Here is a 539,184-nt window from a genome sequence, read left to right on the forward strand (position 1 = left end):
GTGACATGTGACAAGTTTAAGCACTTCCAGCCAAACTTGCAAGGCTTGTGGTTCACTCAATTCTGCTCGGATTTGATGAACCTGGTAGGCATTCTGACCATATTTTTAAACTGAATCTGATGGTGTCACTTTCAGAACATCAGAATCACTTTCTGCAGTGCTACAATTCAATTTCTCTGTTTTCTCTCACTCCTGCTTGTTTCTTCAATGTGTACTGCTTGTAATAAATAATGCGCCCTATCTAACATGTACATGTACATTATACGGTCATTTCAAAATTTAAATGGAATTTTTAAAAATTTTCTACACTTTAGGCTGAGCATTCTAATTCAAAACTAAGGTATCTCAGCCAGTTTTACTCAGATTTACTTGGTTTAAGAGAGTATTCTGAACTATGTTATGCATAGATTTTAATACCACTAAAGTCTACATCTTAGAATTACTGTGTGCTTCCCTCATTTCACTAACTATAATGCACCAACCTCTGGTGGCTGCTGGAAAAAGTGCATGATAGTCAAGTTGGTGAAAGGCTCATCCTACAAAGAATAACTCCTTTGTACCCCAGGAATTGTAACTACTAATGACTATACAACAGACAAATATAATGTGTTCCTTAGAGTTAGAAGAGCAAAGGTAGATGTCGACATCACTGTCAATCTGATATATAAAAGCAGCTAAAGAAGAGGACTAAGCTGTACAGTAGAGCAATGCAAAGGCTTCCTTTCAGCATCAACAATGTACTTCTCCCAGTTCACCATCAACAGCAAATACAGCAGGTTCCTTAGAGTTAGAAGGGCAAAGGTAGAATCTGACATCGCCACCACTCTGATATATGGAAGCAGCTAAAGAAGATAGAGTAAGTGAGAATATACCATTTTATTTTCACAAAAATGCTTACCAAATTTGCCACCTAGAGATGCCATTGAATAGACAGACAAGTGAATACAAAGTAGTGCAGAGCAGGGGTATACCTCTGGGTACTTTGAGCTGTACCCCCACCCTTACCCTCCAAGGGTACATACCCTTCACCAGAGGTAAGGGTATGGGTAAGGGTACCAAACTCTGAGGGTATACCCCTCAATATCTGCCTTATTTGAGGAAATGACATTATACACATTATGTTTAAGGCTTGTAACAGTTTTTTTTTCCCTTTGGAGCTTCTGTATACATAGTTTAAGGCTGTATCTAGGCTGTACTTTGGCTTTATTCACCATACAGTTACTGCTTACATTATATATACTATATGCAGTGATACCCTCCAGGGGTACAAGGGTCTGGAAGTTCATACCCCTACCCTTATCCTCCAATAATACCCTTACCCCTGACCCTTGAGGGTTATCCATACCCCTGCTCTGCACTACTACAAAGTAAAGAAAAGTGCGAAAAGAGTGAGTTGTGAGGGTGAACAGATAAGATAAAGATCTTATCAGCTATGTTGAACCCTATTACACAGATGCGACATATTTGTTTAGTTCTCCTTCCTTATCCGGTGACAGTGTTTATCTTATGTTCAAACCTTCATTGCCTCTTTACTCTTTACCATCATGGCAACAAAGGTACGTATAGTTACACACATGTTCCCCGGTAGTTTACTGACTTTTTACCATCATGGCAACGAAGATATCTTGCACCTGTTCTATCGAAGTCTGATCTGAGTGTTGCCGGCCACTACGCACCCGGCTTCCACTTTTTTTTGAACTTCATGCAAACCACTTTGTCCTAAAGAGTGCAACCCTTCCATTTTCCCAAACTGTCTTTTCACTGTCGCTCGCCATCCGTTCCCAAACCTCTGAGAATGTATTCTCGATCACGTCTCTCTCAGGTTATTCTTCCATTGTTATCTCTTGATGACACCTCTGTTGAACGTAATTAGACACCCACGATAGATGTGTTATCATCACTATCAGATCTCACCGAATCTGACATTGACAGCCTGAGTGAAGCACTCAACACTGCCTCCATCATTGCTGGGCACTTCACTCAGAACAACACATTATCTTCCCCATCACATATGGTTCCCCCCATTGTCATTCCATCCCCATCTGTCACTGTTCCTGTTACACCCCGTTCCCATCTTCCTTCTGATTCATCCTCCTCATCCTCCGATTCTAGCGGATATACCCCACCTGCACCCATTTCAACTATGCCCTTCTGCCCTCTTGCCACCATCTTGCAGTCTTCCATCAAACACCCCCCCTCCATCACATCTGGCAAGCTCACTCCTTCCCTCCTCCTACAGTGGGAAGTCGCTTGTCTTGAATATTTCAAGCGCAAATCCATTGCTGACCTTGACAAGGTCTCCCACATCACCGGAGGAATGCAAGACAAGCTCATCTGCGATTGGGTAATGACCAATGCCTCCACGCTTACAACTGTCTCCTGGGACGACTTCATCAAACTCATGTGCTCCCACTGGCTTGAGAAGGACTGGGAGGACAAGGTACTCACTGTGCTAATACGGATGACGCACGATAACAACAACTCTCTTGAAGACTGGATTGTCACCATCGAAAAGCAGACACTCCTACGTGCCTCGCCTGCCAGAAACCCTTCTTCAAATCTATCAAGTGCTACAAGGACTGAAAGGATGGACAATGAACGCCGTGCTGACAAGCATCGCCACATGAAAGAAATTGAGCGTTTCCTTCACAGTAATTGCCACATCTCACCTGCCACTACTCGTCCATCTTTCTCATTCAAACCGACTCCCAAACGCATTTCCTCCTCTTCCTCCGCTACCACCAAATCCACTTGCCTCGGTCCCCTCACCAACAAAGAGTGCGAACTCCTTAAGAAATTCTTCGGCTGCTTCAAATGCCGTCACCTTTTTGTCAAGTGTTGCACAAGTGACTGTATGAAAGGATTCCCGAATGCAACCTTCTACACCACCTTAACGAGCGATGTCAGAGACGTCTTCAAGAAATGTGGCCATCTCTTCCTCGATTTCAACGCAAAGACACTCGACAACACCGTCACTGTCATCTCTACTGTTCCCAACAACACTGACCTTGACGACAACTATGTTGCTGCCATCAATGCCTACTCTCCCTTGGCCCTCACATCCGATATACTTGGCTCCGGAACTGACTCTGAGGGTAATAAGTGCGTTCTCGCTGACTTCACTGTTCCCCATATTCTCTGGCGTGGCTCCCTCCTCTCCCATTTCACTGCTCCTTTGATGATCTCTATGCTAATTGACTCTGGATCTCTGGCAGCTCTGATTAGAGACTCTCTTGCAACCCAGCTTGGCCTCCATCACCACACTCTCGCTAAACCCTTCCCGCTTGGTGATGCATGGGACCTAGAGCAACAAAATTTAACTAAGTGAGTGAAGCTACGCGTAAGCACCAAAGATTCTTCTTGGATGTCCATTACTTGTCATGCGATTGTCATTCTTTCTCTCAGTATTCCTGTCATTTTTGGTAACCCTTTCTTGAAATGTAATCACATCATTGCTGATGTCGAGGCTGGTATCTTAATCAACAAAATCTCCAACCACGACATCATGCAGCCTATAACACCACAATCTACACCACAATCTACATCACAATTTACACCTCCCGATCTCCGTAGCCTCAGAGAATGCCGCCATGATGCCACTAAGGCACACGACCTCGCTGCACATAATCAACTTGTGCAACACTGTGATCTTATGCGTGATATCCTCCTCCACACGCAGCCTCTCCTGGATTCTACTGTGACCATCTCTATCACATCTACTGTAGTGGCTGTCCCCGACGGCATTGAAGACTTAGCGTATCAAGAGACCTTATCCCATGAGAACGCCACAATGAAAAATCAGTTCACCGACTGCTTCCCTGATGACATTCACCATCTTGATTACCTCCCCACTGATGTTTTTCACCGCTTCCATCTCAAGGACCCCAACATGGTCATCACACGCTGACAATATGATTGTCCTAAGAAGTACCGTGAGGCTTAGAAAACCCTACTCACTCAGCATCTCACCGCTGGCCACATGCGCCCTTCTTCCTCTCTCCATGCCAGTCCTTGCTTCCTCATTCCCAAAGCAGACCTGACCGCTCTGCCTCGTTAGGTAAACAATTACCGTGTTCTTAATGCTAACACTATTCCAGATGTCCATCCTCTACCCAGTATCCAGAAAATTTTGTCCGACTGCACTTCAGGGTACCCTTTATCCCTAGCTCTTAGCAACAAGATCTTCTATAGTATGTCATAGCTAAGAGCTTCTTAAGTGTCAGACTGACCATGGTACCTATTATGTCTCAAGGCATTCTGTGAGATTGCCCAGGGTATAGATAGGGTATAGGCTGGGCATATAGGACTTGCTTGGAGTGGGCCGATGCTAATGCACGGCAAGAACTATTCCTAATTTTAATATCTATCAGGTCTACACTTTTAATCACTTCAGGGTACCCTTACGACCTAGCTCTTAGCTTCAACATAATCTATATTGTGTAGTGGCTAAGAGCCTCTCAGGTGTCAGACAGACCATGGTACCAATACATGTCTCAGGGCATTATATGGGATTACCCAGGGCAAAGGCAGGGCAAAGGCTGGTCCAATGACACAATTATTATATGGGATGTCCTATAGTACTAGGGCATTGATATTTATATTCCAGTATTACTGGTTGTCCCATAGTGCCAGGGGTACATAGGAATGTCCCACTATTAGTAAAAAATGTATTTTTAGGCTATTGTATGGTAGTTTTTTTATACTTTGTTCTACAATCATATTGTATAAGCTCTAATTATAAAAACAGTGACTAGAATACTGTAAATAAGTGCCTTATTTGCACTTTATATATGGTGAAATATTTATAGAAAGCAGGATATCCCATATCAAGTATTGTGTATGCATTTGTAATGTTATCAAGACTATATTACTATTGGTAGCATGTACAACAACTTCATTGGCTCATATAACAACTAAGACAGGTCAAACAACAATGTTTATTCTCATGTTTTAAAATCAATTTTACATTTTCTGACATAATGTTCAGACTAACATGATATAATCTTTGGCATATAGTATGTATCATAGCTATACTACAACTTTTACCAAGTGTCTCAAGAAATAGAACTACTCAGTCTACTAATATACTAGCAAAGGAGATATATTCTTGTCATGTCTCCTATCATATACTGTATTTGAATGAAAAAAGAAAGGCATTTGACCTAAGACTTCAGTCAAGTTACACTCAGAAATGCATTCACTACATGACACCTTTGTATTATGGGATGTCCCTTTATGTGATGGGATATCCCTTGTAAGGACCTGTCACTCTTAAACCTTAGTAATTCAACTGTTAGTATAAATCTCTAGATAATTATAGTAGTTAAATAGAAACTTCAGGCTAAAGAAGAGACTAAATATCTGTGAATCTTAAAATAACATCTTAGGATGTCCTTAAAATGGGAGATCCCACCTTATATAATATGCAAATAAAGTGCTTGTTTATATCACTATAGTCACTGTTTTTATAATTAAGGCTTAGATAATATGATAGTGGAATAAAGTATAAAAAAACTACTATACAATAGCCTAAAAATACATCTTTTACTAATAGTGGGACATTCCTATGTACCCCTGGCACCATGGGACAACCAGTAATACTGGAATATAAATATCAATGCCCTAGTACTATAGGACATCCCATATAATAATTGTGTCATTGGACCAGCCTTTGCCCTGCCTTTGCCCTGGGTAATCCCATATAATGCCCTGAGACATGTATTGGTACCATGGTCTGTCTGACACCTGAGAGGCTCTTAGCCACTACACAATATAGATTATGTTGAAGCTAAGAGCTAGATCAGAAGGGTACCCTGAAGTGCACTTAATATATGTGTTTAGTCTTTTTTTTGCACTCATCATTCAAAAGTATTATAGTTGTACATTTTTATAATTAAATATACATTTTGCTATGTTACAATCTAATACAGTCATGCTTTAACATATACAACAACAGAACTAATCTTTGATCTACACTTTGTCAGTGCTGTTGAATCCATACTCGCTAGTTGTCCCTCTAATATACAAGTCTGCCCAGTTGTAATCTCATCATTAAACCAGTCTTTGTAATGATATGTGCAGTAAAGTGAAATCCACCATAATAAACTATACCACAAAGTCTATACTTCTGATTCTGCAATTCTAACTCAGATTCCCAGTTAATCTGCAGACTGTTGGTGATGAAACACTGAAAATTTGGCAAAGACTCATATTCTAAATTATAAAGCAATGCACTATTGCACTTAGAACAAACATGTTCAGAGTGATGTACAACTTGGGTGATTTAATAAAAATGTCAGGTGTCAAGCGAGACTTCAAATCTCCACAAATCCTGAGATAATTGTACTGGTCTTAAGTCAGATTGTATCCCAGTTGTTACTGAAGTAAATTAGGTGTTAGAAATAAGAACAAAGTAGTAAATACCCTTCTTGGATAAAATACTAACTTCAGTAGAGTTGACTGATATGAGTACACGAACTCCGATATCAGACCTTAAGACTTATAGACTTAGAGACTTGGGCAATAGACTTTGTAATCCAATAAGTACAACATTATGTACTTATAAACTACTGGTGACTTAGACAGAGACTTTACTACTTTACTTAGTAGTACTTAATTGCTTGGCACGTGGTTGTATGTGAATATCAGTATATTGATTTTTCTGTCTCAGGCAGAGGCCTTCATATACTAAAACTTGTGAAAAAATTAGGACAATAAGGTCCAAAGCATAATAGACAGAAACAATGGAAAAGAATAATAGAAGGATGAACAATTGCCTATGTAACAATAGGTTGTTCATAAAATACACTAAAAAGGGTGTTCAATAGCCAGAAGGTTCAATAGAAACAATAGCGAAGATAAACAATAGCTAAGTAAATCAATAAAAATAATAGTCACTTGAATCAATAGGAACAATAGTTCTTAGTGTTATGAATAGTAGGCTATTGTCTTAGGATAATAAATGAATGGAAACAATAGCTAGGCTATTGTTGTACTTATTTATACAACAAATAACAAATAGAATCAATGGAACATTTTGACAAGTTACAAAGCATAACAAACTGCGTACTGAGCACTTGTAACTAAAAGTATGACTGGCGATAATAGCGAAAGGATACAAACACAATTCCCTATGCTTCGATCAAACTCAGTGTCTTCATCTCATATTTCTCTTCTCCACAATCTACTCCTCGACAAGTGAAGTCTATTGATAGTCTGCTCAGCGGATGAACGACAATTCTGGGAATAGAGAAAAGGGGACCAAGCAAGATCTTGTGCTGATGAGAATGAGGGGATTGCCTACATTGAGCGACTGTAAAGAGATCCAAAGGCAATGTATGTGCCGATGGATGAGATCGTGGTGTCTCATGTGATGTACTCGTCCTCAAGGGCTGTTGGCATGTAGGTGCGATATATCTTGAGGAAAGGTTGACGTTGTCCTTTCCCATTTGCTGCTCTTGCAAGTCACGCATGGAGATCTTCCTGTGTAGGGTAGAATCTTTACGTGAGACACAAATTGTGTGTGTCAACCACCTCACACTTGAAATACAATGTCCTCGTTGTGGAGAAAAGATATGTCCTTTCGTGTCTAAGGTAAAACAAGGTTTGCAAGGGTAACAGGTAGTCACAAAATCCATTTGACAAGTGGTGGAAGCTCAAGGTACTCCGGTGCCATGGAGACAATGAGCGATGAAAGTTTAATGCATAATCCGCCATTCTTAGCAGGTGAGTTCTCTGTAATCCATCCAGAGACATGAAGATGACTGTCGCGAGTTGTTCACAGAATATTGGTGAAAAACATCGTGCATGATGTGACAGCATCAGTGCACATTACACTAAGTGAATACTGAACTGCTGACATCGGAGTAGGATAAGGGTAGAGATAAAAGCCTTGTGCTTCAGCATTAAAGTTGTAGGTGATGTGCAGCGGGTTAAGGTACAAGGAAAGAAGTTGATGATCTATGAGTGGGCATTGATCAAATGGGAATTGGTGAACTTCAGTGATAGTGAACCTGTGCAGAAAGGATGACAATACTGAGTATAGCACATTTGGAGTCGAAATCAGTCATCATAATGAGGAGGAAGATCAAATGAAAAGGAGAGCAACTTAGTGTAGTGCAAGGAAATGAGCAAGTAGCGGGTGTACATGAGCTGAAAATTGATCACTTGCAAAAGTGCTGAGATTGCATGAAGTTTCCTAATGGAGAAGGAGCGGGACATGTGGAATCGTCTAATCAAAGGGCCAAGCATCGGAAGACTCTGATGTCACATTTGAATCTTGATCAGATTCAGGATCGTCAATCTCAATTTGATCTAGATTAATTGCAGCATGTGGATTGTATGGCAAAATTCTGAATGCTGCATACGCTCTCCAAATAGGTGTACCATTGAGTTTTCTTACAATGTAAGCATTACTCTGCTTCCATCATACATATTCATAGGGGCCAAGATATTGAGGGCAGTATTTATCAGTGAGTCCCATGTCTCGTCGTGAATTTCATACTAATACTAAATTTCCTGGTTGTAGCTTTCATGTATGAAGCTAATGTGAGAATCGTTGCTCAAACTGGGCCTTTGATCATAGTCGAGCCTTCTTGATGGCTACTGATGCTCTTTGTATGTCCTCTGGATGCTTTTTCAGCTGGCGAATTCTTAATGCGAGGAGTTCAGCAGAGGATAGACCCTTCTTGAATCCACTAATCATGAATGTGGCTTCTGTCAAGTCAAATGGTAGCACCAGGTCTACTCCGTACAATAGGAAGTATGGACTAAAGCCAGTTGATCGTCGAGTGGTAACCTTGTCTGTGAAAAAGGCATGCAGAACTTTAGAAGGCCAGTCTTTAAAATTATTTCTGCAGTCTTTTAAATTTTCTTCCCAAATAGTAAAATGTCCTTGTTCTACAAGACCATTGGAATGTTTGTTATAAGGTGAGATCTTTATCTGGGAAATTCCATATTTCTTCATAAGCTTCTCAAATGCACCAGCAACTTCAGGGCGATTATCTGTAATAACTTCTCTAATATGACCATATCAGCAAATAATTTCTTCTCAGAAAAATTGAGAAAGTTCCTTGAAATTTGCTTTCTTCAGTGCCCTTCCTTCTGCTGCATGTGTCAGGTCGTCTCTAGCTGCAACAATATATTTGTATCCATGTGCAACTGGCATAAATATAACATTGACATAGATTTGGGAAAAGATGGTTACAGGTGTGCGAATAGTAGATGATATTTCTACTCTCTGCGTACTCCATATTTGATACTGGTGACAACTTCCTACATGATGCTTTACATCCTGGAACATACGGGGCCAGAAAAATCTGTCTCTCACATGATAGAATACTCCATAAGTTCCGTGTTGTCCTAACTTTTCATGTGCATGAGTGAGAATAGAGAGGTGTTTATCTGCCTCCAGTAATACTAACAAGGGTGTCTTACCTTTGTTACACTTAAACATGGAGGGACCCTTTAGGAAGAATTGAGTTGCTTTCTGAAGGAATCTACATTTTGCTTGAATGGAAGTAAAGGATGGTGTTTTGAGTGTGCAAAGGAAATGATGTATGTTATGCAGAGCCTGATCCTGTGAACTATCAGTGGCAATGAATGATGAAAGTTGAGAAGCAGAGTCTGGATCTTGTGGCATAGTCCTGATGTAGGTACTAAGCAAGGCGATATCGTCAAGCCAATCATCAGACTCTTCTACTTCTAACTGATCTTCAGACATGGGCTTGCGGTATGACAAAGTGTTTGGGCCTTTGTGCTTATCTGCAGGCACATGTCGTAATTCAAATGTAAATAAAAGGATCCCTTGAATCCATCAATTGATTGTAGCATTCGGTTGTAGGTCAGGATTATTCAGCATATCCTTAATGTACTTGGCATCAACTTGCGCAAATAGAGCTCAACAAAAGGGATACAGCAGCCACAGGAGGCTGATGCATCATAATTAGTGAAGTGAGGAAAGCACATAGTAATTCTAAGATATAAACCGCAGTATTATTAAAATCTATGCATAAGATAGTGCAGAACACTCTCTTAAACCAAGTAAATCTGAGTAAAACTGGCTGAGATACCTCAGTTTTAGATTAGAATGCTCAGCCTAAAGTGTAAACAAATCGTAAAAATGCCAGTTAAATTGTGGAATGACCCTATAATGCACATAAACATTTGATATGGGGCGTCTTATTTATTACAAGCAGTGCACCTTTGTTTTTCCAGAAGAAACAAGCAGAAGTGAGAGAAAACAGAGAAAATGGATTATAGCACTGCAGGAAGTAATACTGATGTTTCGAAAGTAACACCATCAGATTCGGCTCAAAAATCCGGTCAGAATGCTTACTGGTTTTGTCAAAATCCGAGTAGAATTGAGTGAGCTACAAACCATGCAAGTTTGGCTGAAAGTGTGGGAACCAGTTGCTAGAGACTTGCCTAAATTGGTTAAGGTTTGAGCGGACAATGAAAAAAGTGTCGATGTGATCCAAAAAATCAAAGCGCATTGACACTTTTTTCGTTCTCAGCGCTCTGGTGGCTAAAGAATTACTAAATGCAGCAAAATGTTCAAAGTCAGCAGTTCTGTTTCTGGACTAAAGATATACCCGGGACCACTATAAAGCTTGGCTTCCAGGTTATTAGCTTCATTAGTAACTGTTGTAGGGCAGCTTTTAAGCACTACAAGCTCGGACTTTTGGTATAAGGTTATGACAACAATTGTAACAGATCTTGCAAGTCTGAGCTATTGTAATGTCTCTACAAACTCATACTAGGTGGCATTTCAGACTATTGTAAGGCCTTTACAAACACAAACTAGATAACATATCTGAATATTGTGAGGCCTTTACAAACTGATACTAGAGGGTGTACTAGAATTCAATAAACAGTATAATAAGGCATTATAGGAGGCTTACTGAACATTACTAAACAACATGCTAGGAGTCAATATATCCCTTTGTAGGCTACTGTAAGGCCCTTACCAACTGATGCTAAGTGGTCTACTAGACTATTGTAAGCATCTTATAAATTGATACTAGATGACATATCCAACTATTGTAAGGCCCTTATAAATTGCATACTAGGACATTTAGTAGAGAGTACTAGACACTATTGTAGGTTACTGGATATTCTTACAAAGTGACATCAGGTAATATATTCAGACTATTATAAGCTCATTACAAAGTGAAAGTATACTAAAAAGTATATTAGGAGCCAGTGTAATAGGTTATTGTTGACATTGCTGAACATTACTAGACAATATACTAAGAGTCAGTAGACGACTTCATAGACTATTTAATAGTACGGCCCTTATCAATCCACACAACTTATCAATGTATAGTGGGACATTGTAGGACACTTACACATTATTCAATGGTATACTAGGAGTTCATACAAGATGTAATAACAATTTCTTGTATACATTTTAATACATTGTTATGTGCACATGTGTAAGAGTTTCTGGTGTTATTTTTTGTAGTGGTTCTTATAGGCACATTTGTAACAGTTTCTAGGGTCATTTTTTGTAGTGATTCTTATAGGTAACAGTTTTGTAGTGATTCTTGTAGGAACATTTGTAACAGTCACTAGCGTCATTTTTTGTGATGGTTCTTATAGGCAGTTGGTAACATTTTTTGTAGTGATTCTTGTAGGCACATTTGTAACAGTTTTCAGTAATATTTTTTGTAGTAGGCTGTTATATATGATACTATATCATTTAGTAGAGATGATTAGATATATCATCAGGCACTGTAAGGTTCTTAAAAATGTATACTAATTACACTTTTATAATCTCAAATAGTCATTACACACATATACTAGCTAACCTTTTTAGCCCTCAATGTTCCATCACTGGTAAGAATGATTCTTTTCATTTCTCAAGAATTGTAACTTCAACAGCTTCTGATGTTCCCCATTTGGGCAAGTGTATTCTGAGGTCAGAAATCTTTTAAAAAGGCAGAAAAAGGTGGAAAATTTAAAGACATGACCTAGGTAACCATGGGTACCTTAGGTGAGTCAGTTTCCAAATTAGGAAACTGACTAAGCAGGCCTTCATGTTGTTCACCTCAGTATTGCAAAAGTGGTTTGTCACTCAAATCTTAATGAAATTGAAAGTTCTAGAGTGCTAACTAGGCTATTTTTTGGTTTCAATTCAATGGTGATGGTTACAATGCATTGAACTTAGTATAACACTCTATAGAACATAATTTCAATGTTCTCTGAGATAGAGCTATTATCTGTTATCTAATCTAAGTGCTGCAGCCATGCATCTGTTGATGGTTATTTATACAAGTCGCACCACTTTTCATTACAACTGTTTTGAACCTCCACCTATAGTCAACTTGTAGTTGGACAAGAAGAGCCATTAAAATGCTTGTAGCTAAGTTGTACCTCCAGAATTTTCCCACAGTTAAAAGAAAAGTGCATCACGGTTCACCACAGCTTCCAAAGGCCCACCGCTTATAAGAACGATTCTCTTCGTTCCTCAGGAATTGTAACCTTAGTAACTACAAGTCAGAAGGGGCTGCGAGGATGTGTGCAAGACACTCTCAGCTCACATTCAAGCTGCTGATAGGGAGGCTCTCAATGATCGTTCACTTTATTGAGAGGCTGAATACGAGGTCGAGAGATATTGATCTAATCTCCAAGAAAGGCAGTCGGCACTTGAGCTTCTGAGCAGCTGCATCCACATCCACACTGTGCACACACAAGAATTAATTAATTTTGTGAAACCCTCATGTGTGGGTTGTTAAGCAGATATCACATCTCACAGATGGCAGTATACCAATACACCCACTGGCAGCTCTCATCTGAGTCAGCAAAGGTCTCAGTGTGGGTGAGGGTTTCCAGAACAGCAGGCATCAAGGAGAAGTACTTCGTGAAGCTGCTACCCACAATGGCTGAAATGAGTGAAGTGGCACAGGTGCACAAGAAAGAACTTGACATGATGGAGGTGGACATATTGCCTGAACTGTTCGATGAGGAGGCTCTACCTCACCACTTCAGAGGGCAGAGAGGCAAGGAGTTATAGCAGGAGTTCATGACACATCGGAAGGCACATAATGCGAGCTTGTGGGCAGAGGTGTTGCAGCTGATGGCCGCAAGGTGGGGTGCCCATAAGGGTGCATTTAAGATGAAAAAATTTCCAAGGTATGCACCACGCAAGTGTTTGAATGGATTCAAGACATCAATTTGAGCCACATTTGAACTTGAGTGGACTATGACACTTTCTCTTCACATATGAAAGATTCGGTCAGTGCAAGTACAATGAGGTCCTCAATGAATATGACTTTTGCTCAAAGTTCGAAGATCCAGTACCCACAAGAGAAGGCCCAAGCGATGAGCTGGATAGCTCAGTTGATATCAAATTCAGCTTTAAGGATGCTTATAAACAGCCTGCAGACTTTCACAACTATCTAGCTAGCCAGAATGAAAAAATCCACAAAAGAACAGAAAGAAGAAAGCTGCTTGGTCGAGATGCGAGGGTGTGAATGCATCCTCCACCACTATATTGCATGATGTGCATTCAAGGCTGGTCCTCTATGACATTGAAGCAAAATCTATGTCAGAGGAATTGATGCCAAAACATGGAGGTGAAGAAATCCCATCACTCAATGCAGAGGCCAAGCCATTGGAGCCCATAGTGTCAGACAGCAGAACCGAGGTCACAGAAGGGTTGGCAGAGAATGACCTGAGCTCTTTTGGCAAAGAGCTGCACAAAGAGAAAGTGGCTGATGGGGTGCTAGAAATCCTTCTTCACGAGCATTACAGTTTTATTCACAGTACAATATACAAGCCCATCATGAACAAACTCCTGGAACCCAAGCTAGTCAAGGGTGCACTAGCTGAGAAAGACTTTGAACCCAAGGACGAACAAATGAGTGGTCTAGTTACCCATTTCATCTCAAGCGTATGGTACATGCAGAACCTGAAGGGCAATGGGACCTGTGTCCCAAATGTCACGTATGTGCTGAAAATGCACACAGCCATGTTCAGAATCAAGAACTACCAGTTTGCAGAAAAATTGTGAGGGTACGCATTCACACCATTGGAAGAGCAGCTCGCAAGATCATGGCAAATCGTCATCCATAATGCCATGGTGCAATACATCCAGTGCAAATGGGGCCCATCGTTGGAGGGCCTAGCTTCAGAGTACATCTGCATGAGCATAGCATTTCAGATGCTGATGCCGCTGGCCCGTGCAGTGTGGATGAATCCGGAGACTTCTCCGACCATTTAGCGCTGGTGCAAAGGACTCAAAGCCAGTGTGCAAGAGTATAACATATACATCTACCACTGTGATCAGTTTCTGTCACAGCCACAGGCTCAAGCCGCCATGCTTGTAGGGGAAATACTCTGGCGGCTCAGCTGAGAGGTGATGGAGCATCACAGTAATGTGACTTTTGGGCCATCTCAGAAGTTGGGTTCATGCAGATTGGTGGTTAGATATGAATTGGGCACACTGGATGATGCTCTCATGGAGGACAAGATAATGATCATCCATGGCATGTGAAGTTAGATAGGCTGAGTCTACAGATGATACAAATATTTGCTGAACACCCCCACAGAACATGATCAGGTACCCATCACCAACTTGTGGGGAGTGGGCCATTGCTTTGCATGGCAGGAATGATTCCTGAGGTTCTGTGTTCCTGCCTTTTTCTCATCATCTAGTTGTTCCCACATGCATTAATCATCTTGTATTACTTCTTAGTAGTTGATTACTTGTGAAGAGTGGTCCATTGCATTGCATAGCATCTTGTATTTTTATTCGGTATCTATTTAAAGGTTTCACTATTTATATTCACTCAAAACAGTCACTTTAGACAAAAATCTACTAAAATTTGATGTTATACTAATAAGTATAAAGAACTGAAGTCTTTTTTGTTAGTGTATAATTTTTTGAAGCTCTGAAACTCTGTTTTTATTTCAACTAGATTTATGTAAAAATTTATTTTATACAGATATTTTTAAAAAACAAAGTATTAGAATAACTTATAGTATTTTTTAGATACTCCAGGTATCATTAACAACTGCATTACATTTTAGTATGCTATTCATCGAATATTTCACTTAAAAATATTTAGTAACAGTTAGTCCAGCATGTCATTTATATGTCTATACAAAAAAGTTGCAAAAAAATGCTAGTGCTTTTTAAATAAAAGCACTATAAGAGTTTATAATGTTATTTAACAACTGGTATATTGCTTAGTAATATATAGTAAACTTCTAATAATATCATACTCTTGACTTATTTATAAGATGTCATCTGATTGTAGTTTATAAAAATCTTATAATAGTATATAATAGCATGCAACACACTTTATAACAATAATATGTTATGTTATCACATGAGTCTTACACATCAGCTATATCGCCTACCAACCTTTCGCATACCATTTAATATTTGTTGACAATGTAGTATAATGTAGATAATAATTTATTTGTTGCTGCCTGATAATAGTCTAACATATTGCTAAGTATCCCAGAGTAGAATTATCTAAAATATGGTTTTAAAATAATATTACTCTGTCCCTTTATCAAAATCATATAAGAATATTACTAAAAATTGTTAGTACGCCTCTCCTAAAAATCACCTTCAAAATCACTTTAAAATGATATGACTATGTTGTTCTGCAAAAAGTATACAAAAACATTACTAAAAAGTGACTAGTATGCATTCTAAAAGACTTAGTTGAAAAATGGCTTCAAAATGACGCTACTATGTCATTTTATAAAATCTATATAAAAACATTACTACAAAGTGACTAGTATGAATTCTAAAAGACTGAGCTGAAAAATGGCTTCAAAATGATATTACTAGGTCATTTTGCAAAAAGCATATAAAAACATCACTAAAAAGTGACTAGTATGCATTCTAAAAGACTCGGCTGAAAAATGGCTTCAAAATGATATTACTATGTTGTTTTGCAAAAAGTATAGAAAAACATCACAAAAAAGTGACAAGTATGCAAAAGACAGCTGAAAAATGGCTTCAAAATGATGCTACTAAGTTGTTCTGCAAAAAGTATATAAAATATTACTAAAAAGTGACTAGTATGCATTTTAAAAGATTCAGCTGAAAAATGGCATCAAAATGATATTACTATGTCATTTTATAAAATTTATATAAAAACATGACTAAAAAGTTATTAATATTCATTTTACAAGGATTATCTTAATTGCCTACTATGTCATGTACCTACTCCAAGGTAACTATCTCATAGAAGTTTCTTAGAATCTTAGATTCTATAGTCATACTATAATTTTTCTGATATTTTTATAATTGTTCTGACTTTATTTGTAAGTGTTTGCTCTAATAGGCACCTATTTGACAGCAAAAATAAGTTGAGTCTCACATGACTCAAATCAATTTCATCCTACAAAAAAATGTCTCAAAGTGTTATATATATAATAGTCTACTATGTCATCAGATTTCTAGTACGACATCTAATATCCATTTCTAAGTGCCTTACAGTAGTCTGACATACTACCTATTATTTTTAATAGAGGCCTTATAATGCCCTATAATGTGATCTGGTAATGTCTAGTAAGCTCCTATAACATCTTACTACATAGTTTACTAACTTTTACCAAGTTGCTTAGTATTGTAATAACCTTATAATAGCCTGGTATGCCACCTAGTATTTATGTGTAAGGCCTTATAATAGTCTGAAAGGCCACCTAGTACCAGTTTGTAGAGGTCTTATAACAATTTACAATGTCATCTAACAAATCTGAGTATACCACCTAGAAACTATGAATAGTCTATTGTATTCTCTACTGACTCCTAGTATGTTATATAATAACATCTAGTAAGCATTCTACAACATTCAACTACACTGAGTAGTATGAATTTATAAGAGCCTTACAGTAGTTTACAAATTCATCTACTGACTCTTAATACATAAGAATCACTGCAAAAATGACACTAGAAACTGCTACAAATGTGCCTTTAAGAATCAGTACAAAAAATAGCACTAGAAACTGTTACAAATGTGCCTACAAGGATCACTACAAAAAATGTTACCAATGTGCCTATACGAACCACTACAAAAAATGACCCTGAAAACTGTTACAAATGTGCCTACGAGAATGACTACAAAAAATGTTACCAATGTGCCTATAAGAATTACTACAAAAAATGACCCTAGAAAGTGTTACAAAGGTGCCTACAAGGATCACTACAAAAAATGTTACCAATGTGTCTATAAGGATCACCACAAAAAATGATGCTGTGCCTATATGAATCACTACAAAAAATGACCTCAGAAACTGTTACAAATGTGCCTATAACAATATATTAAAATGTATACAAGAAATTGTTATGGTATTCTCTACTAAATCCTAGTGTGTGATTTAATAATGTGTAGTAAGTGTCCTATAACATCCCACTACATTGATAAGTTGTGTGGGTTGATAAGGGCTATACTATTAAATAGTCTACAAAGTCGCCTACTGACTCTTAGTATATTGTCTAGTAATGTTAGCAAGTCAACAACACCCTATGATACTGGCTCCTGATATATTCTATAGTATCAGTTTGTAATGAGCTTACAATAGTTGGAAATGTTACCTGGCATCACTTTGTAAGAATCTTCAATAGTCTCTAGTAATCTCTCGTAAGTGCCCTAGTGAACATGTTTACGATGATCCTACAATAATTAGATATGTCATCTAGTGTCACTTTGTAAGATGCTTACAATAGTCTAGTAGACTGACCACTTTGATAAAGGCCTTACAATAGCCTACAAAGTGTTATATTCACTCCTAGTATGTCTAGTAGTGTTTAGTAACCCTGCTTCAATGCCTTATTATACCATTTTTTGAATTCCATTACACCCTCTAGTATTGGTTTGTAAGGCCTTACAATATTCTAATATGCCATCTAGCATGAATTTGTAAGAACTTTACAATGGCTTACAACATTGTCTAGTTACTTCTACAAGTCCACTATCATCAGAGGGCCATGCCATAATTTTTCTGGTATTTTTGCGATTTGTCTGCATTTTATTCTGCATATTTATCTTCAGCCACAAGCATGTGCACGTCACATGCCCTCCAGGTCACGTTTCTCGCCATATGGAACATTAAGCGCCCTAGAGTGCTTAACAATTCATACGGCGGGAAACGTGACTCGGGTCGCACATGACATCACCGGCTTCAAGCACTTGTTACCACACTTCTAGCCAAACTTGCTAGACTTGTAGTTCACTCAATTCTGCTCGGATTTGAATAAACCCGGTAGCCATTCTAACCTACTTTTACGCTGAATCCGACGGTGTTATTCTTAGCACATCAGAATTACTTTCTGGAGTGTTACAATCCATTTTCTCAGTTTTTTCTCACTTCACCTTGTTTCTTCAATGTGCACTGCTTGTAAAAAATAAGGCACCCTATCTAGCATGTTTATGTGCATTTTAGAGTCATTCTCTTTTTTCTGGCATTTCTCTTCTGGTGCCAGACATCCAATACCCTACGATCAGCCCACCGCTTTTCCACAACATTATTACGATTCCTGAAATATGAAATTTTTCTCCACTTCACACTGAGCATTCTAATCCCAAACTGAGATATCTCAGCCAGTTTTACTCAGATTTACTTGAATTGAATTAAGAGAGCATTGTGCTCCATTTCCTTCACAGATTTCAATGGTACTCTTTTTATATGTTAGAATTAGTATATGCATCTATAATTTCACTGACTATGATGCATTGGTGCTTTGTGGCTGCTGTGGCACTTCTATTGATCACTATTTGTGCAAGTTGCATTGGTTTCTACTACAATCACTTTGAAAGACCGACTGTATGCAAGGTGTAGTACAGTAACAACAGGGACTACAAAGTTTGTAGTTAAACCCTAGACCTAACCCAGGACTAGGTGCAGCCCATGCATACAAATTTGTATTGAAAAGTCGTTCTCACACATAGGGGCCATTTCATCTGTCCCTCAGGATTTTGGCTAAAGAACGATTCCTTCATACCTCAGGAATGGTAATAATGTTCTGGAAAAGCGGTGGGCTGATCGTAGAGTATTGGATGTCTGGCACCAGGTCAGGAGTTGGTGCTCCAATGACTCGAACACTGAAGGTCTGGTCTTTGCTTCTTCAAGAAAGAGTCCAATGTGATGATGAGGCATATGGAATGGAAGTTGGCCGAGGTTGTGACACAGCTGGTAGTATAGGCGGACTGTTACAAACATGACAAATATGCGCCCGGACGTGCTGTATATAATTTGACCCTGCAAAGGTAAGTGCAAGACCCACATGCCCTTTCCCCTTCCTGCCAGTGCATTGCTCAGCAATAACCATGTCAGAGCACCCCTTATTGAATGGTACGCAATCATACCAGTAAGAGGATGATGCGACTGACAATCAATGCAGATTACTATGCATTGTTCAGTAAGCTGTTGACTGTCTGTATGAATGGTAGAGGTTCTAAGAGACATGTAGGCAATCCAACCACAGACCCCGAGCAGCTAACAGTGCTGCAATCATATGACAGCAAGTCCAACCCTTTGGAGCCATGCAAGAACTCATCACAGCCCATCACTTCTGCATTAGTTAGGTCACCTGACCTGCCTATGAAGGACTTTGATCCAGTGCTTGCAGACAAAGGTGTAAGTGATGATGTTTTTTGAATTATCAGTAACTTATTCATTCTCAGAAATACTTAAAGGCCATCCCGCTGACTTGTGAGAGATACTGTGATGTAGAATCCTTGATGTGACATTTGGGACAATATTTTTACCATGACATCGAGATTGGCAGGGTAAGTGTGCAATTACCACAGGTATAGAACATCCCTAACTAGCTGTAGGTCCACATCGTAGGAAATGTGTGCAGGATAGACCTGGAGACTGAGAAGGGGCCACTATCAATTCAAATTGAAGATGATACTAGGCACTATGTTAAGATGTGCATCATGGATATAGAAGACTTCACGGACATTCTGGATACACTCAAAGAAAAGGGCATATGGTGCAGCAGAGTATGTCATACACATACAATGATTCAACCTAATGAAGGACAGTGTGAGGATGTTCATCACCGTCACTGGCTGTTGTTGCCAGTATGTCAGCAGAATCAGAGGTAACAGCAGGGTGGATCAAGTGCTTTTGATGAACACCTACAATGTTGAACAGAAGGATGAGGAATATATGTTAGAGCATACCATCCTAGCAGACATGGAGATGACAAATCTAATTATGCAGTGGGCATCAGGGGTGAGCATACCACACAGCGAGCTTCACTAAGGAAGGGTCAGCAGTGACAATACCATCAAATTGTGAACATAATGAACATACTGAGTGCAGAAGTGTGCAGCAGAACTCCTGCTACTACAGCAAATATCCAGGAGTGCACCCAAATTGTGTTCAACACAGCTCACAGCCTGAATCTTGATGTCAGAGTTGACAGGCTGGTCAGTGTCTTTATGATCCTACAAGATAGTCAGGACAGCCTCATCAAGAAAGGATACTGACACCCGAAAATCTTGAAATGAGCACACTCTCTTCTGCTCCTGTAAAAATACTGACTAGAATTCACTGGCAGCAGATCAATAAGCTCTCCAAACATGCCACGTGTGAGTTTTCCAGCAACATATTGATGTGCTAGAGGGTTTTGTATTAAAATAAATGGTACCATTTTCTGTCGATGAGATTATATACTATGCAGTGAAATACATGATATTGTCAATATTTATCTCGTTATGTTCACTCTAAGTGTCATGATGAAGAATATTCACCTCCTCCACTTGCTGCACTCCCAGCCAGATGTGATCACGTGATTTAGTATATAGAGGTTTCCACACACAAACTGAATTCATGCACTGCTACTGTACTTTTCCACTGGGCTCTAAGAGAGTCTCATCTCCCTATTGGTTGTGATACATTATCCTCCAGATGACCTTTCTCACCCTTGCTGTCTGCTGCAGATATGCATGGTGGAAGGACTGAGGAATGATGAGATCCAGGCAGCTGCTGCCCACAGAACTCCCTGACCTCAGTCAAAAATCCTCACATGCAGCTTTTCATGGCCTTGTCAGATTTTTCTCTGGAAAACAAATATCCATTCATCAACCAGTGTTTAACTTTCCTCTATTCAATGAGAGCACTACTGACAGCAGTGCTGGCCACATTGCTACTAAGTATAATGGCCACCACCCACTATTAAGCATAATGACTCTGCGACTGAGCATAATGCATCATCATTAAGCATAATGTCATATGATGTGTCACATTCTCATCTTCCATCACCATCACCACCACAACTATGCTCATCATATGGCAGTCACAATGCATAACTAACTCTCTTCTGTGCACAATGTGATAGAGGCTAAAGTTGGCCATCCACAAAGTGCAGCAGAAAAGGAGTTTTGGGAGCAAATATTGTCTGGCCCCCATACAGCTTCGCGTGGCTCCAGTAGTAATATTTGAGGGGTTCCGCCCTGCATCAGAGCTTCTATTGCTGCATCCATCACAAGGTATGCTGGCACGATACAGTGCCTGTTAGATTTGCACTGATATAGCATCAGATTTATGGGATTCTGTTAGTAAGTATATGTCCTGGGACTCAAAAACTGTGGTGCTGAAATAATTTTGGAAATGAGGAAAGCATCCTCAAAGCTTTCAATAGGGTTGATGGGAGAATAGCCTTGGTGGTCTGGGCTGCTGGTGACAGAAATGTTGAGAATCATCCTCAATGGACATCAGGAAGATGATGACGAAGGATCAGCAGTTTTGAGTGAAACATCTGTTCTATGAGCCAGTCACAGTGAGTATCCAATGCTTGTATATCATAACATCTGTCTAATACCATCCAGTCGACTGGTCTGTGAACTCACCGGAATTACCGCCACTCATGACATTTGAACACACATTTGTTAATGAATTAAAAAACAAGGAGAGTACCACTGACAACCTCTTCACTAGTTTGTCCTCATCGTGGTGCAGCATTAATGGCTATCCAGAAATGTTCTATGTAGATCAGAACACAACTCAATATTTGAAAAAGGTGGCACATGACAAAGTTAAACACTTTGTATGCATGGGCATAATTGTAAAACAGCTGACAATGTTTCATTCTTCATAGCTGCCTTACCAAAATCAGTTCAGTTGTGGGTCATAGGGCATATCACCAGGATAAGAAATGATGGCATGTATAGCATCATGTCAGTGAAAGATGAAAGGAAGGTCTTCATGGTGGTGAAGAAACAGCAGGAGAATTGAGAGCACCCATACTTACAGTGAAAAAATGAAGAAATATAGTAAGTCAAAGGTCTTACATTCAATAATCTCCTAATAAGTATCAGCGAGAGCATGCTGGTAGCTATCATTGCCAATGGTTTTAAGGAGAAAGTCTCAAATGGAAAGTCAGAGGTTTGGATGCTGCCTGCCTGCATCATTGCAATTCATAGTTCAAAAATGGTGAAAATGATCAAAAAACATGAGGATTGAGTTGCACAGGACAGAGAGACAAGCAAAAAGTGCTTGAGAGTGGTAAGTACAAGAAATGATATCCGGCAAGGTACTTATCAGCACTATAGAGATGTCTGATCATCCTTCATAAGCTGTACAATCTGCACGATCTGCAAGGTGCACAAGGGTGCAGTAAAATCGATGAGAATGGGAAAGATGTCTTCAATGTGATTGAGCACATCACAGAAAAGATGAAATCCTTCATGGAGCATGATACCAAGAAGTTAATCTCTATTCATAAGGTGTTGTCGATGTCGAATCTGGGTTTGGATGCATGCTGCTTGAACAACATGTATTTTGTGAAGTAGGTATTTGTTGATGATGATGTGTAAGCAAACTCCTTGTGTTCCAGTCATTCGGAAGCCCCTTGTGTTACAATTATTATGTAAGACAGTACGCACTGTATTGTCTCTGCACACTCTTTTTGTAGGTTGCATTCTGATGTTATGCATGCCCTTGTGTTAGTACATCATCTGTCAATGACAATAATGTGAGATTAGAGACATGATTCTTGAGTATGAATTGTTGAGTTTTTATTACCCTTTACCATCACCATAGAAAGGTGAGTGCTGCCTACTATCAAGGTGCAGTACATTGACCAGGTCAAACAGCATGCTTTCAAATTTCACAGAACATCTGGCATGCCAGATGCATCAGCCTTGAGCACCAAAGGCTCCTGCACTTCAAAGGATGACAGACAAGGCATTTGATGAGAAACTGCTTCCCTGCATGCCAGATGCATCAGCCTCGAGCACCAAAGGCTCCTGCACTTCAAAGGATGATGGACAAGGCATTTGATGAGAAATCACTCTTCGGTCAGGTCACAATCACAGAGACAATGTCAATGGGCGACAGCCATCTGGACCCAATCCTGGAGACATTGTACATATTGGACAGATGTGATGGAGGGCCAGAAGCTCCACCCACATTTTCAATGCCGGAGATTCAGGATGAACTGACGATAAGCAGCTAGTGCAGTATTTAGCAAGAGCAGAGGAGACACCTCAGGAGCATTGAAGAGATGATAGTGAGGAAGAATGTCCTCAAAAAGCAAAGTGGTAGGTATCTTGTTGTGAGCGATAACTTGCTATTGAAAAGTGGCGGCAGATCTAAGAGAAATACTGAACATTGCATTTTATGTGGGGCCTACCATCAGCTTAAGAAACTCATTGATCGTGCTAGGAAGAACTGCAGTATGTGCATCCAGACAATCATTCTTTAGCCTAAACAACCTAAGTACCATAGCCATTTTCTCAAGCTTCAACTATCAAGAAGTTATATACTGGGAAACAAAACACTCATCTCCCATGACCAAGTGGACTGATCGGCAACTGCACTGTGCTGTAAGTGCAGATGGGAAAGATCTAGTATACACCATTCCCCTGTTTCTCAATGAGAAAGTTCACATATGCTCACTGCATACATTGTCCAAGTGGCTGAAAACTCATCAGTTGTATATGCAGTAAGAAAAGGCAAGCTTGCAGGGCTCATCAAACTTGTAAACAGTTGGCATGCAGTGGGTCATTTGGTATGCCACATTTTGTTCAATGGCAGGGTCACTCTGACATGGCTTCAAGCATGATGCCACTACGATCTCCTCTGACATACTGAGTTCTAGTTTAATGCATCACTTCATCTCATATGCTCACTCCATCTTACCTCAAAATGTATCAATTATGCCTTTAGTCTTATTGATCCAGACCAGTACAAAGTGCTGCAGAAACTCCACAAGAGATGTACAGCCAAGTATGCGAGCATGCAAGCCTTGTCTTTAATTGACCCACTACTTCTCAATTATGTGCAATCGAACAATGCCTCTTCATCACCCAGTGGCTGGGCAGCGATACTAACTCTTGGGAATTTTTCTCAGTGTCGACTTCACATCCCTCATCTGAAACTGAGTTACTCATTCAATTCGACCCGTGACACCATTTGGATCAGGGGGAAGATTCTACCACACGAGGTTACACTTTGGGGTGACAAGACATGGACTCAGAGGTAGTAAAGTTGCAATATGCAGAACTTTGTAGGGAACTCAAATAACAGGACAGAAGAGCTGGACAACACAGCTAGAGTCCAGAAGTGAGTCACTAAATAATATTGAGGACCAAGTACTCTACTCAGAAGTGAGTTACTGGGGACTTTTATATCTACCTAGAGTGTGGCCGTACAAACCTGTGTAGTAACACAGGATTGTGGCTATAAACACAGGTAGGAATAGCTATGCATAGCCTTTACATGGCCACATATAGCACAGCCTACCTTGACTAATCAACAGGTATCTAGGTGCACAGCACCTTGCATTGCTTTGAGTCTAGACCTTTGGGAGACTGATAGATTATCTAATCTAACACTCCCCCTTAATGCAACCAGTCTTCCCTCTTCAACACAATGCAAGAACTCCATATACCTCCCCTGAACCCACTCATTCCAATGTTCCTCATTGCGCAATTTAGACTTGGATGAATGATCAGCTTCTATCTCACTCTCATGCAGCATCATAGATGCAAGATCATTCAGCTTGTCGAACTGCTGAGTGGTGAAGTGCAAAGAGTGTTGCCAGATATGTGCACGAGGTGGCACAGCTGGGTGAACTAGCATGTGATGTGATGGTTGATTGGATGCCAGAATGGTGATGTGTTCCAATTCAATGTCAAGTGGAGGTGGTGCCAGCCAGACACGAGTGATAACATAGTAAAAGGAAAGGAGGAGGATAGCAGGGAAGAGTGCACCTGCAGTAATAATAAGGGAAAAGGGGCAAAGAGATGATTTGAACTGCAGCAGTGAGAATTACATACATGGCAGACATATGATCTGAGAAAACACTGATCCAAGAATGTTCAAGTCATATTTTGGCAAGATCTGGGTTTTTGACGATTAGATCTTCAAGCCCATTATCTCGCAGCAGTAGATAATCTTTGCCACCAGCAAGGGCCTTGTCAAAATGTCCACTATCATCTCTGCAGTAAGAATATATATCAGTGCAATTCAAACAGCCTCCACAGTGCCAGAAGAAGCACAGATTCAAGTGCTTCATGCTCTCATGATGTTCTGGATTTATAGAGACACTGGTTGCAGACTGATTGTCCATGTAAAGCATAGAGGCTTTGGACACTGTATACCCCAGTTCTGTGAGAAGATTATGCACCCAGAGGATTTTCTTTTCAGCTTCAACTGCAGCAATGTACTCGGCTTCTGTGGTAGATTGGGCAATAAGGGACTGAAGCTTTCTACTCCAGCTGATTGCACCTGTGCCCACTTTTACCAGGTAACCACCAAAGTCTGAGACTGTGTAGGTTAGAAAGAACTCCTGTACATTACTAGGACCATAGTGCAGTCTTAAGTCCAGGATTGGCACAAGACAACCAATGGCAAACATGATGTCTGCCTGCTTACTCTCATCCTCAATCTGCTCCATTTCTTCCTGTGCTACTTTGAGTCCACTACTGGCTAGTTCTCTCACACCATAACAAAAGGTAAGTAAGCTCTCTCCATTTGAACTGGGCGCAATAACTGATTTATTTGCAGGGAATGTGCAGCATTACAATGTTCATGTATAGCTGTGGGCACATGGAGGTTAGGCTGATCGCTCTATGCGATCACCACAGTCACTGGTACATCTCCGAAACAAAGTGAGTTTGACACCATTGTGCTCTGGTCACCGAAGTATCAATCACTGGGCAAGTTTGGTGCAATTATTTCATGCTGGAGGAGCCAGAAGATAAGGAAGCTGAGCATGCAGGAAGCCCTACATGCTTCTCCAATTCGACATCTTGTTGTGATAACATTCCTTAGGGCTTGAGCGGCTGGGGACTGAATAATTGGGATTTCAGATCTAATGGGTTAGAATTACATTGTCATTGTTTGTTGTCATTGACAGTTCACGATCTATTCCTAATGCAACACCCCTCGCACAGTACAACCAGACATGGACTTGGAGGTCCAGGTCTGTGGTGGTTCATCTAAGGGAAAAAGATACAGAGGCTGAATGTCGGGCAGCCTAATGGTAGGATGAAGCAATATTGGCTACTACAGATAGTACTACATGTCACGGACTACATGTCACGAGTACATTGCTGCAGTTGAAGCTGAAAAGAAAATCCTCTGGGTGCATAATCTTGTACTTCGGTGACCAGAGCACAATGGTGTCAAACTCACTTTGTTTCGGAGATGTACCAGTGACTGTGGTGATCGCATAGAGCGATCAGCCTAACCTCCATGTGCCCACAGCTATACATGAACATTGTAATGCTGCACATTCCCTGCAAATAAATCAGTTATTGCGCCCAGTTCAAATGGAGAGAGCTTACTTACCTTTTGTTATGGTGTGAGAGAACTAGCCAGTAGTGGACTCAAAGTAGCACAGGAAGAAATGGAGCAGATTGAGGATGAGAGTAAGCAGGCAGACATCATGTTTGCCATTGGTTGTCTTGTGCCAATCCTGGACTTAAGACTGCACTATGGTCCTAGTAATGTACAGGAGTTCTTTCTAACCTACACAGTCTCAGACTTTGGTGGTTACCTGGTAAAAGTGGGCACAGGTGCAATCAGCTGGAGTAGAAAGCTTCAGTCCCTTATTGCCCAATCTACCACAGAAGCCGAGTACATTGCTGCAGTTGAAGCTGAAAAGAAAATCCTCTGGGTGCATAATCTTCTCACAGAACTGGGGTATACAGTGTCCAAAGCCTCTATGCTTTACATGGACAATCAGTCTGCAACCAGTGTCTCTATAAATCCAGAACATCATGAGAGCATGAAGCACTTGAATCTGTGCTTCTTCTGGCACTGTGGAGGCTGTTTGAATTGCACTGATATATATTCTTACTGCAGAGATGATAGTGGACATTTTGACAAGGCCCTTGCTGGTGGCAAAGATTATCTACTGCTGCGAGATAATGGGCTTGAAGATCTAATCGTCAAAAACCCAGATCTTGCCAAAATATGACTTGAACATTCTTGGATCAGTGTTTTCTCAGATCATATGTCTGCCATGTATGTAATTCTCACTGCTGCAGTTCAAATCATCTCTTTGCCCCTTTTCCCTTATTATTACTGCAGGTGCACTCTTCCCTGCTATCCTCCTCCTTTCCTTTTACTATGTTATCACTCGTGTCTGGCTGGCACCACCTCCACTTGACATTGAATTGGAACACATCACCATTCTGGCATCCAATCAACCATCACATCACATGCTAGTTCACCCAGCTGTGCCACCTCGTGCACATATCTGGCAACACTCTTTGCACTTCACCACTCAGCAGTTCGACAAGCTGAATGATCTTGCATCTATGATGCTGCATGAGAGTGAGATAGAAGCTGATCATTCATCCAAGTCTAAATTGCGCAATGAGGAACATTGGAATGAGTGGGTTCAGGGGAGGTATATGGAGTTCTTGCATTGTGTTGAAGAGGGAAGACTGGTTGCATTAAGGGGGAGTGTTAGATTAGATAATCTATCAGTCTCCCAAAGGTCTAGACTCAAAGCAATGCAAGGTGCTGTGCACCTAGATACCTGTTGATTAGTCAAGGTAGGCTGTGCTATATGTGGCCATGTAAAGGCTATGCATAGCTATTCCTACCTGTGTTTATAGCCACAATCCTGTGTTACTACACAGGTTTGTACGGCCACACTCTAGGTAGATATAAAAGTCCCCAGTAACTCACTTCTGAGTAGAGTACTTGGTCCTCAATATTATTTAGTGACTCACTTCTGGACTCTAGCTGTGTTGTCCAGCTCTTCTGTCCTGTTATTTGAGTTCCCTACAAAGTTCTGCATATTGCAACTTTACTACCTCTGAGTCCATGTCTTGTCACCCCAAAGTGTAACCTCGTGTGGTAGAATCTTCCCCCTGATCCAAATGGTGTCACGGGTCGAATTGAATGAGTAACTCAGTTTCAGATGAGGGATGTGAAGTCGACACTGAGAAAAATTCCCAAGAGTTAGTATCGCTGCCCAGCCACTGGGTGATGAAGAGGCATTGTTCGATTGCACATAATTGAGAAGTAGTGGGTCAATTAAAGACAAGGCTTGCATGCTCGCATACTTGGCTGTACATCTCTTGTGGAGTTTCTGCAGCACTTTGTACTGGTCTGGATCAATAAGACTAAAGGCATAATTGATACATTTTGAGGTAAGATGGAGTGAGCATATGAGATGAAGTGATGCATTAAACTAGAACTCAGTATGTCAGAGGAGATCGTAGTGGCATCATGCTTGAAGCCATGTCAGAGTGACCCTGCCATTGAACAAAATGTGGCATACCAAATGACCCACTGCATGCCAACTGTTTACAAGTTTGATGAGCCCTGCAAGCTTGCCTTTTCTTACTGCATATACAACTGATGAGTTTTCAGCCACTTGGACAATGTATGCAGTGAGCATATGTGAACTTTCTCATTGAGAAACAGGGGAATGGTGTATACTAGATCTTTCCCATCTGCACTTACAGCACAGTGCAGTTGCCGATCAGTCCACTTGGTCATGGGAGATGAGTGTTTTGTTTCCCAGTATATAACTTCTTGATAGTTGAAGCTTGAGAAAATGGCTATGGTACTTAGGTTGTTTAGGCTAAAGAATGATTGTCTGGATGCACATACTGCAGTTCTTCCTAGCACGATCAATGAGTTTCTTAAGCTGATGGTAGGCCCCACATAAAATGCAATGTTCAGTATTTCTCTTAGATCTGCCGCCACTTTTCAATAGCAAGTTATCGCTCACAACAAGATACCTACCACTTTGCTTTTTGAGGACATTCTTCCTCACTATCATCTCTTCAATGCTCCTGAGGTGTCTCCTCTGCTCTTGCTAAATACTGCACTAGCTGCTTATCGTCAGTTCATCCTGAATCTCCGGCATTGAAAATGTGGGTGGAGCTTCTGGCCCTCCATCACATCTGTCCAATATGTACAATGTCTCCAGGATTGGGTCCAGATGGCTGTCGCCCATTGACATTGTCTCTGTGATTGTGACCTGACCGAAGAGTGATTTCTCATCAAATGCCTTGTCCATCATCCTTTGAAGTGCAGGAGCCTTTGGTGCTCGAGGCTGATGCATCTGGCATGCAGGGAAGCAGTTTCTCATCAAATGCCTTGTCTGTCATCCTTTGAAGTGCAGGAGCCTTTGGTGCTCAAGGCTGATGCATCTGGCATGCCAGATGTTCTGTGAAATTTGAAAGCATGCTGTTTGACCTGGTCAATGTACTGCACCTTGATAGTAGGCAGCACTCACCTTTCTATGGTGATGGTAAAGGGTAATAAAAACTCAACAATTCATACTCAAGAATCATGTCTCTAATCTCACATTATTGTCATTGACAGATGATGTACTAACACAAGGGCATGCATAACATCAGAATGCAACCTACAAAAAGAGTGTGCAGAGACAATACAGTGCGTACTGTCTTACATAATAATTGTAACACAAGGGGCTTCCGAATGACTGGAACACAAGGAGTTTGCTTACACATCATCATCAACAAATACCTACTTCACAAAATACATGTTGTTCAAGCAGCATGCATCCAAACCCAGATTCGACATCGACAACACCTTATGAATAGAGATTAACTTCTTGGTATCATGCTCCATGAAGGATTTCATCTTTTCTGTGATGTGCTCAATCACATTGAAGACATCTTTCCCATTCTCATCGATTTTACTGCACCCTTGTGCACCTTGCAGATCGTGCAGATTGTACAGCTTATGAAGGATGATCAGACATCTCTATAGTGCTGATAAGTACCTTGCCGGATATCATTTCTTGTACTTACCACTCTCAAGCACTTTTTGCTTGTCTCTCTGTCCTGTGCAACTCAATCCTCATGTTTTTTGATCATTTTCACCATTTTTGAACTATGAATTGCAATGATGCAGGCAGGCAGCATCCAAACCTCTGACTTTCCATTTGAGACTTTCTCCTTAAAACCATTGGCAATGATAGCTACCAGCATGCTCTCGCTGATACTTATTAGGAGATTATTGAATGTAAGACCTTTGACTTACTATATTTCTTCATTTTTTCACTGTAAGTATGGGTGCTCTCAATTCTCCTGCTGTTTCTTCACCACCATGAAGACCTTCCTTTCATCTTTCACTGACATGATGCTATACATGCCATCATTTCTTATCCTGGTGATATGCCCTATGACCCACAACTGAACTGATTTTGGTAAGGCAGCTATGAAGAATGAAACATTGTCAGCTGTTTTACAATTATGCCCATGCATACAAAGTGTTTAACTTTGTCATGTGCCACCTTTTTCAAATATTGAGTTGTGTTCTGATCTACATAGAACATTTCTGGATAGCCATTAATGCTGCACCACGATGAGGACAAACTAGTGAAGAGGTTGTCAGTGGTACTCTCCTTGTTTTTTAATTCATTAACAAATGTGTGTTCAAATGTCATGAGTGGCGGTAATTCCGGTGAGTTCACAGACCAGTCGACTGGATGGTATTAGACAGATGTTATGATATACAAGCATTGGATACTCACTGTGACTGGCTCATAGAACAGATGTTTCACTCAAAACTGCTGATCCTTCGTCATCATCTTCCTGATGTCCATTGAGGATGATTCTCAACATTTCTGTCACCAGCAGCCCAGACCACCAAGGCTATTCTCCCATCAACCCTATTGAAAGCTTTGAGGATGCTTTCCTCATTTCCAAAATTATTTCAGCACCACAGTTTTTGAGTCCCAGGACATATACTTACTAACAGAATCCCATAAATCTGATGCTATATCAGTGCAAATCTAACAGGCACTGTATCGTGCCAGCATACCTTGTGATGGATGCAGCAATAGAAGCTCTGATGCAGGGCGGAACCCCTCAAATATTACTACTGGAGCCACGCGAAGCTGTATGGGGGCCAGACAATATTTGCTCCCAAAACTCCTTTTCTGCTGCACTTTGTGGATGGCCAACTTTAGCCTCTATCACATTGTGCACAGAAGAGAGTTAGTTATGCATTGTGACTGCCATATGATGAGCATAGTTGTGGTGGTGATGGTGATGGAAGATGAGAATGTGACACATCATATGACATTATGCTTAATGATGATGCATTATGCTCAGTCGCAGAGTCATTATGCTTAATAGTGGGTGGTGGCCATTATACTTAGTAGCAATGTGGCCAGCACTGCTGTCAGTAGTGCTCTCATTGAATAGAGGAAAGTTAAACACTGGTTGATGAATGGATATTTGTTTTCCAGAGAAAAATCTGACAAGGCCATGAAAAGCTGCATGTGAGGATTTTTGACTGAGGTCAGGGAGTTCTGTGGGCAGCAGCTGCCTGGATCTCATCATTCCTCAGTCCTTCCACCATGCATATCTGCAGCAGACAGCAAGGGTGAGAAAGGTCATCTGGAGGATAATGTATCACAACCAATAGGGAGATGAGACTCTCTTAGAGCCCAGTGGAAAAGTACAGTAGCAGTGCATGAATTCAGTTTGTGTGTGGAAACCTCTATATACTAAATCACGTGATCACATCTGGCTGGGAGTGCAGCAAGTGGAGGAGGTGAATATTCTTCATCATGACACTTAGAGTGAACATAACGAGATAAATATTGACAATATCATGTATTTCACTGCATAGTATATAATCTCATCGACAGAAAATGGTACCATTTATTTTAATACAAAACCCTCTAGCACATCAATATGTTGCTGGAAAACTCACACGTGGCATGTTTGGAGAGCTTATTGATCTGCTGCCAGTGAATTCTAGTCAGTATTTTTACAGGAGCAGAAGAGAGTGTGCTCATTTCAAGATTTTCGGGTGTCAGTATCCTTTCTTGATGAGGCTGTCCTGACTATCTTGTAGGATCATAAAGACACTGACCAGCCTGTCAACTCTGACATCAAGATTCAGGCTGTGAGCTGTGTTGAACACAATTTGGGTGCACTCCTGGATATTTGCTGTAGTAGCAGGAGTTCTGCTGCACACTTCTGCACTCAGTATGTTCATTATGTTCACAATTTGATGGTATTGTCACTGCTGACCCTTCCTTAGTGAAGCTCGCTGTGTGGTATGCTCACCCCTGATGCCCACTGCATAATTAGATTTGTCATCTCCATGTCTGCTAGGATGGTATGCTCTAACATATATTCCTCATCCTTCTGTTCAACATTGTAGGTGTTCATCAAAAGCACTTGATCCACCCTGCTGTTACCTCTGATTCTGCTGACATACTGGCAACAACAGCCAGTGACGGTGATGAACATCCTCACACTGTCCTTCATTAGGTTGAATCATTGTATGTGTATGACATACTCTGCTGCACCATATGCCCTTTTCTTTGAGTGTATCCAGAATGTCCGTGAAGTCTTCTATATCCATGATGCACATCTTAACATAGTGCCTAGTATCATCTTCAATTTGAATTGATAGTGGCCCCTTCTCAGTCTCCAGGTCTATCCTGCACACATTTCCTACGATGTGGACCTACAGCTAGTTAGGGATGTTCTATACCTGTGGTAATTGCACACTTACCCTGCCAATCTCGATGTCATGGTAAAAATATTGTCCCAAATGTCACATCAAGGATTCTACATCACAGTATCTCTCACAAGTCAGCGGGATGGCCTTTAAGTATTTCTGAGAATGAATAAGTTACTGATAATTCAAAAAACATCATCACTTACACCTTTGTCTGCAAGCACTGGATCAAAGTCCTTCATAGGCAGGTCAGGTGACCTAACTAATGCAGAAGTGATGGGCTGTGATGAGTTCTTGCATGGCTCCAAAGGGTTGGACTTGCTGTCATATGATTGCAGCACTGTTAGCTGCTCGGGGTCTGTGGTTGGATTGCCTACATGTCTCTTAGAACCTCTACCATTCATACAGACAGTCAACAGCTTACTGAACAATGCATAGTAATCTGCATTGATTGTCAGTCGCATCATCCTCTTACTGGTATGATTGCGTACCATTCAATAAGGGGTGCTCTGACATGGTTATTGCTGAGCAATGCACTGGCAGGAAGGGGAAAGGGCATGTGGGTCTTGCACTTACCTTTGCAGGGTCAAATTATATACAGCACGTCCGGGCGCATATTTGTCATGTTTGTAACAGTCCGCCTATACTACCAGCTGTGTCACAACCTCGGCCAACTTCCATTCCATATGCCTCATCATCACATTGGACTCTTTCTTGAAGAAGCAAAGACCAGACCTTCAGTGTTCGAGTCATTGGAGCACCAACTCCTGACCTGGTGCCAGACATCCAATACTCTACGATCAGCCCACCGCTTTTCCAGAACATTATTACCATTCCTGAGGTATGAAGGAATCGTTCTTTAGCCAAAATCCTGAGGGACAGATGAAATGGCCCCTATGTGTGAGAACGACTTTTCAATACAAATTTGTATGCATGGGCTGCACCTAGTCCTGGGTTAGGTCTAGGGTTTAACTACAAACTTTGTAGTCCCTGTTGTTACTGTACTACACCTTGCATACAGTCGGTCTTTCAAAGTGATTGTAGTAGAAACCAATGCAACTTGCACAAATAGTGATCAATAGAAGTGCCACAGCAGCCACAAAGCACCAATGCATCATAGTCAGTGAAATTATAGATGCATATACTAATTCTAACATATAAAAAGAGTACCATTGAAATCTGTGAAGGAAATGGAGCACAATGCTCTCTTAATTCAATTCAAGTAAATCTGAGTAAAACTGGCTGAGATATCTCAGTTTGGGATTAGAATGCTCAGTGTGAAGTGGAGAAAAATTTCATATTTCAGGAATCGTAATAATGTTGTGGAAAAGCGGTGGGCTGATCGTAGGGTATTGGATGTCTGGCACCAGAAGAGAAATGCCAGAAAAAAGAGAATGACTCTAAAATGCACATAAACATGCTAGATAGGGTGCCTTATTTTTTACAAGCAGTGCACATTGAAGAAACAAGGTGAAGTGAGAAAAAACTGAGAAAATGGATTGTAACACTCCAGAAAGTAATTCTGATGTGCTAAGAATAACACCGTCGGATTCAGCGTAAAAGTAGGTTAGAATGGCTACCGGGTTTATTCAAATCCGAGCAGAATTGAGTGAACTACAAGTCTAGCAAGTTTGGCTAGAAGTGTGGTAACAAGTGCTTGAAGCCGGTGATGTCATGTGCGACCCGAGTCACGTTTCCCGCCGTATGAATTGTTAAGCACTCTAGGGCGCTTAATGTTCCATATGGCGAGAAACGTGACCTGGAGGGCATGTGACGTGCACATGCTTGTGGCTGAAGATAAATATGCAGAATAAAATGCAGACAAATCGCAAAAATACCAGAAAAATTATGGCATGGCCCTCTGATGATAGTGGACTTGTAGAAGTAACTAGACAATGTTGTAAGCCATTGTAAAGTTCTTACAAATTCATGCTAGATGGCATATTAGAATATTGTAAGGCCTTACAAACCAATACTAGAGGGTGTAATGGAATTCAAAAAATGGTATAATAAGGCATTGAAGCAGGGTTACTAAACACTACTAGACATACTAGGAGTGAATATAACACTTTGTAGGCTATTGTAAGGCCTTTATCAAAGTGGTCAGTCTACTAGACTATTGTAAGCATCTTACAAAGTGACACTAGATGACATATCTAATTATTGTAGGATCATCGTAAACATGTTCACTAGGGCACTTACGAGAGATTACTAGAGACTATTGAAGATTCTTACAAAGTGATGCCAGGTAACATTTCCAACTATTGTAAGCTCATTACAAACTGATACTATAGAATATATCAGGAGCCAGTATCATAGGGTGTTGTTGACTTGCTAACATTACTAGACAATATACTAAGAGTCAGTAGGCGACTTTGTAGACTATTTAATAGTATAGCCCTTATCAACCCACACAACTTATCAATGTAGTGGGATGTTATAGGACACTTACTACACATTATTAAATCACACACTAGGATTTAGTAGAGAATACCATAACAATTTCTTGTATACATTTTAATATATTGTTATAGGCACATTTGTAACAGTTTCTGAGGTCATTTTTTGTAGTGATTCATATAGGCACAGCATCATTTTTTGTGGTGATCCTTATAGACACATTGGTAACATTTTTTGTAGTGATCCTTGTAGGCACCTTTGTAACACTTTCTAGGGTCATTTTTTGTAGTAATTCTTATAGGCACATTGGTAACATTTTTTGTAGTCATTCTCGTAGGCACATTTGTAACAGTTTTCAGGGTCATTTTTTGTAGTGGTTCGTATAGGCACATTGGTAACATTTTTTGTAGTGATCCTTGTAGGCACATTTGTAACAGTTTCTAGTGCTATTTTTTGTACTGATTCTTAAAGGCACATTTGTAGCAGTTTCTAGTGTCATTTTTGCAGTGATTCTTATGTATTAAGAGTCAGTAGATGAATTTGTAAACTACTGTAAGGCTCTTATAAATTCATACTACTCAGTGTAGTTGAATGTTGTAGAATGCTTACTAGATGTTATTATATAACATACTAGGAGTCAGTAGAGAATACAATAGACTATTCATAGTTTCTAGGTGGTATACTCAGATTTGTTAGATGACATTGTAAATTGTTATAAGACCTCTACAAACTGGTACTAGGTGGCCTTTCAGACTATTATAAGGCCTTACACATAAATACTAGGTGGCATACCAGGCTATTATAAGGTTATTACAATACTAAGCAACTTGGTAAAAGTTAGTAAACTATGTAGTAAGATGTTATAGGAGCTTACTAGACATTACCAGATCACATTATAGGGCATTATAAGGCCTCTATTAAAAATAATAGGTAGTATGTCAGACTACTGTAAGGCACTTAGAAATGGATATTAGATGTCGTACTAGAAATCTGATGACATAGTAGACTATTATATATATAACACTTTGAGACATTTTTTTGTAGGATGAAATTGATTTGAGTCATGTGAGACTCAACTTATTTTTGCTGTCAAATAGGTGCCTATTAGAGCAAACACTTACAAATAAAGTCAGAACAATTATAAAAATATCAGAAAAATTATAGTATGACTATAGAATCTAAGATTCTAAGAAACTTCTATGAGATAGTTACCTTGGAGTAGGTACATGACATAGTAGGCAATTAAGATAATCCTTGTAAAATGAATATTAATAACTTTTTAGTCATGTTTTTATATAAATTTTATAAAATGACATAGTAATATCATTTTGATGCCATTTTTCAGCTGAATCTTTTAAAATGCATACTAGTCACTTTTTAGTAATATTTTATATACTTTTTGCAGAACAACTTAGTAGCATCATTTTGAAGCCATTTTTCAGCTGTCTTTTGCATACTTGTCACTTTTTTGTGATGTTTTTCTATACTTTTTGCAAAACAACATAGTAATATCATTTTGAAGCCATTTTTCAGCCGAGTCTTTTAGAATGCATACTAGTCACTTTTTAGTGATGTTTTTATATGCTTTTTGCAAAATGACCTAGTAATATCATTTTGAAGCCATTTTTCAGCTCAGTCTTTTAGAATTCATACTAGTCACTTTGTAGTAATGTTTTTATATAGATTTTATAAAATGACATAGTAGCGTCATTTTGAAGCCATTTTTCAACTAAGTCTTTTAGAATGCATACTAGTCACTTTTTAGTAATGTTTTTGTATACTTTTTGCAGAACAACATAGTCATATCATTTTAAAGTGATTTTGAAGGTGATTTTTAGGAGAGGCGTACTAACAATTTTTAGTAATATTCTTATATGATTTTGATAAAGGGACAGAGTAATATTATTTTAAAACCATATTTTAGATAATTCTACTCTGGGATACTTAGCAATATGTTAGACTATTATCAGGCAGCAACAAATAAATTATTATCTACATTATACTACATTGTCAACAAATATTAAATGGTATGCGAAAGGTTGGTAGGCGATATAGCTGATGTGTAAGACTCATGTGATAACATAACATATTATTGTTATAAAGTGTGTTGCATGCTATTATATACTATTATAAGATTTTTATAAACTACAATCAGATGACATCTTATAAATAAGTCAAGAGTATGATATTATTAGAAGTTTACTATATATTACTAAGCAATATACCAGTTGTTAAATAACATTATAAACTCTTATAGTGCTTTTATTTAAAAAGCACTAGCATTTTTTTGCAACTTTTTTGTATAGACATATAAATGACATGCTGGACTAACTGTTACTAAATATTTTTAAGTGAAATATTCGATGAATAGCATACTAAAATGTAATGCAGTTGTTAATGATACCTGGAGTATCTAAAAAATACTATAAGTTATTCTAATACTTTGTTTTTTAAAAATATCTGTATAAAATAAATTTTTACATAAATCTAGTTGAAATAAAAACAGAGTTTCAGAGCTTCAAAAAATTATACACTAACAAAAAAGACTTCAGTTCTTTATACTTATTAGTATAACATCAAATTTTAGTAGATTTTTGTCTAAAGTGACTGTTTTGAGTGAATATAAATAGTGAAACCTTTAAATAGATACCGAATAAAAATACAAGATGCTATGCAATGCAATGGACCACTCTTCACAAGTAATCAACTACTAAGAAGTAATACAAGATGATTAATGCATGTGGGAACAACTAGATGATGAGAAAAAGGCAGGAACACAGAACCTCAGGAATCATTCCTGCCATGCAAAGCAATGGCCCACTCCCCACAAGTTGGTGATGGGTACCTGATCATGTTCTGTGGGGGTGTTCAGCAAATATTTGTATCATCTGTAGACTCAGCCTATCTAACTTCACATGCCATGGATGATCATTATCTTGTCCTCCATGAGAGCATCATCCAGTGTGCCCAATTCATATCTAACCACCAATCTGCATGAACCCAACTTCTGAGATGGCCCAAAAGTCACATTACTGTGATGCTCCATCACCTCTCAGCTGAGCCGCCAGAGTATTTCCCCTACAAGCATGGCGGCTTGAGCCTGTGGCTGTGACAGAAACTGATCACAGTGGTAGATGTATATGTTATACTCTTGCACACTGGCTTTGAGTCCTTTGCACCAGCGCTAAATGGTCGGAGAAGTCTCCGGATTCATCCACACTGCACGGGCCAGCGGCATCAGCATCTGAAATGCTATGCTCATGCAGATGTACTCTGAAGCTAGGCCCTCCAACGATGGGCCCCATTTGCACTGGATGTATTGCACCATGGCATTATGGATGACGATTTGCCATGATCTTGCGAGCTGCTCTTCCAATGGTGTGAATGCGTACCCTCACAATTTTTCTGCAAACTGGTAGTTCTTGATTCTGAACATGGCTGTGTGCATTTTCAGCACATACGTGACATTTGGGACACAGGTCCCATTGCCCTTCAGGTTCTGCATGTACCATACGCTTGAGATGAAATGGGTAACTAGACCACTCATTTGTTCGTCCTTGGGTTCAAAGTCTTTCTCAGCTAGTGCACCCTTGACTAGCTTGGGTTCCAGGAGTTTGTTCATGATGGGCTTGTATATTGTACTGTGAATAAAACTGTAATGCTCGTGAAGAAGGATTTCTAGCACCCCATCAGCCACTTTCTCTTTGTGCAGCTCTTTGCCAAAAGAGCTCAGGTCATTCTCTGCCAACCCTTCTGTGACCTCGGTTCTGCTGTCTGACACTATGGGCTCCAATGGCTTGGCCTCTGCATTGAGTGATGGGATTTCTTCACCTCCATGTTTTGGCATCAATTCCTCTGACATAGATTTTGCTTCAATGTCATAGAGGACCAGCCTTGAATGCACATCATGCAATATAGTGGTGGAGGATGCATTCACACCCTCGCATCTCGACCAAGCAGCTTTCTTCTTTCTGTTCTTTTGTGGATTTTTTCATTCTGGCTAGCTAGATAGTTGTGAAAGTCTGCAGGCTGTTTATAAGCATCCTTAAAGCTGAATTTGATATCAACTGAGCTATCCAGCTCATCGCTTGGGCCTTCTCTTGTGGGTACTGGATCTTCGAACTTTGAGCAAAAGTCATATTCATTGAGGACCTCATTGTACTTGCACTGACCGAATCTTTCATATGTGAAGAGAAAGTGTCATAGTCCACTCAAGTTCAAATGTGGCTCAAATTGATGTCTTGAATCCATTCAAACACTTGCGTGGTGCATACCTTGGAAATTTTTTCATCTTAAATGCACCCTTATGGGCACCCCACCTTGCGGCCATCAGCTGCAACACCTCTGCCCACAAGCTCGCATTATGTGCCTTCCGATGTGTCATGAACTCCTGCTATAACTCCTTGCCTCTCTGCCCTCTGAAGTGGTGAGGTAGAGCCTCCTCATCGAACAGTTCAGGCAATATGTCCACCTTCATCATGTCAAGTTCTTTCTTGTGCACCTGTGCCACTTCACTCATTTCAGCCATTGTGGGTAGCAGCTTCACGAAGTACTTCTCCTTGATGCCTGCTGTTCTGGAAACCCTCACCCACACTGAGACCTTTGCTGACTCAGATGAGAGCTGCCAGTGGGTGTATTGGTATACTGCCATCTGTGAGATGTGATATCTGCTTAACAACCCACACATGAGGGTTTCACAAAATTAATTAATTCTTGTGTGTGCACAGTGTGGATGTGGATGCAGCTGCTCAGAAGCTCAAGTGCCGACTGCCTTTCTTGGAGATTAGATCAATATCTCTCGACCTCGTATTCAGCCTCTCAATAAAGTGAACGATCATTGAGAGCCTCCCTATCAGCAGCTTGAATGTGAGCTGAGAGTGTCTTGCACACATCCTCGCAGCCCCTTCTGACTTGTAGTTACTAAGGTTACAATTCCTGAGGAACGAAGAGAATCGTTCTTATAAGCGGTGGGCCTTTGGAAGCTGTGGTGAACCGTGATGCACTTTTCTTTTAACTGTGGGAAAATTCTGGAGGTACAACTTAGCTACAAGCATTTTAATGGCTCTTCTTGTCCAACTACAAGTTGACTATAGGTGGAGGTTCAAAACAGTTGTAATGAAAAGTGGTGCGACTTGTATAAATAACCATCAACAGATGCATGGCTGCAGCACTTAGATTAGATAACAGATAATAGCTCTATCTCAGAGAACATTGAAATTATGTTCTATAGAGTGTTATACTAAGTTCAATGCATTGTAACCATCACCATTGAATTGAAACCAAAAAATAGCCTAGTTAGCACTCTAGAACTTTCAATTTCATTAAGATTTGAGTGACAAACCACTTTTGCAATACTGAGGTGAACAACATGAAGGCCTGCTTAGTCAGTTTCCTAATTTGGAAACTGACTCACCTAAGGTACCCATGGTTACCTAGGTCATGTCTTTAAATTTTCCACCTTTTTCTGCCTTTTTAAAAGATTTCTGACCTCAGAATACACTTGCCCAAATGGGGAACATCAGAAGCTGTTGAAGTTACAATTCTTGAGAAATGAAAAGAATCATTCTTACCAGTGATGGAACATTGAGGGCTAAAAAGGTTAGCTAGTATATGTGTGTAATGACTATTTGAGATTATAAAAGTGTAATTAGTATACATTTTTAAGAACCTTACAGTGCCTGATGATATATCTAATCATCTCTACTAAATGATATAGTATCATATATAACAGCCTACTACAAAAAATATTACTGAAAACTGTTACAAATGTGCCTACAAGAATCACTACAAAAAATGTTACCAACTGCCTATAAGAATCATCACAAAAAATGACGCTAGTGACTGTTACAAATGTTCCTACAAGAATCACTACAAAACTGTTACCTATAAGAATCACTACAAAAAATGACCCTAGAAACTGTTACAAATGTGCCTATAAGAACCACTACAAAAAATAACACCAGAAACTCTTACACATGTGCACATAACAATGTATTAAAATGTATACAAGAAATTGTTATTACATCTTGTATGAACTCCTAGTATACCATTGAATAATGTGTAAGTGTCCTACAATGTCCCACTATACATTGATAAGTTGTGTGGATTGATAAGGGCCGTACTATTAAATAGTCTATGAAGTCGTCTACTGACTCTTAGTATATTGTCTAGTAATGTTCAGCAATGTCAACAATAACCTATTACACTGGCTCCTAATATACTTTTTAGTATACTTTCACTTTGTAATGAGCTTATAATAGTCTGAATATATTACCTGATGTCACTTTGTAAGAATATCCAGTAACCTACAATAGTGTCTAGTACTCTCTACTAAATGTCCTAGTATGCAATTTATAAGGGCCTTACAATAGTTGGATATGTCATCTAGTATCAATTTATAAGATGCTTACAATAGTCTAGTAGACCACTTAGCATCAGTTGGTAAGGGCCTTACAGTAGCCTACAAAGGGATATATTGACTCCTAGCATGTTGTTTAGTAATGTTCAGTAAGCCTCCTATAATGCCTTATTATACTGTTTATTGAATTCTAGTACACCCTCTAGTATCAGTTTGTAAAGGCCTCACAATATTCAGATATGTTATCTAGTTTGTGTTTGTAAAGGCCTTACAATAGTCTGAAATGCCACCTAGTATGAGTTTGTAGAGACATTACAATAGCTCAGACTTGCAAGATCTGTTACAATTGTTGTCATAACCTTATACCAAAAGTCCGAGCTTGTAGTGCTTAAAAGCTGCCCTACAACAGTTACTAATGAAGCTAATAACCTGGAAGCCAAGCTTTATAGTGGTCCCGGGTATATCTTTAGTCCAGAAACAGAACTGCTGACTTTGAACATTTTGCTGCATTTAGTAATTCTTTAGCCACCAGAGCGCTGAGAACGAAAAAAGTGTCAATGCGCTTTGATTTTTTGGATCACATCGACACTTTTTTCATTGTCCGCTCAAACCTTAACCAATTTAGGCAAGTCTCTAGCAACTGGTTCCCACACTTTCAGCCAAACTTGCATGGTTTGTAGCTCACTCAATTCTACTCGGATTTTGACAAAACCAGTAAGCATTCTGACCGGATTTTTGAGCCGAATCTGATGGTGTTACTTTCGAAACATCAGTATTACTTCCTGCAGTGCTATAATCCATTTTCTCTGTTTTCTCTCACTTCTGCTTGTTTCTTCTGGAAAAACAAAGGTGCACTGCTTGTAATAAATAAGACGCCCCATATCAAATGTTTATGTGCATTATAGGGTCATTCCACAATTTAACTGGCATTTTTACGATTTGTTTACACTTTAGGCTGAGCATTCTAATCTAAAACTGAGGTATCTCAGCCAGTTTTACTCAGATTTACTTGGTTTAAGAGAGTGTTCTGCACTATCTTATGCATAGATTTTAATAATACTGCGGTTTACAGCTTAGAATTACTATGTGCTTTCCTCACTTCACTAATTGCGATGCACCAGCCTATTGTGGCTGCTGTATCACATGTGTTGAGCTCTATTTGTGCACGTCAAGTTGTTTTCACTACAACCACTTCGAAACCCCAAGTCTAGTCACGATGTAGTTCATTAACACCAGGAGTACAAAATTTATAGTCTAACCCTAGCTAGACCTAACCCAGAGTGCTGAATTCAAAAATTCTGCCCATTCCGCAGCTGCAGCTTTTTGCTACCAAACCACCATCGTCAACTCTGTAGCACCAAGCATACTCCAATATGTTGTTTCTTCTCTGGCTGATTGCCATTGCTGTCTACATATGTCCAGCTTGCTATTTACAGCATGCATTGGTCAATACACCAGGTAATGTGGTATTGTGTAATGACTCGTCATCAGTGCTTACTTCTGCAGATGGTTTTATACTATCTACTACCACCTGGGTACAGGCATCCACTAATGAAAGTGACATGCTATGTAATGATATGGTACTGGCATCCGCCCTCGCAAAAAGAGATGTGCCACATAGTGGTAGGGTACAGGCATCCACTCTCCCAAAAAGAGACGTGCCATGTAATGGCAGGGTACTAGCATCCACCCTCACTTGTGAGGAGTGGGCCACTGCTTCGCATGGCATGAACGATTCCTGAGGTCTGTCTTATATTTTGGTCATGACAGGGATAACCATCGCTCTACTGGTGGTTAGCTTATCAAAGTGGGCACAGGTGCTATCAGCTGGAGTAGCAAGCTTCAGTCCCTTATAGCTCAATCCATCACAGAAGTCAAGTATATTGCTGCAGTTAAAGCTGGAAAGAAAATTCTCTGAATGTGTAATCTTCTCACAGAACTGGGGTATACAGTGTCCAAAGCCTGTATACTTTACATAGACAATCAGTATGTGATATACCATTCTCACTGCTGCAGTTCAAATCATCTCTTTGCACCATTCATCACTATGAAAACATTCGCTCTTGCCCTTCTTATTACTGCAGGGACACTCTTCCCTGCAATCATCCTCCTTTCATTTTACTATGTCATCACACGTATCTGGCCGGCACCACCCCCGCTCAACATCGAACTGGAATGCATCACCATTCTGGCATCGAATCAACCGTCCCATTGCATGCTAGTTCACCCAGCTGTGCCACCTCGTGCACACATCTGGCGACACTCTCTGCACTTCACCACTCAGCAGTTCGACAAGCTGGATGATCTTGCATCTATGATGCTGCGTGAGAGTGAGATGGAAGCCGATCATCCATCCAAGTCTAAATCGCACGATGAGGAACATTGGGATGTATTGGGATGTAGTGAAATGAGTGGGTTCAGGGGAAGGTATATGGGGTGGTTCTTGCATTGTGTTGAAGAGGGAAGACTGGTTGAATTAAGGGAAAGTGTTAGATTAGATAATTCATCAGTCTCCCAAAGGTTTAGACTCAAAGCAATGTAAGGTGCTGTGCACCTAGATACCTGTTGATTAGTCAGAGTAGGGTGTGCTATGCACTGCCATGTAGAGGCTATATATAGCTATGCCTACCTGTGTTAGTGCATATGTTTGTGTAACCATACTCTAGGTAGATATAAACTCACTCTGAGTCCTCATTGACTCACTTCTAGTCTGATGTTCCTGTGTTCCTGATTTCTTGTACTCAACTTTCAAGCAATTCTTGAATGGTAAGTTCTGTCTACATCTTCCAATATATTATAATGCTACACCTTCTGTTCTCAACTTCTGCCAATACATTTGCTGCCCTGTCATCCAAAGAGCACTCAAATTTGGAGTAAGTACCAGTGCTAATACCATCATTATACCATACTTGCTTGTCTGCCATTATAATCCGAGATGTAAAGTGAAATCCACCAAAGTATATCATTCCACAAAGTCGATATTCATGATCATCTTTACCAATGTACAGCTTGGGATTACACTCAACTTTGACTTTATTAGTAGAGAAGACAACAAAATTTGGATTCTGCATGAAGTTTACTTGCATGTACATCTTCTTTTCACATTGTGGACATTGCACTGATGTCTTTCTGTCAAACAAGGGAAATAACCAGTCCGACAGCTTGCGCCACTTAGAACTTCCAATTTTCAGTCCTGATTCTTTCCAGATAGACTTGGTGCAGTCCCATATGTCAGATTCTGATTCATGTTGATACTCACAATGCTTGCAGACAAGGGTTCGAGTCATATGGTCTTTATTACAGCCAAGCATGGTGGCCAACTTTATGAGATCTGAGCCTGCAGTACCAGTGATTGGAAGTGCAACAGGATCAACCTGATGGAGTATTACTCGCATATGGTCTCTTGCTTGTTCCATTGTAAGTCTATGTTGTAACACTTGGCTAAATACAGCAGTAAAGTGCTCCAGATATTGATTTTGCATGCATATATCTGCCATCCAATGCTCAGTCTGTAGAGAATAGATGGAATAAAATACTGAACAGGCTATCATATGCACAGCTGTAAGTGTCTTTGTTCCATTTAAATCCAATTGGACCATTCGCAGCAAGATCGACAGAGTTATTCTCAGTTTTATGTTTCTTTTGCTCAGGCAAAATTGCATTGATTTCCTCAAGATGCTTTCGCTTTGCACCACGCTTCTGTCCTGGATCATTGCTGACAGTTGTCAACTGTTTAGTGCCTTGTGCAGAAACAAACTTGCTAACATCCTTCTTTACCTGCAAGATCTCGGGTTCTTCCATCTGTACATCTATGTCGTTCACTGTCTTTTTGGCTCCCTTCTTAGGTTTCTTTATTAACTGCCAGTCACTCTCTTCTTCAACTTTGTCAAGTTTAAATAGCTTCTCCTGTGACCATTTGAGCTCAGAATGTATGCCTTTAGGTACATGCTCTGGTCCTTTATATGATCGGAAGGAATATATGAGTTGATTGCGAGTATTGCCCTCCACTTCACTGGCCAACTTCTTGTCATACCGCAACTTGGTAATCTCATCCAATAACTCAAGCTCTCTGAATTCTTGCCTCAGATAACCAGTTAGATCACCCATCATCTTTTTATGACCAAATCCCTGCACAATTATAGTGCCCTCATATGTGAATCCACGAGATAGACAAGTGTAAACAGACTGGTGAGACCGACAGTTCTGTAAGTCGCAGACATTGTCTGGACGAGTACGACCCTGAGATCCAAAGTCTGTCATTGCAAAGTTAGGGATCACAGGAACTTGATATCGCATAATGGTTAGAAGTTTATCATTTTGCATATTACACTTCACTTTGATACCCTGCTGACTAATAGGTACAACATTCTCAGGCAATCCATCTAGCTGAACGGGTGTTGGAGGTGCAGTGAGTTTGATAAACAGTGTCTCTAAGGCATATTTATTATTTTCAAGTGGCTTTGACTTCCAACCAACAACTATACCTTCTGCACCGTTAGTTACACCACATTCTGTGGCCTCATTGGTTTTAGTCATTACAGGTAGACCAAGACAAATGGTGAGTTTTCCTGGGTGATGATTTGTACTCGCATGAGGCAGTTCCCATAGTCTTGCTTGAATTCCTGGCTCAATCTTGTTAGACTTCCATTGTGGATTGACCACCTTCTGTTTGCAGTTTGGCTTGTCATCTGGTGTATCTGACCATTTGTCTACAGAATAGAATTTCTTCAACTCCTGCTTAGTCTCTTGAGCAAATCGTGCACAAGTTCATTGATTTTATCTCGGTGAGTCTTCGTTCTTGAGAGCAGTGCTCATTTTTGCACACATATTATACATGCTGTTGCAGTCGACCATAGACACCTCATCCACAAATATATAGTCAACATTGAGCAGTCGTGCACATACTTGCATCAGGGAAGTCTGAGAGTCACCGAACTTGCTGAAACCAAGCATAAAATGATAGGTGGAACCTGCAATGAGAGCAGCAGCAGAGCCTGTAGGTGCAACACACATAAACCGATAGCCTTCCTTTCGCTCATCAAAGAAATGAATCAGGGCCTTAATAACTTGAGATTTTCCTGTACCTGCCATTCTGCCCAAGTACATCTTCAGTTGCTCGCCACTGGGATCAGTTGCATGGTGCACAATAATTCGTAAGGCACGCTCTTGATCAGTATTGAGACTAAAGTTTTTGACAGTATCATCGATCAGGGTTTGATCTGCTTTGTTCTTTGCCTCAAAGTTCTTATCCAGATAAGACTGATCAATTACCTTCACTGTGTTCACATCCTTGCTTATACGCAGTCCTGTCTTGAGATCTACTTCATCTGAATTGTTATCTACTGCCTGCTCCTCTCGTGTACGAAGGATCTCCTGTCGCTTCTCAGCAAGTAAGTTTTTCCATTCCACTGCTGTTTTATCTTGACCTGTAATAGTCTCAGTAGGAAGATTCAAAGTGTCCAGACCTGTATCCATATTGTCCAGCCATCCAGATGTTTGCATAATTCTTTCAGCTTGCAGCATACTGCTGATTCTGATCAGCATCTTCTCACCCACTTGATCCCAGTCATCTGATTCAGGCATCAAGTCAAGATCATTACTTACACCTGCTGTGGCTTCGTCTTCTTGATATTGGATATCAAGTTCATTCATTGCATTGTCATCCATACCAAAGGGCATTTGTTCATGGAACATGCCTGCCTTACATGCAGCAGCAAAATCATCTCTAGCATCATTGCACTCATAGCGTATATGGAAGAATTTCATGAGCTCTAACTGTCTGGGTGTAAATTTATACTCGTCAAAGGTATTGTGCCAGGATGTATTTGTGTCAAGCTTAAGGTCAAGCCCAGTACGCCAAGGTTTGAACAAGCTGAGCATAGTCAGGCAATATTCTTCACGATCACCGGTGTCACATCTAGGCAATAATCCACCTACAAAGTTGGGTACCAGACTGTCTGCTTCAGCCAGCAGTCGTACCTAGTGAGTTGCTTTCTGAGGATGTTCTACAGTAAAGTAACCGGGTTTTAATTCCAAGGCCAGATGCTCCTTTTCTTCTTGTGCTGCTGCTGCCTTCTTTGCAGACTTTGTGGTCAGCAGAAGTTCATCTTCACTTTCTTCCTCCTCTGCTGTTATATTGGAGATCTGTTCATTGTAAGTGACATCTTCCTCTTCCTCTTCCTCTTTAAATGCTGTATTATTAACCTCAGGAATCTCAAGAAACTCGTCGTCAACTGCATAGTTATTTTCAAAATCAGTTTCACTGGCATCTTCATTAATGTCAGGTTCTATAGTCACTGTATCAAAGACATTTAAATTGGCAGGTCGGGCATCTTTCTTCCTGGATATTGGTTCTTTCTTAGAGCAATGAATCCAGTCATATAAGCTTACAGATTCATACTTTTTGGGCCGATAGACATAGTCTAACACTGGAGATAAGGCGACATACTCTCCTTGAACATTACCTAGTACAATGTTTTCCTTCTTGTGATGCAGTGAATCTTCTAAAGGTTCATCGATATTCATATGATCTGACACTGTTATCGCAGTTGACCATGCCTCTTTAGCCTGGTTAACACTTCTCCAGTAACAGATCTTAAAATTGTGACTGGTGTAATGATCACTATGACCAAGTAAGTACAGAGAGGCCATCGGTCCACCAATTTCTGGATTAGCGGTCAAAGCATTGATAATCTTGGTCAGTACTACTGTACACGCGCCTTCTGATGTCTTGGCATGTCACCACCAATTAACTCAACATTTCTGTCAAATACTCGACAGATGGCATCAAACATGACATGTGTCTTCAAGGGTGTTTTAGTAATATAATCAGTTACATATGCAATCACTGACTTAATTGCTGTACCGGACAAAAGACTCGTTACATCGGTATTGCATCGCAAAAGATAGGTGAGTGTTGGTGTAACAGTGTTGATCCAGGCTTCGCCTTTTCGCATATTGAGTGCACCAGTCTCAGGATCAACAGTGGTCTCTTTGAATAACTCATGTGGAAATCTGGCCTTACAGCCATACTCTGGATTCAGACATCCTTTATGACATGTATGGCGGTTAGAACGATACAGGAGTTCATCTACAGTGTGTGTGAATTTCTCCCACCATGATTGAGATAATTTACACTCTGGACAGTCTTCAGAGTTACCACACTCACATAAAGGTGGTGGTGCATCTGGCAATGTCTCAGTAGGAGGAATACGATCAGGATTCTCTTCATTCAACTTATCGAGTCATTGATGTACATCTTCCATGGTACCATTTATAAATTCTACACCCTCCAAATATTCTACCATTTTGCATTGAAAATCTGAATTGGGATCCATAATTCTGTCTCGTATCTCTTGTGGAGTAAGTGCATTCATAATCCAAATCATCATATGCATATGAAGGGTCAGTTGTCCCTGCTGTTCAACTGTGCCATAGTAGCCTGTGGTCTCACCATATATTCCAGGCTGATCAAGTCCAACTCCAAGTATGTGCTTTAGAAAAAGCTCAACCATCATTTTGAAAAATCTTGCATCAGCAACTGGATTATTTGCAATTAGTCAATAATGTTCATCATACTTTCTAAAGTCTGGTAAGAAGGTCTGTTGAGTATCAGCAAAGTACAAGGCAATTGGGTGATTAAGATCTGCTGGTGCAAATGTAATAAACCATGATGGCGCACCAAGGTAGCTGGTGAGTGCCCAAATTTCATTCCGCATGGTCTTTCTATTGGTCATGGAGCCTTGCGACATGGTCCAAGTCATTAATAATTTTGAAACAAGCCTTCTCTTCCTCTGTCTCAGGCTTGACATGTCCAGCGGAGAGTCATTTGATAAGATCAGCGAGAGTACTATCACTAAGATTAAGTAGACGGTTAGTAATATCTGTAAATTTCTGCTTATCTGCAAGAAGATAACCTGCTGTAGTCACATTTTTAATCTGTTCTTGATTAAATGCAATGAGTGGAAATAGAGGTTCAGTCTGAAATCGCTTGTCATGGTACATTAGCAATTGCTGCTTACGCTTGGTCTTTGATACAGACTTCATGCCTCGAACATTCTCCATTCCACCAAAGCCATATGGGAATAGCCATGAAAACATCATGTTTACCATAGAAGTGCCTGTCAAGCCATGCACAGTGAAGGGACACTGGCCTTCCATTGTGCCATCATCTTCTGCAGTATCATGCACTGCAGTAGCCTCTGCAACTTTGGTACCATCATAAGATTGGTGATAGTCAATGATTACTGGAGGAACATCTTCTGGATAGGTCTGTAGATTTGAATAAGAAATTTCAAGGTCAGCGTAATCAATATGGTTGAGTTTAAGCCATTCTAGTGCTTGCGCAACTTTGTTGCGACGAACAAGAAAAGGGGTACGAGCATACTCCTTGGGTGTAGGCTTTGATGGTCCAATATAGAGAAATGCAAGGACTTCATCCAGTTCTTCACGACTGGGTGGTAATGCTGCATAGATTTTTGGCATAGGAACAGAATGACATACCGCATTGGCCTTCATCTTATGCATTCGAGATGATGCTACCCGTATAATACAGTGATTATGTTTTATGAGCATTTTCTCTGTCCAAGTGAGATCCAGTAATTGCGATGGAATCTCACCAATCCAAAGTCCATTTGCAAGGGCATCTGTAGGCACTTTGCCTTGCTGCAAATCTGACAGACAGTGAACGCATATGTTGTCACAATTTGGTAATGTAACTGGCCCAGAGAGTTCTTGCATCATATTCTGCAAAATGTTCTTTTCGAGTCTGGATAAAGTCAGGTTTTAGCTGTGCACAAACTGTGCAGGCTGTTTCTACAAATTGAGACAGATCAGCATCTGTACAAAATTCCTGAACGGTCTGATGAATTAAGGTCGTAGTTAGAGGTGGCAGTGGAAATGTAGCCTTGGAACTAAGGTTACTATCTATCCTTGGATGCTTTCTAGATGCTGTTTTCTTACCTGATGTTTTCTTACCTGATGCACGGTAAGTCTGGCAGTATTGAGCATTAGTCTGATGTGGTTGAGCTTCTTGGAGTCTTGTGACAAAGTCAGGACATGAAGTGCAGGTATGCTCAGACAGAGTCAAACAGAGTTTGTCTTTGTTGATTTTTTTTCCACCTACAGAAAGACCATGTAGTCGCCCAATTAGACGCAAAGTATGTACAGGTAATCTTTGTGCTAATATACAGAGAGGTATATCTGCATAAATAATGTGCGGCTGAAGTTCAGAGGTGGTTATTATATTCTTTGGTACATAATCCCAGAATTTAAAGCGATGATCAATATTATGGGATTTTTCACTGTATCCTTCAAGGTCAGCAGCAGTCCATATATGAGGTTTCTTAGCAGTGATGCCTCCACCACGTATATTTCTCAGTGATGTATGAAATATAAGGTGTAAAGATTTGTGTTGAGTCTGAGGCCCTGACTGTATAGAGTTACCAGTTTCATGAAGAAAAACGCGAAAGTCATGTTTGCGAAGAAACGGCCGAAGCAAGATCTGATGAGAACAGAATACGTGCAATTACATATGATAGAGGTCACAGAATTGGTTGCATAATTAGATTTTATTGACAGGACATATATATAATATGCCTTAAAATCAAACTGTGTTAGTCTTTTTGAAAGGCTGTCTGCCAATACTCTGTGGTGTAGCGACACTGAATTTTCTGAGAGGGTGTTTGCAAGTACATTGTGATTAAATTGCATAGATCTTTTTGGGAGGGTGTCTGCCTGTACCCTGCGGTTTAGCCGCACAGAAATTTCTGAGAGTGTGTCTGCCAGCACCCTAGCAACATGTTCAAAAGACGTATCTTCTTCAATCAACATAATTTTCTCAGGTATCACAGTTCTTAATCGCCAACAATATAGTTTGCTTACATTGGAATCACAGTTTATAGTTAACTGTGACACAAGAAGGCCAGCTAGCATGAGCTGAAAGCACAAAAAGGCTGCTATTAGCAACCTCAGACAAATTCGATAGGCAAGCATGGTGGTGGTTGATACAAGAGATGTTGCGACGTGGCCAAAAAATATGACATAATGAACACAACAGAGCACGTGATCAGACTACAGCATTCACGTAACAAACTTTCAAGTCAGAGGTCTCAATATTTCTTATGCATATCAACAAACTATGATGCAAAGTATGCTCATAATATTCAAGATACAAGCATCAGACAATTGTAATGACCAGGTATTTGAGAAGACAGCGCCATGCAATTAGTCCTTCTTCAACAAAATACAGACCGCCATCAGATTGAGCGACACCGAGTCTGTCCCCAGCTTGGTTTTGTACTGGCTAGGGCTGAACAGGACAGCAACAAAAGAACCAAGAGGAACCTCATTATTCCAACGCGGGCAGGTGTCACGCACTGAATTGAAAGAGAACTCATTATCTGCGACTCTCAATGCCCTGGAAGAATGCAGTGCAGTCATATACAACTAAGACTCAGACGTATCAGTGTTACGATCAGAGAATATTGTAGAACAGACATACCATCATCCTAATGATCAAGTGTGCTAGGAACTTTCCCCTGCGGTAAGATAAAGCCAGCTGCACATTTCCATCAGCACTGGTAGAAGGGCCACCATGCCTGCCCATGACAGCCTTGCTTGGAGAAGCCTTGCTGAGCATCTTGTTGAGTGATGTACTGCCAGCTAAAAAAAAGAATAAGCAAAGTGAAAGAAGACATAAAACAGACTATCGGACATACAATTGCCCGCATAGTCAGGATGCTCCAATGTAGATGGTCTGGTGGACATGGTGACACTGTTCTGATAGGTGTAAAGACCATAGTTGCAGCGACAGTGCTGAATGTTACACCACCAAAGGTAATGGCCAGCTGACGAGCCCCCAGCCGGCTTTCCAAAGAACCTGTCATCTGATAGTTTTTTATATTTGCGCCTGCAGGATTGACAAACAGACCATCACTGAAAGCGAAGGTGAGAGCCTTGATCAGTGCGCTACGATGTAATATTAGACAAATTGCATCTGCTGCAAAGTGAAGTAGTGACTTACGGCTTGTTCATCTGATATCCCATAAAACCGTCCAGCACACCAGTGAATGTCAGTGTATTGATAGGCTGATATGTGATCGCATAGTAGGCGCTGCATATTATGAGTGAGAAAATGTAAAACAAGAGTAAAATATAACTGAGATGAACCGTCAGAAGGGAGGCAAAGTCTCGTAGGCATCAGCCTTGAGAAGAATCGGATCCATCAAGGTTATGGATGTGACCTGGTACTCAAAATTTTCCTCTCCTTCGTCAGTATCTCTGGAAACAGTATAAGTTAAAGCACAGAGGTGTATAGGATATATGTACTCGTTCTAAAAGTTAAAACAAATATGGTCATCCTTAGAAATGCATCGAAACAAACAATGACACTTACATTGATCTCCATCTTTCCATCCTTCATGATTGCTTTACTAAGGCGGATATTAAAATCAATGAATATACCAGAAAATATTCATGTTTGCTTACGAGGGCAACAGTTTCTGAACGTCCGAGCATGAAGGCTGATGAATGCTGTGGTACAGATAGGTTTTAGAATGTATCATATAACAATATAATCAAACATATTTACAGAACATCCTCCGTCTTGCCTTTTGATCCACTGGCGAATTTGGTTGGAGACAAGCAGATGCTATTCAATGAAATCAATAGGCAGTTAGATACTTGTGCAACATACTTGCGGTCTCTAGGATCATATTGCTTTACTTGCAAGCAGAAATCTTGTCTCTCCTGCTCTGACATCTTCATCATGGCAAGGCGCAGCAGGCTATGTAACAAAGTGAGTTTAAAGTATTGCGAACTGATATAAGAAAACAACATACATCATTACATCATAATGATCAAGCTTGGATTGCTTTGTCGATGCTTCTGCTTCAGAGTCAAGCTTACTCTGCCTGTTACGACCTTTCTTCACAGGGGAAGATCTGAATAAAATAGTATAAAAATATGAGATGATAGTCAAACTGAAGTTACATACTGTTCTGGCTGTGCATCCTTGTCAGAATCACTGACATAAACTCGCTTGATAGGTGTATGAGTCGCCTTTCCTTTGCTGTAGTAACATATGTATGAGTGAGTCTGAAAACAGTATAAATTGAACTACAAACTTGGGCGAAGGACTAATGGGAGTTGGCAAAAGAATGAATGCCTTATTCGCCTTTTTCTTTGGAGTCTCGGTAATTTCGGGTTCATTGATTGGTAGGGCCGCATCACTACAAGATACTCAAACTTGAAGAATAGAAAGACAAAAGACTACAGCGTACCTCTCCAAAGACTGCTCGGTATCGGAGTCATTGTCCATGAATACGTCCTTCAGCTTAGCACTACACACATTATAAACAGCGACTCAAGTCTCAGTAACAAAATACTTACCTAGCGATCTTGGCAGCGGTACGACCGGACACGCATGAAGCACTTGGATAAATCAGAGGATTAAACTAGTTGCTATCAGCAGTATCAGAGAGACGTACAGATTGGTTTCATCATCGCTGCTTTCAATGACCTTCTGATACTTACCAGCTTTACGAGGAGAACTGACGCAGATAGTCAGCTTCTGAATAGACCTGTTGTATGAGTCACGCACCTCACAGCCATATCCTCATCGCTGTTGTCTATGGTCTGCTTGTTCTTACCACCTTTGCGAGGCATCGTGATTGCCTTCTCCCTGTGATCATCGGCTGAACATATAATCAAAAACAATGTAAGCTGCATGTACCTTGTTACTGTATCCTCATCACTATAGTCCACCATGTTTTTGGCCTTCACATTACGAGGCATAAGCACTACAGCTTTGGGAGTTGACCTGAGTCGTATTAGAGAGACGTCACAACATTGAAATCAAACACGTACTTTACTGCAGTTATCTTCTGCTTTGCAGGTGAGGTCTCATCCATCTCAACACTGTTTATATAAAATCATATTGCTATCATGGCATGAAGTAGAATGCTCACTCAGAGTCAGCGACCATCTTATCAGACTTGATTGACTTTTGGCCAGCAGTACGACCATGGTTCCTAGAATGAAACCTATCAAGAGGCTACAAACACCAGCAGTATAGTGGAACACACTTGGTAGGAGTCGAATTGGTGCGAGGAGGCATTGTTAAAAGACAAGAGGATACCCTGTTCAAATAAAGGATAGGTTGAACGTCGATGGGAGCATAAGGTCATTAGCCTTTATACAATTCAAATGCGGCTGATGTAAATAGAATATATTGTATGATGATCTCGAACATTAGATCTTTGGGGAGGAAATTCTGTTGGGGATGATCGTCCCACTATTTTCAAGTATTATACTGGCCAGTAGGAAAGCGACGGAAGCCCATGTACTATATAAAGAAATTCTGGAGCATGAATGAATTGTCATGTGATAGGGAATATACTGCACCTCAGATGTTTTAGACCATCCAGACTATTATTGTCTCAGCTAGATCGTACGATATCAAGTTGAACTGCAGCATTGGATTTATCATACTAAAGGAAACATTCACCTCTTAGTTTACTCTTCATCTAACTAACAATATTGGCATCGCACTGTCATTACAGTATATTCAAGATGGCTGTGGAATTTATGAGAAACAGTGCAGAAAAGTATAGGCTGCGTAAAACTCACAATATATTTGTAGAGCAGTTGTTAACCAAAGTTATTGAGGGACGAAGTCAAGGTGGTAATGTTACACATCAATTGATCAACATGGCCAAGGTAAGAGTTTATACAGTGAACAATGAATGAATGGCTCACCAAAGCTGCAGCCTGACTACGCTCGAGTGACAACACAAGTCTTTACTCAAGAAGATAGCAAGACTCAGCTGAATCTGATATGGCCATACAATAGTATTGATGAGCCAGAGGATGCAGTTCTTCACGTGCAAGGATTTCTTTGCAAAAAGGACTTGCCACCGATTGTGCAAAATGACCAGTAAGTGTTATTGTCTACACATAGAAAAATACAGCTCACAAGATATCAGGCTCCCTTCAAAGCTCTTCAGAGCAACGCAGTCTGTGAAATTGATGGGACTCGGTTCTCCGACCTTTGCAGAAGCGGTCAAGGGTGTTATTGCCATTCATCAGCTGTTTGCTCAACATCTCGATAAAGGCATGCTCATCCCATGGAGTCCGATCTGAGAACATGATGAACTTGTATTAGAGTTCTCCAATTGGTACCTTTCTTTTATGCGGGACATGGAGGACGACAACGAGATTCCGATTGGAAATGACATTGATCCGTTTGGCATCCTAAGAAGCCGTATTCGAGATGAGACATATCTTACAAACAATGTTGTTCAATACTTTGAACATATCACCAGGCTTTCAGGAGAGACAAGGTGAGTGAATATTTGAAATGAAGAACACAAATGCTGACTGTCATGCATAGCATTGTTGTCATAAAGCCGTCAGTCATCCAGGAAGGTCAACTGGTAGAGCTTCAGGTTACCTTTTGCACTGTGCCAACATCGAAGGGACGCATGCTCATGTTGAGCAAGTTACAATCGATCTGCATTCTGGATTGTCAAGTGCTGTCGGTAAGAAGGTAATCAAATGGATCAGATAGATTGAATGCTGATGTACATATATTCCAGGATCGCAACCAGGTTATTATGAACTCACTGGTCACACCTGTATTGCCCATTCCAAGGGTCAAGCGCAAGATAGGTTACGATGAAGATGACTCGATGATTGGAGGCATCAAACGTTTGCATCTTGACACTGAGAATCGCGAGAAGAATATGGACACAAATTCTGAGTAGAATTCACATTCGTTAGCTTGGTTATCGTAGTCATGAATAGCTCACTCACCATCATTCAGTAATGTATAGCCTATTTAATTGTCCTACAAGTATATACAAATCATCACAGATTGTAAGCAACATGATTCAACAAAAGAGACAGAGATAACATTGTAAAATGAAAGAAACTCAGTAAGTCAATAGAAGTATCCGTCCAACCCAGGAAAGAAACTTTGCATAAAGGGCCAAGCTGCAGGAGAATGATTGTCATCTGGGTCACACTCATACTCTGGCATACCCCAAGTCGTCAGCTCATCTGGATCCATCTGATGACCTTGAATGTCTTCATCAACTGCACATTGTTCATATTCGACAATTCCATTGGTCGTACAATGTCCAGTGAATTGAGAGCCATTGAAGCCCTCATGATCCGGGATGTTATGAAATATACTGAGCTCAGAATGAGCAATGTGTAAACGTCGAAGCTGTGGAAGTTTCTGGAATAAATAGTCGGTGATTGTCCTTTCTTCCTGTGCAACAGCAGGTCGATCTGGATTGATAGCGTGTTGGATACCTCGAACCGACTTTGGAAGAGTGAGTGATAGTGGCTGAATGGTGAATGGAGTGTCGATGATAAGAACACGTTGCTGGGGAAAGAGCGATAACTTGAATGTGAATCGTTCAATATCATGCCACGGTCGACGAGTATCCAGAATGTTAATATTTTATTGAATTTATCAGCTAAGATCCACAAAGATGAGAAGACCACGCACCATCGCCTCTTCCTCATCCAACTCCCAGTTCTGCTGATCTATCAGTCTGATCTTCTCAATCCCAGATCCTTCTACATTCCACCACTGAGCAAAGCATGTGATCACCGCAGAGCAGGCCATATCGGAGATGGCAATGTTGAGCTTTTTGAAGTATCTCATAAAGGGAGTGATCTCTCGAGCTCTACGTTGGACAGCCAGACTGTTGTCTAACTCATCCATACATTCGAATAAGTCAGAAGAATAAATACAGCAGCATACCAGATGATCTAGGACTCAATATTGACCTACCATATTGTATAAACATGGGCAGAGGGTCAGATCTGCCATCCAGCCTCAGATATTGGCACTAGAGAGAGCTTTGGGTGAGGATGAAAAGCGAAAATTGGAAGATGAAGAACTTACCTAAAAGGACAAACTAGGGCTTGTCCTGATGCTATTTCAATGTGCAATGATGGGTAAAGAAGTTCTTACAATGCTCCTCCAACTGCTGCTGCAATATCAACTGTATATGGAATTGGTAGAGTTTGAACTCTACTTGTCTATATATTTACTTGACCGTTGAATTTTACAAAGTAAATGCTCCACCATTATTACATTAAAGGTAATGAGTACCTTCTCCTCTTCAGTAAGCATGGTGTCCAAAAAGTTGTAGGCAACTTTGAAGGCCTGTACAACCTCCGCTCGAGAGTAGGTATCAGGTAGCAATGAGCAATATTGCAAGCCAGAAACTGCTCCCTTATTTACTGCACTCACCAATGTCCCCATCTCCTCAGCGCTAGGCATCCGAAATTTGCCAGCATGACATAGGTCTCCAGCTAAAAGCATTCCTATAAGAGGCCCCATCTGTGGCAGATTCGCGGACTGGGTCCACTGATAAAATGCGGTGAATCTAAGCTGACCATTGGCATCGACCATAGAAGGATCGTCAAACCACTTCTTCCACTCCTTCTCCACAGCAAAGTAGGCAGGAGCATGCTCAGGCCCGCGTCCACCAATTGCTGAACCATAGGCAGTCTTCTTGCAAAGGAACTTGGGATCATCTGATGGACAAGAACGACACATGGCCTGGAAGGCTTCAAGATCAGGAAAGAAGACCTCCTTCTCAACCACAGCTTTGCAACCAAAGGTCACTCCATGCCAACACAGTACACTGGCAAAGCCGCCAGGCTTGTTAATATTATTTGGATGCAGTGGACCATTCAGGCCAGATACGCTGAGTTTTGAAGGTGCATGCTTGCAGAAAGGGAAAATTTGTCCAGGTCTTTGAGAATGTGCGCTTGAATACGAGTAGGTGAGGAAGGCGAAGTCTCCAGACATGGTGACAAAAGATCCTTGACAAACTTCAGTAGACGGCATAGTTCTGGACTATAGGTTGAAGGTGTAGAAGATGATGCAATAGGGACAGGGTGTACATTGGGAGAAGGATTGGAGGGAGCAGGTTTAGTTTTGCGATGAGATGTAATGCAATGTTCTGCATCACCAATGATGTCCTTAAACGTGTTATATTCAGAACTGTGAGGTGTCAGGATTGGCAACTCTTGGAGTTTCTTGAAAAAGCCATCCAGCATATCAACATGAATAGAACTGTGCCGCATCGAAGGGGTATTAAGAACGGCCTTCTTGATGAAGCTGAAGGCATGCCAGATGCCTTCCAAAAGAAGCACATGTTGAGTTTGAAAGGTGTCTACAAGGCGATAAACAAAAGCCCTTGTGCGAGATAGGTGTTGTTTGGATAAGAAAGCCACTGGCATACAATGGTATAAACTAATTGAAGTGTACGGACTTGCAACTCTTCGCCTTTAAATGTCAGGAAGGTGGATAATGGATAGGAAGGCATGTTGTCAAGACCTGGAATGAACGATGTCAGGTTTATATCCACAGAGTCGCCAGTAGAGAGATGAGTATAGACTGCCATAGTCAGAGCAGATAGCCAGTCTGTGGGAGGAAGACTGGTATTGACATGGAAAGTAAGAAATTTGGCACAATGCTCCATGCAACTGTCATCTAGCCAGTACCAAGCAGCTGCTGCTGATAACATAAGCTGCTGATGAGATAGCATCAAATCCCAGTCATGAATATCGAGCTTTCTGGTAAGCATGTTCAATGGTGACCATATCTGAGAGAGATCCAAGGCAAACCCAGCGCTCATACGCTGACGACCATTATTGAAGTTCACAAGAAATGTAGCCACTTGCTGCAATGCCTTTGGATCCTGTCACTTCATCTGCATCTCAACCTCAGTGACAATGCGTGATAGCTTGAGTTTCATTGCACTAAGGTTCTTTTGCTGAAAATATTGCAGCGCCACTGTGTGACATATAAAGTCAGAGTTGATTAAATAAAACATATGTAGTTATTACCAGGAGCGCCATCATTTGCAGCAAACACCTCTTCAATTAACTCAATGTCTTGCTGTTCATTCTCTGCAAAATAATTCTTAATCAAATATATAAAGCAAAATACAGCAAAGACTCATACCTTGCATAACATGAGAAGAGTCTTCTAACTCTTCAGCAGATTCACTGTGCTCTTCAGACTCCTCATAAAACACATGTAGAAGGGCTGAAACCTTGTCGACCTTAGCAACTTTGGCTCTTCTCAAAGGCTTTGTGTGTGAGAGTGGTATGTCGTCTTCAGTATTGTTGTCCAGACAATAATCATCATCACCTTCATCACCATCAAGTGGCTCAGGGAGATTGTCTAGACATTTAAATTGAGTGAAATGTTCAGAGTATAGAATATATATAATCACAAACATTCAGTATGTTTCTTTTCCAACAAGTGACTGCTTCTGCGCATGCCATTATCCCCATCCACCTCCATATTACCAGAGTTAGAGTCAATATTCATATGGGTGTTGTGAGCAGAGAACTGGAAGTGGATTTCTGCGAACTTTTATGTTTCCTAGTGAAGCACACTTCTGGCTGACATTGCAATTTCAAACTGGTTGCATAAGGCCCTTGATCTAATGGAAGGTGAATACATATAGTAACAAAGGAGAATAGAAAACATACCAATGTGCTGGATTCGACGACCTATGTTCAAAATTAATGAGATGACAACAAAAAAAAAACAACAAATACTTACGCTTTTGACGTTCCAGCAACTCTGCAAACATATCCACATCTGAACCGGCAAGTTGCTGGACAGACCATTTGTTGCTCGCAGATCCTTTCCCTTTGCCCTTTGCCTTGCCCTTGCTCCTGCCTTTGCCCTTGCCTTTACCCTTGCCCTTCTTGTCTGCTAGAATAACAAGGCTCAAAATCAATTTAAGATCTTATACAGACAAGTATACTACATACCACGTCTGCCATGAAGTTCTATATTTAACTCGCCATCCGAGTCTGACTCGGTCTGAGTATCGTTGGCCACGATATTAGTTTTACGTGCAAGATATGGAATGAAGTGAGACATTTTTTTGTTATGCTCAGTCCATAGATCAGAGCACTGAGCACGTGTAGCCTGGAACTCATCAGAAAATATTGTAGAACCAGGTCCCAACTCCCAAGGATCAGGAGTTATTCGCTCTCCATCCATGACTGCAGTCAAGCTTTGTAGAAACTTGTCAGTAGAAAACTCTGCTGCCAGACTAGAGGGTAGACCACGCAAGAGATAGGCAGAGAATTGAACCATGGCTCTTGCATACCAATTGAACATTGCACGATGTTCTGTGAGAGCAAGTCCATCTGTGCCCCAATTGCCGTGATTGCTAAATGTAAAGGCAGAAGGATTATTGTAGCTTCAAACAAATGGCAATATTAACTGAGTTCAGACATAACAATAAAAGGAAAACTCACATGGGATCCGTCATCTCTGGACGAAGAGACAGTAAAGCACCATTGGGCATAGACGTAAAACTGACCAAACCATCTGCATTGATCAGAGCGCTTGGTGGATAGTTGACCACAACCATACGATAGGAATAAGGTGATGGTTCACGATCAGAAGGTGAAGTAGGAGGAGTGCCACCATGAAAGTGTAGACCAGAGAAGCAAACTGAAATCATGCCTCTCATAATCATATAAGCACCAATCTCGGGAAGATAGAAAAGTCCGGGATGATCATCTTCATCCAGGTCAGAATGACTATGCATGCAAGTAACCCCTCCAGGGGCATCTTGATGATCTATATGCTTGCCAGCAAACTTGCCTAGGTCTCCTTTGAAATGTGCGACTACAAGCGAAATGTAAATAAATAACAATAGAAAACTCAATAGTATACAACGCACCGGCCAACGTGTTAGAAGGCTTTGTTGCAGATATATTAATCTGCTGCGTCGGAAATGCATAGTTACCACTATGACCAAGCGGTGGCAAGTTCGTAACATCAGCTTGACACTTCAATGCCTGCTTGAGATGAGGAGGAGCATGCTTGAATGTGCTCATTGCAAGGTGAGAAGAAGCCTATGAATCTAATATGAACAAATGACTCAGACAAAATAAAAAAACTGTTAACACCTGAATTATAGTCTTACGCATCTTCTGATGTTCATTTACACACTCTTCAAATATCTTAGCACCTGGCACAGGAGCGCTAAGATTCTTCTGACTCTCGTATGACTGCCCCAGAGTGTAGCAACGAGCAGAGCCACTGATAGGCTTTGCCTGAGTATCCCTTTCCCATGTAACACCACCCGTCCAAGATCCATCCACCAATTCTGGCTTGGATGCGGTCCGAAGCTCACACAATCCAAGACCCAAGTCACGTGCATCTGTAATCTTTATTCCAAGGGAAGTCGATCTCTACAATATCATCAATTCTAAATGTTCAAGTTCATATTCAGAAGAGTACTCACTTAGGAGACCACCAATACTGTATAACATCATCCTCCATCCTCCCGCTCCCAAACATATCTCTAGCAAACACCGTATCGCCCTCTTGCAAACAAAAGAAACCTTGAAGGCGGTCTGAATACGATATAAATGTATAGGAAATATCAACTCACCAGCATTATCGGCCTCCTCTTCCTTTCCCTCTGGAAGTGGAGTATCCCTACAGTGATCCCATAACTTTTGCATTGCTTCTGGTCGAGTATCTTGAAGATACACAAAGGTTCGGCCATCCAGGAAAGGTGCAAGGGGGTGATTTCGAACTATATACATCTGCCCAAGGAGAGGGTGTCAGTTTCTAATAGGAAACAACTCCCCAGGAGGGTTTGGCACAGGTAAATTCTCCGCCATTTGTATCTGCAAGCTGTAAGAAAACCAGTAAGTTCAAGTCAAGCTAGCACTCACAATATTGAGTAGAAGGAACTTCCAAAGTCTTCAGGTGGTTGCCACAGAAGCAAGTAGGAAGTATCAAGACAAGAAGACCAGCAGCAAGACTTTGTATGGACAGGAGCAAAGAGAGTCGATGCACAGAGGATGGCCACCACTCGGCAAGAAACTCACAGCCACCAGCGGAGTCTCAACACATGGTGAGTTTAGATATCTTGTCGATGGGCGAGGTCCATTGACAAGATATCTAAACTTAGCCGTAGGTTGAGACTCAGCCAACCTCCATTGGGTTAATATTTTCGGACTCAGCCCGCGATGCTACCGGCACGGTCTGGTTTGCAAGTCTTCAAGTCCTTCATATTATCTGCTTCATCCTCCCTCGCTCGCCCTCGACCGTCGACCCCCCACTGTGCTGAACAACAGGACGCTCCGAAAAACACGAACGACACACCCGCATCAAGCGTGGAGGATCCGTTCGTCATCGTCATCGCGCGACGTGACACGACACCCACCAGCTCCCACTGGCCTTCCCCCGGCTCACCTCCGCCCTCTGCATTGGAACGGACGACACGCTCAGCACGGGAAAGTGCCAGAACACCTGAACGAAGCCCCCGCGTCAAACGCGGGGGCTCCATTCATCATTTTCATGGGACGGGATGCGACACCCACCACCTCCTCCTGGCCTTCCCCCAGCTCTCCCCTGTCCTCTGCTGTCTGACATGCAGGATGCCCAGCACGAGGACATGCGAGAACACCTGAATGAAGCCCCCGCATCGAACACGGGGGCTTCGTTTGTCCTCATTGTCGCTCGACGGGACGCGACACCCACCACCTCCTCCTGGCCTTCCCCCGGCTCTCCCCCGTCCTCTGCCGTCCAACGCGCAGGGTGCCCGGCATCGTCGCCCGATGTGACACCTACCAATGGACACAGCCCAATGGACACAGCCAGTTGAAACATCAGTTACAATGCTATTTGTACAGTGTAGACTATTTGACCATAGTATAGAAAATATAACCTGTCGCCTTTTGCCCCCAAAAAAACAAACAGCTTACAAATTTATATATTTAAATAATATGTAATGTGCGACTACTATGATACAGAACATGACATAACACATTGAATATATATAGTACAATCAAACTACAACTCAAAGATGCATTACAGTGAGCATTAACCAGTCACAGGCTAGGATACACAAGTAGAAGCGTGAATAATGCTTAAAATAATTTTCTCCTAGGAGCACATTACAAATATTACAAAATTATATTTTAGACATATTATAAGGAGGTGGAGTCATTGCTTGATGTGAAAAACACAATCATCATGAACTCAGACCATTTTACGCCTCGCATTAATGGAACAATCCTCCGCCTTTATGCTCACCTATATCCTGAGGGAAGAAAGGTCAAGCTCACCTGTATGATAAATGCAGTAAGCTTTACTCTACTCAGATATAATAATACGAGCTTATATTACACAGGTGAGTCAGAACATTGCCATCGTCACTGCACCAGATACAACACGAATGATATTAAATCTTGAGAAAGATGAAAATGTTTGTTTAGTTGTCTCTTGAGCATTCATCCAGATATTCACATATTTGTAGAAGGAGAAAGTTATCACTGGACAATATTTCAAGTTTATTGCTGAAGTCGGCAACACAAGAATCAATCTCAATGCACTGTATCACAAGCGTCTCCCCAAGGAAGTTGGTAAGAATACCATTGTGGCATATAATATAAACAGATGCTAAATGAACATATATAAGATCTTTTCGTGGTGAACGAGGTCGTAGAGCTAGCGCACAATCCCCCATACGATTCTGACATATTTAGCGTACCAGTCCCGTAATGATTTGTAATCTAACATGTGTAAACTATTGTTTCACAGAGAACTATATGTTTTTAAATCCCATGTCAGCACCTCCAGATCAAATTATTCCAACCCTTCCAAATGAAGTCAGCATTCTAATATGCAAGAAGGTCATATTGGACTGATCACACTTGACCTGCAACATAGAGAAGGTTCTTACAGTCAAGGAGGCTGAGACAGAGGCAAAGAAGACAGAGGTCAGGATGTGGCAGCAAAAGCTGCGACTCACGAGCAAATGTTGGCTCGATGCTACAGTCATTCCTCCCTTTTCTCTAATGACAATCATTATCGATATAGAGGATCAGCTTATTGCTCTCTTTCGAGCAATTATCAAGTATGAGAAGTCCTTCTGCAAATGCTATCTCAGCAATAACCCAAACAAAAACCACCTGACATTTCTGAACATTTCTGAATTGGATCTACGGCAATGCCTCGACTACAATGTACTGCAAATACAAATATTGGCCAAGGCAGCTATACCCCTTATAACCTCCTTGACAAGCTTAAAGTACACTATCAGCTATCAGGTGTGCACAAACCAGCTCAAACGCATAACTGCATGGTGGAAGGATAAGAGAAGTACACTCAAGCAACTCCATCTATATCATAATGAGGACTTTTTGTTGGCATGAGTGCAAGTAAGCATTTTATCCAGTCTAAGAATTCTGCAACTAAATGGCATACAGAGAAAAGAAATGCCATGGTATTAATTCAATTTTTTACAGCTTCTTGCCCGCCTACCTTGCCTGCATACATTTCATCTCGACACACTGATGCTCGCCTTCACACCACCTGTGGAACTCACTGGAATTGACAGTGGACAGCAATACTTCGATGTGATGTCGCAACACGAAGAGACTACTATCACGATATGGTTCAGAGAACTACCGACCTTACGCGAGTTATACTTTTGTCATGGAGAGCTGAATGAGTACGAGATGTTCTGATATTGGGAGATGGATGACTCAGATAAATGACATATATATGGAAGAAGACTCGAAATTGATGGAGAGCTGACAATCAAAGAAGGATTTCAGTCGATTGAGAATGGGCAGAGGAATACAAGTACTTCAATGTGGACTGTAGACCAGAGAAATAGAAGACAATGTGTTGAGATTGTATTGTGAGTGCATGCACACTTCAGGGTACCCTTCTGACCTAGCTCTTAGCTTCAACATAATCTATATTGTGTAGTGGCTAAGAGCCTCTCAGGTGTCAGACAGACCATGGTACTAATACATGTCCCAGGGCATTATATGGGATTACTCAGGGCAAAGGCAGGGCAAAGGCTGGTCCAATGGCACAGTTATCATATGGGATGTCCTATAGTACTAGGGCATTGATATTTATATCCCAGTATTACTGGTTGTCCCATGGTGCCAGGGGTACATAGGGATGTCCCACTATTAGTAAAAGATGTATTTTCAGGCTATTGTATGGTAGTTTTTAATACTTTGTCCTACAATCATATTGTATAAGCTTTAATTATAAAAACAGTGACTAGAATACTGTAAATAAGTGTCTTATTTGCATTTTATATATGGTGAAATATTTATAGAAAGCAGGATATCCCATATCAAGTATTGTGTATACATTTATAATGTTATAAAGACTATATTACTATTGGTAGCATGTACAACAACTTCATTACCTCATATAACAACTAAGACAGGTCAAACAACAATGTTTATTCTCGTGTTTTAAAATCAATTTTACATTTTCTGACATAATGTTCAGACTAACATGATATAATCTTTGGCATATAGTATGCATCATAGCTATACTACAACTTTCACCAAGTGTCTCAAGAAATAAAACAACTCAGTCTACTAATATACTAGCAAAGGAGATATATTCTTGTCATGTCTCCTATCATATACTGTATTTGAATGAAAAAAGAAAGGCATTTGACCTAAGACTTCAGTCAAGTTACACTCAGAAATGCATTCACTGAATGACACCTTTGCATTATGGGATGTCCCTTTATGTGATGGGATATCCCATGTAAGGACCTGTCACTTTTAAACCTTACTAATTCAACTGTTAGTATAAATCTCTAGATAATTATAGTAGTTAAATAGAAACTTCAGGCTAAAGAAGAGACTAAATATCTGTAAATCTTAAAATAACATCTTAGGATGTCCTTAACATGGGAGATCCCACCTTATATAATATGCAAATAAAGTGCTTGTTTATATTACTATAGTCACTGTTTTTATAATTAAGGCTTAGATAATATGATAGTGGAATAAAGTATAAAAAAACTACCATACAATAGCCTGAAAATACATCTTTTACTAATAGTGGGACATCCCTATGTACCCCTGGCACCATGGGACAACCAGTAATACTGGGATATAAATATCAATGCCCTAGTACTATAGGACATCCCATATGATAATTGTGCCATTGGACCAGCCTTTGCCCTGCCTTTGCCCTGGGTAATCCCATATAATGCCCTGGGACATGTATTGGTACCATGGTTTGTCTGACACCTGAGATGCTCTTAGCCACTACACAATATAGATTATGTTGAAGCTAAGAGCTAGGTCGGAAGGGTACCCTGAAGTGGCATGCAATAGTATGAATATGACTTATACTAAGCAGAAACCTAGAGATATGGAGGCAAAGAAACTAAAGCCAAAGTCAATTTCTCATGAATGATACAGGAAGATCATGCTACAAGACACATTGATTAAGCTTCTCGGAGGTGAATAACATAATTGTCTGTTTCATTAAATGAACTACTGACAATTAACCAGAAGAGCTAGGATGGGAGACATGAATAGTTCTGCAACGATGGAGAGGAGGAAATGTGGCACTGTTGTTGTAGATTATTTGTGCAAGTCGCATTGATTTCTACTACAATCACTTTGAAAGACCGACTGTATGCAAGCTGTAGTACAGTAACAACAGGCACTACAAAATTTGTATTTAAACCCTAGACCTAACCCAGGACTAGGTGCAGCCCATGCATACAAATTTGTATTGAAAAGTCGTTCTCACGCATAGGGGCCATTTCATCTGTCCCTCAGGATTTTGGCGGAAGCCCTATCCCATAAAGAATGATTCCTTCGTACCTCAGGAATCGTAATCAGATCCAATCTAGTTGATAATGTTACCTGATGTTAGCTATACGGCCAATGCCTATCAGAATATACGCATACAGCTGAATGTACCATCTAGTTTAAACTTTAATGCCAACTTGTCAGAGATGGCAGTTACAGTATGATGTAAGGATGTTTAGAACCTTACTAAGTTGAACCTTACCGATCTGCTCAGCCATGCGATAGCTCCAATTAACTATGATGGAAATCAGGATGCAAAAAAAAGAATTCCACGGTTGTGAGGCACGAACGATAGGACGAATCTGATGTGAACTGTGTCTAGAACACACTTCCGTGGACGTCCTAACGCCTAGATGGTTATGAGGTAAATCTTCGTATACTAAAGACGCACATCAAATATCAACCTTGAACCGTCTCAAACGACACTGTAACAGGATGGCTATCCAACTTATGCTGGAAAAGCGAGAACAATATCATCAGTTAATTGCTTGTCATCTGAAAAGTACCACTGACGTGTCTTATAGGTGAGTTTTTGATTGCAATGATGGCAAGTCGGTCGAAGGAAGACAGAGAAAGCCAGCAGTTCGTATTTATGGCGGATGTAAGTAATGAGTGTCAGCGAAGCTATAAAGTGACTTAGAGCTGATGTTACTTACCACCTCTAGCCTGAACGCCCTAGGATATGCACCGAAACATTCAGTCCTCGTGTGGGTGAATGTGTTGATTTTACGTGGCCCTACAATCCGATGACTGCAAATATACGTGATGAGATGGTTCTTTACATCCAGGGATATGTATGGAAGAGGATGCTACCACCCGTAACTCGACACAATCAGTGAGTCTAATTAGAATTTCAGAAGTTCTTTCTCACCAACAAAAACGACTAGACTGCTGACACATATTATCTCTGCAAAACAATCTATATCACTTGCAGGGCTTGGTGCAAAGTCCTTTGACAATGGTATTAAAGCTATAATCAACCTTCATCAGCTCATGTCGGAGAGGGTGAATGGAGCAACACTTACACCCTGGACACCCCGACGCATCCAGAATGAAGTACTCCTCGACTTCTCCAACCGATACTTCTCTTCGCCCAAGGATGCTGTGAGAGAGGAGGCGATAGAATTCGGTATTGAGACTGACCCATTTGGAATCTTGAAAAACCAGATGGAAGGTTACATTCATATGACTGACAACAAGGTGCTTTATTATGAAAGGAGTGCTCTAAATGAGCACGGCAAAAGGTGAGGAATGAAATGACATCAACATATATAACGCTGATGACCTATCTAGTCGTACACTCCCAATACAACCTGCTGCAATTCAAATAGGTCATATGGTTGAACTGCAGGTGTCCTTCTGTGCGGTGCCTATATCTAAAGGGAAGTATTGATTCTTGCACAAGTTGAGATCAATTTGTGTACTGAATCGAAGGGTACAATCGGTGAGTGGTATGCTATTTCAAGATGCAGATCACCATAACTGAAGTCAACATACCATAGGATTTCAACCAGGTTTTAGTGAAGCGTATTGTCCATCCACAGTTGTTGCCAACTCGTACTGTCAAACGTAAGATCGGCTATGATTCTGATTCTGATGCAGATATGGAGGAGGAGGATGACCATGGAAAGCGACGCTGTGTAGAATCTTCGATAGAGGCCATAGGATCATCTACGTCCAGATTAGACATATCGGACCCTGTGACTCCACAGATGTAGAGTATCACAGTCTCAGTATCAATAGCATGATATACATGTGATGCTACTGAATGAATATCATTACAAAAAAATCGGCCAAGTCATGTGTTGCACAACACTCATCCTTAAAAGAGAGACGGTCTTGTGGAGCAAAATCAGCCAAGTCATTGCACAACTCTTGTCTCTGAAAGAGGGATGGTCTTGTAGAGTAAAATTAATCAAGTCACCTGGGGATTAGTGACAGTATGCATTGAACAATGAGAAGGACGTACCAGACCCCTGGACTTGATGGAGAGGTGTTGTCCATGTTGTCCTGTGTGCCCTACTGCTGGGCATGGTGTCCATTGTCTGTGAAGTGTCAAAATTGAGGAGTGAACACTGAAGCCCTAATAAACAAGGAGTACAGATATGCTATCATATACATATCCTGCGATCTGCTTAGATAAGCTACTGTACCGTACAAAATAGGATGAATCACAAGAAGGGCCATGGATGCATAATGGAGGTCGGAAAGGTGATGGTACTAATCTGGAAAAATCACATTAGCTATATTAACAATCCGCAAACAGGCTGCATGGTGCTAAGGAGTGCTACAGATCTGCCACTCGTTAATATAGCTTATGTATCCCCCTCTTGCAGGGCACAGTGCTCATTGCACGGTCGAGGGTGCTGGACGCATGAGAGAGAAGGTGGTGGTGGTGGCCCGTTGGGGCTGCACATCGGATGACGAACACCCCCGCTCTTGAAGCGGGGGCATTGTTATTGTCATCCTGCACCCTGTCTTGCGGGGTATGGTGCTCATTGCACAGTCGAGGGTGCTGGACGTGCGAGAGAGGAGGAGGTGGCCCGTTGGGGCCGCATGTCAGATGACAAGGACGAGGACAAATGCCCCCGCTCTTGAAGCGAGGGCATTGTCATTGTCGTCCCTCTTGCGGGGCACGGTGCTCGTTGCATGGTCGAGGGTGCCAGACACGCGAGAGACGAGGAGGATGAATGTCGCCCCCACTCTTGCAGCGGGGGTGTCATTCATGTCACCCGGAGTGCCCTCTTGCAGGGCATGGCGTCCGTTGCAGGGTGGAGGGCGGTGGGCATGCAAGGGAGGTGAGGGAGGTCACTGTGGGTGATGCTGCACGTCGCACAATGACGACGACGAACGTCGCCCCCGCTCTTGCAGCGGGGGTGTCGTTCGTGTCGCCCGGAGTGCCCTCTTGCAGGGCATAGTGTCCGTTGCAGGGTGGAGGGCGGCGGGCATGCAAGGGAGGTGAGGGAGGTCACTGTGGGTGATGCTGCGCGTCGCACAATGACGACAACGAACGTCGCCCTCGCTCTTGCAGCGGGGGTGTCATTCGTGTCACTTGGTGTGCCCTCTTGCAGGGCATGGCATCCGTTGCAGGGTGGAGGGCGGCAAGCATGCGAGGGAGGTGGGGGAGGTCACTGTGGATGATGCCACGTGTCACCCCCGCTCTTGATGCGGGGGTGTCATTCGTGTCGTCTGGTGTGCCCTCTTGCAGGGCATGGCCTCCGTTCGGAGGTTGTGGGCGGCGATCGTGTGAGGGAGGGAGGAGAGGAGGGAGGAGGTGGGGCCGTGCGTCGTGCGATGATGAGGACGAATGTGGCCCCCGCTCTTGAAGTGGGGGTGTCATCGGTGTCGTCCTCCATGTCCTCTTGCAGGACTCTGTTCGGAGGTTGTGGGCAGCGATCACGCGAGGGAGGGAGGAGAGGAGGGAGGAGATGGGGCAGTGCATCGCGCGATAATGAGGACGAACGTGGCCCCCGCTCTTGAAGCGGGGGCATCGTTCATATTGTCTGGCATGCCCTCTTGCATGGCATGGCCTCCGTTGGAATGTCGAGGGCGGCAGGTGTGCGAGGGAGGTCGAAGAGGAGGGAGGAAGTCGGGCCCCGCGTCACATGATGACGACGAATGTGGCCCCTGCTCTTGAAGTGGGGGCTACATTCACAGCATCCGGCATGCCCTCTTGCTGGGCACACTTTGCATTCCATCATGCCAGGTGGTGGAGGCGCGAGGGAGGTTGGGAAGAAGGTCAGTAGGTAGAGCAATGAGATGGTGCGAACTACCATGCGGGGGTGTCGTCCGAGACCTCTAGCGTGTCCTCTTGCTTGGGACATCCTCTGGTTGGTGGTGTGGGGAGGAGGAGGACCGAGGGACTCAAGGAGGAGGAGCCCCGTGTAGGGACTTAGAAGATTCCGCGCAGTTGACAGACGCTTTCCCAGTCACATCAGATTCGAGCTCCGCTCAAATATTTCACCCAATACAGTAACTTTCTCAGCCACCAGGGCGCTGAGAATGAAAAAAGTGTTGATGCACTCGATTTTCTGGATGACATCGACACTTTTTTCGTTGTCCGCTCATCCACAGTCTCCGCTACCTCTCGTGGCGCCCACACTCACAAACTCGACACAAAGTCTTTCCCTCCTGAACCTCAATTGATATTGGCCTTCTATCGGTCCTGTACAGTGCTTCTTTGCTTCTTTACATCTGGTGAGCCAATCTTGACATTATGCTTCTGATTCCATGGAATACTAACCTTAAATTCCACCACTGCAGAACGCTAGCACCAACAATATCTTCTCTCGGTGAGTTGCTATTGTTTCACTTCACTGCTGCAGTCTTTGACCCAGCTGAGGATTATAGACCCTATTACTGGTCCACTTGTGCACCCCGGTGAACTTGTGAACATTTCTAACTGACACAAGATGCATCCTCACCTCTTTGTGGTGAACGACCATCCCAAGAACCCCTTTCCTGGAGTTGGGACGGTGTACATATACATCCAGGATACGCATGTAGAGGTGATGGAAAAGTTATTCGATTGGGCTGGGAAGCAGCAGTTGCCGGGGTTGACAGCTGAGCAGGCTCGATTGGCTGGTGTGTAAATGTTTCCGTTGTTCCTTTGCTCTTCTGATTCTGTTATATCAGGCTATGTTAAGATGAAGCCTGGAGATTCTGTGTTTGCTAGAGATATGTGGGGATCTGGACAACCGGTAGATGATGTAATTCAGGCATAGTATGTGCCCAGGTTCGTAAGCCTTTAATTTTCTGATAATACGCTCATGTGATTGATTTCATCTGCAGTTACAAGATACGGAAGGAACTTATCGATGCGATTATCGACTCTTGCGATGAGCTTCTTGGCCCGAAAGAATTGCGTACAGCCGATAAGGCTGTTAAGGTCAGTGATTTTGAGTGACAACGTAAAGTAGATCGAGTAGAATAGCTGATCATATTGTCAAGCTTGGTGATAGCTATACTGGAGGTATCCAAATGGGAACATGATCCAAATGCCATTCACGTGTCAACTTCCAAGCGTTGCTATACCTTGGGCCAATCCTTTCAGGGGCCTCGTAACCTTGCATCTCCCTCTCCTGGTGCTAAAGTATATGGTGACGTGTTGACACCACATTAGCAGATGCGTAAAAGGGCTGTACAGGTGTGTTCTTAATCATACTAAAGCATGCAGCATATTAATTGTAGTGAAGGCATCTACTAAAGTTGCCAATGTCTTGAGACTGGACCTCCAAAGGTATCAGAGACATTGAAATGCAATGCCAATGTAAAGAATTTGCCACCGTTAGGGGCTGATGACAGCTCAGATATTTACAACTACGCTGATCTGACTGTGCAGTTGAATATTTTGTCCACAAAAAATGAGGATGAGTATGCAGGTGCTTTATATTTTCTTCTTTAATGTTCATGCATATTAATAAGAATCATAGAGAGCAACTTCCAAAAAGATCTTGGAAAGTTTGCGGGCAATCACATCGATAAAGGTGACTGGCCTGGCGCTTACACAGTTATGATTGGGGCTTCTGATCTCAGCCCTGATGACTATTCTGGCATCTTCTGCTTATTTGACATTGGAATCTTTGTGGAAATGGGCAATATTCCTTTGCTTTGCTTTGGAGGTGTATGTCATCATAGTGGCACTCCTCCTACTTCTTCTGACCCTTCGGGTGATTCTTACCGAGTGGCATTTATCAACTACCCTTCAAAGAGTCAGATGGAGGGTCATGCTCTTCTTGGACTTGCAGCTATGCCTGATCACAAGCTGCTAACTTTACGGTCAGAAATGATTGACCCGCGGTGAGTACATATATATATTTTCCGCTTTTTTTATGTTTTGCTAAGTGATGTATAGTTATGACAATACGGACATCATCTATACGAATGAGGCCAACTGGGCGACCGACAGCTTGGCATTGAGTGATCCCAAAGCCTTTTTTTGCTTTTATACAAGAGGCATCGCCTAGTACGTGCATTTTCTTCTTCGTCAGGTGCCTTGAACGCTTAAGGCGAAGATGGATGTTAACAAGTTCCTGGACACATTTTCAATGGAGGTTGATGGTGAACATGTTACACCTGGCCCTTGGGAGCTTGGTCCTGGTTTTACTGCATACTCGGAGACTTTTGAAACTACTCGCGCTGATGCGGTGAAGTCTTGGGACCATCTAGTGAAGACTTGAGCTGCATTTATTCCTTATCTTGCTGGAAAGAAGAAGGGAGGGGCCGGTAGTGACTCTGACTCTGATGAGGAGCCTGCAGCAACTGGTGATATTGAAGCAGTCATTGTGCCTGCTAAGCCAAGTGGTCGACCTTGTACATTTTTTTTGTTTGAACTCAAGTATTAGTGACTGATTGCTGTTCTGTAGTACCTAAGAGTCTGTATTGATATCACTCATTTCTGCATTACGTTCTAATTTGTTTGTGATTATAGAAAATTCCAAGAAGCATCCTCGAACTAACTCACAGCCCAATTTGGATGCTTCTCAACCAAAGAATATGTGCAAGGGTTATGCAACTGGTATGCTTTACTTTTATTGTTTCTGCTTATATCTAATACTGGTTTTCAGAGGTTGGGTTACAAGATATGCTGAAAACTATCGGGCGTACTCGGACAATCGATTTATCGACCAAGACTAAGCGTTGCAGCAAGTGTTTGGCCACTAGACATGAATCCTCGGACACAGACAACAAGCAAGAATACTTGGGCCTCGTTGGTGGTGGCCATAATAATGGTGATGATGGAATGGATGTAGATTTGTCTGGTGCACAGAAGGGCGTAAGGCGTAGCAGTCGCCTTGGTGGAAAGTCGGGTGTATCGTCTCGTTAGTGTTTATATATCTGAACACCTTGTATACAATACTAAATTTATATTCCACTCAGACATCGAGCAGCATGTTTCTGATGGCTATGAGCCTGACAAGGATGACGATGATGAAGACAACTATGATCAAGAGCCCAGGAACACTGAACAGACACCTCAGACTCGAAAGAAGAAACAACCTTTACACAAAGTCTTGGCATCTTTCTATGTTTCTGATGAATCTGTAGAAGAGGGAGAGCAAGGTATGTTTAATGTATTTGTTTATTCTTCATTCAACTTATGCTTGCAGTAGACCAAATAAACAGTGACCAAGTGACAGAAAGCGAAAATGATTCAGACACTGATGACACTGGTGCGTCTTTTGACTGGATTAATATAATGTTATTTTGCTTATTTGTTTACAGTTCATGCGACGGTGCTCTCACTCTTCAAAAAGTGAAACATCAAGGCATCTCATTCAGAATTCAAATATGGGAGTCAATGGAGGTTCTCTCTATCAAAGGCAAAGCCATCTCATTGGAGAACATTCTTGCGTAGAAGCAGATCATGCTGTCTAATGGTGTTGCCTGACATTGGCTGAACATCATCTGTCTCCAGCGTTGTCAGGAACTCTTTGAATCTCTTCATGCAAGGAAACTTGTAACCTCATCCGATTGGTTTACCTCTCTTACTATCAAGATCTACCAGCACTTCGAGATTTCTCGCCGCTCCAGTGACACACTAAATCCCTCGACTTATCTTCCTGGTCTTCCAAAGTCGATTCAACCTTGGAAGCTGCCTGTTACCAATGCTCTTAATGGTGATGAGCTGGAGACTCGTGTTCTCAGCACACTGCACTCAGTCCTACACAGTTGGCTTGGTTATCCAAATGATACCTCAATGATGCGAGGTGTCTTCGTGACTCGGATCATACAGACATTTCATTCTGAGAATGTTTTACTCCTTCAAGGCGTATGGTGCATATATTCTGAAATCAAGGTGAAGGTCTTGGGTCCTTCTTTCAAAGGATTGCGTCCACACTCCCTACACCCTAATATGCTGGATACAATCTTTGACAAGCTCTCCAGCCTGCCACTTGCTAGCCTGGAGTCCAAGGAACATTCTTTGTTGGAAGACATAGGAGATTTGATGAAGAAGGCCCTGGAGCTCATTTCATACCCTGGTGGTAAACCCACTGCCCCTACACCAGCAGCGACTTCCATTCCTTCTGGAACTGCATCCACCTCTCAGATTCCAACTCACCAGGGACTCCAAAGCCTTCTTGACTTTGTGTTGGAGCTGATTCCTCTGGTGGATTCTACAACAGCATTTCCTTCCACTAGAATCCAATCGCTTGTACTCCAACAGCTTGACAAGTGTCTTCCCTTCCACGAGTGTGCACCAAGCAAGTCACGTGTCAGTGGACTTGATGGACCGCTTCACTCAGACAATATCGACAAGCATGGTGCATTTGCAAGTGCTTGTATATTCTGTGGAATCACCTTTGGTTGTCCCGTTGTTCAAGAGAAGCCAACCTATTTTTCCACAGAAGCAGTGTGGGAGGAGATGCTTCTCTCTTGTCCTCGTGATTCATCTGGCAATATTCGCAAAGGCTATCTCTGCGACAAGACTGCATACAGTTCCTGTATTAGTGGTCGTGATCCAAAGCGCACCCACAACTACTTCATCGCGGAGGAATATTTTCACAGATTTTTGGAGACGGAGGGTAAAGATGGCCAGATTGGCTTCACCCAATTTTACACCTGGGCAACTAGGTCTATGCGAACTGATTGCAAGAAGATTCTACCCCAGATGGGCGGTTTAATCTGTCTGCTCTTGGCAGCTGATCTTTGCTATGCAGGCAAGGTCAGAATGCCAGATGTTGATGAGATGGCCAAGGTAGTTGCTCATGTGGAGAAGGGTGCTATTGCTGGTCTATCTCTTTGTTCATTGACATCTGCAGGATCTAGTGTGGAAGAAGTTGAAGAGGCATTTAAGATGGCATACTCATTTTTGGACGCTCATCTCACTGTTGAACAGAAGAGACTTATTGGATTTGATCCAATTATGACAGAACATTTGCTCTGTAAGTTCCAGCGAGTAGATAGGGTAGCAAGTAGAAAATCATGACCGTTGTAGATACTTTGTAGTGGTCAAGTCAATATATACAGAATGTAATAGTCACAGATAATATTCTGGGGTCTCAACTGGCAGCTGCACTTGAGAACAGCTTCTTTACCCATCATTGTACATTGGAATAGCAGCAGATTAAGCCCTCATTTGTCCATTTAGGTGAGTTCTTCATCCTCCTAGCTGTCCTTCTCTTCCTGACCCCAAACTCTCTTTACAGCATTTATCTGAGCATGAATTGTAGATTTGACCTTCTTCCCATGTTTTGGGGATAATGTAGGTGAATATAGACCTCTGGATTGTCCGGTGTGTCCCTGTATTCACTGTTCTCACTTATTTCCTCTGAGCCAGACAATTAAATCGAAATTATATTCCAGGCTTCCAACCAAGGGCTGTACTTAGGAACGGCTGCCTTGCCCATCATTATACATTGGAACAGCAGCAGATCAAGCCCCTATTTGTCCATTTAGGTAAGTTCTTCATTCTTTAAACTTTGCTTCTCTTCCTCACTATAAATCCCTGTTACTGCAAGGATCTCTGGATGGATGGTAGATGTGACCACAATATAGCATTATTCCGATTTACATGATCCAATATTGCAGTATGTCCATAACATTCTATATATGCCAGTAGAAGCAAAGCATGCTAAGGTGAAGAAAAGAACATTAGACCAAGTAATGAGTCTGTTTTGTGGTCAGATATTCTATAATATATTTGGAAAAGCTCCCATACTACAACATTGAGTTTTTAGTATAAGGATTGAGTATAATAATACAGAGGAATGTCGATCAAAAGTTTAAAAGATGTAGGTCTGAGGTCAACTGTGATACTCCATCTTAAAGTATGAAATCGATAAGCCAACCTAAACGCATCTTAATGAGTACTATCTACTATGACTTTGAGTTATTTAGAATAAGGATTGTGAAACATAGAATTAAAATCACAGAGAAACAGAGGTCCGAGGTTAACCATAATATGGAATCTTACAATGCCAGTGATTAAATAAAAACATGAGTGCTATCTGTTATCTAATCTGAGTGCCCTAGCCACCTATCTGTTGATGGTGCTTTGTACAAGTCACATCGGTTTTCAATACAACTTTTTTTGAATGTCCGCCTGTAGTTACAGTGTAGTAAAGTAAGTAGAGCTACTACAACGTTTGTAGATGGAGCTGAACCCTAACCTTAAGTCACCCATACAAATTTGTAGCCAAAATTCGTTCCCACAGTTTGGGGAAAACGTCGTGACAGGACAAGCGCCCATCTAAAGCTCATCCTGCATAAGAACGATTCCTGAGGTACGAAGGAATCGTAACCATTCTGGCATATAATATAAATGGATGCTAATGAACATATATAAGATCTTTTCGCAGTGAACGAGGTTGTAGAGCTAGCGCACAATCCCCCATATGATTTAGTGTACCAATCCCGCAATAATTTGTAATCTAACATGTGTAAACTATCATATGCTGTTCGACAGAGAACTATATGTCTTTAAATCCCATGTCAGCACCTCCAGATCAAATTATTCCAGCCCTTCCAAATGAAGTCAGCATTCCAATATGCAAGAAGGTCATATCAGACTGGTCACACTTGACCCGCAGCACAGAGAAGGTTCTTACTGTCAAGGAGGCTGAGACAGAGGCAAAGAAGATGCAGATCAGGACGTGGCAGCAAATGTTGCAACTCACAAACAAACATTGGCTCGATGCTACAGTCATTCCTCTCTTTCCTCTAATGACAATCATTATCGATACAAAGAATCAGCTTATATATTACAAAGTCTCCATTAAAGACACATATTATATTTCAGGCAGTGCAGGCCGTATTTGAACGAAATTCAGATATCGTAGAGGGTGACTTAGATTGACTGCAGAAAGCACAGAAGATTATGACAAAGATTGTATCTCTTACAGCAAAGTCTGAGATTGGTGGACCAATGGCATGTTTATATTTACTGCAGCATTCGGACCACTATACAAGTCATGACTTTAAAGTCTGCTACTGGCGCAGTTATGTCAAACAAGTTGAAAATGTCTGACAGACATCTGAACCTGAAGGAAATGAATGGCAAGTTCCAGACAAGGTTATACTAGGTCAAAGCAATGGAAAGTATATTGGCATCTCACCAGTTGTTGACTATATGCATCGGCCTCCAGAACTTGAGTCAATTAGTTTGTATGACTGGATTTGACGTGCAGACAAGAAGAAGATGTCTAAACAATATAGTGAAGGCAAAGAAAAAAAGTTTGAAGTAAACACTATCACTAATCATTGCTGGATTGGTCAAAGAGTTGAATTCTGTGTACAATGGACTCTAGGTGATACAACTTGGGAGCCATATACATCCTGCAAAGATCTTGCAGAGTTGGATGTTTATCTTGAGAAACTTGAAGTAAGGGATTGGCATGCACTACCAAAAATTGCACTAACAGAAAATGACTCTGAAGATGAAGAATATGATGGTAAATTACCAGAAGAACATGAAACATCAACCTCAGATCCTGATTCAGACAAGGGCTCTTACACGTGGTATTAATTTTCTAAAGATCATCCACAGTATGAGACACTACGTGCGACTAGTAGCAGAGCGATATGCACAGATACACTTTGTAGGTGGAGCATTGCCTAGGCGAGATAAAGGAAACTGTGAAGATTATTGTATGACTATGCTTACTTTATTTAACTCATGGCAGACTGGACTTGAGCTGAAGGTAAACAGTGATGTAACTTGGGATGATTCTTTCAACCAATATGAATTTACTGAGAGACAGCATGAGCTTCTAAAGTTTTTCAATCTTAGGTATGAATGCAATGATGCACAAGATGATTATTCTGCTGCAAGAAAGGCAGGAAAGGGCCAAAACATTCTTCCCTTTGATGCAAATAATGACTTGTTAGATTACTTTGACAGTGAGTACTATGGTGATGAAGCTCAAGCTGACCTTGTTGATGAAGCAAGTATGCTTAACCTGGACCAGTATGATGAACCAAATCGGTCTGCATTGTTCCGTACAGCTCAAATGCAAGAAGCAGAGCACATGCTACAAACTTGTGGTGCAATGGATGCACTTCCACTTAATCAGAAATCAGACTTTGCTGATTCTGACATTGCAATACAAACTGGTCAAGGTTGCACTGGAAATGCTTGGAAAACATTACTTCTAGAGAAGCGTGATGCAATTCTGCAGGCTCGAGAGACACAAGCTGCAACTAAGAAGTCTAGTCAGTCTACAACTGAACCAGTCAATTCCATTGACCAAGTAAAGATTATTGACCAGTCGTATCTTGACAAGTCATTCAAAGCATCAAATAAAGATAGTCAACAATTGATTAATCAGACAGTGCAAAAATTCAGTCTGAATAAAGAACAAAAGCGTGCATTTCGCATAGTTGCTAATCATGAAGTTCAGACTAGTGAGGAGCAGTTAAAAACGTACTTAGGTGGTATGGCTGGCACTGGCAAGTCACAAGTAATTAAAGCATTGATTGATTTTTTTACTACATAAGAGGAAGGCTATAGATTTATGTGTATTGCCCCTACTGGTGCAGCTGCAGCATTAATATCTGGTTCAACTTACCACTCTGTACTTGGATTGAGTCAGTATGGCTCAGAGTCTGTTGCAAAACTTAGTCAAGTTCATGCACAACTAAAAAATGTTGACTATATTTTTGTGGATGAAGTTTCTATGATTGATTGCAAGAGTCTTTATAAAATCTGTGCACATATGTGCAAGGCAATGGCCAATGAAGAACCATTTGGTGGAATTAATATGATTTTTGCTGGAGACTTTGTGCAGTTACCACCTGCAGTTAACAACTGTCCATTATATTCTCATAATATTGAACCAGTTATTTATACAACATATAGTCCTTCATAGCAGGAGGCCTCTATTGGCAAGGCACTATGACATCAGGTCACTACTGTAGTTATTCTGCGAGAGAACATGTGTTAGTGGTCACAAAGTGAAGAAGACAAAAAGTTACGAACAGCACTAGAGAAAGATACAAGTCTTGTACTAAGGCAGACATTAAGTTGCTCCAGTCTAGAATAGCTGAAAGGGGTCCGGACAAACCTAAACTCTCTCAGACAAGATTCAGAAATGTGTCCATCATAATAAGCTTTAATGCATATCGTGATCGAATCAATGAACTTGGCTCTGCACAATTTGCCAGAGAGACTGGTCAGACACTCCAGACACTTTATTCTATAGACAGCTGGAAGTCAGAAGACACTAGTAACAAGAAGAGACAATTAAAGAAGAAGTCTGCTACAGTAGATTCTAAGTGATCATCAAACAAGATCAGTTCACACTTGCAGGAAAAACTCTAGAACTTGCCACACTGTTGTACCAACCATCATCCAGGTAAATTGTCCCTATGTATTGGACTGCCAGTTATGATCAAGAACAATGAAGCAACTGAATGTGGTGTCACCAATGGTGCTGAAGGCATTGTAGTTGGTGGAAGTCACGACCACTCACTCAAGATAAAATGGCTCTTGATACTCTATTTGTAAAGTTGACTGCACCTTCATCTCCTATTCAATTAGATGGCTTACCTCTGAATGTTGTGCCTATTACACATCAAGTGCAAGAGATTGACTGTGTAATGCCAAATGGTGCACACCTGCACATAAGTCGAGATCAAGTGGCAGTAATTCCAAACTTTGCAATGACAGACTTCAATTCTCAAGGCAGAACTCATCCAGATAATGTATGTGATCTTCAGGACTGTCGGACACATCAGTCTGTCTATCACGAGGTTCAACATATGCAGGTACAATACTTGTGCAAGGATTTGATCCAGCAAAGTTTACCGGTGACATAACTGACTACTTAAGACAAGAATTTTGAGACTTGGAACAGTTAGATAAAATAACTAGACTGCAGTACAGCAAGAAATTGCCTGCATTTATTGATGGTCCTACTCGTGGTGCAGTTATACATGCATATCGTACATGAAAAGGCCAAGATTATACTCCTAAGATAGTAGTACACCACGCCATTAGATGGTCAAAAGAGGTACCATATATAATTGAGAAGCCACTGGAAATTGCACCCTTTAAACTTTTGGAGAAACCAAAGAAAGGATCCACTACAGACACTGCGGAAACTAAGACACCAACTCGAGCAGAACATCAAGCTTTAAAGTTAGCCCACTATGTAGCAGCTGCAGGAACAAAAAGCCTTGTTACTCTGAGTAATGATCCTGGTGCAGCACGTGGTGCTAAGTGTAAGCATAGTGAAGACACAGCAGGCTCTAAGTCTAAGAAACAGAAGGTTACAAGTGCTATAATATCAGAAAATCTGGCTTCACCGCAAGGCTTTATTTGGAATGCAGGAACATACAGTTGTGCCTATGACAGTCTCTTTTCAATCTTACATGCTGTGTATACAACTTCACCTGAATGGTGGATGTCCAATGTTCAGCAGCAGAATATTCACCTGCAGCTTTTTATGCAAGTGTTTGAAGATGTTAAACTTGGCAAATTGACAATGGAGAATGCATGAGACAGAATCAGACTCAGTTTGCACTAAGTTAACTCTGATGTATTTCCAGTAATAGGTACAGATGCATTATGCAGGAGATGTTGAATCACTCTGAAGATATTCTGACCTGCACACTTATCTGTGATCACTGTAATATAGAATTTGAGAGTAATACAGATGGACAAGTGGTTTGGGATTGTAGCAGAGCAGTTTGGAAAGATAGTCCATTCAAACTTGGGTCCTACAAGAATAGATCAAGTACAGACTGGCTGGATGCAATTTTTGCCAGACGCTCTGAGCGTGTTTGTCCTAAGTGTAATAGTACATTGCTTTATAATTTAGAATATGAGTCTTTGTCAAATTTTCAGGGTTTCATCACCAACAGTCTGCAGATTAACTGGGAATCTGAGTTAGAATTGCAGAATCAGAAGTATAGACTTTGTGGTATAGTTTATTAAGGTGGATTTCACTTTACTGCATGTATCATTACAAAGACTGGAAGTGTCTGGTTTAATGATGAGATTACAACTGGGCAGACTTGTATATTAGAGGGACAACTAGCGTGTATGGATTCAACAGCACTGACAAAGTGTAGATCAAAGATTAGTTCTGTTATTGTATATGTTAAAGCATGACTGTATTAGATTGTAACATAGCAAAATGTATATTTAATTATAAAAATGTACAACTATAATACTTTTGAATGATGAGTGCAAGAAAAAAAGACTAAACACATATATTAAAAGTGTAGGCCTGATAGATATTAAAATCAGGAATCGTTCTTGCCATGCGTTAGCATTGGCCCACTCCAAGCAAGTGTTACAGCTTGCATACAGTCGGTCTTTCAAAGTGATTGTAGTAGAAACCAATGCAACTTGCACAAATAGTGATCAATAGAAGTGCCACAGCAGCCACAAAGCACCAATGCATCATAGTCAGTGAAATTATAGATGCATATACTAATTCTAACATATAAAAAGAGTACCATTGAAATCTGTGAAGGAAATGGAGCACAATGCTCTCTTAATTCAATTCAAGTAAATCTGAGTAAAACTGGCTGAGATATCTCAGTTTGGGATTAGAATGCTCAGTGTGAAGTGGAGAAAAATTTCATATTTCAGGAATCGTAATAATGTTGTGGAAAAGCGGTGGGCTGATCGTAGGGTATTGGATGTCTGGCATCAGAAGAGAAATGCCAGAAAAAAGAGAATGACTCTAAAATGCACATAAACATGCTAGATAGGGTGCCTTATTTTTTACAAGCAGTGCACATTGAAGAAACAAGGTGAAGTGAGAAAAAACTGAGAAAATGGATTGTAACACTCCAGAAAGTAATTCTGATGTGCTAAGAATAACACCGTCGGATTCAGCGTAAAAGTAGGTTAGAATGGCTACCGGGTTTATTCAAATCCGAGCAGAATTGAGTGAACTACAAGTCTAGCAAGTTTGGCTAGAAGTGTGGTAACAAGTGCTTGAAGCCGGTGATGTCATGTGCGACCCGAGTCACGTTTCCCGCCGTATGAATTGTTAAGCACTCTAGGGCGCTTAATGTTCCATATGGCGAGAAACGTGACCTGGAGGGCATGTGACGTGCACATGCTTGTGGCTGAAGATAAATATGCAGAATAAAATGCAGACAAATCGCAAAAATACCAGAAAAATTATGGCATGGCCCTCTGATGATAGTGGACTTGTAGAAGTAACTAGACAATGTTGTAAGCCATTGTAAAGTTCTTACAAATTCATGCTAGATGGCATATTAGAATATTGTAAGGCCTTACAAACCAATACTAGAGGGTGTAATGGAATTCAAAAAATGGTATAATAAGGCATTGAAGCAGGGTTACTAAACACTACTAGACATACTAGGAGTGAATATAACACTTTGTAGGCTATTGTAAGGCCTTTATCAAAGTGGTCAGTCTACTAGACTATTGTAAGCATCTTACAAAGTGACACTAGATGACATATCTAATTATTGTAGGATCATCGTAAACATGTTCACTAGGGCACTTACGAGAGATTACTAGAGACTATTGAAGATTCTTACAAAGTGATGCCAGGTAACATTTCCAACTATTGTAAGCTCATTACAAACTGATACTATAGAATATATCAGGAGCCAGTATCATAGGGTGTTGTTGACTTGCTAACATTACTAGACAATATACTAAGAGTCAGTAGGCGACTTTGTAGACTATTTAATAGTATAGCCCTTATCAACCCACACAACTTATCAATGTAGTGGGATGTTATAGGACACTTACTACACATTATTAAATCACACACTAGGATTTAGTAGAGAATACCATAACAATTTCTTGTATACATTTTAATATATTGTTATAGGCACATTTGTAACAGTTTCTGAGGTCATTTTTTGTAGTGATTCATATAGGCACAGCATCATTTTTTGTGGTGATCCTTATAGACACATTGGTAACATTTTTTGTAGTGATCCTTGTAGGCACCTTTGTAACACTTTCTAGGGTCATTTTTTGTAGTAATTCTTATAGGCACATTGGTAACATTTTTTGTAGTCATTCTCGTAGGCACATTTGTAACAGTTTTCAGGGTCATTTTTTGTAGTGGTTCGTATAGGCACATTGGTAACATTTTTTGTAGTGATCCTTGTAGGCACATTTGTAACAGTTTCTAGTGCTATTTTTTGTACTGATTCTTAAAGGCACATTTGTAGCAGTTTCTAGTGTCATTTTTGCAGTGATTCTTATGTATTAAGAGTCAGTAGATGAATTTGTAAACTACTGTAAGGCTCTTATAAATTCATACTACTCAGTGTAGTTGAATGTTGTAGAATGCTTACTAGATGTTATTATATAACATACTAGGAGTCAGTAGAGAATACAATAGACTATTCATAGTTTCTAGGTGGTATACTCAGATTTGTTAGATGACATTGTAAATTGTTATAAGACCTCTACAAACTGGTACTAGGTGGCCTTTCAGACTATTATAAGGCCTTACACATAAATACTAGGTGGCATACCAGGCTATTATAAGGTTATTACAATACTAAGCAACTTGGTAAAAGTTAGTAAACTATGTAGTAAGATGTTATAGGAGCTTACTAGACATTACCAGATCACATTATAGGGCATTATAAGGCCTCTATTAAAAATAATAGGTAGTATGTCAGACTACTGTAAGGCACTTAGAAATGGATATTAGATGTCGTACTAGAAATCTGATGACATAGTAGACTATTATATATATAACACTTTGAGACATTTTTTTGTAGGATGAAATTGATTTGAGTCATGTGAGACTCAACTTATTTTTGCTGTCAAATAGGTGCCTATTAGAGCAAACACTTACAAATAAAGTCAGAACAATTATAAAAATATCAGAAAAATTATAGTATGACTATAGAATCTAAGATTCTAAGAAACTTCTATGAGATAGTTACCTTGGAGTAGGTACATGACATAGTAGGCAATTAAGATAATCCTTGTAAAATGAATATTAATAACTTTTTAGTCATGTTTTTATATAAATTTTATAAAATGACATAGTAATATCATTTTGATGCCATTTTTCAGCTGAATCTTTTAAAATGCATACTAGTCACTTTTTAGTAATATTTTATATACTTTTTGCAGAACAACTTAGTAGCATCATTTTGAAGCCATTTTTCAGCTGTCTTTTGCATACTTGTCACTTTTTTGTGATGTTTTTCTATACTTTTTGCAAAACAACATAGTAATATCATTTTGAAGCCATTTTTCAGCCGAGTCTTTTAGAATGCATACTAGTCACTTTTTAGTGATGTTTTTATATGCTTTTTGCAAAATGACCTAGTAATATCATTTTGAAGCCATTTTTCAGCTCAGTCTTTTAGAATTCATACTAGTCACTTTGTAGTAATGTTTTTATATAGATTTTATAAAATGACATAGTAGCGTCATTTTGAAGCCATTTTTCAACTAAGTCTTTTAGAATGCATACTAGTCACTTTTTAGTAATGTTTTTGTATACTTTTTGCAGAACAACATAGTCATATCATTTTAAAGTGATTTTGAAGGTGATTTTTAGGAGAGGTGTACTAACAATTTTTAGTAATATTCTTATATGATTTTGATAAAGGGACAGAGTAATATTATTTTAAAACCATATTTTAGATAATTCTACTCTGGGATACTTAGCAATATGTTAGACTATTATCAGGCAGCAACAAATAAATTATTATCTACATTATACTACATTGTCAACAAATATTAAATGGTATGCGAAAGGTTGGTAGGCGATATAGCTGATGTGTAAGACTCATGTGATAACATAACATATTATTGTTATAAAGTGTGTTGCATGCTATTATATACTATTATAAGATTTTTATAAACTACAATCAGATGACATCTTATAAATAAGTCAAGAGTATGATATTATTAGAAGTTTACTATATATTACTAAGCAATATACCAGTTGTTAAATAACATTATAAACTCTTATAGTGCTTTTATTTAAAAAGCACTAGCATTTTTTTGCAACTTTTTTGTATAGACATATAAATGACATGCTGGACTAACTGTTACTAAATATTTTTAAGTGAAATATTCGATGAATAGCATACTAAAATGTAATGCAGTTGTTAATGATACCTGGAGTATCTAAAAAATACTATAAGTTATTCTAATACTTTGTTTTTTAAAAATATCTGTATAAAATAAATTTTTACATAAATCTAGTTGAAATAAAAACAGAGTTTCAGAGCTTCAAAAAATTATACACTAACAAAAAAGACTTCAGTTCTTTATACTTATTAGTATAACATCAAATTTTAGTAGATTTTTGTCTAAAGTGACTGTTTTGAGTGAATATAAATAGTGAAACCTTTAAATAGATACCGAATAAAAATACAAGATGCTATGCAATGCAATGGACCACTCTTCACAAGTAATCAACTACTAAGAAGTAATACAAGATGATTAATGCATGTGGGAACAACTAGATGATGAGAAAAAGGCAGGAACACAGAACCTCAGGAATCATTCCTGCCATGCAAAGCAATGGCCCACTCCCCACAAGTTGGTGATGGGTACCTGATCATGTTCTGTGGGGGTGTTCAGCAAATATTTGTATCATCTGTAGACTCAGCCTATCTAACTTCACATGCCATGGATGATCATTATCTTGTCCTCCATGAGAGCATCATCCAGTGTGCCCAATTCATATCTAACCACCAATCTGCATGAACCCAACTTCTGAGATGGCCCAAAAGTCACATTACTGTGATGCTCCATCACCTCTCAGCTGAGCCGCCAGAGTATTTCCCCTACAAGCATGGCGGCTTGAGCCTGTGGCTGTGACAGAAACTGATCACAGTGGTAGATGTATATGTTATACTCTTGCACACTGGCTTTGAGTCCTTTGCACCAGCGCTAAATGGTCGGAGAAGTCTCCGGATTCATCCACACTGCACGGGCCAGCGGCATCAGCATCTGAAATGCTATGCTCATGCAGATGTACTCTGAAGCTAGGCCCTCCAACGATGGGCCCCATTTGCACTGGATGTATTGCACCATGGCATTATGGATGACGATTTGCCATGATCTTGCGAGCTGCTCTTCCAATGGTGTGAATGCGTACCCTCACAATTTTTCTGCAAACTGGTAGTTCTTGATTCTGAACATGGCTGTGTGCATTTTCAGCACATACGTGACATTTGGGACACAGGTCCCATTGCCCTTCAGGTTCTGCATGTACCATACGCTTGAGATGAAATGGGTAACTAGACCACTCATTTGTTCGTCCTTGGGTTCAAAGTCTTTCTCAGCTAGTGCACCCTTGACTAGCTTGGGTTCCAGGAGTTTGTTCATGATGGGCTTGTATATTGTACTGTGAATAAAACTGTAATGCTCGTGAAGAAGGATTTCTAGCACCCCATCAGCCACTTTCTCTTTGTGCAGCTCTTTGCCAAAAGAGCTCAGGTCATTCTCTGCCAACCCTTCTGTGACCTCGGTTCTGCTGTCTGACACTATGGGCTCCAATGGCTTGGCCTCTGCATTGAGTGATGGGATTTCTTCACCTCCATGTTTTGGCATCAATTCCTCTGACATAGATTTTGCTTCAATGTCATAGAGGACCAGCCTTGAATGCACATCATGCAATATAGTGGTGGAGGATGCATTCACACCCTCGCATCTCGACCAAGCAGCTTTCTTCTTTCTGTTCTTTTGTGGATTTTTTCATTCTGGCTAGCTAGATAGTTGTGAAAGTCTGCAGGCTGTTTATAAGCATCCTTAAAGCTGAATTTGATATCAACTGAGCTATCCAGCTCATCGCTTGGGCCTTCTCTTGTGGGTACTGGATCTTCGAACTTTGAGCAAAAGTCATATTCATTGAGGACCTCATTGTACTTGCACTGACCGAATCTTTCATATGTGAAGAGAAAGTGTCATAGTCCACTCAAGTTCAAATGTGGCTCAAATTGATGTCTTGAATCCATTCAAACACTTGCGTGGTGCATACCTTGGAAATTTTTTCATCTTAAATGCACCCTTATGGGCACCCCACCTTGCGGCCATCAGCTGCAACACCTCTGCCCACAAGCTCGCATTATGTGCCTTCCGATGTGTCATGAACTCCTGCTATAACTCCTTGCCTCTCTGCCCTCTGAAGTGGTGAGGTAGAGCCTCCTCATCGAACAGTTCAGGCAATATGTCCACCTCCATCATGTCAAGTTCTTTCTTGTGCACCTGTGCCACTTCACTCATTTCAGCCATTGTGGGTAGCAGCTTCACGAAGTACTTCTCCTTGATGCCTGCTGTTCTGGAAACCCTCACCCACACTGAGACCTTTGCTGACTCAGATGAGAGCTGCCAGTGGGTGTATTGGTATACTGCCATCTGTGAGATGTGATATCTGCTTAACAACCCACACATGAGGGTTTCACAAAATTAATTAATTCTTGTGTGTGCACAGTGTGGATGTGGATGCAGCTGCTCAGAAGCTCAAGTGCCGACTGCCTTTCTTGGAGATTAGATCAATATCTCTCGACCTCGTATTCAGCCTCTCAATAAAGTGAACGATCATTGAGAGCCTCCCTATCAGCAGCTTGAATGTGAGCTGAGAGTGTCTTGCACACATCCTCGCAGCCTCTTCTGACTTGTAGTTACTAAGGTATCTGTATGCCTGAGGTGGTGGAAAGCCCTTGTATCCTAGTGAAACAAGCATGCTGAACTTTCTGGCCAGGTGTTCAGTTGCAGTGTGAATTGTCTCCTCTAGTCACTTCCAATATTGCTTTACCATTTCATTGAGTAACCACTGACCTCCCACCTTATCAATGTATATCCGCGCTAGTTGCCAAATAGTGGTCCATTGTATGAGATGTAGACTGGAGTGTGTGCAATCTCCAGATAGAGGCTGAGGTTCTCGTGGAAGAGTGTCACAGATAATGACTTCAGATGGGCTGACAGTTCATCTGGTTCTACATCTTTCAGAGAGGTGTTTTGATTGGTTCAGTAGTACCCTGTTCCATCGTAAATACATCACATTGCTGTAGTCTACACTTAAACTCTCTCAGCCATCCTTTCAGTTTTCTATTGATTCACAATAAACTGACTGAAGACGATGCCAGCAGCTGCGGTGCTTGCATTTCATGTTATGGCCTGATCCTGCACAATGGTCCACACTCTGACTTGATCCTTCGACTCTTTTTGTACACTATCAAGGAATTGTGTCTCTGTTTGCCTGCTTTCAAGCTGCTCACCTTTGTGTTACAAAAGCGAAAAGCAGTGTTTCTATGCGAGTTTTTGTCTTCTGGCATGTTTTGGTCTTGTAGAGGCAAGGTGATTAGTGTGAGTTGAGGAATTATGATTACTGAGGTATGAAGAAATCATTCTTTATGGGATGAGCCTTCCATCAAATTCTGAGAGACATCTCCAAGTGCCCCTATGCATGAGAACAACTTTTCAATTACGATTTCTGAGATACGAAGGAATCATTCTTTTATGGGATAGGGCTTCTGCCAGATCTTGAGGGACAGATGAAACGGCCCCTATACGTGAGAACTACTTTTCAATACAAATTTGTATGCATGGGCTGCACCTAGTCCTGGGTTAGGTCTAGGGTTTAACTACAAACTTTGTAGTCCCTGTTGTTACTGTACTACACCTTGCGTACAGTCGGTCTTTCAAAGTGATTGTAGTAGAAACCAACGCAACTTGCACAAATAGTAATCAATAGAAGTGTCACAGCAGCCACAAAGAACCAATGTATCATAGTCAGTGAAATTATAGATGCATATACTAATTTCAACACATAAAAAGAGTACCATTGAAATCTGTGAAGGAAATGGAGCACAATGCTCTCTTAATTCAAGTAAATCTGAGTAAAACTGGCTGAGATATCTCAGTTTGGGATTAGAATGCTCGGTGTGAAGTGGAGAAAACTTCGTACCTCAGGAATTGTAATAATGTTGTGGAAAAGCGGTGGGCTGATTGTACGGTATTGGATGTCTGGCACCAGAAGAGAAATGCCAGAAAAAATTCAGAATGACTCTAAAATGCACATGGACATGCTAGATAGGGTGCCTTATTTTTTACAAGCAGTGCACATTGAAAAAACAAGATGAAGTGAGAAAAAACTGAGAAAATGGATTGTAGCACTCCAGAAAGTGATCCTGATGTGCTAAGAGTAACACACTGTCAGATTCAGCTTAAAAATCCGGTCAGAACGTCCACTTGGTTTATCCAAAATTGAGTGAACTACAACCCTGGCAAGTTTGGCTAGAAGTGTGGTAACAAGTGCTTGAAGCCGATAGTGTTATGTGCGACCTGAGTCACGTTTCCCGCTGTATGAATTGTTAAGCGCTCTAGGGCACTTAACATTCCATACGGCGGGAAATGTGACCTGCAGGCCATGTGACGTGTGGCTGAAGACAAACATGCAGAATAAAATGCAAAAACATCGCAAAAATACCAGGAAAATTATGGCATGGCCTTTTGATAATAGTGGACTTGTAGAACTAAGTAGACAATATTGTAAACCATTGTGAGGTCCTTACAATTCATACTAGGTGGCATTTCAGACTATTGTAAGGCCTTTACAAACACAAACTAGATGGCATATCTGAACATTATGAGGCTTTTACAAACTGATACTAGAGGGTGTACTAGAATTCAATAAACAGTGTAATAAGGCACTGTAGGAGGCTTACTAAACATTGCTATACAACATGCCAGGAGTTGATATATCACTTTGTAGGCTACTGTAAGGCCCTTACCAATACTAGACTATTGTAAGCATCATATAAGCTGACACTAGGTGACATATCTAACTATTGTAAGGCCCTTATAAACTTGCATACTAGGGCATTTACTAGAGATTACTAGACACTATTGTAGGTTACTAGTGATCCTTACAAAGTGACATCAGGTGACATATTCAGACTATTGTAAGCTCATTACAAACTGATACTAAAGAGTATATTAGGAGCCAGTATAATAGGCTATTGTTGACTTGCTGAACATTACTAGACAATATACTAAGAGTCAGTAGGCGACTTTGTAGACTATTCAATAGTACAGCTCTTATCAACCCACACAACTTATCAAAAGAGAGTGGGACATTGTAGGACACATTATAAAATGGCTAGGAGTTAGTAGAGAATATAATAACAATTTCTTGTATACATTTGAATATCATGGTAGGCATATTTGTAACACTTTCTAGTGCTATTTTTTGTAATGGTTCTTATAGGTGCATTGGTAATATTTTTTGTAGTGATTCTTGTCAGCAGATTTGTAACCATTTCTAGGGTCATTTTCTGTAGTGATTCTTATTGGCATATTGGTAACAATTTTTGTCATGATTCTTGTAGGCACATTAGTCACAGTTTCTAGGGTAATTTTTTGTCGTCATTCTTATAGCCACGTTGGTAACAATTTTTGTAGTTATTCCTCTAGGCACATTAGTAACAGTTTCTAGGGTCATTTTTGGAAGTGATTCTTATAGGCATGTTGGTCACAGTTTTTGTAGTGATTCTTGTAAACACATTTGTAACTCTTTCTAGGGTCATTTTTTGTAGTGATTCTTGTAGGCACATTAGTAACTGTTTTTAGAGGCATTTTTTGTAGTGATTCTTATAGACACATTGGTAACTTTATTGTAATGATTCTTATAGGCACATGTGTAACAGTTTCTGGGCTCATTTTTTGTAGTGATTCTTATAGGCACATTGGTAACAATTTCTTGTATACATTTTAATATTGTTGTAGACACATTTGTAACACTTTCTAGTGTTATTTTTTTGTAGTAATTCGTATAGGGACCTTGGTAACATTTTTTGTAGTGCTTTTTGTAGGCACATTTATAACAGTTTCTATGGTCATTTTTTGTAGTGATGTTTAGAGGCATATTAATAACATTTTTTGTAACGATTCTTGTAGGCACATTTGTAACAGTTTCTAGGATCATTGTAGTGAATCTTATATATTAAGAGTCAGCAGATAAATTTAAACTCAGACTACTCAGTGTACTAGAATATTGTAGAATGCTTACTAGACATTATTATATCACATACTAGGAGTCAGTAGAGTATATAATAGACTATTCATGGTTTGTAGGTGGTATATTAGGATTTTGTAGATGACATTGTAGATCATTATAAGACACCTACAAACTGATACTAGGTGGCCTTTCAGACTATTATAAGGCCTTACAAATAAATACTAGGGGATTTACAACTCGCCCAGGAAAAGGCTTGAGCACGTGACAAGACGCGTCGACATGTCGACATGTCGTATCGGTTCCATGTCAATTTCTCTGTCACATTCCGCGTTCCCGGTCCCGATTCCCATTCAGCATTCCTTGTTCCCATTCTCCATATCACATTCCCCATTCCCCATTCCCCTTTTCTGTTCCTTGTTCCCCAAATTTCGTTCCCTGTTCCACCTTCCCTCCTTTCATGCATTCTCTCATTTTACAACATATTCTTTACAATCTTACTGCTAATCAGCACTGTGCTCTTCAAATATAATGAAAACAACCAATCCCATAGCTAGAGCTCCCGCCATGTTGCCACTCTCTGACTCGGTTCTCACCACCGTCAAGCTGCTCAAGAACTGTCCTATACCTAAGCAAGTTCCAAGCAAACTGCTGCTATCGAATGATGCCCAAGATTCAGTGCAAGCTCATATTAAAGCTGTTGGATTGGACCGTTATCAGTTCCACCTTAACATGACTGATCAGAGTGCGTGGCGAATGAAATGCAGGCTTCGATGCCTCTGACAAGCCACATAGATAAAGCCTTCTTCTTACTGGCTGAGCTCGGTGTGCATATACCAGATGAAATCCCATGCAAAGTACAATCAAAGTTTGTCATTCGCCATAACGATCAAGACATCGTCAAATCAAGGGACGGATCAAAAGCCTATCAGGGTCAGAACCGCCTTTACCAATGCTCATGTGGGATGGACAATACCACGGGGTGGCACCCCTCCACACGCCGGGATATTCCCTGGGCCAATGTCGGCTGCTTGGCATGGCTCCGACTAATCACCACATATGATCAAGAACATATGTTGCACATTCACAAGGGTTTTGCCTTTCTTCATATGACTATATGCACTAAATAACGTGACTATATGCATAGAAAAATGACTTATTGTGATCAATGAAGTGCATGGTATGCTCAATCATTCCCCAGCGTGTCTAGAAGAAATTGAAATGACTCGAAATCCTTCCATTCCCCTCCATCCTGAAGTCCGAGAATATGCACTATCGCTCTTTCGTAAATCCTACACTCTCACACTTGTCCGTAGTCACTGCCGAGACTGGGCTGTGGCAAGATTCAGTCCCAAGCTACCGGAATCTGACATTCTCTATGACAATGACAGCTTCCAGTACATCATGAATGACCATGAAACCACATTGCTCTATCGTACCCTCAATCGCGAACTGAGGATCAGTCAGCACTCAGCAGCACAAGACAATCTGGATCTCTGGTTCTGCACTCACGATCCACAACCACCAGATCCACAACTCTCAGAGGCTTGTCTCTACTACCAGCCACATGTTGAGGATAGTACTGATCGCTTTGTCATCATCATTTCCACTCCTACTCAGCGCTCTATGTCTTGGCGATTTGGACACAAGAAGCAGATCTTTCTTGATGGCACTTTCGGTTTCTGTAATGCTCGGGTTCTGCTGTTTACCGTCATGGCTCTCGATAACTTCTGAAGAGGTGTACCACTGGGGCATATAGTCTTCTCGGCACAAAAGAAAACAAAGCACAATGGCATGCATGCAGACTACAACAGTGCTCTGATGGCAGAGCTACTGGGACACTTCCGAGATGGTCTAGGTACGAATGAATGAGGCGAGAGCTTTGAGGCGTGTGTTGCCAACACAGACAATGACTTGAAGGAATGCTATGGCTTGAACTCCACTTGGCCGGGAATCCTGCTGATCCTCTGTCTCTTCCATACTTGGCAGTCTTGGTGCAATGGCTTAAACAAGCATCTTCGCGGAATACCAAAGGGGCCATCTCATCAAGATGTGCATGTTAGACTTGGGCGACTCTTGGTGCATCTTCTGAAGGAGATCGACGTGTACGAGGAAGCACTTCAAGCATACAACGAAGAAGTCAAACACTTCAAGACACTTGCAGCTGAGACTAGCCGGAACTCGGAGCAAAAAGCAAAGGGTGGACTGTTATTCCTTGCCTACCTGCAGCCTTATCTGAAATCTCACTCATTCTGGCTGTTGTGGTCACTCGCTGGTGTCCAAGAGGCTGCTCAGCGACTCAGGATTCCAGTTGAACAGGTCACACGAACAACAAATCCTCTCGAGTCATTTCAAGGTCGGCTCAAGAACCAATACTTCAGCTCATATCTACGCTCAGGACGACTTCCACGACTTGACATGTGGATCATCATCCTGATAATGAAGGTTCTGCCGACATTCTTCCATGAATGAGATCAGCACCGTGCTGGTGTCGAGTACTATCAGTCAAAGCGACACGCCCTTCTCAACCAGATATCTCTGCCACCATTGTCACCTCCCGCTCGTGAAGCCACAGCACCGCCCGTCTCACAGCAGCAAGCTCTTGATGCCGAGAATGCTCAGATGATGGACAGTGCACTAATGCAGGGGCTGGAGGAGGATGGCAAGAAGGAGGACGATGGGGAGGAGTTGGAAGTGGTTGAGGACACAGAGGAGGAGGTGGAGGTGATTACGAAGTACTACGGCACCGAGCTCGTCATCAAGGAGGATGACAGTGTGGGCTCAGTGTCATTGTCTCTTGAAGGTACGTGTCACAACCCAACAAGGCTTGGAAAACGCACTGAAACACATGTGAAGATGACGTGACCAGCACCAGCTTGAAGATCGAGTCATCGTTCTACGATGAGGTTGCGCTCGATCACAGCAACATTTTTTGCGACCTGCCGAGCCCTCGATGTCCTCTGCCCAAGCAACCATCCACTCCAAAGTGCCAACGCAACATCGAGGATTTCGTCCATAACCTTCCGAGTCCTCTGTGCCCATCATCTGTGATTGCGGAGTATCCATCTCCATCAAAGTGGTGCCAGTGTAACACAGAGTATTCTCCACGGCTCCTGCTGTCAGGGCTCCCACGGGATTCATCTCCGCCAAAGAGCCAGCATGAAGACAGAGACATTGACCACCGGTATCAGCCACTGCTCTTACCTTCGCTGACGAAACTTGATGGAGACATCGCACACCCCATTCTTACGCTGCAAGCATTACCAACGATGTTGTGAAACTCTCACGCAGAGCAAGACAATGCGCATGTCATCGCACTGCAAGAGGTCTTGCAAGCAGAGGATGCCCTGGCAGGTGCTTTACGGCACATGCTACAGATCGGCATGACAATGGAGGAGCTCAGTGACCATGTCAGCCCCCGTCTCCATCAGCAGCTAACGCAAGAACACTCCGGGATTGACCTCTCAATATCACCTCTATCTAAGTCTCGAAGCTTGCTACGTGCGCACACCGAATCGACACTTCTTGCTGGAGAACGGGTGATTGGTGAGAGCAGTCAATACGTTCAGACACTCATTCCTTTCGAGCCTCAGGTGAAAGAGCGTAGACACGAGTCATATAATATTAGATAAACAGAAGATTCATGGGTTGTTGAAGTTGCATGGAGTGCCTGATAGTGTCGCGGCAGAAGATAAGTCATAAATAAAAGAGAAGAAGGAAGGGGGGGTCCAGGGGGGAACACTCCGGGCATCGCCGCCGCCACTGCAACTGAGTAAAAGGACAGGAAGTATCTGGATTGTGATAGGGAAAGAGACAGGGAACAATACTAGTACGGGCAACACGACGGGGAATACAGCGATACATCGGGAATGACTAAATTAGGGAAAAAGCGCGTTGAAACTCCACTAATCCCTGGGCGGGTTGAAGGTCCAATATTAGGTGTCATACCAGGCTATTATAAGGTCATTAGAGTACTGAGCAACTTGCTAAAAGTTAGTAAACTATGTAGTAAGATATTGTAGGAGCCTATTAGACATTACCAGATCATATTATTGGGCATTGTAAGGCCTCTATTAAAAATAATAGGTAGTATGTCAGACTACTGTAAGGTACTTACAAACTGATATTAGATGTCATACTAGAAATCTGATGACATTGTAGACTATTATATGTATAAAACTTTCAGACATTTTTTTGTATGATAAAAATGATTTGAGTTATGGGAGACCCAACTTATTTTTGCTGTCAAATAGGTACCTATTGCAAACACTTAGAAAAAAATCCGAAAACATTATAAAAATATTAGGAAAAATGTGGCCTATAGAATCCAAAATTCTAAAAAACTTCTATCAGATAGTTACCTTGGAGTAGGTACATGACATCATAGGCTATTAAGGCAATCCTTGTAAAATAAATATTAATAACTTTTTAGTCATATTTTTATATAGATTTTATAAAATGACCTAGTAATATTATTTTGAAGCCATTTTTAGCTGAATCTTTTAGAATGCATACTAGTCACTTTTTAGTGATGTTTTTATGTACTTTTTGCAAAATAACTTAGTAATATCATTTTGAAGCCATTTTCAGCCAATTCTTTTAAAATGACATAGTAATACTATTTTGAAGCCATTTTTCAGCTGATTCTTTTAGAATGCATACTAGTTGCTTTTTAGTTATATTTTTGTATAGATGTTATAAAATGACCTGATAATATCATTTTGAAGCCATTTTTTAGCTCAGTCTTTTAGAATGCATACTAGTCACTTTTTAGCAATTTTGTATACTTTTGATAGAACAATATAGTAGTATCATTTTAAAGCAATTTCAAAGGTGATTTCTATGAGAGGTGTACTAACAATTTTTAGTAACATTCTGATATAGTTTTGATAAAAGGACAGAATAATATCATTTTAAAACTATGTTTTAAATAATCCTACTTTGAGATACTCAGTAATATGTTAGACTATGATCAGGCAGCTACAAATAAATTATTAAATGGTATGTGAAAGGTTGGTAGGCGATATAGCAAATGTGTAAGACTCATGTGATAATATAACATATTATTCTTGTAAAGTGTGTTGCATGTTCTTATATACTATTATAAGATTTTTATAAACTACAATCAAATGACATCTTATAAGTAAGTCAAGAGTATAATATTACACTTCAGGGTACCCTTTATCCCTAGCTCTTAGCAACAAGATCTTCTATAGTATGTCATAGCTAAGAGCTTCTTAAGTGTCAGACTGACCATGGTACCTATTATGTCCCAGGGCATTCTGTGAGATTGCCCAGGGCATAGATAGGATATAGGCTGGGCATATGAGATGATTATTATGTGAGATATCCTACTAGGCTAGGACATTAATTGTTTATCCCAGTATTACTGGTTGTCCCATGGTGTCAGGGGTACATAAGGATGTCCCACTATTAGCAGAAGATGTATTTTAGGCTGTTGTATATTTGTTGTTTCATATTTTCATGTACTGCCATACTGTATAAACCTTAATTACATAGTATGGTAAACCAGTGCTTTACTGATACTTCAAATGAGATGAGAGATCCACAAATAGTGGAATATCCCATACTAAGTTTTATATTCACCTGCAGTGTTATAATACTAATTACTATTAGTGGGATGTATGACATGTTCATTAGATCAAATAATAACTATAACAGGCCAAACAACAGTTCTTATTCTGGTATTTTAAAAGTAATTATACCTTTTCTGATGCAATGTTCAAATTAATGTGATGTCACCTTTAGTATATTACATCTAACATGAATATTATATAACTTTTATTAATAACCAGAAGAAACACAGTAACTCAGTCTACTTATACACTAGCAAATAAGAGACACTTTAGTCAAGTCTGCTACTATAGAATGTACCTGAACAAAACAAGGAAGACATTTGACCTAAGATTGTAGTAAAGTTACATTCACAAACACATACACCCAATGACTTCTTATACTCTGGGACATTATGCTATAGGATGGGCTATCCCATCTAAGGACCTGTTACTCTCCAATCTTAATAATACAATGACTAGTATAGGTCTTTAGGTAATTATAGTAGTCTATCAGATATATTCAGACAAATAATAGCCTGAATAGCTGTCAGCATACAAATAAATCATATTTTAGGATGTCCTTAAAATAGGATGTCCTTAAAATGGTATATCCTTAAAATGAAAAGTCCCATTTTTATATAAAGTGTTAATAAAGCACTGGTTTACCATACTATGTAATTACAGTTTATACAGTATGGCAGTAGATGAAAAGATGAAATAATAAATATACAACAGCCTAAAATACATCTTCTGCTAATAGTGGGACATCCTTATGTACCTCTGACACCATGGGACAACCAGTAATACTGGGATAAACAATTAATGTCCTAGCCTAGTAGGATATCTCACATAATAATCATCTCATATGCCCAGCCTATATCCTATCTATGCCCTGGGCAATCTCACAGAATGCCCTGGGACATAATAGGTACCATGGTCAGTCTGACACTTAAGAAGCTCTTAGCTATGACATACTATAGAAGATCTTGTTGCTAAGAGCTAGGGATAAAGGGTACCCTGAAGTGTAATATTATTAGAAACTCACTATATTATACTAATCAATATACCAGTTATTGAATAACATTATAAACTATTATAATGCTTTCATTTAAAAAGTGCTTGCATTTTCTTATAACTTTTTGGTACAGACATATAGCATGCTGGACTATTGCAGTACTGTTACCAAATATTCATAAGTAAAATGTCAGATAAATAGGATACTAAAATATTGTAATGCAGTTATTAATGATACTTAGAGTATCCAAATATAAGACATTCTAATATTTTATTCCTTTTTGATATCTGTATAAAATGAATTTTTACATAAATGTAGTTAGAATAAAAACTCAATTTCAGAGCTTCAAAAAATTATACACTAACAAGAAAGACTTGAGTTCTTTATACTTATTAATATAACATAAACTTTTAGTAGATTTTCACCTAAAGTGACTGTTTTAAGTGAATATAAATGGTGAAACCTTCGAATAAATACCAAATAAATATACAACATGTTATCCAATGCAATGGACCACTCTTCACAAGTAATCAACTACTAAGGAGTAATACAAAATGATTAAAGCATGTGAGAACAATTAGATAATGAGAGAAAGGCAGGAACACAGGACCTCAGGAATCGTTCCTGCCATGCAAAGCAGTGACCTACTCTCCACAAGTACAAATTTATATGCATGAGATGCATTATAATTTCTGAGGTATGAAGGAATTGTTCTTTATGAGATAGGGCTTTCGCCAGATCTTGAGGGACAGATGAAATGGCCCTTATGCATCAGAATATATGAGATGCATCTAGTCCTGAGTTAGGTCTAGGGTTGAACTACAAACTTTGCAGTGCCTGTTGTTACTGTACTATATCTTGCAGTGTTTCAAAGTGATTATAGTAAAAATCAGCGTGACTTGCACAAATAGTAATCAATATGAGCGCCACAGCAGCCACAGAAGGCTAATGCATTATGCAAGCACATACTAATTCCAACACACACACAGCAGTCCCATTAAAATTAATGCAGGAAATGAAGCATAATGCTCTGTTAAACCAAGTAAATCTGAGTAAAACTGGCAGAGATATCTGAGTTTTAGATTAGAGTGCCAAGTCTGAAGTGCAGAAAAATTGTATAAATGTCAGAAATTTTTTTCAATGACTTTACAATGCACATAAACATGTTAGATAGGGCGCCTTATTTCTTACAAGCAGTGCACATTTTGCTTTCCTTAAAGAAACAAGCAAAAGTGAGAAAAAACTGAGAATATGGATTTTAGCACTCCAGCAAGTGATCCTGACATTCTATAAGTAACACTGTCAGATTCAGCAAACTTTGGTCAGAATGACCTCTGGGTTCATCCCAATCCCAGCAGAATTGAGTGAACTACAAGTCTGGCAAATTTGGCTAGATGAGTGGAAACAAGTGGTTTGAGCCAAAATGGATTGTAGCCCTGCAGGAAGTGATTCTGGTGTTTTGAAAGTGATACCCTCACATTCAGCTCAAAAAACCGGTCAGAATGCTTACTTGGTTCATCAAAATCCAAGTAGAATTAACTGAGCTACAAGCCATGCAAGTTTGACATCATGGCCTGAGTCCAAAAATCTTATCCAAATGCAGTAGGCTGACTTTCAACACACGGCTGAGTTTAGAAATTTTGTCAATGGACCTCACTAATTGACAAGATTTCTAAACTCCCCATGTGTTGAGATTTAGATGGTGGCTCTTGCCATTTCTTGCCATGCAGTGCCTATACTTGTCAGTCTAAACATTACTAGACAACAGGGTAAAAGTCAATATATTACTTTGTAGGCTACTGTAGGGCCCTTATCAACTGATACTAGATGATAGACTATTGTAAGCATCTTATAAATTGACACTAGATGATATATTCAACTATTGTAAGGCCATTATAAACTTACATGCTAAAGCATTTACTAGAGATTACTAGACACTATTGTAGGTTACTGGAGATTCTTACAAAGTGACATAATGTGACCTATTCAGACTATTGTAAGCTTATAACAAACTGATACTAAAGAGTATATATTAGGTGCCAGTGTAATAGGCTATTGATGACTTGCTGAATGTTACTAGACAATAGACTGAGAGTCAGTAGGTGACCTTATAAACTATTGTAAGACCCTTATCAACTCACACCACTAAGTACAGTAGGACATTGTAGGACACTTACTACATATTATTAGATTATGATTCCTGAGGTACGAAGGAATCGTTCTTTATGGGATAGGGCTTCCGCCAAATCCTGAGGGACAGATGAAATGGCCCCTATGTGTGAGAACGACTTTTCAATACAAATTTGTATGCATGGGCTGCACCTAGTCCTGGGTCAGGTCTAGGGTTTAACTACAAACTTTGTAGTCCCTGTTGTTACTGTACTACACCTTGCCACTTCAGGATACCCTTCCGACCTAGCTCTTAGCTTCAACATAATCTATATTGTGTAGTGGCTAAGAGCCTCTCAGGTGTCAGACAGATCATGGTACCAATACATGTCCCAGGGCATTATATGAGATTACCCAGGGCAAAGGCAGGGCAAAGGCTGGTCCAATGGCACAATTATCATATGGGATGTCCTATAGTACTAGGACATTGATATTTATTTCAGGCTATTGTATGGTAGTTTTTTTATACTTTATTCCACTATCATATTATTTAAGCCTTAATTATAAAAACAGTGACTAGAATACTGTAAATAAGTGCCTTATTTGCACTTTATATATGGTGAAATATTTATAGAAAGCAGGATATCCCATATCAAATATTGTGTATGCATTTGTAATGTTATCAAGACTATATTACTATTGGTAGCATGTACAACAACTTCATTGGCTCATATAACAACTAAGACAGGTCAAACAACAATGTTTATTCTCATGTTTTAAAATCAATTTTACATTTTCTGACATAATGTTCAGACTAACATGATATAATCTTTGGCATATAGTATGTATCATAGCTATACTACAACTTTTACCAAGTGTCTCAAGAAATAGAACTACTCAGTCTACTAATATACTAGCAAAGGAGATATATTCTTGTCATGTCTCCTATCATATACTGTATTTGAATGAAAAAAGAAAGGCATTTGACCTAAGACTTCAGTCAAGTTACACTCAGAAATGCATTCACTACATGACACCTTTGTATTATGGGATGTCCCTTTATGTGATGGGATATCCCTTGTAAGGACCTGTCACTCTTAAACCTTAGTAATTCAACTGTTAGTATAAATCTCTAGATAATTATAGTAGTTAAATAAAAACTTCAGGCTAAAGAAGAGACTAAATATCTGTGAATCTTAAAATAACATCTTAGGATATCCTTAAAATGGGAGATCCCACCTTATATAATATGCAAATAAAGTGCTTGTTTATATCACTATAGTCACTGTTTTTATAATTAAGGCTTAGATAATATGATAGTGGAATAAAGTATAAAAAAACTACCATACAATAGCCAGAAAATACATCTTTTACTAATAGTGGGACATCCCTATGTACCCCTGACACCATGGGACAACCAGTAATACTGGGATATAAATATCAATGTCCTAGTACTGTAGGACATCCCATATGATAATTGTGCCATTGGACCAGCCTTTGCCCTGCCTTTGCCCTGGGTAATCCCATATAATGCCCTGGGACATGTATTGGTACCATGGTCTGTCTGACACCTGAGAGGCTCTTAGCCACTACACAATATAGATTATGTTGAAGCTAAGAGCTAGGTCGGAAGGGTACCCTGAAGTGACCTTGCATACAGTCGGTCTTTCAAAGTGATTGTAGTCAAAACCAACGCGACTTGCACAAATAGTGATCAACAGAAGTGCCACAGCAGCCACAGAGAACCAATGCATTAATAGTCAGTGAGATTATAAAAGCACATACTAATTCCAACACATGAAAAACAGTAGCATTGAAATCTGTGAAGGAAATGGAGCATGATGCTCTCTTAAATCAAGTAAATCTGAGTCAAACTGGCTGAGATATCTGAGTTTTGGATTAGAATGCTCAGTGTGAAGTGCAGAAAAATTGTAGAAATGTCAGAAAAAATCGAGAATGACTCTAAAATGAACATGAACATGTTAGATAGGGCATCTTATTTTTTACATGCAGTGCACATTGAAGAAACAAGCAGAAATGAGAGAAAACTGAGAAATTGAATTGGAGCACTCCAGCACATGACCATGATGTTTTGAGAGTAGCACCGTCAGTTTCAGCTTGCCGGTGAGAATGCCTACCGGGATTATCCAAATCCGAGCAGAATTGAGAGAACTACAAGTCTGGCAAGTTTGGCTAGAAGTGTGGTAACAAGTGCTTGAAGCCGGTAGTGTCACATGCCACCCGAGTCACGTTCCATACGGCAGGAAAAGTGACCTGCAGGGCATGTGACATGCACATGCTTGTAGCTGAAGATAAACATGCAGAATAAAATGCAGAAAAATCGCACAAATACCAGAAAAATTATGGCATGGCCCTTTGATGATAGTGGACTTGTAGAATAACTAGACAATGTTGTAAGTCATTGTAAAGTCCTTACAAATCCATGCTAGATGGCATATTAGAATATTGTAAGGCCTTACAAACCAATACTAGAGGGTGTAATGAAATTCAAAAAATAGTATAATAAGGCATTGAAGCAAAGTTACTAAATACTACTAGACATACTAGGAGTCAATACAATGCTTTGTAGGCTATTGTAAGCATCTTACAAAGTGACACTAGATGACATGTCTCACTTTGTAGGGTCATTATAAACGTGTTCACTAGGACACTTACAAGAGATTACTAGAGACTATTGAAGGTTACTGAAGATTCTTACAAAGTGATGTCAGGTAACACTTCCGACTATTGTAAGCTCATTACAAACTGATACTATAGGATATATTAGGAGCCAGTGTCATAGGGTGTTGTTGACTTGCTGAACGTTACTAGACAATATACCAAGAGTCAGTAGGCGACTTTGTAGACTATTTAATAGTACAGCCCTTATCAACCCACACAACTTATCAATATATAGTGGGACATTGTAGGACACTTACTAAACATTATTAAATGGCACACTAGGAGTTAGTAGAGAATAATATATTGTTACAGGCACATTTGTAACAGTTTCCAGTGTCGTTTTTTGTAGTGATTTTTATAGCCACATTTGTAACAGTTTCTAGTGTCATTTTTTGTAGTGGTTTGTATAGGCACGTTGTTAACATTTCTTGCAGTAATTCTTGAAGGCGCGTTTGTAACAGTTTCTAGAGTCATTTTTTGTAGTGATTCTTATATATGAAGAGTTAGTAGATGAATTTGTAAACCACTGTAAAGCTCTTTAATCCTTGTAAAATGAATATTAATAACTTTTTAGTCATATTTTTATATAGAATATATAAAATGACATGGTAATATCATTTTGAAGCCATTTTTCAGCTGAATCTTTTAAAATGCATTCTAGCCACTTTTTAGGAATATTTTTGTACACTTTTTGTAAAACAACATAGTAATATCATTTTAAAGTCATTTTTCAGCCGAGTCTTTTAGAATTTATACTAGTAACTTTGCAGTAATGTTTTTATATACTTTTTTCAAAACAACATAGTAATATCATTTTAAAGCCATTTTTCAGCCGAGTCTTTTAGAACGCATAATTATCACTTTTGAGTAATATTTTTATATAGATTTTATAAAATAATATAGTCAGTGTCATTTTGAAGTCATTTGTCAACTGAGTCTTTTAGAATGCATACTAGTCACCTTTAAGTAATGTTTTTGTATACTTTTTGCATAACAACATAGTTGCATCGTTTTAAAGTAGTTTTGAAGGTCATTTTTAGAAGAGGTGTACTAACAATTTTTAGTAATATTCTTATATAGTTTTAATAAAAGAACAGAGTAATATCATTTTAAAGTCATGTTTTAGATAATCCTACTCTGAGATACTTAGCAAGATATGAGACTATTATTAGACAGCAACAAATAAATTATTATCTACATTATACTAGATTATCAACTAATATTAAATGGTAGGCACAAGGTTGATAGGCAACATAGCAGACATATAAGACTCGTGTGATAACATAACATATTATTGTTATAAAGTGTGTCACATACGCTTATGTACTATTATAAGATTTTTATAAACTATGATTATATGACATCTTATAAGTAAGTCAAGAGTATAATATTATGAGAAGCTTACTATATATTACTAAGCAATATACCAGTTGTTGAATAACATTATAGACTGTTATAACACTTTTATTTAAAGAGCACTAGCATTTTCTTATAACTTTTTTGTATAAACATATAGATGGCATGCTGGACTATTGTAGAACTGTTACAAATATTTTTAAGTGAAATATTAGATGAATAGCATACTAAAACATTGTAATGCAGTTGTTAATGATATCTGGAGTATCTAAATAATATTATAAGTGATTCTAATACTTTATTTCTTTTTAGTATCTGTATAAAATGAATTTTTACATAAATTTAGTTGAAATAAAAACAGAGTTTCAGAGCTTCAAAAAATAATACACTAACAAGAAAGACTGGAGTTCTTTACACTTATTAGTATAGCATCAAATTTTAGTAGATTTTTACCTAAAGTGACTGTTTTGAGTGAATATAAATGGTGAAACCTTTAAATAGATACTGAATAAAAATACAACATGCTATGCAATGCAATGGTCCACTCTTCACAAGTAATCAACTACTAAGGAGTAATACAAAATGATTAATGCATGTGAGAACAATTAGATGATGAGAGAAAGGCAGGAACACAGGACCTCAGAAATCATTCCTGCCATGCAAAGCAATGGCCCACTCCCCACAAGTGACATACTAGGAGTTAGTAGAGAATGTGATAACAATTTCTTGTATAATTTTAACGTATTGTTATAGGTACATTTGTAACAGTTTCTAGTGCTATTTTTGGTCGTGATTCCTATAGGCATATTGGTAACAGTTTCTAGTATCATTTTTTGTAGTAATTCCTGTAGGCACACTTGTACTAGTTTCTGGGGTCATTTTTTGTAGTGCTTCTTATAGGCAGTTTCTAGTGTTATTTTTTGTAGTGACTCTTATAGTCACATTTGTAACAGTTTCTAGAATCATTTTTGTACTGATTCCTATAGGCACATTTGTAACAGTTTCTAGTCTCATTTTTTGTAGTGATTCTTATAGGCACATCAGTAACATTTTTTGTAGTGATTCTTGTAGGCACATTTGTAACAGTTTCTAGAGTCATTTTTGTAGAGATTCTTATGTATTAAGAGTCAGTAGATGAATTTGTTAACCACTGTAAGGCTCTTATAAACTCATACTACTCAGTATAGTCAAATATTGTAGAATGCTTACTAGACATTATTATATGACATACTAGGAGTCAGTAGAGAATATAATAGACTATTCATGGTTTCTAGGCGGTGTATTAGGATTTAGTAGATGACATTGTAGATTGTTGTAAGACTCCTACGAACTGATATAAATGGCCTTTCAGACTATTATAAGGCCTTACAAATAAATACTAGGTGGTATACCAGGCTATTGTAAGGTCATTAGAATACTGAGCAACTTGCTAAAAGTTAGTAAACTATGTAGTAAGATATTGTAGGAGCGTACTAGACATTACTAAATCACATTATAGGGCATTAACTTACCCGGCTCCGAAGGTTCTGCAGGCCGATCTCGTCGGCTGTCCCCTTTTGGGACTTCGCGCCTCCGAGTTCCGCTCCCTTGAAGCCCCGCAGAACCTTCCCCCCGCCCGTCGAAATTCGTATGCAACACTGCATGGCGCATACCCATTTCGGTGTTCTCTCCCGCGGACAATTTTGTTTGTCCCAAAATAAAATTGTTTCCCTCACGGCTCTTCCGCAGTCAGCGCGCTACGTACAAAGCGACGGAGACATACCGCTTGGTGGAACCATAACAAGGACAAACAGACCGCACACCGCGACACGTGCTCAGTTTTTTTGGAGACCAATACATGGCTCATACTGCACATACTGTTCTTTTGCTGGTCTTCACCACTACATGACATGCCAAAGCAGTCTCGAAAACGACAAAGGACCGTAACCGGAGCTTCAGAAGCAACGAAACCGCTCGGTTCCACTCATTCGGATGATGGAAGCGAAGACGACGAGGAAAGGCGGCTAGAGAGTCTGTTGTTTGGAACAGCATATACAGTTCGTGACGAGGACGACGCGTATGATGCGTATGAGCCACCGTATCAGGATGACAGAACGGGAGATAAGGTGTTCCAAAACCTTATGGACACCGACGTGAGTTCTGAGTTCCTGTGCCCCTTCTGACGTTAATGATTGCACAGCTCTTCTTTGTCGACGACACTGTTGGCGAAGGCTCCAGTGAAGTAGGAGAAGAATTACTTAACGAGGAGGCTTCAGCACACACATTGATACGTGGAGGAACGCGGGAGTCCCATTTGGATAGCAAGACTTCGCCATGGGATGATTCGGATGACACAACCCTCAATCTCTCTCTCGTAACGAACCAACGCCTCCGCAAACTTCGCGACGCATTGTCCGAAGATGCGGTCGGTGGAAAAGAGTACGAGAGACGGCTCAGACGTCAATTCGAGAAGGTTAATCCCACCCCCGACTGGGTGATGAATGCCCGCAAGAACGCTCCTGGACAGACCGCTAAACGGAGGAGATCTTCAGATTCTCTGGAATCTGTATCAGACGAGGAAGAACTGTCGGAACTGCTGTCTGCTACCAATGGAGTAGTGTCACGCTCGCATAAGGGGAAGGTTCTCTCTCCGGGCACGCTTACTATACAGCGTCTACGCGACGCTAACATCACAGCGAAGTCTGACGGCGAACTTAAAGCAGTCAAGTTTCACCCCTCACGTCGTGTCCCGGTGCTGCTTACTGCTAGTTCCGATCGACGTCTACGTTTGTTCAACGTGCGTGTATCATTCGTCTTCAGTCCATCGTTGTTAATATTAGTGCAGGTCGACGGTCATACCAATCCGCATCTCCAAACGATTCACATACCTTCCCTCCCACTTACCACGGCTCACTTCCATCCCAGTGGTACCTCAATACTTCTCACAGGCCCAAGACCATTTTACTATGTATATGATCTTCAGTCAGGCGATATGCATCGCTCACCGCGAGGGTTATGGGGTACGACGTTCTCCAGTGCCAACCCAGCGTCACAAGATGCGAGTATGGAGGTGTGCTCCTTCAATCCTTCTGGCGAAATTCTCGCAGTCGCTGGCCGTAGAGGATATGTCCACCTTGTTGATTGGCGATCAGGTCAAGGGCAAGTGGTCGGGAACGTCAAAATGAACGCGGCAGTCAAATCTCTGTGGTGGTCGAGGGGGGACCTGATGACTTTAGGAGAAGATGCTCAGGTGTATGTCTGGAACGTTGGCGAACGGCGGTGCATACGGCGATGGAGAGATGACGGCGGCTTCGGAAGCCGCATTCTTAGCGGGGATCGAGCAGGCCAATATGTTGCAATAGGGTAAGGCTGGAAACTATCGTTATCTTTTCGCACTAAACATCGTCGCAGTTCTCATACAGGATTGGTCAACGTATACGATTCAAGTCGGGTCCTATCCTCGGATACTCAGAGAGCGAAGCCGCTGAAATCAATAGGCAACCTCACCACATCGATAACATCACTCTGCTTCAATCACGATTCACAGCTACTAGCGATTGCGAGCAACACCAAGAAGGATCAGATGCGCATGGTATGGTTCTACGGTTATGGTGTGCTTGTCCACAATTTCTGAGTCGCGTGCCATGCAGATCCATCTCTCTTCCATGACGACATTCTCGAATTGGCCTACATCCGGTACTCCCATAGGGCACGTCACTAGTGTCGACTTCTCAAGCGGGAGTGAGTACGTGGCCGTTGGAAACAATCGAGGTCGCGTATTGCTGTATCATCTTAGCGATTTTTCTCCGCAATGATGACGTGCTTATGCAAGGTCCAATCTGTTTGGACTTCGAGGCTCCGGCGTTGTCCTCTCATGCTGTTTTCGGAAGCTTGAGCTGAAATGTGCCTACAAGCACATCACATCCGCCGTAAGTTCACAGAGACGTATGTCGGCACACTTACATTGTGGTAATGCTGTTACTTCCGGCACTACGGCACTCTGGAAACCTAACCTGGACAGTGCGCCTCGTATGATACCTGCGGGCATGGCGACATACTAGTATGCGGGCGGCAATGTAAGGGAACTGCAGGTCGGGTAGCGTCGTCATACGCACTAGCTTGGCTTTCTTCTGTGCATCTTCACGGCCCTCCCATCCAGAGATACGCGAGATTGGCTTGAATGCATTGTCTTGAAGTACATAAATTCCCTGAAAGATATCAGATGTGGACACAGAATACACTCTCTGAACGAAGAGACAGACTCTGTGATTCGTCCGTAGATTATCCACCTGTTTGTCCCAGCACGCCGCCCAAAGATCTTTGCAAATGAACTTCACGGCATCCAGTGTATCGGAGAACAGTGGACGGTCGTGGCACAGTCTGCGACGAGAGATGACATTGGTTATCCCGGCGCGGGACATACTGACCACGGACTGCTCGTAGAGACTTACCGCTCAGTTAAATTTGCACCGACATGCATACCTATTGCTTCCAGACGGACCTGTACGGCCTCTTCATCGTCCTCTCCAGCTGCCTTGGAGCCGCGGGACACATTGCTCCGAACCGAATCTCTCGGCGCATCCTTTGAAACCGGCAGGACGGGAACAGGAGCTGGGATCAAACCAGCTTCAATCATTTCATGCTCTATTTTCCTCGCACGATTTGCGGCCACGACGGAGGATGCGCGAAGGGCGTTGACTACTTCGATCAAGAGATAATCCATGGTCGGCCCGTCTATCTGACAGACAACGGGATCTGAGAGTGCATTTAGGGTTGGCACGACTGCGGTGGAAGAGGGAGGCGGATTTATGGCAGAAGCGGAGCTTTGGAAGGATGTTCTCGCCGACATGATGAGGGTGTGTAAGAAAGTGTTTGCATGGCGCGCGCCTGGTTTCCCCCAAATATCTCTAGTTCAAACTGGCCGCTCCTCTTCTTTGTTCTTCGTTGAGTAGCAAGTGTAAGATGAATTGATTCTTAGTCTACCACTCTAGATCTGATGTATTTACTTGATGAGTGGCCACAGTACATACATTTCGCTGGGATCCCACCCGACGCGACCATTCAGCTATGGAGTCGCCAGAGAGTGCTTTGCTCAGCCCGTGTTCACAGTCTAGCCTCATTTTATACCCTCTCGAGGGTGTTGTATATTGAAGAAGGTTCTTACCTGTGCAATACGTCTCTTTGAGCGCTAGTAACAGTATGTTTCCGTCGTTAGGCGCCAAGGATACATATACTTCACCCATCTCGAGGCCACCATGTCTGGTCTCTCATCTTTCTTTCCTACCAAGCTGCTTAGTTCGATGCATCGCCCTTCAGAGCCACTCTCCCGCTCAGACCCTCTGTCTCGCCTTCGGTTTGCGTTAGAAACCATGCCAGGATCGCGCAAATACGTCTTTACTCCTGCGACTCGAGCTGAGATTCTTTCCGAACTATATGACGCTTTCTGGGGCCCTTACGCGCATCTATTCTTGCCCAACTCGAATTCTAGTCTTCCACTGCATGCGACTTTGAGCGAGGTTCAGGTCAGTTCCGGATCACAGAAGGAGCTTCCTCCAGTCCCGGGCAGACCGTGTGGACACATCTTCAAGAAGGGCGAAAGCTGCTTTCGTTGCAAGTGAGTTCAAGATCAAAGCTGTACTCTTCTGACATGTCGTAATTCCTGCGTTGTTCTAGAGATTGCGCTCTGGATGATAGCTGTGTCCTATGCTCAAAATGCTTTGAAGCCACCGATCATGCTAACCACAATGTCAGCTTCTTCATTGCTCAACAATCTGGCGGATGCTGTGACTGTGGCGATATTGAGGCATGGCTTGTCCCCATTGATTGCCCCTTCCATCCGGTTTCTCCTGAAGTTGCCGAGTATTTGAGCACTTTCATTGCCGGAACATTACAGACTCCTCCTAGAACCGCTTCCAAAGTGATATCAGCACAAGATGTTTCCCCAGTCAAGGACTATCCTCTGAGGGTATCAGTACCCCCGGAACTTCGAGATACGATGAGCAGGACCGTGGCGTACGCCCTTGACTTCGTCTTGGACACATTGGATTACTCCCCAGACGAGACCTATGTCCCTGCAACCGAAATCGACTTACGAGCGCAGCTTTCAGGGGACCCAATGATGAGAGACCAGTTCTGCGCTATTATCTGGAGTGATGACAAGCATTCGTTCGAGGAGCTCACTCAGCTGCTGCGCGATCTTGCCAATCGCTCCAGAGAAGAGGCCTCCGAGATTGTCGAGCGCATTGACGAGCAAGGCCGTGAAATCGTGGACATGAACAGCAATGCCTCACGCCTTCTGGAGATTGCACATACCATATCGCAGATTGACCTTGGTGTCACCGTCCGGCGAGCATACGATACCTTCCGCGAACAGGTGGCTGCTGTGATCATTGAATGGTTACTCGATCTCACACGCAGCCGACTTGGATCAGATGCGTTGGTGATGCGAGAAGTGATTGCTTCGGAGTTATTATCCACTAGGAGGAACTACGCTTTGCTTTCTCAGCAGGATGTTGGTAAGCTCTTAGCAGGCGTTCACGACCCTTCAAGGATCGACTGGTTCTTCCTGTACCATCACAAGTTATGGAAGAAACCTCGTTTGAATCTGAAGGAAATATATGCCTCCATCCTTAGTCTTGGCCATGAACACAAGATAGCAGTCGGTGAGCATGACTACACATTTTTTGTCGAGTAAACTGCAGCTTTGTATCATCAGCATCTCACTTCGCTAACGTGTACACCCGCATTATTGATACCTATCTCTTGGTGGATCGTGAAGCGGAGACATCAATCAAGTATTTCGCTTTGCAGTTGTTCACTGTCCCGTCTGTCGCCCTCTACATTGTCCGGCAACACAACCTCATACCCCGATTACTTGCTATCATCGGTGCCTTCTTCACCAATCAAATTCAGGACAAGAGGATCGTGTTCCCGGCCGATCCCAACGCGGAGATTGATGTCGACACATTTCCGTTCAAGTCCAAACGATTCATGCCTGTCTTCAGTGACCTGCGTTACCTCTGCCATAACGAACCAGTGCAGCAGCTGATCGCTCACAATCGTGAATTTATCACGCAGTTGTGCAAGACATGTCAGATCTTCATGTGCGTCAATCCGAACAAGCGTGCTGTTAGCAGCCACGTCGAGTACGAAACAGATGCGTGGATCAGTATGTTCAATGTCACACTTTCGCTCTCTCGAGTCATCAAAGTCTATGGAGAAGCATTCTCAAGAGCGACTGTGGCCGAATTAGTGGCCGCGATCACCACTGTCATGCACCACATACTGGTCGTATCTGCAGTGGTAGATGATCAGCGAGATATCACCCGCTTCCCACCTGTGGTGTTTCATAACTCTGTCTTCGGAGATGCCTCTTACCAGATTATCGACTTCAACGTGATGGAAGGCTGGGTCAGCTTCCATCACTCGTTGCAGTGGTTTCTTGCGGAGCTCTTCAAGCACATTGATATCCTCAGCGAAGACTCCTTGCAAACAATAGGCATGTCAAGCTTGCGGGACGTTTGCTTGTGCAACGCCAGTGAACAGGCCATTCTCACAATTATTGATTATCCATTACGAGGTCAGACCCTCCGATTGCTTCAGGCACTTAAATATGCTCACGAGTCCTGATCACTAGTTTTGACCAAGGTCGCCCAGATTCGAACTGGTCTCTGGGTCCGGAATGGTTTTGCTATCCGGGGGCAACTCATGCATTACCGCGACTTCATGCTGCGCGAACTGTGCTACGACCAGGACTTGTTCCTTCTGCAAAGCGCGCTGGTAATTCTTGATCCAAACACCGTCATCGTCAGCATGCTTGACCGTTTCCAACTCCTGGGATATTTCTCTGGCGCCACGCTGCACCCTGTCTTCGATAGCTCCCAGCTGTCCAGCATGGTTGAAGAGTTCCTCTATATCCTCATTACAATACTGACCGAGACGGCCACTGCCACAAAGTTGTCCCTTCCTTCTGCTATAAGGAGGGAGATTATCCACGCGCTCGCTGTGGGACCCTGCACATTCACAGATCTGACGAAGCGGGTTACCGAGCGAATGGTGGACGACGTATCGTTTGAACGTGTCTTGAAAGAGGTGGCAAATTGCAGAGCACCCGAGTCTGGAGTAGACTCCGGAATTTTCGAGCTGAAGGATGAGTTGTATGACGAAGTGGACCCCTTCTTCTACCACTACACCCGGAACAAGCGCGAGGACGTGGAAACAACACTGCGTAATAGACTGAAGAAGGCGACGGGTTTGGATGATCCTGTTGTCGTTCCAAGGCCTGTGGCGATCACCAATGGTCCATATGTCGCCCTGCAGTCCGTTTTCCAGTCCGAAGCTCTTCTCCAAATCTTATTCTACGGCATCTACAACATACTCACTCTGACCGACGCGATAGGATCTTCTCCAGGTTCCGCTGAGGCCATTTTGGATCAGCTCATGTATCTCATCATGGTTGCGGTCATAGAGCAACCGCAGGTGTTCAGTGGCCTGGTAGCTCACAAACCGTTCGAAGAGGGCCAGACTTTGCTGGACATGCTCTGCAAGTTTGAGTGCCACGACAGCTACAAGCCGTACAAGTCCCGCTCTGGCTGGATTTTGCAGCACATCGCGGAGCATCAGCAGGACGAGGTCTTGAAACGACGACGGATGGTCAGCGCATCCGTAGGTGAAGTTGCTGATCCCGTGGATGCGAAGAAGCGTGCTGCAAAAGCCAGACAAGAAGCGATCATGAAGCAGATGAAAGCGCAGCAAGCTAAAGTCGCCTTCAACTTGGAGGATGTTGAAGATGAGGAGAACGAGGATATCAGCACAACTCCAGATGTCCCCATGTCATACGGCACCTGCATTGTCTGTCAAGAAGAACTGAATTCTTCCAAAGCATTTGGTTCACTTGGTTTCATCCAACCTAGCAGGTTACTTCGGCGTCATCCTGATGGTCACCACGTACATATCAACGAGGCCCTCTTGGCACCGCAGTCTTTAGACAGGAGCCTGGGGGTTGTTCCTATGCCTAGCTTTCCTCCTTCGGAAACTGAGATACGGGACTCAAAGGCCCGAAGCTCACATAATTTCGACGCATTTCCATCCCAGTATACCCGGTTTGGTCTTCATGCTTCGATCTGCAGCCATATGATGCACTTAGATTGCTTCAATGTTTATTGCAGTTCGATACGACAGCGGCACAGGACACAGGCTACCAGGAACCACCCTGAGAACGTTCAACGTAAAGAATACATTTGTCCATTGTGCAAAAGCTTGGGCAACGTGATCCTTCCTGTGGGAATGGGTTTGGCAGCTACCGAGTTGAATGCAGTATCATTCCCGGACTGGATTCGTGCCGCTGGTATCAACATCCTTAAATCAAAGCCTGACCCTGTTCTTGAGTCTCTGCAGTTCCGCAGTGGCACCGGAGAGTTTGTATTCTGGAGTGCTCAAGATCTAGGATTCCAATCTTTCATGCGTATCCTCGATCGACCAGGACCAGTCAACACGGATACGTACAAGATGGTTGATACCGTTGTCGGGATTGCAAAGACCATTTCCCAGCAAACTCGGCATCTACGAGATCGTCCAGAACCTGATCTAGGCGAAAGAGGTGCAGGTATGTATCTCCCGGAAGAACTGGTGGGATACACAATCGCTTCGTTCGAGGTTGCGCAGCGGGGATCTGGTTTTGCTGGATACACTATAGCCGATAACTTGTCTGATTCCCACTATGGGGTGATCAGAGGCTTGGTTGCTTGTCTCACAAAGCTTGTCGCGTGGAACTTCAAGGGCAGGCCTGACGAAGGGTGTGATGCTGTGCGACAAGCCATCATCAAGCGTCTGTTACCTGAGTGGAGTCGTACTTCCCTCACCTCCTTCGCCTTTCCTCTTCTTCTTCGCGACCCATTCGCCATCCTCGTCGAGACTGCAGCTGTCGCACCAGACATGCTACGGCATGTTCTTATTCTCACGTATTATGCGTGTCTCGCTCGGACAGTCATCGGACTGATCTACGTCTTGAATAAAACCCGCAGCTACCACGCCTCAACTATCGTGCAGCGCAGCCACGAAGACATTTTCGGCGACGTTCAGATGTTTTTCATGTCGGTTGTCCGCCACTCGCCTGTGTTCGAACAGGCAGCCGATATGGCGTTCCAAGCTTTCGGCGAGGCCCGGATCGAGAAGCTATTGTATGCATATACACTCCCTTTTCTACGCAGAGCCGCCATCCTATGTCGTGCAATGGTTCCAACTGGATTCCAAATTCGTGCGTCTGGAGGTGATGCTTGCGAATATAGGCGTTTGCTGGAGATGTTGGAAATACCTCCGTTATCCGATCTTCCAAACCAAGATACGTTGCAGAATGCATTGTCTGGCTGGTGTGGCCATTATGGCCATTCACATGCGGCATCCCAACTCAATTGTGGCGTTGTCCTGGACTATCCCGTCGTATATCATCTCGCTCGGTTACCTCTTGTTTTGGACAACCTTTACCCAGAGCAAGACAAGCTAATGACATGTCCACGCTGCCATACTGTTCCCCTGGATGCCGCCATTTGTTTGATTTGTGGAACAACGTGTTGTATGCAGAGTCACTGTTGCATTGATTATGACAACCAGAGCCGAGGTGAATGCAACATGCATACAAAGGAGTATGTAGACCCTTTTTGTGTCGTAGAAACTCACTTATATGCTTTGCTTACAGATGTGCTGGTCCAGTGGGACTCTATTTCCTGGTGAAGAGGTGTTCCTTATTGTATCTCTACGCCAACAATGGCACATTTGGTCAATCTCCATATCTCGACAACCACGGCGAGGTCGACATATCCATGAGGTAATTCCTTGTCTTCTCCTTGCACCACCGTAAGCCACTCACCGTTGAGTTAGGCGCGGTCGTAGACAGTACCTCCACCATGTCAGGTGGGAAGATGTACGGAAAACTTGGCTCAATCAAGGCATACCGACTCTGATAGCAAGAAGATTGGAAAGCACAGTAGATAGCGGCGGATGGGAATCTCTGTAGCAGGTAGTATATTGCACCACTGTTTTGCATTACGTCTGTCAATTAGTATGTAGCATAGCGGCAAACGTGTATCCATTGCACTAGTTCTCTGTGACTAGACAGTCTGTGCGTGTTCCAAACGGGTTATTGTTCTCTCACGACCAAGCACTTGCATAAGATCCGATAGAGCTGGTCCTGTCTAAGGGCAGATGTCAAGCTAATGAGTCCTTATAGACTGCTAGTCTTTCACGCTACCTTCGAACCAGTCAATGCATATCTGAGGATGGTCATGTATCCCTTCTGCTTCAACTTTGCATCTGAAGCTTCTTCATGCAGGATATTCGTGATGTTTGCATGGTCCCACACGCCGCCTCCTGCACTTAGGCGACGGCGCAAACTGACTATAACCGAAACTGAGGGGGGTCTCAGTTATTTGTTTTGCACTAGGGTACAACTAGTGTTGGAACTTACGATAGTCATCTGAGTGGAGCTTTAGACGCATTGCTCGGGCTTCTTCCGTGGAGAAATCGGGTTCAACGAACAAGAATGAAGCCTCGAATGGGAGATCGTTGAGATTGGTGATACGGCTCTTCGAAAAAAGTCAGTCAAAATGTATAGGGGCCAACCAACAACGAACCTGCATGATACATATGACGGCCTTGATGTATGCAACAGATGTGTATTGACTGCAAGACACGCCGTCAGACCCCACGAATGCGAACGCCGCAGCCGGAACCCACCTGAACGGATAAATTCCTTTTACTAGACCATGAACGCGCTCAGCCATCTCATCGAAACCACCATCAACTGACATTAGTTGCATGAGATGGTGCTTGTTGAGATATTCGAGTTTCATCGGATCAAGAACTGAACGTCTATGAGTCAGGGACGACAGTTCAAACTGGCGACAGAAGTAATCAGTCATACACTCACAAACGGCGCGGATCTCACTTTACCTTTTGGATCATCTCCCGCAAGGACATTACGGAGGTACTATCAGGCGCCTGCTGCGTTATGGACTCGGTTTGATCATGCGGAACACCCCAACCAGCTAAGGCAAGCCAATTGAGAATGGCGCTAGGTTCCCAGCCGCGACGCTAGATATAAACAAGTCATATGGTTCATATGTCTAAACGTAGCAGAGTACAGACAGATATCCGAAGACAAACCTTGTAGTCGAGCACTTGTACATCTCCTTTCCGTTTTGACATCTTGGATCCATCTGGATTGAGCAGAAGGGGTATATGCGCGAAGTGAGGAGCCTTGAGCGACAGACAGGCGTACAAATCAAGATGCAGGGGCAGAGAAGGGAGCCATTCCTAAGCAAAGTTCAACGTCTCGTGCAGATGGGGCTTCCATGGGGTAACCAACTTCACCGCGGAGAACATGCGTAATTCCCATCTCGTGATCGTCCACCACAGAGGCCAAGTGGTATGTCGGGAAGAGATCAGACTTGACCAGTACTGGATCAGTAGGAAGAGAAGCATGCGCGTCCTTCACGGCACCAAAGATAAGGTCTGGAGGCGAAGGGCGAGATGGCAGTCTTCCATCCTGATAGATGGGGTACCGCAAAATCAATGACAATGCAAAGTATGCGCAGGTACACTCACGTTGAGCCTTATTATCGATTTTTCTCCCGCCTGGACCCTCCTCACAGCCTCTTCTTCAGTAAGGTTCAGACATGCTTTGTCGTAGGTAGTGGTAGAACCAGAACGAGCTAGCTTTTCGCGAGTAGCAGCAAGTCTGTCCGGAGAACAGAAGCACCGGTATGCATGGCCATTCTAAATCAAAGGTGAAATCATGACGCGACCAGTAACTCAAAGGACGTACATCAAGGAGTTTCTTGGCGTAAGTGCGGTACAGATCCAAACGCTCCGACTGACATATATTGTTCAGATGCATCAGAGCGTCTTAACGGAACGGACCGCACTCACCTGAAAATAGGGAGCATGGGGTCCTTCCTTCACAGGACCTATGTACATATTAAATGCGTGGTGGAAATGACGGATCAACTTCCCTCACCGTAGTCATAATCCAAGCCAACCCATTCCAACGCCTCTCGTATTCCATGAACAGCGCCCGGAACCGCTCGCGTCTGTTAGGATGGACGCATGAACAGTGAGGAGTTGTCGGATGAAACAATAGTGAATGTTCGGTCAGTTTCAAGATGGGTTAATGTAAGGCTCCCGACTGACAGCATCTGTATCCTCGACTCTTAAAATCCACTTTCCGCCCAACTTTCGAGCATACAGATAGTTGTATAACGCCGTTCGCAGACCGCCGAGATGAAGAGCACCGGTGGGAGAAGGTGCGAAACGTAGCAATACCGACATACTCCGGAAGCTCACGAGAGATGTGCAACAACAACTTGAAGTCTAAGTTGGCGGCTCAAGAAGTGAAGTGAGGCTTAGACTAGGCCTACATTCTCGCGGTGTCCCAAGATAGACAACTCATACATCGTACACATGCAATCTCAGCGAGACTCGTATTTACAACAAACATTCTTGATACATATCACAATTAGGATACACAGAATGGGGCTACGGAGATGCACCTGCGTTGAGCGCACACGAACTATTGGTGGAAGTTACCACCCTGTAAGAACAAGAACACCACATGACGCCAGAGGAAGGAGAACGCGAGAAGCAGCCAAGCACGATCGAGACCAGGAACATCAGTATTGCATAAATACCAGACCTCAGGATGTTCGAGAATCAGTTGCGCATCGAGTCAACAGACGGGAGTAAGTTTCGGATATCTTCAACGGAATGTTTGATTATCGACAGGTAGCATTGCGTAAGGTGAGTACCGACCTTTTCGGCGCGCTTAGCACCACCAAGTACAAACCGACATATTGTGGTGGAGACCTCAAACCAGCGTTTGGCTTCGTCCAAGAGAGAGGAGCTGCTTAAAAAAGTGGTTGAGTACATCATTGCGCAAGAAAAATTACTACAAACTGTAAGCACTCAACACCGGCGTTATATGACGTCCCAAGCAGCCAGTGCCGTTCATCCATTGGATATATCTGCTGGCGCTAAGGAACGGAGACATTCAACGGGTCACGAGAATACCGTCACCTGATTCTCAGTCTCCGCTGAATGCTCGCCCATAACAGTTATGGCCTGCTCGACATAACCAATAGCCCTGAGTCTGTCGGCCGAGGTATTCTTCGACAGAAGAATCGTGCATGTAGCCCGCAACCACCGAGAAAACTTTTCGACGGACAGCAAGTCGTGGTCCAGCGCAGCATGAAGGATGGCCTGCGTTTCGAGGGTCATTCAAACTGAGTGCCCAGAGTGATATATATCCGTACCTCCAATGCCATGAAAAGAACTGATCCAGGACGGTCATGCAGCATCCCTACGAGATTGAGTACCCACTCACCTTCGACGGGACAACTTTCTTCAATCCACTAAAGCCACGCCCGTTAGTCAGATGGTATTGGTGAAAAAGGTGAATATAACCAAAGTATCTGCAATAGCTTCGAGTGTATTCAATGCAACCGTGTCTGATTTAACAACTTCCTGCGATGGAATATCATGAGCATGGAAGCAACAGGAGAGGCGACCAGTGTACCTCAATAGTGTTCCGTAGCTTGTCCCATTCTCCCAGATGGCAGAGCATCTCCGTTTCGAAGATCCACAACATACGAAGGAATTGACTGCTACGTACGAAGTCATCACTCTGCAGAGACTTCACATTGTTGACTACTTCGCTTATTTCCTTCTTGCACGCGGTGATGTTGTCCGACAGAATCTGCATCCGTTCCATCTGGAGGATAACATCAAAAAAGTCGTGCGCTTGCAAGTTTTACTCGACCCTTACTTGTTCAGAATGAGCTTTTGAACCACCGTCTCGGATAGAGAAGACTGCAGAAAGATAAGCCATATCGGACTTTGAGTCAGTAGAAGACAAACCTTTTCCCATTACTCCAGCAAAGGAGGCATTCAGCAAGAACATGTGAACTTCAGGATCAACGTCTGTTAACGTCGATTTGAGGTAAACCTTCAAAAGCTACACGAGGAATAAATGCCATCGAAAACAACTTGCCAGCAAGTATATACAACGTCATACCTGATTTGCTGTGTCGAAGAGCTGTGAGACGCTCTCCTCTGAGTTAGCCCACTCTGTGCAGCCCTGTACGGCGCAATTGTAGGCCGTACGCCAAAGCCAAGATAGATCCTTCAGAATGGTCGGAGCTATATGCTTGGCATCTAAACGAGCCACGAGTGTCGTTGCTAGCAGGGAGTGAGTGACTCTGAAGATATAGATACCGCTACGTACCAGTCAGAAAATGTTTGACAAGAACGGCTATCAGGGTCATTCTTGGACAAGAAGTAAGCGGTATGTAGGCCTTGCGTAGTCCGCGCTACGACGTACCGGTTGGGACCAGGCTCTGCGAGTAACTTGAGCACCAGTCTGATGATGCAACGAATCAAGGTCAGAGCTTCGACATCGGTCGCAGGTCCTTGTCTTATCTTGACCACATCCAATAGGGCCTCGAGAGCTGAGAGGAGTAGAGCCTTCATCTCTGATTCGTTGGCGAGTCGAGTTGCTAACATCAACATTTTGCGGTCGAAGTCGGGGGCAATCACCATAGATCTGATAGCATCGATCGCTGTCAAGTGAAGTCGATAAAAAAGCTTAACATCTGGAAATGCGCATCATACCCTCATCTTCGAGCCCTGCATAAAGGTGAAAATCAATGTGTGGTTAATTGTTAAAGCCCATGGTCCGACATATCTGAACACACCTTGATGGACTGCAACCAATAGCAAAACGTAGCAGGTTGCAGCTTCGGTATGAGCACATCGGCGAATAACAGCGGAGGCCTTGGCGTATTCCTTTTGTTGAATATGACATAGCGCAGCTTTGCGATAACATTTGCTGTCGCTTGTGGGAGAGATAATGGAGAAAACAGGGTGTGTTCCAGCTAAAAACCAGTCAGCAGCTTCTCCCCAGTTCCTCGCACGATAATGACGATCTCCGCACTGCCACAACAACTGCCCACGCCCGCGAACAGGAACTTCAGCCATCTTTCGTCATAGGTGATGGTAAACATACCGTAACGCATGCAGTAGCTGAAATCTTCGTGATTTCAAAGTTCGCATCGCTCAGACCTAAACGTGAATCCTCTAGGGAACAAAACCTGGCTCGAGGTAAGAGGTATCTCACATGTCAAAGCTGCCCGAACGTCGTCCATGGCTTTAGCGTGGGTTTGGTCCTTCGCGCAGTGCAGGATCAAGGGAAGTAGTATCCGATCAACATTTTGTTGGGTTGATTCATCTACAACTTCCAGAATTTTGAGCAGACAATGATGGTGTATCGTAGAGACGAGAGCACTGCATGGATAGTATGAGTACCCACGCACACTAGTGCTAACTAAGCGATACTCACTGATCATGTCCAAATGTTCTCAGTTCTTGTAGAATACTGTCCGAATTCACATGTGATTAATCTCTCAGAATCAAATGGAATAAGTACACACTCTGAGATGGAAACGTCGGAAAGATCCATATGGTCAATGATGGACCGAAATGCTTTTGAGTCAGGGACAATGAGCATAGCATAAGCAAAAAGTCGTTGGAGAAGTCACCATCAATGATGACATTCTGCGCCGCCTTGCGCTTTCGCAAGACAGCTATTCTCATCCACCGCAATTGTTGAAACTCCGCTTTCGTCTGCAATAGACAGATTTATCAGATCACTTGAGAAGACAACGTTTGCCCGACACGAACGTGATCAACCGATGCGTCAATAGATGATATCAACTCGTGCAAGGAAGCTTCCGCTCGGACCAGGTTTTCTGGATCGTCTGAAGAGGATAGAAAATACGCTCGAGCTAAACCGGCCATATCCATCAGTTCATATCTCCACATGGACCAGACGCTGGTTTCCCAGGCACGCACCTAAACTTCGTAAAATTGATCGCTGATTCAAGTTAGCGAGCTACACTCTAGATGGCAAACGCCACGTACTTTCAGTTCACTGCTGCCGGCATTTTCCGACTCCGAGTGGTCCACGATGGCGAAAGCCTTTTGTATCCATTTGACGGAGTCAATGGCCCTCCTTGCCTCCCCGGAGTTGCTGACATCGTGTGAACCAGCTTTCAGTAAGGACTTGCCTATCGCCAGAATCTTAGCTGCGAGGAGTTCTCGCTGGGCATAGCATTCCGCCAGTAAGAAAGGGGACGAATACAGCAAAAAATGAGCTTTACTTCGCGTGACAGCAGCAGAGTAAGATATTCGACATTCTCTGTTGATTCATCACGTGAGGTCTATCAGAGGCGACTTGGGTTATCGATGACCGACCGGTAGCTTTGTGCAACATGAAGTTAGCTACACCCTCGTTTCCCTCCTTGAAGGCCTGCTGATAGATTCAGTTCAGGATAGGGCAGATCGGCACGTATCACATACTGCCTCCATCCTGCTGCAGTAGTACATAACCGTTGCGCGCACCCTCGCTTGAACATGGGCGTGCTGCGGATCCTGTGCGTTCCTCAGAGCCTCCTCGTACTGTTGACGTTATATTCATACAGTGCGTGAGCATAATTGAACTCGCAAACCTTCGCCGCAGATCCGAGAACACTGGTTGCAAGATCACTGCTGCCCGCATCTGTGACAGTGAATATGCCAGTACGTTAGCGCTACCTTGAGAAAGTTTCGAACGTTCCTACGCTGACAAACCTGAAAGGCTAGAACCCGCTTTACTAGCGAGTTGGAGCACATGTATAAGAGCTAGCGGTGAAGATGTAACATGGTTACCCTTCTATCCCGACACAATGATCAGGCCGTTCAACCTACTCTCGATTCCTGGTTTCTGCTCTAAACCTGCTTCAATGAGCCGAAAGCCAGCTAATCTCACTGATAGACATTGAGGGTCAGAATTCTCAACATCATTGGCACGAACGCGAAGGTTGGGCTCTCACGTGCTGCGAAAACTGCTGGACGATTGTCGTCGTCTGAGCATTCTCGGATGGAGGCGGATAGATTCCACAGATAGACCCCTACAGTAGCTGAGAAAGTCGCAGAATAATGAATTGGGGCACATGTGAGTACCTTCTCTATCGAGGACATCGGCGAGACTGATCCAGTCCTTATTTGCACGCGAACGCTGGTTTGTAAGGGCCTGCGCCAAAGCAGCTATTTGGTGCAGGTCTTCGCATAGAGATGGCGAATAGCATGAGGTCTGCGCGCTCTCGATAAGTTTAGGTTTGATCCTGGCCAGGACGCCTAGCCGTGGGCGGTGAGGTTGCGAGTTATGAGTGGTGTGATCAAAACACACCGTTAATTGATTCGTAAAGTTCCTTGAAGTTGGAGGACGTCTTCCGTTTGCGGGCCGACATGATTGTTCTGGATAAGCGGCTTTCGGTGGTTCCACGACCGCTGATGAACAAGGGAAGTACTGCGAGAAGATGGAAGGATGTGACACTGGACAGGGCGGAAAACAGCGTGACCGTGTTACCATCCTGATGTGACAAGACGCGCGGCAAGCAGGAAAGATTGGCAGGATGACTGTGTCACTGCGACTTCTACCTAAGTAGTGTCGAATACAAGTTCAACCATTCACGGCGGAGATGGCCTCAGATGGCACAAATGACCAGCTCCCCATCGATGCTGTTGCAGATTGCACCAGAGTTTGTTGCTTACCTTCTTCCTCTGATGCCAACTTACACAGCGGCATCCACAGCAAGCTCAAAGAGATGGAATCTTCGCCGGAGTTTCCGCTGGTCTAGTCGGCAGTACGCTCTTGACCTCCTATCGGAAATTACTCACCTCTTGATCATGCGGACACGGTTTAGCTATCTTGGGCTCCAGGCTTTTCCGGTTCAATAGGAACACCACCATCCTCTGCGGGATTGGTGAGTGAGCTCAAAGCTCCGTGCGCGTTGTAGTATCGGAGTTTTCCAATGCTGACACGTCTCATGCAGTAACGGGAGTGCTTTCCGGGTATCAATTCACCCAAGCGTTTCTGTCCTCTAACCTTGCTCGACTGAAAGCGGAGCATGCTAAGCGGCAAACCAGGGGCGACAGCGACTCGTTCATTGGGGACGAGTAAACCCCCGTTTTCCCACCTTGGTGTACTACCACTCAACGTGTGCAAGACAGTTATGGATGGATGAACAATGTTGATTGAAACTGCGCAGGGTGGGTGAGAGTCACCACCACGTCCGTAGAACTTCAAGCGGAAGAACATAGCGAAGATAGCGTGAACCATCACTGCGGACTAAACTACGCCGCTTAGTCTGCTGCTACCGTGGCCCAGTCGTCATGTGTTGGTGCCCAGCTTCGGAATATCATTATTGCGGAGTGTGATGCTGATACGGTCCCAGACCTCATGAGCCAATGATGTGGGAGTGACAGGCCTACAGAAGGTGTACAGCACCACCAACTGAGGTCAATTTATTTCACCTCGTTCACCGCTTTGCCTTTGCAAGCCTCTGACAGAACGGCGGATCTTGGAATCAATCAATTGTTTGAGAGGCGCTTGACTGTCGAAACTTTCGGCAGGATTAGATTGTTGTCGAACGACGCAGACAAACGGTCAGAAGAGACAACGTGTCTAAAATAAACCCTGAGAATGGATGCGCAAGGAACTGCTACAACGTGTGAGGTGAATGCTGGCACGGGAATACGTATTACGCGAGAATACAGCTGAAATGATACAATACGAATGTGTATGCAGATATGAATGCGAATGTAAAGTCACTGATGCTATGATGCGAGAGAAGTTCCGCGGGAGGAATCAAAAGTGTCAGCCTCTCGCCTGCTGTGAAAGAGCCGACGTATTCGGTGAATGAGCAGAATAGAATTGGTGGTATCCGGGGGGACCAGCGTTGGCAAACGGGGCGGAAGGTATTGCCTGACGCTGCTCGAAACCTTCCCGTCCCTGAGTATGCGCTTGAGGCAGATTGCGCGAGATTTCCGAAAATGGTGGCAGTACTGGAACAGGCATTGAGCGGCGATGCCCGTCACAGGGACTGGCAGAAACAGACTGCACGAGCAGAGGTACAGGCGCATGGATGTGCCGGACCGATGACGGGACAGAAGGCGGTTGGTGGTATTGCAACTTGGCTTTGCGATAATTTCTCTCCTCCGTTGCTGAAGAGGTGAGCGCATAGTAATAAAGATTCTGATACACGAATGTCAGCAACTGATCTGAGTTAGGAATAGGGACCTTAACCTGAGGAGCCGTATGCGGCTGTCTCTCATCTAAATGATAGGCAGATACCAAAATCTGCGGCCCCACATCCTGTCTCACGCCGGAAGTCCAAGCCGGAGAATTACTGCCGTTGGTTGGTGACGCGTCTAACGACAACTGGGCTAATGATTGCAGCGGCTCTGAAGGGGATGAAGAATTCGCCATGGAGTAACCTCCGGAGTATTTCGCCTGAGGGATCTGCAAGGTGAGACCAGTAGGTTGGTGGCTTGGATTGACTAGAGGAAAGACATTCGGGACTGGAGAAAATGCAACCTCGGCAGAACGTTTTGAGCCGGACGACGCGGAGACAGCGTGAGCCGAGACAGACGGCACAGATGGAAGCGTGCTCGAGTCGGAGTAAGTGAGAGGGAACGCAGCTGAAAAACGCCTCGGAGAAGAAGAACGCGCACGGTGAGAATTTGCAAATGACCCGGCGCTGCACGATGGTGTGTGCTTAGAAGTCATCGCTCTGGACCAATGACCAGAACGTGCACGCCACCACGGACGATGCCACTGCTGCGAATCTCTCTCCTTCGCCATGATGAGCCCCCTCAGTAGATTCAACCACGAGCTATATGTTGTCTTGTCCACATACAGTCCAAAGTCGATTCCGAGGAGAAACTCCCTCTCCATCTTATTTAATTCGACTAGATCAATTCCAGACACTTCTGACCACGTCTTGTTCGTGTATGTGTTACTGTTGATATGAAAATATCAGAAAGAGTGGACGACGTCCGAAAAACACACTCACTCGTCGACAAACTTGTTCGCCATCATCAGAGCCGCCATGGCGACCCGATACTCACTCCCGGGTTGTCCGGAAGTAAAGCGATTACGCGCTTTCATGCGGTAGATATAATGTAGCGAGAGCACAATGACAGACTGGCTAACTTGCGTAGTCTCGAGGACCTTTTGCATGAAACATATAAAGGCAGGTGAAACGGAGAATTGCAGTGACGCCGTGGACGAATCGCTATGAGGAAAGTAAGTTTGGGGGCCCTCAGGATCTGCGCGAGTCCTCTTGGGCGGCGATATCGACGAGGACTGGGACGAGAACCAGAGGTAACAGATCATTTCACAGGTCTTCTCTACGATGTGTCGAGATGGTCGCTGTTGAGCGTTGCTGAACCAATCAAGGGGCGACTGACGAGACAGCGAAGACACATGTCGGAAGTCACAGATATCAGGTAAAGTAGCATTGGGCGGCGCAGAGGGCACAATGGCTGCAGGCAACCCAGTGGAGGTGGAGATGCTGCTACGCGGCTCACGCCGAGTGAGGGCTTGAATGCTCATGAGTTCAAGTGAAAAATGCATGAAACGATGCACTTACGAGAACGGTGTACCGGCGGAAGTACTATATCCGAGTCCGCTTGGGACTCATCGTAGTGTGTACCTGAATGATAACGGAAGGGGGCCTTGAGAGAAGAGGGGGTAACGTTGGGACGCCACGACGACCAGGTCGAGAGGAGTTCCAAGGGAAGTGGACGTAAAGGAAGGTTCATGGTATGCGATGCGAGAGAGGGGGGAGGAAGAGGGGAGAGTATAAATGGACACGGTACAATACCGAAGAAAGGGGGCTCAAAAGGAAAGACCTCGAGGGAGAGAGAGGAAGATGCAGAAAAGACGGTGGCATAATTAGGACGGCTGCTGCTCTGAAGGTTGACTTCGCCTTCACTCCAGCACCAGTTCCTACCTTCCCGACGTGGAAGCCAGCCAGAATAATTATGTAATATTCGGACACTACGCGTGACCATCACGTCACAACTTGCTGCTCCCTGACCGCCATCTCCAGGCGATATTGCAACCAGTACATAGATTCCTTTCCATTCGCTTGATCCGTCTCTCCTTCCTCCGCCATGGGGATCCAGTTTGGTTCCTTCAACGGCATATGCGAAACCGCGGCTCTCGTCATATGTCCGCTCATAGGCACTGCCCAGGGCATAGAGCCTTCATGCTACAGCAGAAATGTCGAGATCGGTGGCAACCTCATATTTCAACCAGGTTAGTTCTCTTCACTTCTCGATACGCGACGTTGCACTCCGCTCACTAGTGGCGCCCAGCAACGTGCTTTATCCATATAGTAGCCATTATCATGACTGGCATCATGATCTTCCACATTCGGAGCAAGTACACGGCTGTCGGTATGTTCTCTGTTCCTCATCCCGTTTCTCGCTTAATAGTACACTCAAGGACGGAAGGAAATTCTGACCTTCTTCTATCTCTACGCAATCATCGAGCTGCTGGCCCTCTTCCTGGATTCAGGCATCATTCCGACGGCTAATGCTAGCTACCCGGTAAGTCTCATCTCGCACAGAAAAAAATACACATGGCTGACTCCGTTCCAGTGGTTTGCTGCAGTTTACACTGGACTCGTAGCCGGAACGTATTGTTGCCTCCTCATCAATGGTTTCATCGGGTTCCAATTTGCTGAGGACGGTACACCATTGTCCCTTTGGGTGAGTGCAGTTATGTCACTGCGAAGCCCGCAAATATTCACTGGCAGTCAGCTTTTGAGAATATCCATACTTGTTGTTTGGGGCGTTTCCTTCTTCATCGCCATTGCCACATTCAAGGGCTACGTTGGCTTCCGTTACACAAAACCTATTGGTCTCTGGATCATATACATTCTCTGGCCATTAGTCTGTGTCGTCATCTACGTCGTCTCCCAGCTCATCCTTGTCTTTCGCACTTTGGAAGACCGTTGGCCCATCGGTGACATCGTTTTCGGTACTGCATTCTTCACAGTTGCCCAGGTCGTGCTGTTCGCGTTCAGCGTCACTATTTGCAATGCTGTTAAACACTACATCGACGGACTATTCTTCTTCACCCTCTGTATGCTTCTTAGCGTCATGATGGTGTACAAGTACTGGGACAGCATTACGGTGCGTTCACGTGTTTCTTGCGCCCGGCATCATTGTCTCTTATGCTTTGCCAGCGCGAGGATCTCGAATTTTCTGTTGGATCAAAGGCGACAGTGTGGGAGGTCAAAGATCCCCTGCTCGCAGGTCCTGACTATGGCGAGGAAGACACAGCGAGCAATTATCATGGCGGCCCTCCCGCTAGTCTTGTGGGAGGATACAGTGGGAAGCAGTTATACCAGAATGCAGGACCAGGTGGACGGAGTTATCCACCACCAATGGAGCGATACTAGTTTCTCACAGGATTTGACGGACGCTTTCGTTGATTTTACCTCAGTTTGTTGCATTTATACGTACGGACCGCTACCCTAATACATTATGTATACTTACACAGTCATCGGGCAAAATACCACATCCCCAGCAGAAGGGATTAGAGCGGACCTTATAAGAGAGATGAACGGAGTAAAAAAGCGGGCAACGCCTTGAGAGGTTAATTCTGTAAATACCGCGACGACTTGCGCGTCCCGAAGCGACAATTCAACCCCATTTGTGCCACCTTCTCGATCTCCGACTTCGTGAGCCCAAGTCCGTGAGGCGGAACGGCCATCAGCATGGCGTACTCGCCCAGAAGGGAGTTACGGAAAGGAAGGATGTCATCGGTCTACAGAAAGCATCGGGTTTGAATCACCGTTTGGAGCAATCAGAGACGAGACTCACACAGATGGCAATAGGGTGGTTATGCTGCAAAAAGTACCGGATGTGATGTGCGTCCAAGTCACGCACGGTCTTACAAAGGAGGTTGGACGATAGACAGATTTCAATGCAAAGCTTGTGTTCGCGGACCAAGATTTTTGAAGAATCGTCAAGAAATGTTGCATGGCCAAGTCGGTCGGGATTGAAAGAAAGAAGCTGGTGAATTTCAGCCGAAGGACTTTCCTCAATCTGCGGGGAAACACAATTGCACCGAATATAGACTGCACCTTGGCTGCCAAACGAAACTCACCTCGGCTATGTGGAGAGTTATACCCAAGCCTGCCTCCTTCGCAGCACGGAAATGCTGCGCAAACTCTGTCATATTTCCAGCCTAATAACGAGTGCCTCCGATGAAAAGAGAATATCGAGAGAAGAGCAAGACATACTCTCGGATCGCCACACAAATCGACACCGACAACCCTCCGTTTCATTTGTCTCAATTGTATTGCACAGTTGACACAATCGAGAGCCACTTCAGGGAGCATTCTTCGATCAAGGCTCACTATAAGGGCAGCCTGACTTGCAGGGTATCGCTCCACTTCATCTAACACCGTTTCAAGATACCGGAGACGGCTCATGGAAAACGTTTCACGAGGAGTGGTGCGCAACTCGAGGTACGCGGCTTGAACATAGCCATCGCTAATGGAGAGGAAATGTTCAAGGACGGCGCGAGCAGCTGCAGCGAGCGCGACGGGAGTAGAGGTCAAAGCGTAGATGGCGGGGAACAAGTCAAAGAACTCGTGGATTTGACCAAGAGTGACACCCTGCACCAGGCGTTCTATTCCTTCGCGAACAACATCGGACGACAGGGTATGGAGTTCAGACGCATGTACCTGTAGGTAACTACGTGCGAGATCCTGGAGGACTGGAAGCGGGATGGATCCGTTCAGATGGGCGTGAAGTTCTGCCTTGGGAAGGCTCTGCAGAAAGCTGAGTTGAGCAGGAGTGAGACTATCGAGTGCAGCTGCTGCATATCCCCCGAGCTTGGACATCGCGAACAAATTGTACCTTGCAAGGTACAGCGAGGCGCTCACCGCACGTGGCTATGTTCCCTGCCTCGGCCATGTCTCGGGCAACAAGTGGCACTAGCGGCCTCTGTGACTTACCGCTGTTGCTCACGATGATAGGACCCAGCGTTCCCGCCCACCTGCCCGACACCCATGACGATGTCCATCAATCTCCACATGCTAGCCCCAGTCGACCCCAACCAGAGGAGGACGAAGAGGAGGATGACTACATGCCTACTCTTCCTCCAGATCTGCTCGCTGCCCGGAACTCTGCACCCGCTTCCAGCATAGAAAGACACAAACCGGTCGTTGGCCCATCCTTTCCTCCATCTCTGGCCAGAAGCCTGTCACGGCAAGAGGAGGAGGATGATGACGATGAATATGGTCCCGTGCCCCTGCCGTCCGGTGTCACAGTTGAGGAACGAGATGGTGTGAAGGAGTTTCTCGAGAAGGAGGAGAGACGGCGCAAACAGACCGAGGTCAGTCTTGCAGCTTGAAAATAAAATCTAGAGAGTCAGCGGTGTCTGTCGTTCTGGTCTTGGCGGCCTACGTGCGGCCTACGTGCAACAAGCCTCGTATGAAGAGGTCCCTATTTGAATGACTCTCGTCCCGTATTCGTCTCGTGTCGTCGCAGTAGCAGATGTGTGCGGGACTCAGTCGTTGGGCGTTATTAACTTGTCAGCACTCTCAATGTGCTGTATTCAACGCAGCTGGTGCGTACACCCCGAAAGGACTACTCTGGCCAGTTGCTGCTCAGAATTCATTCAACTTGATACATCATTACTCTACAACGACTTGTCTTACGGAAGGACTAATTTTTTACAGGCAGCTTCCGTTCCGAAAGCACCTCAACGTGAAGAGTGGATGCTGGTCCCACCCTCTTCGTCCGATCTTCTAGGCTGTAAGTTCACTCACAATCGGCCCCATACATCGTCTTCTGACACTTCTCTTGCCTATCCCTTGCCCTTATCCACCCTTAGCAATCGATCCATCAAAGCTTAACCGACCACGGAGATTCGCGCGCAGTGCAGCTCCTGCTCGTGACGTGGACTCATCCTTGTGGACAGAGACCCCTGCAGAACGTCAGCAGCGCGTTGCTGATGAAGTTGCAGGTAAACGGCGCCGCGCTGCTGATGTTGATGCAGTCGACGTCGAAGGGGAGGGCGAGATGAAGAAGCGGAGGAAGCACGAAGAGGAGGTCCGACGAGGAGTAGAAGAGCACACGGTTCGTGGTCCCTGCCTCTCATGTATGGTGTGGTATGCTGATGTCTGTGCGTCGTGTGCATACTGCGCCGGTTGTCAACTGTACCTTTTCAGAGGAACATTCGTGGCGGAACGCTGCTGAAGCAACACGCTAGTGCCTTGAAGGACGAGAAAGGGGAAGACGAACCGTCCGGAATCTGGGATCACAGCCGAGATATGGCACTTTCTGGACGGTTGATGGACGATGGGTCTCGTCAGAAGTTCATCCGAGATGCAAGGGGCTTGGGTGACAGATTTGGCACAGGTAAGAGCGGCGGGTACTTGTGATGGCGATGATGGGGGATGGACGACTTGGTGAATGTTATCAGCTTGTGTCGGTGTAGTACTGTATCAGAGTAATGCTTCTGAGAATCACAGCAAGTACGAGCCTGTACGAGCTCGGACGTAGCGGCACTGTCGCGGCCGGACCGAGACGGCAAGTCCATCATCACCTGAGTTAGGGCCTGAGTATCACAAGCACTGCAACTTCACGCCAACTATAAGTCCCTGGGCTTCTACCCCTTCAACCCTCTCTCACCCCTTGTTCTTATGGCTGACCGTCTCTCCCAAGTTGCTGGCCATCTCACAAACACGTACGGTCGCGGTCTCCTGGCAGGCCAAGTGGCCATCGTTACTGGTGCATATCCGCCCCTGCTGTTACAACCTGACCGTCACTGACGTCTTGGACAACTGCTTGCAGGCGCTGCTCAGGTATGGCCGCACAATCTAGAAAGCGATACAATGACCAGACTCTGTGCAGGGCATAGGGAGAAGTACCGCACTCCTTTTCGCAAAGGAGGGTGCCAAGGTCGTCGTCACCGAGTACGTCTCCCTCTCCTTATATGCATGCCTTTGAGTTGCTAGAGACGTATAAACTTCTTAGCTTGGACCAACAGAAGGCGCAAACAGTCGTCGACGAGATAAAGCGGGCCGGGGGAGATGCACTAGCTGTCAGCGGCGATGTCAGTGCAGATGACTTCCCCCAGAAGGTCATTGACGCCACGATCAAGTACGCCTGAGCCGTTCAGTCCCACTTGACTACGATTTACTTATAGTGTGTCGTAGAAAGTATGGGAAAATCAACCATATAGTAAACAATGCCGGGTTTACCTACGATCGCATGCTGCACACTACACCGGACGACGCGTTCGACATCATACAAAAGGTGCATGTCCGCGCTCCGTTCAGGCTCATTCGTGCCGCTGCGCCATATATGCGCATCAAGGTCAGTCCTTCTGTTTCTTGGGCAACTATGTGCGTTTACCTAGTTTCTCAGGGCAACACGGAGAACCGCTCAATCGTCAACGTGTCTTCAACATCAGGCCTGCACGGGAATGTCGGTCAGGCTAATTACTCGGCTGCCAAGTCCGCGGTCATTGGCTTGACGAAGACCATTTGCAAGGAATGGGGCGTATTCGGTGTAAGGGCAAACGTCGTCGCCTTCGGCTATGTGCAAACCAGGTAGGTCATTCTCCACCTTTTTCTGCGATGCCTGATACTGCTATGCTTACCGATGCCAAAAGGTTAACAGCTGCGAAAGAAGAAGGCGCTACCATTGAGATTGACGGCAAGAAGGTTGCTCTCGGGATCCCGAAAGGGGCCACCGCTGTCACAGGCGGAGGAGGAGCACCCGTGAATCCCCTCGGAAGAGGAGCAACCCCAGACGAAGCCGCGGCAGCCGTACTTTTGTGAGATCTACCGCGTTATCTGCTTGTCCGCTTTATTTACGAGGATGGTTTGTGATAGCCTTGTATCGCCACTCGCGTCATTCGTTTCTGGCCATACCCTCGAGGTTACCGGCGGCGCCGGCATTTGAAGCGTTGTGACCGTGGAAAGTGGTGTAGCCATGTGTTTTCTGCCTTGTCTCCTGTACTTAGCTACATCACAACTGCGGCGATGGTCAGTTGATTATGTACGACCGGATTCCGCTTGCGTCTGCAGAAGTCGAGATTGTTGAATACAATGACCGCCGCGGTACAGTAAATATAAGGATGTCATGATCAGGCGTACCTGCTTGTTTACATAACAATCGAAATGGCGTGTGCACTGAGCTTCTCTCTCAGCCTCTCAGGCTCCCAGCTTCTCTCTCCAGCCTCTCAGGCTCCCAGGCCTCCATCGCTACGTCTCCGCTCTTAAACTCGACCATCTCGCCTCTTGTCTGGTCGTTTGACACGTTCAATCGTCCCCCGTGACGCTCGGAGGGCGAACCTAAGCGTTCATCGCATCTTCCTTCTCTCCTTTCAGTCGCTCGTTATCTACTGACTATGGGGGCCTGTCTGTCTTCGGAGTCCGTAGAGGTTAGCGATGAGGAGAAGAGGCTACATAGGCAGGCAGAGAAGAGCCTGAAGGAGGTAGGTTTCTCTCCGTCCGCGTATGGAAATCTACTAACGTTCCCTCAAGGCCAAGGCAAAGATGGCCAAGCAGGTCAAGGTATGTCCCTCGTCTGATGTGTCTGTACGTGTGATGCGAAGCTACCCATGTAGGTCCTCTTGCTTGGCTCTGGCGACTCAGGGAAGTCGACGGTTCTGAAGCAGATGCGACTAATCCATCGCGTCCCATTCTCCACGCAGGAGGTCGAATCTTTCCGGCAACTTGTGTTTAACAACCTTACACAGGGCATCAAGTACCTGCTCGACTCAATGGAAGATATGGGTCTTGAGGTCTCCGAAGAGAACAGGTCATATCTGTCTCTGGTGGACGACGCAGCGGATCTCAGAGACGGGGAGCCATTCCCACCGGCTTACTACGAGCCACTGAAGAGATTGTGGGAGGATCCGAGTGTACAGAAGGCATGGGACAGAGGCAATGAGGCCGCTATTCCGGACAAGTGAGTGGCACTCTTTGTTCTGCACACGATATATCATCTTACTCCCACAGTCTGCTGTATTATTTCTCGGACCTGGGTCGACTTTTCGAGCCTACTTACGTACCGAGCGAACAAGACATTGTCCGCGCTCGCGTGCGGACTATAGGCATCACCGAAACTGTCTTCCACCTACACGATCATGAACTTCTGATGGTAGACGTGGGTGGCCAGAAGAGTGAACGGCGTAAATGGATTCACTGTTTCCAGGATGTCACCAGTATCTTGTTTCTGGTCAGCTTGAGTGGTTATGACCAATGCCTCATCGAGGATAAAGATGCGGTAAGTCAATGATTCATATCTCGACCAGCTGACTGATTCGGACGACAGAATCAAATGCAAGACGCAATGACAATATGGGATTCCATATGTCACTCTCAGTGGTTTAAACAAACATCCATAGTGCGGCTGCAACCACCTTCGGCAGTTTTTAAATAGTGCTGAAGGGTTGCTTAGATTCTTTTCCTGAACAAGAACGACCTCTTCGAACAGAAAGTCAAACATTCGGATATCAAGAACTTTTTCCCTGTAAGGTGTCACCGCCTTCATTGCCCTTATTGTTGACGTCTGTCCATTGACTCGCAGGATTTCGATGGCGAACCTGGTGATGCTCACGCTGGAAGAGACTATTTTAAGAAGCGGTTCGCAAAGTTGGCCCAGAAAGCTAATGCGAGGGAACGCGAGATTTATATCCAGTACGTTCTCTCTTCTCTAATTGGAGTCCACGTGCAGTTGGAACATAACTGAGTGATATGATGTACTTTGTCCAGTGTGACCACTGCTACTGATACCGTAATGCTAAAGGTAGTAATGGCTGCAGTTGAAGGCAAGTCTATTCTGTCACAACATGAATTTCAGTCTAACTCTATTTTCTTCAGAGTAAGTCTTGGCTCTTTTGCTTTTCCCATATCCCCCACCTCCTTTCCTTTTCTTATCTTTCGAGTGTTCACCCTCGTTGATCTCCATGACTTCAGCATAATTCTTCGGCGAAGCCTTACTACAGCAGCAATGATCTAATCCTGCAATGATTTACCTGCACCTATTTCTCATTCTGATCATGTTTCCAATAATCTTTTTGCTGAAATAACCAATTTTCTTCCCACATTCTTCTTATGGTTGCTCTACTGCTTTCATTGCTGTTCTTACTCATGGCTTTTTACCTTCCTTTCTGATCAACTCCTGCATTTTGAATAAATTACTCCACAATTACCATGCATTTATGACTTTTAGCATCATTATCAGCAACAATGTAGGAGTCTGTTCTTGCTGAATATTTTCTGAGCCTGACATTTTGTCATTGCAGATCCGGGCCATTTTACTTTGATCTTGATCACACATTTTGCATATGCATTAGTGCTATCTGAGAGTAGGGACACTTGTAAAGGAGTAATCATTTTTCTATTTATAGTTCTATCATACTGTGTAGCATCTTATAATATGTATTTTGCAATGTTATCTTATAGATAGGCACCACGTTGTATGGCCTGAGTGCCACTGGAGCAGCTGCTAGCTTGTTATAGCTTTATATTTTTTGATAGTGACTGTACACAATGTTTGTGGCAGCACAAAACCAATGAAATGTTCATGAACATGAGTAATACATATATCAGGTTGCAAGCCATCCTGCTATCCACACAAGGAACCCGAGCCCTACAAGCAATGCTGCCAAATCATCGAGGAAGATTCCTCCGATCTGCAAGTATTTCATCCCATTGGTAATGATGGAAGGTAGTGGTGGAGGAAGGTGCGGAAGTGCGAATGCGAGCAGCATAGGTGTCTGTATCGTATCCTGAAACTCTGCTCGAGACTTTAATTGCAAAAGCAGGGGGGAAGAACTCACTAATCTGGAAAAGACGCGCCAAGAGTGTAGAACAAGGATAGATGTCGTGAAAGCCCAAAAGAAGGGCTATGGTCGGTCAGAGGTTGCATAGCGCTAGATGATAGCTCAGATGATGCTTACCACAGCTTGTACACCCCAACCTTGCTCCGGAAATTTCCAAGCAAGTTCTGCCCAGCGTGTCCAACGAGTGTCCGAGAGTACAGCACCGTGAGTTCGTAGATCATAGGATTCGGGCTCCTTCCAGAAGACGAAGTACGCCAATAGGGCCCATGCAACTAGTAAGTGTACAAGTGGCAAGACTTTCTGCAGGAATGTCTTTGGCTTCGCATCGGCGAGTTTCTGGGACGACGCGGCCGACGTAGTTGAGTCCATAAGAGAGGAACCATTTGCATCACTAAATTGTGTCATACTCGACATAAGAGCTGCAAGGGGCTCATCCTCGGATGGGGGTGCAGAGCTCCCTGAGGACGGAGGGAGTCGGGGTTGGTTATTGGATACAGGTGGTGGTGCTAGACCACCCCCGAGCAGTGCATTCAAGAACTGCCTCTGTTGTTCTTCTGACCAGACAGAAGGATCCGGCACGCTGGTGCCCAAGCCTGCTGCCTGGAAAGGCGCACTCGACGATCTCCCGACATTGCGAGACGACGACGGAGAAGAGGGAAGCTCCGTTCTTTCTCCTACGAAGCTCTCGAGATTCGGACGGTTGGGCAACGGAGCCAATGGAGGATCTGGCGGTACGTACCGCGCCGTCAGCAGCGGTGTAGAAGGGAGAGAGAGGTACGCACCATCGTGCATATAGGCGGGAGCCTCTTCGCCCCTGGCGGACGATGTGAGTTTTGCGAGGCGGTCGCCGCCTCTGGCTAGGATGGCCTTCCTGCGAGCTTCAGCTCTGGCTGCAGCAGACATGGCCGTCAAGTGCAGTCCCTTGTGGCTGCCACGTGCACACTTCGACCTCCTTTTGTGACATCAACTTGATCTCCTTCTCTCCCACTCACCGCTCGATATTTCCACCATGTCGCGGCAAGATAAAGCGACGACAGAAAGACATGCAAAAACCCTCAGAGAGCTCCTCAAGAAGCCGGAGAACAAGGTCTGTGCTGACTGCAAACGAAATGGTCAGTCCAGTGCGCATGCGCTCAGCGTGACGGTCTCTTAGTCCTCGTTAGATCCTCGATGGGCGTCCTGGAACATGTGCGGAATCCTACTTGTCCAGCCGTAGTGATTTCTGGATCTGACTTGTAACCCCCTCGCAGTGGCGTCTTCCTGTGTATTCGCTGCTCAGGTATTCACCGCTCGATGGGCACACATATCAGTAAGGTCAAGTCGGTGGACCTTGACGTATGGACTCCGGAACAGATGGCTGTAGGTTATGTACCTTTTTCGGTGCGCACACTGACTGACGACGGTCGCTGCAGTCCATACAGCGGTGGGGAAATCGTTTAGCTAACCTGTACTGGGAGGCACACCTCAAGCCAGGGCACATCCCAGCGGACCAGTGCGTCTTCTCGCCATGCTTGTTATGTCAATCTGACCCATCTTCTACAACTAGCAAGATGGAATCTTTCATCCGCTCAAAGTATGAGTCTCGACGTTGGGCTCTCGATGGACCGCCGCCGTCGGATCCATCCGTTCTCGAAACCCAGGCAGCACAAAGCACACAATCCACGCAGGCCATACCAGCAGTCACTGCACCTTCAGCGCCATCTTCTGGTTCACCATCCGTGACGCCGTCTGTAGCATCCGCCCCGCGCCCTAGCGTCACCAACCGCCAACCACAACCGCACCAGCTACTCTCCGCAGGCATCGCCAACCGCACCCACCAAGCTGCCACACACCCCGCTCTCTCAACCCCAGACACGCAGCTCCAGCAGCCTGCCGCATCCGCGTCCGTGCCGCAGGCTACTCCTGCGAACGAACTATTCTCGCTCGACTTCCACCCGCCTTCAGAATCGAGCACTCCTACCGCAGCCCCAGCAAAGAAGGATGTCAAGCAGGACATCCTCTCCCTCTTCTCGACACCGGCACCGACCCCTGCGCAGCCGGCGTTCCCCCAATTCGCCCAGGCCGACGCCGGGTGGGGAAACTTCGCCTCACAGGTGTCCCCTCAGCCGCAGCCACAGCAGACAAGCATGATGGGGAACGCTGGTGTTGCGATGTGGGGTGCGAGCTCGGGGTGGAAGGCTCCGGCTCCACCGTCCCAGCCGAGCCTCTGGGGTAACGCGAGCGTGCAACCTCCGCAACAGCAGCAGAGTCTTTTCACCACGAGCGACGTCTGGGGTACTCAGAGCGCTGTTGCAGCCACGGGTGATCTCTTCGGTACATCTGCAGGCATGCAGAAGAAGGACGATGCTTTTGGCGACATTTGGGGCGGGTTTAAGTGATATACAGTGGATTTGTTTCTCGACTACCCTCATGCGTGTCCGATGTTGCACTGTGCATGTACCATATATCCATTTAGTACACTGTACTTGCCCATGTGTTTCACATATCCATTGACTACAATTCCAAGTCCTATGAAAGTTAACGGATCAGTTAATATCTGTCGAGTGATGAGGGAAGGACATCCACCTTCTCTATAAGCCTGCGCGCAATTGGATGGAAAGCATCCTTAAACGCCGAGAAGTACTTGACTGCCATTGGTTTGTCGACCTTGCTTGCAGCCCTGAACACTGGCCGGCAGAATTTCATGCGCCCCTTGATGATGCCAGTGCCGTCGTCGCCCACTGCCCACCGCACCGCGGCGGGCGCAAAGCCCTTCGCCGCATCCGATGCGGGATCCGCGAGTGCAATTTGGTAAAAGCGGAGGCGGAGCTCCGCGTTCTTTGTGTTGGTAAAGCCGTAGAGCGAGCCGAGAAAGCTGACGTGCACCGAAGGTAGTGCCGGGTAGGACTGCAGGCGTTCCAGGAAGACCGCTGTGGTTGGGACTTAGGAGAAGGATAAATGCTTCGTAACAAGAGCGTGCGCACTCTTTTGGTTTGAGTTGAACTCGTCGAGATCCGTCTCTTTGAATGCAAGCCGTGAGGTGTCAGGCTCAGAGCGGGACGCGTCCCATTGCTCAGCGAGCGCATACGCCTGCCTCGCCAGTGCTGTGTCGTATACCATTGTGTTGGGCAACGTTAGGCCCTCTCCGTGCAGCCATTCCTGGATGCGAACATCAGCAAAGTGCAATATGTAAAACAGTAAATCATGCTTGCATCCCACTTGACGCTATTGAGCACCTTCACTTTCTCCTCACCTCCGTGCTTCTCGAAGTACGCGAATAGATGGGCCTTCCACTCGTCCGTCGTGATGCTCTTGCCCATGAATGTGCTAACGTAGTCTTTTACGTAGGGCAAGAAGACGTCGAGACCGCCCAGCTTCCGCTCTGGTGACGGTGTAGCAAGTCTATCAGAGAACTCTGTAAGAAAAGCGAATAACCATAGCGCACCGAGGTGGAGCAGGAAGTTTGCGCCCTTTTCGTAAGGAATCGTGCTGTACGCATCGTCTGGATCCTCGCCCTTCTCGAACTCGATGACGAGCCGTTGATATTTGGGCCGGTCTTCGTGGAGTTTAAGCGCCTCCTTCAGCGAGTTTGACCCGATCAGGAACGAGAAACCGCGCTCCGCCGGGCCATGCAGTAGTTGCTGTAGCACGCGCTCGATGTATGTCGTCCAGCCCTCGTTCAGCCAGAAATGTGTCGAGTGCGCTTGGCTGATCGGGAGAGGATGAACGGATGAACGTCGGGTGAAAGGCGTACGTACGTTACGCCGTTTCCAAACCACGAGTGTGTCAGTTCGTGAACGACGACGTCCACCTTGAGATAAAACGTCAGTCGATAAGACACGGAACGATAAGAGAGGCGCACCAAGGTACGGTCGCCGACTAGCAGTGCTGATTACGGGATGATGAGCATATCACCCAGAAATAGAGTGCAACTTCATGTCATACAGGGTGTCAAGAATGTGAGACACGCATTCTCCTGCAAAGAACACCATCAGCATTCAGCCGCGAATCTGACCGATAAATATCGTACCATGCCACCATAGGGGAAGGATGGAGGCAACACCAGTATATCATACACACCAAACCGGTACGGTGGCAAGATTGTCTCTGCGGTAGATAGGAACCTTGAAAATCCCCGATCAAGTTATGTCCATGTACCACCGTATCAAACTATGTCACCTGTTGAGGTCCTCACTGAACTCCCAGTACGCGGCGTCGATGAACTCGGGCTCGGCCCACACACCCGTGGTCCAAGCCTTTCCCTCCGCTTTGGGGAAGGAGCGATAGCGCACATTCCCCGCGGCGATAGCGATAAGGTACGAGGGTATTGGAACGGGCTATACGAGTAATTGCATGATGTACAAAAGGAAATGTGCTATATATCAGTACCGAAAATAAGAAAATTACAGTGCTTACCTGGCTGTAAGTGTACGTCACGGCATCCTTCCCGATAACCTTCCCGTCATGGGCTGGTCCGTCAGAAGGAGGCGAAATGCGCTGCGCGGACAATAGGACAGGCAATACAGACGTGACCTTCGCTGTATATGTCTGACGCGGGTGTTAAAATGGGCGCGACGGTAAAAAATCGAGGTGACATACAATCTTGACCGATGGCGTATCCTGCAGCGGCGCAAGACTGCGCGCATATATGGGCTGGCATTGGCTGAAGAGATACGGGAAGGTCTTGCCTTGGGTCTGCCTGGGAATGTCTCAGGGTTATCATCACAAAGTATCGGTAAAAGGCCTACTCTTTTGCGAGCCATTGCAGAGCCATAGACTCCCTTGTGGTTTTGTAAAAGACGGTAGCTTTAAATCGCGCACCCTTCTTAGGTGTGGAGGGTAGTGATATCTGGAGCGCAGAACCCATGACTTCATGCCTGGGGCCAAGGTTGTACTGCGAGGACAGATCCGCACGGTCAATATGCACGAGCGACACGACAAAAGACCGCGCATATATTCACCGACGCGGGCTGCCCGTCGACTAGAACCTTCTCTATGGAGAGATCGGCCGTATCAAGGCTACAGAGACATGAGTTTGGGCATGCACGGGCTGCGACGAAAGCAGAACGCACACGACCTGCTGCACATCGTCCTGCTTGACATTGAAGGTGTGGGTCGCGGAGCCGGAGATGATGCTCTGGGCGAAGTCGACCGTCCAAGCGAAGTCAATGTGCGAGGAGGCGATTTGATCGTAATTAGCCTGGGTGGTGGGGTCCATGTCTCGGTGCACTATCGAGGAGAGATGCCTGCGTGCGGGGAGAGTGGGGGACGGGTGGTGGTCGAAGGAGAATGGACGGGGTCTGTGTGGTGAACTCAGAATTCAGCTTCGAGCCATCTATCGATCTGAGATCACATGCCTCCAACGTCCTCGGAGGTGTGAAGTCGACAAAGACCCCGACAAAGTCTCAGAAGAAACCAGAGCGCACTGCCTAGCGTACTTGGCTGAGCAAGACAGGAACTGCGAAACATAGCGCGTCTGGATTCCGGAAAACATGGCCAAGCGCGCTCATAAGATAGGTAGGTGATCCAGCGGACCGCGACCCCGGCGGCGAGAGCGTGTCGTTGACGGGTGGACGGTCTAGGATCGCTGCTGTTCTGCCCAGACTGCGGGACGCTGCTGAACCTGCCGCAGGACGGGGACGCGGTGGTGCAGTGCGAACAATGTGGTCACGAAGAGCCGGCTAGCTGTGAGTGTTTTCTTCGCGCTCTTGGATGAAATTTGACTCTCGGACAGCGTACGAGAACATCGAGATCGTCACGCGTTCACATCCAGACGCGTTTCCCTCTCCGCTGAGACAGAAGAGCAAAACACAGACCAAGGTACATGAAGCCAACGAGGCCTTACTCAAGGTGTGCTACCTATATGTTCAGCTGCGTATTTATTTCTGACTATGTGCAGGTTACGGAAAAGTGTCCCGAGTGCGGACACATGGAGGCATATTCACACGAAGCTCAGGTGCGAGGTTTTCGTTGTATGACGACGAGTTGCATGAATGACACGGTATGTACACAGCTAAGGAGTGCGGATGAAGGATCCACCATTTTCTACACTGTGAGTGTCCTAGCTGTATGCGTGGCCCGCCCGGGACTGACGAGTTACCGCAGTGCGTGAAGTGCAAGTACGGTTGGCGCGTGAACAACTGAGCGTGCCCGCGTACACGGGCATAGTCGCGCAAGAGATGGTACTGCGTGATGGTCTACACGTACACACCGACTGTGCAGAAGAGTGCGACGACGCCGAAGCCGCCGAGAAGGCTGGCGATGGAGGCGACGGCGACTTCACGGACGGGAAGGGTATCTTTTGGAAGTCTGGATATTGGAGCGCATGAGTAGGATGAGCGAGCAAAGTAATGAAAGGGCTGACGTGGAGAAATAGAAAGCGAGTGCGAACGTCGTCGCCAGGAGGACAAAGGCGAGGTAGGGCAGGAGACCGACGGGGATGTCGGGGGAGAAAGGCGGGATGGACCTGTGCAAGGCCTGGCGGAGACATATTTTAATATTTACGGAAAAACAAACATAAGAGGTTTACCTGAATGGAGAGATAGTCTTGCATGCTGGATGTTGGAGCACGCTGGGGCAGAGTGCTGCTGCTGCTCGGCTGTCGCTGACGTACTACGTGTCGGGCAAATAGGTGTCATCAAACGCATATCAACTCGCTCTCCTCTTCGCCTTCTCCTCCTTACCACCATCACCATCGACGTCTGCTGTTTCGCTACTCTCTTGTACTCTCCAGAGGTTCGTCTCTCCCTTGTTTTCCCTCAATTTGCCCCGTTTTCACCCCACCTCGCGCTCACCCCGCCTCACAGATGTCGTCCGCTCACAATCTCCAGCAGCACCCCGTGGTCATTCAGGTGCGGGACAAGGCTTCCTACTACGTCAACCAGCTTGACAAGGAGGTGCGCGTCGGTAGTTGTATTCATGTACAGCTCATCCTCACTATTTGTCACACGACTCCAGCTTTCAAAACACAGCGCGTTTACCGCTTTCGAAAAGCGCACCCAGATCCCCAAGAGCTATGCCTTCCTCGTTGGCCTGCTTCTTGTCACCCTTTTCCACTCCGTTAACGTCCTCGCCGCCCCTGTCTCCAACCTCATCGGCTGGGCCCTCCCTGCCTACTTCTCCGTCAAGGCCCTTGAAACCCCTGGTCACCAGGACGACATCCAGTGGTTGACGTACTGGATCGTCTTCGGCTTCTTCAACTTCCTTGAGAGCTTGGCCCTCGGTCCCATCCTCTACTACTTCCCCTGGTACTTCGTCTTCAAGAGCTCTTTCATCCTTTGGCTCCAGCTCCCCACCTTCCGTGTACGTGTCATCCGCAGCTGTGCTATTTCAAATGCTGATCGCCTGCGTGCAGGGTGCGCAATCGCTCTACGGTAGCGTCGTGAAGCCCGTCTTCGCCAACGTGCACTCGAAGGCCAACTCCGCTCCCACCACCGAGTCGACCGTCACTGCCGATGGCCTGCGCGAGCGCGTGGCTACCGCGACCGAGTAAGCGCTCCGCTGGGCGTCTGGCGTTCTCCGTAGAACACTAGCTCTCGTATCTTGTTTTCCCCTAACGTACCGATACGCCTGCTTGAGCTGTCGTCGTTCACCGTACGATATTGGCTAAGTACTGTGGCTGGATTTCTGCAAGTATTTTATCCAGGTTGTCTTCTTTTGCGACGTCTTCATATGAATGATTTATGACTTAATTCACGATATCCCTTTGTGACATGGCGAATTCGGACGATATTTCGACCTGAGTGAGACCAACTTTCTCATTATTTCCCGCATGTCCGAGTATCGCACCGTTGAATACCACCATCATGCTGGCACCACGAGCGCACTTGAGCGCAACGAGACAACGCCGCGTCGCAGTATTTATCGACCTGTACTGAGACACCACGATGTTCCGTCTGGAGGAGGCATATACTCACCGGTCCTTACCTGGCCTCGACAGTGACACCAATGCAAGTCTACACTGTTGTACCCAGGGACGCGGTGGGCGCACACATACGCAAGTCGAGCCCTGATGCCATTCGGAAGTTGCAGCTGTAGGGCAAAGGGGACTCACCGACACTTGAAAGATCCGATGCGGCTGATAATATGTAGACTGAGGGTGAGTACGTACTCGTGTACTTGTCGAGGTGCCAGACATTGTATCATTACGACAAGTTCCTGCTCCTTTTCAAGAGTCCTACTATCTCTGGCGCGCCTTCGGTCAGCTGATGCGGGCCATGACTTGTCCTCGTGCTGTCCAGGCTTGTAAGCGCGCCCTTGCGCTCTGGAATACCGAGGGCGGTGAGCACATCCCCGCCTGGGACTCTGACTTGAGATCCGACATTGGAAGGCGCTGCATGCCATTGACGCGTCCTCTTGATGGGCCAGCGGGTCTGGGACCGGGGTAGAAAGCTCAAGGTTTGTGCGTTCCGCCCACAGTGGTCTTGGATCCATTTCCGCTGAAGCTTGGCTGAAGCAGCCGAAGGCAGACTGACACTCTGCTTCGACCTTCGTTCCTCAGGATGTCCGTGTCTGGCCGTCCATCTGGCGAGCTCCATTCTAGATGATCAGCCCACCCGCGGAGGGGCGGGCGCCACCGACCATGCGCGCCAGATTGGACCCGACAGTCAGACTTCTAGGTTTCTTTTCATAGAGCTTGCCAGTGGATTGGTGTATGCGACTTCCTCCGTGATGGACTAGTTGCAATTCAGCCCGGCCAGCGTCGACAGGCGAGCGGCGCGCGTCGAGTGTTTTGGCGGGTCGCCGGAATGTTGAGCTCCGTGTTCGGTCGCATGGGACGATGAGCTACGCGTCTCGTGCATGCATAGCTATATATTGTACGTCCCCAGCGACGTCAGCCTTAGTGCGCCGACGGGTTTCGCTCAAGCTTCCGTCAAAAGATAGAAGATAGAAGGCCATCAATACCGTCACCACAATCTCCGAGTCCGAACAGATGCGCCGACAACAGAAGTCGAAGGTGGGTGCATGTTCGCGGGAGTTTGCGCATGCTTCTGCTTCGCATACTTATCTTCCAGGTGAAAATTCATGATCACTTGTAGCAATATTTGCAGGACTCGCCTATTGCAGGAATGGCAATGAGTGGACTCGGCAAACGTCGGTGGACAAATGAGTGCACCCCGTACATTGAGATCGATATCTTTCCGTCTTGTCAGAGCAGTGAGCTCTGCTGTGCACGAGAGCGCACGCGGGAGGTTTGTACTTGCACGATATAGCGTCGGTGGCGGCAAGCCAGCGGTTGGTAGCAGCAATCGACGTCCGCCACGATACCGACGCCACCACGCGGTCGAGCCTGAGGGGCTTGCGCAATGCGCACCGTGGTCGGACCGCGTTTGTGATCACTACGTGCTCGTCGCTCGACGTAGGACACTGCCAACCCTCAGACGTGTACTACTTACTCATGTTATTATGTCTTGGTTCCTACGACGACCACCGGTACCGCGCGCAGGCACAACGGTTGCCTGTTGATGCGACGGGAGCAATTGGAAGGATATCAATATGTTGCTCTGCAGCTGAACCTAAACCTTCAGCGCCACGCGAGTGCGCGAGCTCTCGACTCATGGATTGGAAAGCCAATCGCGGAACATCATCTGAGCGAAATGGCTCGCCCCGGGTAAGCAGCGATTCCAGAGCGAACTCGAGCTGGGGAAGGCGGAGAGACTGGAGTGCCTAGGATGGATGAAGAGGAGAGAGAGCGGAAAACGAATGATGGCAGCGCATAATGGAGAGAAGAGAACTTGGCCTCGATGTCTCTGATCCCGATAGGATGTTCTGTTCGATGGCCATATGGTCCGGCTGTCCTCAGGCTGCCCTGCTGATATGACCGCTCCCGCTCTCGACTTATCGCGGGTGTTTCCCTTTATTTCACCGCGCGTTTCTACAATCTCGTGCGCCTCAGTTCCCGTTTTTTTGCTCTCTCCCTTCCCCGTCTCCTCGTCAAATTCCACCGGCAAATTTCAGAGACATGTCGGACATCGCGGAAGAAAAGGACAACGCCAGCCATGCCGGCACTGGCTCCGATCTCGTCTCCCATCCAGAGATTCATGAACAATACACCGGTCTCAAGAGCTTTTACTACAACCCCATCGGACAATGCTTCATGCTCGGCTTCGTCTGCTTCATGGGCCCGGGTTTGTTCAACGCCTTGAACGGTCTCGGCGGTGGTGGTATGGTCAACACCACCACCAGTGCTAATGCCAATGTCGCTCTCTACTCCACCTTCGCTTTCGTCGCCTTCTTTGCTGGGTATGTTCGCCGTCTGATCTGATCTCTGCCCGATGTTCATGAGCATTTTTTTCTTAGCTCGATCAACAATGTACTTGGCCCTCGGCTTACCCTCCTACTCGGAAGTACAGGTTACGCTTTATACGTCGGCTCTTACCTGTAGGTGCCCTCAGATAGTCGCAATATCTATCTTCACATTGTCCCTCCAGCACGGTCAACATCCACCACAACGCTGGCGGCTTCGTTATCGCGGCGGGTGCCATCCTTGGTATCTGTGCAGGTCTCCTCTGGACTGCGCAGGGCTGTCTCATGTTGGCCTACCCCGTTGAGAGTCAGAAGGGAAAGTTCATAGGCATTTTCTGGTCCGTCTTTAATCTTGGCGGCGTCGTTGGTGCTTCCGTTTCCCTTGGCCAGAACTTCCACTCAGAGGTGAGTTGCATCCCTGCGAGTTACAGTTCATTATACTCAAGTAACTCCCCCAGAATAACTCTGGTATGTTTCAATCCCCTCCTTCATTTTGGAATGATGTCAATTGTGCTCGCATGCTCTTGAACAGTCGGAAATGGTACCTACGTACGTCTTCATTTATCGGCTACCATACGTGGATCGGTCTGCTCACACGACATCACAGATTGGTTTCCTCGTCCTCACCTGCATCGGCGTCACAATCCCCATGCTCATGGCGAACCCGCAGAAGATGATCCGTTCAGATGGAACCAAGGTTACCACCATGCGCCACCCCTCCTGGAAGACCGAATTCTACGGTCTCTACATTACACTCCGCACGGATCCCTGGGTGCTTCTCTTATTCCCTATGTTCTTTGCCAGTAACTGGTTCTACACCTGGCGTGAGTAGTAGTACCGAAGGCGCATCTACGACGCCGAACTGAGCCGCTTGCACAGAATTCAACGACTTCAACGCCGCGCTGTTCAACATCCGTGGCCGTGCCCTCAACAATCTCGTCTATTGGCTCGCCCAGATTATCGGCTCCGTCAGCATCGGCTTCCTGCTCGACCAGAGGGGTCTGAGGCGTCGCTTCCGCGCGTTTGCCGGCTGGGTCGTGCTTCTCATCATGGTCTTCATCGTACATATCTGGGCGTACTTCTACCAGAAGTCAGTATATGTTCCCTACCATATTTTCAGCGAGAAGTGACCGTTGTCGTGGTGCAGGAACTATACCCGTGCAAGTGTCGCTGCGAACCCGGTCAAGATCGATATTCACGACAAGGAATTCGTTGGCAGAATCTGGCTGTACATTTTCTGCGGTCTACTCGACTCCATGTGGCAGACTACCGCGTACTGGATCATGGGCGCCATGTCTAATGATCCTTCCAAGCTTGCCAATATGACTGGTTTCTGTGCGTATCTACGCTGGATCCCTCACTGAATCTTCGTAACTCACGATGCTCACCGCAGACAAGTCCCTCCAGTCCGCGGGTGCTGCCGGCGTCTGGCGCGCCGATGCCGTTGGCCTCCCGTGAGCAGTTTTCTCAATGAGCGCTCGGACATTGTGCTGACCGTCACGAAAACACAGTTACATGAACATTTTCGTCTCCACATGGGTGCTACTCGTCGCAGGCCTGTTCTTCGCTTTCCCGATGATCTACTTGCGTGTAAAGGACCACACGGAAGCCACGGACGAGATCGACGACATCCTGTGAGTGCATCTCGTGTCTTACGCTATCCGAAAGCCAACTATGCTTTTTAGCGCCCAAATGAGCGGCGACCCCCCTGCCACATCTTTCCCCACCATATCTTCATCCAAACCCGAAGGACCTACCACCGTTTGATTGGACCTGTTAATCTGATTGCGCGCTGCCATTGGACGCTTTTACCCATGTTGCGGTTGCTGCGGACGCAATCTGTCATACTCATGTTCTGCTTGTTGTTTTAGATATCAGTGGTCATCGATGCATTGCTTGTTTTGTGTTTGTATTGGTCCTCCTGTTTCACGCGCAGTATTCCATTACAGCGATACCCATTTTCTACTTGTCGCATTACTCTTACTCCAGTCCGCAAGAAAAACGTGAAGCTGTATCTATGTTCTGTACGTATCAGAAAATCGTCGCAAGCGCGTCACCGTCTCCTGCGCCCCCTCCGAAAGCATTCAGTACACGCGTATTTGGGCCATTCTTGCCGAATGTGAACCCGACCCAGACGCCGCGCGCGAATGGCTCCTCCTTCTCCTTGACGAGCTCGACGTTCTTCTGCTTTTCCTTCACCTCCGCGTACTTGGCCATGTCCTCGACAGACGTGAAGTCGTCGTAGTACCCGGTGTCGATCTCAGAGTCGAGGGCGGGCACAAACGGCGCTCTCACGCTCCGCATCGTGTCCCACTTCACGCCGTCGAAGAATGGGTGGCCCGCCAGCTGCACGAGCGTCGCGTAGCGCACGCTGGCGTGCGCGATGAGCCTGTGCGGAGCGTGATCGTCAGCGCGGGCGCGGGCGTTCGCGGTGCAGCGGCGGCACTGACCTGGTGACGGCGTCCCACGCGACGTCGGTCAGGTTGAAGATCAGGTCCTCCGGCTTGTCGTACTCTGGCCGCCGGAGGACCTTGGTCCACTGCTTCAGGTTCGTCCAGGTCTCCTCCGGCGTCACGCCGCTAAACGGGGGGAAGCCTGCGAGAAACTCGAACAGGATGCAGCCGAGCGACCAGTAGTCGACTGAGTACGTATAAGGTTTACCCCGGAGCACTTCTGGGGCCATATAGTCTGGCGATCCGACGATGGAGTCTGCATACCGCGGGTCCTGGTTACGGATGGAGCGGTAGATGGAGCGTCGCTCTATAGTCGATCGGTGGATCACTTCGTTATCTTTGACTTTGTCGAGCTGAGGACGGACATCAGAGAACGAACACCTAGACAAAACTGGTCTAAATAGTCTACCTTGACTTTCAAGGATTCGATACGTTGCGGGTTAAGCGCGCCGGTTGCCAGTCCAAAATCTGTGAGCTTGACATGACCTGTACCGTCTACCAGGAAGTTCTATACTCTGTCAATACTAGATGCGAATAGAGAGAGCTCAGCACATACTTCGGGCTTGAGATCGCGATGGATATACCCGAGCTTGTGCAGCTCATTCACTGCAGCGAACATCTCACTGATATAAAACTTCGCATGTTCTTCCTTTAATACGCCGGAGTTATTGAGCAGTGTTCGGAAATCCCCGCCTGGAACGTACTCCATAGCAAGATAGACATATTGCGGGTCCTGGAAGGCGTACAGGAGCCGGACGAGCCATGGCGTCTTGGTTGCCGTGAGGATATCTCGTTCCACGAGAACGTGGCGAATCTGGAGATGGCATAAGAGCGTGAGGAAGAGCCAATGGGCTGCAGCCCACCTCGTCCATCTTGAACAAAGTCCGCTTGCGCATTTTCTTGAGCGCGCACACCTCGCCAGTCTCTTGTTTCCTCGCGAGGTAGACCTCGCCGTATCCGCCCTGGCCAACTTGGGCGATGATATGGAACTGATCGACCTTCAGCTTGGTGCGGCGCTTGCGGAGGACGACACGCTCCCGTCCGCAGTACGACTTGTATTCCTTTGCATATTCGGCGGCGGACAGATCACGCTCCGTCGTGTCTGCGTCGAATTTCGCTCGGCGTTCTTTCCGAGCGGCCAGGTATCCGAGCATTTGAAAGTAATAGTCCAAGAAGTCTATGAAGGACAGGTACCACTGGTCAGAGGTCTCACAACCCCAAAAGAGAAGAAAAAAATAATCCCGCAAAACGCGCAGACAAGGCTCGAGGCACGTACGTAGCGATACCTTGAAGAGGGAGACTCACACAGTTGAGCGACGGTGGATTTCCGCCTGACCTCGGGGCTCTCAAGAAGCTCCTTCTCCCACAACTTAAAGCCAACCTGCTTGAGGGTGGTGCCTCCGGCCTTGGCGGTCTCCATGTGTATATCGTGGTCGAGGGTCAACCCCTTCGCGGTCGCCATATGCACATCGGGGAGGCCGACAGTCATGCCCTTTGCAGTGTTCATGTGTATGTCTGGGTATCCTTCGTACATTTTCTCCGTCTTCTTCTGTGGGTATTCGGGCATGGCGGGCAGAGGAGACGAGACTGGGATGGGAGAGATGCTGAGGTGATTACCAGATGGCGCGCGAACATGCACGGAACGGTCACGTGCAGCTCCCGATCGCGCTCACATACAGTACCGCTCGTAGAGACGCTCTCTTCCCCGACGACGGCCACGATGACCTATGTTGCTCGCGTTCCCAAGCTTGACCTACCCGCCATCTTGTCTCAGCAGAACCCGCAGATTGACCTCAGACTCGACGCATACGAGACGTCTACCCGCAACTTCCTCAAAGCGGTCTCCAACTATGCACAACGGGCACACACCGAGATCACAAACCGCAAGAACGCCCACACCACAGAACGGAAGAAGACTGGGGAGAAGATGCAGCAGATAGAGACAGAGACGAACCAGTGCAAGGCCAAGGAGATCGAGCTGATTGCAGGTGTGCCCGCCATGAATCCATCTTGACTGTAAGCTTATCGCACCCTTTCGACAGTCTTGGACAGGGAGCAGGAGGAGAAGAAAGAGGCTGAAACGTCGGTTGCCGCTTTTAGACGTCAGCTTGCGTCAGTCAAGGAGAAATGCGCTTCTTTTGATATGGAAATTGAGCAGCTCCGCACGGTAACTGCCAATTTGCGTCGAGGTATATAACGCCCGTTCATTCCTCTATACCCCTCATTGTCTCATATGATGCAGAGCGAAACAGGGAGCGATCACTCCTTAACAATCATGCTTCTCGCGTAGCGCCAGAACTCGTGGATTGCGAGAGCAGGCTACAGTGCCTGGTCGAAGGCATAGACGAAGACAAACTGCTTATTCGTTTCACACATCTGGATCCCTCAGATCTCAATCGAGAATTCAGCTTAGTTCTTGACATTTCAAATCGCTCATACAAAGGTATGGTCACTCTTTCGTAGGCTATCGGTCGTACTAACGTTGCCTCCAGTCCCGACAACAACGCCGTTTCTTCCCACATTGCCAATACTGCTCGACGCGCTAAATGACTCGCGGGACGTATATGATTTCATCAGGCAGGTTAGGCAAGCTTTCTGTGATTTGGTTGTGCAGGGCAGATGATCTGGAGGTGTTGGTGTATAGCCGATCTTACTATCTTATTTGTAGCCAGGATTATTATTTTTATAGGCAACGTCATGCACTCCCAGGAGAACGAAAATTGGTAGGCTGCGATGGATGGACATGCTCCCGGCTCCCAGAATTTCAAACGAATTCATAGACATGTTAAATAAGCAGTAAAAGGATATCGTGCAACAAAGTAAGACAACAAACGGCTACTGTACATTACAACGGTAATCCATAAAATCAACAACATTGGTATGACTTCAGCAATGCCCCCCACGCCGTCATCATACACCGTCAGCGATCAGTCTTTGGGGGTGCTCGACCCACGCCTTCCACGCCTCGACAAACGCGATGAGCTCCGCGCCCTCGACGACGCGATGGTCCGCCGTCCAGCTGATGCCCACCTTCAACCGGCGCTCGCCCTTCCCGTCCCCGCGATTGACGTCCCACACCCACTTCGCGCGGCCGATGGCAACAATGGCGACGCCACCGCCGGGGACGAGCACAGGCGACGCATGGTCGGCATCGCCGATGCCGCCGACGTTCGACACGCTGATGGTGCCCCCGCGCCGTGGCATGTCCGCAGGGGTGAGCGCGCATGGGACTTGGCGGCCAAGGTGCGAGAGATGCCGAAGGCGTGCGGCGAGCGCGTACACGGACGCGGCGTCGACGCGCTGGAGCGTCGGCGTGTAGAGGCCCGTCGGCGTCGAGAGTGCGATGCTAATGTCCGCGTGCGGCCGGATCGCCAGCGTGGGCTTGTCTGCGGGAGCGGCGGGTGCCACGATCGAGGCACGGAAGAGCGGCCATTCGAGCATCGCCTTGGAGAGTGTCTTGAGGAGGATGGGCAGATAGGTCAGACGCGAGTAGTGCCCGAATTCCGGGGCTGGAGGAGGGCTGGGAGGCGGATAGAAGGAGGAGGGCGAGATGGCCGGGTTTGGTCGGGAAGACGAGTGAGAAGGGGGTAGGAATTGGGCTGGGATATGAGCATTCAGGACAGCCATGTAGTCATGGAGGGTTGTAATATCAAAGGTCGTAGAATATCTGTTCGCAATTAGAGCAGTAGGTCCCGTCGTTCAGGGAAATGGGCCTACCCAAACTGAGGGATCTCCAAACTCTGCAAGTAGCCGTGAACGTCTGAGGCTCGAGAGACGCAACAGCGACGTACCTTCACCATAGCCTTCCACATGTTGTATCTCGTGCGACCGAGCTCTATCACAGTATCTGCACCCTCATCCGTCGTCGTGGAAGGTTGTGAAGGTGCAGGTGTACCCTGAGTGACATTCGCCAAGTACGCTTCTACATCGCGCTTCTCAACGCGCCCAGCTTTCCCGCTGCCAGGGATCAAGAGGGCGAGGTCTACACCTTTCTGCCGCGCAAAATGGCGAACCGATGGTGTAGCAAGAACATCTGCAGAAGTTGTTTGCAAAGCTGTCCGAGGAACATTGGGATCCAGTGGGTGCGGTCTGCGAGACAGCGAAGGGCTGTCCGGCTGTACACTGGATTCCGGGCTAGATACACTGCTCACGGGCTGAGTGGACTGCTGGGCCGCTTCAGGCTCGGTAGTGGAAGCGTCCGAGTCCTCGGCGACGTCCTCCTCCACCTCAATAACACATAAAGCTTTGCCGACTTTCGCAATTTCACCCTCGTTAACGAGGAGCTCCTTGACGACACCGTCAAAGGGACTTGTGATTTCCACGCTTGCCTTGTCGCTCTGGACCTCACAGAGCGGGTCGAAGACCTGGACGGCAGCCGAAGGCTTCACACTCCTGGAATTCACGATAAGCGAGTGGGTGGGCAGCGCAGCAGTCCATGTTCGCACCACTTGATGACCTCGCATTCGGTGATACCTTCTCCGATGTCCGCAAGGTTGAACCTTTTGAGAGATTTGCGAGAGGCCCAGTATGCGGCAGATGTGTGAAAGCGAGAGATAAATGACTGTGGGCAGGAGCGAAGGGAGCGAAGGAGCAGCATGCGCACACTACCTGCGAGTGTATTTTCTGAAAATGTGCGAAATAAATGCCGAGAGTCAGGCGAACATGGGACGGGGCAAGGAGACAAGCGACCGTCGGTCGGGGTTGGAAAGGCGACCAGACGCGTCCACCACTGCTCCTCCGCTGCTGCTCCCTCTCCCGCCTCTCCTTCCTCCTCGACGACGACGACGACGGGCTCGACTTCTTTCTGACACGCTCTCTCCTCGCCTCGGACGCGTGGTTCACGACTTACGACCAGGTATGCGTCCTGCTCTCCCCGCCGTCGTGCACGCTGACCCGAGACAATGTATCCCCTCCAGCAGTACTTCTCCCGACAACGCAGACCTCTCCCAAAGGTCCTCTCCTGGACATCTCGCAGCTCCTTCAAGTCCAGATCCACTGTTTCGCTGACCGTCAGCCACGGGGATCCCGTCTCTTCAAGCCCACCTCCGACTGCGATGGCAGCCGTAGACTCTGCATATGCCTCACCGCCTCATACCAATGGCGCCACAACAAACGGCAATGGCGCACTCCACGACGGCCTCGTCGAGCCCTCAATCTCTTTCCAGCCCACCGCTTTCCGCTCCTACCTCCTCGCGCTGCTCCCACCCGTCCTCGGCGCTTCAGCGGAAGAGCTAGAGTCTCTTTTCGACGACGAGTTCGACGAACGCGTCTCCCGTTTCGCCGGCGAAGGCGGTGGTGTCATATATGTCGTCAAGCGCAAGGACGACGTCGATGGTAAGTCCGCTCGCACTACGTGTTCGTCCCTCCGCTACAACAGAGATGCAGTAGAGGATATACCGCCAACCTACACATACCAACTCACGCACCAACTCGCTTACGACTCCTCCCATGTAACCACCCTCGCCATCTTTAAGCGCAGTCCCATCTTGGACTCTACTACTCCGCTGGCCACGCAGCTGCATATCCTCAATCTTTTTGGAGGCGATGAGACACCCTACGAGAGTCTCCACGCGGTACTCAGCTGCGCCGTCAAGCCATGGTTCGACGCTTTCGTTGGGACGCGCGGAGGGGGAAAGGACGGTGATAGCAAGATGGGTAAGTCGCTGCACTAATTTCCTCGCTCGTGCACGTACAGACGACCCGCAGGTATACCCATGACGAAGAAGAAATTCGCTGAGCTCGAGCTTTCGCTTCTACATCTCCAGCAGAACGTCGAGATACCTGAAACGCATCTTATCATTCACCCCGTCATCCAACGGACAGTCGAGCAGGCCCATACAGCGGGAACTCGGCCCAACATCTCTGACATACCATCCAAGCTACTCAATGACAGCTCATTCCTCAACACTCTCCACGGACACGTGAATCAGTGGATCAAGTCCATTCAGACTGTCACGAAGCTCACACGCGATGTCGGGTCAGGGACCGCCTCGCAAGAAATAAATTTCTGGCTGAGCTTGGAACGAGCGCTGGAAGGGATTGAGAACCAGCTGCGCAGCGAGGAAGTGAACATGGTCATGGAATGTCTGCGCAATGCGAAACGTTTTCATGCTACTGTCAGTTTCATTGCGGATACGGGTCTCAAGGACGCGACCGACACTGGTGGGGTGATCTTCTGTATGTTCACTGTAACAGTCATTAAATCAAGGTTCTCCAGTGCACAAGTACAACCAGCTCATGAAGGACTTCCCACTGAATGAACTCCTCTCTGCGACAGACTTAGACAAGATTCAGGAATCTCTCGTACTCATTTTTGGCCACATTAACCGCAAGCTCAAACTCTCACCATACCCCATCCGGCGTGCGCTTCCACTCGTCGAAGCCATCTCGCGCGACTTCAATGACCAACTCCTGCGCGTGCTCACCTCACACCGTCTGCTGTACACGCCGTACGACACCTTCGAGCGCCTCCTCTCGCAGGCGATGACGATTTTCCGCACGTGGGACGACAACATCAAGGAGTTCACGAACGTCGCGCGCGAGGTCACGCGGAAGCGCGCGGAGAAGTTCATCCCCATCAAGGTCGTTCCAGCTCACGCGAAGCTCCAGGACCGCGTGCGCTATCTCCGCGACTGGCGCAAACAGCATGAGCAGCTCGCTGTCATGACCGGGCCTACCAAGGGCCTCAGCGGCGTCGGGATGGAGATGGGCGGCATGGACATGGAGGCGGAGGTCAAGGACGCGTACGAAGTCATGAAGAGAATCGACGTGCTCGACGTATCTCTTGGTAAAATTCTATCAGTCTTCTGATATAATGCGTGCTGATCCCCACCTCTAGAGGGCGGCGAGATCTGGGTGGCAGCAGAAAACGCGTATAATGAGCGCGTTGCGCGCGTTGAAAACCAGATTATTGCACGGCTAAGAGACAGGCTGGGAACAGCGCGTAACGCGAATGAAATGTTCCGTGTCTTCTCTAAGTTCAACGCGCTTTTTGTCCGCCCGAAGGTCAGGCTGTCTGTCTATTCAGTATCTTGGGGGGTGTAGCTGAATTTAACCTCCTAGATTCGTGGTGCCATTCAAGAATACCAGACTCAGCTTATCGACTCGGTCAAAGAAGACATCAAGCGTCTGCACGACAAGGTCAGCGGACGGTGAATTATAGTTCATCTTCATCTACGCGTTGCTGAAGCACTTCCTGTAGTTCAAAACACAGTACCGTTTCTCAGAGGCGTACCATATGTCACAAATGCGTGATCTGCCTCCCATCTCCGGAGCTATTATCTGGGCCCGCCAGATCGATCGGCAGTTGCAGACATACATGAAGCGAGTTGAGGACGTCCTGGGTAAGGGATGGGAGCTCTACGCTGAGGGCCAAAAGCTACAGTCCGAGAGCACCGCCTTCCGCAAGAAGCTGGACACTCGCCCCGTCTACGATGCCTGGCTGCACGACATCAACCGGCGAGATATGGGTGTCAACGGCCGGCTCTTTGAGATTGTGCGGCTCCGAGGGGGCGGGTTCCAACTAGCGGTAAATTTCGACCCGCAGATCATCACGCTGTTCAAGGAGGTGCGGAATCTGCTTTGGCAGAATTTCCAGGTGCCACATGCGATCACGAATATGGCGAAGGACGCGAAGCGGGTCTATCCCCATGCTGTGAGTCTTATGGAGACTGTCAGGACGTACGGGCAGACGCTCGATCTGGTCGAGAACAACCAAGGTATTGAGTGGCTCGTGGCCGAGTATCGGAATGAGGCACAGCGGATGGTCACGCGCGGTAAGTGATCCTCGTGAACGTCCGTGAATGCAATCATCTAATAGCCATCCTGCACAGGTATGAACATTCGATGGGACTACTTCGTGAACCAGTACGACACTGCTCGGTATGTATCGAGTGGAGATGCTCGTGACAACCGCCACATTCAGTTTGTTCGGGAATTCGCAAGTGTAGTATCGGTCCTCCAAGTGAGTACTGTGATACCAGGATTCAATTGGTTCTAACGGTGTCCAAGGACAAAACAAACAACGTGATTGATTTGTACAAGGACATCATTCGTGCAGTTGAAGAGCTTGTTACTTGCCCATACACACCAGAAGCCTTCACGGAACTGCTGGGTCGAATCCAGGCAGATGTAGGCGTTTACCGTATTAACTACTTCAGTAACTCATCTCCATCTAGATCGACAGACTAAACTTGGAAGGCTACGCCAACCTGGAGTATTGGGTGGCTGAGCTGGACAAGCGGATAGAAGGCATTTTCTTGCAACGGCTGAACAATGTGATCCAACTCTGGTGCGGAGAGTTCGACCGATCCGAGGATCCCGATGGCAGACGTGACACACTAGTTCTGCGGGATATCACAAACAAGCGGCGAGGGGACAAGCGCACGAAGGAGGAAAAGGTGAGTCTTGCCATGGACCTCGCTCCCCGATTGCTGAACCAATGCTATGTCAGTCCTTGGAGGGCAGCATATCCCTGAAGCCGATCGTGCATGAGATCCGGATACAAAATCAAGTCATCTTCCTCGATCCCCCAATAGAATACGCCCGACAAACCTGGATTCGCCAGCTGCATGATTGGTTAGGTATGGACATGTCGCCGCTCGGACTTTCATATACTCACAGCAGCGCGCTACAGGAGTCGTTTGCCGGCTACGACGGATACAGAGCTCTCGATACGAAATTGGGCTCCAGATGCAAGGGTCAGTGGCCTCGGAAGCAACATACACATCACTGGTGCATTAATCCCGCCCAATCATCGCTATTCGTGCTCTTGCTAACTACATGCCCAGCTAACTCACTTCTCTGATGCAACCCTCGAGCGGCCATTCGCGCTAATCGAGAACAAGGTGCAGCAGCTAAAGGACTATGTCGCGAAGTGGCTGCAATTCCAGTCTCTATGGGATCTCGAGGCAGAATACGTGTTCAATCGCCTCGGTGATTCCTTGGCGCACTGGCAGCAGCTTCTCACCGAAATCAAGAAAGCGCGCTCCACATTCGACACCTCGGAGACGCAGAAGTCGTTCGGTGTATGCGTTATCGACTACGAGCAGGTCCAGGCGCGCGTGAATGCCAAGTACGACGCATGGCAAAGAGACATCCTGAGCCGCTTCGGGATCAAGCTCGGAAACGCCATGAAGGAGATGCACGCGACGATCCTCAAGGCTCGGAATGACCTTGAGCACCATTCGATAGAGGGTTTGGTGGGCGGTGCACGGAGGTTCTGATTTTATCGCATTGGGCCCACACTGTCACTCGTTGCCATTTTATTTCATGCATTATCATACCACTTGTAGAGCAGATATCCAATAATTGTACCTACAACGCACACTCCCTGGAAACCCATGTCATTCTATTTCATGAATCTTGATGTGATTTACTCCATGGTTAAACAAGACTCAGTTTTCCCCTGATATCCATATCAACAAACAATCCGCATACCAAGTGTCCGCGCAATGCAAGTATTCTCGCATTTACCGAAAAGCCGCGTCCGAGCAAGCAAATATTGCTATGCCGCCGAAGGCGAGCCAACAACAACAGTCCCACTATGCGGCGTATTTCCGTTCACGTGGTTCAGGCACTCTCCCAATCCGTCCACCTCTGGTATGTGCGCTTCAGCGAGAGCGCCGACAGCGGGACTCTGATTGCCGATGAGGAGTGGTGTCCGTTCAGTGCCTGCCGACAGTGAGTTCGCCCTACTCGTGTGGTACTCCACGATTCTAGACGCGAGCACAGCGGAGCGGCGGCAGTCAGCATGGTCAACGCGTGCGAAATGGTAACAAGAGGGCTCACCCTCGCATGACTGTTGCGTTCTTCAGACGCCTGGCGCGGCGCTTGCTCTGATTGTCTTCGTACCGATCAGTCTCGTCAACGATCTCTTCCGAGATGATTTCCTCGATAATGTCTACACACAAAGCTCAAGCGTCCAACAAGTGAAAGTGCAAGAGCTTCACGCACCTTCGAGAGTGATCACGCCGATGGCACCACCTTCCACGCCCGGTGCTTTACTCAGTAGCAGGAGATGTGCGCGGCCGGTTTGGCTAGCTCGAGGTTTGATCGAAATGAGCACAAGATGAGAAATATCACATCTTACAAGTAATCCAGCGCCTGAAAACAGTTGATAGAAGGGTGCGCTTCGGGTAGGATAGACAGCGGGAACTTCGAGACAGGAAGGGCCTGTGATGGGTCATATACGGACAACTAACCCCGACAACGGCGAAAATGTTTTGAGCGTTTCAGAAACAAGGCCAGTCCGCGTACCTTCTTCAGAAGCAGGATTCCTATGAATGCTAGTGGCCTCCCGGGTGCATGTACCGGAATGCGCGAATATCCACTTCGTAGACTTAAGTGATTGTGGTCAGTTCGTTGGCTGCATGCGATGCCCAAAACTGCAAAATTTAAACGTACATAGATTCAACAGTGTCATGGTCCAAGATCTGATCAGAGCTAACCGTCATCACATCCTTTACGAGAGCGAACAGTGCAAGAAGCGTCAATCGACGAATATATAGGGCATTGGAAACAACTGCGTACCGCCATGGGCGTCATGATCGATTCCACATGCTTGTTGTTGAGCTCGAGTACACCGTTCAGGATGCTAATCTCATCGTCTCGTAATGGCTCTTCTCCTTGTCGATGGAACGCCAAGAACGACCTGATGATAAAAATCTCGGCGATGAGTCAAACAACGAAGCCGGAAGGAAGCCCACTTGAGTTCAGCCTTTTTATATGTATGCGCATCATTTGCGCCCAAAACCCAATCCAGAAGCTTCGAAATCGGCCACGCAATGGGGGCTACGTTTGAGTTAGAAAGAGGGGTGCTGATGAAGAGCAAACGACCGTCATGGTGCAATTTGAACCACCAGACTTACCAAAAATATACATCATGGCTAACACCACAGGTGCACATGAAGCACCTATTGACAAGCCATAGCGCACGCTGACTGCTTGCGGGATAATTCTAGTGCTGATATGAGAAACGAGGGAGATCATAAACCAATGAGGCACGTACTCGCTAATTTAACACGAAGAGGCATGCAAGGTTAGTTTCAACTACACTCAATTCAGTGAGCGACAAACCCAAATATCACTGCAATAAGAAAAGAAAAATGTTCAGTACAGTCACACGATCTGCGTTGAGGAAGAAAAAACTTTAAAAAGGTATGGTTTATACGATGAATTGGGTGGCCCAATGCGGACAAATATGCCCAAAGACAATTTGAACCAAAGTGAGTACACGTACCAATCAGAGTTGTCGAGATGACAACGGCTAGTAATCCGCCACCGAGCTACCACAGAGTGTTCACTTCAAACTATACGCGTTGTGTATTAAGTGTACTCACAGCCCCATCAAGGAATATGGGCAAGCTTTCATTCACGATCTGCACAGAAATCAACGGGATGTGATAAAGCATGCATCAAAGCCACATACGACGTTCCCTAGGAGGAGGACCTGATGTCATTGTACATTAGAGGGCATTACCACAAATTGAGCCTGGCCACATACCACAAGGACCCAGTGGCGGCGACGCGTAAGAAGCCTGAGGACTGCAAGCATTATAGAAGTAGAGAGATGTTCACAAAGAGTGGCCATACCTTTCTGTGCATTCACTCGCTCTTGTGGCTCATCCGATGAGGCGGCCAGGACACGGAGGTGGAGTTCGTCTAGTCCCATGAGACCAAGTGTCAACCTGGGGCGCACAAGGGCATGTCTCAACATTTCATGGTACCATGAACATCCACAAAGACGAACTCACCCAGCAAAGACACCGCCAGCGAGAACGAGTCCGACACTCACGACCATCTTGAACCAGAAGTCAGGAGAACCAGCTGGGTCTCCGAGGTGGGCTTGCGCACGAACAAGTGGGAGTAGCATATCTGCAAGAAACACGTGGGGGAGATGGTGTAAGGAGGAAGAAGGAGGAGAAGGAGAAAGAAGAGAATGTTCGCTGAGAGGCTAGACAGTGAAGGCCTACCGGCGCTAATTGCACCAGCGTCATTCACTTCTACAAAAGGAAGGTGAGCAAGATGGACCAACTGGGAGGGTACCCTCTCCCACGTGCGCGAACATCAACGCTCGAACCTTTGATCCAAAAAAAACTTATGTGCAAAGTTTACAGTATCCTACATACGATACACCCCGCGCATATCACACGCTAGGTAATTCCAGACATCACAGCTATCGTCCCAAGCGAGCCCACATCCCGCCCTGGACACACAACTTAAGCATCTTCCCCCACAGATAGGCCCGTGCGATACGCACCTTAACGTAGATCGTGAAGGCCGTACCGGGCCAGATCTTCTCAAACGCCTTGCGTCCCTTGCCCGCCTTCCAGGCTTCAGGTGGTTCCGCTCCTCTCGGAATGGCCTCGGGCACGAGCTCAAATTTGGAGAACCGCTGGAGAAGCTTGCAGAGCATGAAGGACGCTTCGGTCAGCGCGAACGCTTGTCCAGGACACTATGAGGAAACAGAACGTCAGGTCAGTGTCCGATAACGTGAGTTGATATATATACAGACCATCCTCGGTCCAGAGAGGAAGGGGACGAAGACCGACGGATCCTGCTGGTAGTGAGCGATTCTCTTTGGGTCTAACCACCGCTCTGGATCAAAGGTTTCACTATCTTCGCCCCATAGATCCTTGCGACGGTGGAGGTGGAGGGTCATCCAGGTCATCCGCGATTTCGCGGGTAAGTACAGAGGTGGACCACCATCAGACGACGGGAGGAGGACCTCCTTGATCGAGTGGCGGATCCCGAGAGGCGCGCCGGGGTACAAGCGCAGCGTCTCATTGAGCACAGCAGTCACTACGGCGCCTAAGTATCAGTAATCCATGTCAAAACGAATGACAGTGACACATACTGTAAGTCAGCTTGCGGATGGTCGCCTGCGTAGGATTCCCAAAGGGTCCACACACCGCGATCACCTCATCCAAAAGTCGCTTCGTGACGTTTGGGTGTTGGGTCAGGAAGTACATTGTGTAGGTGAGTAGACCTGCAGTCTGCAAATGTTCAAAATTAGACACAATATTGGGAATAGAAGAAAGAACCAACCGTGTCGCGAGCCGCCATCATGACATTGAGCAATCCGTAGCGAACAGTCTCTTCATCTAAGATACTTCATGAGCCATTTGCATCACACTGATAGACAACTCACCGTCGGTACTTTCCACGAGACTGTCCAACAACGTCCTCTCCTCGCGATTGAGCGTGGCGCCTTGCTCGTCAGCGCGCTTCTTGCCTTCGAGCGCCTTCGTAACGATGGGTTTCACCCACATCATGATGGTGTTGACGCTCGGAAGGGTGCGATCTCCGAAGAGCTCATACAGCGGCCAGAAGGCGTTCAGCCTCCAGCGCATGGAGATCGTAACCTGCACCTCCTCAAACGCCTGCGCGAACGTGCCAAACTCGTCGTCAATGGTCGAACCCTTCGCGCCGATACGCGCCTTGTACGGAACCGGCCGCGGGCCTGAGAGCGAGTCCGGGTAGAAGCCCAGAATGAATTCCGCGCCGGCGTCGAGAGTGAAACGCAGGAATAGGTCTTGGAGATCGATTGGCTGCTGACTCTCGGCAGCGTCTGCGAGGATGGCAAGCGTCTTTTCGGCGTGTTTCGCAAGGATCTCAAAGTCTGAGACGCGCTCTCGGCTCAAGAACGGCCGAATGAGTGCTCTATTCTGCGGAAGGAGGGGGCGAGTGTGAGCAATTCGGGAACACACGTGACACCTACCTTCTTCCAGGGCAGTCCATCCCTTATACATAAGAGTAAAGGGCACGTACGACAGAAAGATGAGGATTCACTCACGTCACGAAGATTCCGCGACCCAGGAATGTACCCCTGAACAGGCGTCATGGCTTCAATCGGCGAGAATAACAATCCTGGCAAACTCACATTGTATGAAACTGCTCAGGACCTCTCTCAAAGAGATCAAAGTTAGTCGAGTGCATCGCCTGCATATGCAGGTTATCACGAGTCAAGAACTACATGACGCACAACTGAGCTTTACGATAACCCCGGACAAGAGGAAGACAAACGTTATCCTTCCATAGGATGCGGGTGTTGAGCGTATCACATCCATACTCGTCGAGCAAGTTCCCCATGGACTCCAGAACATACCCGTGGCGCAAGTCCCTAGCGAACCTGAACATGATATCGATGTTCCCTGGCCACTTTCCGCGAGCGCGAGGAATGATCCTCGCACCGAGTTGCCTGGCACGTCGGTCGTTCGTCCAGGTCGTATACCATGCCTTCAAAGAGATCCAAACGCATGGTGAGAGGACGTATATAACAACAGCAAGGGCGTCGAAGCGAGCGTGACGAGCGACAGAAAGCGAGATGTACGTAGTGATGAACGGAGGAAAGAGGCTCTCCAGGAGGCCAAGGAAGAAGCGCGTTCGATAATCCATCTCGGAGAACATAGTGGTGGACGATGAATGTAAACTTTACGGCAGACCGCAGGTCGGGTCTTTAGACGAAAATAAAGTCGCCACATGACGTACGCATATTTTTGACCTCAAACAGCGTGTGGCCTGACAAATGTCCATGGCTAGCAGCAGTACGTCGTCGGAGGTAGCAAGTGTGAGAGAAGTAGGTTTGATTGTGCTCCTCACAAGGGAATCGTATGCGCAAGGCCGAGGGCACTGACATCACATCAGATCTCTGCCGGATATCGAAGAATTTTGCTCCACCACCACCATGACTGGGACGCTTTAGAAATCATCTGCTTTAATGCAGGTAGGTTGTGCAACAGATATTCCATCCACTCACACGTTTTTGTCTAATTCGGCGTAGTTCTCACTCGCAGATTCGACGGGTCGGCACTGCACCTCTAATGAGAACCTGAAACTTGAATGAAGGTAGATCAGTATTTTTTGTCCGGTAGCTGCTAAGCTACCTACCCCTTCCAATGCATTGTATATGCACTGGCGAGGAAGCAAGGCTAAACTTGTCGACGTGGTTGTATTTCTAAGGGAAAATCCGAACCAATGTTCACGGCCAAAGCTGAACGAACATCCAGAAGGGAAGAGAAGCATGTTTCAACAGCAGAGCTTGTCGGTAGAGTATCGAACATTCGGCAGGCATGTGATCTGCCTTCTGCAAAATTTAGATCTCGACAACAATCGCCCCCCTCAACTTCTCGTCTCTGAGACCACCGACGGCAGCAGCATTGACCATGACCGTGCCTCCGTGCGTAACTTGATTGCCTATCTGTCGCCCAAGAGCGCTCCTCAGAGTCTCCCACACGAGCGTAAGCATGCTCCACCACACTCCTCGGGTGGAACAAATAGCTTCGAATGCCATCTGTGCTTGTGTCCAATGGGCATATTCAATGCCGCGCCCTCCATGGATGTGACCAAAAACATGCAGTCGTGGTCGTACACGCCAGACAGCGTGGAGCAAAGCCATACAACCACTACCTCCCATATCCAGATGGAAGGCTGGAGGACCATGTGTAATGAGCACATCCGTCTGAATGGGCATCTCAGACCAGACCGACGACGAGCGGGCCTGGGAGGCTGGGACGCGAGGATACTGGAAAGGCCAAGAACCATGACATGGTGTATCGGGACTTCCATAGACAATGAGGTCGCGACCGCGGACGGTCAATGACACCGAGGACTTATCAAGATAGATGAGGTCAGGATGAGCCGAAAGAGCGGCATCGCGAAAAGCGGGCTCAGCCAAGGCAGAGTCATGGTTCCCGGCTATGAAAATCTTGTGAGGGTGTGGCTGGATGCTGAGCCAGTTGAGTGCCTCTGAAAGCTCTTCCAAGGTTCCAGACTGAGTCAAATCCCCGGCATGAATGAGAATATCTCCCGGAGGAAGTTCAGGTAAAGAAGGATGGGCATTGTGAGTGTCCGAGATACAGACAACACGGATCGCATCAGCATTGCTCCGAGTAGCCGCATATGCCTCTTGGCAGCGAGCATATGCCCATCGAGCAAGAAAGATTGCTGGGGAGAACCAGAATTGCTCCCAAACCGTCGACGGTCGCCTGTTAAGCAAGCTATCCAAGCCATTCATCGGTGATAGTTCAAGTTAAGATCTGTCGTACGGTGAACGTCTTTGCTCGTAGAGCCTGTCGTATACACGTGTACCAGAGACTGTCAGAGAGTGAGTCCCACTGCAAAGGCTATGCACGCACCTCAATAGTTCTGCCAACAACTGTGTCGAGATGACTGAGCGGTCGGCGGGTTATAATTCAGTGAGATCACCACGATGGACGGCCCACGGGGCCGGGACGGCTTGTGTGACCATGCAGGCCACGGTCCTGTGACCTGTGACCTGTGACCATCCGGATTGGGCTACGCTTACAAGTGGTGTCTACGAGGACTCCTGCCGTGTGTTCTGTCTCATTAATGCCACACAACCTGTCTCAGTCAGTGCATCCCGGAAGGTCCTCCTGTTTGAATGCCACCCTAACCCTCAACCTCATCAGGAAAAGTCAAATCCACTTAACCGTCTTATTGCCTTATTAAAGGTGAAATAAGACCATCCATGTTCTTATTCTTTCTTATTTCTCCTTAAATAAGGCAATAAGAAGGTTAAGTGGATTTGACTTTTCCTGATGCTGTGTCCCGCGTCCATGTTCCGGATGGACGCGTCACTCGGCCTGCCGTTCTGACAGATTATCAGGCCTGTCACGGTTGAGTTGTGACTACTTCCCGCTGGATCGATAGCTTCATCATGTGGAAAGTTACTACGGTGCCCTGTCTCGTAAACAAGCACACGTAAGCGTCCGCAAGCCACACGCATATAAAGACACTCGGAGTGGTGCAATTGCCCCACTCACACCGAGGAAGCGCCACCTCTAACTCCAGAATACTTCCGTTTAGCTCAACAGCTTTGAAACAATTCGCTCAAGTCCATCATGAGTTTGTGCGCAGATTGTTTTCGCGGTATGTACCTGCTCGAGACTCCAACGAAGAACGCAGCTTGACCTTTTTGTGCGCCATCGCATCTGACATCGGTAGGTGTCCGTCATGAGGGCGAACCCGAGGGTAACATCCTCTAGATTCAGTGTGGCACCTGAGATCTGATGCATGTCCTTCGGCGTCTCAGGCAAGATCGAACAGATTGGAGGCGTCGAGTGTTACGTCGCCACGCCTTCCGTTGATTATCCGAGGGACAAGGTCATCCTCTTCCTGTCCGATGTGTTTGGGATCCCACTGCTAAACAACAGGGTGTGTGAAATCTTCGAGGTGAATTTGTGCTTCCTAGGGAGCTCAACGTTTTCAGCTTTTGGTGGATGATTTTGCACGTAACGGGTTCAAAACCATTATGCCTGACTTGTTCAACGGTGAGGCGGTCGACGTTGCAGCGTTCAGTGATCCCAACTTGGATCGCCGATCCTGGAAAGCCAAGCACTCTCCTGTCTCGGCCGCAGCAATAGTTGAGAACGTTGTAAAGGTTTTAACGGAGAGCGGGGTGACGCGCATTGGAACAACGTCGTACTGTTTCGGTGCTCAGGCGGCGTTCTACTTAGCGCGTGCCAACATCAGTCATGTAACAGTGCTTAGCCATCCGTCTGCCCTAGACGTCCCCGCAGATTTGGAGGTATGTGCGGGATCTTTTCCTTGACCTCGTCTGACCATTGAGTCCCTGGTCACAGAGCTATCACGCGAATTCGAAGGCGCCCCTTCTGATCAATAGCTGTGAGGTCGATACGCAGTTTGGTCCAGACTGCCAAGCTATTGCAGATAAGATCTTCGGCGAAGGGAAGTTTGCTCCCGGTTACCAGAGGACGTACTGGGAAGGTTGCGCCCATGGCTTTGCTGTCCGTGGCGATCTGGTGTGTCGAAATTTGCCCATAATCACAACACATTCTCATATATTCCGCAGAGCGACCCGAAGGTGAAGGCCGGGAAAGAGGGATCGTTCAAAGCGACCATTGAATTCTTCGCGAAGTACCTTTGATGTCATGCGACTTCGAGGACTGATAAGTATCCAAGCTGTGTATTAGTAGTCCTTCAGTAATGCAATATTCAGTATGCGGAGATGTCTCTTGTCATGCTCGATCTCGCCTTAGAGACGATATGAATAGGGTCGCGATTGGAACTTTCAACGGCGAAAATCACAAGACATGTTACAGTCGAAATGCGTCTATCGTTTTCGACTTAGCTGTAAGTAGGAAAGGAATGGTCGTTTGTATCGACGCGCAGGGAGAGGCGTCACGTGCCGGACTATTGACGCGCAAGTCCAAGAGGCAGGCGAAATCATAATTTTCGACACCGTCCTCAAAATCTGAAAGGACCCCGGGAACCGGGGGTAGGGTACATAGTCCTTCCCGTTTTAGTCTAGCGCAAGGTACCCTTCCTTCCACTTTTGTCCAGCGTGAGATTTGCAATGATCAACCGACGTGCCCGAGACGCGTCTCGCGCGAAGACGATACACCCAGACTGCACGCTCAATGTATTACAGCGTAGCTAGCTGTACAAAATGAGGCAGAGACATGGTATGTACTAAGATCCGGAAGATACAAGAGGTGGGCGAGATTAGGATTGGGGACACCTTCCTCCATGGGGGTAACCTATGGTATTGGCTTTCGGGGATGATCCTGGACAGTCGAAGGGATAGAGTCATGCGAGATATTTGCATGTGAAGCATTTGCACATATGCTACTGTCAGTCTGGCTTATATACATGTTAGCCTATGGGATGTCACTCAGAGAACAGGTTCACGTGATACTGTAGTACGTCCTCTCTTGGTATTCAACTCTCGTTGCATTTCCTTATTGTTCTGCCTCAAACTACCACATGACTACCCTATTTCTTACAAAATACACGTACTAAGACAGTAATCAGGAGAAGTTGTGGAGGTGGAAGCTCGTTGAGCGGAAATTTGGCCGAAATCGCCAGAGTGGCTGAAAATGGACCCCGGACACCGATACCATAGGGTACCCCCTTGGCTCCCCTTGGAGGTGTGTGTGTCCCCGATCCTAATCTCGCCCGCCTCTTGCGCAAGTCCGAGTCGAAATTGTGTTATCGGGCTTTCTTCCACAGCCTGCTGCCATCTCGCATGAAGTTCTTCGACAAGACTGCGTTGAGTGCAGGAGCATTTACAGGTGCGAAGTTGTCCTACTAGTATTGAATACATTATGTTGTTCCGACAGCACATTGTTTTTTTCCAGATCTGAGGGATGCCCTGCTTGACTGCTCGCACTAAGCTCGCACTGCTATATCGTACAAGAGGACCAATACACCAATCCATATCAGTTTACAATGCCATCTGAGTGCTTCTTATCCTTGTACGCCTTAGCCAGCTGATCAATCAATTTTTCGGATGGTACCGTGAACTTGAACTTCCCCGCCCAGTCCTTTAACTCCGCCCTCTTCACCGCAGACCCCCTCTTCTGAATCAAGTGTGCAAGGTACTCGACGGCATCATCCATGTCATACGGACGAGCACCCGCCTTGGCCAACCGGTCTAGTTTCGCCGCCAGCGCGTAACGCCAAGGTGCGGCATAAACCTTCAGTCCCGGCTTGTTGAAAACCAAGTCGTTCTGGGTGACCGCTTCGTCATACAACTCTTTAATTGTCCCCTCCTACAAAAGTTGAAAGATGAATGCTTTTATTAGCGGGGCGCTCGACCACTCGAAAACAGATCAAAGGCTACCTCGATGAACAACGCAGTGTGGTTGTTCAGCCACTGGTCTCCAACCTTCAGTGACTTGGACGCATCATATGCGGCGACGATGATCGCAGCCACGTCCTCCGTCTTCGTCTTCGTGCGATAGAAGAAATCGACGTCGGACGTGGTCGCGCGCGAATGCAGGAAGAGCGTGTTGACTGCGCCGCCCACAGCGATGATGGAGATGTCGCGGCCCTTCGCCTTCAGGGCGCTGGCGACTTTCTCAAGCCCTTGCGTGATTTTGTCCGCGGTAAGGACGTCTTCGGGTTGGCCAGGACGATTGACGAGGTCGCTGAGCGTAATTGTGTCGCTGGCGGAGAGGCAGTTACCCATTGTCTTTTGGGTGCACAATCGGAAGGTGCTGGGCTGGGTGCGTACTTGGAATCATGACTTCGGGCGGGGCTTATGAGGGGGCGAACAGGTCTATGGGAATTTGACCGGTGATCCTAAATCTCCGAAATCAGCTTGAACCTTTCCTTTTGCGCTGCTACCTTCTCCTTCCCTGCTTGTGTCAAGTTGATCTCGTGCCCATACACTCTCGTTGAACGTTGAATACTGGAGCTCGTAGATCTAACCTAGTTTGACATCAGTGTCGGAGGTCTGGGCCACTTGGAACCTTTTTTTACCACTGCTTTTGCTGGAACAAGCAGGCCCTGTAGGATCTCGTGCCCATGCTCCAGGCCTTGGAAGAGCCTGCAGAGAGCACTACCCAGGACGTTACCAGTATTGTGGAAAGCCACCTCGTTGAATACTCCACCTCTTGGCGACAATGTCGACCTTCTCCTTCGGCATGTTAGATGGGGGCATTTATGTGGACGAAGAACCGACGCTCGGTATCCACAGCTTCTCAAAGTGACCTTCGCAGCCTGCGACACGGTCTACCGGGAGACCGCCTCGTGTGCGCTCAGTTCGGTAGATGAAGTCGTCTTGGTGGGGTCGGTCCCAATGATGGATCATATTCAATTTTGCATGTTATGACCTGCGGGTGGGTGTCCTATCGTCGGTACGCCCTCTTCGTTGTATTGACAAGGCTATGACGATAATCTCGTGAGCAATAGCAGCGTGAGGCAGGTTCTAGGTAACTTCTCTTGGTTCGCGCGGAAGTGACACTGCGCAACGCCTTGTACTTCAAGCACGTCGTGAAGTTCACCGCAGCGCAACACAACTTTACACTTTGTGACCATAGATGGCATTCATCTCTTCCGTACATCAAGAAGAGGACATCCTATAATGTCTCACGGGCCCGCACTCTCCGCAGGTTCTCTCGGAGAATGCCCATGCTCGCATGGATGTGGAAGCACCGTACCCCCACGTGGTCTGCCACACGCCGCGGCCAACATGCGTCTGCCATTCCGAACAAGCACCTCCCCCTTACTCTAGCCATGACATTGATCCTGCTTCGGCGCGCGTTTACCTTGCTGGACTCCGAGACATGGGTTTCAGGCATACGAAGCGCTAGCACCAGTAGTTTGAAGTCGAAGTCTACGAAGGTGCGCAGTAGCTGTGGCCGCCGAGATACCGTGCACTTACCCGCTGATCCAGAGGCAGAGCAGCTCACCGCCGAATAATGCTCCTCAGCCTTCTAAGCAACCGGCCGAATGCACCGAGCTGGATGCGTTCTTCGCAAAATATCCCACATTCGACTACGATCCGTCAGCGCCAGTGACTGTCGAGTTGCGACGGATGTGCAAGTTCTTTCAATGGCCAAAGAAAAAGCGAAGGGAGCCAAAGTTGGATAAGCACGAGGAGAGACTGGCTGCTGAGGAAGGCTTTCGGAAGGCTCTAGTGGGGCAATTCAACAGCCTGTTTGGCAAGAAGGTGGATAAGCTTCAGAACTGGCAGAGGCTATGCCAGTTGTTACAGATCGATCCGATCCCAATAGGACTGGAAGCGTGTCGCAAAGTGAGTGGCTACTAGTTCAGGCAGCCGCACCCTACTGATGTGATACTCATGCCGCTCATGACGCAGGCCGTGAAAAACACCCACGTTAATCTCATTGATCTCGTGGATTATACTAGGACGGGTACTCCGGCGCGTATACATCCGTCTGAGGAGCGGCTTAGGGATTATACCAAGGCCGAAGGGAAGTACTTCCCTAAGGAACGAGCTCATGCTGGAGGAGTCCTGAGATATCTCCTTCGCCGCATCCATGTTGACGTTGATTGACGGAGGTCCGAGCCCCAAACCGCCGACCTGTAGATACATAAGATTTACACTCCTTAATCTAGTCGGGCTGTATATGCAATGCGCTACTTTTGGTGTCGCATTTGATACTCTGCGTCCACTGGCTACATGCACGATGTCGGCTACAGTACTGTGATTGTACTGATATCCTTGGCTGTATTCAAGTTTCATCACCACAATAATAGTCGTCGTTGATGTTCACCGACCGCATGAACGTACTGCGTATAACATTGCGACCTGAATCTTCTTGCCATAGAAATAGGACAAGAAGCCGAGCAAACATGCGAACTGTGCAGTTTGACATACACCCGAGTTGTGAAATGCTTGACACAAGTTCATTCAGCATGGTCACGGATATGTAAATAACCGAACATACGGGGGATAAAGAACAGCGGTCCCATAGATACTAACATCCAAATGTGAGCGAGTACAATTGAGGGTATACACGCACCGTAGTTGGCATGCTAGCGTAGGGGTTGCCGAGAAATAGTCATAGTACCTCCCAGGTTCATGAGATCTCGATACATGCGGCTGGGGGATGGCAGATGAGATCGAAGCCGCCGAACTGAAGGGAGTAACGTACCAGAATCAAGAGACCGGTAGCCGACCAGTGTTATCAAATGTTACATCCCCTCTTGCGCAACCAAGGTGGTGTCATACACAACACTCTCATGAGCAGACGCAGACACCAACGTAACACCGCTCCATTCACACTGGTTCAGCAACAGTGATTGCGCATCCTCTGCTATGGGCCACTTTCCATGATGACTCATGAGCCGTCATGATTCAGTGTACTAGAGGATCCTCAACCGTTCGCAATTTGTCAAATACACGGGGTGCTGATGCGCCTACGCTAGCGTGACCTTCCCTGGCACTCCTCGGAGTGAGGATCCAACATCTCCCACAGAAACAGATCATCAGTTAGAGCCCACCTTTTAGGGTGTATGTGAATCACTAAGAGCCAAAATACAGATGTTCAGTAGGAATGAATCTTCGCATATTATGGGTTCAGGGTTACTGCCCAACCACGAAGCGATAGGACCAAGGTTGTAGCGCGGTCTGAGATCATATCCGAATCCTTGCAAGCAGGCGTGGCTTTCTCTCCAGAACTTCTCGCCGTGAACGCGTAGAGTCCTTAGGGGGTGGCCTCAGCGTGAAATGAAATCTCGGGTGTGCATAGAGCATGCGCACGAAGCCTCGCATGAGATGAATGCGGGAAGACAGTGGACTGAACAATAGCAGTTGTGAACGTGATGATGCGGCACGCTTCTTACTTGCCAAATAGAGCAGCTGCTCAATAGACTGTGGTGGCCGATCTCAGATCTCACTTTCTTCATTTCGCCGAATAGCTCAGGGTGACGCCCGGCCTGCTCAGCTGGATTCCTCCTATGGCCAACAACGCATTGGAAAGGCGTGGACGCGTTTCTACTTCCTCAAAAACCCCAATGTGCGTGCGTATTCCTCAGCTTTTCTCTCCGCGCACCCGTGCCATTTCGCTGCGCGACGTCGACGGAACTGAAGATGGGATCACCGTACGATATATTCGGCGTTGTCTCTGGCATCATCGGTATTCTTGCGCTTGTTCTTGCTTTCCTCCAATCGCAATCTCCATCCCGCAAAATGAAATATCTGGATGAGGTCTTGCATGACGCCGAATCACTGTGGCACAAAGCTATGGAAGAAGGTTTGTTCGCTCGGACGCCCTTGTATGTTCTGCACACGGAGTCGCAGCTTACCATGTGAGTGATCTCGATAATGTGACAATATACATCGAAGATAATTCTGACGTCTGCCGCAGGGCCCGCTCCCAGACGGAGCTACTACGAGCGCAGACCTACTGCGCTAGGACATTTTGCCAGCTGTTCATGGCAACGGTAAGAGGACTGTCATCAAAAATATCTTCCAGGTCCAAACATGTGGAGGAGATTCGTGCTCGAATTGCGGTTAGTGCCCATCCGTTGAGCGAAAACTATCCTCTTATACGCAATATTTTCTAGACAACAAGTGCGCAGGTAAGAATCAGGCTCCACCTTGAAGGAAATCTTCCTTCACCTCAGGATATAGCCGGTAACTTTCATCTTCCTTCTCCTTAGATTGATTGAATATTCATGTGCTTGCATATCGCAGAATTCTTGGGTTCAGCAGCGGAGCCGATCCGCGGCGACAATCAAGTTATCTCGTCCCCGGATAAGATACCCACCAGCAATGTCCCAACACACGAACAACACACGAAGCTCGCTCGGCTCAGAATCCCCAGTCTATGGTCGTCCTCAGGAAAGGCCGGAGATTCTGACATCACGCTCGTATCATCTGCGGTGTCTCAGGGTGAACGCATAGTGGCAGAAGCAAGCTTATCCGATGGATCTTCTGCTGACAGTAATGCTGAAAACCACAGCGAAGGTGGACCCGTCCATGGTTACTCGAGCCAGAACGCTTGCATAACGACCTCCCCTGAGAAACTCCAACCCTCCCCTCCTGGACCTCGTGGTACTACGTACAAGACCGTATGCCGTGTTGTGAAGAAGCTTTCTCCTGGGCGTCGTGCTCGCGTCGACGTCCTTTCTATCTGGGCTGTGCGTGCTCCCCAGCGGATGCCTTCTGGTAACGATAACCGCAAGTGTTCGTGCAATGTTCACTCTTGCCGACAGAATGTCATCGAACCTTGGGTTGCTGGGGACGAAGCCACGGAAGATATGTATACATCTGGTGGCCAGGTCAAGGAAGTCACCGTCAACTCGGAGGTCTGATGCTTGGAGCCTTGGATCAAGTCGAGTTGTCTTACGATTGGGTTCGTTGTATGCTACCATGTCACGAGCTGTTACGAGCTACTACGACGATTTTCTTGTATCTTGACCACGTTCTATATATTGGGCTGTAGCTCAGCATTAGGCTGCACTATTTAAATTACTTCAATTGCTTATACTGAATCCGACGCGCCACAGACGCGACCTATCACGTGCACCGTGTTCGACGTCAACATTAAGCTCCTTCCTACCGAGTTTGCGTCTCAGTTCTCCTTGTAAGAGGTAAGCTGACCTCAGTATTGCACTACTGATTCGTTGTGTCACTAACGAATCGTCTGCCGCTTCACGCACAGGTTGGATCTTAGCACGAAGCACGAAGGGACCAGGTGAGTAATGTGACAGATATATTTCCGTTACTGTGCACGGATTCTCAGAAAGTGTTAGAGGGGTGACAAATATTGACATTTGGTCGTTCAGTGTTCTCAAAGTCCAACAAGTCAAAAATTTGCGCCAGATATGCATTCTCTGCATCGTCCGACCTCGGCAAGGCCTCCTTCGTCCCGACCTCAGACTGGCATGACGCATACATGGACCGCACAATCTCGTCCAACTACTGCCCGCCCTCAAACTGCAGCCTCTTCCCGCCATGAATCCAGCTACATCGTTGCTCTCGTCGAAGGTCGCGGCGTTGCACGCGAGGTGGGAATGGCAGCGTTGGATAAGGATACAGGCAGAGTCACTCTCATCCAGGTGTGTCTCCAAGGCTTCGTATATACAGAGTGTTGAATGTACGTGATACAGTTGGCAGATTGCCCGACATATGTGAAGACCTTACACCAATTGCACCTTCACTCTCCCTCGCTTATCCTTGTCCCGGACACCTTCCTGTCGGTAACAGATGTTTTATTGGCTTCTGGAGCAAAGAAGCCGTCAACAACGTCTATTCTGATACAGTGTATCATGGAAGAGTTTGATTCCGTACCGATTGAACCAGTGCCGAGAAAATACTGGAACGAGACCGCTGGTGAGTGATTGCGTAGTACTGTCGACGAAGTAAAGACTGACACGTCATTTCAGGGTACGATTTCCTTAATCAGCTCACTGTCGAAGATGACGAGGGGGCTGCAACACTCGTCGCAGCATCAAGCAAGTCGGTATATGCGCACTTGAATGATGTTCCAAGGTTCTCAAGGGTGTCTAAGCAGGTACTACGCGCTGTCAGCCGCTAGTGCGCTGTTCAAACACGCGGAATTCAAGCTCAATCTCCGTTTCTCCGCGTCGTCATTGTTAATCCGGTATGTTCAGGTCGAGGGTACAATGATGATCGACCCGGAGTCTGCCCGAAATCTCGAGTTGGTGGGCAACATATCCTACAAGAAGTCGTCTCATTCGCTCTTCGGGTAAGAATCTTGACCGATTTACCCGTATAATCGACGAGCCGTCGGTGCTTTTCAGCCTATTGAATCACACATACACTGCGATGGGTGCTCGCCTTCTACGCGTCAACGTACTCGCTCCTATCACAGGTACACAAGAAAATTTCCCAGATACACCGCTGACGTACTGAAATCTGTGATGCGTCATAGTACATGGGTCAATCGAGGCGCGCCTCGACATCGTGGAAGGTAATTTTCATCCCACTCACTCCTATAGGCAAACAAACAAACACCTTGACAGAACTGGTCCAATCAGAAGATCGCTTCAACGAAGTCAAGAACGCGCTGAAGACCCTGAACAGAATGGACTTTGACAAGCTGATATCTTCTGTTGGTCTCCTTTGTTTACATCCACCGATCTCTAACCCCTCATATAGCTCGCCTCCTCCGAAGCCCGCGACACCGGCACCGCGAAGCCCGCAGCGGCGCGTGTCGCGCAGATGCTCAACCTGCGGAACATTGTGAAGAGCCTGCCGCTTCTCGCGAAGGCTCTGACGGGATGCAGGTCGGAACTACTGCACATCATCAGAGAGGTGGGGATCTATGCTTCATACGCTAATGCCTGAGTTTTACCTTTGCGTACTCCAGATGATATCCGATGAGCGGTTGGAGCGGATCGAGCAGCTGGTGCGCAACAGCTTGAACGAGGAGGCAACGCCTGCCAAAGTAGGCACCTCACGCTTCAAACAGACTTCATGTTCACCATCCAGCAGGGCGGCCTCGGCGCAGTCAACGCCCGCGTGTATGCGGTCAAGGTATGCACTTCTCCTTGTCCTCCAACACATTCTTTACCTCAATCCCCTGGCAGGCCAACTATAACCGCCTGCTCGATGTAGCGCGCGAAACGTACAAGGAGAACGTCGGCGACATCTTCACGCTGCAGCAGGCGCTCTCGGATCGCCACAGTCTACCGCTAAGCCTAGTGTATCAGGACACGGGGTTCGTGTTCGCGCTCAGGAAGGGCGACCTCGAGGGCGAGCTTCCTAAGGGGTTCGTCAACGTGACGATGCAGAAGGGACGGTGGACCTTCTCGAGCGTGGAGTTGGTGTGTATGCACTTTTGATTCTGATAAAAGAAATCTCACAGCCGTGAGTAGAAAAAACGCAATGCACGCATGAAGGATGCGTTGGATGAGACGTTGATCCTGAGCGATAAGTGAGGACACTTCGTACCGCGTTCATGGTCACCAAGTACTCATTGTATGCTCTTCAGAATCATTCAAGAACTCACCGCCGAGATTGTGGTAGATATTGGTGCTCTGTACAAGGCGTCGGAGGCTGTCGCCATCTTGGACATGCTGTGGTCCTTTGCTCATGTTTCCATCTGTATGTATGTATCATCTCTGTCCCTTTTCCATGCTATACGTGGCTCTTCGCATCGCAGTGCGCAACTACGGCAAGTCCAAAGTCTGGTATTTTGAGCACGTCTCTCACACGTTTGCTGCAGTACGTCCCGAGTTCACCGGCACGCTGGCTATTAAGGCGGGTCGACACCCGATCCTGGAAAACGTCCAATCAGCTGGCACGCTTGTGCCAAATGACGTCTACTGCTGCGAAGCCTCCTCTTTCCAGATCGTCCAGGGACCAAAGTAAGGCTCGTTCTTTGTTCTGACGACTTTCCCATTGATGATTCGTGCACAGTATGTCTGGTATAGAAACACACCCGTGCATCCACGAACTTTTGATTGACCCTGATGCAGGAAAGAGCACGTATCTGCGACAGATCGGGCTGCTGACCGTCATGGCAATGTGTGGATGCTTCATCTCCGCAGAATACGGCAGCTTCAGGTGCGAGTCTTGCTACTCTGGCTTACTTCCCTCGTACTCCTGTTCAATTTAGGCTTCATGATGCCCTGCTCACTCGACTGTCGAACGACGACGACATGGAGAAAAGCTTAAGTACTTTTGCCAACGAGATGGCCTCTTCTGCCATGATCCTAGGTACCTTGTCGGACATCCTTCATTTCCGGTGCATCTGACTTCCTCTACTGCTCAGGAATCGCTACGCCGAATTCACTGATATTGATCGACGAGGTCGGGCGCGGAACTTCTCCTAGAGAAGGCGTCGGTATCTCACACGCCATCGCGGAAAGTCTGATACAACTGAAGGTGCGCAGGGCAATTTCCTGGAATCCTTGTCTCGATGACGTCTGTGTCTCGTAGTCCTACGTTTTCTTCGCAACGTGAGTGGCCTTCGGCGGTAGACTCTACTATTTGACGCGTACGCTCATTCTTTCAGGCATTTCAATGAGCTCGTCACGACGCTGTCGCGCCAACCCTCTGTCGTCAAGTGAGTGATTGCTATCCTTCTCCGTTCGGCTAACGGGCTCGCGCTAGTTTGCACCTGTCAGTGCAGGTATGGATTACCCCGAAGGCATTGTGGTTTTGTCTGATTGTCTCCTGACTCCAGAAAACACGACAGTCCAGCTCAAATTTCGGCATGGCCTTCCAATACAAGTGCGCTCACTACCATAACGCACCTGTGAGCCTATTGATAACCCCACGCCAGAATCGTCGATGGTGCACCGGAATCGCAAGAGCACTATGGTTCGAACTGAGGCCTCCGTATTCTGCCTCTCAGAGCTGACACGCACGCAGGCCTGGAACTCGCGCGGCTTGCCGACCTACCTACTGACGTGCTTGGCGAAGCGCAGCGGGTGGCGGAAACGCTCACGGAACTCGAAGCGCGAGAGCGACAGGAGAGCGAGACGAGCAAGGTTGCCGTGCGGCGGAAAGCTCTGCTCAGGGTAATCTCCTGCTGAATCTCCCCCTTCCAATGCTCACTAGATGTCTGCCTTATCTTGCTTTTTGTGTGCTGTGCTCTATTTCTTGCTTGCGCTCCTCTCCTCGCCTGTCCTTCCTCCTCCCGGACGCCAACAGCTCCGCACACAACTGGCACAGGCACTGGACCACTCGTCGTTGCCAGACGAAGAACTCGCGGCGTACCTGGAGCGATTCCAGAAGGAGATCACTAAAGCTCTGCATGATACGCTGTGACTGGCACAACCCCACTGCGGTACGATCTGTGTACAGTTTTCCGGCTGTGTGCCGCTCGACGAACTCCAAATTGGATGGGCCTCTGCTCGGACTGTGATACTGTGCGAAGCGTGCATGATTTGTATTCTCGTGTAATCCGGGATGTGTATTAGTTCTGGAAATCCATGCACCCCTGCGTGTCGCCTTGATCAGTGTACGCAATGAATCTCGATCAGAGATATCCACATGAAAAGGTAAGTCGGTCGGAGAATAGGAGTGAGACCCGGATTGACTGCCACATACTAAAGCGCCGCTTAGCGCTCGATACGATTCTCCTTCAGGATAACAGAGACGCTTATACCCATTTGAATTTTTGCAGCGTGGTTTCCCGAGGTTAGGAAATTCAAGCGTTCAAATTACTCTGACAGTGGCATGAGTTGTCTACCGTTTCCAGACGCGATTGCTTCCCGGACCTCGTTGTATAACTCTTTCTATTCAAGTCTAATGCCGCCGACTCCTGGAGATGCACCAAGCCACAGTGTGCCATCCGTGAGGTCCGACGCAGCAAGTGCCGGGCCTAATTACGTTTTCCGTCGTACTAGAAGCGGTCTATACGCGACAGAAACAATTCAAGAACCTAGCTTTGCAGAAGTGGCTGTCGTCGTTAATTATAAGATTCAGAACCAGACAGTGGCACGCAGCGTGACAAGAGTGAGGTGCTGAGACGCGTGGCGTCACGTAGCGTCACACCAATCCACGTGACCAGGACGCGTTTCGTCGCCACACTTCTCCGCCGCCATGAGCTCTCTTCCAATTCAGGGCTTCCTCACGAGGGGTTGCGATCTGGAAGTTGGGAGTTCTATGCACTGAAGAGCATTGAGTAGATAGCACAAAGAAATGGGTATTTAAACAGCACTCGAGGCGACCCACATAGGCTTGAACGCTGAAATGTGGCGGATGCGATGAAAGGAATTTAGGAAAACAATGGGAGGTACCAAGGAGGTACCAGTTGAACTGTCAGCCATACAGCCACCTGTTTCTGAGTCACAATGGTCCGTGCGCAACAACGGAAAGGCATAAATAGGGCGCTAAAACTCGTAACACACCTTAAACTCGAACATGTATGTCCACCGTCCTTTCCTGTCAAAGCGCTACTCACCTGCCCTCTCCTTCCTCCGTTTCTTGCTCTTGCATGTCGCCTCCACTGCCACTGCCCATCAACGTCTTCAGCTCGCAGGTGTGCTAAGCACAGATGGCCACGCAAGAGGTACGTTCGTCATTGTGGCCACGGTCGTCTCTGCTCCACATGCTGACTCGCGGACACCATCAGCCACTACAGCAAGACACTTCAAGAGCAACAACAAGAGAAACAAGGAAAGACAATTCGACAACAGCGACATCAGCAAGAATTCAGGCGGGTGGGTGGGCAACACCGGCAAAGACTGACGACACTTGAAGACGGTTGGGGCGGGAGGGTGGCCAAGACCAACTGAAGACTACTAGGAGGAAGACTGGTGGACGTTCAAGTTGGGGCGGGTGGTGGCAAGACCAACTGAACACAAGCGGACGCGTTGGTGGGCAAGATTAACGACGACTGACAACATTCGCAGGTGGTTGGGGAGGGTGGTGGCCAAGACCAACTGAAGACGACGGGTGGGCGGGCAAGACTACTAATGTTTGCAGGCGGTTGGGGCGGGTGGTGGGCAAGACCAACTGAAGAAAACGTGGCGGGCGGGCGGGCAAGATTGACGACGACTGACGGACTTTAGCAGGTGGTTGGGGCGGGTGGCGGGCAAGACCAACTGAAGACGGCGGGTGGGTGGGCAAGATTAACGACGACTGATGCACATTAGCAGGTGGTTGGGGCGGGTGGTGGGCAAGACCAACCGAAGACAATGTGGCGGGCGAGCGGGCAAGATTAACGACGACTGATGCACATTAGCAGGTGGTTGGGGCGGGTGGTGGGCAAGACCAACCGAAGACAATGTGGCAGGTGTGCGGGCAAGATTAACGACGACTGATGGACTTTAGCAGGCGGCTGGGGCGGGTGGTGGGTCAAGACCAGCGAAGGCCATGACAGCAATACCGGCAATGAGCAAGAGGTGGTGGGTGGGCCAAGGATATAAGGTGCGTCCCCGAGGTACGGGCCGACGTGCGGTTTCGCTCGTCGGTCCTGGCGCAGGCCTTTTCGTGGCCCTCGGGATAAGTACCCGCCGACGCCCACGACCAGCGCGGCGGGGAAACTAACGTGCGCCGAATCTTGTACTCTTTGATTGTCCACGCATACTGTATCCTGTCTTCGTAGTTGAGTCTGTCTATCGTATAACGTCTGCTATTTCCCGTATCTTGACACTCACGGAGACTGCTATTGCCGCAACACACTGAGCTTCGCTTGAGACCATCTTCGACTCAGCGAAGTTGTGAATTGCGGACATTTTTTACATGGTGATCACCATTAGTTACGATGATTGCCTTCACGCGGGAAGGATGAGAGACCATGAAAACATGCTGGTCATCAGTTACTTATCGCTTCAAGGGTCTGCGACATGTCCAACGCTCAGCGAAAAAAAGGGTCCGGAGTCAGCAGGAGCAAGAGTGAACGGCACACCAAAGGACAGAGCCGTTCCACGGTAGGCGCATGCATGGCAGTGTCGTTGTTCGCCAACTTTGCTACGTCCACATGGATCCAGTCCTCAGGAAATTCAAACAGGATGGCCGTCGATCTCAGCAGAGACTCGCGCAATGCAGTGGAACAACTAGGCCGACGCCGGCCATCGTGATGCACCGTGCGCGAGGCTGCTCGAGCTCGTCGTCCGCGCGACAAATCGCGTCATATCCAGAGGCACGAAGGTTGGAGCAGATTGTCTACCATCTGCCTTCGGGAGACTACAAGTCGCCATCGAGCGCGACTTTGAGTACGACCTGCTAGCAGCGAGTACATGGCACGGCATCACGCACCCGACTTGCGTCTCTATTCCTCTATGGCGTGGCTAGGCTGCTCAATACTTTGGATTCGCCTGAGCGGGTTCGTTTGCATGTCGCGCCTAGGCAAATATTTGGCCGAAACAAGTTGCACACCACGAATCAAAGTCTGCGGCAAGTCTAGGATCAGCCCTGGGATCAGCCCGCGGAAATGAAGTCCAAGAATCGAGCGCAATATCGAGCAGCGCTAGGTCTCTCACGGGCAGCGTCTCTAGACAGCAAGCATGGGCAACCTGTTCTCCAAAGCGCGACTCGTTCTCGAGGCGGGCATTCACCTCAGCAAGACCTACGACCTCCTCGCAGACCGCATCGCTACTCCACCCGGTCTCCCCATTCCCAATCCCACCCGCCCCTTCTGGACGGACCCCCCATCGCCCATCTCTTCCGATGGCGACCCTCTGCCGGACTACGCAGACGTGGTGATCATTGGCTCTGGCATCACCGGCGCGTCTGTCGCGTACACCCTGCTGGGGCTGGACAGCTCATTGAAGGTAGTCATGCTCGAGGCGCGCGACGTCTGCTCGGGTGCCACAGCCAGGTACGCACGCTCCGCCTTAACGTAGCATGTCTAGGTATAACATGTGTCTCTGCAGAAATGGCGGGCATATCAACGCCCCGCTTTACCACGACTACAGCGAGCTGAAGGAGAGATACGGCGAACGCGCGGCGGAGATCATGATCAGGTTCCGCTTAGAGCACTTGCGCGAGTTCAGGCGTGTCGCTTTAGCTGAGGACATCCTTAAGGTCTCACAGGTTCGTGAGACGGAACACTTGGATGTGTATGCGAATACAGAGGGCTTCGCCCAGGCGAAGGAGAACCTCGCAAAGTGGAAGAACGACATGCCCGTCGAAGCCTCCGGTTTCGAATCGTATGACGGTAGTGAAGCTAAAACGGTGCGTCCTGCCATCTACGAATTCGTGACTTTCATTTGTGTTACTTCGCAAATTTTCGAGTCAGTGTTTCGTTGACGCAATCTGCCACTCCAGAAATTCCGCCTAGGCGAGCAGGCTGTAGGATGCATTCGAAATCCAGGCGGAGCTATACATCCTTATCGTTTCGTTACGTCGCTGCTAGCCAAATTGCTCGACCGATACCCTTCTCAGTGAGTAGCAACTCGACATCCTAGTCATCACTGCGTCAATTATGGCCGTCCGCAGGTTCCACATTGCAACACGAACACCCTGCACCGCGATCCATGCCTCGACCGCGTCCGCTCCCCACTACACACTTACCACACCGCACGGCAGCATCACGACTCCACACGTCGTCCACGCAACTAACGGCTGGGTTTCTCACCTGCTCGCCCCCCTGCGTGCCAAGGTGATACCCGCACGCGGGGTAATGACCGTGCAGCGCCCAGGCTCGTCGCTGAGCGCGTCAACACACGACGGCGGGCGCTCGTACGTCTTCTATCGCGATACGACTGGGTACGACTACCTCACACAGCTCCCGACGGACGAGCACGAGCTCATGTTTGGCGGCGCCTGGGCGGTGGCTGTCAGCGACGGGCTGCCCGAGCTCGGGTTCGCGGATGACTCGGAGTACAACTTCGCCGCCGCTGCGCACCTCGCGGGCGCGCTTCCGCTGTACTTTGGGCCGGAACACTGGGGAGAGGAGGCACGAATCTCTGAGTCGGTGGAAAGTACTCAATGGGGGATAGGGCGCACGAAGGCTCAGTGGAGCGGAGTGCTCGCCATCTCCGTCGACGGCCTGCCCTGGGTCGGGCGTGTGCCGCCCAAAGTCTCAGGACGCGCGCAACCGGCTCCAAAGGTAGCCACGAAGGAGGGTGCGGCGCTGGCCCCGCCAGGGGAGTGGATTGCTGCGGGGTACACGGGCGAGGGGATGGTGCACGCGTGGATGAGCGGGAAGGCGCTTGCGTACATGGTTCTCGGGCGCGAGGGTGAAATAGAGGCATGGTTCCCGGACATTCTACGGGTCACAGAGAAGCGTTGGAAGGCGGCGAGTGTGGACGACATGATATCGCGCTTCATGTGATCTGCGGTCAGTGCTGCGATCCATGGGTCTCTTTCATCGAGGATTTTGAATGATCCCTGTTCTGTGGCTTTCTGTTGCATGTGTAGACTAATGTTACAATGTGGCCTATACATCTTCACTTCTTCCCCAGTGCTTTGAGGGCCTGGTCCACTACCCCCGTCAATGCAATGACGCCCTCCTCCTCCTGCGTCTGTCCAATAAGCTGCAGGCCCACAGGGCAACCATGGAACAGCTTGGGATCGTCTGCGATCGCCCGTCAAACACGCCGAATACGCCCAAAACACGTCAGCTGTGAGTGATACACGTGGGATAGATCTGCAGGTACACGCACATAGTTTGTATATGGCCTCGTCTTCGTGATTATAGAACGCGTGCGGGGCCTGCGCGCCGTCGAGCGCCGCATCCGCATACGTTACCGGGAACGCGCAACTCGTATAATCGAGTGCATTGCAGAATGTCGTATAGAACGCATCGCTGCAGAACGCAATCTTTGTCAGTGGGGGAAGTTGGCGAAGAGGGATGCTACGTGCGAGTTGCAGCCGTGCGGGCACGCGGTGTACGGCGCCACGGGGCTAATAATGGCGTCCACGGGACGGCCAGTCCCAGTCCTGGTCGCGGTCGCCTCCCAGTGGTCGAGATGCGACTTCCTGATCGCGCGCTTTTCCTTGTGCAGCTGCCACAGCTGATGGACGTGAAACCGTATTCAGTCCGTCAGGTCTTTGTTTGACGCAGCGGGAGACCCACCTCCCAGGCGTTAACGTGCCGGCGCTCCCCGACGATTGTGCGCGCCATCGGCTCGTCCAGAGCGTATTTGTGTGCGTCAGTGGCGGGGCTCATGGTTTGCAGGAGAGGCTCGCCGGAAAGTTCACATGCCGCGCGATAGTCGTACCCATCGTCCGCCGCGAATATATTCTCCTGCAGAAACCATCGACTTCAATTTCCGGTGTGGTATTTTTACACGAATGATACTAACCGCATTCCTATATATGTCCATATGGCGGTGCGGCTCCCAATCAATGACTGTAACACAGCAAAAGCGCGGTCAAAATCACGACGGCAGTTAGTTCATTCTTCCCAGACGTTACCTGTATGCCCGGCAGCCTCAAGCGCCTTCTTCACCATTTCCATTGCACGGCGCAAAGGCGGGTGAGGTTTCACAACTAAATTGTCCCACATGATGGCGAAACACATATTCACGCCGTTTCCGTGCTCTGCGAGCGCGTACTCGCGCTCGGACCACTCCTTCCTGACCGCAAGGGGGTCTTTGCGCCAGGGCCGCGCGTCAATGATAGCCTTGGCAAAGATCTTGACAGCGGCCAGGGAATTCGCCATGGGCCCGAGGACGGAGGAGATGGACTCCTGGCCCTCGGCCGCATTCAAAGTGTTGCAATACGGGAAACGCTCGTACGAGGGGCGCAGCCCGTACAGGTTGCAGAACGCGCTCGGAATGCGCACGGACCTGGTTCCCACCGGTGAGCGCACGATATTAGCGGATGGACACAGCGGCGATGCTCACCCGCCGATGTCGGTGCCGACGCCTAGGGGGCTACCGCGCAGAGCGATGAGCGCGCCCTCGCCGCCGGAGGACCCGCCCGGGGTCATGTACCGGTTGTACGGGTTCGTCGTGCGGCCGAACACATTGTTGTATGTCTCACCCCACTGTGGCGGCCATACAATTTAATTGACGGGCAGTGCAAGCAGATAGCGGGCGGGATTATACCATCAGCGTCTGCGGGACATTTGTGCGTACGAAAGGCACCGCGCCGCATTCGTACAGGATCTCGACCAGGACGCTGTCGGACTCCGCGTAGCGGCCGATCCACCCGGCGTATCCTGCAAAGGGAGTCAACAAGCCGGTTTCAATATGTACATGCTAAGGCCGCGTTACCCATGATAGTCTCGAGCCCTTTGATGGAGAATTGATCCTTGAGGGAGATAGGAAGACCATGCAGGGACCCGATGGGCATCCCGGTGGTTCTAAGATGATCGTCTACCTCCTTCGCGCGGGCGAGAGCGCGCGGCACAAATATCTCGGTGAGACAGTTGGTCTGTGAAATATACGGAGATCAAAATTGCGGACAGATGTGAGCAGACAGGACACGAACAAGCTGGTGGGCTATGATGGCGCGCTTGTAGAACGCGGTTGTCACCTCGGTGGAGGACCATTCTGCGGAGCGCAGCTTGTGGAGTAGAACCTCGATATCTGTGTCAGTTATTTCGAGCTCGTGGAGGGTCAGCAGTCCGCAAGTGCTAGGTATTTCGAGGACATTCGACTGGTAGTCGGCGGGAGTCTCGATCAGCCACTCTGGGGGAATCGAGTCGTTCTGTTTTTTCTTCCGCGAGGTGCAGATAGTCTTCCAGTCCTGGTCAGGCATTGAAGGAGAAAGAATTGAAGAAATGTATTCGAATCACTACATGCCTGGTTATCTCTTCGCTGACTGACACCGCGGTCGAGCGAGATAACGCGTGGGTATTTAGATCTGAGATGGGTTGCTTCTCATGGAGGAGAGGATGGTCCGCAAGATTAATGCGAAGTTCCTCTTTCGAATGACCTGGAAAGGGCCTGTGTGCTCTCGTGCTGCGAAGGTGTGCAAATACTTCTGCGAGGCATCAGCTCTGCACCCACGTTCAGCCTGCCTTGTTCAATGTTGCTACGTCCTCACTGGCAGATCGACGGCACCGGGTAAAATATATTCACGGAACATCAGAAAATACCCGGCGGAGTAGAGCGGGGAAGGCTGCCGAATCTCCGGACTCCGTTTGAGGACCCAGGGCGGAGGTGCGGAGTTTGAAGTAAATGTGTATCCAGGGACCAGATTCCGGCAATGCTTGTACTTATTTGTTCGGTGGCTCGCGGTCGGGAGGAACGGTTGTGCTCGTTGAGCTCGCTGTCGTCGTCGTTGACGGTGTTCTCCCCGTCGTCTGCTACAGTCCTTAGTCGACTGTACCCCATCTAGCCCCTCTTCCGCCTCATTCCTTTTCCTTCTCTCCTTAAAAAAGTTTGCCAGCGTCGTTGTGCGTCCATTGTCCGCTCTCTGAGCGTATCTGACGGTTGTATTTACTTTCTCTCCCGTTCACGACGCCGACGACCACGTCCACGACCTTTCATCGCTCTCAACTCGCTGGTGCTGGCAGTCAAGCTTCAGCCGTCCCTGCTCAATCGCAGTCCATGGCCGTTCTTGTGACCCAAGACTGGCATCCACCTAGAGATCTCACAATGGACGCTTCACCTTCCCCGAATCCTATCAATGCATCGGTTCCTCGCCAGCGATCTTCTCCTGCTAACGATCAGTCTCCCATACCTTCACCCATTCCCCAGCAGCAGCCTTATCCGTATCCGGTTCAGCAGCAGCAGGCAGGGTGGTCTCCATCACAGCAGTTCTATCCTGCATTCTACCAAAATCAGCCATACCCAATGCAGGGACAACCCCAGATGCATCCTCAGTCGGGCTACTACGATCCCGCCAACGCCCAATTCGCGCAGTGGGCCCATTGGCAAATGATGTACAACGCTCAGCAAGCCCATCAGATGCCCCATGTGCCCCCACAAATAAGCAGCCAGCGTAGTCGGAACAGCGCGGCCAACTCGAGCGACTACTTCGCCCTCAACCAGATGGCGGCGGGCTTCAACACCTTCCCCAGCGGCACGCCCCCACCACACCCCTCGCAGCTTCCCAACGGCTACCCTGCCACACCCGGTGACCAGTACGGTGGCTTTCATCCCTATCGTCGTCCACAGCGCCAGGGATCGTCCAATCCAGAGCCCCAGCAGCCAGGCAATGGAGAATGGCGGTCCGGCCCACAAATGGGTACCTTCCAGCCCCCATACGCTCGCGCCGATGCCGCAGGTTCCTCAACGTCCGTCAACTCGGGTTCGACCGCCTCGGGCAGCCATCGGCCGCGGACCAATAGCACGCAGGGTCCGACTGGCGGTGGGAGCAGCAGCCCGGCTGCACCGCCCGGACACAGTAGCTCCAAGTCCTCCGTCAGTAATGGCCATGGCAGAGGGGGATCCGTGACCTCGGTCAATTCGCAGGTATCCAGCGCCTCGTCACCGCGTCCGCATAGCGTACATACGCGCACGAATTCGTCATCCTCGAACTCATCGGCCGCGCCTCGGCCCTCAACAGTATCGACGGCGTCATCCACGTCAATGCCGCACGCAACGGCGACGCTGCGCAAGCCGTCACCGTTATCGCAGGGCAATTTCACGCCTCCGGTTGATCGGCGCAAATCGCGCGACGATAGCGATCTCGCCGCAATGCTGGATGAGAGTACGCATGCACCTGGGGTGCGCAGTGGAGGGCTGAAGGGACGCCTGCGGCGTGCGCTGTCACTGAACGCGAATGCTACTTTGCGAGAAGAGGACGAGAACGAGGATGTGCCCGTGAAGAGCGGTCCTTCCCGTGCGGGCAACTCCAACGCTGGCGGCAGTTCGCAGGCGGTGTTGGCTGGCGATGATGAGTCTACTGCGACAGTGCAGAAGAAGAAATCGCGTTCCCTCTTCAACTCTCGACTGAATCGCTCCACCGATAACATTTCGCTGTCGTCCACGATGTCCTCTGCCTCCATGGTGATCCGCCGGCTGGGAGCCATCGGAAAGATGGCCCGGCGAAACTCGCTGGCGGGCATCACCTCTCTATTCAAGGATAAGAAGGACAAGGACGATGATGAGGGCGGGGGCAAGAAAAACAAGAAGAAGGGAGAGAAGGGGGTTGCTGCGGAGGCGAGTGTCTCCCATGTCACCGCTGAGCTCGACCGTTCCGACTGGACTTCGGGGCCGGACTTCGCTGGGCTGAGTCCTGCTGCGAGACTTGCGCGACAGCACACGTTGAAGAGCAACGCCGAGGCTGCGGCTAAGGCGAAAGCGGAGCAGGAGGCTCGCGCTACTGCTGCAGCTGCCGCCGCCGCCGCTCAACAACAGGCAGGAGGAGACTCAGCTGCGGTTCCGACAACATGGGAGAAAAATACTACTACCCGTCAAGGTGAGAATGCTCCTGCAGCCAGGGTGAACGAGGTCGGGATGGGGCTTGTGATTGAGGATGATGATTCGGATAGTGATGGGGACAGCGATGGGGTTCCTGGCGATCACCAGGCGCACAACTATTCCATGGATGGATGGGACGATGATGAAGATTGGGGTGAGGGGCAGGAGGACGAGGACGTCACCATCAGGGCCGACTTTGAGAACGCCCACCTGGACGATGGTGAGGAGATGGAGCCCTGGGCGATCAATGTACGGAGGAGCATTGAGAAGGCACGAAGGCCGAAGAAAGGCATTTTGAAAAGTTAGTTGTTCTCCTCCATTATGTGTATCTCTCACAGTGTCTTATACAGCTCGGGCAGATGGGACTAGCTACGAGCAGGATGTTTACCTGCAGCATCCTAATCCTGCGTTTACCAGAGGGCGCGCCAACTCTTACGACTCCGTTCCCACTCATGTTGGCGAGCTTGGAGCCCTTGCGCTACTACCATCGCAAGATCCAGATCACATCGATGGCATCCACAGACATCCAACAAACGGACACACGTCTCCTAACCCTTCATTACCTCCGTTGTCGTTCGATACTAATAGCCTTTCTGTTGAGCCTTCGAAGCACGACACAAGTAGCGCTAGCGTTCCAGTTGCGGACAAGGCGTTGTTCAGCCACCCCAACTCATCAGCACCGGCACTCTCCACCATATTCTCCCCAAACCCTCCTTCCCTCGCTCAGAGGTCGGCCACGGCACCAGCCAAGCGGTTGGCGTTTGCGACCAACTTGTCCGTCTATGATACCTTCCCGGCGACTGTATACGACAGGCGCAGCGAGCCTGCGACTTGGAGCCGCCTGACTCCTGCTCTTGCGCAACGCATCAAGGAGGAACTCAATTCGTACAAAATGGAAGAGATGGAGGTGCACGCTGCTAGCCGCGTCCAGTAGGCGTTCGTTCTTCCTCCGTCGCTACTTGCACTAACCACGATTTCTTCAGCACCCAATTCTTCGTTTGATGTTACGCGTTGGCACTGTCTGCAATCGCCACGATCGCCACTTTTCACCTTCCCTGATGAAAATACGAAACAATACTACATCTTCACATCCATTGTCATCTGACATCCACCCCGTCCCCTTCCCTTCCTTTCCCTTCCCCACCCCTTTCCCCCTTATCCTAGTCGTCTGCATCATCACGATAGCTGTTCACGCACTTTTTGGATCAGATATCCGCGCTCTTCGATCTCACTCAAGTTATAGTATACCCCATCAAGCCCTCATGTAATACTATGACGCATCGTCGTTCCGGTCCCTACGTACATGTACGCTGCGTCGTACTTATTTGCTATCTCACTCTTTTCTGCATCTCAGTTACGGACTTTCATGGGAGCCCGCCCTATCATAGCTACTAAACTGCCGTGTCTACTATATTGCGCATGCTTTCTCACCACTGTCTTGATCGTCATCTTTTTTATTCTCTCACTGCGTAGTTAGCTTTCTCCTTGTTCATATGCGATCCAAGGTAGAGCTTTGTATGCCATCATGAAAGTTACAGCGGCAGACTGAGGTCTCTGGGCCTGTACAGACTTACAGTTGCATGGCAAAGAATTCCATCCTTACGGATCGTCTTCCCGGCTTCGAAGGACGAGTATGTGGTAAAACGCGATGATATCAGGTGATATGTATATGAATGTCATTAATCTACAAGCTTGCGGGATGAGAGCTAGATACGAGTGCGGCGCATGGAATAATAGTAGGGTCAAACAAGAGCGTAGAGCGAGTATAACGTTCACCACAAAATAATTCAAAACACGATCGATGGACCCCAATCTCAGTCCCATGAAGGTGAAGTGCTGTAAGAGTGGCTGCGAGTAGTAGTTCCGTTCTGTGGCGGCGGCGGCTGCTGCTGCGCAGGGCTGGATGGCGACCATTGTGGCGAAGTCGGACTGTATGCCGGTGATGCCGGTGCTACAATGCAATATATTAGCAGAAAATACTGCCCAATACAGAAAGACAAACTCACAATAGGCAGGAGCTGATGAATCGAGGTTCAACGTCAGCAATACACAAAAGATACAGCATATATGCTACTCACATGCCGGTGAATATGCCGGTGAAGTAGGGGCTGAAAGTTGTGGTCAGCGTTGAGCGCTTCTAAGATGTGAATGACACTCACAGTATTTGGGGGACGATGGAGACGCCGGGGAGGTCGGTGAGTATTTCGGGGATGATGGAGACATCTGAGCCGGGGCTACACAGGAAATGAGACATAAGTAACTTAAACAACATACAGATGTACATGAACGTACAAGCTGATACAATAGAAGACACGGGTACAAAAAGGGTTAGTGAAACATCCAGAATAGCATAGAATGAGGCACTTGCTTGGTGAGTCTGATGAAACAATGTCGGCATAAGCATGGATAGCACCATCACAAGTATAAAACGCTTACAGCGCGGCGACGCCGGACTGAACGAGGGGCTCGTAGGTGAGTAACGGGGCGACGTGGGACTAAAGGACGGTGATTGGGGGCTATATCTTGGGGACGTCGGTGAGAATGACGGTGAAGTAGGAGAGTAACGCGGGCTCGTTGGCGAGTATCCTGGCGACGTGAGGTTAAGAGCTGGCGACGTGGGCGAATAGGTGGGTGACGTCGGCCCGCGAGCAGGATCGTAAAACGGTGATGTCGCGTACGGCGAAGTACCGAAAGGCGATGTTGCTCCGCCATACGGCGAAGGGGGAACGTAGGGGGATGTCGGAGAATAGACGTTGGGAGAGCTCGGGCTGTAACCTGGCGCTGCAGGCGACATACCTCCTGCACCCCTGGGACTCACACCAAAACCGGTGTATGAGAAGCTTGCTGCATCTTCTCCTCCATGGACAGCGAGCGGGGTGAAAACTGCGGCCTCTCCTTTGAAGGAACTGTCTTGCCACATGGGCGAATTGCTGTCATATGGAGTCATTGCAACTTGGCCTGGCGTGACACCACCATCGACCTGACCAGCCAGCATGTTCTGCACAGGTAAGCGGTGATCAACGATGACATCCTTCAACATGTCGATGTCGAGCGCGACGTCGAATGCACCAGTACCCATGGGTGCCATCTGGCCGAACATAACATTCTCCGCAATTCCGTGGCAATCATCCTTCTCGCCAACTGCAGCAGCTTCCATGAGGATCTCTACAGTCTCCTCGAATGAACACCTCATTAGTGCTCCAGTATCCGCTCGGTTGATACCATGGCGTGTGATAGCCATGAGCGTTCCCCGGTGCGTCATGAGATCGCAAAGGAGCGCCAGGTGACGATAGTTGACATACGAGCCGTCGAACTCGATGACCCCCCGAAGTTCTCGCATGATCGCCGCACGAGCAGCTTCAATGCCAAGGACGTTGAAGATCTCCACGCAACTGTTCGAATACGTCCGCTTGTAATCGACGCCGTCGATACACATCACCGTCTTCAGATTGACACCATCCGTTTCAAGGACCCATTCTTTCTCGGCACGAGCCTCAATGCTGCCTTCCGGAGTTATGACAACTTTGTCATGCTCCATCAGGAAAACGCGTTGGATGCCCGGCACTCCACGAAGACTGATGGAATTCAGCATGGTATTCTCCAGCTGACGCAGGAAAATGTCTTCTTCAACAGTCCCCATGCCATCTTCATCCTTTTCGGCTCCACCCAATACACGGCAACGAATGATGAGTTTCTCTGAGTTGTCCTCGCTCCAGATAACGAAGAGGTCGGTCTTGAAGCTCTCTGCAATGCGTCCGGCGACATAGGGCATCGTCAACTTGCGATCAATCATCTTCGCACGGTCCAGTTCCAATCGCAGCAACCAAGGGGACTGCAGATGTAGCTTGGATTCAACTTCCTCGTCGGGAATAGCGAAGAAGGACTCGACGAAAACACTGTCTTCCTCGATGATTGTTGAGCTTGGATCGGGATCATACCATATTTCCACAGCCGCAGTGACGGTGCGCAACGAAGTAAAGGCAAGCTCCTGCTGTACCTTCTTCGCCAGAACGTCTACCTTCGCGATCTCCGGTTGGAGATAGACGGAAAGTGACGGAGTCTTAACGTTCGTCGCTACATTGATGATCTCCTTCAACCGCGGAACACCGAGGGTAACGTTCTTGCTAGAAACACCGGCGTAGTGGAACGTATTCAACGTCATCTGCGTGGCGGGCTCTCCAATCGACTGTGCGGCCAACGTTCCACACATTTCACCAGGATGCGCCAGTGACTGATTGAACTTTGATTCGATCTCGCCCAGCACCCACTCGAACGCTTCGCGGTTAAGGTGGAATTTCTCCAAGACACGGCGAGCAGCGAACGTGGCACGGAGGTGTATACGGAACATCAAAGTCGCATTGTCCTGTGACTCCTTTGCGACCGCGTTGATACCCCGCACTACAACTAGCCGCTCTGCCAAATCCCGGACTGCTTCAACGATGTACGCTGGCTCAAGATCACTGGGCTTTCTACGATCGATGTGGAAGATCTGCATCGCGTTTTGTACGATCCGCTGGAGATTAACGGGCAGATAGTGGGTGAGGGTTGGATCCATTCCACGGAAGACAAATTCGCGGAGTAGTCGCCGATCTTCTACAAGTTGGGCGAACTCCTCATCCAATTTCGCCTGGAGCTCAAGTGAGCTGTCGTCCAAGCCAACTTGTAGCACACCAGGAAGGAAGCCACCCGAGGGATCCGTGACATCAACGCGGTAGTCGTGCTCGAATTCGCGATTGTTGAGATTGTAAGTCTCGAGCTGCTGACGCTCAATGAACGCGCCGTCCATGCCGTCTTCGCCATACACGAACTGGATGAGATCCCCGAGCGAGTTCCGAACGGTCCCGTCGTAGCACACCATGACATCCTCGAGGGCCTTGACCAAACGACGCTGAATGTAACCTGTCTCGGCAGTCTTGACGGCTGTGTCAATGAGACCCTCTCGTCCTGCCATCGCGTGGAAAAAGAACTCCTGAGGAGTCAAGCCGCGAAGGTACGAATTCTCCACGAAACCCCGTGCTTCAGGACTGAAATCATCCTTCGTGAAGTGAGGCAGTGTGCGATGCCGGAAGCCGAAAGGAATACGTTGCCCCTCGACAACTTGCTGACCAACACAAACTGACATCTGCGACATGTTGATGAAGGAACCTTTGGAACCAGCCGTGACCATCTGTTTCACGTTGTTGTCTTCCTTGACATGCTCCAGTGCATACTTGCCCGTTTGGTCACGGGCCATGTTGAGCTCACGAACGACTCGACTTTCGAACGACTCTCGGATGGTCATACCCGGTGCCGCCTTGAGTCGGTCGTGCGCAGCATCGTCAATCGCCTGTGTGACATTGACCTTGCGGATAGCAATCTGGTCCGTGATGTGCTCCATCGTCTTCCGATCTGCGATGGTATCTCCAATCCCAATGCTAAACCCATTGTGGAACAACCAAAAGTTGACCACCGTTTGAAGGCCCGTGAACAACTGCCGAGTCGCCTCCGGTCCCTTCTCGCGAAAAACAACGTGAATGAGACCGGCCTGCGTCGCACCAACCGTCTTCTTCTCCACGATGCCAAAGATGATCTCGCCGTTCTCAATCATCATACCGTCATCAAAGACTGGGTTCGATGATTTCGGATCGGGGGAACGGAAAATATTGATGCCGCGGGGAATGCACAAACTGAGGATCTGTTTGCCCGTCCACAGAGGTTTGGGCTTGATGATGGCAGGTACTGGCACAGTACCATCCCAGTCTGGCACCCACAAGAGGATGTTTTGCACCTGATTCCAATCAAGGAACGTATCACGCAGAGTGAATTTCCGGACACCGCACAGGGCGTCCTGCACGATACCCATAACTGGCCTGTTCGCTTGAGGGGTGATAATCTGTGCATTCAGGTCAGTTAATGTTACCACCGGAAAAGACAAATGAACTGACCTGGCGAGGTACCCACGCTATCTGACTGAGCTCTGCTCGAGTCTCCTCGCTCTGGGGCACGCTGTAGACCCTTGAGGACGATATGGTGATTGAAAGAAAGATATCAACTTACTGCATGTTCATCTCATCACCGTCGAAGTCGGCATTGTAAGGCGGCGTCCTTTTGAAAGTTCAATGGATGTCATGCAAAAGAGCATCTTCTATACTTACACAGAGAGATTTAGGCGGAAAGCTATACACGATGCATTGATTAATACAGCGACAGCTAAGGCGCTAAGGGCCCGACTTACTTGAATAGGGCATGAGCTTGACACGATGACTCATCATACTCATCTTGTGCAGACTAGGCTGCCGGTTGAATAGAACGAAGCTGCATGCGAAGATCAGAACAGAGATCACAATGAGGCAAACGAACGACGGACTCTCCGTCCTTCAGATGGCGCTCAACAATCCAACCGTACTGCAAGAATGCGTCTGCACGCTTGTTGTACCTCAGATCGATACGTTCACCAGTGTCCCTCACGACGTATCGGGCGCCAGGATACGCCGTAGGTCCGTTCCTTACAAGTTCCTGCAAATATGCAATATTGTATGGCGTAACTGGCGCGGGCATTAGCTTTGCAATGCATAGTAAATCTAGATATGAAACTTACCGCGCTCAGGGAACGTCAAGTTCATTGCTATACTCTTGGGCACACCAACCTCGTCCAACTCCAAGTTGGGATCGCCAGTGATAACCGTACGGGCAGAGAAATCGACGCGCTTCCCCATCAAGTTACCACGGAGTCGGCCTTCCTTGCCTTTGAGACGGGCACGGATGGCTTTTACAGGCCGTCCGGATTTCTGGAGAGCCTGCGGAATTCCAGCAATATCATTGTCCATGTACGTCGCAACGTGGAACTACGCATGAACGTGTCAATCAACATGTTGCTGGAGCATATGACATGAACATACCTGGAGTAGCTGTTCGAACTCAGTGATAACGTGGGCTGGCGCACCCTCCTGTTCGCATCGCCGGACATTCGCAGAAGCCTTGATGATATCACCCAGCTTGTAAGTGAGATCATCTTCGCTTCGCATAGTGCCACCGTCCACGGCAATACTTGGTCGTACTGGGGGCGGAGGTACCGGCATGACGGTGAGGATCATCCATTCTGGGCGAGCGTACTCGTCAGAGAGGCCAAGAAGATGAAGATCCGAATCCGAGATCTTCTTCAGCGCGGTGTAAACCTCGTGTGGAGGGAACAAACGCTTGTCTGGCTGGAGAGACTTCACCTCCTGCAGTGCGCATGGACATTAATATGTAACGGTCACCAGAGTCACAAAACAAACCTCATCCTCATCCTTTGACCTCTTGTACTGCACGAAGAGCTTCAAACCTTCCTTCCTAATGAGCGGCTGCGTGGCGCCGCACCCTCCATGCCCCTTCTTAGGCTCGTCGTTCTCCATTCCGTCGTTATCTTCTTTAGGCTCGTCGGATTCACAGATCATCTTGCCTTTGCAATACGCCCACACAGCCTGCATACGAGCCTTGGGATCCCGGATGTGCCGGATCTTGTCTGCGAAAGTTGTGTCCGACTTACAGGATCAAATTTCGTGAAACACGTATTCGGGATTGAGGTTGATCGAAAAAATATGCAGGTCAAAACGTCAGCACGCATGCCTTCTCAATGAACATCACAGGGTCCTGCCATGCCATGCGACAAGTGCGACACGATCGACATAAACACAACAGGGGGCTACCAAATTCGAGAATCAAGTGCAGGCCAATAACGTGCCACTCTCTCTGCGTCACAGCGAGGGCCGTTTAGCCATCCATCTCAGCGTGACTCTGACGAGACGACGACTGATAGTCTTCGCACTCCTCGCTCAGCCCCCCATTTCACCACGCAACCGCGTGTCCAACCAACACCGAGCGCTTGTAAGGGTCCACGCGGCGATCAAGCGATCGAAAACGCGCGCAGTCCACGCCACGGGTGGAAGAACGCCTCGATTGTCGAGAACAGACGCAGAGCGGGCTTGGGGTTCTCCATGGATGTGGAGAGAGCCCCCAGAAAATTGGGCAGTGGGGTGCGAAACGAGTAGAGGAAAGAGAGTCCACTCACGCTGTCGGCTTTCAATCGCCCACAATTGACACAGATACACTCCAAGATTTTCTTCACTTTCACGATAAAACCTGGAATGCAATCGTAGGTCGGCCGCATAACACGCGATAAACTCAACAGACGCACCTGGATGAAATACCGGCCTCGCCAACTCTATGTGACCGAAATGACCTGGACATTCCGACATGCCCTCTCCACAAGTCTGACACTTGAAATTCCGGTCGATCGTTCCCATACGAGGGTCCATCAAACCACCCGCCTTCGGTTTGTGCGTAGTTTCATCCATGACTTCCGGATGCTCGATCTTTGCAACCGAGTACGCTTTCTGCGACGGAGGTCAACAAAGACCGTGGGAACGCACGCAGAAAGAGGACTTACAATCTCTTCAGGCGAAAGGATACCGAACTGGACCTCCTTCACCTTGCGGACGGGCGCCGCGGAATATGCAAACTGATGACCGAGCATGTCTGAAAGACGGGAGCAGCAAAGACACCAGCGAGGAAAAGAATCGTATGGAAGTGCAGGAAAAACGACAACAAATGGCTATAGAACAAAAATCCACGGTATACAGGGACCTCTTCAGCGCGTTCGCGTGTTTGAGAGGATTTGTGGCCACACAGGAGACCTTGCAGCGATTTTTGAGCGAGCCACGCAAGCTGAGTCAACGAAACGAGACGCGGCTGTGTCGTCAGATCTCGAGAGATTCACAGTAAGCAGCAAGAGCAACCTCGAGGGAATGTCGAGGGCGACAGAGAGCGAGAGGGAGGGTCTTCGACAACGGGGACGGCGATGAGGATGGAGGTTGCTGGACAACCCGCGTGGTGGGTCACGAACTCTCGGGGCCGCCCTTTGTCACCACTGTCACACTCCTCGGTCACAAAGAGTCACGCTCGTGCCGCAGCTGGGCGCTTAACTTGGCTGAGTTAACGGCGTGCGACACAGCGACTGTTCTCTCTCCGTCCACTTCACATGTCTTCCTATCTCACTTCTCTCCTCTGGGGGACATCCCAGGTCGACGATGCCGTCGGTATGTTGTCTGGGACGGAACGTAGATGCACAGTTCACTCACGCTCACTGCAGACAAGGCAACCTCGGAGTTACTGCCATCGGGTGCCGAGGACATCGCTCTCAACCTCGAAATATGCGACCAAATCCGGTCCAAGTCTGTGGCACCCAAGGATGCGATGCGTGCCCTCAAGAGGCGGCTAAATCACAAGAACCCTAATGTGCAGTTGTTGGCGCTTGGTGTACGTGTACACTCTGTGGCAATGAAGAACCATACAACTGAGCCACTTCGTAGTTGACAGATACTTGTATCAAGAATGGCGGAGACCTCTTCCTCAGCGAGATCGCCTCCAGAGAGTTCATGGACAATCTGGTGTCAATTCTGAAGATTCCTGCCTTGAACATGGACGTTAAGAACAAGATCCTCAGGCTTATCCAAAATTGGGCAGTGGCGTTCGAGGGCAAGCCAAGTCTTTCTTACGTCGGGGAAGTCTACAAGACGTTGCAGCACGAAGGTGAGTTACACAATAATGAATTTATCTCCTTCTCTCAACCGTAAAATCCAGGCTTCAACTTCCCACCTAGAGATCCCGCAGTAACTAGCTCTGCCATGGTCGACACCCAAACGGCACCAGAGTGGATCGATTCCGACGTATGCCTCCGATGTAGAACGCCCTTCACCTTCACAAACCGCAAACATCACTGCCGCAATTGCGGGCAGGTCTTCGACCAGCAGTGTACCTCGAAGGTTATGGCGTTGCCCCACTTCGGTATTACCCAGGAAGTCAGGGTCTGCGACAGCTGTTACACGAAGCTTAACAAAAAGTCGACCAAGTGCGTGGCATAACATGGCTGCATCCATCCGTGTGAGGCTTACCCACTTCGTCCCCAGGATTCATCGCACTTCTCAGAGCGTCTCCGGCTCTCGTCATCATGCCGCTCGCGAATTCGCCGACGCCGATCTCCAAAGAGCCATCCAGCTTTCACTCCAAGAGGTTGGTGCTGCAGGTGGGTACCGACCAGGCTACGTGCCATCTCCCTCGCCATGGCAGTCGTCAGAGCCACCGCTCGTGGACAAAGGAGCACGCCCATATGCAGCTTCCACTCGTTCTGACGCCGACGAAGAAGACGACCCAGATCTCAAAGCAGCTATCGAGGCCAGTCTGCGGGAGGCAAACGCGCCGCAGCCCAGCGCTCCCCTCAGTGTCGAGGTGCCCGCCCCGGAACAATCATATGGCTCGTACGGTATTGGAGCCGGATATCCGCAGTCGTACCCACCATCTGCTTCTACTCCCAGGCCCCGCGCACCGGCCATTCCCACCTACGATCTAGAGCCCCTGGAGAGCGATGCGATCATGACATTCAGCCAGACAGTGGAACAAGTGCAGACACAGGGTGGCAGAGACTTGTCTAGGTATCCTGCGGTGACCGAACTGTTCGATAAGGCCAACTCACTTCGGCCAAAGCTCGCGATGAGCTTGAGCGATACTGGACGCAAAGAAGGTGGGTGCTAACCGTATGCAATCGGTAGGTTTCATAGCTGAGTCCCCTCTCTCAGAACTATTGTCGGAGATGCACGAGAAGCTGTCTGAAGCTGTCAAGTTGTACGACAAGCTGTTGACAGAACAGGTTTCTCGACCAGCCTGGCGAACACCGTCTGTTGCACCTCAGACCACTGGTTACCAGAGCGGATACAATCCACGCTACCAGGCCGATGGATCCTACAGCCACTGGACTCCCGAAGCGCAAACGCAGCGGCAGACAGCACAGGCACACGCCGAACCCTCTTACTTCTCTGCGTATCGGGATCAATCTGCTATCGCGAACGGTGCATACGTCACATCCCCATCTGCAGATCCATATGTACATGCGTACCAGCCGCAGCAGCAATCGCCTCCTGAAGTGCCGCGACAATTCTCGCAAGACCAAGCGCAGCCGCAATTCGCTGCGATGTCGCCAGTAACTGTACCGCAATACGGCGCGCAAGCCCAGCTGCAAACACCGGCGCCTCCGCCGATCGCTGTCCCGTACCCGCCACCTGTAGCAGCTCCAGTTCAACCGCCCGCTTCCTTCCAGTCTCCATCACTCACCTCAATACCGCCACCTGTTCAAGTACAGTCGCCGCCGGTTCCCTTCACCCAGCCGCAACCTCCCGTTCCACCAATGCAGTCCCCCATCTTGGCCCCCCAGCCGCCGCCGCCGACATCGACGCTAACCCGACATAATACTCTCTCATCGCCTCCAGCACCCGCGGCGAATGCGTACGTCCACCGGAACAACGCACCGTCATACACGTCGCAGCAGTTGCAGCAGCTGCAGCAGATTGCGGTCCCTGCCGCACACCTGCCGCACTTCCCCGTCGCGCCCACGTCGTCTCCGCAGAGCTTCGTCGCGTTTAGTCCGCCGGTGGAGCCTGAGCGAAAGGAGGCGTTGCTGATTGACTTGTAGTGATATTATGTATTTTTTGTTATGCAGCATGCGGATATATGAGGACATATGTATGTTGCTTGCAATGGCTACTGGTGTAGATCATGCGGGGCGCGCACTTCGCAAGGACATAGTTCTTGGTGATGTGTGACAAGCAATGCTGAAATATAACGGAAAACTGACCGTAACTAATATCATCGTCACAAGGCGCGGAGACACAAACACAAGCATGAACAACTTAAATAAATGCGTCCAATGGAGATACATGTGAACCCGAAACAAAGAGATCATGATTTACGAGAGCTAACAGATAACCAGCAAACAGAGAGGTAGAAATGCGATGTTGATGTACTAAAGAGACGCGTTAGATCGGTACAGAAAAGTGCGGTCACGATCACCATCGACGACCATCTCCAGGGCGCCACTTGTAGTTTGTCTGGTCCAAATACCACTTCGGCTGCTCTGTCTCGCCGAACCAGGCGCGAAGCGCCTCCACCGACTTGAACGAAGGGGCTAGTGCGAGGTCGTAGTTCGTGAACAACGACAAGATAACCGGACTCCCAGCGTTCAGCGGCGAGAGAATGGATAACAGGCCAGGAGGCCAAGACAACTGGAGCTCTTCAGCCAACAGTTCTACTGTTTCCTGCAACAGTACAAAGTACCCGACACGGTCCTCATCCGGATCGAGGTTCCTGGCGGTGACCTCCTCCTCCGAATCGTCGGTGTCGAACCCTGCGTCGTCATCATAATCTTTGTCGGCATCCTTCATATGAGTTCGCGAGTTGCAGAGGACGGGTAGATTGAGTTCCTTGGCATGCTGGAAAAGCTTTGCTTGGTTCACAACCCAACCACAGTGAAGGACGGGAGGCTTCAACTCGATCTTGGAGGATGGTATCAGGATACGAGGAAGGGTATCGAAAGGCGGAAGCTGCTGGATTTCCAGCCGACGCTGGAACGGGAGGAGAACGTGAGTATAAAACTGTTTGCTAACTGAACCGGCTGTCAATACCTTGAGCGGGAACCGCTCAATATTCACGTTAAACGGTTTGAAGGGAATAACCAACTTCCTTGGAATGCTATTTGGAGGGTCGATCCAAGGAATGGCTGGACGATTGGACTTCGCTGGTTGCATTGCGAAGTGCGTCCCAGGTGCAGAGTGTGCCTTGGACGCAGAGCTTGCCTTGGATGTAGAGCGTAAAGAACGTTTAGTTGTGGTGGTGCAGGACATTCAACATTGTAGACGAACGCAGACATTTGAACGGCAACTTGGGCCGGGTGGCACGTTCCGTTCTTGTTCGCGGAGTGCGAAATTGGCCACATCGAGATCTGAAGATCTGACGTAGTATTCAACTTGTTGAAGTCACGCAGCTGCTTAGACTTGTCCATATCTTGCTCCCGACAATCTGCCAGTCATACTTATATTACCTTCAGTACACCATGGCACCGGATAAGTCCTCGCGAAAGCAAGAAATGAAGCGACCGTCGAAGAAGACCAACAGTCCGCCCGTTCCTTGGATCGACCCTTCAAATATGGATCGAAGCGACTTGGTCGTTCCCTTTAAACCGTTTGACATGCATGTCGAGAGGTTTCCACTCCAGGTAATTACAACCGTTTGTGTGTTAGGAAGCAATCCATACTCACCTACACTCCGACAGCGTCTGAGGGAAATCCAGCAGCTTCCTGCTTTCGATACTCTCCCTCGCATCCTGATCCCGTCCTCTAAGTTGGAGATAAAGCCGCCCGTGTTGCATTATGCTTGGATTACAGACCGGTTTGAGTCCAAGCTTTTCCAGCACGCGAAGGATCACAATCTACCTATAATGCGCAGCTCGAAGACTCATATGAAGTATGATTCGGACGACGAGTACTGTTCGGACGAAGACGGTGAGTACGACTCGGACGAGTTGGAGAAGGGCCTCACCGCTAATGACCTCGACCCAGAGGAAGATAGCATCGGCTACTACCAACTACTGCAGGATACCGCCGTTTTTGTGCTCAAAGAGCTGAACTTATCTTGGGCTCCTGACTTGATAGACATTACCAGCTCGCTAAATTGCCGCGACTCGCTGATCCTTTCCGTGTTCACGAACTATGAACTTGCACGCGCCCCTTCTCCAAAGTCCGTGGAAGCACTCCGTCTCTGGCTCGAAGAACCGGATCAGCCGAAGTGGTACTTGGACGAGATGGACTACAAGTGGCGCCCCGGATATGGCCGTCGATGGTAAGCGTGAGCTGCTCTCAACGGTCCGCCCCTCCCTACCGTGTCCATCACATTTGCTAACACGTCCCTCTAGTGCATAAATATCGCACCTCTGTCCGCGAGATATGTGTTGCTCTTGTGCACCACGATTTCACTATGTCTGATTGACGTATATCTCCACTGTGCTCGTCTATTCAATTGAAATAAATATGTATGGGAATGAACTAGGGGCTCGTTCATGCGCCTCATCTCAAAGTACTCATCAAATGATACCAAAATTTACCTTCTGAATGAGACAAGGACTCTGGCAATGGCCTATAGGTCAACCTGGGTAATTTGCTCTTGCATCACGAGTTATCTTGATATGCATGCATCACCCGCGAGGGCCACGATGACTGCAGAAGAAACTACTTTATTCTTTGGCTGCTCCGTCTCTGCAGTGGTTTGTTCGATGTCCTGACATGTTGGTTTCCGGCAGCCTCAGGGGAGTGGCATGGCATCGTCGTCTGGCTTGCGAGAGTAACAATTACTAGTCGCAACCAATATCATCGTTACAAGGAGTAGACAGAAGAAATAACCATACACGACTTCGTTCGGCGAGAATAAACGAGTACGGCGAATATATATGAGAACCCGAAACAGAGAAATCATGGTGAACGACAGCAAATAGATATCTAGCGGGGGGGACGACGCTAGAGGAGTTAGAATATGCAGCTGGCGCGAAAAAGCATGGCAGACCACTCACTTATCACCATCGACGGCCATCTCCAAGGCGCCACTTGTAGTTCATCTCATCCAAGTACCACTTCGGCTGCTCCGGCTGCTCGAGCCAGAGACGAAGCGTTTCCACCGACTTGGGAGAAGGGGCTCGTGCGAGGTCATAGTTCGTGAACAATGAAAGGATGACCGGACCGTCGGCATTCAGTGGGGAGGTGATGGACAACAGGCCAGAAGCCCAAGGCAACTTCAAATCCTCGACCACAAGTTGAACAGTCGTCTGTAACAGCACGTAGTAGCCGACGAGGTCCTCCTCTGGATTGAGGTCCCTGGCGGTGAGCGCCTCCTCCGACTCGTCGGTGTCCTTCATATGGGTTCGCGAGTTGCAGAGTATGGGAAGATTGCGGTCCTTGGCATACTGAAAAAGCTTCGACTGGTTCACGACCCAGCCACAGTGCATCACGGGAGGCTTCAATTCGGAATTGGGCGATGGGATCAAGATACGAGGGAGAGTATCGAAGGGGGGAAGCACCACGATTTCCCTCAGACGCTACAACGAGAGATTACGATGAGTACAGATTAATCAGTAACCGAAGCGGCTCTACATACCTGCATGGAATACCTCTCGACATTTGGTTTAAAGGGAATGACCAAGTCCCTTCGATTCCTATTTGGGGGGTCGACCCAAGGAATGGAAGGACGGTTAGTCTTCGGGGGAGGTTGCTTTGCAGGACGTGTCTTGGGTGCAGAGCGCGTCTTGGGTGCAGAGCGTGTCTTGGATGCAGGGCTTGTCTTGGATGCAGGGCGTGCAGAGCACTTGGTCGTGGGCGTGAATGACATAGTAAATGGAGACGGTGGTGGTTGCTTTGGCGGGAAGTCCGTCCCACAGCGCCTACCATTTATGCAACACCGAACATGGCCCACGATGACAAATTCGGCAACTCTAGTGTTCCATTGTTGTCTCATTGTCCGCGCCTACACACATGGCCTGCGCAAGCCCCATTGTCCTTCTTGGCCACACCAGAATGAACGACCATGCGAACGGTACCTCAGACATGGCCCAGTTCAGTTGGTATAAATAGGCAAGGATTATCCCACTCTTCCACAACCTCCGCCTGCTTTTGGTATTACTTCGACTCCTTCGTCTACTTACAATGGTGAAGAACTGGCCGAACAGGTTCACAGTCACCAGAAAGGACCACATGGAACATCAAAAAGTTCTTATAGACGAAGCCGACAATGATGACCGGGAGAGCCCCCTCTACCATGCCATTGATTGGGGCCTCAACTTCAACGCCCTCCGAACCACTATCAAGGGGAAACGCATCTCAGTCCATCCTCAGGCTGAGCTGGAAATACCCGGGAAATACACCGAGACTGTACCGGAAACAGGTGCTCTAATATGTCGATGCCCCTTTATTTTTGTCTAATCCCCTTTCGTGCAGATCGTGCCCTTCGCAGTGAACCAAGAGCTGTGGAACCCGTGGGTCAACTTCAGGAAGATATGACTCAATTGTCTATCAACTCCCATGGCGATGACAATCTTCTTTTGAATGAAGAGGGCTCTGAGACGAATGTGGAAAGCTTTTCTGACGACGGCAGTGATGATTCCTCTCGCACGGAAAAGCCAGAGGGCTCTCCTGATAGTGACGACGGAACTTTTCCCACCAAGAAGGCGGAAAGCTCTTCTTCTCACGATAAGGAAGTCTATGGGGAAGAAGAGAAGATTTTTTCTCTGGTTGGAAGCATCGATAGTATTTCTGCCCAACTCACAGACGCCGGCGATTCTGCTACTACCGTGGTCGAGTCCCCCAAGAGTAAACACCGACGACCTGACTTCATCACCTTAATAACTTTTCCGGACAAGCATCGACGGGTTCTATTCATTCACGAGGTCAAGCCTTTGAATGTGTTGTTGTATACGAACAAACAAACCATTTTGGAGGCCAAGGTCTCGATGGCATTCCGCAGCCTGTTGCCACAGATCATTCAACAAGTCCAGTTTGGCTTCGAGCATTACCCTGACGAAGATATCTTGTACATCATGGGTATGGTTCAGTTCTATTTTTGCATTTACAGGTTCTACCGTCGCCGTACACCGAAGTATGGTGAGCCTCTGCCCCAAATTCTTGAGGACATTCCAGAAATGAGAAAGGGCCCTTACAGCCTGTTCAACAAGACTCAAACCGACTATCACAGCAGATTCAAGTACTGGTGGACAAGAGTCAGGGATGATGCCACCTGAATGCATCGGGCCGAATTTGAAGCTGTTCGGGTGCGTTCGTATTGGCTGGGAGGTGTCGTGGTGAGGCGGGAGATGTCTAATCCAGGATTAATATTGAATTTGATATCTGAAGCGATAGTTCATTTGCTGTTGGGGGAGTCAATTGCTCTCTTGTGTTTTAGGCGTATAGATCTCCATGAACTGCATATCCCGTATGATACCGCGGTTGTTATCCTTCCGACGCATTATTGTGCAGCAAATGGCCATCGTTGCAGTATTGTGAAGCATACTGGCGAGAGAATAAACGCGAAGTACCATCCACTGTAGCACAGAAAAATAGGGTTTGTCCACGTACGCTGTCTCAAAATGATTCTCAAGTTTTGCGTACAACTCTGTGAGCAAGAGAAGAATACTATAACTTATTCGTGAAGTAGTTGCGGGACAGGTTATAGCAATAATAAGTACCTTGGAGCAAACGTATTCCGCATATGTTTCTAAGATGCGCTTCATTCGTCGCCGTTGAAGTACCGGCAGATAGGTGATTATTTACATTGTTTACATCACGATATCCGCCTTCGCCACGAATGGCTTAGGACATACTGCCTCGACGGACCCATTAATGAAGATATTGTTAGACTGAGAAGGTGTTGGAATAAATCTCGAACGCGTTTGCGCCACCGGCGCACGTTCATTTTTGCAGAGTTCGAAAGTAGCCACATCGAGATCTGACGTTGTGTTCAACAACTTGTTGAGCAGCTGATTAGCATTGTCCACATCTTGCTCTGAACAATCTGCCAGTTTTAGTCTATTGCCTTCAGTACACCATGGCACCAGGCGCATCCTCGCGAAAACAAAAAAATGAAGCGACCGTCGAAGAAGACCAACCGTCCACCCGTTCCTTGGATCGACCCCCCAAATATGGATCAAAGCGAATGGCGAGGTCGTTCCCTTCAAACCGTTTGAAATGTATGTCGAGAGGTTCCCACTCCAGGTAATTACAGCTGTTTGTGTTAGGAAACAATCTATACTGCACTCCCGCAGCGTCTGAAGGAAATCCAGCAGCTTCCCGCCTTCGGTACTGACTGAGCCTGGTCTTTTTCTCCCTCCACTGTCGATCTGCAATGGGCAACCAGACTTCGCGCCACCGACGCGGACGCGGAGTTAGAAATTGGCCACATCGAGATCCAGCCTTGGTGAACGTTGAAGTTGAGTGGAGGTCGTGCACTTAGCTGCCTTGTCCGCAATATCTTGATCCAGACAGTTTGCTAGAGACAATCTGCTAGTCATACCTGTATCGCTTTCAACACATCATGGCACCAAAATCGTCTCCGTGAAAAGAAGAAGCCTTGAAGCGGCCGTCGAAGAAGACCAATTGTCCGGCCATCATACCTTCCCTCAGCATGCACTAGCACCGACCTGGTGACGGAGCGTGGAAGCAAGGGTCGGACTTCTGCAAACCTTTTTCTACAACGATAATGTAGATAATTTATTGCTGCGGATAGCGTGACGAGTCCGTGGATACAGAATGTAATATACACAGGCTAGATGTAACAACGAATGCATGTAGTAAGTAGCAGATAAACACGTCAAGTAAATGATAGGCACCCAAGGCGAGTCCGAGGTTTTTACTCCACACCTACTGGCGTTCGGGCTAACAGCACTCACCGCCGCGCGGGATCATCATACGGCGTCGTAAACTCCTCGCTCTCCGGCTCGTACGGCTTGTCGTTGAAGTGCATCGGCGGGCGGATAATATTGGGCACCGCTCGGTACTGCTGGTTCCGCGAGTCTTTCACGAGCTTGATGAGCACGCCGATGAGGAGCACGAGCACGCCGCCGATGAGGCCCATGATGATGTATGAGTTGCGCGTCAGCCCGCTCAGGTTGACTGAAGAGGAGTCGCCCGACGACGACGACGCGAGGTCCGCGTTGGGCCTGACGGCAGAGCCAGGGGTGCTGCTCGGGGTAGCTGGAGAGGAATTTGCAGAGTTGGAGGAGGGAGAGTTGGAGGAGGGGGAGGAGGGAGAGTTGGAGAAGGGGGGGCTGGGAGAGGAACTGGGGGTTGCAGAGGACGGGAACACGCTCGTGCTAGGGACAGAAGAAGGGGGTACAGAAGAGATAGAGGTACGGACCGCGGACGGCGGTGCAAGGGAGTATGTCACGCTCATGGATGCAGCCTCAGCATACGAGGACGTGATGTTCGCATTCGCCTGCATCTGCTGCCACTCGAGCTGCCCGATACGTTGCAAGTTCAGAGCGTCAAAGTTTGCCCAAGCCGCGTCGGGGTCCGTCAGCTGCAGATCAGGCGTCGAAGGCGGTCAGGAAGACAGAGGCGGGAGAGGCGGGAGGACTCACAGGGAGGACCTGCATGTAAGGCGCTGTACCCACACTAGCGGCAGTCCAATTGCCATAATAGAAGAGAGAGTAAACGTTCCGCAGAAAAGTGTCACCAAGGAGGAAGTCTACCAAAATATCAGATGTCAGCTATCAGACAGCTACTCGAGAACGGTGAATTACGCACCCAGGGGAGTACCGTCAAACATGTACGCGAACGTACCAAAGCACTGCACCGAGCCATCATCGGTTACATTGACCATGGTGGCGTCGATTGGATCAATGGGAACCAGAATATCACTATCGGAAGCCTACTGAGAGGGCAGGAATGACGGGAGGTGTAAAAAAACACACCCGAATAGCATGCTGATGTTCAACTTGGTAGAGCAAGGCACTTCGTATGTATTCATGGTACTACTGAAGTTCGCGCCAGGAATATTCCCGTAGATCGCGTCAACATAGTATTGCGGGGCAGGAACTGTGCAATTTGCTTGTAAACATCCCTTAACTAAGCGATACGCGATGTGAAACCTACTGAGTGTCGTTCCGGAATCAAGGACAACGAGCGTCTGATTTTCGTTGGGAATGGCATTCGCGCTCGTACCGTTCACTCTAACCGTCAGATTCCAATAAGTATGAGGTAAGGCGTCAGACAAATAGAACTAACCCCATCGAGTGGCCAGTAAGGAATTCGCCGTTAACGTAGATGCCATCCATGAATGTCAGAAAATCAGTGTCTGAATGAACCGGCAACTGAGGCGTATCGAGAATGGACGCATAATCCACTACGAGCTCCGCTGTTCGCAAAGAAGACATGTCAATACACGTACACGTATCACAAGATATGAACACTGACAGATACTGAAGACACCACCCTCGGTGATACCAATGTTTGAGCGCGTCAGGAGAAGAGTGATGAAAGCTTGTTCGTCAGGGTGGTAATTGAATACCTGACGGGCAGTGACATGGAATTAGTCTCGAGAATGCGATCTCATTCAGACACCCACGTTATTCAGAAAGGGCATGCCACTATATGAGGAGTTTAACAGCTGCCAAAAGATCTGCGAAGCGAGTGGGCTGTGGAGAAACCACGTTAACGCGCAAGATGGGACATCCAATATACCGCACGTACGGACCAATCCCCAACAAACCGACATCGGCGCCAGCAGCAGTGGCATTTGAGTCAATAGCGTTGACTTCGCGGAGTTAATCAGATGAAGCTACACCAAGCAATGACTGAGGGGCTCACTCATAGCTTGTCCCTCCACCAAGAACTCGCCGACTGAGACATTCGCCATGACAATAGGGCCAGAGGACTCAGTCGAATCACTACGATTTAGGCGAGTCAGAACCGCATCTCCGAGCAAGGACGACAACGAAAAGGACATACGCATATATGTCAGTACTATTGTATCCGGTATCAATGAACCCATCAATTGTAACGTTAGAGGTATCGATCCACAGGTCTGAACTGCCAGTGTCGAGCTGGACTTGGAAGGGCTGGCCTTGAACATACACTGTTATGGTGTACAGTCCATAAGCCTGCCAAGCGTCAGAAAATCCCACGTTGTTCGCGTTTGCTGGGTTGGTGACGACGACGGTATCCGAATGACTCGCGGCGCGGCGTTGAACGGGAAACTTCAGTGCATGACCCGTCGCAAGGAGAGAAGAAAGAGAAAGAAAAACTAGACCCGCGAACATGGTAGCGCGGCCAAAAACCTCGAAGAGATAGAATGCGAACTCATGGCGGTGGCGAGGATGTCTTTTATATGCGCGTTAGTGCGGTATCTGCTGATGGAGGACTGCTTCCTGGAGATCGGCACTAGTACTCAGGCTGACGGCGGGCGATGCGCCCGACCCGCGTGGGGTAATCTCCTTCATATAGAAGGATCATTCATAAAATTTGCTTCCAGTCCAATCAAATCTCTCTTCTCTTCAACTCCGACTGAGAAAACAAGAACAACGTGAGAAAACAAGAAAAATGATAATCGCCGTGAGTTTCACACTGTGCCAGGTCGTCAAGGAGAACACAGGTCCTGTACATGTACCTTTCTTCCCGTTTGTGCCAATTGTGAGTCCTACTGTATCTGGGAGGTGCACACTCCACTTTGTTCTGTCCGCCGAACTCTCCAGGAGTGAAAATTGCACAGCGCAATCGGAAAACGGCCACTGGGCACCTGCATGTAGCACCAGCTTCTGTGGTAATACTCAGTGCTCTTGGACCCACACCCGGTATTGTGCGCACAATCAATGACCGGGACGCCCAATACTTTGTTATCCCCTTGAGGAAGGATCGGTTCGGCGTTGACACAGCACCTCCGATCCACTGGCGGACTTCACCAATGATTCCACAAAGCTGTGGCAGGGCGAAGTCAAGCACAGCGCGCATTGCCCACGAGGCAGTCCAATCCAAGATGAAGATATCGGGATGCATCCGGCGCTGAGGTCGGCTACGCCCGAACCCCGAGGTCACGATCATAGTCGCCAATGCATCAAAACTGTGCCTACGGTCCGCCCATGGACACTGATACCAGGACGCGCTCAACCTGTGGCGCAGTTCTCCACTAGCAGCACTTCGACAAGGCCAAGAACATACGAGCAAGCAATGCATACTCGCTATAAGAACGTGAAAAATGATACAGATTCCTTCGTCTGATTCTACTCAGCTTTGTATCATACACATCTCCAAAATTATACTCCGACAACCATCCTTCCCTAGTCGCTAATGTATGTATCACCAACAGATAGCCAAGGAAAACAGACAACCTGCAATGACGCTCGTAAGCACACGGAAGAGATTGTAGCTTTTTGTCACGTACTGACTGTTGAATAGTAAATCAACGGCGATATGGCGCTGGTACGTCGGCAGGAGCCCACTTCCAACGAGTATGACTCAGATACCACTTTGGTTGTTCTGGTTCGCCCAGCCGGAGGCGAAGTGCTTCCACCATGCTAGCTGAGGGCGCCTCCGCGAAATCGTGATTGGTAAACAACGAAATTATGTGTGGGCCACCTGGCGCTGAGGAGTGCACAACGCTGGAAATGTTAATGGGCCAAGGTGACTTGGAGTTGAGCTCTTCGATCATGCAAAAGAGAGCATCTCTAAGGAGCATCGTGTATGTCATCGTCGGGCCGCTTTTAGGATCAAAATCATCCGCAGTGAGCGACCGTGACACGTCAACGTTGTCAGACTTATTGCCAGTCGATCCGTCGTGGGAGCTCGAGTCCACAAGCATATTCTGGAACGGTGAATGCTTGAAGACAGGTAATCTGTGGTCTCTGGCGTACTGCAAGAGCATCTCCTCATTTGCGACCCACCCACAATGCAGCACAGGTGGCCTTGAGGCGGACTCCATGGCAGACCCAACCAACATGACAGGAAGTCTGTCGTACGGAGGGAAATTTATCACCGAGGCTGGGGGATGCTGCGTGAGCAGAAAAAATGTGTCAAAATGAATGCAGCAAACGTAAGAAGATGGTGCCCGCACGATCATTCCGTCCTGGTCTATGCGGTCTGCTGGCGGGAATAAAAAGAACTTCATGTCGCATTCGCCATAGATGTCGATCCAAGGATATCCAGTGATTAAAGCAGTGTCGGAATCTGTTGGGTGTTGCTCAGAAGTAGAGTGCTTGGTCGTAGCAGACATGGTGGTTGAGGCGCATCCGGCAAGTTCAACTTGCTTTATCATGGTTATCCGTGTGATAAGACGCATTTGGCAACCTGTGTATTTACTATTTGTCGCCCGTGGCTGAGGTACAACTACAACCACTATATTCGCAAATTTCTACAAGCATGTCTAGTAACGTTTGCCGTACAGTTGCACGGGGTTGAAGGAGGCTCCGTGTTGCAGAACTGTCCACAGCGCGCGTCCAGTGAACGAGAACGCCAATAAACGTTCTGTTGCAAGCACGACTGCCTTCGATCACCGCACAGTCACTCAAGGAGCTCAGGGGAAGTCGCTTTGGAAAAGCGAGACAACACGCAGACCCCCTCCGCTCGCCATTCGTTTGACGGCAAAGAACTCAGTCGGCCAGGGCAAGTTCAAGTCTTCGACGATGATCCGTGTAACCCCACTTTTCATCAGCCAGAAACACGCAACCATGTCGTTGGGGTCCAAGTTGGTAGCCTTCGGTAATCGGCGAGAACGGTTGACGGACAACTTCAACGATGCGCACATAACAAACATGTCATAGTCTTTGGCATATTGAAAGAGCATTGTCTCGTTCAATACCCAGGCGTAACGCATTACTGGGGGGTCGCATTTTCAACCGCGAAGATGGAATGAGGATACGAAGATTCAAGCGTCGGGAAGGCGGGAAGAGTGATAACCCGGTCGACTTGCTGCGTTGCGACAGTTTGCAACGAGTGAGAGTTATGAGGTCGAATACATATACTCACCTCAGGAGTAACCTTGCCCGTGAAATAGGGCCTGTAGGGAATGATCAGGCCGCTTCTATGAGTGCCTCCAGGTGGTGGTCAGAGTGAAAGGTGGCAGGAACCCACTACAACCTTTCTGTTTCAGTGCCGTGCATGAGAGAGGAGTCGGGGCGGAAGCAGGTAACTGCAGCGACCTCGTTAAATGAGATATTACAATTAGTTTGAGTCAAAGCTTTGCCAGCATGCGGAGGATCGCAATCCAGCAGCTTGAAGACTCATATGAAGGATTATGATTCGGAAAATGGGTACGACTGGCACGAGTCGGAGAAGGGGCTTACTGCAGGGGACCTCGACCATGCTTTCATGTATACTCCACCTGTTCTCGTTCTCAAAGGCTACCTCTCTGTCTGACTCTCGTGCGTGCAGCTCGATTTTTTGACATGGTCTGCAACGTATCCGACGCCGATACTCAATGTCAATCGTTATTCTTTGAGCCACAAGGAATGACAGTTGCGCTCACCATCTCCACAAGTTTTGTAAGTTTTGAGAGGCTCCTCGTGTCTGATTCGCACCTATGGGTGGCATTGATGCTCAATATCTGTGAAGACGACATAAGTAGAACGAATATTGGCAAGAAATGCGAGTCTGCGAGAGCTGCATAGGCGACGATCGGCGCTCACACCCACGATGCGCTAGTCAAATTATGGTTTGACGATCAGCACGTCCCAGGATCCCTAGTGGTAAGGCCCGTGGTCTATCTGTAGCGCAGTTCCACAAACTATGTTCAATCTACTCTATTCAGTAGGCCCAATCCGGAGAGTTACTGTGGCATACTGTAAGTTGTCCAAGCAAGACATCGATTAGCCAAATATTCGTTTCGAGATCTCCGCCCACGCTCTTCTCCGCTCGTCAGCAGCTGCGCCGTTACCAAGAACTGACTTGTTTTCAATAGCGCGTCGGCTCAAGTACGGCATGACCTGGCGCCAGCAAGCACTGAATTGGCGAAGTTAATGGTAAGTTGGCACACCACTCACTTCTGAGAGGTTTCCATAAGGAATATATTTGAGGACGAACGGCGAGGAGCAACGCGTGCGGTCAACCAGACTGTTCGTCAACTGATCGCTCATGCCTGGGAGATCGACAAATCAGCATATCACAGGAGAGACGCACCAGAGACACATACCATAGAGCTGCGCCAGCGTGATGCGCTCCGTGACCTCATCCGGGAGATCAAGGATCCCATCAGCGCCCACCGTAGCCAAACCCGATTTCGCCAGCTGGCTCAAAATCCGGTCACAGCTCTGCGCATTGTGGGAGCCAAACAGGACGCCGACGCGGGGGACTACCTCGCCGCGCGCGACATCCTTCGCGATCTCCTTGACCAGGACCGCGGCGCAGGTGTTGTAGCAGTTATCCGTGTCAGACTTCACGGGCCAGACGGGCGGCAGCGGGTCGGGGGAGATGGAGAGCGAGGTGGGGGAGGCATGGGCGGCGATCTCCTGCGGGTGATACGCCCCGCGCACGAGCTTAACGCCGAGCGAGTATCCTTCCTTGCGTGCGGCTTCAAAGCTCTGGGCGAGGAACTCGGGCGTCCTGTGGGGTGTCAGGAGCAGTGAAAAGTGTTTTGCCCGTGGCTTACCGGCGGAGATATGCCTGGTACGTTGCGTATACTAATGGCTGGACACCGACGGGCGCTGGAGGGGGAGACGAGCGAAACCAGGACGAGCGCGCAGGAACCGGAAGCTTGTTGAACTCGCGGATGAGCGAGAGCGTCAATGCATCTATGGCCGGCTCCTCAGGGCGTTAGCTCCACGCTCGGCACTTGAAACACGGAAACCATACTTGGTACCAACTGACAAAAGGCGGCCCATCAGTCGTGCTACAGGTATAGAAAAGGCGACGTACCTGTGTTCCGCGTCAATGATGACCTTGATGCCACGAGCTTGGGCGCGCGCACAGATTGCGCCGAGGTCGGAGCGCAATTCCCGAAGTGAAATAACGTCTTCTTCAGTGAGCGGGCTAGGTGGAGTATGCGCAGTGAGAACGTCCAAGTCGGTGGGGAGAGGGCGGCCGGGGAAGGCGACAAGCGGGAAGGGCGTGGGGCGAGTAGCGACCAGGTACTTCGATAATCTGATTAGGGAGTCCGCGTTGGGCAGAAGCGCGCTCTGAAGGGAGTCAGATACGCATGAATGACGAGGTGGAAGGCGACTTGCCAGCTTCACGGCGACCCATGTCCTACGCCCTGTGAGCCGGCCGTGTGCGTGCTTGGCCTCAAAGTCCGCAGCCACGTCGATGCAATGGATAGTCTCCTCCACGATCTGTTTGTGCACGGATTGTTTAGACTGCGAAGCGCCCTTGCCTGCAGCTTGAGCCTCGTCAACCTCGACGCTGTATCCGAAGAGGCAGCCCTTGTTCTCTGCGCGCAAGTTCTCAAGCAGCGGTACAGCATCTTCTGCCGTATCTCCGCCCACGAACTACCTCCGGCTCTCAGCGCAGTGATGATCTTAGAGCAAACAAACGCACCTGATTGAAGAATGTAACGCGGACGATTGCTTCTGTGAGTTGCTTAATACCGGGAACAGACGTCAGGGCAGAAAGGATTGCCGGAGACCAGTCGACAATAGTAGGGACTGAACAGATGGAATATACAAGGTACGACCTCACTAGTGCGCTCAATGGCGTCGGCGGTCGCTCCGAGTGCCCCACCGTCTCAGATTTCTCCGCATCGGCATGTATACTACTAGAGACATTTCCCAATACCAGAGAAGTAGTGAAAATGCCTCCTGACACGATACCAATGTAAGAGACACGCGATAGTGAGAGACGAGTAGGACGTGAGCCAAATGAGAACGTTCGTACGCCCCGCCAAGCAGCCGTCCTCGGAGCAGCCTTCCAAGTAGCTCTCAACAGCATGATGACGGTCGTAGACAAGTGCAACGAATGCCACAGGTATTATCCTCTCAGAGAAACATGGAGCAGTGCGCACGGAAGGACAGACGGATGATGACCTGACTCGGATGTCTGCAGCTTTAAATTATACGTTATCTGCTACTGAATCCTGTGAGTCACCGACGATCTCGCGGAGATCCGAGACCTTCCGCCAGCGCCGTGACCGAGGGCGAGAGCCAGAATTTTTGAGTGAAATGTTTCTTTCAGGGCCGTGGACGAGCGAATAGTTTCCGCAAAAGGGAAGTCTCTGCGAAACATATCCCGGACTCAAAATTCAGTCTGATCCTGCTGTGACATAAACCACTCTCAGCAACTCCTCAAGTAAACAGCACGGCATGCCGCCTGGGACCGGTGACTCGCATGGTCGTCTATGATCCTCAGAGTGCATTTTTCACCGAAGATCGGCGGGAGTTCGGTCAACATGTTCACCACTATCAGGTTCCGAGGCTATAAGGAACCAATCATCCGAGACGCCCGGGCCAGCATATATTCCCTCGACATAGGAAATGTCATCCAGCACGAACCACGAGCAATCCTGAGGACTGGACATCATAACGTCCAATTTCCTTCAATAGGATACAAAGAGCATCCCATGTACCGGCGCCATAATTTAAGGGGCAATATGTATTGTCAGAAAAGCGCTTGCGCTTGACTAAGTTGTCGGTAGAGTGATGAGAGGGTCGGTGCTGTCTTTGCGTCACAAGGCACCGTTCAGTATTCCCATGCAGCACACCACAATCTGGGGCGAGGGCCACACTTGATGAAGCAAAGACGTACATACCGGAGTTTACATACAGTACCTTGGGTCAGATGAGTGTGCAGTCACAGTATGTATACACATTGTCCCAAGCTAAACTTGTGTCTTCGGATAAACAAATTGTTATAACGTTACGACGTGTCTTGACTTTCCTGGAAATCGAGGGGCTACCGCAAGATATCTTCAGAGGTATCCTTGCTGCTGCCTCAAGCTTTGAAAGACAAGTCCGTTTGATTCTCAGAGCAGTATGCCAACCAGCACCGCGCAACGACAGAAAACGGAGACTATGGAAGCTTACGACTTGCTTCGAAGCTAGGTGCGGCCCCGAGATTCCCTCAGGTGAGAGGCGAGTACATCCAGAGCACGGTCAAGACTTCTCGGAGCAACGAGATAACAAAACCCTGCAAGTTGGAGATAGCAAAGCAACTGGGGTCTAGGAGGTGTCTCGCGCAGTGAACCAGGCGGGCCGGCGCCTATAATGCGGCTCTCGTCCTGCACGCCACAATCCGTTACCCTGTCCTACCAATCCCCATTCCTCCATCATGACGAAAACATACATTATGAACGGTCTGATAGAGAAGGTGCGTTATTTGTCCCTAGCTGGTAACTAGACCTGATCGTCCGCCCTTAGATGCAATCTCCAGACCAAGATTTCAGGTATGTGATCCAATGATATTTCTTGAACAAGTGTCAAGCGCGGAATGACATTGCCAGGTATATGGGTCTGAATGATCTCTTGTTAGAGATTAAGGCGGATCCAAACACCCTACTCGGCGACGAGTCGGTGGAGAACAAAGTGCTCCGCCAGGTTCTGCAGCTGGTGGAAGACAAGATCTCCGAGGTGAAGAACCAGGCCGTCAAGTGGTATGTCCCTGTACTGCTCTGCATGTCTTAATCACTGTTTAACGTGTGTAAAGCCTCGGTCAATTGATCAAGATCATCCGGGAGTCTCAGATGGAGTTTGTTGTCGATCGCCTCATCGACTTCTCATCCGGCAAGGACGACGAGCTACGGGACATCTCCAGTTTGGGTGAGGTGACCTCTTACACACGTCAGATGTACGCATTGACCATCTGGCTAGCACTGAAGACTATCACGGCCGAATTGCCACCCGAGGGCAAAATTGCGGCCAAGGCCTGTGAGAAGCTCACTCCGAAACTGCTCGTACAACTCTCTAATGTACGTGTCTGTTCCCCCCTGTACGTCTTCTTATTGAAAATATTCTGTTTTTCAGTCAAACACGCCTCCAGAGACTTTGATTGAGACACTGTCCATCTTGTCGATACTGATCAGTCGCTTCCCGACGTATCTCTCGAACCCTAGTCTTGAGCCACAGCCACTGGCTGTACTTACCCCTATGCTGTCGCACCCGCGTCCTGCGGTGAGGAAGCGCGCGATTACGACCCTCGCACAGTTCCTGCCGACTTCTCAGCTCCAGCTCTTCTCGGAATTGCTCTCGTCACAAATCATGCCTGGTCTTGCGCCACTTGCAAATGTGGAGAATCAGCGCACGGTCGTGCAGCTTGTCTCCGCCGTGGCGCGTCACTCCCCCCACCAGGTGGCCCCGGTATTGGACTCGCTGGTGCCTAGTATCATCAAAGCTGTGCAGCGCGACGACGAGGAGCTGCGGGAGAGCTGTCTCCAGGTGTGTGTTGGGTTCCATTATTTGTATGCGTCTACTGACAACATTTACTTTACAGGCTCTCGAGGCGCTCGTGCTGAGATGTCCATCGGAGGTGACACCGTATCTCCCCTCTATCATTCAAGCCGGTAATCAGTACATCAAATATGACCCTGTATGCATACCCTTCTTAAACCCACGTGCGTTTCCTGACAATCTTAAATCAGAACTACGCCGGAGACGAGGATGAAGACGAGCAGATGGCAGATGAGGATGACGAGGATGCGGAGCTCGACGACGAGTGCGTAATACAAATATGTTCCACCTGGCATATCTGAACCCACTTTTTGCAGATATTCTGATGACGAAGATACGTCATACAAGATCCGTCGATCCGCCACGAAGCTATTAGCTGCGGTAGTGGGGACACGTCCAGAATTGCTGACTACCCTTTACAAGGAGGTCTCTCCGGTATTAATCTCGCGGTTCGGGGATCGCGAAGTGACCGTTCGCGTCGAAATATGGGCAACTTACGGCATCTTATTGAATCAAACTGGCCTGTACGGTGGCCTCCCTCAATCCAAGGACGGTGAATCCACCATTGGCGGTAAGAGGAAGCGGACAGATGACGAGGGAATGGATATCGAAGAGATGCCGTATACTCTCCTCCGCTCTCAGGTGCCCGCTTTGGCGAAGGCCCTGCTGAGCCAGCTCAAGTCGCCAAAGACGGCACCTGCAGCCCTGCAAGCAGGCTTTACGCTGCTGCGCGAGCTGCTCAGCGTACTACCTGGTTGCTTGTCGAGCCAGGCTGCACAGATCATTGCGACGACCAAGGCCGTCCTGTCGCAGTCGTCGAAGACGAACGCGTCGACATTGCATGTCACGTGCATGTCCTTCATCGCACTGTTCTTCAAGACGCACTCTCCGCCAACGTTCGCTGGGTCGTTGGACAGTATCACTCCTATCCTCCTCAAGTCGCTGAATGAAAAGCACCCTCGGTTGGTGTCCGAGTCGTTCCGTGTCTTCTCTGCGCTGCTGGGCGCGATGCAGCCCGTGAAGAGCGGCGAGTGGGTTGACCGCGTGTATACCGAGGCCACCCAACGACTGAGCAACCACGACACAGACGCAGAGGTGCGCGCGTGCGCGGAGAACTGTATCGGTGACCTGTGGATATGTGCGACAGACATGGTCAAGACCAAGAACAGGAGGGAATGGGACGCGATGTGCAGGACCACCGGACGGACGGATGGTGCGGTGCAGGTCATCACACGGGTGGCGCGTGAAGTCGAGATCGGCGACGACTGGGTGAATGGGTGCATACAGTGGCTGGTGATCCTATTGAAGAAGAGCGGTCGTACAGGCAAGAGCGATATGTTCACATGTTTGGATGCGCTCCTGAGAAGGTCAGTAAGCTGGGTTCCGATACTTCGCCTGCGCTAACTCCCTTGGTAGATACAAAGTTTGTATTCCTACCGATCTTCCGTCAGTCTTGATACCTGTGTTGAAGATCTACATCACCAACACCGACATATCTCTCTTAGCTCAAGCTCTGGCGATTGTCGCCCTTCTGCTTGAGCTAGCGCCTTCCACTACATTCCCGGAGGTCGAACAGGGGCTTCTCAGTGACATCTACATCATCGCACACTCACCGCTTGTATCTGGTGCTGCCTTCGAATCCGTGCTCGCCTTCTTCGCCGCGCTTGTGGAAGCTGATATGCAAATTGCGACGCACGTCGTGCCCAATCTTGTCATCAGCATCGAGCAAGCACCTAAGGCCGAGGCATCCCAATCAAACGTCGCGAGGTGTATTGGCCAGGTCGTAAAGAGCCAGCGAGGTGTCGCTGCAGGTACGATTGCAGAGTTCACGCGTCATCTGAAGGTACGTAGATACCCCAGCTCATCGTCCCGCTCCTCATTGAATCGATCGCTTTTGTAGCCGGCTTCGAAGGCCAAACCGTCGCAGGTGGTGCTCAGCCTGCTCGTGATGGGAGAAATCGGTCGTTTCATGTATGTTCAGTCTCTAACTCAATGTGTTTTGCTACAACGACGTGTCTTCGCAGTGACATGTCCCCTCAACACGAGATTTTCAACTTTGCGATTGAACGTTTCACAGCTGAACAGGAGGAAATCCGGACAGCTGCAGCTTTCGCGGCTGGTTTGTAATTTTTTTACCTCGGGTCGATGTACGCTGATCGTTCTCTCAGGCAATATGTCTGTCGGGAGTCTTCACCACTTCCTTCCCGTTATTGTCAAGATTGTCGAGCACGATGCCGAGAAGCGTCTGCTCGCGTTGCATGCCCTCAAAGAGGTCAGCCCACACTGAAGCTGACTTGAGTCTGGAGAACTGACCATTCACTACAGGTAGTAACTCACTGCTCACATAGTCAACTCGAGAATGTCGCCGATATGCTCTGGGTGCCACTGTTTGAGAACTCGGATAACTCTGAAGAGACCACTCGCAATGTCGCCGCAGCCTGTCTTGGCAAGCTGACCACCACACATCCTGCACGATACTTGCCACAACTTCATGTAAGTCTCTCCTCCTTGGGATATGATCCATATTAACGCTTCCAAATGTAGGAACGAATTAGCGACGAAAATCCTGCTGCAAGGGCAACCGTTTTGTCTGCCATTCGGTACACATTTGCAGAGAGTGCAAATTCATACGACGAGCTGCTCAATTCGTTGCTCATGGATTTCCTGTCCTTGATCACTGATTCTGATCTGGTATGGTGAACATTCACCTCACGTATCTGCAAGATAATTGACACCTTGTTCTGTTCTGGCAATTGTAGACTGTTCGGAGGCTAGCACTCCAAGCCCTGAACTCTGCAGCGCGGTCCAAGCCCCATCTCATCCGAGATCACCTCCCAACCATCCTGCCAAACTTGTACAAGGAGACAGTGATTAACCCAGACCTCATCCGCACAGTACAGATGGGTCCCTGGACACACAAGGTCGACGATGGTCTTGAACCTCGCAAGACCGCCTACGAGACCCTGTACACATTGGTGCGTAACTATGTGTGGCGTGATGAATACGTCTCATGCTCTCCCATAGCTCGACACATGCTTGGCGAAGTTGGATCTTCACGAGTTCCTCGGGCACGTATTGACGGGGCTCTTGGACGAGTCAGACGAGGTGAAGGTCATATGCCACATGATGCTCTTCCGGCTTGCGCAGGTGGCACCGACCGCAGTCGCACAGCGGCTGGACGACATCACACCGCCGCTGGAGAAGAGCATGAAAGGCGCGACAGTCACGAAGGACACGGTGAAGCAGGATTTGGAGCGCGCGGCGGAGCTCCAGCGCAGCACGCTGCGGGCCATCGTCGCGCTCAGTAAGATCAGCCAGCAGGGCATCAGCCCGCGCTTCGATGTGTTGGTCGAGTCGACACGCAGGTCGTCCGAGTGGGGGCAGGATTTCGTGGAGCTTGTCGGTGCGTAAGCGGTCGGATAGTCGAATCTTTCGTGTCTGCTTGCGCTCTTGTTCTGTTCTGCTCTCCATTAGTCCGCCAAGGGTCGCAACCGTAAGGGACCTTAGTGAAATTGTGTAGCCATAATATACCTCGAAAAATGTGTGATTGCACCCTAGCATACGCCCAACGACCACCTGTAACCGATTAACGCTGAGTATTGACCTTGTTTCAGGGCGTTACTATCGTTGACCCGGATATGCAATGACTCAGAAATGCCAAACGTTTTTATGCAACTCCATTCCCTTACTTGATCACTTCAAGATTGGATATGTAAAGCCTGTGTACCTACGCTTGATGCTCCAAATTTTGGGTAAATATATGTGGCCTGGTTGGATCCCAGAAAATTTGCGATTGCATATTGCGGTTGGCGGGTGCCACACAGCGGCATCTCACTACGATGTTCAACGTAGCTCGAAAAAATCCGGAAAAATACCTGTGGTATTCTACATGCCATTGAAACGCCGGAGTCTATCGTGCCAGGCATTGCACAACGGGACCAGACGTGCCAAATTTTGCCAAATCTGGGTCAACGACAGTGCGACAGCCATGTTTCGAAGACCAGTGTGAAGTGCATTAGTTGGACTGTGAAAGTATACCTCGTCGATATCCGGCTCAAATCGCACGCCTGGAGTGCATCGGATATCGACTTCACGAAAGGCACCAGGCTAGGCGATCAAGCCCGTCTCTTTTCTGAAGGTGGGAGCCAATCAGACTGGATCACTGCTGGATGTGCTCCACTATTTGATACATTCAACGGTCTGTAAGACGCCATTGACGTCAACCAGGGGCCTCAGAGCTAGAACGTTGGCACTGAAATCATGGACAAGTTCAGCATTGTGTCAAATAATTGAGGGCGATACTGGCTTACCATGATTCGGCGTGGCTCGATGACCTGGAGATACACGTCAACTCAGTCTGGTGTGTTCTGAAATTGAAAATAAGCCCCCACAACGCAGTCCGTTGGGACTCCCATTGACGGTGGTCAAAAGGTCAGTGACAGGTCATGACGCGTCAATTACCGGTCATTGCGAACACTGCTTGGGAGCCTATGTTGTCGAGGTCACAATACACAGTCAGATCACATGACTGTTAGAAATTTACTGACTCATTTACCGACCTAATGAATTCCGAATTCGAGTGTGTCCCCGAAAAGATTGAGCTTTCGTGTACCACTTTATCGTTGAACGTGCATGCTGTGCCGACTCGGCCGCATAGCGGAAGCCCGGGTAGGTAGCCCCCGTCTCCAGACGATGTCCACACCAAGTGCACGAAGAAGAGGCTCACCAAGACTGCGAAAAGATGTTAGCCGGCGACCAGCTGCGGTGCTGCGACACTGTGTCCCGGGTAGTCACTGTCGTCTCCCGATCACCAAAAAATTCAGTTTGCTGACAAGCACATCTGAGCAGGACCCGCGCCGTCCCGACCAATGCATATAAACGTTAGGACGAACAATTGTGGTACCGCCAGTTTTTCTAAGTGCTTGACTACCCAGACCGCTGCTTTGACCACTATCGAACCTATGGCATTAGAACCTCAGAATCAGATGCAGCAACTACGAAAATTAATCGCAGAAAGTCACGAAAATGGGTGGGATAAAGCCTGGTAATATCAACCGAGGCTTTTGCTTCAGTAGATCGCTCACCACTACTCATAGGCAAGAGAATGTCACCCCATGGGATACAGGGAAACCTCAGCTGGCTTTGCAGGAATTGATAGAATCCAAGGCCCTTGACTTGCCTACGGCTGGAAAGGCTCTCGTACCTGGCTGTGGTCGAGTGAGCAACGTTAGAGAATGCGCGCAATCTGCTTACTGGTGCATACACAGGGATACGATGCGATCTTCATCGCCACCAGCCTCGGGTTAGACACTCTTGCGATTGATATATCTTCCACTGCCGTTGAAGCTGCGAACGAGTGAGTCTTTTGCCAAAACGGCATGCCATGGTCGAGATTCACTACTAATTCACGCACCGACATCATCAGCTTAGTGAAGTCATCGAACCTGCCCCCGACCGTCAAAGTGGCCATGGAACTAGGCGACTTTTTTGCTTGTGGATCCGCTGGACAGAAATTCAATCTCGTGTACGACTACACGTGAGTGTGTTCGAAAGTGTACGACAAGTAGCCAATCATCTCCGGATGCTGAACAGATTCTTTGTCGCCATCCTGCCTTCCCAACGAAATGAGTGGGCCAAGACGATGTCGTCCATCGTGGAATCGGGTGGATATCTCATCACGCTCGTCTTCCCGTTGGACCCGCCGAGCGACACAGGCCCGCCTTTCTACGTCAGACCTGAGCACTATGCCGAGGCTCTCGGAGCTGGCTGGGACAAGGTCTACGACGAGGTTCCTGAGACCGAGCTGGAGTCGCATGTAGGACGGGAGAGAATGATCGTCTGGAAGAAATTGTAAGAACTGCAGCGTATAGCTTCACGTAGATCAACGTTGACCTACCCAATGTACAAAACAACAAGTCAGATGAGTTTGAAACGATGAAAGATGACAGAAACAAAACTATGCAAGAGCCAATTATTAGTGCGTCTCAGACTCTCAATCATTGACTGTCGGTAATGATGCTATGATGGGTGTGACGGTCGCGGAGTAGTACCGTGGCCAACCGTCGACGGAACATCTCCTCCTGCTGCTCGAGGAAATCCTCGTCCTGCCCCTTCAATATAGCCTCTTGCTCCCTGCGGACCAAGTCTTCCTCACGCCTACGCAGTTCCTCCTCTCTCCTCTTGATGTCTTCCTCTTTCCGACGGGTCTCCTCTTCCTTCATGCTAACCTCCTGCTCCTTACGTCTCGATTCCTGCTCCTTGCGTCTGATCTCATCGTCTCTTCTCCTTGCCTCCGCCTCTTTCAGTCTATTCTCAGCTTCTTTGCGCTTTCTCTCCTCCTCCTTCCGTCTCTCCTCCTCCGCCATGCGCTTCGCCTCCTGTGCTATTCGTCTGGCTTCCTCCTCTTTCCGTCTGGCTTCCTCCGCTACACGTCTCGCCTCCTCCTCCTTTCGTTTAGCCTCAGCCACCTTCCATTTTGCCTCGGCTTCCAGCCGTTTCTCCTCTTCCTTCCGTTTTGCCTCAGCCTCTCTGCGTTTTGCTTCTGCCTCCTTCTGTTTCACCTCCTCTTGCTTCTGCTTTTGTGTCGGCGTTGAACCACCCGTCGATCTTCCCTGCGGAGGAGGCTTCATACTGGGAGAGGGTGTGCTGGCAGTGTGACTAGATGTGGCAGTAGGCGTGCTGGGGGCGTAACTGGGTTTCGAGGTCTGGGTATAGGCGGAGCCGTTAGAGCGCCCGGACGAAGACCATCCAGAGGCTGAACTCGTCCAACTCGAGGAAGAGGCCGTGCTGCTGCTCTTGGGAATTGGCCACGGATTCGAAGGAGGTACCGAAGCATGGGAACGTCCTGCCGTGGGTCGACTGATGTCAGAAGTGCTGCCCATGCTATCTTGCCTCTTCCTCTCTTCGGCGGCACGACGGAACATCTCCTCCTGCTGCTTGAGGAAATCCTCATCCTGCCCCTTCAATATAGCCTCTTGCTCCCTGCGGACCAAGTCTTCCTCACGCCTACGCAGTTCCTCCTCTCTCCTCTTGACGTATTTCTCTTTCCTACGGGTCTCCTCTTCCTTCATATTAACCTCCTGCTCCTTACGTCTCGATTCCTGCTCCTTGCGTCTGATCTCATCGTCTCTTCTCCTTGCCTCCGCCTCTTTCAGTCTATTCTCAGCTTCTTTGCGCTTTCTCGATGGTCCGTCAGTGGTGTCTCTGTTCTGGTCATCAACGGAGTGTTGGACAACACTGAGATCATGCTGTTGCACACTCCCCTTTCTCTTTATACCGTCCAGGATTCCGAGCTGCTCGCGAGCCAGCGTCTCGTTCCAACCCACATCCAAGGGGCCGCCTGCCGCCCACCGACGCGTTTGCCTCTCCTGCTCCAGTGCGTGCATAAGCTGCTCCTGCGCCAGACGCCTGATGCCCTCAATAGTCCTGTCGTATTCCTTGCAGATCTTCTCCCTCGTAGCATCGTCCAAGGGATATATGCCCAGCCCTCTGTCCCTCTGCGCTTTCGCTTCATCCACCGCCGGCCGCAACAACGCCTCGATCTGTTTGATGGTTGTATTCTTCCATTCTATATCTGGCTCTAAGTCAGTACTCTGGGAGGTGAAAGTGTCTCGCTCGGTGATCGTCGGTAGGAGCATGGCCATGGGACGTCAAAGATAGGAAGTGCGGAAGAGAGAATTGGAGCTCGGATGGTGTTGATGAAGACAGCTGGGCGGAGACAGCTCGCGCAGGAATCTTGCTGGAAAGGCGGAAAGGCGCAGATGGCCAGGATGGTAAGGAATTTCACGTCACCTAATGTCACGGGCGCTCAAACCAGTCGTGTATGCCCTATCTTAATTGCATTGCTCATATCGATCGCGATTTGAAATTGCGCATCGACACCGTTCTGTTCGAGGACAGGACGATATTGACGTGAACGAGGAACATGGAAAGGTTGAAGGACAAAGACGCGGTCATGGCGGCTACTGGCACGGCGTCGTCGCAATCGTCGAACGGCTGTCCTTCTTTGGTGTGTTTCTCGCTCTCGCTTGGTGCTAAGTGGGCTTCCGTTGACTCGTCACCTTTCAGCTGAGTGAGCGTGATAACGGTGGTGCGTTTCTTGAAGTGATGGAATGACTCATGACGAGCGCGTTTCCCTATATTCTGGACAGTCTCGCCATCCCAGAGGCAGATTTCCTGAGCTACAAAGGTTGAACGTTGAAGCAGAATGTCAATTAAACTATTGCCATCAGCAGAAATGCAAATTTGCAACAAATTGGGATCGCCGCTAAAGAAAGTTCCAAATTCTTCAGCGTTGAAACGTTGATGCATGGTGTGGTGTTCTTCATACGTTCTGACGCTTGAGCGAAGAGAGATGGTGATGTCAATCTCCGTGAGTCTTATTACACGAGAAAATACCAGATGTTATGTGATATAAACAGACTCAACTACGAAGACAGGATATACATGGACAATCGAAGAGTACCTAAGCACTATTCGGCGCACGTTGGTTTCCCTGCCGCGCTCGTCGCGAGCGCCGGCGGGTACTTATCCCGAGGGCCACGAAAAGGCCTGCGCCAGGACCGATGAGCGAAAGCGCATGTCGGCCCGTACCTGGGGGGACGCACCTTATATCCGTGGCCCACCCACCACCTCTTGCTCATTGTCGATTTTGCTGTCATGGCCTTCGCTGGTCTTGGCCCACCACCCGCCCCAGCCGCCTTCAGGAGCTGTCTATATTGAGTCTTGGCCCACCACCCGCCCCAATCGCCTACAGATCGTCAGTTACCTTGCCCCGCCGCCCGCCACGTTGTCTTCAGTTGGTCTTGCCCGCCACCCACCCCAACCGCCTGCTAATGTGTATCAGTCGTCGTTACCTTGTCCGTCCACCAGCCACATTGTCTTCAGTTGGTCTAGCCCACCACCCGCCCCAACCGCCTGCTAATGTGCACCAGTCGTCGTTACCTTGTCCGTCCACCAGCCACATTGTCTTCAGTTGGTCTTGCCCACCACCCGCCCCAACCACCTGCGAATGTTGTCAGTCGTCGTTAATCTTGCCCACCCACCCGCCGTCTTCAGTTGGTCTTGCCCACCACCCGCCCCAACCACCTGCTAATGTGCATCAGTCGTCGTTAGTCTTGCCCACCCACCCGCCGTCTTCAGTTGGTCTTGCCCGCCACCCGCCCCAACCACCTGCTAAAGTCCATCAGTCGTCTTCAATCTTGCCCGCCCGCCCGCCACGTTTTCTTCAGTTGGTCTTGCCCGCCACCCGCCCCAACCACCTGCGAATGTTGTCAGTCGTCGTTAATCTTGCCCACCCACCCGTCCGCTTGTGTTCAGTTGGTCTTGCCACCACCCGCCCCAACTTGAACGTCCACCAGTCTTCCTCCTAGTAGTCTTCAGTTAGTCTTGGCCACCCTCCCGCCCCAACCGTCTTCAAGTGTCTCCAGTCTTTGCCGGTCTTGCCGACCCACCCGCCTGAATTCTTGCTGATGTCGCTCATGTCGATTTGTCTTTCCTTGTCTCTCTTGTTGCTCTTGAAGTGTCTTGCTGTAGTGGCTGACGGTGTCCGCGAGTCAGCATGTAGAGCAGAGACGACCGTGGCCACAATGACGAACGTACCTCTTGCGTGGCCATCTGTGCTTAGTACACCTGCGAGCTGAAGATGTTGATAACCAGTGGCGGTAGAGGCGACATGCGAAAGCAAGTGACGAGGAAAGAGAGGACAGGTGAGTAGCGCTTTGAGGAGAGGACGGTGGACATACATGTTCGAGTTTAAGGTGTGTTGCGGGGTTTAGCGCCCCATTTATGCCTTTCCGTTGTTGCGCACGGACCATTGTGACTCAGAAACAGGTGGCCGTGGTGGCTGACAATTCAAGTCGCGCCTCGCACGCTTTCCTAAATTCCTTTCATCCGCCACGTTCCAGCGTTGGTTTATGTGGCTGGGTCACCTCGAGTCCCTTCTGAACAGTTATGTCTTGTGCCATCTCCAATGCACGTAATTAATCGAATATTTCAGCCTCGAAAGCTCTGCCTCTCATGAGGGAGAGCTTAGAGTTGGAAGAGAGCGCATGGCGGCGGACAAGTGTGGCCATCGCGAAACGCGTCAGGCGTCCTGGTCACGTGGATAGATGTAACGCTCCGTTACGCTACGCGTCTCCCTCTGTTGAGTTACTGAATCCGCGAGTTGTTTAACGATCATGATTACTACTATTTTCTGACGGTAATCATGATTAGCTTTTTGCTGTGGAACTGAATCTAATTTTATTTTGTCGTCATTTGTAGAAGTATTGTCTTCAGGGGAATCTGTGATCGAAGATCAAGAACTGGAGGGTCTGTGCGCGACGCGCGTCGAATACGCTCCGCTACGAAGATCGAGCTGATCAGTCCCCTTCCCTGCTGTCTCTGTCATCGAATGATGTGCACGATCTATGCAATTGGTCCACTCCACAGCACCCGCATCATGCACTGTGACATCAAGCCGGAGAATATCCTGCCGGACGTGGGCAGGGTGCATCTATCTTTCCCCTTCTGCTTGGATACAAATGGTGAGGCAGGATGTGCAGTTATTGTTTCCCATAAACACGCGCAAACACTGACTTCCGGCGCATCGCTGATCTTACTGGTCGATCTCTGTGTTTTGAAGCCAAATGCACTACAGATGCTCGAAAAAGAACCGCGCCGACTCACGACGAGCCCACAGATCAAAGAACATTTTTACTTCGCGACGATGTAAGTCCCTTATTTGGGCGTCGACGTGGTCATTCAATTCCGACAGCTGTTTTAGTGACTAGTCCGTGCTCGAGCGCAGAGAGCCCGTACATTCGGACTCGGTGTACGCAGCGCTCCACTTGCACAGGCAACAGGTATACATCACCCAGCTATTTTCCTTCCCGTCTCTCAATCCCTCTCGCACTTGGCTATGAGGACTCGCTCTCCCAGCACACCGAGTCGGCATTTCGTGGTTCTAGTGGGCATCCCGGAGTTTGAGCACTTCAGTGGTGACTCTGATACTTCTCGCGATCTATCGGATTCAAATCCGTTCCTCGACGATTTGGTGCAATGCGCCGAAGGGGAAACGGAAACTGTAAATATTGCCACGGGGAGGCTAAGCCGGATGTAGACGAGAAGCTGGGGCGATTCTCCACACTCGTCAGCGGGGGCACTGGTGCTGGCGCGCAGAACGTGGTGCAGCAGGTCAAGCGGTGGTGGAAGTGGCGTGGCATGGTTTTCGTGAGGCCACGGGTGGTCTCGGGCAGGATGGGCATGCTGGATGAATGGCTGGAAACGAGTTTCTCGTTGGGCATCGGCGTGGCTTTCTGGAATAGCTGCGTGCTGTCGATTTGATTTGTTGTTCATCTGCTATCTCTGCTTTCTCCGGGCTGTCGTGTTTCGCCTTGCGTCGTGTGCCTTCTTGGGGTTGCCTGGACCGGTGATTGCTGTGTTGTGCTTCCGCGCTAGACTATTACTAGTTGCTACACTTTGGCTACACTGCTTATTTATTAGGGTGATGCATCGCTGTGATCGACTGTGTTATCCGTATCATTATGTGCTTTTTGGTTGTTCATTGTCTGAGCCAGTCAGAAGTTCGAACATGCGCGGCGCGCGTGAATTGTCGCAAAAACTCAGTCACATGACCAGCACTTTTGGATCATATGGGCGCCTATGTAATGGACCGAGGACAATCCAAGCCTGTCTAAGGAACAGTCCACCACGATCCACGGCGAGAACAGGACACAACATACACGTTCCATCTTCTTACCCAGTGCTGTTCGATCAGAAATGGAAGCATTCCAGTTGCTGTCGCGCGGCGGAGCGAAGTTCGACAAGCACAGGTTTAAGAGCGACATGCGGCTGTTCAACGTGAGCAACTCGTTGCGTGTACTTGGGTTTGTGATACTGACTGTCGTTCGATTATAAGGCAGCAAATATGGAAGAGAAAGGCAAGGGCGTGGCAGGCGCGGCCGACGGGGAGATTCCACCGGAGCTCGATTTTTTCAAGTATGCGCAGGGTGGGAGCGCAAGTGCAAGTGCCAGTACTAGCGTGAAGCGGAAAGCGGCGGGCTCTAGCAATAAAAATACCCGTTCAGGTGATGCGGGCGCATCTGCCAAACGGCAGCGCGTAGAGGATGAGGACGTGGCTGAAGGGGAGGATGAGGACGCGGCCGAGGGGGAGGATGAGGACGATGCCCCCATGCCCCGACACCGCGTCACGACGAAAGGCTCGAACGTGCCGGAGCATGTGGACACCTTCCAGGAGTTGAAAGACAGACACCACCTGTCTTCACACCTTCTTGCCAACCTCGCGCAGAGCGGATACAAGCGGCCAACAGGTATTCAGTCCTATGGAATTCCTATCCTCATGGAGGTACGCCGATTTTGCTCTGCTTTGTCCTCGCTCAACAGACACATGTCCCGCAGTCCCGGGATTTAGCTGCAATATCTCCGACGGGCACAGGAAAGACATTGTCATATTTATTGCCCGTCGTCTCATCCCTCGGTGCTCCTGCGTCTAGAGCGAAGAGCGACGCAGGGATGGGGGTACGCGCTCTGATCCTCGCGCCGACACGCGAATTGGCGCATCAGATACATAATGAGTGTCTCAGGCTCACCCAGGGACGCAAGTGGCGGATCGTACTCTTCAGTAAAGCGACCGCAAGCACCCTCGCCGAGAAGAGCGCACGCGACCGAGTCGGTAAGCCTGCCTGCCAGCATGAGGCATTACCAATACACAGTCGCTCATGGGAGATCGCCCCTTCCAAGATATCATTATTAGCACGCCACTGCGTCTAGTCGCGGCGCTTCGAGCGGATCACATCCAGCTGGACAAGTAAGTCGACTCCGCCGCTCACTACAAATCTATCTCATGGTTCTCAGTGTCCGACATGTAATTTTGGATGAGGCCGATCGTATGCTAGACGCGGAGTTCTTGTCTCAAATTCAGGAGGTTATCGCTGCATGTACACACCCTAAAATTCAAAAGGCTGTTTTCAGCGCTACCTTACCGGCGGGTGTGGAAAAAATTGCGATGGGCATGCTGCGCGATCCAATACGGGTGGTCGTCGGGCTGAAGTGAGTTTTCGCATTGCCCGTGAGACGAGCTATGTTGCTGATAGGCCTTGCGTCCCAGAGACACCCCCCTTCCGCTCATCGCGCAATCACTGACGTATGTAGCAGATGACTCGTCCAAGCTGCCGACTCTCCAGCAATACCTCTCGCAGCCGTACAACCCTCCTGTGCTCATCTTCGTATCGTCGCAGCCACGGGCGACATCGCTCGCAGAGGAACTCGTCCTGAGTGGTGTCCCAAACGTCGACTGTCTGCATGCGGGAATGAGCATGAAGGAGCGCGAAGACGCCGTCTCGCGGATGCGGCGCGGGGAGAGCTGGGTAATGGTCAGTACCGAAGTCATGGCGCGCGGAATGGACTTCAAGGGCGTGAGGGAGGTCATCAACTATGATTTCCCGCAGAGCGTGCAGAGCTATGTGCACAGGATCGGTAAGTGACGTAGGGTGTCAGGCACAGTCATCTTGTTCGTCCGTTGTGCAATTAGTTGAAGCTCACTAATTTTCATCCAGGTCGCACGGGACGTGCTGGTAGAGAAGGAAAGGCAGTGACGTATTTCACGGATCAAGATGCGCCATTCCTGAAAACGTAAGTCGTAGAAATCCTTTCCCTCTTCGCCGCCCATTCTAATCGATGCCGACTCCGCCACTCCCGCTAGAATCGCGAACGTTCTTCTCCAGTCAGGGTCTCCTGTCCCGGAATGGATCCTCAAGTTGCCAAAACCTTCCAAAATTAAACGGCGTGAGATGGGTAAGGTCAGGCGTGCGGAAGCTGTCACACAGGCGAGCAGGGTCGGTCGACAGGATGCTCTCAGGAAGAGGTGAGCCACTTGTCTCCTTGTCTGGTGCCAGCATCGGTGATCAATTCTTTTTTCAGGGATATGATTGCCGCATCGAAGCGCAGGAAAGAAAAGGCCAGGGAAACGATGATGGCGGGGGAGGGTGCCAGCGACAATGGAGAAGGCCACACTGCCTGAATGGCTTTTCCGGAGTAAGATCATGCACATGTCATGTGCTATGTAGTTGCCGTATACGTATTGCATCCACACCTGCCGCCTTGTCTTTGAGGATCATCTGGATGTTAGACGAAGTTGTGGTTCTGTAAGTAGAGTGCAAGGCTGTGGCCGTTTTGATGGCTTCAGAAAATGCGGGGGCGTTGGGCAGTAGGAGGCTGGCAGTCACATGAGATGTCCAAGGGTGTTGCTTTCAGGGCATCTCCCGAGGAAAACCAGTGCAGGAAAATCGAGACGAGAAGGGTCGACTAGTCCACATTTTTCGTTAATACAAGGAGAACGGTGATGTGCGGCTGTTCGATCGGAACGTGTCGGATGTAGGAGAGCAATTGTTCTCCAAGAAGGGATTCGGGCGTCGCGTCCAGGATTCCAGGATAGGCAGAAGGGGGGGATCCCTGGATCCAATGCTCTCGTAAGGTAGTCCCAGACCCAACGATGGTCCGGCCAGTCCTCATCAGTCTGATGCCTCGATAGGAGTATCAGAACAGGGCATGTTCCGGTGCCTATACTATGAGAACCGAGGATAAAGGAACCAAACTGGGAAACGGTGCCGGGAGCAGAGGGTGCTTTGATGCTGGAAAGCAATATTAGCACCGCAACCTTCCAAGAAAGGGGAATATTCTGGCGGCTGCATTGAAATGCAGGACCTCACAAGAGCATATGCATGCCGGATTTGACTAGACTGTACGTCTTGCTTAGAACGAGACTGACCTCAGAGCGAGCCAGATAATTTTTTAACGGTATACAAGAGCGATGTGGACCAGCGGTTGCGAATTAGCAGTCAAAAATGCCTCCGCGAAACTCGAGAGACGCACGTTAAAATTTGAAACCCAGATCCGAGACGTAGGAGCCGTGCCACATATGCACCTCATGTTTTGGGCATGAGGGAATGTCCTTTCTTCCCATTATCATGGACCACAGAGCGGCAGAATGAACCCTAAAATCCAAGCAGTAGAAAAGCCTGAGGAGCTGGAGCCGCCGGGATAGCGTTCCTCGCCCTCAAACCCCCCTTCTCAGGCTGTTCCCCGTCCTCCCCTTCCCAGGCATCCCCTCAGCGTCCTTTCCTTACCGCTATAATGTCCAAGCCGCTTCACGGTACTCGTCGGTCGCGTCGTCTGTCGAAGCAACCGCCTCGCGATCCCGGTTCGTCCATTTACTCACTATTTGCCATTGTGGGTCCACACCTCGATCTTACTCACTTGCTCGAATTGGATCCAGAGTTTGAAACGTTGGACTTAGACGAAGTTCAGCATCATTCAGATGGTGGTGCTGTCGATCACTCGTCTCCCGAGTCGTCCAGTTCGCCACGCGGACCCCCACAGCCGCCCACGACGCCTTCTCGCGGGTCTCAACGTTCCTCGCACAGTCGCAAGAAGGCAGACGGTCACATCCCGCGACCTCCTAATTGCTTCCTGTTATTCCGGTCTGATCACTGGCAGGCAATCAAAGAGGATCCTGCGACGCCACGAACACACACCGCGATCAGTCAAATCGCAGCCGCCCGTTGGTCTACTCTCCCTGAGGAGGAGCGGAGGTATTACAAGGATCTCGCGAAACTCGAAAGCGAGGCCCATCGTCAGAAGTACCCAGGTTACAAGTACCAACCTGGGTCCCGAAAGGACAAGCGAGTGGAGCGCAATGCCAGCCGTAAGACCAATGCGAACAAGACTCTGCGCGCTAAGAAGCTTGCGTCCCACCCCTCGCAAGGTGTGGGGAAGATCCAGAAGGTGCTGAGGAGAGACGACATTGATTCAGATCCGGAGTACGCTCCATCTCCGAGGTGCGCTCCTCGACCTTTGCGGGGTTCAGTCGAACGGAAGGAGGTTCAGAGCTCGAGAGTGTCTCTCGGTGTCTCACGTGAGATGTCTGAGCCGTTTTCGTCTGCACCTTCTACTCCGGAGACTGAGGATATCGGGCTGCCTTCGACTCCGGACAGCGGCGACGTCGGGCTTCCTTCGTCTACGGACAGCAACGACGAATGGGACCTTTGGGGTCCGGACAGCGGCGACGTTCAGTTTCCTTCAACTCCGGACTGGCACGAACCCGAGCTCCCCTTATATAACAGGCAGGCTGATTTTGGATTCCTGTGCACTGAGGATATGGCGATGACAACTCTCGATGACCTCCATGTATGTGTTGCCTGTCTCTGTTCTACGATCCAAAACTTACGCCTTTGAGTAGGCTGATTTTCAGATGGGACCCGACGCGTTTTCTCTTACCTTCGCCTCGACTTATTTTGGGGAAGCTGTCCCTGGTGAGCGCAATGTCAGGGACTTGTAGAAGAGTCTCACATTGACGGCGGTGACGACCACTCAGGCATGGTGAACTACGACCCTGAGGGCGACGCAATGGATGGCAACTAAGTTCGGGGAACAATTTGTTTGTGCTTCATTCGCTTTTCTTTACTACAGTCTTCCCATGTTTCATCGCATCTATGTCTTCGCTGTTCTCGCTTCACTATGTCTTCGCTATTCTTGCTTCATTATGTCTCCGCTATTCTCGCTTCACTGTGTCTTCGCTATTCTCGTTTCACCGTCTTCGCTATTCTGTGATCGCTTCGATATCTGTGACACCGGACATGCATTCGTATAATGAGTAGCACCTTTTGCCGACAATTTTGCATAGTATATCAACAGATGGTATCAGATTGCTAAACAAGATACTATACTGTCTTACTGTACATTTAATTTAGACTGCTCATCCTCATGCAGGATGTAGCAGCCAAGGTGATCACACCACACGTACTCATGAGCAAGGATTTTACTGAGCGTGCTATACGCAGCAACGTCAGCAAAGGGCACATTGCTTCGTGGATCGAGGTATCGTGCAATTCTTCCTGACATAGGACATATCTGCGTGGGGCGGGCTAGAAATATGGAGGTGCTATCAGTGCAAGAGTTGTGACGTTTTTGCAAGCGAACATCACCAAATGGCCGGCCTTTTGCTGTATAGACTCGCAGCTCATCCCAATTGACATGATCACCAAACATGGCCTTCATCGTGCTGAGCCATGATGGTCTAGGTTCATCCTCCGTTTGGACCAATTCATGGACGACATAGTTCCTTGAAACCTTCTCTGTTCGTTCGACAGGCTCCACTCCTTGCACGGTTGGGTTCGGCGGGACATAACCATGTTGAAATGGCCGAAGAGGTAAAACGCCTGCTGCGGGAATAGATGATGACTGGGTAGATGCAGGTTGGGGTGGATGGTAGACAGTAGCAGAAGGGTGGAAGTAGGATGGAGATGGTAAGGACTGCGCTGACGGAGACTGGGCGGTACTAGAGTAAGGTGTTGGAGAATACGTGTAATGGTATGGAGCGGCAGAATACGGGACAGGTTCGACTTTTACCTTCACCTCTTCCACCTTGCTGATAACTCGGAGGAGTGGTCCCTGGACAGCGGTGCGGACAAGCCGAGCACGTTTGCGCTTCTCCTCCTCGATGGAGAGATAATCACGGTGCTCAATGATGTTTCCTTCTTCCATATCTAATGCTCGAGCAATGAGCTCGTCTTGAGTGGGAGCACGAATTTTCGCTTTGACTTTCTTCTGGATAAACGACTGATCATATCCGTCAGTGAAGACTCTACGACACCGATACCAAAGCCGGCTACCTTCTTCTCTTCAGCATCTCTCATGCGACTGACCGTTGCAGAGGTGTTGAGCATAGTATGAATTCTCCCGCTCTTCCGCTTCGCGCTTTTAACAACTTCCCCCGTCTCAGCATCAATCGCTACGCCCAGGGATACACGCCTCTTGAGCTTTTCCGCTGCTGAGACCGCTGTGCGCGAAGTTGACGCTTGAGCCAGGAGAGGATGGAATGTATCCTTCTGTTTTGCATGAGCAGCAGCAGTTACTCTATCGAGCTTGGAGCGGGACGCCTGAATAGAAGCTGAATAGCGAACGTCGGTCCTAGTAGAAATAACGCACCTTCCGAACAGCCCTCTCCTCCTCTCTAACAACATTTTCCGCGAGATCGTCCGCGAGACTCTGCGCCTCTTCATCGGTACTCTCAAAATCCGACTCGAAGGCATCTTCTTCGTCTGCAATTGTAAGTGGGTAGGCACGACATGCATCAGCGAAAGAGTAGCAGCCTACCTTTCTCGACTACGAAATCAACATCTTCATCAACGTCCATACCATTGCTTTCGGCGCGAAAATCAGCTAAAACAGCTTCCATCCTTACAAGGTCTTAGCAATTTCAGTTACAGTTGTGTGAATCGACTCACCTATTTCCCGCATTGCTCCGCTTCGACCGTCGCATCACTAATGAATCCTCTGCCATCTCGTCGCGTCAGTGGTATCGCACTTGACTCAACTTCGGGAAAGCCGTGAAGGGGAGAAGTCAGCAGCAGGAGTAGCCGCATATGGCAACGCCTTGTGAATTCAACAAAGACAAACAACGCCTATGGGCGCTGCAGACACCGACCTCAGTGCGAGCCAAATTGAAACCATGCCGCGCAAGCCAAAGTTCATCCCGGGCCCCTCAAAACTGTCAAAAATTCTTGCCAATCTCAAGCAAGAACCCCATCCTCAGCTTCTGAATATCAGGGCACTCAGGCTGACGCTGGCAGCTCGGAATGACCACTTCGGCGCCAGGTGAGTCGCTGCGCGTCGTACATGGCAACGTATTCTGACGGTGACATGGATGTATGATTGGTGCGCAGACACTTTGTGAAAGAGGATCTTCCTCGAATACGCTATCATAACGCCGCAGTAGACATCGAAGTGAACAAAATGGCGAAGTCTCGTGAAGATGCGTGGAAACCAGAGATGGTCGTTGAGTTTGGTATGACCTCCTCGTCCTTATGTTTGAATGCTGAAATATCGGGCTTACGCCATTGCAACAGCGGATGGAAGATCTCAGACACTCGACCTGGACAAGAAGTGGTCGTCGACAATTCTCCAAGAGCTCTTGGATTTGGCAGGCGGTCCCATTTGGTCGAGGTGGAAAAAGCAGAGAGCTGCGGCCGGTCTTCCTGTTCTGGATCCTCCGGTGCCCAAACCACAAGCACCCAAGGCTTCCGCACAAGATCCATTCTTCCTTCCGAATAGGCCTAAGACTGGAGCAGCTGCTGTCTTACCATAGTTTATCGCCTTTTATACCACCCGCTTTGACAAAATGACTGTACACAACCTTCGCGGCAGCACAAAACCACGGAGTATTCGCAAACATGCGTAATACATACATCAGACTGCGAGCTATCCCGTTCTGCTCACGATCGAAGAACTCAAGCCCTTCGAGCAAGGCTGCTAAACTGTCAAGAAATATTCCTCCAATATTCGATCCCGTCGGTCACGATGGAAGGCAGTAGAGGCGGAAGAGCAAGCAGTGAACAGAATGCAACCACCCAAGGTTTCCGCGACAAAATGCAGATCCTTGACTGGGCCTTCGCGGCTCTGCACAAGCCGCAATCGTCGAGCCTTGGAGGATGCGAACAATCATTCTGGATCATTTTGCTTCCTGCAGATTCTGCGATTCCTAATTTTTCTTGAGTTGAATAGGCAGACATTAATCATCGTGATGCAGGTGGTCAAAAGCTTGACAATGGAGCTGCAGAACTACCGAAATGCGAATATCGGGTGTGGTCGCCATGTCGGGGACACTCTGGATGCCAGCTGCAGTGGCGCTGGCGATCGAAAGGAAGCTGAGATCTCATCAGGAACGGAGAAGCAACGACGTCGGTGATGCGACGATCTATGTCTGCATTAACGAATCCTTGTTGTTCAACGTATACAATCGTATCGTCTCACTAGATCTCACTAGATGTACTGGGCGGTCAGCGTTGCACCAGAGCGCACATACAACGTAATGCTACTACAATAGATGCTCATCTTTCCAAACATCATATCTTTTAAACAATATATGGTCCCCCTCCCCTCCCCGCCCGCGTCGCCATAACTTGTTATCATTAATCAAGAATCAATACCCATTCTGACCCTCCTCGGCGGCCGCCCAACCTCCCTTGTCTCTGATCCCACCGCTCGCACCCACCTTATTCTTCCCGCGCGCCTTCCGCCCACCTAGCTCCTTGTACATCTCGCGCATCTCGACCTTTGACGGGCTGAAGGTCGCCTCCGCCTCGAGACGCCATCGTTCTTCGCGCATCTCACGCGGAGTCTGGTAGCCCGAGTGCGAGGGGGAGGAGCGGCCGGAGTAAGAGCTTGGTCTGAGTGGGCCGAGGGGTGGAGTGCGAGTCGCGATAGACTGGAGGTACGTGGTACGCTGTAATACGAGGGATATGGGACAAGGAGGTTGAAGGATCTTGGTAAAGCGGGCGCAGATGCATTGGCACTCACCCAATTCTGTTTCGACTCTCGCTTAGTCCACTTGCCCGGGGGCAAGCTCTCATCGTGGAAGTTGTCTTTCCGATAGTGCTGGAACCAAACTAGACGGACATCGTTAAGCCAGCGTGTCACTTGCAGAAGACGCTTGCACGCACCATAGTTTAGCGTCTGACTCTTATTCCATTTTCGCGATACCCGCGAGCAGGTCGCTAGATCCTTAAGGCTCAGGAGAGAGAAGATGCGCTGAGAAAGCTCGGTTTGGAATGCTTTCAGCGGGTCTGACATGTTTCTAGCTGATGAAATGTGCAGAGGGCCCGGGGGGCGTCGAGAGGCTGCTCCGCGAGTGGGAGATGGTGGCCGAGAGGCCGGGCGCGAGCGTGCTGGTGTTCCAGGGAGCGACACCTTGGCTTAGTTAGACGGAATCACAAAGAAGAAAAAAACAAGAAACGTACGACGTTCACCAGCTCGTCGTCGCTGTCCTCCCTCTCCTGGTTCGGGGTCGTCCGTCCGTTCTGGACGTGATCTGCAGCAACACCGAGCTGTTTATCTAGTGAGTCTAGTGTTTGCGTTCTGAGGACGTCTTGCAGGAGGCTCATAATGCAAAGATGCCGGGTGAGTCTAAGAGGACGGATGGCAAGAAAACAGTGCTAAGTAGCGTGCTAGACAGTCGTAGACCGTTCGAGTTATAGACAGGCGCTGCAGCTCCCGCCCAGGATATCCGTCGTGACGTCACCTGATATCCCATACCCGGCAGTTCCCGCACTGTGTCATTTCCTGGCCACATACAACTCCTTGAACGTTTGTTTGGAAAATGCGACTGCATTATAGAAACAAATACAACAATCAAAATTAACGCCTGCGCCTGTATCATACTAGTCCGTTGTGGCTCGAAAGCACTGACAGAACAATACTCGATCAATTCATATGCATTGAACCGTAGAAACGTACTATAAATCAGACATTGTTCCTTCATCATTGCGAATATGAACGAAATTTGGAGGATGGCGACCAGGAAATATTTATGGAGCGGGAGGGCCACTCACGACGATATCTCACCAGCATCCTGCAACAACTTGAGGATGTAAGGAGTATCCGGCTTGATGTTTCCGTCCAGCGGAGAGAACGCCATTTCCACGTTGTAATGGAAGACGACCCTATAATATGTCTGCGAATTTGATGTGAGAGATTATAATCCTCCAACATACAGAGGTACTCACCTTTTCCGAGGTAGAAATTGATGATTCTCGCAGGACCGTGCCTGAATACCATCTTCCCTTATATTTCACCCAGACGCGATCCCTTGACTGAAACAAAACATAGGTGAACCACAATGCTCAATCGAGGCCACTCGAATACTTACCCTGAAACTGTACGAACACGGTTCGCCCGGTTCTTTGGGTTGGGCTTCTTCCTTCTCAAGCTCTTCTTCCTCCATCTCGTCGTCTTCCTGCGACCCACCGGATTCTTCGTCGGACTCCACGCGTTCGTCGTCAGACGCAAAGTCCTCGTTGCAGTTCATTTCTTCTTCACTTTGTTCCTCGGGTTCTTGATCCACAATGATGAACCTTCCTACGATAGAGCCCGCATTTTTACGTCGACGTGGGAACCCTGAGCCGTACCGGGAGTCATAAGCATAGTATGCCATGGTGTGCGATGATCAATTCGAGGGTCAATCTTCGGTGGCACAGAGAGTTAAGCTTGAGCGCGAGAGGCGTAGCAAGTCAAGTCCAGATGAGAGTTGAGAGTTGAGAGTAAAGGTCCAGAGACGCTCAGAGACGGAGTTATATATACTTCTCCAGCGGCGTGCGGCCCACGCGAGGCGTTGCTTTGTTCACTGGGCTCAATTCATTTCTTTGTGGCTTTGCTGCACCGCTTTTGTTCTCTTTTTCCATAAGCGGTATGTCACCTGGACGGAGAACAAAAAACAATGCATACCGAATAGCGACATAACAACTGCGCAGTTGTGGTCTGTAGGTTATGTACTTCCTCGCTTCGTGCTCCTTCTCTGGTGTCGAAGCGGCACGGAATTCAGAATCAGCCCAAGCATATTCTCCACGCGTAGCCACAGGATCAGCAACCTGGAAACCTGGTTCTAAATGCATCAAGTGTTTCAAGCTCGCACGCCAGGAGCTACGAAGAGAGCTTTAGGTTGCGCTGTGGCGTGCGGACCGTGAACGCCCGTTGGATCTAGCACTGTAGCAGCGCATCATGCAACCTCGTAGAGCTCGAATCTACCTCGAATGCGAACTTTCCGCGCGTTAGACCAGTAGATCATTGTGGCCCCTGCCGTATAGAGAGACTGCCTTGTCCTGGATCGCTTGGTGGCGCATCATGATCGAGTTGAATCTTCGCCCAAAACGGAACAAGATCACGCAGTGATCGGGGATGAGATCTGTTGCCTGCGCTGAGCCTCTCTGCAGCATCTTGCCGACGCACTGACGAGTAATGTTGACAGAACACCATTTGCGCGAGCCTGCGACATTAATCCTGGTCAATCCTAGGATCTTCCATGGTCCGAAAGTCAGAGAGACCCGCGCGTGGTACGGATAATCTTCACGTGTGTGTTGGCCATGACCGCGACCTCGTCCTGATTCTTCTCCGAAGCAGCATGCGCAAGTTTCGAATAGCCGAGTGCTCACTCAAGAGCCTGGTTCAAGAGAAACATGAGGGCCGAGTACAGTACTGCATATTGGTTATCGTGACTATACTATTGGGAAGTCGCGAATCTAGGTCCGCGGCGACGGGGAACGGAGAACGGATGAATTCGAACCGACTACGCTACACAAAATAGCTCAGGTACGTAATACCTCGTCGGCCGGCTTGGTAATACGAGACAAAAGAGGCAATGTAGGTAAAAAAAAACATATGTAAACTAAACGAAGAGATGATGGAGGCGAGGGGGAAGCGCGATGGTAGAGGCAGCCGTTGTCGAACGATCAGGATGTAACCTGCGTTTATATTCAGCCCAGATTCTGCCGGCGAGAAAGATGCATGCTCGATGCCAACAGTGCGCGATTCTGAGCAGAAGGCGGCGGCGCGGGAGTGTTTCGCCTTCTGGTAAGGGCGGTAATACACCGAGAAAATATCTCGCATGATATAGGGGCCACATATCATGGTCAGTGAACAATATGCGTGCAGACGAGAGGATTTGCACTGAGAGGTCATCGGGGGCGGCGGCAGTAGTGAGAATGCCCGATGTCTCAGTGAGGGTGTCTGTACGAGCGTGTTCGCGATGAGGTGCGAAAACCGGACATATGACGAAGACGTGATGTGCGGTTTCGAGGGCGTCACACCCGAAATGGCATCGCGGGGAGATGTTTCCAAAGCGGTGGAAGCGCGCGAGAGCGGTGTCGAGCTGTGCAGAGCGTGCATAGAGCTGCACGAGGGCAGAGAAGGCTGATGAAGCACGGGTGTACGGGTGATCAGGAGGACAGTGGTTGTCGTACAACGCGAGGGATAAGGTATGGTAAGGTCGGGATGCAGCACGAGAGCAATCTGTGTAAACGATAGCTTGAGTGATATAGGAAGGAATGTTGGACTCGATGTAACCGTCGATGGGAGAATAGAGGGTGTAGCGATCCATGAAGAATGTGGGAAGCGGCGCGGGAGGAGGCGGAAGGAGGAAACGTTGGGATGCGGAAGCAAGGGTGTCAGCGGATCGATTGGCGAGGGATGTTGGTGATGTCGACGTAGTGTGGGCGGGTGCGTGAACAACGGGAGAGCGGTGTGTTGTGTGTAAGAGAATGTCGCGAAGCCAACGGTAAAGTGAGCGTGCTGGAAGGGATGACCATTGATGCGGGAGTAAGGGGGCCTCGAGAGAGTCATTGATAAGCCGTACGGAGTTGAGATGATCGGTGACCAGCATAGGCGTTAGGGTTGGAGAAGAGAGGGAGGGATCTCGAGGGGGGCTGGTGCCGACAGGGGGTTGAGCAGTAATTAGGGCAGTAATCATACCGTAGATCTCGCCGTGGGTAGTGGTGGAGGATGCGCGGAAACTGGCTAAGGAGGCGACAAGTGAGGAGGTGTGATTTACTGCGGCGAAATTGACCATTCGAGGGCAGCGAAAGGAGGGGTTGGCGGGGATCATAGATGCATCAGAAGCGAGTAAGGAGGCGGACGGAGTCGTGAGGTGGTGCGGAGAGGCAAGGGCAAGAGCGCGAAGCGTTTCGTGAGCATTGCGCTGTCGGACAGGCCGGGGTAGAGCAAGGGTCCATGAGGAAAAATCAGGAATGTAAAGGGAGTGGCAGTTGGATGAGGTAAGAAGTGATACGAAGCGCGAGAATGGGAGATTTGTAAGCCAGGTTTTGAGCAACGTCCAATACTTGTTCACCGTAGGGGATGATGCAGTAACACGATCGACGAGATCGTTCGCTTGGAAGGAGGCATCTGTATCTGGGCGAAGGGACCATTGACCAAGTTGGGCGAGGGAGGTGAGGCCGATGGAAGACAGAGAACGGATAAGGTAATGTGAGAGGGGGTGTGATGAGCGCGGAGTTATCGCACGCGAGAGGTGTTGTAGAGAGACGTGATTATGGAATAAGAAGGATTGATCCGTGTCGCGGATGGAAATGTGCTGGTCAGCGAGAACGGAATGGGCGAGTATGCACGAAAAGGGGAGGTGGTGTCGCTGATGAAGAAACAGAGAGTCGGCAGAAGGGTCTTGTAGAGGGTCGCGGCAGCCATTAATGAGACACGTCCAGTCGGCGAGGGTGATCTGTGCCATGACGCGGAATGCCGGGACGTGATGATTAAGGTCACGTAGAAGTCCGGAGACCGCGAGGGCATCATTCAGGTGGGAGACAGATGGAAAGTCGAAGCCAAACTGGTCGAGTGGTGTAGTTAAGAGGGAAGAGTTGAAATGAAAGGGAAAGTGGAAGTAGTCGTGAACTCGATGAGCAATCTGGTGATCAATGTCTAGGGCATGTGTTCGGGAGATGGGTTGGAAGGATAGAAGAGGACGGATGCGAGCAATGAGGCATTGGACAAAGATCCGTCGGATCACAGTAATTGGGAGGCGAATCGTAAGTGTGGGAAGCTGGAAAGAGGAGACAATGTCGAGAATGCGGCGGTACTGGTGATCCGGGTCATTGATGGAGGTGCGAAGGAATTCGAAGTGCGATGTAGAGACAGGAAGGGTGTGATACACAACATCTCCACTATGTGGGCGATCAGGCAGGACGGATGGGAAAGAGAGAGTGGGAGGGGGGCTCAGAACATTGAGGATGGTGACGAGGGACTTGACCCAATTCGTGAACCATCCGTAGGTGGCCTGGAAGCGCTCCATCATAAGGCAAGATGCTTGCAATCCCAATGCTGATCGCGAGAGTATCGCTGAGTCGTCGGTAGCCTCGACCATAACGGGCTTGAGAAGGGATGAGTCAAGCGGAGTATGGTGTTCGGCCAGTCGATTGTGACAAGTAGTGACACGAACGACATCGGTTCGTCTGTGTACGGAGTCTGTGAGCCAGTGGTTGCCCATACTTGTTGTCAGGGTCGACTTGAGCCCCGAAAGGGGGCCCCCTTGCTTGGTAACTCCCGAGATGACAATTGGAGCAGTGAGACCGTAGGCGGTCTTGACTCGATAAGGGACATCGGTCTGTGCGGACTGGTCGAATGTGATTAGTGACGGGGGAAGTCCATATGCGTGGACTGCGTCGTAGAATCCCTGTGGTTCCAAGTGGTCAAACCCCTTTGTCTGATCACGTCTGAGAATATAGACTGGGGTGGAAGTACGGTTGGACCAGGCCTCGAGGTGGGCCAGAAAGGAGGTAAGGTCTCGGGCCTGTACGCCAGGTTGCGTGGCGACCTGCCCATATGGTAAAACCGAGTGTTTAGCCAGATATGGAACGAGGAGGGAGTTGAGCCAGGCGAATGGGGTGTTAAGGAGAAAGTTGTTGCAGCAAACCCCACGGTAGTTCACAAGATCGGAGGGGACGCCACACTTGTATATGGTGGAGAGAGTACAGGGCTTGACGCAAGATGGAATGGACGATGTGGATATCTCATAATTAAGGAGGTCGAGTACGATAGCGAGAGAGAAGTCGTGAAGGGCCTTCACCATCCATTTCTCCCACTGGTCAGGCCCGGGAGCGGGGCGAGGTTTGCCTTTGCGCAGAGTGGAGCGGAGAGTAAGGAGGGTCATAGGAGAAGGCCAGGAGAATGGGTCAGAGGCAGTGCGTTCACGGATCTGTAGCACGGAGGGTGTATTCAGCCAGGGCTTGTCAGGTTCCGGATATTGTCGGGGACGACGAGAGAAAAGATGTCGGAAGTAGGATGTGGTCGCATCCTTCACCATCTGGGGGTCAGTGATGAAGGCATCGCCTTGTTGAGGATCAGTAATTGCCAAGGGCGGTCCGGATATCTCATGAGCATGAGGATATAGGCGTTTACTAGATCCGCCGAGAAGGACCGCATTAATACGTGCCCGTCCGGATTGGACAGCACGGCGATGGAGTTCAAGATGCTCAAGATGATACCGTACGCGATGAAGAGCTTTGCGTGTGGCAGTTAGGAAGGTGAGGAAGGCAGTATGAAATGGGACATCGGAGGAGGGGTTTGAGGTGGAGTAGAAGTCATCGAGGTAGGTGTGAACCCAAGTATGCGCTTGCGCAAGGTGCTGCAGGGAGTGCTGCCTTGTTGCATAGATGAGGCGCCCAATACGTCGTAGTTCAAGCATGACCTGGCGGATGTCGGGATTGGAGACACGGCGTGCATCACCAGAAGAGTGACGATGGGGAACATCGAAGGCGCATTGTGCGGCACTGTGAAGAATCTCTGTGAAGGATTGGTACCGGAGCTGGAAAGAGGATTCATCCGTGATGGGAATGTTGTGGAGGTCACACTCGCGGACAAGCCTGTCAACCGTTTCCGCGAAGGTATCAAACCGATGTTTCTCAGACCGCTTGGGGTAGAGAAATCGCGCGGGGAATTCAGTGTAAGGAAGCAAGGACGGGATCTTTGTAGAGGATGTGGGACCGAATCGTGGGGGAGGGCTCAGCGCAAGGGAAGCGGTAATTGGCCGATGGTCTGTAGCCGGTACGAAGACGTTGGAGGTTTGCACAAGGCCAGTGAGAATACCAACAGAGGAGTGAGCGACTCTGTCAATAATTGAGAGACCGTTGTTGCTGTGGAAAGTATACATGGAAGAGGCGTCAGCGTCATCGCGTTGGGACCATAGATCAACCCCATGGGAGGTGTTCAGGAACGTGCGATATTGTGAAGAAGCGGCCGATATACGAAGGTTAGCAGAGGACGACTCGGAGAGTGTCAGTGTCGCATTGCAGTCCCCAACCACCGTCCAAGAGAACGGTGCAGTAGAACATAGATCCGCGATGCGGCTCCAGAAGGCATTGTCAGTTTCGGACCCGCCGGGATCCCAAGGAGCATAAATGGCGATGAGGCGGTGTGTAAATCCATGCCCACTGGTGGTTGGGATGACGATGTCGAGTGCAACTGCACGGCCCTGTAGAGAATCATGCGTTGTGACGCGTTTAGTGTGTAGCACTTTGCGGACTCCAACAATAACTCCCCATTTCCCGTGGTGGGAGTGGGCACCGACGGGAACACCGAGAGATTCGTGGGTGGTGTAGTCGCCAGCCCTAATGCGCGAGGCCAAGGGGGAGGATGACTTGGTCTCGTTGATCACCCATGCGTGGGGGCGCTGGGAGGAAATTACGGAGGCGATTGCGGCTTGTTTGGAAACATTCGCTAAGCCGTTGGCATTTACAGCGAATATATTAAATGTTGACGCCGCCGTAACCGCAGGTATTACAAAGAGGAATGTGAAAAGCAGCACAATAAGGAAGCGACTGGAGCCACGGAGATGTAGCAAGAGAAAGGGGAGGAGGGATAGAAAGTACAAGAGGGAAACGATCCAATCACAGGTAGTAGAGAATACGAAGAGAAGGTAATTAATCAGGTGGGGAGGCAGGCTCGCTGTGTCTATGAGACAGGAAGGAGAAAGAGAGTCGTTGAAACTTAAGCAGGATGATGAAATGGACGTGCACTCCACCTGCGCACTGCGGGGCTTTTGACGCAAATGGGGTGACTGTAGAGAAAGGGACACAGATGACTGCGAGCGATCCGTTTCCTCACTGCGCGGGGGAGTGAGGGACCCGCAAGAAGTATACATGCACTGTGGGGAACGTACCAGTTCATCCATTCGGTCATCATCGTCATGTTGCCGCCGAGAAGGCGGGTTGAGATAATCATCATCATCTGGGAAAGGACGCTTGTGAGGGAGGTCTGTGGGTAGGCGAGACGGTGGCATCTGCTGTGTAGGCAATGAAAGCGGGAAGGAGGCGGAAGACACAGGTGGTGTGGGGGCTGTGGCAGGGATCGGGACCGAAGGGGGGGCGGACGGAGATAACGCTCGTGGTGGAGGACTCTGGGAACGCGGCGGGCCGAGGGGAAGAGGGCCAGGTGCTGAAGTATCACCTGGCGGTAGTAGCGAGAACGTGTGGGCCTCGTGCTTCTCAAGGGAGAGCTGGATCTTAGCTACAGTTTCCTTTTCTTCATCAATCCGATGTTCAATGCCTTGGATGCGTTGTGCTAGTACAGGACGTGTTTGCTCTGGTGTGAAAACGAGAACATCCTGCATGAGATCGTGTCGCTCACGCAGGCCACTGAGTGTGGACTGGGCACCAATGAGACGGCAGTTAAGAGAAGAGGTGGTTGCAATGGACGTCAGCGTGGACATGATCTGGTTTGAGTTGACCGCCAAAGTATCGAGCATGCGTTGCTGACGCTGGAACATCTCGTTGTACATCCGAACAGCCTCTGTTCCCTGCTGTCGTAGTGCATCGAGTTGGGCCTGATGGTTGCGAGAGTCAGCGGAAGAGAGTGCCTGGCCTTGTATTACGGCGGCGTTAGCGGGAACGCCGTAGGTGTTGAGAAGGAAGAGGAGGAGGGGTCGTGAGGCCGAGACGATGCGGGAGAGGGGGTGGTCAGTGAAGAGGTCAAACGGGTCCGAGGTAAAGTGGGAGGTGACTTCCCAATCTCTCAGGACTGCCGTATAAACATCCCCATTCATAGCCATGCGACTACAAATGAGGGCCCCCTGTCCGTATCGCTGGTAAATGAAGCGGTCAATGCGAGCACGTACTCCCTGAAGATCCTGCAGGCCCATGACAGCTACCTCGAGTCCGTATATAGGGGTAATGAACCGTGGTCGCGAAACAGTAAGCGCATGGCGATCAATAACTGGTGGGTTGATAAGCAGGGACTGTACAACCTCAGAGTCAAGGAGGTCAAAGGTGAGTCGCCAGGCGCCTGACGGGCAACTGGCATAGGAGAGTTGGTACTCATGTCCGCGATCAGTGAGCCATTCTCGCACCCTGTCCAGCATGCGTGTCGCCTGGTCCTTATTGTCCATAGGGAAGACCACCCTACGCGTGCGGTCCGGCCCAGTGGCAACTCTCCAGGTCGCATGGATACCAGGTATGTTGTCAAGTATGCCTCGCAGCTGTTCAAGAAGATCAGGGCGAGGATGGCGGGCGAGCGCCGGGTCGAGCGCTATGTAGGCATAATCACAAGCGTGGCGGGAATCTGCAAGGCGTACAACAAAGTAGCGGGTTATTGGGTGGGTAGGCTCAAGCTCGCGCAACATCTCCTGAAGGTGATGGGACGCGGAGTAGATCGTTGCGTGTGGTAGGCCAGAAACAAACAACTCGACTCCTACGTATGGTTCTTCGACTCCTTCTTCGACAATCGGAGGTGATTCCTCCCTGTCATATCCGACAGGGGGTCGTTCAGGCGGCGGGGGGAGGTTAGACGACGACATTAGAATAGGGGCTAATGGTGAGCAAGAGGCAGCAGGATAATCGCGGAAGACCCGAATAGTTCGGCGGAGAAAGGTTTTTAATGCCGGAAGGCAATAACAGAGTCAAAGATCAGAGGACGAGTAGAGAGGTTAGTCAGACGGCGGTGGTGGTGGTGGTGGTGGTGGGACACGCGAACCTTAAACGGGCCTTTCCAGCACTCGTGACGCGTGACTCGTCATGACGGACTGCAGCCGCATCTGATCACAGTCTGCCGGGATTGACATACTTGACAGATGTTACTTCTGCGCAGAGCGGCTGGGGGCCGCACGTTGCGTCACATCATCCACGAACTTGAATCGTAGGCGACCTACACAGCCCCTCTGGTGTTTCTACAGTTTCTAGTGCAGATTTTACCTCACGAGGACGCGGGAGGTTTGTCCCGCAAGCCATCTGCACCAGGTCTGCCCCGGGCATGGATCCCGCGCTGGGAATCTCAGTGAGCTATAAAGGCTGGGTGAGCTCGACGAAACGAGACAGCATCCTCTGAAGTTTCAAGTTTCGCCTTTCAACTTCCACTCGTTCACAATGCTTGCTTTGATATTCCTCATTCCTCTCTGCGTGTCCATCGCTGCAGCCGCCGCCATCAAACGTCAGGACGGAGTGATCTGCGAGACCGTCCACATTGGCGCCATTCGTATCTTCTCGAACGACCAAGCTGCAAGGTATCTGCCAGACGATGGCGCCAATGTGACGTTCTTCACCCCCGAGCCGAGTGAGCCGCCCTTCCTTATTGAAGGCGGTAACACCGCCCTGTATGAGTTCCAAGAGTGTAAGTTCATGACGTCCTGGCGGAATTCATCGTGCTAATGTGCTTAACTTACATAGGTACCAGCAGCTTCATGGGCTATCCCGGAGTAGTTGTCAACGGAACTACCATCGTGACCTATGGCCATATCGTGCCGCTGGGGTACGGCGGCTGTCTCACAACCAATCTGCCGACACTCGTCAACCCTGACGGGAACTACTACACCATCTTGAACGAGACCTGCTCCACATCTGACGACGATTCGCAGCTGTTACAGTACTGGGTAATTGTGCTCGACAATGTGTTCTTCTGTTTTCTGGTCTGATGTCCGGGCCACTGTCAGTCTTTGACGTACGGCGACAGGCTCATGCGGATCAATTTCGTGGGCAGAACCGCGGACGGGACGACGTACAATACTAGTGCTCTGGCTGAGATGCTACCTCAGCTCGACTTTCTCTCCAACGAGCAGGCTGTTACTAGTGAGCACTCCACGTGGTTAAGATTATTGAGAGACATGCTGACTCTCTCTCAGTCGCAGCATATACTGAGCCTAGTTTCATCCTGTACTCACTCCGGTTCACTGATTAAGGCAGTACCGATATAAGATTTGCCTCAAAAGGACCTTGAATACTGCCAAAATTGATAATACCTATATACTCAGGCTCCTAAAACCATCTGTTGCTATAGTGTTCTCGCTCCTTTATCCTAAACAGCATGTTTTAGTAATCATGTGACATATGTTTTATGAGACCTACCCTTTTGAGCAAAAATTATGGGATAAGGAAATTCGTATGGAGGAGGAGAACACTATAGGATGGCTGGCCAAACTTGTTGTCCGAGGTTATGCCGAGCACGCACATCCAGCATTTCTTGCAGGAAAAGCCGAGCAAACCCTAGCATGGGTCTTATTTTTCTCAGCACGAGCGACCCAAATCCGACGTTCGTGTACTGCGCATAGTGCGCCCACCAGGCATGCAACCCATACACATTATTTTTATTCCATTGTTTTGGGGGACTGCTAAGCATTGCTGAGAGCTTAAGGCTCCAGAGTGCAAAGTGAAGTGCTAGTGTGATTCGGACTCGCTATGCGGCAGATAAATTGGTACAGTATTAGTTCTCAATGGCTTTGTAGCCAATGCACCTTGAACAAACAACAACTGCGTAGTTTTGTGCCTGGATCAGTGCAGCTTCAGTACATATAATATAGATCTGCTGTGCAATGGCGCGTGATGGCACGCACACTACGCGCAGTACACAAACATCGGATTTGAGTTGCTCGTGCTGAGAAAAATAAGACCCATGCTAGGGTTTGCTCGGCTTTTCCTGCGAGAAATGCTGGATGCGTGTGCTCAGCGTAACCTCGGACGACAAGTTTGGCCAGCCATCCTATAGTGTTCTCCTCCATACGAATTTCCTTATCCCATAATTTTTGCTCAAAAGGGTAGGTCTCATAAAACATATGTCACATGATGACTAAAACATGCTGTTTAGAATAAAGGAGCGAGAACACTATAGCAACAGATGGTTTTAGGAGCCTGCTATATACTACGGACTAATACATACTACGATGTGCGGTCTCCCTTTGGACAACTAAACTATTCGGCCATTGCCTCATGCAATGGTGTCCATCACTGAGCATGTTGGTGAACAATTGCGCAGCCTCAAGGCATTCCGAATGACAAAGCTTGAGCCTGTGAATTTCTGTAGCCCGAGCTGTACATAGTGCCGCCAGCAAACATATTTCCGGTGGGAGGTAGGACAGCTGATGGAGGGGTAGGTACTATGGAGCCCCAGACCGGCAGCCAAAGGCCTAATTATTACATACTTGGGATCACTTGGTCAGAAATTCCGCCATAATATGTACCTACTTGTACCCACATGAGCGAACTCAGTCCTCCACGTCAAACATCCCTTCTTCTGAGTCACTGTCAGGATAATCGTCCACGTCATCGTCATCCAACTCCGCGAAAGAATTCCAATACCCAGGATGTGCAGTAGCGCCAGGATACATGGACATCAAATTTTCGGAAAGACCAGGAGGCACGACCTGCGAAGCCTGCAGCAATGAGACATATCGCACATTCTGTGCTTCGTTGATTACCCCAAAAATGGTTGAGGTAGCCTGCGCACACCATATATCGAATGCAGTAAAGCGACAGTTCAAACCGGAGCTTATTGTGGCTTTGGCTTTGTGCTTCGCCTTATGCGATGGGTGTTACAATGCTCCTCAGTTATGGCACGTCTTTTCTTTTTCCTTTCTTCATTCCCTTTACTTTACCAGACCACGTGATCCAACACGTGATTCATCGGAGCGCAACCTCCGATTCTCTACCCAGATGTCCAGAACCCCTAGTCTGGGGTTACACCAGATCCAACTCCGGACCTTCTTCTTATCACACATGCAAGACGTGCATGTATGCCTCATCTTTACCTCATTCTGATACACGACTCGTTATCCCCATTAGTACTGATTATCTCTCACGATCTTACTCAGCTTTCCCATATATATTACTTCCTCGCCGTTATCTTGCCCAGACATCGTTTCACTTTATCTAGCCAATGAACAATTCCATATTACTGCGTAGTACTGCGGATACCTTTTGTATAAATAGACGACCTCATCGAGCTGGATCCCCATCTCGACCTGGTTACCATTAAACCAGCTTTTCACTTGCCTTTGACTGAGATCGACCGTTAGTAGCAGACAGCTACCACGAGTCATAAGAACGAACTCTGATCGACCTTCAGTGCAAGGACGTCGCCAGAAGTGTCACTTGAACGGACTTGTGTCTTAGACTAAGACCTTGTCTCGTGATGACTCGACTTGACGCTCGTGTTTCGCTGCCGTGTAACATTAGGTTGAGATCTTATTACTCTCTGTGACTTCTTAAAGTCTAACAACGAACTACCGACTGGACCGAACCTTGAAGACTAAATGATACACCCGATTCGATTGCTAAAGCACCGTTTGAGATTACTCTGTAATCGAGGTAGCTGAAGGGATAGACTGATCACTCATCTTCGGAGAGGGGTCTGTCTGAGAGACCAATAGGCCGAGGAGGCTGAGGTAATCACTCGAGCAATCAGCAAATAGGTGTACCAGTTTGAAGACAGAAGACACTCTACGGGCTTGTTAGCCGACGATGAATGAACCCACTTAGTTGAGGACGGTGTGCAGTCTACGTGTAGACATAGGCCACACAGAGGACTTTATCCACACTGGCTTTGAATTACATCAACCCGACTGCTCTTCTCAGGCAGTACATCGATCTCCTCCCATCTCAGGCAGAGTGGGACGCACAGAGGAATGTACACATTTTAAACGGACGACCTTTACTCATCAGACCAGATCAACACATTGATCACCCAAGTGGTGACTACGAAGCAGCCCTACCCCATAACATTGGAGGGCTCATACTATCACACATCGCAGACAGTGGTATACCTATCTCTTATCCAGGAGAAAGACCAGACGTCCCTTGGAACCTCCCTGTCCAGGATCCCATACCCCAGTCGACTCTTGCACCAATCGTACCCGATTATGCTCTACTGATGGCTACAGTTACCATGGATGAAGATCGTCACCATGTCAGCCAGAAGGAACTTGGTTTCAGAAAACCCGAAATCTTCAACGGCTCAGACCGTTTAAAGCTTAGGGAATTTATAAACCAATGCAAGAATTACATGGCCGAGAATAGCCATGTCTATCAAGAGGACAATCAGAAGATTGCATTTGTGCTGTCGCACATGCAAGGAGGAACAGCGGGATCATGGGCGCAGAGTTTCATAGAAATGAAACTCACTGATGACAACTTCCTATCTTACGGAGATTGGAAGGAGTTCATTACAGATGTGAACAAAGCATTCAGTGATGAAAATATTGAAGAAACCGCTCGTACCTTGCTGCGTAACATCAAGCAAGGAACTCGTACCGTGGATGACTACATTGCCGAATTCCGATTGCTTGAGTCAAAAGCGAAATTAGAAGATGCCGGAAATATCGAATATTTCAAGTGGGGACTTAACGACCCACTCCGACAAAGGATATATGGGATGGAAAGCATCCCAAGACACTTGACAAGTGGTATGAGTACGCCTCATGATTTGACAACCAATGGAGATCTGCTCAGATCTTCAAGCGAGGAGCTACTACGACGACACGAGGAAAAAGCCGATCTACCCATCGTCCCTACTACTTGACTTCTACGAAGGATCCGAATGCGATGGATGTTGATCGTATCAATATCTCACACTTATCTCCGGAGGAGCGACAGAAGAGAATGAAAGAAGGATTATGTTTCCTATGTGGAAAGAAGGGCCATATGGCCAACGACAGACAATTCCACTCCCAGTCTAGAAGTTTCACCCATGCTAGAACAATACAGCCCGGGTTGGACACCGATACGATTACATGGATCAAGAAGATGCGAGAAGACCTCGCACAGAAGAAGGAGATGCCAAAGGAAGAAACCAGAGAGGAACAGATTGCCTATGTGCGAAACGTTTTCAATGACATGACTGATGAAGAACGAACCCAGTTGGGTTTTTGAAATGATGGCCACTAGTAACGCATGGACCGTCGCATCTTACCATATCTCCCCTCATTATTTGTAACACTAGCAGAAATTCAATCACTGTGAATATTTCGTTGGGAGAGAAGGAAAACATTGCAACAGAAGCCTTGATTGATTTCAGTGCGGCCGAAACGTTCATGCATATTCGCTTTGCGAAAGAAAATGATTTTATCAAATGGGAATTACCGAAACCGATTAAAGTCGTAAATGCGAACGACACGCCAAATCAGATGGGTACCATTACCCACTGTACTTGGAAGATGATGAAGATTGGAGGAAGGAAGACACTTACTCGCTTCCTCTTGACTGGCATTGGCAAAGAGAATATACTTCTCGGCATGCTGTGGCTTAAACACCTCAATCTGATGATTAATTGGGAAACCGGTGACTTTTGGTTTGGCAAAGATGCCAAATGGCCACCGAAACCCACCGTCGAAGATGTACCAGATGAAGAAGTTTCAATTTTCAAGGAAGATGACCTTCCAGAGTTAATCACCACCGAAACTTCTCCGACCTCATTTGGACATTCAGAATCTATCAGAGAAATCATGGCCGATAACACTGAGCGTGGTGAGTTACCTGCAGTGCGGAATGATACTGAACCAGACGATCCACCATTAGAACCCTCTATGGATCAGCTTGATGATGATGATCTAGTTATCTCCTATATTGCAGGAGAACCAGTTATTGGAATATTTGAACCCATCAGGAAGGAATCGCCTTTGATGAATGAAGAGACTGGAACTGCAGTTTTCACTATACGAAGGGGCCCCACCATCGGAAGGATGACACACAGTACTTGATCTCCATTATTCTGTAATGCACAGAATATGGTTTTTTATAAACCATCCGGTAAATCACAGGAATTGGCACAACAGGCACATAAGGAAGCATCAGCTGTAGACAAACCCAAAATCATTGAAGAGTTGGTCCCCGATTACCTCCACGATTTGAAGTCAGTCTTTGAAAAGAAAGCAGCTGAACGCTTCCCAGAAACCAGGCCTTGGGACCACACCATTGACTTGAAACCTGATTTTATTCCACGCGACTGTAAAGTCTATCCGTTATCACTCAAGGAACAAGGAGCGATGGATGATTTCTTGGAAGAAAATCTGCGAAAGGGATACATTCGATCATCGAAATCACCCATGGCCTCATCATTCTTCTTCATTGGAAAGAAGGACGGAGCGCTACGTCCCTGTCAGGATTACCGATGTCTGAATGAAGAGATGGTGAAGAATGCCTACCCCCTCCCGCTCATTTCTGAACTGATGGATCAACTCAAGGGTGCATCGATCTTCACGAAAATGGATTTACGCTCCGGATATAACAACATCAGAGTCAAAGATGGTGACCAGTGGAAGGGCACGTTTAAGACAAACCGCGGACTTTTTGAACCTATGGTCATGTTCTTTGGACTCTGCAACTCTCCGGCGACTTTCCAAATGATGATGAACGCACTCTTCGAGGACATGATCGATGAAGGATGGATAGTCATTTACATGGATGATATCCTCATCTTCTCAAACAATTTGGAAGAACATCGCATTCGAACCCGACGCGTACTCCAACGACTCAAAGACAACGACCTATTCCTTAAACCAGAAAAGTGTTTCTTTGATGTTAAGGAAGTCGAATTCCTAGGCATGATCATTCGAGAAAACTACATTGGCATGGACCCTATCAAACTTAAAGGAATTGCAGAATGGCCTGAACCAAGCACGGTAAAAGGTGTTCGCTTGTTCCTCGGGTTTGGAAACTTCTACCGGAAATTCATTGCCAACTTCTTGGATATTGCCAAACCATTGATGAACCTTACACGTACTGCTGCTGGATCTCCACCTTTTGAATGGACAACAGAATGTCAGACAGCTTTTGATACATTGAAACAACAATTCAGTACTTCCTCAGTGTTGTTGCTGCCCGACAAAGCAAAACCCTTTATTGTCGAGTCCGATGCTTCCAAGTTTGCTACGGGTGCAGTTTTACGACAAGCCGATATCAATGGAGAACTCCACCCTTGTGCCTACATTTCACAGACGCTCAATCCAGCTGAATGAAACTACAAAATCTACGACCACGAACTTCTCGGAATTATTCAAGCCCTTATCGAATGGTGCCATTATCTTGAAGGCTCTCCTCACCCTGTCGAAGTTTGCAGTGATCACAAGAACCTCACGTACTTCCATACAGCCCAGAAGTTAAACCGCCGACAAGCACGATGGAGTCTCAAATTATCACAATTTGATCTTCACCTCATCCATGTCCCTGGAACTCAGATGATCCAATCAGATGTGCTATCTCATCGTAACGAACTCGATGACAGTGAAAGTGACAATGAAGATTGTATCCTTTTACCCGATGCACTGTTTGTGCGATTCATTTCCCCGATGCTATTTGATGAAATCAGGAATCATGCAGCAAAGGACCTCATTGTTCATGAAGCCCTTGAAGTGATCGTGCACAAAGGGCCATTCCCAATGAAGTCCTCGCTTTTCGACTGGGAAGTTCGCGATGGTGTCATCCTTTACAAGGGAAAGATTTATGTTCCACCATCCAAACCTCTTCATTGTGACCTCGTTCGACTACATCACGACTCCCCTGCCATGGGCCACCCTGGAAAGTTCAATACTCTTGAACTCCTACATCGTGAATTTTGGTGGCACGGCATGTATGCATTTGTCAACAATTACATCGAAGGCTGTGCCTCCTGTCAACAGATGAAACCGAATACTCACCCAACTCGTATTCCTTTGGAACCAATCCCCACAGACCCACACGCATTACCATTTTCCTGTTGCACCACAGATTTTATCACCGACCTCCCCGTTTCCAACGACTTTGATTCGATTATGGTCGTAGTAGACCATGACCTTACGAAGGGGGTGATTCTTATGCCCTGCCTCAAAACGATCATAGCTGAAGGGACGGCCAAGATTTTTCACGATAAAGTTTACTCGTGATTCAGGTTACCTGACCGAATTATCTTGGATAGAGGACCTCAATACGCATCCAAGGTCTTCCAAGAGTTAAATCGACTACTCCAGATTAGATCATCGATGAGCACAGCTTATCACCCTCAGATGGACGGAGAAACAGAACAAGTCAACCAGGAGCTGGAAATCTATCTTTGACTCTATTGCAGAAACAACCCTGAAACATGGGCTGATCACCTGCCAGACCTCAAATTTTGTCATAACACGAGGGAATACTCAGCATGGAAGATGAGCCCATTCCGCATCATGATGGGATATGAACCACGTGGACTTCCTTCCGTATTCCCAACCACGAACATTCCATCGGTTGAATCCAGGCTAGACATGTTGCAGAAGATAAGACTAGAAGCACTAGCCATGCACGAGTTAGCCCGACAACAGATGGCGGACCGAGTCAGACAAGGATCGCCGAAGTTTATACTAGGACAGAAGGTCTGGCTAGACTCGAGGAACCTGAAGGTTAACTACGCCTCGTGCAAAATAGCTCCAAAGTGTGAGGGGCCATTCGAAATCGTTGAAGTTATTGGACCAGCCAACTATCGTCTCAGACTCCCGAAGACCTGGCGAGTTCATTCTGTATTCCACGCTGCCCTTCTATCTCCTTATCGCGAAAACGACATACATGGTCTGAATTACGTGAACCCACCACCTGATGTTGTGGATAATGAAGAAGAGTACGAAGTCGAAGCCATCCTGAACCACAAGACACACCGAGGTCACCTGAGGTACTTAGTCAAGTGGAAGGGATATCTATCAGCAGAAAACTCGTGGGAACCTGCCCACAATTTACAGAATGCAAAGCAAACCCTCGACGCATATAAAAGGACCAGGGGAATCAAGTAGAGGATGAGGAAACTGGAATGACTACCACGACGGCCTTTCTCGTTATCTTCCTTATCGTCCTCCACTGCACAACCCTCGCTTTCCTTTGGATCGTTCACAGAATCCTTATCAGATGACTCGTTAAACATACACTCTTCACACGAGACAACCCACATGCTAACAGCTGGGGTGATCAGAATGATGCTTGGAACTGACTGGGCAGTTCTTATCTCCGTGAGAATACTCTTTATCGCCCAATGGATTTTCATCTATTTGATTATCACCCGCATCCACGACATTCTATTTCACATCACTGATAACCAAGATCCCCTTAATAACTGAAAGGTATAAAAGGAGGAGAAGATGATGTATCATCAATGCCCACTTCTGCTATAGACGACCTTGTTCACAATATACTTGCTGAAGTCACTTCCACGATTATGGGCACCCCCGCATCACCTACGCTTGTCAATGGAGTACCTTCTCGAACACAGACACCCTTTATCCGCACTTCATTGCCCTCACCTTTTATCGAACTCAGTCACACATCAGATGAACAAGAATTTGCCACACGTCTGGTCTTGGCCATCCATGTTCCTGTCGACTTCACAGACATTCTCGTTGCCCTATGAAATTGCCCGCAGGATTGACAAGCGGTGGTTTCTATGCAACGAGCATTGGAAATGGTCGAGTGGATGCAGACGGCCAGACAAGAGCTCATCGCAGCAGAGGAAAGGACAAGTAGAGCCCGAACCAGAGTTGACCAAGTCTGGTCATTGATGCGCAGTATGGTCACTCGTACAGCACAGGAGATCTGGAGGGAGCATGGAGATGAAGACATCGGACACATTCTCGGATACACCAATAACACAATACCCGCATCCACTCCTCGATCATCACCGGAACCAATTCCTGTTCGACCTCGCCCTCCTCATTTACACGTACCTACGGGTCGATCCCCGCTATCGCAACCCTCCTTCTCACTTGTATCGACTTCTTCACGTCGCAGTCATTCTTACTGCGATGGTCATACACAGGAACGAGGACCACGAACCAGCCGATGGACATGCTACAGATGTGGAGGTGATCATTATGTTCGAGACTGCCCCCGACGACGATGAAGACTACAATATTTCTTGTGGGACAAGAAACATTAGACGGGAGCTGATGTTACAATGCTCCTCAGTTATGGCACATCTTTTCTTTTTCCTTTCTTCATTCCCTTTACTTTACCAGACCACGTGATCCAACACGTGATTCATCGGAGCGCAACCTCCGATTCTCTACCCAGATGTCCAGAATCTCTAGTCTGGGGTTACACCAGATCCAACTCCGGACCTTCTTCTTATCACACATGCAAGACGTGCATGTATGCCTCATCTTTACCTCATTCTGATACACGACTCGTTATCCCCATTAGTACTGATTATCTCTCACGATCTTACTCAGCTTTCCCATATATATTACTTCCTCGCCGTTATCTTGCCCAGACATCGTTTCACTTTATCTAGCCAATGAACAATCCCGTATTACTGCGTAGTACTGCGGATACCTTTTGTATAAATAGACGACCTCATCGAGCTGGATCCCCATCTCGACCTGGTTACCATTAAACCAGCTTTTCACTTGCCTTTGACTGAGATCGACCGTTAGTAGCAGACAGCTACCACGAGTCATAAGAACGAACTCTGATCGACCTTCAGTGCGAGGACGTCGCCAGAAGTGTCACTTGAACGGACTTGTGTCTTAGACTAAGACCTTGTCTCGTGACAACTCGACTTGACGCTCGTGTTTTGCTGCCGTGTAACAATGGGAGTTTGAGTGTAGGTGGATTTCGCACATGGACCCCGACTGTGTCCACACCGAGGGAATACACCATTCGGATGATGGGCAGCGGACGTTCTGTCTTATTGAACGTCTGAAGATCAAATGGGTTAATAACGTTAAATATGTGTAGGCAGGGACACAGGTCTACCTTTATAGTACAAAGGCCTGACCCTGACTATACATACAGGTACATAGACCTGCATATAGTACAGGTCTATGAGGGTCACAGGTTTATAAAAGATGAACCTGTACTATGACCTGTACTATAACTATGTATGTACCTATGTGTAGTTTACTACACATCCTGGACATGTCTTCAAGTAAAGTAGTACTTAAGAGCAAAGTTTAACATGCAAAGTTTAAGTTTAAGTAGCTCTCTTACAGAATATATGTGTTAGCATTTGTGCTTTAATTAATTTAGTTTAATTTGAGTCTCACTCATATATTTATAAAAACTCCGCAGGTTTATATAGTCAGACCTCATATACCTATACTATGTGTACAGGTTTCACAGGTCCAACAAATTCATATCTGGACTATAACATTTACTATAACTATACTTGGACCTTTGCATAGTTTATTACACTACTATGTCCCTGCCTAAATATGTGGGGGACGGAAGTGCTGGAGAAGCCTGCAACTTCAGCAAAACTCCATTTGACCTCATTACATGTCTTACCTGCCTTTTTTGGGCCTTTTTTGTCTTACTTGTCTTGAATTAAGAGGTGAACCTCATTATTTTAAGACTGGCCTGTCTTGCACTTTTCCAAAATAAGACATAATAAAAATCTATGTAGTGTATGTTTTAGAATACCTTTGCTTATGTGTATTCCAGACCCAACACCTCCAGAATTCCAGAAAACATGTCCTTCAGAAATGTAAGAAAAATTGCAAAAAAGACAATTAAGGCAGTAAGACAAAAAGTAGAGGGGAGTTTTGCTGATGAATATTCTTTGAATGAATGAAGATGGCAGAGACATTCAATCGCTTCAGCCTCAAATCTCGGAAGAGAAAGGGTATAACAAGGTCCACAGGGGCTTAGTTGTCTCTACAGATTATAGCAGCTCCTCGTACGATGTAGCGCAATAGATACTTCTGATCTAGCACCTTGAAGTCACGTACTTTGATGAAGTGGGTGACATAAATATGCGCATTCTTGAATGTCTCCTCGAACATCTTGTTCTGGGTGGAACACTGCACCTGTGAGGGCAGTGCGTGTCTGACCATCGAATTGTACACCCCGGCTGTGAACAGCACTTCCATGTACTCTGTCATGCCAATAGCGAGATGCTTATGCCCTCTGGTTGACCCACCAAATGCTGGATGATCAATGGTGTCCATGACGATATTTGCAACAATCAATTCCCCTCAGTCCCCCTTGGACATACCTGGCATTTCGAGGATGTGCATTAACACACTAGCAGAGGAAATGGTGGTGCACTGTATCAATAGCGCTGCAGCATCTGTGTGTAGAGGTTCAGAAGCAGCAGTGGTGATCATAGTTTCTAAGCCTGCATCAACAGCCAGACAGAGATGCATATGTTTCTCCACCTGCATCACCTGAGAGGTTTCGAGGGACTTCTTCATAGTACCAATAGTACCCAAGGGATCAATCTCCAATGCCAACCGCTGCGAAAGAACAGCAAGCCATTTGTCATGATGGTCTTTCAGAATGATTCCAGACACAAGTTCCCTGCACAGAAGCTTCTCAGCAGCGAACTCTATGATGTTGCATCGGTCAGCATTGCTGCCTTCCCTGTAATGCGAAGCCCATCTATGCAGACAAATAAATAACGAGAATGATGTACAACCTTCTGAAACTCACAGAGGGCAACCGAGAGTGACCCTGTACTCCATTGAAGTGACTTTTTCCAGAGTCCAAGAGCCATCTCCCCTGAATTTGTCCTCTAAAGCAAATATGTCAAATTGGAGTTCACAAAATGGTGGGATGACGATAAGCATGCCCGTAGTGATACAATTTGATGGATCTGCATGGTATGCTGGTGTGAATTGTGGTATGGACCCAGTCATCGACAAGAATAAAGACCAGATGGGAAGGCTTCGGATGCTCCTTAGAGCTCGGCGGAGTGAGGTGTAGACCGACCACTCCAACTTCTCAGTGTGCACTGTCCTCATGAGTGTGTGGGCCTCATCAAAGGAGAGAATGAGTTGTGCACGAAGGGTATTGTCCAATGATGGAGAGACCAGATCCAGAAGTTCCTTTGCCTTCTCAATAACAGCTGTCGTACCTGAATGCTGTCTCATCACCAATTTCATTGCACTAGTGTGAAGTAGTAGTACTAACCAACTGACTCTTCAGTCTGGCTCTTCGCTGCTAAGAGATCGAAATGCTAAGAGGAAGCTCTTAATACAGAAAGAAAAATCCCAGCAAAGTCAATAGCATACTTTGTTTGCTCCACCTACGACATAGTCATAGAAGTGGATACATGGCTTTCCCTGTTCATGGAATGTCTGTCCAGCAGTCATATACACACAAAATTGGTTCACAAAATTCTCGGCACTCTTGAACTCCAGAACTGTGTTCGGTGCTTGACTTTCAATTTTGGTGAGCATAGTCCCCATCAGATTTCTTACCAACTCATTTAGTGCTTCAAACAATGAGCGTAAAAAGGCCATAAAGCAAACATCACATTGGGAGGGTAGGTGGCTATGGCCCCCAATGAACCAAGTGTGAATATTCTTGTCAGGAGGAGGGAAACCTGAGATACACCTGAATTATAGAAATTCAGGATTACAGCGGGCATTATGCTAACCTTTACCTGAGTCCTCGTGCAAGTTCAGTGGCACAACAATGTTCTGCTTCGCAAGTTCATCTATTACCATAATTTGCCCATGCCAGATGACTGAATGACAGGGATGAGGTGAGCATATGACATCTCCTTCCAGTCATTATGCTTCATATGAGTGTAAAGTGATTTTACTGATCCTCTAAGAAAAGGAGTACTCCACGATTTGATAGTTGCTTTTGAATAATAAGCATAGGCCAGCGTGAGAGAGGTCGCTTACTAACCATTCATGGAATCTTGTGCTGCCCACACTCCAGCAACTGATGAGACAGCACAGTATAAGATAAGCGATGTTTGCTTAGAAAAAGGCCCAGTATTTAACTGACTGACAGTTTTCATCGTTGGTCTTCACAGAATTTCTGCACACAACAAATATTCAGACTGAAACATGAAGACATTATTTGATGGCCTACCGAAACAGCATATTTTTGAGAAATTGCCAGCAGTTACTGCCTGGGCCAGTTCTTCTCTCAATGCAGGACTGGAGCAGGCATGGCTTTCAGACAGTCTAAGATTGAAGACATCCTGGAAACCAGGCATATTGATGATCACCTTCAACAAAGGCGCTGCCAGAAAAACGTCCGCCAGGACACCATCCGCCATGGTCGTTTTTACAACCGGATTAGCCAATATTACTCCATTCCACACCAAGTCACTTGGTGTGGAATGGAGTAATATTGGCTGATCTGGTTGTAAAAACGGTGTTGTCCCGGAAGTGCAGGATCTGGAACAGTGTGCAGGAACTCGGAATGTGCAACCTTCATTTGAATTCCTTCATCAGCGGAGGGGGATGCAGGTCTCTTTGGTGGCATAGCTCCTTGACACACCCTGAAATATAATGAACTATGAATATCTCTCCACCGGTAGCACAGCAAACCATTCAGATTTGTCACAAAGTATGACAATGGCAGACGGTAGATGACAGCGGAAAAAGTATTTGCCTGCAGAAAACAGACTTCAGTCTATGATTTGGTAGTCGCAGAAGTGCCGTGTGGCCTACTCTCGCGTAAGCACTGCCCTTTCGGGAACTCAGGACCCCTGTAACTCTGCTCTGATGCCATGACCCCGAAAGTAGGCCCTCCGCTGTCTCCTTAACGGAGTTTCAAAACTCCATGCACAAAAATGAACTTGGACGATGTCACTCTCGGGGAGGCAAACCACTTGATGGACACTCTGGCGTACGCGGGTAACGGTCTTGACACCTAATATGCTCCATCGTTGGAGTAAGAGCCCTCACGCGGGCTGTACTGCTGATTTCTCGCTAATAGCATGGGGCCTGTGTGGCACCGTGCATCGAAAACACCGCCGGGTATTGCAAAAGGCGGACGGTACCCAGGCCACTAACTCTGGCTGGCGGATTGCGGTGTCTGCTTCGACTGGGCAATGAATGCCGCTACAGAGCAGCCGGGATTACGATGACCGTCCTGAAGAGGGCGCCGGGAGGACTATCATTGGTTTCGGCACAGGATCATCGATTCCAATGGCATCGTAATTCTCGTGGAATGCCGCGGACTCTTGTGTCGGGACCCAGCTGGCAACCTGGAGCAGGGCGGCTTGGCGACAATGGACCGGCACGGCGTGCAGGCATATGCAAGTGCGAGACCTGGGCATGGCTTACTGTTATTAGCTGCAAGGAAACGACGACGACGAAGTTCGGACGTGCAGCCACCCGAACATCGAAGGAAATGGTCTCCTCCGAACTGCGAAATATTGGTACGACGAACGTTACGACAAGAACCATAACCAAGATGTGGAAGTACCTGCCACACCCTTGGGACACACTCAATGAAGCAGGAGACGGCCTAGGTAGTGGGCGATGCTGAAGATTCGGACCACGCACGTCGACACCTAAATGAAGACCATGGACGGGACAATGACGGAATATGAAGAAGACTACGATCGGTGTAGACGAGGGGCACCAAACGATCGGTCCTGGAATGGGGGCCCGCATAACATGGCCCTAATCAACTGAAAACCTGGAATATGGAGCTTTTGGGATCCATCCAAGACATCTTCGTGGAGGCTCACGGCCAAATACGGTTGCAACCTTGCAGACGGTTAGAACTTGCAGCGTCTGGTGCTCGGTCAACCGAGGCCATGGCAGAATCGGTGGCCGAAAACATTTTTGGGCTTGGGGACTCGGACACGTGGGAAGGCTCCAAATATGCGCAGGGCGAATTTGGCCATGACACATTGATGATCGTCCACAAGGCGAACGGCCACGGAGATGAACAATCCCGCCGCGGAAGGACGGCGACCGGGCAGAGCAGCAAGGCAGAGATACAACGGAAAATGGGCAGAAATATGATGCTGATATCGAAGAGACGTACGGCTGCAGTGGCTGGCAAATTTTCAACAACATACACGGCACCACATCTACACGTCCGGTCATGCTTTGCCATTCTCAATGACGCTATACCTCATACACGACAGCCGGTGTAGAACGGGACCCGATGCCGGGATCAGTGCAGCCACAAATACAGGAAGGAACATCATCTGCTCGTATCAGGGTTATCAAGGTCTAACGTCTGCTCAGATCCTGTATAATACCGAAATAAAGGCCGATATATTCAATGTGGCAGGGTAACAAAAATCCGAAGACCACTCACCGTCAAAAGAAGTTCCCCAGCTTCGCAAGCTGCACATGCTGAGCAGGCACGCCGTAGCGTTGCCAGAAGGTCATCAGCGTCGCAACATCCACCTTCCGCCCGAACCCTCCTGGGCCTGTGTGGAGATCGAAGTAGCTTCCTCCACCGTGGGCGCAAAGGCCCTCCGCGACGGCGTTCACCGCGTCGGTAGCGTCCTCCGACCAGGCGAGACGGGCGTCGACGACGCTGAGGAAGTAGCCCGTGGCATGGTCCGTGCCGTAGGCGATTTCGATTGCACCTTGTTCGATGACATGTCTGCCCATTTGTGTGTGTGTGCGCGTGTTATGAGGGAGATGCTGGACGAGATAAAGGCGCAAGACGATGCGATGGGGTTATGCGGGGAAGACGCCGTCTGCTATTTATACGGGACGTAGACGCTGCGTGCTTCGTGGTCAACCTTTACATAACTTTGGCCGTGCCCTCTTGCATCGCATGGTAATTCTCCTGTGGGAGAATGCAACGTACGTCGACTCGGAGCGGCACAAGGGAAAATTTCACGCACCTCAGCGGAGCGCGTTCAAACTTAGGTCTTGGAAATATCGGCCGCGCACACGAGAAAACCACCTTCCATGAGCATGAAGCAGAAAATAAGATCATGTAGGCTTGCCCCAGACGGCATCGTGCGGGCCGTGAAATTCCGCCGACGATAGCGCGCGTAGGACGTTCGTGGTTCCAGTCTGCCACAACCACCATTGTGCGCATGTCATTTGACCAAAAACGCTGCCGTCTATGCTTCCGAACTTGATTGAATTCTTGGCCGCCAACATCTGACTCGAGTGGGCCGTAATGACACACACACAGGCCCACATACGCGGTAATTCAATATCCACAACCACACGGCAATCTGCGAAATACAATGCATTTGAGGATGGCCAACTTCGACACAGTATAAATCTCTCCCTCTTCCGCCCGGTCGTCTTACCGTCTCCTTCTCTTCCACGCACCAGTGACCACCATAATTACCTGAGCTTACGATCTCTCTCCCAAACTGCAATAATGGACTATCCCAACATAACTGTGAACCATTTCACGGTTTGTCAAAGACACGGCCAAGAGCAATGCACCATCTGCAACTGTGATCATCGCGTTGCCAACAACGCAGCCTCCGGTGTCGAAGACGAGCTCCACGATCTCATCCAGCTCACAGATTTCTGGATGCCGGTGAGTACCTTGATTTTCCCACGCAGACCGACGGTTAAATTCATGTAAAATTCGCCATTTGTCTAGTATCGCCAATCCCAGAACGTTTACGAGCTGGGCGCCGTGGCCGTCGGTGCCCCGTCTGTGGCATACAAGTGCAACAAACACGACACGCAGGACTGCGGTATATGTTTTGACTGGGTGACGTTAATCGGGGACGAGATCATCATGACCTTCATTCAAGAAGCGTGGACGATGTTGCTGGTCGACGATCCCAGGCTACCGGCACTCATCGATCTGAGTTTTCAAAGCCTATGGTGAGCCACGCCACGACTACTAGGACATGCGGCGATTTGCATTTTCGTTGTATCTTGCGCTGTTGGTACTGTTGTATTCCCCTCTCACATCCAGCGATAGCATTTCTCCCTTCAGATTTTTGACGCATCCGACCGACCTGTCATTTGTCCTGCCTACGTATTCGTCCTTGTATGTCATTTTACTGCCGTTCAACTTTATACCTTCGTTTTCAACTTGCTGCTTGATTGTTTACATTATTTGATCACCCTCTTTTTTCTGGAGGGGGAGATTAATTACCCTTCATCTTCGTCGCATTTGTTGACTCCTATAGCACCGCACGGAAGGTGAGCCGACTATATATTGCAGAGCCAGGTCGCACCCAAGGTACACGAACGACGCCTGGCATGATTGGTAGCTTCCGAATTTGCCTCCGCCGCAATCGGTAATTTGCATCCGCGAGTATTTGCGCATAGATCAGACCGGGTTTCCTGCCACCCTTTCACTCTGGCCACCATCTGGAGGTGCCAACATGTCCACTGAGACCGCAAAGACGAAGAAAAAAGGGACGTCTCTGAAGTCGGCCCGGAAAGCTGTCGAAGCCAAAAATACCTACTATTTAATATTGCCATACCTTGACACTGTCGGCACGGATAGAAGCAGCCTGATCGTTCCCTACAGGCCTTATTTCACTGGCAAGGTTAGGCCTAAGGTAAGTATATGTATTCGTTCTGATAACTCTCCCTCGTTGTAAACTCTCGCAACGCGACCGGGTCATCACTCTTCCCGCTTTAGCCCGCACATAATTACGTTGTTTACCGATCACGATTTCGCGGAGGCGCCCTCAGCTAGCATGGTGGAAGTACTTCGCCTCCGGCTTGGCGAGCCAGAATAACCAAAGTGGTTTCTGAGTCACCATACTCATTGAAAGTGGGCTCCTGCCGACGTATCAGTGCCATGTCGCCATTGATTTACTACTCAATAGTCAGTACGTGACAGAAAGCTCCAATCTCTGCCTGTGTGCTTACGAGTGTCGTTGCAGGTTGTCTGTTTTCCCTGGCTATCTGTTGGTGATACATACATTAGCGACTAGGGAAGGATGGTTGTCGGAGTATAATTTTGGAGACGTGTATATATGATACAAAGCTGAGTAGAATCAGACGAAGGAATCTATATTATTTTTTCGCTTTCCTATAGCGAGTATGCATTGCTTGCAACTCGTATGTTCTTGGCCTTGTCGAAGTGCTGCCAGCAAAAAACTGCGCCACAGGTTGAGCGCGTCTCGGTCTTAATGTCCATGGGCGAACCGTAGCCACGGTGACAGTTTTGCGTTGGCGGGTCCGCCACAGCTCACAACTATAATGTGGCGGTGACCTTGGGTTCAAGTTTCGGGTGTGGCCGAACTCAGCGCCGGATGCATCACGACATCTTCATCTTGGATTGGACTGCCTCGTTAGCAATCGCGCGCTGTACTTGACTTCGGACTGCCACATCTTTATGGAAGCACGAGCCAGCGGTGAAGTCCGCGCTTCGACCCTCCTGTGGATAGGAGGTGCTGTGTCAATGCCGAACTGATTCTTCCTCAAGGGGATAGACAACAAAGTAGTACTGGGCATCCTACCGTATCTGCGGGGTGCACACCCCACTTTGTTAGGATCTGTCCGCCGAACTCTCCAGGAGGGAAGATGCACTGCGCAATCGGAAAATGGTCACTGGACACCTGCATGTAACACCAGCTTCCGATGTGGTAATACTCAGTGCTCTTGGGTAGTACCCACACCCGGTCATAGGATTATTGTAGTGCGCACAATCAATGACCGGGACTGTGACACAATTGACACAAACGGGCGAACGGGACGAGGCACGGTGAGAAATGTTCAGGATCCATTGCCCTCTCCTTGACAACCTGGAACTCACAGTTCGGTACGGAAGCAAATTTTATGAATGGTCCTTCTGTATGAAGGAGATTACCCCACGCTGACGCGCGCGTCGCCCACCGTCAGTCCCGACCTCATGGAAGCAGTCCTCCATCAGCAGATACCGCACTCACGCGCATATAACTGACATCCTCGCCACCACCATGACTTCGCATTCCGTCTCTTCAAGTTTTTTCGCGCGCTACCATGCTCGCAGGTCTAGCCTTTCTTTCTCTTTCTTCTCTCCTTGCGACGGGTCATGCACTGAAAATTTCCGTTCAACGTCGCGCCGCGGGTCATTCGGACACCGTCGTCGTCACCAACCCAGCAAACGCGAACAACGTGGGGTTTTCTAGCGCTTGGCAGGCTTATGGAAGGTACACCATAACAGTGTATGTTCAAGGCCAGCCCTTCCAAGTCCACCTCGACACTGGTAGTTCAGGCCTGTGGATCGACACCTCTAACGTGACAATTGATGGATTCATTGACACCGGATACAATAGTACTGACATATATGTGTATGTCCTTTTCGTTGCCGTCCTTGCTCGGAAATGCGGTTCTGACTCGCCTAAATCGTAGTGATACGACTGAGTCCTCTGGCCCTATTGTCATGGCGAATGTCTCCGTCGGCCAGTTCTTGGTGGCCCCTTGGTCACTGCTTGGTGTAGCTTCGTCTGATCAACTCTGCGAAGTCAACGCTATGGACTCAGATGCCACTAGTGCAGGCGCCGATGTCGGTCTGTTGGGGATTGGTCCGTACGTGCAGTATATTGGATATCTCGTCTTGCGCGTTTAATGTGGTTTCTCCACAGCCCACACGCTTCGCAGATCTATGGGCGGCTGTACAACTCCTCATATAATGGCGCACCCTTTTTGAATAACGTGAGTCTCTGAAGGAGATTACATCCTCGAACTAATTCCATGTCACTGCCCGTCAGGTATTCAATTACTACCCCGACGAACAGGCTTTCATCACACTTCTCCTGACGCGCTCAAACATTGGTATCACCGAGGGTGGTGTCTTCAGTATCTGTCAGTGTTCATATCTTGCGATGTATGTACGTGTATTGACATGTTCTCTTCACAAACAGCGGAGCTCGTAGTGGATTATGCATCCATTATCGATACACCCAAATTGCTGGTTCATTCTGACACTGCTTTCCTGACATTCATGGATGGCATCTACGTCAACGGCGAATTCCTTACTGGCCACTCGATAGGGTTCGTTCTATTTGTCTGACGCCTTCCTCGTACTTATTGGAATCTGACGATTAGAGTGAACGGTACGAGCGCGAATGCCATTCCCAACGAAAATCAGACTCTCGTTGTCCTTGATTCCGGAACGGCAACCAGTAGGTTTCACATCGCGTAACGCTTAGTTAAAGGATGTTTACAGGCAAATTGCACAGTTCCTGCCCCGCAATACTACGTCGACGCGATATACGGGAATATTCCCGGCGCGAACTTCAGTAGTACCGTGAATACATACGAAGTGCCTTGCTCTGCCAAGTTGAACATCAGCATGCTATTCGGGTGTGTTTGTTTTACACCTCCCGTCATTCCTGCCCCCTCAGTAGGCTTCCAATAGCGATATTCTGATTCCCATTGATCCAATCGACGCCACCATGGTCAATGTAAACGATGATGGCTCGGTGCAGTGCTTTGGTACGTTCACGTACATGTTTGACGGTACTCCCCTGGGTGCGTAATTCACCGTTCTCGAGTAGCTGTCTGATAGCTGACATCTGATATTTTGGTCGACTTCCTCCTCGGTGACACTTTTCTGCGGAACGTTTACTCTCTCTTCTACTATGACAATTGGACTGCCGCTAGTGTGGGTCCAGCGCTTTACATGCAGGTCCTCCCTGTGAGTCCTCCCGCCTCTCCCGCCTCTGTCTTCCTGACCGCTTTCGACGCGTGATCTGCAGCTGACGGACCCCGACGCGGCCTGGGCAAACTTTGACGCTCTGAACTTGCAGCGTATCGGGCAGCTCGAGTGGCAGCAGATGCAGGCGAATGCGAACAGCACGTCATCGTATACTGAGGCTGCATCCATGAGCGTGACATACTCCCTTGCACCACCGTCCGCGGTCCGTACCTCTATCTCTTCCGTACCTTCTTCTGTCCCTAGCATGAGCGTGTTCCCGTCCTCTGCAACCCCCAGTTCCTCTCCCAGCTCCCCCTTCTCCAACTCTCCCAGCTCCCCCTCCTCCAACTCTCCCTCCTCCAACTCTGCAAATTCCTCTCCAGCTACCCCGAGCAGCACCCCCGGCTCTACCGTCAGGCTCAACGCGGACCTCGCATCGTCGTTGGGAGACTCCTCTTCAGTCAATCTGAGCGGGCTGACACGCAATTCATACATCATCATGGGCCTCATCGGCGGCGTGCTCGTGCTCCTCATCGGTGTGCTCATCAAGCTCGTGAAAAACTCGCGGAACCAGCAGTACCGAGCGGTGCCCAACATCATCCGCCCGCCCATGCACTTCAACGACAAGCCGTACGAGCTGGAGAGCGAAGATCTCATGATGCCGTATGATGATCCCACGCGGCGGTGAGTGCTGTTAGCCCGAACCCCAGTAGGTATGGAGTAAAAACCTCGGACTCGCGTTGGGTGCCTATCATTTACTTGGCGTGTTTATCTGCTACTTACTACGTGCATTCGTTATTACATCCAGCCTGGGTATATTACATTCTGTATCCACGGACTCGTCACGCTATCCGCAGCAATAAATTATCTACGTTATCGTTCTTGAAAAGGGTTTGCAGAATTCCGGCCCTTGCTTTCACGATCTGTCGCGAGGTCGGTGTTAGTGTATGCTGAGGGAGCTTGATCATGAGCCTCGGGGGTTTGCAGTGAATGGTCCAGGGCGGTCGATTGTTCGGATGCGATTGGCGCCTAATGCGATCTTGCGTCACGTCACGTCCAGCCGTGCCCTGCCGGGTATAATTTGTAGTCCATTTCATATGCCCACTTACGTAGCATTAGAGACATTTGTTGACCACATTAGAAACCTTTCCAGCTTATAAAGGAATTGGCGCCCGAGGCTCGACGCCCCGATCATCGGTGCACTAGCCCGTGTTCATCTTGTCGACGCCTCAATGGTCCATGCACTAGTGCAGCCCGCACGGCACCACTGTCAACCTTGAGATTGTCATTAGTAGCGTGCATGCGGGATTCCCTCCCATCTCCAGGCAAAGGCCCGTCCTCCTCCCGAGACATTACAATCTAGACCAGACTTCACTGAGTGTTGTTACAATGGGGCCAACTCCGGGGCAGAACAGGGGTGACGTGACATAAGCGCCCACAGGGCGCCAATCGAATCCGAACAATCGAGTCTACTCGTCCCTATCGGGCTTGCTAAGTTCGACTTTGACACGCAGCTTGTGACTTGTCGTTCACGAACACCTTCCACTCTGCTGTATATAACCTGAAGGTTTGTCTGTGAGCTTCAGGAAATACTGTGACCGATTTCCACTGCCAAGGCCCATTTCAAAGCCCCGTTGCAATAATTCAAAATGAATATGATAGCGGAAGCATCGGCGGAGATGAAGTTGAACCACAGCGTTTCTGACCTCGATGTGCGTAACCTCCAAATGGGATTTTCTTTGTTCTCGGTTGGACTTCACCATCCAGCAGCATGGAACCGCGCTACCCATCTCCACGACACTGTCCACGTGTCCGAGCTCGTCGGGAAACGTGTCCGACATCTTGGCTACCCCGCCACCAAAGGTACGCGAGGCTATCACTAATGCGTGATACTGATACGAATGTTGTGTCCCGTCCTCAGTCAAAGTGCCATCTATTAGGCGGGGCCGATCCACTGATCGTTTCTGCGCCATTAGGGGAACAGTCCTGGCAGTCTATCGAACAGCGTATGTGCCCCGATGTGAGCTACGATATAGAGGTACGCACGTGGCTTCTTTGTGCCCGTCTACAGGTTCACGGTCACTGCTACAGGAATACAAGAATATCAAAGAATATATTCCGGAGTGGGGCCATGAAGACGTCGACGTTCGTCGTTTTCCATTCTTTCTAGTTCCCAGAGACGAGACCGCTGGAGGAAACCGAATTTCACAGGAGATCATGGTGCTATCGCCGAAGCCAAAGACGATAACTCTGGATACCATTCCGGAAGATTCTGAGGTCCATGTATGCGTCGAGAAATTACCACGCAGGGCCTACACTAATCATATTACAGTGCATCACCGCGTCGGACTTCGACCTCATTCGTCCCATGTATAGCAACGTTGGTCGCGAAGACGAGCTCTACCTTGGCAGAAAGAGCGGGGCTTCCAAACTTTACGCCGTGAAGGTTATCAGAAGGTCGTTGATATCAGATTCTTCAGTTTCCGCAGACCACGCACGGGTCGAACAGACGGCACTAAGGCTGCTTACTGAACGCCAAGTACCCTTTATCACCAGGCTCCACTGGAGTTTTCACGATAATGCCGTGTTCTACATGGTCACGGTACGCGTCTTTGTGTGGGCCGCTGTGGGCGCGATGATAATGATAATGATTCTCTGCAGGACTTCTGCCCCGGCGGGTCCCTGCGCGCGTTCGTGCACGGGGGCAAATTCGAGCAGGGGTCCGCGCGATTCTACACCGCCGAGATTGTGAGTGATCGTCCCTGTTGATGACGGGATGCCTACCCTCATCTCGCGATTCCACTAACCAATCGCAAATGGCACTGGCAGGCCGAGGGCATCTCCGCGCTCCATGCCTCTGGAATCGTTCATCGGGAACTTACGCCAGAGAATGTGCTCCTCGATAGAGCGGGCCACGTTGCGCTCTCAGACTTCGGGTCGGCCATGTTCTCATCTGACGCCTATTTGACTGATTCCAGAAGACCCGGACGCGCTGTTGGCGTGCGCGGGTCTGGCCTCTACCATGCACCGGAGGTCATAATGGGATGGACACATGATCGCGCGGTAGATTGGTGGGCTTTTGGGATGTTAGTGTATTTCATGTTGACGGGACAGGTGATATTTCCTTTCACTTTCTTTGGACCTCTTGAACGATGCTGATTTGTCCTCAGCACCCGTTCGTGATCGGAGGAAGCTCGTCTGCTGTTCATCGCTCAATATTGGAAAGTCATATATTGCATGGCGAGTTCTTAGCTTCTGTATCCGATCTACCTGCTCAAGACTTGATATCGAAGGTGCGTGCTGTGAATTGTGTGCGAACTGACACCATAATGTTATTTCATTACTACAGTGCTTAGAACGCAATCCTGCCATGCGCATAACCGAGGACGGTGTGAGGGCGCATGCATACTTCGGTGACGTGTAAGAATTCAGCTATTGGTGTTCATGAGTTATTGACAGCGGCCTCCGCGCTCCCCAGTGACTGGCAGCAAGTGAGAGAGAAGAAAATCCTAGGTCCAAGTACGCAGACTTATGCGTTGTCCCGTACTAACAATTTTCTTCAGTTCCATTCGTGCCGAAGTTTGAAGATAATCTCTACGAGATCAACTCTTTTCCTACAAGTCCTGGTCAAGTTTCTTCGGTGATTCTCTCTCCGGCAGCAAATGGGATCGTTGGAGATGTCTCCTTTACTTGGGGGCTAGATAGCGTTGATACTGCTCAGGAGCAGTATACTCGAATGGCCTCTGACGCTCACGCTTCTGCTGCTGTGCTAGTCGACTCGCTGGAAACGGATGCTGTCTCTCCTTCGGTGAATATCGGAATTGGCACGAAGAGCGAAGAGGAACTTGACACCGGTCTCTCTATCCCTGCTGAGCTTGGTGGTCGCCAGTCTGGAGCGGCGTCTCCACCAATCAGGCGCGGACTTGGTACCCTGCGCAAATACTCGAGCCTCAATTTCGATCTTGACACTCTTGCATCTGCACCTTTTGGCAGTCAGGATGACATTTCGAGGCCATCTCCTCAGCCTTCGAACATCCTGCGTAAATCTCAGTCACAGTTGAACTGCGGATCGCCTCTGTCGCTGCAAGAGACTCCCGACACTTCCCGCTGGCGGAACAAGTTACGCAAGAAGTCGCGCCCCGACATCTCGCTGAACTTCGTGCATACGCCGCAGCCTCCACTGGCGCTCCCTCAGGGCGTCGAGCAGATCGGCAACGGTATCGGATACACTCGCCGCTCTGATCCCTATCATTCACGTCTATCCATCGCCACTCTCACCCCGCGGACGTGCTATGCCCTCTTTTCTGGTGGACGCCTCCCCAGCATGCCTGCCAAGTTCGAGCCGAAGGAGGGCCGAAATGGACAGCGTTCTAACCACGCTGGCGTCGCGGTAATGGAGGGGCCGAACCAGAGCGAAGACCAGATGGACGCGGTCATGCGGGAGATGTACGGCAGTACGTGGAACTTGGGGCTGTCGGCGACAGATCTCTCCTCGGCTGGCGCGGACCCAAGGGCCTATGCGGCGCTCGGTAGGCCGTGCGTTGGCCTGGGGTACGGGGAGACGCCGTTTGGGAGGGCCCATAGTCATGCACGGAACATTGCAATGCGCGAGACCACGCCGACGCCAATGGTTCCTGCTGAACTCAGGTCGCTCAGCCCCGCTAGCACTCTGCGGTTGGTCTCGCCGTCGACCACGCCTCGGATGGATCTTTCCTAGCTCGAGCGTGTTGTCGTCACGGTTCTCACAACAGTTTCTGTTCTCGCCTCGGACCTGTCGTATCTCGCCTCGCTCCCAGGTCTACTTCTTTGATTTCTCCGAGGTCACCGGTCTTCTCGGTGAACCGTCACGAGTCAGTCCTCTTTGGCTGCGATAACGACGATGAGACTCTTTCAGCTTTCTGGTTCGGTGTGGACATATTAGCATACACATAACGTTTTGCGGGCCTCATGCACGTCGCTTGTACATCCTACGCTCTATATACGAATTCGAACCCTTGACTGCCTCTCGCACCACACGGTACATGTAAAGATAGCGTGTCTGAAATACCCTGCCTTTCCTTGGCTGTTCATGCCGTCCTGCTCTGCCCCCTTCCCTCGATCAGACCAATTCTCAGATGAACTCTACGTTGAGCAGCCACACCTTCAAGTTTTCGTTCTACACCCCTGAACTATAACGCCGCTTTCCACCAACGCTGCTTGCCATTGTCCTCAACAATCAACACTCAACGAAGCTGATTGTCTAGGCAACGTGTCGTTTAGACTTCAAAGTTCAGCGCCATCCCCCCGTCTAATTCACTTTCTGGCTTCCTCGGTGTACCTAACCTACGCGGGGAAAGAAGCAGCGTCGCAGAACCGCCCTGCACACGCGCTGTGCCTTGCGTTCCATGCATTACCAAGCAGCCGAGGCTGAGCTTTACGTCGTGAGCAAGAACGGGGTTGATCGTACGTCGTCGCGTCCGGGCAGGCCACTCACTGCTCCTGCGTGTGGCACCGACTGATGTCGGCAATTCGAACAGAACAGGCGCACGTCCTCGAGCGCGGCGCGCAGGAGGTGTACGTGCATTATGTAAATGCGGACAAACGGCTCGACGAGTGGGTGGCCGCAGACGCCGTGCGGCCTGCAGGACTCCACGAGGCGGCGATGGCGGGTGCGAATGGCAGTAGGAGCACGCTCGCCGGGCGCAAGAGGAAGAGAGGGCCCGGCGCCGGGGAGCCTGCTGGTGCTCCTCCGGGGCAGAGCGATAGCCAGAGAGATGCCGGGGCAATTGCAGAGGCAGGGTCGACGCAGCCTGGGACCGCGGACGCACCTGGACCGGAGTCCATCACGGAGGAGGAGTATGACATCGAGCAGCACAAGCAGATTACCGCACGGCGGAACTTCGACAAGGTCGTCTTTGGGCGATGGCAGATCAAGACGTGGTGTGTGCAGCTTCTCTCTTATCCTCATTATCCCCGGGGCACGTTCGTGTGTGCTGACGGGTGTTGCATTGGGTGCAGGTACTTCTCCCCATATCCGCTGACGGAGGCGGAGGCTGATGACCAGGTGCCGACGCCCAGCTCACACGGGCCTGCTTCGGCGGGGAAGATTCCTGGTGTAAGTCGCTCGACGGTTCGAGCGCACGGGCGCACGTCGGACTTACTCGCCGGTGGACTCGGGCGCAGCCATGGCGTCGAGAAGGCGATGCTCTGGGTCTGCGATCGGTGCTTCAAGTACATGGCCGAAGGCCTGTCTTGGGAGCTCCATGTTGTGCGTGCCTTAGTTCACGGCGTGTGTTGTTCATGCTCATCGACGTCAGACGTGTTAGAAAAAGTGTACGAAACGACATCCGCCCGGTCGCAAAGTATACCAGCGCGGCGCGCATATCATCTGGGAGGTGGACGGCGCGAAGGAGAAGGTGCGTAACTACGGTGCATTTGCGGGACTGGCATGCTGAGGTCTATGCCAGCTCTATTGTCAGAACCTATCGCTGTTTGGCAAGCTGTTCATTGATATCAAGACGCTCTTCTTTGATTGTGACAACTGTGAGTCCGATCCATCGCACTCGAGTCGACCCCAGACTTAGCCGTGCCACCAGTCCTGTTCTACATCCTCACAGATGCCGATTCCCAGCGGGATCATGTCCTTGGATTCTTCTCGAAGGTAGCCTTCCATACCATGCACTACGTCTCGCCGGCTGAGGTGACGTTTATTTCCCTCCACAGGAGAAAGTATCGTACGATGACTACAACCTCGCATGCATCGTCGTGCTTCCGCCCTACCAGAAGAAGGGCTACGGGATGCTCTTGATCGAGTTCAGTAAGTCTCAAACGTGCCTAGTCGCCAGCTCCGACTAATCATTCCACCTGTCGAAGGCTACGAGCTCTCACGCCGCGCAGGCAAGGTCGGCACGCCCGAGCGGCCGCTCTCCGACCTCGGTCTGCGGAGCTACCTCACGTACTGGACGTCCACCCTGATCAGGTTCCTCCGGTACGCGCTCCGCCCACTCTCCCCGCGCCTCGCACTGACTGGCCTCCGCTCGCACAGGCGCCTGCTGTCCGTGCTGCCGCCCGAGACGAAGATGGTGACGGTCGGCGGCGTGCCCGACTTCACAGAGGCGCACACGCTCGTCGCGTCCCAGGACGACGACGCGGGCCCGCGCGCGAAGCGGCGGAAGAGCACCAAGGGCTGGGACGGCGAGGAGAGCCCGGCGCACCGCGCGGCGGACGATGGTACGTGCGCGCGCTCCCCCTCCGCCTCCTGCGCCGACGCTGACGCGGACGGGGGCGCAGACGCGGTGTTCGCGGCGCTGCGCACGGTGGAGACGACGCCGAACGCGGACGGGAGCGCGACGGCGCACGTGCTCGCGCGGTGCACGCTCGCGGACGTTGCGCGCGCGACGAACCTGCGCGTCGAGGACGTCGCGTTCGCGCTGAGCGAGTGCGGGCTGCTGGGGCGCCGCACGGGCGGGCCGGAGGACGGTGTTGTGGTCGTCTCGCGGGAGATGGTGGAGGCGGTTGCGCGCGAGCGCGGCGTGAAGAGGATGTGCATGGACCTTGCGCATGTGCTGCTGTGACCGACGGAGAATGCTGTATCTTGTTTTATTTATTCTCAGTTATAGCTGTCTGTTGCAGTCGGCCTCGGTGTACGTTGGCACGGTTTGTATTCCGTATTTATTCTTGTGTCCAATGTCCCATGTAGATGACCGGTCTTTCTACTACTGACCACACATCCGTTGTCGCACCACTGCACCATCGGGGTCTACTGCGCAGCGTCGCAGGCCGTCACGGCAATAAACGATCTCCGTGCCATCTCCAGGCAAGAAACGCATAACTGGCAGGTACGATCCAACACAAACGTGCCGTTCTCAACGGTGAATTCACGATTGCACGGATCATCATCTCAATGTCTCTAGGCACTGCTTCCATTCCCTCAGATACAACGCATACTACAGAACCGGCGCGCGGTCGGATCGGATCCAAGGAAGAGGAGATAAAGTGCGGGCATGACGGCGTATAATTGTGAGAGCATGCAATGCATAGCATAGGATACAGTGGCGCGAAGGTACGTGTGAGATGCAATACGTATAGGGAGGCGGGGCAAGGACGGGACGGGGCGGCGGGAGGGACGAGACGTTTACTCGGGGACGGCGTCCTCGTGCTCGACGGCGATGATCGCCTGCCTCTTCTCGTGAACGCGCACTGCCCGACGCTCGCGCGCCGCCTGGGACATACGTGAGGCGTGCTATTAGGACAGAAAAGCGGGCGCAGACGCACCTTGTTCTTGATACGGCGAGCCTCCATCTGGTCTGAGAGGACTTTTGTGCGGGTCTTCTCCGCCTTCGCCTTGTGGATGAACTCCATGAGCACGCGTTTGTTCTTGAAGACGTTACCCTTCGACTTCTGGTAGAGCGAGTGGTAGCTGCGCACGCGATCAATAATCGGAGCCGGGGAAGGGGAAAAAAAGGACGGGAGACGCACAGGTGCTTGTCGATCTTGCCCGCCTCTCTGTACTTCCTGAGCAGCCTGCGCAGGACGCGCTGTCTCCGCATCCAGAGGACCTTGGTGGGCATGCGGGCCTCGGCGGTACCCTTCCTCTTGCCGGGGCCGGTATGGCGGCCCTTGCGCTTGGCGGCGAGGAGGTCGCGGGTGCGGGCGCGGGAGTGGACGGTGGTGGGCTTGATGATGATGCGGCCGTCCTTGATGAGCCGCTTGACGTGGGTGCGGGAGTTGGCGTTGCCGATCTCGGACTGCTCGTTGGGGTCGAGCCATATTTTGCGTTTGCCGACGCCGGCGACGGACGCTGCGAGGCGCTTTTGGGAGCGAAGGTTCACCATGGCGTCTGCACGCGGGACGCGGTGAGCGTGAGGGGTGTGCTCGACGACGGGGGCGACGGCGAGGACGCTTACCTTGGTCTTGAGGAGGGTCGATGGGAGCGGCGGGGACGCTGTCCTCGGTGTGAGGAGAGCCAGGTGGGATTACGTGATCAGCCACACGGGAATGGCCGAAACCTTAATCTCAGAACTGTACAGGACCGGCAGAAGGCGGAGGGGCGGCGCGCTGCTGTGCCATGATCCGGTGGCTCGATCGCTCTCTCTCAGAGTCTCTTGCTCTCGTCTGCTGCTGGCGTCTCCGCCTTGGGTTAGTCGACTGCCTGTGCGAAGCTGGGAAGGCTCTGTGCCACTCGCGGTGGTGCACCCGAGTGAGTCCGGTGCATGCATGCATCGATGATGGGTGATGCATTGATGGGTCGCTGGTGTGCTTTGCTTGCTCTGCTTTGTTCTGTGTGCTACTTTGGGCTGGCGGCTCAGGTCCGGGACTCTCGCGCTCGGCTACACGGTGGACGATGACATCAACTGACCAAGCGACGATAGAAGGAGGTGCTCAGCGGTGTGGCATGGGAGCTCAGCAGGGCCGCTGGGTGAGGAGGACCGGTGGCGAAAAGAGCGCGTTATCATCCTCGAGACGAGGCCCGCACGTTGGGCGAGCTGTGGACGCGTGTAGGGGGAGTAGTCTACCTATCTAGCTCATGATATCTAGCCTGAATTCTATTCTGCGAGTTCCATCAGTCTCATCACCGCGTGTGCAGGCAAGCCCACAGCCAAAGCTGCAAGCCGAGTCGCGGACGCCCACGGGCGAGCGAGCGCCCGTGCCCCTGCTTACGTAACCCCCTATAAGCCATGCCCTCCTCGCTTTTGTTCCGCTTCCCTCTCTCTTGCAACCCTCATCGTCTGCTCCTCGCCACTGTCGTTCCCGCCGTTCCCAACGGCAACTGCGGGAGGGTTTATCCCAACCGCGCCCTCTCGTTCCTCGCCAGAGCCTCTCTCGCCCCTAGCTGTGCTTCTCCATCTTCGTCATGAATTCTTTATAAACTCTCCCAGTTTCACCCCCACCACCCGTCCAGCACTTCAGTACCCCCCTTATCTCCCTTTCTCACTTAATTTCCGCCCCCATCTCATCATTTACGACCATTTCACATACAACACATCCCCCAATTCCCATGACAGAATCTACAGAAGCCGCCCAGAACGAGGCTGAGGCTCCGGACAGCTCGGACAAACCTCCGCATCCAACAAAACAACAACGAGTGAACGGTACCAAACACAACCGCTCTCCCTCCAAGGCCCACGCCGCCATCGCCGTCGCTGTCGCCGCAGTGCACGACATTGCCACTCTCATGCCCAACGGCCACGTCCCCATCCCCCCGCCAGACTCCCATTCCTTCTTCAAGTCCCCGGGTCACACCCGCCGCAGTCTCGAGGACCTTCACAAGTTGGAGAAGCTCACCCTCGATGCTCCACCCCCGCTCAAGCGCGATTCGTCATCCACCACGGGCTCCATGACGCCCTCGTCAGAGTCCCCGTCCGTCTCCGAGTGCGAAAGCTGGAGCGTCCCTTCTACCCAGCCCCCGAGCAGAGCCCCCAGCATGTCCTCGGGCGTCTCTGGCAACAAGCTCGTTTCGCTACCCAAGCCGACCAAGCCGGCGAAGACCAAGGATCACTCACCGCCGTCGACGGCCCTGTGGATATCTCCGACCCCATCTGGGGGCGAACCGCAGTCTCCGACTACTGCCCGCGCGAAGAGCCCGCCTTCCGTCCACTCCGAGACGGGTGGACAGAAGTTCACCCTCAAGGACCTGCTTGGCGCTCCGAAGCTCGCTAGGAAGTCTTCCGCGCGCTCCACCGGCAGCAGCAGGAAGTCGGACTCGGACAACGAAGGCCGCTCGACGACGGGCAAGAGTACCGCGAGTCTGCTCAGGAAGTACGGGGTCTGCGAAAAGGTCGCCATCGGCAAGGGTGCTACCTCCGTCGTTCGTCTCGCTCACAAGTGGGATCGCAGTGAGGAAAAGCTCTACGCTGTAAAGGTGGGTGTCCAGTCTACGTCTGCAGCTCCTTGTCGGCTCACCGATCTGTCGTAGGAGTTCCGCAAGCGGAGAAAGAACGAGACGGAGAAGGAGTACGTCAAGAAACTCACCGCCGAGTTCTGCATATCGTCGACGTTGCACCATGTCAACATCGTCGAGACCGTGGACCTTGTCCAAGACGAGAATCAGCATTGGTGTGAAGTCATGGAGTTCTGTCCTGGAGGTGACCTCTACGCAGCGATCAAACGTGGGGGCATGTCGCCGAGCGAAGTCGAGTGCTGCTTTAAGCAGATGCTCACCGGAGTCGCGTATCTTCATAGCCAAGGTGTGGCCCATCGTGACATCAAACCCGAGAATCTCTTCTTCGACACGAGGGGCCATCTGAAGGTGTGTCTCACACCCCCATGGTTGTCAAGGCATCTCATTAACCTCGAGTGATGTTCTTAGATTGGCGATTATGGTGCTTCGACTGTCTATCGCCTCCCCTGGGAGTCGACGGTGCACATGTCGACGGGGCTTTGTGGCAGCGAGCCGTACATCGCCCCGGAGCAGTTCCTGGGCAAACGTAAGCAGTGACATTGCCTCTGCTGTGACGTCCCCTGATGCGCTTGCCCGCGCTAGCATATGATGCGCGTCTCGTCGACGTATGGGCTTGCGGTGTGGTCTACTACTGCCTGCACTTCCAGGAGCTCCCCTGGACGGTCGCGCAGCCGACGGACCACCTCTTCGCTGCGTACGCCTCTGCATGCCAGACTGTGAACGGGTGCCCACCGACGATCAATAACCTCTCGCCCCGCGCGTGCCGCCCGGTCATCAGGAAGATGCTCGAGCCCGATCCGAAGCGTCGCGCGCTGATTGACGAGCTGATCGCACACCCGTGGGTGCAGGGCATCGAGGTCTGCCATACCATGGCGCGCCCGACGCACGTCCACGTCAATGCGACGATCATGGCGCAGGCGCAGGTGCAGATCGTACCGTAGCGGCGGAGCCGTATTGTTTGGCGTTCCGAGTTACTCGTGTGAAGAGGTTTTGTGGACGCTGCCCGCCTGCCCCTCTTCTCCGTCATGTTGTGTTCTTGAGCGCCGGTGCCTTGCCGCCGACGTATGCTTTTACGTTTATTCCGCCGGTTGATCATGATGTAGATGTACTATTCACCCTAGTGGACCGCGTCGCGCAGCCAGTCGGCGCGACCGGTCTGTTCAGCAATGACATATGTTTTACGATGCATGTACCGCTGGATACACCATGTAGCTGTACTGTTACATCTTTACTTTTTGTACTCTAATTGAAAATCGAATGTAATTTACGGCTTCGAACGGGCGCTTGTATCTAACAGAGCGGATAGGCGAAACGGAGTTTGTTTGGCCCTGTTGTGCGGCGGCTTTGGATCCTAACAGAGCACAACAACGTCCAGCGCCTGTTCGCTCATCGTTTACCCTCAGCGGCGGCGACCGCTCTGCCGCGAACATGTCCACCAATCTAGACGTAAGCCGGCTCGCATATCTGCCTGAGAGTATATTTTCTGACTGTCTGCAGCGCGCGATCGAGCTCGTGCAGCGTGCGATCGAGGAAGACACGAAACAGAATTATGCCGAGGCGTACAAGCAGTACCAGAACGCGCTCGACTACTTCATGCTCGCTCTCAAATGTGCGTCTACCCTCTCCTTCTGTGTCCGAACGCGGTGCGCTGGGAGTGCTTTTTTGGCTGACGGTGCGCACGGGCAGGGGAGCGGAACGAGAAGTCGAAGCAGCTGATCCGCACCAAGATCAGCGAGTACCTCGCGCGCGCGGAGACGCTCAAGGACCACCTCTCGCAGTCGCAGGAGAAGCGCGCGAAGAAGGCCGTCGGGGTCGGCGGGACCGGCGGCGGCGGCGGCGCTGCGGGCAAGAAGTGAGTGCGTGCGTCCGTGTGTGTGCTGTGCAACCCCCGCTGAACGCAGGTGCGCGCAGGAAGGACGGCGGCGGCGGCGGCGAGGACGACGAGCAGGACCCGGAGGTGAAGAAGCTGCGCGCGGGGCTTGCGGGCGCGATCGTTACGGACAAGCCGAACGTCAAGTGGGACGACGTCGCGGGGCTCGAGGCGGCGAAGGAGTCGCTCAAGGAGGCGGTCATCCTGCCGATCAAGTTCCCGCATCTGTTCACGGGCAAGCGCACGCCCTGGCGCGGGATCTTGCTGTATGGCCCGCCGGGCACGGGCAAGTCGTACCTCGCCAAGGCCGTCGCGACCGAGGCGAAGAGCACGTTCTTCAGCGTCAGCTCGGCCGATCTGGTCAGTAAGTGGCAGGGCGACTCGGAGAGGTGCGTTTCTGCCAGTTCGTTCCTGTGCGGTCGAGGAACGCGTTGATCCCGCTCCGTCCAGATTGGTAAAGCAGCTGTTTGAGATGGCGCGCGAAAACAAGCCGGCGATCATCTTCATTGACGAGGTCGATTCTCTGGCAGGGACTCGAAATGAGTCCGAGTCGGACGGCTCGCGGCGGATCAAGACCGAGTTCCTTGTGCAGATGAATGGCGTAGGCCATGATGATACTGGAGTTTTAGTCCTCGGTGCGACCAACATTCCCTGGCAATTAGACAACGCGATTAAGCGGAGGTGCGTATCAAGCTGTTTGAAAATGTTCTTGACTTCTTCAAGGTGCGCGTGCGTAGATTCGAAAAGAGGATATATATACCCCTTCCCGGCCCAGAGGCACGAAGACGGATGTTCCAAATACATGTCGGCGATACGCCGTGCGAACTCTCACAGAAAGACTACCGCCTACTAGCAGACAGGACAGACGGGTACGCAGCCTGCATTTCCTCTCTCCAGACGGTCTGATGCCCTTTGCGGGTGCGCAGTTACTCCGGCTCCGATATATCCGTCGTCGTGCGCGACGCGCTAATGCAGCCCGTCCGCAAAGTACTGTCGGCGACACACTTCAAACAAATGCCCTCACCAACCGACGCTGCGGCGCTGAAATGGACGCCGTGCTCACCGGGAGACAAGAACGCGGTGGAGAAGTCGTGGACGGACATTGAGAGCGACGAGCTCCTGGAGCCACCACTGCGGCTGGCAGACTTCCTCAAGTCGCTCGATAGCGTGCGGCCGACGGTGACGGCGGAGGACATCAAGAAGCACGACCAGTGGACGCTCGAATCTGGTGGGTCGTGAAGATGAGTGTGCGTGTGTGCGACAATTGACTTTGTGCCTCGTTCCGTATTTTTGCAGGTAATGAGGGCGCGTAATGTACGAGTGCTCTTGTAGTATTGTATTGTTTATGATATCCGTGTACTCTAGATCTGGGACATCGCTGTCGTTCCGTTGAGATCTCTTCTGGATCGGAGATGGGAATTCGATGGGCCGCGACGAACTCGCAGTATTAGAACCCAGCATAGCTACCTGCATCATGCAATACACACTAGTGTATACTGGGAAGGAAAACGAGTCGGTGAAAATGAAATGTGGAAACAGAGAACAGTTCAAAGGCGCGCAGACGACTTTGACCCGCTCGACCACGATGGCGAAGCGCAAACAACAGGCCGCCGACGCCGACTCGGACAGCGACGATGACAGCCACCGCGTATGTTCTTCTGCTCGCTCTTCCTGACAGCCCTCAGACAGCAGCCCTAGTAGAGCCTCGTGGACGTCGACTTCGAGTTCTTCGACCCCAACCCCGACATCGACTACCTCGCACTCAAACGCCTCCTCGTGCAGCTATTCCAGGCCGACGCTGAGTACCTCCAGATCAATGACTTCGCCGACCTCGTCCTCTCCCAGCCCCTTGTGGGCACTACCGTCAAGTGCGACGGCCGTGAGAGCGATCCGTACGCGTTCCTCACCGTACTCAATTTTCACGTACACCAGGTGCGCCCTTATGCTCGCCTCTTTTTGTTCCCCCTAGTCTCACGTACCGGATGGAACACAGAGCCGGCCGTCCATGAGAGCGGTCATCGATTATGCACTCGCCAAGTCCTCCGCCGACCCTGCCTTCCACACCACGTTACAGGGTCTGCTCGGCCCTGCGGGCCTCTCGTCGCAGAACCACGTCGGACTCATATTCTCCGAGCGTCTCATCAATATGCCCGTGGAGATCGTCCCGCACATGTATCGCATGCTCGCCGACGAGATCCAGTGGGCTGTCGACGACGTCAGTCCCTTCCCCTACCTCTTCGTTCCTCAGCGTGACTTACAATCTTGGCGGAATATAGAATGAGCCGTATCGCTTCACCCATCTTCTGTTCGTCTCACGCATATATCGCCTCTCGCAGGAGGAGCAGGAAGAGCGGCAGGGCACCGCACCGCGTAGCAAGCGTCAAAAGCAAGCGCCGACGTCCGCGCCGTCCACGCCTGGGTTGTACCCCTTCCATCCTGAGGACGAATGCATACAAAAAGTGCGTCCATTGCGTTCGTGCTGCGCGTGTCCGTGCGAAATTTACCTGATTTGAAGTTTGCGGTGCACTCGCTGGATTACGCGTTCCCTCATGCACAGCCACGAGAGGACGGGCTCGACCTGGGTGGACGCATGATGCTCGTTCCCGCAAACCGACTACGTGACCTGGTAGCAGCCCTCGCCGATTCCTATCCTTCTCCATCTTGATGCGTGTACCACACACGCACCTGTACCACATATTTGCGATGAGAAAGCATGTACGATCAATTATATGCAAAAATCCGGAAGACCAGTATGTACCTATGGTAAAGCCACGTTGCGCGCCGTTTAGCTGTCCGAGCTAGACGACTACCCCTCCCCGTCACTTCACGACTATCGAGCCCCGATACCCATCTTCAACAATGCGCCGACGACGTCCACCTCGTCCCACCGCGCTGCAACTGCCGCCGCACCGTTTTCCGCACCTGCGACTGCGCTCGCGGCGACTTTCTTCGTTTGAATGTACATGAGAGTGTTGCGAAAGTGGCGCGCAATCATCTCGGGGGTCTGTACACCCTCGATGAGACCGGTGGGCGCGCGTTGTGATGGGTGCACATCCGGCGATGCGATGTTGTCGACGGAGGACGTAATAAGCTCTACGAGGCTGTTCACGAACTTGGGCGTTACCTAACATGGTGCAGTAGATTAATTCTGGGAGCCGGGTGGAACAACAAGACGTCGGACTGACCGCTGTAGCGCCATGGTCGAGATAATATAAGTATTGATCCAGGGTATCACAGTATAGTTGAACAGTAACGATCTCTTCTGTTGCAGAGCTGGCGATGCGCAGTGCCTTTTGCAGACATTCTAATACGCGTTTGCTGTCCTGGTGTGGGTACTATGCAGAGGATCAGGACCACGACTAACTCAGCAGCAGACACTTCATACCGCCTTCACGTTCTCTGCGCTCTCCTCCTTGGATGCAGCCTTCGCAGGCTCCTTGGCAGGAAGTTCCTCGTCGGGCGGGGGCTCCTGCCACCAGAGATGGCTTGCGAGGTTCACCGCCGTCGCCTGGTGAGGCTTCTTGAGCAGCTTCGCGCCGTGTAGCGCGGCCTTGGTGATGAGCGTGTCGTAGTTATCTACGCCGAAGACGCGCGCGCCCTGCAACGTTCCGATAATGAGCGTGATCGCCTGCAGCTGCGCGCGGCTCTCCGATATGCTCTCCTCGTATACCGTGAACGCCTGCACGTACAAGTCGTACGCGAGATCTTCGAACCCGCACTCGTCGGCGATCTGCGCGGCCAGCAGGAAGAGCCGCAACGCGAGCGACGGCGCCTCGACTTGCGTCGCGAGGATGGAGATCAGCTGGCGCACGAACTTGAGGATCGTCGAAACCTTGTTCTGCCAGTCGTCCTCCTGCGCGGTGTGTGAGTGAGAGGTCGCGGTGTGAGGGTGAGATTACGTACCAGGTGTTCTCGGTTCTTGTACCGTCGACATAGCTTGATGGATGAGGTGATGAGAGCAGGGTACGTGAACCGCATCCTCTCCCCACCTGTCTCGAAATGCCGACGCGCCGTTTGTAGAAGCTGTTCAGACGATAGAATCAGCTAAACATACGCAACGACGTACTGCTCACGCACCTCGAACTGTACGTCTAGCGACTCCGCACGGAACAGATGCACCATGCGCGCGACCCAACCCTGCTCCTCCGCCAGGTCCTCTCTTTCGTGGTGATATGGCCCCCGCCTTGGGTCCTTAACCGTCTGGCTGCTCAAAGTCGCGTCCGCCTGGTCCCGGATCAGTACATGGCACAGCTCGAGTATGCCATTGACATCTTCCGGCGTTTCAATGACCGTCTCGTTCTTGAGCACCGAGGATATGAGAGCGTGTGCTAGCGACCGGCGCGTGGCGAAGGGCTGCTGTGTGAGCAGTGGCGAGTATTGTTGTAGAGCGAGTAGCGTCAGCACGGACTGGTACGAGTTGATCGGCGCGACAAGCAGCGCGGCGAGGTTGTTAGTCGTTGGTTGAGAGTGCAGGTCCGGGCTGCGACGCTACCGTTACAACATATCGAGCTCGAGAATAGCTGTGCGCACCTGTCCGTAAACTCCTTGATCTTATCGTGGGCGAAACCGAAGATCTGGTCGACATACTCCAGCCTGTCGGGGTAACAGCTTAAGGATAAGTTAGTGAGAGAGACCAGGAGCGCAGTGATGTCTTGTATCGACAGGTCTGGTCGGGCCTTGCAAAGAGAGTCAACCCTGTGCCGCGATGAGAGCGATGCGACCAACCTTGATAAGCTCTACGACCTGCTGCCAGAATACCTCAAACAGCTTTACATCCTCCGGCACCCCTCGGAACTTGCGCACTTGCGGTCGCACTTCCTTCTCCCGCTCCTTCTCCTTGCCCTTGGATGTCTCCTCCAGCGCAGTCTCTTCCGTCGCGCCATCCACCGAAGGCGCCGCTGTAAATTCCTTCTCCACCGCGTCCACGACGGGGCTGTCCGGCACCGAGCCCCATTGCTCACTGCCGGCCGTCGCGGAGTCGGCCGTGGGCGAAGTGACGCCATGCCCGTTCTGCCGTAACCGCGCCTTCTGTGTCTTCACCTTTTCCGCGAGCCGCCGCGCCGCCGCTTCCTCCTGTCGCTTCGTCTCCTCAGGGTCTTCGTTCTCCGCCTCGCGCGCCGCATACGCAGCGAGGCGGTCGATGAGCGCGATGACGATCTGCTTGATGTTCACCTTCGGGTGCAGTTGCGCGGTGGCGGAGAGGAACTGGCCGAGCGTGTGCAGATGGAACTCATCTGTGAACACCTGCACGAAGAGAAAATTCAGACGGCTCGTGCATATCGGTGCCGAAGCGCATACCTGGATCACCACTTCCATCAGGTACTCCTGCGCGATGACGTCCTTGCAGCTCACCACCTGCTGCAGGATACTCGGCAGGATGTCGTTCTGGTACATGTCCAGGTCCACCCCGTCCAGCTGGCTGAGCCGGACAAGGTTCGTGCCGACGAGAATCCGCAGCTCCTTCCGCTCCATCTCGCGCTTCTCGCGGTCGCGCGAGTGCCCCTGGTGCTGCAGCCGCACCCAGAGCTTGTTCATCTCGACGAAGTTCGTCAGTACGAAGCTGATCGAGTCCTGCAGGTTTCCACATGGCCTGGACAGACACGCCTGAGCACCGAACTCACGACTAAACAGTGTAGCGAAACGCACCCTGGGTCATTCCCAACCGGCAGGTGATCCCTCGTCTGACCGCTCAGATAGTGCCGCAGAAATAATCCCCTGATGGGATGCAACACTCCGCGGGACATCTCCATCATATCCTTCATAATTTCCTTGACGGGGGCTTCTGGGATGGACATATAGACAGAACCGACGGTGATCATGAGATAGAGGCGGGGAACGATGTTTCCCGCGTATTGTACAAGCTCGTAGAGGTCTGCCAGGTGGTGACGGCCCTGGACGTGCGCATCGTATAGATAGTTGGATAAATGACGGAGCGCATCGAATACAGCCATATCTGCAGGGGTCTGAGCGTCATGAGCGGAGAGTAACGTCGCGTGTGCGTACACAGTTCGTAGTATTGTTTGGGCGAGAGGGAGGACGTCCGAAGTTCGGCGAGCATGAGACTGGCACTCTTCAGAGCATCCATAAGCTGGTCCAGCTCCTGGAAACCGACGAGATATTAGAATAAGAGGCGAATACGAATGACGGACGGACCAGATGCCTCTTCATCTGCTGGACCTGTATCTTGACGGTGCTGAGCGACTCACTCAGCAACTTCCCCTCCTCCACCATCGGTACTGTTCCTGCTGATACGGGCGAGGTAGCCATGGAATATTTTGGATACGAGGACCAGGCGGCTTGCCGCTGAGCAGGACACGGTGACTTCCTCGTCAATCTCCTAGCGGGTACGCGTACATTTCAAGCTCCGCGGTGAGTGCAATAGCGTCTGCGCTTTGCGCAAGATTGGTAAATCTCCAGCACGTATCTTCAACTTCCCCATTTTTCAATATGAACGGAATGTCCTTTCATTGCCACCAAGATGACCGTGGGTGCGATACAATTACAGCGAGCAGAACAGGCTCATCTTGGATCGGTCGACGTGTCGCGTGTTCAGACTCCGACACGCGCGTGGTAACTCCGACCTTCATGTAAGGTGCATCTCCCAAATAAAGAACTTTTTATATTGACCTAGGTCCATATGTAGTTCCTTGAATGTCCTCCTGCGTCCGGCATGTCTTCATAGTCTGAGCACGCCCATCATTCTCCTCCCGGCGTCGCGAATAATAACGACGAGTTCGCGAACTCCGTGTGTGAAATCATGAATTGCTGCGAGCCGAGTAACAAGGCTGAACAGACAATTCGACAGTTTGAGGCCTGCTATCCCAATGCAGTCATTCTCGAACGTATCTTCGCATACCGTTTTAACCGCAATGCTTCAGAGCTCCCTTACCTATAGTGGGGAGCAATAAACTGCATGCGCCATCATCACCGCCTGGGACACCCAGGCAGCTGCTGCGGACAGAGAAAAAAGTCTGATCTCGCTTGCCCATGACTGGTTGTTCTACTCAAGTTCTACTTCATATGGCCTAGTAAGCATCGCATTTCTTCCCAATGTCATTTGAATATTCTCAGAAACTACGCGGCTCTCTCCGACGAGCAAATGCAAAATATTGTGGCATCGACTGACACTTCGGAAAATAGCATGACCACCACTGTGGAGATGCACAAGTCATTCGACAATTTACTTTGCTGCCTCATTGCTACCGTGCGTGTCATATCATTATTCTCTTGTGTGTTTACCAGTGATAAACGGCCCGTTCAAGGAGGAGTGACACAGGTACGATGTACATTGGTTCACCAAGCGGGCCTCACCTCTGGACGGCTTCCGAGAAATCAAGTTCATCAATTATGCTCCACATGACACGAAACTTTTGAACCCCAAGTATATTGCTATTCACGCGGCAGTTGCCCATGTTCTACATCTGAGTGGCGCCGTAGAAATCCTGGACTCTGCCATGGAGAAATTCTTCAAAGGTAGTGTGGCCGTGCCGGCTGGTAAGCTCGATGGCGAAGGAGACATGCAGTTGTGGATTTGCCTGATGAACTTGGCGGATGACAACGTGCGTCAGCTATTCCATCCAGGCTAGAAGACAGCAACTCTCACCTCAATAGTCAGCTCTGAAAGTGCTCAGAGCAATGATGGGACCTTGGGAAGCCTGTCTCCGCTAGAAGCAACATCATGTAGCATTTCTCCACATTGTCATAGCACAGACTCTTCACTTTCTGGTGTCGGTTGCTGATCGTGACCCATTGTGTTATTTGCATGCTGTGGCCGGCTAGGACATCTCATCCACTGCCACCGGTAAGCTCTCCTTGGCGTTTTGATTATCATGATCATTCACCAGAGTCGTGTGTACAGTTGCTATATAAAATTGTCGATAGTGTCACCGCATTGGTGGAATACCTCGACCCGGGAGTCAGCCACGCTGAGGAAGTAGCCGGTGAAATCCTCCGCGCCGTAGGTAACTTCGATGGCACCTTCTCGGACGTGTCTGCACAAGCTTGTCATGTATGAGGTAGATGCTGGACAGGATAACGGTGCACTACAACGCGGTGAGGATGTCGAGGAATTCGGCGCCATCCGCGAGTTATGCAGCACATTGACACTGCGTATGCTTCGCTGTCGAACGTTAACCGTTACACTGCGTAGCTAACCTCTCGAGGCAAATTCTCCGCGGCAGATATTGCCTGTGTCGGGCGGCTGAACGCGAAAATTCTCACCCCCTTCTGAACTGGAGTGCGGAGTGCATTTATAATTTTTGGCTTGGGATATCGTTATCGACGGCGGGAGCTTGGAGGTAAGTAGAGACGTTCAAGACCAATTCAAGGAGCCTGCGCAGACGGGCCGCAATGTTCCGCTGTGATAACACTGCTACATCCGGCAAGCATGAAGGTACGTATTATGTTTACAACCACCGCTGCGCGCAGTCATCTCTGCTTCATCCCAACAGAAATGCGTCCATTTATACTTCTAGACTTCGAGCCTAGTTGATCGCCTAGTGCTTAGCTGTGATCACACGAAGGAGCATACACGGCAATACAAAATTCAGGCCAACGGATCGGCAACCGCTGGCCCTGAAATATCATGCATTCGAGGATAGCTGCACCATGAACAGTACAAAACCTCTTCCCCCCTTCGTCAGCAGCTTATTAGGCATGAATAACCGGGAAAGCAGTTCTGTCACCGTGAGTATCATTGACTATTTTTCACTGTTAGGACCTCTTGTGACGCTCCATTGGAGTTTCTTTGGAGTCTGGGCAAGTGTTTGACGTCGTTGGAGGTAATTAAAAATCATAAAAGTGTATGCGTCAATTGCAGACTTCGTGTGTGCACTACCTCAGTTGTGGAACCTCAGACTCTCTAACCTGTCTTCGAGCACATCTTTCGCGGTTATCATTCGTCCCTTGCAAATCCCACAGGTCGTCAAACTTCTACTGCATCCTTTCAGCGATGCTCGGCTGCTGGTGACCAACATCGATTGGCTGGCCGGATTAAAACCAAATTTACAGACATTGAAGTCGGGCCTTCAGTAGACCGCACACGCGGGCTAGCTACAGGCCGTCGGAATTCATCTAAGACAGTTAGTGTTACATGCGGACGAATTTGACACTGCTTTCAAGTGTGAGTTCGGTGCACTACCTCACCCTGGTGACCTGGTAATTTATGCCGGCAGCAGTCGAGCGGTTGAAACTGCACGAATGCACGAGACTAGCTACGAGAGTTCGATTTCACTATGTTCAGAATCTCGTGAAGATATTTTGCGCAGGGTTTCGGGAGCTAATCTACCTCACAATAACCACGCAGTCCCCGAGTGACTTGCACGACATGGAGAGCGGGACTCATAAGGACGTCCGAGTGTCAGCGAGTCTCTACTATGGTGCCGAGCTGGTGGCATTCATTGTCGAGTGGCGGTACGACAGCGTGTCATGTGCATAAGATGGAGATCAAGAGGAAGAAGGCATTTTTTGAGAGATTGTACGGATTGTTGGGTTGCGGGCAAACGAAAACGAATTGCTTCTGCGTAAATTCTCAACACTGGGAGTCTGTTTGAATTTGGAAGGGAACACTTGAGAATGCATTCCGTTTTTTTGAGTAGTGCCAGAGCGCCGGCAGGATCACTCGGTGAGAACCACCAATTGAGACGGATGCCATGCCTACTCCGTTCGACGCCCGCCCAGCGTTCTCTCGGTGCCCCTGTTCAGCGTCAATACTAAAGTTCATTCAGTCAAGAAGTCAAATGCATGTGCGTCACCCGGGAGAGCACATTGGATATCACTATCACTGATCTTTGTATCTCAAACTGCCGAGGCGAAAACTTTAGTAATGGTGACAGCATGCGGTGAGTTGCAAGAAGACCTACCCCACTCGATATCCGATGGCCCCCTCACGACTTCCCGAGCTTGCCCCTAAGTTTCCTGAGAACCTCCATCTGCACGGGCTCCTCGACATAGTTTTCATTCATCCACTCGGACTCCGTAGGATTGTCGCCTTCCGTGGCGGCTAACTGCAGAGCTGTCACACCAGTGCCCGTCCTGCCGTGGCCAAAGCCGCAGTGGACAAGTGTGGAGTGCTGCTTCGGGTCGGTGAAAAAAGTGATCGCGCTCTCCAGCTGTGCGAGGGTAGGGGCGGCATAGTCTTCGAGGGAGAAATGAAGATAACTAATCTTCGCGTCTGCCAACAGCTTCTTCTCGTCGTCCCGGTAGGAGAATTCGTTGAAGCTGATAATGCTATCAATCCCTTGATCCGTGAGGAACTTCACGGCGGGAGCCGTAAGTCTCTGACTTCGGTCGCCCTCTCTGATGTTGTAGTTTGGGGCAGAAGAGCGAAATAACTGGTGCCCGGATGCGACGTACTTGGAGACTTTCTTCCATTGGTACCATTCGCCACTCATGGTGGCTGTAAGACGCATGAAGTACGTATGTCAGTCAGGGCTGTCGAGAATACGTCCGAACGAACAACTCACTAAAGCGGGAGAAGATAAACCTTGGCTACAGAGAGAAGCCAAAGGGTGCTTTATATAAGGTCTGTGATCCTGAAACAACGGCAGTAATTATCGCGATCGCGATGGAGATGAGTCACGGTGGAGGCGCAATTCCCGATGGGTGCCTGAAATCATGCTCATCATCACCGATTAGTGCATACAGATGAGGGAATATATGGCGAGTTTTCGAAGGAAGCTGCTGTATGGAAAACACATGGAAGAAAACGGCCGAAAAATACCACAGAAAGAATTGGGGTGTAATCGGAAAGTTCGCTTTTGTGGAAATTGACGCCTGAGCATAGAGTGTAGTCGCCGGTTTAGACAGCTCCAGTATTGACTAGTTTCTCGAATCGAGACACTGGTGAGAACCCCGGACAGGGACCAGCCTCTCACACCGTCCATTTCTTCGGTGAAAAACGAAAGCATCTCTGATTTAGTTCGACGTATAACCATCAGTCCAAATGTGAGTGTAAACAGTGTTATTCCGAACGACAACGTACGACAAGGCGGGCGGGAAAGGATGCAAGACGGGCGAAAAGCACTTCCACGAATTGCAGGCATCGCATTTTGAAGGCGCGATAGCGAAATGACTATACTCGAGCAGAGGCTAACTCAAACCGTCATGCCACGTAACAATCCACAAGTAAGAAAGCAAGTCTTTGAATCGGTAAACAGCACGTAAGGCGGAGCGCGGCAGACCCGCTACGTCATACTCAACACTCACCTTTCGCCTTCACCGTACACATAAATGATGCAAGCGTATCCACCTCACGCACGGCGTGCTCTCGGAAATGGCGCTGCGCGATGCCCGCAAGAAGCCCATGCACGTCGCTCACGTCCACCATCATGGGCATGACCGCCGGCCCCCGCTCGTCCTCGACCAGGCGGAAACTCCGTCTTCGATTCGTTGGTTCGCGACAGGAAAGGACGGCCCTGGAATTGCTGTGGAGGCGTGCCGACGTCCGTGCCGGCGAAGCCGGAGGAGCGAGGATGGCGGTGGTGGGTCTTCCGTGCCGAGCGGCGACGAGTCAATCTCTGGAACAAGGTCGTACTGTTCGAGATATCTGTACAGTGTAGCGGTAGGTAGTGTTATGAAGTTGATCTCGGTGTGAGATATATCAGTATGAGAGCGCATTATCAACGATCAGGCCTCAGGCGTATAGCAGAGCGTATTTCTTCATCAAGTATGTACAAGAAGAACTCACCAAAGGTATCCTTGCATCTGCATCCATCCTCCTCGCAGCCGCACCACTGCTTGCGACAGGCTCAACCCTGGTGAGCTCGTTGGTGGTGCCATGTGAACCGGTGCTTAGCACTTAATGTTGCAAGGTCCAGTCGGACTTGACCAAGGTCGACGCCACTGAGGCCCGGGCCGGACCGAGACACGAGGTAAAATTACCTGTTCGAGGAATTGTGGCTGAAAACGGCCCGTCACTGCACTCGATACAGTAACTTACTATGTTTCCTGAAGTGATGGAATGCTTCATCGCATGTACGCCTCCGTTGTATCTACAGTATTCGTGGCTTTAAGTTGCTTCTCTCCTGCAGGAAAATCCTTTTACGTCGGATAGAGTCCGCAACCCAATATTCCACTGCAGATGATTTGCCGCGATGACAATCTCTGCGAGTCTCATGAGACGAGAAATATCAGACGTTGTATGATAGACAGACTCGACTACGAAGACAACTAATGTATGTGTAAGACAATACATCAGCAAGATTCGGCGCACGTTGGTTTCCCCACCGCGCTGGTCGCGAGCGTCGGCGGGTACTTATCCCGAGGGCCACGAAAAGGCCTGCGCCAGGACCGACGAGCGAAATCGCACGCCGACCCGTACCTCGGGGACGCACCTTGTATATTTGTCCTGCCCACCACATCTTATTGTCGGTGTTGCTGTCATGGCCTTCGCTGGTCTTGGCCCACCACCCGCCCCAGCGCCTTCAAGAGTTGTCGATCTTCAGTCCTGGCCCACCACCCGCCCCAATCACCCACAAATCGTCAGTCATCTTGCCCGCCCGCCCGCCTCTTCAGTTGGTCTTAGCCACCACCCGCCCCGACCGCCTGAAAAAAATGTGTCAGTCGTCGTTATCTTGCCCACCCGCCCGCCACATTGTCTTCAGTTGGTCTTGCCCTCCACCCGCCCCAACCGCCCGCAAAATTCGGTCAGTCGTCGTTACCTTGTCCGTCCGCCCGCCACATTGTTTCAGTTGGTCTTGCCCACCACCCGCCCCAACCGCCTGCTAAAGTGCATCACTCGTCATTAATCTTGCCCACCCACCCGCAGCCTTCGGTTGGTCTTGCCCGCTATCCGCCCCAACCACCTGCATATGTCCATCAGTCTGCGTTACCTTGCCCGCCCGCCCGCCACATTGTCTTCAGCTGGTCTTGCCCGCCACCCGTCCCAACTGCCTGCTAATGTACATCGGTCGTCGTTAATCTTACCCGCCCACCCGCCACACTGTCTTCGGTTGGTCTTGCCCACCACCCGCCCCAACCACCTGCATATGTCCATCAGTCTCCGTTACCTTGCCCGCCCGCCCACCACGTTATCTTCAGTTGGTCTTGCCCGCCACCCGCCCCAACCGCCTGCTAATGTGCATCAGTCGTCGTTAATCTTGCCCACCCACCCGCCGTCTTCAGTTGGTTTTGCCCGCCACCCGCCCCAACCGCCTGCTAAAGTCCGTTGTTAATCTTGCCCGCCCACCCGCCACATTTTCTTCGGTTGGTCTTGGCCACCACCCGCCCCAACCGCCTGCAAATATTAGTAGTCTTACCCGCCCACCCGCCGTCTTCAGTTGGTCTTGGCCACCACCCTCCCCAACCACCGGCGAATGTTGTCAGTCGTCGTTAATCTTGCCCACCCACCCTTCCGCTTGTGTTCAGTCGGTCTTGCCTCCACCCGTCTTCCTCCTAGTAGTCTTCAGTTGGTCTTGGCCACCCTCCCGCCACAGCCGTCTTCAAGTGTCGCCAGTCTTCGTCGGTCTTGCCCACCCACCCGCCTGAATTCTTGTTGACGTTGCTGTTGTTGATCTGTCATTCCTTACTTGTTTTATTCTTGCGCTTGACGTGTCTTGCTATAGTGGCTGGCGGTGTCGACGAGTCAGCATGCGGAGCGGACACGACCGTGGCCACAACGACAAACGCACCTCTTGCGTGGCCATCCGTGCTTAGCACACCTGCGGGCTGAAGACATTGAAATACAGTGGTGGTAGAGGTAATGCACAAGAGTAAATGACCGAGGAAAGACAGAATAGGTGAGTGACGGTTTGGGAGGAGAGAACCGGGGGACATACATGTTCGAGTTCAAGATGTGGAGTAGAGTTTAGCGCTCTATTTATGCGTTTCTGTTGTCACCTCGTGACTAAGAAACAGGTGGCGGCTGACAGTTCAAAGCGCGACTCGTGTGTTTGTCTTTGCGGTCATCACGGCGACGCCACATTCCTGCGTCGATTATGTGTGGTCAGATCGCCTTGCGTTCTTGTGCGCTTATGTTTTGCGACATCTCAAAAGCACTTCGTTGACTGAGAGATCAGGATTCAAGGATGCCACCTCTCAAATTAGGATAGTAGGTAGCTCATATGGATGGCGGACAAATTGAAGCGGTGGCCACCAACGCGTTTCAACCACGTGGATATTTGTGACGCTCCGTGACACTACGCGTCCGTGACTGTTTTCCGTGTCTTGTACAAAGACTGTTCTGGCAGTCAGAGATGTGTGATCACAATAATTCAACGAAGATGTCACGTCTTTGCGCCGTTCGCACAATCGTTCATGTTTCTCGTGTGGACATATCGGTGGCGGAGCAGATTTTGACAGCGTAAAATCAGTCAGATGCGAGCGGATTTCTGAAGTACACTGCAGCCGTGATTAGCTAGTGCCAGGTAATACTCGCAGCGCTATTGAGGTCCAATGCCAACTCCTTCACTACTAACTCCTCCACCTCCGGGATGAACGTCCAAGTACTCGCAAGGTTCCCCTGCACCCGCACCTCAGACACCCGCGTCTGCACACCCAGCACCGTCAAGCTCTCCAGCTTCTGCTCTACATCGAAGCTGCCCGTGCTCGCTACGTCCAGCCGCCCCGAGCTCGCGCGGAACGTCAATGTCGTGTTCGCCGTCGGCGGGAGGGACTCTCCGTCATCAATGTACGCCGTGCCAAACGCATGCCCGCCCGCCGCCTGCGATACCACCAGCCCGTACGGGCTCGCACGCGTCTCCGCAATTGTGTACGCGGGCTGCGGGTGCAGCAGGATCGCGGCGCCGTCGCGAACGTGCACGTTAATATGCCCAAGCGGCGCAGACAGCGTCGTGTTTCCGCCCGGCGTGGCGTTCACAGCTGCGTGTGTGTACCAGTCGCGCCAGATCACTTGTCCCGCGCCCGGGAATATGCCTGAATGTCTGCATCAGCGACGACAGTGTAGTCTCGAAATCACAAAAGGACCTTCGACTGTGGACACGTTCGGCGTCAGCACAGGTGTGATGAGCAAATCCCGGCCAACGAGGAACTGCGTGTCGACCGCGAACAGCTCAGGCTCGTTGGGGAACTCGTAGAAGAGGGCGCGGATTGCTGGCGTGCCATACAGAGAAGCGTTCGCGAACAACGTGTACTATCGATGCGTGAGTCCTTCAACTCAAGTTCCAAGCTCACATCAGAAAGAAGCGTCTCACCCAGTACGGAAACAACATATACCTGATCCCAATCGCAACGCGTGACGCCTCCGCAACACTGTCCCATCTATACGGCTCCTGCGGGAGCGCGCCCAGCTGGTTATGGTTCCGGTAAAACGGGAAAAACGCAGAGAGCTGCATCCAGCGGTTGCACAGCTCCTCATCCGTGTTCCCTTCGAACCCGCACGTGTCAGGACCGACGAACGGAATTTGGAACAGCTGGAACTGTAGCACGCCCTGGATGCTGTGTTTCATGTACGCCCACAGGCTGAAGTTGTCGCCGAGCCAGTGTCCGCTCCACCGCCCTGTGCTCGGGAACGTCGAGCGGCTGATGAGGAACGGTCGTTTCCCATGGCGGATTTGCTGCAACGCCAGGTGCGTTGTTTTTTCTTCCATTAGGCCCCACATGTTATGCACATCGAGCTCGAGGTAGCCCCCCGCGTGCGTCGCGTTTGTCGCGACCGTGTGGACGTTCAGCGGTCCAAAGCCTGCGGACGACAGGTGTTTAGCTCGACTCGGCTTGGCTTCTGAAATAAGGTGAGCCCAAGGTAAAGCTTACCGTTGTGAATGGCATACGGGGGAGAGTTGACGTTGATCCCAGTCTGTTCTCCAGCACCGACACCCCGCCTCTCGAGATTATTGGAGCTGATTTGGTCTTCCCCATACGTCAGCGAGCCGTTGACGGTGAGATTGCCACTGGGCCCCCAAAGCGTCGCATTGTATCTGCGTCACACACCGCGCGATCAACCTCACCAACGGATTGGAGGAAATAAGATGACAAACCCTTCTGGATACGATGTCACCAGATTCCCTGGTGAACCAGGCAGGACGGTGGGCACCGACGTATCAGACAAGTTGGCACCAGTTCCGCTAAAGCATGGATCAACGTTACTTTATTCATATACTTCAACAGTAGTTTGGCTCACCATGAGTAGTTGCAGAACGACGAAACCTCGTTCATGTCGAGCCAGATTCCCGAGAACTCGATTCCGCTGTCGGACCAGTTGCGCAGCGCTTCTGTCCAGAATGTTTGCGTGTTCTCGGCGAACCAGTCTGGGAACACCTGCACGCGAGGTCAGTACCACCCCAGGTTCGGCTAACATCGAGTGCTGCAGACCGCACCGTATAGCCAGGCCAGACTTGTCCGATGTACTGTGAGCCATCGGGATTCTTGATCCAGACGTCTCTGAGGTACGGAGTCTCAGCTGTCCGACATGCGGTTCAGGAACACTGAACGTACAACTCCGTGCCTCTGATATAAGGATCGTACTGCGCCAGTCCGATGTTATCATATAGGAAAGGAGAGTAACTGGTGCTTCACGCACGATATCTGTGACATTCGCTTGGTGGTTGATTCCGGCATCTACGATGGGGATGTAATGTTGGTAGTTTGCAGCCTTTAGGTGAACATGTCAGTACGACAGTGACGTCTCAAGAAGAGACCATTACCAGTTTTCGAATGAACTCCCTCATCTCCTCTGCGGGAAAAGAGACAGGATCAGAGGTAAAGTCACGCAGCGCGTGGTACAGGTCAATGTCGTTCCACATCACTGCAAGCGCCTCAGTACATTATCGAAATTCCCTTTTCAGCGTGCCGATCTCACCTTCCAGTGATATGTTCGCAGCGCGCATATTCTCCACTTGCTCCTTGGTCTCAGAGATGTTCGTGTATCCCCACTTGCATAGATGGAACCCGAATCCGAACGCGGGCTGCCATGTCGGGAGTCCGATGAGCTCACCGTACTGCTCGATCACCGTCTGCGGCGTCGGGCCCGCAAAGAAGTAGAAGTCAAGTGTCCCGCCGATCACGCGATACTCGATGAGAGATACCGGGGATGACGGCGGCGTGAGGAGGAGAGTATCGGAGCCTGCGGAACTGTGCAGGGCATTCGGTTGGCTAGACTATCAAGGGCTATATGAAGAAACGCACCTGAAGTGGAATACACCGTGAGACTGCGACGTCTTCGTCGTCTCGTTGTATCTGTGCTCCAGGTAAATGGGGTGCGAGCCGTACCTACAAACAAATGAGCACCACGACCTCAACACGCGCGCGCATACACCAACATGTTCTGGTCGATCGGGTCCGCGATATCGCGCGCCCACATCGTCTGTATGGTGCCCACCCTGCCGTCGGTCCCGACATCGCGTCTGAACCCGCTGCTCGCGATGACTTCGCCAAGGCCGTAGATGTTCGTGCCGCGGGGAAGCGCAGACGTCAGCTGGAGATACTGATCCTCAAACACGAGTGGGAACCCGTCGAGCGCCGTGGAGCCATCGCCGGGGATCACGGGAGGAATGGGAGTCTGTGGGAGCGACGCTATCCGCGTATCAAACAGCGGCTGCTCGTCAGGCGCTGAGCGGCGCGTGACCCAGAACGCGAACGGGGCAGGCTCGTAGTTGAATACCAAGTCCGAAGTGTGTGCGGCACCAATTTCGGACGGCGGCGCGAGGGATATCACCGAGGGCGGGATCGTGAATTGCGCGTTTGCGGTGTCGAAGATGTTCACGTGCAGTCTGCGTGGAGTAAGTCGTGTACTGTGGTGCTAGCAGTACTTTGGACGAACCTCGTTTCTGTGTCATAATTAACTTGCAGTGTGAGATTGGATATGTCCTGGCCGAAGGCATTGCATGCTGGTCCCGCCAGGTTCAACTGAGCAGTGAGTCCCGAAGCTGTCTCCGTGAGTGAACTCAGAGTGTATCCTGTATGTTCAGTTGTCAGTGTTGTATTCAGTGACAATGCATTCAGAAGGCAGAGCGCGTTGCACAGCTTGTCAAATCCGTCGCGCTTCTAGTCCACGCACCTGGGCATGATGAGATATTTAGAGAATGGGTCGAATCATTGACCACAAAAATGCCCGATAGAGCGCCTCTCCGGAAGTCAGCTCGCCCGAGAACGCCTCTCTCGACGAAGAAGAAAACCAGCGCAGGGACCACTGGCAGCATGGCAACGATTATCCAACTTCTGGGGAACGAGGACGGTGGGCCGCCCGGTGCTGCCTTAGGCTGGGCTTTATGCGCCTGTTTCGCCCCGGACATTACTGACAACGTTGAGCGAGGGAAGCTCTCAGACCAGGTCAGCTGCAACGCTGCTTTTAAGTGCGTAAACCCCACATGACTTTGACGTACGAGGAAATCCCACTTACATACAAGATGTTGGGCGGAGCGCCTTCGAAATTCGCGAAGATTCTGGGGTGCACTGAGTGAAAGCTTTGGTAGTTAATGTACTGTGGTAGCCTGCAGCCACATCCAAGGATGCGCGCAGATGTCGTCTCGCTCAACCCAGCCGGTCCTGGTGTACATACATTTCAAAATGGGTGGCGGCAAGAGTTGTGGCTGAGGTTTTGGAGGCTCGTGTACGTACGAGAAGACTTCTTTCTCCCAAAATGTGATCATGAGGGTGCAAGATCTGAATCGGGGACATACCTCGTGGGAACATCACCATGAGACGCTTCACCATCCGACAACGCAGCGCTGTTGCGCTCCGTTCACCTTTTCGTCTTAAGACTCAGAGTTATTCTCAACAAGGCGTAATGCCTCGAAGCTTTGAGCCATCGGACTGCTGTAAGTCGATGGAAATCAAGCGGGTACTCCGCAGACTCCAGTGTGGCATACCGACTTTGTTTCCATCCACGTATTTGTGTCTCTATCCCTGCCTTTACTCCCCAATGCCTTCAAGTTAGAATTTACAGCCCTGCGAGTCTCTATACCATCCAATATCCCTGCACCAAGCGCGGAAATCGATCTGTGAATACATGGCTCAGAAGCTCGCGATTTTGGGGTGGCGCGTCCGTAACTTCTGTCCTATCGTCATGAGCTATCTGGACTTTGTCGCAGATGGAACCGATACGAAGCCGGCGCGTGCAACTGCGATGGTTCGCTGTGAGCTTCTCTTCTTCTTGGGCAAATATTACTGAAAGCGCTAACCCATAGCCGTCTCCTTCGATAGCTGTTGAAGCGTCCCTCGTTCCAAAGCGCAATGTGTTGGCACTGTGTCGATTGGATAATGGTTTTCAGTCCCACCGTAGCGCTACTGCGGTATTACTCTCGATGCGCCGCCAAGCTGCTGTATGTCAACAGACATGTTCTTCAAGCTCTCGGTTCGGTGGCATCAGTGCTAGTGAATGCCCACAGCAATCCCGAAGCTCCTGTGCTGTTCTTTCTGTTGCGACGGCTTGTGAGACGCGCGCATCGGTGAGATGCATCACTGCTCGTGTCTCACCTGTACGTACGCTTCAGGCTGGTCAGCAATGGTTAGGCTGGGCGCAGTTTTCTGGACTTCGACCCTTTCGTGACGGTGTCGCGGATACTGTATGTGGATCCCAAGAACTTCACCAGACTATGATCCGTGCCAGCTGGGTGACAGCTTGTGCAAACCTTCTTCGTGGAGCTCTGCTGATGATGGGGCGTTGAATTTCCCCGATGGCGAGAGTGTGTTCCGTCCTCCTCTGGCCGTATTTAGTGGAGAAACTTCAGGGCGTGCTCGTGTTACCATGTTGCCTCATTGCTTTGGCAAACGTGGTCACAGGTCAGTTTTCTGTGGCCACTTCCGTCACGTGACCGCGACAGGAAGAACGCGAAGAATGAAGGAATGACTGCGTGCGCGCTGGCGATCGCGTTCCAACCGCAGAAGTCTCACCGAAAATGGTTCGCACTCAGACGCAGGAATGTGCTGTATGTACCCAGGTGAACTTCCTCGAAATCCCACCGTCTCACTACTTTAAGCTTCAAGCTTTCAAGAACTAATTTTGCGATAGAAGAGGCCGAAGAAGCCTTCTGGCTGTCACTGATCTCCCTACGCTGTGCAGCTCCACATAAGTCGTAGAATTGCCTCTTCCGGCACTCATCCCATTGGTCCGTTTCCACGTTCCCCCGTCCTCGTCACCGTCCCCCGTTCCCCGTCACCGTCACCGTCACACCATATATAAATCGAACCCCCCCTTCACCCGCCCGCGCAACCTTTCCCCCGAACCACTACCCACCTGCGACGATGAAGCTCTCTCTCGTCCCCTGCACGCTCCTCGCCGCGGTCTCCGCCGTCGTCGCGCAGACCCAGAACACCACGTTCCTTACGGGCTTCATCGAGACCCTCCAGGGCATGGGCCTCACCGATCTCACCACCTTCGCGTCGCAGATCAACGACTCGTCCTTTGGCGAGGCCCTCCTCGCTACCATCTCCGACGGCAAGCCGTACCTCTTCTTCGCGCCGTCGAATGATGCATGTGAGTGTTCACCTCTCTCGGTAAGCCCCTTCGTGCGCTGACGCTGCCCAAGTCATGAACGCACCCGAGAATGTGACGGCGAACCCACCGGATACCCTTGCGTACCACTATGTGTCGGGCAACTTCTCCGGGGATATGTCCATGTACCCGAACGTGACCCTCGGCCGTACCTTCCTCAATGACTCCATGTTTGTCCAGCTCGAGGGTAACAAGAGCCAGGTCCTCGCGTGGACCAAGCTTGCCGACGGTGCCATCCACATTCTGAACCAGATGTGCGTTTTGGGCGCGTCTTCCGTGGACAGTTAACTTACTCCCTTGCAGGAACGATACGATGGTGACAAACACGACGATGTACGGGAACATCACGATCAACGTGATCAACACCGTGCTCAGCTTCCCGCCATCGCTTTCTGACGTCGTTATGATGGACATGAATGCCTCGCTCTCCTCGCTGCAGACCGTGCTCCAGGAGATCAACGTAGAGTACTTCAACGCGAGCACCGGCGAGACCCATAACACGTCCACCTTTGACGTGCTCAACATGGGCGCACATGGTTTCACCCTCTTCGCACCGAACAGCTCTGCTCTAGATGCCATCTCCAGCGCGCTGCAGAGTTTGAGCAACAACCAGACGCTCGCCGATACCATTCTGCTGAACCATGTAGGCATACAGTCGCTGTGCTTCACTGGCCATCATTGAGCGTTGACTCTCGCAGGTCATCAACGGCACTTCGGTCTACTCTTCGGAGCTCGTTGGCATGAACTACACCTCTGCAGCGGGTGAACCTCTGTTGTTTATGATGAATACGACTGGGCAGTACGTGACCTCGGGCAACGTAACCGCGAAGATCATCCAGCCGGACGTTCTCCTGAGCAACGGTGTCATTCACGTTATCGACCGGGTGTTCCTGAACGAGAAGAGCGACATGAGCGCGGCGAGCTCAGCGTGCGTAGCTCTTTCAGTTTATGTCGTGATTTTGTAATTCACACCTATGCGCCTGTAGTGCCGCGTCGGCGACGTCTGCTGCTGGTCATAGTACTACCGAGTCGGCACCCATTGGATTCTCGCAGACTGCCTCACTCACTGCATCCGGATCGAATGCAGCGCAGCCATCGAACTCGAAGAGCGCGGCTGTCGCAACGTACGCCCAGAGCGGATCCACGAAGATGTGGGCGGTGGGTCTCACAGTGTTAGGTGCCATCGTCGGCGGGTACATCACGCTGTCGTAAGGTAGAAAAGGGCCTCACTGACGGCGTCCTGGACGACGTCGTCTTTGTGAACTTGGACTGGAATTGTGGTTTAGCTGTAGTTTTATTGGCAATCTTCTTGTCCTGTACCATACACGATTTCTACTCGTCCTGCCTTGGTACCAGCATATATACTTGTGTGTAGTATGTACACTTGCGATTGCATACACGAATCGGTGGAGAGATCTAAATGCACGATGCTTTCGGGAACCACAGATGTTGCCTTTCTGAGCACCCGAAAAGATGACGTAAGCAACAGTGAAGCGCTCACCATGCTGGGTCCATTTTCCATTCTCCTGTGTTCTGGTTTGTCTGCTGCTATCTACGAGAATGTCACTGGCTCCCTGTTGAATATAAATCCTTGGTAGATAATCCATAGCGGCCCGGGAGCGAGGACAATGTCTCTGGTGAATGCAGCCATTCGCCATAGAGCCTGCCTACCTGCAGAAGTAGGGGCGTCCTACTTCCACACCACGTCGGTACCTCTTCTGGAAAAGGGACGGGCACCCCGCTCGAGACCAGTGAAATATAACACCCCGCCGAGTAGGTTGTGCATCTTTGGCTGACTGTCATGGCCGACCGAGCTTACGTGAACCTGTCGCTTGCAGAGACCTCACCATCGCGCACGCGCCTCGTCAAGGATCTCACCCCGCGCACGAATAAGAATGAAAAGGGGAAGGGGAAGGCCGGGAAGCTCGAGGTTGCGCCGCGCGCTGCGTTCGTCCGCGACCCCGCGCCGCATCCAGATGCGCGGGATATGAGGGAGGAGAGGGAGCGCCAGCGCGAGCTCACCAGGCGGTTCGGGCAACGCAGGCTACGCCGGGCGTCACAGGAGAAGCCGCGCCGCTCTTCGTCGTGGGACAGGGACAGGGACAGGGACAGGGACACCGCGCAGTCCGCGCGCTGGCAGGAGAAGAAGACGCATCCGCTCGCCACGCGTGGGCTCCCGGACTTCGATAAGCCGTGGCGGACGTCGCGGGGCGTCACGCCGCCCGCAGCGGCGCGGGGGGCGGAGGATGGTTACGCGCCCGCGCAGCGGAAGACGCCAGTGTACAACCCGCTGAGCGACGAGTTTGACGTCGCGTCCAAGTCTGTGTCGACGCGAGAGCTTCCGGGCGAGTTCGCCTCGCCACCGCTCATGGAGGGTCTCCTTACGTCCGTCGTGGACGTCCTCGGCCCGCACGCGAAGCCTACCCCAATTCAGGCTCTCGCTCTCAAGCACCTCTTCACGCCACTGAAGGGGGAGCCGGGCGGCAAGCGCCGCTGGCACCAGTGCCTGCTCGCGTCCGAGACGGGCTCGGGCAAGTCCATCGCGTACATGCTCCCGATGCTGCAGGGTCTGAAGCAGTCAGAAGTGAACGCGGGCACATCGACTGCAGCGGCGCCGGACGCGCCTGCCCCGAGCACGCCGCTGAACCCGCGCGCACTCGTGCTCGCGCCGACGCACGAGCTCGCGCGGCAGCTGTCCGCGTTCGCGAAGGCGCTGCTGCACGGAATCAAGCTGCGCGTGCTGTGCGCGTCGCAGGCGAACCTGCCGAGCACGCCGCGCCACCAGGTTAGCGCGGCGCAGATGGCGCGTGACGCGGACGAGGGCGGCGAGTTTGGCGTGCACAGGGGGGCCGCGGGACACCCCGTGGATGTCCTTGTAGGCACGCCCGCGCGCGTGCTTGAGATGGCCAAGGGCCGCGGGTGGGATTTTGAGCAGCCGAAGGCGGAGGACCACTGGGGTCTTGACGAGAAAGGGAGGGCTGCGCGCCGCCCCAAGGCATGGACGGTGGGCAAGCCAGAGATGGGACTGAGCAGGGTTGAGTGGGTCGTCGTGGACGAGGCAGATGTCTTGTTCGGTAATTGTAGTGCGCGCGCATGGGGATAGTGACTAATTTTTCTCCCTTGCAGACCCCGATTTCCAAGAGTCGACAAGGCGGATCCTTGCTGAGATCAGTGTCGCACGCGGGCATCCGGTACCATTCGAAGAGGGCCTACCACAGGACGCGCCACAGAAACCACTTGACTATCCATTCAACCTCCTCCTCACGACCGCGACGATCCCTTCTGCGCTCGCGTCGTACCTCGACACGCACCACCCCGGGCTGATGCGGCTCGCTTCGCCGCATCTGCATCACCTCCCGCAGACGCTCAAGACGGAATACGCCGCGTGGACGGGCGGGAATCGCTATGCGGATATCGAGCACCGTCTACGCCGCGTGTGGGCGGAGGACCTCATGGCGGGCGGCGGGCGCCGCTCGAAAGTGCTCATTTTCTGCAACAAGAGCACCAAGGTCCAGGATCTCGGGCGGCACCTGAACGAGAAGGGCATCCCGAACGTCGCGCTAACGAGCACGAGCGATACAAGGAAGCATGGGTCGAACCACCACCTGGATGGGTTCCTTCGCGTGCGGGGCGAGGAGGGCAAGGAGACGGAGGGCGCGCGGGAGGTGGGCGAGGACGAGCCGCATGTGATGATCACGACGTCGCTGCTGTCGCGCGGGCTTGATTTCGCGCCCGACATCCGGAACGTGTTCATCGTGGACGAGCCGCGGAACATGGTCGACTTCCTGCACCGTGCAGGGCGTGCGGGGCGCGCGGGAGCGCTGGGCAAGGTGGTGGTGTTCGGGAAGGCGAAGGGGCGGGGGTCTCTCAGGACGAAGGACATGCGGAAGAAGGTCGGAGCGTTGACCGCGTAGAGGGCGCGAATCTGTGTTCGTGGTTTTGTTGTCTGCAAACCATCTCCATTCACTCATATCTTCCTCACATCTTATGTCATGAAAGTACATTACATCGCTTCTTGCTCTCGGATATGGGAGCTCACGACGTTGGTGCGATCGGACGTACTCACACCCCAAAGCAAGTTCACTCAGTCAAATGTCATCTGGAATATTTGGGTAAACATTGTTTTTGTTTTGCAGCGCTGGCCCTTAGAATCCGAGGATCTGCTCAGGTGAGTCGCACTGGCTTTGCAACTGCGGCGATTGTGCTTCAACGATATGTGTCCCATCGCGTCAACTTGTGATAGTTAGAGTCGGATGGAACGAAGAATATACGGTGTTCCCGCGATGTGTAGTGCTCGATCTGTGACGGCTCCTTGCGCGCATAAATAATGAGCGCAGCTTTGCCTGAATTTCATTCGGCTTCTGCCACTTTGAGGAGCTGATTCTGAAAGAGCACCTCGCGACACATGGTGATCTCAAAACACTGAAACAGGGGAGTGAGCCTGTCCGATCTGTGGAGATGGGAGATACACACGGCATCTTCAAGAACAGTCAGTACCTGTGAGATGAGGCTGTCCCAGATCTTGTCTGACGAGAACTCAAACTGCCACATTAATTGTATTCGATGTGATTCCTCCCAATAGACTGGGCCTCTCAGGCTATGTGTTCAATGATGCTTCCTTGCCGCAGACATCCCAGCACTCCGCCATCCCTCGCTTGAGCAACGCGGGTGGTTTGAAATTCCCATTTCCTCGATTCTTCGGTTGTCGCACACTGCAGGTGCAACGGTGCTGTGCTAGTCCGTGGAGGAGGTACAAGAGATGCGAAGCATGATGCACTCTGGTGGTGCAGATGCCTTAAGGTTAGTCAATTGTGTTGGTTTCAATTGAAATTGCTCGAATCAAGCTTGTAGGTTCGCGAACAGAGGCACTGGCTCCTTCTCCCAACAGTGTATTAATCAGACCACAGAGCTCTGTCCGTAAAATCTCTCATGCACCGGCATCCTATGCAGTCTTCGCAACTTTATCACTTTCGTTGCGATGATGCATCCAGGAGAGCACTATAGTGGGCAGTTCCTCTCACCATGACGAATGCACTCCCACCCTGAAAAGCACAAAGGTTGTAATGATCCCTGTTGGCTGCAGTGTTCCCTCCACCTCCCCAAATGTTGTCAGGAGCAAATGGTGACCTAGAGCCAGACCAACTGGCTTATCAGGTGTTCGTAGCTCACCATGATTGTTCATGAGGCTTGTGGGCTAATCTGTTTACCTTGGTCAGCTTTGTAAACAACTGCAGCTGTGTAGCAGCTGCAAGTGAGTTTAGCTACTGAAATGTTGATGCTAACATGATGTAAACCTTTGCTAGCTTTGCTCATTTTAGACCATGCCATAACACTTGCTGATGAAATTGACCACATATGGAGAAGTAGAAAATCTGGAGCCACAATCCTGTTTATCTCCAACCGTTTTCTTGGATTGGTATTAGCCTTCAGCCTGGTGGTGGAGATACCTCCATGGCGTACAAACCTGGTAAGTGCCATGGTTGTAACTGATGCTTCTTACATTGTGACTGATGCTTGTTGGATCACTGCCTTTTCAGAGGTCTAGTTCTTTCTTCAATATGAAGTAGAGACCAGCTCATTATGTGGCAGTTGTGATGCCATAGGGCTGTTATTTGAAGCTTGTCAAGAATTACTTCTGATTGAATGGGCCAGTAAGTTAATATGCATCTCTAATTTGATGTTCATAGCTGTTTTCACCCTTCAGCATTTTTGGCTTTTCGGGTGTATGCAGTAGGGGGTCATGCACATCTCCTTGCTGTAGTAGTATTTGTGTTGAGCTTGATGCCTTTTGCAACCAATCTGGTATTGTCAGTTCCATCTAATCAGAAGTAGTGTATGCTAACTTGCAATGCTTCAGTATAGCTATATCACAAACTCATATTTTGTCATTGTTGTTCCTGAGATTGGTCCCATATGCATGAAAGAAGCAACTAGTATTGTCCAAATGAAACTTACAATACATGTGTATCTCTCCTTCCAACTGAGTCTTTGGCTAATGGGCAAGGCAGGTGTACACAATGTAGTGTTATTGTTGCAGACATCATTGTCCTCATTGTAACCTGGATGAAGACATACAGTATCAAGAGATATGCATGCTCAGCTCATATAGAGGCTCCTCTAGCAACTCTCTTACTACGAGATGGTTAGCATCTATACTGTTTGCTCAACCCTTCCTCAGTTTTAAGCTTATCCCTCTGCTAATTCCTAAGGCACTTTGCACTGTATGTGAGTATGGAGCATGACAGCTGTTCAAGCTGATAACACATTACAGTTTTCATCTTTTGATGAACCTTGCACAACTGTTGTCAAACTACTATGATGTGCTGTTCTGCTACTGCTACTTTTCACTTGCTTATCTCTAATGTGCCTTCTTGCATCAGGACCACGGGTGTCTGTACTACTTCATCCAACCGTGTGCTCACCTCTTCTCATTTAACAGAAATCGCTTATGCTCACACACCTTGCAGATTTATGTGTATCATCATCTCTTGTTTCTTTTTGAACCTGCGCGAGATGCACTATATGCAAAGTCATGTCACTTCTAACCTCTCCTTCATGCACACATCTGTGCAAATCTCACAATTTGCCTCAAGGATAGTTGGTAATATGGGTGCATCACTCAATCTTGGATCTCCCTTGGGAGTTGATGACCTGTATGGTTTGGACATTCATGAGAATGGCTTCATTGCCTGAAATATTGGAGGGGCTGCTGAGAAGGAGGCAGTGACTACTGGGCTATATTGATGGTAAGCCCCCAAGAAGATGTGTATCTTTGATTCTGAAATAGAAGACTATGTCTCATGCAGGGAGGACAAGCTGCATTTGTACCAGGATATACATGTACATTTGGATATGCCCAGTTAATGGCGAGCAGTGTTATAAGATCAGTCAGAAGCATGGCCTACCTATCTGTATGGCAAGAGAATGTCAGCATATATCCTTAAAAAATGACAGGATAATCATCAGCCCACAGGCTACATCAATATTGTCACCATAATTCTCCTCATTTTGACCACTTTTGTGGTCATGCATCACACCTGATTTTTGGTTTGACCTCACCAATAAATTTCTCTTGATTTTTCTGATTTTCTGGTATTTCTTAAAATTTCAAGAAAGGCAATTTCATGCCGGAGTGGTTGAAATAGTACAGTATTAATGCATGATGAGTTGAACTAAGCAGGTAGTGGAAATTGCTGTGATTATACTCACTTCAGATAAGAGTACTAAACAGGACCAAAGCTTTCATAACATAATCTTGAGCTCAAGTGAAACTGTGCTACAGACCCTATAATGTTATGACTTGGGTTTTGATGGACCCTGATCAAACAATGAAAGCCAGGTCTTATCAACCCATATATTGGATGCAGATCCTATTGGTCAAATAAGTTATCAAGGGCACATTGAATTCAGTGCACACCTGTGGGTCTTCACTTGGACAATTTAAACAAATTCATAAAATTTCGCAGTCACTGCCTCTGCATGTCTGAGGCATTATACAACATTTCCACACATTGGTTAATGGAAACATGAGGATTAACCTAACAGCATCAACACTGTATGAATGTTCTGGATGAGCCAAACAAATACAATTGCTTACAGGAGCAGTACTCACGACTAACAGATAATCCTCCAATGAGTTATCACGGTAGACTGTGCATTATGCATAGAAAGGATGATGCTTGTCAGATAGTTATCTTCCACAGTGAACATATGCAACACACAGCACCTTTCAAGCTTTATGGAGTACATTGTTTACATTGAAACCCCTTTCAGTTCTTCTCGATCCTACATACACTGGTACCATGTCAACCATAGGGCTATGCCCCCACGGACAATAAACACATGAGGCCAAAGAGAACATATGCAACACTGACTGAACCAATTCCCTGTCTCATACCACTTACTGTCTAGCATTATCAACGGAAGGTCCAAGACGAGTAGTCCATCGGTGCTTGGCGACTCAAATGTGTGGTGCATTCCTGCTGATGAAGAGGCCAGCTGTCAACGACCTGACTCCATGCATGGGCGTGTGATGACATTCCCCAAAGGGCTCTTGCTGATCAACAGCTCGTCTCTCGCGCCTCTCGGAAGGACCATGGGACTCCCATTCGAAGGACATGTTCAAGACCTTCCACCACGCATTAGGCGACCTTCGTACTGAATCTGGCATGAATAAGGCTGCATGGCCACGCTGTGTTTCGGACCTGGGGTATAATCACCGACGAAGCTCGAACACGCCTAGCGAACGTCATAAACACCCAGGCGCGAAGCTCACCGTTGGTTTATTGTAGGCCAGTCGGTTTTGATAAGCCTACTTCTCGTGCACTACTGATCAGCTTCTGACCTTGAGAATCCTCGAATTCAGGGGAAGATTCCAACAGCTCTGGGACTCGTGTAAATTTGTGTGTTTCTTGACCACTGCTTGCGCGCATATTTATATTACCTGCCTCGCGAGACAACGTGAGCACCCGCAAGTACTTCCGAATAGATATGTCCACATTGCGTGAGAGAGCGTCGAAGACCACAATCTTGATCTGTACGGTCAATGCGCAGCGCCGTGACCACCCTGCCAAACACGTCGAGCTTGCGAGCGCATGCCTGAGGATTATCTTACGAGATGAATGTCTACACAATGAGAACAGCATGGTAGGAGGATATTCCGTGATGGTGGTACAGAATTGAGATGGAATGAGTCGGTCCGGAACCGTGTTGCGGGTATTTGGCTGCATTCCAGCGGCCGCCACCCCTCTCCACCAACGACGACGACGACGACAGTGACGATGTCGAGCAAGCAATCCCGACACTCCTCCTCTACCTCTTCGCCGTCGTCCCCCCCATCCAACCACAGCTCTAAGCTTCCCAAATTCCTCCAGAAGTCGACCAGAGACAGATCCAAATCGCTCGTCGATCCAGGCCACAATGCAAGCAGCAGTTCGTCTTCGAGCTCGTCGAACTCGCCTCCGTCACCAGAAACGTCGAAGGCAGGCCGAAAGGCGTCAAAGAAAGGGTCTATGTTGAAGGAATGGGAGGAAGAGCAGCACCCAGTGTCGCCGGACGTCGATATCCCTCAGGGCGGCGAGGTTGCAGACGAAACGCCCGTCATCGTCGAGCCCGTTAACATTCCCCGCCCACGCACACGTTCAGAGCGACCGATGTCGGAAAACTACCCCTCTGTTGCGTATTATCCCTCTTCGTCCTCTTCGCGCCTGTCCGATATACCCACCCGGCTTTCGGGCTGGTTTTCTCACACCTTCAGCTCATCGACCACAGACCTGTCCCTGCCAGCATTGCTCTCGCAGCAGCATTTAGCGTCTTCTACGTCGTCGCCGAAGGGTAAGGGTTCTGCGCTGCTCACTGCTGCGCGGCACGGCAAGGGTCACATCGACAAGGCGATGCGCTATCTTCTCGATAGTGACTCTACCCCTGATAAATGCTCCGACCCGATCTGGTTACTCGGCGTCGAGCACGCAGGCTACGAGCCTCCACCAGCACCCCCACCATTTACCGCATCGAAGCGGAACGCGAGCGTCGGCCGTCGCAACTCGATAGACTCGCGCCGATCGCCGTCATCTGTTAGTTCCTCCGCCTCCTCGCCTATCGCTCCCTCTAGCTTTCCGGGGGACCCTTCGCTCTCTCAATCACATCCAACCGTGTTGTCGCCATCCAAGGACAAGGACCCGTCGCGAAATTGGCCGCCGGCGTTTTATGCCGACTTTACATCTCGCATATGGCTCACGTATCGATCTCAGTTCTTGCCCATACGAGATACATCACTTTCGGCTCTGGAGTCGGACGTAGGGGAGGCCGTGTCGAACCCCAGCAGCCCGCAGCCCAAGAAGTGGAACTGGCCTCTCGTTGGGGAAAAGGGGTGGACGAGCGATGCGGGATGGGGATGCATGCTCAGAACTGGACAGTCATTGCTGGCAAACACTCTATTGCACTTACACCTTGGTCGAGGTGCGTGACGCTGCCCCAGTTACTGCCGTTGATACTCACCTACAAGGTGCTGCAGACTGGCGTCGACCGCCATATCCTATTTATACCGCCGATTATGCAACGTATGTTCAGATCATTACATGGTTTCTCGATAATCCTTCGCCATTATGTCCGTTCAGCGTGCATCGCATGGCGTTAGTCGGCAAGGATCTTGGTAAGGAAGTCGGGCAATGGTTCGGGCCGAGCACTGCTGCGGGTGCCATCAGGTGCGTATTCGTCGTGTATCCGCTGGTCATGACCTCATCCTCCGTACACAGGACCCTCGTGCATGCTTTCCCTGACGCCGCACTGGGTGTGTCAGTCGCATCGGACGGCGCGGTGTACGAGTCGGACGTGTTTGCAGCTTCGAGGTCTAGCAGGGCTTCCTTGCGCAGATACGGACAGACGTGGGGCGACCGTGCAGTCCTTGTACTCATTGGAATCCGCCTCGGCCTCGATGGCGTCAATCCTATCTACTACAACACGATCAAAGTCAGTATTGCGATCTAGTGGGATGTCCTAATTTTAATCCCCTCCTGTACTTCAGGCACTATACGAGTTCCCGCAATCAGTCGGCATTGCAGGTGGTAGACCGTCGTCGTCATATTATTTCGTCGGATCGCAGGCCGACAATCTCTTCTATCTGGATCCGCACCACGCGCGGCCCGCCATTCCTCTCCGCCCACCACCTCGCTCAGCAGAGTTGCCCTCCCTGGAACGCTGGGAGCGGCAGACATCTCCTGGGACACTCACGTCCGATTACGGGCCAGTGCGCGTTCCCCAGCACACTCGATCCCCAACTGCACCATCCGTGCGGTCAAGCGCAGGCTCCGCGTCGTCCGTTCTTTCCCAGCGCTCGCCACCGGTACCGTCACCGCTACAGCAGCAGCAGCTGTCGACGTCTTCCTCGAACTCAACGTCCCAGTCCTCTTCCGCACAGTCGCACGCGCGATGGCAGTCGTCGAGCGCGTTGCCCGACGACTCTGAACTGGATTCTCGCGACCTTGGAATTGGCGCAGACCTGGACCCGTTGCAGCTCCATTATGTAACGGCGTACTCCGCCGCAGAGCTCAAAACGTTCCACTGTGACCGCGTGAGGAAGATGCCGTTGTCGGGACTGGACCCTAGCATGCTGCTCGGCTTCTTGTGCAAGGACGAGAATGACTGGAAAGATTTTCGCAAGCGCATGAACGATGTGAGTAATCTACGCCGTTTTATCTACATGCTAGAACCCAAGTTTCTGATGCGTCTGCAGCTCTCACACACACACAAGACAATATTCACGATTCAAGACGAGCCGCCAAGTTGGCCGTCCGACTCGGATGATAACATGGGCCTCGAGTCTATTTCTGAGCCAGACATCGACATGCCCGAAGATGACGACGAGGACGCACTTGACGATGACCGTTCCTCGAGCACGTCCCCTGACACAAGTGTGAGCGTACAAGACGGCGGCGCAAAATCTGAGGCCGACACTGAGGAGGACCCCGTGGGCCCCATCACGCCTGGCGCGGGCAAGAATTCATTAGACATCCCGCATCCAGCCAAGGGCACTGTGCCCCAGCCTATCTCGCGTGAATCCTCACTTGATTTCGATGACGACGAAGATGAGGAGTGGATGGACCCATCGACGGACACACCGCCACTATCTCCTGACGCAGAAGTGCCGCCACCGTCGCCATCCTCACCGCCGGTGCAGGTGTATGCTCCGCCGCTCGCACAGGCGACATCTACAGGCTCAACGATCAGTGCAAGTACTCACGCGAGCGGGAAGAAGCGGAGAAAATTTAAGTCAAAGAAGTCAGGGTCCGGTTCAGGTTCTGCACTGCCTGAGCCACAGATGCAGTTCCCGTTTCCCGCCACGCAGGCAGAGGAGCCGCTGTCAGATGCTCAGCTGGAGGAGACGCGGAGCAAGCGGATACCGCAGATGCGCACGGCGAAGGCGCGCGATGGCGGGCGCACACAGAGCGGTGGCGTGCGCGGTGTTCCCGCAGACGACATGGACGACTTCTAGGGTGTGATATTCGTTTGTCCAGTGTTGCTGTTGTTTTGGTCGTAATTCCTCTGCGCGACATATATCGTCCCATGTCCACCCATTCCGTCCCTTTCTGTATGGTCTGTTCACGCCCTCGACTACATTCTGTACATGCCCTGTACATTCCGTCGTTTCCGTCGTAACTCTACTTTTCGCTTCCGCCTCGGGAGTTCGGTAGCGTTGGATGGTGTACATTGTTGTGCAGTGAATTATATCAGACAAGATACCCGTATTTTGTTCGTTAATGGAGGGAGACCGAGACCCGTGCATAAAGATATGTTCGAAGGATGAAAAGATCACAGTGTGCGTATTCGAAAAGAGATGGAGCTTTTGCGCAACGGATACAATACATATATGCGGACCTGCAGACTGGGTATGCAGCAATGGCGAGAGCACGCAACTAGATAGACGATAAACAACCTGGAGAGAACGCGTTCCATGAGGCGCGACGGACCACTATCACGACCCGCAGCACGATGCAGGAGCCCATTTATGGTCACCGGACGAATGCGTGAGGCGGATAATGTCGTCCGCGTCCTGCATGTGCAGCGTTCGCGCCTCGAGCGCCTCCTCGTGCTCCCGCTGCACGACAACGCGGCGCGCAACGTACTCGAACACTTCCGCGACGCCCTCCCCCGTCTTAGCGGACGTGAAGAACAGCTTCGGGCGGCGCTCTCGCGGTGGAGGCGGCATGCATGACGTGGGTGGGGAGCCAGAGAGAGGCGTCGTTGCACACGTTGCTGCTTGCCTGCGGACGAAGAGGCTTGGGGTGATCGTAGGCACGGAGGATATGGAAGATGCAGAAGGCGTGCGATGCGAGGGCGAGAGAGATGGGGAGGACGCGAAAGAGTCGGTGGTACGCACAGGCGAGGAGAGCGCGGACTCGAACGCGTCGAAGAACGACGATGAGGGCGTGTGGTACACGGTGTGCGTCGTCGTCATGGTCCCAACTGTACCCCCGCGGAACAGAGAGCGGCTGCGCGAGCGTGACTTGGAGATGTGCCGCCGTAAGCGCTGTGTGCTCGGTGCGATGTCGAGAGGTACGGCGTGTCCGTTTGGGGTCAGCAAGTCTTCTTCAAGCTCAGGCTCCACGATGAGCGGCGACGGCGGTGCAGAGGCCGGCGGGACAAGCTCGTTAATGAGCGCTAGCGCGTCAGCTTCCGACACCACACCAGCTGCACGGACTCCGTCTGCGTTCTGCAGCATGTCGATCTTGTTACCCACGACGACGCAGCAGAAGTCCTCGAGCTCGTCGTCCGGTACGGGAGCGCGCTCGCGGAATTCGGACCACCACTTGTGGAGCGCATCGAGCGTCTGGGGCTGGTTCACGTCGAACATGAGCAAGGCGGCATCAGCACCGCGAAAGAACGCAGAGGAGAGGCTCGAGAAGCGTTCCTGCCCCGCAGTGTCCTGCTCGCCGTCTAGTCAACTACACATAGCAGTAATGAGCCAGAAATCTCACGCACCCAAATCTGGAGCACGACAGACTCGTCCGAAAAGCTGTGGTGCGGTAGAGTCTTGGTTATAAAGTCTGCACCAATGGTCGCACGATAGCCCGTCGTAAAGCGTCCTGAGATGTACTGCGAAACCCTAATGAGAATGATCGCGGCGAGCTGGCTAGCTGGTACGCACCTGGTTGCGGAGACTTGTCTTGCCTACACCAGAAGCCCCGATGACGACGAGCTTAACCGTGCGCATTCCCGACGTCGTCGAGCCAATTCTTCATGAGCAGCACGCCGGCGATGGAGGACGCAAAGAGTAGGCGAAACCTCTTCAGACAGACTGTCCAGGGTCCCAGACAAACCACTCGGCCCGTGGTCACCGCCACATCCGGGGCGTCTCTACCGTTTCAAGAACTCAGGACGGTCCAGAGTCATCCAGCAGAAGCCAGCAGAGCAGATATGCATGCACACCAGGAATCTCATCATGATTTTCGCACTGCTAACTGTAGCCGAATATCGTACACTTATCTTTGATTTGACCATGCCCCGCGGGACAAAATCAAACTTATCTCCACATCTCGCTTTCCTACACCCGGTCAACCAACTCCTCTTGACCATCGTAATTCGCCAGCCATCCTTTGATTCCACCCTTCAGTATGTACGCTGCTGAAGTCTTGATACCAGAGTCGTTCAACCGATCTTGGTACCTACATCCCCAGTCACACCTTAAAACCCACCGAAGAAGGGACATTGCATACCAACGAGAGCATCGGGGGGCCTTCCCACTTGACAAGCCACAGTAGAAAATGACCTGCTTTGTCTGGCCAAATTTCTCCACGAAGGCCGGGAGCTCGTCGAAGAAATTCTGCGGCGGACAGTGTAAGCTACCGCGAACACGCCCACCCTGTTTGAGACGATGAGACTCCTAAGACAAGTAACATGGAGAGATCGTCACGCGAACTCACAGAGAACGTCTGCCTGACGTCGATGACAGCGTAGTCCTTGCGCTCAGAGCCCTTCATCATGCTGGCCAATTCATCGGCGGTAATATAAGGCACATCAGATTTGGTCGCCGGGAACGGGAGCCACCAGTCAAGCAGCGGCTCAGGCGATTCAGTCTGCCCTTCGCCGGGAGGCTTCACAGCGTAAATTTGATAGGATCCTGCATTAAAACATTGAGAGCTTTCAGCCAGTGGTCATCCACCGAGGTCCAGTACTCACCCGCCCATTCATTCGAGTCAAAATTCGGGGCGTTAGGCTCTTGCGGCCCGCAGCACGATGATGGTGTTGCACAGCAGCTGAATCCGGCTGTGCTTCCCGGCTCGAAGTAGACGTTCAGGTCAGCTTTCTTGTCAACGAACATGGGGTCTGAAATAGTGCATCGCCGTAAGCGTGAACACAGTAGTGGAATAATCATCGTGAATCCTCGCGCACCTGAGAAACCCGCATCGAGGATAATACCTCTGTACTCATCGAGAACTATAGCACCAGAGATACACCCAATGTAAGCGGCGAGATCGTTGCGAATGTTTTCCGGCAGAGGCTTCTTGGCCAGGATCTGTCCAGTCAAATGACTAAGGCGTTGATGTCAGCTAGAAAGCAGCATTGGCGCACATCCGACAACGCAATACGACCGCCAGGTTTCAACACTCTGAATGCCTCTTGCATGATCTTCGCCTTGCCGGAACCTGGCAGCAGGTTAATGACACAGTTTGATATGATGCAGTCAATGGAGTTGGCCGCGATGGGAAGAGGCTCCGTGAGGAGCGCCTGCACGAAGGCAACATGCGGCGGCTTGAGGCCTTGCTTCGATGCGTTTCGACGTGCCAGGGCCACCATGTCCTGGTGGTTGGATTCTCAGTGCGTTATGCCATGACGTGGAGTGGAAGCAGAATATCTCACCTCAGACATGTCCAATCCGATCGCTTTACCTGTCGGTCCGATCTTGGAAGCAGCTAGGAAGATATCGATGCCTCCTCCAGAACCAAGGTCGAGTACTGTCTCTCCCTAGAATATACAAGGCAAAAATTGTACTGTGATGAAGTGAAGCTCGAAGGAAATGACAGACCTCTTTCAAAGAAGCAGATGCGATAGGATTGCCGCAGCTAAGCCCCAAATTGGCTCCAGCGGGTAAGGCCTGCAGCTCTTCAACGCTGTACCCGAACGCTGATGCGACATTGTGCACATCTGCAGTTCAGAGTCAAATTTATCACGCCGAGCAGCTCGAAATCATTGGTTGAGACAAGTACTTACAAGACTTATCTACGCTCGCCTTTGCCTTCGCGCTGTAAGCGTCGCGCACGGCTTCGACCAGTGTTTCTTCGGAATTGGACATGACTGCAGCTGAGGGAAGGGATGTTTCCTGGAAAGCGCAGTTTATAGGAATATGTGAATTTGACTGATTCTAGAGCGTTTCTCTTCGAATTTGATGACGATCCGGAGCGGGCCATGCAACTCCGAGTAAGGCGGGCATTCTCCCGTATATTTGGGTTAGATGCTAGACAGCGCCATTGAACCGCCGCCTCACTCTACAAATGCAAAGGCGATGAATTATGAGGTCGAAGGTGTAAGCATGCCGCTTGGATTCATGCGGTACTAAGCCTTGCTACATTAATCGGTCGCATCTCCACAACCAAGGTTCTGCGACTTTTTTAAATTCGTTTTAAATAAATTCCCGGGGGGGGTGGTCTAGGCTTTAGGACATACAGAATTTTCTTGGATAGGTAAGAGACTACGTATACTTTATGTCTCTGGCTTTCACATCTGACTGGAGCGTCGTCATGTAGGTTCTTGTTCATGATGGTGGGGATTATGTATGCATTCACGATGAGGGACCATGCAAACCTTCAGCAAATCTTTGAGCAAGAAGTCCTCGCCATCCGCGGCCGGGAGTCGGTATGTCAGCCGCAACTATCGCTCGGAAAGCACCCGTGCCGGGTGCACATCGATCGTCCAGAACCATTAATTTACGTCTGGACCAGTGGGTGACAGAGAGGAGTTGGAGATCTGAGCCACTTCGAAAGGAGACACCCGCGCAGGCCGGCGGCTCCTGTCCCAGTCTGAGACTCTACACCCGCGTAATAAATGGGCTCTCCCTCAGCCGTTACCTGTAAGTCAGCACTTCTTTCAATTATGTACAACCCACTCACAGCTCTCGTGCGCTCGTCCGATGCAGAGGCGCTGTACACCCTAGAGTCACATCAAAAACCTAAGAGATCTTCGAAGGACAAACGCAGACCGAGCTTCTCCCGAATGTCCCACATTAATCCCCGGCGATGCGTTTCGTTAACCGTTGTCTTCTTTACATCGCTTCTGGTATTCCTCTGCGTCGCTTCGACGTCCCTCAAACAAGTCTCGAAGGTCATCGTGTGGGACAAGCAGCGGACACGCCCCGCAAGCCCGCCGCGGCAAATCATTGAATCAACGCCGGAGTACATGCAGATGGATAACGTCTTGGCTGGCCCTCCAACCGCATATTTCAGAGGTATGTCTCCAATTACTGCTCGCCTACATGCAACTTATGGCTGGTACAGACGCCCTGAGGAATGACTCCAAATATCTGACATCTTGGTACGGTGCCGGCTTCAGTGCGTTAACTTCCTTCCTCCTGTGTTTTCGCGTTTCCTGACCTTGATCTCGCAGACAACGATGTTATGACAATTGTCAGTTTTGTTTCTGTTCGTCCTCACACTAACTAATCACCTTGACTCCAGGCGAATATGATTTATCTGGCAATGCTCACAGATCGGGTACCGATACTCCCCCCACTGACCTCATACATATCAGGGAGCGCGCCGCCCCTTCCCTTCTCTCAGCTCTTCAATGTCTCGTACCTGATGCAGAAGCTGCAACTGCCGGTCCTCGAGTGGCATCAGATCAAGGACTGGAGTCTCTCTCATGCCCTTGGCCAGCCTGACTCGCTCGGCTGCTGGAACGTATGGGAAGTGGCGAACGTTTGGTCAGATTCTCCGCGAGGGAGCTACACGCCGACGCTTCTGAATCTTGGTGCGTCCCCACATCAGTCTCACACACAATCGCAAGCGGCTCATGTTTGAGCAGACATCTCGTACACCCGTGCGCCGTCCTGGGTCAAGCTCATCCCAGGCTATGAGCACGACTCTCATTCGCCGTTCTGGGCACTCGCACGTTTGGCGTTCCCTCAGACGCGCACTGCGACTCTTGCCGACCCGGAGGAGCATCCGACGCGCCCGTCTGAGCGGTGGGGGGCAGTCCTACCGCCAGATGAGCAGCTGCTATGTTTCGACTACCTGTACTACGCGTGCGGGATGATGGTGCGTATTGTGATGCATTCTACCGAAGTTGCAGGACTCATTGGATTGCAGCCTTCCGAGTTTGACTGGGACTACAGTCCATCTTGGAGATTCGTTCTAAAGCACTTCAAGTGGACGGAGAACCTCCAGACGCTTTCTCGGGAGTACCTCAGAAGAACGCTGAATGTGACCGAAGGCGAGCTTATCCCTCCTGTGCGTATTGCCGTCCCGCGTATTATCATAGCGCTAACCACTGTCCCAGTATATCACATTGCACGCACGCCGAGGCGATTTCATCGGTATGTGTGGCAGCACGCCTCGCGATGACTGCTTCCCGCCCCTGTCGGCCTTTGCGCGGCGTGTGGCAGAGGTTCAGGAGGAGCTGCGCGAGAAGCACGGTATCGAGGCTAGGCATGTTATCATGACGAGTGATGAGCAGGACGCGGCGTGGTGGGAGGGTGTAGCTGCGCAAGGCTGGCTAAGGGTCGATCACGACGGCGCCAGGACTGCGGAGGTGTATGGAAACTGGTACGTCGCCTACCTGTTTCGATGCTAGTAAGTCACGGTGAGGCTCACGTGCGCTGGGTCGACTAGGTATCCGGTCATTGTGGATGCGGTTATTCAGTCTGGCGGCATGGGTTTCGTGGGCACGGACTCCTCGACGTTCACCACCATGGCAAGGCGGCGCGTCGAAGACTGGAACAATGGTGCTGTCCGCACTGTGAAGTGGGGACGCCCGAATGCAGATGCGCATTAATTCCTCGCCGTCTCTCACTCCCTTTGCATATCTATCCTACCTGTTGCTATTTTTCGTAGATTATAGAGTTGTCCTTTTAGAGGTTCTGCGCGCATGTCGCTTAGCCCGGCGCTAGACAAGTTTTATTTGTACTAATCAATACACTCGCAGATCATCTCTCTCTACATACTGTTGCACTTTGGCGCATTGCGTAGAACTTGTCTTATCATGGTGTTCCGGGAATTTAGACGATTCAGGAGAATACGGTCTCGGCTTCCGTGCCCACGGACCTTGTCCTAGTTTCTTACGCGGGGTGGCTTATCGGTAGGTCCCAAATTTAATTCGGAGCCTCAATTTTCAGGGAGATAATGGTCCGCGGAGAACGTGTCGTGAATGCACGTGATCTGGAGATGAAATCGGAAGGAACCCCTTATAGACCTCATTGTGCCTGGGGAGACTAACCTTCATCAGCAAAAGTCAACTCTTGCTTACTCAGATTATTCCCTTGATTAAGGAAATTTTAAGGAGATCCTCATTATTATTATTCCTTATTCACCTTAATTGGCCAAATAAGGAAGCAGACCTCCTTAATCAAGGCAATAAGGGAGCTAACCAAGAGTTGACTTTTCCTGATGTTGTTGTACCTTTAGTCTCGGAACCAGCCGTTCTGACCTTCGACCCTTTTTGGGAATTGAGGTGGAAGGGTTGTCAGAACGTGAGGTCACGCCCGTGTGACATACCCCCCCCCCTCTATACAATTTTCACCAGACGTTCTCGGGAGCGACCCAACATCTTTAACGCCCAATTTGGTAACCGCCAGGTTGCTCACGTGAACGTCTGGTTACGAGACTACTTATTGTACCTTCTAGGCTAGCCTGAACTGTCTGCTCTCTTTCCGGAAGAGAAAGTGTCAAGTAGTTCGTCCGAATCGGACACAGATACCCCATCCTCTCGAGGGAAAATATTTGGACTCTGACTAAACATGTATATCCGCTGCAGCTCAGGGGGTTCCCTAACAAACGTACCGTGAGTAGTGGTTTCTTGTGTTTGAAGCATGAGGATTGCCTGTGACAAACTTCATGGCTACTCAACGTCTCGCGCTCGCTGATGTGACTCTAGTCCCAAGCAGAGATTCCTATGTGCGCAAGGCAGTTAGGTTCCACACGTCTGTCATGGAAGCTCGCTGTCAGCCCTATTTTGATCAGCTCGCCCCTGATTCTCTGCGTATATTCCATGGCGAATCCGAGTCGACGTCTTGAATATCTCTTCTCAGAATCTGCTGCTCTTGTCGACAATGTTCTCCGGGTTGAAGAGCTACCCGACGTTCGACGCCGAGCAATACCCAACCTATGACGACTTAGAAATACCCTCACAGTATCCAGCCAATTCTGAGCCTCTTTCGCGGAGAAATGGCTTACCGTACTTATTTCTATGCCTGTCAAACATTATACGAGTGTCCAGGAGGCGGTGTGCCTCTATGACTATCGTCATCCTCGTCGGTGTGCTCACTGTTGTGGCACTCACGGACGGTTTGATGGGACCATCCTTCTCGTCGAGTAGCGTGCGACTTCACATCGAGGAGCGTATCCAGGAGCAGAAGAGGATGCGCCCAATCCAGGTGCCACTACCAATTTCTGCTTTGCCAGTAGCCGAAGTGCCAGAAGCTGTCGAACACTCTCATCCCCCGCCTCCTTCTCCTCCCTCGCCGCCGCCGCCGCCGAAGGTCATGCTGCCAGAATATATGAATATAGACAATTACCTGAATGGTCCGCCTACAATTCACTTCCGTGGTATGTAAAGTGTATTTTCTGTGTCGGACGCTGAACCCGAATATTGCATGCAGATAATTTGAAGAAGAACAAGGAGTATCTCACCTCCTTCATGGGTGCAGGATTCAGTGCGTCTCCGTGAATCTCTTTCTGATTTTAAAAAAAAACATGTTCCCTTTGCAGCTAATGATGTGATGACAATTGTGCGCACTTCTTTTGTGTACCGCGCATCAGACATGTTCTGACTGTGCGTCTACCCAGGGTAACATCATTTACCTTGCTATGATCACATCTCGCGTCCCAATCCTTCCTCCTCTCACCTCCCACATAGAGGGCGGTGCTCCGCCACTGCCGTTCTCCGACATCTTCGACCTCGGCTACCTCATGCGTGCCACACAGACGCCGATACTCGAGTGGCATCAAGTTAAGGAGCTCGACAATTACACGGTGTTCGGTGAGACCGACGAAATTGGGTGTTGGAATCTTTGGGAGGTCGTCAGCGCTTCAACTGAACCTCGCGGGAGTCGCACAACGACGGTGTTGAATCTAGGTTAGCAACAGTCTGGTTGGTCTCCTCATGCGCACGAATATTTCTTACTTTGTTTCTGCAGATATATCATACACACGGGCACCGTCGTGGATGAAGATGAGCGACCAGGATTGGAACTCATACGCCTCATTCTGGGATCTCGCGAAGCTGGCGTTCCCGCAGACCCGCAGCGGGACCCTCTCTAATCCAGGGGCACATCCGACACGCCCGTCTGAGCGAAATAATGTTGTACTTCCTCCAGATGAGCAGCTCCTATGCTACGACTATCTGTACTATGCTTGCGCATCTGAGGTGAGAATGATAAGATATATGACTGCGCGGTGCGGCTGAACCCAGCGTATCCTGCTTCTAAGGCATCCGAGTATGACTGGGATTTTAGCCCTGCATGGAGATTCGTCGCCAAGCACTTCCGGTGGACGTCCCGCATGGAGAACCTTGCTCATGAATACGTCCGCCGCGCAATGAGCTTACCGGAGGCCGTACCGATCCCGCCCGTAAGCCCATATCGCTCTCGCATCTTATTTGTCTGACCATTTGCGCAGTACATCTCGCTGCACGCACGACACGGCGATTTCGGTGGGATGTGCGGCGGCAGCGCCCTGGAGGATTGCTACACGCCGCTCTCCGCGTTCGCACGGCGTGTGGACGAGGTGCAGGAGGAGCTGCGCGCGAAGCACGGCATCGATGTCACGCATGTCATCATGACGAGCGACGAGAAAGCCGAGGAGTGGTGGAGCGAGGTCGCTGAGCGCGGATGGTACAGAGTGGACCATGGCCGCGAAAATACCATGGCGCGCCTTGGGACCTGGTAAGTTCCCAGCCTTCGCCTTAATAGGACGAAGGAATTGAACTAAGATTCATGTAACCAGGTATCCGGTCATAGTGGACGCTGTGATCCAATCACAGGGCATCGGCTTCGTGGGCACGGAGTTCTCGACGTTCTCGAGTTTTGGAAGACGGCGCGTAGAGGACTGGAACAATGGCGTTACCAGGACTGTGAAGTGGGGATGGATAGGTGCCGATGAGTCTCACTAGGGTCTTCGGTCGTGATTTGCTCTATACGGGGTCACCTTCGATGTTCCCTTTCTTCTAATATATTCACTTCACTTTTTCGGTCTGCGCGAGCAATCACCGGGGGATATTATTGCTCATGATGCATCATATCCTTCATTAGTCGGATTGAACTTCCATCATATTCATGTGAAAGGATGTACGGTCTCGTCATACACAACTCCACTACAAGTCACCACACGTAGAGCCATACAAACTTGACTTGTCACCACCGGCTTTTGAGTAGGTGGGAAGGCTGATCTTGGGTATGCGGACTACTGCGGGCGCCATACACACTGTCAATGGTGTCGGCTCTATATGATTCACCCGCCGATCGATCAAGCGACAGACCATCCAGCAGCTGGTTCCCGTCTAAAGCACAATCGTGGTATTACTGACGACAGATGTGCCGTGCTGACGGATGGTCAGACACAGCCGGGCGTTTAAGATACATACAAGTATGAGAGGGTGCAACATTGTGGTCTACAACCTGGGAGTGTTAGTACAACGTTATAGAGTCATCCCACCGGTGGGTACAAATTCAGCATTGGAGAAGGGTATTATACACTGCGATAATATGTTAGTTCGCGTGGTCGGAGGAAAGGACGCCACCACGTACTCGTCATCTGCAAGCAGAAAGAAACAGGTCAGGACAGCTATCAGAAGTGGGCAGCGGAGAGAGGGCATGCGACATACCGTGGTACAAGAATTGTGTCTGCAAGCATGATAGAGCGATGTCAGTAGCGCTAAAGATAATGCTGTGAGAAACTGACCTTCTTCGGATTCTCTGGAGCATGCGAGACGTAGCGATCGTTATCTGGAGGCCTAGAAGAATAAATATCAATAACCACAATAACACGTTCAGAAAATGCGTGTAGCATACCGCTCCTTCTTCTAGACATATGAGGTGCGCTTAAATCACGACCATATAATCAAATAAAGGACGCGCACTCACCTTGCACGATGCAAGCATGCTCTGCAGCGTCACACACACCGCGATAACGCTCAGTACAGGCGACCACTCATTGCCTAGGATGGATGCACATATCTGGGTGAAGCGGCTCAGTACTCCGCGGGTCGGTCCTGCTAACCACTTACATGGCCATTTGAATATACATGCTGTGACCGCCCAATCAGTACAATGAGTGAGAGACCGCATATCTGAGAGACTCACCGGATGCACTGGTGCTTGAAATTTCTCATCTACCACGAACTGCACGGCGGGGGACGATATGGGATAAGAGCTATCGAAGCGGAACTTCAGGGCGAACACCTCGCCCTGGGACCAACAGCAGTCAGAGCATATTCTTGGTTGTTGGAATCATAACTCACCTCATATTGCGTCTCTCCCAACACTTCTATGGACAGAAACCACGTCTGGAAATCATCCGCGCTGAGTAACTTGATACCTGTGCTCCGAGATTAGCATCGGACCACAGTGGGGTCAGATGGTTTGTTGCACACCGACTGGAGTCCCCTGCGTCTGGATATCCTTGAGCTCCTTCTGCAATCTTCTGGTTGACACTGCCATAGTAGATGTCCGTCGTAGACTGAGACAAAGTAGCGTAGTCCCACAGCCACCGCGGAATGCGCAGGTCGCCTCCGCCACAAGCCAAACAGATGCAAAGCGCCCGCCCGGTGTATAAATTCGGGCAGTAGTCCGAGTCCTGTTCTGCTTCAATGTCATTGTCATCTCCGCTTTAGAGTCACTTGCCTCCCGTCGTCCTCAGGATAACCAGGGGATATGCAGGCGCTCGCGGGGAAGAAGACGAATTCTTGCTTTTTCTAACTGTTGGTTCGTGCTTTCTCCTCGACCATCGCAAGATCTCGCAAGGAACATCCCCAAGTTTTTCTCGTGTTGACGGCGTGTATGGAGCGTAGAAGATCAACTTGTTGTATTTTACGTGGTATACGTTTTTTTCCATTAGACGAGATCTACGCTGCTGCCACCTCTTCAGCCTGACTCTTCTTTATACGCGTCTCTTTGTCCTTCGTGATTTCATCCAATATCTCTTTCGCACCGGTGTTAATCAGTATCCGCGCGAGCTTTACGCCCACGTTTTCCGCTTCCTCGACGGTTACCACTTGCTCCTCGACAGTATGCTCGACATGTCGATCTCCAAGCAGTGAGGTGACACATCCTGTCAGCACTAAGACACCACCTGCACGCCCTTCGGTTTCCTGCAGCTCCGTCGATACACCCACCGGGACGCTGCACCCGCCCTCAAGCACGCGCAGACATGCGCGCTCGGCGCGACATGCCCACTCAGTCTGCCAGTGCGTCACCGCGGCGCACAGTGCGCGTGCTTCCGCATCATCCGAACGAATCTCTATCGCAAGAGCACCCTGCGAGACAGCGTGCAGGAGTGTGGGTGGTGCCAAGTCGGCGGTGACGCGGTTGCCCCACCCAAGACGCACCATGCCGGCCTTCGCGAGAATGAGCGCAGCGTAAGGCCCGTCAGGATCGTCGAGCTTCTTCATGCGGGTATTTCTGAACGAGACGTAAATCAAGCGATAGACTCATGCGGAGTGTACATACAGGTTACCGCGCTGCAGAGGGGGTCTGTTAGGGATGCAAACGAAATCGCGAGGGATGACCATCGGGACGTACCACGTCTCGGAAGACAAACTTTGGAAAACGCCGCTTAAGCTGGGCGACTCTCCGCACGCTGCTCGTGCCAATCACGCTGCCGTCCGGGAGCTCCTCCAGGCTATTGTATGGCGTGTCCTTGCGTACGACCAAGCAATCCACGGGATCTTCGCGTTTCAGCACGCCGGCGATCTCGCACCCCTCGGGCAGGACGGTGGGCACGTCCTTGAAGCTATGCACGAGCATGTCCACTGCGCGCTCCCGCAGCGCGACCTCGAGCTCCTCTGTCCACAGTGCCTTTCCGCCGATAAGGTAGAGTGCTTGCGATTGATTGTGGTCCCCGCCGGTCGACATGAAGGATGTCGCGAAGGTGGTGGACGGGTGTGCTGCGGCGAGCGCATCGCGTACGATGTTTGTCTGTATCTGGGCGAGTTGCGAGGCGCGTGAGGCGAGCGTGAAAGTGCGAGGGCCCCCGCTGGCCGCTTCGGAGGATGCAGAAGTCATTTTTGATACTCGCCGGTTTGAGCACCGCGTGTTGATTTCCGAATAGCCAAGTGCAGTAGTCGTGACGCTTTCTATGAAGATCAAAAGTACCAGAGAAAGCGAGTGCATACAGCCTGAGATATCAAAAATCGAGCACGTGACCTAAATGAATGCTTACGCCGCGCCGTGGGGCGGCTTTGCTCGGAGCACATCTTTCTCATCGTCCACCATGTCCGCAGTGTCCTTTGCATCATCGTCTTTGCGTGCGTTGAAGAGGGTTCCAAAACTCCGGGTCCATGCAAGAGCCACTTCGGCTCTTCATTCGTCGTCGCGAAGTCTTTCTGCAAGTGTACTTCGCACAGCGAGCTTTTACCATGGCTCAACACTTGCTACCGCGTCGACCACTCGCAGCGGGAGAACACCAAGCAAGGAGCGCCCATTACATCGTGTGTGACCTTCTGTATCCACCGCTATCGAAGCTGATATCTTGCAGACCGATCTATGTTTATTCAGACAGAGACCACACCTAATGAAGACTCGCTCAAATTTATTCCCGGCGTACCAGTAATGGAGGACGGCAGCGCAGAGTTCCTCGACACGCGCACGGCGCTCAAGTCTCCGCTCGCTATCCGGATAATGGGCGTTGAGGGCGTGACAGCCGTGTTCTACGGTCCCGACTTTGTGACCGTTTCGAAAGATTCTGAGACGTCGTGGTCCGTCATGAAACCGGAGATCTATTCGATCCTCATGGAGTTCTTCTCGTCGGGCCAGCCGCTTTTCCGCTCCGAGGAAGACCGCGAGGCCGCGGGCCCACAGGACACACTTATCCTGGACACGGATTCTGAGACAGTCGCGATGATAAAGGAGCTGCTGGACACGCGTGTACGCCCCGCGATCATGGAGGACGGCGGGGACATCGAGTACAGGGGGTTCACCGATGACTGCCTCGTGCAGGTGAAGCTGAAGGGCAGTTGTCGCGGATGCGACTCAAGCACGGTGACGCTTAAGAGCGGTATCGAGCGCATGCTCATGCATTATATACCCGAAGTGAAGGGCGTGGAGCAGGTGTGTGTCGCCGTTTAGTTCACGTTGGTCTGTATGCTTACTTCTCGGCGCAGGTGCTCGACCAGGAGGAGACTATTGCGTTGGACGAGTTCCAGAAGTTGGAACAGCGTTTGTCACACGAGCACAAGCCAAGAGATTCGAGGTGAGAGCTATCCTGAGTTGTTGTTTCGTCGTCGTTCATCTATTTTCCAGCATGGCGCAGTACATGTCTGTTTAGTTCGCACACTACTCGTAGAATAAATATCACATGCTCTAATAGATCGTTACATTGTATTTTTATTGCATTTTACCACCCCGAAGTACTTCACTGCAGATGCTCGTCTTGCACGTGCTAGTAACGCGATCGTTCTTGCTTTGCGGCAGCTTGCACCAAACCTCTGTCAGTGTTACTCTGTATATTAACTGGCGTTGACTTCATTGCTGGACGCCTAACGGCGACAAAGGAAAGTGCAATCCACCCTTTTCCGAGAAGCGAGATCATATTATAAAGGACCGGCGGTAGCAAGGTGTCTCCCCTTGTCCCCTTAGAATATGGAAGAGCATTTGTGGCCAATATTTCCACCACTTTTACTGGTGCTCTCCCTCTGGCTAGTATGGCGAATATCCAAACAGACAGTGCAGCAACCCTCTCTTCGCTCTGTGGCAATTGTGGTTCTGGGAGATATTGGCCGCAGTCCCAGGATGATGTACCACGCCGAGAGCTTTGCAACGATGGGCTTTGAGACATTCCTTGTTGGTTACTCTGGTATGTCTCTACCTCCCTAGCCTATACTTCGGACATGCAATGAATATCCCGGGAGCTGGAAAGAATGACAGGACTTGAGCTTTATGCGCTATTTATTGCATGTCCGGAGTGGTGCGTTTCATGATCGCGAAAGCAGCGTCTTACTTTCTACAATTGTCATCGTTTGAAGGCTCGAAGCCCATTCCCTCTCTCCTGTCCATACCCCACGTAAATTTCCTTTACCTCTCCGCTCCGCCCGCCTATCTCGCCTTGCTTCCCTTCTGGCTCTCCGCGCCACGCAAGGTCATCCACCAGGTCGTCAGCATCCTGCACGCACTGCTCGTCAGTATACCAAATCCTCCCGAGTTCATCGTCGTCCAGGTGCGTTAAGGGCACCCACACTGCAGCCGGACACTGAGCGGCCGCTGACAGAATCCTCCTAGCATCCCGACACTTGCGCTCGTGTGGTTCGTCGCGAAGATCCGCGGGAGCAAGGTCATCATCGACTGGCATAATCTGGGTTATAGCATTCTTGCATTGAAGCTTGGCGAGCGTCATGTATTCGTGAAGATCGCTAAATGGTGCGTCGTGCTGCCTGATATCTTGGTGTATCACACGATGCTACGATATTCCCAGGTTCGAGCGGTATTTTGGACGCTCAGCATACGCGCACTTATTTGTTACGCATGCAATGCGCGAGTTTCTCGTCAAAGAATGGGACCTAAAGTACGTTATCATTCATTTAGGTCATCTCGCCACTTAATTTCTTTAGAGGACACAAAGCAGTCCTGCATGACCGCCCTCCTGCTCACTTCCATCGCGCTTCTCCAGCAGAGATCCACGAGCTCTTCCTGCGCCTGGCACCAGCACTCTCCACGCCCTCCCTGACATCTTTCCTGCCACCATTTTCTCCGCCGTACTCTACGCCTTTCACTGCAACCCCTACTTCGTCTACACTTACTTCTATACCGCAGTCCCCTACGCCCGACCTTTCAGAGCTTTCGGATACCGACTTCGCGCTGGGAGGAGCCGCAGCGCCGACACTGCGCGCGGATCGTCCCGCCCTACTTGTGTCCAGCACGTCCTGGACGCCGGACGAAGACTTCAGGATGCTCCTCGCCGCGCTGGAGATGTACGAGCGGCGCGCACGCGCCCGCTCTCACGAGCAGGCGCGGGAGAGGCGCCTCCCAAAGGTGCTCATGGTGGTCACGGGGAAAGGCCCGCTGCGCGCCAAATATATGCGCCGGATCGAGAAAATGCAGAGGGGCGACGCGGCACAGGAGCCGTGGCGGTTCGTGCGGTGCATAAGCATGTGGCTTGAGGCGGAGGATTATCCGCGTTTGCTCGGTATGCATATTCGACACATCGGTGTTCGCGCTCTGACGATTGGGTCTTTGATTAGGATCGGCGGATCTGGGCATCTCGCTGCACTCGAGCTCCTCCGCGCTCGACCTGCCGATGAAAATTGTCGATATGTTCGGGTGTGAGCTGCCGGTCTGTGCGCTTGGCTTCGCGTGGTAAGTGTGATAATTACAGATCTCCATCACCCAATCTGACCCAAGCGATTAACGCACGAAGCCTAGACGAGCTCGTGAAAGACGGGGTAAATGGGCTCATCTTCAACGACGCTGCCCAACTGGCCGACCAGCTCGAGGTATGTCGCGTTTGTGTCTTATATGTTGCACGTCATCTCACGTTCTAATGTAGACCCTTCTCACGTCATATCCATCCTCGCATGCTCTCGCTACCCTGCGGGCGTCCCTCGAGCAAACTCCCGCGGCAGGTACACCCTCAGATGGGCAGCGCAGAGCATCAGGCGCTGAACACTGGGAGTGGGGTACGTGGTCGCAGAACTGGAACAGCGTTGTGAGGCCGCTGGTGTTGAGTGATGTGGGGGGAGGCGATGAGATATAAGATATCACTATGTATCTCGGACATGCGAAAGGTTGTGCTGGCACTGTCTTTCTTTGAATATTGATCCTCGTATCTACCTCTGACTGCCGTGGGATGAACCCATAGTGGATCGGTCCCTCCTCCGTATTAGCCTTTGTCCGATCTAGCAGGAAGATTCGCAGCAATGACACCTGCAACATGTGAGCAGTAAGTTCAATCTAGTAATATTGGTATATTAAATGGCTGCTCGTTCGCACTGTACTGAGAGCAGGTCTGCCAACAAAGAAATCGAACAGTGTGCATGCTCTAATTTTCATTCGCGAAGTGGGTCGCATTCGAGTTCTGTGACATTTTCGTGGAAGTCCTGCACTTGTAAATTGGTAAGCCTAGACGAGTGTGCGACCGAGATCGAAGTGAACGAAGCTCCAGGTGCAACACAGCACCATAGCATGTCATGATTGGTCCGTCGTGTCTAGGTCCGTTCAAAGAACCTTATAGATCAAGAATATACTGATATGGCCTCGCGTATGCAGAGCCCAGTGTAAAATAGCGCGTGGGAAAGTTTTCACCAAGGTGCAGCGCAAGCCAATGCTTGAAGTTGTGCAACCTCATAGGAAGGCTTGCGCCTGCAGCTTCCAGATGCGGGCATACTCCCCATCACGTTTCAACAGCTCGTCGTGCGTGGCAGCTTCCACCACGACCGAGTCGTCCATATATCTGCGCCAAAAATTTTAACAAGTAACGTCGACTCCATAGTGAGAGCACCCACAAGATCAGATCTGCATGCCGCGTGAGGCTCCCGAAGCGATGTGAGGAGAATAGCATAGTTTTGTTCCCCCGCAGTTCGCGCAACCGCACGAATAGATCTATACCCACGCTTAGATGATCAAAACCTCAAAAAAAGATATAAACATTACCATGTTCCGCTGCGGGATCCAACGAGGCACTTGGTTCGTCAAACAACAACAGGCCCACAGTCGAGTCGTCCGGAACTACCGAACGCATAAACGTTCGCGACCTTGCACAACGAGTGAGATATCATTCCACAGCCTACCGTTAAATTCACTCACACAGCCAGCCGTTGCATCTGCCCACCACTCAAAGTCGTATTCGCCGTAGCAGACATGTTCCCTGCGCTACGCACTGCATTGAAGTCGATACTGCGGCCGAATAGCGTATGCGTGCCCTCGGGAATCCCCGCATAGTAGTCGCGCACCGGACGCTCGAGGTACGTCTCGAACCCGTCGGGTAAACGCTCGATGAAGTCTTCCGCGCCGCCGAGCTTCGCAGCCAGCCGAATGTGGTCTTTGTCCCCGGCATGCGCAGGATTTCCCAGGCCGATGTTCTCCCCGATCTACTCCAACGAGGGTAAGATGGGCGGAAAAGCATAAAGAAGCGCCGCGAAGGACACTCACTGTGAGCGGAAAATGGGTGTAGTCTTGGAAGAGTACGGACATAGCCTGTCGAAGGTCGTCAAGCTTGAGCGTGCGGATATCCTTATCGTCCAGGAGGATCTCCCCCTCTTGGGTATCGTACATACGTGCGATAAGCTTCAGAATTGTGCTCTTCCCTGAACCATTTACGCCAACAATTACCTTGAAGAGACAGGATGCATAGAGATGTGTGGCGGAGAAGAACCATTAACAAGGGGTTTTCACTTACACAGAGCTGTCCCGGCAAGACCTTGAATGACACATTGCGGATTGCAAAGTCATCCGCACCTGGGTATTGGAACGAAACGTTCCTGAGAAAAAGTAATGTACATGTTCCTCGTCAAAATGCTGAAACAGTGTAGGCTAATGCAATGACGAGCATACCTGAACTCCAGCGAGATGCCCGCCTTCAGCTTCTGTGTGTCTTCTGGGAATGGCACATTGCCGTCCGGGATGCGATTCGGTATATCAACTACGTCGTATAATTTACGTACGGTAGCCAGCTGATCCGCGATGGAACCGAACTGCTCAAAAAAACGGTACACAGTCCATGAGAAACTTGCCGTAGTCTGCTGGATGAGATTGAGCGAGGCGAGCGAAACAGGTAAGTAGGCAGGCCGTTGCACTGCGCGTAGTGTGAACACAATCTGAAGTAACAGCTTTAGTCAAAAGCAAGATATCATTCAGAACATATACGGAACCTACTTGGGGCAACTCACGCAGAGGATCTTGAATCAGCGACGAGAAGGTGAGCTTGTCGCGCGACCGGCGATTACGCTGCAACTCCCAATAGTCACCAGCGTCGTCTCCTACCCGCGCAACAGCTGCCTGAAACTCTGGATGCAACTGCGTGAGCGGACATGAATCAGTTGTCTCCAATATCAAGTCCTACCTGATAGGGTATGTTGGGCAAGATTCCCTGCTACAAACTCCTGGCGATGTTCCATGTCATTGACGACATGTTTTAGACCTTGGATTCGGATATAGTCCTTGTTTTTCGTTGTTGCAGCCCACACTATAAAACCAGTCAGATGAAGTTTACCAAATATGTTGCACCTATACCTCTTGCGAAGCCATATGCCTTCTGCACGTGCAACCAGCCAAATACTGATTGTGAAAAGCTAAGAATCGCAAGCAGCGGCCCATCCGGCTGGTCTCTTAGAACGCTCGCAAGTACAGAAACCTGCGAGATGATCTGTATCGCGGTGGATATTGCACCAGATACCATGGTGAACGTATCCCACGCTATGCTACGACCAGACGAGGCTGAAGCCTCTTCTAATTGGCGCTGGACGGCAGTGTCAGAGAATGTGGGAAAATCGAGTCGGGCCCGGGCGCGAAACAAATGTACAGAGTAATGTTGCTTGAGGCGGGCGTTCAAGGGGTAGGAAAGGCGACTCTTAGTGTAGGTCAGAAGACGAGTTGCCAAAGCACAACATATTCGGCCGAAAGATATGTGTAGGAGCAGATCCTTGTCAACTGTTCGTGTGTCAATCGCTACTTGTACCTGAATGTAGAGTTGTCTAGTGCAGTGAGACTGATAAACATCAAGATACTCACAATATTGAGTAATCGTGACGAATACCTGGAATGGCATTAACACACGATCAAAATCAAACAACAACGTAAGTCACCATAGTGTTGTTGCAGGGATCAGAGAGCTCAAGAACTCTACGATGACGTAGAAAAAGAGGAGTTGCCAGCAATTGCGGATGCTAGAGATGTCCTTCATCATTTTCCAAACATATGGGAGGCTCTGGCTCATCTCTAGATATTGTCCTAGCGTCGATGAACCAGGAATATGCCATGAGAACTCCGTCTGTTTCTCTTCGTAAAGATCCCACACGCCGATTTGGGTGTGTTTAACACGTTTGGCATCTTCGGGATCGAATGTTCCCTGGCGAGTGCTGCGACCTCGCCGGGGCTTCCTCATATGCTCTAAAGTCCAGTAGTAAACGCAGATGATCTGGTGTTGTTCCCTCGATACCTCCTTCTAGTATCCTGGTGAAAAGTCATCGAAGTCAAGTCTGTCAACAGGCTATGCTTGAAATTGAACACAAGTTGCGTACCGGGCTCCTCCGAGAGACGATTACTCGACAAGCTGTACAATGGAGCGCTCCCTTTCAGCGACGCTCGATAATCGCTACTAGGTTGTGGTACTATAGCTCAGGAATCAGGATCAAAAGCAAATCAAGCAGAGGAATCGCTATACACGTGACCGAGAGGTGCGCTATACCAGCTCACTTGCCTAATGTGGATGTGCAGTGAGGCATTATCGCATCCGTGTCTGGCTTTCACCCTTCCACAGCGATAGTCACAACTCCCAGCCCTCCAAATTCTTATGATCTGGATTGACACTGAATTCTCGCCTTTGGAAAGCTCAGCGTGGTACTTATTTTGCTGACACAAGTCCACCGTGAAGACTCGACCCTTGGTAAGTACCACAGAATTTCGCTGATGAGAATTATATGGAGAAGGCGGGTAGGGTGTTCGTATCATGCCAGGCCGATGAAGCCGCGCGAGCCTTTAATGCCGTGACTTCCAGCGTGGCATCATGCACTTCTCCCTAATCTTATGGAGGTAGAAGTTTCAGATCTCGCAAATGTCTTGCGCGCCGGCCCCCTCCACGGCTATTAGGCTAGAATCTTATCGATAATTCAAAGCCTTACGTTGATGAGTTGTACACGCGCGTGAAGACGGTGCGTCAGGTGTGAGATTCTCAATGGGATGTGATAGAACCCAGAGGATAAGATTCCATCGGGAGGTATGTCGCTAGTTATTATGCACTTTTAATGCGACACTGATCAACTACAAGGATTATCAGACGCCTTGCAAATGGCCCTTCAGAAGTGGTGTGGCCGTGCAGGCGGTCTCAGTCAAGTGACGGCGTTAGCGTGACAAAATGCCGTGTCACTGATTGTGACAGTGCTGTATCTATATTTGCCGCGACGGCGACAAGCATAAAAGGTTCTGCGCCATTAACATCCAATAATCGTCTCCTTCTCTCTGATCTTCAGGTGTGTCGCTGGTGATCATGAATAATGGTTGGTATACCACTGCGTGTCAACTTGAATGAACCGACTTACAGAGCCTTCAGGTATTTGTCAATAATCAGAAATACGCGTGGTATGCATGTCCTTCTGACCCTTGCATCGTCCACACACGGAATTCACATCGCTGTTCCTCTTTAGCGAGTCCTGCATCAAAGGACACCGTTCGTCTTCATGTAATCACACCGACCGCCCCCTGTTTGAGATCAAGAAGAAGGGACGCCCAGTTTCGCAATGCGAGAAGTGCCGGGAGCTCCGGAAGACGAAGCGCGCGCACAACAAATGCGCCTGCGATTCTGCGTCGTGCTCAGCTTCAGGCTCTTCGACTGCCGATGCCAACCCTGCCGCTCAACAAGCCCCGTTGAAACGTGCGCATCTGTTATCCTTCACCGTCAGACATTGTGGAGTTGTTGACGTTGGATGATTAGCCATTGGTAGATTCAGACCTATTGCACCTGCATTGCCGAACGGTCTCAAGGACATGTATACCGGTTTGGACGAAGTCTCCTTTAAGTCGTCCGCGAAACAGGCCGCAATCAATTTCATCATGTACCAACCTAAGTCTAGCTCGCACGGTTCGTAGCGTTTCTGTTGAGCATCGTATATTGTTTCACAAATTTTGTGCACTTCAGGGAACACTTTTGACTGTCACTGTGATGGTGATGATTGTCGTTGTCGGCCTCTACAAGCCCGCAGTTCGGTCCTTCATCCATCCTCCCTCTGCGCTCCTCAGGAGAAGAGCCCTATAGCACCACGTAATGGATTGTGGGCACTCGCACAGGCGGCCGCTTTTTGCTGCAGTCAGCCGTCTGCCGAAGGTTCTGCTACTCACTCAGAATCTACATCGGCCGAGGCTCATCCACAGGAAAGCGGGAAGCATGCAAGGGGTGCCCTCTCCAGTCGGACCCCATCTCCAACTCTTATACCCGAGCCTAAACGGCCGAAGCATTGCGCCAACATTACTGACTCCTCATCAATCGGCACAGTGATGCGTTCCAACATCCAAGATCCCCCTCTCTCTCCAAGTCACAGTTCACCCTCGTTCACGCCAGCTTCTCGCATGCCTGCTCCAACCTTCCCTCCGATTCCGTCCTTGAGCTTCGCCACGAATGTAGTGAGCGCCGGCTGCTGCTGCACGAACCAGTGTGCGTGTCCAGGGTGCATCGAGCATCGCGGACCAGAGCACGCGGCCAAGGATTTTAACGATTGCAAGGACGGATGCGGGACCTGCGTGGATTACACGGGCGGCGTGGAGCTTCCTTTGCAGGATCCACCTGGTCGCAGCGGCAGCGGCACGCATGCATCTCCGAGCTCAGTTGACAGGTTCTTTGCACATGCTGCGGTGATTCCAATTGCAAGGGCCGCTACCACGCTGGGTTCAGATAAGGGCAAGCAGCGCGAGTTACCGTTACGTCGCTCTGGTGCTGGTGAAGACTGTGAAGACTGTGACCACTCTGAGGACGAGTGTGTTGAGAGTGCGGGATGTTGGTCGGCTACTGCAGAGCAGCAGCCAACTAGACGCGTGGGCGGTGATGCACACTCGGCATCCTCCCCGAACTAGGCGTCCATTCTTGCTTTTCAGGACATAAGTTTTCTCCGGGCCTGTCTTCGGCGAATTAATGGGACCAATGTCCCTTGTAAAACGTATCACTACATCGAATACATGCTATCTATGATTCTGGAATGTACAATTCTCTGCTTGCACTCACGCGCATGGGACCACATCTCATGCTGCTCCTGTCAGGCTACGGGGTCCTCGAATTTTTGCGAGCACGGTGTCGACGGCTCTAATATCGCCCCCCTCTTGTGGTAGACACTCTGTCCAGACTTCGTGCCTCAGGATATCCGTGCCCGTCCCTTTTTATGTATACGTACATGTCACAGACCCGCCGCCGTTAAGTACACCGCGCCTAGTCTCCCGAAGGCAAGCCAACAGTGACTTTGCCGAGGTGGGGAGGACGGTCACAATATGTAAGGTCTGCTTTCGAACGCGCCCCTCGAACCGTAGTCTGAGTTTAATATAGATTTATTTAACAAATCTAATCGACGTTGCGCCTGGGCCAACTCGCGTGGTCTCTCGGACTACGTCGTACCTGCTCCCGCCGGGAGTAGCGAATCCTGCCTTCCGCTTGCCAGCGTAACTGGTAATAAGCAGCCAGGCAGAAAGAGGCTACCACCGCCCTTTCGCACCTACACTCTGCTCACCAGGTGTGTCCCGAGGGCCTGATCCTGCCCGTTCATGCTGACACTCATCTGTCTGGCCAGGCGCGATCTATTTTGGTCTACCCTTGTATATGTAGCAGCTACCGAAAGGCGTAACGAATGAATTGTTTTTGGGGCGCGACAGCAGCCACTCCCGCGAGGCCCGCGTCCGGTTATCTCGCGTCACTCAGAAATTGGAGATTAGATAGCAATTCGCGATGCCGAGACAATGCCGAAGCGCCGGCCGCAATGCCGGCCGAACGTTCCTTGATGGAAAGAGTACAGATTTGCATTGATCGAGATCATTTTGCTTATGTAACTCCGAAATCGTTCGGACCCTTACGAAAGCAGACTACGCCGGGCCCGATATACGCGCGTGGACGCTGGAGTGTAAGGAGGCTCAGGCGGCCCGTCCTCGAATTGTAAGACCATATACTGTACCACAGACGGTGCACTCACAGTGGTCTCTGAGCCTGCCATATCGACCGTGGCTGCCGCCTTGTTGTGCGAGCTCGGGAACGCCGTCGGACAGCCCTGCGGCTGCGCGGCCCCAAGCCTCAATGTTTTAAGACGTCAGCTGGCCGTGCTCACCAAATGAACCGACGACAGATCACGGCGGCGGCGGCGTCGTCGAGAGCTTACAATATTGCCCCACGCGACAAAGCACGCCACTGGTGGCTTGACGCGTCGCGTTATTCTTTGTCGTCACTGCCCACTGTCATTGGTGACATGGTGACATATTCTCCTAAATGCCCACAGAAAGGAATTCATTGATGGTGCGGAATACGAATCAGACAACAACAGGTGGGCATCGTTTGGCTGAGCAACAGCCCTAACGTGGCCACGGTTCGCGCGTTTCTGCGGCTATGATAGGATGGGCCGGGATTGTTCTCCACGCAGCACGCCTTCCAAATTAAACACTTAAGTGTGAACGCAAATGACGACCTCATCGTGCGAGGAAAAACACAACACTGCTATGCAATTGATCACTAATCTTACAAGGTGGACGGACGTATTATTGCTACAGAACCCTAGACCTCCAACACATGCAGCATGGGTTGCACTATGAGGCATCGACGTCAGTCAGCTAGAGAGAATAAACCACGATAACAGACCTACCAAGGACGACAATGATTGATGAGGGATATGAGGATTAATGCACAATAGGTATATTATTGAGGGCCTGCTTCGCCGAGAGCCTAAGGACGCCAGATAGGGCGACTGGCCTTCTTGGGTGACTTCATTTTATGAATACCATGACGGTCACTCATATCAGAGGTTGAGTGTTCCGTTGGATGCGCAGCAGGCACTTCGGGAAGAATCTGGGGCAAGGTCAATCAGAACAGATATCTCCAGATACCAAAGAATGCGGATTTACACACATGTTCTGAAGAGCGGTGGGGATGCATGATAGGACTGTTAGCGAGCGCAGGATGATCACGGTGTTGTGGAGACATCGGGACATATGGTACACTAGGAAGAACCTTCAAGTTGGTCAGGTACGATGAAACAGCGGTGCAGATCTTGAACGTACGTGTTCCGATGCCTGGTGAGGGTGGTTCACAACCTCATGAATCTCTTCATCATACCTATCCTGATTGCTCTCGTGGTGGTGAGGTGAAGCCGGTACTCCAAGTCGTGGAACAGCAGGCAGAGTCTGAGCTACATTAGTTAGCTGTCTCATAATAAGGCGAACTACATACATGGTCTGAGGCGTGATGATGATGGTTTGCCACCTGGGAAGGGCTCGTGCGGCCTTGCGAATAGGAGGAATATACCGGCGATTGGGAAGGTGAACGAGAAGGTGAACCCGAAGGTTCAGATTCCCTCACAAATTCGGATGCAGAATAAAATGCCATGTCTGCAAGTGAGAAAAGCAACGAATGCGTTCTGTCTGTCGATCCCACCGTTCTTTATATGCAACCCCCAGGCTTACAAGCAATGCAAGTTCCGATCGCGACAAGACCAGACTAATGCTAGAACATGTGGAGCTCGTACGGATGTACCCGGGATACAAATGCCTCCATCCCGTCTGGTGGATGTCCAGACACTTCGGGTACAGAATGCGGACAACGATGACGAGGGTTGGACGAGGGGCCACTGATCGGTCAGGCCAGCTTCCACACAAATCAAATCCGCAATTGAGAAGAATCGAGTCATGTTACCAAGGTATGCATCAGTCCGCTGTAGTACAATAATTTACCATATGTCATACACACATGAAGAGGATCAGATGCCAACTCTACGGCGCGGAGTCTGCGTCACACGAGCACCAGCCCCGATGCCAGTGTGCCGCGGTGTACCCGGTACGATGATCTTCGAATTTGACCCGCTGGCAATCTTCACTGCCAGAGCTTCTTCTTGCGCTTTCCTTGCGCTCCTACGTCACCGTGAGTACAGTCAACGAGACTCAAAGCTACACTCAACCACTTACTCAGCTCGCTGTTTTGCCATCTCGCTCTCCAGCTCTGCCCTTTTGGAGAACTCACGATCTGCCACACGCCGGTTACCGCGGTCATCGAAATTCTTCTCCTTGACGGAGTAGAATACGGATCCAAGATCCGCTGCACAATCAAATATGAGCCTTCCTTTCTGAAGGGTGGAATGACGAAAGCATACCCAGCCAATATGCATCCACGGCTGTGACTTGAGTCATGTACTCCTTTGACGTCAGGATGAGCTCGTGGTATACAACGTATGTCGGTGTGTCTAGAACGAGTACTATGAGTACGCTTAGGAGATAAATCGAAAATGTACTAACAGCCCAAGCCATACAACGCGCTCGTAGGATGTAAGTGGGTGGGTAGACCCGTCCGGATGTTGACGAACTCGCCGATACCCTTCACCCGGGCAGCCTGGTGGAAGTAGCCTGCCGTAATTGCTTTTCTAGACAGACTTTAAACACCCCATCCACTTAAAGAACGAATCAGCTTACCTGATAACATCGAAATCGGTACCGGCGGAGATGAGCTCCATCTTCTGGAATTTCATGATGTCTTCCAACTGGGCGCGCACTTCACGGGCTTTCCGTAGAAGCTTTGGATGTAAGAAGTGGCGCATGCACCAGTCGTCCCGGAAACTGTACAAGAGAAGGAACCCGGGATGAGCCATTATTCACGTCAAATCCAGAAGTGACAACCTACCCATGGCTCTTCCACTGTGTAAAGACATTCAACAGAGTCAAATGGTCACTTTCAGGTACGTTGAACTTCTCCCGTGCAGCATCCGACTCTTCCATCCGCTCCTTCGGACGGTAGAACACGCTTGGCACCGACAACATCGACACGATCGTCAACATCTCTGCAGAACACTTGTATTCCACCGAGACGATCAGCATCTTCGCCATGGACGGCTCCATAGGGAACTCAGACATCTTGCGGCCGCTGGGGGTCAGGTCACCAACGTTGTCCAAGGCGCCAAGCACCCACAGCTGATACATCGAATTCAACATGTTTGCCTGTGCCAAAGTTTGTTACTGAGCAAGACCCAGGGTGTCATCCAACTGACATACCTGTGGTGGAGGATCCATAAAGTCGAACTCCAGCAGGTTCTTCACCCCAAGAGATTTGAGGAGAAGGACGGTATTCGCCAGATTGGTTCGTTGTATCTCGGGGATGGTATTTGCGAACATTTCGTTGCGATATGCCATCTCCGTATACAACCGATAGCAAAAACTGGACGACACGGATGAACCTCAGTACGTGAGGGGCGTAGCACACTTACAAGGTATTACTTACCCGCTACCAGTACGTCCAGCTCGTCCGGTCCGCTGGTTGGCATTGGCTTGACTGATCGGTGTGATCTGCAACGCATCCATACCGACTTTGGGGTTATAGACCTTCAGCTTTGAGTAGCCAGCGTCCACAACATACAAAATGCCATCAACTGCAACGTCAATGCATAATCAGAATACGAATCTGATTGATTCATGAATGTAACGCATACCCGTCAGAGATGTCTCAGCGATATTCGTGGCCACGATGACCTTGCGCCGCCCATCACTGGTCGGCTCGAAGATCTTCGCCTGCAAATCGGCTGGCATCTGCGAATAGATCGGGAGAACGGAGAGCGGCGCAGGTTCATCCAATTGAGCAAGCCGTTCTGTCGACAGCATAGAATAGTCAGCTATCATGACCATAGATTTATGCTCCAAGCATACCCTGTACGACTTGGCACGTCACCTCAATGTCCTCTTGGCCAGTCATGAAAACGAGAATATCTCCGGGTGGCAACGAGAGATGTATTTGCAGTACTTGTTTCACGGCGCTGTCGACATAGTCTTCGCAAGGCGACTTGGAGTGGAAAACTTCAACCGGGAAAGTACGTCCGGGAATTGTGAAGGTTGGAGCATTGCCATAGAATGACGAGAACTGCCGACCCATGTTCTCAATCAGTAACCTGCAATCAGCGAGGACTGATGAACACCCACCTTCTCAGCATTCATTGTGGCTGACGTCACGATCAACTTCAGATCTCTCCGACGAGACAGGACTGATACATAATGTCAATATGCCAGTGAAACGTGGATGCCGGCGAATACAACGCACTCTTTCGCAAAAGACCCATCAGCACGTCGGTACTCAACGAACGTTCATGAGCCTCATCCAGGATTATGCAACTGTAACGGTCCAGATCTCCTTCATTAAGCGATTCACGGAGGAGTACACCGTCAGTCATGTCTGAGGGGCATGAAATGAGTAGGCAGACGTCGTCAGGCGTAAATACAACTCACACTTGATTTTGGTCTCAGGTGATGTGCAGTCCTCAAATCGGATAGCATAACCAACAGTCGAGCCTAGCTTGCACTGCAATAAATTGTCAGTCAATAGCCGAAGAACACTTTTAGAGCACGAACCTCCATCTCCTCGCTGACACGCTTCGCGACGGACATCGCTGCGACACGTCTTGGTTGCGTGCAACCGACAAGGCCATAAGTGCAATACCCATCCTCGTACAAAAACTGAGTGAGCTGTGTTGTCTTTCCGGAGCCAGTTTCGCCAACGACGACGATGACTGATAGCACGAGTAAGAAAAGTCAACTGACCGACTTGAGCAAAGTACTTACCTTGATTGTCACGGATGACCCTCATGAGCTCCTCGCGACACGCAAATGCAGGCAAGTACTCGCGCTGCTCCTTCAACGTTCGTGTCCGCGCAAAAACACTCTGGCCTGCCGCCGCTTTCAAGTGCGTCGCAAACTTCGACTCGCCCTTGTAGTCTTCCTTCTCGCCGCTCTTCGCCTTCTGCTCGGCCTCGGCTGTTCATGCCGTGGCACGAAAAGAGTGACTACGTGAATGTCCACCCGAGAGTACGGTAAGTAAGAAAATGGAAGACTCACCCTCAGCCTGAGCCTCTTCATCCTGCACGCCCATGATGTTTCCGAGCGAAGTGCCACCAAGAGCGGCCATTTTTGCGGCAGCCTTTGCTCGTTCTGCCTGCTCGCGCTTCTCCTTCACGAGTGCACTGCCCTTGCGAGAAAACTGTGCCATATCACTTGTCGGATCACGTACGGGATTGATCGGCTCGAGCTGACGCGTGAATACAGTACGCCCATCGAGGAATGGCGGCTTCAGGTCATGCACGATGACGTGCACACTCGACTCAGACTCGTCTTCGAAGTCGAGGTCGATGGTTCTGCGAGTAGCTACACCCGAGGTCAACATCCGGTTTGCTTCCCAGAGGTCGTTGTCGGCATTCTGACAGATGTTAGGCATACAATCGTAGAGACAGGCTTGAGGGGAACTCACGTATTGCGCCTGCTTCGCAGATATCTTCTTGATCTGTTTGTTGACCACTTCCGCCTGCCGTATCGCTCCCAAGTCCTCATACTGGGACAACGGATTGAACTCATCGTCACCCAGACCACCACCTTCCTCTGCACCCATGTACCAATCTCTGTCTAGCCGGATTTGTTCCTCTTCCCACTCATGTGCGTCCAGGCCCAACGCTCCCTGGCCCTCATCCGACCCAGGTGATGCGCGGCGAGGCGTCAGCGCGTCCCACCGCCGGTCTCGCACTCTCGACGAAGACGCTGAGGGAGAAGATGCACGGCGCGGCGTGGCGTCCCAGGACAGATTAGGCACGCGTACGCTGGGTGCCTCGTCCCGTCCGCTTCGTTCGGAGCGTGGCGTAGCATCCCATCCCCGCCTATCGCGATCACGCCGATGGTCGAACTGGCGGTCGCGATTTAAACGACGCTGGAAGTCACCTAGACCACGTGGAGCATCGTCTCTGCGCTCGTTCTGCGCAGTAATTCCTTCTGCACCGCAGTGTCAGTTCGCCGTCGAAAATGTAAGCTAGCCATACATACCCCGTTCTCGGGTACGCCTCCGGTCCTCTAATCGTCTCCGAGCTATCTCGGATAAGCCACCCGGGTGTGAAGGCGTCTCCTCTCCACGCTGTCGTATGTTCGCCATCCGAGACACAGGCAACGCCGGCACTAACACCGGCTGAGCATAAGGTAAGGTCAAATAGAATGTGCATGACACACCTTTGAATACGGGCTCAAACCCATTGTCCAGCCTCGGTTTCTTCCTGCTGCCCTCTCCGTTCACTCCCGCTGCTTCCGCGGCAGCTGCACGCTTTTCCTGAGCAAGTCGGTCGAGACCCAGCACAGACGTGCGTGGGGTGGGTGGCTCGAGTTTCGCAGGTTGTCGGAATGTATGTCTCTGAGACGTATCAGGGCCAGAGACCAAAGGAGCATTGTGCAAAGACATACCGCATCGTTACGCACGAGCCCACCCGCGCGAACGGGTTCCGGTTCAAGCACCTCACTGTCGTGCACCACGATGCCCTGGACAGGTTGTGGGACGTGGCCCGTCGCCTCCTGTTGTGCGTGCGTAGAGATCTCGGAGTGCAATTCCGCGAGGAAAGTGTCTTTGAACTTCCCAAAGGACTTGGCCGCTAGAATGAAGCCATCTAGAGAGGTAGTTTTCGCGATATCTTGGACGCGACGTGCCAGAAGATCGTTTGGGTTCACGGTGTTCAGTGCCCTGGAGACCTTGATAGCAATTTGATGGGTGAAACCGTCGTCGGTGGGAGGGGGTGAGGCCATCGACAATAAAGTCAGCAGTAAAGATACGAAGTCCAGCAAGCTGCACAAAGGCGATCGAGAAAGTGTAAGCTTAGTCAGCACATCCGAATAAGGTCTTGTAGGTTCGTGGCTCTTGTTCATGAGCATTTTATTCGAGCAGAACAAAATCCTTTGAAACATTGGAGAAGCATCGTAAGTCTAATATGAAGTAGTCACTTGAGATTCGGGTGACAGACACATTCATACCCTGTTCTGCGGATAAAACCTTCCACATCCTTGTCTCGTTCCCACCGCTAGAGGCGTATGCACACTGTAAAAGCCTTCACAACGTCCGAACAATTTCAGAATAAATGAATCTAGTGACATAGATTCTCCAGAGCATCGCTGTGCAACAGCGCATCATCACAATTTTGCCGAACTCTTTATCTTCAAACAGCTCATTGAAAGCGGCGACGACTTCCTCTGTCGGCCCTCTAGGTTCGTCCAATGAGGCGGCATTCGTGAGGTTCAATGGAAAAAGAGCGGGAACATTTATGAACAAGAAGAATTGGTCCAGGCCTAATCGGAGCAGTGATAATGGTCACCTGAGATATTGACGCCTAACTATGGTCTTTGGCCTGAAGCCACCACGAAATCAACGTTCAACAATCGATCTTTATTCGCGGTGAGCTTGTCTCAGGAATTGCTTCGGAATCAGCGAGATCGTGGCCAGTTGATCTATGTATTTCAAAGAGACGCCGAATGTCATCCGATGCGAATGTTAAGAACATGTATGTATGCACACCTATAACAAATAAGCAGTTCTCTGTGACTACGAAATACGAGGACAGGTAGAACGTTCAGGCATTCGTTGCGAACTTGGAATCAAACGTCAAATGTCGAAGAGCATCCTCGACGTCGAATATCCTTGTCTTTCCCTTCAGCTTCCATATGAGTGCCAATAGGACCAGGACCTCTTGGGGACGCACGAGCGACATCTTCAGCATTGACCACGCCAACGTACCAATACGCGAGCTTGACAGAGTCCCTCGTCTGTTGGTCACGGCAGCAAACGGTTCCGTGCAATTCTCCACCACGGGCGCTACATCTGGGTAATGCACCTCAACGTCCTCACCCACCGCATCTGGCATCGGCGCCCGAGTGGGCATATGGATCGGTGTGAGACGGCAGCGATACCCTGTTTCCTCAAAGCCCTTGCGCACGGCTGCGGCTGCGGTGTCTTCTCCCTGATCTTTGCGAGGAGCTATTCGTCCTTCTGAGTTATGTGCACGAGCACGACTTTGAGGGGGGTGCTGGGCAAGATCAAGAGAGGTATGGCTCCTGCCGAGATCACGAATCGTCGCGAAGAATAAACTTTTGAGATCGAGGCGGGCTGGGCTGAAACGGTGATGGAAAGTCATGAATAAACTATGAACGTACGGCATCGGGATGCTCACTCATGGTGAAATACTTGTTGAGTTATGCCAGTTAGAGCGGTCAGAACTGGTCAGTCCGCGGTGATAGAGCGCAGGAGCGGGCGAGACGTTGGATTGTATACCACGCAGAAAGAGCTCTTTGCATGCCCACTCGACCAGCCAGTTCGGCAAATTGCTATCTTCTCACGACAACTCAGAACGGACAACCATCGATTCACCTTGAAGCTTGAAGCTTGATCCCGCAGATCCGACGAACAACGCAGTGCGAAGAATGCTTGGTGTTTTATGATTTCTTCAAGCTTCATGGAAATGCCCAGGAAAGGCTCAGAGCCTCGTGTAAAGTGCAAGCATGACTAGATGATGCCATCGACCCAGTGGTTCAGTTCAGAAGCAGGTGGTGAGAAGGAGGAGAAAGGAGATGACGGGGAGGTCAGAAGACCTCGGACAGTATGACCATGATCATGAGCTCCTGCCTCTGCGTCTCTGCTTTCCTCTCACCACCACCACGTCGCCGTCCTCAAATATTTCGAAATCTCTCCTGAAACATTCCAGAGGGCTAGAACATAGCTTTGTCACTGCTGCAAGCGTCCTGAAGGATTCGGTCGAAATTCCGAGGTCACGATCGACCCCCCAAGGTCGTTCTCGGGCGCGTCGTCGACGATGACGACCAGGCCTTCGCGCTCCGCCAGCATACCCATTCCCGCGTCCTCTTCTGCCGCCGCACGTACTCTCGAGAATGTTATATCCATGCCTTTTAGCAACCCTACAGGGTCTGCTCCCGTGCCCGTTCGGCCCCGACTAACGAGCACCATTTCCCGCAGCCCCGACAACCGACGGACCGTCGCTGCCAGTCCAGTGCACACGTCTCCGACGCGGTCTATCGCTGGTAGTTATTCCTCCGCCGTTTCTCTTCTCGGGCGTGGCGGCACCGCGGCGCGACCAGGCTCCAACGCCACCTCGAGCACAGCCCCAGTCCCGACGTTCCAACCGCGTATTATTCGTGCGACGAGTTCGCCGGGATCAGGACCGCGTGACCCTGCTTGTCTTCCGCCGTTGCCAGCGTCGCCCTCTCAGCCACGCCCGCGCCGGCTGAGTACCATCGCGCGCACCGCGAGCACCCCGGCGATTGCGCGCACACACCGCCAGCCGCTCTCCTCCACTCTCCTCCCGCAGTCCTCTTCACTCCTGCCTCCACCCGCCCACTCTCACACCCATACACACACGCATGCACAGGCGAATGCATTCCCGCGCCCCGCATACCTCGAGTACTCCTCTCTCCGTGGCTTCCTCCATACCGAGAGCGGCCCTTCGCTCCCGCCGCGACATCCTCCGCCGGCAAGCGACAGACGCACTCCCTCTCCGCCCACAGTATATCCGTACCTCCGTCGCGAGCTCACACCCGTGGCCGACAGCGACCGCGAAAGCACCGCAAGCCCGCCACCTGCCGCATCCGCGACGACACCTAGCGCTGCAGTTGGAGTACTGGCGGCGAATCCGGTCCTGAGGCTGCCCACGCGCTGGAGCGACCAAGATCGCTTGCCGACGCTCAGTGTGTCTGCGGACGGGCGGGAGTTGACTTTCAGCGGTGCGTATTTTATCTGAGTCTCTATCCTCTTTGTTCTCTTTGCCCCTCAATGATATTGAAAATACTACTGAGCATTTTGGTAAGCTCGGTTGCATGGTATTCTTGCTCTAGTGTTCTCGTGTTAGTGGATGTTATGAATTAGGATGCACAAAGACATCTATGTCTATTTCTCTGGTGAATGGTCCGTGACTACATGCCAAATATTCTTTGGCTAGTAGTCACAGATTACTGTCGTCAGGTGGTGTATTTTTCCGAAGACATTTATGCCTTCAGCCCTAGGTTCTCATCGGTTGGTGTAGGACTGCAGTTCTCGATTCTGGAATGGTTTGTCTGAATGTCGCACATTGTCACGTCTCTCGGCTATGCCGAATTGCGCACACGCGGATGATTATTTGCGCAGGGAATACAGCATCACATTCTGTTCCCCATTCCTGCTCTGCCTTAAGTGCCTGGCTGACAATTCATCGAGGCCCATCCTGTGTCGGTGACCGCGAATCTGCCGCTGCTCGCGCCAACTACGCCATTCCGCCCGCGTGCGGAATATACTACTACGAGGTCGAAATTCTCAACAAAGGGAACAAGGGGTGAGGTTCACAGCACTGTCTTATCTTCCTCCCACTAACGTCTGCTGGTAGACATATCAGCATCGGGTACGCCTAGGCCCTAGTAATGTTGGATATCGCTCATCTTTGTTCGGCGACATAGATTCGCGTCAGGAGAAGTGCGCTTGTCTCGACTGCCCGGGTGGGAAAAGCACTCGTGGGGCTACCATGCCGATGACGGATGGGCCTTCCCTGGGCAGAAAGATGGCAGCCCATACGGACCAACTTTTGACTGTGAGCCCTTCACTATCCTGCAATACTTTAGCTGATATTGGTGTGTCTATAGCGGGCGACGTGATTGGATGTGGGGTCGACTTCAGCCAAAACCGCGCATTTTATACTAAGAACGGTAATTTCCTCGGTACGCACGTTCCTACTTCGACCCGCTCAAGCTCATTAACCTCTCATTACCTGTTTCAGGCAACGTTTTTGACAATGTTGGGAAGGGTCAAGAGTTATATCCGGCGGTAGGGCTGCGCCACACAGGCGAAGCCATCCGAGCCAACTTCGGCGGCGAGCCCTTCCGCTTTGCGATTGCTGACCATGTGCGCGCGCAGCGTGACGCCGTGTGGGATGGCATCATGCGCACGCGCATCGACTGGGGCGCGCTCGGTCTCGGAGGGGAGGTGAAGGCCGAGGGGCGCGAAGACACGGAGGTGCTCAGGCTGAAGGGGCCGGACGGCCTGGGCGGCTCCACCGACGAAGAGGAGGCGCGCGTCCCGATGCAACAGCTCGTCCTCGCATACCTCTCGCACCATGGCTATGCGCGCACTGCGCGTGCATTCCGCGCCCAGTGCGCGCGCACCGCTGAAGAGGTGTTGCGACCACCTCTGCTTGTCAAGGAGGAGGACAATGATGCGAGGGGATTGGCCAAGGCTGAAGAGCAGGAGGAGCTAATGGATATGGACGATGACCCTCTGCCCACCTCCGCGGCCTACACGTTGGCTCCCACCGTGGCTTCTGCGCCTGCGCCTTCCTCCAGCGTGGAAGTGGACCTCTCCGATCCCGAAGCATATGACCTGCAGACACGACTCGCGATTGTCCACGCGGTACTCGCAGGTGACATCGACAACGCGCTCGCAGCCCTACGCGTGTACCACTCCGCCGCGCTTGCCGCGCAAGATGGCCTGCTCCTCTTCCGTCTGCGCTGCCAGAAGTTTGTCGAGCTCGTCTTGCAGGCGGGGGACGCGCTCAAGCGTGTGAAGGAGAAGGAGAAAGATCTTGAAGACGGCATGGCTGAGGATGCGCTCGATGGGACACCAGCGCCAGAGAAAGACAACGAAGAGATGGACATAGACGACCCAGCCCCTACTCCATCTCACGCGAAACCATCAGATTTTCCATCTCCACCGCCCGACACCCCTGCCGTGCTAGCGAAAGCTGCACTACATACCGCACTTTCTTACGGACAAGAGCTAGAGGCCGATTACAAGACTGACGTACGTCCTGGTGTGCGGGCACACTTACGTCGAACGTTTGGCGTCGTCGCATATCATGAACCTGCCCGTGCGGGGGGTGCGATCGGTGCGCTCGCTGGCCAGCAGGCACGGGCGAGTCTCGCGGCAGAGGTTAATCAAGCCATTCTGGGTCCGTCTTTGATCTTACGCTCCGTTTGTGTTCGTTGACTGATGTACACGGTAGAATCACAGGGCCGCCCCGCGCATCCTGCTCTCGAGACGCTGTTCCGCCAGACAAGCGCGACCATCACGCAACTGGGCCTGCTTGGTACCGGAGCAGCGGCGTTTGCGGATGTGCGACGGGAATTTTTGGAGGCTTAAGCCAGATGTTTTCTTGTTCGTTGTGTGCTTACCTGGTTTGTTGTGCTGTGAGGGGTCAGACCGTCAGTGGAACAGCTGGCTACCGTCGTCCTCTCGCATGTGTTGTATGTGCTATTGATCTGTCTAGCGTAAGTTATACTCGCCGTTGTACCATCAGGAAATCTGAATACACCCTGTTGTCCACTCACCTCAAACTACACCGGAGAAGGACGAGATTCACATGGCGTCTCTCGCCACTCATCGTGCATGGATCACATTTTGTCAGTCAACTTGTGCGCGATCATGCTAAATCCTGCAGGCCTGCCAATCGTGAAGATGAATGTGCTTGACTGGCCTGAAGGAGATTGCTGGTTAAAATCCAACCATTGGAGGAAATTATACGGTAAGTCTCTTCTGCCATGTATGTAGCGTCCAGCAGAATAAATGACATTATCTCGAGAAGCCTATGGGATTGATATCATTTAACCTCGCGTGCTCATGAGATACGGAGATCCACCAGACTCACCTTGCCCTTGCTTCGTGGCTCGTACCTAGGCGACGTTCTGTCGCGGTGTAAGTGACCAAGAAATTCCCTTCTTTTTACTTGCTGATTTTTGCATAATCCAGGCAGGTTCCCTGGCGCAAAATTCCAAGAACACTAGCGGCCCAGACGTGCCTCAAACTTACTGGCAGATCATTCTTACCAACACGGGAAGACAAGCTTCGCGAGCAATCAATGAAGAATTCAACGGTATATATTGATTAGTTCCCACTTTATTACCGCAGAACTGCCCGTCCGGTGATTGTTCCTACCATCTTGGTAAGAATAGGTCAAACGTGATCCAAGCAACTGGGAATTCGCTGTGAAGTGGGCCACTGGGAGGAGCCTGTATGGTAGCGAGCCTTGCATGCAACGCAAGTCCCTGATTTTTCAGTTTAACTGACAGCGTATCATCTTCATCAGCAAGTACGGAGGATGCCGCGTGGGTAGAAACTGTCCAGTTCTGTTTTTTCACATTCTAAAGTTCCTCGCCAGGGATTCGATGCTCAGTCGACGTTCTCAACCTTGCCATGCATCCGGATCCCCAGTGGAAAGTGCCAAAAAAAAGAGATCGACGCTGTCGCTGGTCAGGATTACTATGCCTGACGAGGATACGATCGCCTTCCCTTGGACGTTCCCCAACTCAACAGAGGAGTTTGTCGATCTCGGGCTCAACCAGCGCCCTGTCTTCGTGCGAGGCGTGCTTCGAGAAGTACTGCTACAAGGGAAAGGCCATGCTGTGATTCATGGTGTCTATTGAAGGTTGAAAAGAGGGCCTGCTCTTGGGACGGCGACCAACGTGCAAAGTTGGGTAATTATATCAGACACCATGCAGACTGCTTGACCTGTTCATTCGGTTTGTGCATGGGTAGGAACTTTGGTTGTATTTAGTGTATGGTGCACACATTGGACATTAATTACGGGTACGCTACCTTCACACACATATTTACATGTTTTCAGGATGTCCGCAGGAAGAAATTTGTGTGTCAGGAATGAGTACACGGTGTTAGATCTAGACAAGCGTATTATCGAGAAGATAGAAAAGTTAGTCCAAGAAAAATTGAGAAAAACCACAGCACCCAGGATTCCCGCGTGGTCCCCCACCGTGGTACTAACTGGGCGGCACTTCGGTTAACTGCGCAGATCAGACGGGATGCGGTGCTTTCGAAGTCCTATGGCCGTGGATGATTATTTTCCTTGGAGAAGGCTTATAAAGGATGGATGGAGAATCCCTTAAATCACTTAACCTCTCCGGTGAATGTGGTTATAATCTATGGAGGTCGTTTGGTTACGGTTCGTTTAAGGACAGATGCCGTGATGCCGACGCATGGCTCTCGCGTGGTTCATCCAGGAGACCTCAGTCACCTCCTACGGGCGCTAATATTTTTCCTTAGCACCTGCCATTCGTCCCGCACGTCGTGCTCCTCGTGCGTCGGCTCGAGCTCATCGTTGCTGACGACGAGCTCTACTACATGCATGCTCAAAAAATTCTCCTAAATATTTTCATTCTACTAATTACTATGTACATAGCAAGAAGTATTCATCATGAATATGTAAGATACTCTCGGGGTAGATGACCTGGTTCAAGAAGTTGCGCAGTTGCGAGTAAGTACCTGGCCATGGCGTCGACACCGACACCGGGCCTGTGCAGAAGCTCGGGCGGCTGCTGCCCGCAATATGGCGGCGACAAGCTCTCTTATCCACCTCACACCCTCTGGAAACCCTCCTACTGTTGAACGTCGATGGCATAGCTCGAGGCCTTCTTCGAGTGAGAGCGTCTCCTGGACCCATGCAGTCGCGTCTTCTGAGACCCTCACCCATCTCAAGTCCGCCTTCCGCGCCCACGCGTCCCGACTCCAGCTCGTAGAGGAGTGCATTGTCCATCCACTCTGAGATGACGACGTCCACTTGCTCAATCCCATCCGGAAGAGTGATGTCCTCAACCTTCGCTTGAACGACACTGTGCAGGTCCACTTAGTATGCATAACCGGACGGTAATCTCCACAACACGTACGTGATGGTATATTCAAGACCGTTGTTGTTCACGATCCACTCCGCTTTCTCCGCGATGTGAGATGCCTCGACAGAAATCGCACGCTTTCCTCCAGCTCGTGCGGCGAAGAGCGACAGTATTCCTGAGCCGCACTGTCAAGCATCTGCTCACGGAAGGATGGCTGCCCTTATTCGGCGAGATGATCATCAGCAGTGGGAGTCGGGACAGGCCTCGTACTGGACAGGTTCGTCGGCCAATACATTGGCTACGCCCTCGTCGCAGTTGTCGCCACAGGTAGACGTTCTTCCGTCGCAGGTGTTGGTGTATGTCAGTGTGACTGTTGTTGTTATCAGGCCTTTCGGGGGTTGTTGGCTCCGTGTTTGTCTCCCGTCTCTCGACGGCGCTGCACGCAGCGACCTCCGCACTGCCAACGGTCTTGTCCGACCTGCCAGCGGCAGACGAAGCGTACGAAAAGAGCCCGCACCCCAGCCCGCGCCTGGCCATGACCACCCTCCTGCTGATCAGCCTCCCCGTCGACGTCGCGTTCCTCGCGACGGTGTTCGCGTTCGGCTGGCTCCGGCTCTCCTTCCTCTTCATGGTGCTCCAGGTCGTGTTCTTCGGGTTCACGGTGCGTGGAGTTTCCCTCTTACCTTTCTCGTGTGTCATCGGGCCTGATGGTGGGTTTGTCGTATCGCTCTTCCTCGCGCGGGTGACGACGGATTTCCTGTGGACGCGCAACCTCGATCCGGACGTGTGGGTGCTGCCGTTGAACTCGGCGCTGGTGGACCTCGTTGGGCAGCTCTTGCTGGTGTGCTGCTACGAGATCGCGGCGCTGCTCGGCTCGCATGTGCGGAGCTAGCGCGAGCTGCTGCTGCGCAGGCTGTTCGCGAGGTCGCAATCCATTAATCACAGGGCGATGTATGTGGTAGTGTATCTAGAATGATCTAAGCGCGACGGTGTGTCTGTTTACACCTTGATATGAGTACATCGGCTGGCTTGCAGACCCTACTGAATGTCAGTTCATGCAGCATTTCCAGGGGGCATGCGCTGCGGCGTAGGGCACTGTTATGTCTCACAAAAAATCACCTTGAGATTTACAGGGAGGTTCATAATGTCTCCTCGCAAATCGACGACTGCGAGAGACGTGCAGTACCGCAACGCAGGATCTCTGCCAAAGAACGTTGACCTACGACTCTGTGAAGCGCGACATCTTGTCTGAATTCACTACCTCGCTTGCCGGGCACTCTCCTGGTCGTCACTCTCAGCGGAACGCAGGGAGACAGCTCACACAACTGTGACACTCTGGGTACCAAGCTCACAAGAATGGTGCACCATTCACGGGGCATTAATTTGTAAGATATAGCGATAATCTGAATGAATTCATACACCAGTAGCAAGCATATAACCCAAAAATCTTGTACCACCCGCTGTTGTTGCTGCTGTAGGAGGCTCGCGAGGCAAAAATGTCGAAGTTGACGCGGAGATGTCACTGGCCCCGCGCCGCGTCACAAACGCGACGTTTCCTCTCGCTCACTCGTCTCTCCATGGTGATTCTTGATGCCAGAATACACGGAAGTCCTTTAAAATATGCCAAATTTTGAGGGTCTTAATGGTCATGTACCATGGCGTAAGTCATGCTTCACTAAACAGGCCCGGTGTCGGTGTCGACACCATGGCCAGGTACTCGCAACCGCGCAACTTCTTGAACCAGGTTATCTACCGCTAGAGCATCTTACATATTCATGATGAATACTTCTTGCCATGTACATGATAATAAGTGGAGTGAAAATATTTAGGAGAATTTTTTGAGCATGCATGTAGTAGAGCTCGTCGTCAGCAACGATGAGCTCGAGCCGACGCACGAGGAGCACGACGTGCGGGACGAATGGCAGGTGCTAAGGAAAAATATTAGCGCCCGTAGGAGGTGACTGAGGTCTCCTGGATGAACCACGCGAGAGCCATGCGTCGGCATCACGGCATCTGTCCTTAAACGAACCGTAACCAAACGACCTCCATAGATTATAACCACATTCACCGGAGAGGTTAAGTGATTTAAGGGATTCTCCATCCATCCTTTATAAGCCTTCTCCAAGGAAAATAATCATCCACGGCCATAGGACTTCGAAAGCACCGCATCCCGTCTGATCTGCGCAGTTAACCGAAGTGCCGCCCAGTTAGTACCACGGTGGGGGACCACGCGGGAATCCTGGGTGCTGTGGTTTTTCTCAATTTTTCTTGGACTAACTTTTCTATCTTCTCGATAATACGCTTGTCTAGATCTAACACCGTGTACTCATTCCTGACACACAAATTTCTTCCTGCGGACATCCTGAAAACATGTAAATATGTGTGTGAAGGTAGCGTACCCGTAATTAATGTCCAATGTGTGCACCATACACTAAATACAACCAAAGTTCCTACCCATGCACAAACCGAATGAACAGGTCAAGCAGTCTGCATGGTGTCTGATATAATTACCCAACTTTGCACGTTGGTCGCCGTCCCAAGAGCAGGCCCTCTTTTCAACCTTCAATAGACACCATGAATCACAGCATGGCCTTTCCCTTGTAGCAGTACTTCTCGAAGCACGCCTCGCACGCGTGCGTGCGTTTGTAACCCCGGCGAGTCCGCACGCGCTCCATGACTGCACACTTGACGCACGTCCCCCACTCTGCGTCCACGTCGCTAAGGTCGGTGCTGTTCGCACCCGCGTAGCCGCGCGATGCGAGCTGATACCCACGCTCGAAGACTTCGCTTGTGTTCGCGACCGGGAGCTGCAGTGTCGCGGTCGTAATATTCGTGATTCCCGCGGGGTCATCGTTCGGGATGTACACCACCAGCCTGCGCGAACACGTTGCCAGTCAGTCAACATGAGCATTAATTACAAGAGTATCCTCACGGGAAAGCATGGTCGGGGTTCTTGGCCCGCCCGCAGCCGAAGAAGACAGGGCGCTGGTTGAGCCCGAGGTCGACAAACTCCTCGGTTGAGTTGGGGAACGGCCGAGGGAAAGCGATCGTATCCTCCGGAAGGATCTCGCCCTTCGCCTGTGTCGCAAGCAATGAGAGTCCGTTCGGCTTCAAGGAGTCTGTCTCTCCAGACTAATAGAAATGTCAGACGAGTGCATCAGCGAGCACATAGAAGGCCACGCACCGAGTCCGTGACTATGATCACATCCACCGCGCGCTTCTTCACGAGCAGCGGCAGCACTGGGTCGTTCTCACAGTCCAAGCTCCCATCAAACAAATTCAGGTTTGTCTCTCCCGAGTCCTGGTACTCCGAACTGATGCCGTAGAACGGGTTGGGCACGCCTGTCGCGTCCATCTCCTGTCCCGGCTGAGACTCATTAAATGCAGAGACAATTCGCTGCCACAGCGGCTCCAGTGCCTGGGGCGAAGTCCAGATAGGGTTGTTCGTGATGTTGTAGGGGTTGAAGTCGCACGCGGATGTACCGATCATCAGCCCCGCGTTGTCGAACCCGTTTGCGCACATCTTGGGTTGGCCCGCGGCGACGATTGACCCAAGGTATGGCAGGGAGACGAATGCGGCGAGCTGGGGCTCGTACGAGCCGAACCTGGGCACGATGTTAGCTATCTGCAGAGAGCAAACATGCGGAGGGGCTTACTCCAGCGGCGTGACCTCATAGACGACGCTCGTCAGCGGGACGGTACCCGTGGATCCGAATGGCTGGCCTTTGGCGTTCGGAGAGTTGACATTCTGAAGGATGATGGGGAATGGCATAGTGCGATTCTTCCAGACATCCCTGCGGATACCTAGTCAATCCCGACTACGAGATCAGAAAATGAAAACCTACAATTCTGTGGCAGACGAGTAAGTTGTCGCCGCGCCATGGTTTCCCGCCGTTGCGTTCGTCGTAAACGTGCCGGGAGATGTACCAGGCAGGAAGTGGTATGAGAGCTACGAAACACACGAATTCAGTACGAGGAAGGCAAAGTGCCCGCACATCGATAATCACCGCTCGCCCCCACATGTCGCAAAACGAGACAGGAAAGTCGCCCGCGGCTCGCTTGTCCACCAGATCGTACATGATATCACCAATGTAAGGCATCTCATACTCGCCAGAGGGACCGGGCGCATATATGCCCTGATCCAATTGCCAGCCTGGTATGCCCGTGGCGTTGTTCCCAAAGACGAGGTCGGGCAGCGGCGGGAACTCGTTGAACATCAGGCTCGTCGAGACGTACGACCCACTATGAGATTATAAGTGGCTGGAAACGCATAGAGAGGACCGTGCGCACCCCGAAAGAGCAGTCATGTACGTCGCGGACTGCAAGAGCCCGCCGAGCCCGCTGGCGACGCTGGTCGCGTTCCGCGCATCGAACGCGTGCAGCGACGCGGCGTTGAAGAGGGAGGCGCGATAGCCACCACCGGAGAGCGAGAGCGCAATCGTGGGCACTTGGTGGTCCGCGAGGTCGTCAAGTTCGCCATGATACACTGTGTGGTTGCCGGCGCCCAGCCAGGCCTTGAGACCTTCACGCGCGAGGCGTTTACGCTCCGCAACGTAGCGCACTTCGCCCTGTGTGGATGGGTGGGTGATGAGAACGAGTTATCGGAACGAGGGGGGGCTACGTACTGGATGTAGGGTCTGGTTGCGGGCCTGGGGAGTGCCTGCGTGGCGGATAAGGCTTTCCGAGGGACACTGGACGTAGCTCGGTGCATAGCTCGTTACATTTTGAGCGAGGACGACTGGCAATGCACATAGCAAGGCAACGCACGCGCCCTTGGATAGCATGGCGAGGAAAAGGAACGAGAAATGGACTCGGAGTCAATGGGTTTGGTCGACGGGTCATCCTGGCATTCATAGGGGAGTTAAGCGCGCGCTTGAGGCCCGGGGATGGTGGTGGTGATGATCGAACTGTTAGCAGGTTCGGCCTGCATCGCCGCATCGACTTGCGTTGAAACCCCGGTGTTGAGGACTGCAATGGTACCTTTGGTGCCCTGTTTCGTCATGCCCGACCGGGGAAATGCGCCTAAATTGCGCTGGATGAGATTTGCAAAGAGAATCCCCAGGAGGGAAGGACGAAGCAACTTGAAAAGTGTGGCACCTGGCGTATACCGAAGACTCAGAAGTGCATCTGTATGTTTTGACCTTCTGATCGGGGAAATGTTTCAGAATTTTAATCCTGTCCACAGCGGAAAAAGATGAGAGCCACGATGGTGGTTTCGTCCCCCAATCACAGCGCTGGTTAAACTCCGCGGCGTGCCGCACTTTTATTTTCCCGCAGGGCGTTACAGTCGCTTGCAAAAGTCGTGAGAATCCAGTGATTTTTTTTTTAATTTCGCGCGTCGCGAAGTTCGACCAAAGGCGTCACTGTAGCTCATTCATTACTCTAGCTATGTATGTAGTATGTATCGTGTACCAGCAATAAAAATAGCCCGCAGACACCTGTGCAGAAATCAGGACTAACTGTGAACTCGGAGCACCGCGGTGGCAAATTTTGTGTGTGATACACTGTCTCTCTGCTTCCTACTTCATGGCCAGGCACGGACGAAAGTCTGGTCATCTAACTGCTACATGGAAAAAACCTGGTCGACCTCCTGAGCAACCTGCGGAACTTGGACCAGATCCCAAACTTACACATCTGCTTCTCAAATTGCCTCCGCATCTTCCTCCCTCGCGTCCGCCAGTGCAATCTCTCATCGAGAACTATATCAGTCCATCGTCTTCAAGCAGTAACGAGGATGTTCTGTATGGAGCGCAGGTGACACAGGATGATAACGATGATGGCGTTGTTCATAATTCTGACACGGACGGAGATGACATCACTGTTACGGAACCAGCCTCTCAGTCAACTCAGGGAGATCATGGGAAGGTTATAACACCCCTACATGGTATGTCATCATTTATTCGTATTGTACAGGCCTTGATCTACATTCCACACACACAGCACAACCAGTAGAAGTAGAATACATGGTGCCGAAGCATGACGGAAAGGCTATGAAGCGCGTACCGTTGTCTTCGGCCGTAACCTGGGATATTGTCCGCGAGTGGCTGCGCATTGTGATGGGATATGACAATGTTGACGACATGGCGCTCTCGTATCGCCTCTCCAAGGATGCCAAGTCTGTCCGCAAGAGCCTCGAGGATGACAATGACTATCAGGGCATTGTCCAGTCCATGCAGAGTCATCGCCGGAATACCCGACCTCAGCAAGTAATTATATTGGACAACAGTGTATGTATCATCTTCTGATGCTTGCCAAGCTCTCACCTTCCAGATAGGTGAATGATTCAGAGCAGGAGTTGTCACAGCCCAAGGGTTCGCACAAGAAGGCACCTGGGATGAAAGCAGCCACAGTCGCACATGCTTATGCCACTGTAGAGCATCAAAGCCAAATTGATGAAGTGGTGGAGGAGTTGAAAAGGCAGAATCCGAAGTGTAGTGAGCACGCCATGTCGTGTTGGCTAGGGCATCCATCTGGAGAGCACGTCCAGCTCACGGAGATGTGTTTTGCAGCTTGGGCAACTGACATTGTGAGTGCTTCTGTCTTGGAAGTGCACTGTACTCATCTCTTTTCATTCAGGTCAAGCAACTGTCACTTCCAGAAATGGAACGCACAGTGACCTATACCCATCCATCGAACAATCGGATGTTTGATGTACCTCCCTTGTTTCATCATCAGCATGCCCCGTCGGTGTTGAAGGCCCCTTCCACATCTATGCCTGTTCCTCCAATCATTATCAACATGCCTGAGATGTCTGGTTCTCACAAACATCTTATGGTATCTCCATCATCATCTGATCCTGTCAATTCTGCTGATGCTCCTTGGCCATCGCTCACCGACTTTCTTCTGCATGCTGTAACTGTAGACTGTCACAGTCGGAACTATCCTGCATATGAGCCAGGTCTTTGTCAAGCTGACCTTCTGGGCCCGGATGACATTGAGAAGTGTACAGAGGAGGAGCTGAAGAAGCATTGTGATATTCCCATTGGTGCTGGTCGATTCTTGATACATGAGGCTAAACTGGTTTGCAAGCAGATTCAACAACAGGCACAGATACCACAGAAGTGTTTCCGATTTGATTAGAGTACAACTTTTGAATTAGTCTCTACTTTATTGTATATATCCAGTATCTTTGAAGAACCCATATGCATCATCAGGAGTAATATGATCAAGTCCTTCCATCAGAAATATCCATGAATGTGCAGGGCCATTGGTGCACCTCATGGCTGCATGTCCTTCAATGTAGTTTTGTCGTATCCATTCCTTCAGTTCATGGAACAGTTCTTCAATGGGCTGTAAGTCTGGAGAATATGGTGGTAGAAATATGTAGCGCATTCCACTACATCAGGAAAACCCAACTTTTACTTATGGGACTTATTCCGACTTTTTGTCCTTTTTTGCCTTATTTAAGGCCTATAAGTTCTCAAAAGTCAACTTTTAAGCCTCTAAGGAAATATGACTTATGGACTTTTTGTCCTTTTTTACCTTATTTAAGGCCCATAAGTGCATTTAAGTCACATAAGGACACCTTTAAGTAAAAGTTGGGTTTTCCTGATGTATAACCCACCACAGAAGTGAATATAATATGGTGGGAGCTATAAACAACTGACCGTTCTACAATCATGTCCAAAGTCTCTTCGGAATGATGGATGCTCGCATTGTTAAGGAGAATGACACTATTTGGTGCAGGGAAAGGATTCATTCGGTCAAGTAATGTACGAATGAAGTGTCGGAATGTGATTGCATTGAATGATCCTTCAACAATGTTGACATGTAGTACACTATCGAGACTCAATGCGGGCAGAACAGAATATCTACACATACAAATCATCAGCTCGTAAAATGTCCTTATCAGCATACACACCGAATAACCAAATACCACGTTCCAACGGCACTCTCTCAGAAGTCCATACACCACTATAGGACCAGCCGAAGTTCTGTGTCATGTTACGAGTGTCCACCGCAGCCTCATCGACTGACACCAACTGGGCTGCATCATATTGCTGCACCGTATCAATGAAAAGTGCACGCCTTTCGTGGTCACGTTCACGAGCAATCTGAGCAAGCTTAGATAGCACATGAATACATCCCGCATGTCAATAAGTGTCCAACTCACTCATTTATGTGTAATGCCATTCCGATGAAGATACCGGCAAAGAGCAGCCAATGATATGTCTACATTTTGCAGCTCCAATTCTTCCTTCAACTCATCAAGATAGACGTTTGGCTGAATTTCGCAAACCTCCAGAATGAGCTGCAGATCATTTTGAGATCAGTTCATGTCAATGTACAGCAAAACAACTCACCTCAACATCATCTCGGGTGAGTGCACGAGGCCGTCCGCTGCGAGTGGAAGTGTCATTGAAGGAGCCCGGTTCATGTTGTAGGGTGTGATAAACAGTCGACCGCGGGAGGGCTAGGAGGTACTCAATCTCTGAAGCAGCAAATCCAAGGTGAGCAAGATGCAAGACTCATTCGTGAAGGTCAGCAGAATATTGCATACCAGGCATGCTGATCGCACAAGGGAAAGATTAGTGCATCGAGAGCAGTAATTGGGCTGCCGCGGTGCTCCGAGTTCACGGTTAGTCCTGATTTCTGCACAGGTGTCTGCGGGCAATTTTTATCATTTGCATGCAACATATACTACATACACAAGTAGAGTACAGTCGTTTGCATATGAAACCGGAAACACAGCCATGAAATTTTTTATTTGTTTGGGCCAAATATTGCCTTAACGAGTATCACTGAATCCTCACCGTGACTGACCGTCACATACACTGTTTACTATGAGTCCCCAATTATTAGCCAGCAATTGCACAAGCTTATTGCTCACTGGTACCATCATGACAAGTTCCCTGTGTCCAACATGGTGCAGCTGTCTGGATATCACAAATCTACCATCTACAAAATTCTGCAACTCTACCTGGGGGTATTGCCAGGTCTCCAATCCACTTGCTCAACTGCAAGACCACCGAGCACTTGATGCAGGCTGTATTCGCTCTTCTCAAAACAAATCCAGCAATATATTTGGCCGAGGAGTGAATGTCGCAGCGTCCGGCGCCACTACACCAGGGAGCAAGAGAGTGTGACTGATGTCACCGACTCGGTCATACTAAATAAGGCAATATTTGGCCCAAACAAACAAAAGATTTCATCACCGTGTTTCCGGTTTCATATGCAAATGACTGTAACGAATGAGATACAGCGACACCTTTGGTCGAACTTCGCGACGCGCGAAATTAAAAAAAAAATCACGGGATTCTCACGACTTTTGCAAGCGACTGTAAAGTCGGCGTCGGACTGCACCTGGTTACACTCGGTCGCTCATTCCTCCTGGGGCGCGGAGCGTTTGTTTGTAGCGGTTGCTAGTACAGAAATGGTCAAACGCACACCACCTTCTGTGCAGATCAGCGGAAAACGATTCGCGCGTAGAACGTTTCTTACTTCGAAGATTTATTCAGGATTCCATAATAGCTCAGTCCGGGCATGGAACCTGCAAAGCGGTGTGAGTTCGGTGATGGAGGCTCAATGCCGAGGTCACTACAGTACCCTTGCACCGCATGCAACATGCATCTACCGGAAGAAGCTTGAATTCTTGGGGCGCGTTCAGTCGGTTGGTGCCCAGAAGCGATGCGTACTGCACACGACGCGCTGGTAAGTATAAAAACAGGCACTAGAACTATAGTCTGGACTCTGTCCTTATGATCAGCGTTTACGAATCCAGACGGACTTGCCTCTTCGCACATGGCCGGCTGTTGATACCCACCATGATCTATGTACACACCTCCTCCAGCATACGAGTACTTGAGCCTGTAATGCAGTCACATCCTGCTAGCGAATTAGCAGCTGGGCGGCTAGATCAGAGGAGGTGCAGATGATAAGATTGGATTGGCAAGCATTCCCATCGTCGTCGCTCCTGTCCAACGCATATCAGGTGCTCACTCTGGTTTGCGTCTCTCCGTCTGTCTTCCTGTTGTGACCATAGCACACTGTTCTTTGCCTCTCAAAATTCGCATGCCTACAATGATGAATGTCAACGAACCTAGCCATGGGGAACGCGGTTACATACCTATCGCCGACCATGGCCTGTGAGCGCGTCTCCAGCGTGGGTATACTTCTATGCTTACAGAGAACTCGTTCAGTATTGGTAACTTGAGGACTGCTGCCCTGGTATGTTAGCTGTTACGCTAGTTTTAGTTGATTTCTGAATTGTTTACAGGTCAGCATAGACGGTTCCAGTGAGTACCGCCGTAGTCACGATGTGGAGAAGCTCTATCCACATGAGAGGGATCGGACATATCAACCCTCGCCACAGTAAGGGAAGTGCTGAATAGATTCCCGCAGTTGAAAGCTACTGCATCCCGAATTTCGACTCCCCTTCTGTATTCGCTCGAATCCTCGACAAGGACAAGGTACAAAACATTCGACCTGACACAATTCGTACCGCTCATATTGTTGCAGGGCGGTCATTTCTCTATTACGCCTACTGTACCATTTACAACAAAGCAGAGCTATCTCCCGAGCTCTAATGTAAGCCGATCCCACTATATTTAACCACTTTGTTGATATTTTCTCAGGTGCTTCAAACCAAGTGCGAGATCAAATATTTTCTCACACTAAATGCTTACCATGAGTAGATTTCTCAATGAGCAAGGTGTTGCGACTGTAACAGGTATGTCTACAACGTTTATACCGTCAGTGATGTGTCGCTGACTTTTGCTAGATTTCCTCCCTCGCCAATCACGTGGTGCAACTACAAGGCCGCTCCTACCGTGGCTCATTCGGCGTGTAGAGGTACGAGCCAAGCATACACCAACGTTCGAGGTTCTCTCATCGGGTCATTCGCAGGTCATTCGCGGGACCTTCCCGCTCCGCATTGAATGCGCTCCCGCGTTCAACTATGCACGCTCCAAGCACGCGACCGAGCTCGTGCAAGACACCTCGGTAGTCTCACCCTCTTCAGATCACACAAAGGTGCTCTTCAAGTCCGAGGAGGGGCTCTCGCTCGACCTTCGCTACATCGCCGAGTCTGCGCTGGACCACATCGCGGTGCCTAATGTGCGCCTCGAGCTGCTCGACCTTACGAAGAAAGGCCATCTCGGGCTGAGTGCGAGCTGCGACTTGGTGCTGCGCGAAGGCCAGGTAGTGACGTTCGTGCTGCGCACACCTCCAGACTGCGAGCTGCCTGAGGTAGCACGTCCGAGTGAGGAGCGAGCACAGAGGATGGGAGTGCCGTACGAGAGTGAGCCCTAAAGTTCCCCGTTTTCCGCTCAAATTTTGCTTACAGTGTCACAACAATTTTTTGCAAACTGCAGAATTGCTTATGAGCGCTTCACATCTGCGCCTCCCAGAAGATCCTTTGTTGACAAAGGTATGCCGCTCTTCGTTCGAGCGCCACTTTTTTCCAACCCTTGCGGTTATCGATTGACACTTGACGCGATTAGCTACTGTTACATGATCTCCTCGAGGTGCGGTCGCTTCATAAGCGCGAATCATCATCAACGGGCTAACTCAGTATTTGAATCGAACCTCCTGTCATCATTCGCGCACGGTCTTCAAACTAGACCACCAATTTGTACTGGAATAGCTGGATCCGACGCTCGACCTACCAGGGATCGTGGAAGGAGGCGGTCAACCGCAGCGCACTCGCGCTAAAGCTGCTCATCTACGAGCCCACTGGTTCGTCCCTATTTTTTCTTAGATCATGTATCCTGGATGACAGTGCATAATCTTCTCAGGTGCTGTTGTTGCAAGCCCGACGTTCAGTCTCCCAGAGTACATCGGTGGAACGAGAAATTGGTGCGTCGTTCGTGAGCTATTCTTCGATACGAGTACGTAAATCTAATATTACTTTTTGACAGGGACTATCGGTGCGCTGTTTCCAGATTAAGACATATATCTAATGCTCATGCAATGTTCGCAGTGCCTCGTGGATCCGCGACGCGTCCTTCACGCTGTACGCGCTCATCCGACTCGGCTTCACGCACGAGGCGAACGGTACGATTCCCCCACCTCTTGGTTCAATGCCAATGTGCTTACCTGCGATCGCGTTTGCAGCGTACATGGACTTTATCTTTGATCGCGTCCGCGATAAGAACCCGGACGGCTCGTTGAACATCATGTGGGTAACAATGTTCGCCCGTCACTTCACTTCATTCACTCTGTTTGTTCTATCATCAGGTATACTATCCATGGTGAGGGAAGAATTCTGCCATTCACTCGTTGACTGATAAATTCCTCGCATCCACAGGAAATAAAGAGTTCCCGGAACTCGAGCTGACGCACCTTGACGGACATAAAGGCTCGAAGCCTGTGCGGTAAGTAACACATCCTTGCTGGCGTTTCTCTGCCTCTGTACTAACGTACTTCATACTCTCCAGGATTGGGAACGGCGCGATTGACCATGTCCAGCTGGTAAGTTTCCCGTCACTTTCGTTCAGTCTGGGTAAACTATACCTGTGCCTCCGAATTTTAGGACATTTACGGGGAGCTGTGAGCATGTGCGTAATTTTCGATATTCAGCTCGTCACGTTCTAAACATGCCGTCGGGCAGACAGTATTGACTGACTGTCTAACGGATGCGGCCGAACTTCCATTTGTAGGATGGATTGTATCTATCTGTCGCAAAAGGTATATACCTGCTGGCCATTGTGTTCTCTTATGTCTGAACTGCCTTTTTGTTACCAGTATGGAAGACCACTGGTACGTGACGATGTGATTAGTCTCGACAGTCACTGATTGCTGAGGGTACCAGTCGTATGATACATGGTGCGTATGCACGACCTGCTGTGAAGTCCGTTATTCATTGGGGGCATCGTTTGTAGGGTATCCGTCCGAGAAATGTACGTATTTTTATGCCTGGATATCACACCGACTGACGATTTCTCACCCAGCGTCGACTGTGAGCGCTGTCCGTTTCTCCAACTAGTAGGGTGTCTCAATGAACTCACCGCACAGTCGTCATCGCGAACATGAACAAGCCGGATTTGTACGTTTCTACCACGTGCACTCGCCTGCTGACCTTGCATCCAGAAATTAACTGTCTTTTTCTTCGTTCCCCGACAGGTCCATCTGGTCAGTGAGCAGTCGCGCGAATCGTAGCGTGGCTGTTAAAAATAATTATCTGAATCATGTCATCGACAATAGGGAAGTCCGCGATCGGCATCGCCACTTCACGGTGCGTCTGTTTCCGTGGACGTATAGACTTAATTGTCTCACGGACGTCTTACCCAGTATTCGAAGGTGGGTGCAATGATAATTGTCGCGGATATATTGATCGGAACGATGTGTAGGTCATGTTGTGGTGAGTCCATGTTCTCCATGCTCGATCTATGTATGATGCATATGCACCCGTCTGTACAGGGTTGCTATAGATCGCGGTACGTCCACTCTCCCCTCTCCCGGGCCCGCATCATGCACACGCCCGTCTCACAGGGCTCCGTCTGGCGGACAAACGCTCGCTTCCGTGCCCACGGCGCAATGAGTGGTATGTGGCGCGCGATACGTTGTACGAGGAGATCATGCAGAAGGCGTGGAATCCGGATAAGCAATTCTTCGGGCAGAGCTACGAGGACCCGGACATCCTCGACTCGTCGCTCATGATCATGCCGCTCGTCTTCTTCTCTACGCCGGTGCGTCATCGTGCGCTTCTTCTCGCTTGGGTTCCCATTGGCTGGGGCGCTGATGCCTCTGGCACATAGGCCGATCCGCGCTTCCTGAGCACCCTGAAGCAGATTCTAAGGAGCCCGGAGCAGGGTGGGCTGACGTCAAATGTACGTGATGTTTTCTACATGCTAATCTCGGAATGCACATGACGGCGACGTCGTCTTGCGTAGGGCCTGGTCTTCCGGTACGACGTGGCGAAGACGGATGATGGCGTCGGCGGAGAGGAGGGCACGTTCTGCCTATGCACGCTGTGGTGCGTTTCGATCACATAGTTTTGTATTGTCTCGCTCACGATGACCGCGGGTGCTCCCAGGTCCATCGAAGCGCTGGCTCGCGCGGGCGAGTTCGACAAGACGATGCTGACGAAGGCTGTGACGATGTTCGAGGTGCGTTGGTGTCGCATCCGTGCGTCTGACGGCGAGCCGGTGTGGATAATTGTCGCCCTGTTCAGGACTTTTTGCAATATATGAACCACGTCGGGCTGTGCACGGAGGAGATCTCCGACGCGGGCGAGGGGTGAGCGCGTTGGGCATCCTTCTCGTCGTAATAATATCTAATTGTCTCGCGCAGGCTGGGTAATGCGGTCCAAGGATTCACGTACGTCTAGTCATACTGTCGTGAGGCCCCTTACTGACCTTAAGACGCCACCGGACACAACAGCCACGTCACGCTCATATCTGCTGCATACAACCTCTCGCGCATGCAATTGAAAATGAAGAGCTGAGCGACGGCCATGGCGATGCGGGAAACGGAGAACTAAGATATGTCGTCATCTGTGTGTGCAAATTGCAATGGAAGGTACATATCGCGACGTACCACACTTGCCATGCACGAGATTGTCAGAGACGCAGGACTTCTGCATGAGGAATTACCCGGGGTTTCACGCTGAACTTTGTTGACGTTCAGTGCTCAGCTTGCAAGCACGACAGATAGTCCGAAGGTCACACGCGCTGGTTGACGCTAGATCGAACGCTCAGGTTCCACTTCAATGTCCTCTCTAAGCTTGGCTTTGACAAATCACCTGGGCGGGGCCCGATGTCCTGCTAAGCGCAGCGAGACGGCGAACTTCACGTCTCTACCCAAAAAGGCTGATAGAGTTTTGGAAGAAGCCAGCGGACAAATTGAGACGTAGGGGTCCACTTGTGGATTACACAGTTGCACTTGCGTCTTTACAAGGTAAGTCCCTGTAAGCCCATCGGCAGGTGGAAAGCGCACGTCGTCCCCGTGCATCATCAAGGGGTTGCGGGAACGAGGCTTTGGGAGCGAGTGTTGCCAACAGTGGTGGCGGGTCGAGATCGCAGTTCCCATTCCATCCCTTTACTTACATTCGACACTAGTCACCCAAGCCACCAGTCGCCAAGCAGAGTCGATAAGACCACACGCACCCTGCCGCGTCATGCCCGAACTCATCTGCTCGTTACCGATAGTAATTAAGAGGCCTGTGACGACATACTGTGAGAAGTACGGCGAATTCAGACGCAGAACATGCGAGAAGATTCAGTACTGAGAAATAGGCGAGCTTTCCACAGCGCTGGCTCATCTCGCACAGGGTTGCCATGCCTATTTCAAGAAGTACACGCTGGATTTACTCGCGCAGAGCCAGATGAAGCAATATGACCTTTGGGAAGCAGGACACAAATCAGTAGCGTCGAGAATTCCTCAATCATGAAATATCCGCACAGCAAAACACAGCCACGCCACCAGAGAGCTTTGATAAGTGAACCCGCGGGTCGATGGATTGCGATAAGAGTGGCCCCCTACTGTACAGGACTCGAAACAGCAGATCTGCGGTCTACATAACCTATGTGCTTGCGGGGCAGGACGCCTCGCGTATGGATGCGTACAACCGACGTCAATATCCTTTGGACACGGGGCAGAAGGTACATAAATATCACACTCCGGGCGGATCATGGTATCCAACATGGTCCCAAAACAAGTCAGCAAGCAAGCAAAAGAAGATACGGGTACAACCTAATGTCCAGCCGAGCGTATGAGTGACGAGAGAATGACACCGCATATTGAAGTCGAAGTCGGAAACGATGGTCATGGGTGATCTGGCGTCTGCAGGTGGGCGAAAACGTGTCTTCCCCCTTCAAGGCACGGACTTGGAGGGCGCGCAGATTACGGGAGAAACCGCAGCGCAACCGCGAGCCAGACTACACCTGCGAGGTTGAACTGATGAACGACGGATCGAATGTAAACTCCACGGACCGATTGTCACCCTCCCTGCGTTGCTGTCGTTTAATACTTGGTCGCTTCGTGAGGGCAACCTCGCCACTCGTGTCCTCCTTCTGCAGTTCAGTTGGACTCGCGCCGCGCTTGACCCTAATTGGGGACGAAGGTGGCATGACGAGCGTGGTCTCAACGGTACTTGGCATTACGTGCGACGAGAGATGCTGAAGTTCTTCGCCAAGCGGGAAGGAGGATCCCAAGTGTCCGAGTCTCACGCCATGCACAGGTTCAGAAACAGGCTCGTGCGAATCTTGCCCTACGTCAACCGGTCCGACTTCCTCAGCCTTCTTTCCTCGACCTGGCGGATCCGCGCCTGCTGCAATCCCAAAACCCCCATGCCCTCTTGCAGGAATCGCGGACTCCCCCGCCTTTCCCCCCTTTCCCCCCTTCTCCTCATCCACGATCATCAGCGCCCCCTCAATCACCGCACGATGGACGAAGACATATTGGCGCAAACTCTGGCACAGGCTCATGCGCTGCTCGCGCATATCTTCGACCACCCTCCGGATCGGCTCATTGTAGGTTGATAGCAGCGGCGGTGACGTGTCCTCGTGCAGTTTCCTCGGCTGCGCGTGATCAAATGCACGCCCGCGGTGAGGTGGTCGAGGCAGCAAGTGAGCGGCGGCATCATTCTGCTCTTGCACGTAGTGCTCAACAGCACCAGGTGCAGACCCAGCAGGTACTTGTTGTGATGGCACTTCGGTTCTTGGTGTATTAGAGGTATGCACTTCTGACCGCCAAGTATCGAGGCGACTCGATTGAGGATGTGGGTGCGGTTGCAGATTTGAATGCGGGTGCGAGTGCGAATGTTGTAGCTGCTGATGCGGATGTGGATGTTGTGGATGCGGACGCAGGAGAAGTACTGCACTCGACGGTGGGGGATTGGTACTGCTTGTCGGAACTAACGGCGACGGTGGGATCGAGCCACTGGACAGCTTCATTTCCACCACAGCAGAGTCGTCCCGGTCCGTGGCTTTCCGCGGGCTTGGGCTCGCGGTTGTACGCGGTGGTGTGTCCCCAGCCTTCGCCGACAGATTAAAAGAGCTTTCCGTGAAGCTGGTAGGAGGACTGACAGACGAGTGAGAAGGTGAATGGAACATTGACTTGGATCCTGACATCGAGGCTGACGCGGACCCTGATGAGGGACCAACATATGAGCCAGAGCTGCTCTCAGAGTCGTGGTCTTGCTTGGCAACTTGCGCGACTAAGTTGGACATCTCCGATCGCTGGTTAAGTGTTGCACGGCGCTGCAGGATATGGGGAGGTACCGTTCCGACAGCACGGGGTGACGTACGTCGCTGCAGTTGACCACGTTCCTTGGTAACGGATCCGTCTGCACTCGTGGATACCAACGGCTCCGCAAAGCCTGCGACTGGAACATGGACTTCGTTCTGGCCGACGGACATCGCCATTGTCAATCCTGGCCCGGTCTCTGCCCGAATAGCCGCATCAACCTCCGCAAAAGAGGGCGGACTTGGGCTCGCGTCCACGTCCATAGGTTCCGCACGGCTGCTCGAAAGACTCGTCGTGTCCGGACTCCCACGAGAGCCGGAGGCGCTGTTGTGACGGCCATTGTTGTCGCTGCTACCAGCATTCAGGTTGGAGGTGGACTGGGCTTCCCCACGCTTGCGCATCTCGCGACGCACACCGTCCAGGACAGCATCGACGGCGATGAATCCACCTGTCCGTCCCACACCGGCGGAACAGTGGAGGAGTACCGGTGGGTTCCCAAGCGCATGCCGCGCGATGCCCGACGTCGGTTCGATGTCGTTGGCCTCGTCTAACGCTTCTTCTATCTCTGTTGGCGGATTCGCGGCGCTTGCAGGACCTGCCTTCCCCCAGGGTCCTGAGTGTAAAGGGCCTTCACCCCAGCGTTTGTCGTTCGTGCCGCGTGTGCGCTCCACCGTCTCCTCGACTTCACGCATGAGTCCAAGCACACCGCGTGGATCTTGTGGGACATTGAAGTCGGGCCAATCCAGGTACTGCAATTGAGTGATTATGCGAGGGGGTGCAAGCGGGTATGCGGTATTGCGAAGCTCGAAGATGCGATGGATCGTGGATCTATGCTCGCCGGCACTTTCATCTTCTCCCTCTCTAGCTGCGTGCTTGTCTCTATCCTTGTCCTTGGCCTGGTTTTTATGTCTAGCAAAATTAGCGGTGTTACCGGCATCGGTGCTCTTGCTGCCCTTGCGCTTGCTCTTTCCCGAGTCCGTCTCCTTCCCCTTGGTTTTGGTCTTGCCGGGCTGGGGCTGCGCACCGAAAAACCCACCAGATATCTCGCTATCTCGGCGGCGTCGTTCATGCTCTGGCGTGTCGTCGGTGGAAATCATACGGAGACATAGCGGCCCATACGAGCCCTCGGTCCAGTACTTGCCGCACTTCGCAGTCGCAGCCTCGACCTCACGTGTGAGCATGACGATGACGTGCACATTCTGTTCCCAACAGAGCCTGTGATAGGATTAGCAATGCACCACGGAGAAAACCCGGAAATAAATAACTCACGTCCAGAAATCATCGAATGTCGCAGACAAGGGGCCTTGCGTTGCGATGTAACGCTTCGCCGTACCAAGGGGCTGCACGTAACTCGCATTCATGTAATCGTCGTCCTCAGGCTTCGCCTTCCGCAAGCGTACACGCGCATGTTCAAACGGCCAGATGTTGCGATAACTGCCAACAGGCCGTAAGCACACAAACAACTGGGACAGCACGCGGCCAAATGACTGACCGGTTCTTCGTCCCCTTCTCGAGACCGGCGGTGATGCTGTATGGGAAGTCCTGGTTCGCCCTTTCCTTCAGCACGGCCTGCGCACTCGACAGTCCCCTACTCTCTCCGGTGTGGTGCTCCATGACGCCCATGAGACGTTGCTGCTCGCCGAGCTCGATCCGGTAGAACTGCACTTCCAGTGCACGAGTGAGCTCGTCTGCGCTGGCCGGCGATTGCGAGCTCTCCAGCGAGCTTTCGTTCTCGCTGCGACTGCCGGGGGACGAGTCGAGCACCGGCAACATGTCCTGCATGCGCACGGGCTCTACCTCGCTGTCGCCGTCGCTCTCCTCATAGTCTCCGTTCCCTTCCCGCATGCGCCCGCTCCGCCTCGCGATCTCCCGCAGCCACTCAAACGGCAGCTCCCCGACGCGTCGCCGCACCTTCCTGGGCAACCGCAATGCGATCCCGGCGCTGCCCCCGTCGTTGGCGTGGGCGAGTTCCAAATTCTGACGGACCGCGTCAAAAAAAGGATTGGACATCGCCTGCATACCGGTCGCAGCGCGTCAACTCGGTCTGACGTGGCAGAGCGATGTGACTTACCGGTCGGACACCCACCAGCGGTGGGCTATGGCCGCTCGTGCTCGCGCTCGGCCGCGGAAGGCGCACGGTGAGTGCAGTGTGCGTCGGCAAGGGATAACTAAAGGGATCTGGTGCTCCCGGAGCAGTTAACGGCGTGACAGGTACGGGCTGGAATACGTCAGAAGGTGTCATGACAAAAATCGCACGGCGTACTTGGGATGTGACGGAGCGTTTTGCAGTAGAAGAACTTGTGAAGGCAGACATCGGGAGGTGCTTGGTGCGCAAGACTGGCGGCGCCAAAAGGCTCTTGTTGATTTCCGGAGGGACTTCATCTTCTTCCTCGGGTAGAGGCTTGCTATCCACGAGATCGGGACGCTCCCTCCAGACGGCATGCAACCCACCTCTCAGCCATGCGATGTCCTTCTCGAATCCCTCCGCCCGAAACTTGCGCAAGAGTCCGAAAAGTGTGGGGCGATCGGCAAGGGAGGGCACGTCTGCGTCGTAAACGAGAATGCGAGAGGCAGACGACCATGCTGAAAATTGGGTGCGGGCAGCGGCTGACTGGAGCATGGGCGCCAGCCGGGCGAGCGAGAAAAGTGGTCGCTTGAGAAGCGTGGTCGGCACCGAGAGCGAGAGCGATCCAGGAAGGCGAGCTGTCGCGTAGGCGTTGTGGGGACGGACATCGAGGATGAGGGCATCGGGATCGGCGAGGATAGTGTGGAGATCGGCAGGTAGGAGTGCGGAGAAGGCAGATGGGGAGATATCTGCGGAGGGCGCTGGCAGAGGCATGGCTCGGGAAGTGGGAACCGAAGACTGGTTGAGTGGGATGAGGGTTGGTGGATGTGCGAAGCGGGCATTGATTGCGGCGGCGAAGGAGTCCACCGGGGGCTCGGTCGACGGCGGATCAGTTGAAGAGGCCAGCGTGGGCAACGGCGGGATGGGCGACAGTGTGAGTGGTGTGAGGAGAGAGTGTGTCGGTATGTGGGCAGAAAAGCTGAGAAGCGGATCGAATCTACGCCAAGAACGCGCCAGAGCCCAGACCGTTGACGTCATGACCTTAGACTCCACGCGGACGTTCCCACCCCACACGGATTGTCAGGCTCCATCTTCTGCTCCCCTTCGCCTCCTCTCTCCTCGCGCTGTGCCCGTCGCATCTTCTCGACTGGTGGAGGATCCGCGCTCCTATACAGCCATCCTTCTTCCATCGCACAGCGCAGCAGCCTTGGGCCTGACAGGATCGCCCGGCGAAACGACAGCCCGGCTCGGCCAGGGCGGCACACAACGAAGATCAATATCTCTTCACGGCCTGTGTGAAAGGTATTGGTCAGTGATCATTCCGAAGATATGCATGCGGCATACAGTAGCGAAGACTACTGGTGGTTGTAGTTGCGCAAAGTTATCGGGAGATGACGAGAAGATGTGATTTGCTGGGCATTGTCGTAATAATTAAATGCGATCCTTGAGCATTGATCGAGAAGAATTGATGAATTTGAAAACACTTACAATGAGGAAGTGGTAGGAAGTGGTGTTGCCCGAGAAGTTGAATAGGTCCCGGCGCCAACAATCTAGGCTCGAAGCTCAGAAGAGCGACGAAGTTCTCCGAGGAAACTTTGCAGAAGTCGTACGCATGTAGCTAGTGTACACGCGTAATAACCTAGGCCGCAGTAGACTTGGCCGATTGATGCGAGCAACTTCTGCGGGTTGGAGTGGGAATCAAGTCTTTGCGGGGTGGGGACGTGTGTCAAGGCGGCGGACAAGGCGGCGGAAGGTGGGAGAACGGAGGAAAGATGGGGCGGGTGGTGATGGAGAGAACGCAGTCTTTATATACCGTGCAGGAACCGTATCTCAGAGTCCATGACGTGGTCGATACTGCATGACGTCACCAAGAAGGCGTTGAGGATGAGGGTATTCGCGAGTGCAGTTGAAAGACTTCCATATATGGAATTCTACTTACCCTTTCAGTCTACCGATCGGTACCCATATCTGGGAAATCCCGTCTTCTTCTTGCCCGCCACTGGATCTCGATCAGGGTATTTTGATCATGTTCAACAGAGCCCTTATGTTCATTCAATATATGACCGCAGTCTGCAACACTACTATACTAGCGGTAATTCGTCCTATTACAGGCACCAGCAGAAGTAATATTATTGCTGGCAATGTGTCGTGAATATGTATGTCGCCCGGAAATGAGGCATTTATCTGTCGGGACTTGGCCCTGTGTGTCACGGATTGTCAGGGTCTTGCCATGTGAGGTCTGTACATATTCACTTGTGGAACTCAAGTTGATAATAATGACCTGGCTATTTCACCCTCTCAATGCGGAGTGCTACTGGTATGCGGTGCTTCTTCTCGCTAGTACCTCTGTGACGGCTATCAGAAAAGTTACAGCGTGTTGCATAATTGCGTGAAATTTGGGATTTTGTGCGCTATTTGTCTTGCGCAAACAAAGCCATAAGGGGAAGGTCGGGGTTGCATCGGGGACTACGCCCAAAATTTGACCACTTACATCTTGGTTTACAGGACCTCACTTAAGAGAAGCAAAGCATACGGAAGCACTTTAGAACACGTACCCAGTACATTGGAAAACTTTGTGAGCCACCAAGTGGCACAAATGACGAATGCAAGGCAGAGTGTCGGAAGCCGTGATTTGTTTGCATCCACCCGACCTACCGGATATGGGTTTGTTTGCCCCGGCCAAATAAACCAGAGAAATCCGGGAGTTTCACGCAATTATGCAACACGCTGTAACGGATGGCTGTACCAGTTCTGCCTGATCATAAGCATTGCATGTGAGCAGAATATATTCTCGTTGTCCTCGACGCTCAGAGGCATATCAGACTGAGTCTTCCACTTGCAGCGAATGCTAACCTCACATTGGCGTCAGGAATCACCCCGGGAAAATCAAATGGAAGACTCGGATGGTAATTAATATTCTTGACGACTGTTGGAGCACGCATATGGACGATCATGATAGGCTCACCGGATAAGCAACAAGCAATAATAGTCTTTTGAAAAATCATTGGACTCGTGCATTACGCGGAAATGTTGAGACATCATTTGTTGCCGGTGCGAGTCCTTGGTCTCATGGATCAGCCTCTAGACGACAAAGGTGGTCTTTCCTTGTTAACGGGTGCTTACCGATTCTTGCATTAATACTAAAATCAGGTCACGGTGTGCTCCAAAGAAGGTCCTAGTCATGCATCCAAGTTGGCCAGTCGGAAGCTGTTGTTTTCTACCAAGTCTTCGTTGGAACTGCCGTGCTGAGCGCCCCGGAAAGCCTAGACTGTCAGAGAAATAGGAGAGATATGATTGGCCCACCTCGGGGTTGCCCGGGATGGCAACTACCCAGAAGAGGCGAGTGCAGCCTCGCTGACAAACAGCTGTACCCCCACCCAAACGCTCAGCTCAAGTACTCGTTCTTCCTCGACCACCTCGACTTCGCCCTCGACGACCATCGTCGCACTCATTCACCATGTCTATTGCCCTCACGCGCGCACAGCGAGTGCGCCCACCATTTCGCAGTTTCGCGTCAGGCAGCAGCACCCTGGTCTACCTCCCGAGCCATAGACATGCAATGATGTCTGCGCTGTCCCATGACCGTTCGCGGCCACCACCACCACCCAAATCGACGCTCGGAGACACTGTGCCGGCCGTGATACCCCAAGGGACACCAGCAGCAGCACCGTCAGCGAAGACGCTGTCGCCGAATGCCGAGTCGCCCCAAGTTGCCGCCCGCCCGCCACCACTACCCAAGGCCGAGCGTCCGAAGCCGACCATCCGGGCAACCAAGGCTGCCATCACCTTAGTGCGTTCATGGGGTCGTAAAGTGCACGGCTGCTCGCTGACTGTGTCAACTTGCTCTTCCAGACGCCCACTGCTGTGGTGCGGCTCCGTACACTGCTCCGAGGGCCGACGCCCCAGCTGATTAGGATTGGCGTGCGGAACAAGGGCTGCGCGGGTCTGTCGTATCACCTTGAGTACGTCGAGCGCCCGGGCAAGTTCGACGAGGTCGTAGAGCAGGACGGCGTGCAGGTGCTGATTGACAGCAAAGCGCTGTTCTCAATCATTGGCAGCGAGATGGATTGGAACGAGGATCCGTTGAGGTGCGTTACCCATCAGCTTGTTGTGTAGCGCTCGGTCACCGGCTCATGCATGACATTCGCACAGCGCGAAGTTCGCGTTCAAGAATCCGAACATCAAGGATGCGTGCGGGTGCGGGGAGTCTTTCACTGTTGGATCATGATACACCGTTGGGAGTAGTATCCGTGTTGTGCTCACTACCCCCCTCTGCCTTTACATTCACTACATACGTGTATCCATACTGCATCACTTAGAATGCTATTTACTATTATTCAGATAATATTCAGATGCTGATGCACGATGTCGAACATTAAATGTCGTGGAGAGACGCAAGGGCGAGTTGCTGGCGTTAGAGATCTAGTCCGACTGGTAGGAAATGTAGTCCGACTACTTTGGAAGTGTAAGCGAGTAAGTAAGCTGTTGTAACAATCGGCCTTGTACGTAGGCGTCTAGATTTCACGGTCTCAAATCTCTTCGTGGAGAGGGTGTTGATGTCCTTGTCAATCAGCTCTGGCAGCGGTCGCTCCAAACCATGCACGCCGTCGGTCCGCAGGCATGGTACGCAACCCGTTGAATCTCAGCGATCTCGTCCAGCAGAGCCCGGTCGTTCGGTTCGAGTTCAAGTTGCAAGGCTCCGCGTATATCTACGATGGTCAAAATGCATGAGTACACACGTGAAAGAGGGTTCGCGATGGGGATGGAAGGGTACGCACCGGCATGCGCGACGTCCAAGGGACCGGCGCGCGCGTCCGCGGCGGTACAACGCCTTCGCGGAGCGCTCTCGCCTGATGGCTTCGTCTGCGTCCTGCTCCGCGTGCTTGTATGCGCACAGCCTGAGGTACGCCGCGGCCCTGTTCAGCCAGTGCTCGGTGTACACGGGTTCCATCCACTCCATGTTCACGGGTATCACCGCGGTGTAGAGAGGTATGCCTCGCGGAGTTGACCAGTGCGGGAAGCTGCGTTGCCCTGTGCGCGCCGTATGGACGAGTGAGAGTCGTGAGGTGAGTGCTAGCGCATGGTGTGGATGTGGTTGTAGAGGGAGCCTGAGGGGGGAAATTGCTTGCCATTCATTCGGTCGTCGTCCTCCTCTATAAATTGTATTCCTGTTGCTCGCGCTCGATCCGCTGTGAGGGGGGATCTCGTCCCGCCATGCGGTCTTCAATCTTGGCCTCGAGGAAGGGGAAGTACGGCATGCCCATTGTATCTCGTTACAGCTTGGGGGGGTTGCAATTTCAAAACGAAATTTCGCACAGTTTACAGTCGTTTGCATATGAAACCGGAAACACGGCGATGAAATCTTTTATTTGTTCGGGACAAATATTGCCTTAACGAGTATCATTGAGTCCTCTCCGTGACTGACTGTCACGTACGCTGTTTACTATGAGTCCCTGATTATGAGCTAGCAATTGCACGAGCTTATTGCTTACTGGTACCATCATGACAAGTTCCCCTCAGTAAAAACGGGAAGTCAAAGTGTAGTCAGCCAAATTCGAAATTCTGGCAAATTTGACTATTTATGACTATTTGCATGATTTTCTTGTAGTACATGACCTCATATGGTTTAGATCATGTCTCTACAGCTATGTTCCAACCTCTGAGTGCAAAAGAACCAACATATGAGTACCGGAATGCCATGTATTATGAGACAATCAACTGTGGTGTCAGACTTTTGCAGACTAGGATTTGACTGCATTTGATGGCATAATTTCTTGGCAGGATCACTTTGGTGACTGAAATCGGACTTATCCTGACTTTTCTGTGACTACGGTGCCAAATTTTTGATACTCGCTGACTGCAGCCTGACAATACTTAGACTTCACTTGACTTCTGGTTTTTACAGAGAGTTCCCTGTGTCCGACATGGTGCAGGTGTCTGGATATCACAAATCTACCATCTACAAAATTCTGCCACTCTACCGGGGCCCGGGGGGTACTTATTCATCAGAAAAACCCCACTTTTCCTTAAAAGGACACTTAAATAACTTAAATAGACTTATGGTCCTTATTTAAGGACATAAGGACAAAAAGGGCCTAAGGCATATTCCCTGAGTGTCTGAAATTCGACTTATTTGAACACTTATGACCTTAAATAAGGGTTCTCAGACCTAAAAGTCTAAATAAGTCCATAAGAGAAAGTTGGGTTTTCCTGATGTTGCCAGGTCTCCGATCCACTTGCTCAACTGCAAGACCACCCCAAGCACTTGATGCAGGTTGTATTCACTCTCCTTGAAATTCAGCAATGTATTTGGCCAAGGAGTGAATGTCGCAGCGTGCGGTGCCACTGCATCAGGGAGCAAGAGCTAGTGTGACTGGTGTCACCGACTCGGTCATACTAAATAAGGTAATATTTGGCCTGAACAAATAAAAGATTTCATCGCTGTGTTTCCAGGGCCGTTTCATATGCAAACGTAGTCTTGGAACCAGCCGTTCTGACCTTCGACCCTTTTTTGGAATTGAGGTGGAAGGGTTGTCAGAACGTCTGGTGAAAATTGTATAGGCAGGGGTGGGTATGTAACGCTCTCCCCACTGTAGCTCCTGGGCGCACCTACGATAAATGTAGTGTACCCGGACATAACTGAGTTTGAATTGATATACTGCATTAAGACGAAGGACTTACTTGATATGGCAGTGGTGTAACACAACCAAACAAAGCTGTAAGTTGAGGAGCCAACTTGAGCATATTGTGGCTCAAATTGTGGCTCTTGTGGTCTTTCTCCATGCCTGTATACCACCTGGTAGGCAATTCCAGTGTACAGGCTTAGTGAAGATACTGCTTTCTTATTTTTCTTCCTGTAATTCACTCTCAAATTTGTGCAGCAACCAGTTTGCAAAATTTCCATGAATCTATTCAACTCCTTGCCTATATACCACTCATTGGACCTTTGGACTACATGTAACTTGCTTAATAAAATATGTGGAAGTGTGATGTACAGTATGCAGATTTTTGTCTGCCAGATTTACCTGCAGAATTGAATATTGATTCCTATACATGGACTTCAATCTCTGCATTTCTTGTGGGCATACAATGATTGTCTTGCCCACAAGGCAAGGAAGAAAATTTTCATGCACATCACCACTATAATGTTTAGTGTAGGAAGGGTCATGCACAGGGCACCATCAGAGACTGAGTTGAGTAACAGTTTTGACATATGGAGAATTTGCATATCCAGCTCATCAGGAAAACCCAACTTTTACTTATGAGACTTATTCCGACTTTTTGTCCTTTTTTGCCTTATTTAAGGCCCATAAGTTCCCAAAAGTCGACTTTTAAGTCTCTAAGGAAATATGACTTATGGACTTTTTGTCCTTTTTTACCTTATTTAAGGCCCATAAGTGCATTTAAGTCCCATAAGGACACCTTTAAGTAAAAGTTGGGTTTTCCTGATGCTGTGAATAATTAATTTTATGACTCAATTCCTATGTGATGTTCTCTGATGTTGTAGTGCAGACATACTGATAGATACTCTGCAGTATCACTGGACAGCCTAAGTTCATAATAGCATGCACTGTTTGGCAAATTTTCCTTTCTCTTTGAATTAATTTAAATTAATTTAATTAATTTCCAGAAGACCACTACATCTATGGCCTGAGTGCCAGCTCCTGCACAACATGTGTCACGCTTGTCGTCCCGCACGTACCTGTGCATCTCCTGACCTCCGTTGGAAAAATTTGTTCATGTATGCCACCATACATGTACCTTGGACCATATTCGAGGCATTGTGACCCGCGAATGCGCCGCGCTCAGTTTCGGATGTTTTGAGTTTTGGCTGAGGTCACGCCCATGTGACATACCCCCCCCCTGTATACAAATTTCACCAGACGTTCTCGGGAGCGACCCAACATCTTAAACACCCAATTTGGTAATCACCAGGTTGCTCATGTGAATGTCTGGTTACGAGACTAATGCAAACGACTGTAGGGCTCTGGTGTCTTGAATACACCTGGACCTCACATGTTACTAAGCTAATTAGCTTGCCATATGGGGTGGGTACGGCAAGCTAATTAGCTTGCTTCCCCTATTTTAGACATACTGCCAGTAACATACCAAATAGCTATGCTTTCCCCTACCGGCACAAGTCCTCCGGCTATTGCGGATGACCCGAGGCTCCTGATGATGCAATCTATAGATAGCGGGAGGTCTGGGCGGTCCATTCCGCCGGGCGTTGAGTATACCGTTGGCTATTCCCGCTCCCGCTGCCACGCGCGTGGCGTGCCGTCCCCGCCCTCATCGGGCACGATGCCGACACCGTTTTCCCCCTACTTCCCATAGTTACTGTTACTTTTCCTTCATTTTTCCTGCCGCCACGCGCGGTCCCCGCCCTCATCGGGCACGACACCGACACCGTTTCCCCCCTACTTCCCGTAGTTATTGTTACTTTTCCTTCGTTTTTTTTGCAGTCTAATGTAAATAATGCAGGCTATTAGTTTATTGTAATGCAGCATTTATCTTTCACATTAAGCCTGATGTTCAACAAGATCACGTGCATAGTTCTTACGCGCCTTCCGCGCCTACAGCCACACTCGGCGCCTCATCCACAACATTTCTGTCGTCATGATGGCGGGAGGCACGCGAGCCACCCACTGCCAGGGCATGTCTCGATCGGTGCATGTAGCATCTCTTGTAATCTCTGGTAGATCATCCTCTCGACATGCCAAGCACCACCGCGAAGCTGTTTATGGTGCGAAGGCTATTGCCCGGGAACAACAGCGAGCAGAGGAGCGGTATCGGTTGGCGGTCACAGGTAAGTAATATGGTGGATCTTGACCTGTGTCCAGCTCATATTATTCACAGGACTGGGTGCTCAGAGTCTTCAAGCACTCTCAGATATCAGAGAAGATGACATTCCCATGGGAGATGTGAGCGCTCCCGATAATCCATTCGCTAACACCGGGGAAGCAGAGGGAGCAGGAGCACCAAACACAGGACATGACCCTTCATCTGCGAGACCGCAGGACGGCATGGAGTGGGAAGATATACCCGAGGTCCTTCAAGGTGATGCGTCTTTCGTGCATGCTGTGCGGGACATCGTCGGCTCTGAGTATGTATTATGAATGGTAGTTATTCATCATCTAACATTCTGTACACAGGTGGAAGGCACGGTGGTATAAAGATGCGCGCACTTGGTGCCAGCGCATGCATAGGATGGATGAGAACTGGCAGCCCCTCATCCCCGACCTTATCGATGCTTATCTTACCTGGAAATACGCTCCTGAGCAGCCTCCCAATGTGCCTGCAACTACAGATGACCCTTCCCCCTATGACTTCATGATCAATGTGATGGATTTCTACTCTCTCGCTTCATCGGCCACCATCTCTCGTGCAGAGGACTCTAGGTCCATGGCGCATGCACTCGTTCTCAATGGCTACCTAGAGACATCACCTGTTTTCCCATCTATGGCAATCTCACTCAAGACATTGGAGCTCCTCCGGAGCTTGAGGCTCGTCAAGGCTTCATTCAGCATTGAAGCCTTCGGTAAGCTCCTGTGCCATTATTACAAGGCAAGTAATATTTGTGGATTTATCTTTATAATTCTTACCCCGCTGTGATAGGTTTCGTATCGCCGTCACTATCGCACCCTCCTTTCCGACGCTTTTGAAATCTATCTCGAAATTCTGCGTGCTGTTGACAAGCGCGTCTTTTTGGCACTCGGCCGAGACTCGTCCAACTGGCGGGTGCTCAATGCTTGCCCTGCTTGTACATATGAGGTGAGTAGTCAGGCTGCAGTCCGAGCATCATAGTACTCACAGTCCCACAGCTTGAAGGAGAGCCACCACGCCGGTGGAGCTGCATGTTCTGTATGGATGGGAACAATTTGCTGAAGTGGATCGCGCAGGTCGGGAACCACATTCGAGGTGATACCCGAGTCTTTGTCAATAGCGACTACTATCTGTCGCAGGAATTTGTCGACAAGTACGTGGACGAAGTGCCACCACGCCAGACCTCGAGCACCCCAAGCAACGGTGATGATCTGGAAGAACACGGCCAGGAGGACGACATCAATTGCGGAGATCCAGAGGGAGGGGACCCGACTGATGGGGCATTCAGCGACATTATCATTCCTTGCATGGAGAACTGGAAGGCGGCGGCGGCGGATGAAAAAAAACGCATGTGGGGTATTTTTGAAGAGACTGGGATCTTTGCGAGCGCATGTCCCCACGGGTTCATCCTGTGGCTAATCGACATGGTTCGTAGCGGTGAGCTGTAAGTGAATTACATCGGATGCCATAAAAATTCACTAACCTGTAAATTAGGGCAAAATATCCGCTTACTACCATTGCAAAGGCGCTGGAAGTACTCAGTGACAAGACACTGGCAGGTTACGACATCAGCTGCATCTTTGAGGATACAATACAGCGTAGCTCACTGGGACCTGAATGGCAATGGCGCCGGTGCCGTTGCTGCGTGAATGCATTCCACGGCTACTCCCACAACTATCTTTGTCAACTCACGAATCACCCGAACATCATCGAAGGTATGGGTCTCGAAGACCTTGAGACGATGGAAAGGATATTTAGCGCATCAAACAACCTTGCCGCCATCACACGCTATGCGTCGGGATTTCGCCAGCGCCTCTTCATCGATGCTTTCTTCCACCAGTGGGATATAGAGAAGTACGCCAATCTCAGCACTATGTTATTCAACAACTATGTCCAGGCTCTCAAGATCATCAAGGAGGATGGAGCCGCACTCGAAGAAGCCATAGCGGCTCTTCAGATCATGCATGAAGATCTCGCCAAGTGGTCGCATGAGGAGCGTGAATACTTCAAGAGCCTCGGTGAGGAACCCGAGTGGGATATCCACGCCATGGCCTACGTCAAAAGTCTCCAGGAGTTGCGCACCATCACGTAAGTTTGGATGCTCATATTCTTGTGCACGATCATTCTGATTGGATCTCATTGCAGAGCACACCTTGAGAACACGTCCACCCAGTTCCTCGCCACAACACCCAATGACTATATATTCATGGAGCCGACATCGGGGCGTGTGGCATATAATGTGGACGTATCCTGGACTCGCAAGCTTGAGACGAATAAACATTATCTCTCCAAACACCAAGCCAAGGTCCATCATGATGTCATCGTGATAGAAGTTAAGATGGGCATAGCACGTCGTTGGCAGCCAACTGATGATGAATACATCACCACCGTCAAGTACATTTCCACTCGCAAGTACCATCATGCTCTCGACAACCTGCAGCATCTCATTGTGCACCGTCTGTTTGAACTGCATAAGCTCAATCTCTCCCAGACCGGCAAGTAACAGATTTTATTCATGCATTGCTATGACTCATACACCCCCCCAGCATATCGGGTCCGTACTCACATCGCCAAATCGCTCCAGGTCCGTTGCAAGGCGATTCGCAATGCTGTCAAGGTGTACAATGCTGCTGCCAATGCCCTTGTCCCTCCACGTCCCACCCCCGACTGGACGAAGGTCTCCCATTACAGCTTCATCGACGAGTTCCATATTCTCAAGGATACCCGCAATGATGTCCGTCAGAAGGAGTGGACAAGGCCTGCTGTTCAGGAAGCAATGAAGCAGGCACGTCGAATTGCCCAAGCACATGTCGAGCTCGAGCGGTGCAATGTTGAGGTGCGCTGTCTTCATACATCCATCCGCAATGAGGAATTGCAATTTACTGCAGTCATCAACCAGCTGAAGGAGCAGCAAGCTTCGATCTGTGGAGCGGTAGAAGATTTTTGTGAACACCACTGCAATGTGAATGCTCAACACCTTATGCGACTTCAGCGGCTATACACATTGAATGGGTTCACTGGTGCCCCATCCCCTGGGCAGCGGAAGGGGTCTGCGATTATGGCCCCTCCTCTGGCTTCTTCGTCATTGGCCCCAGATTTGGACGATGATGTGGACCCTGAAGTGGAGGAGGAGGAGGAGGATGAGCTCCAGGGGGATATCGGCGGCATAGTTGATTATATGTGCAACCTCACAGTTTAGCATGTCATGTACTTCTTAGCAATATCAATTCTTACGGCAATGTGCTAGATGGACGAGCGGCAGAAGTGTTACAAATGTTGGAGTACAGTTCAACCAAATTCAAACCTCCGAGTCTCGCAAGCATTGGGGGTGTACAAAAATTGGTCTGCAGCAGGGGTGAACTAATAGAAATATATTGTGATACTTAGTGGAGCTTAGAAAATTATGCCCCGTCCGCTACAAACTGATCTCACAGTTTGAGTGCACGATCAGACTGAACATCTTGCAACTCGCGACTCGCGACTTGCCTGTGCAGCCACCATCCGGTTGTGCGGCACCACTTCAACCACTCTCTTGATCTTGCCCACATGTGAGGCCTCACTGCTACACTGCCACCAGATGGACCTTATTTTGTTGTCTATCGGCTTGGACTAACGACAGTATACAACGATCGGTGAGTCTAATATTGCGTTATCAAGGTATTGTTCTCGCAACTCACAATCTCTGACATTCGAGTCCTGAAGGCATTGTGCTAGGTGTCTATACAGAGCCCTTCCCAATTGTCTTGAAGCTACATAAGCTTGCCGAAGTCGAGGAAGCGGTCACCTTGCAGGCTGTCTTCGATGATGAGCACGCACACCTAGAGGGCCTCTTGGATACACTACAGAACTCGCGCGAGGTTAGGAACACTATGAAGAAATTTGTAGACTTGCACTACTACGCCGTGGTATGAGGTAAAAATACTGGTATCTATCTTAGATGGTGAGTTTCTCGGTCATGTCAATGGAATTAAACTCTGATCACCTCGCGATCACTTAGGGACGGCCATGATGAAGCAGAGGAGCAGATCCTGGGCTTCCATCGGCAGAAGCATAAATCGTTCTTGGTCCTCACTGATGCTCTCGTGTACTACATGTGCAAAGGACCTCGTCCAGAGCCAGTGAAGCTGGCATTATCGAGTCAGAGATCGACTGGGCAGAGTACAGCACAGGCGCCGATGCAAGGTGAGTCTGATCGCATTCCGTGCGACTTCGTGAAGCTGACAGAACTTAGTTGTGACACCTCGCTCTTCTGCAGCCGCTCAACCGTCGACGGGTCATTTGGGAGTCGACATACCCATATCCATGATGGCAGGTAAGCCAGTGGTATTTGATTGCGATGAAGTATATAACAACGCCACTGATATTTTGTGCGTCTACCAGGCTTAAGGCTGGGCAAGAATAACCAAGGCACCCCTGCTTTACCTTCGACCCCACCTCGCAGCCCATTGGTCACTGTCCCCTCCACTCCTGTAAGTCCTTCTCCGGCATTCCGGTACTGCTGTTATGCACTCTCCGATCTCTGTTGCTGTCTCAACATCCTATCATGGCACTTCAACTAGTTCTTCTTGCGTGTCTGTACCTGCGACCATCTGTTATAGGCATGAGCAATCGCTCACTGGAATAGTCGGAACCATTTACGAGAGGCGCGCTGACGTACCCCTCAACACCGAGCTTGGTTATCTCGCAGATCGATACCTTCACACCCACGGATATGGTGGCAATGTCGAGGCCATGCTGGCTATCAATCAGGCTTACCTGACCAGCCAATCGCTCGAGCAGTTCGTCAACTATCTGGTTGTGAGAGGTATGGTAGTTGATGAGGTAGAGTTCCTATGGGAGGCTGCAACTACTTATAATCCGCACTCTCGCATACATTCCCCTATCTCATGATGCTCTGTATGATATGTTGTGGCTATCTTGCCACAGATTTTGTACTTCATAATATTAACAGTGATTCTGACATGACCAATTATATCACATGAGTTTGTTGAAGAAGATAGTCCTGGGATTCCGAAGACGTGTTCTTAACAGGTGCCAACATCTCTATGTGTCAGACGCATTCTTCTCTTTCTCATGGTGCAGACGGCTCAAGATGACGGCCTTCAGCGCCTCTCTAACAAAAAGCGTAAAAAGGTCGCTCCAAAAAATACGACCAGAACGCGAACTCCATGGAGGTCCAGGACGAAGTGCAAGGCAGTGGTGCAGACACCTGCCCAGAAGGCATACCTGAAAGGGAAGAGGTATGAATGTAAGGAGACGTATGCAGAGGCGCTTCGCGAAGCCCGTGATGTGATATGGCAGCAAGCAGCGCGCCTGCAGGAGCACTTCAGTTCTCACAATATTGAGTACTACCACCAGGAGGTCATGCAGCACTCTCGCCTTGTCTCATTGAAGAGAAAAGTGAGCCGCTGGAATGTCTTCCAGCGCATGGAAGTTCAGCGCATGAATCAAGGTGAGTCCCACTACATTCGGTATAGTTGTGCATACTCACTTACTTACATGTCCTTCAGCCCTGCCAGCGGGTATGCCGCACAAGAAAGCTTCTGCATACATGGCGGAGATATCGGCAACATAGAATGTCATGAGCGAAGCTGACAAGGTAGCTGCGACAGAGGACCACATACAGGAAGTCGATGAGCTGTGACAGATGAGGGCGAAGGCCAAGCATAACGCCCCCATCAACGTGTTCTATGATGCTCGTTCTACTCTCAACAACATATCCCGTGAGGTAAGTACTTATGCTCCACTGATTGTACCGATTTTATATTAATTGACCTTCCACAGCTCGAAGGCTTAAGTCAACGTACCGGCACCGAGACTTTACTTTTTGCGGTTCGCTCAAGCACGGACCAGTATAACCAGCCCTTCGTCTATGCTAGCAACGATCGCCTTCCTGAGTACTTCTACCTGAAGACAAAAACTGACATCCTGACATTTGCCATCAAGATGGAATCCTATGGCATCTCCGGCGTGGAAGGTAAGCATCAACAGGATCGCACATCTTTTGAGGTCACTGCTGACTACTCATTGCAGGAGTTGTGATGAATCATGTCGAGGAGATACTTGACCTCAAGCTGAGGATAAGTGCATTGATCATTCAGAAGCTCCGTGAGTATTACATTACATTTATGTTCTGTATGAGACTGATGAAGATTACAGAGGATATCTCTCCGTTAAAAATTTCGAAAATGTACTACAAAGGTTTTGAAGAGAGGATGACGGCTCGCTATCGCATTACCGTCGTCAACTGGCCCCTCAAAGAGTTCAAGAGCCCTGGCGACATCTCCCACAAGGGTGACCTGCAGCTCCTGTATCGTGCATGGGAGAGCGGCACGACACACTTCAAGCTTCTCAACGATGAGGAACACAAGGAGTGGGAGGAGGAACGATTCCAAGGAAGAATGCGGGAGATGCGTGGGCCGACAGCTGAGGATGAGGGCGAGGAGGACGAGCTGAACAGTGTGTTACCCACATCCCCTGTGCAGTCACCTGTGCCCGAGTCCACCGCATCCAACAGCGAGCCCATCAACATTAATGCCATGGCTACGATGACCATCAATGAAGGGGCTGGGTCTGCGAATGACGATACCTCATCCCCTTCCTCTGCAGCATTGATCGTGGGTCAGGGCGCGTCCAGTCAGACGTCCTCCAGTGCAAAACGTCATGCACTGGCCAATGGTGCAGGAGCACACAAGAAGGCCAAGACTGTCCAGCCTCTCAGCAGCTTCATCAACATCGTCACAGGTGCTGACGGCAACCCCCTCACGGTTCAGAAGAAAACTTGCAAGGAGCGCTCGGACAAAGGCATGAAGAAGGGGCCAAGGAAGAAGCAAGCTGCCGGCAATGAGAACACGAACCCATCTTCAACCACCACCTCTGAACCTGCCCCACCCGTCTCTGTCCCTCCCACATTGGCCACCTCTCCTCATCGTCCCTCCACTCGTCGCCGTCGTGTTCCCCCTGCCTTGGCCTCTGCCTGCAATACTACCTCTGTGCCTGTCATTGCCCTGCCTACTGCCCCTGGCCCTACCGTTCCCATCCCTGCACCTGCTGCCACCACGCCCGGTACTCCTTCCACCTTTGCACCCGGCGGTGCTCCTTCTCCCTTCGTGCCTGGAGCTCCTTCCCCCTTCGTACCGGGCACTCCTTCCACCTTCGTGCCCGGTGATGCCCCTTCCATGTTCATGCCGAGCACTCCTTCCATCTTCACGCCCAGTGCTACTTCCATCTTCGCGCCCGGTGCTACTTCCATCTTCGCGCCCGGTGCTCCTGCCACCTTCGCGCCCGGTGCTCCTGCCACCTTCGCGCCCGGTGGTCCTACCACCTTCGCGCCCGGTGCTCCTGCCACCTTCGCACCCGGTGTCTCTACTCCTTTTGTCTTCATGCTGGCTGGCCCTGCTCCCTCGCTCTTTGCAACTGATGCATCTCCGTTGCTAAATATATAGCCCGTATCGCATAGAGTGTGTTAGAAACCGCTGTTCTCAGTATTGAACCTCACAATACAGAAGACTATTGATTTATTAATGCTGACTGTCTGAGCCATCTATACTACACTCTATTTACATTAGACTGCGAAAAAAACGAAGGAAAAGTAACAGTAACTACGGGAAGTAGGGGGAAAACGGTGTCGGCGTCGTGCCCGACGAGGGCGGGGACGGCGCGCCGCGCGCGTGGCGGCGGGAGCGGGAATAGCCGACGGTATACTCAACGCCCGGCGGGATGGACCGCCCAGACCTCCCGCTATCTATAGATTGCGTCATCGGGAGCCTCGGGTCATCCGCAATAGCCGGAGGACTTGTGCCGGTAGGGGAAAGCATAGCTATTTGGTATGTTACTGGCAGTATGTCTAAAATAGGGGAAGCAAGCTAATTAGCTTGCCGTACCCACCCCATATGGCAAGCTAATTAGCTTAGTAACATGTAAGGTCCAGGTGCTCGAATATATCTCGAATACAGGTTATGATCGGGTGCGATCGAAAACTTTCCTCTGGTATATCAGCTATCTTTGTTTAGGCGTGGAGCCCTCGCTGGTAGTCAAAGATCTCGTACGACGAATAGTAATCCCAGAGTGTCCCTTGGGGGGTGTATTAGGCGCGTCTCAACTGATTTTCTGAAGTGATAATGCCTCAGCAGAAGGTCAGTTCCAATATTTGTCCTGGCATTGTCCAACATGTCTGTCTAATGATTAGATGGCGCAGAATAAAAGAGGTGTAGTAGCTGGTCTTCGCATCAGTTGACTTCGTTCGGATGACGTAGACTGTCCTACAATTTCCCAAACGCACTGTTAAATTCGAATTCCTGAGTGAAACCCAGGCATACGAATCTTGTAATTGATAGCCCTTGCTCGTATGCTGATTAAACAGCTCAAAGAGTGCGATTATTTTTTGTGATTGAGCTATTCAAAGTGTCAGTCCGGGCGATATTAGTCCTTCAATACTTTCGGAGCTCATGCTAGAGGCAGGAAACCACTGAAATTTGACAAGGAACAAGGAACCATAGCAGCAAGGTAACAAAACGTACACCAAGAAATCAAGAAAACGCAACAAGGTGACTACAAGATACGACAGCAGAAAACACAGCAAGATGCAAACCGGTAAGTATTCTACAGCAAAAGCATCGCAAAAGCACGGTATACGACATATGACAGCGAAAGTACAACTATTAGAAGTGACTACCGTATGGTACATGTAATTGCAAGGTCGTAGACGTCTAGCATTCCAAGCTAAAGTCGTCCTCGACGTTGAGCTCGGGCTTGGGCTTCTTTGCAGGCATCCTTCTCTCCTGGACAATTCCCTTAACCGCCAACTTCAGATCGTCCTGCCACTGCAGCGTCGTGCGGGCGGGAAGGCGCGACATGAGCTCTTCGACGCTCAGCACGAGCGCCTTCAACTCGTCCACGTTCCGCCGCTGGTGCAAGTCGGAGGGAAAATCGAGCGCTTTGTGGAGTCGGATTGCATCCTTCAGCAATTCACTGCCCGCCCAGCATCAGCATTTTATTGACGTAGAAAATTATAATAGACAGAAGACATACCTCTGAATATTGACACTCTCCTGAGCTTTCTCCAACTCCATGTGCGCGACCTTACTGACTCGCCTCCTCGCCTGCTTCTTCGCGAAATACAAATGCTCGCGCATGCATTCAAGAGAGACAAGAAGATGCGGTAGAGGACCCAAGAACAGGAGTCGGTAGAAAGACTTCGGCGGCCATTCCAATTCCTTGGATTTATCTGCGAATGCAGATTGGATACGAAGCCTCATCGCTCCCAACGGGCTCATGGTGATCGCGCAACGTCGAACATACTGACGATAGATCGTAAGAATGGCCTGGGCAGCAGTGATCTCCCTTTCCGTCGATTCGGCAGAAGCTGCACTCCGCTCTGGTTGAGTAGCCAGCGCAACGCCTTCGAAGTCCACCGCCTGTTCAACGTCATCCTCTTTGCCATCGTCCGCTTCTTCCCCGCCATCTTCGGCGTTATCTGTGGGTTCTGCTGTAGCAAGGTGAGCAGGTACAAATTCAGCAGCGTTAGCCCGCAGTACCGCCGTTGTGGTCAGGAGAGACGGTATGTTTTCCATGACACTATAGACTACTTGGCGCATACCGGGCAGAGGCTTGCGCTGCGGCTTGTTTGCTGCAATCAAATGAATCATCTCGTCCAGGGGTGTTCCAATCGCAGAATGGCGTATTTCTCTGGCAAGCTTATCCCAAATATTTGCACGCACATATCTGCAAGAGAATTAGGGAACTTCCGAGAAGAAAGGAGATAATCACATACGCATCAAGCATGAAGCTGAACTGTCTGCCTGGCTTGCGGATGGAAGTTATGCATCTAACAATGTTTCGCCGTAGCTCTTCATTCCTGACGTTGTAGCCCACTATCAGAAGGTGTCATGAGTCAATCAACGAATATCGGTACGGGCTGATATTGACGCACGAAGACACAAGTTCTTGCAGCTATGTAGATACGGAGTAAGAGCACATCCAGGCAAATTATTGGGTAAAGCACTCACATGCGCAGTATGAATACTTGTCTCACGGCAAAGCCAAGCGACCCGAAATCCCGACTTTCAAAGAGCAAATGATCTTCCAAACGTCAACTTTGGCTGAGCTCACCGGGCACAGACAAGTGAGACATTACCTGCATTTGAGCCCGTGTAGATCTGCTCCAACAAGTCTGCCATTGGTTTGATATATAAGGACAGAAGATTGGTTTGTCTTTCGCCATGTCTCTTAAAGCCTCGGGCGAGGCTCATAAGCCAACTACGAGGAAGAGTGACCTCATGGAGAGTGCCAGTTTGCTGATAGCGAGTAGAAATAACCAGTAGACCACACAAATGGTCTAAGAAGTCACATAGTACGCTGATGTCCACTGGGACTCTCTTTTCAAGTATGTGACTACATCATATGCGTCAGCCTCATAGACACCTTCGCATTCCTAGTGACTCACTTCGCAAATAGAATGCCCATGGACAAAGACGCAGGATGTGTGTCGGCCAGGAAGCCTACAATTTCAGGTACCACATAATATTTCCCAGGATCTCGTAGGAGTATCCTTGGCTTGCGAACTGTGACACATCGGATCGTAGGGATTTCTCTGTGAGCAAACTGAGGATCAAATGAAAAGCTAAGGGACGATAGCCTCAACAACGATGTCATGAATGACTTCGAGAGCTCAAAATTGTAAACAAAGGGGTTGAGAGATTGAAGGAGGTCTCGAGTCCAGACTCCGACAATTTGAAGACCTTGCTCAAACTCTGGGATGGCTGCTACATCCAGTATATGTAATGAACCCATCTTGTAGTATGGAGGATTGAGACTTTCGTACAACTGACGGAGCCAGTGTCTGGAGAAATCTTAGTCACCATGGCAAATTCGCACATTTGGAGACGCACCGACGCTGCCTTACTTGTTGTCTTACATCCTCCACTGCAAATATAGTGTGATAGATGAGGATCTGTTGAAGGTGAATCCGAATTCGAAGATTGTATGTTTTCGCATCATATGACGCGGCACTAGTATGAACTTGTGGGCAATCATTTCTGTGGCACTGACCATAGACGACGTAAGACAGACAGGGCTGTAACGTCCGTGCTGTACGGCATGCTTCGTTTTCAACCAGGATTCGCCGAAGAAGACGCTCGACGCGGAGGACCTGACGGACCAAGGTTCTGAGCACCCATCGTGGAACCAACGCCCCTTCTTCGGTAACTTGCCATGTTGGAGTCGAACACATTTGGCACTGTGTACAGAGAAAGGTCTCTTTAGGCAGCAGAAAAAGTTCTTGTGTAGGGGAACGGAACCCAAACAAGCGTCTGATGACACCATTATTGTCAGGATCCACATCATTAGCGAATTTTTGCAGCAACTGAACATAAAAGAGGAAGCTGCGCAGTTGTTCAGCAATCTCGGGAAGTGACGCGGTTTGAAGTTTCAGAGAGGTTCCAAAGACACGATCGAAGCACAGAAGAGCAGCAGCTTCGTCGTGATGTACGTGGAGAAATTTCTCCCCCAGTTGTAAGAGCGTTTCAAACTCAGATGATACAATCGCTCGGAACATAAGCACCTACTACAGATCAGCCACGCATAAACTATCTTGGAGATATGTATATATTACGTACCTCATCACGCATGTTGCTGTCCAAGTCGGTGACGTCTAAACGTGCCAACAGCCGGAGTAGTTTTTGAAGGGTGTTGTTGGAAGTCGCCAGCTCGGAATTTGGTGTGACTCCAAAGCAAAGGCTGCTCCACATACCGTCAAGCAGACATTGAGATGCACGTCGAAGCGAATCTGGGTTTCCGTGGTCCTTGGAAAACGACTCGATTGCTTCAAGCGTACGACCTTCCGATAAGTGAAGTTCAGCAGCGTCTGCGAACCTGCCTAGTTCTTCGAGTAGGGTCGCGCGTGCTATATCGAGGCCATAATCATCCATGTATTCCAGTGCTTCATCGTCAGACTTGAAAAGGTCCCTAGCTTGTCTATGAAAGAGCAAGTCAACTGAGCTAATTCATTGCTATCTGAGAAGCGACTTACTTCAGTTTGCGCTCCCTCAGATAGATTGTCCGAGACACGTCGATGATGCTCTCCACGACGTCTTGATTCATTGCTTCTCGGTGGACACGGATGACCCCAACAGCTTCGTCGAACAAACCCGCTTTTCTATAAGACTTCGCAGAGAGCGTGAACTCTGATGCATTGAAGTAAGCATGAGCAGCTTTGCCATCGTCCCCACTGATAGAGTAGCATTCAGCAGCGATACGAAAATAAGATCTTTTTTCTAAAAAGGCCTCTTCGGCAGACCCCCAGAATGCCTCGGCCGCAGTGGTGAACGCCTTCGACTGGGTCATACCGTCTCCACGGGTACTGGCTGGGGTTGACCTAGCCTGCTCTCGGAGATAGTAAGCATGAGCAACAGCCTTCTCTCGCGGGAGAGATGCTCGTTCATAACAATGCATCGCCTGACTGTAACGCCTATCGTTGAAAAGTGCAAGAGCCGTCATTTTCCATTCTTCTGGCGTTGACGACATGGCAAGACGTGGAACATCGGTACCCGGAGAGCAGTTCTGAATCTGATCCCTCGCTGTCCAAAATACCTACAAGAAATAAGCATGGCCGCCTATACGAGTGCTTTGAGCTGGTCAACTGACCCGCATCGGTTCACATTTCCCGGAACCATCAGCGATCCAAAGATTCTTCCTTGCCCGAGTAATAGCCACGTAAAGAAATTTTAACTAGTAAGTGGTGAGTGCACATCAAAGATACGCGACTAAGGGGCTGACCTCGCGGCATATACCACTGTGACGGGCATCATCGAAGCGAGGGGCAGGCAGCTTTTCCCTGTGGTCCTGAGGCATGGCGTTCAATATTACACGCCATTGAGAAAGATCGACAGTGGAGTCTTGGAAGAAGTTGTACAGCAGAACCTGAGTAATGTGGGCGATCAGGTTACGTATATCAATAAGGGACCTTACATCGTTAAACTCTAATCCCTTGCTCTCATATAAAGTCCTATCGTATTCTGGCGTTAGCTCGACTTCATTCAACACGAAACCATACTCACATTATAAGGCCGATATCACCTACTTGTTCACGCAATTTTTCGCGAGCGCGGTCGTCGCGGACGAGAATACCTGAAAGCCAATGAGCATGTCTCGGTTAGAGAGACGAAAACTGTACCGACATTGCTGTGCACCAAATTCTATATGGCTGCCTCTATCGAAAAATGAGAATCGCGGCACAACGACCGAAGCCCAAAACAGACTTACGATTCACCAAACAGGAACTGCTCATAGCGGACGCTATCTTCATCCCAACCGCTGAAAAAAACAGGTTTCAGGCCATCAATGATACCCTTTTCGTCGGCGAGGGTATCAATTGCATGAGGCCAGAACCTGGTGATGAGTTCGATGACGGAATGGGCACAGTTCACGATCCCGGCATGGGACCTATAATTCACCGCCAACTGGAATGACTCAGGCTGAGTACGAGTCATAGCCTCAGTACCTCCGTTCGTCTGCAGGTTGGATGTGAGCGAGATGAAACGACTTAGACCACGAATACCACCTACTTCAATTCTGTACAGGAACGCCTTCAAGTCATTGAATCTGAATGCACTTCCGACTGAAATGGTCTGTGCGGTATCTCCAGCCCAGAAGAGACCGGTCTCTGGGTTTCTGCATATTGTTCTCAGGACTGTGTAAGAAACCAGTAGTCAGTGGCTGCTCACAGCATGAGTACAGTGAGTGCTACCTAGGGCGTCAATCAGGAGGTTGTCTTGAGCTTCGTCGATATAGCTGTACATTCATTAAAAGTAAATTCAATAAGTTAGCAAAATCAACTCAACACAAAGTCAACTTGTTTCCCCGGTACGCTTTCACGTAAGCCATTCAAGATGGCGTGAGTTCTATGGAGATAATTAGTGCTGGTATACTATGACGTGAGGCTGACCGCGTACCTGTCAGCTGCATCGTAGTCTCCACGTTCTCGCTTTCTCTTCAAATAAGCCTGGAAGAGCTTGTATATCAAGTCCCGCTGATTGGCGAAGGTAGCCTGTGTCCGATGGCTCAAACCACAGTATGCATCCTTCTCCAGGAACCCAGCCGTGCCTATAAGTGTCTGCTCCGAACCCTTGATAACACCTGGGAAAAATATTGAGATCGTCACTGCACTTGAACCTAGTGAACACCAATTACCCATAAATTCGCCAAATACCAGACTAGGATCTGTTTATCTGGTCAGAAGGAGAAAGAGGGAATACCGAGACGTACGTACCTAGACCCTTGGTTAGGGACTGGGGAAAGTGTGTCCAGTACGACTCCATGAATGTTCCAAAGGAAACAAATGCTGCACGGCACTGTTGCATGTAATCGTTAGACAGGCTTTCGTTGTTCTCCTCTTCAGGACTGTCCTCTTTCATTGCAGATAGATTACCATTTTTCAGCCCATAGGAGCCTGACAACTCGCCAAATTCGGCTTCCAGTAATCTGCAAAGCTGTAAAGATGAAATATCTCGTTAAAACCTTGGCAGCGCCCCTTACTAATAGCATGCCTGACCTGGTCAAATGTGATGAACATAGGAAAATGTTCATCCTGCAACTCCCCGAATCGCTTCGGCAAATCACCACGCCAGTCGATCTCCTCATCGAGATCCACGAGACCTTGTTCGTGTCGAGCTGTCTTCGACGCTACTGTCTTCTTTAGCTCCTCTGCGGATTGGTTGGCTGTGGCGAGCGACTCGTGCAGCTTCGAGAAGTATTCTTCAACCTTCTCTGCGAGTACGCGGGACTGAGTGACGAATAACTGCCGTGGTTTCGGCATTGTCTCTGCAAACGCCTGCCATGAACGCTCAATACCGAGCATTTTGAACAGCATCGTCGTTGTTTTCCTATGAAAATGCAGATTATTATCGGAATAATCCAGACGGCTTGTATAAAACTCTTACCCAGTGCCGCTCCTTCCAAGAACATAGCAAGAAGAGGGATGTTCAATTATTTTCTTCTCTTGTGACCTTCTCCGAGGGTGAGTGCGATGACGGTGTTGATGATGAATGCACGTACGATACGTCGAATACATGAGCTACGTCTTGCTCTGCCAGTATACCTGTCGCAGTTTGTTGTAAGAACGTCCACGAACGCGATGATATCGAAACTAACTGTTCAAGAGGGCCTACACATGAAACCGGTCAAAAAAAGCTGACTACCAGGCATGACGCTACACAGCTATAGCTTACCTGCGAGAAAGTGACATATTTTTCTAGACTGTAGGAACGGCGATCGGTGGATCGGTGGAATCAGCCAAGCATCGATCTACGGTTACTGACAACTTACACAAGCAAGTCATGAAGCTGTAACAGGTGATAAGCGTCGTACTACCCTTCCATAACGATTTGATGAGTACCTTCTCGAGATCATCCTTGTGTAAATCTGGCCAGCCTGATGATGGTGCCAGAGTGCGTCCCTCCGTGGGTGGGGGAAATGACGCTGGCATGATGACGTTGCCTCCAGATTGGCGTGGTTTGTTGCGGAAGACGCAGCTTATATGTCGCACATGGTCATTAATGACTCTCGACTAATATGGCTTGATCGAGGACTTACCGTAGTTTGTACTCCTTCCCCTTTCTTCCAAGTTGATAACCGACGCCATCCCAAAATCGTTTGTCCAATTGCGCATGGGTGTAGATACCAAAGATTTTGAGCACTTTGTTGCAAGAGTCACTTCTGGGGGATGCTCGTGAAGAATGATAACAGACCTTGCCGTTCCACCTGTGCAGTCTTTAAGGACAATAGCACTACTTCACAGAGGATCCACTCACATCACTTTCATACTCTGGCACGCAGTCAACTTGATACTGAGGTGCAGGTCACTGTCTTCGGTGTGCACTATAGTCGAGTCGGATGCAGCGAGCTTACCACAAGACGTGAATCCCGCGTCATCTTCGCCTCATAGATGGGAATGTCAGTCTCAGTGCCTGTCAGTCGTTTCTGATTATCGTCGGAGAAGTGACCATTTGATAGCTCTCTGATACCCAACGCACTTTAGCGGAGTAACGCACGTCTCAGTACAGAAACTCACTTGATTTTCTTGACTATGATCCCGAAGAGCTTAGTATCCCGCTTGCGGGTCTGACGTAAATCTGCATCAGCGCGCGTGGATATCAGAATGCGCCATTCTCCGAATCCGTCAGCGCTGTCAAAGTACAGTGCGGCTTTCATAGGCTGCACCATCGGATATGCGGCAGGTATCTCATTTCCCTTCATCTCTGCAGCTGTCGATGGTGCTTCCCCTACCTCAGTATTAGTGACAGATGCGTCTTGGAAGAGGGTCGTCGGTGGAATATATGCCTTTCGAATAGCCTCTCTAAGCGACGGGTAGGTGAACATCGAGATATAACACTGTGAGAATGGTGTTGATTATCACGAGAAGGAAGCATGCAATCAAATCAAAATCAAACCTGAAGAATCTCCCATTGCTCTTCAAGAATCTTGAATGCCAATTCCTGGGCTTCAACTTTGGTGGTTGGAATTTGAAGCCCCAGATTTTTGAAGATCTGCGGGTCGATGGCGGTACTACGCGCAGCCCGCCTTCGTTTCTTCTGTTGGCCTCTTTTCTTAACAATATATGCATCCTCTTCATCAGCTTCGTCGTCCTCCTCAGAAAAGGTTTGGCGGGCAAGCACATCAAGCACGGGCCCGGTAAGTTGAACAGACCGCCGGTATTCGTGCAGATTGCCTGGCTCCTCCGCTGTGGCTGAGTAGGGCAAAAAGTGGAAATATAACGAGAAGCGAGATAGCAGTGTTGCCGCAACAGAAGATGCGAACTTTTCTGGATCTCTAGGAAAGCTCCGATGGATCCACTCCGAAAAAATTCGTGTTGAAGTATCGCTCATGACTGTAGATAAGGGTAAGGCAAGTAGATGAAATATGCAAAGAATCTCATTCACCTGACAGAGCGAACTCAAGTAGGTGTGGAATCGCCATTAGATCTTCAATGAAATGCTCGATGCTCATTGCTGGATTCCCGAGGTTGCTATCGAGGACGCCAACAGCGACCTCAAGCGCCACCTCATTCTTCAGCAACGAAGCATCGAAAAGGCTCATGTCGAGCTTGACCCGAACCTTCCGCCCCTTGTCACGCTGAGCTTGCATGACTGGCGGAAGCACTTGGCTGTATCCAACAGGCAAGTACCCGAAAGGTGGAACTTGCGTGGGGCCTGAGGGAAGTGATACCGTGACAGGGAGCTGCACAAAAAATAGGGGTAAATCAAACACAAAGACAAAAATTTTAGAGACAACAGTTGGCAGCGAGTTCTCTAACCCAACGCTGCGTGGAGGCACTAGCTAGGTGGTCAAGTTGAACGCGTCGCGAGTGTGTGACCAATATTCGCGTGACCCGTTACCTTTCTGTCACGCAGAAGGTGTCACAGCTCCAGGCACGTGGAGAACCACCACCTCCAGGGCAAGCAGGCAACGCTTCCTCTCGACTTCCTCGAATTCCTACATTTCTTCGCTCAGGAGCACCGTTTCATTTCCAGAGACATTTCGTATTCGTTACGATCCCAAGTTCAGAATATGCCTCCTCCGCACTACGACTTTCTGATCAAGGTGAGCTCACTTAGTACTTGAGACCCCTGGATACTGACCCTGTAAGCACAGCTACTGCTGATTGGTGACTCAGGTAGCACTGCTAAAACTTCTGCAGAGAGCTGCACTAACTCTGGTGATACTCTACAGGTGTCGGGAAGTCATGTCTGCTGCTACGATTCTGCGACGACGCCTGGACGCCGTCCTTCATCACTACCATCGGCATCGACTTCAAGATCCGGACAATTGAGCTGGATGGGAAGCGCATTAAGCTCCAGATTGTGCGTGTTCCCTACCGCATGCAGATGTCCCCACAGTTACTGCACAGCCGCTGACACTGCCTGCAGTGGGATACCGCTGGCCAGGAGCGATTTAGGACAATCACGACGGCGTATTACCGCGGTGCTATGGGCATTCTGCTTGTGTACGACGTCACGGACGAGCGGTCATTCAACAGTGGGTCTCAATCGCAGACCGTGGTCGCCGGACCCTGACTATAATGCTGACCCACGCCTGCCAGACATCCGCACATGGCACGCGAACATCGAGCAGCACGCATCGGAGGGTGTGAACAAGATCCTCATCGGCAACAAGTCGGACTGGACAGACAAGCGTGCCGTGACAGAGGAGCAAGGCCGCGAGCTCGCGAACGAGCTTGGTATCAAGTTTATGGAGACGTCGGCGAAGATAAATGAGGGTGTCGAGGAGGCGTTCTTCACACTTGCAAGGTTGGCTCTGAGTTGCTCTTACGCTAGATGCATACCGTGACACCCGTTGGTCCAATAGGGATATCAAGACACGGCTGATCGACTCGCAAGCAGATGCTGCTGCAGCAGCTGGCGGTGCTTCGAGCGCAGAAGGTTCGGTTAAGGTCAATCAACCAACAAGTCAGACCTCAGGTGGATGCTGTTCATAGGATGCTTTAATAGAGACTTTTGTTTGTTGTGCATACCTTCATGTTGTTATGAATATTCTCCCGCTGGTTGGTTCTTTAATGACTGCCCAGTCAGATGTAACAGTGTAGATATATCGACACAAAATCTCTAACGGGTAGCTGGATAATGGTGTGCGATCTTACAGCACAGAAGAGTTCCAGTTTCCTCCCCACCATCTCTTGATTCGTTCACCACCCCACTCATCATACTCCGCCTTCGTCACGCCGACTCGCTTAAACTCTTCTGTCTTCGCGAAATCCGCCATGCCTCTCCACGCGTCAAGGAGGGGGTCGGCAGCGCGCACAATCTCCAGCGGCATTTCGGGCGGTAATGTTGGGCGCAGCGCTGCTTGCAGACGTGGTACGAGCCCTGAGAGCTGCGATGGTCCGCCGGTCACGAACACGTTCTGAGTGGAAGCCTAAACTGAGCGGCAGGAACAGCTATTACAACTAATACCCACCTTGACCAATCGGGCTTTCTCATGATCGGGGAAGCGGGCGAGGACGTTCTGTAACACTTCGCCGACACCAGCAGAATCCACGCCCGCCATACTGGGTGAGAACCAAGTTTCGCACACTCGCCACCTCTCGACGTTCAAATGGATCCGAGCGTTACCTGCACCAGAGTCAGACTGACAAGTCGTTTGGTGAACAAGACGGGACACACCCTCCACATCCCCTTCTTCGTACTGAGGCCTGAACGCGGACATGAGTGCCGAGCGCTGCGACGACAATGCTGCATGCGTGTGCTCAGAGGTGAATGTGGGATCAAAGTTAAGCAGCTTTTGCTCTACAGCTTGCAGATTTATGATATCTTCTTCCTCGTCTGACGACGCTCCTGCATTATTCTGCGAGTAAAAACGCTAGCGCATCAGTCGCGCCCTTGAGCAGACATGGAGGGCCTTACTATCTGGCGATATATCGCCCAATCTGAATCGTTCGCCCCGAACATGTCTTCTAAACCGTCTGTTAGAGACAAAAGATACGTGCTAACGATACCAGCAGCACACACCACCGCCATTCTTCCTCCGTTTCTTCGGCACACGATCGTCCGCGGCAAGATTTGCGATGTTCTTCATCCTTGCCTGCGCCGCTGCGCTCTTCCTGTCCGTCAACGCCATCCGCCGGCGATTCCTCTCCTTGATCTTATTCATGATGGTCTGAACCGAACGGCAATCCATGAGAAGGACTTCCCAACAAAATGGATGATTTCGTGCCTGATGCTCCTTCCGCAGCTTAGTCGCCCAACCGGCGAGATCGCGGTCGCGTTCTTCTTCCTCGCGCCGCTCTTCAGCCTCGCGCTCCTCCTTCTCACGCTCTTTCTCGCGTTTCGCACGTTCGCGCGCATCGTATCCTGCCTTCATCAGTCGCTGCTTCTTCTTTTCTTTCAAGCCATCCTCGTCTAGCTGTAGAACATGATACTGGGTCAACGCATACGCATCAGCAGAGTAAACTGTGGGCATACATCGGCGTCTGCAACATCGACAAGCGGGAAGGATGGCGGCTCTTCCTGTAGAACAGATTATTGAAGCACTGCTATCGGTACTTAATCTGATGAATACCTCAGCATCCTCGCCGACCGCTTCCTTCTTCTTCGCTCTTTTGAGGTCTCCTTCAAGCTTCTTGATAACACTATCCAGAGCGGTATCATTCTCGTAGCCCGCGTGTTCAAGAATGTCCTAGGATTTCCACATTATGTTATAAATACTGAGAAATAAACGGACAAGACGACGCACGCCCCAGTCTTTCTGGCTCTCCTCGTCGCGTCTCTCGCGGAGAGTGAGCAGGCGCTTTAGGTCAATTTCCTTTCGCTCGAGCTGTGAAAGGACTGCGATCAACACACTAACGCGGATTAGCACACTGTCTGGGAATTACTTTTTCCTGCCGCGCTTTGGCCGCAATCTCTTGTAGCTTGCGCCCTTGCTCTCTCTTCCGTTCCGCGACGCGCGCCAACTCTTCTTCAGTCTTCTCTTCCACTACGGGAAGTGTGAACGGAAATTGGATGATACGTTCGGACTCGCGCAGGTTCAGCGGATCGTTTAACCCGCGCAGGACAGCGGGGTAGTCCGTCGCGAATTCGCAGAAATTATGGAGCATCCACTGCCCTCATCTGTCAAAACGAATGTTCTCTACAGCCAAGGCGAACGTACCGTTGTTTGGTTGTTAGTAACACGAGTCTGAAACGTGGGGTACTTCAGCTGGATAAGCTTGAGCAGATAGTCCGTGGCCTGGGAGGCGCCCCATGGTATCCTTGACGAATAAATATAAGAAAGCCACATTCGAGAGATGATCCCCCGAATGACACTCACCGCTGGGCATGTTTCATGAGACTTGTTCCTCCCAGCACGGGTATGACCGAAGTAGATGCAGTATTGAATGAAACAACTATACCGTCAGACCTGAAAGGAACAGGAGCACTACAACTGTGATAGAAGGACATAACAGAGTCGACGCAATACGCCAGTGACGGTACAGAATACTGCTCAAACATCAGTTCCGACGTCGCTGAATACGGGTCAGCATATTTCGGACACCTTAGAAAATAGGGCAACGCACAGCTGCGTGAATACAATGGTGAGCACAAGCGCTCAGTCATCAGGACGGGGTGGTCGATGCTGCCTGCGTCGATGCCCAGCTGCACGAATGCATAGTCCAGTGCATTTTCCTGTCATACCGGGTGCAGCCAAACTCAGTTCACGGTGCAAGCAGCACAACAGCCAACTCACAAGCGCTTCGAAGTTAAGTAGAACATCGCCCTCCCATGGCATCTTGGCCTGCGCCTTGGCGGTGCTGTCCACATCTACGCCGTCCCCGAAGAGCATCATCGGCTTGTTCGTCCGGCGCTCCTTGAACTTAGCCACTACATTTGGCTGCGACCGCGGAATGTTTGAGGTGCAGAATCCGAAACGCAGGTTGCTCGAGCCATTGTCGATGATAAGCGGGGTGTGGTGTCCCCGATATTCGTCATATGAGTCCGATCTCTGTATGACTGGGATGGAAGGTACCGGGGTGCGAGTTATGTTGAGAGATTCGGGCATGGATGCTGGAAGATGGGGGAAGCAGCCAGCGGCGGAGAGTAGTCTGGATGCTGACAAGCGGCAGTAAGGTCCATTCTGCGATGCATCAATTCAAGTTCGCAAGCGCAGACGCCCTCGACGAACCTACATTTCCTTTCGTGGAAAACGATCAATCTCATCGCAGACGGTGGTGAGCACGGCTAAGCACAAAAAACATTGCAATTCGAGTCAACACAGTGGACAACAATGCCGAACAATAATGTAGAGCGTATCGGTAGCAGTATTACACGTTAATATAGAGACAAAATGCAAATGCAAAGCAAGATACAAACTGTTCAAACCGTACAAGAAAGTCTCGGATGAATGCGACTATTCCACTGTCACCGGCGCATTCTAGTGCTGCGAGAAGACGTAGTCCGTGCATGTTCAAAGTCTTGTTTGAAGTTCGCATACCACTCGCGGTCCACGCGATGCAAATAAAACGATCCGCCACCACTCCCCCACGAAACGCTTCCCGGATAGTACTTCCGTTCTGACACACGGAATATGGCACTGATGTCATCCAACTGTGTAATAGACGATTAGAGAACCAAAAATGCTATTATAAGAGAAAACTCACGTTCCGTTCCGTCCGTGTCAGACGCGTCGATGATACAAATGGCTTTAGGGACACCACAATGGCACCCTCCTTCAAATCCAAGAATTTCGGACGTAGGGCCTCATTCACTGTTCCGACATTTAGACAGGGCACAGGAACAAGATCGACCAAAGGATACTCACAGGACTCTAAGAATACTTTGTTATTGACCAAGACGACATCGGCCTTTGGCACAAGCTCATCCACTCGAGCGCTTGTTAACATGTCGCCCTCCTCGAGCTCCACGTCCCCCATGCGCACACCCCACATGCGGCATCGCTTCTGAAATTGTTCAAGCTGGCTCCGCGCAATCTTCGCAGGGGTAGGCATAACTTCGATCCCAAAGCTCCTGCACCCTGTCTGCAAGCTCGCTTGCAGCACGACGTTGCCCACGCCGGACCCCAGGTCCAGGAACAGTGAGTCCGAATTGAGGCCCGTAGCTTGGACGATCTGCGAGACGAACGACGGCATCAGCTCGCCGTACACCTCCGACGAGAATGCCTCGTAGCGGTTCAGCATCGCCGAGTGAGGGCCCACGGCCCTCTGGTACGTCTCATCAATAATACGCGTAATGACATTCTTCGGGATATGCGTCCAACCTTTGACTGCCCGGCGGATACAATTGCCTTGCGTCAGTTCGAACGGGTCCTCGGGCACGGGGGGATATTTCAGGAGCCGCAGGAGTGTATTGATGGCTGCCATGACACTAAGGAACAGCGGCCCGTCGCGCTTGTGCACCGCACGTCGAAGCAGTCGAAGGTAGTTGACCGTGGGAGTCGCAGAAGCCGAGCCCTGCGACGCGTACGGGGAGAGCTCCGAGATGGATGATAGCATAGAGATGCAGGGTAGTGAGGATGATGTGGACACAGAGGATTCAGTGAGGGATAATAATGACGACGCAGGAGATGCCAGATTGCCAGACTCTGATGGTGGGGGAGAGGCCTCAATGCTGTCATCGTCGGCCAGATTAGTGGTGGGAAGACTGCCAAATAACGCCTGCTGGGCTGGAGTAAGATAGTCTGCGAATGGCCGTCAGTGCTGACCACAAAGAAGGGCGGATCGCGTACTCTCGAGTATCGTATGCAGGGTATTCTCTAGACACATTATTGGATTGTAATGGTCCTTGTCCTTGGGTACCAGCAGCACAAATCTCGTTTTCCTATGAGTCGTCGCAAAAATCGAATATCGCTAACGGCTCTCACCTCTCGCATGCCCCGGTATTAGGGTACTCTAGTTCCGTAACAGGATAATCCGTGGGGTGAGGCTCAAATCTCTTGTCTTCCGGGTCATTTGGGTTCGTAAAATCTGGAGAACGATGAATGACTCGCAAAAATGAAGGGGAAAACGTAAACATACATCCTTTATATGTCTTCATCAAGTTCTGCACCACACTCTCGCAGCTCAGAAATCCCGCACCGGGTCTCCCGCCCTCTTCGATCGAGCAGTCCCGCGGAGGAGGGTCCGCAAGGGGAAATTCTGAGACTGAGCGCGACCTGCTGCCACGCTCTAGTGACGTATCTCGTGTAGGAGGATACGACGCGCGTGATACAGAAGACTGTCGACTGTTCGCGGGCGTCGAGCTCGGCGCGCGCGACCGCGCGTCGCCGCTTGGCAGAGAAACTCGTGGTTTCTTTGTTTTTTCTGGTCCTCCGTCGTTCTCCTCTATTCTTCGCCGTTTTACAGAGTCTGAAATGGATGAGTAGCCTGGAGGAGTCGCCGAGCGAGCTTTGAGCTTAAGGGTGCCGTCAGGGGGTTTTGGCACGACGGCAACACGCGTGGTGACCACGCTCGGAGTCGCGTTCGACGCGACATTCTTTGAAGATTTTGACTTGGAGAAAAAAGACAAGTCTGACGACGACGGGCGAGCCGCCGTGGTCGTATACATCGTGGTCATCGACAAAGAGAGTATAAAAGTCGCGGTCGTCTGTGGCGGTGGCCCGTCACTGCCGCGACGTCACGCGTCAGCGAGAAAAACTTCCCGTTTGGGATGGTCTTCGGCCACAACTTACAAACTCAATTGTAGTGATGGCTATTGAAGAAATTGAAGAATACACCACCGTGAAGGTCAACATGATAAAGAAATCTCGTAAGGAGAAGGATGCACTACAGAAGACTCACAAGGACGAAGGACTAGGTGGTCTGTATGTTGGGTCCATTCCACATTATTTGCGGTTTTCACTGGTTGCACAGACACGGACGTCGACGAAGATCAGCAGAGGAAGAAGAAAAAGAAAACACGAGAGACCGAGTACGTCGGTGATGCTGAGGGTGGTAGCTCTTCGATTGCGGACATCCCAGGTGACTCGTTTGTATGATGTTGCCGTCATGCCTGTATTGAACCACAAAAGTCGTAGAGGATGAGAAGACTTCCAAAAAGAAGCGAAAAAGACGTCATGATGAATCCAACTCTACCGACGCGAGCACGAGCAAAAAGGAGAAGAAGAAGCGAAAGAAGGATACAGACGTTGAGGGAGTCCCGGAAACGGCTGAGAAACACCCATCCGACGAGCCTGCACCCTTGAAGAAAGACAAGAAGAAAAGAAAGAAGGATGCCACTGCAGACGAAGCTACCCCAGAACTTCCAACGAAGACTACAGTGCTAACAGCGGACAGCCCTTCCCCTTCGGAGACAAGGGCCTTCCTTACAAAATACGACGTCACCATCCATGCCCCAGAAAGTGCAGGCAAAGTCACGCCTGCCATCTCTTTCAACCAGCTCAATATACCGTCTGGACTGATGCCTGCTTTTGATGGGTTTAAAGAACCGACACCTATCCAAGCATGTTCATGGCCACCGGCCTTGGCGGGCCAGGATGTGGTAGGGATCGCCGAGACTGGCAGGTACGTTCCTCTTAATCTATAATGCAGAATGGATGTGTTGATGGGTTCGCAGCGGAAAGACTCTCGCGTTCGGTCTACCCGCTCTCTCTCGATTGATCACAAACTCCTCTGATTCTGATCCCAAGAAGTCCAAGAAAACAACAGTGACTGTGCTGATCATGGCGCCTACTCGCGAGCTTGCAATTCAAACTCACGAGACACTATCGGCGCTCGGTGAACCGTTTGGGATCGCGAGCGTCGCCGTTTTCGGTGGCGTAGATAAGGCACCACAAGTGAAAACTCTTAAAAATGCCAACAAGGACGGCAAGATGACCAGAATCATTGTTGGGACTCCCGGCCGTATATTGGATCTTGTGAATGATGGTGCATGCGATCTAAGCCGGTATGATGCCGCCCGTATTCGCTAATGGGGATATTTAGCTAACTGTGGGTGCTTGGTAGAGTGTCATATCTAGTGCTAGATGAGGCTGATCGGATGCTGGACAAGGGGTTTGAGAATGACATTCGTAGCATTATTGGGTATACGAAGCAGGGCGCAGAACGCCAGACGCTCATGTGTAAGTCTGATACTGCTGGATTTACCGCACATACCCATGTCTTGTATGCTTCCCAGTCAGCGCAACATGGCCTGAGGCTGTACGAAGACTGGCTGCAACTTTCCAACGAGATCCCGTACGAGTCACTGTAGGCAGCGACGAGCTCACGGCGAACAGCCGAGTTGAACAAGGTAAGGAAGCGGCTGTCAACTTTGATCTCGATGCTAACCGAGAATCCGTTCTGCGCCCAGTTGTGGAAGTATTCGACGATGCACGTTCCAAAGAGTAAGGTGACATGTCATCTCGAGTATCTCTTTCTCTTGACATGTCATTTCCAGCTCCCGACTTCAAGGTCATCTCCGCACCTTGTCACACAAGAAGTCAAGCAAAACCGGCGCACCGGAGGATGCACGGGTCCTCGTCTTCGTCCTGTATAAAAAGGAAGCATCGCGCGTAGAGGGCATGCTGCGCAGCAAAGGGCACACGGTCGGCGGCCTACACGGCGACATGTCTCAAGCAGCCCGCATGGAGGCACTCCACAACTTCAAGACTGGTATCACCAACCTTCTTGTCGCTACGGATGTGGCTGCGCGCGGCCTGGACATTCCGAACGTCGCTGCAGTGATTAATTACACATTTCCGCTGACGATTGAGGACTACATCCATCGCATTGGGCGTACTGGTAAATGCTTCGCTTCAAATAGCATTATATTTACTTATGTTCTGTAGGTCGTGGCGGGAAGAGCGGCAAATCGATCACGTTCTTTACTGGCGATAAACACGAACGAGCCCTCGCCGGAGAACTCGCGCGCGTTCTTCATGAAAGTGGGTTTGAGGCAGAGGGGTTGAAGAAGTTCCCCATGACCATCAAGAAAAAGACTCACGGCGTGTATGGCGCATTTTTCAGGGACGATATTCCTGTTCCCACTGGCCCAACCAAGATTACGTTCGATTGAAGAAGTTCCTTCATCATCTGGGATCGTGGCGAATCAACCAAAAGCATCCTTTCCCCCAACATTAGACATGGTCACAATAGATGCCATGAATCTGTATTGTTCTTAAATATACATGTTATCGGCCACATCCACGGAACACGACTTGCGATACAATACAAGTGCCCATATCGAAACAAGACACGGCCTATACTACAAGATCTTCTTCTCTCAACCACGGCACCGCTATTCAAGCTGCTGCGAAACTGATGGTCTCGAGCCGTCCCCGTCCTGCACACTCCTTCTGAAGCAGCTCATTCAGTACCCGGAATTGACCAGGGTCAATGAGGAGAATCTGCAGTAGTCTTAGTGGGGTGGTCATAGATTGGACTAACACTGCATACCGTCTGCCAGTCTTCTGAACCCTTCTCATCGCGCTCTACTTGATCCGCACTTTCCAGAACGCGCGTGCGCAGACGTTCTGCATCCGCAGTTGGCAAATTAAGAGATACACGCATTCGGGCGCGCTGAATGGGGAGCTTAGACTCTGTTTGCAGGAGCTTGATACATTCAGAGACCTGAACAATACATTTCAGAATAATCTGTGGCAAACAACATCTGAGTGTCGACTAACCAGGCTCTTTGCATTCTTGCCTTGGCGGATGCTGAAGCCCGCTTCGTCCATTGCCTTCTCGATGATGCCTACAGGGTATCTTTTTTGGGTGGCAGGGTCGACGCACTTCTCCGCGACGAGGGTGGCAATTTCTTTGCGGATGGAGGTAAGATCATGCTCGCGCTCCTTCTCTCCAACCTGCAGTTCGCCCTTCTTCAGAATCTGGTATTCATTGGATTTATGAGAATCAGTAAGCAGACAAGCGGGTAGTTTGGACTGTGACCCACTTCTTTGACTATCGTGTTTGTGTCGGTGGTTCCAAACGCTTTCTGCAGGTCTTGACTCTTTGCGAGCTCTCCCTTGGACACGTTAATGAATACGTTGGAAATCTGCATAACGTCGTCTATGTCTGTCTCCACACCGCTGCGCCATTCTTGGACCTTGTTCTTGTAGCACGCGATCTATACATGCGTGCAATTAAAGCAGTGAGAATATAAAAGAGGGCGAGGAAAAATGTGACTCACCTCGAATCGCTTTCCCCCCTTCTTCAGACGGACAATAGACACGTTTGTCAATCTATTTATGATACAGAGCACTTGTTAGCTGCCCGGATTGCAAGAAGCAGAATGCGAACAAGTATCACACTTAATCTGATTTGACGGCTGCTGAATAGGCATCGTGAACGGAGTTGACGGGTTGCTGGTATAGTGGATATACGCGTGTGTGACAGTCAGGATCCAATTGCAGTCAGCACGGATGAGGAGTGCGTCTCTATTTGGCAGCGCAGTGCAGCCGAGTCGAAATTCGGCTGACGTAAGTGGCTCGGCAAGCGCAGTGCTCGAGAACGAACAAGCTCCTGTTTCCGCAGGCAACTCCTTGCCATTGCCCTCAGCGACAGCAGTTGGCGTTGTGATCGCACGTACCTCCATCGAGTAACTTTCCGAAACTTTCCGATTTTTTGTCACCGAGGTTAGCTGGACATGAAGGGGATAACAAAAGCATTTGCGCGGTGAGTTCTTACGAAGTACTCATTATCGATTAGACAGCATTGCGAGGCGGGACACTGATGTTGGGCATATTGCAGTACGCCGCACATGCTGACTACCAAGGTCGGCATGTCCAAGAGTGCGTTGCTTGTGACTGTATCCCATCCGCATAGATATACTTAACTTGCTGTGAAACCGCCGCCGTGTGTGAATAGAGTCTTCCGATCCGGAGTTTGACGATTACGCGCGCCGCTTCGCCACCATTGAGACAGGCACCGACAAACTTCTCAAGGATGCCAAAGCATTCAATGAGGCTGTATCCGAGCTCTTTACGCATGGCGTTAACTTCTCGCAACACTTCGCTACGGTATTCCATCCAATCGTGGGCGAGTACGACCTCCTCGGCAAACATCCTAATGCAGAGAACACTATTGGGAATGTGGACGGATACGAGACGGCGTTCCAAGAGCTGAAGACTGCGATTGTGCCCGAGCTGGAGCTCATTGAGAGCAGAATTCTTGGACCTGTCAAGGAATTGCAAGGCGTCATGAAGATGATCAGGAAGAGCGTTACAAAGCGTGAACACAAGGTATGTTTTGTGCTGTAGTTACAAGCAACAGACTCCATTGCTGGACAGCAATACTTGGGTGCCGCAACTGTTGCTGACTTAGTCGTTCGCCTTGCACAGCTTATGGACTACGATCGATTCAACAATTCCTTGACCAAGCTTCGAGACAAGAAGGAGAAGAGTCTTAACGACGAGAAGCATATTTTCAAGGTACGTCTGTTACTAGTCATCAGTACTACCTTCGTCTGCTATTTGCCGTCGATCTTACTGGTTTGGGGTAATGTATTTACGGTGTGTATTACAGCTTGAGCAAGACTTTGAGCTTGCATCCAATGAGTATGATTACATCAACACGGCGATGAAGAACGACCTCCCTCGCTTCCTTGTCCTGGCCACGCAGTTCATTGAACCCCTGTTCCACTCTTTCTTCTACATGCAGTGCGTAATTCTCCCTTGTACATTATGGCTGCGTCATGCACTGTGTACCGATTGATACCGTTGCCGCTTTCGTGTGTCAGTGCAGACGCTCGTTATCTCATTTCCTCATTGCTAAAATCCATTACTAAAAAACTTATTATGTATGGGATCGCAGGTTGAATATCTTCTACCTCCTGCTCGAGAAGTTGAGCGGATTTGCAGAGGGCAAATACGACGTTTCGATCAGTGGTGCTGAAATTGCAACTGAGTACGAGCAGAAGCGTACGGACGCAATGGAGAACATCGAGGCGCTCAACGTCACACAGCGCCTGATATCGACATGTAAGCCTAACCTGAGGTGGTTTACCATTCGCTTTTCAATGATAATTGACTATTGTGGCCTACAGCCAAACTCGTCCAAACTCGCCGCTTAGCATCGAGCGGCTCACCAACCAGTGTACGCCCCAACTCCATGCGCTCGACCTCTAGCACGGGCTCTGCAGCCTCTCGTTTGCCCCCTCCCGTTCGCTCCACATCCTCGGCTTTCACGAAGAAGGCGCCACCGCCCCCTTCGCCGAGCCTGACCTCCGTTCCTCCGCCGCCCTATTCACCCCCGGGGAGCGGTGGGTTAGCGAAGAAGGCTCCCCCTCCCCCTCCCCCACTCAAGCCGAAGCCGAAACCAGCTGCTTCGTATGTGGTGGCGGTGTACGACTTCAGTCCACAGGCGGGCGGCGATTTGGGGTTTAACGCGGGGGACCGTATTGAAGTGGTCGAGCGCACTGAGAGTGCGGAGGATTGGTGGACAGGCCGAATTGGTGACAGACATGGTGTATTCCCAGGTTTGTTTTCCATTGGAAAATCGTATACCTACGACTGATGTAATATTATCCAGGAAACTATGTTCAGGACGCTTAGAACAAGATCGTCGACTATTGGAGGGGAATGCATCCTAGCATCTGCTTAAATTTCGCGTATGCTTTCCGGATGTAGAATAATCGAAGCAGGAGAAGCTAATTCCTGAATGATGTGGCAGCACACCGTTTGTATTACCACTAGGTTATGTTGTCATGTTATTCTGCCTTCCATTCGTCTTTTCTCTCGAACACCATGCATCTCCATGAGCACAGGTCGACTTGAGACTACATCACTTTTTCACCGCTTGGGTAAAGTGAGTCACTCACTCTGCAGTCAGCCGCTTCGCACTGGAGGGTGAGGTAGATGTTCCAAGTCTATTCGCATCCAGTTTTTGTTCAATCTTGGACAGCCTCTTGGTCAGATCGAGGTGCAACTTGAAGCGGATCTCGTGTCCCATGCCGAGTGGCATGCCTCAGGTCGTAAGATCCTGGAGATTCATCTGTCGGCCCCAGAAAGCGTGCCACAAGCTTTCAGTGAGTTCCTTCCCTTATCATCTGACATTTCAACCCTAAGGTGTCTGTAGAGACTATGCGAGAGTGCCAATGACCACTTTGCCACCTTCTGCCACCTTTGCGAGAAAGAAATGGATTCGCGCCCTTCACCATCCGATTTCTGCAAACCCAGCATCTGGCCCGCCGTGCAAGGGGAGCATCGTGACCTACTGTCTCCGTCCCACCGAGAGGAAGGATTTTACACTCGCTACTCTGCATGATGTCTTCCGGACGTTCCGGGTTCGGGCGAATTCTTCCCTCCCTGAGCAATCTCTTGCTGCAGATGCGGCTCTTCGTATCGTGCAGAGTGATGGAGGGATTTTTCGAAGATGAGTTAGAGCGGTCGAGGGAATTCGACGAGTGTGTCCAGGAGGTCTTCCCATCGTGGGAGTCATTTTATCCGCCTAACCCTCCTCTGAACTCCATAGTGCAATTATTGGTCGACTTCTGATGCTTGACAGGGAGGCGGCGATGTCTACCTCCAAATTGCACGCGACTTTCAACTTGTTATCAATGGCCTTCGCGGCGACTGCAGTCGGGCAGCGGCGACCTTTTTACAGCATGGTGCCCTAATGCTCCTTCTCTGTTTGCTGGGTATGTGTATGTCTGCCGTATGATATGTTCCTTGACACTTTCTCAATGGACCCTTACTTTTGTTGTTGGTGGCTTCTACGATGGAAGTTGAGTGATCATGGAACCTTCGGCTTTATGTTGGAGGATGGAACAGACCAGCGCCAGCAAGAGCTTGCTCAGCTGCTCTATGCATTAGACCAGGGCATAGGTGAACTCCGGAGGTATATATCTCATGTTTATGTTTGGTGGACAGGATCTCACCTCAGTCTCTTTCCTAGGGTGTTGCACATTTCCCCGCCGGATCAGTTTATTGGTGGTGTTCCTCGGCTATATTCTTCCTGTATGTTGTTCGCACAGTCAGCAACAAATGCGATAGCGTGTCTCACATTTCACCACCCTCTCCCCTGCGAAAACCTGCCCCTCTATGCTACCTTGTCGCCTTTGCCTCCGACTTCACCTTCGTCCCCCACCTCGCTCTTGCCTGCGCGTACTCCTGCTCAATTATCCTTGATAGTCAAGCTAGTCAAGGAATGCTATGGAGAAGATGTACACTGGATCTTAGCTTGCTATGGCTTCGCGCCGGCCCTCCATGGGTACTCATGGCTGAAAGGTGCTCCGACTGCGTATGTTATAGAGCATCTCAGGCCTAACTGGATGTCATTGTTTGACTTCGGGCGGAGCGCTGATGCGGCGGCTTTCAAGGATACTCTCTGGGCCACTCTCCAGAAGGTGGTCGCAGTGATGGGAGTACTGAAAATGTTGTACATGGTGACCTACGATCCAACAACATTATGCTGCAGGCGGCAAAGTTGGAGATGGTCGACTTCGATTGGGCTGGGAAGGCTGCACAGGTGTTTTATCCCGTGCGGCGTCATGATCAGATCAACTCGTCTGTGCCTGCTGGGTGCTCGCCAGCGATTGAGGCCGGGCATGATCGTCAGACGGATAATTCATGGTGGCAGTCCTTCGCAGCTTGATCGGGCCAAGTACACATGTCATTGCCTATGGCGGCCTGTATGCAGCCTCTCGAACGAGATACTTTTATATATACTGCAAAGAGGCGGGATTTACCATATACGGATACCGACTCTTGGTCCGATCGACTGACCGAAAGGGAAGGTGGTTCTCCAAATATAGAAGCTTTGCATCTATTCAGCATCTATTCTACTCACACTGCTCTCTTCGTGACGTCACGCAACCTAAACTGCGTACGTCGCCTCATTAGTACAGTGTATGCTGCAGCATACGAAGCCGTCATTATTTGAAAGGCGTCAATTTCCCAGCTCCTTCTCTTGGCTCCGACTGTTGATCACTTTCTTCCGTTTTTCCCGAGGTATAGATCTAATCCGTCAAGCTGTCCTATATCAACACAGCTTACGACTTCCTCTTTCACGCGTTGTGTGGATTATATTCGCTCTGCACTTGCAGAACAGGATCCCCGTAGTACTATGACCAGAACACCATAAGTGACAGTAGTACCACCTCGATGCCTAAAGCGTGCTATGATATAACACACAGAGTTTAAAATATTCGCCAGGCGAGCGCAACAGTGAAGGCATTACCTCGGATTCTCTGGACAGCCCGAGCCTCGAATCTGTGGGAAATCCTCTGGGAGACCACTCTAGGATGTCATTCAGTCATTCGCAAAAACTACTGTATAGGCCCCAGCAAAAAATCAGGCCGTAAGTCGGATATCAAACAAAAAGACAAACAAATTTTGAATTTGAAGGCCCACGCCGGCCTCGCTAGCAAGGGCCGTACATCTCCGCCCATTGAAGTGGCATTCGTTCTAATGTCCGTCCAAGATGCCTTTGGTGTCTTTTTGTTCTCGCAAACGATTATAAAATCGGAGAGGAGCATATGGCCCTTCTCGCAGACGAAGACTAGCCGAAGAATAGTACTTAATTATAGCATAGGGATACGTGGTGGCCAAGTTGATAGCCTAGGTCTGAACGTTAACTGTACAACCTCAAACAGTTTTCTGGCCATCTTATGTCACCCGTATTATTTTATTTAGCATGCCAGCAGAATGTCTCCTGCAGGCTGCAGCAAGTAGTACAGTGAAGCATCACGGTGGCTATTCATCTCGTCAGTCTCCAGCAATTGCAGGCGAAATGAGAAACGACTGTATCGGCGAGTGGTGTAGGTGGCACTTTGTCGGAGCCGGCGCTGATGCGCGTCAGCGTGACTGGTGCGTGACCGAGTGTCAGCTTGGTGACGAGAGGGAGAAAGGCCGTGCAGAAGCGCGACATACAGATACTACCCAACCCCGGCTCCCTCCATCTCCTTTGTTTAATATTTCTGACGGTGGCACGCTCACTTCGCCTCGTACACAATTATTCTCACCGAGGACAACCGCCACAGCCGCAGCACACCGCGAGCAATATAAGCTGCGAGCACTGCATCGCTTCTGGGTGATCCACGCCTCATCCGCCACCTCACCTGCACCCTTCCGCCATGAACAACATGATGGGTCTTTTCAATCAAGCAACATCTAAGGTACGGCCACGCGTAAGCTCGTCCGCAGAGGACAAAATGCCTGAAGATACGGAACCGGACGATACATCGATCTTGTCTGTCTCCCTCCTCTATGCACTGCTACACTGAACCCGATACTGAAGAGGATGCTTACTGCAGGGACGAAAATGAAGGGTCTATTATTCTGTCCATGATTGCACAGCTAAGGTGAGTTCTTAGATGGATGTTGATTGAATGCGCTCGCTGGGATCGGGAGCTGGGCCACCGTGGAACGTGGCCCGCGTTGTGGACGCTACAAATTGTAGCATGTCCCTGACTACAACGAATGCAGAGTGCATCTGGCTGCGCATATTCTGGAATGATATTGACGCTAACTTTCTGTAGGGTCGGAATGGACCTTCACAGGGTCTCCTTCCCCACCTTCGTGCTCGAACCCCGCAGTATGCTCGAGCGCATCACCGACTTCATGTCGCATCCGGACCTCATCTTTGGGCAAGTGCTCACGGGTACGCTCTCGCTGTGGCCCTGATCTCACTTCTCTGCGTGCGCTTCCAGGGCTGAGAACTGCGAGGATCCTGAGGAGCGCTTCATCCGTGTACTGCAGTACTATCTCGCTGGCTGGCACATCAAACCCAAGGGCGTGAAGAAGCCGTAAGTGCACTACAATACTGTGTCTTCGCGCCAGTGCTGAGATTTTCGCCGTAGATACAATCCTGTGCTGGGCGAGTTTTTCCGCTGTAGATACGACTACCCAGACGGCACGCAGGGGTTCTACATTGCCGAACAAGGTATGACGGTGGGGCGGGGACGCGAGCATCCGCTGACGCGCACTCGCAGTGTCACATCATCCGCCCGCGTCGGCGTTCTATTACATCTCCCCGCAGAACAAGGTCGCCATCGTTGGCGAGCTTCGCCCCAAGGCCAAGTTCCTCGGCAACAGCGTCTCCACACAGATGGAGGGCGAGAACCGCGTATACCTCCTCGGCCGGCCCGATGATGGCGGTACGTAGTCCACATTCTTGACGCGCGTCTGCGGCTTATCGACGCGCAGAATACGTGATCTCGATGCCGAACATGTACGCGCGAGGCATCCTTTGGGGTAAGATGGTGCTTGAGCTCGGGGACACGTGCACCGCGCGCAATGACCGGAATGCGTTCTATGCGGACCTTACGTTCAAGACCAAGGGCTACTTTTCCGGCACGTACAACGCGATTGCGGGCCGGATACGACGGGGCAGCACAGACAACGGTGAGCTATCCGGGAAGTGGAGCAGCGTCATGGAGTACAAGAACATTAAGGTACGTAAAGTGGTACAAGATGTATTTTCTCACTAGAGCTGTGTGATAGTCAGGCGTCAAGCGGGTGCTGTTTGATGCCAGCAAGGATGGGTTGAAGATCGCACCGAAGTGTGTGGCTCCTGAGGAGGAGCAAGAGCCGAACGAATCACGGCGGTGAGTATCCTATCCTCTTTATCCGCGTCGTCCTCATAGCATCCACAGTCTATGGACAAAGCTGACACGGGCTATTGTCTCGAAGGACATGGACGCGGCGTCGAAGGAGAAGATAGCAGTTGAGGAGTCGCAACGCGAGCTCCGCCGCAGACGAGATGAGAGCGGAGAAGAGTACATCCCGCGCTTCTTCATGCAGAAGGATGGGAGGTGGGTACCTAAAATCCGGTAAGTGGCGACCTGCTTTCTGGTCCTCGTGTGCTCACTACTTACCGCTACTTATGCAGGGTGCCAGACGATCCTCAGGAAGCCGTGGAGTTCGTCAAGGCTTGGATCTGGTCGCCGCCACTGTAGAGGATTTCCGTTTTACTCGCTTTCTTTTGCTCCCGCACATTTTCAATCTATGTTTCAGATTAATGCATTTATATCGGCCAGAATTGTACAACAAATATGGTATCGAGCGGTGTGAATGAATCAGACGACGCAATGTAACCAATCCGGGGATGAAGGGAATCATAAGATGTACTTGGCTGCAGATGTGGAAGAGATGAGGCGGCGAACGTGCATATGATAGCGAGGAAATGAAACTTAGCCACAAAGTCAATGGTATAACCGGGTCAGATGCTAGTGAGTGTTAGATGCGAGAGTTCATTCCCACCACCCATCGTTGCCGAGAGTAGGTGCGGCAGAGACGTTGCTGGGTGTTGGTGATGGTATTTCAGAACGATAAAACGGCGAGAGGCGCTGAGCTTTGGGCGTCACCGGCAGTCGAATTGGGACCTGGTTTTTGGGCGCGTGCATTGAGTCCCATATTGAACTCTGCCTCGGCGTCGTGGCTCTTGCGGTAGGCCCACCAGGTGCAGTGAAAGATGCTGGGGGCGTACCTGCCCGACTGTAGACAGTGCTGGCACGAGACTCCGGACGTGCTACCGGGTGGGCATGTCCGTTTTGTTGGTAACGCGCAGGAGGTGCCGAAGTTACAGCTTTCTTCGCTTGGTCAACTTCGGCTTGCAAACGCGCAACCTGTCCTTCAAGCGCTGCAATCTGATCGCGCAGCTTGCTCTGCCGGTCCTAGACGCACTGTTAGCGCGAAAGACGGACGTATTTGGGCGAAACTTACCTTGTCGAGGCGTTCCTCCGCGTCTCGCTCTTCAAGCTGCATCTTCGCCATGGAATAATCGCCGTCTAGCTGCGAGTGCGCCTGCTGCACTTCGTCCAACTTGGACCGAGTGGCCTCGAGATCGCTCTCGTATTCCTTGGTGAGTCTCTCCCATTCCACTGCCCGTTGCTGAGCCTGTGCGAGACTTTGACGAGAAGCCTGAGCCATCTTCTCGCTGCTCACCATCTTGTTCTCGTACTCCTTCAGGCGTCTCTGCAATGCCGAGTGTTCGCCTTCCAGAACTTTGCTCCGATCGCGGATGTACTTTAATTCCTTCAGCTCTTCATTGTCTGCCTGGCCCATCAACGTTGAGAGCATGTGGATCTGCTCTGTAGCATGACGGAGATCGTCCCAATGGCTCTGCTGCAAAGCGAGATCTTCGTATTGCCGGCGCTGATTGGCAAGTTCTTCGACCAGACTTTCCTTCTCGCGAGACACGACGACAACACGCAAATCAAGCGCCTCGGCCTGCATAAGATATGTTAGCAAATTGATGCACTACCAGGACGAACAACCACAGAATATCGCACCTGAGATTTGAACTGCTGGTTCTCTAAGGCGAGCTCGTGATTACCCTTCTCAACTTGGGCAATACGGTCATGCTGAATTTGTGCCTGCACGTCGGCAGCCTTGAGCCGGTCGAGAGCATTCGCAAGCGCCTCCTCCAACTCAGCGTTCTTCAATTCCGTGGTAACGACTTCGGCATTCTTATTCGTGAGCGAATTCTGCAACTCTTCTACCTTCGAGATCAGATGCTCTCTTTCGGCCTCAGAAGTCTTGAAACGATCCATGATGATGTCCTTCTCGACACGAACTTGACCATGAGCAGCACGGGCCTTCGCCAACTGCACCTGGAGCTCAGCGGCGGTCACCATCAACCTGCGGATTTCTTCAGCATCCTTCTGTGATGTGTCCCGGGCAGCGAAGTCCGCGTGCGCATTCTGCAGGATGCTCGTAGCCTCCACCATAGCCTCTGGCAACGTGTTAATATGCTTGATGATGTCCTGGCAGAAATCAGAAAACTCCTGATTTTGAGAGGCGAGCTTCTGCTGTTCCCTCGTGACGTTGCCCAATGCGGCTTGAATGTCTTGGATGTTCTTCGCTATAGGCTTAACCTGGTCACTATCCTCTGTTTGTTTCTTGACTTCGGCTTGAGCGACGTTGAGTGCTTCAGTCGCAGCGACCAAACGTTGAGGGAGATCAGACAGGACACCGAGGATGTCCTCCTTAACGGAAGCCAGTGCCGGCTCAGATGAAGTTCCCTGCTTGTCGACCAGAGCATTCACAGCACTCTGGATCTCTTGCACAGGTGCGAGGAGATCGCAGATGCTGTCCACTACCTTCTCGGAGAGAACATCAACATTAAATGCCTTGTCTCTCATAGCAAGGCGGGAGTCGAGACGTTCCACCACCAGATCGGAGACCTGCTCTTTGATCTCATGCGCGTCCAGAGGCGCGACGATCTTCCGCACCTCTGTAGTGAGCCGACCTACGATAGTCTCCGTGTCAAACGGCGGAGTTTGTGCATGCAAGGAAGACAGGATGGGGATGAGACTGTCAACGATGAGGCCTGCTGTCTCGCGCTTGTCCGATGCAAGGTCGATGAGTTGAGATATATGGGGCTTGACGGCTTGAGTGAGCTGTGCGGTAAGGCCCTCGTAGTCGATAGGTTCGGGGCGAAGCGCTGCAAGCTGCGGCACCAACAAGTTCATGAGCTCATGAACGATGGACTCCATCTCTACTTGCGGAGAAGACCTCGAGATATCCATCGTCTGCATTCGGACGGCGAGCTGTGATGTTGCTGAGACAACTGCGTTCACCGTCCGATGACTCAGTTCCTCGACTCTCTGGATCATAGTCGGCTCTTGTGCATGAGTCCTGAGGATTTCGAAGAGGTCTCTTTGCATCAACGCACGCGTCTCTGCATGGCTCTGCTCAATGATGCCCTTGAGAACCTCAAAGTCCAGCTCGCCGCGCGCATCCATCTCACTGTCTGCAAGGCCGCGGGTCGCAGACTCTTGTAATTGCGTGCGAAACAAGGACACCACTTCGGAGATCATGTTCTCCGTAGATGGGTTCAAAGACGATCCACTGGACGCTTGCTTGACGTCCATTAACGTTCGCTTGATGAACTCGAGCTTCTCGTCGAGGAGCTCCTCCAGCCTCTGTTCGTACTGATGCATCTCCAAGCGTCTTGTCAGATTGACAGGGGGGATGGAAATATCCGAGAGAGATGAATCCTCGCGGTGCCTTGGGGGTAATGATGATCGTCGTCGATCCGCACTGAAGACATCTACAATTGAAAGCGGCGAGTCCCGCAGTCCGGGATCTGTGAATAGACGGCTCTTCGATACTCTGCGCGAGATAGTAGGAACATTCAGGTCATCCAGCGATTGATGAGGGCTATGCTCGAAGATATCCCGCGAGCTAAGTCTCGATCGGACACCGCGACGTGTGCGCTCCTCACCGTCACCGTTGGCGAGCGACCTGAATAGCCCGGCGGGAACGGTATTCGTGGACACCGGGTGCTTGAAGTCCAACGGGATCGGCGCTCGCTTGGGTTTGGACGTGGGGGGGAAAGGCAGCTCAAGTGCCGATTCAGGTTCCGCAGGTTCCGTTGGGCTCTGTTCCAGAGGCTTGTTCTCGTCATCCCCTTCATCCTCGTCATCATGTTCATCTGAGACAGGTGACTGGGACAAGACATTGGCCTGCTGCGAGATTGATGGTAATGTCGAGAATCCAGAGAAGTTGAACGGCTTCGCGCCAGCATTTAAGGACATCTCCCTGCTGATTAGACCCTGCGGCGGACTCGAGGGCGCAGAATGCCTCATTACTTTCGTGTTATCCGCAGAAGGAGGGAACTTGAAGGATGACATTGTGTTCACGCCGTCCTCATCCTCAGAGACATAGCTACCACTTGACACACGACGCTGCCGCTTCTCCCTGCCCTGTTGAGCTCTAGGCACCACATCTGGGGGCACCGGTAATGGTCGAGAAGCCTCGGCACCGAACGCTAACTGCGGCACTCCGGGTGGCGGGCGGAACGTGAATGAAGGCTTGAATTCCTGAGCGGCAGCATTCAGAGGTTTGCCAAACGATGCTGTCCGTTCATGATCAAATGTCGACGGCAAAACAGGTGCCGATACAGGCGCCTGGTTCGACGAAGTTGTCTGCCCACTTGAGTTAGCACCAAAGACGAATGGTTTCGCAAACGGATTGAGGGAATCTCGGCGTGGTAGAGGTGCTGTCTGAGACTGTGGTGGGCGGGACTGAATACCTCCAGGCTGGAAGTACGACACAGATGTTTCCCGAGAGTGTGCCAATGCAGGGTCGTGGTATGAGTATGGTGCAGATCCTGGTCGGGAGTTTGGCAAAGGAGGGAGCGGTCGAATCTTCCCGCTGAGATTTGAGCCCGGTCTCGAGTGATATCCCTCTTTCCCAAGGCCCAGGTATGCTTCCTGCACCTCTGCATGGTCTTCCTCGCTAGGATTGGAGACAATGTCATCATCCTTCACTGCCTGTGTCACAGGTGGGATCGGGAACTTCGGTATCCTCCTCGGAACCTCAGGATCTTCCTGCTTCATGCGGCGAAGCATGCGCCGCTCAACACGATGCTGACGCGCCCGTTCTTCGTCGGACGGGTTAGACCACTCGCCTATGCTCTGCACAACCACACGCTTCATTCAGTCCTGACGGAAACAAGATAACGCGTCTACACACCTCGTCCTCAGACGTCTCGGCACCCGTGCGTAGGTCCTCCGATCCCGTCCATTCACCCACTGCGTCCTGATCCGGGTCCTGGTCCAAATCTTCCGCCTCAACTGCTGAGGGGCTCAGGGACGGTACGACATCCAATGCGACGCCGGCTGCCTGAGTGAAACCGCCTGCCATCCCACCTACGGAGCGTAAGGAGAGAGCAGCGGAAAGACGAGACACATGTCGGGAATGTATACGACTTTGCGCCACAGTGCTTACGCCATCCTGATCGAGATCCTCGTATTCTTCTTTAGCAGCTTCCGTCGCGTCGTATACCTCCTCCTCCTCCTCCTCCTCCTCCTCCTCCTCCTCCGCCTCCGCCACACTGGGGCTATCAGCTCCGCGAAGCCCCTCTCTAGCTGGAACATCTTCCATGGGCTCTTCCTCTTCCTCGGTAACATCTAAACCAAAGCCGCGGAAGAAATCGGGGCGGCTCTCAGGCCTCGACGAAGCCTGAGGAGGGGCAAGAGTTGAGAAATTAGCTGGGACCCGTCCTTGTGGTGCATGAATATTGTCTAGTGAGGGTATAGGTGCGGGGGATAAACGATTAATGAGCATTTGATCAGAGCCGAGGGTCGCGGTCGGTCCGAAGGGATTGAATGCACCAGCGGGATTGTATACCGGCGAATGAGATTGAAATGAAGGTGGCTGCGCAAGCGACATGCTATGCCCGTGACGATTTTGAAGCCGTGGCGGTAGCTGGCTGGGAGATGGAGACGAATTCAGATGCGGCGACGAGGATAGTGAATTCGACCCCGACGCATTCTGAGACTGCTGCAGCTTGTTGAGCTTGAAGTACAGAAGCGCTGGGTCAGCAGGAGATGAAATCTGAAGCAGCCAATCAGTCACGATATGCGCGTCTTCCTGAAACATATGACGCACCGAGGCAGCACGGGCATGAGGGGCGTGAATATTTGGGATACTGCCTGACCCCCTTTCAACCCCCAACTTCTCCAGCCTTTCCTCAATCAATGTTCGCCTCATGTCGTCCCAAGCCGACTACGCGTGATTAGAGCCCCGATCACGATTGAGGATAGAAAACTTACCTTGCCAGGCAAAAACACGTCCACGGTATTCGGCAAAGTGAGCCGCCATTCGTCTGGCGGATACTGCTCAGCAGATGCCAACTCCGGAGGTTGCACGTCCGGTTGCTCTGGCACTGGGAAGAGCGGCGTCCTGGCCCAGGAAGGACGCGCTTCTTCGGGGACTGACTCGCGCGGGAAGTTGACAATCACTTTCTTCGGCCTTACCACTGGCGCCGGAGGTGGTATCACCGCGGCGGGAGCAGGCAGCGGACTCACCTTGCGCTGCGGGCCCCCCAGTACAGCTTTCGGCGGTCCTCCAACACTTACGCTCAACGATCGTTTGTTCCTTGGCATGAAAGGTTGACCGCCGAATGGCTGCATCGGCCCAAAATGAAAGCCATTCTGCCCCAGAGGCGTAACAGGAATGCCGGGTGGCAGAATGCCTGCCGCTGCGAGCTGGGCGACGCTGGGATGGCTTCTATGCAACGTTGGTCGACCCGGTGCACCCGGGGGCTGGGGGAAGAATGCTGGCTGCATAGGTGTCTGCAACGGTGGCATGCCCTGCATGGTTTGCATGGCTTGCATGGGATTCGGTACGTTCATCCCATATGGTGGGTGTATTCCTTGATGAATAGCTGTAGGAAGACCGGGTGAATATGTAGGTGCGGTGTCGGCGAACCCATGACTAATTGGTGGGGGGATAAAAAGGCGGGAAAGCGGTTGGTGAGGCTGCGCCGTCATTGAGAAAGCTGGGCCGCTGTCGACGACCGCGTCGAAGGGGTATAGTCCGTAGGGCAAGCCGACAGCGTTTGAATGAAGGGTACAGGCAAAGCAAAATCCCACACCACGTGGTCACCACATGGCCTTGTAGCGAAACACACCGTGACCGTGACCATGATATGTCCTTGAGACAACTCCATCGACACGCCCCTGCTAAGAATCTGATACCAGTGAGATGCACTGCGTGCCGTTGTTGTAAAATATCCAATCGTTTCCCAGTCTGTTTCGGTGCGGTGATTAATTATTATTTTATTATTTACCTCGAAGTACGCGAAATCCATTCCTTCCATGGATAACGACACAAGACAATTTCTAGCTTATCATTCAAAAAGCCCTACCGATTTCATCGTGCTGATTTAAGTACGTATCTTACGGCACGACTATCGCGGCGATATGCAGGTAGACACCTTCTACCTTTTTTCCTTGAGTTTTCCATGACTTGCAGACTCGGACCAACTGGAAATCACTCATGGCAAGCAGGGCAATACCCTGGTAACAATTTATCCGTGGTCTCTCTGAACCTCTCAGCGATACTTACACTCTTGACATTGTAACGACCTCTGGACAAGTTTTGCGCAATCCAAGGGCCGGTATTGCATCATGAAGTATGCCACTATCTGAAGTACATTTCTGTGGTCAGTTCAACTGCATAATCGATGGACCAAATTCTGCGCATATTGTGAGTTCTGTACCATGTCTATTTACCTGGTTCAGTTCCTTATCCAAGTCGTGTGACTCGTGTCAAACCAAATTCCGATCATACCAGGGAAGTAATTTAACATCTTCAGCTGTGTCTTCACATTGTCTGCGGTTACGGAATAATAGGAATCCCTCGCTTCAATTTCAGCTACAGTTCGGGTTCCGTTCCGAAGATGTCTTTTGTGGTCTGATAAGTAAATCCACCGAGTTGCGTGTTTTGATCGAAGCTGCCTATACTGTATCTAATGCTTATATTCCACGCCGCACATTCTTGTGTCTTACCGTTAGACGTACGAGGGACGGAGCACCCGTCAAGTTCTACTTACCCCGCGCCTTCCAGGAAGAGCTGTGGCGGATAAACTGGGCGGCGTCGCTGCCGCTCAGCGGTCAGTGGTGCAGACCCGTCACTAACATATATGGCAGAGCATAGGCCCGAATATACCTACAATAACTCTGCCGATGTAAGCTCGCCATACATCTCCTTCTGCTGCCTGTCATTCGGATGCAAAAAACGACACATTCCCTGCTCTTTCGACATTTGCTTGTCTTTTACAACGCTGGAATACATCTGACGTTGACTACCTCATTTTCACTTCTGCGACCACGCAAGTTACATGCTTCATTCGTAGTGTACTGCAACATTGAATGAATGTGACTTCCATGCAAACTGGACTTGATACTCATGATCAGCGATGCTCCGTTCATGGTGTGCAACATTGAATGAACATGACTTCCCCAATCAACAAGTTTGCTTAGCAATTCGTGCCTCCAGTGTACCAGTGCCAGCGAAGCTCCGACCGCAATTCGAAAGCGAACGGAGTTACCGTACCACATCACCTCTATTGACCCAAGCATATGTACCTATATGTACGACAACGATAGATGCAAACATACAATACAACTATTAACAAGTGTTACAGTACCAACCAATCAATCTAGGCAGAGCGAGTACGCAAGCAAAGGTATACACAAGAACGTCTGGCCTGCGCGCAGACCAATAATACGGAATAGAAAGGCGGGTAACGACGGGTCAGGTATACGGACGATAACGAAAGCAGCAGAGACAACAACACAGAGACATACATGGACAGCCGGCACGCGGCACGGGCTCAGAATGTAGAGAGGCAAATGGGGCCGGCTGGCGAGCGCGGCTCGACTTCGCGAGGGGCACGCAGCTGGAAGTCTACAGGAACCATAAGATTGGCGTGCTCAGAAACGCGAAGGGTAATACAACGCACCTCCATTGCGAATGATGGGGTTAGCGCGGCGGCGGCGGATCTCATCCTCCTCCCGCTCAAGCTCAATCTCATATGGCGCCTTTCCACCGGGCAGCCTATCAGACACGAGCGCCACGATAGGCTTCGGCTCCCACCGTCCTCCGCCGTTCGCCTTGCACACGACGCTCGAATGTTTGAGTGGGTACGACTCGAGCTCGCCTAAACTAAGCTCCGCGTCTTCGATGAGCGCTCCCACGACACTGGGCGGCGATGATGAAGGCGTACTCGGGCGTAAGGGCGAATGAAGTATGCGCGGCGACGCGTGTATCCGGCGCATCGACGGGCGGAGCGTCGACATCTCGGGTGACGAGGATACTGAGGATGAAATGGAGGAAGTATCGGAATCGGACTCGCGCACAAGCGCGAGCGGGCGGGTCTTGATCACGGAAGGTCGCGGACTGGGGCAACCGTGGATCTGATACCAACAGTCGTCGCAGACGCGCCAGGAACGCACTGGGGACGTCGGAGAATCGAACACCGCAATGGGGATATCGCGGGGTGGGTTCAGAAAACCTAGATTCGCTGTGTCAAGAAGCGCTGTGAAGCGCGTGGAGCATTTCACGCAGAACACACCGCCACATTTGCGACAATGCTAGAGGCACCAAGAGGTACATTTGCATCAGCCCGGCGAGATCCCACACAGTGATGCTGATGGAACGTACATGCTTTCGCTCCCACATTGAGAACTTCTTGTGGCACCGAAAGATATCACAATGAGATGCCTGCGCGTCAGGCTGTGCAACCGTGACATGAACACGATCATGACGGACATGATGAGCCATGTGATATCACTCAAGGGGAATCAAACTCACCTTCCACAAGTGTTTCGGGATTAAGACTGCCAAATGCTCGTGCTGTCTTGTACGAGGAAACTGGCAGTCTAACGGGCGAAGTGATCGGTCTGAGACCGACAACTCGACTGAAGAACTCATTGAAGAGCTTCCAGACGACGAACAACTGCCTGCGAAAGTCAGAGGGAAATCCGTTAGAAACAGTTTACATGACACATAGAACAGATAGAGATGGTCGCTATACAGTCTGAGAAACGGAGACTCACCCTGTGACGAAACAATACTGGCCGTTTCGTCCTTCGCATCAGTCGAGTGGCGATACAAGCTGAGACGGGATAGAAGGGTGGAAGAGAGAGACATTTCCCGGCTTGTGGCGGAAGGGATGGCGCGACGAGGAGGAGGGGAGGCAGGAGACGGAAGTATCGCGAACTAACGTTTGCCTCCGTCTCCGTTATATGGTTTCAGAACCGCACGGGAAGCTTCCGGCCGGTGATGCCTGATAAAGACTTAAATTAACCTTTCCGCGCTCGTTGTCCATTCCACTGGCCCGATACCCCTCCTGCCATATGCGACAACGGCCCCTCGGGAAATCCATCTCGGTTGATGGACCTAATTTTCAATAGAATCCCAATTTCTCAGGCTTATCTGTAACGTATATTCATCTCGCTCAGTAATTGCTCCACAAGCACATGGAAATGAGCTCCCTGAGATGGGCACATTTTCCTGTCAATATTTGGTCTACGACGACACAGCTTCCTTATGTAGACCTGCGCACAGCAGAGCTCGGACCAAATAATTCCAGTCTCCGCTACTACGGTGTGTTTCAGCTATTCCCTGTAGGGCTATGGCAAAAGTTATCAAACACATTTCGATCAAACTCCGAAAGAATTGGCGTTGGTATCCAGCCAATCAGCGGTGGACCTCTTCTCGGTAGAACTCCAACCCTAACCAGCACGGGCCACATTGGCCGAAAATGCGAGTGTCCAAAATTTGAGCCGATGACAGGCTCAGATTTCTGCCTGCGACCCTGCAGCACCTCGCCGCACGTCACAGCCAGATGCGATTCCTGCCTCCAACGAAGACGCGGCTCTGCATCAAGCTTTCGTCTTCCAACCAGACTTCGTGCTCTCGCAGTGGTGGTAAGATTTCCTCTTCATCTCGTTCGAAAGAGAAACAGACCTTACTTGACTTGAAGCATTTTATAATAAGCCGGAAGGACAGGGAGCAAGCTTGAGAGGAGTTCGAACCTGCTTGTGACACGCTGGCTGCTAGACTGGTTTGACCCTGGTCGCGTAACCACGCACAACATAACTATCATGGAAGAATATTCACCCAATCCGGCTGTTTGACAGCTCCCCCGAAACCTTCCGATAGGGCTCTCAATAGCACATATTCAATATGTGCTCACATGGGTCCATGCAGCCAACTGGTCTTCAGACATGTTGTGCGTGCGCGTGAACTTCAATGCTAGAATGGATGGCCTCTGGTTGAAGAATGCTCGCACGCACGTACACCCAAACACCTCAAAGGTCACAAGCTATAGGAAACCTCCAAATGTGCGTACGTACATAGATAGCACAGTTGAGGTAATTTGAGGCGGACGCGCAGGTGCAGAGGCACCGTGGTACGGAACATGGAGCTCATCGACCTCCCAGCATTGATCACCGGGAGCCGGACGTCGGTAAACTGCACCAACGGTAACTAGAGTTATTATGCCCACCAATGAGAACACAGCGGTCGACCGCGCCGGTGACCAGCCCTGACCTCGTATACAAACTTGTACTAGCCTAGACGCATCGACGCGGCGACACCACAGGATAAGCAGCTTGGACGAGCAGCCCCAGCTTGTCGCGTTGAGCTCGGGCAATCTGCCACCTTTGTGGTGTAAATTGCAGAGCGCCCGCCACCCTAACAAACGCTAGCCACAACCAGCAGGCAAGACTCCGTAACGCACTTAGACCACAGTGGTGCTGGTGAGCGACAGGCCAGCTCGGGCGGGACCGGTCGGACGTTCGCACCTGCACCCACGATACGCGACGTAGCGTGGCGCATACGGTGCCAAGTGCTACCGCTCGCCAGGAGAAACTTCGCTCTATGTATGCCGTCACAGTCAGCTCATCAGCGCCGCGCAGAAAAGGAAACCTCACGTACGCTTCCCCCGAGCAGAGCGGCCCTCTGTAAGCCACTTCACATCGCCAGCCAGACGCGCTCCACAACTGCGAGCAACATCCCACGCTCGACCTCGCCCATCACCGAGCCGCGCCAGGGGGCCTTCGCGCTCCCGTCTGAAGCAGCAGGCCCACGGTCACCCTCCTCCGCATCGGGGCGCTGCGCCTGCGGACGTGTGCCCCGCAGCAAGGCCGACAAGCCCGCGTATACGGCTTCTTCCAGAAGCCCATGCGATCCGTCCGACTCGTCCGGGAGATCCACAGGCGCGGGTGATCGAATATGAGGCGTGGTGGCGAACATGAGGTGCAGGACGTTGCATAGATACCACAGGGTGTCCTTTCTGATCAGCCTCTCGATGCGCTCTGTGAGACGAGGGCGGGCCCAAGCTGTGCTTGCTGCACCTTGAACGCCGTCAGGACTGGCATACGACTCCGGGTACAGGCTCTGTAGCTCGCGGAGTGCTTCCAGGACGAGGAGGTGCTTGAGATTGTGGATGCTGGGCGCGGACAGCATTGTAGTGGTCATGAGCTCGTCCAATGTGATTATCGTGGCCTTCAGAAGAGCAAGGGTCTCTGCGCGAATATCAATCACTTCATGCCGATTGTGTGCTTGGGAACGCTTCTGCTTGTTTCTCTCCGGCGACAGTAAGGTGGACAGATGGAACCTAGACAGGGGAGCAAAGGAACGAACGAGAGGAACCAAGATCGCAGTAGTCAACCGCCCAAGAACATCATCAAGTACAGCAAGGTTCTCTGATGATTTAGTCTTCTGTTTGCGGCCGCCTCTGTCCGGCAGGGGCAAGACAGCTGTGAGTAGGCGAGGAACGAGTGTTGTCAAAGCTTCAAGGCTGCCGACAGACGAGGAGATTATGTGATTTGGAGGGACAACAGAGACGAAAAGTGCGCCCAGAGCGTCGATAGCGCGAGCCACCATCGCTGTGAGAGATGCAGCGGGAAGCACAGCTTTGTTAGCAGCATGTACCGCTAACCATAGGTCCAGTGTTTCCAAAGCCGACAGCAAGCTTTTTGTCGAAGGACCAGGAGGTACACTAACAGCTGGGCTCTGTATCAGACAAGCGAAATCATAGAGCAAATCCAAAAGGATTCAATGAGCGTAAAGAAACGGGTCACAAAAGTCGGATGGTGGAAGGAGTAAAAATTGTAGACGAAAAGTGAAGGCGTTTCGTTCTGCGGATAGAGTTCCGATAAAAACATACCATTGCCAGCACCATTCAGTACCGTTTGTAAGGTAAATTTCAACGGCTTTGCTTTCAGCGATGACACCGGAGATACGTGCGCAGGCACCTTCTTTTTCTGCTTCTTCTTGTTCCCAGCTGATGCTGGTGGTTCTACAGGCGCTTCTGATGATTGTCGGGGCTGGGCTTCACGGAGAGAGACTAGTTCTGCAAAGTACTCCGTTGCTGCTCTTTCCAATATGTACGAGTGATTACTTACCAATATGCTCACAGTCATACTTGATCTGCAATTCTTTTAGGCTTTCCTCAAGCTGCAGAGCGCGTTCTCGCCATATGTCTTGTTCAGACGAGCGCAACTGGTCTTCTGGAAACTTGGTGCGCAGGTCAAGAACATATGCTGTTGAATAATTATTCTTCAAACGTGTGCAATCATCTCCACTAGCGCACTGGCACTCACCATGGTAAGGCTGTTCCGGTGGTTTGAATCGGAGAGCAGCGAGAGCCTAAGGAAGAAGAAGACGGTCTCAGCAACGCATGGCCGTCGCATAATCAACTGTCAGTACTATTGTTATCCTCAAACTTTCCGCAGGCGTAGGTTGAGACCGTGACATCTTGGTCAGACTGGCGGAATTTGACAAGTGTGACGCAAACGCGTCTGTCACGACAGGGTCACAGTTCGTCACGAAGATGTAACGACGCGACCGTGACGACGACGACGACTCACTCGCTCTGATATTCATCATATTCAGCAAAGAAGCTCGACAGGAAACGTTTCGTATCATCTCTAACATCCAGGGAAAAATCACCGTGAGCTCGATAGATCATTGTCATAACACTGCAGCCGAAGGGGATCCAATCCACCCAGGCGCGTACGATGATGAGATAAATGGTGAGTGTGTAACCAAGGTGGCGCTACAGGCATATTCTACGTGCTAAAAGTTCATTCAGGTACTACTTACGTTATGTGATCACAGACAACAACATTAACTGACACCATAATATAGCAAGAAACGTTGCGTCAAGACCATCATCATGACGGAACGCAGTGAGCGCTCGTAACGTTGGAGTTCATAAAACTTAAATATGATGTCGTGTGAGTATCGATGCACAGCACGTAAAGGAGATTACGCACCATCGTCGCTGCCCACAGACTGTGGCACTGTCCTGTTGCCAAGCTGCTCAAGGGATCGGGGGAGCAGTCTGTCCTCATTCATTCTCGCAAGGGATTCCTGTGGTAAGGCGGCCCCGAATTGTGCGGGCGAAGATGAATCCCACAATCGCCTGCTCACCAGCCCTTTTGTGTCCTCCCGGGGCTTCGAGCGGCGAACGGGTGTGTCGTCGTATGAATAAATATTGCGGTACGGACTGATCGCTGGGCCACCGCTGTCATCAAAGGCACCGAACTGCAGCCCACTGCCGCTTGGCCGTCCAGCACGTATAGGTGTCCGGATCTGCCCACCGGAGCGACTTGGCCAAAGGAGGTTCCTTGGGGTGGTCACCGGCGCTCCAAACTTGATGCCGCGCGATGGTGTAGTGAACGGATCGAAAGGCGATTCGCGTGGATGTAGTTGATCGAAAGGACCAGGACTCGAATATACTCTCACGCTTTGGCTAGAGGAGAGGGGTGTGGAAGGGCTAACTCTGCTTGAGTCCCCCCAGGTCGAACGAGATGAAAACAATGTCAAGTCACGACCACGTATGGGTGTTCTGGGGGCTCTCGACATAGTCCAAGGGGTCGATGGCGATTCTTGCAGTGATCCCTGGTAGAAGAGCGGATCGTATCCCCTCACTGTTGACAATCCCTCGTCTGTAGGCACGAACGTAGGCTCCGATGCAGGATCGGATGCCAGTTGGCCAAGTCCAAGGCAATCGGCACAGTACCAGGTGTCTTCTAGTTCTGCAGGATCACGGATGTCGACGCACTCGAGATGGAACCACCGGTCGCAGTCATCACATTGGACCGCTGGACCCCCATCGCGTCGGCCCTCACATATACAACAGTTTTGGCTAGCTCGTTGTCTGAGATGCATTGCAAACTCTCGCGCAGATCGCCGAGACTTAAGGGCTACTCTGGCATCAGCAGGATCGAAGTTCCCCTCCCAGTCATCGTTGACATCGGGTCTTCCCCTCGGAATGAAACTGGGACGGACCATCTTGCCCCACACCGTACGCATGGGCGGCGCCTCCTTGTCCGGTTCTGAATTAAGGTCTTCGTCGCCGGAGTCTTGATCACTGTCCAAGTAGCGGTCAATCCATTTGAAGCGTTCCTCTTGTTCCAACCGCGCCGTTTCAGCCCTTTCTTGTACGCGCATGCACCATGGGAAAGATGAATCAGGCCAGTCAGGCTTCAAAACTTCGCCCTGGTCTGGCACCGACTCAGTGACGTGCCCACGCTTCTTCGCGCTCGCAACGCCACCCCTTCTCCTGCGTCGACTGCCACGCTTCTTCGCCGGAGTTTCATACTGCGAAGGCATGTCTTCGGGTAGGACGTTCAGCAAAAGTCTTCCTTTACCCTCTATTTCAACTGGGTGCAGCTTTTTTGGCGGTTCGGAAATCTCAGGGTGATCTTGGAAGGCAGCCAACCGCTTCCGCTTCAGGATCTCCTTCTCGCTTGGCACCCAATCGCTTTCAGGGTCTGAAGGCACGTTGGAAGGGCCGGGCTGGCCAGGAGTCGCTTGTTGGAGCCACTGCACCGCACGTTGAGACAGGGGATTTTTGCCTTTCTTATCGGGCGTCTGAGGCTCGCCGTACGCAGGAGTGTATCCATAACCAGGGTATCCTCCTGCGAGCAGACTCTGCTCAAAGCTCTCTTCCGACGTTTCCTGGAACAACTTGAGTCTTCGGCCTTTGACAGGACTCTCGGTCACTCCCAGACCGGACGGTAGACCTTCTTGTTCCACCTCGGTCACGTCGTGGTCCGCTGAGGCATCGTTAGAACTGATGCGCCTCTCGCGCACGAGATAGTTAGGGCGCCTCGCTTCTGATTCGGATTGGCGAGCGGCCTGTTCTGCAACCATTTGCAAGCGGATGCGATGAATCTCCCCGCCAGCTGGACGTTTGGGCACGGGAGCCGACAGAGGTGGGGGAGTACTAGATATTCCTCCCTCATGGGGGAACATGTCGTCTACATGCATGGGTACCGAGGATGTTCTCTTAATAGCAGGGCCCACAGATACGTCGTGGGGAGTCCTGCTCCTTGTGTCAGCGCGGTCTGCCAGTGAAAGGCGCTCCATGAACGGAGAGGAGAGACCTGAAGAGGGGGTGATATCGCGAGATGACGGGAAGGGGGAAAGTGTGGGTGATTGAGTGAGTAATATAGTGCCCGCGCCAGATTTAGGCCTGGAAATTCACAAGTTTAGGAAGGTTAGGATAATTGCAGTTTCACATCGCTCACTCATTCTGGCTACGAAGGGGCGGCGTGTGTGGGGTAGGAATGACGGAAACATTTGCGCTATTGAAAATCGTCAGCATCCCATAATATAACGTGGTTATGTGCTCACAACACAGAAGCCAGATCCTGATGTCCCAGAGGTAACCTCCGTCGTGCCTCAGGACTGGCACAGGACAAATAATGAGCTCATTATCAGAGACGAGACGGAGGTGCACACCTCGGCTCAGGAGTAATAAACGAGGCTGCCGCGGCAACAGGCCGTTTGTCCCTATGATCGCCCTCAGATAACGCTCGTAACGATTGCTGAAACACCTTACCTGGACGCCATCCGAGTCATGGATGGCACCGCGGTACGCAGCCTTCAAATGTTTGATTAGGCAGGCTGTAAATATATAATCAAAAATGCTGCGCACCCATACGACAGTGGCGATTCTGGTGGATGACCCTTTGCAGTGGAATATGCACCACGGCTTCCAGGGCTGCACACAAGTCAGCGTCCGAACTCATTAAGGCGTGGGCTGGGGAAGTAGCTCGGAGGCCGACGAGGAAAGCACTTTCGTCTCGGTGTTGCTCATAGAAGTAGCAGCGAGACCATAATCACTTTCCGGGGTCGGTCCCCAGTGCGTACAGAAAGCCACTTTGTGCGAGTTCGGCCATATATTTAAACTTACCTTTGAGGGGTCGGAAGATGGGCCGGGTCGCGCACTCCGAACGGTGGCAGGAGACCTCCTCGTGAAGGAGATCTGCAAGAATACCGTGACTTGTTCGGACGGTGAACTCTCAGATTCGATTAAGAACGGACCTTGCTCGCGGCGTTGTCTCAGCCCTGGGGCTCGACTCGACTCGTCCACTCTCTACTACTTCTCCTGCCGCTGCACCTGTCCTTATTTTTGGGGCATGCGATGGAGACGCGATTGGCGTAGAGGATATATGTGCAGACGACATGTTGATGGCTAAGCAGATTGAAGTGTATAGATCAAAGAACGATGCTTTCAAGCCGGAGCGATAACGTTTCGAAAAGCAGCAGATAGGTTATCTCAAAGCACATGCAGGGGTGAAGAAACGAAAGGGCGTGCCCAAACGCTAAGCCAGTGCAGCCAAATAGTAGCTGGAGAGAGGTATCGCGGAATGCGCGGGTAAACTGGAATACGGTGGAAATGAACAGGGTCATGGCTTACGTAAACACCCATTATTAGTATGATCGTTCAACTGTTGTCAAGATCATCATCATATTTGTCTCCGAGTCATAGCTGCAGTTCACCACCGAAGTGCAACATTAATTACCAACCAGGCCTCGGTAAGTTTCTAGAAAGAGATATATCATATTGTTCGAAGTGGTTCTCCCTCGCAAATTACAATTTTAGCTCGAACTTTTTGCCATCCACCTGTGTGCTCTCATAAGCTCAGATGGCAATTCGTGCTCTCGAATTTTATTCAGGCTTGGGTGCGATCATTCAAGAACGTTTCCATTGCAACGACTGATTTTTCCTAGGTGGGCTACACCGTGCATTGTCGAGAAGCAACGTCGATGGCACAGTCGCAGGTGCCTTCGACTGGGATCAGAATGCATGCCGAGTTTATCGGGCGAACTACGGTACAAATGTTATCCACAAGGTCGTGCATTTTCTCCTGGCTCTGGGAACGACTGAGCAAAATTTGCACGTCACCGACCATATTTTCTGTAGCAGGTCGACATCTCGACGCTTACGGCCTCGGAGCTGAGGTCATACAAGACAGAACTTTGGCTTTTATCTCCATCATGTCAGCCGTATACCGTGCTAAATCCCCTAGCCAAGGGCGCAGCAGATCCGAGAGCCAAATCCTTCATCCACCTTGTTGAAGACGTTTTACCAGAGTTAGCCTCATACGGTGCACACCCACATTATCTGTTGGTGGAAAACGTCGCTGGTTTCGAGGTGATTTTACACCATGCTTCTCCGAACTGTATACTAATGTTTTCGGTGGAGACTTCAAGTACCAGGCAGAGACTGCTGACGACTCTGCATTCCCTGAATTACGCAGTACTAGAGCTTCTCCTCACGCCTCTCCAGTTTGGCATTCCAAATTCCCGTCTCCGATATTATCTGCTTGCCAAAGCAAATTTTTTGACTTTTGCACACGTCCAGGGATGCGAACCAAAAACATGGCGACATATCCCTGGGCACGGCCACGACTGGATCGACCCAAGGCTACAAACAGAGGGAATCCAGGAGACTTACTTCAAAGTAGCCAAAATCAGGAAGTTCCTAGACACGGATGCCCCAAAAGGATACATGCATCCTTGCGCCGTTCCAGGTCATGTGCTGGAGAAATGGGGTAGGCTCTTTGATATTGTCCTCCCCTCTTCCTGCAGGAGCTGCTGCTTCACTCGAGGTCAGCGTTGAGCTACATGGACTCAAAGATCAATAGACCAAATCCAGCAGGTTATGCGAAAATGGCAGAGCGTTCTGGCTCTGTCCTGCAGATGAATGAAAAACTAGACGTACGTGCCTTCAATGCGCTTACTGAGTTACTCTGCAATCCGCTCACGGGTGTTAGACCACGAACGTATTCGACCGCTTCCTCGAGGCTCAGTCTCGTGGAGAGAAGGATGCCGTACGGATCCTCGATCCGCTGGAGCTGCGCTATTTCTCGCCCCGAGAGCTTTTGCGGATATTCTGTTTCTCACCTCCCGCTCAGGAGGAGCTGCAGTCAGATTTCATATGGCCTGATGATACGTCCGTAAAGACCCAGTATAGGCTGATTGGCAACAGTGTCAATGTGTTCGTAGTGACCGAGCTCATCAACTATTTGTTTGAGTGATACTCTCCTTAATTCCCACGTGGTCCAGCAATGGGTTTGACTTCGAATCGCCTAAAAACGTGAATCCCGAATTTCCTGTAGCACCTTCCATATATCTACACGCCAGAAGCCTAGCACAAGGGCATACACGCGTCGGACAAGTAGACAGACAAGTTTTGGTGAGGGGGAGATCCGGCCTTAAGTTGGAAGACATGCCGACTGAGTCAGCCGGCATTCCCCGACGAGGTATGACCTGTCGCTCGCTGCTCCGGCTTGTTTTCGTCTCCCTTCCACTCGACTAGCTGTCCGCATTCCCAAGTCGCCGCTGTCGTCCTGTATTCCACGATTTCGTCCTACTCTTTCTCCCCGCTTGACATCTTCTGTGAAAGCAGAGGATTAATGCTTCGTCCGCCAATTGGTATATCGAGACACAAACATCTACTCCAGCCCAATACGTTTAGAACTGTGCGCAAATTTTCTCATTGTCCTTACGAATCTCATGAACGAGCCCGCGTATAGCGTTAAATACTGCCCAACATGTCTGCTGGTATCGTGAACGTTCGTCGTGATGTTGACGACAAGTTCTACCGCTACCGGTGCGCAGACTCCTTTCTGCCTCGTGTTACCTTGCCTGACCTTTCTCCTTCCGCAGCATGCCCCTTCTGTTGACTAAGATAGAAGGCAAGGGTAATGGCATCAAGACTGTCGTACCAAACATGTCTGACGTCGCCCGCGCGCTAAGCCGACCGCCCACGTACCCCACCAAGTTCTTCGGCTGCGAACTTGGCGCGCAGACGTCGTTCGACGAGAAGAACGATCGCTACATTGTTAACGGCGCGCATGACGCAACCAAGCTGCGCGAGCTCCTGGACGTGTTCATCGACAAGTTCGTGCTGTGCAAGTCGTGCAAGAACCCCGAGACGGATCTCATCATCACCAAGAACGACGAGATCATCCGTAACTGCAAGGCGTGTGGCGAGCGCACTGGCGTCGACATGCGCCACAAGCTGACGACGTTCATTCTCAAAAACCCGCCCAAGGCCAGCTCGAAGAAGAACAAGGGAACGAAAAAGGCCAGCGGCGATGGCAGCCCGAGCCCTAGCGCTAACGGCAACGGCCATGAGAACGGCGATGCTGCGGACGAGGCGGCCGGTAGTGACGATGAACTCACGAAGCGCATCAAGGCAGAAGCCGCTGAACTTAACGACAATGCTGCCATCACCAAGGACGATTGGTCTGTGGATACTTCGACCCATGCTGTGAAGGCTCGCGTTAAGGCGGTGGAGAGCAGCATGGCCGCCATCGCGCTTGGTGGTGACGACGACAGCGACGAGGATGTGGACAGCCCTTACTCCCAGCTCGGTCGTTGGATTGAGGAGAACCGTGACAGCGGTCCTGTCGAGATTTACAAAATGGCAGAAGAGTTTGGCATTGCGAAGAAGCACAAGACTGTGCAGATCATTGCCCAGGCACTCTTCACTGCCAACATTGTCGCTGAAATCCCTAAGTACTCACTGCTCTTTGCGAAGGTGTGTGATTTGGTTGTGCCAGTTTTCTTTTTGCTGAGATTCTGGTCAGATGGTGACGTCTGAGAAGCACCAGAAGTCACTGCTTGGTGGCATCGAGCGTCTCGTCGGCACTACCTACCCCACCCTCATTCCTGCCGTCCCCAAGATCCTGATGGAGTTCTACCAGGCCGACATCATCGAGGAGGACCTTGTCAAGCAGTGGGGTACGCATGTCAGCAAGAAGTATGTTGACAAGGAGACCAGCAAGAAAGTCCGTAAGGCCAGCGAGCCCTTCCTCAAGGTTTGTCCTTTGTTTTACTGCTACCTTGTCCTCTTACTTATTTTTCTTTGCAGTGGCTTGAGGAGGCGGACGACAGCGATGAGGACGAGGGCGATGACTGAGGATCGAGTTGTTCGTTGCTGTTTAGATATTCTTCGCTATGTTGCATGCATGTCATGAGTTTGTTCTGCGCTCGTCCTGTTGTATGTGTGGACCGTCATTGCATCCCTGCAATGATGTGAATACATAGTCCGTTTTGTATTTACATCTACCTATACTCATCTATATGTTGTCCTGCCGAACTTCAATTTTGCGTGAAGACTCCCGGTCACATGCTTGCAACATTATCTGCAAGCTCAGCTTCGCAGTTGGTAACTTGGCACCGCTGTCGCTTCCACCGAGTCTGCTTGCCATACTGACCGCCATGCGACCCTTGGTCTCCTACGACGACATCACAGCTCCGCAAGCTGAGCCGGCAGAGCTGCCGGGTCCTCATTCTCCCCCCACAAATCCTCCGCCGTCGAAAAAGCGGAAGACAAACCAGAAACTACCCAACAGGCGTCCCCAGCAGCAGTACGCACATTGGGATGACCCAGGTGCACAGGCCCCGCCAGTGAGGTATGACGATGGCGCGGCGGGGCCGAGCACAAGCGGGACGGGCGAGGGTGAGTATACTGAAGAGGAAGAGGAGGAAGAGAAGAGCCGGGAGCTCACCCATGACGAGATCTGGGACGACTCTGCGCTCGTGGATGCTTGGGACAGCGCATTGGCCGAGTATGAGGTATGCTCTACGTGATGCGCCTGTGCTGCTGGTTATGCTGAACGTGGTTTTCGAGGCGTACCATGGTCCCGGGAAGAAGTGGAAGGAAGAACCGGTCAAGAGATCTCCTCTGTACGTTCCCCGTCAATTCCTATACGTCCATCTCGCTGAAACGTTCTATTATCAGATGGTACAACGTCCCACCCTCGGACTCGAAGCTTAAAAAGATAGCAGCGCACAGCGCGCCAGCAGAAGGGGCGCCGAACGGCACTCATGAGGAGCACGCAAATGGCGAAGCCGATTCGACGCCTCTGAACTTTGACACGTATGTCCCAACCTACGATCCATCGCTCACGCAAGCCGTGCCACCGCACCCGCCTGCAGTCCCAGGTTCAGATTACGCACAGTACTATTTACCTAACCCACCTGGGCCAATGGTCAGCCAGGACGAGGCGTTCTCGCGCGCGCTAGCGGCAATGTACTGGGGCGGATACTGGACTGCGGTTTACCACGTACGTCTTTACCTGTCCTAATCATCGCGTGGGCTAATTCAACCACCTTCAGTACCAGCGTAACGTGGCAACAGGTGAGATAGCTGACGGAGAAGAAGGGGGAGCGGAGGCACAGGATGCAGATGTAGATGCAGGTCGGTACGACGAGGACGAGGATATGGTATCTGCTCAGCGGTGACCGACGATTTTCGATGCTATATCTCAATTTGTGGGTATCCCTCCCGAATGACAGCCGATTTGCCATGTTGACGCGTTGGGCCCTCCTAGTCATATCCACGGACCACGGTGAGTGGGACCCTCATTCATTATGGTGTTAGCTGTGTCGTTCGGACGTATGCCCTTGCAATGATTTCTTCCTGTTCTCGCCGGAATTTGTGGTCTATTGCTATTGCTTGCTGTAATCCGTGTCTGCAAACAGCAAAAGATATACCTCACGTCTTTGGTTCATACTGTGCAATCGATTCGACCGAATGAAATCTGCGTTTGTCGTGCACTGCAGGTGAACCAATTCTATGTTCTGTCAGAAGGCATGAAGAGGATGAGCGGACCCTTCGACACCTCAGTGAGGGATCAACGCTTCCCAGTGTAAAAAATGCTACCTAATCCTCGCCCATCTTAGATATGATTCGGATAAAATACAGGTGAACTATAGAGCGATCTCAACATCTAGCCTAGCTAGATACGAATATACGTCGGGCGACATGCGATATTTCAGGATACCAGCAAAAATCATTAGGGATCGCGACTTCTTGCGGAGACCAGCGAGGGTCTGCAGTAAAGCATCAGCATCCATGAATCGATGTGCAATGCGTACAGTCGACTTACCATTTGGCGGGTGACGTCCGCGACCGCGGACGACTTGACTTTTTGGTGGACACTAGCCAGCGTGTCCATGATGAGCGTGAGGAACGTCTGCAGGTTGCGCTGTAGCGCATCTGGGAAGTCGCGGAACTCCTCTGCTCTGCGCGTGATCTTCGCGACATCACCATCCATAGGGATGAGATCTGTCGATTCCATGATCTAGGCTCACAATATTCAGACAATGTCAACACCGTCCGTATCGCGGGGGCTCACCTCGAGTGCGAGCTCCGCCCTGCCCGCATCCTTCGCGTCCATCGCCTCGCGCACTCGCAGCAGACGAATGACCGCCTCGCGCTCCTTGCCGACTGCCCTGTTCGTGCGCTCATAGTGGCGCAATATTTCTGCGGCAGTGCGCTCGATGGCGCGCGCCTTCTCGTCGCCGCTTGGCTGCGCGATCGTGTTCCCTAGCGCCTGCGCGAGGCACACTATGACGGTCCTGTAGTCGCCTGCGAGGTTGTATAACTTAATGGCCTCAGGCACACGGTCGTTCTGCTCAGAGTTCTTCGCGGCGCGGATGAGGATTTGCTCGTTGTACTCGCGCGTGTCGTCCAGTTTCAGCAACGGTGCACCTTGCTCTATGATACCGCTCTACATCACGAATCATCGGGCAAATCGGTAGAATGAATGTCAGTGTAGGATACGGCAGAGCAACGACGCGAGACGCACGAAACGCGTGCCGTCTGGGCGGAACCCGCCGACGAGCTCTTCCCAAGCGGCGCCAGTGTTTGAGAGGACGATGATTCGTCGCACGAGCTCCCATGCGCTCTCTACTTGTTCCTTGCCCACGCCAGCGCCCTGATCCGCGCTGAGGGGAACACAGCACACGTACTGCAGCGCCTCTTTCGCATCCATTTTGACGAACTGCCGCACGTAGCGCCATATGAGCGTTGAAAGGCTCAAAGCAGGCGGAGAGAGGGGAGACAAAGAGACTGGCGAGCGCGTTAGTTCAAGTGCATACAAGGTAGATGGAACCGCTTACGGGGAGTCACGTCTGATGTTTCTGCGCGCGAAGGAACACGCAGGAGACCATGATACGCAAGTGCGATGGCTAGATGCACAGCTTCAATCTCTGTTTCTTGGTGGTCCCATAATGCCGCCACAGCCTATTGAGAGTGGTCAGCGGCGCATCACAGGTACGAAAAGATGCTTACCCGTTCAAACTGACCACACATTAGGAGAACACCAGCCCATACACCTCGCCTTGCACCCTTCTGCCCGGTGACGCCGTCAAAGTGCCGCTCGCCATAGCTGAGGAGCACCTCAGCCAGGCCACGCAGGCCGCCAGTCTCATCCTCTTCTACCTACAGGAGCCTCTCAGCACTTTAACGGAGTGGTGAATGAGATAGAATACGAACCATAGCGAGCTGGAACCACAGCCAGTCCTCCGTGGTGACCGTCACATTCTGCACGCTGCGTCGCGCGGGGTCGATCTTGCCCATGAGCTTATACAGCGCGAGCTTGAATGGATCCGCCGTCGAAGAGTGTAGCATGTGCGCATTGTAGACCGCGTGCAGCTGGTCCCGGTGTGGCTTCGGCAGCCGCCTGTCGGGCGACCCGAGCCATGACCTAAAGTGTCCCAGGAAGCTCGACTCATGGTGTTCGATAGCTTGGTGCCAGCGCGCTGCCTCTTCAAGTGCTTCCCGAGTATGTCCTGTGCGAACGAGGTAGAACAGCTTCGCCCATATAGGCTGGCCCGCAACCAGCTGCGAACACTGTTATTACGGTTAATTATGTCACAGAATGGATATTCACCTCAATTCGATCCTCCCATTCCCCATTCCTATAATGCCGTACGAGCAGGAATGCGCGGATCTTGTTCGACACGCTGGGATCGCCGCCTAACCGTGCCTCCAACGGACGCGCCTGGAGCGTGCGTTCGAGGACGTCCCAATACTGCTCCTCGAGGGCTTCCCGAGCGCCACGCGCGATCTGCCTGCGCAGCTCCACCGCCTCGCGTGTCTCGGGCTCACCCAAGTACACGCGTGCATACTTGCGCTCGAACAAGGGCGCGTTGAGAATGTGAGCGCCTGCGTGCTCCACTGGGGGTAAAGCGGGAGGCTCCGCGGTGATTTTGGATAGGATGTGGAAGTTCTGCGTCAGGTGCTGTGTGGCGGATAAGGTTAGCAGGCACAATAGGTGAAGGGACGACTTACGTCGGGGTTGAAGGAGCGAGAGGCTTGGATGAGTGCATGGATGATTGGGTAGGATATACCGCGCAATCTTGCTGCGTTTAGCTCTGAGATAACACGGTCGTACGCCATCATCCTACTTTGCATATGCAAGTTCAGGCCCGGACCAATGCTCGTCTACGCCAACAATTTGAGATGCGATGCAGAATGAAAATAGCAGCAAACTCACTGACAACGCGCCCTTTCCATGCACGCTCTTCTTCAACTCCCCGAGTGCCGCACTATCCCCTCCAACGCGTCCACCCAGCTGCTCAAACACGCGCTTCTTCCGCGCGTCCCAGTCACGCCGCCCGCGGTCTTCCAACACACGGTAGAACTCCTCCTGTGTCTCTTTCCGTCCCTCTTCGATAGTGGAGATGAGGTTCTGCTCGTGCGCGTGACGGAGGTAGCCCGCCACATCAGTGTCCTGCAGCGCCTGGAGTGGCGAGAAGGTAGTAGAGGTATTCAGGTGTGCGATGGAGCTCGCAAGCGCAGGGGCGTCGACATGGGCTTGTGCGAGGAGGTAATTGCTAACATTCCTGTGAGTTTTCTATGCGCAAAGCGAAGCTGTAGTAGGGAGCTTACGCGCGATCATTGTCGGTGGATGTGCCTGGTTGGCGGGCAACGAGGCGTCGTGACTGCGCCTCGATTTGGTCAAGCGAAAGGTTTACTGATGGAAGATCTGGACGAGCAAGGTGAGAAGTAAGAGCCTTGGACGCCGTTAGAAGCGAGGATAGGTCGGAGGCCATTGAGTTCGTCTTGCGCCTCGTGAGGTTCGCGTCACCGAGTCCCTTCACCGCTCGTCAACGACTGAAAAGTAGTCTCTAGGCTTCGGAGAAAGCAAGAGAAATAATGCACGATGAGGGTGAGGGGCGAAGTGGTGGAGGTCACGGTAGGTGGACAGAGACGTCTAGCGCGCGTCGCGATTCGCGAGCCGCGTGGTTTGAATTTTGAGCATTAAATAATATTGTCCTCGCGATCTCGTCTCGTCCTCTTTTACTTTAAAACACATCCTTTTCCCCGACAGAGAGGAGACGGATAACAGCTCAGCATCAATTCTTGCCAGTGATATAACAGTCAACATTCAAACATGCTGAACGATACTGTATTCCCATCTTTTCTGCTCCGCGCAGCCACGGAACAGACGGGTATCTGGAGGCTCTCTCAAAGAATTCCCTGGGATGTTCAAAACGTTGGATGATGCGATCTGCTACTTCAGGATCACTGTAATCTCGGTCTCTCGCGACCGGTGTCGACTTTGCAGTTATTATCCGCATTGGTTCATTTTTTCGAGTGATGTGGAATGCAATTTAGGCCAGGAGACATCTCAAAAATTTCTGTTAATCCTGTATACTCGTTTGCAGCAAAATGAGATACAGATCATTGCAATTGGTGGTTGCGGCCCCTGCACGCTACTCAACGCCCAAAAGACGCCAGACATCCCAATTGAGGAAGGCAGCCTTCCGCATTAGGCAGGTCTTTTCGAAGACGCGGACTTTCATTTAGCGCAGACGTGCGCCACATCTAGCTTATAAGGCCGCTGTGTCTTGGTTCTCTTCCCCACCCTTTTCGTGCGCACTCTGCCACTCCCTTGATCGACGCATCACCGACATGCGGTCGAGAACATCTCCTCCGGCCATGCCTCCTCCGGCCACAGTGCCTTCTCACTGCTCTGCTACGTGTCACCTAGGCCGCGCGCATGCAAGTCATACGTATCGGCACCAACTTCCGTGTTGGTCCTTCACTCAGCCGCTTCTGAGTCAGTCATTCGGATTAACGACGATTGTTGGCGAACGTGTCTCTCAGGTTCGTCCCTGTCAGTGTGTTTTCTACACTTGTCTGACCTTCTCGCCGTCTCTCTCGTAGTGGTGTAGCTCGCGTGCAAGATCAAACGGTGGAGACCGGAATTTTGATGCTGTAGCTTCTTCCTCAGCAAACATCTGCTGACCTATTTCAGCACTCTGGACCCCGTTTGATTTCAGGGATTGACCGGGAGACAGCATCGTTGTCTGCAGAACATCGAAGCAATGCACGAGGCACTGGAAGGAGTCGAAAAATCTAGAGCCAGACCATCACTATGGCGTCACATTCTATGGCGACGTGTATGCACGTCTTGCGCTGACAGTCAAGCGTGCGCCAGGCCTTGACGCTGAGTTTATGCTTTCTCATGGCTGTATGCGCCTTTCACCGGAGTCGTTGCTACGTTCTTCGGCTGATCAGGCCTCAGGCCGGGGTCCAACACTCAAGCATGGGTCCATCGGCGGGATAACGTTTGAAATTCATGAATGTGCTGAATAGCTCTACTCCACTGGCATACCAACCTCTGTGCCCTGGAAAAAAGGATAAACCAAGAACTCCCTCATGCTAGTCAAGAAGATGCCCAAGACGCACATGTGATATCGAGGCGGAAGCAAGTCTCTCGGCCTGGTATGCTACTATTCTGTTATCATCTGGCAAACTACTTCGAGGATCGTAGGCGTATCACTTACACGCTGGACAAAGACATCGTCTGCAAAACCTGTCCACGTTATGGCCATGGAGAAACCGATGACAATACCGGCTGGAAAACTGCAATGAGCGAGGACAACTGATCAAAGAGGAAAAACCTTAACTGAAGCAACCAAGCCTATCTAACTGGCTTTCCTCCCTCTGGTCACAGTGATGATATGGCAGGTGGCTCTCATTCAAGTTTGTTTCTTAGGCAAGAACACCGACGTAATAGAGTTCTGCCTCTCCGACCATTGGGAAACACGCCTTCCTCGGGGTGAGAAGACATACTGAAGTCGATTAAAAGATGTTTGGCAAGATGAGCTTGAGGAAGAGAGTGGATCGCACACAAAAGGGTGCAGCCTGCGGATACGAGAAGCGGCCATCTGTCACGATGTGCGCAACTATATTTGTCCAGTCGTACGCACTACATTCTTTCATGTCCACGAATCCAGCAGCATACAAAACTGATGTGTGACGCATAGACCGTGCAGAAAGCCTCATGTTCATGGCAACTCAGTCAGTGGAATCATTAAGGTCTTAATGGACCGCTTTCCGAAAATTCAGAACGATCCCAACAAACGCGTGTATGGATTGCAGAATGACCTGGAGTCGGTAGGCAAAAATCATTGGCGTAAAAACCGGCGAGAATTTCCAATCCATTACTGATACGATGATGACACTGAGATTGATATACTAAACACGACGCAGACGCAAAAACGACAAAATAACCAAGCATATAGCAAGAACTGCCCGGACCGGATTATCCTTCAATGAACTGTAGGAATCGCCTCTCAGTCATAAAGTAAAGAAGACATCGAAATAGACCTACTTCAATAGACTCAGCCTCAGATATGTTTGACTTGCCACCAAGCTTCCTCGCCTGTGGCTTGCTAATGAGACTGATATCTCGGCCAAGCTTCTTGACACGCGCCCAGAACGCTTTGTTTCCAGGTTGTTCGTCTACGCATAACTTGCGCAGATCGGGCAAGAAACTGAATATCATCAAGATGAATTAAGCACGATATGAACAACTCAGACGACGTACCCATTCCAGGCATCAATCTCGTCCTCCTTGAACGGGTCAATCCAGTGAGTTTTGCGTTTCACTGCAATAATAAAGACCACAGGCGCACCTCGCACGACACCTTCCTCAGCTCCTGCATGCACTCCAGAAGCTCGTCCATCCGGTGAGACTCAGACGGACGAACGGTGATCTCCTTGATCACGGCAGCTAAGTCTTCCACAGACTTCGTGACTATATCGCCCCGGGCAAGGTTATCATGGAAGTCTTTCAGTGGATGCCTCGACCCCACGACACGCCCCGGCCTCAAACCGGCCTCAAATCCAGTCTCAGAGCGCGCAGGAGTGGGAAGCACACCACCTGCGTCGTTAAGCAACAGGTCTTGGTCGTCTTCGCTCTCCGACTCTGTCTCGCTATCGTCATCAACCCTCTTCGGCTTCTTCTCCTCAGCCCTCTCCCTTGGCTGAGACGTAGCGGCAAGTTGGGAAGAGACGAGTGCCTGGGATTTGGTACGCCGAGGCATCCTATCGAGGAGGAGCATATCTTCGTCTTCGTCTCGTGCGCGGACATGTCCGTCCTTGCGAGTCTTTGCTATCTTTTTCGGGACTATTGATGGAAAATATCATTAACTGGTTGGAAACGAACACGACTCATGGATATACTCACCCTCCTTGACCTTGAACTTCTGATTGCATTCCTCTATAGCATCATGTGCCCGTTTCAGGACACGACGCGGTGGTTCGAAATACTTCAGTAGCTCGGGATGTGGCGGGGGTAAGGGATACATCCCGAGATCAGAGACAATGGCGCTATGAAACAGTGCTTGTTTCGTGCGGTGCACGGCGGGATTGTACGACAGCCGATTGTCATACCATGGCTGACGCACCCTATGACAATGAATGTTGATGAATCACGCATAGCCTGTGAACGACTGACTTACCCATCTTCATCCTTCTCACCTGCGTCCGAGAGGTCCATGGCATCCACAAATTGCTCCATTGCATCCACTTGTTCTTCTGTCGGTAGATATGGATGTTTGGCGAGTGTTTCGCCCTTCTTGGAAATGAGAGTGTCCAGAGAGGCGAATGGAAAGTTGCGCACATCGTCTGCAAAGGGCATCTGAACTTCATGTCAACTCGAGCTCGCATGGCATAATCCAATATCCTTCTTACTTGCACCCATAGCAGGCAATCTGCATTCTGGAACATTGACGGAGCCAACACACCCATCTTCGGATCCGCCCCATCACGGCCGACCCACCGTGCAATGGCTAGGGCGCCCTTCTCGTACATAGCTTGGACGAATGAGCTTAGCGCGACCTGTTGCATGGGTGAAGTGGGGTCCGCCCATACATATGACACTTCCCCCATGCAGTAGTCCCGTCGGAAGAAACGTTCCTTGAAGAATCCACAGATATCGATGCCCTTTCGAGTGACCAGCCGAGGAAACTGTCCGTCGGGACATGGTGCATATGATGCGCCATACTTGAACCCTCGAACTAGTTGCTCCTTCTCCACCTTCAACTTATTGTCCTGTTTCTGGTCTTCCTCGCGTTGTTCGCTTTCAACGTTCTCCTCGTCGGTATCTTCTCCTTCTCGTTGAACGAAATATTCTGTACGCATCTGCAACTGCGCAAAGACCGCCTTCGGTGCCTTGTTGTCTGCTTCCTCCTCTTCGTCCTCAAGACGGTCACGTCGGGTGAACTTCTTCCAGCTCTTTGGGCGAGAAAGCGCTGTGCATTTACTGGTCTTTACATGTATCTCAATTGCATCTTCTGGGCGCGCGTCCACGTCGCCAAGTCGTAAGACCGTGCCTAACAGCGCAGATTTAACTTGCTTGATGTCGGGCCGTGCAAGCTCACGAAGCGCAAAATCGCAATTGCCCACTATGCCATTGTTGAGAGACGAGACAAAGGTGTGGAAGAACGATTCATTTTGGTGCTGTTTGTGCACTCAATAACCAACGAAAAAAATATACATGATCGTGAAGACAAACCTTGATTTCTGATTTATCTTCCTCGTGGAAGGGGAAATTTTCATCATCGAAGTCAACTCCGCTGTGCAGGCGTAAGAGCTAGAGACACGTAGCTGGAACGAATGAGACTTACACAACGGTAAACCGGATGTCAAGGGAGTTCATCTTCTTGGCAGTGGTTTCCCAATCCTCGATTTCTATGGGGTTCTCTCCATCCGTAAGGAGCACTATTTTCCGCGTCCATGTTTTCTTGGAAGAGAGATACTGGTTCTGTGTCTCGATTCCAACTATCAGTGCATCGATAGCTATGGCACAAATTTATCAGTGATTGTCCAGAAAAGGTGAAAAGTAAACACAGAAGTCAGGGCCACAGTCACAGCCAGCAACTTCACCAACGTAATGGGTGGACCCTGATACAGAAAGCTAAATGAATGAGATTGAGATGCTCACGATCCCCGATGACTTCAGACGGTCTGAGGGCCGCAAGTTTCGCGAGAGTGCCCGCATTGGGCTGCGCGATAGGTATATACTCAGAGACATTCTCGTATCCACCGTTCTTCTCATTGATCATGTTGTCGGTTTCTATGTCGTGGTGTAAGCGACAGGCAAGTCAAATTTCACCAAAGGCTCACCTTCGGAACCGAAAAGAATCACACCGCATTGGTCTGTCTTCCTACTGTTGAATATCTGTTATGAGTGTTCAGTAGATGCACCACGCTCAACATAAAAGTATGCACCATTTCCTGTATCTTGAGCATTACGAACTGAAGGGACCACTCTAGGTTGGTCATCTCGATTATGTCTGGTTCGTCATTCCGTTCGTTAGGTATTTCAACTTGCCGCATCTTCCCCATAGATGAGGAGATGTCGACAAGAAACATTGTGACTGTGTACTGCATAGGAAGTCAGTTACACGAAGTATGTGTGAGCCTACAGACTTACTCCTGCTCGCTCTGCCGGCATGATTGATATTGGGTGGATAGTACTTAACAGTGGCGGTGACGGTCGCGCGACGCGTTCAATCACGTGTGAGCGGAGATTGTCGGTATAAGAATTATTCCCCAGCTGAGTGTGGCGGGGATTGAACTTTTCACATTGGCTGCGGCTGAGTCAGCGCTACTCTTCCAAGTTACCCTCTGCCGCCGCCGAAGTTCACGAGATCTGCGCGAGTTCGTCGCAATTTCAATCGACGCGCCAAAATGGCTGCTGCAAACATCGCCCTTTCCACTCAATCTCAGCCGTTTCTCGCCAACAGACAGCCTGCTTTTCCGAATGTGTCTCGCGAGCGGTTCCAAGCTCTAGTCCAGGTATGTTGGTCGTTCGTTACTGCTTGATCGCGAGGCGTAACCATTTCTAGCGGGCGCAAGCACTTCGCGCAAGTGGACATACGCCGGAAACATCTCCCGAGCTCGACAAGATCTACAAGTTTATGCATGCTTTTCAGCAGCAGCAGCAATCACTCCGTATGTCCTCTACTTTCGCGCGCGGCCATAGCTGACACCTTGTAGGACAAGACAACGCTGGAGAGCACTCTCAGCTCGGTCCCAATGGCCATTCCTCACCGACGTCCCTTCCCCTTCCAAACGGCACCCCCCTTCCCAACGGGAACGCTCTCACGACGGGTGCTATCCCCAGCCAACCGTTCCCAGCGGCGCCTCAGTCACCGGTCTCGTTCACGCCGGAACAGATAGGTGCTCTGCGTGCACAGATCCACGCGTTCAAGCTCCTTTCGCGAGGATTGCCGATACCCGAAGCGATCCAGCAGGCAATGCGGGTGCCGAACGAAGCGATTCCAGAGCTCGAGAAGCTGCTGCATGGGCAAGACGTGAACGCGATGGTGGTCGACAGTGCGGTCAAGATCCACAGGGGCAACGGCAGCGTTGCGCCCGAGCAGTCTGCAGCGGTCGAGGGGAGCGCAGCGGCGGCAGCGCCGGACGGGGTGAAGGAGGAGGGCGAGGAGGTGGAGATGGAGATGGAGGTCGACGCGGCGGACCTGCCGAAGGGACCGTTCCCGGAGGACGACAGGAAGTCGGGGATGTACCCGTACAACGCGTACACGCACCCGTTCACGCTCTTGCGGCGGAGTGCGGGGATGAGCGAGGCGGCGTTTGCGACGCGGCTGCAGCGACTGCTAGTACCGTCGGTCATGCCGGCGGGGCTGGACCCACAGCAGGCGATCGCAGAACGCAACCGGTTTGTCGACGCGCGGATCGAGCAGCGGATGCGGGAACTGGAGGAGATGCCGGCGACGATGGGGGACGGCGGGCTAGAGAGCATGCTGGATGATGCGGCAATGGCGGACAAGGAAAACGCATCGATGGAGCTCGTCCCCGCGGATGCACACGGGAAGCTGCGTGCGCTGATCGAGCTCAAGTCGCTCAGAGTGCTGGACAAGCAGCGGTCGCTACGGGCGCTCGTCGCGGAGCGGCTCACGCATGGTTCGCTACTACCGCTCAACAGAGCAGACTTCCGCCGGACGCGCAAGCCAACGATTCGGGACGCACGGATGACGGAACAGCTAGAGCGTAAACAGCGGGTGGACCGTGAGCGCCGGGCGAAGCAGAAGCACGTCGAGCAGCTTGGCGTGATTTGTGCGCACGGGCGCGAAATTATAGCTGTCGGGCGTGCGGCGCAGGACCGCGTTACTCGACTTGGGCGCTCAGTGTTGTCGTTCCATATCCACACTGAGAAGGAGGAGCAGAAGCGTATCGAGCGTATCTCGAAGGAGCGTCTCAAGGCGCTCAAGGCGGACGACGAGGAAGCATACATGAAGCTCATCGACACCGCGAAGGACACTCGTATCACGCACCTACTCAGGCAGACAGATTCGTATCTCGATTCACTCGCGCAGGCCGTTATGGAGCAACAGCGTGGTGGCGAAAGTCTTGGAGATTTTGAGGTTGAAGAAGGACCAACGAGCGAGGCGACGTTCGGTGCTAAGAAGTTCGAGGACGAGAACGAGAATGAGGACAAGAGCAAGATGGATTACTATGCTGTTGCACACAGAACCAAGGAGAAGGTCTCCAGGCAGCCAAGTCTATTGATTGGTGGTACATTGAAGGACTACCAACTCAAGGGCTTGCAGTGGATGGTGAGCTTGTACAATAACAGGTTGAATGGTATCCTCGCAGACGAAATGGTGAGTGCCTTCAAAATGTGCGCGTGCTCAGTTGCATATTAAGCTTGTTGTGCAGGGCCTCGGGAAGACTATCCAGACTATCTCGCTCATTACCTTCCTGATCGAGTCCAAGAGGCAGCGTGGACCATATCTTGTCATAGTTCCCCTGTCCACCATGACCAATTGGTCCGCTGAATTTGCCAAGTGGGCCCCGGATGTGAGGATAATTGCTTACAAGGGTAATCCCACCCAGCGCAAGGTCTTGCAAGGCGACATTCGCACGGGCAACTTCCAAGTTCTCCTCACCACCTACGAATATATTATCAAGGACCGTGTCCACCTCAGCCGCATCAAATGGGTACACATGATCATTGGTCTGTATAGCACTTTATATTTCCTGCTTATTATCTGGCTCACTGGGTTTTCCGCGCAGATGAGGGTCACCGTATGAAGAACACGCAGAGCAAGCTTACGCAGACTCTCACACAGTATTACCACTCGCGTTACCGGTTGATTTTGACGGGAACTCCATTGCAGAACAATCTGCCCGAGTTGTGGGCATTGCTTAACTTTGTCTTGCCTAAAGTTTTCAACTCCGTGAAGTCCTTTGATGAATGGTTCAATACGCCTTTCGCGAACTCTGGTACTGGTGACAAAATTGAGTTGAATGAAGAAGAGGCCCTCCTTATCATCCGCCGTCTGCACAAGGTGCTGCGTCCGTTCCTCCTGCGCCGTCTCAAGAAGGACGTCGAGTCCGAGCTTCCCGACAAGGTGGAGAAGGTCATCAAAGTCCGCATGAGTGCTTTGCAGTCTCAACTGTACAAGCAAATGAAGAAGTATAAGATGATTGCCGATGGGAAGGATTCCAAAGGGTAAGTGAGCCTGTCTGGTTTATTATGACTGGTTTCCTCATTTATGGTTTACTTGACAGAAAATCGGCCGGTGTCAAGGGCCTCAGTAATGAGCTCATGCAACTACGCAAAATTTGCCAGCATCCCTTCTTGTTTGAAAGCGTTGAAGACAAGATCAATCCATCGGGACTTGTTGACGAGAAGCTCGTTCGCACATCCGGCAAGATTGAGCTGTTGTCTCGTATTTTACCCAAATTTTTCGCAACCGACCACAGAGTGAGCCAAATAAATATAGGGTCTGCTCTCAGAACTGAATCAGACTGCACCCGCAGGTCCTCATTTTCTTCCAGATGACAAAGGTCATGGATATCATGGAAGACTTCTTGAAGATGATGGGCTTCAAGTACCTCCGTTTGGACGGTGGAACGAAGACGGAGGATCGTGCCGGTCATGTCGCCCTATTCAATGCCAAAGATTCAGATTACAAGGTGTTCATTCTTTCAACTAGGGCAGGTGGTCTTGGTTTGAACTTGCAGACTGCAGACACCGTGATCATGTACGTATATGTCTCCACATTGTTGTTGGTGCATTACTGACAGCATGTCCCCGTTCTTCAGCTTCGATAGTGACTGGTCAGTCTCCATACAGTATTGATTTGATCAGTTGCTGACGCAGCTTCACAGGAATCCACATGCCGATCTCCAGGCGCAAGATCGTGCTCACCGAATTGGCCAAACGAAAGTCGTCCGCATCCTGCGTTTCGTCACGGAGAAGAGCGTAGAGGAGGCAATGTTCGCCCGTGCTCGCTTCAAGCTCGATATCGACGACAAGGTCATTCAGGCTGGTCGTTTCGATAACAAATCCACTCAAGAGGAACAAGAGGAGTTTTTGGTACGTCCTGCGTCTTTTCGTTCCTGCTCGTCGTTTGGCACTCACGTCTACTTCGCAGCGATCGATCTTAGAAGCAGACCAAGAGGAAGAGAACGAGGAAGCCGGTGACATGAACGACGAAGAGCTTAACGAGCTCATCTCACGCGGTGACGACGAGGAGCGCATCTTTCGCGACATCGATATACAGCGTGAGCGTGAGGCATTGGAGCGTTGGAAGGCTGCTGGCCACCGCGGCAAGCCCCCTCCACCATTGATGCAGCTAGAAGAGCTCCCCGACTGTTATCGAACAGAGGAGCCGTTCGAAGATAAGACCGAGTACGAAGAGGAGGGCCGTGGACACCGTCGCAGGGTCGCCATCAACTACAACGATGGGCTTAGCGATGATCAGTGGGCGATGGTGGGTACTGCCCGTCATGAAGGCGTAAATGCCTTGCTAACAATATTACTATGTTAGGCACTGGAAGAGGGCGAAGACATCCAGGAGTTGTCGGAACGTGCACGCGAGAAGAAGGACCGACGTACAGCAAACAGGCTGCTGAAGGAGATTGATGCCAGTCCTGTACCTGATTTGGATGCTCCACGCGGTCGCAAGGGTAAGAAAGGCAAGGGCAAGGCCGTCGATCAGGACGCCACTCCTGCCAACGGCAAGAGGAAACGCGGCATGAAGTCCATGTCTATAACCCCTTCTAATGACGACGATGACGAAGAGCGTGATACCGTACGTGCTTGTCTTCTGGTACTGCGTTCCTTACTCATGATATGCCGTTAGAAACGTCGGAAGACAAAGGCGAACGAAGTACCTCCTGCAGTCCGCGATAAGATGAAGAAGGCGTTCAACGAATGCTATAAAGTCATGCTCAATTGTGAAGATGAGAGTGGTCGCAAGCGTTGCGAGCTGTTCAAGGAGGTGCCAGACAAGAGGGTACTGCGTCTTCACCCTATAGTCCGTGATCTCATTTCTGACCCAACACTATGTAGGAATATCCCGATTACTACCAGCTCATCAAGCGGCCCATTGCAATGTCGACTCTCCGCAAACGCATGAATAGCAATTATTACAAGAATGTTCTAGACTTCCGAGAAGACTGGAGACTGATGTTCAACAATGCTCGGACTTACAACCAGGAGGGTTCCTGGGTATATGTAGACGCGGAAGAGATGGAGAAGCTGTTCAACGGAGTGTTCAACCGGGTCATTGCTGGGACTCAATTGCCAGGTGCACCCCCAGTCCCTGAAAATGCATTAGCCTCTGGAGCGTACGATTCTGCGCTGACCCCGATGGATGAAGACGAACGGCTTCCGGTTAGAGGGAAAAACGGGCGGAAGCAGATCCTCAGCGATGACGAATACCTGACGCCGACCGATGACGAGTGATAGATTCAGGACCGTCCTCTTTTTCTCTGGATATCGTATTCCTTGTGTATGTACTGCTCTCCCTGTATTCTCTAGCATATGTCGAGTCACTGGTCAATGGGACGTTCTTGCTGTGTCGTTTTGCAACTGTAATTGCATTTTATCATTTTACGGGATCATTTCCTGCCCCACCAACCTCCAAGCAAGGTACTCAAACCGCCGCGAGGGAGTGCGGACGGCTCCGGTGTTGCAGGTCGCTCGATTTCCTCGAGCTTGGCCTTGGGCATTGCTTTCTGCGGCACCGGCGCTGAAATCTTGGGTTGCGCTTGTGGGACGACCTTCACCTCAACAGGCCTCTTTCCCGCACGCTCCTGCAACCGGGCCATATCAAGCTGCACATAATTCAGCGCGATATCGAAGAATAACGGCTTCTTGTAGGTCTTGTTGTCTGCGCCGACTTGGCCGCCGTTGTACGCGAACCAGTCTGTCTTGAAGCCGAGACCATCGGTAGCCACCTCCTCTTCTAGATCATCGACGTCAGAGGTGGTAAGTGGGTAGAAGGAAGAAGTGCCCGCGGAAATGAGGTCACTGTCTGCGATGAGGGAGAGGACGGAACGGGCCTCTCGCAGCTGGATGGTGGCGTGCTGCGTGAGCGTTAGGGCCTCTGCATATCTCTTGAGCGGGGAATAACAGCGCGCTGCATAGCGGCACCTGCAGGGCGAACAGGTAAGTCCTAGATGGGGCGTGGACGATAGATGAAGCTAACCTGCGAGCTTTCGTGAACAATAATCTTGCGTCAGCAGCTGAGGCGAGGTCGGGGCTTTCGTCGACAACAGTGAGTGTGCGCATCTGCGTCAGACTCTGTATTACGCTATCCAATAGCTTGACGACCGCGGGGAAAAGTCGCGCATCCACCTGCTCCTTCCCAGGCTTGGAAGGACTGGCGCTGCTCTTCTTGGCCGGATTCGCGTGGTGCGAGGCTTGCGACTGGTGCAAGAGGGTCGAAATCAAGAGTAGGTCTCGCTGAATCCGGCGAGAAAGTAATTGAAAGACGATATATGCATGCATAAACTGGATGTCGCGCGTTCCAGCCGCCAAGATTCCAGCATTTGCACCACTCAACTGGAATATCTGTCAGATATAGAGGACACAAACACCGTTGACCATACCTGTTGAACCTCAACCAGTCTACGGGCTACTTCCTCTGCATCGCTCAGGGCTAGGAGAACGGCATCGTATGCCGCAACTCCTCGCTTCGACCGCGTGCCCTTGCCGACCTTGCCTTTCTTCTTACTACGTTCTGCAGGGACTTGCTCGGCCGCTTTTTCCTCTGACTTCTCAGCCTCTGTCAGCCTCCGTTCCGCTTCTTGCACCTTTAGCAACACGTCCACGAGCTCCGGGTTGCGCACGGGTACAGGTTCACTCTCCCACATCAACGTGCCTAACTTCTTGCGCTCTTGTTCCGCACCTCCCTCACCTTTACCGAGACTGGCGACGAGCGCGTCGCAGTCTTCGACAATCGTGTTCCTGTGAGCGGGTGCGAGCTCCGCGACGATCGCATCGATGTCGTACGCCTTCTCGCGCCGGAGTTCATGTGCACAGTGCCTGATCTCCGGGCCAATCTCGTCCGCGAACGCAACGGCTAGCGCCTGGTCCCGGCTCGTCGCCGCCTTGGAGGCGAGCTCATCCAGAAGGTTGCGCGCGACGCTGAGCTGCGGCAGAGCGTCGTCGAAGTCGAAGCGGTGACGCAGGAAGCGGCCGTTCAGGATGAGTGTGTAGACAGTCGCCTGGACGAGGTCTTCTGCGGAGAGCCGCGACGCAGCATACAGCGCCTCACAATGGGAAAGCAGCTGGGTGGACCAGTTCATGGCGCGGCGGAGGCGACTGGTTGCATGGCGGTGGTGATTCGGCGTGCTTCCTGGAGTCTTGGTGGAGGCAGCCTTAGTTGCAGCTTGTACGGACTCCATCTCCAGCTCTTGAGAGTAGACCCATGCGCGCTCTGCCTCGAAGAGCAGCAATTGCAAGCTTCTCATACGTCAGCATATAAAGATGCAGTTTAATGATATTACTGACTGTCCCTCTTTGAGAGTCTCCAGTTTCAGCGGAGGCAGTTTCTTGAACTCGCGTCCTCTCCCATGGGTTATCTTCAGTGATGACCGTAGGCGATGGGTCCTGTTAGCACAGTGCTTCCTGTAAGAAAGTTTAGCTGAAAATGACATCCTGAGAGTGGAGAAATCATACCTGTAGCGTTCATAGTCGTTGTACCTCAGTCCGTACGCGTTCCGTTGCTCATTTGCAAGTAAAAGTGCTGTTTTCCCGTATATTTCTCGGTCTGTACTTCATCTGGAACTCTAACATACCTTGAAAGCTGATCTTTCCATCCATGAACGACTAAGCAAGAATTGTAGAAACTTATGGAAGGTTTACGAATGCACGAGATGGTAGTAGAAGGTATTGGCAAGATTGAAGATTCAGGCTGTCGTGTCGCGTCCGATCCGTGATGAGTGAGTGCACGGAGTGCAGACATACAAGAACCTCTTCCTCGTCTCCAGATTCCTGCCTCCTTCTTAGACTCTAAAATATATGGTAATGGCGACGGAGACTCTCGAACCAACATTGCAGAATGTCTTGGACCAGAGATCTCTGAAATGGATCTTTTGCGGCATGTCTCATCGCTGTTACATTTTTGTGCCATGCTCATGCGTTTACACCACGACCAGGTGGGAAGGGCGGTGTCGGTGAGTACAGTATTTTAGCCGTGTTGGAGGTGTCTGAATGTTGCTATATCTCCACAGGAAAGACTACGACATCGTGCTCTCTGGCAATCCAGCTCGCAACATGTCGCGAGTCTGTGCTGCTGATCGTGCGTCCTGTATTTTATCGTGCTGTGACCAACTGTTGAATTCTCGCGCGGTCGGCCAACATACATCCAGAGTACCGATCCTGCGCATAATCTTTCTGATGCTTTTGGCCAGAAGTTCTCGAAGGAGGCGACCAAGGTCAATGGCTTCGATAACCTCTATGCCATGGAGATCGACCCTACAAGTTCGATTCAGGAGATGGTCGAGCAGTGTATGTTCCTCTCGGAGTCGCGTTCTTCGGCTATCTGACGCGTCAGTGTAGCGGATTCGAACGGCATGATGGGGAGCATGATGCAGGACCTTGCGTTCGCGATTCCCGGAGTGGACGAGGCAATGAGCTTCGCCGAGATCATGAAGTACGTTGATTACCCCTCTGCGCAATTTTGCCCCTCAATGCCGTCGCGCTGTATCACTACAGACATGTGAAGTCGATGGAGTACTCTGTGATTGTATTCGACACGGCACCAACAGGACATACCCTCCGCTTCCTGTCTTTTCCCACTGTACTAGAGAAGGCCTTGGGCAAGTTGAGCGCGCTCAGTGGACGCATCGGGCCCATGATCAACCAGGCGGGTCCATTTTGAGAATTACTTGCACCAGCGCGGTGATATTGACCCAGCAAACATAAATGCAGATGACGAGCTTGATGGGCGGTCAAGCGGATGCCCCAGAAGAGATGTTCGCAAAGCTTGAATCCATGCGTGCCATTATCACAGAAGTGAATACACAATTCAAGGATCCTGTAGGTTCTTTTCGTAAACATCTGGCCAGAGTAGAGCTCACTTCTGCACACAGGAGAAGACCACGTTCGTCTGTGTATGCATCTCCGAGTTCCTCTCGCTATACGAGACGGAGCGCCTCGTGCAGGAGTTGACGGCGTATGAGATTGACACGCACAACATAGTGGTCAATCAGCTTCTCTTCCCCAAGCAGAGTAAGACGTCCTACTGCTTGTAGTCTCCTACGTCCTGACCCCAATTCATCTAGGCTCGAACTGCGAACACTGCCGCGTACGGCATGCCATGCAGCAGAAGTACCTCGGCGAGGCGCACGAGCTCTACGACGAGTTCTTCCACATCGTGCTGCTGCCGCTGCTCACAGAGGAGGTGCGCGGCCCGCTGAAGCTGCAAGAATTCAGCAAGATGCTCGTGACGCCGTACTCTCCGGAGCCTTAGCCGCTGCGTTACTGGAGACTTAGTTGGGGAAACACTGGTCTACTTCTGTTGTTCATGTCATGCTATTGAGACTTTCTTCATGTCATCACGTGTAAGGGTGACTGTTCTGTCAACGAGAATTTCTGACCGGTATGCTCCGTCGAGTTGGTCGATCCTCGGACTTACAGTTATCGTTCACCGTTCGACGTCACATCGAGGGTCCAATCTGCAGGGCGTTCGCGGATCTGAGCGACGACCAAGGGTTTACCCTTACGATCGCGCGGGCAGCATTACACTTGCACGATGATTCACTTCGCCGTACCTGAGTTTCTAGACCAACGAGCATGACGTAAGATGATGCGCTCCGTCTGCAGCATTTTCCGTGGCACTACGCCGCAAACACGGCCTGAAACCTGAACATGCGTGTGAATCGAAAAGAGGGCGTCATATTGTTAGTAGTATAACATACAGTACACGAGGGCGTTATAAAGCAACGATGCGACCATATCACGGGTACGACGGGACACGATATGCGAGTGCGAGTAGCAACGAACGGATCGATGATACAAGAAGGAACGAGGAGATACATAGACGGGCGGGCCACTAACAGACGGTTGCAAACGCACATCAGACGACAGCGCACCGACAAACGACCACGGCAGAGACAGATACTACATACAACATCATACCAGACCGAGCGCAGTGGTCACCGGCGGGGCGGATGGGCGCGATACGTATACGAGTATTGTAGCTACGCGCCGAGCGTCCTCGTCCGGTTTCCACCCAACACCGACACCAATTACCGACCCCAACATGGAGATTGATGCCGACAAACTCCCCATCTATGCAAATGCACGCCGGCCTCCTATGGCCAGTTCAAAATTATATCGATACAGAGTTCCGCCGGTTGGGCGAGGTGCCACTGGTGGCTGGCGCTAGCAGGCAGGTGTCAGAATAACCGGAATCTATTGCTGCATTTGCTGCTGCTGGCGCTTGGCAGCAAGGGCCTCGATAATGCAGTGTACGCCCTGCGGCTCGAGCACGACCTTGGTGCCGTCGCACCGTGCCTTCTTCGTAAACTCGCTACATAGTTGGTTGATATCAAGATCCTACCGGAACGGATATTATAAATGAGCTGTCATTCTGAATAAGCAAGCGACGCGACAGACCTTAAATTGGGGATTCGAGGTGATACTCCGCCACGCAGCGAGCACCTCGACGTTATTCTCGCTCTCTTCCGTAGTCGGGAAACTCGAGCCTTTGCACATAATCATCTGGCCATTGCCCTCCTCGCTATTCGCTTTACGGAGGAATGGCGCCACAGGCATCTCGCAGGCAAACTGCGAGTCGCCCTGGTCCGAGATGAACTTCTGGAGATCCTCTTTCGTGCGCGGACAATTTCCGTCATGGTCTGCTGTCGGTGACGTCGGGTTCCCAGGCGTCGACAAGGACGTCGACTTTATCGAGCCGTCGGACGACGACGGTGACGATGACGACGTGGAACGCGCAGCGTGCGAAACGGGAGATAACGAACTTGGCGGACTTGCCAGAAGCGCATTAAAGTCGACGCCGTTCTGATTAGTCCCGATATAGTTCCCACCAAACAACTGGTCCAGGCCGTTCGGGTCTGGCGGTGTCCAGTGGTCGAACGAAGACATACTGCTGAAATGATTCGAGCCACCGTTGCCGTTGCTGTTACCGTTACCGATCATCCGCTGAGGCGAGTCGTACGGAGAAGGCTCTGCGAACGACATGTACATGGGGTTCGCTGCAATCGTCTTGTACGGGACGGGCTGCCCAAAGGCGTAGTCCACGTTCATCGCGCCGTCCGTGGTTGTAGGCTCGTCGTTCATGTTCAACATGTTCGGGTCGAATGAGATTAACGACCCGAAATTGAACGGAGGCTGAGGAGGGTGTAGAGGAGGGGACGCCACCTTGCTCGGGCCCGCACCGGGGGTCGAGAAGTTGAATGAAGTTGGACCGTTGCTGAAAGACTGAGAATTACTGGCACTAGTATCCCGTGGCACCTGGAACGTGAACGCAGCCTGCTTCAAGGCCATATTCTCGTTCTGTAACCGTGACAGCAGGTCACGCAGGTTCTCGTTCTCGGACTCTGTTACCTGGTTCTTGGCTTCCAGTGCAGCGACCTTGTCTTCCAACTGAATAATAGATTGTCAAACACCAGAGAAGAACGGCGTCACGGCGAAACTCACATCTTTAACATGCTTCTCTTTGCGTTCGCGGAACGCACGCTGTGCGGCACGGTTCTGCTCCTTACGCTTGAGAAGTCGGGTCTCATCCTACATCGATCACAACGATATGTTACAAGGCACAGGCCCTCGATCCAGAGAAGACAAACCTGATTTGGGTTGCCCGTCGATTTGCGGCGGGAACTAGAGATGCCCTTTTTGCTGGTGTTGCTGGAAGTAGACAGATCTGCGGTAGGTGACGTTAGGCCACAAGGCCCGTCCGCAGTGTGCGATGACGTACTGTTAGTGTGCTGGCTCTTATGTGTGGGCTCGTCAACCATGCTGTCGTTGCTCGCCTTGCGCTTCAGGCCGGCATCGTCGAGCTCGCCGGTCGGGGACGTCGAATGGGTGTATACCCCTGATTGCCGGCGCGACGGGCTGCTATCATTCGGGAGGCTCGGCGGGCTGGGGCTGCTATCGCTCGAGGTCGGAGTGGAGTTGGACGGGAAGCGGGTGAGATTCTGGGGGTCGATAACCTCAGGCACAGAGACAGGTATGGGCGCCGTCGGGTCAAAATGCTGCACGGGGTTCGAGATGGTTGTGGGGAACTGTTTCTCGAGAAAAGCGAGGAAGTCATCATCAGGGAGTGAGGAGAAGCTATCTGGTTGTTGCGAGATGTCCCAGAAGGACTGGATGCCGCCGAATGAATCCATGGGATGAATCTCTCGTTGGAATGGAGACTGTGCGGTGATAGATCAAGCTAGCCGTATGGCGGACACGCACTCAGACAGAGGCGAGAGCGAGAAGGTCAGTTAGAAAGACAGAAAGATGCGAGCAGGTCCGGGGACGACGAGGAGGAGGAAGATGAAGGACGGTGGAGAGAGGGTCTCGGACGGCGACGGTGGGATGGTCGAGAGCAAGTGAAGCCGACGGAAAATGCCGATCTTGCTTGCGTCCGGCGGCCGCTGGCTTGGATCTCGCTGACCAAGCACCCTTCCCGACACTTCCACATTCTTTCCTCCTCTTTTTGTCCTTTTCTTCCTCTCATTCCGGCCCTCTTTCCGCACCGCTCGCCACCTCTCTCACACCTGTATTCTCTTCTTACTTCTCATGTTTTTGCCCATTCATTGCAGAGGTTATCTGACACGTGCATGCGCAAGCGCGTCGGGCGGTGAGCAATGCACACCGACCGCACCGGAGAGGAGCGCCCTCGGGCGGCATATGTGCTACGCCCCTGCGCATTGTACGCTGCGTTGGGGCCGAATATCGCCGACAACGCTTCCCGAGTCTATTAGCCCAATCACTGTGATCAAGAAACGGAACATCTGTCGGTAGGCTTGCGCGTCCTTTGTCTCGCTTGCCGCGCGAGTTCGGCTGTTATAAGCTCACGATGGTGAGCACATGCCGATGTTCGTCCTCTTTCGAATTTGTATTTTTACAAGTCCAGAATGCACGTAGACGAGTGCAATGATACCGACGCGTGCGTGGCACCCCGCGGGCTTATACGGGAGCAAGGAACGCTAGGGGTAAGTTAGCGGAAGCAACGTTTCACATGGTGTAATAGGCACATGGGAAGCGCGCCATCCGGCAAGGGGCCGCGTCATCTGCGTCTGCAGCTGCAGGCTCCGAATCGAGTCATATACAGTCGCAGCCGCCGTTGCAGATCGCGCAGCCTCGCAAATTAGGTACAGCCGTAGCGCCGGGAGCAGCAGAGCCCGCTCGAGTGCGAAAGCCTCTCCTCCCAGTGCCACCAGCATCGTATTTAGGAGCTCCGGGCAGCGGAACCTGGCCCTTGGCCAGAGGAGCACCTACGTATGACGCAAGACCTTGTAGATTCCGGCGGTTCGGTGTCCTACACAGACGTATCATCGCGTCCAGATCAGGTCTGTGTGCCTCTGGCCTTTGTCCCGGAAAGCTGCTTTTCGATTTAGAATGAGTGCAACGTGGAGCAAAATCTCTTGCATAAATTCATACGCATAGCGACAAGAACGTGATCGCTTTGTCATGGACTGGAAGTCGGGGGACTTTGATGTTATCAGGAGGAACTTTGATGATTGACCGCGACTCATCGATGAACAGAAGTCGATTGCAGATGCTTGCAGAGATATTCCCCGACACAAGCAAGCTCGATAGCTGTGGCAGAATTTTAGAATGCGCGTGCACCTACGCATGCAACGACACCCAATTGAGGTCTTTTCACAGCCCGCACTCGTCGGAACTACTGGCACTGGATGAAGTCGAATATTTGTGCGACGCGATCTAGATTAGAAAAATACGAAACGCTGGTCCTCGCAGAGTCCGATCCCCACTTCTTACCAAATTGCAAAATGTCAGTCTGCATGGCCTTCCCTGTCCATGCGGGGATCCGGTCTGTCGTCAACATGTCCCCGCAAAATGATATCCCGACAAAAATCGGATCACTGAGCGGCGCGCTCAGAGCACGTGCTCTGCTTCTGTCTGACAAATACTGAGAGCGAAAACATTTCTGTGAAAACATCCACCGAGCATCCCCGCTCATAACAAACGTTCTTCAAATTGCAGAGCGCCTCGGGAGGCACACCCAATCCCGTTCCGCTCGGGCCCGGTTTGTGCTAGTCTGAATATGTCTCACTCACCGGTGGGTTTGTGGTATCCTATATGGCTTGCCGTCTCCCTACGGCTGAGATCCGAGTCGATGCGCCCCCATGCTAACTTGCTAGGTGTTGACAGCGCGGAGTTGCATGCGGACATTGCGCCTCCCGAGCCCTTCCGAATCCACAGCGGACGCTCGGTCACGAGGATCCTTACAGGAAGAGTCTAGTAGAGCGCGGTGAGCGTGTTGCTGATGATTAATGTGTCGGCGGGTACCGTGATTGCTCCTAGTGCAGGTGAGCTGCAGATAGCGGTGACTCTGGGTGCATTGCCAGGCACAGTGCGAGCTGCATCCTGCGGACATGACAAAAAATGTTTTTGAGCACTCTGCTCTTGTTTGCGACAATTATCGGAGTGGAAGGCGCTACTTACCATCTACATCAGGTCTTCATTTTTTGAGCGGCCTGCGACAAGCAGAACCAAACGACTCTCCAGGCTTGGGGTGCCGCAGTGGTGGACATAGCTCGCAGTGCAGTAGCGCTGTTCTTCAACGGTGCGTTCGCCAAACAAAAATATCGGTAGATGGCTCTGTCTGCGATGACAATTCACTTTGAACAGTACTTCACGAGTTGGCAATCAGTGCTTCGTCTCAGCAGCTAGTCCATGATGTACGACACTTCTTTACAAATCGTTCTCGCGCTGCAATTCATTATATGTGAGCCGTCGCACTCATTAAGACGAAGTCAGGACTCACCCTTAGCAGGATATTCTTCGGTACGACCCAAAGGCAAGGTTGCAGCGGATTTGAGGCACTGCCCAGTGGTCGTCGCAGGCTCGCGGAAAATCAACCAAGTTTATTTCCGCGTATTCTTCCTCTGACACGCGACGTCGCACAGACAATGCTTTACTTTCTGTCTCTGTCAGAGATCCGTGGAATTGTTCACTGTGATTTTCGGAGCGCGAAAACCATGCGACTTGACTGAGAGCGGTGATATCCTGTGGAGCATTTTCGTCCGAGTGTGTCGTAGATCAATCCATGACCTCGACCCAGAATTCTCGCTCGGTCTGACCACCTTATATTTTACTTGTAAACATACGCGCAGTGAACACATCGTCAGTGAGTGCTTCTGTGATTAGGAATACAACTCACCAGGCCCATCTTGCCTTCCAGACCCTGGAACGAGCCTCTAGTTCGACTGAAAACGTCCAGCGCAATGAAATGAACACTGGACAGATGGAGCTTCGAAGGCCGGGAGCCTGGGTGAACCCGAAAGCTCCCCCACACCATCGCCCCGCAGTTTCATGGTCTCAAAATTTTCCTCACTGGATCGGTTGTCAGCCAATAGCGACGCATGCAATTGTGAGCGGAAGGCAGTGGAGCTTTTGGAATTCTCAAAGAGCACATCTCTCCTCCCCATGAGAACAAGACAACCCTCCGTCGCAACGCGAGCTCGTCAAATTCGAACCACTACCGAAAACAAAGACGAAGGCACTCTCGGAGGACGCGCACACGACAACGACGTGCCACCAAAGACGCATCGCCTTCACAACGACATCCCCACTCCACCATCACAAAACAGTATCCCGGCGTCCCGCCCCCAACAAAGAAAACCTGAGGCTCAGCACCCCGCGTTTCGCGGGGTATTGCCAACGATGGCACATCACTTTAGTGCCGCCTCTGGCGGAGCTCATGCGCGCTGTGGATCAGATCCATCCTGAGTTTCATCGCATCGGTGACCCTCGGTGACGGCAGCGTAAGCGTTGTCTACAAAAACAGAGCGCGGGATTCGTTGTGATTACCCACGACGAAGGCAATGGACGACGAGCTGTTGTCAATATCAAACGAGCCTATCTGGGTCTGGGACGTGAAACGACGCCTCGCCTGCGTCAGAAAGTTGGTTTGCGTCAGAAATGCAGTTATCGCAGAACACGCGGCAATACCATATGAGGGCTCGCAAGACACGGCCGCCGATACCTCCCATTCCTGAAAAAACCAGCATCTCGCGGCCAACAATCCACCATCATTGACTCACAGCAACATGAGGCAAGTTTCTGTCCATCTCCGGAAACCGGAATATAGCAAAGTCTCCGTCAGTGGACTGGATTAAGAGCGTCAATCAGCGCATGGGACACATAGCCGACAATGGGCGCACACGGACCCACAATGGATAGATCGCTCGATAACAAAGGGCACGTTCTGCGGGCGAAACCACTACGGAGCGCATCAGCAGGGTGACCGGATATACGCTGCATTCGCGCGCGGATCGCCTTCACATGCCCACTCCACCATCACAAAACAGCATCCCGGTGTCCCACCTCTGACCACCCCGACACGCACAGCCTGAGGCTCTGCACGCGTACTCCGCGGAACGTGGGGTGTTACTAACGACGGCACATCACTTTAGTGCCGCCTCGAGCTGAGCTCAAGCCCGCGGTGGACCAGATCCATCCTAAGTTTCACCGCATCGGTGATCCAGCGATGCTGAGGACCCGCGCGCCCACCCGAGTCCGCGCCCGATCTGAATCGCCCGCGGACGAGGCGACAAGGCGCCGCGGCGGTGACCACACGTATATCTTGGATAGCGTGGTCTTATACGGCAGTCGCTGTTGTTTCGAGGAGTGGACCGGCACGCACCTGATCATACTTTTAGCAAGTAGAACAGACTGGCTGGACCATGATCGGCGTGCACTCCTTGGGACGGGTGGCGGGATCCCAGGGGCTACGCGAAGAAGCTTGAATATTGAGGATGGTATCGCAAGGTCGCCGAAATGGCAAGTACTTGATGGCGTATCGCAAGGCAGGGTGACAAAAACTAAGGAGGGTGAAGAGAAATTGATAGTGTGTGTGCTGATTATAGTATGCGTATACACATAGAAGAAGGTGATACATGAATAGATGGCGTCCAGGATACGACAAAGGCATGTGATGCGGGAGCGTGAGGATGAGGATAAATACGCTTGATGCAGGGGTAGGAGGGGAAAGGTACGAAGTTAGCGAGACAAGGTGGACCGAGAGAGATGAGGTAAACGAGAGGAAGATGCATCTGGGGAATATATCGCGCAAAACAGACTAAATTGAAAACCGAAGAAATTAGAGAGACTCCGAATGTCACTAAAATTGGATAAGTATGAAACGATCCAGACAGCCAGCACGACACCGGAAGACTCACATAGTACTCTATCTCAAGCTGCGTGGATAGAGAAAACCAGTTAGACAAACTTCAGATGGTAGTAAGGACGAGGAAGGGTACGCACGAACAAAAACGCGACCTTGCGCGGCCAGCGTATATGGAGGCCGACGGGGTTGTACAACCGCGTATTGAGATCCTGAATTAAACTCTGCAGTCGTTGCATTTCCTGCAAAGAGGCAGTTGCACATCAGCAATAGTCCACCAGCACGAGACAGTATGAGTGATACGGCTAGAAAGCCCCACAGCGGGGGCAGACGTATGCGACTGGAGCGCGATAAATCACTCGGCAAGTCTGGAAGAACAAATACAAGATAGTAAAGGCGCGAGTAAAAGGGCAGACATCAATACAGAGAGAGCCACGTGGGCAATGGCACACCAAACCAGCAAGAGAGTAAGCAAATAGAACACGGCACAAAGATGGTCGCATCACAAAAATACACCATAGACGCACCTTGTCATAATGGGACATGAAAACAAGCCTGGATAGCTGTAGCGAGAAAAAAGCCAACGCGTTGTCGATGGCAGCGTGCCGCAGGCTGTGAGCCTCGATCAGCCGCTCGTTAATCGCGTTGACTGTCTCAAGGAACTGTGTTGGGGTTAACTACGGAGGAATGGTCAGATGTTATTCCGCGCATATATACAGACAAATGTAAACGACTGAGATTGGACGAGATGCAAAGACAACTTATTGGAGAGAAACCTGGGTATGAAGTGCAAAACAATTGCAACAGGGAACACGGAACCGGAACTTCTGAAAAGACAGAGAGGCACACGCACCCTGCCCTCTAATTCCAGCGGATACGTTGGTGCGAATTGGATGAGCTCGCCACCGGTGTAGTCACGCTCGATGCGGACGACCTCTCGCGGGTGGTGCATACCTATCTGACCCATGGGTGGAGTGCCGTACGCTGCTTCTGGTGGCGGTGGCCCAAAATAATACGAGGAGAAGGGGACCACGGGGCGACTGCGACTGTACCACAAGTCAGCTCCCAGGCAGAATGAACGGCGAGCGCTCCGCGAGAAGCACGTAATGAAATGGGACGCACATCGGCTTGCCAGTGAAGTCGTGCACCACGCGCGTGTTCGCAGACGAGAATCCGTCGCGCTGCGCGCCGGACGAGGGCGGGTTGATGTGCTCCCACGGTGGAGGAGACGGTGGGTGTGTATTGAACGCGAGCGGGTGTTCAGGAGCATCCCCAGCTGTGTCTGCGACGTCCTCTGGCACGGCGGGCGAGCCGAACGCAGCGTTCAGTGCTGCGCTGACGGAGGGCACGTCTTTTGACTCGGTGTCCTTCGACGAGTCTGAGGGGCTTTCGTCGCGGTGGCTATCCCACGAACTGTACGAGACCGCTATGCCATCCTCGGTCGGCGAGACGGGCTCGTCGTGTATGCGAAGTGCTGTGTCTGCCCCTGCTCTCCCCGCGTCTGCCCCTGCTCCCTGAGACCGGTCTGGTATATGCGCCTGCTCTGGAAAGGTTCCCTTGAGGCCATCCACCTGCATGATCCCCGTCATTGGTTCGGTGCGTATGTCAGCGCCCGAGTGTGGTTGTCCTTGGGATAGTGGTCGTGATCGGGCAGCGAGTGAACTTTCTGCCAGGTCAGCTTCGCGGGCGGCTGCGGTGTTCGAGGTCGACGGCGAAGGTGAGTGTGTTGGATGCATGTGAGGACTAGGTCAAGATATGAAGTGGTCGGGGCGAGGTGGGGGTGCGAAGAGGGCGCGTCGGACGACGGGAAGGCTCAGAGCATGCACGCATCAGCACGATTGCCCTGCGGAGTTGTGGTGAACAATTTGTTTGGCGCTGCGCGAACACTTTCATCTCTTTCTCTCCCACCATGCACATCCATCGCTGACAGTTATTATAATGGTCTCATATCGATTGGACATCATCATTTCCGACAGCTGCGGTGGTGACAAGGAATTATCTCGTGGCCGTGTGGAGTACCAACTTAAGTTCGCTGGGAACGCGACTTCATGTATGTATTGCGCCGCAGCATTTGACTCGCAACTGATCTACGACCATTTCCCAGGTGGCAGTGCATTGGGATGTAGTCAATGTCCAAATCCCGTTGAGATTGGCTAGGTATTGACATCGTTCGTTTCTAAATACAGTCAGGGTCGAATTTAAACATAGCCTGGGTGTTTTGGGAATACGACCACTAGGCGAGTCCCTTTCACATATTCTCCAGCATCTTAGGGTTCTCAAAGCATCCAAGTCGTCGTCGTCGTCGAACGCCTTACCATGGAATCAAACAGTACGTCTCCCTGGCACTAGTCTCCCGAAGGCAGATGGCAGATACTCTGCTTCAACCTCGTACCTCGGATATCCGTGTCCGACTGGCGCCAGATGTGAGACCAGAATACGATGCTGCACTGACTGACTGAATCCTGACCCCTTCCCGCGCCACCAAGCCACGATGACATGAGATCCGGGGACGCGCTCCGTCACTACTTCACTCAGCTTCCGCTCAGGGGACGAAAAGCGGATCGACAAGCATCAACCCTAGCAATCGCGATCCCGACCGCCGCAGCAGCCCGGCCCCAACCCGAATCCACTGAGGTCACAGGTCGCGGCCGACGGATGCACTTGCCCATCTCGGACAACGCAGAGCCCCGCGGAGGAACAACCGCACCTCAGCATCGGGCTACGACGTAGCCTAAATCTGAATCCGGAGGCGTTCAAGCGCGGCCCTAGCCCCTCTGCGGGAAGTCACTTCATCGGGTGACGCTAACTTGCTACGGGATACTAGTGAGATCGGTTTGCTCCTACCAGGATCGTCTGCGGAAACAAACGTGCGGATTGCTCATCGGGATGGCGCGGGAAGGCGTGGCCAGAGGTTGAGTACTGAGTGGGTAAGACCGATCTGTACGTGCTCACAGCCGTGTTTCCGAAACACGGTATGCAAGCTCGTCATTCACATCATCCAGTGCGCAGTGTACGGTGAGCATAATTTGCCTATATTCAACATGTTACTTTTGTGTAGTAAGACATATATATGCATGCACATGCAGACCACACCTATAGCATACTAATTACACAATACACAACGATGCCAACGAGCAGCCGGAGTCAGTCAGATAGAGCGAGAATGCTATAAAACAAGAGAAGAATGCTACAGCGGGGAACCCAGGTATGATGTCGCAATGTATATGTGGGCGTGTGGACGAGCAGGCGTGCAAGATCATAATCGTAGCGGAAAGCGAGCAAGAATAGACAGCAGCGGGACGAAGATGACAGCAAGAGAGGGTACCGGCGGACGGGGCAGGAATCATGGTACGGGCCCCACACGCCCATTGCTCGACGCCGGCGACGGAGTGGCCTTCGTTGAGGGCGACCCGCCAGCAGACGCAGGCGCGGACGTGCCGTGCGGCACGATGTCACGCTTCGCACCCCGTGGCGGTGATGCTGAGCGCGAGTGCATGCGCTCGTCCCCATCCGCGTCCCTGTCCCGCTGGGGGCTGACCACTGGCGGCGCCGGCGGGTGTGCGAGCGGTGGCAGGGTCATCGGTGGAGCGTGCGAGAGACCCGCACCGATCGGACGCGGGTGCGGTGGGAGCATCATAGGGAGCGACGGTGGAAGGGACGGCGAGGGCGGGTACGAGGGGCGGTCGAGCGTCTGTCGCGTCTCCGGCGAGTGCGACGACGGCTGTTGATGGAACGGGATCGGCGAGGGGCGCATCGAGGGCGTCGGCGTCGGGCGTCCGCCAGAGTTGCCGTTCGAGTTGGACGAGATGGAGTGCGAAGTCGGCCGCCCGCTAATGCTGCCCACGCGTGAACGTTTGTCTGCGTGCTCGTCGGTTGGCGCAGGACTGAGGGGACGCTTGGTGCCGACTGGGGGAGAGCGTGAGGAGATCGACGTCCTTGGCGACGCGCCAGGTGCACGACCGGGGCCGAACGCGCGTGGATACTGAGAGAGGCCCATCAGCGCATCCGCTACACCCTCGTCGTAATCCTCGTCCACAACACGTGCCGGAGGGAGGTGCGCAGAGCCTGTGGGTGACGGCTGCACGGATCTGCCCGATCCGGAGCTCGCGGGCTCGGGACTGCCAACGGTCTTGCGGTACTTGAACGACAGCGGGCCCGCGGGGTTGTCCCTCCGCTGCGGCTCCTCCTTAACGCGTTTCGTATTCACGCGACGTTTGCGCTCCTTCTTTGGCGGGGCTTCAGCCGCGGGCGCGGAGGTGGAGCCTGCGGACGATTCGGCGTCCCTCTCCTTCCCGGTGCGCCGTCTACGCTCCTTGGGCTCGGCGGGGCCGACGCTGACAGTCTGCAGGGGAATCCGCGGGCTCTCAGAGGCGTAGTGCCCTGGCGGCGGAAGACCGCGTGCGCGCACATCGGGCGAGGGCACGTACCGCGGGTCCCGCGGGTCGAGCACATCCATCGACTCTCTTTCTCTGTCGCGCTCACGCTCCCTGCCCCTCTCACGCTCGTACTGGTTCGGTGCCTCGCGTGCGTCGAACCGCGGATCGTACCTCCGCATGGGCTCCTGCATATCCATCGGCGGGCGGAGCGGCGAGCGAGGCACGCCCGGGCCCGACGTCGGCGGCTTCTCCCAGAACGGTCTGTACGTGGGATGCACGGCACGCGGAGATACGTCCGGACTGCGCTCGCGCGGGCCTCGGGGGCTAGGACCGCGGGGCGAATGCGGGCGGGACGCGTAGTACGCTGGTGAGGTGTGCACGGGGTACTCGCTCGGGGGGCGTCCACGGCGCTCGCGCTCCCACTCCGCGTGGTCGATAGGGATGGGGACAATGCGACGGTCCCAGGCTGATTCGCGCTCGTCGCGGGAATACGGTAGAGGGGGGGTGCGACGGGAGACGGGACCGGGCGTCTGACCAGGACCGACGACACGCTCGAAGGGTGGGAGGTGCTGTGGAGAGCGTGCGCGAAGGTGTGCGTGTGGCGGAGGGGAGGCGGAGGTTGAAGGCATCCGCAGCGGGCGCGCGTGCTCATGGTGGGGCTGACGCATCCCGTCAACGGGAGACTGCGAAAGCACGGGGTGGTGCAAAAGGAGGCTCTGCCCTGCTGGACCGCGCGGGCCGCTGTCGCGTGAGGACGGGGGGTACGAGGCGGAGTGCTCGCGAGAGTGGTGCGAGATACGATCAACGTCCATGGGCGCAAGCGGCGTGTGAGATGGTACGCGATTGTCATCGAGTACTACGGGCGGGGGCGGGCCGCCGCGGAAGGGACCTGGTGAGGAACGGCTCGAATTCAGCTGGGGCGGCATGGGCAGGGGGAGGTCGCTCGGTGGGCCGCGCGAGTCAGTACGGAAAATGGGGCGTGAGCCTCCAGGTTGTAGCAGCATTGGGAAGGCGCCAGGCGGCATCATCGGATTGGCGTAGGCCGTAGGGTGCACGTCCTGAGGGCCAGGTGCAGCAGGCAGTGTACCACCTGTTGCCTGTGCAGTCTTCAATAACTGGAGGCGCTGCGCAATCGCGGTGTTGCTGGGGTCGAGCTCTGCAGCACGCGCATAAGCATCAATAGCATCCGAGATCTGGTTGTTGCAGCTCTCGTAGAGACTGCCGAGGTCGAACCACACTTCTGAAATGTACGGGTTAATGCGGATGGCCCGCGAGTAGGCGTCCAGCGCATCGCGATACTGGTTAATTTGGAAATAGAGCACGCCAATGGAGCACCAGAACGTGGGATTGCGGCCGTCGCGATACACCGCCTGTTGGTATGCTTCGTACGCCTTGTTGTATTTCTGCCCGGCCATGTACGCGCGTCCCAGGAGGTACCAGCTCTGCGCGTCCGCCGGTTCTACCCACCGGTAAATAAATAAATAAAAATAAAAATGACGTAAAACATACCTGCTTCGAGACTCTTCGTTAAATACTGGATTGCAAGGTCCTGGTTCTGGAAGGAGGAGCCATCCTGATGGTACAACCAGCCTAACTGCTGCAACACCTTGGCATGCCCAGGGTTGTCAACGACGACCCGCTCATATGCGTCGCGTGCCCTCAAGTGCTGTAGACGCGCAGTCGGTGTCAGTTATGCATGGGAACAAGTGCGGAGAGAAGGCACGCACGTCGCGCTGCTGCTCGAAGACGTGGCCGATTTGGAACCAGATATCGGCATGGGCGAGGGGATTCGGCGGATTGCGGAGGATGCGGTCGAAGCAGTCAAGACTCTCAGTGTACTTGCCCTGCTGCTTGTAAATAATGCCGAGCCGGAAGAGAATCTCATTCGCCTTATCAAAGTCTAGGATAGAAACCGAACACCACAGGGTTCGCATTCGCGAGTGAGCAATGGAAGAAAGCGTGTGAGAGGAAGCGCAGACCTTTGTCCATACGAAGCACAGACGCGAAGGCCTCTTCCGCATGATCGAGCGAACCATATCGGTCATAGAGGATGCCAATACCGTACCAAAGTTTCGGATCTTCCTGGACACGCACACAAAGACGTCAAAAGAAGGCATTTGTAAAGACATTAAGCGACCCACTTTGGGATTGGGGAGGAGGTAGAGGGCTTGCTGGTATGCGTTATAGGCCTTCTGCAGATCGTCCTGCATCAGGTAGCAGTGCCCTATAGTGTAAGCGGGTCAGCAGGGGGGAGGCGGAATGAGTCACGTGTGAAACTGACCGAGGGCGCTCCACACTTCGCCGTTGTCTCGTTGCATATCGATGACACGCTGGAAGTACTCGACGGCCTGTGAGATTCCGAATCAGTCACTTCTGTCATTGATCTGCGTGCACATGACGTAAATGCCAAACACAGCCAAATAAAATCGCCGAGCTTATCGGGAACGCGCGCAGGCAACACCAGTCTCCGGAAAATGGACTGGAATTCGCACCTTTGGGTAATTTTCTTTGATCCGCGCGATGCCGGCGACTTGGGTCAGGCCAGGAAGAGACATGGGGTTGTGGCGCAGCGCATTCTCGTACGCGGACAGTGCATGTTCCAGATTACCCATCTGCTCGGCGACCCGACCTGTGATCCGACGGGTAAGTCTTGAGAGACACGCAGGACTAGCGCGGAAAAATAATTCCACGCGCACCAATGAGCAGCCACGTCTGTTCGTTCGCGTGCGCGAGCTTCTGGATGGACGCTGGGACAACAACGCCGTTTGGCGCTACTGCCGACATGACGGGGGACGCGAGAAGCAGTTGTGGGGCCGGGGGTACGTGGCTGGACACAGGTATGCCAACCGGTGTAGCTGGGATCCCGTTCCCGTTGATATGTGGGGGGTTGCCGTGGTGGTGATGCGCGGGTGGAGGAACAGAGTGGGCATGGGCGTGAGGAGCATGGGGGTCATGAAGGCGGACATCACGGTCGGACTGGCGGGGAGTATGCCGGAGAGACATGGCGGGAAGGGTGCTCACTGGGTCGGGGGACGAGCGGGATGTGTCGGACGACGAGGAGGGGGAGAGCAAGGAACAAGGAGAGGAGACGTGAGGCGAAGGGAAAAGGGAAAGACTTCCGAAGGTGGGGGTATATATGGCGCGGCGGACGCGAGATCAGGGCGCAGGAGATGCGAGATCTCACAGATGGATCTCTGTGTAGGCGCACGGAAGGCAGCGCGTGTGTTCCTTTCCCTTTCCGGAATCACGCGCATCCGCCAATGTTCGGCAACCTTCAATCAAATAAACACCGAGATCCAGATCGGGGAGGTATGTCTATCCTGCTTAGGTCATCATCCTCGATGTTCCTCCCCTCTCTTCGGTCCGACTGCGCCAAACAAGCGTCCCCTGGTCTCAGCCACCGACACCTCGCGCTCGCATCCTTCTCGGATATCCTCGCTCGCCCCTCACAGCCTTCGCATCACTCCCCATCTTGTGTCAGTCGATAGCCGCGGACACGGACACGTAGGGGCACGTCTATATCTTAGCGCAAGGGAAACGACAACACCCGACACCCGACAAACTAATTGACAGCCCAGAGGAGGGGATCGACTTTGCAGATTGCCGCCCCCGCCAAGATCACCCTGCACCCATATAATATATCCCAGCCTATCTCCTCCTCGGGCGGCCCCGCGTAGTATCACCTCCAGCGGTCACCGCCTTTCAAATTTCCTATCACGTGCGCGTCTGAACAGAAATGGCCGGCTTCCTTCAGCTTCTTCTCGGATGCAAACCGTGCCAGCGAGACACCTGCCTAGCTGCCTGCCTGCCGCCGATTCCCAGTAATTTCCCCACCCAACAGCCACCACCACCTTCCGCCCGAGGCTCTGATGAATCATGCCATGACACGTCTGACGCCACCATCGCCATCGCCATCGCGGCACCACCTCCCAGGCCCCATCCAGAGTCCCAATCCATTTCGGCAGGGGCGGCCCAGAACCCGCAAGATCCCATCTCCGATCGATGTCCATAGCATGTGCTGCAGCAGCGCGAAGGGGAAGGCGGAAGAACCAAAAACAGGTTCGCCCGTTTGGCATTTTGACGTCGCGCTACCGCTGCGAACGGCGAGGCAAGGCAGAAAAAGGGAACAAGCTGACAACGAAGACAGCTGCCCCTGGCTCTGCTGAGGTCATACAAGCTCTAAACACGCGTCAGAGGCAATCAGGCAGCTGCAAATTCACACTTCCACTTGTGGCTGGGCGGCAGCAGAGCGGGACCGCGGGGAAGCTGTACTGCAGCGACGTTCGGACGACGTAGCGGTGCTAGTGCGCCATTGCCCGGGTGCATGACAAGCGATGAGGCTGGATTTACTACAGCGAAACCGCGCGCAGCCGATCGCACCGCGGTCATAGATTTTAGGAGGAGGTGGTGGTATATTCCGGACAAGGTCCCAATCAGGAACGTCGGATTGGGTCAGCAGCAATCCGACAAAATATTACAGACCACACCTTGGCGCCAAACGAGTGAGGCCTATCATAGAGCGCGCGCTCATCTATCTCGTCTGGATCTCTACCATGACGATCTTTTTCAGATCGCGTGCTTTGGGTTTGGGTTTGCGAAATTGCGACCGGACCAATTTTTCTGATAGGTCTGTGACGGTGCGGGGCTCCGTGACGGCGGTCACGTTAGGTTATTCCGATCACACCCGGCGATTTGAAGCTGTCGTCGCGAAGTCCTGCGGAACCATGGCCGTAACTTCGCCTGCGCGTGCGCTAGCCGCAAAATTGCCGTCAACGTCAATTCATGTCACCGTTCTGTATTCGGAATATATCGTCGTAACTCTCGACATCTGGCGTATTCGTCCAAGTCGAGTATTTGTCTCGATCACGTCCGCCGTACCCGCGTCAGCAGCCACCACCACATTGATGCCTATCCCCAACTCCCGCCGTCGGGAATATCACCCAAATTGTGTGCATGCATGCTTCGGGCATTAAAGTCGCTCGTTCGATTGTCAATGTGGCAGGGACGTGGAGGCTAGCGCTCATAAGGACGGGTTTGCAACCACACCCACGCCTCCGAGAAGCGTGCATGCGTAGGACGTGTGGTCGACTGCAAGGGAGTGGAACGTGGGGCGGAACATTAACGGCAGGATTAAGTGTTTCGTTTGATCGGCAGCGGTAGAGGGGCCTTTAGAGCTTACAAGGCTAGCGCGGGAGGAACGAGAGCCCAGGTTGCCGAGATTCTCCCTGGCGCAGGGCTGGAGAACACTCGAAGCTGCGGAGGACACACGAACTCTATATGAGTGGTTCTCAAACTCTGTCAGCCAGGCTGGGAGCCCCATGTTGGGCAAGCGCTCTGCATGCAGTGGCGACCACACCAATTCAATACCGAGAAGAGAAGAGGAGACGGATATGAGCAGCGGAGTCGAAGCACGCATGCATAGCGTAACGCAATTCCGTGCTCCGGACGTGTCCAGACAAATGCCGAGAAGGTGTTGGCGTAGGTAGAGCGTGCAGATACACGCATGTGGGAGCGTCCTCCACGCTGAGAGCGCTGTGACTGTCAGGTCCTGGCAACATATTCAATAAGACAACGTCTGGGCGGTGCAATTCGCTATATCAGGCTGCTCTGCACCAGACGAACGAGGCCTGAGTCAGGAAGGCCCACGCTTGTGCATATAGCGTGCATATTAGCCGCATATGTTGACAAACGCACCATCAATCGGTGTCGTCTTGTATACGCTCATGCCATCACTAGGATCACCAGCTATCAGGGTGCGAACGCAGATACAATCGCGGACGCTGCGGACTGGGCTATGTTGTGCGGAGAATACAACTTGTTCCGAGGATGGGCGCCGACGTCGTACCAGTGAGTTCATCACCGAAATAAAGTGGTCCGAGCCGACTAAACCGCTCACGTCCTTGTTATCTGGGATGAGCCATCCCAGTACCTGTGCCAAAGTTCATTATAGCTTAGCCGTCTTCTGGCGCTGGAGGTCACTTGTGAACAGGGTATCCTTGGCAGTGCCGGCAGAACTTTGACAGATGGAAAAAATGACCAGGCAGATACTAGTAGATGAAGAGAGTTTGATTCAGACGTGCTGGAGACAAGTACGATACGTAGTGCAGTCATTTTCCAAAGACGTAGCTACGATGCAATAGATGAACTGAATCGAGACGCCAGTCATCCGAGGAATGCCGGCGAGTTGCCGGCGGCAGCCACGTGGCGAAACCACGACGTTCAGCTCACGTGTGACCCGCTGCCCGCCAACTGACAACTTGCTCTCAACAATCGCGACAAGATGACTCGTGAGTATGCGGCTGCCCTTCTTGTCGACTTCAGGCTCGATTCACGAGGAGATCTGCACTCGCGTACGGCCGTGCGATGATATCCAGGGGGTAATCAGCGAGAAACGGACCGTGTAAAGGCACAGAAGAAGGCCACCGCAAACAAAGGCAAGCCGAAGGAAAGCGCTTCGTCGCTGCAACAGCGCCGCGAGAAGTGAGTGCGGCCTGGCATGCGCATTTCTCCGCTGCGCCGTGCTGACTGCATACCCGCACAGGGATGCTGAGATCCTCCGGCTGAAGCAGAAGGTAAGCTTGCGGCACCCTGCAACGTTCATGTCTGATTGGGTTTGTGCCAGAAAAAGGAGGAGGAGAAGGCTGCAACTACTTCTAGTGGTGGCGATGGGGCGAAGAAATAACCCTGGTGACGGGAGGGTTCCCATTCGTGCGATCGTGATCACGGGTAGACAGGTAGTGCGCGGATAGAGGTGAACAGTACTTGGACAGTTGGTGGATGTCATGAGTATCGTCATCGGTGCGAGATCTTGTACAGATTCCTTTCAATGGTTTTCTACATCTACTGGCATTCGAAATGTGATGGAATTCGCCGTGGGCATGGACCTGGCTCTGATTGTGACCGTCCGTAGCGTGGGTGTAGGCTGGTGCGATTCCGTTGGACTCCCGATCATATCTTTCATTACAAAGGGCGATACACCAACCAATTTCAGTGGATGTGGCGGCGGTACGAGAAACTCCTTCTAAAAAAATAGCTATCAGTCAAATCACAGAAGAGAAATCCGATTCGAAGACAAGAACGAAGAAGCCAACTATGAATACGTGCGAATACGGCAGAATGGCTCCCTTCACCGGGTCAGTGGAAGCTCGTCTGCCTCTCACAGCGCGGCCACAGCCTTGCATGCTAGTGTAATACTTTTGGCAGATCTTCGTCCTGCGAAGCATACTTAAGGTGAACTTCTCGATAGGAAATACTCCGAATAGTCAAACTGAACCAGGGTCCCGAGGTAAAATGCTTGTAATGGGTAAAGCGATCCCATCACCCGGATTTCTCACAAAACTAAGTGCACCGTACAGCGGTTGCTTTAGGAGGGTCGTAATGTGTGAATAGATCTAGAGCGGCAGGAGCACATCGCGTTGCCGCTAAAGTCTGCCTATTGCCACTATGGACACCGCTGTCCGGCGTGGCGCAGCAGCATCCTAGATACGCAATCCAGACGAAGCGATCAGGCTGTTCTGTTAACGTCAGTTCGGTCAGTGCACGTCAGGCATATGTTTTTCCGTGATCCCCACAAGGACGCGGAGAGGAGAGCGCACAACCTTCATCAATCAGAGCGGATGGCTTCATCTGGAGACTGCTTGAAATTCATGTCACCCGACCTGGCTGCGCATGCAGCGCTCCCAGTACGGCGTCTTCATCCTGCAATTGTATCAGATTCAGATCAGAAGCTGGACATGCGGCATGTGGACAGACACTAAATGCGCATCTTTGTATCCGCGATTACCAATGGGATGGATCGGCGAGGCGTGCAAACCTTCGTGACATGTCGGTATGTCTGAGGGCTGCCCTTGGAGATGAGCGTATCGGGTTTAGCGTTGGTTCGATATGAGGGGGACAGCAAAATCAATGATCCGTGTAATCTCGCGCCTTCCCAAAACCCTGCTGCGTTTGGCATGAATGTGCTCGTCTCTCTGAGCAGGTGTGTCCGGACACGCGGAAACCTCCCGGAGAAGGTTATTGGTTACCAGACCTGTACAACGATGCATGAGAATTAGACTCATCTTGAGTTGATATGCCGGTGCGGCGTGCATTGATCCTTCATGAACTAGGTATTTGTTGAGTTGTCGAGCATATGATTCAACTGATGATCATGATTCAAATACTGAGCCATGACTGTCATAGACAACTCATTTGCCTTTGCATGAAACTCAAGTTCAGTCGAGGGCGGTCACGATGTCGTCAATTTCAGGCTGGATCATGCACTAGCAGGGAGTTGTGACGTACATTTATTCGTTGCCATTCGTTATCCTTCTCGGAAGACGCCAGAGCTGATCTGTTGATATGATCTCAGCAATCTGTGTCTGAGCCCGACTGATCAGATGGCTGTGGGAGAACGTCCGCGGGGCTATTCATTTCTTGCTTGGAGATCAGCTACAAGTTATCTTGGTGAGATCATGCCTAGAATAACTTTTTCAGGCACTATCGCTTTCCAAGTCTAGATACTTATATGTTGTCAGTTAGTGTGGATCTAGAAACCAACGCGTTTGGTAAATTTGGCCACCACTGTCGACTGGAATGGACACGAGGGCCATCGAAGCGTTCATCTCCGGAGCGTTGGTCAATTGCAGGGCGGGGCCTCATGCAGAATCGGATTCACCGATTGATCGGGCTAAAAATCGACCTCTGCAGGTCAGCACTACACGATGTAAGCGGGGGCTGGCTGATCGGCACTGAGCAGCCCGTGTCCGAGCATTTGAAACAGCTGGCCACCCACCACGACGTGACTTCATACTCCTAGGTCTTGGCGAGCCTATAATGCAATGACCCTCAATATTCAATGTGTGTAGGTTTGACAGACAGGCGATACGCGAAGTCACCTGGTGTGGCCTTATGCCTGCATAGATGTGACAGTATCCTTCTATAGAAAGTGGAGCTCTGGAGGCCGCAGTTCATTCTTCGAAGTGGTGTATTTTGATTGTGCATGCGAGAACGTGTGGCCGGGGCTGTAAGGACTAGCAGATCTCTCCCACGATCACCAGCAAACATACCTCTAAATGCCAGGCTTCTCATGGTGCATAGCTCCGTGGCTTTTACTTCGGGCACGGCGCTGATCCCCCTGTCGGCATGGAATTCGAGATCTTCCGCACCGAGCTAGGCGACATGGGGATGCCTCGCGAGCGATGTCGACCACAAAAGGGGCATCTTCTGCTTGCGCCATACATCGTATGGCGCACGCGTTTCACGACACTCTAATGCGATGCTGGGTTCAACGGAGGGACAATCTGAGCACTCTTGCATGGCCGCACAGCAACGTGCACTGCCATTGAATTGTGGTCGCCGGCCGTAGAATGGACGGCCGTCCGGAGTGCTAGCCACAGGCTGTTGCTCCTTCGTGGCTATCTGTCACGGTCGTAAGAGCTGCCACATCCGGCGCTGTGGACACAATGCAATCAGTGGCGGAAATTAATGGCCAGCATGAAGAAGTGCAACCACAAAGTGGACGACAGTACTGTTCAACAAAATGGGACATACACGTACTGTGAGTAGTTTGATTGATTCTGCACGCATTTTAGCATACACAGCTTCCAGTGTAGACATTCCAAGGATTTGCAAATTTTACCTTGATCCATGCATTTTCCTGGATTAGACCGTGACAGTTCAGTATTTTCTGAAATGCACTCACAATCTGAATTAAAATAAAGACACAAATGAAACTTGAACATCTTAGCGGCGTCAGGACACAACAGTCCATCAATGCTTGCAAGTTGTCGATGTGCTTACTATTGTGAGGTTGATCACTACTACTCACTCGGCTGTTAGGCCATGGGTCACAAGCGCATGAGGGGCTCATGCGGTTGGGGCCATATATTTATACTACACAGTAATTCTAGGAGATTCCAGTATGTTCTCCGACATACCTATGTGCTGACTAATATATGTTTCCTGATTGGGAAACCACCAGCCCTAACACTCCCCCTCAATCTGGAAACACTTTACTGTGCTCCCCCTCAATCCTGGCATCTCTTATGCATCCAATATATTTTTCCTTTTGACCCTGAATACCCCAAATGTTGTGGGAGCCCTATGCTCGTGACAAGAGAGCCAATGCTACCATCTCGCCAGATCCTTCGACCACGACAACAGAGCCGATGCTCCAGTATTCCCACAGATCCTTCCAATTCGGGAACTCTGTCCCTCGTCCGCGACACACGCGTAACGTTCGGCTCGCCATTTGCACACTGTCTTCAGTTGCACCTGGCTCCAAGGGTTCTCTGCACATATGCTAAATGCCAGTATACCCTGCCGCCATGCTTCACCAACTCCGGCAGTGGCGACCCTGCCTAGTTGCGAAGACTTTCGACTTGACCTGCTCGCGGGGTCCTACCCGTATCATGGTACTCCTACGCGCCTACGGCCTCGGCGACCTTTCGCAGTACACTCTGTTACCAGATCGGGCCGTATACAAACTATCCCCCACGGCGTGAATAGTAGGTATGCGCTTGTATTGTGAGGTTGATCACTACTACTCACTCGGCTGTTAGGCCATGGGTCACAAGCGCATGAGGGGCTCATGCGGTTGGGGCCATATATTTATACTACACAGTAATTCTAGGAGATTCCAGTATGTTCTCCGACATACCTATGTGCTGACTAATATATGTTTCCTGATTGGGAAACCACCAGCCCTAACACTTACACTCAGGTATGTGTACGTTGACACGTTGGCACGCGGCCGGTGGCCGATGAACTTGTCCGATCATGTGACCGCGACAGACACGGTCACGGTCAATACGCGCGCGTCTGGTCACTCTGGCGCGCCTCCCGCGCACTAGGTGGCACTGCACGCTATGGTCCAGGGCATGAGTACATTAGGAGGCCTATCGGGATCTGCGATAATGCGATACTCGTGGACGGTGGGCCCATCTGCGCTCGAGATAACTTGTGGTCCGATGGATAGCTCCATGTACAAGGTTCTCTTCTAGGACTGCCCCACTCAACTTCTTCGACATCACACACAGATGGTCGGAAGATATCACAGCCGCAATCTCTCGCATATTATTACATCGTAGAATCAGTCAAATACCCACACAGCCTTGAGAAGAAGACAGAAGGGAACACTCTCGGGCCGTGTTCGACAAATAGGAGCACCATCCAACATGTCAACCTTGCGAACTTCCATCACCACATACCTGATGATTAATATGAATAGCAGAGGCAGAGAACTTTGAGTGAACAAAATTGCACGCAGCGAGCGCCCGGCACTGTTATCGATCGTTCATGATGCGACAACAATATTATTATTAATGGCTTGATATCGAGTCGAGCTCGGGTGGCACTCTCCGGGTTGGTGGCGATCACTGCATGAACAACGGTGAGGGACTTGGCAACAGTGCGTTGAATACTCACCAGGCTGCAAGTGATTCTTGATCGCTGGCCGTTGGTGCTGCGGGTTTTCCGCTTCAGGCCCATGGCGCACGATGAACCTGTCCAGGCTAGCCGGAAAGAAGACTCTGTGGAGAGTGAGATTGGATACAATTCATATCCCTGATTTTGAATATGCTTACCTTCTTCCGTAACTTTGCTTCCCAGGAGTCCGTTGCTTCTCTCGGACCACACTGCTATCAGCACCATAGCTGAATAATGTTGACTGACTATGAAGGTGTGGACGTGCGGTAAGTATTGGTGCGTCCTCGGCAGACCCTGAGCACGGGTCGAACATGCCGCTCATGATACTGATTGCAGCGATTAAAAAAACTTCTGGTAGCACGCTATCAGCAATATTTCATATTCGACAACAAATCTCACCATCTATTGAAAATGCATGGAATCGGATCCACCTACGGCGACCAATATTCGCATCGCTGTCGTGCCACATCACTACGAACTACGTGAAATGCAGTCACGATCTCTCACACTCTGCCTGTAGGATTCACTGAAGGCGCGCATAAACGGGGGGCCGTGTGTGGAGTTCGATAGACATGCACGGATCGGAACCCTCAACTACTTCACGAACCTGCAGGTCCCGTGTCGTAGCGAGCTCGAGGATCACGGAGGTTAGAGCACACGCCAAGGCGTAATGCATATCCCATTGTAAACGTCGACAGGAACATCTCAGATCGCACTGTCTAGCTTGGGCCGCTTTGCCAGCACACTGTCTACTATGCCAAATTCGAGCGCCTCATTCGCTAGCGGATACGTATTTATCAGTATAGGGCTAATCGCTCTGACACAGCAAAGACGCACCCGTCATGAAGTAATCACGCTCTAGTGCTTTTCCTGTTTGTGGACGAAGATTGGGTCAACTATAGGCCTACTATGACAATAGAGGTATTACCGAAACGAGCCATCCCATCCTGTACGTCCTCACCGTCCTTCCCGCAGTGTCGCTGATAGATGCTGGTCAAGAGCTCGCGCACGCGCAGTATCTCCTTGGCGTGGATGGCAATGTCTGATGCCTGACCGGACGCTCCGCCAGACGGTTCTGTGGAGGTTGTCAACATCTCAACTCCAGGACGACCGCAGCGAGAAGTGCGCACGGTGAATCATTATCGTAGCGTGCGGTAGGGCATGCCTCTTACCCTTCTCACCCGCAGCCAATAGGAGAGAGCCCATCGAGCAAGCCTGACCTACGCAGTACGTATGTATGGGCGAGGAAACGTACTACGCTCAGTTCATGTCAATAAACGGACAGAAAAGGAGGCGGATGTCATCAAAATGTACCTGCATCTATATCTGCATGAATCAGCGGCGAAGACTCGCACTGCACGAAGACTGGGGTACATACTGTGTCATAAATGGCCAACCCTGCAGTGACACTGCCGCCTGGAGAATTGATGTACAAGTGGATAGGCTTTGAGGTCTCTTCTGCCTCAAGAAAGAGTAATTGTGCCACAATGAGTGCAGAATCAGTGTCCCGTATCTTCTTTCAGAGTCAGGAGATTAGATATGAGGAAAGTATGGTGAACCGTACCGGTCCATAAAGCATAATGACTCTTTCTCTCAGCAACCTCGAGAAGATGTCATAACTTCTCTCCCCTCTCCCCTGGTAAATGTATGCATGATCCAGGTTAATCTTGAATCCATATTGTGGTAAACTCACGGTTTTCTCAATGACAATCGGCACAAGTGACGAGGACGGCGGAGCAGTCCAATTCGCCGCCAAAGGATGAAACTTACGGGACGATGTGATTATTCTCTGAGAGCCTGGGCGATATGTAGACGCCAGAGACCGTAATATACGACCTGGAGATGCCATTTTGCGCGGGCAAGAGGAAATAAAAGACATCCTCGCCGTTGAGCTCTTCAAGTTGCTTGGCCACGTCCACGTGATCTTCAACCGCGTTTCATCCCGCCACACCCTGGATTCGATTCGCCTTCAAGTTGTCTGCGCTTTCACCAGCTGTGTCCTCCGAACATCGATTTTCTCACTGGCGTGGACTCTTCGGCATACGAATATCTGAAATACCAGGCTTTCACGACATTGCTGACAAAGTTACCTGCATTCGATGGCATCACGTATGAGGATGGGCCGGTCGACGGAGACTCCAATGGATTTCGAGTTTACCAGTCGGCCGAGCAGCAATGTGAGGCCTGTATGGGCAACGGGGGGTGATGATCCAAGTACTCCACGAAAAAGTACGTCGTTCATAAATATCAACAACGCCGTCGGTTTGGAGTAGTTAGTCGAGTGCGAATTCCCGGCCTTTCGTGTGGTGTGTTCTCTAGATCTACTTCTGCTTTGCAGCCTTGTATCATGGTAGAGAATTTCTTTGCTCGAAGCTCATGCATATTCCCTTGTGTGCATGGGTATACGGAGATGCGTGTGTTTCCTCGCGTAGGCTGTTGATCTATTCGAGCACTCGTGATCCTGTTCAGTTTGCTGAATATGTCGTCTGTTCAGGATCTTTGCAAGATACAAATTCACCAACACCATCATTTCCCGCTCCTTCTCATACGCCAGCATTTGCCGCCTTCGGCCAGAATTCTAATATACCATTTCTCTTCCAAGAGCCGCCTCCTCATTCAGCGTATAAGCCGGCATGGGTACCTCCGACAGATTTCTCTCCTCAGAAGGCCTTCCCTCAGCCAGAGTTGAAGGATGTTGACATGTCGGAGTTAAGTCCACTCCAACCGACGGCACCATTAGCAGAGAAGGATAGCGAGGGGGAACGGGCAGTTGCGCTCGGTGCGGTACGTCGAGTGTACAGGTCACGGCAGAGGGCGAGAGAACGGAGCATGCTGAGGAAAGGGAGGAGCAGAGAAGTTCACGAAGACGAGAGCGAGAGCGGGGATGAAAGCGACGATGAAGATAGGCGCATTCCCCCCGCGCAGAACATGTCAAATCATTACACCCTCAACATGTCAGGATCAGCAGCTTCGCGATCAGACTTGCCATATGTCTTGCTTGGATATCTGCAGTTCTTCTTCAACTTGTCGCTCATTCTCGTCTTTCTCTACCTCCTGGTCCAATTTATTCTCACTGTCCAGCGTGATGTTGAGCAACGAATCTCTGAATATTCCATGGGTATGGCAATATTTTTTAGGTTGTACGTCTTCCACGTGCTCACCACCTTCAAATGTAGATGTTGTCCAAGAAATTGGGCAATGTGCGATGCATTACAAGGCAAACCTTTGCGCATCCAATTCGATCCCTGCGATGGCGCACCAGTGTGCAACTTGGGAGACGTGCATGAACCGTGATCCATCCAAGGTGGGTCGCGCGAAGGTCGGTGCAGAGCTCATCGCGGAAGTCGTCAATTCGTTTGTGGAGCCTATCAGCTGGAAGACTCTGGTACGCTTCCTCGATCTATTTGCGTTGGGGACCTCAAGCACGAACTGACGGAAATTCGTTTACGTTCTATGTCTGCAGATTTTTGCACTGACTTCGCTGTCATTCCTTACCGTCTTCATCAACATGCTCCTCTCGCTCTATCGCTCACGCCACCATTTTGGCTCCACAACTTCGAACGCGCCCCAAGCACCTATCATTCCGTCATTTCCCATACCCCCGGCCACGCCATATTCGCATCCCCACAACTATCTGACACCGGCTCCCGAGTGGAACAAATCTTGGTCTGGCAGCGAGACCGCTCAGACGCCGAGCCGAAGGCGCCGACTTGAAAGTGGACTGGCAGCAAAGGTGCAGTAGATGATTGGAACATTGGATATGTCGTGCATCTGTATTTCACATGTTTTCCACGTTACTCACACATGATCGAGGGCGCCTCCAACGAATATAAGCTATTGTGTGTATCTATTTGTTCTTACTATTGGTTACTCTCACTTACTTGCTGTCAGATTATGCAGCATGATGCAGCTTTTTATGGGTATCGGATATCTGTGAATATCAGATGGACCCGCCAAAGTCAATTGAACGAGATTGCGATTCTATGGTACGGTCACACCAATGTCATTGGATTGAGAGCTTCGTTGAAGACCCGGTGGCAACCGGCATTTACGTTGGGAAAGAGACGCTGACATCGATTTGTCAATGGCCGGCCTTATCAAGGATATCCTTGCCACACGCGACTTGTTGTGTTCCTCATCACGAAGCCTTTGCATCTCGGAGCCAATGCTGACACAAGTGATCATGTGAGTACACACCGCCCTTCACCCACCTTGTCACGTTGGGAATTGCACGCTCCGTGCATCATTACATCTTTCCATCTGCTTTGTTTCTAGGTCCGAAGTTTAAGCCTTCGGAAGACTCTGCTTCGGTGTCAAATGGAAGAAATCACTTGCTGCTTGCGAGGAAAAGATGCTCATGAGGTAAGTGTTTTCCAATCCACATGTCCATCGATCCCGGACTCTACCGATCTTTTCACTGCATGCGCTTGAATAGCAATCTGAGATATTTCTTGGCCGGTCAGATAACTACAGACATCGATTCGGTTCCGGTTTGTGACTTTATATGCCAGCGTATGACAGCGCACCGCCTTGTCTTTCTTAGGGGGCACACTTTTGTCGTCCTTCACAGCGCTCACGTTCGTTACACAACACGTCAGTGATTCGTCTTGGCTATCTCGGAATGATCTGCGGGGACAGTTCACAGAAGTTAACGTGAACCCTACCCGTGGAACGTCCGGTTGGTGCACGAGACTTCCTTGTTCAGCTGCCGACAGCAGAAATACCATGTCTGTCGTCCAGGGACAAGCCTCGTGCCAGGCTACTTGTGGTAAGTAGTCCAGATTTCCCGAACACAAGGACCTAGTTTCCTCCTATCTGGGATGCATCTGAGGGCATGTAGAAGACTACATTGCGGGACACGTTGAGACGCCTCGAAACTACTTCTGCCGCTTTGGTGGTGCCTACCCGCGGGGTGGACTGCAGACTCTGGACTTGATCCTCGTGTCATCAGGAAGTCCGCGAATTCGATTAGACTCGCCGTCTCACGGGTGCCCGCGGGGGCTTGCTCGCGATTTCATCTCGGGCGGTTGAACCTCGCGTTCCGTGGCACGGGAATTGGCTGTGCTGCGGATTGCGCATAAACTCCATCATGCCTTTTGCATGCCTTTGTGTTGGCTCCAAGGATGTGAGTGAGATCGATCTGCGGTAACTTACCGTGTTTGCGATGACCTACTTACTGATTCCAGGAGCCTTATGAACGTTCACAGGTTTGATCAACTCCAGCAGAGTCTACCCGGGGCTATAACCCCGCGGGCTCCCTTAGCGGAGCGCTCTGGATAGTCCATATCAACGAGAAGGAACATGCTAAGTGACAGGTGGTCAAGCGACTCTCCTAGTCTCCACACCACGCAGCTGAGTAGTTCAATCTGATGCCGTGGCAAGACTCCCACAGGCAATGGCCCCATGCTGCTACGAACGATTGCGGCTTTTTTGCAGGGGAGGCACATGTCAAAGAACAAGGACTGATATGGCTCCTTCTCCCAATTCCCACATCGTATGGTGAGCATGTGCTCAAGTCTACATGGATCTGCTTCGGACGCAGAGCTTGATCACCGCGAACGCGGCGAGCAGCGCTCTTCGAATCCCGTCTCGCTCCGCATGTTCGTTCTCACAGAGCTTGCATGCACGTTTCTCATGTCCAATCGCGTCCGACGCTAGAGGATTGGGCCTGAGCCAGGTATGGGATAGTCGATCTGTGCACTTCTCGCATTACCTCTCACCTGTTTCTAAGATGGCGGGCATGGCACGTAACTCAGTGTGCATCCGAGCTTGTGGAAACCCAATCACTGGGAACCTGGGACCTGGGTGCTTCGCGGTCCAATTGTACTCCTCTTCTGTCGGGCCTATGCACTTCGCACATGCAAGATGCGCCCATCTACGGGCGAACCCCGGTAAGTAATTCCAAGAGCGCTCTGAGCAGGATCCGGAACGTCGACAGGAAGGCTATCCGCTTCGCCATGGCTCCGAGTTCGTCGCTGGTGCCGAGTGGGACCGAATGGTGCGCCGATGACAGTTCGCTGCATGGGCACAGTGTTCGGCATCTGGTAAACTTCTCGTACCGCAGCAGTTTCTGATGCATTATCGCATATAAGTGAAACCCAATGGCTAGGGAAACATATCTCCGTTCGATGATCCGACGCTGGGACGAACGCCAAGGAAGGCTTCGACCAGCGCGCTGTGCAGGCTTGCATGTGATCTTATCCGCCAACCTTGTGTTGAAGAATCCTCCCCGATAGCGGTTGGGCCACCGAGAAGGTGGACGTATATCATGGCAGCGCCTACTGTCTGGACCTCGCTCGATGCCGTTACCGAGAGTTTTGGTCATCTCTCTGAGCGCCCATTCGTGCTTTCGAGAGATGCAGATCAATCTCGTCGCAGATTTTGGATTGGTCCTCGCCATCGGCCTACTTGTCGCAGTCAAGTTCCAGAGGTCCGGGGCATGCGTGTTAGGTTAGCACGGCCTTGCAGACGTCATCCTTGCACCAGACGCCACACCTAGGTGGGTGCCTCATACAAATATGCCATGACCACGCAGTGTCTAGTTCTCCTGAGGCTCACGACCTGTCCGAGTTCCGTTGCCTCCATGCGGTCTTCCATTCAGACTGCAAATTTTCAAATCTTTTCTCGTTCCCCAGCATTGGATGCTTCAAGGACTGCGCACGCGACCATGTCTTGTGCTCTCCTTGTTTCTGCCTGCGGCCCGTCCGCGGACGGAAAAGACAAGTTTGCCGCTTAGGGTGGCATCCTTTTGTGCCTTCGGTATATCAGCAGGTACATCCTCGGTGAACGTTATATTGTCGTCGTGTGTTCCGGCTTGTGTCGCCCTGGGGACATTTGTTGCATGCATACGACCATTCGATGACGCCATCCCCTGCATGGTGTTTCCTTCTCGTGCTCCGTGCTTGCAATTGGGACCATCTACATGGGCTTGTATTGCGCCTTTTGTTCCTCCGTAGAACAAGCCTCGAGGTACTGCACTCTTTTTGACAGGCGAGGGAAATATATAGAAATTCACGGTAATTCAACTACCATTTGTTGCTCTCAACGTTGGTTTTACAACCTGCGCCAAACTATGCTGGGGTAACACCTGACCCACTCTTCAGTTCCATCCGTGAGTACGACTGGGGCAGAAGATGTAGTCAACGCTTTGGTCAAAGCTTTCCCGTACCGGGACACAGCCGCCGACCAGCCACATGGGCTCAAAGGGGCAGGGAAGTTGCTCTAATTAGCGCTTTTTTGTGCGCTTGTTCTCTTTGTTTATTTCTCCACTACGACCTTGCGGCATTAATATTCGTGTTGAGAAGCATACCACATCGTCAAATGGAACAATATTATTGTTGTTGCTGTTTCTGCCGACATGACTTCAGTCTTCATATTTTGCACTGCGCGTAAAGTACACGTGGGAGGCTCGGCTTACGACCGTGAACCCTCATCATCAGCTGTCCAATTCGTCTTCTTTGGAGCAATCCAGGACGGTGAGTTGTCTCTTGTTGTTTTCTGTTGTCAGCCCGCACCTAATCTCACGTCTCGTGCGCAGCGGCGCCTTGGAGACCTCGTCGTGCCTCTATGCGTTCTGGGCCAAGCGCGGTGACCAACGTCACCCATGCCCAGACTTCGCTTCCCGACACATATACCCTGCCAACAGGAATGCAGCGCGCGTTGCTTCCTGCACCATCCAGTTTGTTGTATGTGGGGCTCGCATTGGCCACCACGTGTCTTTGTCTCCCCTCTTCCATCTGCGCGCACAATACAACCGTGCCTCCATCTCAACCAGGTGTAACTAACCTGGTCCGTATAACATCCACCCTCACAGAAGTCAGTTTGGTTACTCTCAATTCTCAACTCACTGTACTGCCTCATCTAAGACACTGATACCGCATACTCAGACTCTCTGCATACCGTTTAAGAAACGCCATGCGCTCTGATCACCGCTCCCACAGGCGAATAGCTCGTTATAAAGCAGAACTGTCTACGCGGCCAAAGCGCGCGAACAGTGATGCCACAACGAGCAGCACCGGTTCGGGTTCGGACATGTCTGCGTTTGGCGACATGGATGTCGAGCCACCGGTGATAGAGTATCAGCCTGACGACCTCGATGAACCCTTGTCGTGGGCGTTCCAGGTGCGCATTGAAGGTTGAATGCCGCGTCTCTCTGCGTGTTGTTGACGCATGCACTCAGGATGGTGATCCAGTGTGGGTCAAGACCGAGGAAGGGGAGTGGCTCCAGGGAACCGTTAATGGCAAGAGCACCCGTAGAGGGGCCACTCGGCAGGTAAGCGTATTCATTACTCCCTTGGCCGAAGGTAAGTCACTTACGTTGCGTGCAGAAGGAGGGCGTGTTCTTTCCCGTGTCCTTCCGCATAAGCTCGCGGAAGTACTTCGCGCCTTTGAATGGCGACGTCAAGCCTGATACCCCGGAAGTGAGGCGACTGTTACTGGAGGGCGGCTGGCTATAGTGTTAGCTGACTGCTGCTACATCGGGGGAATGGGACACATTGCGTCCTGGACTGCAAAGTGTTTTGCATTGTGGAAAAACAGCCTGTACAATTGTATACTGCAGAAAGGGGACCTGAAGCATTTATCACTCTTAGAACCAGAGTTTGTAGAGTTTTCCATGATATGAAAGCATTTTGAAGCTACAGAGCTGTTACAAAGCTGCAGTCTCCTGTTGTTACAATCTACCGGTGACTCACCGCTGCAATGACAGTACGGTGTACGATGCACCGATCAGTTCTTTTTGATCAAGAGCGTTCAGCATCGTCGAGTTCATCCAAGGTAGCCCACCGAGCATTCAGAGCCACCCACCTTCCTTCAGTAGCTCTCGCACACGCGCCGTGTCGGGTTTCATCTCACCGTTCATAGGGGCAAAATATCGTCGGAAGGTGGCACGATGGCGGTACTCGACGGAATAGTAAACACACTCCTTGTCCTGTCCCTTCTGATGAGCACACAGGCACGGACTCAAGACAAAGGAAAATGCTTACACCACTGTGCGTCCTGCGTATGTGTGGCGGCTGCCTTGTGACTTGGCCCGGGAGCCACGAACCATGGGGAGCGCGGACCCATACGTAATCGCCGGGCTACCAGAGGACAAAGAACACGGAGAGATGTCAGCGCACATCTGACATAAAAAGCTGCGCCGCACCTCGAACGGGTGCTCCCACATCTCCTCCAGGCTGTCCGTATTCTCGAGGAATCTGCTCCCAGTCGGCGTGTCGGTGTCCTCCTCATCGGAGTCGTCCGCATCGGCGGGCTCGTCCATCGGGGGCAGCATCACCCACTCGACGGGCACTGCGCACGTGCTCCAGCCGGTGTTGACGAGTGTGAACGCGCCGCTGTCCCGCAGGACGTTCTCGACGGCGCTCTGCTGCGCGGTATGTAGTGGCACGTACACCTTCACTGGCATGGGGGTTCTGTGGCCACCACTTCGCGCTTTTCGAGTGCGGTCGCCTGTTACTGCCGCACACGGTTTGGATGGGAGAGGCGATTGGGGCATGGTGATTTGCGGGTAGGGAGAGAGGGGTGGCCACTGAGGTTGAGGTTGAGGGAGATGTGAAGCATCTTCTTTTGGATCCCGTATTTATGCGGCACCGAGGGACAATGGAAAGGCTTGATTTGGTCTGCTCCTTCGTCAATGTTCAACAAATTTGTTTTGGTTTGTTGGACCTCGAGGGCGTTATACGCGATGGAAGCTTGAGCATATCCCTGCCGGTGCAGAGCAACCCCAGGTTGAGACCACCAGCAAAACAGTCAGACAGATGACCCAGGTACCCTCAGAGAGTGGTGAAAGCGCGCCAGCTCTCTCTGTCCAAGGCTCTGCACATACCCCAGAAGCGACACTCGGAGTAACTATCAGGGAAAAGGCAACCCAAGAAAAAGGTTTAACAAAGAGCCACACCGAGCGGTCTCAACAGGTGTTCGTGTCGTCTCTCCACGCAGTCTATACAACGTCTGAAGGGTCATTCTGGTAGTCGAGGGAGTACGCCATGCCTCTTTCCAAAAATTCCCGCAATTTAGCAGTAAGAAGCCACGTCGTCAGGTAGTACCAACTGAACTGGAATGGGCCCCAGGGTAATTGAACACCGTATGGACTCGGAGAACCGCGCTTCAAAGCTCGCAACGTACGTGCATTTGCAAGCACACACGATGTCTGCTTTTGCCATACTGTGTATGAATGATCAAACGTACCTGGAAAGTCGTCCTGGAGAAGGTAATGCCTGGCCCTGGCAAATGCTATGGGGCAGATGAGGGCGCTCGCCAAGACTGCTGTGCTAGACGTCTGTGGTCAAGGTGCTACGTGCTAGAGATGAGTGGTAATATTAGGCTCGATTCCAGCCTCACTATGCAAGACCTTGAAACGTCAATATTGGTGCTCCATGCTTTCATAATCAAAGTAGTCCAATGTTTGCTACATTGCGGTTGATCGACGGCCTGTTGTTTTTGTTTCTCCAAACCTCTCCCCAAGTCGCTATAATCCTTCAAGAATCCATTAATGAATGCTCACATTGATTATTGGAAAACGACGTAGGCGACTGAGTAGGTTTTCGTTTGCGGATTCAACCACTGGCACTGAAACGAGTTTACAGTCCAGCAGTAATATCTGTCTGAAGTGAGCCTAGAATTCAGGTGCGATTCTCACTCACAATCTCCTGTCGTTTCTCATCTCCAACTCAGTCACATCAATGTCGAATATATCCCAGCAGAACTTGCGGTAGCACGTGGAAGTGGACGCTCACTGGTACCGCCGAAAGGGGAAACATGGCCCGAGCACAATCCGGCCGGGCAGGCGTGTTTCACTGCATCGCTTGATCATTGTCTAGCGTGTTCAATCCCTCTAGACTCGGCAGGAAATTTCCTCATCCTGAGCGGTGCGCTCGCGGGCTTGTTGTAATCCAGATGCTGGGGCTTTGTGTAAGTGGGCGGCCCCCGAAGCGCGCATTCCTATGCGCATTGCTCGTCTCTGCCGATGAGACCTTTCAGCCGACTGCGAAACGATAGGTCCTCGACAATACGTTTGCATGCTCGGGAGGATGTACTCATATATACAGTTGTATGGGATACAGACATCTCAAACCGGACATTCTCCGAGTCAGGCGCCGTCCATGCAACATGTCTTCTGGCTTCACAAGGCTGTAAGCACCCTGGATGATACAGATAAAGATGGAACTTCTATTGAATACACACAGAGAGAGATGACCGCTGGAGTAAGTTCTTCGATGCACCATTCCGCAGGGAGAACACTGCAGAGAAGGGTCAAGGCACATCATACGGCACTGTCCGAGGTCCAGTAATGATGCACTAGGAATTCTTCTTAGCGCCCATAGCTGTAACAAAACCGGACGCGGTGCAAGCGCCGGTTCCCCCGACGGTTTTGCACCGCTCCTGGAGGCTAATAGCAAGAGGGCAGGGCTTTGCGATTTCTTCCCCATCCTCTGGTCTCCCTTTGTGCGTATTTTTGCAATTTCTCCGTTCTTGCTTCATCACCTCCTTTCAGATTCGAGTCACGACGGTGAGTAGCGTGTCGGGTAAACACCCTGTGGCGTGCTCACTCCTAGGTGCTCTCCCAGCCCCTTTTTCTGAATTTCTTCGTCTTCTTCCAACACAACAATGTGGTCGCTGCAGAAAATATGTCTTCTTGCGCTCTGCCCGTCGCACCTCGCGTTCGCGGTACGTATAAACATGCAGAAACGCGACTCCGAGCCTCCTGCGCCCGCGACCATCCCAATTCAGCTGTCATACGATAACCTTGGGAGATACAATGTCCCTGTCGGAATGGTGAGCGATTCACGACACGACAGCGTCTATCCTGGCAGGATCTATCAACTGAGGTGATCGCAGTCTACTGGTCCTGGGGCTCAGAACTTCAGCTTCACTCTCACGACTAGCACCGGGCTCACTGCAGTTGCGGGAAATAATTGCAGCTCCTGCAGTAACACCAATTTGTGAGTATGTTTTGTTAGTTGCAAGATCGATTGTTGCTATAAGACGTGCAATAGGTACAACATGTCTAAGTCGACAACCGCTCAATCTATGAGTGGTTCAGACGGAGCGAGCTTGGCAGACGCTTCGTACAGCGGGAAAGTCATCAAGGAAACTTGTACCATGGCAACTACAAATGGATCTGACTGGAACTACAAAAATCAAACCAGTCAGTCTCGTCTTTGATTCAGCCGTCGTTTATCTGACTTTGTCGTTAGTCGTAGTCGCGGATTCGTCAAATACTGGCACCATCTTCAACAATGGCGTGTCCGGAGTGCTTGGTCTGGGCACAAACCGGAATGTTGCCGCAGCAAGTACACCAGGGAGCACCTTCAATGCAGGTTTCGATGATACCATTTTCGGGCAATGGCTGGATCGCAATCCCTCACAACCTGCTTTCCGCTATGGCATGCAGATCAGCTCACCTATCATCACGCCCAAGAACACATCGTCGACTAACCAGCCTACTGTTACGCCCAAGAGCAACGCTGGTACACTGCACTGGCTTTCCCCCGATTCGTCCGCGTACAATCCGAACCATATGGCATCCATGGCAGTACAGCCCAACACCGCGGCGAATTACTCGACATCCAGTGGTCAACCCGATTTCACGGTCGAGCTAGACGGTTGGCAGTTCAAGAGCGGGAACTCGGCATCTCAGAACAACCAGCCTATGGTCGCTACGGTTGACCCCTATTACACAGACATGTACTTCCCACTCGAACAAGCGCAGCTTATCAGTAGGTCCAGATTTTCTGGTAGATAGCTTCGTCGCTTACCGTTGTACAGATGGCATCATCTCGGGATCGGTGTACGAGCCCAGTCTGTCTTCTCTGGGGTCTGAGTCCGGTGCTTGGATGGTCCCCTGCGATGCGAAGTACACTTTCACTGTATCCATCGGCTCCCAGAGCTTTACGCTTGACCAATCGACGCTCATGACAAACTCGGACGCCGTCTGCACGAGCGGGATCGAAGGTTGGACTGACAGCAGCATCACCCAGTACATCCTCGGTGCCCGTTTCCTCAGCCAGTTCTACGTGTGCGTAGGCCGTACATTCTTGCTGTATATGGTCGCTCACACCTCCCTATAGGATCTTCGAGATCAATCGCAACGGCACCGACACTGTCACCCTGGCCGCGCGGAGCTCCACCTCCCACTCAACAAACGTGGGCGCGATCGTCGGTGGAACGATCGGCGGTGTCGCGGGCGTGCTACTCATCGTGCTCGGCGCGCTCTTCTACTTCCGCCGCCACCGGTACCGCTTCTCGGAGAAGATGGACATCATAGGCGAGCCCATTAGCGCCGTCGTCGAGCCATACATAGTCGGGGGTATCCCGGAGGCACAGCAGGAACAGCACGCGCAGTTCGTCTCTCCACCCGACTCGCCCGGGGTCGTGTCGCCCTTGTTGAGCAGCCACCTCTATCACACGGAGGCGCTTCCTCCCCCTGCGTACGAGGCAACTGAGAGGAGCAGTGTGGGGGATAGAATGTCCACTGCTCGCGATGCGAAGGGCGAGTACGTCCGGCCCGAGCCCGTGTCGGAGGGATCGTCGTCGTCTGCGTACACATCGTCTACTGCCCCACTCCAAATCGCGTCCCTTCCCGACCAGGCGTAAGACGCGTCTTTTTTCACATTATGCATTTTCATTCGTTGTTGCGTATCTATTGGTCCTCACTATCTTTGCCATGAATACTCTCGTGACATCATTCGTATTCGTAAATTTACCGTCCGGCGTAGTAGCTAGATCATGGATGCTAATTGTACAGTGAATAGTCGTACGTGGTACTGGGCTTCTTTATAATCCGTTCACGAGTTACATGTAGCTCCAATACCCTTCGTTGTGAATCACTGAATCAAGTAAAATTCCAGCCTCAACATCCTGCAAATCGAATAATCGTTCCTTAGCGACATCCAGAAACATCGCAAAAGCTCCACGGAAGTCCCATAGCGTTGGAGGTGTGGAGTACGAGACTATCACCGGCGTACAAATCCCACAATTATTGATGGCGAAAAGGTACAATAATAATTCAGTCCACTGCCTCAGCCAAAACACGATCAATCGCTCGGCGAACGCAAGTCGCATCGAACTGCGGCACGCCTGTCGTCCCATCGGCTGGTGCGTCAACTTCTACGCATTTGACACCCAGGCGCTGCGCGAGGCATATGAAACTACATTGACGAGCATAGAGCTGCAAACCCACCGTGATCTCCAGCACGTCCACTGCGATGGCTGCGCCCCTCAGGTAGAGGAGGTGCGTGATGAACGCCGACGCAGGGTACGTGGTGTCGGCGTTGCCAAGGCCTCCGTATGAGTGTTTGTGATACGGAGTATTCAGTGTGCGGACGATTGTGCTGGTGATATTGTGAGCCAAACTACAGAACCCCCACGCGAGAAACTTACTTTATGTAATCAACTGCTGTGTATCCGTGCGTCTCTCTGTCGTTTCGTGAATTTACTACAGATGCACGTGGGTCTAAGTTGTCAGCACAGTGTGGCGGGTGGAAGTTGTGATCTTACACAGGAGAATCTTCGCGCGCAGAGAACGCGAGCGTGCAATCGCATTCGCGACACCTTTGAGCGCCAGGCACGGTATAATGCTGGACTTCTCATTTTAACCTAACCATGATGCGCGAGTCGAGGTACATGCGTCCTACCTCGTCCATAGCGACCCGCACGAGTACACAAGGACATCTGTCAAGGACAGATTCGTGATGTAGTCAGAGTTCGGTGAGGGGTGGATCTCGTTGCCGTAGGCGTTGATATAGTACAGCCCTATTGCGCGCATCAGCGCATCCCCGCACGAACCTGTGAAACCTGACACACTCACGCGAAATCCGTGCGTCAAGCGGCTCGTACGCGCCCTTGGCCCTGGACTGGAACATCACATTCTGTGGCGGTGAAATCATCCCGTCCAGCGCGTCCATCGAGGAGACCGCATCCGGATCCACGTCGAAATCGTCCGGGGCGACGCTGATGGTAGGCGCGCCGTGCACGGGGTGAGAGATCTCGCACTGGCCGACGAGCCTCCTACCGTTCTCCTTGTAAGTCGCGCGTCATGTGAGTCATGCGGCGGGCAGCCTAGGAGACAGAAGCTGACTAGTTCTGCTGCGATCGTCACTGTGTGGTTGGTCACGATCACGGGGAGGATGTTGGCCTGCAGAGAGGGAGCGGCGAGTCAGTGCACGGACGAGGCAAACGCAGGTCAGCAAACCTGGCTATTTGTGATTGATGAAAAGAGAAAAATGGCCGAGGGCAATGATCGGAAGAATTCCTGTGCGGCAGAAAGGAAGTAGTTGCCAATGCTGCGTGAAGACCGATTAGCACCGTCAAACGATCCGCACACACGACCACCGCTCCAAGCAGAAGGCGCACAGTAGACAGCGCAGATCTTGTCGGAGTCCAAGAAATGTTTATGAACCTACCCACGCCCACCCCCGTTTTTGGGTACAAAGCGCAGAATTTGCGTACTCCGTTGCATAACGGAAAATCAGGAAAGCACCAAGGATTCGGACGCACAACGTTGACTTGTGCCCAACGGAAGCTCAACAGGGAAATATGACTCGCCTTCCATTCACAAACGAGAAGTTCTTGTGCGCGCGTTTCAATACCTCGTTTTCGAAATGTACAAGGAACCCTGCGACGCGTTTATCATCACATTTAACCTGTAGATATGTTCTAGCTCACCTCTGATAAGTTCCTTGCGGTCATTTGGTATACCCGACCAAAGATGACTCCTACCTTCGACGATATCTCTCCACTCATCCCGTGCTTCGCGCTCAGTTCGATCAGCTGGAAGCCGGTACGCGAGCAAGGTGCGTATTGAATCCAGGGGTGAAGAGGGTGGTGCAGACGGTATCAGGCGAACTAGCCGCGACCGTATATCACCTAGCCACGACAATTCAGAGAGGCTCTCCTCCCCGAGACGTTCACCACTCACCGATCGACGGCCCACCCAAGACACGTATGATCTCGCTGGACGAGCCCCCATCGTCCGACACGGGCAGCACGTAAGACGCGTTCCCGAACGCGGCGCATATCGAGTTGCAGCCCGTCCCCCCGGAAATGACCAGGAAGGATTGCGAGCCGTTCTGCGGCACGTCTACCTGCGCGGCGGTCTTGCTCGAGCTGCCGTTGCTAGCCTTCCGTTCTGGCTGCGTCGGCAGGTCGAAGACTGACGATCCTGGGCTGTCTGCGCCCGAGACGTATGTCCTGGGTGCCAGATTGAAGTAAGACATGTGATGGACGTCGGGAAGAGAACTACTGCGCCCGCTGCCTTCTCATGACACCACTACCCTCTTCTCCTCTTCCTTCGTGCTGCTTTCGCTCTTCTGCAGTCACGGATAGGCTGCGTGCTTGCGAGCATTAAGACATAATTGAAGAGCTATTCGCGTGTAACACGTTGTAGCCATGTCAGACTTCCCTGCTCTTCCTGGATTCTACAAACTGCTCTTCTTGCATATAGAGCCAGGTGCGGGTTTACTTCTATGCGTTCAAATTCAAACCATTTCAATATAATGTTTCCGATTTCCAGCCTCGACCATCTTGCCTGCCATACTGGCATGGTTCTTCCCCGGAGCGACGTGGTTCCACCACCAGCTTGTTCCGGACGTTAACCTTCCGCTGGCGGCGCTCACGGATACACGGACGATTATGGCCATCCGGCAGCTGGGCAACTGTGCATCCACACCAATATTCTGCTACAGTTCCTCGTATCTGAAGGTCAATTTGTAGGTTACCTGTTACTGGGTCTGATCTCAACGTTCGTGTTCCGAGCTGTGCGAGATGCGCTGCCGGACAACCCAGTCGCGCAGGAGCGCATCCTAGGCGCGAGCTTCACCGCTCTAGCACTCGCAGACGTGCGTGTCTTCCAGCTGATTTCTTTGCATGCGCTAATGCTGGGTTGCAGGTAACGCAGTGCGTAATATGTCCTGTGTATATTTATCCCGCTAACCAAGTATGCGAAGCATCATTTGGTCGTTTGTAGGGCTTCCGAAAGAGCTGCAGTATGACTTTGGCAGCTGGAATTCCATGACGCACGGGAATATCACGTTCGTGATCGTTCTCCTCAGCTGCAGGTATGATGAACATTATGCTGCCATATACCATGGTTAACTATTCTCCTAGGCTGGCATGGTTTTTGGGTATCGGACGAACGAGATACTACTACGGCCAGCAGCTGAAAGCCAAGGCGCAGTGATAATCAGCTTAGCAGCCCCTCACTACGTCTTGATGACACTGTTGCTATACTTCTTGCGTTGCCCCCTGGTGATTGCGGTCATTCCTGTCCTGATCAAACAGTGCCTTCTGTGGAAAGTATTTGCTCTGATTGGCCCTGCATGATAATTGGCCCACCTTTCTGGCGTTGAGTGAGAACAGAAATGATGTGAGAGTGCGATTGGCCGCGGCCGCTGGGTTGATTCAACTTGATTGGTGGCGGGTGTGATTAACGCATGTCTGCTTGCAACATGACGTCTAAAACCATCATTGGATACTAGATAGACTCTTGCTTCAATTTGCTTTGTCGCTTTTCGTCGCTTTCGCCCTCTCCTCGCTCTGCTGTCTTTTTCTCCAGCTTTTTTGCATAGAACGTTCGGGTTTCCCGCAGGTCGGTTACCGTTGCATTCACCAACCCTCAGAAATTCCAAGTCTGTTGGTATGCAGTACTAGTGGTCGCCGCCGCCGCCGAGGCCGCCATTTTGCACCGTTAACATGTATTTCTACTGTTGGATACCCGCGCTAGTTATTGCTCTGTTCCTGAACCTCGACGTCGTTTCAGGTATGTTCTCTGACCGTTTGCGCGTGCAATGGGCTATATACGCATTGCAACGCAGCTTCAAGCTCCCCCGCGCGACCATTGAAGCGTGTTGAGCACCCATCGATACTCGCTATAGAGATACTACCCCGGAAGCCATCGTCTCGTCACGGTGGCAGACGCGCCCTTCCGCTCGACTCGTCTGTTCTTACACACTCTGATACCTTTCGGCTGAAGCTTTCCGCGTTCGGCGACGTATACCATCTGCATCTACGACCTAATGAGCACCTAATCCACCCCGCTGCTCGTATTAGTCATTATCACACTTCACCTGACGGACAGAATGTCCGGATACACACTGAGCCATTACTGCGGGGCTCCGTGAAGGCCTACTGGGGGGAGGTCGTACCCGCGGACGCCTCCCCAGACCGACTGCGCGAAGATGCTGCTGGAGTTATCGCGCGACCGTGGACGGACCCTGCACTCGGCTGGGCGCGGATCGTTGTGCACCACCAAGGCGACGCCGCGAAGGGGATTGCACCACTGTTGGAGGGCGGGTTCTCGGTGAATGGTGTGGTGCACCATGTCATGACGAAGGACAACTATCTCCGCAACAAGCTCGAGCTCGATCCCCACATCTCGCTCTCGGACGCTGACGCGGACTCTACCCTTGTCGTCTGGCGCGATTCAGATATGATGGGCCCGCACGAATATGCGGAGGGGAACGTGCACACGTGTGGGCACGATAATCTGTCATATAACACTGACCCTTCGCTCAATTCGGTGCTTCGCAAGCCCTCTCCTTCGCCCTTGAATCCGTGGTATGATCCTCTCGGATTGCTGAACACTCGCAATGCCTCAGATAGCGGCCCGACCAAACGTGATGATGTCGCGGGAGGCAGCATGTCTTCGAAGTGCGCTTGTGTGGTTGTAGCTGTCCCCGAACATGTATTGACGTTCAGAATAGTTTCTCGGGCAACATTGGCTCAACCTTTGGCTGTCCTACAACCGAGATGATAGTTTACATGGGCGTTGCTGCGGATTGTGAATATACCAGCCATTATGGATCCAAGGAGAATGCGACACAGCAGATCCTTACCAACTGGAATTCAGCCAGCGCTTTGTACAAGGTCAGTGTAATATAATCTGAGCAACGCAGCCGCATTCATGCCATTTAGTCAACATTCAACGTCACTCTCGGGATTATCGAGCTGCAGGTCCAAGACTCAAGGTGATCCAACTGCATTTCTTGAAAAATAGCTCACTGGGCCGACTAGCTGTCCAAATGCCACCGATCCTGCGGTCCCGTGGAACGTTGCCTGCTCGTCAAGCATCTCACTCAATGAGCGCCTGTCGCTCTTCTCCGGTTGGCGCGGGCAAAAAGGAAATGATGGCGCAGGACTGTGGCATCTCATGAGTGGATGTCCGAGCGGTACAGAAGTGGGCGTTGCGTGGCTCGCGACACTGTGAGTATTCAAGACCGTACGGTGAGCTTGATTCTGAGATGGATACATAGATGCCAGCAGTCATCTTCAGGGAGTGCTCCCTCGATTGTGTCGGGCACCGCAGTGACAACTGCTGGGCGCACTGAGTGGCAAGTAGCATCACACGAAATCGGCCATAATTTTGGCGCCATTGTGAGTATGCGTCTCATAGCACGGTGGCTCACTTAATTGATATGCGTGCTGCCCAGCACGATGTACGTTCTTCCGAAGAATGAGTAGCAATTATAGCTCAATGATCACCATTCGCGTTCTAGTGCACCAATAGTTGCGGCCTAGCAAATTCAACTGTTTGCTGTCCCTTATCTGCAACGACATGCAATGCGAACTCGCAATTCGTCATGAACCCTGTGACGGAGAGCAGTGAAATGGCCTTCTCGCAGTGCACAGTCGGCAACATTTGTACGTTCATTTCAGAACCTCTGCACAACCTTTCTGAAGTACATAACAGGTTCGTTGATGATGGGAAATATCGGCGCGGAGGAGATGACGAACACCACCTGTCTGGTCGATCCCAACCGGTCCCAACAACTCATCACGATGAACATGTGCGGGAACGGCATCGTCGAGGAGGGCGAAGAGTGCGATCCGGGAAGAGGCTCGAACTCGACATGTTGCGATGTCAGCACCTGTAAGTTCACTGCGGGGGCGGTATGTGATCCGGACAGTAGCCCGTGCTGCACCGCGCAGTGTTCCTTCTCCCCGGCAACGCAGGTATGCGGAGCGGCTCTGGATCCTACGTGTGACACGACGGAGATGTGCACTGGGAACTCGTCAGCGTGCCCTGCGGACTTGACGGCACCGAATGGTTAGTCACACTCGCTTTTGTTTCTTCTCTGCATGAGCTTTGCTGAATACTGTATTAGGCAAGAGCTGTGGTTCGAACGGTCTTGCCTGTGCAAGTGGACAATGCACGTCGCTGAATGGTGAGCGTCACCCATTCTGTCGTTAAGGTTGAGGCTCATTCTCGTCACTCCAGTGCAATGCCAGATGGTCGGCGCGTCGATGAACTTGACAACAGCGTGTCCTAATAAAGACAGCAAGTCTTGTCAAGTATCCTGTATCAACCCAGCAGATCCAGGCCAGTGCATTATCCTGCAGTCAGATCTCATCGATGGCTCTCCATGCGGTAGACTTTTTCGAGTCGGTCTATCATTTCGTGGACATTGCTCATTTATGTCCTCTAGGATATGGAGGCACTTGCAACAGCGGCATTTGCCAGCCTGGCAGTGCAATTGACACTTTTGACGTATGAACACGAACATGTTCTGCTTGGGCACTATCGCTCACGACCTTGTGCAATAGGCCTGGTATAGGCAGAACCTGGACATCTCCGTCCCTGTCACAATCGCGCTCGCCGTAGTCCTCCTACTCGTAATTTATGCGATCTACCGCTGTGAGTGCATATTAATTATTTATAGATCTGAGCTAAATCAACCGGCATGTCGACTCTCAGGTTGTACGGCTGAGCGTCGCAAGAAGGTACAGAAAGGAAGTGACAAAAGGGCGCTGCACTCTTCCGAGCCGGCACTAGCAAGAACACGAGCATATAGGATTGGCGACGGGCCTTCGGGAGCGCATGCGGCACGATCTGTTGGGCCTGTACTGAGGTCATCCCCCGAGGGTCGTTGGACGCCACAGGTGTTCCCTAAAACTGTGCAAGCTGCTCGAACTGGCGCTTCTAATTAGGTGACGATTCTTCATCGCCGTGGGGGGTGCTGCCTCTGCTCGAAGTTCTCGCACCAATTTCACAATATAATTCATGCTCATCTCGAAGGCATGCTCCTTTTTTGCAATTACAATGCAGAGGGCGGATGAACACCGATAGGACCTATACAGGCAATATACCTACGGCGGGGTTCTGTATATACGTGGCTGAGGAGCCTACGATGTACAGTACAGAAAACAACGTTGCTGATTGAAGCCCCTGCGGTGTAACTTTGTAAGCATTCACACAATCGGGAGATAGCTGGAAGGAAGTGGAGAGGAAGGATAACTTGTGTACAGTGATACCGCAGGATCAAGCTGCATGGAGGAGACTCATTTCTATCGAGGTTCTGTTTTCCACAAAAATAGCAGGTCCGAATCGTCCAATTGCGAACAGTGTACAAACCAACGCATAAGCACAAAATCTTCGGGGTACTGATCCCCGCAGTAGCGTCCCAGATCTCCCTTTCGTTATCGCGGGCTATTGCCTGAGGAGGAATGAAGTCGGAGACACGACATCCATGGAGAGAAAGTCCGGACCTTGCACCCCAGTCTTGACGGCCGCATTGTTAAGGGATTCCATCGCAACAATAGAGCTTTGAGTCCCAGCACCAAGGGTTTTCAAACACATCGGTGTCGTCGTACGCTTGGGAGAACACCGTAATCGACTGGCAGCACACAAACTCTGGCGCTAGGATGAGAGAAGAGACATGGTGCCGAATGCCATAGGTATGGCGCCCTTGAAGTCACTCTTGGCACGGATTGCGCCTTTTGGCGACTTCATCAGCGTCCAGGGTGGCGGATGCGGCCTCAGAGCTATACGGCGGCACAGGCTCTCCAGGCGTCATTGATTTGGCCTCTTCATGAAGAACAGACATGGCCACAGCAACCGCACATGTACAGTATTTCGCAAACTCACCAGAGACCGGCGTAGTCCTATGTTGGGCATCGAGAAGAGGTGCTTGAGTCATCTGAGTCTGCATCTTGAGTGCCTGGCACTCTTGGTAGAAAGCTGAAAAGCCTGATTTGTCCGATAGCCCGAGTGGCAGTAGAGCGGTAGCAGTAGCACGGCATCTAGATACGGGGTTAATGGTGCAGCTGACCTAGCCCTGGCCTCTTATCCGACTTCACATTTCGACAAATATTCACGGCGCTGACCTGCCATGTTCATGACCGACTCATGGATGGCGGACCGTCGAAGACTGAGGCAGCAACCGCCCCCCAACAACCCTATTCTCAACCAAATATCTCCGAGCTTTCGTCCACGCTACTAGGTGCGTGCAATCACTGATCTCATTCCTTATCTCCACTTTACACACGGTTGTTTCAATATTAAATTGCCACGTTCAGGAGACAACACGAGACACGCACAGAACGGACATACAGTCAACTGTAAGTCAGACGAAGGCCAGCATGAGGTGACGGACGGCGAGCGTCAGCCTCCAAGGCTTGTACTTCACACCGAAGACGACGTCCCCGGCGATCAGAGCCCCAGCACCCGCGAACCCAGGATGCGCCCGCGTATGACCCTCGACCTCGAGTCCGATGACATGGATATATTCTACGACAGCAAGCTGTCTATTGAAGACTCTTCTCCAAAGCCATGCATCACGCCCGGGAACGCGCTTCACCTCATCGACGACGACCCTTCGCCGCGCTCGCAGACTCCCTCCTCCGTCATTATCATTCCCTCAGACGAACCCGCGCATGACCACGATTCCAACGCGGATGGCTACAGGAGCCCATCTGAGCCCCCACCTGTGCGCCCGGTCCCTCGCGTCCGCTTTCGGTCGCGCGTGCGCATCACTTCGGGAGTGCACCGGCATCGGAACAGTATGAGTGCTGTGAACGGTACCTCTACACCCTCGTCTGCCTCAGACTCCCCGTCCTCGTCGATATCTGCGCCACTGCGATATCAGGCGGACGAGAATACTGGGTGGGGCCCGCTTGGGAAGCGCCTCAGTGCGTATGCCAGTGCGGGAGGCTGGCAGAGGCGCGGTATCCCCTCGGCGCATGGAACGCCGAACGGACATTCGCATGGGACACAGACGCGCGTAGGTGTAGGTGCGGGACGTGTAAATGAGCGGACTCCTCTAGTACATTCACGGCGGCGCCCACCATATGACGACGACGATGTTAGGGAAGATGAAGAGGAGGACTCGCAAGAGAGGGAATCACGCGTCAAAAGGGAGCAGGACTCAGAGTTCGGGACATGGCCGATGAGGATACTCAATCCGCATGTGAGTATTGTGCAGTCTCCGTTTCTGCGTTTGCACTTATGTCCATGTCGCGCGTGCAGTGGTGGTGGTGGCATCTTGAACCCGTCGTGTGTTGCTTCTACTGCTCTGAAGACTCCGAGTATGAGGAGTAACGATACCTGCGACGATCTGCATACCTATCTCTCGTGTCAGTGCTGTCTGTCATCGCTTTGCTTGGTTGCGCCATGTATCTCCCATCTCTACTTCTATAGGTGCACGGGTACACATAGGATATTTGATACATAATCTGTGAGATAAATACCCCTCCTCGAGCCCTGGTTGAGCAGGTTAGATCGTCTGTCCTTGTTTCGTGTTTTAGTCGGACTCTGGTGGCTTGACCATGGTTGGCGGAAGCGTCGTGATGGGCGGGAGGAGCGCCGCAGCTGTTCTGCGCGCATTCTGGATGAGCAGCTGGTCGAGGATGACGATCGCCGCCATGGACTCGACGATGGGCACTGCACGAGGCACTACACACGGGTCATGCCGGCCCCTCGCTTCCAGCGTGCCTAGAGTGCCATCATACTGTGCCGTCTGCTGTGCCTGCGAGATCGTCGCGGGAGGCTTAAACCCCACCCTAGCGTGCCCGAGCGAGTTAGCCCCCACGCATCTGCACGAGCCACACAGTACCCACCTGAAGTAGATATCCTCCCCGTTCGAAATCCCGCCCTGGATGCCGCCGCTCCAGTTCGTCTTCGTTCCCAGAGAGCCGTCTGCTCGCCGTTCGAACGGGTCGTTGTGCCTGCTCCCTGGTACCTCCGTTCCGCGGAAGCCGGAGCCGATCTCGAATGCCTTCGTAGCGGGGATGGACAGCATCGCGTGCGCCAGCGTCGCCTCCAGCTTGTTGAACACGGGTTCGCCCAGCCCCGAGGGCACCCTCCGGATTACGCACGTCACCGTCCCGCCGATCGAGTCGAGCGCGTCCTTTGCGCGGATGATACGCTGTGGGGCAGGGGGAGTCAGCAGAGTACGAGAGGGAGAGCAATGTTAGTACCTGTGTCATGCGCTCTGCGGTCTGGGGATGCGGACAGCGCGTCGGATGCGCGTCGACCTGTGCTCGCGTCACAGTGCTCAAGAGCTGGCGGAACTCGGGACTCAGCGCCTCTGCTGTCGTGTCGTCATCTTCATTCGAGGGAGAAACTGCCGCGGAAGGAATATGGATTTTCCCAACGGATGAGACGAACGCGACGATCTCGACGCCGTACGCGACTTTGAGGTACTTCTCAGCGATTGCGCCCGCAGCGACGCGACCTGGAAGAGCAGTTGTTGGACACAATGATTGAGAGGGAAGTTAACGAGTTTACCGATGGTCTCTCTCGCGCTGCTTCTGCCTCCGCCGCTGCTCGCCTTCACGCCGTACTTCTCGAGGTACGTCCAGTCTGCGTGGCTCGGACGAGGGTACAGATCTGTCTGTATGGGTGTATTTTGTCACCGTCACTGCGACCTTAGAGAGCCTATAGCGCTCACCTCAGAATAATCTTTCGGCCTCTGGTCCTCGTTCCGAACAAGCAGCCCGATGGGCGTTCCTAGCGTAATGCCGTGCTCGATCCCCGACTGCAGCTGCACCAAATCCTTCTCATCCCGCTACTATAGGTGTGAATATCTCGAGCAATACGCCAGACGTACAATTACTTACGGGAGTGGTGAGGTTGCTCTGACCTGGCCTTCTCCGACTCAGCTGTACCTGCACATCCTTGGCTTCTAGGGGTAGACCCTGACGTAGAGATGAGTCACCGCACTAGAAATGGAATGAGAAGCTAGACGTACAGGTGGACAGCCGTCAATGATTGCTCCGACGGATGCACAGTGAGACTCTCCGTAGGTGGTCACTCGGAAGAGAGTGCCAAAGGTGGACATGGTTTCTGAATTATGTGTCCTGCGATGGCATGCCCTGTAGAGGACGCAATGCACAACAGGCAGAGGTACGCACTAGTATTATGAGGACTTGGCTGAGATCGAGGAAGATGTGTAGGGAAAGGGGTGTGACTACTAAGAATAGTTGTGCACCGGTTCCTATCGATCCTACGATGCTGTGAGAAGTATTCACGCCGGCGCAAGAACACTCACAGCTTCGAATACTTCCGGATGTCTTGGAGCGCAGAGCAGCAATGACAGATCGGAGCGCACAAATGCAATCCTGCACCGGAAAAGATCAATGCAAGGCCTCTGGTTTCTACCCTACCAAAGGAGTTTGCTTGCCAACGCGCTCTCCGGTGTTAGATTTTCGAGTGAGACTGTGACTAGCCTGGGAGCGGAATTGCCCGTGGACAAGGTTGCAGACAAGCCGTGGGGATCACGGAATGACTCGATAAGATTAGATCACGCCGATCTCGCGCTTCTTTACCAGGCCCTCGGGATTTTAGCTATATGAATAAGTAGTTGCGCTTAAGTTCTATCCACTAAGTTCAAGTTCGCTTTTCAACATACTGTAGCGAAACGACCTTAGGTTCAGTCACGGGTCACAGCCCTTGTGAACTGAACCTATTTGGGCGCTTGCGGGTCACAGATAATTATGAACTGGCGGCTCAACAGAATGGTCACGAGCGCTAAATATTCGTTTGCGGGCGCTTATCTGTAGCGTGCCGTTCTGAGTGACTCTGACACGGCTGACCCGAATGTGTGAGCCTTTACATGCAATATAGTGCATGCTCAGAATCACTGTGGCTTGTACTACTGTACAGTCTGGTTGTATAATGAGCCATCAAGCTTGAGGGAAATCCGACTTCCAACCTCTACGGGCGCCTGCGGCGCCAGTGAACTGAACTAGTGTCCCATGTCACACTGACTTGTGAACTGTGAACTAAGTCAAGCCAGCATGTCACGGGTCACACCCCGTGAACCTAAGGTCGTTTCGCTACAGTACTACATACATCATTCATAGGTCATTAATATGTCAACCAAGACCCTGGTCTGAGCTCCTGCTGACGGGCATGTCTCGGAACGACCGACAGCACAAGCTTCCTCGTGAGTCCGTCATGATGCCCTTCCAGGACCAGCGTCTGCAAAGGACACAGTATGACATCCTTGGTGGCTGCACTTGAGCCAAGAGCTATGAAGAGCGTCATGATGCTATCATGCCATCGACCTTTGACTTCGAGGTGTTCCAACGGAGGAACTCGCGCAAAACAAAAGCGTTTAAATCAATCCGGTCCTTCAAGCGGCTTTCAATGGGCTCATCGAAGACGGTCAATTTAAGAACAAGGATGAAGAAAAGGCCTTCGAGCATTGGACCAGACTAGACTAAGGACAGGATAGATCCATCGCCCATTTGAGTGGGGACAAGCGAGTTGTGGTAGCGACACACTTTGAGCCGTACGAGGAAAATAATGAGTTGTCCCAGATGCTGCATGAGTTACTACTTCGACGTTTCAAGATGGGGACAGGCCTCCAACGCATGGAGAAAGTCACTGAACCGCGGATAATCCAGCAAATACTTCAATTCCAGTCGATGAGACCTTTAATCGTCCCCAATATCCGTGAAAAAAATACACTCCGCTGCTGAGAGCGAATGAATATCAGGAAAAAAAACCTGCGAAAAGCGTCACAAGAAGTATTGCAAACACTAGTCTGTGATTTAGAATGACGCTGAAAGCTCGACCGTAAAATTCCAAGTCCAAAACTGATGGCGCACCCTGTCACGGTGTGAGAAGAATTGTCTTAGGAATTGCACGAGCTGTACGAAGTGACAGACTACCTGTGTCCTTTTCGTCGCCGAAAGTACTTGGAAAACTCGAGTGTGAGGACAAGCGCCGATTGAGTCATTCCGAGATAGTCGGCTTTCTGGTGCCATCACGTGCTCGCCGACTTTTTAAATACACCCCAAGTTCCTCCCTGCCTGTTTTTCCATCTATTCGTCCAGCTTGGGGTTGCTTGCGGGCATTCTAAAATAACGGACTAGAATAGACACAACAAACAGCGATGAACGTCTTTTCTGAAGACATTGCTGAAGAGATCCGCACAAATCTTCCCGGAACGGAGGAGATAATTGTCCAATACATCTCTGGCTACCTCCTCGATCTCGACGATGCCGCAGAAGATGAGGATGTGCTCAACATTACTCGGAATATCCTTGAGTCGGCTGTTCCTTCGTCCTTTCGCAAAGCACGGGTGCCCGCGCTGGACAAGTTGATGCAGACTCTGGCGAAGATGCTGGCTGAGCCGCTCAGCAAGAGAGATGAGAGGAACAAGGCTGGAAAGGACACGAAACTGGTACGGCTGGATAGAATAATGGACTTAAGCAAGACGGCCGTGATGAGCAACACTATTGCTTTTGCGGAAGGAGTGGATTTGGAGAGCATCAACAAGGGGAAGTAAGCAATATTGGGTTCACGGATTTAAGAATTGGAATTAAACGAGTATTTTCAGGGCCTCTCGAGTGGATGTAAAGAAGCTGGAGAAGCAAGAGGCCAAGCTAAAGGTTGGTTCGTCTTAGCACTGAGACTTTCATCGTACTGACAGTGTTCGGATTAAACAGGCCAAGATAGAGAAACGTTCCAAGAGAAATCTCTATGAAGGTTCAAAACTTCTGGACCAGCACAGGAAACAGGTTTTTTTTCATCATTATTTTACCAGTCTTGCATCTAATATCCTCTACATAGCAAACCTACGAAGAAATGTTCATGAAGATCAATCCCCTTGACGCAGCCACGGCGTCCAAGAACAAGTCGAAGGACATCCACCTGCCATCTATTGACGTCAATTTCGGGTCCAACCGTATTCTGTGCGTCCGCATTGTTGTCTGGCAGCATATTTGTCGTTGACGTGTACAATATAGGTCGGGCGCGTCGCTCACCCTTGCACATGGACGCAGGTATGGCCTTATTGGTCGCAATGGTGTCGGAAAGTCGACATTGCTGCGGCACATCGCGATACGCGAGGTACCTATCCCGCCCCACATCACAATATTGTTCGTTGAGCAGGAGGTCGGTGTCAATCTCACCTGGATCTCACTCTGGATTTTATATGCGTTGTTGCCAGATTATTGGCGATGACACTACTGCGCTGGACTCTGTCTTGAAGGCTGATGTCTGGCGAGACACCCTCTTGCGCGAGGAAGCCGTGTTGAACGCTAAGTTAGCAGAGCTCGACGGTGAGGGCGACGACAAGCGGTTTGAAGACGCGCGGGAAGAGGCCCAGACGCGTCTCGCCGAGGTACATGCGCGCCTTGCAGAGATGGAGGCCGAAAGCGGACCTGCAAGGGCAGCTGCGTTGCTTGCTGGTAAGCGTCGTGGTCAGAATTATTCTGTGCGCAGATGCCCATTTCTTGTGTAGGTCTGGGTTTCAGTGAAGCCGATCAGTCGAGACCGACCAAATCGTTCAGTGGTGGTTGGAGGATGAGGTTAGCTTTGGCTAGGGCACTGTTCGTCAAGGTTAGTATTTGTTTTGCTCGGTGTTTGGCCCACTGTACTCATTGAATTACAGCCTGCACTGTTACTGTTGGATGAGCCTTCAAATCACAGTGAGCTGTTCACTTTCCCTGACATGGGTCTTGATGCTGAGTTCTTCCGTAGTCGACTTGAATGCTCTCGCATGGCTCGAGGACTACTTGCAAACATGGACGGGGACACTGCTTGTCGTGTAAGTGGTCATTGAGATCCGTCCGTGCGCTGTTACTCACGGTTTTTTCTAATAGCTCACACGACCGTGCGTTCCTGTGAGTCAGGTAATGCTGGGTCATGTCAGTGATCTCACCGCTTGCTTAGGGACGCCGTCGCGACGGATATTGTCCACCAACATTCTGGACGTCTCGACTACTACAAAGGGTAAGGTAGCTGTGATTTTTCTTGATACTGTTGGTTATTCATGCACTGTTGCAGCAACTTCACGCAATTCTACTCAACGAAGTCGGAGCGCGATCGCAACTTGCAGAAGGAGTACGAGACACAGATGGAGTACCGCAAGCATCTGCAGGCATTCATTGACCGGTGGCGATACAACGCGAACCGGGCTGCGCAGGCGCAGTCGAAGATTAAAATCCTCGAGAAAGTGTGTAGCTACCGTGTTTTCTCTGAGTCAGCCTGTTGATTCCTGTGCGTACTGCAGCTGCCTGAGTTGCATCCGCCAGAGGTAGAAGAGACCGAAACGTTCAAGTTCCCTGAGATAGAGAAGATCTCGCCGCCAATTCTTCTCTTGAACGAGGTCACGTTTGGATACACGCCAGATAAAATCATCCTCAGGAACATCAACATCAACGTTGATCTTGAATCGCGGATAGCGATAGTGGGCCCCAACGGCGCCGGAAAATCTACATTGTGAGTGTTCACTCTTACAGCGGTTGTCGGACGACTGAAAAGCGCTTTAGGATCAAGCTGTTGACGGGAGAGTTGAAGCCGCTTTCTGGACATGTAAGCCAGAACGGCCGGCTGAGAGTGTACGCGTTTCAGTATTTATTTTACGTCCATAGATGATCTGATCCATATCCACAGCGGCTACTTCGCCCAGCATCATGTCGACACCTTGATACCCACCATGACCCCCGTTCAGTTCCTTGCGTCAAAGTTTCCGGGGAAGACGGAGCAGGAATATCGCTCGCACTTGGGAAACTTTCAAATTAGCGGTATGACTGGGTGCGCACTTGACTGATCGCGACTCGGCAAACCGCATTCCTTGACATGAATCATGGTATTAGACTGCAACTCATTGGTACGCTGAGTGGAGGTCAGAAATCGCGCGTGGCTTTCGCTGTACTATCATTGCAGAGAGCACATGTGTTGTTACTGGATGAGGCGAGTAAATCGCGTCTGCGCTGGTTCATCTGTGTTTATACCTGCTCTTCTAACAGCCTACTAACCACTTGGATATCGAGGTAGGCTGTTGATGCCATCTTAGCCCTAGTGTTCTTCAGTACCAACTATTTCCTTGAAAGGGCCTTGACGCGCTGATGGCCGCACTGTCCTCGTGGAACGGTGGAGTTATCATCATCTCTCACGACGAACGCTTTATCACTACTGTAGCCAGGGAGGTCGGTGTTTTCTGTCTTATGCACTATATTCCCTGGTTGATTAACATCTCTTACAGTTGTGGGTGTGCGGCGATGGATCTGTGTCTAAGTTCAAGGGCGATGTGCAGGCATACAAAGTACGTTCAGACCTTTACGCTGGAGCAGTGTAGGTTTTAACGCATCCCGATGTTCCTATCAGAGCCTCATCGTCAGCGGCATCAAGGCGCGTCCGTGAATCGGTCGTTTATACCTGTGTGCCGTTACGCTCTTTGCTTTCGCGTAGATGTCTGCCATATCGCCCATTACACTCGAAGCTTATTGTAAATTTCGTCACGGAACAGAGGTCTTGTTCTTCCTGTATCACTTAGACCGTTTTCTGTTGGGTATATCATGAATCGGAACAGAAGTACGCGAATATGGCACTGGCAGTGAGACGGAGAAATGGATGCGGCGACGCGTGACGCGGCGCGACTTGTGATCATGTGATCAACGCGCGACCGTCACGTCGCGTCGTTTTCAACTCGTACGAGTCGGACCAAACTGCAAAACCTTCACCACAACGCCGACCACTCAACACTACTCTTTCAGCATCGAGGTGATTCTTTGTTAAATACTCGAACCACAGGTGTGTAGCTATCTGCATCTCTACATGTGTACGCATTTTGTCGAGTGAGCGGCTGTCCGGCACGGCGGCGGTAGAGGCCGTGCAGTGGTTCTTTCTCTCGCCCTTCAGATCATCTGGGTGGTTGCTCTTCAAGAACAGATAGGCCTGCTATTGTTGACGTTGTAATTCACATGTTTCTGTTTGAACAGGACCAGATATCTCACACGGTGGCCACATTCTCGATTTCACCATGAGTTCCTCGGAGGAGAACTTTGATCTCGACAATATCTCTGATTCCGGTTCGGACACGGAGGGGTATGAACCAGCGCCGAAGAAAATTACAAAGGCAGCCCCCAAGACGAAGGCAGCTCCCAAGGCGACGTCGGCTCCCAAGGCGAAGGCGGCTCCTAAGGCCCCCACGAAACCAAGAGCACCGAAGAAGGTGTTAGTCGACAAGAATGATAATGCAGATTCCGATGGAGATCAAGACAGTGACGACGGCCGCGACAATCGCGCCGGTCCAAGTGCTGCGTCGGTTGAGCCTACTGCCGCCAATGGGAAGAAGAAGACCGCGTCGGAGATGTACACCAAGGTCGGAGAAGCGATCAGTTTCTGTGTTCCGGGAAAGCTGATACGTTCGTAGCTTTCCCAATTGGAGCACATCCTGAAGCGACCGGATTCGTATATTGGCAGCGTCGAGACTATCACACAAGCAATGTGGGCTTGGGACTCGGAGAGGAAGCTCATGGTGCATAGGGACATTAAGTATGTTCCTGGTTTCTTCAAGATTGTTGACGAAATCCTCGTAAACGCTGCCGATAACAAGGTACGGGTCTGTTTCGTTCCATTGGCGACTCGCTAACACCGTGATAGATCAACGATACAAGCATGGATGCCATCAAGGTAACTATCGACGCGGAAAACAACGTCATCTCGGTATACAACAACGGACGCGGTATCCCAATTGTGATGCACGAGAAGGAGAAGATGTACATCCCGGAGCTTATTTTCGGCCATTTGCTATCGTCATCGAACTACGATGACGACGAGAGGAAGCTCACGGGTGGGCGTAACGGATACGGTGCCAAGCTCGCCAACATATACTCCGTGGAGTTCACGGTCGAGACTGCCGACAAGAAGACGAGCCAGAAATACGTGCAGACGTGGACAGACAACATGACCAAGATGAGCAAGGCGAAAATTACGAAGAACTCACGCAATGAGGAATACACGCGTGTCACGTTCAAGCCGGACTTGAGGCGTTTCGGGATGGACACGATCGACGAGGATACAGTTGCGTTGCTGAAGAAGCGCGTGCATGATCTCGCGGGCACCGTCAAGGACATCAAGGTGTTCCTGAATGATGAGCGGCTGAAGATCAAGAATTTCAAGCAGTATGTCGAGCTCTACCTCAATTCGGCGTTGGAGCAAGCCGCCGACGCTTCGGGCGGGGCGGTGCAGGCGAAGCCCACACTCATCTACGAGCAACCCGACCCTCGGTGGGAGGTCGCGTTTGCGGTCTCGGAGGGCACATTCCAACAGGTCTCGTTTGCGAACTCTATTTCGACTGTGAAGGGTGGCACGCATGTCACGCTCATCGCCGACCAGATTGCCAAGTCTCTCATCAGCTCTATCACGAAAAAGAACAAGGCGGCGACAGTCAAGCCCGCACAGATCAAGAACCACATGTGGATCTTCGTGAATGCGCTGATTGAGAACCCGACATTCGACAGTCAGACAAAGGAGACGTTGACGCTCCCCGCCAGTAAATTTGGCACAAAGCCTGCCCTTTCTGAAGACTTTATGAAGAAAAGTTTGTGATCATACATTTGTTTCGTAATCTTGTTTCTCATCTCTGCACAGTCCAAAAGTCTTCCATCGTCGATCATGTGCTCAATTGGGCGAAGTTCAAGGCCGACCAACAAATGAAGAAGACTGACGGTAGCCGACGCAACAGGTGATATTTTACGATTATTTGTTGATTGTGTCAAAGCTTAGCGTGTGCCCTACAGGCTGTCCGGCCTTCCAAAGCTCTGTGATGCTAACAACGCTGGGACGAAGAAAGCCGGTGATTGTACACTCATCCTTACGGAGGGAGACTCTGCCAAGTCACTCGCGGTCGCTGGCCTGGCTGTTGTTGGCCGTGATAATTACGGTGTCTTTCCACTGCGTGGTAAGATGCTCAATGTGCGAGACGCGAAGCATGACCAGATCATGAAGAACGAGGAGATTCAAAATATCAAGAAGATCTTGGGTCTGCAACATAACAAGGACTACAAAGATGTGAACAGTTTGCGGTATGGACACCTCATGATTATGACGGATCAGGTATGTAGAGGTCGGATTTGCTCGTATGACGGTGCCGCTGAACGTTGTCTATAGGATCACGATGGCTCACACATCAAGGGCTTGCTCATTAATTATCTAGATCATTTTTATCCGTCCTTGCTTAAGATTCCCAGCTTCTTGGTAGAGTTCATCACCCCCATCATCCGAGTACGTTGCGTCCGAAGCTCCATCTCACTTCAAGACTGACAGACATCTCTAGGTGAAGAAGGGTAACCAGAAGATTGACTTCTACACACTTCCGGAGTACGAGCAATGGCTAGAGGAAACGCCGGGGGCTCTTAGATGGATTCCCAAGTACTTCAAGGTTAGTGTTTCGATATTAGCCATTGCCGTCTAAACACAACGTCTTTTCTGCAGGGTCTGGGAACGAGCACTGACGCAGATGGACGCGAGTACTTCCGCAAGATGGGCAAACACATGATTCCTTTCGGTACCACTGAAGAGGGCGATCGCGAGCTCATTGAGCTGGCGTTCAGCAAGAAGAAGGCAGATGATCGCAAGGAATGGCTTCGTCAGTTTAAGGTATGCCGTCAGTCGTGGGCAGTGTCCTTCCCGTTAGCTCAGCGATCGTGCAGCCCGGTACTTATATCGACCACACCATGGGCGAAATCCCGTACTCAGACTTCATCAACAAGGAACTGATTCTCTTCTCGATGGCGGACAATATTCGTTCCATTCCGTCCGTCGCGGATGGACTAAAGCCGGGTCAGAGAAAAGTTGTATGGGCTTGTTTCAAGCGCAAGCTCAAGGAGGAAATCAAGGTTGGTTCTGTGTCGTCGAGCAAACCAGTCCATTACTTACTCTGAAACCACAGGTTGCCCAACTTACAGGATACATATCCGAGCATTCAGCATACCATCACGGAGAACAGAGTTTGGTGATGACGATCGTTAACCTGGCGCAGAACTTTGTCGGTAGCAACAATATGAACTTGCTCATGCCGAATGGACAATTCGGTACGCGGGACCAGGGGGGGAAGGACCACGCGTCCGCGAGGTATATCTTCACAGAGTTGTCCCCGATTACTCGGGCGGTTCTGCACTCCGCGGATGATCCCCTCATGGCCTACCTCACGGATGACGGCAAGTCGATCGAACCGGAGTGGTATCTCCCTGTGGTTCCCCTGGTGCTGATGAACGGAGCCGAGGGCATCGGAACTGGTAAGACTGGCTAAAATATTTACGCCATTCGTCATGCTGACGCTGCGAGTTAGGCTGGAGCACGACCATCCCCAGCTACAATCCGGAAGATATCGTCGCAAACATCCGCCGCTTGATGAACGGTGAGGAGCAGATACCTATGCTACCTTGGTGGCGGGGTTTCCAGGGCACTATCAAGAAGGTCGGCGAACACAAGTACGACGTGCTCGGTAACGTCAACAAAATCGACGACTCGACCATTGAAGTCACGGAATTGCCAATCCACAAGTGGACGCAGTCCTACAAAGCAGAGCTGGAAGCTATGTGTGGCGAGAAGGGGGACGGTGTGATCAAAGTCTGTCTGCTGGGCATTGATCGTCTGTCTTCCTGGTCTAATACTTATTTCTATCAGGACTACAAAGAATACCATGGAAACGTGAACGTCCACTTTGTCATCAGCATGGATCCTAAAAACGTGGAGAAGGCGGAAGCGCAAGGTTTGCACGAGTTCTTCAAACTTACCACTAAGATCAACACCAGCAACATGATTTGCTTCGATTTCGACGGAAAGATTAGGAAATACGGCTCTCCGGAGGAGATCATCGAAGAGTTTTATCCCAAGCGCCTGGCTTATTATCAGAAGCGGAAGGTGACTGACCATTTTCAATTGACATACTGAGGATCCCTCAAAGTGACATCTGTTTTCAGGACTTCCTGGCGAACGAATTGCAGACCCAGCTCGAGCGTCTCAATAACCAGGCCCGTTTCGTGCAGATGATAGTAGACAAGGAGTTGGTCGTCTCGAATCGCAAGAAGGCAGACATCGTCACTGAGCTGCGCAAGAAGCAGTTCCGTCCGTTCCCCAAAGTCGCCAAGGCGAAGGCTGCTGGAGAAGACGAGGAAGCTTTGGAGGACGAAGACGACGACACTGCGGGAACTGCTAACACCAGTGATTACGACTACCTGCTCGGGATGCCGATCTACAGTTTAACCAGGGAAAAGGTTGGGATTTGATCTGGTGCTTGCGGGTTCAAAACTCAAGTGTGATTTATTGTATAGATCGAGAAGCTGCGTCAACAGGGCAAGGACAAGGAGACTGAGCTTTTGACTTTACTGGAGCTCACGCCTGTACAAATCTGGCAGACTGATCTGGACAAGTTCCTTGCTGAGTGGAAGGTGAGAGGAGCACCAGCATCTTGCTGTTGCTCATGACTGAAGCCTCTATCCAGCTCACATGCGACGCATGGGAGGCAGATGCGTCCGCTGCCGTCATCGGCAAGGGCAAAGGCAAACGCAAGCAGGCCACTCTCAAGGCGTTCAAGAAGAAAGTGGGCGATGACGATGAATTCGACGATGACTTCAAGCCCACGAAGGCCGCCGCTAAGTCTAAGAAGGTCGCAGAACCTAAGACTGCAAAGAAACCTGCGCAGGCCGGTCCGTCTGGCGCGAAGATCGAAGTGGAGGACGATGACGATCTGCCACCACTTCCGAAGAAAGCTGCGAACAAAGCACCGACGAAGACTAAGGTCGAATCCGACATCGAGATGTCGGAGGAACCGGCTGCTGCGCCAAAGAAGCGAGCAGCTAAGGAGGACTCAGATTCTGATATCGAGATCGTGCCAATGGGCAAAGGCAAGGGGAGAGCTGCTCCTGCTAAGCGCAAAAGGTTGGGTTCATCTCTCTGTCCACGTGTCTCTCGCTGACGGACTCAAGTTCGTCTAGTCCCGAAATCGATGAGGATGATTCAGACGACGACATCGCAATGAAGCCGGCCAAGAAGAAGAAATCTGACTCCGCTCAGGCTGCGATGACAGACTTCTTTGACAAGGTACCTGCAGCAGCGGCTAAGAAACCTACCGCACGCAAACCTTCGTCAAGTGCACCGGCTGGCGCGACGAAGGGCCGTGCTGCATCGGGTACAAAGAAGGCTACGAAGAAGGTAATCGAGAGCGACGGAGAGGATGTGGTGATGGACGATGAGGAACCGCTGGCCCGACCTCCACCAGCTAAATCGATGGCGCGCAAAGCCTCCAGCGCTGCTAGTGCGAACAAAGCCGTGGAGAGCGATGACGACATCATCACCATCGACGAAGACGAGCCTCCTGTCAAGAAATCCGCTGCTCGCAAGCCGCCATCCATCAAGCAGGCTGGTAAGGCGAAAGCTGTGCCTGTCAAGAAGGCGAAACGGATTGCCGACAGTGAAGACGAGGATGCATTCATGAACGAGGACGATGTGGTGGAGGTGGTGCCCAAGCGGACTGAAGCACCAAAACGCGCGGCGCGGGCTGCGACGAAGAGTAGTTATGTGGAGATTGCTTCGTCTGATGGTGAAGAGGTGCAGGATGGTTCCGAGTTTGAAGACTTTGACTGAAATTGCGTCATTGCCGATCTTTCTTTCTGCCTCTGACGGTGATGCTCTTTATCGCATTTGTTGTTACACTTATTCTCAGCATTGATGTCAATCCTTCATGAACACTAACTGTATCTCGTTCTACAATGCAATGACTCGAACATATGCAATGTCATATCGAACTTGAGGACTTGCCATTTGGGGTATAGATCTCCCTATAGTACTGCCAAGAACCGTTGCATGCTACGCCCCAGCACATGATTGAAATAAACCGACCCAGTATCACCCGGGGCGGGGGTCGGGAGGCGGAAAACCAGAAGGTAGAGATTGAAAAAGACCGACTCGTGTCACCGTCATCGCGGACATGAGAACAACAGTATTTGAACGGAAGTCCGAAGCACCACGATGTGTCAAGATTATTAGAGTACAGGATGACAACGATGCTACAGCACAGTCAAGAGAGGGTATATGCAACGAAACCGAAGGAGCGGCGGGTATGGCAGTATGCATGCGCAAGGGGTATCTAGAGTACTTTAGAATTAATGGCAGAACGACCAGAGCCGCCCTGTTCAACGAGTGAATAACTCATGTCGCCTAGGGTACAGCACGGGGAGATGTGTAACTTTTTCGTCATGGTTATTGGTATTTATCCTTGTATATCCAGGCGAGGCCAATGTCACTCGCGCCTTGCGCGACCTGCAAAAGAACACAGACGGGGTCACAAGTGATAAAAAATTTGAGGTTGTGCAGTGTATACTTACAGCTGCCCGGTACCATTGTGCTGCCTCTCGCATATCCTTCTTACACCCCTTCCCATTGGCGAGACAAAAAGCGAGTTCCTGCTGAGCATCCGGATCTCCCATGCGCGCCGCCAAGCGGAAATAGCTCTGATGCATGGGTGAGCATACAAACTGAGCAACGTGGACGGAATTGGAGACACACCACCCCCATCTTCTTATCCTTCTCCACGCCCCACCCTCGATAAAAGCTTTGACCCACTTCATAAACCGCGATAACTAACTCAGACTAGAGCGAATAATCAGCACTGAACAAGAAGGACCACAACCGAGCGCACCTTCACAGCACCGATGTTGATGCCCTGCCTAGACCCCTCCAAATCGACCATGGCCGCCTCTGCTGCGCGTCGCAGCCAGCGGAACCCTGCGCGCTCGCTCTTCTCGCAGCCCCAGCCATGCCGCTGCGCGAGCCCCCACATGAGCATCCCTACGTTGCATCCGCCGCCCGCCGTCGCGCTCTTCTCAAAACACGCGGCGGACTCTACTAACCGGTTCTCTTCGTGGTGCTTGATACCCAGCTGCAGGTATTCCTGCGCTGTCGTAGGCTTCGGCGGAGGCGCGGCGGGCGGAGGCGCGAGCACAGCGACAACGGGTGGACGTTGCGGTTGTGCGGACGCAACAGACAGTTGATGTGATTGTGCGGGCGCGTACGGTGTCGGGCCGAGCGTTGAGGACGCACCGGATGCCGGAGGATGTCCTACGGCGTCCAATGGGTAGTAGGAGTACGAGGAATACACGCTTGTGGGGGAAGCCGAGCGTGCAGGCGCGCCAGGGACGTCCGTAGCCTGCTTGAGCCCGTGAGGGGCGGAAGGCGATGGATGTTGGTGTCTCATGAGCACCTCCCGCTTGCGCTCTTCTGACCTGTCTACAAGGGGAAGGCCTGGCCTGGAGAAATTGATGTTGCCCGAAGACTGTACACGCGAGGGCGCGCGCCCCGCACGCGTCCCATTGCACACCGTCGCATATGCCACCTCATTGTCCTCGTTTGGAGATACGACGACGGTCGGGACTGGTTGCGGCTGCGATGGCGCGCCTTGCTTGATGTCGGACGAGCGCCAGGAGTCGCGGTAGCGAGCAGTGATGTCGTCCAAGTCGAAGCTAGACGCGACGGACTCGTGCGGCGCCCGACGTTCTGGGAACGCCTCGTCGCGTGCGCTCCACGAAGCCATCGACCGCGCATCGCTAGCGATTGTCTCATAGTCGTTGAACGTCGTCGTCGACGTTCGAAAGCGGGTGTGCAGCAGTGGCGATTGCTGTGCGCTTCCTGGCACGCCGTCTATCCTTGGGGGCGTCGAGGGTGCCGATACAGTCAGATTTGCGTGTGCTTTAGCTTTTGCTCTGCGAGAAGATGCGCGGCGAACGAGGGAATCAAGAGGAGAGGCGTGTCGGATTGGTGTGCGCTCCATATGCTGAGACTCGGATTGTGGTAAACTGTAAGTGTCAACGCCAGACAAAGTCTGCATACATGCAGACGGCCAGGACCTGCAAGGTTAATCAGGAAACTTTCATTGTACCAGACAGAGGTGATAGTCGAGAGACAAGGTTACAACTGCGGGGACCGGCCGTCGTCGTCGCAGCGACGCAGTCGGTTGCGACGGATGCAGATGCGGTGACACAGGGTGACATGCCTCTCCAGTCTGAAATATATGCACCTGCACCTCGAGTCACACAGCTAGCCAAGTTTCTTCGTTAGTTTCCTTTTCTCGTTCCTACTGCCAGTTAATTCACTACAATCTCGAGAGTTGATGTTCTGACACCGAGTTTGACAAAACCGTCAATCGGCTGCCAGGTAGACCTTGCAAGCCAAAAATTAGACAAACGTTTCAGATAAAACGTCACCTACGCGGACAAAAAAGGCTCAGAATGTAGGGGAAATTAAAACGAGGGTGCAGACACGTGAGGAGGGCAATAGATGAAGCTAGCTGAAGGTTGAATATTTGAATTTCCACACTTCCTTGTCTTTGTCCACCACTTGTCGAGTCCCCGGTTATGATGCGGATCTTTCGATTTCTCAGTTCTACATCGCGAGGCTCATTGAACGCGCGCCCCATTGTGTAGTCATGAATTTGCAGGTTCAGGGCCGAGACCGCGTTCATTCGAGTTCCGGTAGTAAGAGTTATTCTTCTCTCGTCGCGCACCCGGGCCGTTGTTCATCCATCTTTGTGTTCTCGTCCATACGTTGAAGCAGTCCACGAACTCGGCATTCCATAAAACGTGTCATGCCCGCGGAGTAGACTGGTATTCTATATTTCTTGACCACGAACAAGCGATCCTATCGGCATCTTCTGTATCTCCAGAAAGTCTAGCCGAATAGGCTATGAAGAGAGAACAGGAGATATTTGCTCAAGCAACGATCCGTTATATGGCCCACCTGGTTTTTGGCTGTCGTGCCTGCCCGTCCCTTTGGACAAGCATCCACCTCGCGTGGGATCCACCTCGTGTGCGCCACTTCTTCGAGCTATCAGCGGACATGCTGGTGGACGTGTACTCCATGTTGGAAATCGACGTCGAGGATGTCGTTCAGGTGATCTCCTCATACGCAGACTGTATCCGCGGTTTTGAGTACGGAGATGAGGACATGGAAAACGTTCACGAGATGATAACCTCGCTTGGTTTCATGCTCCCAAACCTGCAGATGCTCGACTTGAATTCGTTCATGAGCACGGACGAGCCTTTTCGTTGTTGTTTTCCCTTCTCCACCCACTCAAAACAACAGGATTTTCCTTCGCTTTATATCGACTATATTTGCAAATCTGGTCCGACACTCCAGTTTAGAAGTGAACTAAGTGTCCTCTAATGTCCGGAAATGCAAGAAATCCTGAAGGGATTGGAGTCCTGCCCAAGCCTTGAGAAGTTAACTTTCCATAGGTCCTTACCATACCCAGAAATCAGATCTCGTCTGATTTGCGCATTTGCGTTACCAAGGCTCAAATTTATAGTCCTGAACGACAATACGGACTGCATAGGGTGGTTCTGCTCTCATCTTGCTCTCCCTGTGACTGCCAGCGTTTCATTGCGCTGTCAGCTGTTCACCACCGTCGAGCGGTTCATGTCCCCTCACATTTTTCCATTTTACGATCGCTCAACACTGCCAGTCTATTCGCGAATCCAATGCATCATGTTCGCTGCATCAGACCAATATAACAACGTACACCTCCACGCTTATCCTAACTCAGAATTGCAGGGCGACCCTTTGGTGCGCATACAGATACCTCCCAGACCCGCAAGGGCATCAGTCACCGCCTCGCCAATATTCTGGACCAATATGGTGACGAGGGTGTTTTTTCTGCATCGCCGGTTGTCAGATTTGCCGTCGTCGGGAAATCGCACGAAGGAGACAAAATCCGCAGATACAATGAGAACGTTATCCTGAAGACTTATCTCTGGCGCTGGGCTCTCCTTCGCCTTCCTCTCCTTGAGTACCTCGAAGTGACAGGCGAAGAGGACGTCGAGCTGCTCTGAGCGAGTTCCCGATACCAGGTCTAGAGGTAGTGCTCTGCTCTCACCTGAAGACGTTGAGCGTGGAGGGGTATCACGGCGAGAAGACGAGGAAGACTCTACAAGCGGCGCTGGAATTCCGTGCGGTGCATGGCGGCCGTCTGAGGACGTTGGCCCTTTCGTTGTATACTTGGGAACTTGAATTGAACGGGCCGCCAAGGTATCTGGAGACACTCAGTACCTTGGTTGACGAGTTGGTTATTCATTCTCCTCTGGTGCCGAATGACTCGGGTTGAGTACTCTAAATGTTTCCAGGTTCATATGATATCTCAGTGAGATACATACATGTTATCGCAGAGGGCTCCGATTTCATAGAGTAAGAACCCATAGCTCGCTGAGTGTGAACGAATCACGCAGTTAACGGACGACGCCTGTGCACGATATATTTATTACTCACTGCCCGTGTTTCGCAAGAAAGCGGGATGTTCCATTGAGGGTGCTGTACATGTAGTCACTAATACCGCCTTTCAAGAACATGTTCGGAAGCAGATCTTCCATCTCACTCATCTTATCTTATCGGCATTCTGTCGATCATCGTGCGCTGTCGCCCAGTTACACATCTTAGACAAAGAACTCAGGGAAAGTCCTAGTAAGCCGCCATCTACTAGAATGGTAGCATTCCGAGTTAAAGTGTGACGATATACGGTGAGCACTTTAAACAGATCAAAGATCTTCACTGGCCAAAGAATGCAGAGCGTGTATTTCTTCGAGTTCGCGGTTGTTCAGAAAACTGACGAACATTTCTTGGACAAGGGCCTCGCTGTCAGCTGATGGAAAATCCCAGAACCATGCACGAGATCATAAGCTAACCATGTTACGACGCGCAGCGCACAGACACGTGGGGAAGACAATGGACAAGTGAGAGTCACGCCCTCGCCCCTCCTTGCCTTTGTCCCTCGTTGACTCCCCTGCTACGGTGAGTGTCTTGCTACTGTTGAGTTCAACGCCGCTTTTCTCACCATACGCGCAAGTGTGCACTATAGTTGCGAATACTTTCTTTGAGGATTGAGAACGCATTCAGTCAATCTTGGGTGGTTAGTCTTGCGAGTTTCTCTGGCATATCGCTGCCGATCCCAGTAACCACTGACGTGCTCACAAATGCTGAATTAGTCTACCCACCTGTTATCTCCTGGAACGAATCATGGCCGCGGGACAACCGGAAATGGATTGGTACACCGCTTTCATTGAACAGGAACAAGCAAGCCGAGCAGGGTCTCTTGTATCCTCAGAAGGGATAATAGAACGGGCGATGAAAAGAGAACGGGCGATTGCTAACGCCGCGACCCGCTATATAGCCCACCCCCGGGCGATTCTCAACTCGCAGGTGCCCGTCAATGCCCTCCCTAATGAATTGCTTGCAGAAATCTTCGTGGATGTTCAGCGCGAGGACTTGTCGTTGTCGTGCCTGCAGATGACCGGTGTTTGTCGGCATTGGCGAGCACTGGCTACTGCTACGGCCGCCCTTTGGACGAACATCGACCTCTCATGGCATCCGGCTTGTGTGCGTCATTTCTTCGAGCTGTCAGCGGACATGCCGGTGGACGTGTACTCCATGTCGGAACTCGAAGTCGATGATGTAGTCGAGATGATTTCGCCATACACACACCGTATCCGCGGTTTTGTGTATGGACTCGGAGACGAAGAGGCGGACAACGTTTCCGAGATGATAACCTCGCTTGGTTCCGTGCTCCCCAACCTGCAGACTCTTGAGTTGGATTCGCCTGATGACTCGCTCGAGCCTTTTGGTGGTCATTTTCCCCTTCTCCGTTCCCTCAAAACAACAGGATTTTCCTTCTGGTTTATATCGGGGATGCTCGTAAATCTCGTCGAGTTGGAGATAAATGAGGTGCCGACCCGTCCGGAAATGATGAAATTGCTACAGGGACTAGCGGCTTGTCCCTGCCTCGAGCGTTTGAGCTTGAGTAGTTCCTTACCGCAGCAGGATATGAATGCTCAAGCTTCTCTCGTTGGCCCAGTTTCGTTACCCAGGCTCAAGTTGTTTGACATCTTCGACGACGTGATGTACATCGCGCGATTCTGTGCATATCTCGCGCTTCCTGCTGGTACCTGCGTTTCACTGCACTGTCGTGCATTCCGGTACTTGGCTACCACTAACCGTCTTGAGCTTGAGCCCCACCATATCGTTGTACCCCGTTATGATCATTCCAAATGGCCGGTTTATTCCAAAGTTCAGTCCATCAGGCTCTCTGCAACTTCTAAAGACGATTGGACACAGCTTCATGCTTACCCTGATCCCGACTTGAGGGGCTACCCTTCGATACTCATGCATTTTCCTCACGAGACTCACAAGACCATGGCACATTGCTTCGTTGATGTCTTGAATCAATGCGGGGATGTCTTCTCTGCGTCGCCTGTTGTCAGATTCGTCGTCGTAGGTGAACCGGATGACCGCACGTGGTGCTACGGAGACGAGCCTGAGGTTCTTCTGTCCGCCAACGTCTGGCGCATGGCGCTTCTCTGCCTTCCGCGTCTCGAGCACCTCGAAGTACGAGGTAGGGACGACGTCGAGCTACTCTTCGAGGCCCTTGGCCCGTTTCCAACAGCAGATGCGGAGATAATCTGCCCGCACCTCAAGACGTTGAGCGTGGGGGTTTGTAGTAGACAAAGGGCGAGGAAGATGCTCCAGGATGCTTTGGGTTTCCGTGCGTCTCGTGGCAGCCGGCTGGGGACGCTTACTCTTCCGTTGCATACCGGGGCGTGGAATGGGCGGTCGAGGTATCTGGAGGCATTCAGCCCTTTGGTTGACAACTTAAATGTTCGTCCTAGGGAGTAGAATGCCTCTGGGAAGTAGGATCGTGGGCGTGAATGGGTAACTAGCACGTTTCCGTATGCATATGTAGTATCTAGACTGGACAGGACGTCTACTATGAATTGGAACGATAGGTACCACGGGAACGTCGAAGCTGCAATGAAGACCCAATGAAGATGCAGTGTCGCTTCTGACAAGCCCGATTTTGCAGAGAATTTCGATAACATCGAGCAAGGGTGAGGCCTTGAGGAAGCAGTGCAGGAACTATGCGTAAACGACAGCAGTCATTGGGCGACATATCTGCAAAGCAGAGACTTAGAGGACTCACTGAGCCGCAGATAAAGCACAAAAATGTCCATGTAATCCCGGACGTCCTTGCAGAGTATGCTGTTTGAACTAGCACAGCTAATCTCCTTGCCAATCGGTAAAAATGATAACACCACAGATATCCATGTCATACCTCAAGGCATGCAATCATGCATACAGGCTATCATCACTATCCAACGAGCCCAATCCAATGCCCAACCCCGCCCGCGCCTCTGCCGTAGAAATCAACCTCCATGGCACAAGAATCTGCCCAACATAACGCCCGTTCGCACTCTCATCCGTGCGATCATTGCCAATGCGATACTCCTCAGCGTTCACGAGGAGGATGTTGAGCTGCTTGTCCGTTCCGACAAATGTCCCGAGGAAGATGCGGCCGTCGAGGATCCGAATGCGAAGGGCCTGGCGTAGAAGAGATTTAAGTTGTTTTATTGAGGGTGGGGTAGCCGAAGACATCCTCAAGTTTGGCCGTGAACTTGAGGCTACAACGCAGTGAGGACGTAGGCTCATAGATACAGCCTCTAGTTACCTGCAGGAAGACAGTCGTTCCTTTGTAATAGAGGCTGAGATCATTACCGATGACCCGCTGAGAAGTCCCCCGTGGGAAACCGGACTTTGAACGATGCCGACGGCAATTCGACGCACGAATCTTTAGCGCTCAAGTCGCGTGCAGCCACAGGCGCGTCTTACCTGTGTACAAGCTTCGCGTGCTGTAAAAAGTTCTCATGGCGACGGTGCTTCGTCAACGAAGAACCAGCAGACAAGACTCTTGACAGCTTGCTGCGACAGCAGGCTACGAACGCGTTTTGACCGGAGCATTTGAGGGCTCATGATGGCGAGACGAATGTCCTCTCCGCTGACAAGCTCGGCCAGAAGATCGCGATTGTTGTGGTATGCTTCTCTCATAGTGTCTTCGTTGATAGCCAGTGCACGAATTCCGCGGCTATTGGCCACAGTTTCCTATACTCAAGGTCAGAATGAAACTACTGTTGGTGTGCTTGTCAGCACGACAGTACCTGCTGCAATGCTAGCAATTTAGTAGGCACAATCATGAGAGCTATTCCTATCTTCATCTGGGCTTGTGCAGCCAGTAGCGGAGCATGCATAACCGTCGTCTTCCCCTGGCCCGGCATGATGACGAGGAACAGATCCTTGCCGCGGATGAGGTCCATGCCATGGCATAGCTGAAAATCGCGAACCGAGGGAACTCCGCACTTCTGAATGATCAGTGACTCGAGCCATTCTGAAGAGCCTTCTGCAGGTATGATGGACATAGAGAACGGTGTGGATTACAGCTACGTAGCATACATACAGAGTTGACGCGACTGACATCTCTGCCACCGACGCGTTTTGGGAATTATAGTTTAGTGCCGATGACGCAGCCGTCCCTTCCGCTGTCTGGCATGTAGCTCAAAAACTCCCACGGGGGACTTCTCAGTGGGCTCCCGGATAATGATCCTACACCGCAAAACCAAGCTGATGTTGGCGCGACAGGCGGTCTATGGAGCAGACAATGCTCAAGTCAGATTGTTCAATCGAGGTGGTTGGGTAGCTCAATAGGATATTCAGAGGCTCGAGGCTGCTTTGATGTCGCACAAAAGTGTTGTACTGAGATTTTGAGTCAAGATTGGGTTGCCCCTGAGCCGTGACCCTTGTCTGACCTCGGTGCCGATGTCATTGCACTGTTCGGCTCTTATGTTGATAAACTCTTGCCTCTCAAGTCTCCAGCAGGCTTAACAGCACAGTCGGCATGATCATTTTGCTCAATAAATCTATGTTCTGTCTTAACATGTCAATCCTATATTATGCCCAATGTCCTTCAGTAATTATGACTGTCCATCTGCAAAGGTGACTTTTCTCCTGTAGCACCCATTTTCTACACAGCACACAGTAGACGGATCAAGTCCATGTAGTGCCATGTAGCATGCTGTAGCCATCACGGTGCTATGTAGCACCGCATAGGCAGGCCTACCGGCTGAGTGGAGGATCCGTCTCGGCAATGAAGCACCCGAATTCTGATTGGCTGGACAAGGATTGAGTGTCGATGCTTAGGGTGCTCGTGTACACTTTCAACTTAGGACGCAAGGTGTCAAGTCTCATGGTAAACAACCATACTGCTTTGCGCGAAGCATACAAAACATATGTGTATCTATGTAAGGATTGAGGTAAAATGACGTACACAGCTCCGTGACATTCTGAGTTGTCCAACGAGAATCCATCTCGCGACCGAAATTTGGTACGAGATGACAATTTCGAACAATGCGGTCGATGGAGATGATCTCCCCATACGGCTGATGCATGCGAGTTGACGGGCTGACAACAAACAACTCAGAATCAGGATCCATACGGCGGAGCGGTGTGAACCACTCGATGTATGCAAGTGGATGCTGTGCAAGCACAGGATAATGTTCAGGCAGTGCAAAGAGCACACGGATGTGTGCCACGCGGAGACCTTCCCATATGTCAGAACATCACAGACTCCAGGGCGGGGAATAACAAACCTTCTAATGGAGTTCCGGCCGTCACTGGATTGAACTCCCCAGTGCGAACAAGAGCGAAGTCAAGACGCGCATGCTGTGCAGTGCGTCGACCTTGAGCAGGAACTGGTGGAGATGCACGGACTACATTTTTGCAGTGACTAGGATTTGCTGCAGGGATTTGTGGTAGAGTGACAGATAGGCGAGCATAGAGGTTGAAAGAGTCGAAGAGATGGGGCTTGAAAGAACTGCCGTGGTCACGGAGGTAGATACCCAAGCAGTCTACAAAATGGGATGCATGGTGGTACAAGATGATATCGCTCGCTATAACACCTCGGAGAGCATGAGGGTGGTGCTTGGCAATCTTGTACTGAACCTGTAATGAAGTGCTCACATCGCGTGACATTTGGGTGGCTTCAATGGCTTCGGGATCTTTGCCATCTTCTGGGGCCAAGGACACCACGGGAGCAACCTGACCGTGATATCCACCGTTCTTGCACCAATTCAGATAGAGTGCGAAACGGTCGACTGCTTCCTGCTGTCGAAGCCAGATGACCATCTGATATAGATAGTCTTTGCGGTTGCTGGCCCGGTATGCATCCTTCGCATAGTCGATGTGAAGGCACTCCGGAGATTCAGTGTTGAACTCGTCCGCACTCCCAAACAGTTTGATCATTGCGACATAGTGTTTCATCGCATGGATCTTCGGTATGTTAAAATGGTCCTGGTTCCGAGCTCCAAGCTCTATGAAAATGTCCTTGTGAGCATGGAAGCCATCAAGAGCTTCTTGCAGGGCTGCCAATGTCTGAGTCGTGTGCGACTGGAGCGAGGCATAGTAAATGAAGTCGATCGTTGCCCAGACAGCTCGGATGATGCGTGGGTCTGCGCAACCCATGACTAAACCCAGAAAGACTTTTTCCATCTCCTTGTGCTCCACTCCTGTCCACTGCGAGACTCCCGATATGCCGTGATCAAAGTGACGAAGACCAGATATTTCACTCATAGAGCGGAAACGTGCATCGACTTCATCGGTACCCACAACCGCAGTACACCACTTCACCAGGTGGTCCTTGAACACACCTTTGTGTAGCTGGTGCAGCAAATCCGGAGTGAACCATTGGAAAATGTCCGAATATGGCAGATCTTGCCAGAAAGGTGGGTACACCGGCCGCAAACCAAGATCTTTGAATCAATGCTTTTGTTCGGGGCTTGGGTGATTCGCATCTAGCTGCGCAAGGAGCAACAAAGTCTCGGAGACTTCTCGTTGGGGATGAGTGTCATGTCCTCCCCGTTGCTCTGGGACAACCTTGCACATCGGACATCTATTTTCCATACAGCATGCGACCAGGCATTGTTCAGGATAATCCGCGACATACGAGGCAACAATGGGCCAAACAGACCGTAGTAATCCATCCGCACATGTCATCGTGACGCCAGTGTGTTCTGCTTCAGCCACTGATGCAAGCATAGCGCGCATGCAGTGGTGAAAGAGTCAGTACTTCACAATGGACCTAGTTTTATCACTGAAACAGTCTAGCTTGCCGACAGGAAGATATCCAATCAAGACCGTGGCATGAGAGGAGGCCTTGCGACGCACGTCCTTGGCGATGTTGCCGATGGTAAGATATACCGGCCAGGCACTTTTGTCTCCACGGAACTGTGATAACCTTGTCTTGTCGGACAACAGTATGACCGGTGCAATTGTGGCACCGGGAGGAAGGCGTTCCTGTGACCTGTCAGTGAGTTATGCAAAGACGTGTAGAAAAGGACTTCTTACCTGCAGGTTTGACCACCACTCCGCTGTCCACATCTCACTTGTGATCTGAACTTCACCATTTTCATCGGCAAACTGACGCTCCGGTGCGTACTTCATGACGTCTTCAAAAACAGGATTGTTGAAGAGCTCGCGGATGCACTCAAGTGGATCGCGGAACCACAGCTCTAGGTTTTCTGTCAGGACATTTCCGTCTTGATCAGGGAGATCCCCAGTGAGTTCAATATCCTCACACCTCCAGTCAACTCCGCTGGGTAGCGAGTCAACTGCGCTTAGCAAAGCATCTTTGTTATGATAGGAGGGATGGACGCGACTGCTGATCTGTGCTCATTTTGGTAAGTTCAACATCCACTTTGTCCCGTGGACAGATGGTTACATACGATAGGAAGCTTCAAGAAGTTCTCTGCCTGTGTATGTCCCACATTCTGGATGAGCCACTTCGCCAATTCCCACTCCTCATTGTTTTCGAATGGTCCGTATATTTCAGATCCTTGCAAAATCTGCTCATCGTGAATGCTCGTGAACAGTGTCTTCGACTCACCCAAAGACTGCCCTGCACCGGAGAAGACTTGAGCATAACGAGCCTGTGGATAGCTGGAGTCCTCGTCCAGAATCTCCTCCACCGACGGCCTGTGAGGTAGTGATGCATCTACATCTGCCTCCAACGGTACCTCAGGCTCAACATCGGCTTCAGCTACAGGAGCATAATCCTCTGCACCTGCATCGTGGTCCATATCGAGCATGTTGGACAATATGGTGAGCCCTTCTTCAGAAGCTGCAGAGGGGAGATGGTTTTCAGGAGTAGAAACAGTGTCTGCATTACTGTCAACACTCGACTGTTGATTCAGGTGTAAATTGGTCCACCATGAATTACGCCGCCATAAACATGCCGTTGCTTGGGCCTGGTGACACCGAACAGCAGTCCCAGTTTTAAAGGATGCTCTGCAGAACTGACAGATTGCCATAGGTCAAAGGAGTGTTGCAAAAGTGTCTGCAGATTTCCAGGACACCGCGGAGTTCTTCGCAACCGGCGAGCGCCGGTGTTTGCAAGTGATTGGAACCACTGGGCATTTTTCTAAAATTTCCGCACGCCCTTTTACTTCCTCTGTCTTACTCTCCATCATTGCAGCGAGGGAGGCCCACCATGGCTGATCCTCCCGACGATGTTTCTCAATTCCAGTCTCAAGAGCCTCCTGGTCCATCAGGCCGTGGGCACCGCCAGCCTCGCTCCACTACACGCCTTGAAGGTCACCGTATGTCTGCGCATTTTCTTCCTTCACTCAGATATGCTCACTGTATTATTTTGCAGTTGATTCTATTGCAAAATCGCAAGCACGACGTCAGCTATATGAAGCTCGCAAGCTGGCTCAGAAAAGCATGGATGTACCAGTCCAGTCGCTGCCGCAGAGTTACACTGGCATGCTTCCGATCTCTCTGTCTACTTTGATGGCCACAGAGGCCTCTCACGAGCAGGCCTTCATGCAGCAGATGTGGCAGCCACCCGATACCTCTACAGTTCAAGAGCCGCACAATATGTTTATGTCCAGCACGATGCCCGAAATTGCTCATCGCAATTTAGATAATTTTAATTTCGAGTCCCTTACATTTGATACTCTTGCCCAAGCTCATTCGTACACATATAACCCGTCAATCCCTTCCATTCACACTGCCCCTAATCAATTACTCCTTCAGCATGATGCATCAACAGCAATCACGTTGGATCAGAGTTTCGAACGCCAGGAACTAGCTCTGCACGTGCCCGGTTCCTCAAGGCCTTCTCCCGATGGTAATACCTGACTCAATCTCATTACCACTAGTGTGTCACTCAGCTCAATCATGCAGAACCCGGTGATGAATGTGCCATGACTACTCAATCTGATAGCCAACTTGTTGACCAGCCCCTTCCGCGTGGGATGCAGATGGTGCATGAGCCTCTTCGTTTCTTGTCCGTTGACTACTAGCTGATGTACAAAATACGAACTATTCTCTAGATCAGTTCGACCCCTGTATCCCTCCCAGTGCATCGTGTCAGTAAACACGGTCTTGTCCACCGCATTCCTGCACGCACGGCAAGTACTCCAAAACCCACTCAGACCCTCGTTCCTACTGCACGCAAGCCTCATTTAGTACGACGAGTCACGGGCTCCAGAGTTCAGCGACCCGCATTGGGTAACTCCGCAGCAATCAATACTTTGCAGCATATGGGCACTGTTACTGCACATACGCAGGACAGTCCCAGTCTCACGGCAAGTAAACATACAACATACCTCGCTGTTCTCATTGCTTATAGAATGTTAGACTGGCGCTGGGCAAAATGTGATGAGTACCCCGACCTCATCTAATGACGAATGTATCGAGGCGCTCGAGGACGATGACACTTCTGCTGAGGACGCAGAGGATCTCCCTCCCACGAAGAAGCCCAAAAAAACTCTGCGCGACCGCAGTGCACGTGGACTCACAGCGGAGCGCCATGCGATTATTGTCGTGGTGTACCAGCACTTCAAGCTCATGCTGTGCACAGAGGGTGCATATCCGGTGTCGGCAGATGAGGACAGGATGATAGCAGAAGCTTGGACTATAGCTTGTGGCGAGAAGGAAACCCCGGATGACCTGGTCCCCACCGAGCAGGAGCGCTTGTTGGTGAGTGCAGTAGTATGACAGTGCTTACTCTCATGTGTACTGAAGGCTACTTCGAAGGTGCGAACGCGTGCCACGCAAGTACGCAGTGCTCTCAAGAGTCTTGCACGGCAACTGCTGGAGAAGCACTACGGTTTCAAGCAGGGCCTTACTGCTGAAATCAAGGAGTACAACCGTGCCCTTGTGGCATTATTGAAGCCAAAGGTTGCATTCGCACATATAGTACGTTCACTCCTCACTCAGTATGCAAGCACTAATACCGACCTATATGTAATTCGGCAGGATCCACACAATCCGACGACGATGTGTCGTCACCCAATCATCGCGGAAATCATCACAAGGATGTGGTTCAAAGATGCCGAAGATGATGGTGTGCATCATCCCGAGTACTTCGAGAATGGCCTAGTGATGCTACTCGCCCTCGTCCTAACAGAGGTGAGTATCTTCATCCCTCTAACAAGCCTCTTACTCATATTATGATGGCCTCAGATTGAATGTGCCATTGATGAATGGGCTACGGGGATCCATCGTGCTGTCGAACTTCGCGCTCCGAAGTACAAGCAGAATTACGAAAGGCACCTCCAAGAGCTTCGCAAGTGGGAGAGGTACTCGAGTACGCGGTCGAAAGCCCCGCAGTGCATGCAAGATGACTTACTGAAGACACTCAGGTGCGTTATTGATCTTCTGTCCTCATGGACATTGTTGCTCAGTTCACATTTGCAGAGCGAATGCAGGTGTTTCGGATCAATCAAATAATTCCGCAGCTGAGGAGGATCTGTCTGACGATGACTTTGCTACGTACGAGATATGATCGCCCTCTGATGCTGGTCAATGTTTGTATTCCTGCGCTACTTAGCTACAGATTACTATATATGACATTGAATGGTGACATCATCTCGTATGTTTCGAATCTGCGATGTGTGCGGGCACGAGTTGTCGACCAGCTGACATCAGACCGAAATAAGTTGCAGCTGCTGACGTATCATTTGTGATCCTAAAGATAGATTTTCGACGGATCTACAGGTGGCTACGCGGCCCTATGAGCCTATTGTCCAACATCGCTACCAGTCTACACTGACCTACAGTAGGGAGACCAGTTCTACAGAGCTGCATATACAGGGGACTTGGCAACCGGACTCGTAGTTCCTAGCCGAGCTACATAGTCCTACGTAGACTTCTTGCAACTTCCAGATGTCCCCGGGTCGCTGAGCGGCTATCATCATTAGGCAACTCGCCTCTTTGCCTCTTCCTTGGTCTGCGCTCAATATCCATGTCAGTGTCAGATGTCTCGCTCTCATCCACATCCTCTGGTTCCACCTCCATGTCAGTTGTCAGACTGGGTCCCACATTTTGGACTTGTACTGATTGCGCTGTCTTCACTGCCTTGTTTCTTGCTCATGTTGCAGCTGCTTTTGCCCTGGTTTCGGATCGCTTCTTGTCTCTGTCCACCCGGAGAACTGTTGCCAGCTCAGCATGCCATTTCACACGGTCATCAACAAGTGCCTGTGGAGCAGTCAATGTCCGGGGGAGGCAGCGCTGCAGGAGATGACTATTGTGTAGTGCATGGGTATTGATGACGAAGTGATTGTCATCATTGTGAAATATTGTGCATGCAACTCGTCCAGTGAGCTCTCTTTCCTGAAGGATGGGACGTGATGCAGTTATTTGACAGGCACATGTACAACAATCATGTTGCACATTCAGTATAAACTGAATGGCCTACGCTGTTCTATTAGAGTGACTCCCTTGATACAACTGCATATAACTCACTTTGGATGGAACAACATGATATGTTTTATGAGTAGGTGAAGGTCGCCGCAAAATTGGCATACCTAGAGTGGAATGCAGTGAGTTACCTACAAGGAAGGTATCCAATATGACTATGGAAGATGCTAATGCATCTGAGACAGCATTGACAGTTAGAATCTCTGCTATATGTCCAATTATATTTGCTTGATTTTCCTGACATAAAGCAGTTAGTTAGGTATATTGAGCTGGACTGACTGAACAATGTACTTCTGATATTACAACCACCCATGCACCAACCTTACAAACATCCCCAGATTGAGCAACAACATGTATGGCATCACTCCATATGGAATTTGGGGTTAGGCCTAGTTCTGCATAGTTGTCTGCCATAAAAGCAAGAGTTTCTGAGATATGACAAGTCTTGCGCTTTTGCTGTGGATATATTTTGACCAATCCTGCAATAAAGGGCTTGTCGGGTGTCCAACCCAAATGATGCTGGATGATTGTTTGTCGTTTGAGCAATGATCGTACATCCTTGCCAGCTTGAACATGTAGATGATCTTGCAGCCAATATCCGCCACTGAGAATATGCTTAACACGATCTATATCAGCCAGTTTGTGAGCAATATCACGACTTGGGGCCTGGTGATTGCTCAAGACTGAGCACATGCGGAAGATCGCATTGAAACATTCAAAGATTTCTGTTGAAAATCGCACTGCAGGACCAAATCGCTGTATGTCGGCCAGAATGTGTTTTAGAACATGAAGCTTGCCTTTCACAAGGATTCGGGCAGGATCAAGATCATCAAATGCATCCAATGCATTATCAATCAAGATTTTTAGATCATCCTATAAAATGTAGAATATTTAGTATTGAATAATATGATCAAACAGATAATATTCACCAGATATTGTGCCATATTATCGATCTCTGGTATCCATAATACTGCACCAAGCTCACCCATTGCCTTCATAACCTTGAATTGTGAAGGGGATGCAATATCATGCACATGAAATGTTGCAGTCTGCATAATTGTCTTGAAGTGCTTGCCAATAAGACCATTGCGATACTGTATGATATAAGAGGCACGTATTGGTGGAATATTGAGTCCTTGAATATCTGTTGCCTGAAGTCGGAGTGTAAACAGATCCTGATTGGCTTCTGTCCATGATGTGTGAAGAGAATGCCAATAATACTTCACAAGGCCCAGTAATATGGTGTGAAGAAGCTCTACTGGAGTATCCTGGGTTGGATCAAGAGCTAAAATATATGTTAGTCTAATTACTAAACAGCTAACTTTGTGAAACTTACTTGAAATTGTTAGAAGAATATTAAATGGTTGAGCAGTCTCTGTTTTAAGCCATTCCGCAAGCTGATCAGCAATTGATTCAGATGAACGACCTGGTTCTGATGCTTTAATCTCGTGGGCCTTTTGAATAAGTTGTTCAATCCAATGTTGTGCAATCTTGTCTTTCACCCCTGATGCAGTTTGATGATCTGCAACCTTCTGTGCAACTCCAAAGGCGGCAAGTCTAAGTTGCTCAAGTATTGCTTCTTTGGTCTGTGTTGCATTTCGCAGTTCACCAGGCTACAAAGTTAAAACATTAGCCACATATATATCTCATTCAAATGATGCTTACTTCATGTAATGCATGATACCCTTCATCTGATTCTTGAACCTCATATGGACCTCCTACCTTACATCGTCGGCATTTGCAGTTAGCATTCATACCAATATGAGATGCTTCTTCGGCCTGCTGGGGATTATCTGCAGGCAAATCAGGCACAATTAACCTGACTCGTGTATGGCGATTGGTTGCAGCATTAAAACATCGAATTGGCTTTTTGTGTGTTTCTCTATAAGGCGACATATTAGTTTATAACTATTGCAAGTATAAATAAACATACTGTATAAGTGGCATGATTGCTTCAAATTGCTCTGGTGCAGAAGCATGCGGTGATGTAGATACAAACTTGACAAAATATTCCTGCTGAAGCAGTCGACCCGGCAAGTTTGAATTGACCATATAAACATTGACATGTTTTTGGTATTGTTTGGAGCGAGCACCTGAAACATCGTCTGCCCACAATGGAATAAAAATGGTTACCAAGTCCTCATCATCTGCAAGTTTACGGAGAGGATTGGGCATATTGCTTGCATACTGCTTGAATGGCTCTATAAAATATGTAACTTAGTAGTGCTAATAGACTAATATTAAGAGAAACTGACCCTCAAATACAATGGAAGCTTTTTCAAGAAGATCATAATAATTGTAGCAAAATTGTGAGAGTTGAATACTAACAAGCTCTGATGCTTCTTCAACATGCAGCTTCTAAATATGGCAAAAAAAATTGGTTAGTTACAGTTATTACAAATTATATTAACTCACATTATTATTCATTCTCTGTACTAAACGACAATCTCCATAAAGCTCTCCATGTCGTCGCATCCAGATAATAGGAATCACAAGCTGACCATTTTGAAGTTCATTAAGTTCATTAACATAGAACTGCTTGGACCCTGATGCCGAACGTGCAGCAGGAGTAAGTAGATCAAGAGGAACTTCTTTCCAACGTTCTGCCTGCCATGTTTCTGAAATTGGACCATCTGTAACCTCTGGCCAAATATTAATATATGGTGCCACTTGTGGATTTGCGAAGTCCTGCATGCCATCAATAAATGTGAGAGAATATTTAAGAGAAGTGTGACTTACCATGTGTATTATGTCACGAGGATCATTCACATAAAAGTGATTGCCAAGAGATGACTTTTGTGGAGAGGTGGTAACCCCACATAAAGTGCGTAGTTGATTTTGCATCTGACGAAAATCTTTGAAGGAAGGAACATTCTTAGCTCCAACTTCTCTCATAATCCATAAAATCATCTTGAGCTGACTGCTAGACAAACGTAGTCTCGGCAAATTGTCTAAAACATCGAGTAAAAACATCTATCATTCAAGTCAAAATGTTAAAATTACTACAAGGATTAAAATAAATATACACACAGTTTTGTTTCCATATGGAGCAAAGTCGTGATCTACAGGCACTCCTGTAAAGTGTTCGTGCATGTCATCTTCATCTCCTTCTTCACCATTCAGGCCTTATAATGCAAAGAATTAAGTAATGTCTCAATGCAAACCTGACTGTTCAACTTACCCAAGTTTTGAAATTCCTGAACTACATTTGAGACTGTTGCATCCTCCCCAATGCTATCAAATTCCTCCTCTTGCACCTGTAATGCAAGCTGCTCGTATTCCTGGCGTAATAATTCCTGATGTCTGGAATGAGCATTCATCTCAACTCCAGGATAGAATCTGGCCAGCTCTTCATCAGTGAAGATGGGCTCGCTGTCCAAAGAAATCCCATTGATATCTTCATGTTCATGAGATATGGTCATAGCAATGGATCCAGGTGATGTTTTTAGATATGATGCTGCATCTTGAAGTCTCGATGTTCCTGCCTGTAAGTATGGATGTTCGAGATCCCGTTGATCACGTTCAGCTCGTGCTTGCCTCTCATTCTGATGTGCCACATTGCCTGCATGAGAGGGTGAAGCCAGATGTCCTCTGAGAGACTTCCGACCTATCCAGTTTCCAAAACCGGAGGGATCACTCTCCTTGCAAATTCGACAGCGGACCTTTTTCGTTGCAGGGTCCTCATCAATATCTGTAAACTCATGAGAATGTGAATACATGTACTAAGTGATTGCACTCACAGTCAGGCAAATCCTGTGCTTTTCGTCCACGCATAGCAGAGTTCAGATGAAGTGCTGGAGATGGAAAGAATGTATATGTTCAGTGTCGATGTTGTTGAACTACCTGAATGTGGCGGTGTCACGACATTGTCACACTCTTGTTGTGACTGCACGTGCTTGGCGCTTAGTTCTGTGACTTTCAACAGCACCATGGCCACTTCAATATTTAAGGGCTCAATGCGGGATCCCTTTCCTCACTCGAACTTCTGTCTGTCCTTGCATCTTATGGCAAATATCCCCATTGATCCTGTCCTCTTGCGCGAGGAAGCTTCTGTGAATCCACCTTCTGTTCTCGACCTTATCACCGAGATCCAGGCAAACAACTCAACCGCACCGGCCACCCCACCCAGTCATGCATCATCTCCCGACCCAGAAGAGGAAGATCAAGCACAAGAACATCTCTCCAAAGACCAGCCACATGGTACGCGTCGGACTCGTGAGGAATATGAGGGTGAAAACACACGTTACGGTGAACGTCTCGATGCTGTTGAATTTGGGCAGCGTTTGAAGCGACTGTGAAACCTCACTCCTCACTCGGAGTCAGAGCTTGCACGTTTTGCAGAGGTATCATCACATTCTTCTCCTTCGCATAAGCCATTATAATGTGATTCCTGCCAGTCTCCACACCTCCTCCAACACACAATGTATACCTACGGTTTGCTGCTGGAATGCCGTGACTACCTTCAGAAACTGTCTCGGGACAGTGAGTACAAGATCCCCGATACATTGCGGGTGAGTCACCTATATTCAATGGCCGAGAGACTTTCGTCATTCATTTGCTGTTTGCTCATAGGCCACTTTGATGGACTACGCGCACACATACATCCTCTCTCCAACCATTGAGTCCTATCGCAAGGCTTCAAATCCTGGCAACATCTTAGTGAGTTGTCATTAATTTTGCCATGTTGCGATCTCACTGCTGTCCACAGGCTGCGATGCGGCACCTCAATATTGCACAAATTCCTCCTGAACAGGAGACCGGTCGGTGTGCCGTTATTCATACAGTCGTCGCGAAGGGTCTCACGGAGTGGCGGAACCACGTGAAAACTCAGGTGCGTCATTGTTGTCGCCTTCAACGGTGTCGGCCACCACATGGTGCACTGATTGAATTCTAGATTTCCATCTCCATCGACGCCAAATCCACCATTCGTAACCTTGCCGCGCTTGCCCATGCATGCATCAAGACTTGCAGCGTGCATCCGACCGTTGCGATGTACATCCGCCTCGCGTATATCGTGAGTCACAATAAATTTATACCTCCGCTCTCATTTACTCTTGTAATCCTATAGCGGCTCATTTTCGTGAAGTTTTCGGGGCTCAAGGAGGACGCATTCTGGAACAAGGTTGATTCGTCTATGAAGGAGATCCGTGAGCAGTACAGGACATCCGGAGCAATCTACGAGTGAGTACCATCATCCCACACTTGTGTTCTCACTCAACTTGCGTGAATAGTGCGTACCAGGCGGTCTACAGGAATGACAAGCTCACTTATGGTGAGCCCGACAACGCCATGTACCCGATCGCTCTTGCGACCTCCATTCCCGCGTTCATAAACGACCTGAATGCTGCTTCGAACAGCCGAGGGAATGAGTGATTGGTGCCGGGGTTTCAGAGGGCACGCGAGCCGGATATTATAGCTGATTGAACTGTACAATATCTTGAATATCATTGCATGGTGACAACCTTGCGACACATGGGAGATCCGGCTGGATGCAATGACAGAGAATTGACCGCGGCATCACCAACAAGCATCCTGACATACCTTGAGTTACAATCCAGCTAATGTTCGTGTAAGGCAACATATGGTATTCACGAAATAATTACGACAGCTCGAACAGTACTCGAAGACAAGGTAGCTACAATAACCTGACAATCGGCTGATGAGCTTGGTGCCAACATCGGACTGACTGCTGCTGCGGAGCCTGCTTCGTGACATCACATAACCTTGCAGAAGTCTATCCTCTCGAGCTCAACTCGAGCTACTCGTCAATTGACAATCATTAATTTGGAGTTTGGAAGCTTGCGACGACATCTCTTACTCGATAATTGACACTGGCTTCTCGATCCCTCGGATAGACCGGCGGCAACGTCACACCAATACCCTCAAGTTTCCGAGGTGTAGACTAGTGAGGACGGTGAAGTGTTGTTGTAGATCTTCCATCTCATCTTATCTTATCAGCGCCTGCCTCCATCCTTCTGCTTAGGAAAATTCCCAGTAGGATGCGAGACCCGCTATATTGGTAGCATGCTGTATCGAAGTTAGACGGGCCAGCCGTCGATGCCTACCTTCAGCGATGTAATCGCACCGTTGATCGTATGTTTGACAGTCACGTCTCGATAAATAAGAATTATCAGTCGCTCTGCGAGCAGAGCGCCTGATGCGAAGAGTATGGTATTCTCCAATGCTAGAGATACTTTTTAGACTTCTTGACTTCAACATATGGATCCTCCATAGGGATTCTACCGTATCTCGGCTCCTCAGTTTCTGAAAAAACAAGGCTCAGTACTAGCTCAAGCGGACATAAACCGGAGTACTCACTCAAGATGTCCTTGTAGAATCGTGACACCGTGTTGTCCCATACCTCTCGCCACATGTGCGCGCCCCCACCTCTGTTTCCGTCCAAGCCGTATTTCTCCGCAAACGCTCGGAAGTTAAAGCCCAACCTCTCCTCGTCCGAGGGAGCCGGGATGGAGATGCGCTCCGTGGGTGACTCCTGTGGCAAGAGGAGGACTACATAGCGGTGATATGGCGTACCCTGCTGTGGGTGAGGAGGGATATACCGAGTGTGGCTCGTCGTGAGCGGGATTGGCGAGGGAGATAATGCAGACAGCGCGATGTTAGGTCTGGAGGTAATCAACTTAGAGCAGTGGGAAGTACATATAGTAGAGAGTACGCACTGCATCCAATGTAAGTAGGCTTGGTACGACTGGCTCTCCGTATCCGGAACATCTGCAAATTCGCGTCACTGACAGTGGTTGATGAGAACTGACCTCTACTGCTCACCCAAGTCAACCATCAGCAGAGTGTACAGGCGGGTGTCAGTGTGAAACACGGTTGTGTAAAGTACTGGTTGCCTCCATGTCTAATGGAGTTGTCACTTGCCGTACGCGTACGCGAGACAGATAATACGCACCTGTTCCGGCAGCAGGAAGACACCAGGCTCCACCTTCTTATATTGACGCTTAGCACGATGACGGGTCCATCCACTCTTTGGTACATCAGGGAAGTTGAGACGGAGGTCGAGTGTAGGGTGCAGTGACGGGAGAAGGTCGGGAACAACATTCATCTGGTGAATACGCTCCATCTACCAAAAAAGTACACATCTTAACTAGCTTATGCGAGGGGATAGGAACCATGGACGCACCAGCAGATCCAGCACCCCATCTTCTCGCCACCTCTGCTCCAATAGATGTCTGTATATGAGTTTGTTCATGTCACCTATACCGACTCGTCAGCGCACTTCCACATCCACGATATGGGGACAAGACCAACCCATAGCGTTCCATGCCTTCCACCGAACATCGGGTAGGTTCGCCTCGCTCTGTATCTCCAGAATTTTCAGCTTCTCTCGCAACTCCTCCAACGCCTCGACATCGCGCTCCTCCTCGGGAACATTCTCCAAAGCCTCTACCTTTGTCTGCAGCTCCTTCAACTCCAGCTTGATCTGCGCGGAGTCTTGTTGAATGTACGCGAGTGCCTCATCATACACGGGCAGGACACCTTTCGCTATGGGTCTGTTCCACTCTCGCGGGTTCTTCGCGCTAATGGGCGGGCGACGCGTCGGCCATTTGCGATCCGTCTGGTTTACAGTACCCCTCGCCGACTCCTCCTTTGGCGATGCTGAGGCCGAAGCTTCCGCCGCCGCTGGCTTCGCCGGAGACGGTGAAGGTTCCGGTGTCGGTACAGCTGCCTGAGGTGGCGGTGGTGGTAGAGGGGTTACTGGTTCGGCAGAAGAAGAGGATTGGAGAGATGCATTTCCCCTGACTCCTGCAAAGCCGACGATGCTTCGGGGAAGTCTGCGTAGAGCCAGCATGTCGCCAGAGCGTTCACAAGTGAACAGCGCAGAAATTCACTGCGAAGACTGGGCTTATGTCAGCGGAAGATCAGGGAGACGACCCACTTTGGCAGGCGTTGTATTCAGCACTACACCCAGATAAGACAGCGGAACACACAACTTCCCCTCTCAAGAAACATAATACATTCTGTGGTAAATAAATAAACACGAGAAGTGAATCGAGAATCAGAATGAAAATCGCCGCGACAATCTCAAGCTAGCGGCTGAGGGGCACAC

The 539,184-nt window shown here is 50.1% G+C and overlaps 165 protein-coding genes and 2 non-coding genes across 167 annotated transcripts; 90 read left to right on the forward strand and 77 right to left on the reverse strand.

Moving 5' to 3' along the window:
• Window positions 1-2,011: 2,011 nt before the first annotated feature.
• On the forward strand, window positions 2,012-3,907 carry SCP_0114440 (hypothetical protein; the record flags this gene model as incomplete). Its single annotated transcript, XM_027753667.1, has 2 exons — window positions 2,012-3,324; window positions 3,406-3,907. 2 exons carry the CDS (start codon window positions 2,012-2,014, stop codon window positions 3,905-3,907), a joined length of 1,815 nt encoding a protein of 604 aa, XP_027609468.1.
• Window positions 3,908-51,886: 47,979 nt separating this feature from the next.
• On the reverse strand, window positions 51,887-52,429 carry SCP_0114450 (hypothetical protein; the record flags this gene model as incomplete). The annotated part of the gene is made up of 3 exons (XM_027753668.1): window positions 51,887-52,108; window positions 52,164-52,324; window positions 52,381-52,429. The coding sequence occupies 3 exons, from the start codon at window positions 52,427-52,429 to the stop codon at window positions 51,887-51,889; spliced, it is 432 nt and encodes a 143-aa protein (XP_027609469.1).
• Window positions 52,430-52,833: 404 nt separating this feature from the next.
• Window positions 52,834-54,779, reverse strand: SCP_0114460 (hypothetical protein; the record flags this gene model as incomplete). Its single annotated transcript, XM_027753669.1, has 17 exons — window positions 52,834-52,942; window positions 52,991-52,995; window positions 53,058-53,094; window positions 53,150-53,194; window positions 53,253-53,312; window positions 53,358-53,447; window positions 53,503-53,604; window positions 53,658-53,732; window positions 53,788-53,892; window positions 53,944-54,003; window positions 54,053-54,094; window positions 54,151-54,213; window positions 54,264-54,344; window positions 54,396-54,482; window positions 54,530-54,580; window positions 54,631-54,693; window positions 54,748-54,779. The coding sequence occupies 17 exons, from the start codon at window positions 54,777-54,779 to the stop codon at window positions 52,834-52,836; spliced, it is 1,107 nt and encodes a 368-aa protein (XP_027609470.1).
• Window positions 54,780-57,143: 2,364 nt separating this feature from the next.
• On the reverse strand, window positions 57,144-57,338 carry SCP_0114470 (hypothetical protein; the record flags this gene model as incomplete). Its single annotated transcript, XM_027753670.1, has 1 exon — window positions 57,144-57,338. The coding sequence occupies one exon, from the start codon at window positions 57,336-57,338 to the stop codon at window positions 57,144-57,146; it is 195 nt and encodes a 64-aa protein (XP_027609471.1).
• Window positions 57,339-60,117: 2,779 nt separating this feature from the next.
• On the reverse strand, window positions 60,118-61,564 carry SCP_0114480 (hypothetical protein; the record flags this gene model as incomplete). The annotated part of the gene is made up of 6 exons (XM_027753671.1): window positions 60,118-60,144; window positions 60,194-60,200; window positions 60,263-60,422; window positions 60,482-60,918; window positions 60,977-61,352; window positions 61,408-61,564. 6 exons carry the CDS (start codon window positions 61,562-61,564, stop codon window positions 60,118-60,120), a joined length of 1,164 nt encoding a protein of 387 aa, XP_027609472.1.
• Window positions 61,565-63,051: 1,487 nt separating this feature from the next.
• On the forward strand, window positions 63,052-63,348 carry SCP_0114490 (hypothetical protein; the record flags this gene model as incomplete). The annotated part of the gene is made up of 1 exon (XM_027753672.1): window positions 63,052-63,348. The coding sequence occupies one exon, from the start codon at window positions 63,052-63,054 to the stop codon at window positions 63,346-63,348; it is 297 nt and encodes a 98-aa protein (XP_027609473.1).
• Window positions 63,349-69,895: 6,547 nt separating this feature from the next.
• Window positions 69,896-70,063, reverse strand: SCP_0114500 (hypothetical protein; the record flags this gene model as incomplete). The annotated part of the gene is made up of 1 exon (XM_027753673.1): window positions 69,896-70,063. One exon carries the CDS (start codon window positions 70,061-70,063, stop codon window positions 69,896-69,898), a length of 168 nt encoding a protein of 55 aa, XP_027609474.1.
• Window positions 70,064-70,304: 241 nt separating this feature from the next.
• Window positions 70,305-70,676, reverse strand: SCP_0114510 (hypothetical protein; the record flags this gene model as incomplete). Its single annotated transcript, XM_027753674.1, has 1 exon — window positions 70,305-70,676. The coding sequence occupies one exon, from the start codon at window positions 70,674-70,676 to the stop codon at window positions 70,305-70,307; it is 372 nt and encodes a 123-aa protein (XP_027609475.1).
• Window positions 70,677-71,748: 1,072 nt separating this feature from the next.
• On the forward strand, window positions 71,749-72,242 carry SCP_0114520 (hypothetical protein; the record flags this gene model as incomplete). The annotated part of the gene is made up of 3 exons (XM_027753675.1): window positions 71,749-71,920; window positions 71,972-72,059; window positions 72,128-72,242. The coding sequence occupies 3 exons, from the start codon at window positions 71,749-71,751 to the stop codon at window positions 72,240-72,242; spliced, it is 375 nt and encodes a 124-aa protein (XP_027609476.1).
• A 1,589-nt stretch (window positions 72,243-73,831) lies between these two features.
• SCP_0114530 (hypothetical protein) lies at window positions 73,832-74,595 on the forward strand (the record flags this gene model as incomplete). The annotated part of the gene is made up of 5 exons (XM_027753676.1): window positions 73,832-73,853; window positions 73,903-74,157; window positions 74,216-74,398; window positions 74,449-74,508; window positions 74,561-74,595. The coding sequence occupies 5 exons, from the start codon at window positions 73,832-73,834 to the stop codon at window positions 74,593-74,595; spliced, it is 555 nt and encodes a 184-aa protein (XP_027609477.1).
• A 20,268-nt stretch (window positions 74,596-94,863) lies between these two features.
• On the forward strand, window positions 94,864-95,501 carry SCP_0114540 (hypothetical protein; the record flags this gene model as incomplete). The annotated part of the gene is made up of 2 exons (XM_027753677.1): window positions 94,864-95,026; window positions 95,080-95,501. 2 exons carry the CDS (start codon window positions 94,864-94,866, stop codon window positions 95,499-95,501), a joined length of 585 nt encoding a protein of 194 aa, XP_027609478.1.
• An 11,349-nt stretch (window positions 95,502-106,850) lies between these two features.
• SCP_0114550 (Probable U3 small nucleolar RNA-associated protein) lies at window positions 106,851-108,755 on the forward strand (the record flags this gene model as incomplete). Its single annotated transcript, XM_027753678.1, has 5 exons — window positions 106,851-107,093; window positions 107,141-107,737; window positions 107,786-108,303; window positions 108,352-108,532; window positions 108,591-108,755. 5 exons carry the CDS (start codon window positions 106,851-106,853, stop codon window positions 108,753-108,755), a joined length of 1,704 nt encoding a protein of 567 aa, XP_027609479.1.
• Window positions 108,756-108,812: 57 nt separating this feature from the next.
• On the reverse strand, window positions 108,813-109,789 carry SCP_0114560 (predicted protein; the record flags this gene model as incomplete). The annotated part of the gene is made up of 5 exons (XM_027753679.1): window positions 108,813-108,847; window positions 108,904-108,997; window positions 109,056-109,148; window positions 109,203-109,320; window positions 109,392-109,789. The coding sequence occupies 5 exons, from the start codon at window positions 109,787-109,789 to the stop codon at window positions 108,813-108,815; spliced, it is 738 nt and encodes a 245-aa protein (XP_027609480.1).
• A 406-nt stretch (window positions 109,790-110,195) lies between these two features.
• SCP_0114570 (hypothetical protein) lies at window positions 110,196-115,951 on the forward strand (the record flags this gene model as incomplete). The annotated part of the gene is made up of 6 exons (XM_027753680.1): window positions 110,196-110,554; window positions 110,614-111,602; window positions 111,656-112,519; window positions 112,577-115,580; window positions 115,634-115,762; window positions 115,816-115,951. The coding sequence occupies 6 exons, from the start codon at window positions 110,196-110,198 to the stop codon at window positions 115,949-115,951; spliced, it is 5,481 nt and encodes a 1,826-aa protein (XP_027609481.1).
• A 94-nt stretch (window positions 115,952-116,045) lies between these two features.
• Window positions 116,046-118,263, reverse strand: SCP_0114580 (Glutamate--tRNA ligase, mitochondrial; the record flags this gene model as incomplete). The annotated part of the gene is made up of 13 exons (XM_027753681.1): window positions 116,046-116,129; window positions 116,186-116,343; window positions 116,402-116,519; window positions 116,568-116,616; window positions 116,671-116,831; window positions 116,887-117,027; window positions 117,100-117,249; window positions 117,302-117,481; window positions 117,541-117,711; window positions 117,761-117,808; window positions 117,865-117,902; window positions 117,953-118,025; window positions 118,126-118,263. The coding sequence occupies 13 exons, from the start codon at window positions 118,261-118,263 to the stop codon at window positions 116,046-116,048; spliced, it is 1,509 nt and encodes a 502-aa protein (XP_027609482.1).
• A 365-nt stretch (window positions 118,264-118,628) lies between these two features.
• SCP_0114590 (hypothetical protein) lies at window positions 118,629-123,275 on the reverse strand (the record flags this gene model as incomplete). Its single annotated transcript, XM_027753682.1, has 32 exons — window positions 118,629-118,688; window positions 118,744-118,834; window positions 118,888-118,955; window positions 119,008-119,190; window positions 119,244-119,263; window positions 119,315-119,342; window positions 119,395-119,454; window positions 119,507-119,701; window positions 119,756-119,799; window positions 119,848-119,944; window positions 120,005-120,168; window positions 120,215-120,255; window positions 120,311-120,548; window positions 120,601-120,615; window positions 120,684-120,933; window positions 120,995-121,050; window positions 121,106-121,272; window positions 121,328-121,363; window positions 121,419-121,470; window positions 121,527-121,611; window positions 121,669-121,772; window positions 121,840-121,861; window positions 121,909-122,088; window positions 122,148-122,185; window positions 122,242-122,296; window positions 122,347-122,445; window positions 122,496-122,545; window positions 122,617-122,667; window positions 122,734-122,793; window positions 122,859-122,936; window positions 122,989-123,162; window positions 123,215-123,275. 32 exons carry the CDS (start codon window positions 123,273-123,275, stop codon window positions 118,629-118,631), a joined length of 2,922 nt encoding a protein of 973 aa, XP_027609483.1.
• Window positions 123,276-123,506: 231 nt separating this feature from the next.
• SCP_0114600 (hypothetical protein) lies at window positions 123,507-123,988 on the forward strand (the record flags this gene model as incomplete). The annotated part of the gene is made up of 4 exons (XM_027753683.1): window positions 123,507-123,566; window positions 123,620-123,671; window positions 123,732-123,791; window positions 123,861-123,988. 4 exons carry the CDS (start codon window positions 123,507-123,509, stop codon window positions 123,986-123,988), a joined length of 300 nt encoding a protein of 99 aa, XP_027609484.1.
• Window positions 123,989-124,684: 696 nt separating this feature from the next.
• SCP_0114610 (Cyclin-U4-3) lies at window positions 124,685-126,633 on the reverse strand (the record flags this gene model as incomplete). The annotated part of the gene is made up of 4 exons (XM_027753684.1): window positions 124,685-125,062; window positions 125,114-125,828; window positions 125,883-126,411; window positions 126,462-126,633. 4 exons carry the CDS (start codon window positions 126,631-126,633, stop codon window positions 124,685-124,687), a joined length of 1,794 nt encoding a protein of 597 aa, XP_027609485.1.
• Window positions 126,634-126,987: 354 nt separating this feature from the next.
• SCP_0114620 (Chitin synthase export chaperone) lies at window positions 126,988-128,282 on the forward strand (the record flags this gene model as incomplete). Its single annotated transcript, XM_027753685.1, has 6 exons — window positions 126,988-127,132; window positions 127,192-127,272; window positions 127,322-127,425; window positions 127,477-127,587; window positions 127,639-128,013; window positions 128,067-128,282. The coding sequence occupies 6 exons, from the start codon at window positions 126,988-126,990 to the stop codon at window positions 128,280-128,282; spliced, it is 1,032 nt and encodes a 343-aa protein (XP_027609486.1).
• A 197-nt stretch (window positions 128,283-128,479) lies between these two features.
• SCP_0114630 (Metallo-dependent hydrolase) lies at window positions 128,480-129,734 on the reverse strand (the record flags this gene model as incomplete). The annotated part of the gene is made up of 4 exons (XM_027753686.1): window positions 128,480-128,650; window positions 128,707-128,931; window positions 128,993-129,073; window positions 129,129-129,734. The coding sequence occupies 4 exons, from the start codon at window positions 129,732-129,734 to the stop codon at window positions 128,480-128,482; spliced, it is 1,083 nt and encodes a 360-aa protein (XP_027609487.1).
• A 245-nt stretch (window positions 129,735-129,979) lies between these two features.
• SCP_0114640 (GPALPP motifs-containing protein) lies at window positions 129,980-131,279 on the forward strand (the record flags this gene model as incomplete). Its single annotated transcript, XM_027753687.1, has 4 exons — window positions 129,980-130,228; window positions 130,575-130,650; window positions 130,730-130,974; window positions 131,067-131,279. 4 exons carry the CDS (start codon window positions 129,980-129,982, stop codon window positions 131,277-131,279), a joined length of 783 nt encoding a protein of 260 aa, XP_027609488.1.
• Window positions 131,280-131,540: 261 nt separating this feature from the next.
• SCP_0114650 (short-chain dehydrogenase/reductase SDR) lies at window positions 131,541-132,807 on the forward strand (the record flags this gene model as incomplete). The annotated part of the gene is made up of 8 exons (XM_027753688.1): window positions 131,541-131,628; window positions 131,692-131,702; window positions 131,752-131,813; window positions 131,875-132,000; window positions 132,057-132,216; window positions 132,268-132,452; window positions 132,515-132,679; window positions 132,738-132,807. The coding sequence occupies 8 exons, from the start codon at window positions 131,541-131,543 to the stop codon at window positions 132,805-132,807; spliced, it is 867 nt and encodes a 288-aa protein (XP_027609489.1).
• A 448-nt stretch (window positions 132,808-133,255) lies between these two features.
• SCP_0114660 (Guanine nucleotide-binding protein alpha-2 subunit) lies at window positions 133,256-134,882 on the forward strand (the record flags this gene model as incomplete). The annotated part of the gene is made up of 9 exons (XM_027753689.1): window positions 133,256-133,342; window positions 133,392-133,421; window positions 133,475-133,818; window positions 133,869-134,136; window positions 134,185-134,256; window positions 134,311-134,382; window positions 134,440-134,549; window positions 134,625-134,733; window positions 134,829-134,882. The coding sequence occupies 9 exons, from the start codon at window positions 133,256-133,258 to the stop codon at window positions 134,880-134,882; spliced, it is 1,146 nt and encodes a 381-aa protein (XP_027609490.1).
• A 578-nt stretch (window positions 134,883-135,460) lies between these two features.
• On the reverse strand, window positions 135,461-136,600 carry SCP_0114670 (hypothetical protein; the record flags this gene model as incomplete). Its single annotated transcript, XM_027753690.1, has 4 exons — window positions 135,461-135,643; window positions 135,695-135,760; window positions 135,815-136,422; window positions 136,480-136,600. 4 exons carry the CDS (start codon window positions 136,598-136,600, stop codon window positions 135,461-135,463), a joined length of 978 nt encoding a protein of 325 aa, XP_027609491.1.
• Window positions 136,601-136,706: 106 nt separating this feature from the next.
• SCP_0114680 (Uncharacterized protein) lies at window positions 136,707-138,075 on the forward strand (the record flags this gene model as incomplete). The annotated part of the gene is made up of 5 exons (XM_027753691.1): window positions 136,707-136,809; window positions 136,861-136,885; window positions 136,948-137,056; window positions 137,110-137,189; window positions 137,244-138,075. 5 exons carry the CDS (start codon window positions 136,707-136,709, stop codon window positions 138,073-138,075), a joined length of 1,149 nt encoding a protein of 382 aa, XP_027609492.1.
• Window positions 138,076-138,190: 115 nt separating this feature from the next.
• On the reverse strand, window positions 138,191-140,894 carry SCP_0114690 (Leukotriene A-4 hydrolase homolog; the record flags this gene model as incomplete). The annotated part of the gene is made up of 15 exons (XM_027753692.1): window positions 138,191-138,205; window positions 138,263-138,606; window positions 138,661-138,835; window positions 138,889-139,058; window positions 139,122-139,384; window positions 139,435-139,487; window positions 139,539-139,564; window positions 139,622-139,652; window positions 139,707-139,800; window positions 139,856-140,013; window positions 140,093-140,224; window positions 140,276-140,375; window positions 140,425-140,570; window positions 140,638-140,695; window positions 140,749-140,894. The coding sequence occupies 15 exons, from the start codon at window positions 140,892-140,894 to the stop codon at window positions 138,191-138,193; spliced, it is 1,911 nt and encodes a 636-aa protein (XP_027609493.1).
• Window positions 140,895-141,168: 274 nt separating this feature from the next.
• On the forward strand, window positions 141,169-141,820 carry SCP_0114700 (DNA-directed RNA polymerase I subunit RPA12; the record flags this gene model as incomplete). Its single annotated transcript, XM_027753693.1, has 6 exons — window positions 141,169-141,193; window positions 141,259-141,363; window positions 141,411-141,526; window positions 141,576-141,632; window positions 141,690-141,728; window positions 141,782-141,820. The coding sequence occupies 6 exons, from the start codon at window positions 141,169-141,171 to the stop codon at window positions 141,818-141,820; spliced, it is 381 nt and encodes a 126-aa protein (XP_027609494.1).
• A 53-nt stretch (window positions 141,821-141,873) lies between these two features.
• SCP_0114710 (hypothetical protein) lies at window positions 141,874-142,229 on the reverse strand (the record flags this gene model as incomplete). The annotated part of the gene is made up of 3 exons (XM_027753694.1): window positions 141,874-141,985; window positions 142,041-142,153; window positions 142,206-142,229. The coding sequence occupies 3 exons, from the start codon at window positions 142,227-142,229 to the stop codon at window positions 141,874-141,876; spliced, it is 249 nt and encodes an 82-aa protein (XP_027609495.1).
• A 253-nt stretch (window positions 142,230-142,482) lies between these two features.
• Window positions 142,483-143,168, forward strand: SCP_0114720 (Protein YOP1; the record flags this gene model as incomplete). The annotated part of the gene is made up of 3 exons (XM_027753695.1): window positions 142,483-142,572; window positions 142,634-142,978; window positions 143,031-143,168. 3 exons carry the CDS (start codon window positions 142,483-142,485, stop codon window positions 143,166-143,168), a joined length of 573 nt encoding a protein of 190 aa, XP_027609496.1.
• Window positions 143,169-145,637: 2,469 nt separating this feature from the next.
• Window positions 145,638-147,688, forward strand: SCP_0114730 (UNC93-like protein; the record flags this gene model as incomplete). The annotated part of the gene is made up of 11 exons (XM_027753696.1): window positions 145,638-145,918; window positions 145,976-146,056; window positions 146,107-146,326; window positions 146,380-146,389; window positions 146,454-146,470; window positions 146,529-146,745; window positions 146,801-147,011; window positions 147,069-147,256; window positions 147,315-147,375; window positions 147,433-147,555; window positions 147,607-147,688. The coding sequence occupies 11 exons, from the start codon at window positions 145,638-145,640 to the stop codon at window positions 147,686-147,688; spliced, it is 1,491 nt and encodes a 496-aa protein (XP_027609497.1).
• A 264-nt stretch (window positions 147,689-147,952) lies between these two features.
• SCP_0114740 (Serine/threonine-protein kinase sid2) lies at window positions 147,953-149,941 on the reverse strand (the record flags this gene model as incomplete). Its single annotated transcript, XM_027753697.1, has 6 exons — window positions 147,953-148,310; window positions 148,372-148,727; window positions 148,784-148,882; window positions 148,931-149,188; window positions 149,238-149,551; window positions 149,680-149,941. The coding sequence occupies 6 exons, from the start codon at window positions 149,939-149,941 to the stop codon at window positions 147,953-147,955; spliced, it is 1,647 nt and encodes a 548-aa protein (XP_027609498.1).
• A 153-nt stretch (window positions 149,942-150,094) lies between these two features.
• Window positions 150,095-150,997, forward strand: SCP_0114750 (Probable kinetochore protein; the record flags this gene model as incomplete). The annotated part of the gene is made up of 4 exons (XM_027753698.1): window positions 150,095-150,362; window positions 150,417-150,563; window positions 150,617-150,817; window positions 150,867-150,997. 4 exons carry the CDS (start codon window positions 150,095-150,097, stop codon window positions 150,995-150,997), a joined length of 747 nt encoding a protein of 248 aa, XP_027609499.1.
• Window positions 150,998-151,284: 287 nt separating this feature from the next.
• SCP_0114760 (hypothetical protein) lies at window positions 151,285-152,971 on the reverse strand (the record flags this gene model as incomplete). The annotated part of the gene is made up of 4 exons (XM_027753699.1): window positions 151,285-152,041; window positions 152,092-152,114; window positions 152,166-152,766; window positions 152,820-152,971. 4 exons carry the CDS (start codon window positions 152,969-152,971, stop codon window positions 151,285-151,287), a joined length of 1,533 nt encoding a protein of 510 aa, XP_027609500.1.
• Window positions 152,972-153,016: 45 nt separating this feature from the next.
• Window positions 153,017-157,598, forward strand: SCP_0114770 (predicted protein; the record flags this gene model as incomplete). Its single annotated transcript, XM_027753700.1, has 14 exons — window positions 153,017-153,229; window positions 153,291-153,708; window positions 153,760-154,029; window positions 154,081-154,536; window positions 154,592-155,161; window positions 155,213-155,379; window positions 155,437-155,514; window positions 155,576-156,149; window positions 156,207-156,337; window positions 156,385-156,504; window positions 156,552-156,773; window positions 156,827-156,956; window positions 157,010-157,107; window positions 157,164-157,598. The coding sequence occupies 14 exons, from the start codon at window positions 153,017-153,019 to the stop codon at window positions 157,596-157,598; spliced, it is 3,882 nt and encodes a 1,293-aa protein (XP_027609501.1).
• Window positions 157,599-157,879: 281 nt separating this feature from the next.
• On the reverse strand, window positions 157,880-160,246 carry SCP_0114780 (DUF21-domain-containing protein; the record flags this gene model as incomplete). The annotated part of the gene is made up of 14 exons (XM_027753701.1): window positions 157,880-158,090; window positions 158,164-158,275; window positions 158,329-158,411; window positions 158,465-158,571; window positions 158,632-158,713; window positions 158,779-158,834; window positions 158,905-159,025; window positions 159,081-159,165; window positions 159,614-159,659; window positions 159,714-159,752; window positions 159,803-159,823; window positions 159,878-159,918; window positions 159,967-160,061; window positions 160,128-160,246. 14 exons carry the CDS (start codon window positions 160,244-160,246, stop codon window positions 157,880-157,882), a joined length of 1,218 nt encoding a protein of 405 aa, XP_027609502.1.
• Window positions 160,247-160,549: 303 nt separating this feature from the next.
• On the reverse strand, window positions 160,550-162,783 carry SCP_0114790 (Cytochrome P450 52A13; the record flags this gene model as incomplete). Its single annotated transcript, XM_027753702.1, has 10 exons — window positions 160,550-160,579; window positions 160,634-160,828; window positions 160,889-161,175; window positions 161,231-161,369; window positions 161,422-161,477; window positions 161,525-162,041; window positions 162,095-162,116; window positions 162,170-162,202; window positions 162,257-162,345; window positions 162,400-162,783. The coding sequence occupies 10 exons, from the start codon at window positions 162,781-162,783 to the stop codon at window positions 160,550-160,552; spliced, it is 1,752 nt and encodes a 583-aa protein (XP_027609503.1).
• A 685-nt stretch (window positions 162,784-163,468) lies between these two features.
• SCP_0114800 (metallophosphoesterase domain-containing protein) lies at window positions 163,469-164,389 on the reverse strand (the record flags this gene model as incomplete). The annotated part of the gene is made up of 1 exon (XM_027753703.1): window positions 163,469-164,389. One exon carries the CDS (start codon window positions 164,387-164,389, stop codon window positions 163,469-163,471), a length of 921 nt encoding a protein of 306 aa, XP_027609504.1.
• An 847-nt stretch (window positions 164,390-165,236) lies between these two features.
• On the forward strand, window positions 165,237-166,282 carry SCP_0114810 (Protein AIM2; the record flags this gene model as incomplete). Its single annotated transcript, XM_027753704.1, has 6 exons — window positions 165,237-165,264; window positions 165,340-165,366; window positions 165,428-165,549; window positions 165,605-165,922; window positions 165,978-166,157; window positions 166,208-166,282. 6 exons carry the CDS (start codon window positions 165,237-165,239, stop codon window positions 166,280-166,282), a joined length of 750 nt encoding a protein of 249 aa, XP_027609505.1.
• Window positions 166,283-168,133: 1,851 nt separating this feature from the next.
• On the forward strand, window positions 168,134-168,439 carry SCP_0114820 (hypothetical protein; the record flags this gene model as incomplete). Its single annotated transcript, XM_027753705.1, has 2 exons — window positions 168,134-168,365; window positions 168,417-168,439. The coding sequence occupies 2 exons, from the start codon at window positions 168,134-168,136 to the stop codon at window positions 168,437-168,439; spliced, it is 255 nt and encodes an 84-aa protein (XP_027609506.1).
• Window positions 168,440-169,266: 827 nt separating this feature from the next.
• SCP_0114830 (hypothetical protein) lies at window positions 169,267-170,161 on the forward strand (the record flags this gene model as incomplete). Its single annotated transcript, XM_027753706.1, has 3 exons — window positions 169,267-169,485; window positions 169,538-169,897; window positions 169,964-170,161. 3 exons carry the CDS (start codon window positions 169,267-169,269, stop codon window positions 170,159-170,161), a joined length of 777 nt encoding a protein of 258 aa, XP_027609507.1.
• Window positions 170,162-171,700: 1,539 nt separating this feature from the next.
• SCP_0114840 (hypothetical protein) lies at window positions 171,701-172,926 on the forward strand (the record flags this gene model as incomplete). The annotated part of the gene is made up of 4 exons (XM_027753707.1): window positions 171,701-171,918; window positions 171,978-172,122; window positions 172,177-172,246; window positions 172,307-172,926. The coding sequence occupies 4 exons, from the start codon at window positions 171,701-171,703 to the stop codon at window positions 172,924-172,926; spliced, it is 1,053 nt and encodes a 350-aa protein (XP_027609508.1).
• Window positions 172,927-173,499: 573 nt separating this feature from the next.
• On the forward strand, window positions 173,500-177,355 carry SCP_0114850 (MutS protein homolog 4; the record flags this gene model as incomplete). The annotated part of the gene is made up of 24 exons (XM_027753708.1): window positions 173,500-173,673; window positions 173,725-173,947; window positions 174,001-174,073; window positions 174,129-174,323; window positions 174,379-174,449; window positions 174,510-174,548; window positions 174,601-174,689; window positions 174,737-174,892; window positions 174,948-175,025; window positions 175,073-175,114; window positions 175,168-175,404; window positions 175,456-175,514; window positions 175,572-175,684; window positions 175,743-175,947; window positions 176,000-176,146; window positions 176,199-176,299; window positions 176,355-176,467; window positions 176,522-176,541; window positions 176,598-176,648; window positions 176,696-176,714; window positions 176,769-176,815; window positions 176,868-176,905; window positions 176,957-177,105; window positions 177,239-177,355. 24 exons carry the CDS (start codon window positions 173,500-173,502, stop codon window positions 177,353-177,355), a joined length of 2,556 nt encoding a protein of 851 aa, XP_027609509.1.
• Window positions 177,356-180,540: 3,185 nt separating this feature from the next.
• On the forward strand, window positions 180,541-182,312 carry SCP_0114860 (hypothetical protein; the record flags this gene model as incomplete). The annotated part of the gene is made up of 4 exons (XM_027753709.1): window positions 180,541-180,854; window positions 180,910-181,210; window positions 181,304-181,419; window positions 181,475-182,312. The coding sequence occupies 4 exons, from the start codon at window positions 180,541-180,543 to the stop codon at window positions 182,310-182,312; spliced, it is 1,569 nt and encodes a 522-aa protein (XP_027609510.1).
• Window positions 182,313-182,427: 115 nt separating this feature from the next.
• On the reverse strand, window positions 182,428-184,687 carry SCP_0114870 (Acetamidase; the record flags this gene model as incomplete). The annotated part of the gene is made up of 10 exons (XM_027753710.1): window positions 182,428-182,555; window positions 182,644-182,786; window positions 182,843-182,994; window positions 183,057-183,227; window positions 183,286-183,332; window positions 183,398-183,771; window positions 183,829-183,971; window positions 184,033-184,145; window positions 184,201-184,360; window positions 184,418-184,687. 10 exons carry the CDS (start codon window positions 184,685-184,687, stop codon window positions 182,428-182,430), a joined length of 1,701 nt encoding a protein of 566 aa, XP_027609511.1.
• A 794-nt stretch (window positions 184,688-185,481) lies between these two features.
• Window positions 185,482-188,301, forward strand: SCP_0114880 (hypothetical protein; the record flags this gene model as incomplete). The annotated part of the gene is made up of 3 exons (XM_027753711.1): window positions 185,482-187,600; window positions 187,650-188,229; window positions 188,283-188,301. 3 exons carry the CDS (start codon window positions 185,482-185,484, stop codon window positions 188,299-188,301), a joined length of 2,718 nt encoding a protein of 905 aa, XP_027609512.1.
• A 597-nt stretch (window positions 188,302-188,898) lies between these two features.
• Window positions 188,899-195,793, reverse strand: SCP_0114890 (DNA-directed RNA polymerase II subunit rpb1; the record flags this gene model as incomplete). The annotated part of the gene is made up of 17 exons (XM_027753712.1): window positions 188,899-189,250; window positions 189,306-189,317; window positions 189,378-189,407; window positions 189,459-189,533; window positions 189,592-189,676; window positions 189,736-193,171; window positions 193,224-193,284; window positions 193,336-193,383; window positions 193,434-193,455; window positions 193,514-193,593; window positions 193,646-193,823; window positions 193,877-194,123; window positions 194,178-194,501; window positions 194,556-194,801; window positions 195,329-195,399; window positions 195,455-195,653; window positions 195,707-195,793. 17 exons carry the CDS (start codon window positions 195,791-195,793, stop codon window positions 188,899-188,901), a joined length of 5,553 nt encoding a protein of 1,850 aa, XP_027609513.1.
• A 504-nt stretch (window positions 195,794-196,297) lies between these two features.
• On the forward strand, window positions 196,298-198,781 carry SCP_0114900 (Vacuolar protein sorting-associated protein; the record flags this gene model as incomplete). The annotated part of the gene is made up of 6 exons (XM_027753713.1): window positions 196,298-196,355; window positions 196,409-196,575; window positions 196,629-196,848; window positions 196,900-197,167; window positions 197,226-197,836; window positions 197,892-198,781. The coding sequence occupies 6 exons, from the start codon at window positions 196,298-196,300 to the stop codon at window positions 198,779-198,781; spliced, it is 2,214 nt and encodes a 737-aa protein (XP_027609514.1).
• Window positions 198,782-199,154: 373 nt separating this feature from the next.
• Window positions 199,155-199,892, reverse strand: SCP_0114910 (hypothetical protein; the record flags this gene model as incomplete). Its single annotated transcript, XM_027753714.1, has 2 exons — window positions 199,155-199,709; window positions 199,770-199,892. The coding sequence occupies 2 exons, from the start codon at window positions 199,890-199,892 to the stop codon at window positions 199,155-199,157; spliced, it is 678 nt and encodes a 225-aa protein (XP_027609515.1).
• A 305-nt stretch (window positions 199,893-200,197) lies between these two features.
• Window positions 200,198-200,986, forward strand: SCP_0114920 (hypothetical protein; the record flags this gene model as incomplete). Its single annotated transcript, XM_027753715.1, has 3 exons — window positions 200,198-200,359; window positions 200,417-200,645; window positions 200,703-200,986. 3 exons carry the CDS (start codon window positions 200,198-200,200, stop codon window positions 200,984-200,986), a joined length of 675 nt encoding a protein of 224 aa, XP_027609516.1.
• Window positions 200,987-201,709: 723 nt separating this feature from the next.
• Window positions 201,710-202,518, reverse strand: SCP_0114930 (hypothetical protein; the record flags this gene model as incomplete). The annotated part of the gene is made up of 2 exons (XM_027753716.1): window positions 201,710-202,228; window positions 202,288-202,518. The coding sequence occupies 2 exons, from the start codon at window positions 202,516-202,518 to the stop codon at window positions 201,710-201,712; spliced, it is 750 nt and encodes a 249-aa protein (XP_027609517.1).
• Window positions 202,519-202,880: 362 nt separating this feature from the next.
• On the forward strand, window positions 202,881-203,923 carry SCP_0114940 (hypothetical protein; the record flags this gene model as incomplete). Its single annotated transcript, XM_027753717.1, has 2 exons — window positions 202,881-203,070; window positions 203,124-203,923. The coding sequence occupies 2 exons, from the start codon at window positions 202,881-202,883 to the stop codon at window positions 203,921-203,923; spliced, it is 990 nt and encodes a 329-aa protein (XP_027609518.1).
• Window positions 203,924-205,563: 1,640 nt separating this feature from the next.
• On the reverse strand, window positions 205,564-207,937 carry SCP_0114950 (acid protease; the record flags this gene model as incomplete). Its single annotated transcript, XM_027753718.1, has 11 exons — window positions 205,564-206,196; window positions 206,258-206,364; window positions 206,424-206,536; window positions 206,591-206,714; window positions 206,772-206,848; window positions 206,904-207,033; window positions 207,093-207,186; window positions 207,244-207,313; window positions 207,369-207,432; window positions 207,486-207,565; window positions 207,627-207,937. 11 exons carry the CDS (start codon window positions 207,935-207,937, stop codon window positions 205,564-205,566), a joined length of 1,803 nt encoding a protein of 600 aa, XP_027609519.1.
• A 1,136-nt stretch (window positions 207,938-209,073) lies between these two features.
• On the reverse strand, window positions 209,074-209,883 carry SCP_0114960 (hypothetical protein; the record flags this gene model as incomplete). The annotated part of the gene is made up of 2 exons (XM_027753719.1): window positions 209,074-209,661; window positions 209,725-209,883. 2 exons carry the CDS (start codon window positions 209,881-209,883, stop codon window positions 209,074-209,076), a joined length of 747 nt encoding a protein of 248 aa, XP_027609520.1.
• A 300-nt stretch (window positions 209,884-210,183) lies between these two features.
• SCP_0114970 (hypothetical protein) lies at window positions 210,184-210,483 on the reverse strand (the record flags this gene model as incomplete). Its single annotated transcript, XM_027753720.1, has 1 exon — window positions 210,184-210,483. One exon carries the CDS (start codon window positions 210,481-210,483, stop codon window positions 210,184-210,186), a length of 300 nt encoding a protein of 99 aa, XP_027609521.1.
• Window positions 210,484-211,474: 991 nt separating this feature from the next.
• SCP_0114980 (FAD-linked oxidoreductase) lies at window positions 211,475-213,527 on the reverse strand (the record flags this gene model as incomplete). The annotated part of the gene is made up of 8 exons (XM_027753721.1): window positions 211,475-211,591; window positions 211,649-211,743; window positions 211,798-212,207; window positions 212,254-212,405; window positions 212,457-212,466; window positions 212,520-212,779; window positions 212,828-213,088; window positions 213,138-213,527. 8 exons carry the CDS (start codon window positions 213,525-213,527, stop codon window positions 211,475-211,477), a joined length of 1,695 nt encoding a protein of 564 aa, XP_027609522.1.
• A 1,335-nt stretch (window positions 213,528-214,862) lies between these two features.
• Window positions 214,863-219,388, forward strand: SCP_0114990 (ARM repeat-containing protein; the record flags this gene model as incomplete). Its single annotated transcript, XM_027753722.1, has 17 exons — window positions 214,863-214,901; window positions 214,952-214,977; window positions 215,035-215,184; window positions 215,238-215,350; window positions 215,402-215,499; window positions 215,555-215,965; window positions 216,021-216,116; window positions 216,169-216,242; window positions 216,295-217,344; window positions 217,394-217,820; window positions 217,878-217,948; window positions 218,002-218,096; window positions 218,146-218,249; window positions 218,303-218,470; window positions 218,522-218,668; window positions 218,737-218,952; window positions 219,002-219,388. 17 exons carry the CDS (start codon window positions 214,863-214,865, stop codon window positions 219,386-219,388), a joined length of 3,672 nt encoding a protein of 1,223 aa, XP_027609523.1.
• Window positions 219,389-220,669: 1,281 nt separating this feature from the next.
• On the forward strand, window positions 220,670-221,831 carry SCP_0115000 (S-adenosyl-L-methionine-dependent methyltransferase; the record flags this gene model as incomplete). The annotated part of the gene is made up of 7 exons (XM_027753723.1): window positions 220,670-220,763; window positions 220,826-220,857; window positions 220,912-221,021; window positions 221,074-221,194; window positions 221,245-221,333; window positions 221,403-221,513; window positions 221,570-221,831. 7 exons carry the CDS (start codon window positions 220,670-220,672, stop codon window positions 221,829-221,831), a joined length of 819 nt encoding a protein of 272 aa, XP_027609524.1.
• A 142-nt stretch (window positions 221,832-221,973) lies between these two features.
• SCP_0115010 (hypothetical protein) lies at window positions 221,974-223,620 on the reverse strand (the record flags this gene model as incomplete). Its single annotated transcript, XM_027753724.1, has 1 exon — window positions 221,974-223,620. The coding sequence occupies one exon, from the start codon at window positions 223,618-223,620 to the stop codon at window positions 221,974-221,976; it is 1,647 nt and encodes a 548-aa protein (XP_027609525.1).
• Window positions 223,621-227,017: 3,397 nt separating this feature from the next.
• SCP_0115020 (hypothetical protein) lies at window positions 227,018-227,302 on the forward strand (the record flags this gene model as incomplete). Its single annotated transcript, XM_027753725.1, has 1 exon — window positions 227,018-227,302. The coding sequence occupies one exon, from the start codon at window positions 227,018-227,020 to the stop codon at window positions 227,300-227,302; it is 285 nt and encodes a 94-aa protein (XP_027609526.1).
• A 435-nt stretch (window positions 227,303-227,737) lies between these two features.
• SCP_0115030 (ATP-dependent RNA helicase CHR1) lies at window positions 227,738-229,997 on the forward strand (the record flags this gene model as incomplete). The annotated part of the gene is made up of 9 exons (XM_027753726.1): window positions 227,738-227,818; window positions 227,877-228,323; window positions 228,377-228,650; window positions 228,719-228,785; window positions 228,833-229,027; window positions 229,086-229,453; window positions 229,534-229,609; window positions 229,680-229,841; window positions 229,898-229,997. 9 exons carry the CDS (start codon window positions 227,738-227,740, stop codon window positions 229,995-229,997), a joined length of 1,770 nt encoding a protein of 589 aa, XP_027609527.1.
• Window positions 229,998-231,109: 1,112 nt separating this feature from the next.
• Window positions 231,110-232,396, forward strand: SCP_0115040 (hypothetical protein; the record flags this gene model as incomplete). The annotated part of the gene is made up of 4 exons (XM_027753727.1): window positions 231,110-231,176; window positions 231,252-232,162; window positions 232,215-232,287; window positions 232,350-232,396. 4 exons carry the CDS (start codon window positions 231,110-231,112, stop codon window positions 232,394-232,396), a joined length of 1,098 nt encoding a protein of 365 aa, XP_027609528.1.
• A 155-nt stretch (window positions 232,397-232,551) lies between these two features.
• Window positions 232,552-234,317, reverse strand: SCP_0115050 (predicted protein; the record flags this gene model as incomplete). Its single annotated transcript, XM_027753728.1, has 7 exons — window positions 232,552-232,635; window positions 232,715-232,899; window positions 232,960-233,593; window positions 233,647-233,913; window positions 233,963-234,075; window positions 234,131-234,213; window positions 234,262-234,317. The coding sequence occupies 7 exons, from the start codon at window positions 234,315-234,317 to the stop codon at window positions 232,552-232,554; spliced, it is 1,422 nt and encodes a 473-aa protein (XP_027609529.1).
• Window positions 234,318-234,485: 168 nt separating this feature from the next.
• Window positions 234,486-235,121, forward strand: SCP_0115060 (predicted protein; the record flags this gene model as incomplete). Its single annotated transcript, XM_027753729.1, has 3 exons — window positions 234,486-234,631; window positions 234,700-234,821; window positions 234,883-235,121. The coding sequence occupies 3 exons, from the start codon at window positions 234,486-234,488 to the stop codon at window positions 235,119-235,121; spliced, it is 507 nt and encodes a 168-aa protein (XP_027609530.1).
• An 834-nt stretch (window positions 235,122-235,955) lies between these two features.
• SCP_0115070 (hypothetical protein) lies at window positions 235,956-237,965 on the reverse strand (the record flags this gene model as incomplete). The annotated part of the gene is made up of 7 exons (XM_027753730.1): window positions 235,956-236,258; window positions 236,333-236,421; window positions 236,476-236,722; window positions 236,773-236,938; window positions 237,364-237,485; window positions 237,538-237,624; window positions 237,681-237,965. 7 exons carry the CDS (start codon window positions 237,963-237,965, stop codon window positions 235,956-235,958), a joined length of 1,299 nt encoding a protein of 432 aa, XP_027609531.1.
• Window positions 237,966-238,765: 800 nt separating this feature from the next.
• Window positions 238,766-239,111, forward strand: SCP_0115080 (hypothetical protein; the record flags this gene model as incomplete). The annotated part of the gene is made up of 2 exons (XM_027753731.1): window positions 238,766-238,860; window positions 238,925-239,111. The coding sequence occupies 2 exons, from the start codon at window positions 238,766-238,768 to the stop codon at window positions 239,109-239,111; spliced, it is 282 nt and encodes a 93-aa protein (XP_027609532.1).
• Window positions 239,112-239,192: 81 nt separating this feature from the next.
• Window positions 239,193-246,101, reverse strand: SCP_0115090 (hypothetical protein; the record flags this gene model as incomplete). Its single annotated transcript, XM_027753732.1, has 1 exon — window positions 239,193-246,101. One exon carries the CDS (start codon window positions 246,099-246,101, stop codon window positions 239,193-239,195), a length of 6,909 nt encoding a protein of 2,302 aa, XP_027609533.1.
• A 565-nt stretch (window positions 246,102-246,666) lies between these two features.
• SCP_0115100 (predicted protein) lies at window positions 246,667-247,474 on the forward strand (the record flags this gene model as incomplete). The annotated part of the gene is made up of 4 exons (XM_027753733.1): window positions 246,667-246,910; window positions 246,967-247,169; window positions 247,230-247,365; window positions 247,419-247,474. The coding sequence occupies 4 exons, from the start codon at window positions 246,667-246,669 to the stop codon at window positions 247,472-247,474; spliced, it is 639 nt and encodes a 212-aa protein (XP_027609534.1).
• Window positions 247,475-250,453: 2,979 nt separating this feature from the next.
• SCP_0115110 (hypothetical protein) lies at window positions 250,454-251,086 on the forward strand (the record flags this gene model as incomplete). The annotated part of the gene is made up of 1 exon (XM_027753734.1): window positions 250,454-251,086. One exon carries the CDS (start codon window positions 250,454-250,456, stop codon window positions 251,084-251,086), a length of 633 nt encoding a protein of 210 aa, XP_027609535.1.
• A 511-nt stretch (window positions 251,087-251,597) lies between these two features.
• SCP_0115120 (hypothetical protein) lies at window positions 251,598-252,263 on the forward strand (the record flags this gene model as incomplete). The annotated part of the gene is made up of 1 exon (XM_027753735.1): window positions 251,598-252,263. One exon carries the CDS (start codon window positions 251,598-251,600, stop codon window positions 252,261-252,263), a length of 666 nt encoding a protein of 221 aa, XP_027609536.1.
• A 345-nt stretch (window positions 252,264-252,608) lies between these two features.
• SCP_0115130 (reverse transcriptase-rnase h-integrase) lies at window positions 252,609-253,520 on the forward strand (the record flags this gene model as incomplete). Its single annotated transcript, XM_027753736.1, has 1 exon — window positions 252,609-253,520. One exon carries the CDS (start codon window positions 252,609-252,611, stop codon window positions 253,518-253,520), a length of 912 nt encoding a protein of 303 aa, XP_027609537.1.
• Window positions 253,521-258,143: 4,623 nt separating this feature from the next.
• Window positions 258,144-260,336, reverse strand: SCP_0115140 (hypothetical protein; the record flags this gene model as incomplete). Its single annotated transcript, XM_027753737.1, has 9 exons — window positions 258,144-258,424; window positions 258,494-258,879; window positions 258,931-259,354; window positions 259,411-259,456; window positions 259,512-259,825; window positions 259,880-259,969; window positions 260,137-260,172; window positions 260,243-260,271; window positions 260,326-260,336. The coding sequence occupies 9 exons, from the start codon at window positions 260,334-260,336 to the stop codon at window positions 258,144-258,146; spliced, it is 1,617 nt and encodes a 538-aa protein (XP_027609538.1).
• A 2,187-nt stretch (window positions 260,337-262,523) lies between these two features.
• On the reverse strand, window positions 262,524-262,823 carry SCP_0115150 (hypothetical protein; the record flags this gene model as incomplete). The annotated part of the gene is made up of 1 exon (XM_027753738.1): window positions 262,524-262,823. One exon carries the CDS (start codon window positions 262,821-262,823, stop codon window positions 262,524-262,526), a length of 300 nt encoding a protein of 99 aa, XP_027609539.1.
• Window positions 262,824-263,556: 733 nt separating this feature from the next.
• SCP_0115160 (hypothetical protein) lies at window positions 263,557-264,021 on the forward strand (the record flags this gene model as incomplete). Its single annotated transcript, XM_027753739.1, has 2 exons — window positions 263,557-263,721; window positions 263,788-264,021. 2 exons carry the CDS (start codon window positions 263,557-263,559, stop codon window positions 264,019-264,021), a joined length of 399 nt encoding a protein of 132 aa, XP_027609540.1.
• Window positions 264,022-266,117: 2,096 nt separating this feature from the next.
• On the forward strand, window positions 266,118-268,465 carry SCP_0115170 (hypothetical protein; the record flags this gene model as incomplete). Its single annotated transcript, XM_027753740.1, has 10 exons — window positions 266,118-266,428; window positions 266,490-266,666; window positions 266,723-266,792; window positions 266,849-266,942; window positions 267,002-267,131; window positions 267,186-267,262; window positions 267,320-267,443; window positions 267,499-267,611; window positions 267,755-267,777; window positions 267,839-268,465. 10 exons carry the CDS (start codon window positions 266,118-266,120, stop codon window positions 268,463-268,465), a joined length of 1,746 nt encoding a protein of 581 aa, XP_027609541.1.
• A 961-nt stretch (window positions 268,466-269,426) lies between these two features.
• Window positions 269,427-272,494, forward strand: SCP_0115180 (predicted protein; the record flags this gene model as incomplete). The annotated part of the gene is made up of 11 exons (XM_027753741.1): window positions 269,427-269,489; window positions 269,548-269,640; window positions 269,699-269,815; window positions 269,869-270,060; window positions 270,110-270,379; window positions 270,439-270,525; window positions 270,607-270,891; window positions 270,948-271,070; window positions 271,127-271,197; window positions 271,256-271,296; window positions 271,341-272,494. 11 exons carry the CDS (start codon window positions 269,427-269,429, stop codon window positions 272,492-272,494), a joined length of 2,496 nt encoding a protein of 831 aa, XP_027609542.1.
• A 667-nt stretch (window positions 272,495-273,161) lies between these two features.
• Window positions 273,162-275,330, forward strand: SCP_0115190 (Histone acetyltransferase ESA1; the record flags this gene model as incomplete). Its single annotated transcript, XM_027753742.1, has 10 exons — window positions 273,162-273,219; window positions 273,294-273,696; window positions 273,775-274,024; window positions 274,083-274,172; window positions 274,224-274,299; window positions 274,353-274,417; window positions 274,480-274,573; window positions 274,630-274,744; window positions 274,802-274,986; window positions 275,047-275,330. 10 exons carry the CDS (start codon window positions 273,162-273,164, stop codon window positions 275,328-275,330), a joined length of 1,620 nt encoding a protein of 539 aa, XP_027609543.1.
• A 560-nt stretch (window positions 275,331-275,890) lies between these two features.
• SCP_0115200 (60S ribosomal protein L19-B) lies at window positions 275,891-276,590 on the reverse strand (the record flags this gene model as incomplete). Its single annotated transcript, XM_027753743.1, has 3 exons — window positions 275,891-275,977; window positions 276,031-276,175; window positions 276,235-276,590. 3 exons carry the CDS (start codon window positions 276,588-276,590, stop codon window positions 275,891-275,893), a joined length of 588 nt encoding a protein of 195 aa, XP_027609544.1.
• A 1,163-nt stretch (window positions 276,591-277,753) lies between these two features.
• On the forward strand, window positions 277,754-279,597 carry SCP_0115210 (Pkinase-domain-containing protein; the record flags this gene model as incomplete). The annotated part of the gene is made up of 4 exons (XM_027753744.1): window positions 277,754-278,617; window positions 278,672-279,004; window positions 279,065-279,182; window positions 279,239-279,597. 4 exons carry the CDS (start codon window positions 277,754-277,756, stop codon window positions 279,595-279,597), a joined length of 1,674 nt encoding a protein of 557 aa, XP_027609545.1.
• A 487-nt stretch (window positions 279,598-280,084) lies between these two features.
• SCP_0115220 (Vacuolar protein sorting-associated protein) lies at window positions 280,085-281,839 on the forward strand (the record flags this gene model as incomplete). The annotated part of the gene is made up of 8 exons (XM_027753745.1): window positions 280,085-280,102; window positions 280,154-280,265; window positions 280,343-280,508; window positions 280,568-280,915; window positions 280,977-281,207; window positions 281,264-281,395; window positions 281,453-281,754; window positions 281,823-281,839. 8 exons carry the CDS (start codon window positions 280,085-280,087, stop codon window positions 281,837-281,839), a joined length of 1,326 nt encoding a protein of 441 aa, XP_027609546.1.
• Window positions 281,840-282,111: 272 nt separating this feature from the next.
• On the forward strand, window positions 282,112-283,191 carry SCP_0115230 (Protein bcp1; the record flags this gene model as incomplete). Its single annotated transcript, XM_027753746.1, has 5 exons — window positions 282,112-282,174; window positions 282,228-282,458; window positions 282,520-282,741; window positions 282,803-282,985; window positions 283,042-283,191. 5 exons carry the CDS (start codon window positions 282,112-282,114, stop codon window positions 283,189-283,191), a joined length of 849 nt encoding a protein of 282 aa, XP_027609547.1.
• Window positions 283,192-283,356: 165 nt separating this feature from the next.
• On the reverse strand, window positions 283,357-286,793 carry SCP_0115240 (Vacuolar protein sorting-associated protein; the record flags this gene model as incomplete). The annotated part of the gene is made up of 11 exons (XM_027753747.1): window positions 283,357-283,650; window positions 283,712-283,861; window positions 283,912-284,379; window positions 284,430-284,549; window positions 284,604-285,006; window positions 285,057-285,202; window positions 285,252-285,770; window positions 285,825-286,116; window positions 286,173-286,479; window positions 286,530-286,626; window positions 286,680-286,793. The coding sequence occupies 11 exons, from the start codon at window positions 286,791-286,793 to the stop codon at window positions 283,357-283,359; spliced, it is 2,910 nt and encodes a 969-aa protein (XP_027609548.1).
• A 3,617-nt stretch (window positions 286,794-290,410) lies between these two features.
• Window positions 290,411-291,861, reverse strand: SCP_0115250 (hypothetical protein; the record flags this gene model as incomplete). The annotated part of the gene is made up of 2 exons (XM_027753748.1): window positions 290,411-290,922; window positions 291,732-291,861. 2 exons carry the CDS (start codon window positions 291,859-291,861, stop codon window positions 290,411-290,413), a joined length of 642 nt encoding a protein of 213 aa, XP_027609549.1.
• Window positions 291,862-292,906: 1,045 nt separating this feature from the next.
• SCP_0115260 (hypothetical protein) lies at window positions 292,907-294,195 on the forward strand (the record flags this gene model as incomplete). The annotated part of the gene is made up of 2 exons (XM_027753749.1): window positions 292,907-293,009; window positions 294,089-294,195. 2 exons carry the CDS (start codon window positions 292,907-292,909, stop codon window positions 294,193-294,195), a joined length of 210 nt encoding a protein of 69 aa, XP_027609550.1.
• A 684-nt stretch (window positions 294,196-294,879) lies between these two features.
• On the reverse strand, window positions 294,880-298,711 carry SCP_0115270 (Alpha-glucosidase; the record flags this gene model as incomplete). The annotated part of the gene is made up of 15 exons (XM_027753750.1): window positions 294,880-295,397; window positions 295,449-295,614; window positions 295,676-296,163; window positions 296,235-296,398; window positions 296,459-296,545; window positions 296,602-296,738; window positions 296,798-296,861; window positions 296,916-296,944; window positions 297,001-297,072; window positions 297,125-297,225; window positions 297,280-297,551; window positions 297,606-297,689; window positions 297,740-298,189; window positions 298,240-298,375; window positions 298,477-298,711. 15 exons carry the CDS (start codon window positions 298,709-298,711, stop codon window positions 294,880-294,882), a joined length of 3,003 nt encoding a protein of 1,000 aa, XP_027609551.1.
• Window positions 298,712-300,662: 1,951 nt separating this feature from the next.
• SCP_0115280 (hypothetical protein) lies at window positions 300,663-302,124 on the forward strand (the record flags this gene model as incomplete). The annotated part of the gene is made up of 5 exons (XM_027753751.1): window positions 300,663-300,894; window positions 300,947-301,166; window positions 301,216-301,555; window positions 301,611-301,840; window positions 301,899-302,124. The coding sequence occupies 5 exons, from the start codon at window positions 300,663-300,665 to the stop codon at window positions 302,122-302,124; spliced, it is 1,248 nt and encodes a 415-aa protein (XP_027609552.1).
• A 416-nt stretch (window positions 302,125-302,540) lies between these two features.
• On the forward strand, window positions 302,541-305,061 carry SCP_0115290 (ATP-dependent RNA helicase MRH4, mitochondrial; the record flags this gene model as incomplete). Its single annotated transcript, XM_027753752.1, has 6 exons — window positions 302,541-302,685; window positions 302,751-303,986; window positions 304,039-304,774; window positions 304,827-304,841; window positions 304,912-304,986; window positions 305,049-305,061. The coding sequence occupies 6 exons, from the start codon at window positions 302,541-302,543 to the stop codon at window positions 305,059-305,061; spliced, it is 2,220 nt and encodes a 739-aa protein (XP_027609553.1).
• A 954-nt stretch (window positions 305,062-306,015) lies between these two features.
• SCP_0115300 (hypothetical protein) lies at window positions 306,016-306,970 on the forward strand (the record flags this gene model as incomplete). The annotated part of the gene is made up of 7 exons (XM_027753753.1): window positions 306,016-306,068; window positions 306,129-306,163; window positions 306,216-306,379; window positions 306,450-306,456; window positions 306,516-306,563; window positions 306,617-306,714; window positions 306,770-306,970. The coding sequence occupies 7 exons, from the start codon at window positions 306,016-306,018 to the stop codon at window positions 306,968-306,970; spliced, it is 606 nt and encodes a 201-aa protein (XP_027609554.1).
• Window positions 306,971-308,872: 1,902 nt separating this feature from the next.
• SCP_0115310 (hypothetical protein) lies at window positions 308,873-309,082 on the reverse strand (the record flags this gene model as incomplete). Its single annotated transcript, XM_027753754.1, has 1 exon — window positions 308,873-309,082. One exon carries the CDS (start codon window positions 309,080-309,082, stop codon window positions 308,873-308,875), a length of 210 nt encoding a protein of 69 aa, XP_027609555.1.
• A 610-nt stretch (window positions 309,083-309,692) lies between these two features.
• SCP_0115320 (Cysteine protease ATG4) lies at window positions 309,693-312,901 on the forward strand (the record flags this gene model as incomplete). Its single annotated transcript, XM_027753755.1, has 5 exons — window positions 309,693-310,869; window positions 310,925-311,114; window positions 311,166-311,379; window positions 311,435-312,082; window positions 312,143-312,901. The coding sequence occupies 5 exons, from the start codon at window positions 309,693-309,695 to the stop codon at window positions 312,899-312,901; spliced, it is 2,988 nt and encodes a 995-aa protein (XP_027609556.1).
• A 480-nt stretch (window positions 312,902-313,381) lies between these two features.
• Window positions 313,382-314,620, reverse strand: SCP_0115330 (ras-domain-containing protein; the record flags this gene model as incomplete). The annotated part of the gene is made up of 3 exons (XM_027753756.1): window positions 313,382-314,332; window positions 314,389-314,502; window positions 314,555-314,620. 3 exons carry the CDS (start codon window positions 314,618-314,620, stop codon window positions 313,382-313,384), a joined length of 1,131 nt encoding a protein of 376 aa, XP_027609557.1.
• A 330-nt stretch (window positions 314,621-314,950) lies between these two features.
• SCP_0115340 (hypothetical protein) lies at window positions 314,951-316,699 on the reverse strand (the record flags this gene model as incomplete). Its single annotated transcript, XM_027753757.1, has 9 exons — window positions 314,951-315,071; window positions 315,123-315,268; window positions 315,330-315,526; window positions 315,586-315,732; window positions 315,799-315,922; window positions 315,979-316,206; window positions 316,267-316,371; window positions 316,433-316,551; window positions 316,618-316,699. The coding sequence occupies 9 exons, from the start codon at window positions 316,697-316,699 to the stop codon at window positions 314,951-314,953; spliced, it is 1,269 nt and encodes a 422-aa protein (XP_027609558.1).
• A 797-nt stretch (window positions 316,700-317,496) lies between these two features.
• SCP_0115350 (hypothetical protein) lies at window positions 317,497-319,392 on the forward strand (the record flags this gene model as incomplete). The annotated part of the gene is made up of 8 exons (XM_027753758.1): window positions 317,497-317,848; window positions 317,898-317,951; window positions 318,007-318,026; window positions 318,078-318,369; window positions 318,424-318,656; window positions 318,708-318,848; window positions 318,898-319,163; window positions 319,230-319,392. The coding sequence occupies 8 exons, from the start codon at window positions 317,497-317,499 to the stop codon at window positions 319,390-319,392; spliced, it is 1,521 nt and encodes a 506-aa protein (XP_027609559.1).
• Window positions 319,393-320,848: 1,456 nt separating this feature from the next.
• On the forward strand, window positions 320,849-322,725 carry SCP_0115360 (hypothetical protein; the record flags this gene model as incomplete). Its single annotated transcript, XM_027753759.1, has 8 exons — window positions 320,849-321,161; window positions 321,215-321,268; window positions 321,324-321,343; window positions 321,402-321,690; window positions 321,752-321,981; window positions 322,044-322,184; window positions 322,233-322,498; window positions 322,560-322,725. 8 exons carry the CDS (start codon window positions 320,849-320,851, stop codon window positions 322,723-322,725), a joined length of 1,479 nt encoding a protein of 492 aa, XP_027609560.1.
• A 575-nt stretch (window positions 322,726-323,300) lies between these two features.
• SCP_0115370 (Ubiquitin-conjugating enzyme E2 2) lies at window positions 323,301-324,271 on the reverse strand (the record flags this gene model as incomplete). The annotated part of the gene is made up of 10 exons (XM_027753760.1): window positions 323,301-323,307; window positions 323,360-323,366; window positions 323,437-323,455; window positions 323,514-323,565; window positions 323,624-323,634; window positions 323,696-323,788; window positions 323,839-323,859; window positions 323,915-324,019; window positions 324,073-324,149; window positions 324,205-324,271. The coding sequence occupies 10 exons, from the start codon at window positions 324,269-324,271 to the stop codon at window positions 323,301-323,303; spliced, it is 459 nt and encodes a 152-aa protein (XP_027609561.1).
• Window positions 324,272-324,675: 404 nt separating this feature from the next.
• On the reverse strand, window positions 324,676-325,834 carry SCP_0115380 (Porphobilinogen deaminase; the record flags this gene model as incomplete). The annotated part of the gene is made up of 3 exons (XM_027753761.1): window positions 324,676-325,231; window positions 325,280-325,290; window positions 325,352-325,834. The coding sequence occupies 3 exons, from the start codon at window positions 325,832-325,834 to the stop codon at window positions 324,676-324,678; spliced, it is 1,050 nt and encodes a 349-aa protein (XP_027609562.1).
• Window positions 325,835-326,042: 208 nt separating this feature from the next.
• On the forward strand, window positions 326,043-327,095 carry SCP_0115390 (NifU-like protein; the record flags this gene model as incomplete). Its single annotated transcript, XM_027753762.1, has 4 exons — window positions 326,043-326,259; window positions 326,307-326,878; window positions 326,932-327,020; window positions 327,071-327,095. 4 exons carry the CDS (start codon window positions 326,043-326,045, stop codon window positions 327,093-327,095), a joined length of 903 nt encoding a protein of 300 aa, XP_027609563.1.
• A 494-nt stretch (window positions 327,096-327,589) lies between these two features.
• On the forward strand, window positions 327,590-329,516 carry SCP_0115400 (Chitobiosyldiphosphodolichol beta-mannosyltransferase; the record flags this gene model as incomplete). Its single annotated transcript, XM_027753763.1, has 8 exons — window positions 327,590-327,623; window positions 327,793-327,983; window positions 328,035-328,183; window positions 328,239-328,328; window positions 328,375-328,949; window positions 329,005-329,119; window positions 329,181-329,256; window positions 329,310-329,516. 8 exons carry the CDS (start codon window positions 327,590-327,592, stop codon window positions 329,514-329,516), a joined length of 1,437 nt encoding a protein of 478 aa, XP_027609564.1.
• Window positions 329,517-330,103: 587 nt separating this feature from the next.
• SCP_0115410 (hypothetical protein) lies at window positions 330,104-332,861 on the reverse strand (the record flags this gene model as incomplete). The annotated part of the gene is made up of 12 exons (XM_027753764.1): window positions 330,104-330,212; window positions 330,265-330,361; window positions 330,413-330,513; window positions 330,566-330,849; window positions 330,911-331,090; window positions 331,158-331,239; window positions 331,313-331,575; window positions 331,634-331,764; window positions 331,821-331,943; window positions 331,991-332,435; window positions 332,489-332,513; window positions 332,563-332,861. 12 exons carry the CDS (start codon window positions 332,859-332,861, stop codon window positions 330,104-330,106), a joined length of 2,139 nt encoding a protein of 712 aa, XP_027609565.1.
• A 1,108-nt stretch (window positions 332,862-333,969) lies between these two features.
• SCP_0115420 (hypothetical protein) lies at window positions 333,970-335,539 on the forward strand (the record flags this gene model as incomplete). The annotated part of the gene is made up of 5 exons (XM_027753765.1): window positions 333,970-333,972; window positions 334,026-334,054; window positions 334,120-334,346; window positions 334,407-334,553; window positions 334,611-335,539. The coding sequence occupies 5 exons, from the start codon at window positions 333,970-333,972 to the stop codon at window positions 335,537-335,539; spliced, it is 1,335 nt and encodes a 444-aa protein (XP_027609566.1).
• A 1,840-nt stretch (window positions 335,540-337,379) lies between these two features.
• SCP_0115430 (hypothetical protein) lies at window positions 337,380-338,039 on the reverse strand (the record flags this gene model as incomplete). Its single annotated transcript, XM_027753766.1, has 4 exons — window positions 337,380-337,502; window positions 337,563-337,664; window positions 337,715-337,837; window positions 337,884-338,039. 4 exons carry the CDS (start codon window positions 338,037-338,039, stop codon window positions 337,380-337,382), a joined length of 504 nt encoding a protein of 167 aa, XP_027609567.1.
• A 370-nt stretch (window positions 338,040-338,409) lies between these two features.
• Window positions 338,410-343,234, reverse strand: SCP_0115440 (Pre-mRNA-splicing factor ATP-dependent RNA helicase prp16; the record flags this gene model as incomplete). The annotated part of the gene is made up of 20 exons (XM_027753767.1): window positions 338,410-338,560; window positions 338,615-338,744; window positions 338,800-338,889; window positions 338,942-339,066; window positions 339,116-339,259; window positions 339,324-339,637; window positions 339,692-339,854; window positions 339,918-340,065; window positions 340,126-340,281; window positions 340,340-340,550; window positions 340,610-340,671; window positions 340,728-340,859; window positions 340,913-340,985; window positions 341,036-341,193; window positions 341,246-341,437; window positions 341,519-341,876; window positions 341,928-342,439; window positions 342,491-342,619; window positions 342,671-342,848; window positions 342,899-343,234. 20 exons carry the CDS (start codon window positions 343,232-343,234, stop codon window positions 338,410-338,412), a joined length of 3,762 nt encoding a protein of 1,253 aa, XP_027609568.1.
• Window positions 343,235-344,052: 818 nt separating this feature from the next.
• SCP_0115450 (hypothetical protein) lies at window positions 344,053-344,613 on the reverse strand (the record flags this gene model as incomplete). Its single annotated transcript, XM_027753768.1, has 1 exon — window positions 344,053-344,613. The coding sequence occupies one exon, from the start codon at window positions 344,611-344,613 to the stop codon at window positions 344,053-344,055; it is 561 nt and encodes a 186-aa protein (XP_027609569.1).
• A 675-nt stretch (window positions 344,614-345,288) lies between these two features.
• SCP_0115460 (SPRY-domain-containing protein) lies at window positions 345,289-348,593 on the forward strand (the record flags this gene model as incomplete). Its single annotated transcript, XM_027753769.1, has 7 exons — window positions 345,289-346,213; window positions 346,683-346,797; window positions 346,849-346,863; window positions 346,919-347,049; window positions 347,102-347,176; window positions 347,236-348,402; window positions 348,457-348,593. The coding sequence occupies 7 exons, from the start codon at window positions 345,289-345,291 to the stop codon at window positions 348,591-348,593; spliced, it is 2,565 nt and encodes an 854-aa protein (XP_027609570.1).
• A 1,591-nt stretch (window positions 348,594-350,184) lies between these two features.
• On the reverse strand, window positions 350,185-350,295 carry SCP_r0115470 (the record flags this gene model as incomplete). The annotated part of the gene is made up of 1 exon (XR_003546564.1): window positions 350,185-350,295. It is a non-coding gene; the product is annotated as a 5S ribosomal RNA (ribosomal RNA).
• Window positions 350,296-351,092: 797 nt separating this feature from the next.
• SCP_0115480 (hypothetical protein) lies at window positions 351,093-351,965 on the forward strand (the record flags this gene model as incomplete). Its single annotated transcript, XM_027753770.1, has 3 exons — window positions 351,093-351,123; window positions 351,320-351,400; window positions 351,460-351,965. 3 exons carry the CDS (start codon window positions 351,093-351,095, stop codon window positions 351,963-351,965), a joined length of 618 nt encoding a protein of 205 aa, XP_027609571.1.
• A 1,248-nt stretch (window positions 351,966-353,213) lies between these two features.
• Window positions 353,214-353,324, forward strand: SCP_r0115490 (the record flags this gene model as incomplete). Its single annotated transcript, XR_003546565.1, has 1 exon — window positions 353,214-353,324. It is a non-coding gene; the product is annotated as a 5S ribosomal RNA (ribosomal RNA).
• Window positions 353,325-353,652: 328 nt separating this feature from the next.
• Window positions 353,653-355,857, reverse strand: SCP_0115500 (Lysophospholipase 2; the record flags this gene model as incomplete). Its single annotated transcript, XM_027753771.1, has 8 exons — window positions 353,653-353,947; window positions 354,006-354,205; window positions 354,258-354,678; window positions 354,730-354,867; window positions 354,919-355,022; window positions 355,081-355,315; window positions 355,364-355,641; window positions 355,699-355,857. 8 exons carry the CDS (start codon window positions 355,855-355,857, stop codon window positions 353,653-353,655), a joined length of 1,830 nt encoding a protein of 609 aa, XP_027609572.1.
• A 742-nt stretch (window positions 355,858-356,599) lies between these two features.
• On the forward strand, window positions 356,600-358,153 carry SCP_0115510 (hypothetical protein; the record flags this gene model as incomplete). Its single annotated transcript, XM_027753772.1, has 4 exons — window positions 356,600-356,957; window positions 357,014-357,300; window positions 357,348-357,599; window positions 357,650-358,153. The coding sequence occupies 4 exons, from the start codon at window positions 356,600-356,602 to the stop codon at window positions 358,151-358,153; spliced, it is 1,401 nt and encodes a 466-aa protein (XP_027609573.1).
• Window positions 358,154-359,186: 1,033 nt separating this feature from the next.
• Window positions 359,187-359,580, reverse strand: SCP_0115520 (hypothetical protein; the record flags this gene model as incomplete). Its single annotated transcript, XM_027753773.1, has 3 exons — window positions 359,187-359,324; window positions 359,377-359,504; window positions 359,574-359,580. The coding sequence occupies 3 exons, from the start codon at window positions 359,578-359,580 to the stop codon at window positions 359,187-359,189; spliced, it is 273 nt and encodes a 90-aa protein (XP_027609574.1).
• An 800-nt stretch (window positions 359,581-360,380) lies between these two features.
• On the reverse strand, window positions 360,381-360,816 carry SCP_0115530 (hypothetical protein; the record flags this gene model as incomplete). Its single annotated transcript, XM_027753774.1, has 4 exons — window positions 360,381-360,465; window positions 360,515-360,563; window positions 360,620-360,707; window positions 360,805-360,816. 4 exons carry the CDS (start codon window positions 360,814-360,816, stop codon window positions 360,381-360,383), a joined length of 234 nt encoding a protein of 77 aa, XP_027609575.1.
• Window positions 360,817-361,093: 277 nt separating this feature from the next.
• SCP_0115540 (Uncharacterized protein) lies at window positions 361,094-365,459 on the forward strand (the record flags this gene model as incomplete). Its single annotated transcript, XM_027753775.1, has 38 exons — window positions 361,094-361,158; window positions 361,213-361,240; window positions 361,290-361,308; window positions 361,415-361,482; window positions 361,532-361,600; window positions 361,648-361,661; window positions 361,708-361,742; window positions 361,794-361,864; window positions 361,919-362,312; window positions 362,386-362,441; window positions 362,515-362,538; window positions 362,635-362,749; window positions 362,809-362,869; window positions 362,932-362,940; window positions 362,994-363,067; window positions 363,128-363,191; window positions 363,251-363,264; window positions 363,321-363,387; window positions 363,451-363,484; window positions 363,546-363,562; window positions 363,673-363,700; window positions 363,758-363,772; window positions 363,825-363,838; window positions 363,895-363,912; window positions 363,964-363,971; window positions 364,028-364,058; window positions 364,136-364,144; window positions 364,217-364,247; window positions 364,304-364,312; window positions 364,363-364,373; window positions 364,433-364,449; window positions 364,505-364,701; window positions 364,771-364,842; window positions 364,906-364,988; window positions 365,049-365,121; window positions 365,187-365,251; window positions 365,306-365,332; window positions 365,396-365,459. The coding sequence occupies 38 exons, from the start codon at window positions 361,094-361,096 to the stop codon at window positions 365,457-365,459; spliced, it is 2,070 nt and encodes a 689-aa protein (XP_027609576.1).
• Window positions 365,460-366,827: 1,368 nt separating this feature from the next.
• On the reverse strand, window positions 366,828-371,303 carry SCP_0115550 (hypothetical protein; the record flags this gene model as incomplete). The annotated part of the gene is made up of 6 exons (XM_027753776.1): window positions 366,828-366,897; window positions 366,947-369,415; window positions 369,470-369,634; window positions 369,693-370,213; window positions 370,272-370,418; window positions 370,464-371,303. The coding sequence occupies 6 exons, from the start codon at window positions 371,301-371,303 to the stop codon at window positions 366,828-366,830; spliced, it is 4,212 nt and encodes a 1,403-aa protein (XP_027609577.1).
• A 2,419-nt stretch (window positions 371,304-373,722) lies between these two features.
• On the forward strand, window positions 373,723-374,493 carry SCP_0115560 (Iron-sulfur assembly protein; the record flags this gene model as incomplete). Its single annotated transcript, XM_027753777.1, has 3 exons — window positions 373,723-374,055; window positions 374,118-374,353; window positions 374,418-374,493. 3 exons carry the CDS (start codon window positions 373,723-373,725, stop codon window positions 374,491-374,493), a joined length of 645 nt encoding a protein of 214 aa, XP_027609578.1.
• Window positions 374,494-374,949: 456 nt separating this feature from the next.
• On the reverse strand, window positions 374,950-375,225 carry SCP_0115570 (hypothetical protein; the record flags this gene model as incomplete). The annotated part of the gene is made up of 2 exons (XM_027753778.1): window positions 374,950-374,974; window positions 375,044-375,225. 2 exons carry the CDS (start codon window positions 375,223-375,225, stop codon window positions 374,950-374,952), a joined length of 207 nt encoding a protein of 68 aa, XP_027609579.1.
• A 3,695-nt stretch (window positions 375,226-378,920) lies between these two features.
• Window positions 378,921-382,287, forward strand: SCP_0115580 (hypothetical protein; the record flags this gene model as incomplete). The annotated part of the gene is made up of 8 exons (XM_027753779.1): window positions 378,921-379,071; window positions 379,122-379,368; window positions 379,418-379,803; window positions 380,094-380,532; window positions 380,583-381,176; window positions 381,234-381,544; window positions 381,635-382,020; window positions 382,081-382,287. 8 exons carry the CDS (start codon window positions 378,921-378,923, stop codon window positions 382,285-382,287), a joined length of 2,721 nt encoding a protein of 906 aa, XP_027609580.1.
• A 976-nt stretch (window positions 382,288-383,263) lies between these two features.
• On the forward strand, window positions 383,264-383,978 carry SCP_0115590 (hypothetical protein; the record flags this gene model as incomplete). Its single annotated transcript, XM_027753780.1, has 4 exons — window positions 383,264-383,270; window positions 383,320-383,400; window positions 383,469-383,580; window positions 383,687-383,978. 4 exons carry the CDS (start codon window positions 383,264-383,266, stop codon window positions 383,976-383,978), a joined length of 492 nt encoding a protein of 163 aa, XP_027609581.1.
• A 183-nt stretch (window positions 383,979-384,161) lies between these two features.
• Window positions 384,162-384,663, forward strand: SCP_0115600 (hypothetical protein; the record flags this gene model as incomplete). Its single annotated transcript, XM_027753781.1, has 2 exons — window positions 384,162-384,540; window positions 384,599-384,663. The coding sequence occupies 2 exons, from the start codon at window positions 384,162-384,164 to the stop codon at window positions 384,661-384,663; spliced, it is 444 nt and encodes a 147-aa protein (XP_027609582.1).
• A 72-nt stretch (window positions 384,664-384,735) lies between these two features.
• SCP_0115610 (hypothetical protein) lies at window positions 384,736-386,533 on the forward strand (the record flags this gene model as incomplete). Its single annotated transcript, XM_027753782.1, has 4 exons — window positions 384,736-384,816; window positions 384,873-385,065; window positions 385,122-385,196; window positions 385,248-386,533. 4 exons carry the CDS (start codon window positions 384,736-384,738, stop codon window positions 386,531-386,533), a joined length of 1,635 nt encoding a protein of 544 aa, XP_027609583.1.
• A 156-nt stretch (window positions 386,534-386,689) lies between these two features.
• SCP_0115620 (hypothetical protein) lies at window positions 386,690-386,905 on the reverse strand (the record flags this gene model as incomplete). Its single annotated transcript, XM_027753783.1, has 1 exon — window positions 386,690-386,905. One exon carries the CDS (start codon window positions 386,903-386,905, stop codon window positions 386,690-386,692), a length of 216 nt encoding a protein of 71 aa, XP_027609584.1.
• An 891-nt stretch (window positions 386,906-387,796) lies between these two features.
• On the reverse strand, window positions 387,797-396,227 carry SCP_0115630 (predicted protein; the record flags this gene model as incomplete). The annotated part of the gene is made up of 36 exons (XM_027753784.1): window positions 387,797-388,058; window positions 388,119-388,811; window positions 388,861-388,960; window positions 389,020-389,039; window positions 389,096-389,168; window positions 389,224-389,480; window positions 389,533-389,928; window positions 389,978-390,648; window positions 390,704-391,061; window positions 391,117-391,676; window positions 391,731-391,814; window positions 391,863-392,006; window positions 392,055-392,091; window positions 392,144-392,213; window positions 392,264-392,295; window positions 392,349-392,596; window positions 392,651-392,775; window positions 392,833-392,876; window positions 392,927-392,986; window positions 393,038-393,221; window positions 393,276-393,305; window positions 393,355-393,574; window positions 393,637-393,967; window positions 394,025-394,090; window positions 394,140-394,182; window positions 394,236-394,248; window positions 394,313-394,340; window positions 394,410-394,426; window positions 394,480-394,615; window positions 394,677-394,779; window positions 394,832-394,844; window positions 394,895-394,930; window positions 394,992-395,100; window positions 395,155-395,474; window positions 395,534-395,970; window positions 396,023-396,227. 36 exons carry the CDS (start codon window positions 396,225-396,227, stop codon window positions 387,797-387,799), a joined length of 6,525 nt encoding a protein of 2,174 aa, XP_027609585.1.
• A 423-nt stretch (window positions 396,228-396,650) lies between these two features.
• Window positions 396,651-397,578, forward strand: SCP_0115640 (GTP-binding protein; the record flags this gene model as incomplete). The annotated part of the gene is made up of 6 exons (XM_027753785.1): window positions 396,651-396,683; window positions 396,735-396,756; window positions 396,813-396,943; window positions 397,010-397,118; window positions 397,183-397,390; window positions 397,449-397,578. 6 exons carry the CDS (start codon window positions 396,651-396,653, stop codon window positions 397,576-397,578), a joined length of 633 nt encoding a protein of 210 aa, XP_027609586.1.
• A 158-nt stretch (window positions 397,579-397,736) lies between these two features.
• SCP_0115650 (Actin-like protein) lies at window positions 397,737-403,135 on the reverse strand (the record flags this gene model as incomplete). Its single annotated transcript, XM_027753786.1, has 21 exons — window positions 397,737-398,003; window positions 398,058-398,212; window positions 398,264-398,444; window positions 398,504-398,553; window positions 398,609-399,002; window positions 399,062-399,106; window positions 399,159-399,275; window positions 399,333-399,413; window positions 399,472-399,696; window positions 399,747-399,846; window positions 399,906-400,101; window positions 400,153-400,261; window positions 400,323-400,639; window positions 400,690-400,709; window positions 400,762-400,813; window positions 401,155-401,179; window positions 401,233-401,339; window positions 401,394-402,269; window positions 402,318-402,409; window positions 402,453-402,555; window positions 402,607-403,135. The coding sequence occupies 21 exons, from the start codon at window positions 403,133-403,135 to the stop codon at window positions 397,737-397,739; spliced, it is 4,041 nt and encodes a 1,346-aa protein (XP_027609587.1).
• Window positions 403,136-403,275: 140 nt separating this feature from the next.
• Window positions 403,276-405,583, forward strand: SCP_0115660 (ATP-dependent RNA helicase DBP3; the record flags this gene model as incomplete). Its single annotated transcript, XM_027753787.1, has 9 exons — window positions 403,276-403,387; window positions 403,441-403,548; window positions 403,599-404,091; window positions 404,144-404,473; window positions 404,533-404,648; window positions 404,705-404,818; window positions 404,879-404,912; window positions 404,966-405,309; window positions 405,357-405,583. The coding sequence occupies 9 exons, from the start codon at window positions 403,276-403,278 to the stop codon at window positions 405,581-405,583; spliced, it is 1,878 nt and encodes a 625-aa protein (XP_027609588.1).
• A 226-nt stretch (window positions 405,584-405,809) lies between these two features.
• SCP_0115670 (Ribosome maturation protein) lies at window positions 405,810-407,101 on the reverse strand (the record flags this gene model as incomplete). Its single annotated transcript, XM_027753788.1, has 6 exons — window positions 405,810-405,914; window positions 405,964-406,137; window positions 406,194-406,394; window positions 406,460-406,633; window positions 406,697-406,748; window positions 406,818-407,101. 6 exons carry the CDS (start codon window positions 407,099-407,101, stop codon window positions 405,810-405,812), a joined length of 990 nt encoding a protein of 329 aa, XP_027609589.1.
• A 51-nt stretch (window positions 407,102-407,152) lies between these two features.
• Window positions 407,153-409,058, forward strand: SCP_0115680 (Regulator of cytoskeleton and endocytosis RVS167; the record flags this gene model as incomplete). The annotated part of the gene is made up of 8 exons (XM_027753789.1): window positions 407,153-407,181; window positions 407,257-407,297; window positions 407,374-407,747; window positions 407,847-407,936; window positions 408,031-408,164; window positions 408,319-408,485; window positions 408,551-408,982; window positions 409,036-409,058. The coding sequence occupies 8 exons, from the start codon at window positions 407,153-407,155 to the stop codon at window positions 409,056-409,058; spliced, it is 1,290 nt and encodes a 429-aa protein (XP_027609590.1).
• A 1,855-nt stretch (window positions 409,059-410,913) lies between these two features.
• On the forward strand, window positions 410,914-411,099 carry SCP_0115690 (hypothetical protein; the record flags this gene model as incomplete). Its single annotated transcript, XM_027753790.1, has 1 exon — window positions 410,914-411,099. One exon carries the CDS (start codon window positions 410,914-410,916, stop codon window positions 411,097-411,099), a length of 186 nt encoding a protein of 61 aa, XP_027609591.1.
• Window positions 411,100-412,579: 1,480 nt separating this feature from the next.
• Window positions 412,580-414,403, forward strand: SCP_0115700 (Oxysterol-binding protein homolog; the record flags this gene model as incomplete). Its single annotated transcript, XM_027753791.1, has 10 exons — window positions 412,580-412,695; window positions 412,760-412,807; window positions 412,985-413,092; window positions 413,156-413,251; window positions 413,306-413,388; window positions 413,438-413,602; window positions 413,652-413,899; window positions 413,949-414,052; window positions 414,101-414,277; window positions 414,337-414,403. The coding sequence occupies 10 exons, from the start codon at window positions 412,580-412,582 to the stop codon at window positions 414,401-414,403; spliced, it is 1,212 nt and encodes a 403-aa protein (XP_027609592.1).
• A 294-nt stretch (window positions 414,404-414,697) lies between these two features.
• On the reverse strand, window positions 414,698-420,730 carry SCP_0115710 (predicted protein; the record flags this gene model as incomplete). The annotated part of the gene is made up of 6 exons (XM_027753792.1): window positions 414,698-415,120; window positions 415,170-415,676; window positions 415,739-418,870; window positions 418,929-419,792; window positions 419,847-419,963; window positions 420,011-420,730. The coding sequence occupies 6 exons, from the start codon at window positions 420,728-420,730 to the stop codon at window positions 414,698-414,700; spliced, it is 5,763 nt and encodes a 1,920-aa protein (XP_027609593.1).
• Window positions 420,731-422,577: 1,847 nt separating this feature from the next.
• Window positions 422,578-423,896, reverse strand: SCP_0115720 (FYVE-domain-containing protein; the record flags this gene model as incomplete). Its single annotated transcript, XM_027753793.1, has 6 exons — window positions 422,578-422,651; window positions 422,707-423,258; window positions 423,319-423,337; window positions 423,408-423,479; window positions 423,558-423,706; window positions 423,803-423,896. The coding sequence occupies 6 exons, from the start codon at window positions 423,894-423,896 to the stop codon at window positions 422,578-422,580; spliced, it is 960 nt and encodes a 319-aa protein (XP_027609594.1).
• A 1,827-nt stretch (window positions 423,897-425,723) lies between these two features.
• On the reverse strand, window positions 425,724-427,511 carry SCP_0115730 (predicted protein; the record flags this gene model as incomplete). Its single annotated transcript, XM_027753794.1, has 5 exons — window positions 425,724-426,760; window positions 426,922-427,107; window positions 427,160-427,297; window positions 427,358-427,403; window positions 427,464-427,511. The coding sequence occupies 5 exons, from the start codon at window positions 427,509-427,511 to the stop codon at window positions 425,724-425,726; spliced, it is 1,455 nt and encodes a 484-aa protein (XP_027609595.1).
• Window positions 427,512-427,968: 457 nt separating this feature from the next.
• Window positions 427,969-431,236, reverse strand: SCP_0115740 (hypothetical protein; the record flags this gene model as incomplete). Its single annotated transcript, XM_027753795.1, has 9 exons — window positions 427,969-427,976; window positions 428,033-430,239; window positions 430,295-430,351; window positions 430,401-430,454; window positions 430,509-430,559; window positions 430,609-430,650; window positions 430,705-430,770; window positions 430,963-431,034; window positions 431,094-431,236. The coding sequence occupies 9 exons, from the start codon at window positions 431,234-431,236 to the stop codon at window positions 427,969-427,971; spliced, it is 2,700 nt and encodes an 899-aa protein (XP_027609596.1).
• Window positions 431,237-431,698: 462 nt separating this feature from the next.
• SCP_0115750 (tRNA (cytosine(38)-C(5))-methyltransferase) lies at window positions 431,699-433,093 on the forward strand (the record flags this gene model as incomplete). Its single annotated transcript, XM_027753796.1, has 6 exons — window positions 431,699-431,735; window positions 431,784-431,905; window positions 431,980-432,207; window positions 432,259-432,664; window positions 432,715-432,773; window positions 432,830-433,093. The coding sequence occupies 6 exons, from the start codon at window positions 431,699-431,701 to the stop codon at window positions 433,091-433,093; spliced, it is 1,116 nt and encodes a 371-aa protein (XP_027609597.1).
• A 516-nt stretch (window positions 433,094-433,609) lies between these two features.
• SCP_0115760 (Probable eukaryotic translation initiation factor) lies at window positions 433,610-434,982 on the forward strand (the record flags this gene model as incomplete). Its single annotated transcript, XM_027753797.1, has 4 exons — window positions 433,610-433,668; window positions 433,725-434,601; window positions 434,651-434,881; window positions 434,935-434,982. The coding sequence occupies 4 exons, from the start codon at window positions 433,610-433,612 to the stop codon at window positions 434,980-434,982; spliced, it is 1,215 nt and encodes a 404-aa protein (XP_027609598.1).
• Window positions 434,983-435,284: 302 nt separating this feature from the next.
• On the forward strand, window positions 435,285-436,310 carry SCP_0115770 (hypothetical protein; the record flags this gene model as incomplete). The annotated part of the gene is made up of 4 exons (XM_027753798.1): window positions 435,285-435,641; window positions 435,697-435,752; window positions 435,808-436,132; window positions 436,185-436,310. The coding sequence occupies 4 exons, from the start codon at window positions 435,285-435,287 to the stop codon at window positions 436,308-436,310; spliced, it is 864 nt and encodes a 287-aa protein (XP_027609599.1).
• Window positions 436,311-436,778: 468 nt separating this feature from the next.
• Window positions 436,779-439,910, reverse strand: SCP_0115780 (nucleoporin-interacting protein; the record flags this gene model as incomplete). Its single annotated transcript, XM_027753799.1, has 11 exons — window positions 436,779-436,901; window positions 436,958-437,152; window positions 437,207-437,581; window positions 437,660-437,922; window positions 437,973-438,096; window positions 438,145-438,294; window positions 438,349-438,696; window positions 438,746-439,096; window positions 439,147-439,299; window positions 439,352-439,691; window positions 439,747-439,910. The coding sequence occupies 11 exons, from the start codon at window positions 439,908-439,910 to the stop codon at window positions 436,779-436,781; spliced, it is 2,586 nt and encodes an 861-aa protein (XP_027609600.1).
• Window positions 439,911-442,411: 2,501 nt separating this feature from the next.
• SCP_0115790 (ATP-dependent DNA helicase II subunit 2) lies at window positions 442,412-445,609 on the reverse strand (the record flags this gene model as incomplete). The annotated part of the gene is made up of 13 exons (XM_027753800.1): window positions 442,412-442,426; window positions 442,481-442,643; window positions 442,697-442,722; window positions 442,785-443,278; window positions 443,339-443,559; window positions 443,613-443,791; window positions 443,845-444,612; window positions 444,668-444,728; window positions 444,780-444,951; window positions 445,097-445,228; window positions 445,279-445,333; window positions 445,384-445,539; window positions 445,589-445,609. The coding sequence occupies 13 exons, from the start codon at window positions 445,607-445,609 to the stop codon at window positions 442,412-442,414; spliced, it is 2,463 nt and encodes an 820-aa protein (XP_027609601.1).
• A 236-nt stretch (window positions 445,610-445,845) lies between these two features.
• SCP_0115800 (Chromatin structure-remodeling complex subunit snf21) lies at window positions 445,846-450,880 on the forward strand (the record flags this gene model as incomplete). Its single annotated transcript, XM_027753801.1, has 13 exons — window positions 445,846-445,953; window positions 446,004-446,109; window positions 446,155-447,785; window positions 447,841-448,138; window positions 448,198-448,636; window positions 448,696-448,891; window positions 448,948-449,171; window positions 449,233-449,247; window positions 449,299-449,506; window positions 449,565-449,903; window positions 449,961-450,224; window positions 450,276-450,428; window positions 450,485-450,880. The coding sequence occupies 13 exons, from the start codon at window positions 445,846-445,848 to the stop codon at window positions 450,878-450,880; spliced, it is 4,377 nt and encodes a 1,458-aa protein (XP_027609602.1).
• A 155-nt stretch (window positions 450,881-451,035) lies between these two features.
• Window positions 451,036-453,244, reverse strand: SCP_0115810 (hypothetical protein; the record flags this gene model as incomplete). Its single annotated transcript, XM_027753802.1, has 6 exons — window positions 451,036-451,570; window positions 451,626-451,981; window positions 452,029-452,884; window positions 452,933-453,049; window positions 453,101-453,167; window positions 453,220-453,244. 6 exons carry the CDS (start codon window positions 453,242-453,244, stop codon window positions 451,036-451,038), a joined length of 1,956 nt encoding a protein of 651 aa, XP_027609603.1.
• A 198-nt stretch (window positions 453,245-453,442) lies between these two features.
• SCP_0115820 (ATPase GET3) lies at window positions 453,443-454,895 on the forward strand (the record flags this gene model as incomplete). Its single annotated transcript, XM_027753803.1, has 9 exons — window positions 453,443-453,521; window positions 453,580-453,597; window positions 453,655-453,722; window positions 453,793-453,931; window positions 453,983-454,076; window positions 454,139-454,289; window positions 454,355-454,462; window positions 454,516-454,654; window positions 454,708-454,895. The coding sequence occupies 9 exons, from the start codon at window positions 453,443-453,445 to the stop codon at window positions 454,893-454,895; spliced, it is 984 nt and encodes a 327-aa protein (XP_027609604.1).
• A 944-nt stretch (window positions 454,896-455,839) lies between these two features.
• SCP_0115830 (predicted protein) lies at window positions 455,840-457,776 on the reverse strand (the record flags this gene model as incomplete). Its single annotated transcript, XM_027753804.1, has 5 exons — window positions 455,840-455,983; window positions 456,044-457,033; window positions 457,088-457,174; window positions 457,234-457,310; window positions 457,365-457,776. The coding sequence occupies 5 exons, from the start codon at window positions 457,774-457,776 to the stop codon at window positions 455,840-455,842; spliced, it is 1,710 nt and encodes a 569-aa protein (XP_027609605.1).
• Window positions 457,777-462,743: 4,967 nt separating this feature from the next.
• SCP_0115840 (hypothetical protein) lies at window positions 462,744-464,338 on the reverse strand (the record flags this gene model as incomplete). Its single annotated transcript, XM_027753805.1, has 6 exons — window positions 462,744-462,746; window positions 462,805-462,822; window positions 462,890-462,991; window positions 463,277-463,426; window positions 463,603-463,795; window positions 463,872-464,338. 6 exons carry the CDS (start codon window positions 464,336-464,338, stop codon window positions 462,744-462,746), a joined length of 933 nt encoding a protein of 310 aa, XP_027609606.1.
• Window positions 464,339-466,092: 1,754 nt separating this feature from the next.
• SCP_0115850 (TPR-like protein) lies at window positions 466,093-470,128 on the reverse strand (the record flags this gene model as incomplete). The annotated part of the gene is made up of 8 exons (XM_027753806.1): window positions 466,093-468,584; window positions 468,635-468,791; window positions 468,853-469,025; window positions 469,105-469,207; window positions 469,267-469,349; window positions 469,407-469,473; window positions 469,618-469,754; window positions 469,822-470,128. The coding sequence occupies 8 exons, from the start codon at window positions 470,126-470,128 to the stop codon at window positions 466,093-466,095; spliced, it is 3,519 nt and encodes a 1,172-aa protein (XP_027609607.1).
• A 3,277-nt stretch (window positions 470,129-473,405) lies between these two features.
• On the forward strand, window positions 473,406-473,807 carry SCP_0115860 (hypothetical protein; the record flags this gene model as incomplete). The annotated part of the gene is made up of 4 exons (XM_027753807.1): window positions 473,406-473,412; window positions 473,500-473,605; window positions 473,667-473,697; window positions 473,748-473,807. The coding sequence occupies 4 exons, from the start codon at window positions 473,406-473,408 to the stop codon at window positions 473,805-473,807; spliced, it is 204 nt and encodes a 67-aa protein (XP_027609608.1).
• A 5,429-nt stretch (window positions 473,808-479,236) lies between these two features.
• SCP_0115870 (predicted protein) lies at window positions 479,237-480,380 on the reverse strand (the record flags this gene model as incomplete). The annotated part of the gene is made up of 8 exons (XM_027753808.1): window positions 479,237-479,310; window positions 479,369-479,401; window positions 479,460-479,606; window positions 479,662-479,785; window positions 479,846-479,851; window positions 479,910-480,044; window positions 480,096-480,167; window positions 480,225-480,380. The coding sequence occupies 8 exons, from the start codon at window positions 480,378-480,380 to the stop codon at window positions 479,237-479,239; spliced, it is 747 nt and encodes a 248-aa protein (XP_027609609.1).
• Window positions 480,381-480,672: 292 nt separating this feature from the next.
• On the forward strand, window positions 480,673-482,273 carry SCP_0115880 (Nucleus export protein; the record flags this gene model as incomplete). The annotated part of the gene is made up of 4 exons (XM_027753809.1): window positions 480,673-480,760; window positions 481,026-481,649; window positions 481,708-481,916; window positions 481,995-482,273. The coding sequence occupies 4 exons, from the start codon at window positions 480,673-480,675 to the stop codon at window positions 482,271-482,273; spliced, it is 1,200 nt and encodes a 399-aa protein (XP_027609610.1).
• Window positions 482,274-486,445: 4,172 nt separating this feature from the next.
• On the forward strand, window positions 486,446-486,987 carry SCP_0115890 (hypothetical protein; the record flags this gene model as incomplete). Its single annotated transcript, XM_027753810.1, has 3 exons — window positions 486,446-486,652; window positions 486,711-486,803; window positions 486,859-486,987. 3 exons carry the CDS (start codon window positions 486,446-486,448, stop codon window positions 486,985-486,987), a joined length of 429 nt encoding a protein of 142 aa, XP_027609611.1.
• Window positions 486,988-487,322: 335 nt separating this feature from the next.
• On the reverse strand, window positions 487,323-487,937 carry SCP_0115900 (hypothetical protein; the record flags this gene model as incomplete). The annotated part of the gene is made up of 3 exons (XM_027753811.1): window positions 487,323-487,460; window positions 487,516-487,611; window positions 487,677-487,937. 3 exons carry the CDS (start codon window positions 487,935-487,937, stop codon window positions 487,323-487,325), a joined length of 495 nt encoding a protein of 164 aa, XP_027609612.1.
• A 2,201-nt stretch (window positions 487,938-490,138) lies between these two features.
• SCP_0115910 (acid protease) lies at window positions 490,139-492,127 on the forward strand (the record flags this gene model as incomplete). The annotated part of the gene is made up of 6 exons (XM_027753812.1): window positions 490,139-490,306; window positions 490,370-490,473; window positions 490,528-490,679; window positions 490,729-491,250; window positions 491,300-491,549; window positions 491,602-492,127. 6 exons carry the CDS (start codon window positions 490,139-490,141, stop codon window positions 492,125-492,127), a joined length of 1,722 nt encoding a protein of 573 aa, XP_027609613.1.
• A 412-nt stretch (window positions 492,128-492,539) lies between these two features.
• On the reverse strand, window positions 492,540-494,748 carry SCP_0115920 (Uncharacterized protein; the record flags this gene model as incomplete). The annotated part of the gene is made up of 11 exons (XM_027753813.1): window positions 492,540-492,662; window positions 492,714-492,864; window positions 492,914-492,968; window positions 493,031-493,110; window positions 493,168-493,285; window positions 493,341-493,551; window positions 493,611-493,667; window positions 493,725-493,815; window positions 494,078-494,147; window positions 494,198-494,398; window positions 494,451-494,748. The coding sequence occupies 11 exons, from the start codon at window positions 494,746-494,748 to the stop codon at window positions 492,540-492,542; spliced, it is 1,455 nt and encodes a 484-aa protein (XP_027609614.1).
• A 172-nt stretch (window positions 494,749-494,920) lies between these two features.
• SCP_0115930 (predicted protein) lies at window positions 494,921-495,710 on the forward strand (the record flags this gene model as incomplete). The annotated part of the gene is made up of 6 exons (XM_027753814.1): window positions 494,921-494,981; window positions 495,045-495,188; window positions 495,245-495,369; window positions 495,420-495,427; window positions 495,478-495,588; window positions 495,638-495,710. The coding sequence occupies 6 exons, from the start codon at window positions 494,921-494,923 to the stop codon at window positions 495,708-495,710; spliced, it is 522 nt and encodes a 173-aa protein (XP_027609615.1).
• A 512-nt stretch (window positions 495,711-496,222) lies between these two features.
• On the forward strand, window positions 496,223-499,456 carry SCP_0115940 (Disintegrin and metalloproteinase domain-containing protein; the record flags this gene model as incomplete). Its single annotated transcript, XM_027753815.1, has 14 exons — window positions 496,223-496,289; window positions 496,345-497,179; window positions 497,233-497,395; window positions 497,444-497,496; window positions 497,543-497,731; window positions 497,782-497,902; window positions 497,959-497,964; window positions 498,025-498,169; window positions 498,219-498,575; window positions 498,634-498,693; window positions 498,747-498,896; window positions 498,955-499,016; window positions 499,073-499,163; window positions 499,224-499,456. The coding sequence occupies 14 exons, from the start codon at window positions 496,223-496,225 to the stop codon at window positions 499,454-499,456; spliced, it is 2,532 nt and encodes an 843-aa protein (XP_027609616.1).
• Window positions 499,457-500,654: 1,198 nt separating this feature from the next.
• Window positions 500,655-501,845, forward strand: SCP_0115950 (hypothetical protein; the record flags this gene model as incomplete). Its single annotated transcript, XM_027753816.1, has 3 exons — window positions 500,655-500,748; window positions 500,825-501,714; window positions 501,774-501,845. 3 exons carry the CDS (start codon window positions 500,655-500,657, stop codon window positions 501,843-501,845), a joined length of 1,056 nt encoding a protein of 351 aa, XP_027609617.1.
• A 202-nt stretch (window positions 501,846-502,047) lies between these two features.
• SCP_0115960 (Chorismate synthase) lies at window positions 502,048-503,586 on the reverse strand (the record flags this gene model as incomplete). The annotated part of the gene is made up of 7 exons (XM_027753817.1): window positions 502,048-502,306; window positions 502,364-502,671; window positions 502,724-502,980; window positions 503,034-503,139; window positions 503,197-503,313; window positions 503,366-503,443; window positions 503,497-503,586. The coding sequence occupies 7 exons, from the start codon at window positions 503,584-503,586 to the stop codon at window positions 502,048-502,050; spliced, it is 1,215 nt and encodes a 404-aa protein (XP_027609618.1).
• Window positions 503,587-504,790: 1,204 nt separating this feature from the next.
• On the reverse strand, window positions 504,791-504,955 carry SCP_0115970 (hypothetical protein; the record flags this gene model as incomplete). The annotated part of the gene is made up of 1 exon (XM_027753818.1): window positions 504,791-504,955. One exon carries the CDS (start codon window positions 504,953-504,955, stop codon window positions 504,791-504,793), a length of 165 nt encoding a protein of 54 aa, XP_027609619.1.
• Window positions 504,956-505,647: 692 nt separating this feature from the next.
• SCP_0115980 (Uncharacterized ABC transporter ATP-binding protein) lies at window positions 505,648-508,904 on the forward strand (the record flags this gene model as incomplete). Its single annotated transcript, XM_027753819.1, has 20 exons — window positions 505,648-506,039; window positions 506,095-506,146; window positions 506,204-506,275; window positions 506,328-506,449; window positions 506,504-506,651; window positions 506,707-506,947; window positions 507,001-507,098; window positions 507,151-507,187; window positions 507,240-507,306; window positions 507,362-507,382; window positions 507,432-507,491; window positions 507,546-507,714; window positions 507,772-507,980; window positions 508,031-508,099; window positions 508,155-508,295; window positions 508,358-508,454; window positions 508,511-508,534; window positions 508,595-508,690; window positions 508,747-508,806; window positions 508,869-508,904. The coding sequence occupies 20 exons, from the start codon at window positions 505,648-505,650 to the stop codon at window positions 508,902-508,904; spliced, it is 2,211 nt and encodes a 736-aa protein (XP_027609620.1).
• A 619-nt stretch (window positions 508,905-509,523) lies between these two features.
• SCP_0115990 (DNA topoisomerase 2) lies at window positions 509,524-515,132 on the forward strand (the record flags this gene model as incomplete). The annotated part of the gene is made up of 16 exons (XM_027753820.1): window positions 509,524-509,865; window positions 509,917-510,099; window positions 510,147-511,086; window positions 511,137-511,230; window positions 511,286-511,601; window positions 511,656-511,769; window positions 511,822-511,926; window positions 511,980-512,144; window positions 512,198-512,383; window positions 512,437-512,782; window positions 512,836-513,116; window positions 513,174-513,410; window positions 513,470-513,763; window positions 513,821-513,937; window positions 513,991-514,427; window positions 514,484-515,132. The coding sequence occupies 16 exons, from the start codon at window positions 509,524-509,526 to the stop codon at window positions 515,130-515,132; spliced, it is 4,806 nt and encodes a 1,601-aa protein (XP_027609621.1).
• Window positions 515,133-515,747: 615 nt separating this feature from the next.
• Window positions 515,748-517,314, reverse strand: SCP_0116000 (hypothetical protein; the record flags this gene model as incomplete). The annotated part of the gene is made up of 4 exons (XM_027753821.1): window positions 515,748-515,807; window positions 515,873-515,998; window positions 516,054-516,137; window positions 516,187-517,314. The coding sequence occupies 4 exons, from the start codon at window positions 517,312-517,314 to the stop codon at window positions 515,748-515,750; spliced, it is 1,398 nt and encodes a 465-aa protein (XP_027609622.1).
• Window positions 517,315-518,270: 956 nt separating this feature from the next.
• SCP_0116010 (hypothetical protein) lies at window positions 518,271-518,705 on the forward strand (the record flags this gene model as incomplete). The annotated part of the gene is made up of 1 exon (XM_027753822.1): window positions 518,271-518,705. One exon carries the CDS (start codon window positions 518,271-518,273, stop codon window positions 518,703-518,705), a length of 435 nt encoding a protein of 144 aa, XP_027609623.1.
• A 1,863-nt stretch (window positions 518,706-520,568) lies between these two features.
• Window positions 520,569-522,200, forward strand: SCP_0116020 (hypothetical protein; the record flags this gene model as incomplete). The annotated part of the gene is made up of 1 exon (XM_027753823.1): window positions 520,569-522,200. One exon carries the CDS (start codon window positions 520,569-520,571, stop codon window positions 522,198-522,200), a length of 1,632 nt encoding a protein of 543 aa, XP_027609624.1.
• Window positions 522,201-522,650: 450 nt separating this feature from the next.
• On the reverse strand, window positions 522,651-522,956 carry SCP_0116030 (hypothetical protein; the record flags this gene model as incomplete). Its single annotated transcript, XM_027753824.1, has 1 exon — window positions 522,651-522,956. The coding sequence occupies one exon, from the start codon at window positions 522,954-522,956 to the stop codon at window positions 522,651-522,653; it is 306 nt and encodes a 101-aa protein (XP_027609625.1).
• Window positions 522,957-523,223: 267 nt separating this feature from the next.
• On the reverse strand, window positions 523,224-523,774 carry SCP_0116040 (hypothetical protein; the record flags this gene model as incomplete). The annotated part of the gene is made up of 2 exons (XM_027753825.1): window positions 523,224-523,460; window positions 523,517-523,774. The coding sequence occupies 2 exons, from the start codon at window positions 523,772-523,774 to the stop codon at window positions 523,224-523,226; spliced, it is 495 nt and encodes a 164-aa protein (XP_027609626.1).
• Window positions 523,775-524,596: 822 nt separating this feature from the next.
• Window positions 524,597-525,872, reverse strand: SCP_0116050 (hypothetical protein; the record flags this gene model as incomplete). The annotated part of the gene is made up of 2 exons (XM_027753826.1): window positions 524,597-524,952; window positions 525,002-525,872. The coding sequence occupies 2 exons, from the start codon at window positions 525,870-525,872 to the stop codon at window positions 524,597-524,599; spliced, it is 1,227 nt and encodes a 408-aa protein (XP_027609627.1).
• A 597-nt stretch (window positions 525,873-526,469) lies between these two features.
• Window positions 526,470-527,494, reverse strand: SCP_0116060 (predicted protein; the record flags this gene model as incomplete). Its single annotated transcript, XM_027753827.1, has 3 exons — window positions 526,470-526,703; window positions 526,755-527,072; window positions 527,132-527,494. The coding sequence occupies 3 exons, from the start codon at window positions 527,492-527,494 to the stop codon at window positions 526,470-526,472; spliced, it is 915 nt and encodes a 304-aa protein (XP_027609628.1).
• A 401-nt stretch (window positions 527,495-527,895) lies between these two features.
• SCP_0116070 (hypothetical protein) lies at window positions 527,896-528,548 on the forward strand (the record flags this gene model as incomplete). Its single annotated transcript, XM_027753828.1, has 2 exons — window positions 527,896-528,004; window positions 528,061-528,548. 2 exons carry the CDS (start codon window positions 527,896-527,898, stop codon window positions 528,546-528,548), a joined length of 597 nt encoding a protein of 198 aa, XP_027609629.1.
• A 522-nt stretch (window positions 528,549-529,070) lies between these two features.
• SCP_0116080 (hypothetical protein) lies at window positions 529,071-530,199 on the forward strand (the record flags this gene model as incomplete). The annotated part of the gene is made up of 5 exons (XM_027753829.1): window positions 529,071-529,391; window positions 529,449-529,610; window positions 529,671-529,823; window positions 529,878-530,056; window positions 530,112-530,199. 5 exons carry the CDS (start codon window positions 529,071-529,073, stop codon window positions 530,197-530,199), a joined length of 903 nt encoding a protein of 300 aa, XP_027609630.1.
• A 4,843-nt stretch (window positions 530,200-535,042) lies between these two features.
• Window positions 535,043-536,486, forward strand: SCP_0116090 (hypothetical protein; the record flags this gene model as incomplete). Its single annotated transcript, XM_027753830.1, has 8 exons — window positions 535,043-535,313; window positions 535,437-535,456; window positions 535,511-535,624; window positions 535,686-535,772; window positions 535,822-535,944; window positions 536,008-536,127; window positions 536,182-536,294; window positions 536,345-536,486. The coding sequence occupies 8 exons, from the start codon at window positions 535,043-535,045 to the stop codon at window positions 536,484-536,486; spliced, it is 990 nt and encodes a 329-aa protein (XP_027609631.1).
• Window positions 536,487-537,297: 811 nt separating this feature from the next.
• On the reverse strand, window positions 537,298-538,926 carry SCP_0116100 (54S ribosomal protein L35, mitochondrial; the record flags this gene model as incomplete). Its single annotated transcript, XM_027753831.1, has 7 exons — window positions 537,298-537,377; window positions 537,432-537,736; window positions 537,791-537,842; window positions 537,897-537,975; window positions 538,027-538,197; window positions 538,258-538,331; window positions 538,386-538,926. 7 exons carry the CDS (start codon window positions 538,924-538,926, stop codon window positions 537,298-537,300), a joined length of 1,302 nt encoding a protein of 433 aa, XP_027609632.1.
• Between the last annotated feature and the right edge of the window lie 258 nt (window positions 538,927-539,184).

The sequence above is a fragment of the Sparassis crispa genome (assembly GCF_003851025.1).
Source record: "Sparassis crispa DNA, contig_000000F, whole genome shotgun sequence".
Classification (NCBI taxonomy): Eukaryota; Fungi; Basidiomycota; class Agaricomycetes; order Polyporales; family Sparassidaceae; genus Sparassis; species Sparassis crispa.